Genomic DNA, 576716 nt, shown 5'->3' on the forward strand with positions numbered 1-576716 from the left:
AACCTTGCTTGAGGCCTTTATTAATAGTATCTTCTTGGTCTGGGTACCCTCTGTACCAAATTTCAATTGTACCCAGTTGTTGGAATGTAATGGAATGATTATGTTTAATATTTTGTTGGGAATGCCCCACTTGGCCAGTTTGGTCCTAAGAAGGCCTCTGTCTATGCTACTGAAACTTAAAAAAAAATCTATAAAACAGACATGGAATGATTTACCTATCTCCAGGGTATTATGGGCAGGGTAGGAGAGAGCCATGATGTCGTCCAGCATGCCACTGATCACTTTGAAATCTGTTTGGTACAAGGTAATCATATTGCATTGTGTTGCTTAGTCATAGAGGTCTACTAGAGGTTTGGAACCTCGAAAGCCCTGATTGCCCCATGACCACCCAAACTAGGTCTTACAGTTTCGCTGCTATTTGTTGATTTTGAAGTTCCTCATATTAGAGTGCGTACCTTCTGCCCACCATAATGTAGCAAGAGTTACTAGCCTAAAAGGAATTATGAAAGGTGACAAAGTTACTAGAGGATTACCAGGCAGCTTGTAATGAGGACAAACGTGGCTAGCACAGTGAAGGTCTAAGCCAAGTAGCATTCTCTAGTACAATTTGACTGCTCCGTCTAAATGACGTTATAGGAGAATTAAACAACGCTCCTAAAATCACTGAAGAATATGAAATCTTTAGTTGCCACAACATTAGCAGTTCACTGCTTCCTTCTTCTGTTGCTACAACACAGACTGAATATATATTTCCTTATTGTGGTTATGTTGCCTGGAATTGAATGGCATAATTGCGTAAGCAAGTTTTAAGTGCATTATGCAAAGTCTTAGAAAATCAAAGAGCTAAAAGATCATTTTATGGCAGACATGTGACTGAATGGGCAAGATGCTGAGCATAACCACCCCTGTTCACAGTTTGTGATGTCCTTCCTGTTTGGCTGGGGGCAATGACTAGAGAGCCTGGACTTGTTAAACAACATGAAACAATTTGCTCGTAAACATTTCAGAGGAAAGCCCACAACCATGTCGCTTGTGTATTGGCAAGTCAGTACTCTGTCTTTTTTTTAATGTTGAAAATTAACTGCTCTGTAGGACCCTGTCTCTGAATGGTTAGGTGTAGCGCAAAGACTGTGGACTTGGGTGGTGAATAGAATCCATCGCGATCTCATAAAAGTTAGAGCTGTTGGCGTTGAAAATGGCAATGTTTTTTACTTTTGCTTTTTTATATCAATGGCAATAGCGTAATACAAATATGATTACTCAACTGCAAATAAAAAAACAAAAGTAAAAATGTTTTCATTTTCAAAGCCAACATCTCTAACTTTTGACAAATGCAAGACCTATTGCATTGCAAATGCTTGTTTTTTATATGTGTTTCTGATTTCTAGCCAGGGCCATTGATATTAATGTGGATTTGTCGCATAAATCCAGTTTCCATTATTGCAAGAAAAGGCACATTTATTGGCATAAGGCGGCACATTCTGTGTCAATATAATCTTGCTTTGTTGTCTTTGTAACAACCAGTAGTATTGTCTGAGCAGAAGCTTTAGCTCATTGCTATACATTCGCTCATAATTTTGCCAATCAGCTACTAAAAGGTGACCAGCTAACCTTTGAAGTGAATCGATTGAGCTAGAAACTATGCTTGTCGAAACTGCTAATTGTACAGCAGAATGTGGATTATGTTGCAGGTACAGCAAATCCATAATTATGCAGAAAACACCGCATTTTCATTACCACATGATTACTACCACCCTGATAATTGCCGCTGGTAGCAAATGGAGTCTGTTTTGTTATACAGCAAAGTTGTGCCTTTTTTCCTAAACAGCCAAGATCAATGGGGAATGAATCACATGTCCTGTTTTTTGCCAGGGTCTTATGATCTCATCCTTTGGAGACCCTCATTCACATTATGCTTGGGGAGCAGTATATGTTGATTCCCGCTTGTAGAATAAGTGAATTGCATAATCATTAGTTCTAATCACTCGAGTGTTCTGTTCTCCAAGTGATCTTCAGTCCTCCACCCGGAGGGAGACCATCTGTTTTTTTTGGCAGTTGTGATTAGAAATTGGAGAGATATTTAAAAAGGGAGTGAGATTAAAATTGTCTCCATTACTTAGTCCGGTCTTTTATTTACCATCGAAGGAGCAAAGTTAAAGGAAGTAGTCGGTGCTGTTGTGGAAGAGTTACTGTTCCACCGCACCAGGTGTGTGGTTGTGGTTGGTTGACATGTTTCGGCCCTTGGTAGCCGCTATAGGTCTGCGGGCCTTCTTCAGGACCAAAATGCAAGATTGGCTACTTTTTAGGAAGCTAGCACTGAGTAAGTGAGTCACTTACCATTCTTCAACAGTGAGCCCAATCGCTCTGTTTGGTGTGAGGGTTAAAGGTACATCTTTTGTCTATAACTGGAGAAAGTAAAGTGAGATGTAGTGTGCACAACATGGTTAAAATTACATTACCTTGTATGTATTAATATGATTCACTTATAATTTGATGCCATACGAAAACTGTCTGCACAACATGGTGGACGAACATATTGCATTGTATGCACTAGTACATTTACTATCCAATGTGATGCCATTGTGATGGTATAAGCTACTAGCAATCTCTGTGTGATGCTGGATACCTATTTGTGGATTGAGGGGCTAGAAACGTTGTATGGGTTACTGGGTGTGGTAAACCATATAGTTGACTCCTGGTAGTGAACCAAGAAGTGGTGCATTATTTTTTAATGACTGCTTAATCAGTGCTTGTCATTCTGTAAACTTGCTATCGAAAAGATTAAATGAAGCCATATTTTGTGGAGATTATCTTTTCACGCGATGTGTAAAGCCGTAATAAGGCAATGCAAGAATTGTGATTCAAGATGACTATGTAATCGCTAGGAGCGATCGGGCAGTTTAAGGGTTGTGAAAACCATGGTGTGAAAGTGCACAAATTGGGACTAAAGACAACTGATGTTAATCACTAAGCGCGATCGAGCTGTTTAGGCGTTCGATCGCGTGAAACGTAAATATACAAAGGAGAAAAGTTACCTTGTTGAGGGGGCATAAATAGCTCCTTCGGGGAACGGAACGGTGTAGGACTCGCTCTGTGGGACCAATGTGGAGTGTATGAGACACAAGTGGGAAGGGTAGCTATTCAGGATCGTTATTGGGTACTGCGGAGAAGGATCTTACCTATTCTGCGTCCTGTTTGCTTCTGTGCTGACTTTGTCCTATATGCCCCGGAAGTGGAACCTGTGGGAATGAAGTGCTGTTACTTAGAGGCATGTGATAAACATAAAGGAAATACTTGTTGCTGATCGAGATTGGTGTTGGAAAGGGGATTTTTTTTCTTTTATTGAAGAATTTTCTTTTATTAAAAGTATATATTGAAAAGCAATGGGGAAATGCTGTAAATACCTATTAGGTCTTTCAGATGGTAATTAATAGGTTAGTTTCTCCTATTAAGCAGAAAGCTTGTGTTTGAATTTGCAGCCGAATTAGGGTTTGTGTCACTGATAAGTAGTCATGGCTCCTCTGGTCGTAGATGTTACAGGTTTGATTATTCTAAGGAGTGCTCATTTGGATAATTAGTCTGTGTAACAGACTCTAAAATTCATGTGTATTAGTGCATGATTGAGACCCGGGGTATGATATCATTCAGAGCTCTGTCGTATGTCTTAAGAAGAACACCCATCACTGTTCCTTCTCAAAGAGAATACGCTCCGCATTGTGACCTTTAGTGTGAAGGGTTTCTAAGATGACCCAGTTGATGTCATCTATGGTGTGTTTCAGGTTGAGGAAATGGTTACTCATCCGGGTTGTGGGTTTGCTACATTTGATGTTGCTGCGCTGTTCGCAGATAGTTTGTTTAGCTTTGCGACAGGTCCTGCCTATATATTTCGGGCTACACGTGCAGGTGATCATGTAGATGATATGAGTAGTGTTACAATTCATATGTTGTCTGTGGGTCCATTCAAAGTTTTCAGTCAAGTGGAGGCTCTTTGTGGCTTTCGTGAGTTTGCAAATGGAACTTGATTCGCATGGGTAGGGTCCAATAATGGATGTGAGACCCCACATGTTCGTTACGGTCTCTCTTGGCGCCCTTCTGGTCAGTGGTCTTGTGTGGACTAGTAAGTCCTGAATGCTCTTCGTTCTTTTATTTTTCAAACCTGGGTTTTGGCCATTTGAGATTTCCTGATGTGAGTAGCCGCAAGTGTTTGTTGATTGTCTTTTTTACCAAGTTGGTAGCTGTGCTGTAGGTTGTAATGCAAATTAGGACGTTTGTGTTCTTTTATTTGTTTGTAGTTTCGAATAGGGTATCCCGATTTTGATTCCTTGCTCTTATTTGGCTCTTCCGGATGATTTTGTCTGGATAGTCTCTTTCTTTTAGCTGCTGGCTCAGGTCTTTAGCTTGTTCTTTGTAATCATGCAACTTGCTGCAATTCAGTCTGATGCGTAGAAATTGCCTAAATGGAAGGTTTTCGCTTAGGGGGTGAGGATGGAAGCTATTGAATGACGACAGGCTATTTTTGGCCGTTGGTTTGTAGAATGTTTTAGTGTTCATGTTATGTATGTATATGTATAGGTGTTTATATAGCACCAATCACCACTACGGGTATCTCAGCGCTGTACTCATACCGCTGAAGGAACCCTTCCTGGCTTTCCGTGTGGAGTGTCCACTCCTGGGCACCCCCATGGTGAAGCCAGGCATCCCAGCGCTGTTGGGGGCCGTTGTGGAGATTAAGCAAGCTATTGCCCAGAGTTGCAGCGTGGGACCCATGATTAGAATAGGCACTGAGGCTAGAATATCCGGTCCGAGGAATTTATAGCCTGAGACCCTGCCGCAGCGGGAATCGAACCCTGGTCCCGGACCGGTGCTCTGCATCGAGGTCTGCCGCTCTAACCATTGAGCCACACTTCTCCACGTTATCATTCTCCACGTAGATTGTGATGACCAAGAAGTCTAGTTTAGTCTCATCCGCTGTGTATGTAAGCCTTAGGAATTAAGCTCTTGTGTTTATCCATTCATGGAATTCTGGTAGTGTGTCTGGTGTGTCTTTCCAGATTAATAGTACGTCGTCTATAAAACGTTTCCAGAACAGGATTTTTGTTCTGAAAGGATAAGTGTCATTCGGGATGTGTTTGTCTTCTAAGGCACTGACGTAAAGACCTGCCAAACTAGTGGCTAATGTGCTGCCTATCGAAATTAAATGGGTTTGGAGATAAATCATGTTTTCATGTTCAAAAACTTTTTCAGTTAAGGCTGGATGGCAGCATTCCAGGATGAAATGTCTAGGGATGTTGTATGTCCATTGTTGTTTGAATAGAATGTCTTCAATGGTTTGTAGAGTGGCTTCTTGGTGTAGACTAGTGTAGAGACTCTCTATGTCCAGTCCTCTCATACATGTTGTCCCTCCTTGGTATGTTAGGTCCTTAAATTGATTCAGAAGATCCCAGGTGTCTTTTAGGTATGTGGGGGTGTTCTGTACAAGTGGTCTTAAGTAGTGGTCCACAATTAATTTTCAATATATACATTTAATAAAAGAAAATTCTTCAATAAAAGAAAATTATTTTTCCACTTCCCAACACCAATCTCGATCAGCAACAAGTCTTTCCTTTATGTTTATCACATACCTCTAAGTAACAGCCAGACGGTCTTCCTCCAGGTGGAGGACTGAAGATCACTTGGAGAACCGAACACTCGAGTAATTAGACCCAATGATGATGCAATTCACTTATTCTACAAGCAGAAAACCAAGATATACCGCTCCAAAGCATAATGTGAATGAGGGTCTCCAAAGGATGAGATCATAAGACCCTGGCAAAAAACAGGACATGCGATTCATTCCCCATTGAAATTGACTATACCTAACTGAAGCTGAATGAATCTCTTCTTCCCCCTCCCTCCTTTTGATTCAACAAGTGTTTTCCTAAACAGTCAACTGTCCCTGGTCTCCCTTTAAGTAAATATGCAATTAATGTGTAGTGCCCAATATCGGCATTTTGCAATACCTAAGCGCTAAAAGATTTGTCAGATTAAGGAACGAGGTGCAGAAAATAAAGTGATATCTCCAGTTTGTCTATTTCTTTCTTTTTTTAAGGAAATGCCGCACCCATGCTTTAGCTCAAGATGGTTAAAGCTAAAGCGCGGCTGTCACCATTGCCACAGAAAATAAAAGAAACTGAAAAAAATGCATGCGACCACTTCGGCGATCGCAATTAACAGAACAAACGTGTGACAGCTATTATTGCACCCAAGGTTGCCGTTCTGGGTAAATTAAACAAGCAAGGGAGCGGGAGGCACAGCAGGGGAGGCAGCAGTAACACAACTGTGGCATTAAGAGGCGGTGGGAGGAAGAATGCTATATCTACATGTAAGTAGCTAGGGCGCTGAAGCGCTAACACAGACAAACAGTAACAGATCAGAAAACCAAGAAATAAATTGCCCCCCAAAGAACAGATAAAGAACCATGGTGGAATGACACAGTACTAAGTCCCTGCTATGTGGGAGGAACAGAAGAGAGAAAGGAGGGACAAAGAGGCAAGACTGCAAGCAGGCAAGGATTGTTAAATCATACTGACATAGACAAATGAAAAGCAAGGGCAAGAAGGGGGATGGGCTTGAAGCCCACAGGCTGATTACAGCAGGTGGCGAAGAGACAGCGCATGCGCTGTCTAGCTCGACCTGTTTCTGCCAGATCTCCCCAGTGACCCTGTGCCATAGCACCACAAACTCTGCATATGCCAGCAACAGCATGGCCCGTGCTCTGCGCTGCTGCTCAGTGTTGAGGCCACTGCAACTTCAATCGAGGGCCAGGGAGCCCAGAGCTACCTTGGTTAAATCTGAGATGAAGAGGAGGGGGTGGCAAGGAGCACTATGAATCTCTTTCAGGTAACAGCTCTCAGCACGTTTGGTGAGCATGGCTCCAGGGTGCTAGATCTGCTGACTGAAGTCAGAGGCCATTGAGAAGCAGTTGCTACTAGCGACCAACGACTGAAAATCTTGAGCTATACTTTGGTATAGCATTGGATGTGAATCCGCGAGTCTCCCCACATCCAGGAGTCATCTGTCCCTTATACAACCAGGAACTGAGCAGAAGGGCACCTTCCCCTCAGAGGTTCAAGCATATGAATGCTGACTGCATATAGCATCCTCCAACAGCAAACTGGTGGCATGTAAATGGGAGAACGTACGCCTGTCTCCTACTCCAGAGCCCCCCTCCCCACATCTACAGGGGTGAGTCTTGTTTTGAGCCCTGAAGATGAATACAGGTAAAAAAGCAATAAAAATGTAATTAACTCCCCCACAAGAACTGACAGTTGAGTACCAGAAAGTCCAATAACTAACAGCAATACTAGTCAATGGAGCATAAGAGTTTGTTTTACCTTTGCCAAAAATACAGTTGTACAGCAGCTTGGAGAGTTCTGGAGGAAGATATCTTGGAATTTTCTTTGCTGTATCACTTTTAAGTTTCCTGTCCCTTTTCAAGATGGCAGCTGTGGAAGAGAAACAAGTCTCGGAGCACTTGGAGCTGCTTTCATATGGGTGGGCATTTTAGAGCAGTATTATCTCCCTTTCTGAGTAACTGGATATTTTGCCTTTGTGTTCTCTTGCTATCGCCATGATTCTGCTCCTTGTTCAGCAACAGCTTTAGATTTAGGAGCATACATACCAACCAGTGCTTTAAATGGGAAAAAATAAGTGCAGGTACTCATCAAAATGAGCTAGAGGTGTGGCAAGTGGGCGGGGATAGGGGCGGGGCTAATGGCAAGACATGATTATACATAATGACTGCTATGCAAGTTGCAGCACATATTAAAACACGAGAAATGTGTTTATGTAAACAAAACAGGTTTAATCATTACACAAAATGAAAGCCAAACAGGATGATATTTTAATAATATATGTATATTTATTACAGTTAACAAGAAATACAGCAGATTTTTAACTTTACAAAAATGTGTGTTAAAATGCCATTTCTAAGCTCCGATTTCAGAACTGAACACATATCTGGTATTTTTAGTCCGCAAAAGTGTCAATCCTAACTTCACCTGTCACATCACTTTTTTACATTCCTCCCTCCCCCTTCCTTCTATGTCCATCTCGATTTTCCACCAACCAGACCCATTGTCAGTTATAATGTGAGCTCATTCCTGGAGATGCAGCGTTTCATTGCTCTTTGGGCAGGGCTATCTTCACACCCATGGATCTCTCTCTGTTATGTAAATACGGCCATTAGTGTTGGAGGCGCACACAAAGGGAAGCAGCTCCTGGGTTGAAAAAAACTGACATGAAAAGAAAACCGGCTTTGAGGAAGGTGTAGGATTGTGCTGCACTGCCACTCGCTTTTGTAAGGTCAGTTCAATACCTATTAATGGGACTCGATTACTGACCGCAGCCCCAGCCTAGGCCATTTCACGCACTTTCACCTGAATGCTCGTTGCACGCCTAATTAACAGTGCAGGGTCTGCCTAGAGTCGACCCTGCACTGTTAATCACAGCGTGATGCAAGCCCTCTCAAACCCCTGCAGTGTGGGTACATTAAAAGTGGCGCCTCTAGACTTTAGCAGCGTCCCTGCAAAAGTCTACTTCAGACCCTCAGTGCGATTGCGAGATCCCCTGTGTTGGAGGACATACCGAACCTGCCCATCAATCAGGGTACCGGTACTCTCCCTGACAAAAGAAAAGTGCCGGTACTGACTGCTAGAAAATTTGAAAGTGCCGGTACTCAGTACCGGTGAGTACCGGCCCATTTAAAGCACTGATACTAACCAACCTAGTTCGAGCAGGGGACTCACAATTTTTTAAGCCCAAAACGGCTTTATATTAGCTGTTTCCAGCCTCAAATTGCCTCTACTTCCATTTAAGTCAATGGGGAAAATAAATGTACTCATATTTTTTTAATCCCCCTTTTTGCAGCTTGAAAATGTTGGCATGTATGTGGGATGCAGAACAGAATACAAATTTGATAACAATCACCTCTTGTTGCATTCATGTATTTATTTGTAATGTTCTCCTGTGTTTTTTGCTCTAACTTCTGACTATCCTAATGCAACCTCACACTCTCTCAGAATCTTGCATTGTTCCCACCCTCTCCCCCAGTCTCAGTGGACATCTGAACTCTCTACGTCTTCAGCAAGTCCGATGCTTACTCGGCACCCACCCTTGTGACCACCCTACAGCCGTAGTGCTCCTCTGCTCCCCTGCAGCCTCAGTCTTCATGTGAAAATCCTGCACCCAGTAACCCTGTGCGCCCACTGCACTCTTGGTGTTCCTCTGGGCCCACCTGCACCTCCAGTGCTCCTTTCGGTGGGGTTTTATCAGTTAATCTAGGTTTAAACCCGAAACGGGATAGCCTACATATATCTATACAGGCTAGGGGAGACTGCAGGCTGTGTGTGGAGTAAAATAGCCTACTCTATGTGGGTCCGCCCCTCTATGGTGCTTCATGCACGGAAGAAGCTATAAATGGTGCTACAGGTGCAGTGGCACTGGGGGAAAGGTTGCCCACTGTACCCAGAATATTGCTTTTTTATATGTCACTAGGGATTAAGCGGGACGATATTCTATGACATTGGTGCCCATAGCACCCTAGCCGCACCACTGCAGCTATCGTGGGTGACTGCTGCTGCTGACAGGTTGCCAGCTCACTTTTCAACTCCCAGCAACCGAGAACTAAAATAACAAGCATTGGCATAGCCAATAGGTCTCGCCTTTGGGACCTTATAAGTGTATAGCCATGCAAGAGTTGCATAACTAAATACTTACAAGGTCCCAAAAGCGAGACCTATTGGCTATGCCAAGCGGCCGTGCGGCCGCGAAAGTGAAAGTAATCGCGGTAAAGCGCGGCGCGCGCGCCCGCACACATGCACTGTAGCTCTAGGCTGGCCTGGTAGCACTTTTTGGAGCCATCTCAATAAGTCTCGCCAGACCAACGCATGCGCTGGGTCAGGCGAGACCTAAAAACGGAAATGTATAGCAAACCTGGGTTTTTAGGCCCCTTACCTTCAGAAGATGCTATCTCGTAGAACCGAGAACTTTGTTTGAGCTTGAAGGTGTTAAAAAGGATTAAAGACTCACCTGTTAAACGTTGTATACTTTCATTTGCAGGTTTAAATCATTCACATATTTTATGGAACTGTAAGGGGATATTAGATTAGTGATACCACTGCGCACATTTGAAATGCGATAAAATGTATCCAATCATCTTATATAGCTCCCAGAGGCCCTTTTGTGATTAATAATAAACATTGGGGCATGCACACTGTCTAAACAAGAGTCTCACAAACTTCTCGTAACACCCACAATTCATTGTGCGATGATCCACTATGTGGCAAAATCAAAAATGTAAGCAAGCGTCATGATTTGAATGCAAACTAAATTCCATTTGAACAATTTGCCTTTTGAAACGTGTGTTTCCGTTTCGCGATGTCCTCAACATGCATATTACAGGACAACAAAACTGCACAGATATATATGGTTAGTGTCAGTATGTAGGGTGACTTTATTGAAGGTCAGTGTTGAAACATGTAGCTTTAAAATGGCATACTTTATCATAAAAACCTAATTAGCATATTTAAATGAAGAATGCCCGGCATAGCGGGTGACACTTGGAGAAACGCCTTTCCAGAGATCTTATTATCCTTCACAAAATGAATTAATTCGTGTATTCCGCAGTGAGGTTACCTAGTTTATTTCGTGAAACCTGAGAGCAGCTTGTAAACGGTGCCAGTCTGCTCTGGAAGGATTTCCCGGCCTAATTAGCAGCCAGGGGACTGAGCTCAGGTTGGAAATATGAAACTGCGGTCACTTCTCAGGTTTGGCGGTGACAAGGCAGCGTCACGTGCCGCAGCGGACTGTTTGCTGCAGCGCTGCAGTGAGGAAGGCTGCTGCAGCCCATTCATGTACCAAGGCGTTACGTAATCAGCGCACAAAGGTGCCCTAGACCGACGAGCCGAGAATAAGAAATGAGCGCGGAAACTCCATAATGCTATCTTGATAGCCCGCGAGCCCGGGGGACATTTCAGGTGCTTTCCCTGCAAACTAGCAATATCAAATAACCATCGATTCTCTGCCCTCAGTCCCTGCAGCGAGGTGGGCTCTGAGTAACCCGACTTACATGGGTAACACAAAGCGTGTTTTTTCATTCTTTTTAAATTAAGTTTGCTGTGTTTGGGGAAGATTTACATTCAGGTCATCGGACATAGAAGAACCGTGGCATTTATTGATCCAACCCAGCAGACGCAGAAACACTGCCACCCAGTGGTCATCCTAGCAAAGCCTGTTTATTTGAAATACGCTGTTTCGAGTGACAGTGAGAAGGTGTACATTGAAAATACATTTTAAGCGGTGCCTTTATTACAATTAGGGCTCCCTGTTTTCCGTTTTTACTGATTTTTAAAGATAAATACATACAGAAAACATTGTGTTTACTACCTGTATTTATTTTTAAAAGTGGAAAAATACAGATAATTTGGCTTCTTTTCAGCCACTCTCCATGCCAAGATTAATGAATTTCAGGCCAATGGCTGTACATATTGGCAGCTGCGGGTCCGTGCAGGTAACAGCGGTGAGGCGGTGTTGGGGGGGATTTCGAGGGATGAAGCCGACGGGAAATTAAATAAATAATTAATTTTCCCTCTGCATCGTCCCTCGAAATCCAACCCAACAAGGCCCCACCACTGTTACCTGCATGAACCGAGTGTAGTGGCATGAATGAGGGAGGCGAGACAGGTTACTGGTACAACTGAGTTTTAGTTTATTGGTTACACTCGGTAATACGGCCCACGAGGAGCAGCGGGAACCACAACCGCCGGCTAGCATCCTCGCGCTCTTTCTCCCCTCCTCCCGCCGCCCCCTGACGTCACAGCCATCCTCGACACCGGATTGGCCAGTGACGTCAGGAGGCACACACTATGGAAAGAGGACTGTCCTGCGATCCAAAAGACTAGTACGTTACTTCACGTACGACATCTCCCTTTCTTAACAACTGAAAATTATACATAGCGATCATCTCATAACAAAATCTTCGAACCTTTTAGGCGCCCTGATATGCCTTGTTGGTCTGCGGGGAGTGACATGCAGAGCTGGTGCCTGTACCCCCTTGGCTTGCATTCATCGCATTATGACTGTCACTCCTCACTGACATGGGGCTGCTGTCGCTACGGCCTTCAGTATCCCCTCGGCCGTGCCACGTACTCTCACACCGGTCTGCACTCCCGTGCGCAGTCCGCCCTCGTATGGGAGGCGTATTACCACTCACACCATCACCAGTGGCACCATCATTGTCTTCTTGAATCTGCCACTCGTACAGACTATCATCGCTCTCGGTCTCGCGCACCTGGCTGCCTCTCATAATGATTTCCTCTTGGCCTGCCTTGAGCCTGACAATGTCGTCCTTGCTACGCCATCCCCCTCCTTCCAAACAGACAGCTCCCTTAGTCACTCCTTGCACACATGCAGGGGTTTGAAAAACAGACTCTCCTTTCATCACCTTGGTTGGTTTCTTCACCAATACCCAATCCCCCTGCGCTACCTCTTTGACTTTGGCTCTGTTCACCATATCTGCATACCGTTTGTTGCTTTCCTGTTTAGCCATGATTCTTTCTCTGACCCTCAACCTCTCATCAGGTATATTCTCATGTTCCTCCCTCATGTCATACCACTTATTAAATTTGGGAGTAAGCTCACTCATACACCTTCTCCCTCTCATCAGGTAGAACGGAGTGTGCCCCGTGACTGCATTGGGCATGTTGTGAAAAGTGTGCACCTTGTCCGCTAGAAATACTTTTACATCCAAGTTGGAGGCAACCGCCTGTTGCACACCTTCCTTCAAGAATCTATTCATCCGCTCGACCTGCCCATTGCTCTTAGGGCTGTAGAGCGGAGTCTTCTCCTGCTTGATTCCCAATCTGGCCAGGAAGTCCTTCATCTGTCTGGAGACCAGTTGTGTGCCGTTGTCGGACACCAGAACCTTCGGCTGTCCTTCACTGGCGAATATCTTCTTCAGCTCCTTGATCACTCAGTCAGTGGTAACCTCCCTGACGAACTTGTAGTGGATCCACTTGGAGAAGTAATCCGTGAGGACAATGAGATGTCTGCAGTCGTCAGGCAGCAGGGTGAATGGGCCTGCGAAGTCAATGGCGACCTTGATCCACGGACCGGCAGGAATGTCCACCAGCTGCAGCGTACCTTTCGCCGTCTTCCAGTGCTTGTCAGCCCTTAAACATGGCCCACAACGGTCGATAAAACTGCCAACATCGCCGCACATCCCTGGCCACCAGTAGTATTGCTTGAGCAGATTCCTCGTGGCAGTACCGCCCGGGTGGCCCCTGTGAGCTATCCTGATTAGTTTTTCTCTCAACCTTTCCGGCGGCACAAATAGCTCATGCCTCTTCACGAATCCGCCCTCGATGGAGAGTTCGGGGCTAACCTGCTGGAAACTCCGGAGCGCACCGTTCAAGTTCCGTATCGGGGGCCAACGAGCCTTTATATGGTCCATCACCCTTCGCATGGTCATGTCGTTCTCTTGGGCCGCCAACCACTCTTCCTCAGAAATGGATCCTTCGCACATGGCCGTAGCGTCCACCAGCGCCACCACGCACTCCGTGTCGTCCAGGGAACCGTCCTCCTCTCCATTGACCGGCATGCGCGACAGGCAATCCGCCCTGCAATTGAGGCCACCCTTGATGTGTCTGATGACGAAGTGGTATTCCTGTAGCCTGGACAGCAGACGCAGGAGCCTCGAGCTGGCCTTCCCGTTGCCGCGACCTTCGCCGTCCATCATATAGATTAAGGGCTTGTGGTCAGTGACTAGTTCGAACTCCATGCCCCACAGATAGTTCCTTAGTTTCTCCACGGCCCACACGCATGCGAGCGTCTCCCTCTCGATGGTGCTGTAATGCGTCTCGGCGTCGCTCAGTGACCGGGAAATAAAAGCGACCGTGTTCTCCTTCTTCCCTTGGAACTGGCAAAACACCGCGCCGATACCCTTGGCGCTGGCGTCAACTGTGATCACGTTCCGGAACGCCCTGTTGTACGGCTGTAGCACTGGAGCCGCCACGATGGCCTGCTTGACGGCGTCGAAAGCAACCTGTTGGGCCTGCGCCCACGTAAATTTTTCGTTCTTCCTCAGCAATTTCCGTAAAGGCTCCACAATGGTCGCATATCCCTGCATGAACTTGGAGTAATACTCACTGAGCCCCAGGAACGATCGTAAGGCGTCTTTGTCGCCGGGACACGGAGCATCACGTATGGCCCTCACCAAATCATCTTTAGGCGCAATGCCCTCCGCAGTCAGCACGTGTCCCAAGTAGTCGATCTTGCCCTCCATGAACTTGCACTTGTCCTTGGAGACTGTCATCCCTTTTTCGCGCAGTACCTCCAGCACGGTGCCCAGCAATTCCAGGTGCTCCTCTTCATCCGCCGTATGGACTAAAATGTCGTCCTGGAAGGCTTCAACGCCTTTCATGTCGCCGAAGAGCAGATCCATCAACCTTTGGAAGACACCGGAAGCTGAAGCGAGGCCGAACGGGAGGCGGACGTACCTGTACGCTCCGAACGGGGTAACGAAGGTGGTCAGTGTCTTGGACTCCTCCGTGAGGCATACCTGGTGGTACGCGGATTTCAGGTCTATCAAGGTGAAAAACCTCGATCCAGACGTGGAAGACAGGATCTCTTGAATGTTGGGCAGAGGGTGGCAGTTCACCAGAATGTTCCTGTTCAGAGACCGCAGGTCCACACACAACCGAATGTCCCCTGTTCTCTTCTTCTTGGACACCACGATTGCGGACACCCACTCGGATGCACCTGCTTCCTCTATCACCCCTTCCGACTTCAGCCTATCTAACATAGCCTTTAGCTCCCCCCTGACAGAGAGGGGAACTGACCTGACCTTGTGTTTTATTGGCACAGCACCTTCTTTCAATCTAATGGCGTGCACGAATCCTTTCACACACCCTACTTTGTTCTCAAAAACGGACTCAAATTTGCCGATGACCCCCGCCAAACCCTCAGGCAAGTCATCCGGCTGCACGTAGTTGACCCAATCATCCCTCAGAACTATGGGATCGTCCGCCCCCGGGACTAGCATCACCCCCAGCTTAGCCAGGTCCTTCCACCCCACCAGGCTCCTTCCTTTCTCAGCCACATAGATCTTCGTTCTCACAGTGCGCCCCCTGAAAGTGAGGGAGTCCCAGAAGTACCCCATCATCTCAATGTCCTGCTCCCCGAAGGCCTTCGGATTCACATCCGTCTCATGTAATCTCACACCCTTCCATTTCAAATCATACGTGGTATCAGATATCAGGGTAATAGGGGAGCCAGAATCAGCCGTAAACGGCAGCTCAACTGCACCGATCAGGACAGAGCCAATAGGCCCCTTCACTCTACCATCCTCGGCATCAATGGACAGTACGATGTCCGCATCCGCATCCGCATCACAGTCGCTCACCGAGCTCACTTTCATGCCCCACCAGGCCTCCTGGCTTTGCAAACTGCCGCAAAGTGGCCCACTTTCCTGCACTTAGAAGAACTTTTGGACAGGGCCGGGCAAGTTCTGCTATCCGCTAGGTGGTCCCTTGACCCACATCTAAAACAAGCGAACGGCTTCCTGCCCCCCCTCTCTCGCTCGCCGCCCTATCTGGGGTCTTGGATGCACCTTTAGTTTTGTCCTGCACAAAGAACACATTAGAGGCCTGACTTGTGCTCGCAAGTTCCTTCGTGGACACCATGGAACGTTCAACGGCCTTCGCAATGGCCACCACATCTTTCAATGAAGGGTTCCTGCAAGAAAGCAACCATTCCTGCACCTTTTTGGAATGGCAGTAGAACACCACCTGGTCCCTGAGGTAAGTATCAGTCATTTCCGCGAATTCACAGTCTTGTGCCAGAACACGGAGACAGGCGATATATTCCTCGATAGTCTCACCCTCCTCCTGCTTCCTCAATGCAAATTTATGACGCCCCATCATAATATTACCCTCCTCAGAATATTGCAGTTCGAGCCGTTTAACCGCCTCCTGGTACACATCCATAGGGGTTATGGCCCCCGGAGGGTCCGCACAGACGGGCAAACTGTCGAAAACCTCCTGGCCCGCTTTCCCCAGCAGTCCGAATAGCAGCGACTTCTTGCGTGCAGGGCTATACCCCTCCCCATCGATGGAGACAATGTAGTTCTCAAATGCGCGCAGCCACCCCTTCCACTTCATACACGGCTTACCAGGGGAGTCCAGAAAGAGGGGCGGCACGCAGAAGTTGATAGGTTGCGCCATGGCGGCGAGCAGGCACACGCGGAGCAGGAGGGCAGCACACAGACAGCTCCCACACGGGTCAGAAGGGCACCACCGGGCGCAGGAAGGCAGGAGTCAGGAGCAGCAGCAGGCGAATACAACCTCAGGGGACTGGAAGCACCATGGACCAGCAGGGAAAGCGCTCCCCCCCACAGCAGCTCACCAAGGCAGCTCGCAGGGTCGTCAGGGCCGAACAGCACCTCCTCACAGCAGGCAAAGGCAGGCAGAAGTAACCATCAGCGTTGGAGGCCAGCGCACAGAAGCAAGGGAGGCGAGGACTGCGCCGATGCAGCAACACCGGCACATCAGGCATCAAAGAATTCACTCGTGGGCCGTTAGAATAGCTTTAACCCTCGTCGCCATTTGTAGTGGCATGAATGAGGGAGGCGAGACAGGTTACTGGTACAACTGAGTTTTAGTTTATTGGTTACACTCGGTAATACGGCCCACGAGGAGCAGCGGGAACCACAACCGCCGGCTAGCGTCCTCGCGCTCTTTCTCCCCTCCTCCCGCCGCCCCCTGACGTCACAGCCATCCTCGACACCGGATTGGCCAGTGACGTCAGGAGGCACACACTATGGAAAGAGGACTGTCCTGCGATCCAAAAGACTAGTACGTTACTTCACGTACGACACCGAGGCTGCATATTGGCAGCATGGGGAGTGAGAAAGCGAATGAAATTTGTTTAATTTCTTGCATATCTCAACAGGTATGTGTGCTATTATGCTGATTGTTTTTCATGTGAGTTTATTATTTTATTATATTTTGGCTGTGTACTGTGCTAAAACCAGACTGGCATCAAAGGTTGATTGCACCTTTATCCGTTAAATAAATGTGTAAATATACGAGATATAATCTCTTCTGTTCTCAAAACGCAAAATAAATATGCATAGGTACCAATAAGATGGCAAAAAAATAAATATGGATAAATACAGACGGAAATGTTAAAAAATAAATACCATAAAACCGGAGTCCTTATTACAATCAATGCTGTACGGGATCCATGCAGTCCTCCACGTGTCCGGGTTATCATATTTTTTAATGTCTAATAAATGAGGTGTTCCTATTCGTGTTTGAAAGACCTCTTTTGACCATGGGTGTATTCGCATTAAAACTTTCAAGTCATTGTTTAAAATAAGATAAGAGGAGCATCTTTCCCCCTGCAAATAAGTGACTGTCATGACACCTAGTAATAGGGTCCCTCTCCCATGTTAATTCAATGTTCTTGCTACTTTACTAATCTGTGACATCCCTTCGGCAGAAAGTCGAAGTGAAGTTCTGCTATACGAGTAAACCTCATTGCTGGTCAGTAGAAGTGAGTGCCAAAATATTGGAAATAAATACCCCTCATCTCAGCTCGTATCATAAACACTCTGGCAGAAAAAAAAGCCTAGATAAACGAATTACAAATGCCAGATATTTTTTTACTTGTAATACATCTTAGCTTTGAGCATTTCTAACCTAAACCATCAAGCATGATTAGGAAGTCAGGAGTCTCAGTCATACAACTCATATAAACCTGGTAGGTTCCCCTTGAGGAATTTAGGAAGCCAGGAATCTCAGTCATAAAACTCATTTAACTTCAACAACCATCAAATAAATTCCTCAAGGGCCCTACAAAAATGCAAAAGTGTTAGCAAACGTGACAGAGTACCCTGCCTGCCAAACCCTCAGTTCACCCGCTTCATTTAGAGACGGGCAGACCACAAGTATTCTGTCGAGAGAACCCTCGCTGGCTCCATTGACGGAATACTTCATCTGACAGCCCAGCACAGTAGGGTTGGCTGGACATTACACCTCTCGCCCTGTGTAGGGTGGATGGTGTAATGTCTGTTTTTTCCTGCCTGTCACAGCCAACCCTGAAAGCCTTCCCCAGGTGCAACTGAACCTGCTGCACCATTGATAGCTACACCCCTGCAGGAAACGTCAAAGAGGTTGGATCCAGAAAAGAAAATTTACTCCACATACAGGCTGCATTCCCCTTTAGCCACAACGGCAGTGTCTCCACATTGCATATAATACCTGAATCTTGGCATATGAAGGTGTATCTGGGCATCGTCCATCAGAAAAACTTGGCAGTGAGGAAAGGAAAAAAATAATGACCCTCACATGCTGGGAGAAAACTCCTAGATTTTGAGGGTCATTAGATTTTTATTTTTCAGAAATAAACTCTGGTTCTGGGAGTTTGTTTCTGAAAAACAAAAGATACTAAAAGTTTGGTGGATGTCAATTAAACATACGGCAGCCATCACCAAACTTTTTGTACCACGAAGGGAAGTATTGTGATTGCGATTCCTTTCAGTGTACAAAGATAATTACTCGATTGAAGGTTGATGTAGCACAGATTTTGCTCTTTCATTTGTAGGGGTGCATCATAGTCATGAGTAGTCCGCGCCAGCAAATATTCCTTTGTAATATAACCTGGAACAGTAGAATGTGAATTATAATAAAGTGAATTGTGGTGTGTTAGGAATGTTTCCATGTAAACATGAAGAAATTAACGTTAAATTCATACGTGTTTAGCTGTATGTTGAAAGCCATAGTCCCAGTCCCGCACCACTGCCGCCAAATGTGAGACCTGGGACTCTTCACTCAATGTTAGGCCAAGTAAGGACACCGTTTGAGATAGCCCTGCTCTCCCCGTGGTAGCTTGGCACTAGCAGCCAGACCTATCTCCAAAGCACAAGTGTACAGTATGTGCAACCACACTCACAGCAACCCACTGGTGACACCACAAATGGACTCCACAGAAGTTTGATAAAAACAAGTATAAACTTTATATAAAAGATATATGATCAGACCACCTGATACAAAAGCCAACATTTAATAAAGGGTAATATTAATTCCGGCTGGCTGGTAGGTTCAAATCCCAACTACCGCTTTCAAAATGCTATGCTGGTCGCAATGCTAGAATCTCACACGTTGCAATGGACAAACAATAGTGCGCTGGGCACAGGAGGAATAATACAAAGCGTAATGATACACCCCAGTACCTTGCAATTGGAGAAATAAGGCAATGTGTACCGCTACACTCATGTACTGCGCAATGAAGGAATAATGCAATGCGTAGCTGCAATCATGTACTTTGCAATGAAGAAATAATGCAATGCGGGCTTCTACAATCCTGTACTTTGCAATGGAGAAATAATGCAATGCGTAGCGCTACAATCGTGTACTTCGTTATGCAGAAATAATGTCAGGCATCATAAGACAGTCCGGCAGTTTGTTAGCAGCAATATTGGCAATGTGTATTGTGACAGTCAGCCTCTTCGATAACAGTTGCCCCCCACACATATCAACGATGACATAAAGTGCAGCTTCTCACTATGGCCCCAGTACTCCCACTCCTTTGGTCAGTACGGGCCCCAATCTGGGCCGAAGCAAAGGCTCACATCGCCAGATGGACTGAGAGGCCTAGAGATTGTCCCTCCGAGCCTGCACTCCACCCAGGTAGTGATCCACGTTACCTGGGGGCGCGACCCCACTCTCCTCTTCTCCTTCAGCGAACTGGGCCTTCCATGCAAAACTTTCTCAATGGGCCTCAGCAGCTCAACCTGGCAGCTCAGCTGTTCTGGGGCTGCCGGTCCGGGCCACGATGGTTAGGAAGGTCTCAGGCAGCTGCAGGGCACACATACCCCACGCCTCTGAGATTACGTTACTCCGGGTGCACGTATACCACAGCACACTCCGGGTCTCCTCTGGCACGAATCCACATACACAATGCTGATGGGACATCACGTCGACTCCGAGTGCACGTTCACCAGGCACTCCTTCCTGCGGTCTCAGTTGGCACCAAGACACGTACACCGCGCTGCAGAGACTCACTTTCTTCCGGCGCACACAATGATCAGCCGATCACCTCCACAGTCCCAGGTTGCACCAAAGCATGCACACTGCTTCACTGAGACTTACTCCAACTCCGGTGCCCCGATATCCCGGCACTCTTCACCAACGCTTTCGGCCGCACCCCAACACGCTCACTATGTCCTAGACTCACTTCACCTTCGATGCACACGTTGACCAGGCACTCTTCACCACGCCTCCTGTGCACCACGACATGCACCCAGCCCGTCCGAGTCTCACTTCTTCTCCGTGTGTCCATGATCACAGGGCACACCTTCCGAGGGTCTCAAGCTGCCACAGCACACACCCATTGCGTCGCTTGAAACTTCTCTGGAAATTTTCACCTCAGGCACTTGGGGTAACAAGACACAGCACAAAGCACAGTCTTCTTCAAGCAGGGGGACCCAGCGCACCAAGAACAGTCCCAACAGCTTCTTCCTTGGTTAAAACAGCAAACTGCAGACCAGCCCCAGATCATGAAGCAAGGGTCGGTCCTTTCCAGCAGTCTCTTCAGTTGTTCCTTCCTTAGCAGAGGTTCCTCTTTTCCATTAAAATGGGTCCAAGCCTTTTTGAGTCTCAATCCATTTCTATTCCAACGTTCAGGGGTCTCAGCTCTCATAGTTATACCCCTAAATGTCTATGAAGTTCGTTGTGCTCAGGGGTCCTTGACCCCTGCCTAAATCAGTTCTGGGTGTCTCCCTCCCAGTATCACCTTTCTCCCTTTGATACTGGGGGTCTGGAGCCTTCATCACTCAGCAGGAGATGGGTCAATTGTTTTGTAGCAGCAACCCAGGCCTCTTCTCCTCCGGGGCTTCTCCTCTGCCTACTCTCCAGATGCAGGTCAGCCTGGTGCCATCTCAACCCCTCCCTGGGTCAAGACCTCCTCCAGCTCCTCTCACCGCTCAGATCCAGAAAGTCAATCCACATTCAGCAGAGATACACAGAAATGCTTAAAGCACAAAACTCAGCCACTTTCTAAAAGAGTGGTTTCTGAACACACGGTGACAAAACCCCTTTCATAGAAAGATGTGTTATGACACTGTGAGTTCATACATACTAAACTTCACCTCTCCATTTTAAACTTATGGGAAACTAGGCTAACAAACACAATACCCAGCCTCCCCCATTCTGTCCTATGGGCAGGATGGCCTTTCACCAGTGAAAAATAAAATGGAGTGTGTTTTTTCACTGTCAGGACATAGCACACACCTCAGTATATGTCCTGCCTTTTACTTACACTGCACCCTGCCCAGGGGTTACCCGGGACCTACCACAGGTGTGCCCACTGTGTATGCAAAAGGGAAAGTAAGGCCTGACAAGTGGTTGCACTTTTCAGGACAACATGCAAACTTAGCAAACTGCGCGCAGGCCCTCCACTCCAGGCCTGAGTTCCCTTCTCCGCGCACCTTTGCATTACTAGCCCTGACACACACAGTGCACATCACTAGGGACTTTACTAGTAAGGCAAACATACCAATTATGGCCAACCAATTATCATTACACTTTACACAGGGAACACTTGTACTTTGACACGGATAAGCAGTGGCAAAGTACCCAAAGCATCTAAATTGGCAACTCCATGTCAGGAAAACGGTCTAGGGGGAAAGCAAAAAGTTTAGGGAACTTTTAGCCAAAAAGGCCAAGTCCTACACTGAAAATATTAACGTGCAGAAATTGTGTATGCTGCTCATAATTATTCACATATTTGAAGTGCTTATGTAATGTGTTGATATAGAAGTGCTCAGTTAAAAGTGTTCATTTATATGTAATTTTCGGGAGGCCTGTGTGCTATCTTTTATTTTGGCCTATTTTTGTAGGCCTGAAATGCATTTTCCCTGGAAGCTCTCACATTCGATTTAATAGTTGAAATTCATGTACATGTTGGATTTGTTCTTTCTCATGTTTCTGTTATAGGTGTAAGAAACATCCGTGTTAATTAGAATAATGTCTATGTTTTAGGAGTTAGGCTTATGGAGAAGAGGATACATTGAGCGCTGATATTGATAATGGAGAACTGTTGTACTTTCTCATCGAAGCAAGCATGGGAATCTAGGTCATTACACCAAAGCTTGGGAGCATCGCTGCTTGTTAGAATTGGGAATCTCTAGTTGGCACAGGTATGCACTTGCGACAAGCAGGGACTCTCAATTCTAAGTCAGAGTAAGGGGATCACCCTTTCCAATAACCCCTGCTCACCCTTTAGGTAGTATGGCGCAAGCAGTCAAGACTATTCTCAGGGCGTCATAGGTTAAGCATTTGTGAACACATACAGTAATACAATGACACACCACAAATGGACACCAGTCAAGGTTATATCAAAAATAAGTTTCTTTATATAAGGCTTAGCACAAGACCAGAAAAACGAATAAAATGACCACAGTATTATTTAAAAGTTCAATGTTCTTGTAAAAAGGCTTAAAATGCAAAAATAGGCTTCTTTTACTCAAACACAAGGAAAGTACGAGTCAAACAATCGGTGCGGACTCCGGGGTCCGTGACGCGCACGCTGCGGTGCGAACAGAACAAAGTACCTTAAGTTTGTGGGGTCCGCGACGGACAGTGCGGAACAAGTTGATGGGTCCGGGTCGTAGTTCGGCAGCGTATTCGGTCTGGTCGGGTCGCGGCGTCGGGACGCGGCGTTGGTACGGGACCTTCAGGGATACGTGCGGATGGCCCGGATCAGCTTGCAGAGTCCGTGGCGTTCGGCGTTCGAGCCGTCCTTCGGTGCGGATAGGCGGCGACACTTCTCGGCGCCGTACAGCGTACGGGGAGGATCAGCGTACTGCGGCTTCTCGGCTTTGAGTACGGCACAGTGCAGTACGTTAGCAGCGTACGGACCGTACCTACGGGACGATGGAGCTCGGGTCCGGCGTACAGGGTTCGGCAGCCAGTGTTGTACGTCTCGAATCGGCGGGAAAGGTTAGGTGCGATGCGGCCGGGAGGGATACGGCGCGTACTAACACTTTTGGATCAGCGTAGACGCACGGTGCCGGGCGGCAAAGACACGGCTTCGCGGCGGATGGGGTACGAGGCGTACTGGGGCCAAATCTAGCAGGAAACAAGCACAAATCGTCCAGGCAACTCAATTTTGGAAGGCAGATGAGTCCAATGGTCCTGGGACTCAGTTCAGGGGGCAAGCTCTTCTTCCAAGCCCTTGGAGATAGTTAAAAAACAAAGTGCAAAGTCTCTTTCAGTCTTTTCCTCTCCTTTCTCAGCAAGGCACCCACTGCAGGCCAATCCCCCAGGTCAGGAAAAGTTACTTCTCCTTCAGCTTCTTCCAGGTCCTTCTAGTCAGGCAGAGTTTTTTCGTGGTTCAATCAGGATCTGATTTCTTAGGAGCAGGGCTCCTACATTTATACCAAGTTTCTTTTGTCTTTACAGGCCAGGGGGGCCTTTGCATAATCCCAGTCCAGTTCTTTTCAGTGAGGAGCACTTTGTTGTTGGGACTCTGGCTTCTTCTTTCAGCAGGCAGGGCAGAGACATCAGACGCTCCCCAGGGGGTGGAGCCAGCATTGTGGTGGCAGAGCACTGCCCTATTCAGAGTCAAGGGGCACTCCTCCCACCCATCCTGGTGTAATCTTTCTATTCACCACCTGGTAGCCCCAGCCTGTCTCCTGGAACTTCCCAGCCCTGTCACTCAAGCTACACACAAAGAAGATAGCCCCTCCCAGCAGAGGCGGACTGAAATGGTTAGGCACGCAAAGGCTAACTTTCTAAAAGTAGCATTTGCAAATCCAGGATATTAAAATAACCTTTACTAAAGATATGTATTTTATCATTCTGAGTTCAGGCATACTAAACACAAATTTCTACCATGCTTCCTGAGCCTGCTAGGATTATAGAGTGTTATAATCTAGCAGCCTATTCTGGCCTATGGAGAGCAGGTAGCCTTACAATAGTGAAAAACGAAAATGGCTGTAATTCACTACTAGGACATGCCACACACTTCAGGGCATGTCCTACCTTATCCTTACAATGCACCCTGCCCTAGGGCCTACCATAGGGGTGACTAACATGAAGGTAAGGGAAGGTTTAGGGACTGGCAAGTGGGGACACTTGCCCAGTCAGCATGACAGTACCAGACTGCATGCAGGTTCTGCAATGGCAGCCCTTAGACATATTTTACCCTGCTGCTTCTGTGGGTGGCACAACCAGTGCTGCAAGCCCACTAGCAGCATTTGGATATACAAGCCCTTGGCACCCCTGGTGCACTCTACTAGGGACTGATAGTAAACCAAATAAGCCAAACATGGAAGTCAATTCACATAATACATTTTCCCATAGAGAGCACTTGCACTGTGGCACTGGATGGCAGTGGCACAGTGCCCTGAGCAGCTAACACCAGCACAAAAATACATTGAGGCACAGACAAAAATGGAAGGGGGACCCACGCCAATGGTGCCAGGTCTAACACGTGTCCCCTCCAGCTGAAATGTGGGGAGAACTACCCTACCCCAGGGAGTTCTCATCACTAAGGCGGAAAAATCTGGAAAGACCATCAGCGTTGGCGTGGTCTGTACCGGGGCAATGTTCCACCGTGAAATCCATCCCCTGTAGGGAAATGGACCACCTCAACAATTTAGGATTCTCACCCCTCATCTGCATCAACCATCTGAGGGGCCTGTGGTCTGTTTGAACCCGGAAGTGAGACCCAAACAGGTAGGGTCTTAGCTTCTTCAATGCCCAGACCACAGCAAATGCTTCTCGCTCAATCGCACTCCACTTTTGTTCCTGGGAAGTAACCTCCTACTGATGAAGGGTACGGGTTGGTCAAAGCCCTCCTCAGTGATCTGTGAGAGAACAGCCCCTACACCATGCTCTGATGCATCTGTCTGCACAAGGAATTCTTTGGAGAAGTCAGGAGCCAAGAGCACGGGCGCCGTGCACATGGCAGTTTTCAGGGTGTCAAAGGCCTTCTGACAGGTGTCAGTCCATATCACTTTTCTGGGCTGCTTTTTCGAAGTCAGCTCTGTCAAGGGGGCAACGATGCTGCCATACCCCTTGACAAACCTCCTGTAGTACCCTGTGAGTCCTAAAAAGGCCCTCACCTCCGTCTGGGTCTTTGGGGGCTCCCAAGCCAGGATGGTTTCAATCTTAGGTTGTAGGGGCGCCACCTGGCCGCTCCCTACTTGGTGTCCCAAGTACACCACGGAACCCTGCCCGATCTGACACTTGCTTGCCTTGATCGTGAGGCCTGCCTTGCGCAGTGCCATCAACACTTCCCAGAGATGTCGCAGGTGTTCTTCCCATGTGCCACTGAACACTGCGATGTCATCCAGGTATGCTGCGCTGAACTCGGACAGCCCAGCCAACACCTGGTTGACCAACCTCTGGAAGGTGGCAGGGGCATTCTTCATCCCAAATGGCATAACCCAGAACTGGAAATGGCCATCTGGTGTGGAGAATGCGGACCTCTCTTTGGCCCCATCAGTCAAGGTGATCTGCCAGTACCCAGACGTTAAATCAAACGTGCTGAGGTACCGTGCAGCCCCTAACCGATCGATGAGCTCATCAGCTCTGGGGATGGGGTGCGCGTCAGTCTTCGTGACCGAATTGAGTCCTCTGTAGTCCACACAGAACCGGAGTTCGGGTGTGGCACCCGGCGAGGCAGCCTTTGGGACCAAGACCACTGGGCTGGCCCAAGGACTGCTGGAGGACTCAACCACCCCAAGAGCAAGCATCTTTGAGACCTCCTCTTTGATGCAGGCTCTGACCCTGTCAGTTACCCTGTAAGCCTTGTGCTTCACAGGTAAGCTGTCTCCTGTATCCACATCATGGACGCACCAATCTGTGATACCAGGAACCAGGGAAAACAGGTCAGGAAACTGCCCCAGCAGCTGGCGGCAGTCATCCTGTTGCTCAGGGGTCAGGGTGGGTGAGAGGTTAACTCCATCCACTGACCCGTCCCGCTCTGAGGCTACCAGTAGGTCAGGAAAAGGCTCAGACTCCTCCTCCGTCCCATCATCTGTGGCTAAGAGCATGCCCACTTCGGACCTCTCCAAGTGGGGCTTCAGTCGATTGACATGGAGGACCCTCAAGGGGTTCCTCGGAGACTGCAAGTCCACCAGGTAGGTGACAGAACTCTTGCGCTCCACAATCTCAAAGGGTCCTGTCCACTTGTCCTGGAGTGCACAGGGCTCCACAGGGGCCAGGTCCCACACCTTTTGACCAGGTTGAAGCTCAACCAGAGTGGCATTCTGGTCGTACCACCGCTTCATTTCCTCCTGGCTGGCTTCCAGGTTTGCCTCAGCAAGTTGCCTGAAAGGCCTAGTCTGGTTCCGGAAAGCCAGCATGTAACTGTATACATTCTGGGGAGGTTTCCTGGGAGATTGCTCCCAGCCTTCCTTGACCAGACTGAGAGGTTCTCGTACTGGGTGGCCATACAAAAGCTCAAAGGGACTGAACCCCAGAGACTTTTGTGGCACCTCTCGGTACACAAAGAGAAGGCATGGTAAGAGGACGTTCCACTTACGACTCATGGGTTCCTCGAGACCCATAATCATGCCTTTTAGGGTTCGGTTGAAGCGCTCAACCAACCCGTTTCCTTGGGGATGGTAAGGGGTGGTGAACTTGTATGTCACACCGCACTCTTGCCAAAGGGATTTAAAATATTTCGATATGAAATTGGTCCCCCTGTCAGACACCACCTCTAGAGGGAATCCTACTCGTGAGAAAATTCCCATCAGTGCTCGTCCCACCACGGGAGCCGTCACTGTCCTCAGAGGGATGGCTTCAGGGTACCGGGTGGCATGGTCCACCAAGACCAGGATAAACCTGTTGCCCATGGCTGTCTTGGGGTCCAGTGGCCCCACAATGTCAATCCCCACTCGCTGGAATGGGGTACTGACCACAGGGAAAGGTTGGAGTGGAGCTCTCAGCTTCCTTCCACTCTTACCACTTGCCTGGCAAGTCTGGCATGTCCTGCAGTGAGTGTCAGAACTCCTGCGCATTTGAGGCCAATAAAAGTGGGTGACAAGCCTTTCGAAGGTCTTGTCCTGCCCCAAATGCCCTGCTAACGGAACGTCGTGAGCCAGCCCCAGTAGGAAGGCTCTGAACTTCTGGGGTACCACCAGCGTACGGGCTGACCCAGGTTCAGCAACCTTAGGCCTTAGGCTCTGAGTACAGGAGGTCGTTCTCCCAGTAGATCAAGTGAGTACCGGACTGATCACCATTGGCCTGGGCTGCAGCCTGCTGCCGCATACCCACTAGAGAGGGGCACTCCTTCTGCTCCCTGCAGAATTCCTCGCTGGTGGGGCCCCCTTCTTGCTGCCAATGGGTCAGCTCAGGCAGGTCCCCCAGTTCGGATATCTGTTCCCCGGTAGGCTCCAGGGCATCCCCCTCAAGGTCTGCTTCCTCCTGGGCCGTGGGAACTTCAGGAGCCGGATTCCCGTGCCTCCTGCGCCATCTCCCTAAGGCCGGTTCCTGGGCCTCTCCTTCAGGCTCCAGGGTCCCTTCAACACCCCTACTGGCTGCCATCGACCGGGTGGTCACGCACGCCCAATCAGGTAAACCCACCATCCGCAGGTGAGTTGTCTTCTCCACCTTTTCCCAAGGGGAGCTCTCCAAATCATTACCTAGGAGACAATCAACAGGCATGGCCTCTCTCACAGCCACCTGCAGAGTACCAGAGACCCCCCCCACTCAAAGGGAACCTGAGCCATTGGACACTGACTCTCTGTGTTGTCGGCGTTGACAACACGGCAGAATGCGTGTGGGACAACCTGCTCTTGAGACACCAGGTGTTGCTTGACAGCAGTCACACTGGCTCCTGTATCTCTAAGAGCCCCCACCCTTCGGCCATTTATGGTCACCCACTGCCCATACTTTTGAGTATTGGGGGGCAGTTGGGCCTCAGTGACCATCTCACTGTCTCCTAATGAGACTAGGGTCATCTGTACGGGAACCCCCTCCCTTTGGACATCCACCTCCCTCCCAAAGGCTACACTAGCCACCTGCTTGGGGGGTGGAGCACCAGAGGGTGCTGGTTTACCATACATGGGGCACTTGGGATCCATGGAATAGTGCCCCAGGTTGTTACACTTGTAACATCTGGGGGGCCCTCTTTGAACAGGGTTACCTGTCGGGGCTGGGGGTGGCTGAGAACCTTTCCCTTGGTTCCCTTGGGAATTACTTTGGGGGCCTCTGTAGAACTCCCTCTGTTTACCCTTGTCCCCCCCACTCTTCTGCTGGGGACCCTGACCACCTTTGGCGGGGGCTCCCACGGGACCCTTGTGGACCCTGGTGCTGATCCAGCGGTCCGCCTCCTCAGCAAGCTTCCTAGGGTTAGTCAGCTTGCTATCGATCAGGTGCTGGCGTAGCTCAGGAAAAACAATTATCAGACAAGTGCTCCCTTGCAATTAAATCAAATAGCCCTTGGTAATCATTCACTTTGCTACCCTTCACCCAACCATCTAGCGCTCTGGAAAAAAAGGTCACATATTCTACATAAGTGGTACCAGGTTTCTTGGTGCAATCCCTAAACCTCTGCATGTACAATTCAGGAGTTAACCCATACCTTGTCATCAGAGCTTCCTTCATGTGTGGATAGGATGTGTTGACATCAGAGGGGAGATCCATCAGTGTGTCCTGCCCCTCACTCAGGAACCTTCCCCACAACCCAGCTCCCCAATCTTTCTCAGGGACCCGGTGGGAGGACATGGCTACTTCATAGGCCCTGAACCATTGCCCAATATCATCCTGCTTATAATACTCTTTCACTACATCTTTAGGAATGTGCACCCTTGACTCCGTTAAATTGCTGCCACCAGAGGGAGAGCGGTCTAAACTCTTGGCAATGAGATCCAACTCCCTCATTTTTACATCATGCTCCATGGCCAGCCTTTGTCTTTCCATTTCCATTTGAAGTTTTGCCATCTCCACTTCATGTGCTCTTGCAGCACTCCTGTCGGCCATCTCCTCTGGCGACAGGCCTCTGCTAGGCTCAGAAACACCTTCTGGGGGTATCACCTCCAGCGCATTCTCTGGGAACTTTGATTCGTACCAGGCCCTCAGCGCCTTTGTGTACTGTTCCTTGTTTTTCAATCCAGTTTGGTTAATTCTGTACTTGGAGAGGTATCCTTTCAAGACTTCCTGTGTGCACTTCATCAGTGCCTCCTCCTCCCAATCTATGTCATCAACCCCAGAGAATATGGAGGACGCTCCGCCTCTATTGACTGAGCTAGGCATGGTTTCTTAAAGTGGAGATTCTTCAGCAAAACAAAAATCAATACTGTGTGGCTGCGTTATCGGTCTGAACTCACTACGTGGCGTTCACTCAATCACTGTACATGAATCACAAATGCAAATTCAAATCCTCACCGCTGACCACCAATGTTAGAATTGGGAATCTCTAGTTGGCACAGGTATGCACTTGCGACAAGCAGGGACTCTCAATTCTAAGTCAGAGTAAGGGGATCACCCTTTCCAATAACCCCTGCTCACCCTTTAGGAAGTGTGGCGCAAGCAGTCAAGACTATTCTCAGGGCGTCATAGGTTAAGCATTTGTGAACACATACAGTAATACAATGACACACCACAAATGGACACCAGTCAAGGTTATATCAAAAATAGGTTTCTTTATAGAAGGCTTAGCACAAGACCAGAATAACGAATAAAATGACCACAGTATTATTTTAAAGTTCAATGTTCTTGTAAAAAGGCTTAAAATGCAAAAATAGGCTTCTTTTACTCAATTCTGCTTCTTTTCAGGCTTTGTACGGTTCGTACCTGGGTGTGCGACTCGTCCGCATTAAACACAAGGAAAGTACGAGTCAAACAATCGGTGCGGACTCCGGGGTCCGTGACGCGCACGCTGCGGTGCGAACAGAACAAAGTACCGTAAGTTCGTAGGGTCCGCGACGGACAGTGCGGAACAAGTTGATGGGTCCGGGTCGTAGTTCGGCAGCGTATTCGGTCTGGTCGGGTCGCGGCGTCGGGACGCGGCATTGGTACGAGACCTTCAGGGATATGTGCGGATGGCCCGGATCAGCTTGCAGAGTCCGTGGCGTTCGGCGTTCGAGCCGTACCTTTGGTGCGGATAGGCGGCGACACTTCTCGGCACCGTACAGCGTACGGGGAGGATCAGCGTACTGCGGCTTCTCGGCTTTGAGTACGGCACAGTGCAGTACGTTAGCAGCGTACGGACCGTACCTGCGGGACGATGGAGCTCGGGTCCGGCGTACAGGGTTCGGCAGCCAGTGTTGTACGTCTCGAATCGGCGGGGAAGGTTAGGTGCGATGCGGCCGGGAGGGATACGGCGCGTACTAACACTTTTGGATCAGCGTAGACGCACGGTGCCGGGCGGCAAAGACACGGCTTCGCGGCGGATGGGGTACGAGGCGTACTGGGGCCAAATCCAGCGGGAAACAAGCACAAATCATCCAGGCAACTCAATTTTGGAAGGCAGATGAGTCCAATGGTCCTGGGACTCAGTTCAGGGGGCAAGCTCTTCTTCCAAGCCCTTGGAGATAGTTGAAAAACAAAGTGCAAAGTCTCTTTCAGTCTTTTCCTCTCCTTTCTCAGCAAGGCACACACTGCAGGCCAATCCCCCAGGTCAGGGAAAGTTACTCCTCCTTCAGCTTCTTCCAGGTCCTTCTAGTCAGGCAGAGTTTCTTCGTGGTTCAATCAGGATCTGATTTCTTAGGAGCAGGGCTCCTACATTTATACCAAGTTTCTTTTGTCTTTACAGGCCAGGGGGGCCTTTGCATAATCCCAGTCCAGTTCTTTTCAGTGAGGAGAACTTTGTTGTTGGGACTCTGGCTTCTTCTTTCAGCAGGCAGGGCAGAGACATCAGACGCTCCCCCGGGGGTGGAGCCAGCATTGTGGTGGCAGAGCACTGCCCTATTCAGAGTCAAGGTGCACTCCTCCCACCCATCCTGGTGTAATCTTTCTATTCACCACCTGGTAGCCCCAGCCTGTCTCCTGGAACTTCCCAGCCCTGTCACTCAAGCTACACACAAAGAAGATAGCCCCTCCCAGCAGAGGCGGACTGAAATGGTTAGGCACGCAAAGGCTAACTTTCTAAAAGTAGCATTTGCAAACCCAGGATATTAAAATAACCTTTACTAAAAGATGTATTTTATTATTCTGAGTTCAGGCATGCTAAACACGAATTTCTACCATGCTTCCTGAGCCTGCTAGGATTATAGAGTGTTATAATCTAGCAGCCCATTCTGGCCTATGGAGAGCAGGTAGCCTTACAATAGTGAAAACCGAAAATGGCTGTAATTCACTACTAGGACATGCCACACACTTCAGGGCATGTCCTACCTTATCCTTACAATGCACCCTGCCCTAGGGCCTACCATAGGGGTGACTAACATGAAGGTAAGGGAAAGTTTAGGGACTGGCAAGTGGGGACACTTGCCCAGTCAGCATGACAGTACCAGACTGCATGCAGGTTCTGCAATGGCAGACCTTAGACATATTTTACCCCGCTGCTTCTGTGGGTGGCACAACCAGTGCTGCAAGCCCACTAGCAGCATTTGGATATACAAGCCCTTAGCACCCCTGGTGCACTCTACTAGGGACTGATAGTAAACCAAATAAGCCAAACATGGAAGTCAATTCACATAATACATTTTCCCATAGGGAGCACTTGCACTGTGGCACTGGATGGCAGTGGCACAGTGCCCTGAGCAGCTAACACCAGCACAAAAATACATTGAGGCACAGACAAAAATGGAAGGGGGACCCACGCCAATGGTGCCAGGTCTAACACTGCTTAATGGAAAGTTACCTATGAAGAGGTAGCCTGACTGGGTGGCGTGATTTTGCAAAGGACCTCGGGATACTACCTGTGGTATTCATGTATCGTAACTATTGAACGTTTCCGGGGACTTCTGCCTTGCCTTGAGAGAGAGAGCATCTTAGAATGAGCTCTGTAGCTTCATGCTACTTCACCCAAGTGATGTGAAGAGACTTTTCAGGAAGGCTTCATACGCTGACACCTTAACTGATCTTGCCTTAGGAAATACTATGTACGGATGTCACGTGACTGCTAGTGTAGGGGCAGACTAATGCTTTATTCTCACGAACTTCAGATGAAGGGAAATTTGGATGTCTGCTCAATAATTTTCTGTATCCTGATTCTCGAGCTAATTATCCTGTGCATGTTGCACTGCATTAACTTCATCCGTAGATTTGGCTTTCCATTAGTTCCAATGTATTTCTACACCCACACTTTGAGATGCCTGTATGTCTAGTTGTTATTGGCTTTGTAATAAATTCACTAAAAATTAATTGTGAGTCTGTAATTCTTAAGAGTCATAGTACATTGGGGGGGTGTGGCCAAGATGGCGGTCAGGACTTATGCTTCCTAAGGAGCTCCGCAAAAGGCCCCACATGATCCTGCAGTATCCTGCACCCCACAATGGTAAACCATTATATGCTAACAGACGTGGACTGTAGGAACAGTTCCTGACCCTGGGACATCAAGTCTGCACCAATAATTCATTGAACGAGTACGACAGTACTCACCCAGTGGTAGCAGGGCCACAAATTTTGCGTGTGCCTTGAGCGGATGCCCCCGAGGACCAGGGTCAGCACACAAGGAGATACCTCTGCAGAACATCGATTGCAAGAGGTGAGGAGAGGGCTGCCAGAACAGTCCTCACGTACCCCCCGATTATAAATGGAGCCGCGGGGGAGAGTTGAATCGATCGAGGTCCTCAGTGGAAGAACGGAGGCTGTAGTACTGAGGAGGAAGCCCAGGGAGCCGAGACCGAGCGGGCTGATCTGGCGTATCCGGCGCGGCCGATCCTTCATCCTGTTGACATTGCAGAGGTGTGCAGCGGCACCCTGCAAGAGTGTTGTGGCCAAGTGGATGGCGTGACCCCTATACCAGACTGGGATATCGGATGACCCTCGAGGTGGAAGGGAATTTGGACCAGACGTCTGGCTTCCACCTCGTGGCCCAGATCCTCCGAACCTGTAAACATAGGTGAGATTGCCGCAAGCGTGGGAATGCGAAGTTCACAGGCGGTGCCCAATACATTGCAAGATGTTTGGCTCCTTTCTCCCCCCTCCCCAGGCGGCCCAGGTGCAGTGGGAATGGCACGGACGATTTGCAGCAGCGGGCCTAACCTTGATAAAGAGGAATGCGCTTCCAATACAGAGGCCTACTAGCATCATGAAAGCCACGCACATACCCCTAAGATCCATCAAATAGCGGCAATAGAGCCACAATACATATATTAAAGCCCCGGAGCCACTAAAGACGTGTGAGCATATAACAATCTGGAACATATGAGACTGTGATCTGCATACAGACTTCATCCAGGCGGAAACTTACACTCACATATTGGTAACCTGGCCCAACTAACCCTGATATTACAGTCACCACTGAAAATGTCCTGCAAGATAGCCCAGTGTACTGTTTAAGGTGCAGACAATACTACATACACCGGCAGGATGAAGCCTAAGCAGAATGAGTCCACAGCGTCATACGGGGATACGCAGGAGGTAAACACGCAACCAGCAGATTGTGACAACTCAAACAGGACCCTGGCGGAAACGCTCACTGACCATTTGCGTAAACTTGAGGAACAGTTAGCAGCAGTAGTCATGCACATTAAATCAACCTTGGAGCCGAAACTGGACACAATCAGCATTGACATGAGTATCGTGCATGAGGAACACAAAAAGTTGAAGACAGAGTGACCGAAACTGAGTCAACCATAGCCACAATGAGGCCCGCAGTGAGAGAATCAGATAAGCGGCTGCGGACCCTACAGACTAAAGTGGAGCAATTGAAGCACAGATTGGATGATCAAAAGGAGCGGTCCCTATGCAATAATGTTCTCATAGTGGGTCTACCGGAACAATCGGAAGGCCCCAACATGGAGCTCTTCCTAGAAGACTGGTTCGTGAACACTATCATGCAAGGAAAGCAATCGACTTTCTTCTCGGTGGAAAGAGCCCATAAGGTACCGGAGGGTCCACCCCGTCCAGGCGCCGCACCGCGCACTGTGTAGCATGACTGTTCATTTAAAGGGATAGGGATAATATCGTAAAAGTGGCCAGGGCTAAGGGACCATGGTACATTGAAACCTCCCTGTGCACATCTACCCAGATTACACACTATAAGTGCAAAGACGCAGATCCTCTTTCTTAGAAGTGAAGAAATCCTTGCGAACCCTTGAAATAAAATATGCTTTACAATACCCGGCAACCATCTGGGCCCAGCATGAAGGTGTCACACACTTCTGGACAACCCCAGAGGAGGCCTGGGCCTGCCTTGAGTGTAGAGGAGTGGCTCCTGAGTGAGGAATCAAGCCAACCACACCACGCTCGATACAGTAGCAGCGTAGACTTAAAGTCCAGATCGAAGGGCCCTAACAAGGAACAAGCACAGGCAGACAGAATTAAGGCAGTGAAAGACGTAGAACAACTTGTTTGCCTCCCTTCTCCTTCCGGCTCGGACTCAGAGTCCCAGCGAGATGATCCTTTGATGATGTCAGCCACGCAACTCACAGCGACATTTGTAGAAGGCCCTGTGGTTACACAACAGATGTCAGAGGAACTGTTGTGAATAGGCACACATAGGTTTGGAGTGGGGGCATAAGTGTGAATGTATATGGATATGGCGAAGTCTGACACATTTCTTTCTCTCTTTATAACAAACTGTAGATGGTAAGGGAAACTAAAGGTGGGGGCATAGAGGGGATCACCCATTCAGGTCAGCTTTCATCTGTATAGACGCTGTATAAGTGACCTATCATAAATATTATATTATTCTAGCGTCTTAGTGCAAACAACCGGCTATCCGTTGGTGATCCGGCTAGGGAGTGGGAGTTTGGGGTGATTTTCAATGGTTTGGATTGTTCAATCGGCCGTTAATGGCAGACTCAGGGAAGAAGCGATGTTGGGAAGGTCTACCCCAAGGACATTGGAAAGATGGTGGGAGATGCGAAAAGCTGAGTCACAGAATCTACTCCAACAATTATTAACATGCAACCACACTGCACACGGGAATAGTGTTGCTGACCTGGAATGTGTGGGGGCTGGCTGGATACACCAAACGATATTGAATATACCAATACCTCCATAGACGTAAAATTACTATAGCTCTCATACAGGAGACACATCTCACAACACATTCATTGGCAAGCATGTGCAAATGCTGGAAGGGAACTTTAATAGGTACTACATATTCTAGCTATGCTAGAGGGGCCTTCATATGGGTGGCACCGGGGACCCCATTGGAGATACAATATACACGAGTCGACCCAGTGGGCCGCAATGTGGTACTGGGTGGACGACTAGATGGACACTCAATCTCATTGCTATCATTATATGCCCCAACTCCAACCAAACTACATTTCTACACATCCTAACTCCTACATTAATCCATGATACTTTAGCACCGGTGTATTGGGGAGGAGATTTCAATTGTACATACGACCTTGACAAGGATAGCTCATGCCCCCCACTCCCTGGTGCACAGTCAATAGTGCAGGCACAGGGTTTAAGCCAGTGGGCTCATAACCTACAGATATAGGAGGCTTGCAGGGGACTACATCCCGAGATAAGAGAATACTCATACTATTTGGGACTTCACGACCTACACACCGAATAGATATAATATTTGGCTCCCAAGAGGCCCTCGCAAGGGTAACACGGGCGGAATACCTGGGCCGCACGTTCTAAAGACCATTGCCCGCTGCAGCTGTCATTGACATGGGGGAAAACCACGGCAAGTATCCCAACGTGGCGATTCCCTGTGTATCTGAGAATATTATCCCTTATTTTCAGGATAATGCAGGAACTGCCTCAACTCTAGGTATTGAGTGGGATGCATTTAAATAGTATTGATGGGATATATGATCAAGGCAGTATACAGCTCAAAAATGTCACTCCATAAGGAAGTAGCACAACTAGAATCAGAGATCAGACGCCTAGAACAGGTATCCCCTGTCACCCCTCAATTAGCATCAACCAAACCACATCATTTTTTCCTGTTGTCTCTGTATGCAGTGTGGCCCTGCCATCTGTGGTCTTTGTGCCACTATGTGTGTCCCAAGACCTGTGTCACGGAGGACGGAGAGCATTAAAATGATGTTGCAGCAACAGCTTGATGACCTCATGGCCATTGACATCGACTCAGATTAAAATGAGTCTGTGTGTCTTGCCTGAGTAATGGCAAAAGGAGGGTCTGAGGTAATTCAGTTTTCGTATTTAGCCACCATTTTGTGTCTTTCCGCCATTTTGTGTTGCCCTCACTCAGGCAGCACGGTGTACGAGGTGTTGTTTTCCCTCATCCTATTGCAACATGTCAAATAACCTCCTGCCTCTGTTTATAGCTGGTGTCAGGGTCTGGCCGACTCCACTAATCCTCGTCTGGTTTGACTGATCCCTGTCTCGACTATCTGTTGGTTCGCAGCATTCTTTCCTGACTTTATCTAATCCTTTGGCCTTCGCTATTCTTTACTCGTATTCTCTCATTTCACAACTGTCCTGCGGGGCATACAAATGTGTCCTGCCACCTGCAAGTCGACTTATAAACACTACCACTGATTAACTTGTGGGGAAGGGTGACAAACACAGTTGGAAGGGAGGCCTATTTGAGTTACTTAATATCTTGTTTTCACATTCTTCTCATTGGTTAACCCTGTATGCATTGGGAGTGTTCTTTGTGAATATGTGTGTTATAAAAGATTGTACGCCACGAAGTAAAGTGGCAGTCTCCTAAGAACATACCGAGTGTACTTCTGGGACAACTGTACTTAGCTGCAGCTAATAAACGATACCTTCTACGCCTAACGGAGTGTCCCATGTCTCTGTTCGACAAAGCAGGTGAACTCAGGAGATTAAGGCGTACCCTGCGCCGCCAGGCCCATAAGGCCTAGGTTCTTCAGGTTGTTCCACCTATTTTAACCGAATCGTTAACTTGTGGGGCTATTTTGGACAGCAACCATGGAATCACCTGTTCAAACTTTTCATAACCAAAGGTGAAAGACTGTGAGTTATAGGATCTCTGCCTGGTTCAGCTGAAGGCCAATCAATAGCAATTTTGCATGCTGACCATAAATCACTGGGAACCGCAATGTCAAACTATGTGTTCAGATCAATCTACAGCACCTTCAAGATCTTTACAAAGCGATAGACTTGCTTGTACCATTCAGCAGGCTTCTCCCTCAGCCAAGGAAAATAATGTGTGAATGCAGCTAGATCACCCCTATTCCAAGGAACATGCACATACTCTCTTCTAGGCACCTCTCCCCTCAACTGCTGCTGCTCCCCCCCCCCCCCCGGAGGTGGTGTTTCCCACGTCATTTTCCTAAAGCTCTTTTTCTTTGACCACCTTTCCTACCATTTGTCAAGAATGTTCCAAGCGCATATCCCTATAATCAGCTGTCAAATGTGTGTTTTCAAACCTGTTACTCTTTTCTCTGTCAGTTCCTGATCACTGAAATTCAGCCTATGGTTTCCCAGTAACATTTTTGTTTTCGACAGATCTACTCATATTTTTGAGCCAATTCTGTCAATTTCCCATGTGCTCATCTCGCCTTATGGGTGACATCCTTCGCCACAAACAATAATTTGTCTTGCTCATAAGTATCTATCCTTTCCAAAGGCAAGTTTCCACTGATTATTGCATCCACCTCAACCTTTAACCTCACTACATCCAACAACTTTGCCTTTACCACAGCCTTGATCGTGCCCTGACTCAATGTGCTATTCTGTCCTTCTCTATCAATATTTTGATTTCTCAGCCAATTCTCTGAATTAGTGGTCTCTAGGACATGCTGATTTCCAGAGGTTCCCTGACCTGCACTTGCTTCTGGTGTTCTTCCCATGGATCCTCTGACTGGCACTTCCCACATCGTCAAACCTGAATTTGAGTTTGCTAAGGACACGGATCGTATGGTACTAGACGCAATTTGTATTCTTGAAGGATCTGCATTCGCCAGCCAAGGGGTACTAGATTTTACAGGCACCAGAAATTGACTGTTTCCGTTCATGGTTTCATTTCCTCCTGAGCCGATTCTCTCCTCCAACCCTGACTGTTGCTGACTACAGTTTCCAACTAAGCTCGGGTCATACACAGAGACTGCAGGTCCAATGGTGACCAGTAACGTAAGGGCTTCTGGTAACCGTAAAACAGCATTAACTCCACTTGACTCTGCACCTTCTAAAGCAGGTATCCCTGTTCCTTCTACTCCAATGGAAATCCTTCCAATTATTTCTGCACTACGGCCTGTCTGTAGTGTTAACATTCTTTCCAGATTCCCTGCATTCGCCAATTCTCGCCTTCCGTCTTCTGAATGTGGGTTAAGGTGGAGGACGCTCTGGTAATAGCTTGTCCAATATGCTGTCATCGTATCACTCCTATCATTCCTCATTTTCTCCTCTGTTCCTATCTTGAGTATTTCCCTCTTTCACCAAAATCGGGTACAACCTAACACCCTCAATGGTGTCTACTCTCCATGTTTTAAGTTGTGCATCCAATTGTGTGCCCTGATATGCCATCATTGCCTTTTTCATCTTCCTATGAAATCTCTTCCTGTTCTCTGCATGTACTGCTCGCATCCACGCATCTAATGCCTCTAATGCCTCAAACAGTATTGGTCTAGGCAAAGGCCATAGCGAAGCCCCCACTCCCCTCAACTGATACAACACCTCCAATCGAAAAAATGAGCGATAACGCGGAAATGCCAAATCTCCCTCTTTTTCAGTGATTTTGTGCCAATTTTGATGCCGAACTATAGTATGGAGTCCTACATATGTGCTGGAGTATCCTCGAGCAATGCTTCCTCACCCACTCGAGTGACAACTCCCTGATCTCCCCTGAGCAAATCTCGCAACACCCTAAAACACTGCATGGTTAGATCAAAATTTCCCCCCTGATAAACAATTTCCTCAATTGTGGCTTCCTAATGACTACCACCCACCTGGCTGATGACGGCTGATAGCCAGAAACCGGTCCTAGGATGCTTGAATCCGGTCCAGGGAAGACATGGCTTGGCAGTTCGGGCTGGACTGTTCCCATGAGGCACAGGGTCAAGACTGATTTGCATATGGCCATGTCTAAACTGGGGTGGCGTAGTGGGCAAGAAAACAATGGATTTAAACCAGATCTCTTGACTGGGGGAGAATGTCTGCATTGTCAGCATTCCGTCCATCATTTGTTTGTTGTACCACCCAATCCAAGCACGGAGTTACACCAACCAACCTATCGCAGCACAGCACACCTTGACATCACCTTTTCCTCCTCGCAGCGCTTCCCCCTCCTTCATAATTTCTCTGTCTCCGTTCACTCATGCAATCACAACTCCGTAATTGGCTGCCTTCTAAAAGATTAATAGAATTCAATCACCCAAAAACATTCACACACAGCAACCCTCGACCTGCGCTGGTCACCTGAATCAATATAGTCCACCTCGTACACAAGGTTTAACACATGATTTCCACACGTACCATTCACACAAAGTTCCCTGTCTTAGATGGAACTGCCGAAGATGTCTCACGACAACTCCTGAAATCTGTGGTCAGACAATCACAATAACTCAGTGTCTTCTACACCATTTAATATATCTCAGGATCCTAGGCCACTTCGGGACGTGAAACTCAAATCTCAATCCTTGGACCACGTCCGCCCGAAACCACAGTCACTCGACTTTCACAAAAACTCTGCTAGACATCACTCAATCACATCAGTCCCGCAATCTAACACATGAGGCATCCCTACTGATACTCACTCCTCCATTCGCCGCTGTTCTTGCTGCACCATCAAACTCCGTCGGTCTCCACCAAAGTCTGACTCTCTTTGCTCCGAACATTGGACTCTATTTTGGGGCTCTAGGGATCTAGATGTTTTCTAGATTTTTCTGGATTCTCCTCCCACTTCATGTGATAACCATCATCTGCTACCAACTGAAGGAGCCGGGTTCCATGTTCTAGATCCGTTCTGAAACCTCAGGTCGATGGGACTTTTTATCAGCATGAAAGCGTAGGAGGGAGAGAAACCATTAGCAGACCAAACATTTCAGTTCCAATGTACTATGGCCCTTTTTCTTTTAGATATGTCTTTATTAGTTTTTTTATTCATGTATCCATCAATAGTACATTCTGCCATATATTGATGCATGGTATAGTGGTACCACTCATACCCTGGTACACTGGTATCTCTGCAGGAGTGTTTAGTACTGTTATCATATATTGTATAAATGCACATACGGATATACATTGGTGTTTACAACATAGGATATGTGTTACAAGGATTTCACAAATTTGCAAGATATATCCATTATAACAATAATAACAATATACTACATTTTAACAACTGTATCATTTGAGAGGAAGAGCTATAACTATATGGTCTCAATGCAATTATTACATCCGTTTCACCCTGCCCTTAATAATTCCTAATTGTTTGTTGGGTCAGTTCTAGCTGCCACGGTATGTCGCGTGCTCACTATTGTGCTGTGCGTTTTTCTTAGATATGTTAGATGCGTTGTTGGAGTGTTCAGGAGGCTGAAGGGGTCAGGCACATTGGGTGGGGGAGATAACAATCCTCCTCTTTTTTGTGTGGTGTTGTAAGTGTTAAACGGCTGTGACTATAATTGGTCTATTCGGGAAGATCGAGCGTGGCATTTGGGGAGACATTCAGTTTGGCCTCTATGGTAGTGAGATAGGTCTTCCAATATATATTGTGTTTGCTGGATTCAAGCACCTATACTGGGCTATTTGTATTTCTGCTGAGAGAACTCTGTGCAGGTCTTGTAACCAGCCTGTCATGTTGGGTGAGGGGGCGGGTAGACGCGCCGTCTAACACATCGCCAGTCTACGCTTGTCTGTCACCCTAGCTATGTCTAAAAATGTATTCAGTGGTTGCAGTTTTGCTGTGCACTTAGTGACCCCCAAGATAAAATGATATCCTCTTAACGTTACTAGAGTGTCCGTGGTTTCTAACAGTGTTTCCGACACCTTAGCCCAGAACTCGACTATGTTCGGACTCAACCATACCATATGTACAAATGTGGCCTCTGGGGCATTGCATCGTGGACATGTGTCAGCTGCTCCAGTGTACATTTTGGGTTAATTAAGAATGATGTATATAATTAAATTGGGTGTATTTAAGTCTTGCGTTCATTGAGATAACTTTTGGGGATCCTATGAACCGTTCCCATTGTTTATCTGTTAGTGTAATAGTGTAACACGTACAGCAGTGAAAGTCGAAGGGAAAAAGAACTGGATCCATGGCGTGCACTGCAAAAAGGTGCCCTTGCCCTTGCCTTTTGACCAGTGGGTCCGTAAGGGTGTAGGTGATTTTGAAGGCGAAAGGGTCCCCCGGTTTGTACCTTTCAGTAGTGCACACCTAGATGGAACTCGGTCAGAGAAAGAAGATGACGACGTTTTACAAGAAGCCGTACCGCCACATCTCCGATTGAACACTACAGATCCACAGACACTATTTCAGAACCAAACTGTACTGAACAGAACTCGATATAATTTAAGGCCTAGACTGGTCAAGGACACCTGAGATTCTCATCTCTTTCGTGACAAGTATCATCTGTCCAGGTTGCAGGGTCACGGTAGGAGTCTTGGTTCGTGACCTGTATAGTGGCTAGGCCCCCCAGGACTTGCAGTGTCATAGGACGGCTAATAATCACAGCCAAGTGAGTAAGGAAGATTGCCGTGAGCAACAATTGTAGAGGATGGATGTCAAATTGGGAAAGAATAATAAGAAGGAAGAGATGAGAAAGAAATATTGTAAATTAGTGTACAGTCAATGTGGCATAGCATTGTGTGTTCTTATGTTTTCTAGTATCTTATTGGCTTCTATAGGTTGGATTGTTCATGTTATGCAGCACAAATCTGTCCCTACTTCTATTTCCTTGCGTTTTCATTCTACTATCTCCCCACATCAATTACATACGCTTCCCCAACATGAACTAATCGGGAGAACAGAATATTTTAACAATTCATTTGACCAGTTGTTGCATCAACACCAAATGGTATTCAACACAACCGACTGTTGGGTGTGTGGACTTATGCCTCATACCACAGACAAAGGGATGCCATATTTAGCCCTTCCATTTTCTTATGAAGGTTCCGCTTGGGCCTATTTTGTGATGTTTTCAAATGCATATCAGAACCGATTTAGACGTCCAGTTGGTTCATATGGTAGTGGGCAAGATTTTAGTCATAGTTCTCTGATAAAAGGAATAGTGGCTATGGCTAGAATTGTGAAGAATAGTAGGGTTCCTGTTGATGAGAAACGGGCATACGACGGTTGGAACGTGACTCGTTACGCTACTAGCCTTACAGATAGAGTTAAACAGGGAAAATCTCCACCAATTTGGACTGTGCCTCATCGAGGTAACTTTTGTTTACAAATGAATGGCCAGACTACTGACACTGGACAAGGAAAGAGTGTTTGTTCCCATACATACATTCACACATCTCAGAATTCACCACCGTTAGTGCCATTTCAGGGCACGTATTTTGTCTGCCACGATAGAGCGTACACGTGGCTACCGACGGATTTTTCAGGAACATGCTATATAGCCTTTCTTCTCCCCCCTACATACACTGCTCCTTCGGGACATCACAGAAACAGATATGGCAGAGGGATTATTGATTCTAAGACACGGCAGGACAAGAGGGAGGTGATTTCCTTAAAGGATTTTTTCCTTTTTGGGGCCCAATGGCCAACAGTAGAAACATGAGACAATTGGTTTGTGTTGTTGAGACTACCATAGATGTCACTGCGGGAGCCTTGAGTAATCTCACAGCTGAACTTCAGGCGGATCGTCTCATGACATTGCAGAACCGGATTGCTCTGGATGTTATTCTTGCGGCTCGTGGTGGAGTTTGTAAATTGATCGGATCTAGCTGTTGCATTTATATACCTGACGACGCCCCTACGGTATACCAAGCCATCTCCAAATTACATGTGATCTCTGAGTCGATTCATCAGGACGAAGGAGATTGGTCTTTATTGGAATGGTTTTGGGGATTACTGTCCAAATGGGGATGGAAGGTATTAACATTCCTTAGAGTGGTGTTGGCCATCATTGGTATGTTTGCCTTACTAGTAAAGTCCCTAGTGATGTGCACTGTGTGTGTCAGGGCTAGTAATGCAAAGGTGCGCGGAGAAGGGAACTCAGGCCTGGAGTGGAGGGCCTGCGCGCAGTTTGCTAAGTTAGCATGTTGTCCTGAAAAGTGCAACCACTTGAAAAATTACACTTTACACAGGGAACACTTGTACTTTGACACTGATAAGCAGTGGCAAAGTACCCAAAGCATCTAAATTGGCAACTCCATGTCAGGAAAACAGTCTAGGGGGAAAGCAAAAAGTTTAGGGAACTTTTAGCCAAAAAGGCCAAGTCCTACACTGAAAATATTAACGTGGAGAAATTGTGTATGCTGCTCATAATTATTCACATATTTGAAGTGCTTATGTAATGTGTTGATATAGAAGTGCTCAGTTAAAAGTGTTCATTTATATGTAATTTTCGGAAGGCCTGTGTGCTATGTTTTATTTTGGCCTATTTTTGTAGGCCTGAAATGCATTTTCCCTGGAAGCTCTCACATTCGATTTAATAGTTGAAATTCATGTACATGTTGGATTTGTTCTTTCTCATGTTTCTGTTATAGGTGTAAGAATCCTCCGTGTTAATTAGAATAATGTCTATGTTTTAGGAGTTAGGCTTATGTAGAAGAGGATACATTGAGCGCTGATATTGATAATGGAGAACTGTTGTACTTTCTCATCGAAGCAAGCATGGGAATCTAGGTCATTACACCAAAGCTTGGGAGCATCGCTGCTTGTTAGAATTGGGAATCTCTAGTTGGCACAGGTATGCACTTGCGACAAGCAGGGACTCTCAATTCTAAGTCAGAGTAAGGGGATCATCCTTTCCAATAACCCCTGCTCACCCTTTAGGTAGTGTGGCGCAAGCAGTCAAGACTATTCTCAGGGCGTCATAGGTTAAGCATTTGTGAACACATACAGTGATACAATGACACACCACAAATGGACACCAGTCAAGGTTATATCAAAAATAGGTTTCTTTATATAAGGCTTAGCACAAGACCAGAATAACAAATAAAATGACCACAGTATTATTTTAAAGTTCAATGTTCTTGTAATAAGGCTTAAAATGCAAAAATAGGCTTCTTTTACTCAATTCTGCTTCTTTTCAGGCTTTGTACGGTTCATACCTGGGTGTGCGACTCGTCCGCGTTAAACACAAGGAAAGTACGAGTCAAACAATCGGTGCGGACTCCGGGGTCCGTGACGCGCACGCTGCGGTGCGAACAGAACAAAGTACCTTAAGTTTGTGGGGTCCGCGACGGACAGTGCGGAACAAGTTGATGGGTCCGGGTCGTAGTTCGGCAGCGTTTTCGGTCTGGTCGGGTCGCGGTGTCGGGACGCGGCGTTGGTACGGGACCTTCAGGGATACGTGCGGATGGCCCGGATCAGCTTGCAGAGTCCGTGGCGTTCGGCGTTCGAGCCGTACCTTTGGTGCGGATAGGCGGCGACACTTCTCGGCGCCGTACAGCGTACGGGGAGGATCAGCGTACTGCGGCTTCTCGGCTTTGAGTACGGCACAGTGCAGTACGTTAGCAGCGTACGGACCGTACCTGCGGGACGATGGAGCTCGGGTCCGGCGTACAGGGTTTGGCAGCCAGTGTTGTACGTCTCGAATCAGCGGGGAAGGTTAGGTGCGATGCGGCCGAGAGGGATACGGCGCGTACTACCACTTTTGGATCAGCGTAGACGCACGGTGCCGGGCGGCAAAGACACGGCTTCGCGGCGGATGGGGTACGAGGCGTACTGGGGCTAAATCCAGCGGGAAACAAGCACAAATCGTCCAGGCAACTCAATTTTGGAAGGCAGATGAGTCTAATGGTCCTAGGACTCAGTTCAGGGGGCAAGCTCTTCTTCCAAGCCCTTGGAGATAGTTGAAAAACAAAGTGCAAAGTCTCTTTCAGTCTTTTCCTCTCCTTTCTCAGCAAGGCACCCACTGCAGGCCAATCCCCCAGGTCAGGGAAAGTTACTCCTCCTTCAGCTTCTTCCAGGTCCTTCTAGTCAGGCAGAGTTTCTTCATGGTTCAATCAGGATCTGATTTCTCTACATTTATACCAAGTTTCTTTTTTCTTTACAGGCCAGGGGGGCCTTTGCATAATTCCAGTCCAGTTCTTTTCAGTGAGGAGCACTTTGTTGTTGGGACTCTGGCTTCTTCTTTCAGCAGGCAGGGCAGACACATCAGACGCTCTCCAGGGGGTGGAGCCAGCATTGTGGTGGCAGAGCACTGCCCTATTCAGAGTCAAGGTGCACTCCTCCCACCCATCCTGGTGTAATCTTTCTATTCACCACCTGGTAGCCCCAGCCTGCCTCCTGGAACTTCCCAGCCCTGTCACTCAAGCTACACACAAAGAAGATAACCCCTCCCAGCAGAGGCCATGGTGTAATCAAGACTCAGTTCCAAATGTGTGACCTACCTGACTGTGGTGTCGGCCTGAGGCAGCGGTCAGCACGGCCCATTTACCGAGTGTCACCGGCATAGGTTGGATGGCCCCACTGGCCTGCGTAGTTCAGGTTCAGTGGCACCATGTGTTCGGACACCTCCGTGTATGTGACCCAGGTTTCATCCGGACTGAGCCGCATCTGCCTCTTACTCCTCTCCATGCGACCACTGGTGTGGACTTTGCCATTCGTGATTTGCGCCCAGGTGCTGGATGTGGAACCTACTGGTCCGCAGGGTAGTCCTGGTCCCTCATCCACGTATCGCTGGCTGCCGTTGAACAGGGTTAGTGGCACCATGTGTCGCCGGCTAGCGTTGAACAGGGTTAGTGGCACCACGTGTAGCCCATATGGAACTGTGCCTCACTGATCGGGTGGGGCCTGGTGCTGTTGCCGCTGGCCCGGATTTGGGGTCACTGCCATTCATGACTCAGGACAGTTTCACATATGGGACCTACTGGGCCGAAGAGTAGGCCTGAGGCTGCAGTAGAGTACGTCAACGAAAAAGGAGTAAAGCGAGCCTGTGTCGTGCAGGCCGTAATGGTCTGAGGAGGCTGCCAAGGTCGCAGGACTCGGGCCTGGAGCTTGCGCCGGAATGTGGTGGACCCTCCTTGACACACGCCAGTGCCGGCAGGTGATCAGTGAGGCCTGGCTGCGCTGGGGCGGACCCGACGGGTTCGTGGTCCAGCGTGCCAGAGTCCGACAGGTGCACAGCATCACAGGCAACTCCGCTCAAGAGGACAGCGTCGGCTTCATGGCGGGGTGAGAGGCGCCGCCCTGGAAGAGACGTAGGGCTTTCCGGAAGAGGACCACGCCCAGGGCTACGTGCTTCTTATTCACTCCCCTACGCTGGTGTGGCGTACGCCGGGCCATCCTACTCTGGTCACGCTTAGGGAAGGGCGTAACAGGCAAGATTTCCGCGAGGTCCCCCACTGGCTGTGGTGACATGGTTGCGTCCATAGTCCATTACACTCCAGGTGTATGTTGCCATGGATATGGGTGTGTGCTGCATACTGCGGTCTGTCCAGCACATCTCCGCCACTCTTGGCATTGTGTACTTTTCCAATCATGGTACTACTGCATCCTTCACACATGCCTGTTTGCCACCTCTCCCCACATTCCGCTGTTGTGTGACTGAGGTGCCATGCCGTTGATGGCTCATGTTCATGGCTTGGCCAGTTGTTCTGTCGTGTCTGGTGGGTGGGCATGTTGTTGTGCATGTTGGTTGTGATTTTGTGACGTGTGCATTGCCAGAGTAGTGATATGCAGGGTTGTAGAGTTGAGGTGAGTGGGGTGTTCATTTGGAACTTGCCAAGGGGCTGTGTCTTTCCCTTGTTGTTATCCTGGGTACTCTGGTTGATGATGGATGGTCGGAGGATGAAGGAATCATGCACACTGGCTGTGTATTTGAAGGTGACATTGTTGGATGTTCCACGGTGTTCTGTTGTTGCCTGCACATTGGGGTGGGACGTGTGCTTTCTGTTGCAGTGATTGTGTGCTGTGTCACCAGTGGGCACAGGTAGGACATGTGTGCTGTGGGTTACCCCCAACACGTGCGTGCATCCTGCTATGGTGTATGGTCCTTGCTTGGCCTCCAGCGTGACCTGCGCATTGTGTTGGATGTATGGGGACTGGGGTACCAGGGTGATGGTGATGTTGAGGACAGGTGTGAGGGACTTGGATGTGGCTGGCTGTGAGACTCCTCCGACTCTGGCGGGTGTTGGTTGGGGGGTGCCAGGGGCCAACAGGTGCAGCCAAGCCAGCAGTTTGGTGTGGGGTGGGATGTTGGTTGTCCGCTGTGTTGGTGACGTAGGCCTGTTAGGCGATGATGGTCGGGATGATTGTCCCTTTCAGCCTGTGGTGGACGGTGACATTGTCAGAGGTTGGGTCTGTGTGGCTGGTACGCTTTCTGGGGGTCCGCTGTCTTTGTCTGAGCTGCGTCTGTGGTGGACCGGGAAGGGGGTGTGGGTTGTGGTCCTGGGGTGGTGTCGGTGGGTGTTGTGGCCCTCTTGGGTGTCCGGGCCCCATGATGGGTGGCTCCATGGCATCTGTTGCCCTTCCGATGTGGCCCTGGGCTGTGCTCCCTTTTGTGGTGCAGGCTGCCGTCCGACTTTACACCAGGTCAGAGCAGGTGTAGATTTCCTGGTGCTTACGCGCCTTATCGCCTGTTTTGTGTTTTTATAGCAGATCTGGCTGGTCGTTGAGAATGTTGAGGTGTGAGGTTGTCGCGGCTTTTGGCACGTGAATGCCCAGTCTGCATCTCATTAGAGATAGTTGCGCCTGGTCGTCTGTGGCGATGTTTTTTGCGGCTGCTATCATGGATTTACTGGTGCTGTGGGCTGTTAGCACGAGCTTGTGAATGGGGAGGTAAATGCGATAAACTGCCGTTAATTCGGCGATAGCTCCTTGTGAATATGCCCCTTAGGGCCATATTATCAAGAACGGCGATAGCCCAAGTTTGTGGTTCATCACACCACAACCTGGGCTTCTATTGGAATTCTCTAGGACATATTATCAAGCCCTTTATCGCCGCAGTAGCGGCAGTTTCCTGCCGCTAAAGCGGCGATAATGTTATCGCCGTTCTTGATAATATGGCCCTTAGATTTTTCCTTATTCGTAGGGCAGCATTGACAGATTAAAAACAACGTAGGATGTATTTGGAGAATGTTTGTACTTCTCTATCCAGCAGTTCTACATGTTTCAGTCGATTACTAAGCTGCCCTGTGGGTCATCCGGCTTTCATAGCATTTAACAGTATGGTTAAAGCGTACTCAAATGTCACACTCAAGTATAACTCTAAAATGTGATGTGCAGGCACACAATCTATGCACACAATCAACCATTACCACCACAGAGTTCCGGTAAGTCAGGTTGCCGGAAGCCTGGAGATTTCCAGTCGCCCAATTCTGAGGAAAAAGGAACAAATGGCAATTGCCATTTGCATATTGTACCTTGTATGTATTCATTTCTCACACAGAGCCCTCTCTTACTATTTGTGATTATTTCCTTATACCACACTAGGGGCTAGATGTACGACCCATTTTTGCATGCGCATATGGGTCTGCGACCCGTTTGCACATGCAAAAACTCTACAGGGTCATGTACAAATGCTATTTAGCGAGTTGCAATTTATTTGCGACTCGCTAAATAGCGTTTGCGACTCGCACTTAGGAAGGGGCGTTTCAAGGACGTCCCTTCCTAATTGCGACTCTGAGCCCTATGTATGACTGTTTTGTGACCGCAATGGCGGTCACAAAACAGTTGCAATTTACCACCTACTTCAAGTAATGCAGTCGCTAATGGGAAGGGGTCCCCAGGGGACCCCTTCCCCTTTGCAAATGCATGCGAAAATATTTTTTAAGGGCAGGCAGTGGTCCCAGGGAACACTGCCTGCCCTTTAAAAATGAAAGGAAAACATTTCATCTTTTTTTAAAAATACATTCCGTTTTCCTTTAAGGAAAACGGGCTGCATTTTTTTAAAAAAAGCTGTTTTATTTAAAAGCAGTCCCAGACATGGTGGTCTGCTGAACCCAGCAGACCACCATCCCTGGGAGGGCAAAATGCGAGTGCCTCATGAATATTGATGAGCCTCGCATTTTGCAACCCCATTGAGAATCGCTAACAGTGTCTCTGACACTGTTGTACAGTTGGAATTGCGACTCGCAAATTGCGACTCGCTATTTTTCGCAATTTGCAAGTCGCAATTCCAAATGGTCGTACATCTGGCCCAATGTGTTATGAGATTTGTCTCTCACTTGGATTTGTAAAAGAAAACACTGTGCCTCCGTCTATTCTTTGGCCTTATCGTGTTCCCACTGATGCTCAGGTGGTACACATCTCATGCCATGCTTATAGGACCATTATACTAATTGTGTTCTCACACGTAATCGGAAGGAACGACAATCACACCACGCTACTAGTTCCAAAATTCATATTTCACCATATTGTCTGCCAATTTTGATACACGCGGACCCGATGCTGCATTTGCAATTAAGTCGGCTATATTCCCCTTAATTTCTTTATCCCATGACATACTCCACACCTTTAATGGAGTTAATATAAATCCACATATTTTGCGGCTTGCGTTGTTTTTCATAGGAAAATGCACCTTTCCAATAAGGCTCCAGTGCTTTCTTTTCTGTGTGTCAGACATGCATCCCTGGCACGAGACTCGCGCGGTACCAACCATTTTGCAGACATTCGTTGCTGACAGGTCTGGTGGATTTTCTCGAAGCTCCAGCAGTGCTTAGTGCAGCGGTGGCTCATCCGCTATGGCGGAGGAGCGTCGCCCCCCTGCCAGCAGCCTCAAAACTTGAAAAATAAAACAGGTCTATAATCATTTTATTTTTCAAGTTGAAAGGGACGAGTCTTGGGGGTGGGGCCATGATGGGGGCAGTCATGGAGGGGGAGTGGTGGGCACTGCTGTCAGTGCACATGTGTGTTTGACTGGCTGTCTTAGGACGGCCAAACTGACATGTGCACGGAGATGTCTCCATGCCGGCTTGGAGACAGCAGGCACAGACACCCAGTCTCTCTGAGAGCGCAAATCCAGGGCGCTCAGGCCAATCCTGATGCTGCTGTCATGCTGCCAGCAGCATTAGAGCAGTGTTACGGGATTGGCCACAGCAGAGTGTGGCAGCCTCTGCTGCAGTAGAGCCAGAGAGGAGCAGAAAAGCAGCGATGCGGCTGGCGGCAAGTTCTTTTTGTATGTTTTTTTATTTTTTATTTTCTCGTCTTCCGCCCCCCTCCGCAATCGTCCCCCCGCCAGCCCCGCCACTCTGCCCTGATACCAGCTGCTTCTGCTAGTGTCTCAGTGGAAGCACTGGCAAAGCCAATAGATCTGGCTTTAATGTGCGAAGGTATGAACATACAGGCATGCACAAATGCTGTTTGCATGTGTTAGCGCATTAAAGCCAGACCTATTGGCTTTGCTGTTGTGGATTCTCATAGTGACTCAGAGGATGTCTCCACCCACATTGCGTGTAGGGATAGCCCCACTGCGGAGTGGTTTGAGGTACTAAGTCCGTTCCCACCCTCGCCTCGCCCCCTCCCGAAGTTCGGGGTCTGATTGTGCCCCTCGGTGCAATGTGCTCCTGGGTACAACACTCTCGAGAGTTAAATAGAAATCTGGTCCTATCTTCTAGTAAGCTTGTGATTCACACCTTCAGTTTTTTCTTAACAGACCGTACATAGCAAGCAAACTGTTTTTATGTTAAATTACATGTGCTGTGTTTCAGAAAGTGGTATATTTAAGTCACAAGGCAGCTTTTGAATTTACTGTGTAATACAGGATGGTGCAGTGCCATCTAGCGGTTGCTATGAAAAAGTATGTTTGTTAGTATATTGCTCTCCTAGGCAAACTCCTGTCCACAGCCTGAATGCATGAGTGGTTCCTTTTGCTCCATGTTACAGCATCGATTTTGTCATAATATCTTTTAGGGTAGCAAGGTGGGCTGTGAATCAAATCGGATGATACACAACCGCTTTATAGGCTGACATCTTCAAGTCAGTGTATGCATACTATTAACATGATTAGGAAAAGACTGCAGACGGGCCAGCCCAGTGTGCTTCATGCAGTACCTGCCTCAATGGGCCCCTCTCTCCATCTGCAACATTTCAAATACGTGAAGACGCCTTAATTCTCTTTCTTTATGTCAGCTGAGGCAGTGCACTGACATTCTTAAATCGAACACTTAGTTGCAGACGAGGATTGGGGCTCTTTGCCCTGCCCCTCAAATCCCCAGTCTTCATCTTCAATATGTATGTGCCAACTAGCTGTTCACCACTGAATGGGCATGACTTTTCAATAATTAAATACGCCAGAGATTGAGACTTTGATCTCGTTAATCATCTTCCCTTAACCTACTAACTTTCTGACCTAATGCCCCAGATCACATTCCCGGCTCTTAAAAATTGTTATAAGGTTTAAGAGTACATTTAGATGCTGAAGTCTCGATGAAGGAACACAGTGCCTATAAATCAGGGGCCATATTTATGACCAGGTTTGCATCGCTTTTGCACCACGCAACGTGGTGCAAGAGCAATGCAAACTGTAAGTCATATTTTTTAAGCCACGGAAAGCCTCTTTGCTTGGCTTTAAATGTCTCCAAACATTTGAAGTAACACAACGCAGCACAAACCACTGCACTATGTTACTCTGCCCTGGGTAGGCATTCCATGGGTGTTGCATGGGTGTTCCCATGCAACTCCCGTGGTTTTTGATGCATTCCCAGATTTAAAAGACCTTGCCAACCTGGGAATGCCTTAAACAGATACGCCTCGGGAGGCGTAAGGAGGAGAAATATGTTTTTTCTTCCTCATTGTTTCCTCTTTCTATGTGTGCTGTATTTTGCAGCACACATAGACAGAGGAAAAAGCCTCTCAGGATTGTTTTTGTGCAGGAAGGTGCCCCTTCCTGCACAAAAAGAATCCTGTCTACAACACGGGCACCCTTACTCCACAGTGCAAGGGTGCCTGCATTGGCGCTAGGCTGTCAAAACAGCACCAGCGGAAGGAAAAAAGACAGAAATGCCTTGTATTGAATAAATAAGACCCATTCCTGTCCTTCACTTGTGTTGCAGCGCAGCAAGGTGACTTGCTGTGCTGCCCTGCGCCACTAACTTCATAAATATGGCCCCATGTTTCTTCCACTTAACACATCTTAAAACATTGTCGCCATACCTCGCACAACCGAACATGGCCCAAGGTATCCTGTCTGTAATTGAAGCTATGGTCAACTACTATAACTACGTTTATTTGGGTCTGCCCTGGGCTGGAATGAGACAGAAAATGGACCAGGGCACAAAAATAAAAGTGGCCCCCATTATTGAATTAGAAAGCTAAAAATAGAGGCCATAGTAGCCAAATTAGGAAAGTTTTGAACTTGTAAAGACACACTGTATAAGTACTTTGCAAGGTATGGAAGACAGCATGGAATTGAGCTTGTCAGAGAAATCAACAGTAAACAAGCATTTACAATGCAATGGTCTCGGCATTGTTAAAGTTAGAGCTATTGGCATTGCTCATGACATTATTTTTGTTTATGTTTTTGTTTTTAAAACATTTACAGAAACGCCATTGTTATTTACAATGTCAATAGCTTAATCACTCTCAAATGCGAGACCTATTGCATTTGCACCCACACACAGAGCCACACACACAAAGCCACCCACACAGAGCCACCCACACAGAGCCACTCACATAGAGCAACCCACACACAAATAGAGCCACCCACAGAGCCACCTACACACACACACACAGAGTTACCCACACAGACAGAGCCACCACGCATAGAGCCACCTACAAAAAAAGCCACCCACACAGAGCCACACACACAGAGCCACCCACAAACACATAGAGCCTCCCACACACACACAGAGCCTCCCACACACACACAGAGCCAACCACACACACACAGAGTCACCCACACACACAGAGCCACCCACACTCACACAGAGCCACCCACACTCACACAGAGCCACCCACACACATACAGAGCCACACACACAGAGCCACACACAGAGCCACACATACATACACAGAGCCACATACACACACACACAGCCACACACACACACATAGACTCTGTAAATATTTAATATGTATTTGTGTAACCTTAATCTCTTTAACTTTTCTAAATATGTAATCTGTAATGAATATGTAACTCTTGTCATGAGTACCGTAGTAGCTATACGTATTGTCACCTATTACTCAGAATTTCAAATGTAACGCTCTTTGCTCTATTGTAAAGCGTTGGGACACCTTTGGGTAATGTCAGCGCTGTGTAAAAACGCATAATTAAATGGCAGTCCCAGATCTTTAAAAAAATTAATTCAGACAAGGATTTGTAATTTTAGTTCACTTAATTTCATCCATTTGAACTAAAAGACCTAAAAAACAATCAATCGAAATAGAAAAGTACTAGACTGGAGCATTGCGTCCATGGTGATGAGGAGGCATCAGCTAAGAGTAGGTGATGGTTGGCAGTCATGGATAGACAAGGACTCCTCCTAAGAGTTGGCATCCCGTGGATTTCACATTGTGGGCAGCAGAAGCACGGGGGAGTCTTAACAGCCCCCCCTCACCAATGCATCAGTTTTTGCACTCTCTGGTTCATCGACCAGCTTTGAACTCGCTCATTCATTAATTTTCACAGAACACAGCGAAACGCTTTATTTTTATTTGCAGTTTTAAACAGATGAACTAGGCCCAATGGCATTGGAGCACTTTACATACGCACCAGATGAATTTACACAAGGTCAGATTCACTATTAATGTGTTTAAGGCGAGATTAGGTGACTTGTCCAGACTCTGAAGCTGATTCCAAAGTCGATAGCTCTAGCCGATAGCCCACATCTCCTCCCACATGGGTCAATTAGAGAGCTCTGACAGCGAAAGCAGTTAAATTATCTTTATGCAAGTAGAACACCACATGAATGTTTTCCTAACAAATGCCAAAGGGGTGGGGGCGGCTTTGTGCTATTATGCAAGCACCCCCTAACTCGCCTCTTTTATTCCACGCATGGTGTGGTCTACTCCAGAGCAGCCCGAGTGGGAGATCAGTGCCCCCTTACATGGACAACCCTAGGCCCACACCAACGCACCACGACCCCCACTCATCTGCCACCTCTCCAAACCCCAGGCTGTCCATACATATGGACCGAGGGTCGTAGCTGGGCCCAGCAGGAGGAGATTGCCTCGGCGCCCTCCCTCTCCCCGCACTCCCGCAACCCCACAACAATACAAATAACTTCACAATGTCCCACTCGCCTCCCCCAAGCCTCTCACAGTCCCCGGGAGGTCTGGGACGGGGGTGGTGATTGGGGCCCTCCTCATCACCCATTGGCTGTGACTGCAGTGGGCGGGACCGGCTCAGGAAGTGGGTGTGTCCGGACACTGCTAAACTCGAAAAAAAAGGTGAGGCAGGGGGGCTCACGTATCCTCCTCGTTATTTGACAATGTACAGCGGGGGCATGGGGAGGGAAACGGGGACCAAGGCCGACCTTCCCCTGTCACCCTGCCTTGCCCTCTGTTCAGGGGGTGCAGCACTGCACTTCTCTAGCACGGCACCCTCTGTTTTTTTTCTTTTCAGATTTATATAGCGCATACTCGACACAAAAGTATTGCAGCGCTTCACATGAGCACCAGTTTAGAGCGTACATTTCTATAGTTGCATTTGTTTCCTCATTGCACTACTTAACCCCCACTAATCCCCCGGTACTGCAGAACTTCAGAGGGGACGAGCACCAGCTGGGCCGTGTACGAGGTACCATGGTGGACGGGGATGACGCCATGAACACCACCATCTTTCTCGGAGAAACGCAGCGTCATTTTCGGATTCTGGGGCGTGTTTTTCTTTCTCTCCTCTTCCCATTGGCTGGAATGTTTACATTCCAGAGGAGAGAAGAAACTAAAAAACACGCCCCCGAATCCGAAAAAGACGGGGATTAAATGGACAGACGCCTCTCTCCTCCAATGTCTGGCCTCCGTTTAAGAAGCCAGCCAATGGAGAAGAGGGTCTGGTTCAAGCCCCACACTAAGAAACATAAGATCTCGCCGGCGAGACTGCGCAAGCGCAGCCTACGCAGGCCGAGACCTAAAAACGGCCCAGCAAACTAGAAAATAGGCCCACAAACAGCCAAAGGCTGGCCTACATACTGACCTTCCAGCCCAGCGCATCAGGCACTCTCTGATTGCCCTACAGGCCAGCTCGACCCTGAGTCTGCCTAAATAGGTTCAATACAAGGTGCAGTATGAGTATAACATAGCTGCTATTGCAAGGCACAAGGCCTTTACATGACCAGCCTGGGCAAATTCAGATTGGGTAAAAATGCTCAAACAGCCCGTTGGCTTTGTCTCTATCTCTATCCATCCATCCAAACCCATCCATCCATTCTTTCTCTCTCTCATCTCTCTCTCTTTTCCCATTCTGATTGTTTTTTTCTGATCTCAGCGTGTGACGTTCCCAAGGTGCCAGCAGTTCCCTCACATGTCAATAGGTGGCATTGTGCAACCCTGCACCTGGTCCATCCGCTCTAGACATGACATCGGGGCCGCTATATGTGCACCACCTCCGTGTGCTGATGTCAGCTCCTTTCTTTCTGCGCCTACCAGCGGGGATCCTGAGCTTAATTTCTGTCATATCTGACAGAGAACTTTCCCCTCTAAATAATTTGAGTGTGCCGACAGTGTCACCCCGAGGACCATAGGTTTTAAACCGTAACATGACTGCAACCGACAGGTGTCAGTAACGAACACCCATGATGCCTGCTTATGGTGTTGCGGCTCCAAACACCACTCAGTGTCGTGTCTGTGTTGTGCTAAGACGAACAAGAAAGCTATCTACGACCGCGAGGTCCACCATTCCAAAAAGCATTCACAGTCGAAAGTCCAGAGGTCTCAGTCAAAGTCAAGGGAGCTAACGCGCTCCCGTTCCTTAGGCTGACCCTGTGACCGCGTGTCATCGAGGTGATGGGGCTCAGGTAAGTCTAAAAGTCCCCCAGAAAACCTAAAAAATTGCAGCATGGGTCTCTCTCTAGCCACCACTCGCACCATTCGGAGTCACGCTTTGTAACTAGGCCAGGGACATCTTTAGGATTTTGGGGGCCCCTGTTCAGGATAGCTTTGAACTTATGATTCAATTTTAGCTCTTTCATGTCCTCTTTGGCCAGCTCACTGACAGTGCACAGTCATACTTGTCCAAATTCCAAATGTGTTTACATCTAATAGTCAAGGATAGAGATGTGTGTTTCTAATATCCTGTTTTGATTTAAAATATTTTGTTATGGATGTTGCACAAAACAAACTCACTTTCTCTGCAAAATGTCTATAATAGACTCTCACACATCACCTACCTAAAAAATAAATTAAAGGAAAATGGTATTTAATCTATTTAAGAATTATTAAAAGTCATCAAGGCAAGACATTCTGCAGAACAGAGGTGGCTCTATCAGGGGCTCCCCCTGAAAGGCTGGGGCCCTGGGCCAGAGCCCACTTTGCCCATACCTTAAAACTCCTCTGCTTTAGGCCATAGAGTCATTCATATCAAAAGGAAAGATTCCGATACTAGTCCTGCTTTGGCTTTTCCATGAACAGACAGAGACGCCACATCAGCTCCAGCAGCTACATGTGGTCATCAATAAACATTTTGGTGCCACACCAGATCCCTCTGGAGAGCCTTCTGGGGGGGGCCTCAAGTCATCTCACCATCGGTGGGTCATTCCTTGATGCTGTACTGTGCCCCTCGTCTTCACACAAAAAACGACCCCCTCCTCAGGATCCGTGCCGCTGGCTTCAGCCTAGGTGCCACCGATGATTCTGATCTCTGCGCCACGTTAGATACCTCCATCAGCTTCATGACCAATGTCACTGGGTCCCATATCTAAGCAGATGCCGACGTCATTGATGCCAGAAGCGGAGCTTGTAGTCCTTTCAGACTCAGAGACCTGTGCCCTACCGCCCAGGAGTCAACTTTATGCCCATTCTGAACATGGCCCTCATGCTCCACATCACGTATGAGACTCTGATTACGATGATGAGCACCAATATGGTGAAGATGGTAACTTATTTGATGATCTCCAAGATGCCAGTGGTCTGGACACTTTGGGGCATATTATCAATACTGGCGATAAAATTATCGCTGTTTTAGCGGCAGAAAACTGCCACTAAAATGGCGATAATGGGCTTGATAATATACTCTATGGGATTCCAATAGAAGCCCATGTTAGATGTGAAGGACATCTAACCTGAGCTTCAATTGGAATTCCATAGTGCATATTATCAAGCCCATTATCGCCGTTTTAGCGGCAGTTTTTTGCCGCTAAAGCGGCGATAATTTTAACACCGTGCTTGATAATATGCCTCCCAGTCAGATAATAGTCATCTCCTCACATAACTGATAGGATCAACAAATAAAATGCAAATTATGTAATATTATGTTATGTTATGTTAGAGCATATTTATAGAGCGCGCGGCTACTCCCTAGTGTGTCCCGGCGCTAAAACCAAACATAAGTCACGCAACAAAGAGCAAAACAAACCACTGCTAAAGAGCTCATAACTGGAAGACCCACATTTTAAGACTTTTCCTGAAGGTAAGAAGATCAGGACTCTGTCTGATAGAAAAAGGAAGGCTATTCCACAGCCGTGAGACAACTGCATGAAAAGATCTACCCCCTAGCCGGGAGAGTCGCACCTTGGGAGTAATAATCAGAAGTTGGGATGAAGATCTCAAGGTGCGCTGAGGGAGATAAGGTTGGAATCGATCCCTAAGATAAGGGGCTCCAATCTTGTGGAAGGCTTTAAAAACCAGAACCAGGGCTTTAAACTGAATTCTCTTCCATACCGGAAGCCAATGAAGTGAAGACAGGAGCTGGGTGGTATGGGTTCTAGATCCTGTCAGAAAGATGGCTCTAGCCTCTGCATTCTGGATCACATGTAGTCGGCCCAAAAGATATTCAGGAAGGCCGAGATACAAGGAATAAACATAGTCCAATCTAGACATTATTAAAGCCTGAACCACTGTCTTCCTGTAGGGGATAGAGAGCAAGGGGAGAACATTTCGTAACATTCTCAACAGCCCGAAGCAAACCCCAGCTACCGAATGTACTTGGGCTTTCATACAGAGAGTTGAATCCAACTTGATTCCCCGATTTTTCACAGTGGAAACGGCCGACACAGGGGGGGATATATCCTGGGGCCACCATGCAAGCCAAGTATCCGGTGGCTGAGGGCCAAAGAAGATTATCTCGGACTTCTCAGAGTTACATTTTAGATGGTTATGACTCAACCAGGGAAAGACTTTAGAGAGACATGTATTAATTAAGTTGCCAACGAACTCAACTCCTTTCTCGCAGGTGAACAGCAGCTGAGTGTCATCAGCATATGACACTATTTTGGCACCAAATTTCTCGGCGAGAGGGGCAAGGGGGGCCATGTACAAATTAAATTATGTAGGGCTCAAAATAGAGCCCTGAGGCACCCCAACATTCAAAAGAGGAATCACCGCCGAGAAAGGAGGAGACCAGATGGTTTGGGAGAGGTTGGCGAGAGAGGATGCAAACCAACTCAACACCGTGCCTCCAATACCGCTGTCGCTGAGTCTTTGCAGGAGTCTAGGATGGGGCACGGTATCGAAGGCTGCGGAGAGGTCCAGTAAAACCAAGACAGCATTCCCTCCTCTATCCAATGTAGCTTTAATAGTTTTTGCAACTTCCAGCAGAGGCGTTTCGGTACTAAAATTGGCTCTAAAACCTGACTGGCTAGAATGCAGCAAATCGTTGGTCTCCACATAATTTGTTAAGACTTTATTTACAAATTTTTCCAAAACCTTCAAAAAAAAGGCAGGAGAGAGATGTGTCTATAATTACAGGCTGGCTCAGGGTCTGCCATAGGTTTCTTAAGTAGCGGGAGGATTTTAGCATGTTTCCACATTTGTGGCATTAACCCTTCCCGTTAAGCGGTGTTCAAGATGGAATTCACACAGGGGTTGATCACATCCGCTAATGAGGACAAAACCTTCGCTGGGCAGGGATCAGCGGGCGAGCCAGATTTCAAAGCTTTCATGAACTCCAAAGATTGCTCCAGAGTGATCTCCGGGAGCACCCTAAGAGAGGCACTGGGACTGGAGCATGCAGCTAGGGGGGATCCCTCAGCATCCTCCAAGTCCAATGATTGGGCTACAAAGGAATCCTAGATCAATTTAATTTTTTCATAAAAAAAGAGGGCCATTCGTTCAGTCCAGTCGCTTGTAGGAACAAACAGTTGACTTATAGTCGCATGGGAGGAGAAGCTTTTTACGACATTGAAAAGGCTTTTACCTTTATTAGCCGCAAAATCTATTTTAGTTGACAGAAAGAGTTTCTTTTCCTAGGACCTTCCCACTGGTCCTCTGGCTGCCTTGGCAGCAAAATCACTGTGCGCAAAGCGCTGGGTGTATCTCACCCCTTCCTTGAGGTAAAAATAAACATGCCCCCTTGTTGCAGCTGCCCCCACTCTCGCGGTGCAGCTGTGTGCAAAATTAGCACTTACAGAGTGCCTGCGGGAGCCCCTCCCGCTGGGGGCTCCACTTGTTGGGAAAACAACTGCACCAAATTAGGCACCAACTGTGCCTCTTACGGGTCCCTCTCACCGTGACTCCTCACGGTGCAGCAATCCGGCACACAACCCTTGGGCGCCACCTAAAGCCTTTTGGGGAGCTCCTCCATCCCGGGGCTCCATTCGCTAGTGCTCCCCTGCAGGCCCCACTCACCGGGGCTTCTGGTCTCCTCCGTGGGAGTTGTTGGTTGCAGGGAAGGCGTTACGCTGACCAAAGGGAGCCCGCGTGGCTCCGTTCTCTTCCTGGGCTGCTGGCAGAACACGCGAAACACCGTCCTGCTCTGGGACACTGGTCTCGCTCTCCGGTGGCACTCACAGGGCTCTCTGCTTCCTCTTCCAGGAGGGGGAAGCTCCACCCCTAGTCAGGCAGGCTTCGCGTGACTTCTGGCTCACTCTCGGATACGGGGTAGGCTCCCTCCCTCCTTCAGGTCACGACGCGACCTTGCTTCCAGCCGTACTGCTTCCGGCCGGGCACGCCTCCAGTCAGGCAGCTTGCCTGACTTCCACGCCGCTGCCTCTTCTCCGTGCAAATTCAGGGTGGGCTCCCACTTTTATATAAGCATAAATGCGGGGTGGGCTCCTGCTAAAAGAGCCATAAAACAGCGGGGTAGGCTCCCGCTTCCAGTGGCATTAATGCGGGATGGACTCCCGTAGCACAGGGGAAACCCCAAGCCAGGATTCCCTTCTGACAAGGTTGCAGCCCAGCGCTGCCTGCCAGCCAAATTTTCTCCTGTCCTGGGAAAATCCAGAAGAGCATTGCAGCGCTCACCAGGCGCTAAGCCCCCAAAAAGGTTTCAGGGCAAAGGCTGGGCCCAGGCAGGCCAGCTCACAGGGCCCTCCAGCAGGGAGGCAGTCCCTCGTGGTGGTTCCTCCTGGGGCCCAGCAACAGTAAGTCCCAAAGCACAACACAAACACAGGGTCACAGCCCCAGTACTTATACCACATTTTCCTTTGTTCTGCCCTGGCACCGGGCTGGGGGAAACCAGTCCCAACTGGTTCTGGGGGGTATTGGGGCATCTTGTTTGCAGGGCTCCTCTTCCCCTTTGTCAGGTGGGGGCTCAGTCATCAGACACACCACAGGGGGGCAGAGCCAGCATTCACCTAGGCAGGCACAGACCTATTCAGGGTCAGGGGACTACTCCTCCCACTACTCCAAATGGAGATGTCCTATTCAGTCTAGCGCTGACTCACCCTGCCCACACCTCACCAGCCCCTGTCACTCCAGAGCCAGACATGCAATACACATCAGGCAGGCAGTCACATAGCACACAGAAATGCCAACTTCTAAAAGTGGCATTTCTAAAATAGTGATAATAAATCTGTACACGCCATTTCGCAGCATTTATTATTACTTTTCCAAACATACCAAATTTGATCACGCTGATCCTCTCATACCAGGAATTACCACTGAAACACTTATCAGGGAATCCCCTATGCATTCCTATGAGAAGGCAGCCTCACAGCAGTGAGAAGCCAAAATGGCTGTTTGTCACTACCAGGACATGTCACGCACTTAAGATACATGTCCTACCTTTTACCTACAGTGCACCCTGCCCATAGGGCTATCTAGGGCCTATCTTAGGGGTGACTGATATGTAGTAAAAGGGGGTCACAGATGTGGCACACACTTTAGGTGTCACAGCGGCAGTAACACTACACACACAGGCCCTACAATGGCAGAGGCCTGAGACGGGTTTGAAAGGCTACTTTGGTGGGTGGCGCAATCAGCGCTGCAAGCCCACCAGTAGCATTCAATTTACCAGCCCTGGGTATATGAGATACCACTTTACAAGGGACTGACAGGTAAATTAAATATGCCAAACAGGTGTAGACCAATCTTACTATGTTCACCACAGAGAGCACATGCACTTTACACTGGACAGCCGTGCTAAAGTGCCCAGAGTCCTAAAACCACCAACACCATGTCAGAAAAAAGGCTAGGAGGAAGGCAAAAAGTTCAGGGATGACCCTGCAAAAAGGGCCAAGTCCAACAATTACAAAACACTATTTTTGCAAAGGTTATATTTCTTCTCTTTAGCATAGTTTATTATGTATGCAGTGAAACAAACTAATTTAGAAGGTCAAACTACGATCTAAGCCTACGGGAACTGAAGATTATGCTTCTAGAACTTAACTACATAAGAATGTCTGTAGCTAACATTATGATAAGGACTTTGCAAGCTGCATGTTATTTTGTGAGAAAGAAAGAACTGAACCTGCTCACAAATGATTGATGTCTCCTGATTGGACCAGAGCGAACAGAGCCTGCAACAATGTCTGCAACATGTGTTCATGTCTTTAAGATTAGTGAGTGTTCCTAGTTAGTCTCAATGCCTTTTTCGAATGCCTATTTTGAATGCTTTCCTGAATGCTTCTCTAAATGCTACCCCCAACTCTTTCCTTTGTCCTAGACTGATGGTTTGCTAATGCGGGTTCTGTTTTTCTTTTCATTTTGATGCTTTAGTTTACAGTTTGCTACTGAAACTGTAGCTTGATTCATTTGTGATATTGAGACTTGGATGAGTTTCATTAACTACTCTTTATGGGAAGTTCTGCCGCTTTAATTTGACTTTGAGATTTATCCTCGCCTGATCTCACTCTTATTGTGAACTTGAACTCTTCATGGGTTCTACTAACTCTGAAATTCTGGTATGAACTTTTAGAATAGGGACTTCATTCCTTTATGGAATGCACTTAATTCACTATTTGATTTATTGTCCTAACCAAATCTTTTATGAGATTTCTGTAAACTTAATTGAATATTTAATTTGAATAAAGAAACAAATTTAAACTTACTAATCTCTTAATGAGAATAAAGGTCTTGAAAACTATTCCAAACTCACATCATTGACTAAACTTGGAATTGTATCTGAATATTTGCTTGTGATGCCGAGATAGCTCTTTGAATCATAGTACTCTGACCAAGTTCCTTCCCCTAGAGAAGAGTGTCTGCCACTGGGACAGGGCACAACCTTGTAAGTGATGGTAATTGAATCAGTGAACCATATTTAATCAACATTTTGGGCCCAGTCCTTGCCATCATAACCCTATGGCCACTGAGGAGTCTGCTTCTTTTGCAACAGTCATTCAACGGGCTGCTGAAGTGCTGGGCCTTAACTTACCCACTCAAGAATTTAAAAATCAATGTTTTGACAGAAGTCCTCTACCCGGCTTAATCCAGGCAGTAGCCTCTACTATACTTCAATGAGGACTTAACCAATATTCCGGTGGGCATCTGAGCCAAGCCAAGAACTTACACGCCAATCAACAGACAAGCGACGAGGCGGCACAGGCCTGCTTATGGTGATCCAGACTTCTTATTGCAGCACCCTACTCCCGAGAGCATGGTGTTGCAATCATCTACCAATAGCCTGAACCCCAATTTGTTTTCCTCTACCGCACCTGTCAGGGACTCTAAAAGGATGGAGAAAGTTGCAAAAGAATGTTGTACTTGACAAGCCTCACACTCATGTGAGTTAATATGACATGCCTTCTGGGAAGACATTCGCATGTATTATGGGTCAGAGTGGCAGACATCATGCCAGCTGTCCTAGAGGACCTCCATCGAACCTAACAGAGGCTCACTTTGAATGGACTAGACACTGCAAAATACTCAATCAGATAAGGTTTGGACAATACCAACTGCTTGGGTAGGGCAGTGGGTATCAGCATGGTGTTTTGGGACACTGCCTGAATGGGCTCCAAGGGCTTTTCATCTGACGTATAACAGCCCTAGATGGACATGACCTTTGGCAGCTCTAGGCTTGTTAGAGTGAAAGTGGACTCAGCCCTTGAAATGGTCAGAGAGAGTAAGGCCACTGCCAGATCTCTGTGCTTAGCTGCACCAATTCAGCAGTTTCCCCAATAGTCATGTCCCTTTTAAAGCTTTGGTAGTGGCTACCAACAGCAGCAGATACAATACCCACTTCATCCCCAACAGACCTCCCAGTCCTTTCAAGGTCGGGTTCAGGGAGCAGGCCAACAGCGTCCAGTCCCCCAAGAGCAAAGTGCTGCCCAGCCCCTCCTCCACGACTGCCACAAAATCTCTTAAACATGTCGCGGTGGTGCATGATGGGCCAGTGATGGGTCGTACTACTTTCCATCTGTCTTCCTCGCCGGAGGAGCATCACGTCAGATCAATTGGTGATCTAGATCACTGGTTTCCAAACTGTGGTCCACGGACCCCCAGGGGCCTGTAACACTTTCCCAGGGGGTCCGCAGGCAGCCGTTTTAAAATCACTGCAAAATTCCTTGTATAATGAGCAGTTTTCAGGCAACAATAAAAGTGTCAAGATATCTATAGTCATTAATGTACCTGATGGGGAGAGATGGGAATTTTGTCCAGTGGCAGCTTTGACTCATCAATGGGAGTGCAGATGGTTAATATGCCTGCTGCAAAGAACGTGCATCATACAGATAAAAAAACTGTATTTTATGTACATCGCTCAGTGGGTTACTGCTTTTGTCACATAGATTCTCTTGTTACTGTGCAGTTCATACATTACAATTGTAATCTAGCACAGCGAGCTATGAACTGCCTTCAGAGAGCTGCATGCAAACTGTATGTTTCAGGTTAGTAAGTTAGATGTAAAGTGCTCTGACACCCTACACTGGTATGAGAGGTGCTATAAAACAAATGAAATACATGTGACAGAGGGACTATGGCGAGATTAGAGGCACTGTTGGAGGGTAATAGTGAGGGAATCATTGATAGCCCCAACAAAGATTTTCGTATTCTGGTGCATAGTAAGGTCATCATTTACCATGCTTTATAAGCTAATACAGTTCAATATATAATGACAAATGTTTTTATAGAATGCACCATTTCTTCCCAAATTTTCTTCAGGGGAGAGACCCCTAAATCTCCCTTTGTTGTTAGTGGTCAGGCTTACTCTCTGCACCATGCGGGGCTGGCCTGACAACATTTGCCCGGGCTACTTTGGGTTTCTAGGCAGGTCCTGGCAAGAGCAGGAGTCTTGAGCTGCAAAGTAAAACCAAAGATTGAAAAGTTAGTTGTAGAGATGCAGAACCAACCTTCCCATTAAAATGTTTCAATTTTGCAAATGTTTTCAATGTAAAAACCGAAATCTTCACTAATTCGAATATTTGTGTGGTGTGGATATGTATGAGTTTATTTTTTTTTCGAATTACTGTTTCAAAGTTTGAATTTTAGGGGGGCGCTAGAGGGCGCATGGCAAGATGGCCGCACCCTAGGATCACTCTGCCCAGCTGAGCTACTATCCGTCCACAATCCAAATGAATTCACAACATCCACGCTGTAAAATTGTGCCCTCCTACCTGTGTAAGACTTTTGCACAGCTTTGGGGGAGTTGTGGTTGGCCGGCATGCGCCACAGCGGCCGATTTCTGGCGGCGGCAAGGCCTGAAGCGAGCGCTCAAGATGGCGGCCACCGGAGTGCCCAACTAGCGAGGCTCGGCAGTTGCGCTCCTACTTGGCCTGCGAAGGTGAGGTGCTGGCTGGAGGAGGAAGACTGGGCGCTACTGCAGCTGTCCATGCCCTGAAGAGACAACTCCGGGTGTCGGGACGGTGGTCGCTGCTGCTGTGATTATTGTACTAGCACCCACTGGCATCTGTCATGTCTGTGCGTGGCCTCAATACACCCAAAAAGATTAGGTCAGTGTTTGCCTATTTAGGCAGGATGGATATTCACGTCACACTTCTGCAGGAGACTCACCTTACGAATTCATTAGAAAAGAATGTGGGGGCTAGATGGGCTGGCTCTCGCGTAGTCTCCACTTACTCCAGCTACGCACGGAGAGTGATGATTCTTATTAAGAAAGGGCTCCCGCTTCAGGTCATGCGTACTGAGACAGATGATATGGGCCGAGTGGCGCTGTTGCATGGTCAGCTAGGGGGGTCCAGTGTACTTTTGTGAATGTGTATGGGCCAAATGTTGAGGACCCCGCCTTTTTCACGGATGTTTGGCGTCACGTCTCAGGGTTCCCAGATGCGGAGATAATATGGGGAGGGGATTTTAACGTCTGCCTAGATATTGAAGTGGATCGTGTGGGTAGCGGGCTAGCGCGGCCTAAACAAGCTGCGGAGGTGCTGCGTGGATTGATGGATGTGGGACGTTTGAGGGATGTGTGGCGCCTACAACATCCTGGATTGCGAGAGAGCACGTTTGTCTCCTCTGTACTCGGTTCGTGGTACCGACTAGACTTCTGGCTGGCCACTGAGGCTGCATGCGCATGGGTGATTGAGGTGTGACATTTGGCTCGAACGCTTTCAGATCACTCCCCGGTGCTCTTGGAGGTACGGATCCCAGTGTGTGAGAGACCACCGTTCCAGTGGCACTTACAGCCATCCTCGCTGACAGGTTCGGTCTTCAGGGCCACTGTTGGGGAGGCTATTCGTAACTCCTTTAGGGAAAACACTGGATCTGTCGACAGCGCAGGAATTCTGTGGGAAGCGTTTAAAGTCACTACCCAGGGAGACTGCATGGGGGCGCAGGCTGCAGTACTGCATGATATGAGGCGCAGGCTGTGCAAATTGGCCACTGATATTTCTGCTGTAGAGCGGGCCTATGAGACGGACCCGCTACCTGACACATTGTCCGAAATTCGAAAACTGGTATCTGAATATAACGAGACCGCCGACCAGGAGATGGTACACAGATCCAGGTGGAGTAAAGCTCGATGTTATGGAGAGGGGGGTCGACCCAGTCGCACACTTGCCCAATAATTGGCCGTGCCGCGAAGTCAATAATACATTACAGAGATGCTGGATGAGGCGGGGGAGGCTCATTATAATACAGCTGACATCAGCGAGACCATTCTTAGCTATTACACGGAATATGCCGTGGAAGATGTCAAACTCGCGATTATATCCCTCCCCACGTGTAAAGCTGCAGGCCTTGATGGGCTGCCGAGTGAATTTTACAAGGCATTCGCGGATGAGCTTGCCCCTAGATTGCTTGAGGTGTATGCGGAGGCGTATGATACCGGACGTCTTCCGCCTTCGCTCCAAGAGGCTCTTATAGTGATGCTGCTGAAACCCGATAAGGCGTCCAATTGCTGCGACTCCTACAGACCACTCTCGATGATGAATATCGATGCCAAGATTTTGGCAAAACTGATCGCCCTTCGCCTTCAGCCTGTAGTACCCTTGCTGGTACTCCCTGACCAGTCCAGTTTTGTACCTGCATGATCTACTACGCACAATTTACGTACCCTTTTTGCCACTCTTCATTATTTTGACTCCGATTTTCAGGCCATAGCCACTAAGGTATTCAATTCTCTATCTTGGGAATATATGTTCACTGTCCTTACACAAATGGGTTTTTCCCCGTTCTTTCTGCAATGGATCAGGGTGTTATATACCGAACCTGCTGCTAGGGTCCGTGTAAATGGCTGGGTGTCGACGACATTCCCTATAGGCAGGGGTACACGACAAGGCTGCCCCTGTCACCTATGCTATTTGTGCTGGCTCAGGAGCCACTGGCTTTAAAGTTGCGTCAACTACATGGCCCTGCTGCACTGTGCTTTAGACAGCGACCGCAAGTTGTATCGCTTTATGCGGACGATATGATGTTATATGTCCGTGAGCCTGTGACCTACCTCCCTGACTTACTGCGTGAATATTCTAAATTTGAAGGTTTCTCCGACCTAGGGATCAACTGGGCCAAGTCAACGGTATTCCCCCTGATGGCTGGTACTGGTGAATTTGAAATTGACTTTCCCCTGTCATGGATCCAGGACCCGGTGAAATATCTAAGGATCTGGCTACACAGAGACCCTGCACAGGTAAGCTCCATAAACTACGGACGCACTATCACAAAGCTCACTGAAAAGGCTGAGCGGTGGGATCACCTACCCCTCTCGCTTGCGGACCGGATCGCGGTGATCAAAATGGCAGTTGTGCCAAAATTGTTATATTCATTTGTGAATATCCCTATACGTTTAAATGTTTCTGCCTTTCAGGCATTGAAGACGGCCCTGCTGTCCTTCGTTTGGGGGGCCAAGAAGCCTCGCTGCAGCTGGGATACTTTAGTGCAACCATTTGAACGCGGAGGCTTTGAAGCCCCGGATATGCGCCTATATTACTTATGCGCACAGGTGCAATTTGTGCATTATTGTTTTTTTCCACAACGTTTTCTTCCCCATACGGCAATAGAGGCTGACGCAATACTTTCATTACCGCTGGTGGCAGCCGCCCTATCGGGTGGGAGTGGAGGCCCTCATACGGAAATCAACCCGGTGCAATGCACCGCTTGGGCCTGGCAGACACTGGCTAGGTGGGCGAAGCTACCCTACCTCTATGCTACTAAATTGCCGGTCGCTGCGCATCCTGGCATATCTGTGGCGCAAGAGTGCTTAGCGTTGCGCACGTTGCGAGCAGTAGGAATTACAACATTGGGCGATTTGTATAAACAAGGTCAGTTCCGCTCGTTGTTAGATGTGCAGGCTGGTCGGACATATGGCACTATGCTGTGCTTCACATATGTGCGGGTTCAACAAGCAATTCGGGATATATATCCCGATTACCCAACTGAACCTCAGACATTGCGAGCACTGCAGGCGGTGCTCGCTGGTGAAGGCCGAAAGGGACTGATCACTAAATTATATGCTGCATCCCTCCGTGAGCGAGAGGCGGAATTACATCCCTCATATGTTAAATGGAATGACACGCTGGGCACCGTATTGTCCTTAGAACATTGGCACTTTTATTGTAAGCTGACTGGGCGTCTTACAGCTAACTGTAATCTTCGCATCATACATTTTAAATTTTTACACTAGCTCTATTATACCCCTGTGCAGTTGCGGAGATTTGGATTGCGTGAATCAGCTAGCTGGGTGAGGTGTGGGCAGGCAGATGCCAACTTTTTACATCTCTCTTGGCAATGTGGAGGGATAACTGCGTTCTGGTCTAAAGTTGTGAATGTGCTCACGGATGTGGTGCATGAATGGGTGAGATGCTTGCCTGAGGTATGTCTGCTAGGCAATGTGAAGTCCTTGAAACCATGCAACAGGAGGGTGGTTGCTGTGGTAACACTGATGGCCAAACGAGCAGTGGCGCAATGCTGGGGCGCAAAGGCGGTGCCCACTGTTCGTAAGTGGGTCTGCAATTTGACCTATTGTCAAGAGCAGTTGGAGATTTATGCTGAAGAGCTACCCAAATTCTCACGGCCTAAGGACTTCTGGGCCCCACTGAGATTATATTTGCTGAGAAACCCTGATTTGTAAGGTACTGTGTATTTTTCTTTTCATACTACGGATGCCTAATACGGCTGGACTCTGATTAAGGTGCTATCCTTTTATGTGTGCCCGTATGACATCATACTGTTTTACTGATGTAAGTAATTTTTTGTTATAGTGCCGGGGGAAGGGGGGAGGAGGAAGGGTATGTTTGGTTTTACAGAAGATGGTTGCCACTACCTACCGCATATTCTTGTTGACCATGTTCATGAACTAAAACTTGCTTGTACTGATTTCAATTGCGCAACGCCGTCGGCTCGCAAGTGACACGCTGGTATTGTATTGCAAGTGTTCAATAAACAAATAATGAAAAAAAAAATTGAATTTAAATCGTACAATTTGCTTGGGGGTCCCCAGCTTACAGTAGTGACTCAATGGGGTCCTTAGGAGTCAAAAGTTTGGGAACCACTGCTGTAGATCATGCAGAATGAATACACCATAAAATTCCAGTCCTACCCCCAAACATGATACCCACACAACAACAAATCCCACAAGGCCACATGTCCATACTGTACAGAGAAGTTCAACCTCTCTTGGACAAGGGATCAATAAGAGGGTGCTGACATCATAAATCGGGACTGGTTGTTACTCTCATAACTTTCTATGCCAGAAAGACAGACACCTCTGCCCTATCCTAGACCTTCGCCCTCTGAACTTCTTCCTCCGGAAGGACAAGTTCAAAATGCTCAGGTCTGTCTACCCTGGATCCAGAAGACTGGATGGTAATGCTGGGCTTGCAGGACGTATATTTTCGTATCCCCATTCTGCAGTCCCACAGTCACTACCTGCAGTTTCAGATAGGCCAAGAGCACTTTCAGTTCACCATGCCCCACTTTGGTCTTACTACTGCACCTTAGTTGTTGGTGATGGTTGTGGTCACAGTCCATTTGCAGAGGTTGGGAAACCAATTCTTCCATTATCTCGACAACTGGCTACTGATGGGCTCACATCAAACAGTTGTAAACCACCTCCAGACGACAGGCAACCTGTTGACATAATTGGGGTTTTCCACAAATGTGCCAAAGTCACACCTGACTCCTTTACAGTGGCTCCCCTTCATCTAAGCCATTCTCGATATGGTGCTCTTCTTAACCCTTCCTCTGCCTCAAAAGGTCCAGGGCATTCAGGCTCTGATACCAATATTTCAACCAGCAGCCTTGGTCTCAGTGAGGGCAGCTCTGGTGCTTCTTGGACTCTTGGCCTCCTGTATCCTGTTTGCAGACAGCACCAGGAGACAGATGCAAGCTAGCTCTAGAGTGGGATCTCACTGGGACTACCACCAAGGCAATTGGTCAGATTTTAGCTAGGTGTTGAAGGAGACTATGAAACACCTACAGTGGTGGGTTCTTGACCACAATTGGACTAGCAGCAGATCACTCTACTCTACCTACCCCACCCAGAGCTGAAGGTTATGAAGGATGCATCGCTGCTGGGTTGGGTAGGTCATCTGAGAGAAGTAGACATCAGAGGACTCTAGTCTCTGGCAGAAGCTCGCATCCACATCTACCTGCTGGAGATGTGAGTGATTCACTTGGCACTGAAGGTGTTCCTCCCCACCATCAAGGGGGAACGAGTCCAGGTGCTGGCAGACAACACAACCACCATGTGGTACCGCAACAAACATGGTGGTGTGGGGTCATGGGTCTTGTGCCAGGAGGCTCTACATCTCTGCAAGTGGCTGACCACTTAGAGAGCATATCCCTGATCACACTACAGCTGACAGGATGTTTGAACGACAGGGCAGATAAATTCAGCTGCCATTGCCCAGCAGATCACAAATGGCATTTACACTTGGAAATAGCGTAGGGGGCTTCAACTAATGTGTAGAACCATGGCATGATCGATTTTCCACTGCAGAGAATGCGTAGTGTCAAAGCTTTTGTGCAATGGAGTTCCCAAGGCAGTCCTCTCTTGGAGATGCATTCCACATACGCTCGGGCTCAGGACACCTGTATTACTTTCTGCCCTTCCCTCTCCTGCCCAAAGTATTGTAAGAGATCATGAGAGACCAGGCCCAAGTCATTTTAGTGGCACCAGATTGGTCCAGGATAATGTTGTACCCAGAACTTCTGTCGAAGAGCATTTGTCCTCCAGTCCAGCTGCCCCATCTTGGAGAACCTCTTGTCGCAGCAGCAGGTCCAGGTCCTGCGCCCGAACCAACACAACCTACACCTCCCTGTGTGAAGATTGAGCAGTGACAGTTCATGGCTTTCAATCTTCCTCACAAAGTGGTTAAATCTATCTTGGCAGCCAGACATTCATCGACCAAACTGAATTATGCAGGACACTGGGAGAAGTTTGTTGTCTGGTGATCTGCCCAAGATATACAACTCTTGAAAGCGCTGTTATTGGGTGTTCTCCCGTTCTGTTTACCATTGGCACTGCGATGTTTTGCTGTGGAAAAAGTTAAAGGTTACCTCCTTTTTTAAAGGGCTGGTCCATATGTTCCCTCAAATTACAGTTGTCATGCTGCAGTATGACCTTAATTTGGTAATCCCTTCAAACCCATGCACAGTTGCTCTCTTCATCTTCTTACCATCAAAACAGCATTCCTCATTGCCATAACATCAGCCAGGCGAGTGAGCGAACTGCAGACATTCAGAAATGTTTTAAGGCATGGGCAAAGTGGGCTCTGGTGCAGGGCCCCAGATTTTCAGGGGTAATAAATACAGCTGTGTTCTGTAAAGAGTCTTGCCCTTATGACCTTGAACAGTTCTTAAACAGATTGTTTTAAATACTGTTTTCCTTTAAATTATTTATAATGTGAGTGATATGACCATGCAATATTCATAAACAATTTGTTTTAGACCAAAACAGGACCTCAAATTTGAGAAATAGGAGGGGTCACAAATAATATTTGCAATAATATTAGTAAGCTGCTGCTGCAATATAATATTGAAATAACATGTCACTATCCCTGAATATTAGATGGAAACAGATTTGGAATTTGGACCAGTGTGCCTGTCCACAGGCCAAAGAGGGCATGAAAGAGCTGAAACTGGATCATAAATTCAAAGCTGTTTCGATCAGGGACCCAAAAAATGCCTGTGGCCCAGGGTCACTGCAATCCTTAAGATGTCCCTGCAGACATAGACATCGTTTTTCCCAGACAAATGAAGCCTCAAGACAAAAGCAGCATTCTTGCCCATGGTAGTCACAATCTTCCACATAGGGAAATCCATCATTTTGCCAGCATTCTATGAGCAGCCTCACCCTTCCAAAGAGGAAGAACTACTTAATCGCCTGTACCCAGAAGGGGCACTTAGCTTCTTTGTGGGTCGAACCAGAGATTATAGGCAGGACGACCAACTTTTTATCTGTTTCTCTGGGGTTAAGAAGTGGTGCAAAAGAGGACCAACTCAAAATGGATTATACTATACATCAAGATCTAATATGGGCTAGCCAAGAAGCAGCCCAAAGAAGGCTTGAGTGTTCATTCCACCAGAGTGAAGGCTGCCACCACTGCGCTGCCATGCAGTGTGCCAGACATGGACGTTTGTCAACCTGCTATATGGGTGTCTCTCTACACGTTCATGAACCATTAGTGCCTGGATAGCCAGGTCTGGCAGGATGAGCACTTCACTCAATCTGTCCTGCACGATTTCCTGGTCTGAGCCTTTCCATAGACCAACTACCTGGGAGGTACTGCTTTGGTATCTATTAACAAAGTGAGGAATCTGTGGTTAGAAGTCTCTGTCAAAAGAACAAGTTACTTATCATCAGTAATCCCTTTTCTGGTACAGACACCATCTAACTGTGGATTCCTCACTGGCCCGTTCTTGTTCTGTGGAATTGTCTCATATCGTCCATTAAAAGGATTACAATCTAAAGTCTGCACACTGCCATAAACTAATTTAAATGGCTTTGCTTCCATTGGCACAGCCAGGAAACATAAAGAAACTGATGTCAGTGCGCAGAGCGGATGTATATATAGTGACCCCGATGTGGGGCAGGACGGATTTAACAAGAAGAATGACAATATGCAAGGGAAATGCTACACAAGTTTCCGTATCTAGTCTTGTGTCGGGGGTAATTCACAAGGTTTAGGAATCTGCAGGTAGACAGAGTCCATACCAGAAAAGGCATTACCAAAGATTACTAACTTGTTCCTTTCTACATTTCACCTCCCTACTTCTCTTCTCTCTCTCTCTCTCTCTCTCTCTCTCTCTCTCTCTCTCTCTCTCTCTCTCTCTCTCTCTCTCTCTCTCTCTCTCTCTGTGCCTGCTGCAATGAAGCTTGGGGAGCTGGGGAAAGTGACAGAGGCCCATAAGTGCCCCTGAGCTTTCAAAACCGCCCTCTGAGGGCTCCAGCCCATCGGTGAATTAACCAGTGGAATAAAAGGCCTGTCGGCCCTAGGCCTTTCTCTTAAGATTCAGTGCTAGAAACCCCCTATTGTCTGCCTGTTCATCGGAGAGTGCAGAACAACCAAATGCATTATCTGTTGCATACAAATTAATAGCGGAACACTGTTGATAGGCCGTGATGCAACCCGAATGGAGATTCCATGTGCTAGGCAAGGCTGGCAGATGCTAGATGAAGCTATTACTCTGTGAAAAAGAAATTTCTGAGTTATTTCCTGATGGCTACCAAATTACTTTGTTTCTGAAGTTTGAGAGGAAGATATTTCTAATCTTTTCAGGAAGAGAGGAAACCAGCTGCCCTCCGATGTAAATAAGTAATATCTAGGAACTTGAAAACAGGTCCATACTTGCGCAACCGAGCTCCAAGAATGTCCCTGGTAGGCTGGCAGTGTCGGGGCTAGCTTCACTGCTGGTGGGCCAGTTTTATCACACGGGACCGGCCGGCTGCATTTTCTGCCTGCAGCAGTTTGGTGCTTATTATTTCCCAGATGCTTGGTGATAGCTCTCTTTTCACGTATACGTGTCACAATACCTTGCATTGAATGTTTAAAGCCTGAGGCATTGGCAATTCGCCTACTATCAATACTGACCCACCAGAAACTGGGGGCTGATGTATTAAGGGTTTTTATCCATTCTCTGTGGGTAAATGTGATGACACATATTAGTAAAGATTCTTATGAAACCAGCCATTTTACCTATCAGTGAAAGAATCAAACACAGCCAAAATATCAAATATGATTTTGATATTTCCTGATTCTCTACAGTTAATAAAATAATTAAACAAGACCTAAAACATGCTTCTAAACCCTGCATCTTTAGACCAAAGACCACAAATCTGAAAAAAGCTAAAGGAAGAAGAAACAATATTGTAGTGGCATCCTTAAACAACAAAACCCAAGCAGAATAATGTTAGCCCAGTCTTTCTTACTGCTAGCTTGTATAACAAAGTTACATTGTATTGGCCCCTTCAGGAAGAAATAAAATGACTCTTTTACTCTCTTTTTCCTTTCTTTGAATGAAATTTAGGTTGGTGTTGTGCAGGTGTTTTTTTCTGTCTTTATATGTTTTCACTGGTGCTGGCTATTGCTCTTTCAGTGGTGTTTTATCAGTTATTATAGGTTTAAACCTAAAACCCCACACCCTATTTAAAAATAAACAATGCAAAACAAGTGGCTTTAAAGCGTGCATCAAAACTGTTTTGTTTTGCATTTTAATGGTTCCTGGCCCCTGCTAGGCCCCTGCTAGGCCGCCACCAGCAGCACTGACCTTCAGGGCTTCTTTTGCAGGGTGGACGGTGCTGTTGCTTGGCTCAGCAAGTCCAGTACATATATGATAAAGATCCTCAAAAATCCAAAACTGTGTGTTTTTTTTATAATGATCCCCTATGTTTGACTATGCAACTGTAACTAATGTGACCATGCAAATCTGCTATCTTTGGTATTCCCTACTGCGGAAACCTGAGCAACATGGCTGATGCCTGGTGGAGCTGCTAGACAGCTATAGAAGAGATTGGCCCTGGTTCACCCCCTCGACCATCACCTACCCAGCCAGACATTAGGCATAGTTCTCCTCGTCTCCCCTTTTTGTCTCCCTCCGCCCCCTCCCTCCAACTTTGTTCTTTTTCCTGTGTTCTTACTATGCTCTTGTAACGGATGTAATTTGTAACTTGTAACGCAACGATCCTCATGTAAAGCGCTCTGATACCTCCGGGTCTAGCCAGCGCTATATAAAACTCTCCAAATAAATAAATGTGATCTTTGTAATGCATTTCAGTTTAGTATATTACATTATACCATTTAATTGCATGGCAGTTGTTAGAAGTGACAGATTCTAATCATAAACATTAAACCATTCATGCCACCACCACCACTTCCCTCACAATAATGCTATTAGTAAACCAAGAGGAGAGCTGTCATGTGTCCATTATGCGTGGCCTAGGATGTTACTATAGATGGAGTAACATTAAAGTATTTTACTCTTGTGAAATGCACACCCCAAGCAGATGTATTTCAAGTGACTGTTCTCATGTGATGAGGGAGGAAAATTGCCTAGCATCACACAATGTGGTCAATTGGAAGCCCAGATTTATGCAAGATTTCTGCACAATTCTGTCTCTATATGGTTATTTCATTCTCTCTCCCATTTTAGATCAAAGCTGTGAGAAACTGGATTACTGTTTGACTGGGGTGTGAGCACCGATCAAGCAACAGCTACAATCTTTGTCAGAGTAAGGCACAAGCAAACCCCAAATTAGCCCGTGCTCAGCCCCCTGGCAGCGAGACACAGAGCGGTCTTAGAGGCAATGTGTAAAGTATTTGCGGACCACCTCAAACAGTAACACAGTGAAAGCATACCACAAAAGGATCCCACACCAGTTTAGAAACATAGAGCAAAATGTAATAAATAAAACAAGACCAAAACGACAAACATCCAATCAGTAGAACCGGAGTTAGGAGTTTTTACAGATTGTAATTGAAAATAGCAGAAAAAAACACAGAGAGCCAACTGTGCATATGAATCCAATTGGTCGCACACTGCTCGTCCTGCCAGCGTGTTACCCCAAGGCATTGTGCATATCTGGTTGCGTTGCCCCTGGTCAAAGTCACACCGTCAAGCCGACCGCGATGGAGTGCACGCTGAATACAGTCACCAGATGAGGCCCGCTGAAGTTTACCTTCTCAAATCCGTGCCAAGAGTTCTGTTCGTGGTGGAAGGGTCTGCAAGGAGTAAGGAGAGCATCACGGGAGGCTGCCGGCGTAGCATGAAAATCCTGAAGTCATCCCGGAGGGGTGCTGCTGAAGTTTTGTGTTGGCAGTCCCCGCTGGTAGTTGATGCTTGGAGTGCAAGGAGACAGCAGTTTCAGAAGCTTCACTCTGAATCAGGGTGTGAGTTGCGAGATCTCATTGAGAACAGGCCCGTTCGGGGTTGCAGAGCACCCAAGAACCTGCATACAGCTTCCTTGAGCCACACCATGGTCCGGGCCTGAGAGGCACCACTTGGGGGTCAGAAACTCACTTCAGTTGGATCCAGGGGCTGGTGCAGAAGTTGAGGAGTCTTTTATGTCCCTGAGGCTCAGCCCTCATAGTCACTCTGGTGTCTTGGGTGAATTTGCAGGTCCAGCTCTCTTCTCACCCAGGCAACAGGCAGAAAGCAGCAGGTCAACACAGCAGGGCAGTAGTTCCTTCAGAGCAGCAGTCCAGTAGAGTGGCAGTCCTTTCGGCAGCACAGCATTCCTTCTTCCTGGCAGAGTATCCACAGGTCCAGTAGTGTATGGAAGAGTGGTGTCGGAGGTCGAGTAATTATACCCAGTTCTTACTTTGAGTGGTGAGAAGCTTCTAGAGGCCTTCCTTTAAAGTGCACAGGTGCCCTGCCTTCCTGGCCCTGGCTCCAGACTAACTGCAAGGAATGTACAGCCTTTTGTGTGTAGACAGGATGCAGCCTATTCAAGTGTTAGTGGGGGTGGGTCCAGCTCCTCCCTCCAATCCTGCCAGTGATGGCCCATCCAGTAACACCTAAGCTCTCCATTGTATGTGGCTGTCTAGGAGGAATGTACAAAGACCAACTGTCAACTACACCCCGTCATGTGACCTAGAGACTGGCTTTTTTTAAATTGTAATTTAAATTTTGACTTCACCATAAGTTAGGATTTCAAATTACAATTCCAGAGACACCAAACATGAACTGGTCGCCGGTTCCAATTTGGAAATTACTATTTTGAAATGCAACAAGGTAACTTCAGTGTTATCCTATGGAAGTAGTAGGCCTTTCAGTAATGACAAACTAAATTAAGAATGTTTCTTTCCCAGTACAAGTAAAACTTAAAAGTACATGTCCAACTTTTTAAATACATTGCACCTTGCCCTCTGGACAGTCCAGTACCTACCCTAGGGGTGACGTATACGTGTAAACAAGGAAGGTTTGGGTGCTGGCAATGGGTTTACCTTGCCAGGTTGACATGGCAGTTTAACACTGTACACATACAAGCTGCAATGGTAGGCTTGAGATACGTTTAATGTGCTACGTAAGTGTGTGGCACAATCAGTATTACACGCCCACTAGTAACATTTCATATACAGGCCCTGGGTAGAGGGAGGGCCACTTTACTTGAGACTTACAAATCAATTAAATATGCCAATGGGTATAAGCTAATTTAACATGTTTAAAGAAGAGAGCACAAGCACTTTAGCACTGGTTAGCAGTGGTAAAGTGTGCAGAGTCCTAAAACCAAGAAAAACGAATTCAGCAATAAAATAAAAAGGAGTAAGTAGTCAAAAGTCTGGGGATGACCATGCAGAAAGGGCTAAGTCCAACGAAAACGTAATGCTAAATCTGTGCACTGTGTTAAAAACATCCAGGCTACACCAGTTTCATACTGATTGGTGGTAGTAGTTTTTGGGGACAGTAATGTTTTAATGCAGAAGCTAAAATTAAATAAAATGAAAACCAGACCTCCCACCTTTGATCAGTGCATTGAGACCAATTGCTCCATGTAGCTAAAATACTTTATTAATAATCATCCATTCTTTAAATAATTCATCCACGCTCTCATCACTATCACACTATTTATTCATGGAGCCATAAAACCCTGTCTCTACTCTCCATTCATTTAGTCATTACTGGACATGGTTCAATAATGAAAAATATGTTGTGAAGCCATTGATTGGCTTGGGGAGGGGGCAACACACCCACCACTTTATTTAATGAATATAGGATGTGCCGACTCCTCGGGCTCTGACCTACCCCAAGGGCAAGAGCCTGCCTTTTAAAAAAGAAAATACTGCAGAACTACCACGGTGTTGCGGTACAGCTAAAACAAATTCTGGTTTTAGCTCCAAAGCATCAAGGTATTCTTACCTTGCCCACCGATATGTTTTTTTTTTCAGGACACGGGAATTGAGTCCCCGAGTCCTAAAATTTCTTGCAAATATCTTTCTTGATGTGAGGCAGCCGTTCAGATCCTATTTTTTGATCAGCCGTCCTGCTGTAGTACTCGCTGTAAATACATTTCGAAAGATAATTTTTCAAAACCTACTGAACAGATTTACACTAAATCACAAAAACACGCTTTCTGTGTAAATATCTATGGAAAATTGCACGAGGAAAATGAATTTTGCGACCCCCCCTTCTCACATTCCCCATTGAATGGATAACCCAGAAACATTCAGAAAGGAGCTGAGTTGGCTTAACCTATTTTGTTGAAAGTTTCATGAAGATTCGTCAAATGGCGCCAAAGTTATTAACAAACCAAAAAATCCATTTCCAATAACATGCATTCCTAACTATAACTACACAGTGGCGATTGTCACTGTGTAATATATAAATATTAGAGATAAATAGACAGACAGACAGACAGACAGACAGATAGATAGATAGATAGATAGATAGATAGATAGATAGATAGATAGATAGATAGATAGATAGATAGATAGATAGATAGATAGATAGATAGATAGATAGATAGATAGATAGATAGATAGATAGATAGATAGATAGATAGATAGATAGATAGATAGATAGATAGATAGATAGATAGATAGATAGATAGATATTACTCAGTGGCAGTCGTGATACTTAGGTTTGCGTTTCCATAGGATATACCTTTATTTGGTTTGCTAATAAGTTTGGCGCCTTTTGATACATTTTTACAAAACTTTCAAAAATAAGTGCTCTTTTTTGCTTAGTTTCTGTAGGGAAAGTTTTTGGGTGATCCATTAAGGAGGGGCCGAGAGAAAATGGATCCCAAAATGCTAAATTCCCAAGCAATTTCCATAGGGTGTTTTTGAGAGGGCTAATGCTAATAAATCATACCTTACACTGTGCACATCTACATATCTATATTATTTATTATATATCACACAGTGGCAGTTACCAATTGACTTTTGACATGGTGGATGGATTTGCATACATTTTGGCCATTTCTTTACATAGTCAGATAAGATCTGACACAGCAGTTTTCATGTTGATATGTGCAGGAGACCAGGGGACCAGGGGGTGAAGAAAGATTGTTTTCCCATTTTAGCTCCCATAGGAAATTTTGCTCGCACTTACAGCCCAACCGCTGAACAGATTTACACCTATCTAGGCAAGAAAGTGGAACTTTACTCAGAAAACTTCCTTTTGTTGGTTGGCAGTAAATCGATTGAGAAGTTTATAAGATAGTCCAGCGAGCACAACTTTAAAAAATAGAGTGCTCTGATTTGCCAAGGGGGCTTTTTTCCCTTGAGCCATCTCGCTCCTGTGGGAGTGAGGGTCCAGAAAGAGCTAGCGCTCTGATTGGCTGAACGCTATATGGAAGAAAATGTGGTGGCGGCCATTACAGGGCTCCGATAAATTAGTCGCCAGTCCTTAAAATATATTCAAGAAAAGAAATAAGGAAGCACAGTAAGGATAGCCCTTGTGGGGGCGGTCCCCCTGGCCACCAGGGACCAAAACTACTTTTTGGTCATTCCTGCGGTACATGATTGAGGAAACAAAATGAAGAAAACTAATATGACCCCAAGGGTGTGCCAGGGCCTGAGGCTCAATAAATGTAAATGTTTGGGGAGGGGGCATGTGTGGGGCCCCCCTCCATGAGCCAATTTCAGCCCCGAAGACCTCATCCCCCGGGGTCTGTGAACATTTAAAAAAAGGGCATGCGTGCTGCTCCAAGCCAGTTATGTTCCCAGGAAACCCATCTTAAGAGGCCTAGTATAAAATGAAAAGGAGGGGTGTGTGGTCCCCCTCCCCAAGCTTCATAAGGCCCAGCGACCCCATTCTCCTGTGCCATGGTTCAATTAAAGGGGAAGGGGTAGCAGCTTTCCTTGTGGGTGGTCCCAAATAAAAATAGAACTGTTGGTGCCCAGGGTGTGCATTGGGGCACCCACTTAATAAAAAACATGCCTGCTCCTACCAGCACACACAAGGTATGTTGGCTGGGGAGCTTGCTGAGCCCCATGGCCCCCAACTATAATTAAACACGTGGGTGTCCCAGGGAGGCACCCGGACACCCAAAAATTATTAATAAACACCAAACAATTGAATAATAAATGCGGTTCATTTATTATTCACTGCTCCTTGCAGGCGCTCCATAATGCCCTGTAAGTGCTGTTTACACTTTTTGTTTTCATCTTGGTGATATCCATAGAAGGAGCAGGGGCACCACCAAGCATATTTTTTAGATGTTACAGGGGGTTGCAGGGAGTGCTGCTGCTCCAGGATCATTAAAAACTGTAAGGACCGGATTATGAGTGGACAGCCAGAGTCACAGTGACGCTGTGGTGGCGGTCCGGCCACCGCCGCACCAGAGGTCCGACAACCCTATTACAACTAAGATGGTCGGACTGCCATTGCACCACCGCAACTGCCAGGTATCAGAGATCCCTGGTGGTGGCGCAGCGGTCTGAGGGCCACAATATGCTTGTTGGTGCCCTGAGGCACCCCCAAGCCTATTATGACTTTCCTCACCCCCAGCAGTCTCATGGAGGTTCTTCCTCCATAAAACTACTAGTGGAGAGGAAAGAAAGCTGCCCCTGTGCACTCTCAGTTCCTGTATGGGAATGCACGACATGGGGCATTACTTCCCATTAAGGAATGTGCACTGAAAGTCACACGGTGGTGCATTTTAAGGCTCACTATGAGCCCTTAAACAGCACCACTGCGGAACCTCCATGCCACTCACCCGCCAGACCACAAAAGTTCTTGTAATCTGGCGGGCGGGTGCCGGTGAGTTTTGGCAGTGCAAGAACATGGTGGTGACGATCCACCCTCTCCCGCACCACCAAAACTCGTAATCAGGCCCTAAGTCTCCTGGATCATTAAATCCATGACTTTAGAAGAACTTACCAAATGTTTTTAAAACACTCCTCTCTGGAGTTCTGTGCTATTTAGCTGGAGTGCAAGGCCCCCTTGTGGTTGTTTTTTATGATTGCATTTTGTGGGCTGAAAGATTTTAAAAGAAAGACTCAGAGACATGTTGGTTAGGCCCAGGTGGTAAACTCTGCTTGCAGAGTATGTGGGATTCGGTCACTCTGCTCTCAGTGGCAGAGCGTGAGGTTCTGGGATTCCGCCTTGCAGGCATGAAGCAGAGTTTTTTTTCCGTAGCTACGCTTGAGATTTGTCTTGATATTCTCGGGCTGGTAGCGAGTTTGTGTGAGACTTTGCGCCTGCTCGCACGGCTTCCTGGCCGCATCAGGGTCAATGTAGTGCCGGTCGCGAATGCACCACTCGAGTAGCTTTTGGGCTCGAGAAGCAGCTAAAGACGTTTTCAAATGGATTTTCTTCTCCAATGGACTGTTGGATTTGTTTTTTTCTGTGCGAAGCCTTTTCTTTTTCCTTATTTTTTTCCAACTGGAAGGAAGTGCCCCAGAGACTCCTGTCCAGCAGGCTCCTCCCAGTGCTTTGTCTGGGAGACAACCATTACTACGAAGGCTTAAGTACGAGAAGCCTTTACAATTAATCTGGAAGTACGAGGGAGTCATTATAACGTCAGTTGTAACAACGAACCTTCCATTACAACTAATGGCATTACTACGCATGTCACTACAACAAAATGTATTGTTGTAGTGTACAATGCCTGACTTCACCACGAAAATCACCATGTATTGAGGAAGATGAAGGTGACAAGTATCTTCGTGTGTTGGCAGTAATGTGACCTCTTGTGCAGCCAAGTTAGCTAATGAAGAGGTGTTGAGTGGATTTCCTCTCACGCTAAGGTGAGAGATACAAGTGTGAGACAGTGAAGTAGCTGCAGAGTATGGGCGAATTACCTCTAAAATCGTGCTGGCAGGGTCGGAGACTTCCACGTGTGTGATGCCCGCCATCGGAAACATTGTGAAGTGATTTAAGGAGGAGGGCGTAACTTGATATCGGCATGAGGAGCTTGTGGGCCTCCAGATTAATAACGGATGAGGAGGAGGACAAACAATGACAGCCATTTACAATTGGGAAGTACAGAAAAATGGTAAACAAAAACATAAGACTAGAGCATTAACTGATTGCTTGAGAATGCATTTACAAAAATGAGGCTGCTGTATTTGGCATTTTACTACAATTTAACTTTGGGAAATATCATTTCGGGAATATATTTAAAAATTCGGATTACTAAAACTGCTTATCATGTTTACTTAAAATTGACGTTTTGAAGTATGCGTAGGAAAACTATACTTGATATCTGCGTTCGTGATTATGGAAGTTTATATGATACCCTGTATGGAGGCGTGATAATGGCTTTTTAAAAATAAACTGGCGTTGTAATGGTACTGTCCTCCTTCTGCATACATTTTAGAAGCCTTCGTTGTAAAGGCTTTCATATTTCTGTCATACATCCTTTTGTCCAGCTCCTGGTCACTTTTCATTTGGATTTTGAGCTGGAAGGATCACTCTCCTTGTCTGCTGAATATATGCAATTGGATTTAAGGACTTAGTATTTGAGATTTCACAAGATTTCACAAGCAAGTTCAAAAACTTTTGTATAAGGGTGTTGTTTGTTTGATATAGGGCATGCACCAGTATTTATTTGTACTTTTATTCGAATTTTCAAAGTTATTGTGGAGGGTGGCATTCTTGCATTTCATTTATCTCCTTTTGTAAAGGAACAATGTTGCACGGTTCAGTACATTTTTTCCATGTTTGTTAAATTTGCAATATTTATTTATTTTACTATGTGGCCTAGTCTGCCAAGGGGCCATCAAGTAGTCCTAGGCCAGTGCTAGTCATGGGTGCATGAAACAATTGCTTCTGTGGTATATGTTGTTTTAAAACATCATTTAGGGCTGAGATGGCATTGGATTAAATAAAAAAAAATGGGGTGTTTCTTTTTATTTTTTCGCATTTGTTTGTGTACAAAAAGTGTATATGTGGGGTAATGTTTGATGCCTTGGGAGGATGTGTGTTGTTGTAAAATTTTCATGGCTCAGTTAATTTTCGTTTTTGGCATTGCTGAATTAATCCTGTGTGTGTGTGTGTGTGTGTGTGTGTGTGTTTTCCTAGGCCACCACTGATTTCTCATTGTTCTCCATATGATGTCCATAGGCCCGAATGTGTTCTCTTTGTTCCTCATCCCTCCCTGCTTGCTGTTGTTGTTTGGCCATGTGGCTGGCAGCCATTTTGTGCATTCAGCCAGTATGTCTTTCCATAGGCTTGCATGTGTTGTTTGTTTACCATACCTCCTTGCTCGCTGTTGTTGTTTGATCATGTGGCACTGGCTGGCAGCCATTTTGTGCATCCAGCCAGAGTGCCTTTGCCATAGGCTTGCATGTGTTCTTTGTTACCCGTGCCTTCTTGCTCGCTGTTGTTGCTTATCCGCCCGACCTACTGCCAAACTAGCGTTCACGAAAAAGCTATCGGTATTCTCCCTCGCTGCAGATCAGGACATCTGTTCTCAAAACGAGACGCCTGTTATCTACACAGTATCATTCCAAAGCACCCTTCAGCGTACTGCTTATCCGTGTAATACAGCATAAGAATCTTGCTGCATAAAGAAAATATCCTGAACTTATGAATGAATACCCAGTCAGTCCTAATCAATTGATCTCCATACCTGAAAAGCCATCCAAAAAATAGAACAGGTTCCAAGATCATCGCTAGCATTACCCTGCAACGTTTTTCAGCCACTATGAAATTATATTACCTATAGCACTGCACCATCTATCAGGCTGTTTATGCTATCTCCTGACAACTCCTTCATTTGCTATTCACACGCTAGACTGCCTTTTGAAGAATTGTGGCTTTTCCTGACGAAGGCGTACTTTTCGCCGAAACGCGCGTAGAAGACTAACCATATGGCCACTGATCTGTTTTAATTTTTACTGTTGTTTGATGAATATTATTACATTGATTGTCTATATTATGTATAAATGCACTGTTAAATTGCTTTTTTTTATTGATTTGGTTTTTGATTTTGTGAGAATCATATTAACAATAAACACTAATGTGAATTCTTTTTAAAAAAAATCTGTTTTGGCTATACTATTTGGACACATCTTAAATATCAACCCAGTAATTACGTCAATTGCCTAGGAAGTTACTATTGCATTGTGTTGTTTTACCATGTGTCACTGGCTGGCAGCCATTTTGTGTATTCAGCCAGTGCACCCTTCATTTTAATTTTTAATTGTAATTTTATCTTTTATCTTCATTTTTTATTTTAAATATTGTTTTATTTTTTAATGTACATTTTTTTCAATGTAAAAAGTAATTTACATTTTTATTTTTAAAATAATTTTTTCTAATGTTTTTAATTTTGTAATTTGTTTTTTTGCAATTTGTTTTTTAGGCTTTTTTTTCATTTTGCCATCCACCCATCCATCCACCCTAGGTGCACAGCTGCACAACAGCATTCATGTTTTTCTATGTATAATTCCATTTCCTCCTGGATACTCTGGCTGCGGTGCACTGCAGACAAACCAGCATCATAATTTTTTTTTATGATTCTTCCATTTCACCCTTGACCACATTGCCTGCCATAGGCACACACTAACCTCCATTTTTAAAGATTATTATTCTATTTGTCCATGCAGTTCTCTGAGTTCAACAGAAGTCTCCTTTAGAATGTAGGGACATAAAGGAAAGTGCTCTATCTGCGTATTGTATGTTATCCTGATGGGTAAATTACATTTAGTGGTATGGTGTGAGGTTTGATTTTAAAGTGGTTATTATGTAAGTAACCAACTTCACTAAAATTGCCTTTGTCTGTACTTAAACTGCACCAATGCCACGTTTCACTAAATGTTTTTCTTGCTTGTTTGCTTTTAGGTGCACAAGAGACGAAGAGACATCACCCGCAGTAATGCCAAACAGAACGCCTGTACAGTGACGTCACACATCAGTCCTCCTATCTCGCAACTGAGAGCTTTAAGATTGCCTCAAAGAAAGCTTCAGCAAAGAAAGTGGTCTGTGAGAAGAAGCAGCTTTCCACTAGTGGCGTGTCGGCTGAAATCTTTTTCAGACAACGTCATATGCCTGCTGCGCTGGCCTCCAGGGAGCAAGCTGGGAGCAGCACTTCTACATCAACAGCACCACCTCAACCTAAGCAGAAGACCATGCAATCATGCTGATGCCGACGAGCAGTGACAATGAATTGGATTTGTCCCATTCGCAAAGTAGTACCCAATCGTTTCAGCAAACAGAGCAAAGTGGACAGCAGCCACAGCCAGCAATAGTACATCTTCCTGATGTTAAAGCAGTACTGGAGGTCGAGCATCCTGTTGATCAAGAACCTCCTCTTTTAGAATCATTGGCTCCCAGACCTCCAGCAAGGAAAAGGAAGGGTACTACTCCACTATCTTCTTCAAGCACCACTGCTGATGATAATGATAGGGAAGTGGCATGGACCCCACCAGAAGCCAGGAGAAACGCCATGAAAGGTAAGGGAAAATAAACGTTTCTGAAAGCCTTAGAATTGTGAAAGGGGATGATGAGGTGGATGATGACGATAAGCTAGGCCTTTTAAAAGGTGACACAGAGGAGTCCAAAATTTCTATTCAACCTGCTTTGATGGATGTGCCACAGGTAGCACCGCCAGCTCCCATATTTGCAAAGCCCCAGCTGAGACCTGCACTAGCCACTACCTCAGTAGAAGTATGCACTACAGAGAGGCAATCGACAGCACACAGACCTACCTCTAATTCTTCTTCAGGCTTCGGTAGTGGCCCAGTAAAAATGTACTCTTCCTCAGTTTGGGACTTTTTTACAATTAGCAGAGATGAGGAGAACACTGCAATATGCACCATTTGCCACAATGGTGCATTTGTTGAGCTAAGCCTGTTTCACAATATGGTGCTGAAGGCCAAGCGACCCATATGAAAAAACATTGCATAATCCAGTTGGAGAAGCACCTTAAAAAATTGCTGAACATGGTCATGGTGGTGAAAGTAAGGCGAGCCAGGGAACATCAGCTAAAGTCTAATCATGGTTGGAGGTAACGATGAGGAAGAAGAGGATGACATCCTCATGCAAAGCAGCCCTGTCCCAAGCAGTGCACCAGCAGAATCACCCGCCTTCACAATGGCACAAAACTCAGAATCAGATGGAGACACCACGCCATACAGTGACTGCCCCACCTCGACGCGCACTTAGTCTACCACCACCTACTTCTCAAAAGTCGCTTTTGTCAGTGGCCCCAGAAAAGAAGAAAAAAAATTGCAGGCTACTATTACATACATGTTTAGGCAGGAAAGGCCTTATGCCCAAAACCACCAAAAGCCACGTTTGTTAGCGCTGGACCTCCTCTCTTTTACTTTTTGTGGAAGGAGTGGAATTCTTAGAATTTGTGGCAGCCATCTGCTCAAAATAGAAGGTTCCAATTCGGACCTATTTGGCCAGAGTTCCTATTCCAGCCAGAGCTGCATCATGGGATGGAGTTACTCAGAGTCAGGAGGAGGATGGAAGAACTCAGGGCGGGACTACCTCATCAACAGCTAGAAGAAAGAAGTTATCAACTTTAAAGGGAAACCATGACTCTGAGGCCTAGTACTCAGCTATGTGGAATGGAGAGAAGTGCATTGATTTGGGAAATGCTGCTGAGTTTGGGTGTTGCATTGGTGGCAAAAGTCTGAGTTCTCTTGTTTTTTGCTTTGCCTCTGAGTCTTCTCAGTACACTCATCATGAAGCTTACCTTCCTTCTGTCCTTGACTGTACAATACAGTTTCTGTTTTACAATCCGCAGGCCTTCACAAATGAAAGGCGAAAGCTGAACTCAAAACTCCTGCTTACTTACCGGACATTCCCGAGGAGAATGCAGATGCACCACCTAATTTTGCAATAGAGTATTATTTTTCTTTCAACAATCATATTTTAGAACTGGGTGGTTTCACTCCTCCATAATTTGATGTTTTCAAACCTGGAAGACAGAATATTTAAATACCGGATAACTTGGGTCTCTGTGGCAGAAGAACTGTTTGCAATGCATTTAAATGTACTGTGTCATACCACATCAGATTGATGACGATAATGTTCTGCTCATCCCCCCGATGAAGATTGTCCTTGTGTAGTGTTTGTCTTCATCACACCTTTCCCCAAATCCCCTTTCCCATCCATTCATCAAACCCCTAACCCTCTTCCCCGGACTCTGTGTATAATTGGGGGTTCAACTTAATTTACACCATAAATGGATCACAGACTTGGTGGGGCGGATGTAGTGAAAGTGACCACAAACTCCCTGCAGGATCTTCTATTACCGAAGCATTAGCCCACACTTGCCCACCCATGCATAAAAGGGAGCCATATTTCATATTTTAGATTTAGAAGAACATCAATTGTCAGCATCATCATTCAGGCCTTATGTTGCGCAAATGCATAACCATGTCTACTCCAGATTTTGAGTCAACTTTTCATGACTTGTGGATTTCTAAACTTTAGTTTTAATTAAATACTAGCTCCCCATTGCTCAGAAGTTACAATTTATATATTTTTTAATTTTATCACTATCAGGTATTCTTTATTGTGTCATGTAGTAGTCTGGTCTCAGTTCTTTGTAAAACTATGATATAATTTATCTCCCACCAAATCAGTGTTTTTATTTCCATTTAGATGCCAGCAATGGATAACCCTTCCAATTAATCCTACTGTTGGAGGTCACATGGGTGGAAGTAGGACCTCGCTTGTGAAGATGTGATGCCTTCATTTTATTGCTTCATCTATATTCAGGTAAAAGAACTAAAGAGTTAAGTGAACTAGTTAAGTTAATAAGTAAGCAACTAACTGCTACTGCAGATAAGAAAGTGTTTATCTAGGTTGTTGTAGGCAATATAGGTCATGGCTGCATCCTCCCTAATGGTCAATATAGTTACAGAAGGTAATAAGACAAGGGTATATAACTAACTATAACTAACTGGTATACACTTTTATAAACAGATTAAAAAACAGGCTGCACAAAAAGGCAACAGTGCAATGTAAAAGTAAAACACAAATAAACTACTTCAGGCATAAAGTGTGGTAAAACAATGTTCCCCTTTAATATTTAACAACAAAAAACTCCCACCTCCACCCACAACAGTCCCACCCATCTCCCCAAACAAATTGACCCATTCCCAACTAATGTCCAAGCAAATGTCCAAGAAAAAACTCCCAGTCCAAACTCCCCTCCCAACCTCTCCACCCACAAGTCCCTTCCACCCCAAACAAATTAAAAAGGGGTTAGAAGGGGGCATGGCTTGGTCAGCCAACAAGGCGGACGCGGCTTGAATAAGCTCCGCCCGTCCACATTAATAATCCTTCGGAATCCTGCTCTAATCCAACTCGGTGCAGCTCATCCGACGTCTGAGGTATCGCTAGCCCGCTCAGGGTGCCTTGTGCGGAGCCGTAGGTGGAGTGCTGACTGCAGGCCATGCTTGGTCACCGGAGCTCCCTGGGACGTGGTGCGGGCTGGGTCCGACGCTGCCGGTCTGCCGCCTGATCCCTGGCGAGGCGCGGCCAAGACCTGTGTGGGGGCTGGGTCGGGGCCCTGAGGTGAGGTGTGTGGCAGTGCAGGGGGGGTAATGCGTGGGCGGCTGACGGTGCTCGCTCTCTGAGCCTCCACGTAGGCTTGCAGTGGGGTGATCATCTCGGCCTTCGGGTGCAGTCCTGGTTGCAGGGGGGTCCTTCAGCCCAAGCCAGTCTTACCGCTGGAGTTGTGGGGCCTGTCTAGGTCTGGGCATGGGCTGGTGGGGGGGTTGTCACGTCGGGCCTCCGGGGGACAGGGGCGAGCGGCGCCACACGCTGTTTCCGCGGGGCCTCCTCTTCATTCTTCTCCAGCAGGGCTCCCTCACAGGCGAGACACGCCTGGCCCATGGGTACAGTAGTGCAGCTGTCCCAGCCTGTGGCAGCGCTGGGTCACAGATGACCCGGGTGCCGGGGTGCTACATGAGGTTCCTTACCTGATTGTAAAGGCAGACCCCATGCCACCGTTTGGGCCGCTGGTCTCAGCGCTGGGACACCGGTGGTGACTTTTCCTTTTCACCCCTGGTGGGTCCAGTGTGCTGGCCGGGGGCTGAGCTGGCCCCTTGTACCTCCAACTGCTGAGTTCGGACGACGCTGCTGGGGGCTGGGGAGTCATGGACCACCCTAGTTCCACTCCCTTGAGCTGTGCTTTGTGGCCCACACTGCGCCCTGACAGCCCACAGGCCACAGAGAGCAGCTGATTCCTGCCAATGTGAGTGATCGACCTGGAGGCGAGGGGGTGGCTGGCTGCTGCGGGCTGCAGAGGCGGCTGGGCCTGGTGCGGCTTGTGGCTTGGTAGTGGTTGGTTTCCGTGAGGACCGGCTCATGGCGCTCCCCAGTGGTGGGCCCTTCCAGAGTGTCAGAATTGGTGTCGTCGTGACCCTACGTGTCGCAGCGAACCCTGGCTGTTGACCCCCGAGTTAATTGGAGTGACCAATCGGCGGCGCTGCTATGGGGAAAGACAAGCCTGGCTCTACGGTCTCGAAACAAGGCACCTTAGACCAATATGCTATGGCGACGGGAGGGGGCTCCACGCCTGGCCCCCTACCAGACAATGCGATCCTCTTGGCGGCCATTACGGAGGCCAGTGATACGCTGGATGCTTAGCTTGGCGCAGTGGGTTCGGAAGTCTCATTCCTGTGTCCAGATTGGAGAAAAGCAGTGGACCGCATCACTGAAGCTGAGACACAGGTGTCCTCCGTGGAGAATAATGTGAAAAATCTTCAGCAGCAAGTCAATAAGCTAACTGTGATCTCGCAGGAGCTGGCATCCCGGGTAGAAGATGCTAAAGGCCGTGCCAGGCGTAACAACGTTTGTTTCATGGGCTTTCCGGAGGGTTGCGAAGGTAGTTCCATAAACCACTTCCTCACCCATTGGCTCAAAGATCTCCTACCAGATGATATGATACCCACGTGCTTCGTGGTCGAGAGGGCCCATCGGGCACTGACGAGAAAGCCACCCCCAGGGGAAAACCTGCGGCCGGTCATTGCTAAGTTACTTAACTATACAGACAGAGATGTGGTGTTGCAGTTTGCTAGATCACATAAAGACAAACTCTTCTTTGACTCCAGGCCAATAATGATCTTCCCGGACTACACCCGTCTAGTGCAACAGCAAAGGCAGTCCTTCACAGCAGCAAATCAGATACTGCAAGATCTCAATATTTCATATATGCTGCTCAATCCCGCCAGGTTACGTGCTGTATATAACTCTAAGACTTATTTTTTCGACATGCCGAAGCTGTCTTCGCCTGGACTGACGAGAGGGCTCACCTGAAGCCTCACTCCCCGCCGTCACTGGGATCCGACTCCTCCAGAGACTCCCAACGAAACAGGCCATGCAGGACAAAATCGAAGCAGAGTCATTGCTCCGGAACTGACCGTCGTTCCTCTAGCCCTGAGCGGGCATCCTGAACACTCCGAGGTCTAATCTGTGACAATTTGGTCTCTACCGACTGTCCATCATGTGGAACTGCTCCGCTTATTCTGCACCAAATAGACGTGGACAATGCGCAACGTGGCTGACCAGACCAGACCAGAACACTTATACCCCAATGTTAATGTTCATCGGGAATGTTGGGATCCATTGGAGGGGGGCCCTGAGCTCCCAGTTTGGGGTTCTAGGGCACCTTCAACACGACAGATGCTCCTTATTCTTCAGTATCGGGGGAGAGGGATGAGGGGTGTTTTCGGAGTTCAGAGTTATGTTGAGTTTAGTTCTTTTACATGCGCAGACACACATCCCATCTTTCATTAGACTTGCCACCAATGATATACCTACAAACAACACGTGGCTACTCAGGCGACTGTCTCCCCATTGGGCGACCTGACAGTGGTAACTTGGAATATCCGAGGGCTGCTTAATAAAATCAAACGGGGTGCTATCCTCCAACAGGCTAAGCGGACATTCTTCTCCTACAGGAGACCCATCTATTGGGAAATAAAGCTCCCTGCCTGGCCAGGTTTGAGTATCAGCTAGTATACCACGCTGGTTTCACAAGGGGTTCCCGATGGACTGCTATCCTCATCCACCAATGCATTCCCTTCATCCATACCAAAAATTGAGTAGTCAAGTCAAATAGGCTTTATTTCGACATAAAATATCTTAAAAAGCGTACATACATTAAAGGTCATTTAGAGCATTTACTAAATAGAAAACATAAAAAACCCTAGATATTCTAAAATTCAACATTTTTTCTACATTTGTCTAAAAGGAAAATTATTTAAATTAGCTAAAAGAATTAAAATCATGATTAAACAATTTGCCTAAGTCTTTTTGACCGTATTCGCCATGCCCAACCTAAATACTTCGAGGTGGCGCATGCGAAGAATGGGCGAGTGTCTGTAAGTAAAATTCGTAATGCCACGTTACAATGTCTAGTGCCCAAAGTAAGGCACATCGGTTTTAACCATTTCATTCGGGGAACCTTATAGGCGGGGCACTCGAATAACAGATGGGGGACAGATTCATAACGCTGAGGGCAAAATGGACACCATGGCGCAGTCTGGTGTGGTATTTTCCAGTGGCATGTGAGTTCCATAACCGGGAGAAGACCTATTCTGAATTTGAAATACAGAGATCTATCCCATGGGGCAGTAACAATGTCCAGGTACAGTTCTCTGATAGGGACATCTTTATGCTCCACAAAATTTCTGGTGGATTTGCAGATCGTTGAGGAAGAATTCCTTTTACTTGCCACCCATGTCCAATAAATTTGTTTTAGCGTGGATTTGGGCGGGGCTGACTGTTGGTGCCATGCTTCTTCCAGCCCCAGATTTATAAATAGAGCCTTGACGTCCCTTAGCCATTTTATTTTTGCCCAGCCGGGGCAATTAATTATCTCCCGTAGGCCATCCGCATAACTTGAGAGCTCTGGCACTCTCCAGATGCGGGCCCACAGTAACAGGGGGCGTAGTTTTGCTTGATCTTCAATCGCCCGGCAACCCATGTCCAATTGCAGGGGTAAAATGGGAACAGAAGGACCGAGAGACATTAGGCTTCTCTGGAAGGCATTCTCAGCTCGAGTTAGCACTTTCATATTTGACATCCCCCAGAGCTCCGCCCCGTAAAGTGCTGCACTTACTCCTCTGGCGGAGTAAATATCCATTACTGCCGCTATTGGTCTTGTAGATGCTGCTCTCTGTTCTTTCAACAGGGCCCCAGTCACTCTTTTTAAGCTCAACAACATTTTGGTCAAGTGGCAGTCCCATTTCATTGTATCCACCAAGCGAATGCCCAGATAGTCAAACGTTTTAGTTCTTTCTAGAGCAACGTGCCCCAATGTTGGAGGGGGGCCAAGCTTGTGTGGGGGATTCAAAATGAGATACTTAGTTTTGTCTGTATTAATACAAAGGCCTCGCTGCTTACAGAAGGTGTCAAATCCAGAAAGAAGCTGCTGGAGGCCCATCGGAGATTTTGACAAAAGTAAAGTATCATCAGCAAAGAGTAAGGTAGGAATTAGGCGACCTGCCAGACGGGGTGCATCTGCTGGAGTCTGAGTCAAAAAATCCACCACTCCATTTACGTATAAGGAGAACAGGGTTGGGGCAAGTACGCAACCTTGTCGTACACCTCTGTTCACCTCTATTCTTGAGGTCTTTTGACCATTTGACCCCCAACGTATTTGGGCATAGTTATTTTCGTGGAATCTCATGATCAAATGAAGCAAGTAGGGTGGCATACCCAGGTCGCACAACACTTTCCACAAGTTGTTTCTAGGCACCAAATCGAAGGCCGTGCGGAGGTCGATGAAGGCCAGATATAAGGTACCCTTTCCAATTGTGACGACCTTCCAGTAGATCATAAGTAGCCTTAGCGATTGTTCTATCGTCCCTGTCCCGGATCTGAACCCAGCCTGAAAATCCGAGAGTATCTTATTCTCGTCAGCCCACTGCTGGACCCTAGATAAGAGGACCTTGCCCGCCACTTTTTGGGAACAGTCTATTAAGCTAATCGGTCTATAATTAGCTGGGTCATCTCTTGAACCTTTCTTGTGCAGGGGAACCACCTCAGCTGCCATCCAAGAAGCAGGGAGGGGGGCGCCTGCCATGACTGCGTTCAATAGCGAGGCAATCATCATAGCCCATTCGCTTATGTCCATGCGGATAAGATCGCCAGGTAGGCCATCAGGTCCAGCTGCTTTGCGAGGAACCAGGGATTTTATGGCAATTTCAGCCTCTTTCCTGGAAAATAGACTCTCCTCATAGCTGCCGGCACCTTGAAGAATCTGAGGTAAAGGGAAGACCATCGCTTCTGCAGCAGGTGCAGTATACAGCTTCGAGAAGTATGAGTGCCACTGGTCCTCGGTTATATTGCATGTAATGACGGTGTCCAGGGGTCTATGTTTTTTTCGTAACAGGTCCCAAAAACCTTTTGCATTTTTTTCTATGCTTGCTGCGCGAAGCTCCTGCCAGAAGGTGTCTTCCCAGTCTCTCCTGGCTATATTAATTGTGGATTTGTAGGACTTACGTTTAGCAGCTATTGCTAGGGCATCACCACTCTTTACTGCCATGATTAGAGCTCTTTTTCCAGCGCGGCACGCCTGTGAGTACCAGCCTAATTTGCCCTGTCGCTTAACATGGTTTTTGTTTACCTTGGGATTTGGTTTGACCAGGAACAAGTCCCCTATCGCTGTCGAAACCTCACTGAACATGGCTGCTGTCTTATGCGGGCTAGGAGGTTGATTTTCCAGGGTTTCAGAGGCTGCGGCAATAACGGCTCTGATGCAAGATAGTTTTTCTTCATCAATGGCCACTTTGTCCCATTTTAAACGTCTGAGACAATTGGAAGGGACCACCCCCCCCAATGACCTCTGCTCGAGTGCCGCGGGAGCTCCAATTAGTAAGCCACTGGCCCTCCACCAATGTATTAAGGATAATGAGAGTGCATTGTGATCACTTTCCAAGGAAGGCAAGACTATCATATCCTCCAAGTGGGCCCACAAGGAAAAGTTTAAGAGGATATAATCTATCCTAGATGAGTGACCCACCCTATTATACGTATGTGCACCCTCTGGGTCTGACCGTGTTCTCCCATTTGCTGCTCTCAAGCCAAACTCAAGTGTAAGGGAATTCAGTTGGACGATTCTGGGTGTCCACCTTTTGACAATTGGAAGATCGAGGGGCGGAACGCCTCTCCTCGAATCTTCGTCAAACAGGTCCAAGGATTCGTCGGCCATCAAAGGCTCGAATGTGCAGTTAAGATCCCCCATCACCAAAATTAATGAGTCGCCACGACACTCCCCCAGGGCTGCTTCTAGAGCCAGGAGGGTTGGTGACGAGGCCCTCCCAGAAGCCCCTCGTGTATAAATGTTAAAAATCTCCAGCTGCTCAACTTTATTTGGACATATTACAGTGAGCCACATCAAATCTGGTGATTTTTGGGGATGGTGATACACTCGCCAACCTAATGTTATATCGACCCAGACTAAAAGACCTCCAAATGGGCGCCCTCTTCCTGATACTGGTATACCTGCCGGGACAGAGAAGGAAGCATATCCTACTCTGTGCCTTGGTTCCACGCACCACGTTTCTTGAAAGGCACAGACGGCGTGGGGCTCTGTAAGCGCCACCCAGTCCGGGGCGTCCAACTTGTTATTCAGGCCTGCCACATTCCAACTGATAGCCTTCAGGATAGGACGAATCAGTGGCCCTGCACATCCAGCAACCCTGCTCGGGGACCCCGAGTATTCTACTCCTTCCATGAGCTCAGTAGACTCAGATCGACTGCCTGAAGGAGAGGAGATGGTGGTGAAGGATGTTGGCTGGAACGTGTGGGGGGTAACTAATGACGAGGGGACACTCACTGCTGTGTACAACCCATTTGCCTTGGGTGGAGGGGCGTTTAATGCAACTTGATTATCGAGTCACCAACCCCATCCATGGGGTGGAGCCGCTTGAGTCGGCGTCCTTGCCCTTACTCTGGCATCCAAGGTTGGATAGTGAGGATACCATGCACCTCTGCCCTCATCCGGCAAAGGCTTCTCAAACCCAGATAACGGAGGGGGACGATAGAAATACCCCAAGTCCCTGGTTTGTATGTCGCAAAAATTGTGTGGCGACTGCTGACTGCAGATCATACCTGCTGCTCTGGGATCACTGAAGTTAATTAGCACGCAGTCCCCGGTTAAGTCCTTGCGTCTATTTCCAATCCACCCCACACGGCGGACATGGGCTATCCTACCATCAATATGCCCTGGGAGAGGTCTATTTAATCTGAGCCAGGACAGGGTCTTGTGTTTGAGATCAGAGTACAACTCGCAAGAACCCTCTTCAAGCTCCGGGACCCCCGTGAGGATTACCACATACGGTTGGCACCCAGGGGGGAGGCTAGCATTGGGTGTGCTAATTTTTGTCCTGCCCGGTGGTAATTTAACTGGGGGTTTAGCTAGAGGTTTAGGCACAACCTGACTGCCGGAAATGGAAATAGGTACAATTATATTTCCATTCGGCACGGTTGGCGTATTTTCAGCTACCTTGGAGGTTGACGCTATATCCTCTGGGTTAGGGGCAAAATTAACTTTAACTTTGGAGGTCTTTGCTGCTTGACTATTTGATTTTTTCCTTGGGGGGCCCAAACTAGGTATAAGATTAGAAGTTTGTGGAGCAGGACTGATACCTGTATTTGGTTGCAGTGACTGTGGGGCCTTCCCAGGTATAGGTACTGTATGGCAAGACATTGACTCCGAGGGTACTAGTGTTACTGGTGTTACTGTACCACACCTTGACCCTCCGTTGTCTTCTCCCTGCCTCTTGGAGTGGAATTTAACCAGTGATTTCACAGCATAGAAGTTATCCAACATTGATTGCTCAAGGGTGGCTAATTTCCGTGTGAGACAATCAATCTTGTCTGCAAGGGGCATCACCACAGATCTAAGTAGGCCCTCAACGTCTAGAGGTCGGAGGACAGTATCAGTGTGCGCTACCTGAGGAACTGGGGTGGTGCCAGGAGACGCTGGCGGGACAGGTGTGCCTAGCGGACAAACCAGGCCCCTGGGTAGTGAGACTCTAGTATGAGCATTAGTTGTTTTAGAGATACCCCCTTTGGTCGCGTTGTGCCTGCTTAATTTACTACGTGGTTTTAGAGGACCCCCCCTGTAAGGGCTAACAGGGCGCTTTCTTTTCCTGGGTACTGCAGAACCTGAAACTGGTTTCCCAGATGGAACAGTCGCTAAAGCCGCTACTAAGGAGGTACCAACTTCGGTAGGTGCAGCTGTAAAGGGAAGGTGTAAAGCCTTGTTAGATGTAACAAGAGGGCTTTGGGCGTTGTTAATCTCAGATTCAGGGTCGTCGTATTGGACCCCCAGCAAGGGATTGCATGAGTCGAGTAGGTTAGAATGTGTTGAGTCATGAGCAATGTCTGGTGCAATAGTCGTTACCGTTTCAGAGCTTACCCTACTCCGACTCACCCTCTCGACAGTGACCGGTGAGTCGACTACCACAAGTGGTGTAGGTGGTACGTTTACTGGGCTAGGGGCTAGGGCGAGGGTGCCCAAAGATGAGCGCTTGTGTGTCAGGCCCATAGAGTCCCGGGATAGTCTTCGTTCAGCTAGAACTATCTCCTTTTCTACAATGGAGACTGCCCGGGATATAAATTGGTCCATTGTGCCTATGACTGTGTTTCCCGCAGCTTTCCTAGATTTACTAGCTCTAGTGCCTGTGGCCATACTCCCGTTTTTCTCGTACCCACTTAGCAGAGCCAAGAGATGTGGCCCGGCCCGGCCTCTTCTGGCCACTGATGGCCAAAGATGGTCCCGCCCTTGTCCCGGGCTTCTCCCGGATACTCCCGCGTGCTCCCGCACAGCGGGGAAGGGGCGTCCCTTTATGGGGGCGTAAAGCGAGAGGTGGGAGGGGCAGCAGGTCAGCAGGTGTGCCGGAAAGCAGGGGCTCCTGGTTAGGTGAGTCCCTGCGGCGGCGCTGATAGTACAGGCTCAATCCCTGCTTCCTCGAGACCTTCCTGATGGCTGTGAGCAAACGTGCTCCCAACAGCAACACAAGCCCAGAACTGCGACGCGGCACCCGCGGAGCGGGTGCGGCTAGTTGTGAGCAAAAGTCCAACAGCTACAGAGAAACGCCGGTAAGCCCTCAGCGTGTGTGAATCACACCGGAGTGAGGAGCTCGAACGCTTTTCACCCTCTGAGCGAGGGGTGGGAGGGGCAGCAGGTCAGCAGGTGTGCCGGAAAGCAGGGGCTCCTGGTTAGGTGAGTCCCTGCGGCGGCGCTGATAGTACAGGCTCAATCCCTGCTTCCTCGAGACCTTCCTGATGGCTGTGAGCAAACGTGCTCCCAACAGCAACACAAGCCCAGAACTACGACGCGGCACCCGCGGAGCGGGTGCGGCTAGTTGTGAGCAAAAGTCCAACAGCTACAGAGAAACGCCGGTAAGCCCTCAGCGTGTGTGAATCACAAAATTGAGTAGATTCCGGAGGTAGGTATGTTCTCCTGTCAGGTACACTCTATGGTGAACAAATTAACCTCGGCAGCATTTACGCGCCCCCACCCCTGGGGACCACTTTCATAGACACTTGCATCACCCGTCTGTGGAGTGAACTCCCGGATGGGAGGGGACTGGAACAATATCATGTCGCCGCTCGATAGAAGGCATGGATCCGGTGTGTGCCCTCTCACTGCTCTATCTAAATTATCGCTATTTGCTGGCACACTGGGGTGGTCTGACATATGGCGTGAATATCACCCCGCCGAGATAGGCTACACATACATATCCACAGTTTATGGATTCATGTCTCAACTGGATTATATGTTTACACCACGAAGCCATAGCCACAGGTTTTCCAAGGTCTCCCATCTCCCCAGAGGGTTAACTGATCACTCCCCGGTCACAGTGAAACTTCTCCTGCAATTTCAAGAGCCTCCCTTTAGGTGGCGAATGTCTCCATGGCATCTTCGAGACCCCGATTACCAAAAGTGTCTGGGCACGGCAATCCAAGAGTATCTTGACATTAACGTCGGCTCGCTCTCATCCAAAGAAACCCTTTGGGAAGCCTTAAAACCCACAATCCAGGGGGTGGACATTAGTTACCGGGCAAAGGAAAAACGTAAGCCCTCCACCCAGCGTGCCGAGATGGAGGCCCAACATACATCTTTAGAGACATACACCATACCAGTCCCACCTTTCAGCGAAATCTGTCCTTCACACAGCAACAGTTGCAACAACATCTTATGGATGAAGCGAAAGAAATTTGGTTAGCGTCACAACACCGAATATACTAGTGGAGGGACAAGTCAAGCAAAATGTTGCATAGACTGTGCCAAACCTAGCGGCCCCCAGCCACCGTCCCAATCATTTGTGGTATGGATGGTGTCTTACGTACTTCTCCTGCAGAGGTTGTCGCAGAATTCACATGCTATTTCTCTTCACTATACACTCGGAAGGAACAAATCTCAGAGGCCCTCATCGCAGAGTTCCTCCGGGATATTCCCCCCCCCCCGAGATTAACAGGCCCGATGAGAGACCAACTTGATGCTCCCATGACTTAATGGCGGCATTGGCTGCGATGCGTCCGGGGCAGGCCCCCAGCCCCAATGGGTTCCCCATGGAGTTCCTCCGCCCATATATGTCCACACTAGGCCCGCACCTATTGGAGACAATGCATGATGCCCTTGAATGGCAAATATTACCCCGAGACTGGTGGCAGGCTGAGATCATTCTTTTCTTAAAGCCTGGCCGACCACTGGAGGACCCATCCTCATACCGTCCTATTTCCCTAATCAATTTTGAATCCAAACTATTAGGGAAAGTACTTGCTGATCACTTGCGGACCTGTATCCAGGATCTGATCCACCTAGACCAATCTGGCTTTATGCCACACAGAGCCACTCGCCATAACATTCGCCAGGTCCATAATGCCATGGCATTGGTCCCAGAGCTGGGCCACCCTGTGACCATACTCCTCGCTGATATCGATAAGGCATTTGATTCTCTAATTGGGAGTATCTCTTCCAGCTTTTGGAAGTAGTAAATTTAGGCCTGCGCTTTCTGGCATACATCCGTCTAATATATACGGAACCAATGGCCTCAGTGCATGTTGCTGCTCATCACTCCCCCTTTTTTCCCTTCAGCCACGGCACACGGCAGGGTTGTCCCCTGTCCCCACTCTTATTTGCCCTGGCGGTGGAGCCCCTGGCGGTATGGGTTGCTGGGACCCAGTGCTTCGAGGCTTCAAATGGCCGAGGTCACCACCAGACCACATTGCGCTATATGCGGACAACGTCCTATTCTTCATGACTGATCCATGCATTTCGGTACCACATATCCTACAGATCCTCCGAATCTTCGGCCAGACCACCGGGCTCCAAACCAACTCTTCCAAGTCTGTGCTGTTTCCAGTATGTGGTCATCAGGGTAGAAATACATGGGCAGCTCAGTTAACACACGCGACAGAGGGATTCCAATACCTGGGTATATTTATGTCTGTCCAAAGATTGCATGGGCGCGCAACATGAATCCACTTCTTGTTGGCCTCCGGGACAAGACAACAATATGGTCCTCCCTACTTCTTTCGCTGTATGGGAGATCAGCGATTTTCAAACTAGTCTCTCTACCCAGAGTGCTTTATCGCCTACAAAATTTCCTGTATCATATACCGCACTCATGCGCAAATAAACGCCATACATAATAAATTATTATGGGGTGGCGGAGCTGTTAGAGTGGCACTACAGACCTGTATGCAATCTACCTACTGCGGCAGACGTGTATTCATACCATGTGGGTTCTCACCTATTGGTCATTATGGAATGGTGGTACAATAGACCTACAGACCCGGCATTTGCTATAGAACACAAAGCAATGGAGGGGGTTCCTCTTCTCCGGGTATTATACAGTGCACAGAGCCTCAATTTTCCACCTCATGCTAGCAGAACAACGATTCGGCTCTGGCGGGACACCGTTTGGCGGGTGGGGTGGCATGGGTGTCTGACTCAGGCAACACTCCTGTGGCATGGTACATACTTACGTCAGGTGGCAACATTAAAGGGGTTCCGCCAGTGGGACCTGATCTGCATATCCACACTAGGGAACGTCATGCGGGGCACTACCCTAAAGTCCTTTCAACAGCTGCAAGAGGAATTCCAACTCCATAAACCCAGTTCTACAAATACCTCCAATTGCGTCATGCTCTTACCCCCAAGCTTCTTACCTTGGACAGCCTTCCAGAGTTCCACCCCCTAGAGGGTCGCCTCCTCATGGGCGATTTGGGTGCCCAAAAAATTCGACAGATGTACCAAACACTGACAACAGATTCCACTACGACCCTACACAAGACCAGAAAGGCGTGGCTAGACGATATCCCAGACCTGACCCACAATGACTGGGCTGAGGCTATAGCTAGTCTCTGGGGTGCTGCGGTGTCCTCTACATACCATCTAATTCAATTTAAATATGTTCATCTCATTTATTACATGTGCCTCTGTCTTTGGAAGATGGGGGTTATTGCATCCCCACAGTGCTTACACTGCAAAAAGGAGAAGGGGACGTTTTTCTACACAGTACGGAGTTGCACCGCAATACAGCCCTTCTGGCATAGGGTCTCGACCTGTCTAAAAGAGGTCCTTTACTGGGATCTCCCACAAAACCCTAGACTGTTCCTACTCCATAGCACTGACGACATAGGGGGAAATCCATACAAGCAACACCTGCTCTTCCTTGCCCTCACTATCGCCAAGCGCGATATTGCTCAGCTATGGAAGGGGACTCCCCCCCGCGACAATAGGGAAATGGCGAAATAAATTAGACAAATGCATGGGTGCGGAGATAGTGATTTTCCAGGCACGAGGCTGCCCTCAGAAGCATAGAAAGATTTGGTCTAGATGGGCTACATACCGGGGTGTAGACCTTCCCTCTCTTCCCTCTCAAACCCCTTGATAAGCAGTCTTCATCAGATGCGCCGGGCCATAACACACTGCATACTATATTCTTCATTGTGGCGTACACAGATACTTAAACATGCTCTTAAATGTGGGTGGTGTGGAAAGTACTTGTTTTTGTTGTTGTTATATAAGCAAACTGTAGCTAATGATGTCTCCAAGCTTGGTACTTTGCCATTATCCTGTCTTAAATTGGTTTATGTCGGGCAACAGCCCAAGCGGTACCATAAAAACTCAATAAAATATGTTTTAAAAAAACAAAAGAGCTTAGAAGAGGGTATTGTCCATAGGGTCTAGAGCTGGTCCAGGCTCTGCTCTATGCTCCCTGCCGGCTTTCAATGCGGCCGAGCCGCTGCAGAATGCAAAGCTGAAATTGCCTGTCTGAGGGGAGGGGGAGACAGCAGTGGCAGTCAGGGCCCCTGACAGATGCCAGTGGTCAGAGGGACCAGTACTGGGTCAGAGGGAGCTACTTCTGCCTCTTCATCCACCAGGGCCACAAGCCACTGGTATTTGGAGTGGATGGTCTCCAGCCTCTGCCACCACAGCAGAGCTGATATTTCCTGCCTGGTGGGTGGTGCTGGTGGACCAGCAGGAGTAGTTATATCGAGAAAAACAAAAAGAAAAAAGACACATTGTAAACAATGCTCTGTGCAAACATTTGTTTAAAATGAAGAAGTGGGTGGCAGAGTAGCAGTACATTGCTTGCCCCCTAGGGCCAATGAAATTTGATGTGATTATGATTAGGAGAGTCACAGGGTCAATTTTAATTTTACCCACACATGCTTCACATGAAAAGCACTGACTGTCTGGCAGAAAGGAATTAAGGCAGAATAACACCAGATTATAAAAACAGTGATTTGATTATTTTTTCTTTTAAAGGCTTTTCTAGTTACGAAACAGACACTTTGAGTGGAAAAATAAAAATAAAGTACCTCTCATTAAATAGTAAGGCATTATGCACTATGGAGCACAAGTTGTTGTGCTAAATTAATGGAGGCATGGTAGCCAGCGCGTCGGGTACTTTGCTACTGTCTGCAGCTGGGGCAGCTGTAGATGAGAATTATCTATCTTTAATTCCAATGGCCCTGCTCTTCTCCAAATGCCTTTCAGTTTATACCCTGAATCCAAAGAGCTAGATGAATAATAAATACTAGGCCACACACGTCACTTATAAAATGTGGATATTATTATCTTGTCTGCCGTAAGTAGACAGTGGTGAAAAGGTTGCACTGAACTACTGGGAAAGGAATGGGCTTATAGATTGTATTTGGCAAGTTTATCACAGAGTATACCTTACGCCAAACTTGAAATCAAATCTAGCACTTAGTCCATCTTTACTCACAGGCCTTGCCCACCGCCACAAATTTTTTCCAACAAATTCATTCGAAGGGCAGTAAGGAAAGGAATCTTGACTTACTGTTCTTCAGGTTAAGGTAGAAATATTAAGCAGGTAGGTAGATCTTTTGCTATAGAATAGAGGTGTGTCACTGATCATCGAATCGTCATTTGCCTAAGCGTTGACTTATTCAGTCATATAATAGATGAACGTTGAAAGGGAAAAATCTGAACAGGCATTAAATAAATCTGAGATGGGAGACCATGAAATATATTTGGGCATCACTTCACATGGCCATAAAAATGTGACACATGCCAAAAATGGATTTTTCAGTTTATTGGTAGGCTGGGTGGGAAGAAATTAGGAAAGAATAAAGGCGTGAAATACTAAGAGGTGACTCAGCGGCGAAGGGAAACACACCTTGTGTGTTCGGTTTGCAATACATTAAAACTTTGAAAATGCTGCTGTTAGAAATGGGATTTCTGGTTGGCTAAGGCTTGCGCCAAAGCCAGGCAGAAACCACCACTCTAGTCAGGGCAAGGAAGTTACACGCCAAAGATAACCCCTGCTCACCTCCTTGGTAGCTTGGCACGAGCAGTCAGGCTTATCCCGGAGGCAATGTGTAAAGCGTTTGCACACGCACACAGCAACAACACCCCAGGCACACCACAAAAGGAACTCCACATAAGGTTATATATAAAAAATAGCCTTTGTATTATAATAGACACATTAGATAATAATCACACAATTTACACTGTGCCAACTGGCACTGGGCAGTATCTACAGGGGATTATATACACATGACAGGGCCAATTGGGCCACTGTCAGAACAATCACAAAGGGAAATTAGCAAATGCAGAACATATACTAACTGTAGCACAAAATAATAAATGTAGTCAATCAGTAATAACAACCAGTCTCTACTGGTAGAAGAAATGAACTTGGCACCCTCAGCGTAGCATAACTCCCATTATGCCTAACATTCTAAGCATAAATACACTACACATTAGGAATCAAATATATCCGGCCCAAACCTCAGGGGCATAAATACATTACGCATAAATAACATTAGGCATCATGTTAGGTATAACCTTTAGCATAACCATATTACGCACAAACCTCATAACCATAAACATTATTAGAGGGATAGATCAGGGCATAAAGGCATTGCGCAGTAGATATCACATTTAGGCATAAACACAGTGTGCCCTAAGCGGGGGCACAACACATAAAAACTGTCCCCAGGCCAACTGGCCTCTCACAGGGCTCCAACGCCCTATGTCCAACAGTGTCAGGGCTGGCTGCGTATGCAGCAAAAGTGGGGTGCGCAAAAAGTTCAAGCCTAAACGTGGCAGCTGCCCACTACTTACTGGGCAGCTGTAGAAATGATCATGGGCACCAGGATGCCTCCTGAGCCCCTCTTTGGGACTCAAAACAAAATGCCCCCCAAGTCATACTTAGGGACTGCTAAATATAAAATGGCCCCCCTCGTTGCAGCTGCCTGCGCTCTTGCAGGGCAGCTGGGAAAGATGGCCAGCAAAAACTAGCACTGGCACTAAACGTGCACGTCAAGTCCCACGGGGGCTTTAGAAACAATATGCCCCCTATACTGCTCCAGGCACTGACAACCGTGCCTCGGGGGAGCCCGTCGGGTGCCGTCATCAGGCCCCACAATGCTCTTTGGAGTCCCACTCCGGGGCTTTACAAAACAAATATGCCACCGTAGGAGCGGCCCGCTGTCAGGTGCGGGACCACTCAGACAGTAGAAGAGAAGCCCCTACTCACCGGGCTCCTTCGGTCTCCGTGTGCAGCGCGTCTCTCCCAACCGCGGCGGGGGCAGGCACCGGTCTGCTTCCTGGCTGTGGCTTCTCCTGTGGAGCTCCGAGGCTCCAGACAGTTTAGGCAACACGCGGGGCTCCGACCTCTGACACAGGAGCCCTGCCAGTACTTTCACCCGGCACCACGGGGCTCTCCCTCGTTCTTGGGGGCCCCGGGTGCAGATGCCGCCTTTGTCCTCGCAGTCTTCCCTGGAGCCGGGACTTCCTGCCTCCGCTTTGCGTCCCAATGTCGTGGTGTTTGGAGTCCCGCGGCGAGGAGCTTCTTTCTTTCTCTTTACCGAAGCACGGGGTGGGCTCCCGCCTTCAGTCAAATCGAAATGCAATGGTGGCTCCTCTTTCCTAAGCACACAAAGCGGGGTAGGCACCCGCTAGGAAGGTGCCAGCGCGGGGTGGGCTCCCGCTCGTCTGTCAAGCATTAACCAGCGGGGTGGGCTCCCGCTCAAAAAGGCACAAAAGCGGGGGAATCCCTACCTTGGGATTCCCTCGGAAATTATCGCAGCTCAGCATTGCTGCTCAAAACGAAGGCGCTCCTCAGGACAGTAAACCACTCTTCAGCAAATAAAAATAAAGCACTCCTTGTCAATGGAAGACAAAGCGCTCCTCCAAATAAGGCAAAGTTCAGGGGGCACAAGGCTGGGCTTAGGCAGGCCAGCACACAGGGCCGTCCAGCAGGGAGGCAGTCCCTTGTGGCGGTTCCTCCTAGAGCTCAGCTGCAGCAGACCCCAGCGTCAGGACCAGCATAGCAGACCACCCCCTTCATGGGGTCACAGCCCCTTCTCTTATACACAGATTTCCTTTGTCACAAAGGTGCAGGGCCAGGGGGAAACCAGATGCAACTGGTTTGGGGGAGCTTTGGAGCACTTTGTTGTGCTCAGCTCCTTTCTCCATTGTCAGGTGGGGGCTAGGTGCTCAGACGCACCCCAGGGGGTGGAGCCAGCATTGTGGAGGGAAGGCACAGTCCTATTCTGGTCCTAGGTGCAACTCCTCCATCCCATCTAGATGCAGATCTCTCTATTCACCACTGGGCTGACTCACCCTGGCTCCTGGAATTCCCCACACCATCCAGCACCTGTCAATCACAAGCCAGACATGCACTCCACGTCAGGCAGGCAGACACACAGCACACAGAAATGCCAACTTCTAAAAATGGCACTTCTCCACCAGTCACAATAAATCTGCGCACACCATTGCGCAGCATTTATTCTCACGAGTTCACACATACTAAACTCAACCTTGCACTCCTCTCACACCAGGAATTACCATGGACACACATATCCCCCATGCATTCCTATGGGAGGGCAGGCCAGTCTCACTAAAGGTAATACAGAGTGCACGCACTTTACACTGGGACACAGTGCTAAAGTGCCTAGAGGCCTAAAACGACTAACACTGCATAGGGAAAAAGGCTAGGATAAATGCAAAAAGTTTAGGGGTGAACCTGCCAAAAGGGCCAGGTCCAACCGCTGCATTAACTGAAGCAGATGCACATTGCACAGAAACACTGCAGTCACGAATTGAACCATACTGCACTTCAGTCATGGGTGGTGAAATGCCATGCGCAGGGAGGGGGGTGATGAATGATGGGTGCGATACATATCTGTCTCACTTCACAAATATACTAAGTCAAGGAATTAGAACAAAAATTAAAATACCTCTCACTGTGAACTACAGCTTTGATAACCATAAAACACACCAAGCGAAGTAGGTGAGCAGCCTACCCCTCTCCAGAAGATCTCTCTTGTTTATTCATCCAGGCAATTATTCAATCATCCTTTCATTCTTCTATATTCACCCATAGCCACCGTGAGTTAAACTTTACATTCTCTCATCCAGTCTTTCACCACAATTTTCGAACCATTATCCATTCATTCAGTATCCACCCTTTCTTTCAATCATCCTTTCACCCATGCATCCATTTACCCAATACCTACTGACGCATCCTTTCCTTTCACTCATATACCTTTTCACCCATCCTTTCTTCCATGCTTTCCTGTTTCCCTCAAGCCATCACTTTTAGCGTTCATTATGTGAGCTTTTGCTGAGTTGCAGATAGCAGAGACCATAACTCAATTACCGCTGTAGCTGGTAAAGTGGGGGGTTCACAATCATGAGTCACAACAACGCCCTTGTGGCTAGTGAGTATAATAGTAATTGTCAATAAGCAAGAGCTATGACACACTACCGCCTGTCCCTGTTGTCACTTCTCCCCCTCTAACCGAGCCTCCTTCTCCTCCTGCAGCAGCACTTTAGCCGCCAATTTGAGTGACTAGAAAAACATATTATACATTTTATAGATGCCAAATGCGTCTCCCCTTAATTTGTTTTTAATCAAAAAAATACAACTGCAATACATACAGTTCGGTTAGCAATGCGTATCAAAAATATCACTCTGCATTTTGTTGGTTCACAATGTTAGAAAAAGCAGGTAGTCAAGCCAACCAAAAACTTTTCATAATGGAGGGGCCGAGCTATAGCCTATGATGATGATGATGATGACTCTGAGTCATTGAAGCACAATGAAGGGGTGGAAAAATAATGGTCAATGAAAGATATATGGTGTTGGTTGGCAAATGTAATGGGACATCATACTTTTCAGCCATGCTGCACTCTTATGGGAACAGCTGATATAATGTATAAATGAATTACATAGCACAACATTGGGGTTCGAAGGTGGCCACTCTCTAGTTAACTGTTAGAACATGAGCAAGAAAAAGAAAGCCTTCTCAACAAGCATACATTGTGAATATTATTTATAATCCTAGCTTACTTGGGCCTGCAATAAATAAAAATGAGGGGTAGATTAATTAGGAGGGCAGAGGGCTGAAAAGATTAACAAGGGATTCAAAAACAGGCCTGGCACCATGAACAGAGTAAGAAAACAAGATGGATGCGTCCATACGAACCACATGGTGCAGTTTGCGCATGATTTTCAACACGAGGACGTACTCTGCATTGCCTTTCACGTAAAAACACAATGCGAACGGGAGCGGTGAGAAACTCTGCCAGCCGGTGGAACTCTGCGTAGCACAGCTGAGTTTTTTTTACTACTCCCAGAGTTTCACATAGCACGATTACACCATGATATCTAGAATTGGGGTTGGCGTCTGTGTCCAGAGCGACGTCATCTGTCAACCCAAGTATGTTTGAAATAATCCATTAGCGACTTAGGGCCTGATTATGAGTTTGGCGGTGTGGGAGCAGGCATGCCACTGGCAGGCATGCCACAACACCGTCAATCTCCACCGCTGACTGCCTGCCAGATTACAATTTGGAATCCGGGCAGTCGGTCCTGCGACGGCTGGCCCCAGATGCTGCCTTTCAAATGCTTATAGGTGCAACAGCTGCACCACCAGCATATTGTGGCCTCAGACCACTGCAAGCCCGCCAGGGATTGCAGATCCCTGGTGGTAGCAGAGGTCCTATGGTGGTCTGACCACCAAAGTCACAACGTGGCGGTCAGACCGCCAGTGCGGCAGTTGCTGCACCGCCACCGTGGGTTTGGCGGTCCATCGGACCGCCAAACTCACAATCAGGCCCTTAGTTATTCTCTGTTTTGATGGTAGAAAGGGTTTTCTATTAGTAAATGTTAGTGGTTAGCTACCTCTGTGACAGGGTCATAGGCTAGTGCTGTCATGTTTTTATTTCAAAAGCAATTGGCTGTTTGTAGCATATTCTACACTTAGTGGAGATTGTTGGAGTTGTTGCCATATGCTTTGATTAAAATGGTAGTTACAGCCTTGTATGGCAGTGGGGAGGTAATTTTTTGTAATGGTTTGAATCATGGCTTGTTCCAAGTCTATGATTATTTTTTGTGGATAGTAGTTACTTGTTTTATGTTTGATGTGGTTTAAGAGTTTGCAGTAAGTGTTGCTTTGTTTATTTAGTAGTAGGGCATATATAAAAGGGATATTTGTGTTGCGGTATTCCCCACATAGTGTGTCTATCTGAGTAAGTAGTTTGGGACATATTTTCAAGGTCCCATCCATCATTCAAGTTAGACAATATATTAGTTTTAGTAGGTTATCTGCTGTGGAATATATTAGGATTAATTTATCATTGTTTAGGTTGTCATATAACAGAAATGGTTCTCATTACCTGTCATTGTTAAATGTTCAGGTATTTCTAAGTCTTGGTATCTTTTAAGGGCAGGAAGAGTATTGTTGGTTGCTTTTTTCATTCGTGCAATTATAGGTGGTAGTTAGCCTGTGATGTGTTTGGGGACTTTAGGCAGTATATCTTTTAGGATTTTGGTTGTGGGTTCCTGACCCATTGCTTGCCTCTCTTATATCCTCTAATACCTCCTTTCTTCTATTTCTATTACATTTGGACAGTGGTTGTGTTTCCTTTCATGAATTACATCATCTTTTGTTGTGGCTCTCCCATAGCCTGCATTAGAATAATATTTGGTACATTTCCAATTCACATTTTCAGTCGATGTGCTTTCTTAGTTGCAGGTGTAGCCCATGTGACTTATTAACTTTTTTCCTTTCTTGGATGGTATATTTTTAGCTCTCTCTGTCATTGTATCTGAAAGTAGTGCAATAGCATAATTTAATCCAATTTTTTACAGTTTATATGTTTGTTATTTACATATACGCACACATACAAAGCCCTTCACAACACAGGACCAGAATATCTAAACAGCCGCACACGCTTTCACAAACCCATCAAATACCTATGCTATGTCTCATTATCACTCACACATATTCTCTGCATCTGCAAAAGCAAAACTGGGGGTCGATCATTCTCCTACATCGCACCCAAGATATGGAACAACCTCCCTACAATACATAAGAGACTCCTCCCCACTTCTTGAGTTCCGCCAGAAGCTGAAGACATGACTCTTCGTATAAGCACCTTGGGGACCACGAACTTGCACACCTGCCCAAGCACCTGCATAGGCTCTCGGGCGATTGGTGTGCTATACAGATAAATAATATAACATATAAAATGATGCACTTATTTTTATTATTTATACATACATGTATTTTTTTTAGATGTTTCACATTGTTATGCAGCTTTTCCGTTAAGGGTGTTGTAATGTGGAGCAGGTTCTTTTTTCTCTGTTGGAAGGGAAAAAACAAAAAAGTGTCAGTTTCATTTTAAATGTTTATTTGTTGGTAGTTTGTAGAGTTTGGGGTCATTAGATTTATTTTCTGGGAGTTACAGGGTCTCCTGATAACTTGTGTCTCAATACCAACTCCATCCTTCGTACAGTAAATGATGCAGTTAAATTTACTGGGGAAACCCCTTCCTAGCAATAGGACTCATATCAAACATTGCGAACTGGTATTGCTCTTTGATATCTCCTACTTTTACTGGGACAGGGGCTGTAAGCAGATTGGTGCACTGCTGATTAGTGATGCCTACAACTTTGACATCTTTTCCCAACAGGGTTAGATTAGGGACCTCAACTGTTCTAACGGTTGAGCGAGTGGCTCCTGTGTTTATCAGGAAAGATGCAGGATGTCCGTTAACCTCTCCATCCATGTACGGACCACTCTGATCCACTTCTAAGACTGCGCCAAGTACGCACTCCTCCTCCCCCCCTCATGCACTGTCATTGGTCCTGATCAAAGTCAGTAGAGCTCCAGAACATCACAGGAACCGGACCGTTCAGAGGCACAAATGGGCTTTGGGGAACTCTATGACTTGGCTGGAAGTGGGAATTTCCTACCCGCATCTGCATGGAGCCTGGGGAACTCTGTGGCTTGCCAGGTTTAGAGATCTTTGGGGATGACAAAGGGGTTCTAGGTATCAGGAGAAGCTCTTCCTGCCCTGCAAGATTCACAGCTTGGGCATCGATCATAAGTAGAACTGGGTTATAATGGCACTCATGCTTCCAATGGCCAACCTTTTTGCAAATACGGTAAGGGATAACCTTTTTTAAGGCACTTATGCTAGTTCCTGGTGCATTACCTCGTGGGGCATTTCCTCCATACGCCATTGAGACTCTTTGCATGCTTATATTAATGCTGGGGTTAATTTTGGTCCCAGTGAGAGTGCATTAACTCCCTTCTTTACTCCATTTTGTTCAATCTGGGTCTGTGCAATTATGTACTTCTCCTTTAACCCCTTTCGCTTAGCCTCCAGCATGTCACTACAATACTCCTCATACTGCAGGATCTCGTCAAGTAATTTGCTCTGCCAGCAAAGTACACCTTGGATGATCTGGTTGGTGATTTTGGGCTGCAGTCCATGCACAAAAGAGGCAAGGAATCCTCCCATATTGGTGCCGATTACGATCCGGCAAAAGAATTCCCCGTACGACTCGTATCCTGTCTTTTTACCGTACGAATCGTACAAGTGCCGTACAAACTGCCAATTACGATTCGCATGGGAAAAAGTCCATACGAATCGCATTGGAAATTATTCCCCACATGTCCTCGGGTCGGAAAATGTGTCCGACACGTCCTCGGACGATTTACCGTACAAATGTGAAAAGTGAAGTCCGACCGCGGAATCACGATCCATCCCGTGCGTCCGATGTTGCAACCGTATGGAAAAAACACCGTCCGCACCGAACTCCCATAGCAACCATGGAGACATGTGCCCGCATACGCGCCGACCCCCCCCCCGCCCCCGTATGTACGCACCGACCCCCCCCCCCAGCCCCCGTATGTACGCGCCGACCCCCCCCAGCCCCCGTATGTACGCGCTGACCCCCCCAGCCCCCGTATGTACACGCCGACCCCCGCCCCCGTATGTACGCGCCGTACCCCCCCAGCCCACATACGTTCGAGTCGTACCCCCGTGTATGTACACCCGTGTACGTGTCGAACCCCCCCGTGTATGTACACCCGTGTGCGTAGCGCTGGGGGTACGCACCGTACATACACGGGTGGGGGTACGACTCGAAGGTACATGGGTGTACATACACGGGGGGTTCGACATGTACACGGGTGTACATACACGGGGGGTTTGACACATACACGGGTGTACATACACGGGGGGTTCGACACGTGCAAAGGGTGTACATACACGGGGCTTCGACACGTACAAGGGTGTACATACACGGGGGTTCGACACGTACATGGGTGTACATACACGGGGGGTACGACTCGAACGTACACGGGTGTACATACACGGGGGGTTCGACACGTACATGGGTGTACATACACGGGGGGGTTCGACACGTACAAGGGTGTACATACACGGGGGGTACGACTCGAACGTGCGGGGGCTTTGGGGGGGTACGACTCGAACGTACACGGGTGTACATACACGGGGGGTTCGACACGTACACGGGTGTACATACACGGGGGGTTCGACACGTACACGGGTGTACATACACGGGGGGTTCGACACGTACAAGGGTGTACATACACGGGGGGTTCGACACGTACAAGGGTGTACATACACGGGGGGTTCGACATGTACACGGGTGTACATACACGGGGGGGTACGACTCGAACGTACACGGGTGTACATACACGGGGGGGTTCGACACGTACACGGGTGTACATACACAGGGGGTTCGACACGTACAAGGGTGTACATACACAGGGGGGTACGACTCAAACGTACGGGGGCTTGGGGGGGTACGACTCAAACGTACGCGGGCTGGGGGGGGGTCAGTGCATACATACGGGGGCTGGGGGGGGTCGGCGCGTACGTACGGGGGCTGGGGGGGGTACGGTGCGTACCGGGCCACCTACTCTGGTCGTTTCGTGCCGTACTTCGCTTTTCCGGCACTTTTTTGGTGCCGTGAAAATATTGCCGTCCGGACTGCTGTCGGTTCGAATCGTACTTCCTGGGTCGTGAAACGCTGCCTGAAAGCGTCCCGACGTCACGTCGCAGCATTCCCGGATCACATTCGTATGTATATTTTCGTCGGTCGATGTTTTTTACGATTCGTACGGAAATGGTGTTTCCGTGCGAATCGTAATTCCATGTTTGTAAAGTTTTACTACCGGGTACGAGTCGGACGGAGAAAACGCTCCGACCGACGGTTCGTACCCGGTTTTTACCGGATCGTAATCGGCACCATTGTCTCCAAGTGTCAAATCCAATCTGCTATGCTCCCTGTACACCTGCATTAACCTCTCAAAATCCAAAAGCACAGACTCCTTAGGTTCTTGAGAGGTTTGGAAAATCTTGGGTCAATTAATTTCCTTTTGGGGAACCTTAGACTTTAAATGTTTTATGACTTCATGGTATTTCGCTTTTACTATGGGTTAGAGTGCATTTGTTCCTGACACGTTAGTGTAGCTCATGCTTCTTTTCTTTCTTAGTTGTCTTCATTCAAACAAAAATGGGAGGGTTAATGGAACAGTTGATCAAGTTACTTGCCAAAATAGTTCAAATAGTTTTAAAACATTTCAAATAGGCTGATTAATGACAACAAGATGTCCTTATTCTTACACTAGGGTTGTTTCAGTTGCCATACAACTCCTGATGCACTATTAGTTTGTTGATAGTTTGCAATGGTGCCTACTTGTTATTGAAGATAACGAAATAAAGAACTTTTCTGCTTACATGAAAATACAGTGAGTGGAATATTATTGAACATTGATACGTCCTGTTAAGATTGTATTGCCTCTCATTTCTGTTGAAATTGTATTTAATTTATGACCGTGTGGCAGCTGGTCGTTTGAGGTGGGCAATACACGAGCTGGGACATATGAGTGACTATACTGGCTAGTGCCGTTTTTTGAGCCTTGCTGCCTTTCTCTGACCCTGCTATGGATCATGTCCATCTCCAAGTAGTGTACCAGTCCACATCAATAAACCACCCATCGCCAACTGAACAGGAATTTAATAACTGAGGAGCTCTGCCACATTTGCCTTGCCAACAAGAGAACTTTAATTTAGTCCACCACTGCAGCTTTCAACAAGATACATAGTATGACCGCTTCTTGACTTCTCACAATTAAAATCAGATATGGGATGATAGTAACAAAGTCTATCTCAGAAGATCTCTCCGTCATCTCTTCCCCCAACCTATGCCTGCTCAGGACCATAAACTTCAAACAAAGTTACTCAGAATGGACAATCTAGTGAAGTAACCAGCTCAGTATACTAGAATCATACAAAATACCATAAATGGACCTGCAGGGCTACTCAAAGATGCCAGATTAGTGAAAACTATAAACTGCATGCTTCTCTCTCACACTTCTTCATCCATCACGCTGCCAAGGGATGTGTACTATAACATGATAATCACACCTCTGTGTTCATCACTTATGATATGGAAACACTTCCCACATTGGATACAGACAAAGACAACACACTTCCAAACACACATCCTTGACGGTGTAGCGTGCTAACCATGTAGGGAAGGGCTTCAGTGCCCCACATAGGGGTAGTACGTGCTATATAAATCTTGCAATGCAAAACAATACAATACAATGTAAGACAATATTTTAGTTAACGATGTGATGACATACAACTGATGTCAAACATGTTGAACTTTTTCGTGGCTGCTCAAAATTCACTCTTCTATCTGGAGTGTGTTGAGCAAATGTCTTTTTTATCTGCAACCAGTGCTAAGAGCACAAATATTTTGTCTTTTGCTTTCTATGGGAGGGCAAGAACATCAGCCATGCCATGGACATAGCATGAATTACAGCGTGATCACAGTGCAGTGGATCACCCCTCCCTCTTTTGACAGGCAGCATGGCATCAGTGTGTGCACACAATGACTGTGTCCTCCTTTAAGGCAAGTTATTCAGAACAATTGAGAAATGGCATCTGGCAACCGTAGACTATGTCAACCATAGCACTGACATATATATAAATGCCACATGTGACAAAGACTTTAGTAAAATCTTTCGAACAATAAATTCGTCTTCATTTGAGCAATTATTTTTTTCTGAGAATGCCTTTATCACTGGTCAAGTTTATAACCCCCTTTCTCAATAAACACTTTAACCTCTTCTGTTGTGATAGCGTGAGAGCTGTTTTCACTTTAAATGCAATAGAGTTTGAGCTTACACTAACATAGCCCATATTTACGCCATTCTCCATTTTGAAGTGACATCGTAACACAGCACGTGACGAACGGTGCTACTGTTTTGTTCTAAATAAGGAGGTGTGAGCTTTACACTAATAAATCGTGAACATTGGCAGGGACTTCTCCCCACACTGTACATAACCAAGGACATCCCATCCATCCCAGGCTATCATTTGTACTATGTATCAACTATAATGCTTGAATAAACCATGAGAAGGACAATATCCAATGTGAACGTACTATGGGAGAATCCTAGAATGATTTCTGTAGCACAATATTTCCTCTTGCTTGTTCCTCATCATTGCATGTCCTGAGCATCGTGTACTATGAAAGGACCCGCTTTCCTCCTTACCCTGGAACATCCTCGCCCCACTCTTATAAGATGAATCCATGCTGGATTTTTCATAGATTTTTACTGTGGGCCTGATTAGGAAAAGTAATCTTACACTGTAGTGCAAGTTTATTATTTTTTTGCTGTTCACAAACAAATCTTACGAGTAGCATATTTACAACTGCGGAGTCCACGCACTTGTGGCATAAAAAGATAGGCAGTTGTAATGATACAACTTGTAAAATTGCCTTGTGAATTCCATTAAAAATTGAAAACTTACACTTGACTAAATTATAAATTTACATTTGTGAATCAGGCCCTGAGTTCTTTATATTTAAGATATATATGTTTTGATGCTAAACTAATTGATGATTAATTATCTGTATTTTGCCTATTAATTATGATATAAACCTCTGAAACTTTGACCCGTGTCTGTCATTCTTACTGAGATTGTCACAATTCTGATTTTTTAAAGTGATTTCATATGCACTAATCAAAACAATTTGAACTATGATCAACTTTTCCAATAACCCCCCTATTTTTGTTTGACTGAAGATAACTAAAAAAGAAAAGAAGCAAGAGTGTAACTAACAAGTATCAAAGGCTTCTCATGTGCAGATATTCAGGCTGGAAGCAGCAACTGAGGACTGTGCCAGAAACTATTAAGACGTGTTAGTTTTGTGCTAGTGTCGTCTCCCGAAACACATGGTGATCCAATGTGGTTGACTAGTTTTCCAAGGTGAGGGCAAGAGATGAGCCAACAACAGCTGAGGCACACTAAGTGAAGCAACCCCTCCACCCTTCCCCATTAAAGCTGAACAGTGACACTGTACCACCAGGAATGAGGCTCAGGCATTACAAGGAATAGTCGAGTTTGTGTTGCAGTTGTAAACCCTGAGGGGGTGTGCTTTGAATCTCCCAGATTGCACATATGATTGAACATCCATTCTGTCCTAAGGGTATGATGAGCTACCTACTGCCTTGTTGTCTCCCTTAGGGAAAATGTGGTATAGCCCTCTGTAGCTTACCTCGCAGAAGCCTGCCAAGTGTCACTTACTGAGGGTTACACACATACATTCTGGTAAATCACCTACATTCCTGTGAGTTCCAAGGCTGCTCACGCAAATCACCTGACTCGGCTGGCAATGTCTATTTCCAATTTCATTAGCCCGCTTGTAGATGAGAGCTTTGTTTGCAACCCCAGCCTGCCCGCCCCCTCTTGCAGCGACAAGCAGCCAATGCAGGTTTAGTTATGGCGCTGAGTGTGGACTAGCCCCCCAGTGAGCATCTGAGATCCTCATTGTATCCCGGACAGTCTGGCATCCTCTCCCTGGCACTGTGATTGGCATGCTCAATGGCACAGTCACCCAACAGAGACTCTCGTGCAGGTCTGCGCAGTGCACCTTTTGTTCCCAGAGACCAGCTCTCCATGATAAGAGGCTTCGGTTATGAGGACTGACTGGCACCATGGACCACTGTGCACCGCAGGGCAGTCACCAGGGGAGGAAGGAGGGATGCCAGAGAGACTCCGGGTGAGCTCATGCCCTGAACATGTAATGAGTGTAGTAGGCTAGGCCCTCCAGGTCAAAGACAGAGCTCAGAGCTGCCGATCGGATCCACAGTGTATTATATGAATTTTTTATGAGCTTAAATAGTGAACGGTGACTTTAGAAGTTTTATTAATGTAGTTTTTAAAACGTTTGAGGACCATTGGTCTAAATAAACTTGTATTGAACTTGACTTGGTATGCAGGAGCATAACAATCCTGTGACTGTTGTAGAATTACAGCTGCAAATGGGGCCACCACACATAGTATGTTTCTACTCTCCTGTATTCGGGTTACAGGAACAGTTCCATCCAAATGCCATTCCCCTCATCTGTGAACAACATATCTGCACCCGCTTGTGTCCAAGGACCGACTGACGTCCTGGTAAACCCTCCTACAGAAGGGATGAATAGTGTCCTTGAGTCCTACACTTTCCCCGGGGTCCTACTGCCCCAGTACTAGCCGATTACTACTCCTCGGCATTACAACTGTATGCCTCAATGTGTGATGTCCAGCGGCGCCCGTAAGGGTACGGAGACCTGGGCCAGTAAATGAACGATGCACAGTGAGAATGCATCTGCAGACGACCTGCCGGGGCAGAATAAGACAGCAAACTGAAGGGGTAGGGGCAGTGGTTATGGGGGCGGAAAAGCAGAGCGATGGGTAATGGCAACATTTGGGAGCAGATCGAGACGGTACAACGAGGAAGTTTGGGTATGCTGAGGGATTCAGTGCAAAGAAAGGAAATAGGATCAAAGCGGAAACGATACAGAGTGAATGGATGAAACAGTGGTAAGGTTGGGGCAGAGTTAAATAATCGGGGCAGAGTTAGTGAATAGGAGCTGTTGGATACCCCATGAGCAGAGGCCGTGAGCAGAGCAGGCCTGGGAGGCTGCCCGCGGAGTATGGGGCAGAGAGAGTGTTCAGGCATGGTAAAATGGGGGTCACAGAGTAAGTGAGTCTGAATGGAGCGTGAGGCTTGTGGTGGAGTGAGGAGAGAGAGCAGATGGGAAGGGTAGTAATAGAGGTGTGCCGGAGACCTGGGCATTATACTGATGGAACATGTACCTAGCTAAGATGATATTCTCTTCCTGAGGTGACTTTACAGGGCCCTGCTGGCATGGACGGACATGCGGATGGGGTAGGGCAGGCAGGGGGAGAGAGAGGGCAGCAGGTCACTTGTATGTGGCTCGTGTCATTGGGCCTTTGTAAATGTGCAGTACAGCTTGAGGACAATAATGCATACGTTGTACGCGGCCATACCTGCCCCAGAGAGCTTGGGACCATTCATGCATGTACTCTCTGGGTCCATTAACGTTTTTACAGCTTGCTGTCTGGGATGCTTATGCTATCTGGAGTGGCATGCATGATCTAAGCATGATAAGCTGGTGCATCGAAAGGACGTCTAGCTCTGTTAAAAAGCAAGAAACTCCACAAAGCAATGTATGTGAACTGAAAGGTTTTGTGTGCTGGAAGCACTTTGAATTTAGGACTGTGAAGCCTCAATTGTGGCCATCATGGGTTGTTCAGGGTGGACTTTAAGTGCACTGGGGATTAGTTGGTGCTTCTACTGAGAGACTTGCGAAGGATGTGTCTAAGAACAATTAGTAGCAGGGACGTGTCACTCAAAATGTCAAACTTAGGGCGTGACAGTGTCACACATAAGCACACCTCAAACATAGAAATGTCACACATAAGCTAAATGAAAACCTAGCAGCCATGTCATAGTATAGTTTGGACTGGAAAGTCCCCGGCATGGCTCTGGAGAGCCGTGCTGCCCCAATTCTGTGTATATTTAGTGTATGGCCCCGTCATTTTTCTCAGTGTGAACCCCATAAGTGTTCCGCTTCACCACTTATTAATACGCATCGACAGGTGGGAGGGGCGGGGGGGGGGCAGTCAGTGAGGTATTTGCGTGACAGTGCAGCAGAAATGCTCAGAAGAGATAGTCAAATATTTTTAACGGGCCGCGATCGTTGCTTTGCAAACATAGTCCTCGAACCAAAGTTCACAACTTCCCTCCTGAAAGAGCTCAGAATGGGATCTACCAGAAGCCTCTCTGTTTTCGTACATCCTCTTACGGTGAGTAGCGAACCACAACATGCTAATTCGCCGCAGCACTACGTCAGGTGGGCTTTTTTTGATGCTCGTCACATTCATGAGAACAAGAACTGAAAAGTGCGTGCCTGGCCCGCTTCACAAGAGCCCGCCATGAACGTCTTTACTGCAGTTTTGTGCTTTTTATTATTGCTTATCGCATCTCTCATCGAAAACAAAGAATGGCCCGTGCACACTGTGTGCAAAACAGGCGACTTGGAAGTGTCTTATAAAAGCTGTGGTGAGTGTTTTTTTCTCCCTTTCCTAATGGTTTCTGAAGCGTCTGCTCTTTTATATTAAGAGAGGCCCGGCGCCTCGTGCACTATTTTTTTCAGGTCCATAGCGCACATGAGCTAAACTAGCAAAGAAGTCAACTTTTCTCTTAAAAAAGTCTTCGTAGCGGAACTTGTTCTAAATGCTCGCCATGCGCTATTGTTATGTATCTGTTTTTTTTGTTTTTTTGTGAGATTTACACAGGGATGTGTGATATTTTGAGAGCTCCTGGGAGACTAATTCTGCTCATCTGTTGCTGCAGCACAGATGAAAACAAACTATAAAAAATTCATGACGCTGGCGACATCAGCTGTTTTGCAACCAAATGTTACTTAATGAAAATGAAAAGGGAGAGGCAGCTCGGTTTATTGATTCTGCTGCTGTAACCCTTCATGGTCCGGATGCGTGACAGCCAAGGAGGAAGGATCTTGTCAAAATTAAAATTCGGACATCCATCATCGTTTCATATTATGAACATATTTTTTTTTATAGCAACACACATTTATGTCATGTCAGTATGGCTAAACAAGCCCTTAGAGACATGCGGCATTCAGGGTGGTGGTGATAGGGTGGAAGCTCACCTTCGTGAAACTCAGTAGTAGGCATGTCAGAAAGTTTAATGGAAGTATACCAAAAAGTGATAGAGGGAATGCTTGAATTAATCTCAGCCACTGGTAATCACTCAGGGCCGCATCCCAGTTCATTGTTATGTTGCCTACTATGTCACCTCAGTTTGCACCCAGCCATATGCAAATCAGTCTTGACCCTGCTCCAATAAGAACAGGCCAGGCTCTCCCTGAAACGAAACACAAGCAGCCCAGGACCGGTTTCGCCCTAATCAGGGCTCATCAGCCAGGTATAGCTTATGCTGTCACTATAGCATCATCACATTCCTACTGTTTGTGAAGTTAGTATATGATGTGTTTCCTTCACATACCATCATTATCCAATCCATTAAAAAGTTGGCATAGAAGAGGGCAAATCTGACACCCATCACAGGCCCTTATGTTTGCACATAGATCATTATTATTCTGTATAGCTTCTAATATCAAACTGCTATGCATCAGAAAGTTTAATGATTTTGTGTACAACTATTTAACTGCTATATTGGTAAATCACCTTGTTTTGCTGAAGCATACCAACTGAATAAACTTGTATTTGGGCCATTTAAATCATATGTACTAGAACTGCTGCATCTGCTACTTTGGTAAGACAAAAGGTCAAGGTAGCAAAGCTTTTTCTGTCACTGGCTAGGGAAAACTCATTAGATTTGTCCCCTACATGCAAAATAGTTCAAGTAGCGAAGTAATAATATTTGAGTTTATTTTGGAAATTATGGTGTACATCAATTAGTGCTTTGTCAATGACTATACAGAGAATTTGATACCCAGTGATTTTCTGCCCTCTTAATTATGCTCTTGTAAAACCTAAAACACAAAAAGTTTTCTTTAGCATGCTTCTCCTAGTAGTGCGCACATCGCATAATCCACTTCAATTGTTTTTTTGCAAGAATATTCATCAAAAATCACAATAAAGAGTTCAGTAAATATTCTTTTATGGCAAATTTAATGTTAATCATTCACAAATCTTCAAATGTATTTATTCGCTATGTTAGCTTTCGACATGCTTATACACAGATATTATTCCATCAATGTGAGAGGTACTGTAAATTATCAGCGCGTTTCAGATTAAAACTCTTCATCAAGAGAATATTTTAAACATTTATCTACAGTAATAATATGCAGCAGGTACTGAAGCTTTTTTCAAATTATTTGCATTTTGCCACTTTTGTTTTGGAGAAGAGTTTAAATTAATAAGTATTTCAAATTTTCCAAATTAAAAAAAGGGAGGAAAAAAATGTGGCATACTTACTATACGGTTCTGTAGCAGTAATACTCAATTTACATTGTGGCAGCATCTGCCATTAACCAAACAATCATCCCTTCTCTTCCGAGATTTCAACATAATTGTGCAACATAAAGATTATTGGAAAGCCTATTTAGGGTAATCATGGCCCTAAATATATTATATTTCTACACATTTTCCATGTTGTCATATTCATGAACGACCAATTTAAAACAATCTTACCCAGCATAAATATGATATTCTTGTTAAAGGTTTTGCTTAATTTCCACTCCATTACATAGAGAAATGTCACTCTCTGTGTACCCTACTCTTTCTAATTAGCACATCGACATCAGAGGTATCACGTTAGTATTTGTAATTTAGACAATACATCTATGCATACAAATATACGTTCTCTCCATGAATGATGATAGAATCTCTTGGACTTTCTACAAAATGATAAATATAAAAGCAGTTATAATTGCAATGCATGTAAATAATGCCAGTTCACATGTCTTATCCCATTATTGGTCTGCATGCTGGTATTTGTAGCTCCAAGAAATACCACCCACATTTTCTGTCGAAAACTAGACTAGTCCTGTTGATCATTTAGTTACACAGAACTTAATGTATTTCGTTTTTCTATCGTGTAAAGTTTCTTAATTCTCGCTCATATCATCTACTTGTGGTGATAATTTTACTTGCTTCTCAGTTTAGAAATCAGTTCACTTCGGAGGAGGAAAACTCTAGCAGTGTCACATGATGACTCATTATTTGCGGCTGGTGACATTTGAAAGTGGTAGGGCGTAAACAAAATCGCGTGACTGATGTGTATCAAGCGAGCGTAGCGACCTAGCCCAACTGTCATAAAGTCTGGTTGGAGGCGGAAGTGGGGTTCTTCCCCTGAGAACCTTTTGAAAAAAGATGTGGCAAATGGTGCATTTTCAAGCAAATTTGAGAAAGTAAGACGGTTAATAAGGCACTTGTGAAAGCGTAGTTGTGACATCAATAAAAAAGATTTCACATGAAAATGATATTGGTAGCTGCCTATTCAGTATAACCACAAAATGACATCACTTTTCTCTAGGATATACACTCAAAATACAGCCTGCATCAATGATTGCCATTGCTTTTATATACTAAAGTGTCACATCACACATCAGTCTGTCATCATATGCACAGTTACCCCATAATATGGCAGACATACATTTCATGTAACTAATTAACCACCACAGACCATTCAGTGCCTTAGGATGTGTCTCATATTTCCCGCATATTCCGCCAATGCCATGATGTACTGCAGGGATTTCCCATTTGCCAATCAACCCCATGATGTTCCCCTCATACCCTGTCTGCCATTTAGTGCCATGATGTGTCTCAGAACTCTGACTAACAACACTTAGAGCCATATTGTACTCCAGGGATCACCTTTTAACCATTCTATGGATATAATGTTTAAAGCCGTGATGTGCTCCAGGTAATCTATGGCCATAACAGGCTACAGATATTTTTTCCTAATCCAGTTAATGGCATGAGATACCCCAGGTGCACATTATATGCCAACCGACCTCTTGATGGGGTCCAGTTACTGTGTTTTGCTATTTAGCTCCCTTGGTGCTCCGGTATTCTCCTGCAAACCTGACAGCACAGTGTAACCCACAGAGGCTAGTCAATTAAACATTTTGCACAATCCATGAATTAATGTATTCCGATCCGCTGTCACACATGCTCTAAGCAGCATAAACAAGTATCAACACCTCTCAGCGGCACAGATATAATAAACAGATAAAACAAACAGGCAGGCTAAGTTAACGTTTCAATGTAATTTAGCATGGGCACAGCCATCGAGCTATTCCTACACGCCTCACTCACCCTGTGCATTTCCCTCCCTGACTCACTGCAATCAGTGGAATGCCGTGGTGGTGGCAAACGGCATAATGCGAAGGAAGAGTCTCTTCGACAAAGAGAGCAGCATCCCATCAGCAGAAACAAACCAGGGGGTCAATCATGCTGTATGTTTTTATTTGTATAGCACGAACTCGAGCCGACGGTATCTGCGCGCTTTACATGAGCCACAGCTGCACTGCATTACAGACGTGCACATTCATTCTTAGGCACGGAGAGATTTAACTTAAGTGATTTCAAATCACTTAAATCTGACCTTGCTGACTTGCCCGGAATCACAGGATGGTGAGCCTCCTGCCGAGACTCATTTGAACCCTTGAAAACCCCAGCCAGTTAAGAGAAAAGTTTAATCTAGAGTCAGTCTTGCCCGGGCTGGGGGCCAGTAACAGGCGGCAGGCTGCTTTGATAAAGCCACACGCCCAGATCCTCAGAGGCCGTGCATTGCAAGCCAAGAAGAAACGTCCAGTTAGCTGTAATTTATCGGCCAATTTGGGGTGCAAATATTTTTGACTGCCGGCTGACAGATAAGGCAGTAGTCTCTGGGGGCCTGGAGGCACGCTGGGGCTTAGAGGCCTCACGTTGCTGAAGGCCATGAATAGGCCTTCAACGGCAGTCCGGCACAAGGCGGGAGCCGCGCTTATATTGTTACCCTCAGAAGTGACCGAGATTGGGTTTTCGGCCGCGCACTTTTCCACCACAAGGCCCACTGTTACAGTGCCTTTAAAATGGCCTGTGTCCAGTCGCGGCGGGCGCGGGGGGGGGGGTCGCGCAGGGGTGGGGGCGGGAGGGAAGTTTTAAAATAAATGAATAAAAAATCCTACCTGTCCTGAGCTGGTCCGCCGTCAGCAGCGCCAGGATTGGCTTAGGGCATGGTTACTCCTCGCCCGCCTGCCCATTAGGAGACCGAGGTTTGAGCCTTTGCTCAACCCTCGCTCTCCTAATAGGCACGCGCCAGCCTGTGCAGCCACTAGTGAGCATGACTGGGGACGGTGCGAAAATTCGCGCACCTTCCCCACTCATGCGCACTTGTGCTGCTGCCTGATGCCCCGGGTCCGTCTGACAATCATGTCAGTCAACATGACGCCGGACCGCCCACCCCCTTCAGACTCTGAAGGGGGTGGGCGGTCCGACGTCATGCTGACTGACATGATTGTCAGTTCTCCCTCGGCGTCTTTGAACTTAAGTAAACTGATTCAGTTTACTTAAGTTCAAAGACGGCGAGGGAGCTGCGGGTGGGGGGGCTACGCCCCAACGCCCCAATGGACGCACCACGCCTGTGCTAAACATATACATTCTCTTTCTTCTTACATGTGAAAAAAAAGATATTGATAGAACTATTTAGAACTTACACTTAGACCGCAAAAAGTGATTTGCGGTACCCAAGGCTTTAAGTGGGCCGGATCCGTTCCAGTGGTGGCTGCTACCTGGCTTGTGTGGTGAGGCGGGGAGGGCCTGGGGAGGGCGTTGGGGAAGTGGGGGAAATGAAAAATATATTTTTTAAAACCCACTAACCTGGCTATGGCCAGTGTTGCAGCCGACTCTTCTTCATCTTCTTGTTTTCTTCCTGTCTGTAGTCCGGCAGCAGGAAGCACCCGGGCTCCTAAGCTCCCCTGACCAGTCACAATGCTGCAATGCAACGTTGCGATTGGTCTGAGTGCCGTGGTTCGGCACCCAGACCAGGCTTCGGAGCCTAGGGCATGTTCTCCACCCAGGCTGTAATGCGGCCAGGATGGAGAGCATGCCAAGTGTGCATGACTGTTTGGCCGGCCCAAGAGGGCCGGTCAAAATGTCATGGACACTTAGAATGCCACCACTCTTCCCTCTGCAGTGCTCTGGCGTCACAGGGCCCAGCCCTGCCCCCAGGAAACAACGGAGCCACTGCAGTAGGAAAAGGAAAATGATAATAATGTTACGTTATTATAATTTTTTTTCCTTTTTCTACTGCTTGGGCAGCAGTGGAGTAACTCTCCTTCGCCTTAGCGGAGGAGAACCACTGGTCCCCTTCAGGTCTCAGACCCGGTAATATTTAAAAACGGATCCCTATTGACACCTATATCATGGGGATAAGTGCCTGTATCTTATGAAATTCTAGGAAAATTTGTAAAAACTTGCTTCATCCATAACAGTGTAAACACCATAGCACATTGCCATTTTGTTAGAGAGGAGTACTGAAATATGTGAGGCTCATAATATGAGAATCACCTGTATCCACAGGTGCTTGGAACAACATACCATAATGCTAAACTACCCTCAGCTATCGGTGTTTCATTGTAGATCCATCACACTGCATTACCGAAAGAGTCTTACTAGAGTATGTTGAACAGTATGCTATAATTTCTATCCCATCTTTAGAACCACAACTCCTCTCCATTAGACAGGGCAAGGAGACAGGCAGAGGTTTATGTATTAAGCAGTAACGGCCCGTGGAGGGCCTTCCGTGGGGCGGTGAGGTGGGGTGGGGGGTAGTAAACACCGGAATATGGATGAACGGAGGTATGTGAACAATTAAATAAATCAAATGAATCTTGTTGCGCGTGCTGCATCGCAAAATGCATCTCAATCATATCTATGAGGCGAGGCAAAGTCACCCTGCGTGGCTCTGCATGGCCGCATAGATATGGAGTAAGACAAAACAGTGCAAGTAGCTGCATTGCCTTACTCTATGTCAAGATGGCATTCCACAACGCCCATGGATTTTGACGCTGCCCCAGATTTACATAACCATGTAAACCTGGGACAGTGCCAAAACCTTATGGCTCCCCACAGCAGGCATAACGAGGAGAAAGGTTTTCATTTTTCCTCTTTCTGTGTGTTCTGCATTCTGCAGCACACATGGAAAGAGGAAAACCCCTCTCAGGATTTTTTTGTGCAGGAAGGTGCCGCTTCCTCCACAAAAACCATCTACCTATGTTGGCGCTATGCAGCAATTTGTGTGCCAACATAGGGGGAAAAAGACAAGAATGCACAATATTTAATAAATAATGTGCATTCCTGCCCTTTCACATTGGCGTAGGGCAGCGCAGGAAGAAGACTTGTGGCGCGGCCCTCCGCCAATGCCTCATAAATGAGGCCCTTTGTTTTTAGCCACACCTTTGACCACGCCTCCAACCACTGAACTTTGGTTTGCTAAACACTGTTTAATTCATTTCCCCAGTGTATACATTATTTGCTGTGGGAATTGGGGGCGTTTATGGTTGTCGATAGTCGGCAATGATGAGGAGACCCAAGTTCTAGAGATGTTTGTCAGGAGGGGGTCCCTATGCCTAAAAGTTTTTGCCAGGGGGGTCTCGACATGAAAAAGTTTGAAGACCTCTGGAATAGGATGATGTAAAGGGTTCATGCTAGAAATACCCTCAGAGTGTTTTGTCTGCTTGGGAATCCAGCACTTTTGTATCAGGATTATAGCGTTGAACGAAGGTGAAGTGTCTGTCACTATTACCATCAGCTTTAAAAATGCTCGTGCCATTTGGGCCATAGGGAAAGCAGTGCAACAAAATCCTAATTTAGAGATGTTTCCAGTGGATTTACTTCTGTCGTCAGCATTTCTTTCAGAAGTAAAATAATTTTGCATTGCCACACAGATGTAAATCTGCCGTAGATGCGTCGAGCACACATGGAACTGGTACCTATATAGAGTTTTATTTGGATTGTTTTATTACACTTGGATAAATCTCCCAAAGGCCAACTGGAATTATCACTGGTTGTTTTAAATAAACAAACTCTAAGAGTGCCAAGGTGTTTTCCAACTCTAAGCAGATAGTCAGTCATGTTTTCACTGGACATTGATTTTCATGCTTTCATTTGCACCATCAGGGCAGCAAAGGGTTTTGTGGATGGTGGCAAGACAAGGGGGCATATTAACAAGGGCCTTATCTCCGCTTTTTTGACTTTAAAAGCCAAACAAGTGGAGATAAGATAATCGCCTTATCTACAAGGGGATGCTAACATGCATTAGCGCATGTTAGCACCCGTTTTCCCGACACCTCGCTTCGCATCTCTAGTTAGATGCAAAGTGGCCGTCACTGGGCGTACCCCTGACGGACTACTTTGTAAATTATCTCTAAATACACATCGCGATATTTACAAGGTGGCCCTCAGGATTTTAGCAGACGTTAGTTTTTGGCGAAAACCGTGGTTTTCGCCAAAAACTAACGTCTGCTAAAATCCTGACTTAGATATACTTACCATTGGGGGTGGATTATGCTGATACGACCACAGGGTCGTATCAGCAAGGTTATCGCTGTTTTCAATGGAACATCGCTGAAAAACCAGTGATGTTCCATGGGAAACATCACTATCACTGGGATAATTATCGCCATTGCGCTATGCGTTGTTAATACAGCGCTAGCATGGCGATAATTATCAGCAATAGCCGGGGATAAACATTTTCACGCTGAGGGCGGCCAGCGATAATTATCGCTGCCGCTTGGTAATATGCCCCAAAGTTACTATTTTAACTTCAGTTCTCGAATATTTGGGGAAAGTGCAGCTTTCCCTAGAGTATTTCAAAGAAAGTTAAAAAAAATCCCCATTATTTTTAAAGAAGGTTGAAAAGTTGTGATTTTGCATTGCCAGGGAGTGCTGTTCCCGAGGCACCACTCGAGGCAATAACCTAGGAACTTCATTTGATTTTGTGAGGCTGTATCCTTCTCAGTGAAATGCAAAGACAAGACCAGGACACAGTGATACTGCAAACAAGTGTTTCAGTCTTCAAGAAGCCATTGCAATTGACTTTGCCATAATGGTATTGAAAAGTCATATTCTAAATAATTCCACCAAGGTAAAGTCTGTGGAGTATACTGGAGGTTGCCTGAGTTACATCTGTAGTCTAGGGCTAACGGGATTTGATGCCCGGAGGCACTAGCACATAGCATGCTGTTAGTTGGGCTACTTTGAATTGTTATGCCTATATTTAATGGAATAAAGAGGATTACCCAGAAAGGTCACAGCATAGATTACACACCGAGCTGGAGGAAGAGATTGGCAAACTTTTATTTGTGTTAGTTGGCTGTTCTTTTTTATTTAAAAAATCATGGAATTTTGCTGGAGCTGGAGGAAGAGAACGAAGGGTATTTTTACATATTAGTCGACTGTTTTTGTACATTTAAACAAAAAATATGAAATGTGATAGATAACAGAATTTGCGAAGTGTTGAGTTTACTTTTCTAATATAATGGATTTTGTACTGTATGGCTTACATTTGTAAACTGAAACAATAAATACATTTGGACTTCGGAATTTGGCTAACTTAAACACACACAAATAAATATTAATCTTCATTGATAAGCCTCCTCTAACAGTATCCTAGTGTAGGAAAAAGCATTTTGCAGAAAAACCTCTTAAATCAATGAAAGCAAACAAGAGCAAGACAAGAACAGAGATCACAGGCAGGATCAGGAAACATGGAACTGAAGTGTTATGGATGAAGAATGTGATGAAAACAGATCCCCAAACATTGTAACGCTCGGAAAAAGTCACAACAAATCCATAAATAGCTTCCATTACTGCCACTGCTCGCAGTGACCCTGAAAATGACTATCCACCATGTTAAATTGGGATAACAATGGAATTTAGCGCTTGGTAACAGAAGAGCGTAATGTGGTCCTTCTATCACCAAAGGTCCCCTCTCACATGATTGTCTTTATTAAGCTTTGGTTCTTTGGCTTAGTCCCTGGTAGGTAATTATAATCCTGCAAACAGCCCAACACCAACACGGACCTACCATCCATCAAATATTGAAGCCTGCATGAATGGAGCCTCTGACCCACCACAGCTCGCAGTGGGATTATTTATGCATTGGACAGCAGAAGGATTAGATTTAAGGCCCGGTACTCCTTAAACGTGCACAGCACCTTACATGGCACCTGGGATAGTACAGCATTCAGGAATGACTCTACAAGGGCCTGGTTAGCGAAACATTGAGACTTGATTTGACACCATACAAAAAGCTCTAATTGAAGGGATGCCCTGTTCGTGAAGGAGATTTGATCATTTAGAAAGGTTCTTCATATGAGTTTAGGAAATGGCATAATGTTTAGTGAAAAGTCATAAAAGCTCATGAAAATATTGTGAAATCGCCCAACATTTCACTTAAAGCACAAAATGTGATTTACAGTACCCAAGTGTTAGACCTGTCAGCCCTTTGGGTGGTCCCTCCTCATCATTATTTATTTTGTCCCACTTTTGCCTCAAACCCTGTTTGAATTTTTCCTTTTTGGGAACCACCAGACTTTTTCGTGTTGCTGCAGATTCAGGGAGCCATTTTAGCTACCCCTGAAACTTCTGTCTGAGGGCCTGGAGCACAAGATGGTGGCCACCTGTGACATCACCAGCATCCACTGGAACCTACCAGCACCTTCCAGAACATTCCAGGAGATTCCAGAACTCTGTGACAGTTGGAAACCGTTTAGAATGTTGGGAGGTTAAGAGAGAGAGTTGGCAGTTGGAGCTGGCAGTTGGCACCTGACTGGTGAAGAGAGAGGAGCACAACAGTGAAGGAGGAAGGAGTGAAGCAGCAGGGGTGGAAACTTGTGCCTGGAGTGGGGTCCATAAACCCACCCTTGATACTTGTCCCTACTGATGGATCCCAGCCTATAGCCCTGTGTGGGAAGAAGACAGAAGAAACTTATCCTAAGGACCTGGACAGCAGGAACAGGCCTTAGAACCAAGAAAACAGCAAGATTCTGACCTGAGAACTGGTTTCCCTGGAGTCGGGCGTCGAGTAGCCTGAAGACCTGGAGCCCGAGGTGGAGAAGCGGCGCTGACTGAAGTAGCAGACGTCGTACCCGGAGCCGCCTGAGGTCGTGAGAGGGCGCCGACGGAGGTCGTGAGGAATACCAGAGGTCGAGGAGGAAGTGAACCGAGGTCGAGCGAGCGGCGTCATCGGAGGAGTGAAGTCCGCCCTCCGGAGTCGTCGGAGACCGAGGTAGAGGAGCACCGGAGGTCGGGAGTGAGGATCGCACTCCGGAGTCGCCCGGAGCCTGTGAGGAGGAGCACCGGAGGTCGGGGGTGAGGATCGCACCCCGGAGTCGCCGGAAGTCGACATCGAGGCCAGGCCGGCCGACGTCATCGGAGCCGAGAGCGCCATCGGACCGGAGCCGCCCGAAGTCGACATCGTGAGGAGACTGCCCGACGCCGTCGAATCGGAGGTCGAGATCGAACCGAGGCCACCGACATCGGACCGGAACCGCCTGCCGGCGTCGTCAAAGAACTGACATTGTGCCGAGGCCGCCGAGACCGAACCGGAACCGCCTCACGGCGTCGACACGACTCCAGCGGCGTCGGAACATCGGAAAAAGGGCAGTAAGTGGAGTAGAGGGCGCCTAAGGCCCTGTGGAGACCTGAGAGACTGCTCTAAGGGGCTAGGGAGGTGCTGAAACCAACCTGACTGTGCAAGGGGTGAACTGGGACTAACCTAGAGAGGTTGTGTGGAGAGAGAAAGCCAGGGCACTGGTATTCCCCCCTTTTGATCTACCTCAGTTTAGGCCTCAGCCTTGTCCCAGCCAGGGAGTAGCCCCCCTCAAGCCTTCCACAACCCTACAAGCTGTGCCTGGGCCATATCAGCCCTTAAGAATTGAAGTGTCATCTGATTACATGAGTGTTGCTGTATACTTTTAATTATTTATTGGGGATACTGTATTTATTGAGTTTTTACCTATTTATTGCTGCACTATATTTATAGGTCCACAGGACTTGTTGGTGTACAATATTTATTGGTACAGTATTTATTGCCTCAAAGTATTTAATTGTCTGTATATATTGCACTTGTATTTATGCCCTGTTATTTATGATCACCCCTATTTATTTCATCAAACAGCCAATATTTATTTGACCTGCTCTATTTAAGAATCTGTATATTGTGATTGACCTATTTATTTTTCCAATCAGCAACTAAGAGAAAAAGATAAAGAAAGAATATTTTCATAATTTTTACGGTGTAGAGTCGTTTTTGGAACGGATGCACGCATGGTTATTGTATGGGTATATTGTATGCTTAGCACTGTGCCTGTTTCCTGACCACTCGAGCCAAGCTACCACAGTGTGTTCGGGGAGTCCACCACCACCCTGCGGAGTGGGAGTGGGCGTTTTCAACATAAATTGGTGTTCAGTGGTGGGATAGAGCTGTGCCTACATATACTCAACAATAACTGTGGGTAGTCCATAGGCCTACACCGGGAGTTTTCTCAAAGCGGCCTTCCTAATTGTGGGATTTTGTTTTTTCCAAATTTACTCTGGTGGTGGGAGGAGGTATTATTAAAGGTACCCCCCTGCATTGTTACTGCACAAAACCTGTCCTCTAACCTGAGTGGGCAAGATGGAGTTTGTACTAGAGAATCTAGAAACGTACACTGTGGCCCAACTCAGGGAGTTTTGCCAGCGGGAGGGGGTGTACTGTCCCCCAGGAGCAAAGAAGGGTGCACTCCAAACCAGCTTAAGGGCTTGGGGGGAGGCACGCCGAGAAAGCAAGGCTGAGGAGGAAGACAGGGATGGAGAGCCTGACCCCGAGGGGGCTGAGATGTACCAACCTGAGGTGGGGAACCTGTCAGCAGGGCCCAGGACACTTTCTAGGAAGGGCAGCACTGTCTCTAGTGGGGGCTTATCCGAAGTGGAGTTAGCAGATCGGAGGGAGAAAAGACAGCTCACATGGGACTTAGCAAAGCTGGAGAAGGAGAAGGAGGAACAGAGGATGGCTCATGAGACGGAGAAACAGAAGATGGCTCATGAGATAAGACTGAAAGAGATAGAGCTTCAGATCTTAAGAATTGGGGCACCAACTGTTCCTAATGGTGGCAGCAAAGACCAAGAAATCACCAGGGAATCCAAACCTTACCTGCCAAAGGACATAGTAGCTAGCTATGGGGCGGGTGACGACATCGCCAAGTGGCTAGCAGCCTATGAGGTCTCGTTGAGGGCCCATGGGGTTCCAGTGAAGTATTGGGGAGGAGGATTGTATAGGTACATGCCTCCAGCTGGTAGGGATGCTTTATTGGCCCTCGAAGAGGATGAGCAGACCCACTACCCCACCATGAAACTGGCGCTCATCAGAAAGTTTGGACTAACACCTGAAAAGTACAGACAGAAGTTCAGGGGTAGTCACAAACTGGGCACACAGAATTGGGTGGACTTCCTGGACTATGCAAAGAAGGCACTGGAAGGTTGGATTCAGGGCAGTGAAGTAAGGAACTACGAGGAGCTGTTTGACCTAGTACTGAAGGAACACCTACTCGAGAAATGTTTCCCTGAACTGCGGCAACACCTGGTGGATAGCAAGCTGACCAGCCCCCGGAAGCTTGCTGAGGAGGCGGACATTTGGGCCAGTACCCGGGTGTCCACAAGGGGGACTGGAGGGGATACTCAAAAGGCCGGACAGGGCGCCCCCCAGAAGAAAGAGGGAGGGGAAAATAAAAAGGAGTTCTCCAAAGGCCCCCAAAATAACTTCCAAGGGAAGGGAACAGGATTCACCTCTAAGGCTAACCCACCCAGAAACCCTAATCCTGGCCAGAGTCAGCAGCCAAGGGTTGTCCATTGCTACGAGTGCGGTGGCGTTGGACACTATAAAGGAGACCCGAAGTGTCAGAAACGATCACCCCCTCCCACTGGAGGAAAGCCCCCCGGAGTAGCTAGTGTAGTGCTCGGGGAGGAGATGCCCTTAACTAAGGGAAGGGAGTGGGCGGGTGTCACTTTAGTGTCCCTGGGAGAACGGGAGATGGTTCCCAAGATCCAGGTGCCCGCAAATACCGCAAAGTATGGGCAGTGGATCACCATCAACGGCCAAAGAGGGGAGGCTCTGAGAGACACAGGAGCCAGTATGACTATGGTGCGTAGCCAGCTGGTGTCTCCAGAGCAGGTAATTCCCGATGTACTCCACCCAGCCGCGATGGCTGACGGCAGAACAGGTCACTATCCAGTGGCCGAGGTTCCCTTTGAATGGGGGGGGGTTGCAGGTTCACTTCGAGTTGCCGTAAGCCCTGCCGTGCCAGTCGATTGTCTGCTGGGCAATGACATGGAGCACAACGCTTGGAAGGAGGTGGAATACCGGACTCACACCGAGATGCTGGGTACACCTGACTGGGCCTGTGTTAGCACAAGGTCCGAGACTACCCGAAGAGGGAGTTCATTCCGGCTGGAGCCTGGAACAAAGGCCCAGCCAGCTGCCAGTCAAGGGAAGAACCGAGGACAGGAGGAGCCTGCCTCGGCGTCTCCACCCCGTAAGACGGATAGGCCACCGGAGGTGGTGGACCAGGAGTCTGCGGAGGGGGACGTTACCAACCTGGAGGACCTACCCATCCCGGCCGAGTGGCACGTGGAGGGAGGCCCGTCCAGGGAGGAATTCTGCCAGGGCCAGAGGGAGTGCCCTACCCTTGAGGGGCTGAGGCGACAGGCCGAAGCCCAGGCAGCAGGGAACGTTGAAGGGAACTACAGTGTTTACTGGGAGGATGGCCTCCTCTACAGTGAACCCAAGGCACCCCTACATGGATCGTCACGAGCCTTGGTAGTCCCTCAACGTTATCGAGCCTTCCTTTTAGAGTTGGCTCACGAGATACCATTGGCAGGACACCTGGGGCAAGACAAGACCTTCGCCCGTCTTGTCCCACACTTTTATTGGCCTCAGATGAAAGTGTTGTCCGATACCTACTGCCGGACATGTGTGTCTTGCCAAGCCAGTGGGAAAACAGGGGTGAAGCTGAAAGCTCCCCTGGAACCACTTCCTGTCGTTAGCACCCCCTTTGAAAGGGTGGGCATCGACATTGTGGGTCCGTTAGATCCGCCAACATCAGCTGGTCACAGGTTTATCCTGGTTCTGGTGGATCATGCCACACGGTACCCAGAGGCAATACCTCTGAGGACCATAACAGCACCTGTTGTGGCTAGGGCCCTGATGGGAATCTTTACCCGAGTGGGTTTTCCCAAGGAAGTTGTGTCCGACAGGGGGACCAACTTCATGTCAGCATATATGCGGGCAATGTGGAAGGAGTGTGGAGTGACCTACCGGTTCACAACTCCTTACCACCCCCAGACCAATGGTCTGGTGGAGAGGTTTAATAAAACCTTAAAAGGCATGATCAGAAGTCTGCCTGAAAGCCTGCGGAGGAAATGGGACGTCCTCCTACCCTGTTTACTTTTCTCCTACAGGGAAGTGCCACAGAAGGGAGTGGGCTTCAGCCCCTTCGAGCTTCTGTATGGGCACCCTGTACGTGGACCTCTTAACCTGGTGAGAGACGGATGGGAAAGAACTCCCAGAAAGCTCCCCCAGGATGTGGTGAGCTACATGCTGGCCTTCCGGAGCCAAATGGCTAAGTTGTGGAAGCAAGCTTCTGACAACTTGGAAGCCAGCCAAGCAGTAATGAAGGCGTGGTATGACCACAACGCTCACCCGGTGGAGTTGGAGCCTGGCCAGAAGGTGTGGGTGATCGAACCAGGAGAGCTTAGTGCCCTTCAGGATCGCTGGTCAGGACCCTTTGAGGTGTTGGAGAAGAAGGGTAAGGCTACCTACTTGGTGGACCTGAAGACCCCTCGTCAGCCCCTGCGGGTGCTGCATGCCAACCGCCTCAAACCCCACCACGAGAGGCCCGAAGTCATCTTGATGATGGTGACTGACGGAGGAGAGGACGTGGAAAGCGAGCCTCTCCCTGATCTGTTTGCGTCTCAGGAAAAGGATGGGTCGGTGGAGGGAGTGCTTCTCTCCCCATCTCTAACTCCTGAACAGCAGGAGGACTGTCGCCAGGCCCTGGGGCAGTACTCTGCGTTGTTCTCCCTTGTCCCGGGTAGGACTCACCTGTGCGTCCATGACGTGGACACAGGAGACAGCCCACCTGTGAAGTCCAAGATCTACCGGATGTCAGACAAGGTGAAGGCCAGCATTCATAGTGAAGTCACTAAGATGCTGGAGCTAGGAGTGATTGAACCTTCTAGCAGCCCCTGGTCCAGTCCGGTGGTGTTAGTACCGAAAGCTGCACCACCGGGTGCCCAACCAGAACTGAGGTTCTGTGTGGACTACCGGGGACTGAATTCAGTGACAAAGACTGATGCACATCCGATCCCTAGGGCGGATGAATTAATTGACCGGCTGGGAGCTGCCCAATATCTAAGTACCTTTGACCTTACCTCTGGGTACTGGCAGATCTCTTTGACTGATGGAGCAAGGGAAAGGTCAGCCTTCTCCACGCCCAATGGCCACTACCAGTTCTGTGTGATGCCCTTTGGGCTCAAGAACGCACCTGCCACGTTTCAGCGCCTGGTAAACCAGATCCTCACCGGAATGGAGAGTTTCTCTGCTGCTTATCTGGATGACATAGCCGTCTTCAGTAACAGCTGGGAGGATCACTTGCATCACCTGCAAGCTGTTCTCCAGGCCCTGAGACAAGCTGGATTGACGATCAAGGCCAGCAAGTGCCAGATCGGGCAGGGGTCGGTAGTGTACCTTGGACACTTGGTGGGTAGGGGAGCGGTGCAACCCCTCCAGGCGAAGATCGAGGCCATCATGGCCTGGGAACCCCCCAAGACACAGACTGAGGTCCGAGCATTTTTGGGCCTCACGGGATATTACCGCCGCTTCGTGAAGGGGTACGGTACCATCGTAGCCCCTCTCACGGAGCTCACGTCCAAGAAACAACCTCGACGGGTAGTCTGGACGGAGGCTTGTCAGCAAGCCTTTGAGAGATTGAAGAAAGCCATGTGCGAGGCCCCGGTCTTACGGGCCCCAGACTTTTCCAAGGAGTTCATTGTCCAGACAGATGCATCAGAACATGGCATTGGGGCAGTGTTATCGCAACTCAACGAAGAGGGTCTGGATCAACCCGTGGTCTTCCTATCCAGGAGACTACTTCCCAGGGAACAGAAGTGGAGTGCAATAGAGCGTGAAGCCTTTGCAGTGGTATGGGCTCTGAAGAAGTTGCGGCCATACCTGTTTGGCTCGCACTTCCTTGTTCAGACCGACCACAGACCCCTTCGTTGGCTGATGCAAATGAAGGGGGAGAATCCCAAGTTGTTGAGGTGGTCTATTTCCCTACAGGGGATGGACTTCCAGGTGGAACATCGGCCTGGAGTGGACCACGCCAATGCAGACGGTCTCTCAAGGTATTTCCGCCTTAGTGATGAGAACTCCCAAGGGGTTGGGTAGCTCTCCCCACTTTCAGCTGGGGGGGACGCGTGTTAGACCTGTCAGCCCTTTGGGTGGTCCCTCCTCATCATTATTTATTTTGTCCCACTTTTGCCTCAAACCCTGTTTGAATTTTTCCTTTTTGGGAACCACCAGACTTTTTCGTGTTGCTGCAGATTCAGGGAGCCATTTTAGCTACCCCTGAAACTTCTGTCTGAGGGCCTGGAGCACAAGATGGTGGCCACCTGTGACATCACCAGCATCCACTGGAACCTACCAGCACCTTCCAGAACATTCCAGGAGATTCCAGAACTCTGTGACAGTTGGAAACCGTTTAGAATGTTGGGAGGTTAAGAGAGAGAGTTGGCAGTTGGAGCTGGCAGTTGGCACCTGACTGGTGAAGAGAGAGGAGCACAACAGTGAAGGAGGAAGGAGTGAAGCAGCAGGGGTGGAAACTTGTGCCTGGAGTGGGGTCCATAAACCCACCCTTGATACTTGTCCCTACTGATGGATCCCAGCCTATAGCCCTGTGTGGGAAGAAGACAGAAGAAACTTATCCTAAGGACCTGGACAGCAGGAACAGGCCTTAGAACCAAGAAAACAGCAAGATTCTGACCTGAGAACTGGTTTCCCTGGAGTCGGGCGTCGAGTAGCCTGAAGACCTGGAGCCCGAGGTGGAGAAGCGGCGCTGACTGAAGTAGCAGACGTCGTACCCGGAGCCGCCTGAGGTCGTGAGAGGGCGCCGACGGAGGTCGTGAGGAATACCAGAGGTCGAGGAGGAAGTGAACCGAGGTCGAGCGAGCGGCGTCATCGGAGGAGTGAAGTCCGCCCTCCGGAGTCGTCGGAGACCGAGGTAGAGGAGCACCGGAGGTCGGGAGTGAGGATCGCACTCCGGAGTCGCCCGGAGCCTGTGAGGAGGAGCACCGGAGGTCGGGGGTGAGGATCGCACCCCGGAGTCGCCGGAAGTCGACATCGAGGCCAGGCCGGCCGACGTCATCGGAGCCGAGAGCGCCATCGGACCGGAGCCGCCCGAAGTCGACATCGTGAGGAGACTGCCCGACGCCGTCGAATCGGAGGTCGAGATCGAACCGAGGCCACCGACATCGGACCGGAACCGCCTGCCGGCGTCGTCAAAGAACTGACATTGTGCCGAGGCCGCCGAGACCGAACCGGAACCGCCTCACGGCGTCGACACGACTCCAGCGGCGTCGGAACATCGGAAAAAGGGCAGTAAGTGGAGTAGAGGGCGCCTAAGGCCCTGTGGAGACCTGAGAGACTGCTCTAAGGGGCTAGGGAGGTGCTGAAACCAACCTGACTGTGCAAGGGGTGAACTGGGACTAACCTAGAGAGGTTGTGTGGAGAGAGAAAGCCAGGGCACTGGTATTCCCCCCTTTTGATCTACCTCAGTTTAGGCCTCAGCCTTGTCCCAGCCAGGGAGTAGCCCCCCTCAAGCCTTCCACAACCCTACAAGCTGTGCCTGGGCCATATCAGCCCTTAAGAATTGAAGTGTCATCTGATTACATGAGTGTTGCTGTATACTTTTAATTATTTATTGGGGATACTGTATTTATTGAGTTTTTACCTATTTATTGCTGCACTATATTTATAGGTCCACAGGACTTGTTGGTGTACAATATTTATTGGTACAGTATTTATTGCCTCAAAGTATTTAATTGTCTGTATATATTGCACTTGTATTTATGCCCTGTTATTTATGATCACCCCTATTTATTTCATCAAACAGCCAATATTTATTTGACCTGCTCTATTTAAGAATCTGTATATTGTGATTGACCTATTTATTTTTCCAATCAGCAACTAAGAGAAAAAGATAAAGAAAGAATATTTTCATAATTTTTACGGTGTATAGTCGTTTTTGGAACGGATGCACGCATGGTTATTGTATGGGTATATTGTATGCTTAGCACTGTGCCTGTTTCCTGACCACTCGAGCCAAGCTACCACAGTGTGTTCGGGGAGTCCACCACCACCCTGCGGAGTGGGAGTGGGCGTTTCCAACACCAAGGCTTTAAGTGGGACGGGTCCCTTCAGGTCTGAGACCCGATAATAATTAAAAACAGATCCCTATTGCCTCTTATATCATTGTCCGTAACCTTACTGCTAAAAACACTGATCAATTTCTGAACAATGAACGTAAAAAATGTTAAGGTAATCCATGTTCCCCATCCATAAGAGATGCCAGTTCAAGATCCTCACCCTCCTACAAAGCCCTACACAACCTAGGACCTGCCTACATCAACCATTGACTGAACTCTCTAGACACCTGTGCTCCTCTTCATTTGCCCTTGCACACACCGCCCGCATCTGTCACAGCCTCAGCAGTAGCCACTCCTTCTCCTACATCACTGCCAAGACCTGGAACGACCTTCCCTTCCAGTTGTTTACATCCCCCTTGCTGGCAGACTTCAGAAAGCGACGCAAGACCTGGCTCTTTGATGGAGACACAGTGCCCAGACACCCCTAAGGGTGACAGTGTTGCACTTTACAAATGCTGATTGATTGATGTCAGCGATTTAGAAATTGTTTTTATTTCACATGTTATACCTTTTTAAGTTCAAAAGAATTTTATTGGGTAATGAAAAAATGAGAATGCAATACAAAGTATCCGCTGGGAAGGGGGGAGAGGCAGAAGGGGGAAGGGAGGGAAAGGAATAGGAGTGCAAAATACAATATGTAAGAGAGAATGTACAGCCAAACAGTAATCATGAGCAATTGAAAGAAAGCGAAATAAAAATTACATTAATCATAACCTAGACAGCTAAGTGCAAAAGAAGTGAAAAACAAGCAATATGTTAGAAAATTATGGACAGAGGAAGGGCATCATGGGGGTTTAGGAACTTCTTGTTGGTCAGGTGATGGACGAGAAAAACGAGCAACACAATTATCTAAGTATAACGTAATGGGGAGCCAGAGCTCCGCACGCTTAGCTGCTACTTGAATAGGAAAAACAAAGGCATTGTCAAGTCTATGATTATAACAAACATTGTACCACCACGCTTTGAAGGAAATATTAGACGTATTTTTCCAATTAACAGTAATCTGTTGAAAGGCAATGGCCAGTAATAAATCAATAATGCGAACATACATATCAACATTATCCCAACTAGGAGATAAACTGCCCAAAAAAAGATGAGTGAGAGAAAAAGGGATATAGGTATGGAAGATAACATTAATTTGAGCCCACACCTGTAACCAGAAAGCATGCACATGTTTACAAAGAAAAAGCATGTGGAACAAGTTAGCATTAGGAGAGTCACATGACCAACAATTATCTGAGGTATTGGGAAATCGTTTGTGAAGCGTAGCAGGAGTGTGAAGTAGTCTGTTATAAATAAATAATAAGGATTGTGTCAAGGAAGCCGCTCTAGAAGTTTTACGTAATTTTATCCAAATTTTGTCCCATAGGGATATCGGCCAAGCTATTTCAAGATCGGTTTCCCACTGAGATTCAACCTTGGATTTGGGTCTGAGCAGGTCATGAGCGTGAAGGTATTTATAAAGAAGAGACGCAGTAGGAGTGGTACGCAGGAGAGAGTGAAGACGAGAGATAGGGGTGTGCGAAACAAGGGAGGGAGAAGAGACCGAGAGTCGCTCATGAACCGCCAGAACCGCAGCCTTGAGTAGGAGATATTTGGGGAAACAAGATAGAGGTAAGTCGAAGGAAGAACGGAGATCAGGAAAAGAGAGGAAAGTGGAACCAGAAAAGAGATGCGAGATCCAAATCAATCCTCGAGTCCTCCAAGATTTCCAATAAAAGGGCTTAAGGCCAATTAAGAGATGTTTATTATGCCAGATAGTAGAAGAAAGGAAGTCAGCGACGGTTAGAGGGGGACCAGGGGCAGCAGATAATAAAAGCTTGAGAGTATGTTTGTGGATAGAAGTAGGAAGCAAAGAGGGTTTACGAGAAAAAGCCAGATACTCTGCAAAAGAAAACGGAGAAAGGAGAGCGCGCTCAACCTTAATCCATAGAGGGCAAGGGGAAGTGGAATCTTGAAGCCAAAGGGAGGCTTGACATAATAGAAAGGCCCTCTGGTACGCAGGGAAATCAGGAAAATTAACACCACCCTCAGAGGCAGGACGTATAAGTCTGGCAAGAGACATCCTAGGTTTTTTGGAGGTCCACAAAAATGAAGATAGCGTTGAGTTGATTTTTGTAAAGAATTTCGTGGGAATAGGTACAGGAATATTGGAAAGTGTATAAAGAACAATAGGGGAAATCATCATTTTAATAGTGTCGAGGCGACCCCACCAGGAGAGGTATAAAGGATGCCACCTTATAGTGAGATCAGCAATCTGTTGCGCACATTTGGACATGCATAAAGAGACAGTAGCTGGAATGGAGGAGGTAACATATAAACCCAGATATTTAATATGGGAAGGACACCAAGTAAACTGGGAGTCATGAAAGTCTTGTTTGAAAGTGAACTTGGTCAGGGGAAGGATCTCGCATTTGTCATGGTTAAGTTTATATCCAGAGATAGAAGAGTAATTACGGACTTCATTCAGAAAGGAAGGAACAGATTCTGCAGGATTGGAAAGAAAAAGTAAAATGTCGTCTGCATAAGCAGCAAGTTTGATGTGAGAATCTGCAATCTGGAAGCCGTGAATGGCGGGATTCTGACGCAACCTGGATAAAAAAGGCTCTAGAGCGAGGTTGAAAAGAAAGGGAGACAAAGGGCAACCCTGGCGAACACCACGACCTAAATCGAAGTAAGAGGAGAGTTGACCGTTTGCAAAGACTGCAGCTCTGGGGTGTGAATATAACAGGGAAACTAAAGAGATAAATCTAGGGCCGAAACCGAACCAAGTGAGGGCATGGAAGAGATAGCGCCATTCAACCCGATCAAACGCCTTTTCAGCGTCAAGGGCGATTGCTGCAAGCGAGTATTGACAACGGGAGGATTTCGACAGGATGTTAAATAAAAGTCTAGTATTATCCGAAGATGATCCAGTCGGATCGCCAATGCTTTAGCGAAGAGTTTATAGTCAATATTGACTAAAGATATGGGCCTGTAATTTTTGCAGTGTTTGGCATCTTTCCCAGGTTTAGGTATCAGACAGATATGGGCATCGGAAAACGTCCCCGAAGAGGCACCATGAGCAATAAAAGTGCGAAGAAGGGAGTGCAGTCGAGGAATCAATAATTTAGAAAAATGAATATAAAATTCGACGGTGAAACCGTCAGGACCGGGAGCTTTGTTGGGTTTAAGGTGTTGTAATGCAGTGAGTAATTCCTTTTGTGTGACGTCAGACTCTAAAGAGGAAAGATCAGGGGGGAAATTAGATGGTGTGTGGATGGTGGAAAAGTAATGTGCAAGGGAGCTGGGAGAGGATTGAGTTTCAGATGTGTACAGAGTTTCATAAAAACGTGAAAATTCAGCAAGAATATCAACATCCGTACGCTTCAAGGCACCTTCAGATTCATACACAGATTCAATATTTAACTTATTATGCTTAATTTTTAAATAATTAGCGAAAAGCTTTCCTGCTTTATTCCTACCCCCATAAAACTTAGCAGTAGATTTCAGCAAGTACAGGGAGGCGTCCTCCGTAGACTTCTCATTAAATTTCATTTTTGCAGCAACAAGGGCAGTCAAGCTATCAGCAGAGTGAGAGGTGAAATATGCATGTTCCAATTTCTTAATGTCAGAAAGGAGATTTTTGGTGAACCTTCGTGCAGTCTTGCGTTTGTCAGCAACGTAACTAATAATAAAGTCACGTGCAGCTGCTTTAAAAGCGTCCCAAATAATATGATCAGGGAGAGTGGCATCATCATTAATCTGAAAAAATTCATCAAAAAATGAGGTGAAAGTAATCGTAAACTTGGGATCGGCAAGAAGGGAGTTGTTAAACCACCATCTTCTGGGGCCAGTAGGTTTAGGAAATACATCAACACTTGTGAGAATGGGAGCATGATCAGAAAGTAAAATGGGGCCTATCTCAGAATGTAAAAGTGATTGGGCAAGATTGTGGGAGACAAAGATATAATCGAGTCATGATTGGGAATGATGACAGGGAGAGTAAAAAGTGTACTCCCGTAGTTTTGGATTGCACAGGCGCCAAGAGTCTATTAACTTATGCTGCGAAATGGCATGACTGAACAACTTATGAGGTCTGTTAGGAATGTGTGGAGCCTTGGACAACCTGTCAACAAAGGGATCTAGTGGTTGATTAAAATCCCCCGCCAGAACAAAATTGTGATCCATAAATTTGGTTAAGAGTGGAGAAAAAACAGCCCAAAAAGAAGGTTCACCCGTGGTTGGGCCGTAGACATTGAGCAAAGAAATTGGAACACCTCTTAGCAATAACTTGGCATAAGCCCACCGACCAGAAGCACCTGATTCATGGGTAAGAACCTGAAAGGGGAGAGACTTGCGACACAAAATTGCTACTCCATTTCGTTTGCCATCACCCTGAGAGTAAAAAAGTTCACCCACCCAACCACGTTTAAGCTTAACAGATTCGACATCAGTTAAATGCGTTTCCTGGAGAAATACAATATCAACATTATTTAACTTATTATGCTAAAGTGTGACAAAATCCGTTGACGCTTGATCGGAGAATTGATACCCTTCACATTCCATGACAATACATTCAATGACATAACGATAATTTAGCCAAAAAAAGTATGAACAACAAGATTAAAGAAAGAAAGATTCCTGAAAAGGAGTAAGGATAAAAAAAGAGGAAGATCAATGGAGAAATGCTAAAGTAAAAGAAAAGGAATAGGTAAGTAAAAACAAGAGCAGTAGTAGGGAAATGAGAATGAAGGGCAGTAGTATCCAAAGTGAAATAGAGAGTTAAAAAAGAAGGAGAGGTTGAGAAACAAATGCATCGAGAAAAACAGGAAATGTGACTCTTACAGAGGCAAAAAATTCCGACTAGAGGTGAGAAGATAAAATATAGACAAGTAAACAGAGAAGAGAACAAGAATAAGGGAGAAGGGGAGGAAATGAAGGAAGGAGCAGCGGATGGACAGGGGAGACAAATAAGGAAATAGAGAAGGAACATACCTACAAAGGAAGGGTGCGAGATAGGGTGGAGGAGGGAAGGAGCCAGTTGGGTGAGGCGACACACCCAGGAGCAACGAGGCAAGGACCGGGAGACATCATCAGAACACGAAAACAAAATTACCTGTAGAACAAATGGAGAAGAAAGGAATAAGGCGAATTAGGAAAATGCAATAAGACCATAAGAAACATCGAAAGCAACGGACAAACCATTAAGCATATACAGTGAGGACTAGCATAGTGAACATCCGGAGAGTAGGAAAACTCAGATGTAATCACAGCAAGGAAATCAAAAAAAACAAAAGATCAGTAGTCAACCAGGAGCAGAGGAGGATGGACCGGAGGCATCCATAGCAGATGATCTGTGCGCATTGATGAAGCTTTGCAAGCGCACTGGATCCTCGTAAGTGGTGGTACGATTGTTATAAGTCACTTTGAAGAGACATGGGTGGTAGAGGCCATATCGCGCTCCCATCGCCCGTAGATCATTTCGGAATCCTAGGAAAGCCTTGCGGCGATTGGCAGTAGCCTTGGCATAATCCTGGGCGAAAAACAGGGACGAACCAGACCAGGTGAGATGTGGAAGGGACTTGGCCGCTGTCAAAACCATCAGGAGATCTGTATATTCCAGGAAGTAAAGGATGACCCCTCTAGGTTTTTGTGAGGGGGAAGCAGAAGAGGACGGCCGACCCAGTCGATGGGCACGTTGGATGTTGAGGGGTTTGTCTTGTGGCAAATGCAGGATCTTGGGGAGGAACGACTTGAAGAAAGCGATTGGGTCAGACCCCTCCGTTCCTTCAACTAGGCCGTAAATACGAAGGTTATTGCGCCTGTTTCTGTTTTCCAACTGCTCCACATGTTGCTGTAGGTCCGAAACTTGGGATTTCAAGTTTGAGACAACAGAGGATGTCTCTTGGAATGACTGAACAGAATTTTTGATTGAAGTAACTCTTGTTTCCATTTGTGACCAGTTGTCTGTAAGGACTTGAAGCTTGAGGTTAGTCTCTTCCATAAAAGGACGCAGGGATCTTATTTCTTCTAACAATAATTCCATGGATACTGGCCCCGGATGCTTTGGAGGTGAGAGAGAATTTGACTTGAGCCGTTTCGTATTGGATTTAGAAGTGTCCTGCGTAGATCTGGAAGGATCCATTGGTGTGTCCGAAGCAGATGAGGTAAGAGAGTCCTCCAATTGCGAGAAGGCAGAAAAAACCTTGGAATTCTTCACAATGCGTGATTTGGTCGAGCGGGGCAAATGCGACATTGACTTGAGTCTGCCCATGCAACAATCCGTGAGATTAGTAGCCCAGCCAAGTGCAAAAGATCAAAGTGTGGAGAACACCAGACGTGGCACAGCAGGCGAATAAGGGTGGCTAAGCACAATGTGAGGGAGCACATCCAACTCCAGACAACTTGAGTGGTGTTGTCACCAGGGCGCTATAGAGAGGAATATATTCTGGTCAGTGCTGCCTCGAAATGATAGTATACAAGGACCAAACAACTAGTGGAGTTGACCATTAACGACAAAAGACACTGTATGGTTACTTGTACATAGGGTCCATGCGCAGTACCACATAACCTCCTTCTGAACAGCAATCCCGGTCAAACTTCTGTGAAGCCTCCTGAAGGGTTCTGGAACAACCAAGTAAAACCTTATATGAGGGTTTCTTAGCTGCAGAGTGCGATGGGGCTACTTCCTTGAGTTGTTGAAAAGACACCAGAGTGTAGCTCCCCGCGCGCTCCTAGTGTCTAAAATACAGACTGGAAGGAGAAAATGTGTGGTGAAAACAAGCGCAGGTCATAGTCATTTGCAAAATAGCCACCTATGTAAGATTCACCACAATGTTGTAAATATGACGCGGTCACAGCAGGCGGGATCAAAAAATGTTATAACTGTAATTCAAGTCGAGGGTCCGCAAGGAAACGACTCACTCGAAAAATAGTATATAGCACATGCTGGGTATCAAACGTGCAAGCGCCAGTGTTTAGTGCCACAACATCGGTAAAGTTGAAAAGTGAAAGTCCTGCACCAACATTCAAATAACAGCGCAACATCAGTAATGTAACGCGCGTCATTCAGGGAGTCTAAAATGGCGGCCGTCACCGTGGAAAAAAAAAACCTGTCAGAACTTACAGGCGGCATTTGTAGCGTCGCGGAAGGAAGTGGGGGTCTCCATCGATACCAGCGAAATCAGGACAGATTCCGACGCATCTTCAGCTGTGTTCTTCCGTACTTCGAAAGCGGGAACCGGCTGGTCTCTCGGTGCTGCCTCGGAGCCTCAGTCGAACGCCGCCATCATCCGCGGGCGCCAAGCCACGCCCCCGTTTCACATGTTATACTTAATCGTACAATCTCTAAGAGAGTTAGCTATTTCCCGGATGTTGTGTTTCTGTATGTTTTTGTGTGTAGCTTACTACTCTTAATATTAGGGCACAAAAAAATACCATACCTAGCATACGCCGATGATTTAGTCATTTTATTCTTAACTCCTAATGGATTACAGCATCAACTGAATCAATTAGACACATACAACAAAGTGAATGGTCTGATAGCTAACTTATCTAAAACAAAAATTGTTACGTTTGGACAGTCTACACAATCAAAAACGTGGACTCTAGGAGATAATCCAATAGAGGTAGTGGATCAATATAACTACCTCGGCATAACATTGGACAAAAAGTTATCATGGCTGAACCATACGGTCTGTAAAAGTGTAAAATCGATAACTATTACAAAATCAATTGCGGGATTTATGAAACTGTGCGGAGGGAATGCAATTATCCCATATCTGAAAGCGTTACAGATGAAAATGATTCAGTTTTTATTGTACGCATCTCCCGCCATGAACAAGAAAGTCATTTTTGATTTTGAAAAATATTTTATGAAATGCGTACGCACCATACTCTATTTACGACAGGCCACTCCGCATTGTATGATACGGTTGGAATTTGGCCTAAAGTCTCTGAAAACGCTGCACAAGATCAGTTGTGTTAACTACAGTATCGATTGTGCTAAAGCCGATTCATGTACATTGAAACATCTAATAATGGTGGAACTCCGGAGTAAAAAAGTAAGGGATCTGCAACTTTCTACTATAATGATGGAAATAGACTCTTATGAACTGCCTGATCCTCAGGAGATGGGACGAATGACCAGGGATGTGCGGACAAAAACTAATAGGTAAAACATTAAAGCTAACACAGTGGAATTTAGATTGCCTACAAGCTGGGAAATATAAACACACTGACATATTAATTGACACATATACCTTGCAGGCTCAAGAATACTTGGGATGGAATTTGACCAGCTACACTAAATGGAAATACGTAAGGTTCAGACAATTCGATATTCCGATAAGGGAGTTTGAAGGGAATTGGAATAAAGCCCTTAAAGATACTCAGGGATGTCGGCTTTGTGGAACCGGCAAGGAAACTCTTGAACATTTAATATGCATTTGCCCGAGACTATTGCCCACACGGAGGTTATATTTACGCCCCATGTTTAATAATGCCAAAATAAGAACAACTACAGAGGCTATACGTTATTGTTTTAGGCTCACAGGGAAAAGAGCAATCAGAAGGATGGTACAGTTTTTAGAACAGGCTTATAAAACATTAATTGACTAGATGGTTTTTTATTGGATCTGTATATAGATGTAGAGATAGGTATTACGACCTATGCATTTCTTCTTTTTATGATACTACGCATGGTAAATATGGGATTGTTTTATTTATTATTTATGCCTGCTTACTTTCTATTTATTGTAATCAAATGATTAATGCAATAAAGTATTTTTTTTTATTATTATTACTATTTTATAGTGAATACTTTAAACTAAGGCACCTCCCAGTGTATATAACGGGGGTGATTGAGACACTCCTAAGACCATTAGCCATTCTGCAGGCCTCAGCAATATTAAATTCACATTCTCACAATTTCAGAATTTAAACATTTTCAGTTTTATTTACAACAAAATCATTGTTGCAACTCATTTAACTTAAACAGCTAACAACCACTGACAAAGCCAATAGTCCTGGGTGAGTTTAAGTGTGCTTCAGTTGTTGTGTTATACATCTCCGGTGCAATAACAGAATCAGTCAGGTGGTGCACTCTGGAAATCACACAAATTTAGTTTGTGTGTAAGCCGAACCCCTATTTACACAAGCCTTGCCCCTTTTAGAGACCCCCCACACACATTTTTGCATCCCATGTAAAACCTTGTCGGTACCTCACATGACTCTTCACATAAGGGTGCATATTATATTAAAAAATGTCTTGCAGGATCCTGGCAGAAGGCTGCTGTACGCAGAAAATGTCTCTCAGCAAGACAGTTTCTGGACGAACCACTTTTGTGCAGGCAAACGTTACATTTTGCGAAATGAAATAATGCAAAATTTTGAGAAATGTTGTGAATTTAATATAATGCGAAATTCAGGGGTTTCATGAATTGCCAGAATAAATAAAAGATTGCCCATGCTTAGCTCTCTGGACCAGCTCCTGACACCTGCAAAAGACATACATTATGTTAAGGATCTGATTAACCAGGATCTCCTTTGGTACCCTTTGACTACAATATAACCTCCGGGACGAAGCTTGTTATGACTTCCTCAAACTCGAATTTGCTTGTACAAGCACCTGAGCTTTCAGAATCCACAAGCACCAGACTTATAACAATTACACATACAGATTCACCAAGCCCCTAAAATATACACATTATCCTGTATCCTGAAAATCCCAGAGAAAATATATAAACAAACAAAATATATGGGAAACTGCCTGCTGCAACTAAGGAATGCAAATTCACCATGAATTTACATGGTCGAACACATGGAAATATATCCCTCACTGGTGCAAATTGTGCTCATTTGCACTTGCCGAGTATCAATTAGGAATGTGTGCACGTGTGGGGTTATTGTGATCAGACTGAAAATTGAATTTTCCAGTGTCTTGCTCTTGCTTTTGGGGGGAAAACTAAGTTTGTCTTGTTTGAGAGACCGTAAACAAATTCACAATTTGCCATTCTCAATCTTTCATCTTAAACCTTCTTTCTCGCTTTTCAAAAGGATTACTTTTCTATGAAGTTGCAGGAGCTTTGTTTTGCCTCTGTTTTCCTCCGGTCCTTAGTGGAAATATTGAGCAATCGCTTATTTACAATATTAGTTTTTTCATTTGCATTTTTGGGGAAGTGGAAAACAGCGTCAAACACTCTGGATCATTTGCCTATAGTTCATAGCCATTCACTATCACAAAGCATTGATCTCCTAGTGCATCAGAGAAGGTCGTTATCTGGTTGCCATTTTGAACATCTTTAAGTATACACCATGCACATAGGGAGTTCCTCCCACGGTATCATTGTGCAGGACGATGAAAGAGCAACGTTTTTAAAGACTGCCAATGAATGCCTCAGTCGTGTAGGATCTTCGCATATGACTCGTCTATTGTCATTTAGATACATTTCCGTCCTAAAACCACGTTGACTCTAAATGTTCTTCTGAGATTAAAGGCCCGATTACAATTATAGGTGCTATACCACAGGGTACGTTATTTATCAGGTACAATGAACAACACCTATTACGAGTTCGTTGGAAATAAAATGCAGATTTAGTTGTTTAACACACCAAAATTTGCATGATACGGTAAATACCATAAGCTTTTCCCCTGGTAAGTTTCGGCAGATTTGACCTGCAGAAATGTAAGGAACATTGAGGTATTTAATGCATCTGATATTTATCAGATATGTCAAATACCTTCAAACTCGTAATTCCGACCCATGCAAAAATAGGGGTTTACGAACTGGTCGGAATGCACGGACCCACTTGTAATTAGGCCAAATCAGTTTCTCCTCAGGATGTGTTGTTTTATATGTAAATGAGACATTTACGCATGTCATGGGCACCTCTGCAAGCTAAAATCTGGACACGGGAAATGCAGTTGAATTTGGAACTATCTGGACACTTATCTCACCATATAACACCCCATTCAGAGATGCACGGAATATTCCTGGGAACCCTTGTATGGCTGTATTTCCATAGCTCATTCTGGACGGCAGCAACATCTGGATCTGTAAGCAATTGTCTTTGCTTTTTAGACTAGAATACCTGTAGCAGTAGCATCCACCTGTCCCTCTGCCTGTCAGTTTGTTCCTCTCATTCCATCGCCACCACTGCCAATCTGTCTATGTCGGTCTATGTATGCCATCTTGTCCCCAACTGTACCTATCTGTATGATGTGTGTGTGAGTGTGTGCCTCTGAGTGTCTGTGTGAGTGCATAGCTGCCTGTGTTTGCATAGAGCCTGTATACCTCTTAGCCTATGCCTATATGGCAGTTGTACTAAGCAAGGGTTGTGGTATGTCTGTCTGCATAGGAGCTGAATGCCTATTGGTCAGCATGCCTGGGTGATTGTATGTTTGATGCTTTATGTGCATGATTGCTTTTATGTGTAGTGTGTGTGTGTCTTTTTGAGATGTGCGAGTGAGCACCTCTATATCTGTTGGTCTTTGTGTAACGGTACCTTTATATCTGTTCAACTGTGTTTGACTTACAATCTGTGCCCAGGAGTATAAACAGTTGAGTTGGAATTAATGTTTGTAGTCGTGTTTTCTGTCTTTCGATCTTCTGTTCACCAGTGTGTGACTGTATACGTTTCACTGAATGTGCATGCGTGTTGTGTGTTACAGCATGCATGTTATCTATGCGTGTATGTTGATTTTGTATGTCATTTGTCTACACATGTGGCTATGTACTTTTGCATCTGATGGTCTGTGGACATGGGTGCTTGAATGTTGGTTGGCCTGCACACACAAGAGCCTTTCTGATTATTGGTCTGTGTGCATTTGTGCTTATATGTCTCTTGGTGTGCATATGTGTGTATGTTGTATGTGTGACTATTGGGCTTTGTGGGTGCTTGTTAGACTTGGCATCTTTTGGCGGTTTCCCCTGAGTTTTTGCTTTCTGACCTCCCGGTTTTGACTCTTTTTTTGCTGGTGTAATGATTCTGCGCACTTTTCTCACTGCTGTCCAGTGGTAAAGTTCAAGTGCTCCTGTTATAAAATGTGTTATGGATTGGTGTTTCCATGATTGGCCTATTTGATTTATGTGTCAGTCCCTAGTAAAGTGCACTGCGAGTGCCAGGGCCTATAAATCAAATGCTGTTGGTGGGCTGCAGCACTGGATTGTGCCATCCACGCAAACAGCCCGTAAAGTGTAACTCTGGCCTGCCATTGCAGAGACTGTGTGCAGCCTGTGGCTGCCATGTCAACTTGGCAAGTGCACACATTTGCCAGTCCCTAAACCTTTTCTACATGTCACCCCTAAGGTAGGCCCAAGGTACCCCGGTGGGCAGGGTGCATTGTATGTGAAAGGTAGGCCATGCCCTGGTGTGTGTGGCATGTCCTGATAGTGAATTACAGCCTACTTCGTTTTTCACTATTGCAAGGCTACCTGTTCCCCATAGGCCAGAATGGGCAGTTTGATTATAACATCCTATAATCCTAACTGACCCAGGGAACATGGTAGGAATTCGAGTTTAGTATGCCTGAACTCAGAATGATAAAATACATCTTTTAGTGAAGTTGGCTTTAACATTCTGTGTTTGAAAATACCACTTTTAGAAAGTAGGTATTTTCTTACCTAATCATCCAGCCTGCCTCTGCTAGCATGTGTATTGTCTGTCTGGTTTGTGAGTGACAGGGGCTAGAGGAGACTCCAGGAGACAGGGTGAGTCAGCACAGGGCTGAATAGACCTATCTACATGTAGATGGGTGGGAGGAGTAGCACCTGGGTCTGAATAGGGTTGTGCCTGCCTTCCACAATGCTGGCTCCACCTCCTGTGGTGTGTCTGATGACCCTGGCCTACACTGACAAAGGAAGAAGGTGCACACTGGCAGAATGCACCCAGAACTGGTTTGAACTAGGTACAGGACCCTCTGCCTGCAGAGGACAAATGATTTGCTAGTATAAATATTGGGGCCCAGACCCCAAGACTTTAGAACTCTTTTGGATCAAGATGACTGCCAAGAAGAAGAGCTGGAGAAGCTGTGAGGAGGAACTACCACTTTGCTGTGTGCTTTGCTGTGTTGGCCTGCAGTGGCTGCTTCTGTCTTGGGCAGTGAAAGGACTGGACTGAACTTTCTGCTATCTAATTTTGTGAGTTTCTCAAAGAGCTTGAGGTAGAGCTTGCCCCCTGTTCAAGAAGTCTCGGGAACAGCAAAGACTTCAAGTTCTTCTGCCTTCAGCACTGGGAACTGTGTGTTTTGTGCTGCAACAGAGGAAAAGCAACCCGACGATGTCGACGACGACGCTGCCGACTCCGTGTCCTGACGGCACGACCGCAACTCCGCACCGCGACCCTGGTCTCACCGATGACGCCTGCTGATGCCACCACCAAGCCACTGCTCGCACCATGACCTGTGGGCACCGCACTCCGCACCACCTCTCTTCACGATGACACCTTGGTATCCCCGATGACAACGCTCCACGCCGGAATCTACGCCGCTGCTTGCACTGTCGTTCGAGGGCACCGCTCGTAAAATTACACGAGGCACCACCCTCACCCCGTACCGCAGCCTTGGCCTACCGACGCTGGTGCCATCGACTCCAGTTCGTCAAGTCACAGTTCGCTTCAGCAACGATGACGCCGCTGCTTGCACCATGACCTGCTAGCACCGCGACGAGCACCGCCTTCATCTCACACCATGACCCTGGTCTCACCGACGACGCTATCTGATGCCGCCACCGAGCCGCTGCTCACACCGCGACCTGAAGGCACCGCATACCGCACCGCTGCACTTCGCACCGCAACACTCAACGCCTGCCGATGCCAGCGCTCCTGACCTCATCAGAGAGGAGATCGATCTGCAAAGCATGTGACTTCGAGGGCCCGACGACTCCTGCACCGACCTCCGGAACCGACGCCTACCGTCGCCGTGTGTTCGGAAGCTCAACGAGAGGTCATCGACGTCCTGCATTTCTGAAAGGTACTGATTGAAACACACAGTTCCCAGTGCTGAAGGCAGAAGAACTTGAAGTCTTTGCTGTTCCCGAGACTTCTTGAACAGGGGGCAAGCTCTACCTCAAGCTCTTTGAGAAACTCACAAAATTAGATAGCAGAAAGTTCAGTCCAGTCCTTTCACTGCCCAAGACAGAAGCAGCCACTGCAGGCCAACACAGCAAAGCACACAGCAAAGTGGTAGTTCCTCCTCACAGCTTCTCCAGCTCTTCTTCTTGGCAGTCATCTTGATCCAAAAGAGTTCTAAAGTCTTGGGGTCTGGGCCCCAATATTTATACTAGCAAATCATTTGTCCTCTGCAGGCAGAGGGTCCTGTACCTAGTTCAAACCAGTTCCCAACGCCGTAGCTGGCCCACGACGCCGCGGTCAGCCAGAACTGTTTGAATTTGTTTGCTCACTATGCCATGATAGCCACGGACGAAGCTATCGACATCAAGGAACTGTTTTACAAGGTTATTTTGATAACTGAAGATTTTTGAGTACTGTATTGTGGATTTTTATCGTTTTGGTCTTGTCTTAAGTATTTAAAAATATTGGATATTTTTCTAAACTGGTGTGGTGTCTTTTTGTAGTGCTTACACTGTATTACTGATGGTTATATGCAAATGCTTTACACACTGCCTCTAAGAAAAGCCTGACTGTTCGTGCCAAGCTACCAAGGGGGTGAGCACGGGTTATTTTAGGAGTGTAACTCCCTTACCCTGACCAGGAAGAAGGGTCCCTATTTGGACAAAGGTGCAAGCCCTTGCCAACTAGAGACCCCCATTTCTAACAGTGCTCAACTATATTTATGTTGTCTGCGTGCATAGGTGCATCTAGGTCTAATGGTCTTTCAGCATCGGTGCTTGTGTGTCTCTTGGTCTCTGTACACATTGTCTGTAGTATTTTGTTCTGTTTTTTCTTTGTGTTTTCTGTGTTTTGTACATGGATGTGGTTGACCATGCATGAATGTTGTGTGTCTGCGTTCATATACTGTACATGTACTATACATAAGTTGAACATATATTCATGTTTATTATAATTGTAATAACTGCGACCGCGCATTTCGGTGCTAACCATTCACTTAACCCCTTAATGCAAGTATTAGAGCTCACAATTTTGAATCAATTGGCTAGAACACCTGCAGACAGTGACTCATAAAATATAAGTCCCGGATATGAATATGTAGTCCTTGGTGCTTGTGAATGAATATCTGTTGATTAGACAGGAAGATCTTCAAAGGTAGGGTTTATCAATTACCTTGACGTCTATATCTTGTCCAGGACTTGCTTGTAACAAAACAATCAAAAGAAACCGCTGTCTGCACAATACAAGGAAATGAAAGAAGAAGTGGGAAAGTGTACACAGCCTGGGTGAAGAAAGTGGAAGTTCAATCGAAGGAAAAACGTTTGTGTTTCCCCCAATATTTCATAAACGAAATAATATGCCTTAAAGATCTCCTGTCAATTTGTTTCCCCAGAAACAAGTGTAGAAAACATGTTATCAATATCTCATTTATTCATTTATTCACTAAACAAGGAAAGGATTTTCAGAAGAGTAGTTTGGGCCACATTTAGAGAATCACAGAATATATGCACTGGGCAAACACGGGACTGCAGGATGCGGTATTACCGCTCTGTTCTGAGAGCCACACATTGCAAGGGGTCATAGCGCAGAAATACAATATGTACTGACTGCTCTGAGCTGCAAGATTCCGAATATGGTGGATCCCACACAAATTCCATAAGGTTATGTCTGGTGAAATGCATTGAAAAAGGGTGCTGTTTTCGCGCCTCTTGTTATGTTACTTGTTGTGTAATATGTAAGTGCGTTGATACGCAAAAGGGTGTCTTGGCACAATGGGGAAATAATAAAGCCACTCACAGTTATATGTCATCAGAGATAGAGACAGAACACCTCATCATTGGGGGCTAGGGGAATAGAGTCAGATCTTGAGAGATTTGCAAGTTACAAATGGTCCTCCATCAAAGATAGGATGGCAATTTGTTTCAGAATTTTGTTGATAGGAACGAAAAGGAAAAAAACATCAAGTTAAAATCGATTATACCAACGTAGTAAAAGGAGGTGATCAGAAGAGCATAAAGTTCTAGGCAGGACAAAAGGCCTGAACTTCAAAGACTGAAGTAACCCGGTACCGTTTGACTTATGGCTCAGTGAACTAGGGAAAGACTCTTGAACATGGCCCTTTTACCACTCCCCCTCCTGCACTGTGACAGAAGCCCAGCCCCACCCCGCCCAACCTGGCTCCGTAGGGAAAAATAAAATGATAATAACATCCTCTTATTATCATTTTACTTTTACTTTTTTGCACTGCTCAGAAGCATGTACCCATACACATGAAAAAGAATATAGCATGTTATGCTTAGCGGACAGACCCTTTTTTATCAGCTGTGCTGTGATAGATGCCAATCAAGTAAGAAGAAAAAATGGTCCCTATGCTATATAATTCATAGAATCATATTTTTTAAATTTAATAATCAACTTTTTTTTCATATCTTCAGTTGACAATAGATAAATAACAATGTTCAGTGATGTGAGAAACTGTATATGCTCGGTGCTCGAAAAAGTAACACATTCGTATGATATGCAGAAATAATTGTGTATCACAAATTCATATAAATGGATGGCCCAGAAAAGACAACTAGATACAATTAAATGGGTCCGCCTCTCAAGTCGACGGTATTTCGATCCCTGGAAATGACAGGATCATCACCAGGACTCCATGTATGTATGAGCCTGAGAGTTAGCTACATGCAAAGATAGGGAGGCAGGGGAAAGCAATGCCATATTGACACTTACTTGGGGTCATGAAGGTGGAGAATTTGCACATCTGTGCTGGAGACTCCAAAAAGGAACCTAATATTCACAGAAATTGATGCACAATCAGTAAAGATGTTTGGGCAATGGTCTTGAGTTAAGGAATATAGCAAGTGTATGCCGTAAAATACCTGGGGTTATGGAGGAGTGTGACTTGGTCGTGTAGCTGGTCCCAAGAGACAAGGGGGCATAAAACCCTGGAAATTAGCTTCAAGAGAGTAAGTACCCTGTATTAGAAAGAGGGGTGGAAATCCTGTGCGATAAAGTACTTGAAAAATAATTGTGTCACCGTATCTGCAAGAACGGAAAGCAGGACCTCTGGGCCAAATCAATCAAAATTGCGGCAAGGCGCAGGGTGACAGTTTCTGATGACCTTTATATACTGTGTGCATCAGCGGTAGTCAGGGAAAACAGGAGCCTATCCTGCAATCACGATGAACAATATTTTATCATGGTAGAAGAGAAGTTCTCTATCAGGCTTGTCATGTAGTTCTTATACATCCTATACAGGATCTGCGCGTTCGGATAACATAAACTGTGGGTTTGGTGGCAGACTGGTTCCGAGCACCCCCACCGGATATGTTAGCCTGCTTGCATTAGCTAGCTCACAGTGCCACTAGAATCTCCTCTTATTGGGGAGAGAATAGTTTCTGGCAACCTCAGAACATGACAACCCTGATCCCCCAGGATCGTGGAAACAATATACTACTTTTCGCTCAGTCACTCGTGCTCACTTAGTTCATCTCAGAGCTACACAGATTAAACAGTCTGGGCGTTTCAATAAAGATTTATTGAACAGTTGTTATTCTAGTTTAGAATAGATTTGCTGTAACAACCATTAGACAGTAGCAGAGATATATTATTAGCAGTACTACGAAAGTAAAGGGATGGAACAGTTCTACCATTTTGCAGTATTCATGGATATAGACAAGTACATAAAACACATGATAAGAAAGTGCGTACCCCTACGATGCCTCCCTAACTAGATGTACCTAAATGTACCTAGCATTTGTGTAGGTGTTATGCCAAAAATCCCTCTAAGGTCTAGTCAACCCCATTACTGAGAAAGGAGAGAATATGGGACCCCGTCCTGGTCTCGAGTTGGACACTCCGCGCGGGATGTTGGACTACTGCGAGCTGGAGTGTCTGCATGCAGGAACCTCAGCGTCTCTGGTCAGTGTGTCAGCCGGGAAGTCACGGTCTCCTCTGTCTGTCTAAGCAAGACATGATATATATATACCCACAGGTCTCCCCAGGGGTCCTACCTTGATGTATTACTGTGTCGGCCTAAAGGATGACGTTGGGCTTGAACTTTATACATAGATATTATACAGGAGATGGTAGTCCTGCTGTGCTTCCAAGAAGCCTCATGCATAATGTATGAGTTTCGAACTAGGGAAAAACCCGCGTTCTGAATGCAGTATCGTATCTAGGTAAAAGGTCAGTCCCTATGAACCGTTATGTATGTAATGTAGGGAAGGATGTAGGTGAAAGGTTGCAGTGTTACCTGCGCCTATATGGGGTACCTATATGGAATATAACAGGCTATGTGGTGTCTCGGTCAGTGTGCGGCTTATGGGCAGCTTATGGTGGTGGCAGCCATGATAGAGAGTGAACTGAAAAAAAGTACTTATACAGAAGGAACTTAAAGCGTTTCTGAGGGGAGGGATGGCCATATTGAAATTTAGTGGGAAGTGACAAAACATTTTCCGCTAACCTACAGAGAGAAACACTGCTAGAATATTCAAGTCACCATCTTAGATCCCTAGAAGGCTCACTGCCTTGCAGTCAATTTTTAAGGATCTGATGCAACTGGTCGGTGTTAAATGATGGATTGGGATGGGGTCTGAGCAATTGCCAGTGGCTGAGATTAATTCAAACATTCCATTCATCACTTTGAATTTGCTGCCCTAAGTGTGATGGTTTTACCCAGATGTGGATCCCATGCACAGTATGTCACTGGAACTAATCTGTACCTGGCTGATGATCCCTGAATAGGGTGAAACCGGTGCTGGATCGCTTGTGTTCTGGTTCAGGAAGGCCTGGTCTGGCAGTTCAGGCTGGACTATTCCCATTGGAGCAGTGTCAAGACTGGTTTGCATATGGCTGGGTCCAAACTGAGGTGGCATGGTTTGCAAAATAATGATGGACTCGGATATGGCCCAAGTAATCACGAATGGCTGGGATAAATTCAGGCATTCCAGGCATCACTTTTTTGTATACTTCACTGTGTCACCCTAAGTGGGATGGGTATACTGAGACATGGGTCCCATGTATACTGTGCCACTGGAACCAAGATTTACCTGGCTGATGAGCCCTAAACAGAGAGAAACAGGTCCTGGATTGCTTGTGTTACAGTTTAGGGAGGACTTGGCCTAGCAGTTTTAGCTGGACTGTTCCCACCGGAGCAGGGTCAAGACTGATTTGCATAGGCAGGATCCTAACTGATGTTGCATGGTGTGCAAAATAATGATAGATTGGGATGCGATCCTCAGCAATTACCAGTGACTGAGATTAATTCAAGCATTCCATCCATCATTGTTTTGTACACTTCAGTGTGTCACCCTAGGTGGGACGGGTATACTACCTAGATGTGAGTCTCTTGCGCAGTATCATTGGAACCATTGCTTTTTTATATACTTCAAAATCGATTTCCACCATCCAGATTTTAGTGTTAGATGTGAGAGGATACTAGGATTACCTTAATATACTCCCCACACACACACCTAGCCCTCAGAGTGCATGTTAAGTGTGGCCAAAGACTTTTGCCATCTTAAAAAAGTGCAAAATCAGTAGGGTTGGCTCCGGGAACATTTACCCCATTAGTTAGATAATGTCCAGGAGGCATCATTCCCACCCATGAGCCAGTGCCGGGCATAAATGTGGCACCTCCAGGCACCCACTTCAGAATACTTTCTTGACCTGCAGAAGATCAGAGAAGAGGACTGGTTCTGCTGTCTCGGAGAGGAGCCATGAAGGGCTGGACCTCAGTGGCAGCTCGTCCGCTAAGGCGTCGCCCCACTGTTTTTCAGCAGTGTAAGGAAAAATAAAATGATAATAACTGAAAGTTGTTATAATTTTATATTTTCCTGTTGCAAGTGCGGCAGCTTTGCCAGGTGGGGTGGGGCGGGTGGCGGGGCTGCTCTGCTGACAGAGTAGGGGAGGGGAAGAGTGGTTTTCACTCCTTAAGTGCGCATGAATGTGCCAGGTGGGGCAGGGCGGGGGCGGGGCTGCTCTGCTGACGGAGCAGGGAAGGGAAAGAGTGGTTTTCACTCCCTAAGTGTGCATGAATGTTTGGCCGGCCAAACATTCATGCACACTTAGCATGTTCTCCACCCAGGCTGCATTACAGCCTGGGTGGAGAACATGCCCAGGACACGCATTTCCTGGCTGAGCGCCGGACCACGGAACTCAGGTCAATCATAACGCTGCATTGCAGTGTTGTGATTGGCTCAGGGGAGCCTCAGCCTGGGTGCTCCCTGTTCTGTGTTCCAGAGGAAAGATGCGACGAGGAGGACACGGTGAGGGAGGAAGGGACTAGGAGGTAAGTTTAATTTTATTTTTTATTTACCCCTCGTCCCCATCTCAAATTGCACCTATGTACCGGTCTAGCACGACCATAGTCTATAATTTTACCTTTGTGCTTTTTGGTGCTATTTTCCCCATAATCTTTAAAAACTCACATCTATTGTTCCCCTTGTTGAATTTTTGTCATTATGTTTATACAATTTTACAATTTAATTTATATTTTGGTGTGGGATATTTATTGTTTTGCTTTTCGACTTTATTACTGCATCAATACTTTACATATTGTTGTTTCTGAATCCGGTCTGCTCTGTGCCGTATCTACCAGGACATTGAGTTTAGGTTAATTTAGTAATTTTGAGGAATCGTCCTGACAAGTGTTGTGATTGCTCCTTGAGGTGGGTAGACACGCACCTCAAAAAATTATCCAATTTCAGTGATGATCTTATTTAAAAACAAAATTGCGTGCCATGCTGCTAACACTCCACTTCAGGTTCACACATTGATACCTTTGTGTAATATATGAAACATACAACACCATCATAGGGCTTGCTAACTCAACCATTATATCAAGTTCTGAACCCTTGAAAGACTGTGGAGAAAATAACATTATCAGAACATGGAAAACCAACTCCAGCAACAGTAGGCAGCCTGCAAAGCAACTCTCAAGAAAGTGAAAAAGAACTCTTCAAATGCAACTCTGAATTTCATGAGCCAGACTTCTATCACTAACTGTGCAAGCCACTTTCAAGAGCTCTGCAAGAACTAGCAACCTGCAAGTTCGCTTCCATTCTAAAGCAATGATCAACTTCACCTTGCCATTCGAGTCTGAATTGTAGCAGTAAAAGTACAAAGCATAAACTCTGAATGTTCAATACAGTTTTCGTAAAAGAAACATTTGAATGTATCAAGGCTGGTACGATCACTGGATCAGCGACGACTAGTGCTATCCAAATATATTTAAAAATGTTCCCTTGCCATTGCATGCTTCACAGTGGCCAGAGTGATTAGTAATCTCATGTCTTTAAGGACGGGTGTTCCCCGATAAACTAAAATCCTACATTAAGTCACTACTAAAGAACACAGGTGCATATTATCAAGGGCCGCCGATAAATATCGCAAAGCGCGCTTAGCGCCTGCATATTTATCGCCGGCTATCTCGGGAATGTATCGCCCGGTTAGCGAGTTATCAACAACACGCATCGCCGAGGCGATAAAAATTCCAGAGATAGTTGGGATATCGCCGTTTTCCATGGTGGAAAACTGCGATATCCTCGATGATAGGGTCTGTGGTGTTAGCCACACAATCCACCCCCCATGTTAGGTATGCCTTAGTCAGGAATTTAACAGACGTTAAATTCCTGCGTTAAGGCATACTTAACGCGATTTTATATATCGCTAACCCTTCTTGATAATATCGCGAAGCTGCCTTCGCGATATCATCCCATGTTGTTTTCACAGCCATGCCTCTTTTGCATCTCATTATCGATGCGAGGCTAGGCGTGTGAAAAAGGGGCAATACGTCAAAGAATCACTCGCTAGCGTGCCCTTGATGATAATGCGATAATATTATTGCCGCTTTTCGCCCGAAAACGGGCTCTAAAACGGCAATAATATTATCATCGCCCCTTGATGATATGCCCCCAAGGGCCATATTATCAAGGCCAGCGTTACAATTATCGCCACTTTAGCGGCAGAAAACTGCCGCTAAAAGCGGCGATAATGGGCTTGATAATATGCCGCAAAGAATTCCCATAGAAGCCCATGTTGACACCAGAACATGGGCTTCTATGGGAATTCTCAAGGGCATATTATCAAGCCCATTATCGCCGCTTTAGATGCAGTTTCCTGCCGCTAAAGCGGTGATAATTTCAACGTCGTGCTTGATAATATGCCCCCAGGGACTTGATCAACCGGACCCAAGCAAACTGCAAGATTCAATTAAAAGGGCCACCTTCGGAGGAAGCTCATTGGAAAGGGAGACTTGAGTTACATTTCTGGTTTCATCGCTCGAAAAATACAACCTCCTCTCTGGCAATTAAATCAGGTTTTCATCCCAGAATAGGCGATGACCCAGACTAATTGCAATCTGGGAAAATCCCAAGAACACTAGAGATTCCGATGCCATCGTCGCCGTTCTCCTCTGCCTCCATCAATCCCTGCCCCAAAGATCAAGTGGCATAAGAATTCAAGGCACCAACCTCGATGGGATTATGACCTGCCTGGCTGGCAAACCCGAACTGTTATGGTTCCTTCTTCTTGCCCATCATCATTCAGGCACTGATTGGATGTTTCTCAAAGGCCAATGGTGTCCCCTGCACTTTACTAGACACTCACTGCAATCACCACTGCTGACAGACAGATTATTCTAACACTAGAAACACATTCAGGCAAGGACGTGTCAAGGGTCAGCCAGTGCCTATAAGCCTCAGACATGTGGATGCTACACAGTGCTTAATATGAGCCGGTTGTTTCCGGTACTCGGCACCAGCACATTTTGTCAACACTGGCACTTATGACGGTCTGCCACATGTTGGCGATATATAATTAAGAAATGAGGACAACAACAGTTGTTTATTTATTCAATGTACATTAAAAATCACAAATACCTGCTGCTCACGCCTCTCTTATAGCTTTAGGGGCCTGGAATAGTCTGAATTGCCACACGAGAGGGGTGGTTAGTAGTTATGTTGGTGCTGTCATTGGCAGCACTTTCAGGGGCGGCAAGGGGAGGTGCAAGCTTCAGTTGCCTCATGACAAGTGCCCAGGCACTTATGTTTTTTTTTTACAATTTAAGCACTGATGCTACAGAACCACTCAAAGCTCAAAAAGGGAGATCCTCTCTTTTGGAGTTTTTAAGAGGCTTGTTATCAATGTATTTTTAAAGATAAGTTTGAGAGAGATTTGTTGCCTGTGTGAAGGTACACATGACAAGGGGAATCTTTCACCCACTTTCTTATCTTGTGTCAGCATATATTGAATGTCAACTAATGTCAGCATGGGTTGAGGACTTGTGATAATATTTTCACTGGGGCTACTGCTTTGGGGTAATATTGACCAGAAGTTATTTTCTCCGTTTACAGAAATGTTCATGAACATTCTTGTATTTTATTTTGAATGATCCTAACTCCGTGTTGTCTCTCTGCTTGACAGATCCAGTGCAAGATCTTGGTTTCAGCTTTGAGCCTTGTTTCTTGACCCCATCAGGAATCGAGAACATGAAACTCGCTCTTCTTTTAAGTAAGTGAATAAGACGTTCTTAATGAGAAGCATTGTTTTTTAAAAGTGCATCTATGCGTCAAGTTTGCACTGTGGGACCTTTTCACCTCACATACTTGTGTAGTGAAACTTGTTCATAGTGGTTCCACTATCTCTCACCCTCTTGTACTGAAAGCGCCATAAACTGTGTACCCAATGCTACTCAGTCGCGGCCGGCATGGGTCGCGGGTGGCGGGCCGGGCACAGGAGAGGTGGGGGGGCCAGTTGTTGCGTGGGGGGTCGAAAATTTAAAAAACGTACCTCGAGGCCAGGTCCAGCGTCTTCTCTGCTCCTTCTCTCCTGCCTCCGACAGGAGCAGGAAGCAGGCAGCTAGGCTCCCTCCCCTAAGCCAATCGCAATGCTGCAATGCAGCGTTGTGATTAGTATGAGCACCGTGACATGGCGCTCAGCCAGGGGAAGGAGGGGTGGGCATGTTCTCCATGCAGGCAGTTATGCAGGCTGCATGGAGAACAGGGAAGTGCGCATGAATGTTTTGGGCGGCCAGAGAGGGCCGACCAAACAGTTATTGCGCATTTTAGGAGTGGGCAAACCACTCCTCCCCTCCTCCCCTGCCTCTGCCCGCAAAGCAGCAGGACACTAAACATTAAATGACAATAACTCCAAGTTATTGTCATTTTATGTTTCTTACTGCTTAAAAGCAGTGGGGCGACGCTCCTCCGCCATAACGGAGGAGCCGACCCTGATGCTACATTTATTTTCCATAATTCTAGGGAAATGTACACATCTACCGTTCAGATGCAATGCTATCACATAATTTAAATGCTCACAAATAATGTCATATCTGGAACTCAAAAACTGGGATTTAATTGTGGCTAATAATCTCGGTGTAGTTGTCATGTTCATTGCACACGTGCACTTTTCTTTTATGGCATGTGCTGAAACCACTCACTGCTGTTTGTGGTACACAACTCGCTCTAGTTAAGAAAAGGGCTGCAGCGCAACTTTCGTAACACTAAATGTCAGACCTGCCAACTAAAACAACATTTTCACTGTGTGAGGAGTGGGCAGGGCCTTGGAGGGGCAGGGCCTCAAACAGAGAAGTACACAGGAGGCTATTTTGCCCCAGCCCAGCCCCCAAGCGCCATCCTCCAAAAAATAGAAAAAAAGATTGCCAAACCTGTTGCCAAAGTCCTGGGGTGTTTTCACATCACTTATTGAACGTCAGCAGTTTAAAGCCACCAAAAACGAGCTGGAACTCCACTGTTTACAGGGGTTTTCAGCTCGTTTTCCCTTCCACAATGTGGTTTTGGTTACTCTCTGAGTGACTGTGTGAAGGGAGCCAATATGTGTGTCACATGGTGGCATCCTGTGAGTTGGCAGGTCTGAAATGTTCCAAAATTCCAGTGTTTGGCATTTCATTTAGGCCAGGATGTCATTTTTTACTTGAATGAAACCTACTTTAAATCCCGATTATTGGTTTTCACGTATTTCAGGAAGTTTTATTTCTACTTAGTTTTTTCATGGAGGACTAGTTCAAGCAGAAAATGTCTTGCGTGAGCTGTAAACCTGAATGTATGTCACTGCCACATGTGCTGAATGTGCCAAAGTTATGCTTTAAAAAATTGCAATTTCACTCGCACATCTTCTAAGGGTCACACCAAAATTTGAGCGTTGTCTGGAAGACATATGACATTGGTACAATCCAGTTGAGCAGACAGCAGCGGCCGGTGCAGGTAAGCGTGGTGGGCATTGGGGCAGGGTGGGGCGCTGTGGGGGGATGTTGACAGATGACGGAAAAGGAGTTCTTTATTTATTTTATTTACCCTATTCCGTCATCTGTCCATATACCCCTCGCCCTGCAACCAGCGCTTTCCTGCACCAGCCGCTGCTGTGAGCAGATAATGAATATTTTATTCCACCTTACACAATAGCTATTGATGGAGCGAACCCAAACAAGCATGTGTACAACTGGTGCTTAATTGCTAGTCATACCTTTATCACAGGGATGTTTTTGAAGGGCGAGAATATGGTGAATGGTGGCCTCCTATTAAGGCAGGAACAAGCACAGAATGGAGATGTAATACTCTTCTGTAATTGCAGCACAACTTTGTTGAACCCTAAGAATAAAATAGCACAAAACATGAAAATTAATAAGAATTCGGTGGAAGATTTCAATGTAGCCTGGGAGTCAGGTCAGGAGAGGCGGACATTTTCTTAACAAACTGGTTCCCGAATATTAACCTTAAAACTACAGGAGGAGGCCTTCTGCTGAAAAATCTTTTTTTATACAAGAAAAGTGTAACCTATTCCTGGGCAAATAGTCCACTCTCACCCACACTTCTGTGTGGCATACTTCATCATTGAGTCCTACGTCCAGTACATCTAATTGGGCCCTACAGGGGGCAGCACAGACCACAGGCTAGCTTGTTGGTGTGAAAAAGGCCGCTTTATTGGAAACAGGTGCACCTTACATAAAAACATACCTTGGCCTGTGCCGTACAAAACTAATCCTCACTAAATATAGCCTTCCTATCTGGCCCCCCACCCCCTCCCCTAAAATTGTTTCCCCCCCTGCAACAATCATAACACAACTTACAATTGCTAACTTTCCTACCCTACCTAACTAGGTAACTTCGTATGTTCTACCCCACCGTAGCCATAACTCAGTATATGTCCCCCATGACCTAGGAAAAACGCCCCCAAACCCTAGCGCACCACACCAGCACCTGTTCCAGCGGCAAACCCCAAACAAAACATCCCCCCTGATGCACCTGTCCCCAAGAAACCCACCCCCCGGCTTCCAAACCAGAAACGACACCCCCAAAAGAGGGGTGGGAGCCCACCAACTCCTAGGGAGGGAGGGCAGGACAAAGCTCGCACCAACCAACCCAGCTGGCCGTTGTGTCACGATCCACTGAAATGGTGAGTCGCCACACAAAATGTCCGGCTATAAATCCCACCAGCCCAAAAGGAGCCCAACCAGCCCAAAACGCCCAAGGAGCCCAAGTCTCGGAAACCCACCCCCCCGTGTTCCAGCTGCCCCCCCCCCCCCCCCGACAGCTCTACCTCCCTCTTTGAGGGAGCACTTTGTTGTTACTGAGAAAAGGAGGGATCTGCAAATGGTAAAAATCTGCTACAGGTGAACCCTTCTAATTTTATTTTTGGGGTATGCTTGGCTAATTAAAAACACGGTAGGAGGCCAAGGGAGTGGCTATTGACTCCTGCATCCTTTGGTCAACATGTTTTAGCCGGTTTAATATAGCCTAAATGTCACTTGGCTTGCGGCTTTCATCAGGACCCAGCTGATCCCTACAACATGTGGCACCTGAAAATACTATGGTCTCAGTTATGAAAGTTATTCCACTGTTGGTTGGAGCATACAACTATTTGGTAATTAAATCTAATTATCGGAACATAGAGCGCTGCACACCGGCCTGGTAATTACTGTGCACCTGGGCGCGGACTCGCTGACAGTCCAGTCCAGGTAAACGCTGTGGTGCAGAGAGCGCTGCTGCACCCTTTACATTGTTTTAGCTGGAGCTGTTTTACACTTTTTAGGTCTCGGCTAGCGAAGGCTGCGCTTGCGCAGTCTCGCTCGCGAGATTGAATGACTTGGAGAAGAGGGGCTTGAACCCGCCCCTCTTCTCCCCTCTTCTCCATTGGCTGGCCTCTTGAATGCTGGCCAGCCATTGGAGAAGAGGTTTGTCTCTCCGAACAGGCCCCGTCCGAATGTGTTTTTTGCTACTTTTCGAAAAGAAAAACACGCCCCGAATCCGGAATTGCCGCTGCCTTTCTCCGAGGCATTTCTGCTTCGCCTCGGAGAAAGGCAGTGGTGTGCTTAGGCAGTGGTGTGCTTGTTAATGCTTGTTTAGGGCTTGAGCCCTGGCATGTGCTATATGGGTGACAATCTGAGATAGACCGCCACTCTGACAGATCGATAAAATGAAAACCCACAGGCACGCACATACTAATCATTGCTTTGATTTACTCAGGAGGAAGTGGAACTCGAAGTATTCACACAGCAGAAAATTGTCACTCATTCATACACTGAAACCATGGCTGGTGTGCTTCAATAATCTTTATGTATCGTAACTGCCCCAATATATACTCGAGTAATACAATGTAACACATTTATTTTTTAAAGCGCCATAGCACCTCTGGGTAAGGTCCACGTGGGTGCTATAAAAGCGCATTGATAAGTAAGTGAGGCGCGGGCAGCTTCCTCCTCGTTGCCTTGTCCGTCTTCTGTGTCGCTGAACTTACCTCGGCAGGACCCTTGCTCCTGGCAATGCGTAGCTGCTCCCGCCCCCTCGTGACATCGCCGGCTCCCGGGTGCGCTCCTCTGACGTACTCACCCGCTGCCCTTTGTGACGTACACGATTCGCGCTGACCCTGCGCACGGGCCGCCGTTGATGACGCGCTGATCGCGTGGCGGCGCCAGGAGTGATCTAGTTGTCCGGGCGGGCGGAGGAAGATGGCGGAGTACCTGGCCTCCATCTTCGGCACCGAGAAGGACAAGTGAGTGCGGGGAGGATGGGAGGGGTCCTGGTGCTTCCGGAGACCATTCAATGAATGGACTCCGGCAGAGCCTGCCTCTGTCTCTGTGAGTGACCCGTGCCATGCCTCTATCTCTAGGAGGCTCCATCCCTATGACCGGTCCAACAGAGAACTGACTGCACAGAGGCCCCTTTCCCTACCCTGGCTCCACAAATACCCTACCCTGGCTCCACAGATGCCCCTTTCCCTACCCTGGCTCCACAAATACCCTACCCTGGAGTTGGGAGCGACGCTAGCATGGCTTAAAACGACACGTCAGCAAACAGTGGTCTGGAGCAAGGGGGGGGCTTGTTTTGATGTTACAAAGGGACTTAGTGGGCGTGAGACAGTTTCCCGGGATACTTGGTGACTGTGGTAGAGCACACAGACAGATGAATGGGAGAGGAAGTATGTTGGTCTAGGTAATGCATGGGTGGAGGGTTTAGGATGCAGTGACTGTAGAGGCTTCACACTCTTGAGGCTTGTGGTGATCAGAAACGAGGTGGCTGGTGTGCACGTAATTTTATGTGTGGAGTCCTTACACAGTGCGCTCACCGATGGGGTTGTGTTAGGCGCTAGGTACACGTCATCAAGGGCTTTGGGGCTGATCAGGCTATCACCAACTTCGGACATATTACATCTCTTTATGTTCATTCTTTTCGTGAGAAACCGTGTGGTACAAAAATAATGTAGGTGCACATGGAAGAAGACCGAGTAGTAAACCCAACATCTCTTTACATTTGTTTTGGCTGTGCATTTCGACGACACTCAATAGCTCTCCAAAGTGATGCATTTTACATCCACAAAATGCTAAATCATTTCCCATTTGGCTGGCATTAGGTGACAGTCTGATCGGCGCCACTTGCACTGGTCTCCTTCGGCCCTTCCCGCCTCCTCTATTACCATACACTCCTTGGCCCCTCCCGGCCATCACCTACCTCCCCCTGCCCAATGGCTCCCGGGCGCCCCGCTGAAACTGTGACCCACCCAACCGGCCTCTTAAGGACTAAAGGCTTCAGGATAAATACCACGCAACTCCTGCCTACCCCCAGGTCTTCCCCCTGTTGCTCCTGAGCACCACCGTGACCGACCCCCCGCTAAAGGCCGCATGGGTCCCCTATGCAACGGGCGAAGCCGGGGTGCAGCAGCAATCTGCAGCTCAGCTATCACCAAGTGCAACCACCCCCGCCCTCTCCAGCATTGCTCCCTGTACCGCGACCCTCATCCCTCCCCAGAGAGCGCTTCACCCTCGCCCTCCCGGCTCTTATGCACCACCGTGGCCCTGCAGCTGTCCGCACCTTTATGCCACCCTGCTAAACGGCCCCCCTCCCCGACCCTCCGATCCCCCAGCCCCCCTCCCACCCTCACCTCACACCATGTAGCTCTGTGTGGGGGTGGCTCTGTGTGGGGGTGGCTCTGTGTGTGTGTGTGTGGGTGGTTGTGTGTGTGGGTGGCTGTGTGTGTGGGTGGCTGTGTGTGTGGGTGGCTCTGTGTGTGTGGGGGAGGGTCTGTGTGTGCGTGTGGGGGTGGCTCTGTGTGGGTGGCTCTGTGTGGGTGGCTCTGTGTGGGTGGCTCTGTGTGTGTGGGTGGCTTTTTTGTAGGTGGCTCTATGCGTGGTGGGTCTGTCTGTGTGTGGGTAACTCTGTGTGTGTGTGTAGGTGGCTCTGTGGGTGGCTCTATGGGTGGCTCTATTTGTGTGTGGGTTGCTCTATGTGAGTGGCTCTGTGTGGGTGGCTCTGTGTGTGTGGGTGGCTTTGGGTGTGTGGCTCTGTGTGTGGGTGCAAATGCAATAGGTCTCGCATTTGAGAGTGATTAAGCTATTGACATTGTAAATAACAATGCCGTTTCTTTAAATGTTTTAAAAACATAAACAAAAATAATGTCATGAGCAATGCCAATAGCTCTAACTTAAACAATGCCGAGACCATTGCATTGTAAATGCTTGTTAATATTCTGTTAGTGTTTTAGCTTGAATTGTCTTTAACTTCCACACTGCTGCTGTAAGCAAAGCTGCATTCATACTTCAGGAAGGCCCTCCTGGCCGTATCAGCTTGCTGGGAATGCCACAACCTCAGGAGCACGGAGACAGAGAGACAGACAGAGAATGCCCTTCTTAGTACAGGACATCATGACAGTTGTTTGGCTGATGTATGCAGGCCAGAGGCCATCTTAAAAACTCATACATGCCCTTTTAGTGTTAAGGCAGCTTATGAAGGGACAATAAGGGAGGGGCTGGAGAACAGATGCTAACTCCATCTTTTCCTGCAATGAAATTCTGAAACACCATTACAATATTTTAATTCTTATATTGTATATTAATCATTTTCTTTTCCACTGTATTGTTTGTTTTTATAATTACACCTATCCTCATTATTTGCACCAGATTCGGACATTGATTTAAATAATGTTTTAAATATATAGGGCCCAATTCACAAAAGTAAAGTGAGACGAAAGTCTAACTTTAAGACTTTCGGTATTCACAAAGGGCATTTACTACTTGTAAACGCGCTTTGTGAATACCAAAAGTCGTAAAGTTAGACTTTCGTCTCATTTTACCTTTGTGAATCCGGCCCATAATGTGGATTCTTGTGTGTGTCCATTCATGCTGAAAGAAGTGGAAGAAGCCACTGACAACAAATAATCCTGTGCATTTCACAGAAGTGATTGTTGCCCAGAATGCACAATCCTCATGTAATGCGCATGTGCTTCTTGCTTCTTGGGTTACAGCCCACCACGTTTCCTGTCAAAAGTTGGCATTGTCCCTACACTTTACCAGATAATCTAGCAGGATTACTCTTGGGCAAATTGCAAAACTCATAAGAGATAGAGGACTGTTGCCGTAGCATATTAAATAAATCTCTGCGATGATTCCAGGTCTTGTTCAGTTTGCTTGCGATAAAGAAAATTTGGTTTTGCACAGAGCTTCTGACTTTTCTAAAAAGTATGAGATTATTTCCAGGAGGGTATTTCCTCCCTGTATGTTCCATTTTTTTACAATGAATTTTTGGGAGTTAGTTTGCTGACTGTCCCAGGGAGATTACTACTTGTTTATTTATTTTCTTTTCAACGGGTGCAAGGCCTCTAATTGAAGGTTGCAGGGTTGATAATGTTTAGGTTCCTTCATACCATTTCAGCTGTTATGGGTTTAGTAATAAGGGGAGGAGCGATGAGGTTGTGGTAAAAGTAGTGAAGTAGTGGTTTCACCATTCCACTTGACATGGACAGATAGATTGTACCAGATCATTTTTGGAAATTATAGGTCTATATTACATCCATTTGTATATGCAAAGAGCTTGGAGTTATGGGTAAGAGGTTTTTCTTCAAGAAAGGCTTGTAATGGGGCAGTGGTATTGTTTTTTATATTGTTTCAATATTGAAATCACGAAAACAAATGTTATCAGCTGGATAAAGCAACTGGTCTGTAGTACCTTCTAAAAGATTGTTTGCAAGGATTGTGGTGTTTTCTCAAGGATGGTGGTTGAGGCTTAATTTTCATGGTCTATCTTTACTATTGATGAAGAAGTTGAAATGAGCTACCCCAGCATACTACTCCTCCTGGGACCCACCACTGGGCTGCAGTGATGTCAGTGAGCTGCTACCTGATTATGACCTATGATAAGTGTTTACACAGGCTCTCAGGTTCTTCTGCATCACTGGCAAATAATTGGAAAACAAGTCCCTTCCTTACAACCACCAATTTATTTTTTCTGTCCTCCAAGGTAGCACCCAGCCAAGCTTCGTGATATAAGCAACAGATGCTCTGACAGGGACTGTGTACTGCACTTCCAAGCCCTCCGCAGGGCTGAGAAGCTTGCTTCTTAAGCACCAGTAGGCAGATCCTTAGGACCATTACAGCCCAAATAATGCTGAAGAAATGTGAAGATCAGGTGTACTGTGTAAAACAGAAGCCCAAGACCCTCCCGCACTCCGAAAGCTGCGGAACGCAAAGTCCAAGGAGGAAAATGCAGTAAGGCAGTCTCATTAGGCCAGCCCTGTCCACAAAGGGCTAAGATGTTACCATTACACAAGCACCATATGTAAAACCTCAGCATGTTGTGTATGTGATTTTACGGACACTGTCCAATCAAATGTTTTAACAGCCTCTGCTGTCACTCAAGTCAGCATTTAGACCTTGCAGTAGCAACTCATACTAGACTGGAAAGATTGGCAGACTCCTACTTCATTGGCCAGGGCAGCAAACTCCTTCTACAGACAGGATTTAAACCACCAGGATCAATGTGTGTAGGCCAAAATATCCGCTGTTTGCAGGTAGAGGTTGCGTCAGTTACATGGCAGCACCCAATGATTATTTCTTTTGAAGTGTTACAGTGCTGCATATCTCCTTTCTGTAATTTCAGAGTACTAAACAGAGTAAAGGAAAATGAGGCAGCTGTTAGGGAAGGGAGGTTAGAGTCCAGTTGATCATGTGCATAGCCATGAGTTGAGTACAATTAAAGGCCAGTCTGAACATTTCCTGAACCACATGTGGTTGGATTCAGATCTCAGGTTGGGGCTCGAGAATTCTAAATACTTGCACACCCAGTAATCTGCCTATGTGCTTCACCCACTTGAACATTCGTTGGTTTCTATGACGGACCTTCATTGAGACAGAGATGTGGTGAGATGTGGTGAGATGTGGCTGGTGGGGTAGACATTTGCCTGCTTCAGCAGTTAGGCTGAGCATTGACTTGGAGCTAATGGAGAGTATTAAGAGCAAATTACATGTGGTATTGCTAACATAGGATAAAGCATAATCAGAATCCTTATTTCTTTGTAGACAGTCAATGAGTTTTTTTTAAGACCCGAGTAGATGATATTACAGCTGTTGAGGTGTGCCAAGATGAAGATTCTACTTAACTCAAGTCTATGACAGGAGGACTTTTCCAAGAATATAGGGTTGCATGCTATTGCGTCAACCTGCAGATCACAGAGCAAAGTTGCTGTCAAAAACAATCCCTAGGTTCCCTCCTTTGAGGAAGTTCAAGCATAGCTCACTCTAGCAAATAGTTTCAGATTGCAGCAGTCAGGCCTCTCTTTTAACATAGCTTACACAGGCCACTGCTTAGGCTGAAATATGTTGTCACGAGTCCGATAGTCCGATAATTTTTAAAAATGTACCTGCATTTGAAACCCCTCTAACCACCATCGCGGCTCGAAGGCGTAGACACGCCCACAACGAGGCCACGCCCACTCCGAGCACTACTTAAAAGCTGATTGAAAGCGCTCCTCATTATTATTGTTGACCTCTGAGGCGGAAGCCGGAGGACTGTATTTTGCTCTGTTTTTAAAAAATTTACCTGCATTTATCACTGCTTTTAAAAACGAACTCACCTTCGCTTGAAGCGCTTGCTAAACGCGCCGAGCAGCCCTCCTGACAAACCCTGATACGGTGGATCTTATTGCTGAGACAGGGAAACCCCTCTAACCGCCATCGCGGCTCGAAGGCGTAGACACGCCCACAACGAGGCCACGCCCTCCCCCTCCCCGCCTCAAATGTGTCGGCCATACCAGCGCAGCGGACGAGCGCAGCGGGAGCGCCATTTGCGCGCCGAGGCCGCGCCTAAGGCAAGCCCGTCTGCGCCCGTCCGCACTCGGCCGGGCTCAGGGTCAGAACCCATGCCGGACCCAGCATCCAGTAGGGTAAGCTATTCGCGTCGGGACCTCCTCAGTCTCAGACCCTCCAACGACAGTTCATGCAATTATGTTCACGGGCTAGAAGGACCATTTTTTAACTGTTCACTCTGCCGTCCAGCTCAGCTGCAACTCCCTAGGTCTCCCGGCAGTCCTCCGACGCTGAAACTGGCTACTCTGAATTGTCGCTCACTCCCTAGGCATGCGCTGCTCATCAACCACCTAATGGAAGACCACGAGCTAGACATTCTATTCCTCTCTGAAACATGGCTCACGGACCATTCGGATTCAGATGTTGTGCTAGCCCTCCCTCCGGGATTCCTCATCCAGTCCCAACCTCGTCCATCAGGCAGAGGAGGAGGACTGGCCATCATCCACCGGAACTACTTCTCCTGTAGAACCAATGACGCTCATATCCTGGACTCCGAAAGCCTGTACTTCACAATCCAGCTAGCGCCGACTAGCTCATTGTCAGGCCTCCTAGTCTAACGTTCCCCTGGCCATGCGGGCCCTTTTACCAACGCTCTCCTAGAGTCCATAGCCTCTCAGGCCCACTCCACATCTAACTTCTCGATACTAGGAGACCTCAATATACACTTCGATGACCCCCTAGACACAGGGGCAGTCGAATTGATTTCAGAATTGGCTGCCTATGGTCTCCACCTCACCAACTCTGGAGCCACACACATCAAAGGCCACTTGCTCGACCCGGTGTTTACTAACATCCCCACCCTCAAAGCCAAAGAGTCCCTCCCCCTCCCGTGGACGGACCACTTCATGGTCCCTCTTCAATTACCAGGAGCCTTTAAGAAACCCCACAAACCCAGGACCTATACCAGGGACAGGGCTTGGTCCAGACTCTCCGCGGAGGAATGGTCCACAACCCTGAACTCTACTACCCCCACCCCTTCGGAAGATCCGGTCACCGCAGATAGTAAATTCAGGGAGTGGATTTCCACATCACTGGACTCCATCCTCCCCATAAAATCCCGTGAGGACAAAAACGGGAAACTAGGTTCAGCCCCCTGGTACACCCTGGAACTACGGTCTCTCCGCAAGAACTGCAAAAAAGCAGAGCGACTATGGAGGAAAGACTGGCTGCACGCCAGCAAGGAAGCCTATCAGAGGTCAGTGAGACTTTACAAGTCAACTCTGAAAATCACTAAAACCTCGCACTACGACACCAGAATAAAAAATTCCACTAACTCGGCAAGAGAATCTTTTCTCATCGCCAAAGAGCTCTTGAAAATACCATCCCCCCCCTCCTCCAACACACTCCCAGCGGATAGAAGTGACGAACTGGCAACCTACTTCAATTCCAAAATCGCCCAGATCCTAGCCTCCCTCCCCCCTCCCTGCCTGCTGAACCCCATGGACCATGATGCATCTACCAACCTTACAGGAAACAACAGGCATCCTCAGCTGACCGCTTTCAGGGCAGTAACTTTGGACGAAGTAGGCTCAACAATGGCCAAAATGAAAAGCGGCTCCCCACTGGATCCCGCCCCCATTATATTCCTGAAAACAGTAGCCCCTGCCATCGTGCCCACGATCACGGAACTAATAAACATCTCGCTCTCTCAAGGCTCGGTCCCCCCAGTTGGAAGAGCGCAGTAGTTAAGGCACTTTTAAAAAAACCTCATCTGGACCCCGCCGACATGGCAAACTACCGACCAATCTCACTCCTTCCATGCGTCAGCAAAATGGCAGAGAAACTGGTCAATGGGCAACTGTCTCAGTTTCTACAATCGAACAACCTTCTGCGGCAGTCCCAAACTGGGTTCCGCCCGGGCCACGGCACAGATACCGCCCTTCTCGCTGTCATGGAAGAGGCAAGGTGCATTCTGGATTCAGGAGGGTCAGTGGCAGTGATCCTCCTGGACCTCAGCGCAGCCTTTGACACGGTTAACCACCGTGTCCTTCTCCATCGGCTGGCCGTGGCAGGGCTCGCAGGCTCCGCGATTACTTGGATAGAATCCTTCCTTTCAGGGCGCTCGTTCCAGGTATGGGATGGCAATTCACACTCTGCCTCCCTCCCCCTCCTGAGCGGAGTCACCCAGGGGTCCTCATTAAGCCCCACTTTGTTTAATGCTTACATGGCCCCCCTTGAGGATGTCGTCGCCCCCTTCGGGATCAAGATAGTAAGTTATGCGGACGACACGCAATTGGTCGTCTCTCTCTCACACCTTGACAAACACCCAGACAACCTACTGAATTGCCTCCAGGAAATTCACCACTGGATGTGCGAGTCATCGCTCATGCTAAACGGCTCAAAGACAGAAGTCATGCTTCTGGGCAAGCAATGGACATCCATCCCCTCATCGGTCTGGCCAGATGTTTTCGGGGAAGTTCCCACCCCAAAACAAGAAATCAAGACCTTAGGAGTCTGGCTGGAACCCGAGCTGTCGCTGAAAACTCAAGCAGCCAAAACAGCAGGCATCTGTTTCGGGCTCATGCGCTCCATCCGCAAGATCCTCCCACTACTTCCGCCCCTATCTAGGAAACTCCTGGTCCAAGGTCTGATTATGGCGCGGCTAGACTACAGTAACATGGTCTACCTAGGAGCTCCGGAAGCCACCATGGCGAAACTACAGCGCACGCAAAATGCAGCTGCCCGGCTCCTTTTGAATCTCCCTTCCAGAGTCTCAGCCAGACCAGCGATCAAGGCCCTCCATTGGCTCCCTATTCGACAAAGGGTAGAATTTAAGGCCCTGTGCATCGCACACAAACTTCTCAATGGTCTTGGCCCTGCTATCCTGAGAGACCTGGTCACCCCTTACAAAGCCCCCAGATCCCTACGCTCGGACAATGAGCGGCTGGCCAACGTCCCTAGATGCAGGAAGGCACGCACCGGCGGCCGTCGCTTTTCTGTAAAAGTCTCCTCCGGATGGAATTCACTTCCTCGCCCTCTGAGGACGGAACCCAGCCATCTCCTGTTCCGGAAAAAATTAAAAACGCTGCTGTTCCCAAAATAAGGTCGCCTGTCCCCTCTGAACTCTACAAATGTTTAAAGCGCGGGGATGCCTTCGGGTCACCAGGCGCTCTACAAATCGCTAAATAAATACATAAATAAACTACGGACACTACTGTCCTTTGACACGGAGAGTGCATTTACAAACGTCATATCCCCCTCTGTGCAGGCAGGTCTGGAGCCCTTTAAGAAACATCAAGACCCATGGCCCATGACGTCACCCAACACCAACCTATCGGATGAGCAGACGGGCAACACAAGAGGGTCGGACCTCCGAAGGAACACGGGAGTGGAAAATCCCAGGAAAAAAGAGTTTGTGGCGTGGACTGCCAGAGAAGACGGAAGCGGGATACCGGAGGAGACCGTAGGAGTTCCCGTGGAGAAGGACGCCAAATCCAGAGTCATTGCTGTTCACGAGGAGTTCCCGCCGGGAGGCCAACAAGACCGCGCGTCGCCCAGCCACTCTCTAGGAAGAGGGTGGCTTGCTAAGGTACGGGCGACATTTCAAGGGTTCACGGGGCACGAGAGAGGGAGGGCTACGTAAAGAGGGAGGTCACGACGGGGTTCACCGGGTGACGGACTGGCGGTGAATACTTCCCTCACTCCTGTTCCCTGAATAAGGAAGTACTGACTTCCTAAATCACTAATCCAACGTTTTTTGTTGTTTTCTTTATTCGCATCCGGGCTGCTCCCTAAACCGAGACCGAATCCCAGGAAGAAAGTGAAAACAAGAACGAACTCCCCAAACTCGGAAAGACTCTTGGTGACGACTGAAATAGCCCAATAAGGAAACCTCCTATATTATCACTGTCACGTGTGCATAAACCAATAAAACGTGTGGAACTCTATCATTAGTCATTTTTTTTTGCCTTCCATACGGGTAACGACCCCTTACCCGACAAGTGGTGGAGAATGCGGGCAATGCCTCCATAGCCACACGGTGGAGAATCTTATATACCAGTTAAAGGAAGGCCAATCCAAATTAGAATGGGCCATTGAAAGAAGCACCAATCAGGCTGTATTGGACAGAGCAGCCTTCTCAGCAGCTATACAGGCCCAGGCGGACAATATGACCAAATTGGCAGAAGGGCAGAACTAACTTCTGATGGGCCTGGGACAAGGGAGAGGCTCTGCCCCACCTGGTACTGTAGTTCCGCTTCAAAAATATGTACCTGGAGAGGACCCCATAGCGTTCTTTTTGAACTTTGAAAGAGCAGCTAGGGCCAGTGGGTGGCCCACCGATCGCTGGCCTTTTTATTTAGCACCGTTGCTCACAGCAGAGACTCAGGCAGCTTACCAGACCATTAACAGAGACGGCACAGCTGCTTACGGAGTAGTAAAACAATACATCCTGGACCACCTCGGAATAAATGAGGAGGCACACCGCCTCAGGTTCAGGCAAGAACGAGGAACCGCAAGTGATACACCCAAAACACTTTTCTACAAAAGGAAGGACGCTGCTGATCGCTGGTTGAAGCCACAAGAATCAACCCTCGAGGACGTTATGAACAAAATCTATCTCGAGCAATATATAGAGATCCTTCCTCCTAATACTCAGAGGTGGCTTCGGCAGCACGCAAACATGTCCATTGATCAAGCCGTCGAAATGGCCACTTTGTTTACCCGCGCCCAGTGCCGCGGTACCTCCAAAGAATCAGAGAAACCCCAGAAAGGATCCCTGTCCACAAGGTTTGAGAGGAAACCCACCAAGAGCCATTCAGAATTCCTAAAGTCTCGACCTGAGAGGCCTGTTAACCCCATCTCCTCTAGCCCCCAGTGTTTTGAGTGTGGTGAATGGGGCCACATAGCCAGTTTCTGTAGGAAGAAGAGAGAGAGAACCGAGGACGAGCCTATGGACGTCAGTTACGCACCACGATCGGTCTTATATGCACAAGAGATGGGGCATATGTATTATGTATGTCTTTTAGTGAACAGTAAAGAAATAAAAGCCCTCCTTGATTCAGGGTGCAAACATTCAGTGTCCCGGGAGGATGTGGTCCCCGTTTCCAAGGTCAGGTCAGGGGAGACTGTTAGCATACACTGTGTTCATTGGGATATTAGGGTCTATCCTGTAGTTCAATTACCTGTATGCACTAAGACAGGTACACAGACCACTATCACTGTAGGGGTTCTTCCGTCCCTTCCTGAGCCATTGATTTTAGGGGTGGATAATCCCTGTTTTCCCCTCTTCTTAGCCAGTGCCCTTAAAACAGGAACCCTGTCAGAGAACCCTCATGACACCCTGCTAACTTCAGAACCCTGGGCTATGGATAAGAATTTGAGGGGGGTTCAATTAAACGATGCATCCCTTAGACATGCATGGCAGAGAGCACAGGAAATCAAGAACAACCAAAAGAGAAGCTATCCTTCTTTTGAGGAGTGAAAGGGGCTCCTATACCGGATCGCGAAGGAAGGGGCCGATCCTCAGTTATTAGTACCCACATGGTTCCGGGATCAAGTCCTTTTTTTTGGCCATTCCCATCTATTGGCAGAACATGTGGGGGCTGAAAAAAATAGTAAAGCGATCGTAGATCACTTTTACTGGCCTGGCAGTTATCTACAGATTAAAAAGTAATGCCAGGAATGTGATATATGTCAGAAAAGAAACCCATTCATCCCTCCAAAAGCTCCTTAACAGCCTCTACCCATTATTGGGCGCCCATTTGAACGTATCGGGATGAATTTAATAGGACCCCTTCCTAAGCCAGCTACAGGACACTAATATGTCCTTATGATCGTAGATTACGCTACTCGATACCCTGAAGCCCTTCTCTTACGGGCAGCCACTACCACAACCATATCACAGAAGCAGATAGAGGTATTTTCAAGAATGGGGTTTCCAAGAGAGATACTCACAGACCAGGGCACGCCTTTCGTATCCCGTCTTATGAAGGATGTGTGTAAACATTTAGATATCAAACACATAAAAACATCAGTATACCATCCCCAAACAGACGGTCTTGTAGAACGGTATAACGGGAACTTAAAGCTCACGTTAAAGAAACTCTTGTCCGGGAATGGGAGGGATTGGGATCAGCTTCTTCCTTTGGCATTATTCGTTCTGCGAAGCACGGTCCAGTCCAGCTTGGGTGTCTCTCCATTTGAACTCTTATTCGTGAGGCGGCCGCGTACCCTCCTAGAGATTACGAAAGAAAGTTGGGAAGAACAGGGTGTTTCTGAAGCACAAGCCCTACTAGATTATGCAAATCAGGTGAAGGTGAGACTTCACAAACTGAGAGCTTTAGCCCAAGACAATCTAGAAAGGACACAAAAACAGCACAAACAACAATATGACAAGGGGACAAAGTTAAGGGATTTTCAGGTTGGTGACTGGGTATTGGTCCTTCTTCCTTCTTCTTCACACATACTAAGAAAAGAATGTCAGGGTCCTTTTGAGGTTGTAAGAAAAATCGGAAAGACTACTTACCTACTACGTCTATTCCCTAAAAAAACTCAAATGTATCACGCTGATGTATTAAAGAAATGGTTTGGTCCGATCCCCAAAAAGCCTTGTAGCGTTTCCTTTATTGCTCAAACGCAAACCACACTCCATGAGACTGTATATAGTCCCGAATTGAATACGAAGAAGAAAGCAGAATTACAAGCTGTCTCCTCAAGTTTTCTGACATTTTTTCCAATCAACCTGGCAAAACCTCCTTAACTACTCATTCAATACCTACCCTTGACGGTGTTGTAGTCAAACAAAAACCTTATTGGATCCCCGAGGCCCGTCGCGTGGCATTACGGAAAGAGGAGGAGGATATGCTAGCAATGGGAGTGGTGGTACCCTCCAAGAGCAACTGGTGTTCACCAATCATTCTTGTCCCGAAACCTGATGGGAGCACCCATTTTGGTATTGATTTCAGATCTGTAAATCGCATCTCTAAACAAGACGGGTATCCCCTTCCCAGAATGGATGAGCTAATTGAGCGCCTGGGTGAGGCTCGATATATATCCACCATCGACCTCACCAAAGGCTACTGGCAGATCCCTCTCCATCCGGCAGACCAAGAAAAGACAGCATTCTCAACTCCTGATGGCCTATTTTATTTCACGGAATTGCCCTTCGGCCTTCATGGTGCCCCGGCTAGCTTTCAGAGACTTATGGACACCCTCCTGAAAAGTCACTCTGGGTATTCATCGGCCTATCTGGACGATATTGCTGTGTTCAGGAGAACGTGGGAAGAACATCAGTCCCACCTTTCGGCCATCTTTACTGAACTGAGGGACGCCAACCTTCACATCAACGCTAAGAAATCAAAATTTGCCTTTCAGAAGGTCAAATTCCTAGGGTTGTTGGGAAAAGGACTCATTGAACCACAATCAGAGAATGTGAGGGCCATCCAAGACACCCCCTTTCCCACTACAAAAAAAGAGATGAGGGCTTTCCTTGGCCTTGTCAGTTACTATAGGCGGTTCACTCCCCTGTTTTCCCAGACAGCCGCCCCCCTTACTGACCTACTCAAAAAGTCCACTACAGCTAATCGCATCAAGAACCCCTCTGAACAAGAAATCCAGGCCTTCCGGGCTCTGAAGACTTCTTTGACCACATCGCCTGTATTACTCACTCCGAATTTTCAGAAACCATTCATTCTTCAGACAGATGCCTCAGGGGTGGGAATAAGAGCTGTTCTTTCTCAACAGGATAATGAGGGTTTGGAACGCCCTATCCTGTATATAAGTAGAAAATTCTTCCCTTGAGAAACAGCGTATCCCACCATAGAGAAGAAGTGTCTGGCCCTGAAGTGGAGTGTTGAAAAGCTCAGGTACTACCTAGAAGGAAGATCCTTTATACTGTATACCGACCATGCTCCCCTCACCTGGCTCCAGAGAAATAAGGGTGCTAATGATAGGGTCCTTCGCTGGTTTCTGGCACTTCAGCCCTTCCGCTTTGAGGTATGTCACCGTAAAGGTACCGAACAAGGTAATGCGGATTACCTGTCCCAGTTTCCACTTTCCCCCGATTGGGGAATTCTAGAGGGGGCGTATGTCACGAGTCCGATAACGAACTACGGACACTACTGCCCTTTGACACGGACAGTGCATTTACGGACGTCATATCCCCCTCTGTGCAGGCAGGTCTGGAGCCCTTTAAGAAACATCAAGAAGAAACAGTGGGGGCGTGGCCCGTGACGTCACTCAACACCGACCTATCGGATGAGCAGACGGGTAACACAAGAGGGTCGGTCCTCCGAAGGAACACGGAAGCGGAAAATCCCAGGAAAGAAGAGTTTGTGGCGTGGACTGCCAGAGAAGACGGAAGCGGGATACCGGAGGAGACCGTAGGAGTTCCCGTGGAGAAGGACGCCAAATCCAGAGTCATTGCTGTTCACGAGGAGTTCCCGCCGGGAGGCCAACAAGACCGCGCGTCGCCCAGCCACTCTCTAGGAAGAGGGTGGCTTGCTAAGGTACGGGCGACATTTCAAGGGTTCACGGGGCACGAGAGAGGGAGGGCTACGTAAAGAGGGAGGTCACGACGGGGTTCACCGGGTGACGGACTGGCGGTGAATACTTCCCTCACTCCTGTTCCCTGAATAAGGAAGTATTGACTTCCTAAATCACTAATCCAACGTTTTTTTTGTTTTCTTTATTCGCATCCGGGCTGCTCCCTAAACCGAGACCGAATCCCAGGAAGAAAGTGAAAACAAGAACGAACTCCCCAAACTCGGAAAGACTCTTGGTGACGACTGAAATAGCCCAATAAGGAAACCTCCTATATTATCACTGTCACGTGTGCATAAACCAATAAAACGTGTGGAACTCTATCATTGGTCATTTTTTTTTGCCTTCCATACGGGTAACGACCCCTTACCCGACAAGTGGTGGAGAATGCGGGCAATGCCTCCATAGCCACACGGTGGAGAATCTTATATACCAGTTAAAGGAAGGCCAATCCAAATTAGAATGGGCCATTGAAAGAAGCACCAATCAGGCTGTATTGGACAGAGCAGCCTTCTCAGCAGCTATACAGGCCCAGGCGGACAATATGACCAAATTGGCAGAAGGGCAGAACTAACTTCTGATGGGCCTGGGACAAGGGAGAGGCTCTGCCCCACCTGGTACTGTAGTTCCGCTTCAAAAATATGTACTTGGAGAGGACCCCATAGCGTTCTTTTTGAACTTTGAAAGAGCAGCTAGGGCCAGTGGGTGGCCCACCGATCGCTGGCCTTTTTATTTAGCACCGTTGCTCACAGCAGAGACTCAGGCAGCTTACCAGACCATTAACAGAGACGGCACAGCTGCTTACGGAGTAGTAAAACAATACATCCTGGACCGCCTCGGAATCAATGAGGAGGCACACCGCCTCAGGTTCAGGCAAGAACGAGGAACCGCAAGTGATACACCCAAAACACTTTTCTACAAAAGGAAGGACGCTGCTGATCGCTGGTTGAAGCCACAAGAATCTACCCTCGAGGACGTTATGAACAAAAGCTATCTCGAGCAATATATAGAGATCCTTCCTCCTAATACTCAGAGGTGGCTTCGGCAGCACGCAAACATGTCCATTGATCAAGCCGTCGAAATGGCCACTTTGTTTACCCGCGCCCAGTGCCGCGGTACCTCCAAAGAATCAGAGAAACCCCAGAAAGGATCCCTGTCCACAAGGTTTGAGAGGAAACCCACCAAGAGCCATTCAGAATTCCTAAGGTCTCGACCTGAGAGGCCTGTTAACCCCATATCTCCTCTAGCCCCCAGTGTTTTGAGTGTGGTGAATGGGGCCACATAGCCAGTTTCTGTAGGAAGAAGAGAGAGAGAACCGAGGACGAGCCTATGGACGTCAGTTACGCACCACGATCGGTCTTATATGCACAAGAGATGGGGCATATGTATTATGTATGTCTTTTAGTGAACAGTAAAGAAATAAAAGCCCTCCTTGATTCAGGGTGCAAACATTCAGTGTCCCGGGAGGATGTGGTCCCCGTTTCCAAGGTCAGGTCAGGGGAGACTGTTAGCATACACTGTGTTCATTGGGATATTAGGGTCTATCCTGTAGTTCAATTACCTGTATGCACTAAGACAGGTGCACAGACCACTATCACTGTAGGGGTTCTTCCGTCCCTTCCTGAGCCATTGATTTTAGGGGTGGATAATTCCCTGTTTTCCCCTCTTCTTAGCCAGTGCCCTTAAAACAGGAACCCCGTCAGAGAACCCTCATGACACCCTGCTAACTTCAGAACCCTGGGCTATGGATAAGAATTTGAGGGGGGTTCAATTAAACGATGCATCCCTTAGACATGCATGGCAGAGAGCACAGGAAATAAAGAACAACCAAAAGAGAAGCTATCCTTCTTTTGAGGAGCGAAAAGGGCTCCTATACCGGATCGCCAAGGAGGGGGCCGAACCTCAGTTATTAGTACCCACATGGTTCCGGGATCAAGTCCTTTTTTTTGGCCATTCCCATCTATTGGCAGGACATGTGGGGGCTGAAAAAAATAGTAAAGCGATCGTAGATCACTTTTACTGGCCTGGCAGTTATCTAAAGATTAAAAAGTAATGCCAGGAATGTGATATATGTCAGAAAAGAAACCCATTCATCCCTCCAAAAGCTCCTTAACAGCCTCTACCCATTATTGGGCGCCCATTTGAAGGTATCGGGATGGATTTAATAGGACCCCTTCCTAAGCCAGCTACAGGACACCAATATGTCCTTATGATCGTAGATTACGCTACTCGATACCCTGAAGCCCTTCTCTTACGGGCAGCCACTACCACAACCATATCACAGAAGCAGATAGAGGTATTTTCAAGAATGGGGTTTCCAAGAGAGATACTCACAGACCAGGGCACGCCTTTCGTATCCCGTCTTATGAAGGATGTGTGTAAACATTTAGATATCAAACACATAAAAACATCAGTATACCATCCCCAAACAGACAGCCTTGTAGAACGGTATAACGGGCACTTAAAGCTCACGTTAAAGAAACTCTTGTCCGGGAATGGGAGGGATTGGGATCAGCTTCTTCCTTTGGCATTATTCGTTCTGCGAAGCACGGTCCAGTCCAGCTTGGGTGCCTCTCCATTTGAACTCTTATTCGTGAGGCGGCCGCGTACCCTCCTAGAGATTACGAAAGAAAGTTGGGAAGAACAGGGTGTTTCTGAAGCACAAGCCCTACTAGATTATGCAAATCAGGTGAAGGTGAGACTTCACAAACTGAGAGCTTTAGCCCAAGACAATCTAGAAAGGACACAAAACCAGCACAAACAACAATATGACAAGGTGACAAAGTTAAGGGATTTTCAGGTTGGTGACTGGGTATTGGTCCTTCTTCCTTCTTCTTCACACATACTAAGAAAAGAATGTCAGGGTCCTTTTGAGGTTGTAAGAAAAATCGGAAAGACTACTTACCTACTACGTCTATTCCCTAAAAAAACTCAAATGTATCACGCTGATGTATTAAAGAAATGGTTTGGTCCGATCCCCAAAAAGCCTTGTAGCGTTTCCTTTATTGCTCAAACGCAAACCACACTCCATGAGACTGTATATAGTCCCGAATTGAATACGAAGAAGAAAGCAGAATTACAAGCTGTCTCCTCAAGTTTTCTGACATTTTTTCCAATCAACCTGGCAAAACCTCCTTAACTACTCATTCAATACCTACCCTTGACGGTGTTGTAGTCAAACAAAAACCTTATTGGATCCCCGAGGCCCGTCGCGTGGCATTACGGAAAGAGGAGGAGGATATGCTAGCAATGGGAGTGGTGGTACCCTCCAAGAGCAACTGGTGTTCACCAATCGTTCTTGTCCCGAAACCTGATGGGAGCACCCATTTTGGTATTGATTTCAGATCTGTAAATCGCATCTCTAAACAAGACGGGTATCCCCTTCCCAGAATGGATGAGCTAATTGAGCGCCTTGGTGAGGCTCGATATATATCCACCATCGACCTCACCAAAGGCTACTGGCAGATCCCTCTCCATCCGGCAGACCAAGAAAAGACAGCATTCTCAACTCCTGATGGCCTATTTTATTTCACGGAATTGCCCTTCGGCCTTCATGGTGCCCCCGCTAGCTTTCAGAGACTTATGGACACCCTCCTGAAAAGTCACTCTGGGTATTCATCGGCCTATCTGGACGATATTGCTGTGTTCAGGAGAACGTGGGAAGAACATCAGTCCCACCTTTCGGCCATCTTTACTGAACTGAGGGACGCCAACCTTCACATCAACGCTAAGAAATCAAAATTTGCCTTTCAGAAGGTTAAATTCCTAGGGTTGTTGGGAAAAGGACTCATTGAACCATAATCAGAGAATGTGAGGGCCATCCAAGACACCCCCTTTCCCACTACAAAAAAAGAGATGAGGGCTTTCCTTGGCCTTGTCAGTTACTATAGGCGGTTCACTCCCCTGTTTTCCCAGACAGCCGCCCCCCTTACTGACCTACTCAAAAAGTCCACTACAGCTAATCGCATCAAGAACCCCTCTGAACAAGAAATCCAGGCCTTCCGGGCTCTGAAGACTTCTTTGACCACATCGCCTGTATTACTCACTCCGAATTTTCAGAAACCATTCATTCTTCAGACAGATGCCTCAGGGGTGGGAATAAGAGCTGTTCTTTCTCAACAGGATAATGAGGGTTTGGAACGCCCTATCCTGTATATAAGTAGAAAATTCTTCCCTTGAGAAACAGCGTATCCCACCATAGAGAAGAAGTGTCTGGCCCTGAAGTGGAGTGTTGAAAAGCTCAGGTACTACCTAGAAGGAAGATCCTTTATACTGTATACCGACCATGCTCCCCTCACCTGGCTCCAGAGAAATAAGGGTGCTAATGATAGGGTCCTTCGCTGGTTTCTGGCACTTCAGCCCTTCCGCTTTGAGGTACGTCACCGTAAAGGTACCGAACAAGGTAATGCGGATTACCTGTCCCAGTTTCCACTTTCCCCCGATTGGGGAATTCTAGAGGGGGCGTATGTCACGAGTCCGATAACGAACTACGGACACTACTGCCCTTTGACACGGACAGTGCATTTACGGACGTTATATCCCCCTCTGTGCAGGCAGGTCTGGAGCCCTTTAAGAAACATCAAGAAGAAACTGTGGGGGCGTGGCCCGTGACGTCACTCAACACCGACCTATCGGATGAGCAGACGGGTAACACAAGAGGGTCGGTCCTCCGAAGGAACACGGAAGCGGAAAATCCCAGGAAAGAAGAGTTTGTGGCGTGGACTGCCAGAGAAGACGGAAGCGGGATACCGGAGGAGACCGTAGGAGTTCCCGTGGAGAAGGACGCCAAATCCAGAGTCGTTGCTGTTCACGAGGAGTTCCCGCCGGAAGGGCCAACAAGACCGCACGTCGCTCAGCCACTCTCTAGGAAGAGGGTGGCTTGCTAAGGTACAGGTGACATTTCAAGGGTTCACGTGGCATGGGAGAGGGAGGGCTACGTAAAGAGGGAGGTCACGACGGGGTTCACCGGGTGACGGACTAGCGGTGAATACTACCCTCACTCCTGTTCCCTGAATAAGAAAGCACTGACTTCCTAAATCACTAACCCGATGTTTTCTTTTTGTTTTCTTTATTCGCATCCGGGCTGCTCCCTAAACCGAGACCGAATCCCAGGAAGAAGGTGAAAACAAGAACGAACTCCCCAAACTCGGAAAGACTCTTGGTGACGACTGAAACAGCCCAATAAGGAAACCTCCTATATTATCACTGTCACGTGTGCATAAACCAATAAAACGCGTGGAACTCTATCATTAGTCATTATTTTTTTGCCTTCCATACGGGTAACGACCCCTATACCCGATATATGTATTACTGACAGAAGTTGGTGCTCACTCTCTCAGCAGCAATCAGAACTGTCACAAACTGCTCTTGCCAGAAATCTTAGATTAAAGCACTTGCATCCAGCTCCACTCAAAGCTTTGTTCAGCCGCTACTAAATGCAATGCCAGTTTGCAGATGACATGTAAGTCAAGAGTCAGAGATGTCTTCAGCCGCTCACATAGGCAGTGGGAGAGAGCACCACACACATCTGCCTGCCTGCACTGGTAGTTCCAGTTTGGAATCCAAGGGGCATATGTATCAACATCTCCATTTGCGATTCTCAAATAGCGATTTTTAAAGAATCGCTATTTGAGAATTGCAAAACGGGATGTATTTAAAAAATCGCAAAACTTTTGCGATTTCTTAAAATTCCTTAATTGCGATTAGCAATTTGCGAAATCGCAATTAAGGAATACCTTCCCATTCATTTCTATGGGCCAGGAGACCCATAGGAATGAATGGGAAGTAATTCTCAAATTGCGATTCGCAATTTGCTAATCGCAATTTGAGAATAATTTCTAAGGTGCAAGGGTGTCATGATGACACCCTGATGCACCCCTGAAATGAGCATGTGTGTGCATATGGCGCACATACATGCCCTAAGGGCATGTATGTGCACCACGTGGCACTTTGTAAAATTCCAAAAAGTGCATTTTTAACAGAAATCGCAAATTACCACCAACTAGAAGTTGGTGGTAATTTGCGATTTCTTAAGGATAATTCGCAATGCTTTGGTGCGTGTTACATGTCATTTAAGAAATCGCAATTTGCGATTTCATAAATGCTTACGCAAAATTAAGAAATCGCTAAATTAGAGATTCCTTAAATTTGCGCTGAGAATTTGCCTCATATATCCCGTTTTGCAAATTTTTAATCGCAAACTCTGTTTTTTGCGAATCGCAGCGTTTGCGATTAAAAATTTGGTTGATACATATGCCCCAAGGTGAACTGAGACAAATGTCTAACTTTACTACTCGTAAATGCCCTTTGTGAATACCGAAAGTCGTAAAGTTAGACTTCCGTCTCAGTTTACCTTTGTGAATCGGGCCCTATATGAGGAGCAACAGAGGCCTGAAGTCCTCTTTAATAGTGAATGTGCAGGAAGATAATGATGCTTGAAAATGCATATACAGATAAGTTGCATGAGCTAATGTAGGGTCCGACCACGCAATCTGGCCCATAGCCTCCAAATTTAAGCTTTCCTGCTTACCATCCACTGCATAAACGTAATAAGAGAGTTGCTTGGATCTAAGTACCTTTCCCACTTTTGGTTTAGTTAAATCAAGGAATTTAGAATTTAGGATTTAGAAGGTAAATTTAATTAAGAAATGTTATTCCGTTGGGTACATTCCCACGCTTCATATTCTAGATTTATACTCAACAGAATGTGCCCTAATCTTCTTCTCACTTCCTTTTTTATAAAAAGGTTATGACATTTGGTGTACATTCCGTAGATTTGTATCAATAAACTTAATTTGAAAAGTGTCACATAAGATACAAATGTGAGTAATTTTAAAAAGCATCATTCAGTGTTTCTGTTTTATTAAAGGGATATTTTAGTATGTTCTATAATATCCTGAACCTGTTCCCAACTGAATCATGACAGAAAAGAGGCTATATTCTATTTCACCTTTGTGGAATCTACTACCTTACCCTTTTACAGCCCACTAGCCCCATTAAATGTGGCATTGAGCGCAGACCAATCGCCAACCGCAGTGGCATGGGAGCCTGAAGAAGGGTGCCAAAGCCACACATGGGTCCCTTTCCCGCGCATGGCTTTGGCGCGGTCCAGCACCTATTTGTCCTGCTTGCTAAATAGGATCCAGAGAAACTGACGCGACTGTTAAGCCTGTGCAATAAAGAAACAGTACAGAGCCTACACTAAAACTACCAAAATCAACTTTCAGCTGCTGAATGTAGGAATGTGGGAATGTAGGACCTGGAAATACAATAGAAAAGTTAGGTATTTTTGGAAAACTGACAATCACCTATTCATTGGGGTTTGTGGGATCAGCTTTCACCCTCACTCTGGCAAAGCACTAATTTGATGGGTGTAACTATATGAATAATTGTTAAAATGCCTTGTAAATACACGAAGTAAAGCAAAAACAAAAGCTGGCAGCAGAGACTCGCGGTGCATCCGAAATTAATTGCTCAGTATCACATCTCAGGGATTTATAACATAATACTTCGATGAGATCACATAACGAGTCAAGCTTTTTAGAATAGATTGCAAGAGGCAATCGTGCAACATTTTGCAATAAAGCCTGGTATGCAGCTGTGCCACGGATTACCTGTGTGCACAGCAGTCGAAGCCATGAATCAATCCTCTGTAATGGGCTCCAAAAGATATAATATAATACGGCATTCTCCAGGTCAATGTATTCCCAGAGTTGTAGTGCTACGTGAACACTCCAGAGCTTCATTTGTTAAAAACAAACTACCAAGGCCCTCATCAGGAGACCACTGCAGCTTGCCCCACTCATTGCCCCTGCCAGTGCTGCCAATGACAGGACCAACACAACTACTAACCATCAGACTCCTACAAGTGTGACAATTCAGACTATAAGAGTGTCTTGGGCGGCAGGAATTAGTCATTTACAATGTATATTAAATTAATAAACAACTTTTATCGTACTCTTCTCTGTATAAGACAACAGCGCCCCTTTGTGGCAGAATGTCACTAGTGCCCGTGTTGACAATTAAGTGCCGGTGCTGACCACCAGAAACCACCGGTTCAAATTAAGCACTGGCCTCTCTTTTGCCCTTGGAAATTAGCATAAACCGATAAAGTCCTCCAAACTCCACAGCAGAATGAATTGAATGTATACAGCCAGCCTTCCATTATGTTTCATATAAAGGTCACAGGTGTGCTATGCTTAGATGACCCAGTTTATGCACTCTCCTATCCTAGAGTAAAGTTGTAGGTTAAATGTTAATGAGATTTGGCTCACTTGGAGGTCTATAGCCATCTACAGGTATGAAAGACAGAAGATGGCACACACTGACTTGGCTTTCTAGGAAGGGTGTCGAGCAGTTTATGAAAGAAGGAGTGGCGGTGCCTGAAGCTCTGCTGAAAATCTGGCGGTCTTTGCACCTAAACGTCGGTGCGCTGAATACAAAGGCCGGTAGTCTTTAATCCATTAGCAGACACTCCCTACCCCTTTTTCTCGCTCTTGCAGGTTCCTGCTTTCTCCCTTTGTGACTGTTTTGCCGTCTTTCTCTTCCTTCATCTTTCCGATCAGTGTGTTTTTCCCTCTCTTGCCCTCAACAAATATCTAATGGAAAAAAATAAGTACCAGTCCCCAAAAATAAGTGCCAGTGGCCCCCACCACCAACCACCGGTTCAAATTAAGCACTGGTGTCGAGGCCCTTTGTGGTAGGAAAACAATTCTTTAAAAACAGACAGCCATAGAAACATGTTATTAGACATGCATCTGCTACCACAAACAATGACTGCATTATCACAGGTCAGCCTTAACATGTTTATGCCTAGCAAAACGAGCAATATTGTATCACCTTTCAATGGACAGAAGGCTGGATGAAAGAAAGAAATTGGCAATGGTAGACCCTGTCAGCCATGCAGCTTCCAAGCAATTCTGTTAGCTATCTCTGCCTTCTGCAAGCACTAACTCATTTCTTAATTAACCCCCCCTCCTCCTTATTTTCCTCTCTCAAATGTCCTAGAAAGTTTGTTTATTTGGTATGCATCCGAACTAACTGATTATTTAGGACAAAACTGATTCATTGATTGTTGTTAATTTAATTACTGCTAGTACATATTTGGGAAAGAATAATTTACTTTTCCTCGCACTGCCTAATTGCTCTCATCACATAAAGACTTATGCTAGTACTGCCATGGCAGCTCTACATATCATCAGGAAGTGATGTACCTGTAGGCGGGGAAATGACCTCATTGGAAGAATGTCACAGCAGTAAGATTGTGGAGCATGGTGGGGTCATTTGCATTTCGGCCTCAGCTTGACATGCTGCAGATCCCATTACAGCCCTACTGCGCTCTCAGAAGAAACTGTATATTGGGAAGTCTCGCAATATCCATATTGGCCAATCTACCACTCAAGAGAAACTTGCAGCTTCGGCCCGCTGGAGAAGAAGATGAAGGAGTCCGATGGAACCCAAAGGTGGATTCAGGAAGAGAAGTGCCTACAAGCAGAGGGGACAGAGTCTATGCCACTCAGTAGTGACCAGGAGGCACGGAAGACGAATGCCCACCAATGTCGGAGATGCAGGAGAGGTTGGTGGTGCCCTTGAAGTTGCAGCTGTGCGGACCAGGTGATGCTATTGAAAACCAGGAGCCATTCATGAGCTCTCCCACGTTGGATGTCAAGGGCCAAGGGGTCAGTGTCCGGCAGGAGCACCAACATGCCTTGGCACTGGCAAACGATGTAGTCAATGAAAAAGATGCAGTGTAGGGACCAGCAAGTTCCAAGTGACTCACCACGAGCTGGTAAGTCGGAGCAGGCCCCAAGCAAGCAGAGCAGTCTACTGAAGCCCAAGAAGACCCTCAAGAGGACCCATGGGCCGAAGGCCTAGGGGTCGCAAGAGTACCTCGAGCAGCTCACTAATGAAGAAGGCCCACTGTGCAGAGGAAGCAGTGAGGCCAAAGAGCTTGGCTGCATGAGTTGCTCGAGGTTGGAGCTTCTTGGGGCCTGAAGATCTCTGGAGGAGGGAGTCAACAAGCCTTGGCAACGGCAAGTCAATGCAGAGCACAGGTGTTCTGTGCCAGCAGTTCCGACGAGGGATACTGGCCTCAAACGTGGTATGAAGACAGTGCAGGTCTCGAGGGAGTGCAGAACCACCACCTGTGTTGCTGAGCCTTTTGGAGTCTGTGGGAGCCCAGGATCAGCAGACCGTTCAGCTGCGCTGTGCTGCCTGCAGATGCAGGGGAGTGACTCCTTCACTCCAAGGGAGATTCCTTCTGGTGTCTTGGATGTCCACAGGCCTGGTGAAGAATTTGTATGGAGCACAGGCACAGACGTTGCGAAAGTCCAGCAGGATGACGAGACCAGGAGCAGCAGTAATATTCCCCGTTGCAGTCTTGGTTCCCAAAGTGAAGTCCAGAGTATCCAGACGATCGAAGTTGAAGTGGTATGTGATCTGAATCTTGTCCCACAACATATCTAGGGACCCACCCACAGGTAAGGCCCTAAGCACCCTTAGGAAAGGGTTGGGGCAATTCAGGGATCCTCCCAGAGGAGGGTCCGGACAGTGTCCTTTGTCCAGTTTCGCACTAGAGTGGGAGCCAACGGCTCCCTGAACTGGTTTGAACTGGAGTATACAAAGAGGGAACCAAATGTGACCTTCAAGCCAGTGGCTGCTGGCAAGTGCCCCCACTCTGTCCCAATACACTAAACCCTGTCTGGGCGGTGGTCACATCTCCCTGTGACAAGATACCTACTGTTCTGCCTTCCCCTGCTCGAGCTTGGCACAGCAGCAGGGGGGCAGAAACGTGTCTCTGGTCAGCAGCAGCCCTAGCTTGCTCTCCGGTTCTGGAACAATGGCAGCGGGAACACTGAGGGCCTCCCGGAGTAAGTTTACAGTGCTTGGAATCATACACACATGTTTGATACCAAACATGACAGGGTTCGTTACAGCTAGTTTAGAGACGGTCATCGCGATATGACGCATGGCCACTCTATATGTCGTAATGGCTGATGCACTTACAACACGGGAGAATGGGCTCCGAAGGTTGCAGGGGTGTCCTGCTCATGTAGGGGCACCCTCCCACTTAGAACCGAGCACCCTGCCTTCAGGATTGAAAGGCCTGCCTTAGGGGTGACTTACAGGTTTTAAGTGCAGTGACCTCAAATATAAGGAAACTTACATCTGTCGTAAGTGGTGCTAGCACCAGCTTACACAGGCTGCAATGGCAGGCCTGTAGTCACACTTTGAGTGGTCTCTCATGGGTGGCATAATTCATGCTGTAGCCTATGGGAGACCCCTGGTGTACCTATGCCCTGGGTACGTTAGTATCATATACTAGGGACTTATCAGGGTACACCAGTAGCCAATCTGGAGTGTACCTAAGTACTCACCATGTCCAATTTAGGGAAGGAGCACAGAGACTGCGGTCTTGATTAACAGGATCTCAGTCAGACTAGTCAGGAAAACATAATGACACCAGCAAAAAATGGGGGTGACCATGAAAGCAGATCCTACTTTCCTACTTTCCTACATGAGGTAAGTAAAAAGGCTTTTAAATGTTTGTATGTTGTGTATGTGTTTGCAGTTTTGAGTGTGTTTATGCATGGAAACAGCACTTATCAAAGCGGCCGAAGAGATTGGTGATGGATGGAGGAGGCACAGCTGCTCTTGTGCTCCTCGATCTGTCTGCCGCTTTTGATACGGTTGATCATACCCTCTTGGAAAGTCGGCTGGAGAAGCTGGGAGTGGGTGAAGTGGCTCTGGCGTTACTGGCCTCCTTCTTAAAGGATCGGAAATCTACAGTGTCCATTGACGGCTTCAATTCAGCCTCTTATGTTTTGCCTTGTGGCGTTCCTCAGGGCAGCTCGTTGAGCCCTTCGTTATTTATCATCTACGTCTCTGAACTTGCCCCATTAATTCGGGATTTCAGATTTAGTCTGACCACATATGCTAATGATACCCAGATTGTGGTAGCTGCACACAAACATCCAAACTCCCCCTCTCTGCAGTTTCAAAGCTGCATGAGCACTATTAATAAATGGATGACAGCACATTGCCTTAAACTTAATTCCGAAAAAACGGAAGTCCTGATTTTCGGCAATCTGCAGCCCACCTGGAGTAATATGTGGTGGCCGGCGGAGATGGGTATACCACCCAAGCCAGCAGCGAAAGAAAAAAACCTGGGTGTGCTGATTGACAACAGACTAACACTCTGTCAACAGACGAATGTCGTTGTCTCTGCATCACACTTCCTTATAAATAAAATACGGAAGATATTTCCGTATATCCCAACAAATACCAGGAAAACAGTAGTCACTTCTCTTATTCAATCCAAACTAGACTACTGCAATGGGCTATATCTCAATGCCCAGAAGCAGTGCCTGAAGAAACTCCAGATGATTCAGAATTCCGCGGCACGCTTATTGCTTAATATTCCTAGGCAAAGTCCGGTTTCCAACGAAATCCGCAAATTGCACTGGCTTCCAGTGCCTCAGCGTATAAAATTCAAGGCCTTGTGTATTGTCTATAAAGCCTTGCATCATGTAGGTCCTTTTTTTCTTCAGAATCTCTTTGCATGGTACCAACCGACCGGACATCTTCAGTCGAAGGGGACAAGACTACTGTTGGTACCCAGAATTCGCACAACACATTGGGGTGGCCGTAGTTTTCATTACGGCACATCGAAGCTTTGGAACTCTCTTCCACTTGAACTTAGGAATGCCAGTTCTGTGACTGGCTTTAGAAAGCAATTAAAAACTTGGCTTTTCCAGTGCCAATTCGCAGAGCTTGCTGTTTTGTATTCCCTAGCGCCAAGACACCCTTGGGTATTTGTGCGCTTTTATAAATCTCATTAACATAACATAACATAAGAGAGAGTATGTGTATGTGTGAATGTGTGTGCATGTGTAGGCAGAGTGTGTATGTATGTGCAAATGTGTGTGTATGTGTGAATGCGTGTGTATATATAAGCATGTATGTGGGAATGAAAGTGAAGGTCAATGGGTAAGTAAAGTCACTTCCGCTACCTTTGGCATTCTGGTGAATTGACGTCCATGCTTACAAGGTGCAATGTCTTAAACCACAATAAAATTACCCAAAAAATCTTGTTGGTCACCCTGAAAATCTCTTTGAAAAGTAAAATTGTTTTGTAAACAAACAGTTTCTTTCAGTACGAACTATTGGCTAGACATTTTGTTGCATTCGCCTGAACACATTTGTCTTTTTTCCCATGTCTAGGGCGTGACGTCAATGTGCTCTTCTTCCGTGTAAATGGATATATAAAGAAATTAAATGTGTTTTCCGCAATTTACACTTTCTGCTCACTGGATTACCCAAGCTACACTTTCTGTGGAGCAAAAAAAGGAGGTAAAGTGTACATTTTTTATCCATCTGGAGTAACAAAAGTAACACCTTTTAACATTGTCAACGTCCAGTGAAACATGCATGGGAATATGTTTCATATATATGATTGAAGAATTTTAATCTTTTCTGGAAAAGCAATCAGCATTTATTTAGGGTTATAATTAAAGCAGCATTTAATCTGGGAAACAATTTCCAAATACATTCAGTTATGCTGATTTCATCCAAGGTCTTCTCAGAGACAGTTTCACAGATGAAGCAACATCCCAAAACTGGTAGCTTCGTCACTCGCAATCCATTTGGTTTTTGTCCAAGGGACTGATTTAGGGTTTGACACAGAGGTTACTCCATTGCAAGGGAACAGTGTCTCCTGTCCGCCGAACCCTAGTTCTGCGCATCTCATTTAGAGATGCATGGACCATAAGTGTTCCCATGTTGCAGCCCCCGTTGGCTCTGTTCATGGAAACCTTCCTTTGATGGCCCAATGTCGTAGGGAAATTGGAGGGAGGACATCACACCGCTCACTATATTAAGGGTGAACACTATCATGTCTTTTGTTTCTGTCCATTACTGCCAGCGAAAATCGGGCAGAGAGAGCCAAAAAAAACATAATGACCCCCACATCATGGGAGAAAGCTACCGAAAATTCGAGAGCAGTGGGCCTCCATTTTATATTCGCAAATGGGCACCTTTTTCCTCAGCTCTTGAATCGCAGTGAATTTGCGAGTTTCTTGAAGTGCAAGTTAGCAGGATAGGGACAGTGAGAGTGGTTAAAGAAAGGCACAGGCTAGTCTTAGAGGTTCAAAAACACATACAGTATAGAATACTGAATAAATACACATTTTCAAATTTGAAATAAAGACTTTCAAGATATTAGTGAATTAAAAAAAAGGTTTAAGTTATCAGGCCTGCAGTTGGGTGTACGACCTCTTGTGATGCATGCATGACGGGGTTGAGCTCTTGACTGCAAGACAGAGCCCTTGTGTCCAACCTCCTGAATGCAAAACCTTGGTGGACAAGTAAAAAGTTTGCCCACCCTTAGTTTTGACACAGTTGACTGTAAATGATTCTTGCAATTTAGGGAGTACGTATATAGTACACAACCATTCCTACTATCAGTATTTTCATTTTACCGTTGATTTTAAATTGACTGGTTTTCCCAATGATTTTCAACTGAGACGTTTTCCATAGTTTTAAGCCTCCTTTATTATTTTCTTCAACTTTTACAACATTTTTATAATTGAAATGTTATTCTTTCTTTGATTGTGGTGTAAATATTTACGTTTATTTAGCAGTTTCGCATAGTGCTTAAGTCTCCCAAGTATATTTCTTGAGGTTACTATTGTTTGTTTTGTTGATTCATGAAGACCACATGCAGTTTCCTCAGAGGGCTGCTTTGCTTCCAAGGAAAATCTACTGAAAGCGAGTCAAGATTATTCTCACTAAAACCTTTTTACATCTGTGGATCCTAGGCATAATGTAGGAGCTCAGTTAAAACCCTTATGTGTAGTATCTCTCCTCAAACCTGTCAAGCTGATTACCTCGAATATTGCTCCCTACAGAACGCTCACTAGCCTGCCCTTTTTTTCCATTCTCAACCCCTTATCAAACCCCCCTGCACGTACAGTACTATCAGAGTGACAAAGGTTATCCAATTGGCAAGGTTTATTTCACAACACTTAGCCACACCCAAGGCAATCAGTTTTATACAACGTTACCCTTCTTATGTGCAAATGCAATATACTAGAGCTCTCTCATCTGGCTTTCGGGACTACCATATTATGCACTAATACATGTGCAGATGCATGTGGTATCACATACTCAAAGCAGCCCAGAAACTGTTGCTATGCCCCTGAAACAATCCATAAGCACTAAGACGCAATGAATAAGCATTTACCCTGTCACTTGCAGTGCACAATTTTGGGGGGAAATCCGGGGCGTGCAACTTCTATATTTTTGGTCAGCTTATGATCCATTCAATTTGATCCAGTGAAGCTTACTTATAAATATTTTTTGAGGTCTACTTACGCTACACTCATTTAATCCTCCAACCGTACTGGGTCCTCTATGATTAGATAATCAATTCAATTTCATTTATCACAGAGGCCATGATCCTCTGATGAATCTTTCTTCACCGATAGATGGGGGGGAAATTAAGCCATCCAATGAGGACCATTCATTGACAGTCAACTGACAGGTTAGAAATCAAATTTAGATACACCACTCTTAAAACCATACTGTAGATATAAAGAATAGCAACTGGAAGTCTCAACCTCCCAAAGAAGTTAAGATGAGGAAGAATTATGCAAACTAATAAATCTGCAGTCGCTACACAGAATAAGAGAAGCAACACCTGATGTTCTGTCGGGGCTTGCTGATTCTTTCTGCAATACATTAAAATCATCGATAACAATCAATTGTCAAATCAACAAAACTCAATAATAGACTCAAACAGGTTTAAAATATGGATTATTGTATTAGGGATGCTAAATTCATCATAATTAGGATTGCTTCATCAGCTCAGTTAGAAATATGACAGCTTTAATAACAATGTCAAGCATTTAAGCAGGCTTTTGAATAAAAAATAGCCATAGAATTATAGGATCCAACCACCAAAATAGGTAGAAGGATTAGCTCGTAGATTAACAGATCAATTCTAAGAGGATGAAAGGATTCAATTAGAGTCCATTAAGGGAGAGTCCATTAGCATAAAGATTTAAGGAAGTTTCAACATAAAGTTCGGTCTACATGCCACCAACTGTAGCATAGACTAGGCAGTCCAAAGTTAATAAAAATCAAATAGGATCCAAATCTATCTGAGTCCATAATGCAATATAGCATGTTCCAAAAAACATCTAATAAAGAAAAGTCTGTAAAGCAACAGAAGTTGAGGGTAAAAAAGGTCTGCGTTTGCATAAAAGGCAAAAATGGTATGCGTTGCATAAAAGTGAAAGACGTCTGTGTTCTCCCTCCTTTTGGGTTTCTTCTTTTATAGGTTCTTTGGTAAATTTCTAGTGGTGTAGCATCACAACACCATCGAAAGACCATCACATGACTATGGTCTCATCATCTCATCTAAAATAATTGAAACAACGAGCTGGTTTCCAATGCCGGTCATGAGAAACGAAACCTTGCAAATCCACGTAGCCCTAACGTTGCTAAAAAGAAATACATAGTTGTAGTTTACGGTCAGAGTTAAAATTCTATTCCCACAGGAACATTTCACTGTGAAAATTTGAAGAATAATGAAAATATGTCAAGGGGCAGTAGTGTACAGAACAAATAGGTTATATTACACCTGTAAAGACTGATCCATCGTATCAAATCAGGGTAAAGGTCAATACCAGTGAAAAAGCATCTTGAAAGAAGAAAGAAAGGCCTTTAAGTTAGCATCGCATGGTTACATGAAATAAGCTTTAACTTTATCTAATTGTAATAAATTTAAATTAATTCACACAAAAATGTATAATCTTTTATGAGTATTATCATATGAAATGTCTAATGTTGAAATATCCTAACTTACACAATTTTTTTCACATTATCTCCTAAATGCACGTTTTTCTCAATATAAAATTCTAATCTTGTTTAAATATTGTCATATTCTATAACATCTCTAATATCAGTTTGTAAAATATCAAGTTTATATTTATTTTTTAACACATTTTAGCATTAATTTATTTTCTAAAGGATGCGTATTAGCAATCGGCACCATTTTAATGAGCCACTCCATTTTAACGCAAACTTCCATTAATAAGCATGTTTTATTAGTACAACTACACTTGTATGTATTATTATTATTCGACATATGTTTTCTTCTTATAATTTTTCAATGCACACTTTTATGATGGTTCTACTTGAGTAGTCTCTGTTTCATGCATCCATATCTTTTGAGTGTAATGTAAAATTCCAACCTTTTCTTTTCTCTATGTATAAATGTGTCGTGTATCTATGATTTTCAAAATCTCACTGAATCAATCTTATAAAGTTCTCATACAAATGTCACAGATTAAGAAATACATTTTTGGGTGATCCCTAAGAGTGGAACTCATTTAGCTTTAGACTTACCAGTGGAATCTGAAAAACATGGCTTGGAGGAGACTGAAGCTGTCTTTCTACTTCTCAGTGAATTGATTGAGAGTATGATCCTGGCTCATTCTCATTAACAGTGCATTAGCTCAAACTGAATATACACTTTCTACTAAAGTCTCACTAGTGGATGTCAGCTTCCAGATGCACTTTACAACTGTTCATCTATTTTTTCTTGTGCGTATCATAGCTGTTTCTGGACTGAGCAATTGCGTTTTTGTTGTTCTCTAGAGCTATGTGTATTCATTTTGCTTAGTTAGGATTGAGCCAGACTTATACTAAACAGGGCTGTTACTTGGAAATGTAGAACTGTGTCAAAGTAACTCCCAGCTTCACCCTACCACCATCATTCTTGTCCCAGAATGATGGGGGATGCTGATAGCACTTCTGTGCAGCCGTGCACAACTGGGTCAGTGTAAGCCTTCACTATGCACTTACTTTACTGCCCAGGCATACCAGGCACCATAACAACCTTAGGGAGGTAGGGGAAGAATAAATTACATCAATAGTTCTCATTGGGTGCTACATTTTTTTATGTTTCACTGGAGCAGGTGGGATCACATAAAACATTCTGCCATATAAAGCACATTAACACTTTCAGCTTCTATCAGCAGCTCCATCTCATTGTCACTAGTTCATCTCATCAGATACTAAGTCAATGTGATCCATGTTTCTATTATGCTGCCCTTTTCGGCTCCAATGCTATATAAATCCTGCTCCTTAATACCACCAGTGAAGGAAAACCTGATTATCCAGGACAAGCTCAATCAGATGCACCCAAATGACACTCAAATTAAGCACTTCCTAAATCTCAATTATCTTCACGTGGCTATGTGATGCTGGCATTTAGATGAGGAAATTAATTTCCTTAGGGTCAAATTGTGTTGTATCAGCACACAACTGAAGCGCTGCCTCCCACCTTAGTGTTCTACCCTATTTATCAATCTCAGCTCACTGCCTAAGATTGTGACATACCTGGGCTGATGCATTTAGCTGTTTGCCCGTGTACACCGCCTAGTAATCAGTGCTCCATCACAATATAACTCAACAGAGGCTGATAGTTGTCAGTCACTCTATTTCCATGTATTCAAAATTGCTCCATTTTGCATCCTAAATCTTCCACTTAACCTGACTGCCTTCTTACAATAACATAACTTTGAACTGGAGCAGCATTCACTCACACGCCGAACGCACAGCTTGCTCATGGCTTCATGACGAAGATACAGTTCATCCAGTTTTTATAAATTTTATTCCATGTAATCCATTATTTCATTGCTAATTCCTTTTCATCATGTCACATGAGCTACAACATGTAATCCCTGTTTCCAATGCTGCAGATATGGATTCCAGGCCTTTTTCTGTAACACGATTCTTACATCTGTCATCAACAGTTATAGATCCAATTTACCCAATACATTTCAGGCTTTTTTTCAAGCCCTTCGTCAGGGGTTCACTGTAAATCCAAAACATCACTTTAGATGGTATCTTAAGACCACAGTACTTTCGCTTTATACCAACGGTGCATTCAGACATCTATACTGGCTTATTTAAAAAAAAAAAAAAAAAACATGGTTCGCGTTTTCCCTCTAAAAGCGTAACACTGCGCTGCATCAGTGGCCCAAAACAAACTTTTTTACTCTCATCAGTGGCCCGAAACAAACTTTTTTACTCTATCGTGTTTTACAATAACACCATTGGACACTAAATACCCAGCAATTGAGCCTAACAGGGAATCTTGTGAGCAGAGTTGCTCCCTATTTACTTCCACACTACTAAGTCCCTCTTTCAGGCTGTCAAATTCCTGATTCACTGGTAATGGAATTGTAATTGACATGAAAAACCACCACTCTTGGCTAAATGTGTACACAAAAAAAAGCCCAGCAATGGGAAAATACCTGTGGAAATTGGTACAAAGCACAGATTTCAGATCTTCTTCTTCATTTCTGAGAGCAATGCTAGTAATGCCACAGTATTCGTGTATGCTGGAAGTACCAGTACCATGGTATTGGTATTGTACTTTCAAGATAAAGAAATGCCAGCACTGGAGTACTGCATCTATTACAATTGAGCCATAAGTAAGAACTTTTGCTAATGCAGCTTCTTGTATTTGTGTACCCAAATATCAGGGACGCAGAAATACCTTGTATATTGGGTCCCATACAGCTTACAGTGAAATACTTATTGCCACTAGTCACGTATTTTTGGGAAAACCCACCTAATCTTTCCTAAGCTTAACAAATTGTTTATGATTGTTTAAAATAAACCTTAAATATTCTACTAAGACACCATGTTGTTTAACTATACAATTATTTAAACCAGATAGCAACTACAAAATTAAATACATGCTGTTCATCATACCTTTCAAAATTGATATGACAGCACTTCTGGTACTTGACAGGCCAGACCTTTAAGCCTTTCGCTGAAATATAATCTTGGCTGCTGATTCTAATGTGTTTCCACAAAAATGGCATTCCATTCTATCCTTAGGGATAGACAACCATCTTCCTACAACATCAAATGTAGGTATATCACCGAATCTTATTTGCATGAAGATTCTGCTTGTTCTGCAACTGAGAAATAATCATCATCCTAATGGTAATCTATTAATGCTGCACCTTTTATTCTTCATATTTGGTGGAAATGTATGTTATATAAATATGTAACTGATGTAATTTCACAAGGTTTTTATTTTTATACAGCTTACCTTTACTATATCACTCTCATCAAATGATAACAATTACGTCAATGTTAGAAACATCATAAATGATGTTTCTAACATTGACGTAATTGTTATCATTACACGTGTTCCAATTCAAATATACACCATTTCTGCCACATTATTGCATATTGATTATACACCACTAACATTGTTTTAAAAAAGTTGTCTAAACATATACAAGTATCCTACACATTCAATCATTCCCTAAGGAAATCCGTCATCTGAGGGACAATTTATATCTTTTATTTTTAATCTGACTTCAAATGTGTTCTAACATGTTAATACTTTCTTTCTTTCTTTTTATTTATTTAGATTGTTTTATTAAGCGCGTACATGCCCCAAGGGTATCAGAGCACTGTACATAGGGTTGAATGAACAAAGTGATAGGTATAGTAAGGTACATCAAAAGTACAGGGCCACAGGTTTTGAGTGAGAGGCAAGATGGCGGTCGACAAAGACCGTAGCGGCGCACAGGAGCAGAGAGCCTGGCTTTTTCAAACCATGCTGTGAACGAGGAGAACAGCCAGTAACAGCCAGTAATAACGGACAGCAATGACTTCGGGGACACAAACAGAGACACTACAGCCCACCTCAAATTTACAAGGACGCTATGTACAGCTGGTCGGAGCACTTATTGAGCTAGCGGTACTCAGGTATTTTAAATACCTTAAAAGTGCTGCTGTGACAGTACCTGTCGGCTGTAGCGGCGGTCGAGTGAGCCTGCGATCGACATTAGCTGCATCAGCGGCAGTTACCTCGGGGTTGGAGGAGACCGCAACGATGGGTCCAAAGTCGGCAGCTGTGGTCAGAGCGAAGGCACGCCTTGTATCGAAGAATCCTGCTGGAACCGCGGAGATAGGAGCGGACGCGGACTTGGTGGAAGAGGGTGTTTCTCCGGATCGGACGCCAGGGCGAGGACTCCGTGGAGAGAAAGCGGAGACGATTCAGGAGAAGAAGGGGAGAGGCGGGGCCATAATGAAGACGCAGCCAGCTGGCCCCTCAGTGGTAGATCTACTGAAATGTCCTGGGTGAAAAGTAATCCCAGCGTCTGTGGAAACAAGAGATGAAGGAGGCTTGATGGCAGCAGTTCAGGTACTGGGAAATGTGTCGAGACAGGGTATGCCTGAGTCTAATTCTATACCCCTACCCTCATTGAGACTTGACGGGGGAGGGGCTGAATCTGACATTGGTGTACCAGTGATACCAGGGGTAGAATCCACCCCCACAGAAGTCAATACTGATAACTTTCATCAATGTGATAAACCAAGTCTAATGCTGGCTGAAAATATGAGTGAAAAAGAAAAGGAAAAGGAAGTCGAAAAAGAGCTTGATTTCTTTTCAGTTTCAGATGGAGGGGAATGGTCAGAGGAACTTACATAGTACTACAGACTTGAGTAATAGCGATCTAGAACTGACAGATGGGTGGAAATCAAAGACAATTCTGAGGAAAAGAAAGAAAAAGTCACGAGAAAGAGACCCTACCTGGGATTATACCCCCTCGACCCAGCTTATTAATGCCTCGGTTAATGGACATGCATCAGAAAAAGTATGTGAATCTAACTCGTCAACAATCGAGGCTATTTTTTAGGCAGTATCTATCCACCGCGAGGAGACGCGCCAAGATGGGCGCAAAGCACAGGCGGCTATGAGGAAAGTACAAGGGGTGGTGCGAAAACTGACTAAAACTTGCAGCGCTTTTGGGGAACGAATGACTGATCTGGAGGCAAGGATTGTGACAACATAATTAGATCTTGCAAACACTCAGGAATTAGCTAATTCTCATGAAGCACAAATAGCTGACATTCAGTGGAAACTGGAAGAACATGAGAATCGTCAGCGGTGCAATAACTTACGGGTTTTGAGGGTTCCCGAGGGGGCGGAGGGGGGTGACGTCCGTACATATGTTATAGAGCTGCTCAAAGAGAAACTGCCTGCGCTTACGGACTGGAACTGGTCAATGGAGGCTCAACGTGCCCATAGAGTTCCTTTTATACAAAAGCAACCAGTGAGGGCAGGGGCTTTACCTCGGGCTATTTTGGTATTTTTTGGTAGCTTTTTATTACGTCAAGCTATCTTTGAAAAGGGAAGGCCGGAAGCAAAGAGATCCAGGAATGGAGTCTCTTATTTTGTCCGCCCAGACTTCCGCCACACCACCGTCGAAAGACGGTGGAGGCTGAGACAAGTGATCAAACACTTTCAGGATAAAAATGCTCAGGCCTTCTTAAACAACCCTGCTCGGCTAAAATTTGTCTGGGGTGGTCAAACACGCTTTTTCATGTCCGAGGTGAAAGCCAAGGAATATTTGGATAGTCTTATCGGGTAAAAAAAAAAGAGAGGGAAGAAAGGGTGGTGTGATTAAGGGTACTGCAATATAAACACAGGGAGGAAATTGGTTTTTAAAGAGGGCAAAAAAAAAAGGAAGAATAAAATCATCACTGCATGAATTGGGTTAGAGGATTGTGTAATTAAGGGCTCTCAATTCTATGTGACGCATTCATCATGCACAGACACTTGTCTGAGTGCCTCTCGGGGAGGGTGTTGGGGTGGGAAGGGGTGGGAGGCAGGTGGCTGAGGGGGGAAAAATATAGAAAATACATACTCAGAGGAGAAGAGAAAACATGGAGACAATTAAATGAAAAACGAAAAAAGCAGAATAGGAATTATTTTGTGTTCGAAAAAAATGGGAAGAATAGCAAGAATGTTAGGAATACGATGTACTGTTATAGAAAAAGATAGATGGGGAGGTTAAATATTTGCTCCATGAATGTGGCAGGTCTAAATGTTGCAGTGAAGAGGGCAAAATTGGGTGAATTTGTGAGGACAAATTCATTTGATATTGTCTGTTTGCAGGAGACCCATGTCCCATGGGAAAAAAGAAATTGGTTGAAAATTCAGGGATATAACCTTTCGATATGCAAGTCTTAAACCCCAAATATCCGTAGAGTTGCCATTTTGGCTAAAACATCTTTAGGGCAAACTAAACGAAAAGTAGTCGATACCCTAGGAAGGTGGGCAATTGCTGAGCTAGGGTTGGGGCTTACTATCTGTTCTGTTTATGGATCAAATTACGACGACCCCCAGATCTTTGAGGATCTTGAGCTAGAACTTGCGACTTGGTCTAGCCCATTAATTGTATACGGAGATTTTAATGTTGCCCTGGACCCGCAACAAGGTCAAACGAACCAAGGGAAATATCAGGGGCGAAACCTCGAGTATATAAGGCATTAATGTCACTTAATAGGAGTCATGGTTTGGTCGATCTATGGATAGCCAAAAAAACACAAAATAATGTAGGATATACGTATTACTCGTGTCCACACAAAAAATACGTTAGAAATGACTATTTTTTCGGAACAACAGACTTACTTAGTCAGGGTAGTATTAAAACTCTACCTAAGGTTATTTCTGACCATAACCCGCTAATTTTAGGGGTAGAAATTCCAGGCTTTTGAAAAGTAAGGGGCAAGTGATCATTTGATAAGGAGCTTTTAGTCAATACTAGATATATCAAACATATAAGAAATTGGGCATGTTAATACTTTGATATCAATAGGTATAGTGCCTCTAGAACAATCGTCTGGGATTCTTTTAACGCGGGTCTGAGAGGAGAAACTATGAGTTATACAGCCAGGGTTAGAAACCAGTGCGCGAAGGAAAATCAAGAATTAATGTATTAACTCAAAAAGGCGGAAGAGGAGCATGTCCTATTGATTAGACAGGGACAAGATGTAGCACAAAATCAGGAGCAAATCATGGCTCTTAAGGCAGAAATTAATAGTTGGCTTGCTCAGAGATCGGCAGAGGAGTATTAATCCCAACGGACCATCTTATACGAAAGTGGGGAACTAGTGGGAAAGAGATTAGCTCTCCGTACTAGACAAAGGATAGCGCAGAGTCAAATATCGGATCTCAAGGTGAATGGACAAGCATACACGGATCCAGACGATATAGTTAGGATGTTTCAGGAATATTATCAGGTGTTGTATTCAGAGGAAAGGGCTAAGAATACAGCTTTGACACTGGAGGATGTTAGTCAATTGGTGACCAACGGTGAGCTGGGAGAAGTTTTAGATAGGCCTCATAAAGAAGATTTCGAGATGGATATTACACTGGAGGAGATTCAATTAGCTTTGCAAAATATGGCCTCAGGTAAGGCCACAGGTTCTGATGCAATACCTCTTGAACTATATAAAATCCTGGATGCAACAATATTGCCTCTCCCGCTAGATCGTTTTAGAGGTATTCAATGTAATGGTAATACTCTGGATTCATGGAAAGAAACAAACATCATAATCTTTCCAAAAAAAGGGAAACCACCTGATAACCCAGGGTCATACAGGCCAATTTCTTTGATCAACACAGATACCAAAATCTATTCCAAAATCTTAGCTACTCGGCGAGGGAGGATCATTGGCCAGCTGGTTTTCCCCTGGCAACACGGATTTATACCCGGAAAGGAAACAACAGATCACATTCGTAGAACAATATCATTATTTGATGTGATGTCGGGGGGCCAGATGGCCATGATCCTCCTAGATGCCGAGAAGGCATTAGATCGAGTAACATGGGAATTTCTGTGGAGGATATTGGAATTAAAAGGGTTTGGACAAGGAATTATCAGGGCATTAAAAGCAATGTATCGTGATCCAAGAGCACGGATACAAGTGATGGGGAGAGAGTCTGGAGATATTTTAATATCCAGGGGAACCAGGCAAGGCTGCCCCTGTTCACCTATACTATTTGCTTTGTACATTAATCCTTTAATTGAGAAGCTATTACAGTCATGTAAGATTAAACCTATAGTTACTAGGGGGTGTGAGACCAAAGTCTTGGCGTATGCCGATGATGTGGCAATCCTTACACCAGATCCAAAAGAGGCCCTTAGGGAAATTGATCATATAGCTGAAAGTTTCACTTCCTTTTAGGATATGTTCTAAATAGAGGAAAAACAATTGTTATCTGTACAGATAACATGGATTTTAATGATCCAAGGTAAGCGGAATCAGCAGTTTATCTTGGGGTGCGAATTACAGCAAAGGTTGATGATATAATCAGAATTAACTTTGACCCACTGATTAAATCTATAGCCATTGATTTCAAAAGAGTGAATGGCCTACATCTGCCCAAGATTCTGTATTTGTTTAGGTCTATTCCGCTTGCCTTAGAGGACCATTTATTGAAGACCATTGACTCTATTTTTTCAAATGTTATCTGGCAATATGGGAAGGTGTGGAGGGCCTTGAAGTATATAACACTACCACAGGATAGAGGAGGACTTGCAATTCCAAATATCACATTATACTATTGGGCCGCTTTATTACAACACATGATGTTTTTATTAGTAATAGATGGAAGCAGCGATGAGGAGAAGATAGCAAGAATACCCACAATATTTGAACTTGCTTTAGGGAAAGAGGCCTCTGGACTACTATTAAAACAACTAGAACAAAGTTACTATAAAAAAGTTCGTTTTAAGACTATACAGAGTGCATGGAGGATATGGAAACAAGTATCAAAATTTATGGGAATCCCTAAGGTTACTAAATATACTCCCCTGTGGCATGTATCGCTCTTTCCGACACTAGTCTATGATGTTATGGGGAAAGATTGGGAGAGCAGGGGGGTGAATACAATTGGAGAGTTTTATGGGGGGGGACAACTTGCCCGATTCTCTAAGCTCCAACATGATTATGGAATAGCTCCCAATAACTTTTTTTAAGTTTATGCAGATCAGGAGTATCCTTATGGCATATAGACCAATTATTAGAACTGATGATATAGCCCTCATGGATCTTATCAACAAAAAGTCATGTAGAATCAGAAATATATATACTTTATTATTCATAGCACTGCCAGACGATTTAGAGAAGAATGAGACGTCCTGGACTATGAAATTGGATAACCCTGATGTGGATATCAATAAGAGCTTAGACTTATCTGCCAAAATATTTTTATCATCAAACTTAAAAGCACAACTATATAAATCTATTTTTAACCTGTATTTCACACCTGCTAAATTATTTACTTGGGGGAAAAGGGTCAATGACAAATGCCCCAGATGTGGGATGGGACCAGCCGCATTGACACATATGTTCTATAAGTGTGCGAAATTGACCCCCCTACAATTAGGGCTGCTTAGATTCTGGCAGAAACTATTTGGTCTTAATTTCGAACTGCCCCCACTTTAGTGATCTTGGGATATGAATGCTCTTTGGGTCTCAATAGGGAACAGGAATATTGTCTCTTTTTAGGTACAGCTATCTTTAGAATAATGTTAGCGACTCGGTGGAAAGATACAGAACCCCCGACCTTTCCGATGTGGCTGGCCAGGTTGCTTGATTTTTGGAAACAAGAGGCCTCCCTATATGCATGCAGGGGTAGGCAAGCCAGAACCCGGGGGCTAAAAATATGGGCATATATCGCTGAATGGAGTAGAGAAGCTAGGGGACCGGAATAGGTTGAAACACATAAAATATTTCAAAAAGTGTTTTATTGTAAAATCTGTGATTGTTTTAAATTGTCTTATGGAAGAACTTGGGGCTATATTTAAATAAGTTATCTATATCTATGTACTGTATTTCCAGATCAACTGCTATTTATTCCTATTTTAAGTACAATTAACAGTTTTGGTGATGAATATGTGACATTTATTGGTTTTATGCATTTTTACCAATTATCTCAATGAAATGATTATTATGTTGTTTTTATTATTGTAAAATAGTCTACTCTGGGTATGAATAAAAAAAAAATGTACAGGGCCACAGTAAGCTGTTGCAACAGATATCATATAAAACACTTGTCAGTCCATTAATATTGCCTTAGTCTGCATTGCTCTAGCATCTTCATGGTAGTTATTTTGCTGCTGCTCAGAAATTATTCAGACCCAAGGGATCAAGGTTTTCAAGGGTTCTCCTGCAACAATGTGATTCTGACCAATCTAGAGAATGCTGCCATTTTGACGACCCTTGAGCCCTGGGAAGGGGCTCTCCGAAAGTCAATGCAAGGAATCTAATCATTAGGATTTTTTCACCCCTCTTTTGAAAAAGTGGGATGATGGGTTTGAGCCCAGCTTGGGTGGTAAGGAGTTCCGGATCCTTGTCGCTGCCCCGGAGAAGGATTGTGTGTAGGTCTTTTGTTTGCAGAATCTAGGAGGTTCAAGCCTTAGAGAGTTAGCACTTCTTATGTGGCGGCTGCCACCGGAGATACGAATCTTTTCTGCCACGTAACTTGGTTCTTTAAAATGTAGTGCTTTGTGTTTGAGGCAGGCAATTTTCAGTTGAGTTCTTGCCTCATTGGGCAGCCAGTCTAGGTACCTAAGGAAGGGGGTGATGTGGTCAAAGCGTCTAGTTCCTGTTATCAGTCTTGCTGTAGCATGAAGAGTCGATTTGAGTGGAGCTGTTCTCGCTTTGGGTAGACCTGACAGGGTCGCTGAGCCGTATTCTAGTCTGGAGACCAGAAGTGGTTGTGCTGTATTCTAATCTCCTTTAAACTGTTGGCATTTTAAATAACACTTACACTTTGTGTACAAAGGTTTGGATACCAGATGATTTACTCCTTCTTGAATATATATCTTGGAATCAGTAACAATCTTTGCAGCTCTTCTTGGAATATACAATTTTCTGAAAAGCTTGGTCTCACAATACATTTCTCGTTTCATTTAGAAAATTCAGAGAAAAGTCTCTTGTGGTATTTTTCAATCTAAACTTTTCTTCCATAATTGCTTTCATAAGTTTCATAGTTGTCTTTTATTCACATATGGAGTCAACTCATTTTGTTCACACTTATACCACTAGCACTACCTCTTTTTCATTTCTCACTCTCAAAGCAAAGTGCTTTGTTAGTTTCTCTGAAATTACCATCATGGCTTGCATTTATGACGATTTTTTGATTTTCCAGTTGCCCAACATTTATTCCTAAATTGTTATTGTTTCACTCTTCAAACCCAATCATGCATTCTCAGAATTTACTTTCGTGTCCAGGCCAAGGGTGTTCAATCAAAACAAATAATTATGTATAGTCAAACATGACAGCTGAATTTCCCTGTTAAAAAGAATGTGAAATAAGTCATATCATAGATTTTTCTATTCGTAATTCAGACCTGTCTACAAGGACCATGACATGACCTGTTCCTCAAGAATCAGCTTATATGTAGATCTCGTGATTGTTGGGTCAAAACATGACTCCCCTACTCCAAATAAGTGTAGACTTTCGTTCAGGCTAGAAAATATATTTTTAGAAACAGCAAATGTTATCTGATTTTCTGTGGTTTGAGAATTTGGGAAGAATTAAGTTGTATCATTCTCCCCCAAATGGATACCAGTTGTAATCTTATAAGCTCATAAGGAGTCAGCAGGTAGGCAGCCCAATGTCAAACCTTGAAATCATTCAGTCACCTTGGGAGAGGCTGAGAACCACACAACACCCATAAGTTTGCAACCGGTTTGATTTTTAGCCAATATGCGTTTACCTACAGGCTTAGAGAAATACCCACACATTTAGCATTAAACCTTAAGTGCCATTTAAGAGGACTTGCACAGCAGGTTTCTTAGATAAAAAAGGTGGTATTTTTTGTTGATGACGAAGAATGCCCAAATGTTTAAATTTGATGGCTGACAATAGACCAGCAATCATTTTAATTTGACTAGTCAAATGTTATTACTTGGCTTTTATCGTAGCTGAGTTCCACATGGTTCATTTTAGCAAATTTAGCCACAGCATTAAGTGTTTTCTTTAGGCCCATAGCAGTATGATCTAACAAGAGTGGAACATTGGTTTAGAATCGAAGCTGAATACTTGCAGGACACAGTCATGGTGGATCAGTGGTAATAAAAATCAAATGCTAACAACATTCACTGATAAAAATATTAAACAAAATAGGGGGCTGAACTACAAATTGTGTGATGCCAGAGTAACTATATACCTCATCAGTTTCTTCCTGTCATGGTTCTGGGTCCGGGGGCTCACCTGGGGGCCCGACATGCGGTGTGGAAGAGGTGCATGATTGAGCCCGCCTCCTTATGCGCGCGCTGCGGAGCTCTGTAGCGTTATACGAATGGAGGTCAGCGTTCTAGAGACCTCCAGCCGGAATCACCTTACGAAGCTTCAGCGCGGGTTGAACTTCCGGGTGAGAGCACATTTAAGCCTGGGGTGTTCAACCCGGCGCTGCTTCGAATTGAGGCTCAGCGCACAAGTCCGGAAGAGACCAGTGCCTCTGCAGAGCATTCCGCTCTGAATCTCTGGATTGCAGTGGACCGTGGCAGTTCACTGTGGTTTGCCTGGACTGCCTTTGCCCTCACAAGTAAGTACTGACCAGTGGTACTATGTGGGACTATCATTGAATAGCGCAGGAGTGCTTATACTTTTCTTGAGTACAACACGTGAGGCAGTTCCTAAACCGCCATTTTCTGCACGTGCAGGAGCGCATATTTTTTCTTGGGAAAAACATTACGTGGAGCAGCCCCTAAGACTGCCATTTTCTACATGCGCAGGAGCACTTATCTTTACTTTTGGGAGCAATACCTATGGCAGTTTTCAAACTATTAACCACCATAAGCGCAGGAACACTTATACCTTTCTTGAGTACAACAGGTGGGGCAGTTCCTAAACTGCCATTGTCCACAAGCACAGTAGCGCATATTTTTTCTTGGGAAAAACATTACCTGTGGCAGTTATCTAACTCATTTATTTTTCTATTTGCGCATGAGCACTTATCTTTTCTTTTGGTAGCAATACCTGTGGCAGTTTCCAAACTGTTAACCCCACACGTGCAGGAGTGCTTGCAGTTTTGTATCTTGTTCCTTGCACATGAGCACTTACCCGGACGTCCTCATTTCAGTGAAGTGTTAACTGAGATTCCTGAGGATATCCTGGTTGTTGCCATGAACCATTTTCCCAGGTGATTACACATGTTCAAACTGTGTTTCTTTATTTCTTGTGTGGATGGGTGTATGTATTTGACCTAGGGGAATGGATAATCAGATGTTGTGATTTATCCCAATAGGTTGCTGTTTCTAGATGTGTCCCTAGTTTTTTCCTACACAAACCATTCTTTTGGGTTCCATACTCTACATAATGACAGATTGTTTATAGCCAGGTATATATCCATTACCCGGGGCAGGGAAGGGATACGTTCTCTTGTCACCAGGCAAGGTAGATTCTGACTTCTGTCTTTCTTGTTTGAAGGTCTGCATACAGAAGAACACACACTATACCATCTAGGATTCCGTCTCCTGGCCCCAACCTTCCCTTTGGTTGGTATAGTTGTTATCACTAGAGGGAGGTAAGGGACGGTGGAGGTTGTTCATATAGTCTCTGCAGCACCGCTCGGCGAGCATAAGGTAAGGCTCGTAGAGCTCTGACAGATTTCGAAGCAAAAGACAAGTGTCGTGGCTGGGCGATATGAGCAACCCCGATATAACCCTGCAGGACATAGCAGCTATGTTAACATGTAATCAGGCAGAAAACCAGAGTTTACGTCAAGATATAACAGCTTTACAAAGCCAGCTATCCGCCAGTCCTACTGGGGCTTGAGGTCAGGTTCCTCACGTTAGATCCAAAAAAAGGAGGTATTAAGACCTCCTTTATTCAATCCTGGTGGTTCTGCTCCACAAATACAGGTGATCGCCCCTCATTCTGTGCTGTTAGCTGCCCCAGAATGCTTTTATGGCGACAGCAGCAAATATAGCGTCTTTCTCAATTAATTCCATCTGCACTTTATGGAGCGTGCCTTGGCCTTCCCGGATGATGCTTCCAAAGTCGCTTTCATCTTTTCCTATTTGGGTGGAGACGCTGCCCAGTGGTCCATACCTTTGGTAGAAAACGACGACCCTATGCTATATAACGTTACAATATTCAAAGAAACCTTGTAAAGAATGTTTGCTCGTCACACATTTGTACAAGCTGCTGACAATGAGCTCCTCAATCTCAGACAGGGTAGTTCTGACTTGTTGCATTGCATCACCACCTTTAACAGACTAGTGATTGAAGCTAAATGGCCTGAGTCAAAGAAGGTCTCAGTGTTTTACCGGGGTCTACGTGATGATATCAAGGATCTTATCTCCCAAATGTCACACACCCCGGATGAGATAGGATCATTCATCGATCTAGTAGTCAAACTAAACTATATGATACTGCAACATAAGGCAGAGAGAACCAAGGGTAGTGATTCTAAGTTCCTTGCATTCCGAGAAAAACCTAAAACTGAGATATGTAAGATACCCGACACCTCTGAACCAATGCAAATAAGTGGAATCCATGGTCCCTTCTCAAGGGAAGAGAATGCAAAAACAAAACCAATGCCTATACTGTGGCAAGAACATCATTTCGTTAAGGAATATCCGGTTTAAACCAGCCAAACCAAGACAGAATAAACCATACGCTCTTCCAGTAATTCAAGGGAACTTGGCGGGAAACGAAGTGACTTGGTGGAAGACGGGGTCAGTCTACTGGGTTAATCATTTAAGAAGACCTCAACCATAGCTCCTGTGATATCAACCATCACGTGGGTATAGCGGCGACCTTACAATTGCTGTCAGGCCGATCATGGCGGGTTACTGCTCTTATTAATTCTGGAGCCACAGGGAATTTTACTGATACTCAATACATGGAGGGTATAACCACCATAACCAAGAAGAGACCCAAAACTGTGAAGGCAGTGATTGGTACTGATCTAACCTCGAGTCTAATTTGTTACCAAACCAAAGCCATAAGAATAACCTGTAAAAATGATCATGTTGCAACCATTACCTTCGACCTTTTTTGAAGCGCCTCAATTTAGACTTATCTTGGGTCTTCCTTGGCTGATAACACATAATCCTCACATTGATTGGCTGTCCATAGTCATAACACTAGACTCAGCTTACTGTAAATCTTCCTGCTATCTGCAGAAAGACACGTTACATGATCGGTCGGTACAAGTCCATGCTTTCCCATTGGCAATCACGGGTGCCATCACACGGGGGTAGTACCTGAAATATATGCCGATTTAGCAAAGGTGTTTGATAAACGAGGGGCCAACACATTACCTCCCCATCGCAGTTTTGATTGCCGGATAGATTTGGTCCTCGGTTCTAGGCTACTGTGTAGCGTGTATACTCCATCACTGAAAAAGAGAACAACCATTTACACACATACCTTGATGAATACCTGAGAAATGGGTTTATATGCCATTCCAAGTCACCCGTTTCTTCTTCCCTCTTTTTCGTGGCAAAGAAAGAGGATGACCTGAGAATGTGGATAGATTACAGGGCCATAAACAACATAACAATAAAAAAAAGATACCTGTTACCAATGTTCCCTCTAATTTTTTTCCTCTGTGTGCGGCAGTGGAGGGTCTCTGTGCGCTGCAACCATGGCTATGTGCGCCAGGAACCAGACCGCGCGTGTGTGCAGCGCCAAATGTCACTTCAAACGTTTACTTAAAAAAGTGAAAAGATGGTGCATTACTTGCAGATACATTTAAACAAAACATAGACCAAGGCACAGTAGGGCGGCCTATTCAAGGGAGTTCCTCAAATACTAAAATAGATGCTTTCATCTTATTTTGCCATACAAAATAGTTCAAAAAATGCATGCCTTCGCCCAAGTAGCGCGGTATTGGCAGACCGCAGACCTTTACTATTTCATCTTTTTCATTTAATTCAGATACAAATTCATGCTGCCTATCTTCTCCAGATGGAAGTGAAGTGCCTTTTATATAAATAAGGCCAAAATACTGAAAAACGATAGATGAACCTGAACTAATACCTTAGTCAAAAAGGCAGAGACTGCTATATTGCAAGAACATTCGATTACTCGTACAGAAAGATTGCAGAGGTGAATCTCGAATGGGGAGAAGTCAATTACTCCCTTCAGTGCATCAGATAGTGTGAAGCAAACACTGCCCAATGCTGTTTAGCCAGTAATATTTCTGATTTTTATGTATTTACCGCATCTTCATTGCTTTGATTTTGTTCACAAAAACGTGTCACTCTTAGCCTTTGAATGCTAGTCATCATAAGTACATTGAAATTATGAAAATGTCACACATAAGCAATCTGAAACCTCGGCAGCTATGCTCGCTTTTCTAAGAAAAGAGTACAGCAAGTTTAAAAACAGGGCATGTGTTTTCAGAATAAATTGTGAGTACAAGCTGTGTTTTTAAACTTGCTGTACTCTTGTTAGTATAGTGGGGTGCGGGGCAGATGTGTGCTTTTCTTTAAGTATTCATGTTAATTGCATTGTCGATTAACATGAATACTTAAACAAAAGCCCACAAACCTCCGCAGCCGCGCTTTACAAACTAAAGCGCACAGTAAGTTTAAAAACACAGCGTGTGCTTTCAGAAAGTACACGCTGGGTTTTTAAACTTGCTCTACTCTTTTGTTAGTAATTGACAGGGTTGCCTCGGCTGCCCTTCTTGTTCAAAGGGACAATTATGGGGGTTTTCACAAACAAACGAATTCTGTAGGAGCTTTTTAATTGGAACTCACACTAGTCCACCTGTTAGCTTCTCTTCTCACCTGCCTCGCTACTTTGTGCTAGAGATTGTTGCTGCATTTCCAAGGCCAGCAACAGAGTTTTGGGACTAGACTGCCTGTGGACAAACAGTTTTGTGGGAAAAAGATAAGCCCAGCATAACAGTGTACCAAAAAAACATGCCCTCCCTCTAGCATTGATGTTTTACCGTCTAACAAAGCCGGTGTGCTTTAAAGATGGGTATTAAAATATTCTCGGAAAGGGAAAATAATGTTTTGGGCTACCATAATAATTAAATGCTTGCATGCACTAGACCTCATCCTGAAATCTCACCAACCATATTAGTGCAAAAAGCTCAGAACAAAATATGAAAAGCTAACAGTGGCAAAGACATCAAACTCATTTGAGAATGTGGGATGAACTCATGCAGGCAGATAGAGGTAGAAATCCAAAGAGATTCTGGGAACTCATATCCCATTGCTTGAGAGGATATGGAATCTCCAGGGGTGAAATATAGGTGCATACGAATTAGCCAACACTTTGAAACCACTACACGCAGTGAGCAAAGGGGAACAAAACCCCTCCACCAAAAGCTCTTAAGCAAAATAGGAAGACGGCAGGAGCATCAATTTGATCATCCTACTGCTGGAGGTAGAACTAGCTAATGAGACTCAAAAGCTGAATACAAATTCAGAGTCTGATTTAGCCCCAGCAGACCTGTATCAAGTAGAACCTACAGTATGGCGATAGTCTGATTAAGGTGTTCAGTGCAGCCCTGGCAACCAGCGCCTTACCATGCTTGTGGCAAAAACGTGCCGCTACTAAAGCCATTTTCCTACTCCTGAGGCTAAGGTTTTAAAACACAGCGTGTACTTTCTGAAAGTACACACTGTATTTTTAAACTTTCTGTGCTCTTTAGTTAGTAAAGTGCGGTGCGGGGCAGATTGTGGGTTTTTGTTTAAGTATTCAGTCCTGCCAAGTGCCACGCATCAGGCGTTAGACTAACGCATTTCAGTGTGGTGCTCCGCATCACCGCACTGAAATGCATTGTCACGCATATCTGCATATGGCAACTGCCACTGTGAAGCCTGTGGAAGGAACTAGAGTGTGTGACATTTGGCAGCTCGAATTCTGTAGCTGCGGCGTGGTGCGCTGTTACTGCAGGCTTGGGGTGCTGCTGGCAGGCTCACAGTGCTACAATGTATCAGCAGGTTTGATTTCGCGGCGCGGCTATGAGTCAGACAACCTGACTTCAAGGCCGGGCCCAGCCTGGTTGTGATCCAATTGGCCAGTGTAGCCACGGGGGTGAGGGCGTCATGTCCTGCTGCCAGAGCGCCATGGGAAGTTTGTGAAGAAGGCGCAGGGGCTCACCGGTTTGCGAGCGGCAAATGACTCTCAGCGTTCATCTGTGCTGCTTAGTGCTTGCAGCGGCCTCTACCGGCTGCCCGCTCTGTGGACCTTATGATGGCCGCTGCCCGCGGTAATTAATTCAATATTGCTGAGCCCCAAGAAGAGTCAGGTTCAGTGGATGTCGTCAGAGTTTTATGATCTATCACACTCACTGACTACCAATAAGGTTCATGCAGCAGCTGCCAAGACAGACAGGGCTCACAGCAGAGGCAGTCAGCCTGGTGGACTAAAGCGGGCAGCGGCATTCCAAATCAAAATGATTGCTGAGGGGGTGGCTGGCGGTCACGTGCCTCTCTGGCCTGCCCTTACATATACCTCTGTCTCTCACGCACTGACTGGGGCTTAAGCCTCCCACCTCTTGTGCCCCCTTGAGAAGAGGCCACAGGGCCTCAGAGTCCTGAGCCGAGGACTCACTCATCTCCGGCCCAGTCCCCCCTGTGTGCCTAATGGATCGAAGAGAAGGGAAAAAGTGACAAGGAGAGGTCACAGTAAACCAAATGGGGCAACCCAAAAATAAAAAATGCCACGTTTCATTATAACACGGAATGCTGATCAAGCAATCCAGAGCAACATTAGTACCAAACTAAATGGTAATGGCAGCGCAGCTGCTCGCGTGACTGGGGTATATTATCCTGTGACTGGATCAGACCACACCGGCGCCGATGGAGTGAATCTGTGGATGATATTGGAGACCAATGGAGTGTTCCTCAGCAGCCCATAACACATGCAGCTGAGCCAGAATAATGCGGCTTTGCTGAGGGAGGTGCAGTCACGGACCGCCAATTGCCGCAAGTAAGTGCCTGAGTTACAAGTTGTATCTCCTAGGCTAGTTAAGTTGCTAATACTAATATATAGTTTCTCGATGCTCACAGGAAGCACCCGTTCTTTCCATTCACTCATGTGTATTCACACACATTTTCCCATTGGTGTGCATAAATCAACCAAAATAGCCATCATCCAGACTTACCCATGAATCCATCAACCAATTGTTTACGTGCCTCTTGGTATAGTCTGTGAATACGGCTGCATGCACGTGTATTTCTGGTTGCGTGTCGAGATGTTTCATACAACATAAGATATTTACTAGAAAGAACTTTTGCACGTGAAATATTTAGCCAACTCTTGTGCCTTTTCAAATGCTTGTTTTTGGGATAAGAAGAGATAATGTGTGTGAGGGCTGGGTTACCGTGTTCATGTCCACCCTCTTCTTTACAGTACTTTTACTTTCTGTCTGTAAGTTATACTATTTTATAGTGTACGCCAAGAGATAATGGGTGTAATTTCTTGTATTTATATGTTTCCCTTGTCTTCATTGCTCGATTTTGCTTGCGATAAAGTGTCACTCAGTCATTGAAATGTCACTCATAATTACACTGGGATTATAAAATGTCACACATGCCAATCTGAAACCTTGGCAGCTATGTTTTCATGTTAATCACAGCCCCTTCACGAGCTGTGATTAACATGAATACTTAAACAAAAGCCCACAGTCTTCCCCGCACCGCGCTTTACTATCTAAAGAGCACAGCAAGTTAAAAAACACAGCGTGTACTTTTTGAAAGTACACGCTGTGTTTTTAAACTTGCTCTACTCTTTTGTTAGTAAAGCGCGGTGCGGGGAAGATTGTGGGCTTTTGTTTAAGTATTCATGTTAATCACAGCCCCTTCACGAGCTGTGATTAACATAAATACTTAAACAAAAGCCCACAATCTCTCTCGCAGCCACGCTTTACTAACAAAAGAGTAGAGCAAGTTTAAAAACACAGCGTGTACTTTTTGAAAGTACACGCTGTGTTCATAAACTTGCTCTACTCTTTTGTTAGTAAAGTGCAGTGCGGGGAAGATTGTGGGCTTTTGTTTAAGTATTCATGTTAGTCACAGCTCGTGAAGGGGCTGTGATTAACATGAATACTTAAACAAAAGCCCACAATCTTCCCCGCGCTTTACTAACAAGGGCCAACAGCCACCAGTCCCCAAGCCCCATAGCCAGCCTTACCTGCACTCCCGACTCTCGCTGGATGTTCTGAATGTGTGTGCGCTCCACACACGGCTGTGCGCGCTCAGGTTGAGAGAGGTGTGTGCGCACGTGCGCGCGCACCTTAAAGGGAACAATGCCTGTTACCCTTAATCGCTAACCTACTCAATCTGTTAAGGAAGCAGCCATCTACACCAAATTGGACCTACATGGGGCATATCACCTTCTCAGAGTCTGGGAGGTGTGGTAAATAATTTAATTACCGGGACTTAATTTGATACAGAAAAATAATAAATATAGCTCAGTAAAATAAGAGGCAAAATCCGTGATATTAGAGGTTCGGAATGGGCTTTATTCCAATGGACGATTTCGAAATCGTGGACTCCAGGTTCCATCACCACGGAGGTTCAGGAAGTGAAGTACATACTTTATTGATAAGTAATCACTTTTATACAATAGGCATTACAGTGAAGCAAATGCAGGAGGCGTAACAATTGATAGTAGAGATAAAACATACATGCGTAGCAAAAGTGGGCGTAACTGGGTGTAACTAAAGAACGTCATCAGGTATGATGTCATGATAGGGTGGTTCCATGAAAGAATTTCGCAATGTCAGTAGAAATACTTGGCAGAAATGCGCGCGTAGCAGCATGACGTATGATTGACGTGCGACTAGGGGGTGAAGGGGATTTGACATTTAACTCTACATGTGGCGACAGATGTCTGGAGGGTCAAGTCAACCTAATCCCAAATCATATCTAACATCCTATGTTTTAAGAACTATGTTATCCAAAAGAGATGTCTCTTAGAGTAGAATCTTATTCTATACTGACTATACTGACTGTTAGTGCGTGTACAAGCGTCTAAGTGTCTACACTAGATGCGAGGGCAGAAGTCTTCCATGATAATAGGGCTATGAATTACTTGCATAAAGACAGAGAAGCCGGGCCTTTGCTCGGTAGCTGGAAGAATGTTTACTTAAACTACTAGACAGGAATGCATTGGGCAGGGAGCGGAGCAGATAATTTCGAAGGTGAAATACAGCTTTTGGCAGGCAACAAGCTGATGTCAGGCACCGTGAGCCGCGCAGGGAATGAGACAAAGTTCACGGTCACAGATGCAGGCTCAGACTGGAGCTCTCAGAGGCAGAAGGCAGGAAAAGCTTGATGGCAGAATCAGGGCCTACTTGCCTGGACTGTAAAATGGCATAAGTGAACCATATAAAGCCGGTGGCCTTTCGTATTTAGGAATATCCGGCCCATTCATGGCGGATCTGAAAGAGGACATGTTGGCGGTGGACACACATGTGTTTGCGTCTTCATAACTGGAACTGGAGGGAACATACATGTATTTATGATTCATACATGAAACCGTTGGGGTCCAAGATAGGGGACATAACTGATCGGAAATAGTTTCGTTCACTACTGCTTCAAGGGTTCTAGTTAATCTACGTATCAGCTTACTATTAGTGACTGTACCTATATAGGGAAAGAGACCTTTATTGAAATCTGTGTATTTTTCCCATGCTGTTTCAGTGTAATCGACTATTGGGAGATCTCTCCTTTCTCTATTGTGTACTAAATGAGTATTTCTGTGATAATCAGGAGGAGCTAGAAAAATAGGTGGCAAAAGGAATCCGATGTAGCAGGTACCATCCCAATCTAGAGGCAGACGTATATATGCCGTCTGACCACATATAAAATAGGAATGGCGGGAAGCTCTAAATGTCGACTTGCCTTGATCACTAAATTCTATTACAGTGGTGCATCTACTATGGCCCATATGTATGGAACCATTCTTTCTTACACATAATTCACCTTTTACTAGAAATACTGACATGGCGGGCAAAATTGGAGTAGCTTCGGATTCGACATTCAAGATCAAGAGATTAAGCGTAAAATTACCTAATCCATATACTTCATTTTCTAGATCAGTTCCTGTTCTTTTGGGAAGTCCCTCCTTGTTGGGGTGGCAGACTTTAAGTAAAACTAAGTTCAGATTTCCCCATACCCCGTTGTCTTGATAAACTGCAGAGTTCGAATCTAGGGAATTGATTAAACTAAACCATGCTCCACAGGAGCCGTTGTGTGTGAACGGGTATGGAAAGAGAGGTAGAATTCCTTTATAATTCTGATAGGGAGGGAGTCGGCCACATATCCAACAATTTGTAGCATTGCTAACCTGATGGGAATGATGTAACATACTAATAAAAGTGTTATTGCGCAGCGCAAATCTATATGACAATTCATGCGGAGGTAATTCACTAAAAGAATGTTCAGCAGTAACATTATAAACATGTCTAGAAATAGGATAATATATGTGTAACAATATACTTGTAGTGATTATTAAAAGACTTAGGAAAAACAGAATTAATAACGTCACTGTGCAATGACTACGCAGTGATTTACAGTACGCATGTCGTTTCAGCTTTATCCTTTTGTTTCTTTCTCTGTACAGGTCTAAGGGATACATGTCAGAGACAAATTCGACCGCTTCACCTTGGAGAGGACTTAAACAATCAAATTGCCTGACTGGTTAGACCTGAGTTTTAGTTTATATAGTTCACGACTATTCAACTCAACCAAAGGATGTTTAGAGTCACTCGGGGAAGACACGCAAGGTGTGTCGTTTACATCTGATGGTAGTCCATGAAATTTCTTGATATGACTTGAATGTATCCAGCCTTTTCGACCCTCGATCTTCACGGCTGTCCTCGTCGTTAGTAATACAAGCTGAGGCGACCTCCACCTAGGATCCAGCTGAGACCTCCGATCAAAGTTCCTCACTAAGACCAAATCTCCTGGAATTACGTCATGGGGTTTCACCTCAGTGTTGTCGGGAAAAGCTGCAGCTACCTGTGAACGACAAGATTGTAGTGCAGACATCAAGGAAGCCAAGTAATCTGTCAGCATATTACAGTCAATATCAGTTATTTTGCGTGGTATAGGCGTCCCCCACATATTTGGTGGTCTGCCAAAGATCACCTCATACGGGGATAGCCCTGTTCGAGAGTGTGCTACCATTCTCATGTAAAAGAGTGCAACGGGTAAAGCTACTACCCAGTCGACACCTTTCTCTCTACAAATTTTGGACAACCTAATTTTCAGGGTCTGATTATGTCTTTCCACGAGACCTGCTGCCTCGGGGTGTCGGACACAGTGAAACTTCCACTGATAACCTAACAAAAGTGAAACGTGTTTCATTAGTTCGGATGAGAACGGCTGGCCGTTATCTGAGTAGACAACACGTGGTAAACCGTACCGTGGGAAGAATTCTCGAACTAACTGTTTGGCAGTAGTCGGGGCAGTGTAATCTGAAACCGGGTATGCCTCTGTCCAACGGGAAAGAGCACAGACAACTACGAGAACATATTTGAATCCTCGACATCGTTCCATCTGGATATAATCCATCTGGAGGACTTCAAAAGGGTGATCAGGAGGCTGAAATCCACCCTGTTCTACGGGAATGCTTTTTCCTGGGTTAAACTGACAACAGATCATACAGGTACGGACTTTTTGTTTAGCCGCTGCTCGTAAATGTTTGTTGAACCAAATGTGTTGGATGCTGTCTAGCATAGCTTTTTCTCCTAGATGTGCTGGACTATGTACAGTGTTAATAACGACTTGGACCATTGAATCAGGAAGGAACCACACAGATTTTTCCTTTGTCATCCATCCTTGATCCGTTTGGATCCCTCCTAATTCAGTCCATTTCTTTATTTCGTCTGGAGTAGCATGTGTCTGTATGTCAATTACGTCAAGAGCGGGATCCTTAACCATCATGCAATGTGTTGGTGTCGGGACTATTGTCTTTGTCATGTCGGATGTTTGAGTTTGAGCAGTCTGTTTAGCTGTTCTGTCAGCTAGATCATTGCCTTGAGAAATGATATCAGTAACTTTCGTATGAGCTTTACATTTCATAATTGATATTGCAGTGGGTAGATGTATTGCATCTAATAAGGCATGAATGAGGGGTCCGTGCTGAATGTGGGCACCGTGAGAAGTTAAATAACCTCTCTCTCGCCACAGCACGCCGAAGTCATGTACAACTCCAAATGCATAACGTGAATCAGTGTATATGTTGACTTTTTTATTTGTGGCTTGAATACAGGCTTGTGTCAGAGCGATGAGCTCTGCTGCTTGAGCGGACAAGGTATTTATACAATTTGTTTCAATGATTTCAGCGTCTGTTGTGACTGCATAAGCGGCCACTAACTCTCCTGTACCTGTTCTCATACATGAACCATCTACATACAACGTCAGGTCTGGGTCTGATAATGGAACGTCTGTCAAATCCTGTCTGGGTTTCGTCGTGATAGTGATAACTTCAATACAATCATGTGCAAGTGGGTCTGTTCCGTTTACTGGTAACAGTGTGGCAGGATTCAATGTACTACAACGTCTGATTTCTATATGTGGCTGAAACAATGTTAATTCGTAACAGGTGAGTCGTGCTATAGTCAAGTGTTGTGTTTGTGTGCGGTTCAAAAGAACCTCTACTGCATGTGGTACTTGTACTGTCAATGGATGTCCTAATACTATGGCATCGCTTTGTCTGATTGCTAAAGCTGTTGCTGCCACTGATTTTAGGCATGCAGGCAAAGCCTGAGCTACGGGATCTAATGTACTAGAAAAATAAGCACATGGTTTGTGTGATCCTGCTTGTTCCTGTGTGAGTACTGACAAGGCAGTACCTTCGCGTTCTGTAACAAAGAGTGTAAACTGTTTATTGTAACATGGTGTTGCTAGGACAGGTGCTTGACATAAAGCTTTCTTTAAACTTTCAAAAACGTGTGTATGTTCCTGAGTCCAAGGGAGGACAGTCGATGTGGCTGCCTCCTGTGTTGTCAATTGAATGAGTGGTTTTGCTAGAAATGCATACTGAGGGATCCACTGCCTACAATATGAAGTGAGGCCTATGAAAGCCCGCACCTCCTTTTGTGTCTTGGGTATTGGCATATTTGCAATTAGCTGGATGCGATCTGGTGTAAGCTGCCTTCCCTCCTTGGACAGCGAGTGACCAAGGTAAACAACTCGCTGGACACAGAATTGCAGCTTAGAAGGGGACACCTTGTGCCCCTTTTCGGCCAAAAATTGTAATACCGTCAGTGATGCTTTCTCACATTCAGGTTCGTTTCTAGCGGTGATCAGCAGATCATCGACATATTGAAGCAGGGCAGTGTTGACTGGCATGTGGATACTGTCGAGTTCTCGTTTCAGTGCTTGGATATAGATGCTGGGGCTTTCTGTAAATCCTTGAGGTGCGCGTGTGAATTTAAAGCTACGTCCATTTAAACTAAATCCGAACAAGTATTGGCTTTCCGGATCTATTGGGACGCTGAAAAAGGCATTCTTGAGATCAATTACAGTAAAGAATGTTGCTCCGGAATCAATAGCTGTCAGTAATGACGAGATGTCTGGGACCACAGGGAATTGTGGCACAATGCATTTGTTCAATTCGCGCAGATCAATAACCAATCGATATACTGGCGGGGCCTTTGGATCTGTTCGTTTAAGAATCGGAATTATCGGGGAATTACATACATTGGAGTCTGTTTCCACAACCACTCCTTGGGCAATGAGCTCGTCAATGATTTGTAGTAAAGCCACTACAGCATCTGGTGGTAACTTGTATTGTCGCATTCGTGGTAGTACCACTCCTGCCTTTAGTGTAACTCGATATGGTGTAATATTCATGCAACCCACATCAGTAGGGCCTTGTGCCCATAAATGTGTAGGTAAAGTCTGCAGTCGGGGATCCATGTCTCGAGACACATAGTGACCTTTGAAATCACGTAAAAACAATCTTACTCCTTCCGGAGAACAACATATTATAGCTCCTAGAGCTTTCAGTGTTTTTATACCTAACAAGTTTTCTGGACATGATTCAGTAAGCAATAAATCTGTAGTTCGGGTCAAGGGTCCTATCGTAAGTGGAAGAGGCTGTGATACTTCATTAACAATAGGTTTTCCTGAAAAACCAAGGGAAATATTCTGTGAGCCTGAGAGGGGTGCCCCTGGAACTTCACTACGTTTTATAGTTGTTCGACTTGCCCCTGTATCAAGTAAAAATTTTCTATCTTGGCCTAATAGTTCACTATGTACATAAGGTCCTTCTTGGTCTACCGGGACCTCGATAAGGGGTAAGTCAACTTCCCTCTCTAGGCTGGTTCATGCGTATCGTTGATAATCAGGATAGTCATACTGTGCGGTCTGGTACAGCTGTCGTGTCGTGGTTTGTGTGGCAGCAACAGGCAGCGCTGGTGCAGCTGGCACAAACTGTATAGACTGTTGTGGAGCTGGCATGGACTGGGCATGCTGCGGTGCTCCTTGTTCATTCTGATCCTGTCTAGGTGGCCGTGGTCTTTCTTGTGTTTTACCTGTGGCGATATTACGCTTCAAGACTGGGCAATCGTGTATGTAATGACCTGGTTGTTTACAATAGTTGCATGTCCCTTTTACAGGTCCTGCTGAATCACCGGACTGTGTCGTACCCTTTTTATGACCTTCAGCTGGAACTGTCTGGGAGACTAGCATTTTCATTTTTGTGTCTTTCATGCGTTTCTGTTCATGTTCTTGTTCCTCTCTAATTCTATTGTAATGGTACTGTAACATTTGTAACATTTGTGATGGGGTATTACCTTGCCAAGTACTCTCGAATTTTAATACTCTATTCTTCACCTGGGGCAAGGAATTTTCAACTAATTTTGTCACAAACAGATGTGGGTATGACTCGCTACTTGCTTTTATACCACTATTTATACCAAAACATTTTTCGAATCGGGCATAGAAATCACTAGTGTCTTCATCTTGCTTTTGTTTACAGGCTGAGATTGCACCCCAGTCTTCCTTTTTCGTGGTTAATAAACGTGGCAGTACCTGTACTAGTAAACCTGGTAGTGCTTTAGTTTTATCCCCAAGCCCCGAACCTGGACCTCGGGCCCTTTCTTCATTTTCTAATGCTGTCCAGTCTATCTTTTGGTCTCCCACCTCCCACTCTTTTTCCTTGAGTTTTTCATAAATGCCAGCAGGCATTAATACCTTTAATATTGTCATAATGTCGGGATAGGTATACTCTCCCATGAGTAACATGTCTTTAATTTCTCGGTGAAAACCCGCTGGGTCTTTGTCATGACTGGGTACCACTTTCTTCATTTCTAACAATTCTATTTTCGATATGGGCGTATATACATATACACGTTTAAACTGATTGTCCTCGCCCTTTATTGGGTGTACTTCTCGTAAGGGATTCTGTCTGTCCATGTAATACGTCGTTCTTTCCTTGATGGGCAGTGAGACATGTTCTGGGCATACAAAAAGGATGTACTGCTTTCTTGATTCTAGTATTTCTCTAATTAACTTAGTACCTGAACCTCTCCATCTATTCGTGAGTAATTCAGTCAATATATCAGGTAACGGACCAGGATCGGAATGTTGACTTTTATAAAGTATAAGAAGTTGTTGAATCATATAAATCCCAGCTAAACGCTGTTCATCTGGGGTGAGGTTCAAAAATGTGTGTGCTACTGTATCATCACCATATTTTCCGGGACTGTCAACCCAATGAACGGCTGACCTGGCTAATTCTTGTTCATCCATAGAATCGAGTAAATGGTAACCCCTTCGTTCTTGGAGTAATTTGTCAGCGGCTTGGAACGAATGCTCGGGGGACCTTAGATTTATTATAGGTGTATGGAAATTCCTGTTATTATCTGGACATATCGGACGTATCGGGTCAGTGAAACATCTAGTACTATTACAAGATCTTCCTCTACCTACATAGGCTATGGTTTCTGACTGTCCTGTGGGCAGTCCTGATCCTTCCTCCTCCTCATTTTGTTCAAACTGGTCTACCGCTAATCTCTCTTCGTGTAGGCGTTCTATTTCTTTACGGATCTTTCGGCACATGGCTATTATACATTTTTGCCTATCATGTCTCCCTTCTGATATATTCTGGCTCCATCTGGTAAGGGTTTGCATTATTTCCGGATCTACCCCCGGTCGGTCTTGATTTCTGATTACACAATTTATGAGGAAACGTAACAGTTCCCCCTGTATCTCCACTTTCTGGTATTCCATAGCTCTGTTAATACATTCAGAATCTCGCCCTGTTTGGACAAAATGATATATATTATCTAGATGCATAGTCATTCCTGGTAGCTTTCCTAAATACACCGCAGCTCGTCTGATACGTAATGATGCCAGGATCATTTCGTCCTCTTTTCCGGGCACAGGGTCATATCTACAATCTACAAGAAGTTCCTTAAGTGTACGGGAATTTATGAGTTTGGGGGTACGTGGATGTGCTGATTCTTGAAAAGTAAGTTTATTTATTCTGGGTGGCGTAGAAAAGATGTTGGTAGCACCTCCGGTAGCCCCGTCTGGGGTATCGGGCGTGAAAGGATTCGTTGAACGCGATACAGCAACTATAGGTGTGGACACAGCTGTAGAAGCGGCTGTAGGAACAGATGTGGAAACAGATGTGCTTGCCGGAACTTGTGTCAGGATTTGATGCCGTAGGGATACAGATACAGGATCTTGGCGTTGAACCTCCCCGGCAGACGGTCTATGTGGGGCGGAGTTAGCATACTCGGGAGCTGCTTCATCTAAATATGAGGAAAGAAAAACATCTTCTGCTGTTCTAGGATGCCCCTTAGGATGCATTTTTATTGGGAACAATGGGGGTGGCAAGTCTTTTGGTATCTCCGGGGTAGCCTTAGGTAATCCCTCGGCCAGAAGGGCATATATACCATTCATAAGGGCATTTCTTTGTCTGTCTACTTGTTCTGATTTCACTCGTGTACCTTCTTCAATTAATAGATTTTCTCGGACTTTATTTGAATTTTCCTTACTCTTCTCTTCCTGTCTACGTGCTTTTTCTGTACGTCTATACGATTCTTTACGCCATAATTCAATGGCGTCTTTCTGTGATTGTCTAGCTTTCCTTTTCCATAATTCTTCCTCTACTTTCACGATGCAATCTGCATCCCAGGTCCCAGCTGCGGGCCACCTCTGACTTTCTGGTAATTCCTTAGTGTAGTCTACCCATAGATCAAGAAATAATATGGCGTCTAGGCCATGTTTATGATACATGAAGTACCCTGGAGTGTCCCTAGAAGGAATGGGAACAGCTTCTTCGAGTACCCCTTTTCTAGTTGTGATCTGTCTTAGTTTCGAAAAGAGCGGCATATTGAGAACTGATCTGATACTTGGTCTTGAACAAACTTAATACAATAAACACAATAATGAACAGTCATTCACACCACAATATGCAGAACGTATTAACACATTTAACATTTAACGTTTTAAATGAGCAACAATGATGATGACGATCTAAGAAAACTTAATCACAAAACATAATCCTCGGCATTAACTGAATTATTCTGAATTTATATACTTGATATACTAGATATACTGCTAAACAGTACAGATACACTGCTAAAACAGTGCAGACCGGATTTGTGTACCCAAACCCGTCTGGATCGGCACAACTTATGTGCACGCCAGAACGCCTCCCCAGTAATGGTACTCACCGGGTAGCTCGGAACGGAAGGCCTCGGAACGGAACTGAACTGAACTGGACTCGACTCGAAAACTTCGGACACTTCGGAACATCGGAAACCTCGGAACTTCGGAACTTCGGAACTTGGTGGGCCTCTGTATACCTCGGATCTTGCTCTCTCAGCTAGGCTCTGGTCGGGATACTTCGCACTTCTCACCGCCTCGTCTGGGTGTTGATCGCAGCCTCAGTCGCCCCCGCTTGACCGGAGGGAGATACAGGAAATCCTGCTGGTACGCGTTGTTGTCCGTCCAGCTGTGGCAGGAGACCGGGCCTGCAACGCACCGCCGGCGCGTGAGATGAGAAAGTGTCCCTGTTCGGGCGCCATTCATGTGGTAAATAATTTAATTACCGGGACTTAATTTGATACAGAAAAATAATAAATATAGCTCAGTAAAATAAGAGGCAAAATCCGTGATATTAGAGGTTCGGAATGGGCTTTATTCCAATGGACGATTTCGAAATCGTGGACTCCAGGTTCCATCACCACGGAGGTTCAGGAAGTGAAGTACATACTTTATTGATAAGTAATCACTTTTATACAATAGGCATTACAGTGAAGCAAATGCAGGAGGCGTAACAATTGATAGTAGAGATAAAACATACATGCGTAGCAAAAGTGGGCGTAACTGGGTGTAACTAAAGAACGTCATCAGGTATGATGTCATGATAGGGTGGTTCCATGAAAGAATTTCGCAATGTCAGTAGAAATACTTGGCAGAAATGCGCGCGTAGCAGCATGACGTATGATTGACGTGCGACTAGGGGGTGAAGGGGATTTGACATTTAACTCTACATGTGGCGACAGATGTCTGGAGGGTCAAGTCAACCTAATCCCAAATCATATCTAACATCCTATGTTTAAAGAACTATGTTATCCAAAAGAGAGGTCTCTTAGAGTAGAATCTTATTCTATACTGACTATACTGACTGTTAGTGCGTGTACAAGCGTCTAAGTGTCTACACTAGATGCGAGGGCAGAAGTCTTCCATGATAATAGGGCTATGAATTACTTGCATAAAGACAGAGAAGCCGGGCCTTTGCTCGGTAGCTGGAAGAATGTTTACTTAAACTACTAGACAGGAATGCATTGGGCAGGGAGCGGAGCAGATAATTTCGAAGGTGAAATACAGCTTTTGGCAGGCAACAAGCTGATATCAGGCACCGTGAGCCGCGCAGGGAATGAGACAAAGTTCATGGTCACAGATGCAGGCTCAGACTGGAGCTCTCAGAGGCAGAAGGCAGGAAAAGCTTGATGGCAGAATCAGGGCCTACTTGCCTGGACTGTAAAATGGCATAAGTGAACCATATAAAGCCGGTGGCCTTTCGTATTTAGGAATGGAATATCCGGCCCATTCATGGCGGATCTGAAAGAGGACATGTTGGCGGTGGACACACATGTGTTTGCGTCTTCATAACTGGAACTGGAGGGAACATACATGTATTTATGATTCATACATGAAACCGTTGGGGTCCAAGATAGGGGACATAACTGATCGGAAAAAATCCATATTTCCACAGAGGGAGAAGAGTGGAAAACCGCATTTTGAATGAAGTATGGACTGTTTGAGTACCAAATCATGCCTTTTGGGCTCTGTAATGCTCCTGCTGCCTTTCAGTTTTTCATTGATGAAGTTTTGTGGGAGTACATTGATTTATGTTGCATCGTATACATCTATAATAACCTGATTTTCTCTAGAAACATCCCAGAACACGTTCAGCATGTCCGTGTTATCCTACAGCAGTTACAGCAACATGGTCTGTATGTCAAACTCGAAAAAAGTGTATTCCATACTACAGAGGTAGAGTTCCTGGGTTATATCCTGAGTCCTTCAGGAATAGAAATGGACATGAAAAAAGTTGAATCTATAATACATAGGTTATACCCTACCTCGGTGAAACACGCTCAAAGATTCCCGGGGTTCGCTAACTTCTACTGACACTTTATAGAGGGCTTTTTCAAACACTATCACTTCTATAACCTGCCTGTTATGCAAAGGCATGAAATTCCACTGGGATACAGAAGCTGAGAAAGCCTTTTCAACTACTGAAAACCAAATTCACGACCACCCCTATCCTAATACATCCCAATCCTAAACAGCCTTTTCTTGTAGAGGCTGGCGCCTCACAGAGTGCCCTGGGGGGAGTGTTGTCGCGGACAGACACCAAGACAGGCATGTTGCATCCTGTTGCCTACTAATTCTGGAAGCTGCAGCCTGCAGAAAGCAACCATATAATATCCGACCGAAAGCTCCTAGCTATTAAGGCAGCATTTGAGGAATGGCGTCATTACGTGAAAGATGCTCGACATCCTGTGACTATATATACCGACCATAGGAACTTGCAGTTCCTACGCTCAGCTAACGCCCTCACCTCTAGACAACTAAGATGGACCTTGTTCTTTAATGAGTACGATTTTCTGATTACATATCATCCTGGAAAAGAGAACGCTAAATCTGTTGCTCTTTCTAGGATAGGTGAAGCAGAAGAGTAATTAGCCAAAGCAGAATCCGTATCGATAATACCCAAACATTGTTTTCAGGGTATAGTACTTAAATCACTCTTTTTGTCTACAGTACACCATGATATAGAACAAAGAAGACCTGAGGAATGGATCATGAACCTTATGGGTATTACATTCCAGGATGGGTATCTATTCAAAGATCATAGGTACTATCTCCCCGATAGAACACCAACAACAGTCATTGCACATGTGTCATGATCACCTCTTAACCATCCATCCTGGATACCATAAAACACTGGACCACATACAAAGGGATTTTTGGTGGCCTTCTATGTCCACTGACATGCACGCATACATAGCTCGTTGTTCTGTCTGTGCCCAAAGAATAACCCTGTCCCGACCAGCGGTTTTCATACTTCACCCTATTCCTGTACCCCCATGTCCTTGGCACACAGTGTCAATTGACTTTGTAGTCGAACTACCCAAAACGAATACAGGGTACACAACCATTCTCACTATCGTGGACCACTTAACCAAAATAAGATCATATCTGCAACCCCATATAATATCTATATTTATGCTTCAGGATTTGAGAAGAATGTTCAGCAATATGCATTTGCGCTTTAGTGGCATTTTGATAGAATGAATAGAGTAACTTGTTTAGAAATAGCATTTGCACTTTATATTGGGTAGATTTGATGCTCTGGAGTTGGTGCCTATGATTATACATTTGGCAGGATAGACAGAGTGTCTTTGTTAGACCTGTCAGCCCTTTGGGTGGTCCCTCCTCATCATTATTTATTTCGTCCCACTTTTGCCTCAAACCCTGTTTGAATTTTTCCTTTTTGGGAACCACCAGACTTTTTAGTGTTGCTGCAGATTCAGGGAGCCATTTTATCTACCCCTGGAACTTCTGTCTGAGGGCCTGGAGCACAAAATGGTGGCCACCTGTGACATCACCAGCACCTTCCAGAACATTCCAGAACCCTGTGACAGTTGGAGGCGGTTTAGAATGTTGGGAAGCTAAGACAGAGGGTTGGCAGTTGGAGCTGGCAGTTGGCACCTGACTGGTGAAGAGTGAGCAGCAGAAACCTGAAGGAGGAAGGAGTGAGGCAGCAGGGGTGGAAACTTGTGCCTGGAGTGGGGTCCATAAACCCACCCGTGATACTAGTCCCTACTGACTGAGCCCAGCCTGGAGCCCTGTGTGGGAAGAAGCGAGAAAAACCATCTTAAGGACCTGGACAGCAGGAACAGGCCTTAGAAGTCAAGAAAGCAAGATCCTGACCTGGATACTGGTTTCCCTGGAGCCGGACGTCGAGTAGCCTGGAGACCTGGAGCCTGAGGTGGAGAAGCGGCGCTGACTGGAGAAGCAGACGTCGTGCCCAGAGCCGCCAGAGATCGTGAGAGGGCGCCGACGGAGGACGTGAGGTGTACCAGAGGTCGAGGTGGAAGTTAACCAAGGTCGAGTGAGCGGTGTCAACGGGGGAGTGAAGTCCGCCCTCCGGAGTCGCCGGAGACCGAGGTGAAGTGTACCGGAGGTCGGGAGTGAGGATCGCACTCCGGAGTCGCCGGAACCTGAGAGAATCGTGCCGGAGGTCGGGAGTGGAGGTCGCACTCCGGAGTCGCCGGAAACCTGAGGAGAGGAGCACCGGAGGTCGGGAGTGAGAATCGCACTCCGGAGTCGCCGGAAGTCGACATCGAGCCAAGGCCGGCCGACGTCATCGAAGCTGAGGTCGCCATCGGACCGGAGCCGCCCGAGGTCGACATCGAGTAAAGACTGCCCGACGCCATCGAATCGGAGGTCGAGATCGAGCCGAGGCCGCCGACATCGAACCGGAGCCGCCTACCGGCGTCGTCAGGAACTGACATTGTGCCGAGGCCGCCGACGTCGAACCGGATCCGCCTCACGGCGTCAACACGACTCCAGCGGCGTCGGAACATCAGAAAAAGGGCAGTAAGTGGAATAGAGGGCGCCAAAGGCCCTGTGGAATCCTAAGAGACTACTCTAGGGGTTAGAGAGGTGCTGGAACCAGCTGGACTGTGCCAGGGGTGAGCTGAGACTAATTTAGAGGGGTTGTGTAGAGTGAGAGAGCCAGGTCTCTGGTATTCCCCCCTTGATCTACCTCAGTTTAGGCCTCAGCCTTGTCCAAGCCAGGGAGTAGACACCCTCAAGCCTTCCACATCCCCACAAGCTGTGCCTGGGCCAAATCAGCCCTTAGGAATTCAAATGTGATCTGATTCTATGAGTGTCACTGTCAGCTTTTAATTATTTATTAGGGGCACTGTATTTATTGTATTTAACCTATTTATTGCTTCACTGTATTTATTGGTCCACAGTATTTATTGATGCACAATATTTATTGGTTTACAGTATTTATTGCCTCAGAATATTTAATTGCCTGTATGTATTGCACTTATATTTATGCCTTCATTATTTATGATCACCCCTATTTATTGAATCATTAAGCCAGTATTTATTTGACCTGCACTATTTAAAAAGTTTGTATATTGTGATTGTTATTTATTTATCTAATCAGCAACTAAGAGAAAAGGAAGATAAAGAAAGATATTTTCATAATTTTTACGGTGTAGAGTCGTTTTTGGAACGGATGCACGCATGGTTATTGTATGGGTATGTCGTATGCTTAGCACGGAGCCTGATTCCTGACCACTCGAGCCAAGCTACCACAGTGTATGTCTGGGAGAACACCACCACCCTTCCAGTGTGGGAGTGTTTTTCTAACATAATTGGTGTTCAGTGGTGGGATAGAGCTGTGCCTACGTATACTCAACAATAACTGTGGGTAGTCCATAGGCCTACACCGGGAGTTTTCTCAAAGCGGCCTTCCTAATTGTGGGTTTTTGTTTTTTCCAAATTTACTCTGGTGGTGGGAGGAGGTATTATTAAAGGTACCCCCCTGCATTGTTACTGCAAATAACTGTCCTCTGACCTGAGTGGGCAAGATGGAGTTTGTACTGGAGAATTTAGAAACGTACACTGTGGCCCAACTCAGGGAGTTTTGCCAGCGGGAGGGGGTGTATTGTCCCCCAGGAGCAAAGAAGGGTGCACTCCAAACCAGCTTAAGGGCTTGGGGGGAGGCACGCCGAGAAAGCAAGGCAGAGGAGGAGGACAGGGATAGAGAGCCCGACAGTGAGGGAGCTGGTTTGTACCAACCGGAGGTGGGGAACCTGTCAGCGGGGCCCAGGACACTTTCCAGGAAGGGCAGCAGTGCCTCTAGCGGTGGCTTGTCTGAAGTGGAGTTAACAGACCGGAGGGAGAAAAGGCAGCTCACATGGGACTTAGCAAGGCTGGAGAAAGAGAAGGAGGAACAGAGGATGGCTCATGAGATAAGGCTGAAAGAGATAGATCTTCAGATCCTGAGAATCGGGGCACACCCTGTACCTAACGGTGGCAGCGAAGAACGAGAGTACACCAGGGAACCCAAACCCTACCTGCCAAAGGACATAGTAGCTAGCTATGGGGTGGGTGACGCTATCGCCAAGTGGCTAGCAGCCTATGAGGTCTCGTTAAGGGCCCATGGGGTTCCAGAGAAGTACTGGGGAGGGGGATTGTACAAGTACATGCCTCCAGCTGGTAGGGATGCTTTATTGGCCCTCGAAGAGGATGAGCAGACCCACTACCCCACCATGAAACTGGCGCTCATAAGAAAGTTTGGACTAACACCCGAAAAGTACAGACAGAAGTTCAGGGGTAGTCACAAACTGGGCACACAGAATTGGGTGGACTTCCTGGACTATGCAAAGAAGGCACTAGAGGGTTGGATTCAGGGCAGTGAAGTGAGGAACTACGAGGGGTTGTTTGACCTAGTACTGAAGGAACACCTGCTTGAGAAATGTTTCCCTGAACTGCGTCAACACCTGGTGGATAGCAAGCTGACCAGTCCCCGGAAGCTTGCTGAGGAGGCGGACATTTGGGCTAGTACCCGGGTGTCCACAAGGGGGACTGGAGGGGATACTCAAAAGGCCGGACAGGGCGCCCCCCAGAAGAAAGAGGGAGGGGAAAAGAAAAAGGAGTTCTCCAAAGGCCCCCAAAATAACTTCCAAGGGAAGGGAACAGGATTCACCCCTAGGGCTAACCCACCCAGAAACCCTAATCCTGGCCAGAGTCAGCAGCCAAGGGTTGTCCATTGCTACGAGTGCGGTGGCGTTGGACACTATAAAGGAGATCCGAAGTGCCTGAAACGACCACCCCCTCCCATTGGAGGAAAGACCCCCGGAGTAGCTAGTGTAGTGCTCGGGGAGGAGATGCCCTTAACTAAGGGAAGGGAGTGGGCGGGTGTCACTTTAGTGTCCCTGGGAGAATGGGAGATGGTTCCTAAGATCCAGGTGCCCGCAAATACCGCAAAGTATGGGCAGTGGGTCACCATCAACGGCCAAAGAGGGGAGGCTCTGAAAGACACAGGAGCCAGTATGACTATGGTGCGTAGCCAACTGGTGTCTCCAGAGCAGGTAATTCCCGATGTACTCCACCCAGCCGCGATGGCTGACGGCAGAACAGGCCACTATCCAGTGGCCGAGGTTCCCTTTGAATGGGGGGGGGTTGCAGGTTCACTTCGAGTTGCCGTAAGCCCTGCCGTGCCAGTCGATTGTCTGCTGGGGAATGACATGGAGCACAACGTTTGGAAGGAGGTGGAATACCGGACTCACACTGAGATGCTGGGTACACCTGACTGGGCCTGTGTCAGCACAAGGTCCGCGACTACCCGAAGAGGGAGTTCGTTTCGGCTGGAGCCTGGAACAAAGGCCCAGCCAGCTGCCAGTCAAGGGAAGAACCGAGGACAGGAGGAGCCTGCCTCGGCGTCCCCACCCCGTAGGACGGATAGGCCACCGGAGGTGGTGGACCAGGAGTCTGCGGTGGGGGACGTTACCAAACTGGAGGACCTACCCATCCCGGCCGAGTGGCACGTGGAGGGAGGCCCGTCCAGGGAGGAATTCTGCCAGGGCCAGAGGGAGTGCCCTACCCTTGAGGGGCTGAGGCGACAGGCCGAAGCCCAGGCAGCAGGGAACGTTGAAGGGAACTACAGTGTTTACTGGGAGGATGGCCTCCTCTACAGTGAACCCAAGGCACCCATACACGGATCGTCACGAGCCTTGGTAGTCCCTCAACGTTATCGAGCCTTCCTTCTGGAGTTGGCTCACGAGATACCATTGGCAGGACACCTGGGGCAAGACAAGACCTTCGCCCGTCTTGTCCCACACTTTTATTGGCCTCAGATGAAAGTGTCGTCCGATACCTACTGCCGGACATGTGTGTCTTGCCAAGCCAGTGGGAAAACAGGGGTGAAGCTGAAAGCTCCCCTGGAACCACTTCCTGTCGTTAGCACCCCCTTTGAAAGGGTGGGCATCGACATTGTGGGTCCATTAGATCCACCGACTACAGCTGGTCACAGGTTTATCCTGGTTCTGGTGGATCATGCCACACGGTACCCAGAGGCAATACCTCTGAGGACCATAACAGCACCTGTTGTGGCTAGGGCCCTAATGGGAATCTTTACCCGAGTGGGTTTTCCCAAGGAAGTTGTGTCCGACAGGGGGACCAACTTCATGTCAGCGTACATGCGGGCAATGTGGAAGGAGTGTGGAGTGACATACCGGTTCACCACTCCTTACCACCCCCAGACCAATGGTCTGGTGGAGAGGTTTAATAAAACCTTGAAGGGCATGATCAGAAGTCTGCCTGAAAGCCTGCGGAGGAAATGGGACGTCCTCCTACCCTGTTTACTTTTTTCCTACAGGGAAGTGCCACAGAAGGGAGTGGGCTTCAGCCCCTTCGAGCTTCTGTATGGGCACCCTGTACGTGGACCTCTCAACCTGGTGAGAGACGGATGGGAAAGAACTCCCAGAAAGCTTCCCCAGGATGTGGTGAGCTACATGCTGGCCTTCCGGAGCCAAATGGCTAAGTTGTGGAAGCAAGCTTCTGACAACTTGGAAGCCAGCCAAGCAGTGATGAAGGCGTGGTATGACCACAATGCTCACCCGGTGGAGTTGGAGCCTGGCCAGAAGGTGTGGGTGATCGAACCAGGAGAGCTTAGTGCCCTCCAGGATCGCTGGTCAGGACCCTTTGAGGTGTTGGAGAAGAAGGGTAAGGCTACCTACTTGGTGGACCTGAAGACCCCTCGTCAGCCCCTGCGGGTGCTGCATGCCAACCGCCTCAAACCCCACCACGAGAGGCCCGAAGTCATCTTGATGATGGTGACTGACGGAGGAGAGGACGTGGAAAGCGAGCCTCTCCCAGATTTGTTTGCGTCTCAAGAGAAGGATGGGTCGGTGGAGGGAGTGATTCTCTCCCCATCTCTAACTCCTGAACAGCAGGACGACTGTCGCCAGGTCCTGGGACAGTACTCTTCGTTGTTCTCCCTTGTCCCGGGTAGGACTCACCTGTGCGTCCATGACGTGGACACAGGAGACAGCCCACCTGTGAAGTCCAAGATCTACCGGATGTCAGACAAGGTGAAGGCCAGCATTCACAGTGAAGTCACTAAGATGCTGGAGCTAGGAGTGATCGAACCTTCTAGCAGCCCCTGGTCCAGTCCGGTGGTACTAGTACCAAAAGCTGCACCACCGGGTGCCCAACCGGAACTGAGGTTCTGTGTGGACTACCGGGGACTGAATTCAGTGACCAAAACTGATGCTCATCCGATCCCTAGGGCGGATGAATTGATTGACCGGCTGGGAGCTGCCCAATATCTAAGTACCTTTGACCTTACTTCTGGGTACTGGCAGATCTCTTTGACTGATGGAGCAAGGGAAAGGTCAGCCTTCTCCACGCCCAATGGCCACTACCAGTTCTGTGTGATGCCCTTTGGGCTCAAGAACGCACCTGCCACGTTTCAGCGCCTGGTAAACCAGATCCTCACCGGAATGGAGAGTTTCTCTGCTGCTTATCTGGATGACATAGCCGTCTTCAGTAACAGCTGGGAGGATCACTTGCGTCACCTGCAAGCTGTTCTCCAGGCCCTGAGACAAGCTGGATTGACGATCAAGGCCAGCAAGTGCCAGATCGGGCAGGGGTCGGTAGTGTACCTTGGACACTTGGTGGGTAGGGGAGCGGTGCAACCCCTCCAGGCGAAGATCGAGGCCATCATGGCCTGGGAACCCCCCAAGACACAGACTGAGGTCCGAGCTTTTCTGGGCCTCACGGGATATTACCGCCGCTTCGTGAAGGGGTACGGTACCATCGTAGCCCCCCTCACGGAGCTCACGTCCAGGAAACAACCTCGACGGGTAGTCTGGACGGAGGCTTGTCAGCAGGCCTTTGTGAGACTGAAGAAAGCCATGTGCGAGGCCCCGGTCTTAAGGGCCCCAGACTTTTCCAAGGAGTTCATTGTCCAGACGGATGCATCAGAACATGGCATTGGGGCAGTGTTATCGCAACTCAACGAAGAGGGTCTGGATCAACCCGTGGTCTTCCTATCCCGGAGACTACTCCCCAGGGAACAGAAGTGGAGTGCAATTGAGCGTGAAGCCTTTGCAGTGGTATGGGCTCTGAAGAAGTTGCGGCCATATCTGTTTGGCTCGCACTTCCTAGTTCAGACCGACCACCGACCCCTTCGTTGGCTGATGCAGATGAAGGGGGAGAATCCCAAGTTGTTGAGGTGGTCTATCTCCCTACAGGGAATGGACTTTCAGGTGGAACATCGGCCTGGAGTGGACCACGCCAATGCAGACTGTCTCTCAAGGTATTTCCGCCTTAGTGATGAGAACTCCCAAGGGGTTGGGTAGCTCTCCCCACTTTCAGCTGGGGGGGACGCGTGTTAGACCTGTCAGCCCTTTGGGTGGTCCCTCCTCATCATTATTTATTTTGTCCCACTTTTGCCTCAAACCCTGTTTGAATTTTTCCTTTTTGGGAACCACCAGACTTTTTAGTGTTGCTGCAGATTCAGGGAGCCATTTTATCTACCCCTGGAACTTCTGTCTGAGGGCCTGGAGCACAAAATGGTGGCCACCTTTGACATCACCAGCACCTTCCAGAACATTCCAGAACCCTGTGACAGTTGGAGGCGGTTTAGAATGTTGGGAAGCTAAGACAGAGGGTTGGCAGTTGGAGCTGGCAGTTGGCACCTGACTGGTGAAGAGTGAGCAGCAGAAACCTGAAGGAGGAAGGAGTGAGGCAGCAGGGGTGGAAACTTGTGCCTGGAGTGGGGTCCATAAACCCACCCGTGATACTAGTCCCTACTGACTGAGCCCAGCCTGGAGCCCTGTGTGGGAAGAAGCGAGAAAAACCATCTTAAGGACCTGGACAGCAGGAACAGGCCTTAGAAGTCAAGAAAGCAAGATCCTGACCTGGATACTGGTTTCCCTGGAGCCGGACGTCGAGTAGCCTGGAGACCTGGAGCCTGAGGTGGAGAAGCGGCGCTGACTGGAGAAGCAGACGTCGTGCCCAGAGCCGCCAGAGATCGTGAGAGGGCGCCGACGGAGGACGTGAGGTGTACCAGAGGTCGAGGTGGAAGTTAACCAAGGTCGAGTGAGCGGTGTCAACGGGGGAGTGAAGTCCGCCCTCCGGAGTCGCCGGAGACCGAGGTGAAGTGTACCGGAGGTCGGGAGTGAGGATCGCACTCCGGAGTCGCCGGAACCTGAGAGAATCGTGCCGGAGGTCGGGAGTGGAGGTCGCACTCCGGAGTCGCCGGAAACCTGAGGAGAGGAACACCGGAGGTCGGGAGTGAGAATCGCACTCCGGAGTCGCCGGAAGTCGACATCGAGCCAAGGCCGGCCGACGTCATCGAAGCTGAGGTCGCCATCGGACCGGAGCCGCCCGAGGTCGACATCGAGTAAAGACTGCCCGACGCCATCGAATCGGAGGTCGAGATCGAGCCGAGGCCGCCGACATCGAACCGGAGCCGCCTACCGGCGTCGTCAGGAACTGACATTGTGCCGAGGCCGCCGACGTCGAACCGGATCCGCCTCACGGCGTCGACACGACTCCAGCGGCGTCGGAACATCAGAAAAAGGGCAGTAAGTGGAATAGAGGGCGCCAAAGGCCCTGTGGAATCCTAAGAGACTACTCTAGGGGTTAGAGAGGTGCTGGAACCAGCTGGACTGTGCCAGGGGTGAGCTGAGACTAATTCAGAGGGGTTGTGTAGAGTGAGAGAGCCAGGTCTCTGGTATTCCCCCCTTGATCTACCTCAGTTTAGGCCTCAGCCTTGTCCAAGCCAGGGAGTAGACACCCTCAAGCCTTCCACATCCCCACAAGCTGTGCCTGGGCCAAATCAGCCCTTAGGAATTCAAATGTGATCTGATTCTATGAGTGTCACTGTCAGCTTTTAATTATTTATTAGGGGCACTGTATTTATTGTATTTAACCTATTTATTGCTTCACTGTATTTATTGGTCCACAGTATTTATTGATGCACAATATTTATTGGTTTACAGTATTTATTGCCTCAGAATATTTAATTGCCTGTATGTATTGCACTTATATTTATGCCTTCATTATTTATGATCACCCCTATTTATTGAATCATTAAGCCAGTATTTATTTGACCTGCACTATTTAAAAAGTTTGTATATTGTGATTGTTATTTATTTATCTAATCAGCAACTAAGAGAAAAGGAAGATAAAGAAAGATATTTTCATAATTTTTACGGTGTAGAGTCGTTTTTGGAACGGATGCACGCATGGTTATTGTATGGGTATGTCGTATGCTTAGCACGGAGCCTGATTCCTGACCACTCGAGCCAAGCTACCACAGTGTATGTCTGGGAGAACACCACTACCCTTCCAGTGTGGGAGTGTTTTTCTAACAGTCTTGTTTACAAACGATATTTGCATTTTATGCTCTGAGTTGGTGCTTATGATCATGCACTTGCACTTTAGGTGACAGTAATGAGAGCATGGGAACAGTCTTTAACAAGCACTTGCACTTTAGTTAGAGGGTTGCTGGTCCCTGTGGGAAACTGTCTAGAAGTATGCATTTGCACTTTATGAGGTTTGTGCAATAATATTCGGACGCAACTATAATGGTAGGTGATTAAATATATTAGTTGCACTTGTACTTTATGTGCTTGCATTGGATGTCCACAGTAAAAATATTGAAAATGATATACAGGCATGTGCAATTCAACAAATGTGTTTTAACAACAATATATGTGCTATAACACTGTACTGAAGAAACATGATGCTATAGGAAATGTGCTATGCATAAACAGTTTATAATCTATGCAGATATGGCAAGCATTTAATTGGTTGTGCATTATTATTGAATAATGTATTCCCAGTTGAAGAATTTTAAATCCTGCAACAATACTTGTAAAATTCTATATTAAAAAGAATTCAAAATAATTTAAAAAGTTATATTTGAAAATGTGGTCTGCACATGGGGATCATGTCACTGCATGCAATCAAAAGCATTTTAATGTGGCTGAAGCTGTGAGTCTAGATGCTGTTGAAAGGAAATGAGCAAAGAGGATTTGACAGTCTCTCTCTTTTTTTAAACGCAGTGGTTGTGGGTCATGGGGTTGCCCGGTTGAAGGCTGAGTCGAAACGCGTTGGCGTTCCATGTTGGGTGTTGTTGCATAATGAAAAATGAGAAATAAACATCTAATGAGTATTCGAATATCGTGTGGCACCTTTATTGGAGTTTCGAGGAAAGTGCAGCTGAATCATCATAGAGCAATGATTGTTATGGAGTAATATCAATATATGTGTGTTGGACACTTACCTTAATTATACCATCTGTTATTTACAGAACATGGATTGGATTAAGGACCTGATGTACGTAGCATTTCACCGGTCTCAAACGGCCCATGTACAAAAGGCAAAATTCGACTCTGTAGTTTGTTACCAAATCACGTTTTGCTTTTGCGATTCGGTATTAGGAAGGGGCGTGTTTAGCGCATCCCTTCCTAATACCGAATGGCACTGGTATTAATGAATGTTTTGCGACCGGAATGCAGTCGCAAAACATTCATTATTTACCGACTTCTTAGAGGAGGCGGTAACCCTTTGGCAAACATGAATTCCATTGCGAAGTTTGGTGAAAACATTTTTTAAGAACAGGCAGTGGTCCCACTGTCTGCTCTTAAAAAATGAAAAGAAAACTTTTCATTTTTATTTTCATAATGCAACCCATTTTTCTTTAAGCAAAATAAGCTGCATTACAACAAAAAAATATTGCTTTATTTAAAAAGCAATCACAGACATGGTAGTCTGCTGACACCAGCAGGCCATCATCCATGTGATTGTAGAAAAAGTATTTATATATTTAAGCAAGCTATTCTGAAACAGGTTCTTGACTTCTGGCTTCTTCTGTATCGTTTTCCTCTAAAGACTTCCTTCTAGAGAAGCACAGTTTCACAAAACTGAATGACATGAAATATCTGCTGGCACTCGAATATGCATTTACTAAAGGTAAACTTTCACAAACCCAGCTGGTGGCAGTGGTGGCCTGGCACACCGAGTGTCATTTCTAACATGTACAGGGTGCTTGGTCTGAATATAGCATGGGCAAGAAGCCAGGCACGAGCTAAACATTTATCACTTACGTCTTTACTATCAAGGTTCCACCTGACACGAGCTGGCAGGCACCACAGTAAAGAGTAAACGAATGATTCCATTGTGACAGCAAACCCTGTCATTGTTATACTAGGCAGGGCCAAAATAATATGTAGGAGCCGTCGAGTTCAGATGTCAAGGGGACACTAGCGGTCATTGGATATGCCCCAATCTGCCAAATGTGAAAGGTCAGCGTGCTTTGTCTACGTAACACACAGCCAATCAGGAGCAGGCCAGCGTGCAGAGGGCAAACCTTTTGGTGCTAACAGCTATCCAGGGCCTCAAGTTAGAATGACTGAGGTGAAACAGCCATGAGTAATAAATGTACGATGCAATGAGGCTGTTTTCTGTCAATAGCATGATCAACTGGTGCAAGGAGGCATTTTTTTGTGTTTACTTGGAACGCGCTTTCTTTTCCAGACCCGCTTTGTGTTAGCAGCCAGCATGTAGGACTAGCAGCGCGAGGCGTCGCACGAGAATGTCTACTCTTCAGGAGCATAATTCTGTTACACCATATGAGCAAGCAATTATGGAAATTGTGGCAGCCTTGCACAGTCAGAGAAATTAAACTCGGAGGATATTTTTAATAAATGTTAAATTACAAGAGAGCAGCTGAGGCCGTCCTCACTCCTCTCCTGGCTGCGTGATTAATGGAAAGCCCTTGGCGAGCAAACGAATTCACTTCACGTCCTCCTCCGCGATGGTGATTTCATTAAAGAGGAACACATTTCTTATTAAAAGTGCGGAAGGAAAACAGATACACACGCGCTGTACAATTTCCTTTCAAAACGTAGCGAAAACAGCCATAGGGATAATGCATACTGTTTTTGAGACGGAATAAATAATGCGTCAAGAAACGATGACGTATGTGGAAATGTAAGACTTTTTTTTTTTACACTACCGTGCCTATTGGTCAATACATATCTAATGTAGAAGTCATCATAAATATGAAATGGTGTGTCGGTGTCGATGTTACGAGCCTCAGGTGGCATACAGACCTTAGACAAATCTTTAATTACAGCTTCAACACGATAATTGTGAGCATCCTGGCTTTCAAGGGTTAATGGGTGGGCCCTGTATGTTCTCAATAACCTCCGAGCTTCAACCCACCCGTCCTGTTTCCACTGCCCTGCCTCCCTCACCTCCCCAGTTGGAGAGAGCATTTACAACCATCACCCAGCAATGGGTATTACGACATAGTTCAAAATGGACCTCACATTCGATTTTCAGGTCATACAACCCAGATTGCACCAAGGGTGGACCAGCTGGCTCAAGAGATAAGTATGCTTCTAAAACAGAAAGCAGTGTGGCCTGTTCCAAACCAACCAAGCAACAATGACGTCTTCTCCTGTAACCTCTATGAAAGTGAAGCGTAAAAACTGAAATATCTCTGAACAGATGGATCAAAAAAGAAATGCCTTCACATCTACGTATCTAAGGAGCTTATACAGATGGCTTGACAACACAGGGGAAGTGATGTGACAAGTAACAACTACATCACATCAAATTGTTGGAGTTCATGGCACTCCAAATGACCCTAAAGTCCTTGCTTCAAGTGATCGATTCACAGTTGATTCCTCTCAGATCTACACTTCAACCACAGTGTGTGACTTCAACAACTGCTCGATAGAGAGAGCGAGAGAGAGAGTGGGGGGGGAGGGGGGTGGCTGGCATTGGTTTCTGGCAAGGAATATTCAAGTTAGGCAATTCAACTCCTCTGCCTGCAACACCTGACAGCTGATGAGCTCGGATTCCAAGCTGTGGGAACCCATACCGATTAGGTGCTCATACGGGGCAGGACCCTTGGTGGCTGTGTGACTACAGGGCTACCCTATGTGTAGCGGTCCCACATGACGTTTATCCTCTCCTAAATTGGGATGGAGTGATTTTAACTGCGGAATGACATTTTAATAAGGAGCAGCTATCTGCCCTTACCATACGATAGTATAGGGAATTTCTTTATCTTTTTCCCTTAATTCACAGGGGGCACAAGCCCTGATGAATGTCCGTGCACCATTTACGGGGCATTAAGGACAGAAACATGTTGGCAATAGGGTCCTAGGACCATTATATCCCTAGCAAACCCTTATTCTTATTATATTTTAACATCAGTGCCAAACCCAAGAATAAAGGGAAACTGGGGTTTGACGCCGATTTTTAATCTTTATACCCCCTGGCCAAAAAACATCTCATCAAGTGCTCCCTGAAATATTGGTCGAGCCCACCATGACTTTTAGGCGTCGGGGTGTCCCAATGATGAAGCATGACACCACTAGGGTGTGTGAGGGAAAATAATAACAAAAGGACTTGCTTCCTTCCCCACGCCTAGGTGGTGTTATTTACTTCTAATAGGGCATACCAACACCTGAGCTGACAGCAGAGTTTTCTTTTCTTTTTGCTGACTGGTCCATCTTGGGAGTACCTATAGTGATTTAGAGCTCAGCAGACACCTACAGGAAGAGCAGGCATGGAGGCTGCAGACACTATCTTTAATAATCGGATTAGATAAAAAATAAAGTACCTTTGCAGGATCAGGAGAGGTGTTGTCCTCAAGAATAGAAGAAGAAATGTGCCCTTAAAGGTAGGATTTGGATTTTAAACCAGCATTTCAAATAGCATAAGCAATTAAATCAGCGTTTTTGAGTGAAGTAAAGAGGAAAAGCCATGAAGGTTTACTAAAATATTAAAGCGCAATGCAGAAGGCAAAAATATAGTTTGTCTCAAAATCAGTCAAAATGTATAATGGATCAGTCAGAGGGAATTGGCATAGTCTCAGAAGTCCAGAGAATGCAGTAAATCAATATGCTAAGAAATCAGACAGCAACCTTAGAGGCTTGAGAGAAAGTCTGGCTCACCTCTAGATTTATGCCTTTTTATTACATAACTCACAATGGAAACCTATGGAAATTGCACAGCCAGCATAAGGTGAGCAAATGTACCACCTATTAGACAAATCACAACGCATAATTAATACAGTGTCATCTAATACCACCATTCTAGCACTATCCCCTTAATGAACATTCATTTTATTTCTCTGGCCTGATGCCATCTGATGTGACAGCACAAATCTGACTACTTAAACAAGGTAGTCATATAAATGAATATGTCTACAGTAATGGAGCAGGAAGAGACCTTGAAATGATACAAATTTGCAAGATGATTTGCTCCGAGGCTCTCCACAAACAGCATGACCTTAAAAAGCATCAGTGCACATTGTGCTGCATGAGGTGTCAATGAGAAATTAAAACATGGCCGCTTTTGGTATCCAAGATGGAGTCAAGGGTTGGTTGGAAAATATAGTTCTAAATATTACAGCAATGTCATTTAAACTGCAAAGCATTAAATAAACTGAACAAATACTATTTAAAGGCAAAATATCTCGCACAATGGTAAGTAATAATGAATTCTCCAACATCTTCTCTAATTGTGGCTCTCCATTCATAAACCTATTTGACACTGTGAGCATGTTAAAACATGACAAAATCTCACCTTAACGTTTCAAGGATCCTGTGTCCAAGGAAAATGCCCTTTTAATAAACCAGTCAAAGACATTTCTCCAAGCTTTCTGCTGATCTCTCTACTTGCAAGGTTGATCTCCAAGTACAAGTAGGGCAAAGTAATAATAAATCCAATTACTCTAGTCTGACCAAGACTGAGGTGCTACCCACATCTGCTTCAGCTGTCCATCTGTCCATACTAGAGTCTACCGTGCAGACCAGTCAGGACCAGTTCTGTAGGATGTCAGAGATGACTTTTGACCTAAGCTGTACATTGCTGAGTGTGACAGCCTTGTACCTTCCGTCAGACACTTGAATCTCTAGGATGGCTGTAAGAACATCCTAAAAGGCGAAGTCGAACATCTTTCCATAATATCCTCTAATTTATTTAAATTTAAGAGTTCCAGCCTTTAATGATGCAGATGGTACCAGGATTTTGCCAAGGTGACAATACTTCTTTATCTGGCTAAATCTGATTTGCACTTCTCCCCTTTTAATGCACAACCATTCACATTAACACAACTTTTCTTCTCAGGAAACTTTTTTCACAATTCCAACGTTTCCCTAAAGGTTCTAGACAAGTCCTCGTCACTGGTATGGAGAGCTTTGGCCACCTCATGAGCATGTGCACAAAGTGGATTCCAGAATCTGACATGGCTTGTGTATTCTGAAAGGGGAACAACCTTTACAACGCAACTTTTACAACGCACTACCATTACAACGAAACTGTTACAACGCGAGTGCATTGACAACGCAGGACATTACAACGCAAGTCTTTACATCGACTTGCACTAGATGGCGTGCTAACATAAAAAATAGTGTAGTTTACTATCCCAACACCTTCCCTACTGTTACGTGGACTGGAGTTGGAATAGTAAATTACACTTTTTTAATGTTAGCACGCCATCTAGTGCAAGTCGATGTAAAGACTTGCGTTGTAATGTCCTGCGTTGTCAATGCACTCGCGTTGTAAAACTTTCGTTGTAACAGCATGCGTTGTAACAGCATGCGTTGTAACGTCATACATCCATTCTGAAAATGTGCACATTTGAAATATATGTTCTGCAGTTTCACACATAAAGAGAGACATTCTGTTTGTGTATTTAGAGAGAATGAATACCCATGAATAAGACCTATGGGGCTTATTTACAAGCTCCTTGCGCCGCCAGTACATCACTTTTTCTTATAATAAAAGTGACACATCAACGGTGCAAGGGGCTTGAAATAAGCCCTAGGTTTACAAGTAATTAACTTTTCCATCTTTTACCATGCCTCTTCGACCCAGGAGTCTTTAATGCGTTTGTTGTTGTGGTATTCTACATAAGATTGATTTCTACCATTGTTATCTATACAGCTGCAATAAACACATTGGTGAATTGTGAAATGATCTTTGCGGTCTTTTAAACAGCTACACAAGTATTAAAAATATCTTCTTGTATAATTGTTTAAACTATTGTAAGTAATATTATGGTTGCTGTCATTTCAGAACTGTTTCTTTATGACGGACCTCAAAAACTAGGAATTAAAGAATTGCCACAGGTGAGGTTTCTCTTGGTTATTAAATATTCACAAAACATTTTGTAAATTAACCCAAACACGTAATGTGACTTGTAACAGTTGTTTAGTTAACAGTTGTGTTAGTCGTCGTTTTGCTTAACAGCAATTATGCCTCCACAGGTACTGTCTCTAAAACCATGAGGGACTCAATTGAAGCTTCCTGCAGGAATTACTGCAGGCAAATTGCACTTGCAGGCAAAAACTAGTCTAGCTATTTACAAAATGTCAGGAGTATGAAGAGGGGTGCATTGTTGGACTAAGAGCAAACACCACATTATTCACAATAGTTAATCACTTTTCCTTATCACAGTTCTGAACAAATGCAGGTAAATGCTACTAACAGCTAAGGTAAGGCTACTAACAGCTATGTTTGCGCTTCAAGTAAAAAACATACCTTTGTTTGCTCCTGTCTCCCAGGCTCTTGTTTGCTTGTACCTGACCTGGGAAAGCCAGGTCTGTCAGGCTTTTTGCATTAAATGGAGAAGGGATCATCAAAAGGTCAACCAGATGTACGTTGGGATATAATGAGCTAGACATCCCAAGTGTGGTTGAGCTGCTTATGGGTAACTCTTGGAACAAGGATATAATACATTGTATTATATATTTATTTATTCGATCAATAATATGATCATTTACATCAAAAAGTTCACAGCCAATAAAAAACAGTAAACAATTGCATTACGTTATAAATAAAATGATTTAAAAAGCAGGCTATCACATACCTCTGACAGTATTAAAATTTTACAGATTTCAAATTTTTCAAAAATATTTAAAAGAGACGAATTCCACATTACAGAGAGTCTATGTTATGAGAGTTCCATGATTCAGAACCCCAGTAGTCCATTGGAGGCCCCATAACCAGGTGGCTTACATGTTCATTTTAATTTCACAGAGTCATCATTTATCACGTTTGACCTCTTCCACCAAGAAAAGAGCAAGTATCTTCAAATTGTGAATACTAGCCACCTTGTAGTATCCGACCTAAAAATGCGTAAAGCATCGGCGGAACGTGAAAAAAAAAAGAAAGCAGACGGCAGGCAGGGATTAATCAATTTTTCCGGAGATCTGCGTAAGAAGGACAAAAAAAAACAAGGTGTTCAAGGGTCTCAGGAAAAGAATGACAGTTCGGGCACAGGGATGTTAGAGATGCATTGTCCCAGGTACTTTTCCTAAAATTTAAAGGGAGAATCCTGTACCTGAATTGGATGTACAGAGCGCTTGCCTTCGGAGGTTCAATATCATTCATAAACATTTCAAAACCAAAGCATCCTTTTACATTTATAAAACTAGAAGTTAAAGTGCCATGTGCATTAACATCAAAACATTGTGTATCCACGTACTCCCAGAACCTTTTTTTGAGGAGCGGAACCAATTTTTTCGTGATGGACCCCGGGTCCTCCCACATGGGCACCAACCCCTATTTAAAAAGCCATTCCTTGACCTTGTTGAAACAAGCAAGGCAACCTGTTTGTTTTTGTAAGATCAGTAGCTCTTCCATGGCCTCCTTTACCGGGACCTGTTTGCTACTGGTCCATAGCCTTACTGTTGTGTTTACATTCTTAGTGTGTTTCCTAGTTCTTAATTCTGTATGATGACTGCTAAGTGTTCTTAGTGGAACGTGTTTTGTCATTACGGAATGTATCTTTTGTACTAGGAGACTGTTACAGGAATTGATGAGAACTGTTTGTATGCTGGTCTGCTCTTCGAGTTATTAAAGGATATTGCTACCTTTTATCCTGATTCCTGCATCTTCATTACACTGGCGACGAGTTTCAAAGAGCGGATGAACCCACATCAACCTTGGAAGCATAATTAAGAAGATTGTCAAGCTGTGATCCGAAGTTACGAACTAATGCTGATCGAGAGCATCGGAAGATAAAAGGGAACCGGAGCAACCGGAGCGGAGAAGGGAGCTGAATCTTCGAAGAAAAACGAAGGAAGTAAGACTGGGGAGTCAAGTATTTGACGAGAGAACCTACTTGAGTCAGTTGAGTCTCGAGCACGTCTTCGCCATTGCGGTGTCTCGAGCGCGCCCTTGCTGCCTGCATTTTGTGCGCGATCATCAAGCCGAGCGTGGAAGCGTCATAGCAACGTGCGTGCGTAACCCTGTGTACGCGTTGCTAGGATACCTTCACTCCGTGGCAGAACAAGGAAATAACGCGCTGATCGACGTTTCAACACATTTAACACAGCGCAATACGTGATTCAGAGGAATTGGAAGTCAACGTTACGTTTGCACTGAATTTTTCAGCGAAAGGAGTAGTCAAAAGCGTGGTGGATCCAGTTTAGAGTATTTCTTATATATTTTTTTTTTAGTTGCTTCAAGGATAATCGATTACATTTGTTCCAGCACAAACAGCGTACGTACTTGCCGGTAATTAAACCGGGTTTCAACGAGGAGTATTTTTCACAATTTTAACAGTTTTATCTTGAGACTAAGCAAGTAATAAACTAACACATTATGAGTCAACCCAATTATAATATTACGCCCTCACAAGCATTTTGGATTTAAGGAACAGAACCTCCTTTGAAATGGTTGGAGTGGAAACCTTACTTTTGCAATTACATTGATGCATTGGATGAAGACGGGAAAATGTCTCATGTGCAAAAGAAAAGATTACTGTTACATGCATTGGGTCCAGTTGGGTTAAAAGTGTATGAAGGAATGTCTAAACCTTGTTTTCCAGGTGATCTGAATGTATATGCTTTGACCTTACTACATTTGGATACTTATTTTGCGCCTAAGGTCTGCATTGGCGTTACTAGGTATAAATTATTTTCTAGGAAGCAAACTAAAGACGAAAGTATTGATCATTATTTAGCGGATTTAAAAAAAATGGTTTTAGATTGCAAATTTGGGGTGTTACAAGAGGATCTAATAAGGGACCAAATAGTAATGCATGCCTTTAACCCCACAATACAAGATAGACTTTGGATAAATGGTGACGCACCCTTGGATGATATTCTGGCAATTGTGCGTAAAGCAGAAATTTCGGGCAGATGTGCTACTGTTCTCAAACAAGATAATAGTATTGCTGATGTAGTAAGTAAGGTTAATGTGAGTGAAAAAAAGAAAAGTAATTCGAATTTTAAACCTGCTTTTACTAAATATGCACCTCCTAGTGGATCTAAACCTAAATGTTATAGATGCAACAGTTTGGAACATTTAGCGGATAACAAAATGTGCCCTGCTCTTAAATTCAAATGTACTAATTGTGGACTTAAAGGTCATTTTGCTAACGCCTGTAGAAGACGTAAAAACAGTGTAAGGTTCGTCAACAACTCGGATGAAAGCTATCAAGGTGCAAGTGAGACTGAGGAAAATGGTAATGAGGGGGATTTGGTCATGAATTTACAAGATAAATTAGTACTAAATATCGATGAGGGAACCATGGTCAACAAACCAGTTTGTTTGATGGATATTGGTGGGGTAGATATCAAAATCTACGCAGACTCAGGCTCACCTTTCACAATCATTAATGAAGAATTATGGGAATCTTCTTTTATACAAAAGGTGGGTGCACAGTTATTGGAACCTGACATTCACCCTGAAGGGTATGGTAGTGAAACCATTGATCTTCTGGGTTATCGTTGGTTTGTTTTTAAATTCAAAGGAAGAGAGTGCAGAGGGAAATTATATATTGCAAAAAAGGGACCACCAGTTCTCGGATGGTTTGACCAAAAACAATTACATATAATTTTGGACCCCAACAGTAGTGAACAAGTGTTGGTTGTTGATGACAGTAAGACAGTGAGTAAGGAAACTTTAAAGGAATTTCAGAACGTTTTTAGTAGTGCTCTAGGTAATCTTAGAAGATTTGAGCACAAAATTATTCTAAAACAAGATGCGTCTCCCAAAGTACACAAATGCAGGAATATTCCTATTTTGGTTAGGGAGGAAGTTAGTAAGGAATTGGATAAATTGGTGTCTAATAATATTATCGAACCAATTGAGGCCTCAGATTGGGTTTCTCCGATCGTCGTAGCGAGACGTAGTAACGGAAAAATTCGGCTCTGTGTAGATTTGAGGTACCTGAACAGCAATATTGTTGTGGACAGGTTCCCGTTACCAAAAATTAATGAAATGGTTTCTAATTTAAACAATGCAAAGTGGTTTTCGACCATAGATCTGTCATCAGCGTATCATCAGATCTCCTTGTCCCCAGAATCAATGAAACTTACATCTTTTATCACCCCCTTCGGGTGTTTTCAATATAAACGCATGCCTTTCGGTTTGGCCTCAGCCGCTGCTGTTTTTCAACGGTTGATGTACCATCTTTTCAAGGAGGAACAAGGCGTTATGTTTTTTCAAGATGACATTCTTGTTTCTGGCTGTGATGAGGAAGAGCATATGGCTAGGTTAAAAAAAGTGTTAAGCATTCTGCAAACTAATGGTCTTACGGTTGAGCATTCGAAATGTAAATTTGCACAAAAAAGTATAACCTATTTAGGTCATATTATTGATGAAGAGTGGGTGAAACCTAAACCTTCTTTAGTTTCTGCCATTGCTGAAGCTCCTACACCGTCCAGTAAGGACGATGTTAGATCTTTTTTAGGCATGGCAGAGTTTTGTTCAAAATATGTGTCAAATTTTGCAACAAAAACATACAATATTCGTCAGCTTTTAAAAAAAACCAGTACCTTTGTGTGGTCACAAGATTGTGACACTGATTTTAAGACCATTAAAGAAGCCATAGCAAAAGCTACTGCTCTTCATAGCTTTGATCCTTCGTTAAATAGTGTAGTTACTACAGATGCTAGTAACCAGGGCCTCGGAGCTGTTTTATCTCAAGTTGACAATCGGGGCAAGGAAAATATTATAGCTTACGCATCCAGTTCACTGTCGCCTTGTGAGGAAAAATATCCAATAATAGAAAGAGAAGCGTTAGCGTGTGCATGGGCGTTAGAGCATTTCAAATCTTTTATTTGGGGGAAACCATGTGTTCTTCGATGTGACCACAAGCCTTTGGTTAAGATCTTAACTACAGAAGGTGCTATCACTGCTTCAGCAAGATTAGCTAGGATCTCTATGAGAATGCAAACATTTTTATATAAGGTGGTTTACGTACCTGGTAAAAGTAATGTGGTTGCAGATTTTCTATCAAGAATGCCCTTAATGTTGGAACAATGTGAAAACAGTGAATGGAATGAATTACATATTGCCTTTGTACAAGATCAGGGTTTTTCTGCAATTGATAGAGAAGAGTGGGATAAGCAATATTTGGATGACAACATTCTCCAAGCAGTAATTTCTTTTATCAGTAATGGCTGGCCTAAGGAAAAAAATTATTGAATGCAGACTATAGACCGTATTGGGAGGTTAGGTCTGAGTTATCTATTTCTCATAAGTCTCTTCTGAGGGGGGAGAGGATAATTCCACCAGGGAATTTACGTGAAGGAATTGTGGATTTATGTCACGAAGGTCATCCAGGAATTGTTAGGACGAAGTCACTGGTTAAAAGATTGTTTTGGTGGCCAAACTTTGATTCTCAAATTGAAAGAATAGTAAGAGATTGCACCATCTGTGCTTCTTCGGATAAAATTTTGCAAACTTTTCGTCCTCCAATGGCTACAGGTTTTGTACCTAAAAACCCGTGGGAGTGCATTGCAGTCGACATCATGGGACCTATTAGTAAGAGAGATGGTTCTCATTATTATTTGCTTGTCCTTATTGACTTGTTTTCTAGGTGGCCAGTTGTTAAAATTGTGGAAAGTGCAGATACAGATTCGGTTCTACTATTTTTGGAGTAGACATTTGTGACTGAGGGTATTCCTTCATATATACTTACTGATAATGGGGTACAGTTTTTATCTTTAAAAGCTACCATGTATTTCAAAAAATTAGGCATTACACATAAAACTACTTCTCTCTATAACCCTAGTGGCAATGGAATGGTTGAAAGATTCAACAGGGTTCTTAAAAACACTATTCAATTATCACTGAAGAGTAATCTTGATTGGCCAACTCAAGTGGGGAAAACAGTGTGGAATTATCGAATTACTGTAAATGACTCTACTGGATATTCCCCCTTTATACTTATGAAAGGGAGAAGTCCTAGGTCTAAGGCTATTCCCACGTGGTTATTTTCGAATGAGGTGCAACCTTGGTCTAGGGAAGAAGTAAGTGCTCGTATGGAACTTGTGCATGATAGGAACAAAGCTTATTATGACATGAAACATAGTGCTAAAGAAGTTGTCATTGATGTGGGTACGTATTAAAAAACCATTCAAGGTTCAAAAGGGGGTTTCTCAATTTTCGGAACCCATTAAAGTAATTGAAGTTCTACTTAACTCTGTGAGGGTTAGTGATGGTAGGGTTTGGAATTTAACCAGAGTTGCCAAGTGCAAGAATGACCTTGCTAATTATAATTGGATGGCTGATGATTTAGATGATAGTATTTCTAGAGAAGTTCCTTCCGTCTATACTCAGGACAGTTGTTCAAATGCTACCATGTCAGATTTTAATGTAAATACTGGGGTTTCTTCACAAGACTCTGTAACCTCAGATTTTACTTTTTCTGACTCCTCTTCTTCTATTGATGGATCGGTTTCTCATCGTCGTTCGTCAAGAAAGAGGGTGGTGCCTTCTTGGTTAAAAGATTACATTGTCACCAATAAGTAGGTTTAGTATCGCTTAAGTTATTAAATGTTCATATCCATTTGATATTATGTATGGTGTTAATTATTAGGGAATTTTAGTGTTTTTAAGTTTGTATTCATGATTATTATTTTTATGGTTTTTTTTAGCTTTCATTTTTGTTTTGGGAAAAAGGGGGATGTGTTGTATTTACATTCTTAGTGTGTTTCCTAGTTCTTAATTCTGTATGATGACAGCTAAGTGTTCTTAGTGGAACGTGTTTTGTCATTACGGAATGTATCTTTTGTACTAGGAGACAGTTACAGGAATTGAGGAGAACTGTTTGTATGCTGGTCTGCTCTTCGAGTTATTAAAGGATATTGCTACCTTTTATCCTGATTCCTGCATCTTCATTACACTTACCCAGAACAAAAGTGCCTTAAGAATGGCAAAGTTATTAATAGATTTAAGACCAAGGTCAAGTCTTAGCGGCAGAAGGGGAGTTTGAGAATTGCCCTTATAAATTTGTTCTCATCAGAGACTAAGTCCTTAAGGTTCTCGAGACCCCATAACTCGGCCCCATATAGGGCCGCTCCTAGTCCTTTTGCCCTATGTAGTTCCAAAATTGGAGAGAACGGTCGAAAAGCAAACTACCTAGCCCTCCATGCTATTGCACAGTCGACATGCCGGAGAGTTAAAACCCTCTTTTCGATTTGGGGTGTCCAGACTAGCCTGTCACGGATTCGTACTCCCAGGTAGTCAAATACCTTAACCTGCTCTAGAGTTTGCGAGCCCAACATCAATTTACTCTTATTGGATTTATAGGGGTTAAACGTCATGTATTTTATCTTGGAACAGGTAATTTCAAAACTCCTATCCTTTCAAGCTTTAGCAAATTTATTCAAGATTTTCAAGATCCCCTTTGGCGTCCTAGCAATAAGCAGCGTATCATCTGCTAAGAGCAGGGAGGGCACAGGGCTACCCGCCAATTTTGGGGGATCACCTCCACAATCGTACAATTCTCCTATTAACCCATATATGTACATAGTAAATAGTGTTGGGGCAAGCACGCAGCCCTGTCATACCCCCTTACACATAGAAATATCGTTTGATAAGCTGCCATCTAAGTTCCACCTAACTTTAGCGTAATTATCTTGGTGCAGGCAAATCAAGATGTTAAGTAGGTAGGTTGGGAGTCCTAGGTCTCTAAGGGCTGTCCAGAGTTGGGTACAGTCTATTGAATCGAAAGCCATTTTTAGATCCATGAACACAACATACAAGTGACCCCCCCTAATAGTCACTTCCTTCCATATAAGCAGGAGAAATCTAAAAACTTAGTCTAAAGTGCTTGTAGAGGCCTTAAATGCTGCCTGCAGATTCGATAAAATTTTATTCTCCTCGATCCAATCTTGGATCCGGGTTAAAATAATTTTACAAACATTTTTTGGGGAGACGTCTATGAGGCTGATGGGCCTGTAATTTGCATGAGGCCCCTTGTCCCCCTTTTTAAAAATTGGGATAATTTCCGCGCCTCTCCAGGATTCCTCAAGGAATAATCACAACCCTTGCCAGGGTAACCCCTGAATATCACTAAATTAACCCAAGCCCAACCTCCTGGTAGCTGTGGACCAAGCTTAATTTAGGGCAATGTATAAAGTATTTATGCAGTACCAAAACAGAAATAAATTCAAACAGCAAAACAATAAAAATCCCAAACTAAACTAGAAAAGTAGAGTAAATTGTAGTCAAAATGACACTGACATGTAAAAAAATCTAATAAGGAGAACCAGAGATATGCATTTTTAAAGTTTTCAGTAGAAATAGCTCCAGAAAGGACAAAGTGCAAAAGATTGTCTATGGTCATGGTAGTCTGGAACCTAGGAGCAATTTGAGGCCGACTGTGATGGCGCACAGATAAACCAACCTGGTTCATCCTGTACAAAGTTTTACCTTCTGACTTAGTCCATAAGTCCCAATCTCCCACAGGACTACACTTCTAAAGTCTCCTAGGACCACAGAGGAGATACTTAGAGACTCACATAGGTGTCAGGTAGAGGCTAGCCCAATCCAGTTGCCAGTGGTTATCTGGGCAGTTGCAGGAAAGTTAAATAGCTTGTTGTATCCCTATAGCTTTAACAGGAGGTCAGCTGTATGACCCTTGCAGTCCACTTCTTTGTCCTGAATAGAAGAAGAAGCAGTTCCAGCTCTGTAGGGCTTCTCTCAGGCCATGGACAGCGGGCCCCCTCCTCTTCTGTTCTCCCTCAGGTCCAGTAGTGTTCTATAGTCAGTGCTTGGAGATGCCGCAAGCTTGTGGGTGGGTATGACTCCTGGTCATACCCAAACCAATGAGGTTAAAGCTCTTGGGGGCAACCATATCCACTTTGGGAATTTGCAAAATGGCAAGGGTTTCAGCCACGCTAAACGTGGGCTCTGAGAGCTTGGAGTGTATATGGGGAGTGTACTACGGTAATACTCCCACATCTAACACCAAAATCCAAATAACGTAGGATTTTGTAGCAGATAGTCATTGGATACACAAGAATTGTCTTGGCATCCTGTCCCCACCCTTTCAAGTGGTGTCCCTTGTATAATTTGCAAACCCAACAAGGCTGTCAGACAGAATGTGACACTCCAGCAGGATTTGACACTGCTGTGTCAAAAACGATGCCCATAGCCCCCACCATGCATATTCTGTGAGGTTTAGAGGAGTGATTCAGTCAACCTATTATTTGCTCCGGAGCGTCTTTTCACACTTTTTTCATGCGTATGCAAAGGATAATCATTGGCTGGGATAAATTGGACGGCAATTGTAAATTAGCCTCCTGGAACTTCAGGCTGGGAACAGGTAACTTCAAATTGTTACTTTTTCCCCTCAATTTTTATTTACAATCTAGTTTCACCTTTGAATTGGATTGGATTTTTAATAACTATTAAAAATAGTTGTTTGATTATTTTTCTTGCTAGTCCCATTCCCCAGATACATATTAGGATTTGAATCTGTATACTGGTTTTCCACATAGTACAGCTACACCTTCCACAGGGTGTAGCTGTGGGCGCTAATCAATGTAAGGACTTGTTAACATTGAATGGCTTCATCTTCTACTTTGAAATACCATGCTCCCTTACTTGTGGGCTACAAGGCCTACACAGGGGTGCCTTATTACTATTTAAAAGTGATGTGTTGACCTGTCAAAAGGATGTATTTATTTGATGGATCAAATTGCAGTTTTTACACTGCTACAGCCAGGCTGAACTGGTAGTCCTGAGCCATGTTTTGGATTGTCACTGTAGTGGATGGCACAATAGGTGCTGCGGTCCACTAGTAACATTTAACTTTTAGAACCAGGGTACACTTTGTGCCACATACCAGGGACTTACAGTTAAGGTAAATATGCCAATTAGGAGTATACCAATTTCATCATGTTAAAAGGAGGAGCACATGCCCCTTACTACTGGTTAGTCAGGGTAAAGTACACAGATTTCTACAGCCAACAAAAACATTAAGGCAAAAATCTTGGGGGTGATCCCACAAAACATTGTAATGCCCTAAAAGGGCTGCACATACAGCCAACTCAGTTTCATTTAATGCATTTGTTCTGTCTGTTTCCCTGGTCTGCATGTGGATTGCAGTTCAGAAATCGGTTCTCTGAAGTGCACGCCCCCATGGCATCTGCAAGGATAGGATAGCTGGGGTGGCCTTCAGAGATATACAGGTAATCATCATATTGTGTGACATGCAATATGTTTCATAAAGTACACTATGCATACTGTGTCCCTTACATTACATTTAAGCAATCACATAACATGCACTCAAAGTAAAGTGATTACCCCTAATACTGGGAGCTCAGTGTTTTCCTCAAAAGATTCAGCAGACCTTTACCAAGATGTACAGGTGAACATATATGTGCACTGAGAATCAGTCATTGACTGTCAACTGCCATCTCCACATAGCCTTTCGACTGGGCAAGAGCCATGATCAGTTATAGATGTTACAACACCAAGGGGTCGATTCCGATCCTGGAAAAAGGCTGTACGAATCGTTGTACGTAGCATTTTCTCCGTACGACTCCTACCCGGTAAACTTTTCTTACAACCTAGGAAGTACAATTTGTACAGAAAACCTTTTTCCGTACGAATCGTACAAAAGACCGTACGGGTAAAAAGAAACAACGATTCTGATCCGGAACAGCTTGTACGCGACGTCCGGACGTATTTAAGCAGCGGTTTCCGGCCCAGCAAGTATGATTCGTCCCTACATCCCTCCGTACGGCTCTTTTCTTTAACGGGAGCCAAACACAGCCGGAAAAGCTGAGTCCTACGTGAACCGCTACGCAACGGAGCCCCGGTACGCGACGTACACGCCATGAACCCCATCGTACGGTTCATCCCGGTCCTCTTAGCCTACGACCTGGTGCACTGGACCCGACGCACACGCCGCAGAAGGTGAGAACAATACCCAGGGGCCAGGGTGGGGGTGAGGGGCAGGAAACATACCCCAAATCCAAATCCACACCTATAATATGGAGCCCATACATTACCACCAGGGTCTGGTCACTTGGGGGGGCGTGTCTAGCAACCCCTGCGTACCGCAACAATGGAAGTGGACGTGTACGGTGCGTTGCACACGTACCCCTATGGCACCAGTACAATAGTGATATGGACCTGTTAGAAATGGGGGTCTCTAGTTGGTAATGGCTGGCCACTGTCCAAGTAGGGACCCTTCTTCCTAAGTCAGAGTAAGCAGCCTACACCCTTTGACAACCCCTGCTCAACCCTGTGGTAACGTAGCACGAGCAGCTAGGCTTATCTCAGAGGCAGTGTGTGAAGCATTTATGACCATGCACAGTAATATATTGAGGAACACTACAAATGGACACCACTCAAGTAGTTATGAAAAATAGGTATTTTTATATAGACTTAATCACAAGACCAATAACAGTAAAAATCCACAATACTATAAAAATATAATTACTTTAGAAATGCTGCAAGGAAAAATAGTTCAGGATGCGCAAAATGATGTTTAGTTCAAGGCAGGGGTCTCTGCGACCCTTTTACTCACAAAGTATCTGGTTCCTGGAGCAAAGCAACAAAAATGTCACTAAGGCGTTGTAGCGATAAATTCCCTCACGCTAACCAGCGATGCGTTGAATCCTTACCGCAAGGGAGGATTATGCGCTGGGTTGCGGGCAGGACAAAGCGACAAACTTCCTCACGCTAAGCCGGTGATGCGATGAAATCCTTGCCGCGAAGGGAGGATGATGCACCGAGCCTGTTGCGTGTGCGATCTTGCTGCGTTGACAAAGATGGCGCTCCGCGAGGAAGCGACGATCCGGATTCGATGCGGGGAAAATGGCGAACGCTCGGCGTCCGTGCTGCGATGATCCTGTTGCGATGATTTCCAGATAGCGGGAGTTTTCAGGCCGGCAGACAGGTGCTGCGACGATCTTCGGATAGCGGGCGTTTTCAGGCCCGCAGACAGGTGCTGCGACGATCTTCGGGGTTAGCGAGCACTCGGCGATAGCGGAGCGACGATTTTTCTCACGCTCACCAGCTGCAGCGGCTCGCTAACGGAGGTTAGCAACGATTTTCAGCGCTCTCTTCTCAGCAGTAGAACTAGAGGCCCTGGAACACACAGGAGCCTCACCTGCAGATAGTAATCCTCGCTGGGAGGAAACAGGAGGCTGATGGTGGAGTCTGATGTGCCTGAGACTCCAGCAGGAGGCTAGCTCTCTCCTAGCCCTTGGGTGATTGCTGTAGCACAAAAATAAAAGTCCAATCAAAGTTCTTTTCCTCTTCTTGAAGTCCAGTAGTAACAGCTCCCAGAAACAGCACACAAGCACAAGGACAGTCCTTCTCCTGCAGATTCTTGCAGTCCCACGGACAGAGGTTCTTCTTGTTATCCAGGAGCAATACCAATTGTAGGGGTTTGTGCACAAATATTTATACCCCCAAAGTCTTTGTTCTTAGGGGTCCCAAGTCTCTGAACCCAGCCAGAACCAGTTCTGCCCAGCCCTGGAGCACTTTGTTGATCAGGCTGCATCCTTCCTTTCAGAAAGAGGGGGTCTGCCTCAGACGCACAGTGGGAGGTGGAGCCAGCATTCACCTTGCCAGGCACAGTCCTATTCAAGTGCAGGAGCTACCCCTCCCCTCACACCAAGGCAGGTCGCTCTATTCAACCCAGGTCTGACTCAGCCTGCCCTGTCCCTCCAAAACCAGACAGCCAATACACATCATAGCAGAGCAAACTGGAAGGCTTAGGCAAGAAAGTACCTATACTCTAAAAGTGGTAGTTTCAAACACAGAATATAAAAATAACCTTTACTAAAAGATGTATTTTAATATTCTGAGCTCAGGCATACTAGATTCGTTTTTCTACCATGTTCTGTGGGTCAGTTAGGACTATAGAATGTAATAGCCCAGACCTCCCATTCTGGCCTATGGAGAACAGGTAGCCTTACAGTAGTGAAAAACGAAATGGGGTGTAATTCACTACTAGGACATGCTACATACATCAGGGCATGTCCTACCTTACACATACAATGCGCCCTATCATAAGGGGGACTTACAGGATGCCAAGGGAAGGTTTATGGGCTGGGAAGTGGGTGCACTTCACAGCCAAGATGGCAGTTCTGGACTGCACGCAGACACTGCAGTGGCAGGTCTGAGACATACTTTACAAGCTGCTTCTGTGGGTGGCACAAACCAGTGCTGCAGGCCCACCAGCAGCATTCGGTTTACCAGCCCTGGGCACACACAGGCCACGCTACTAGGGACTAACAGGTAAACCAAATAAGCCAATCATGGATGTACCAATTCATATGTCATCTTTACAAAGGGAGCATTCGCGCTGTGGCACTGAATGGCAGTGGCACAGCGCCCAGAGCATCTATAACCAGCAAAAACAGAGGAGACACAGCGAAAAAATGGAAGGGAGACTCACGCCAATGGTGCCAGGTTTAACACATGTCCCCTCCAGCTGAAATGTGGGGAGAACTACCCATCCCCTCGGAGGTTCTCATCACTAAGGCGGAAAAATCTGGACAGACCATCAGCATTGGCGTGTTCTGTACCAGGGCGGTGTTCCACCGTAAAGTCCATACCCTGTAGGGAAATGGACCACCTTAACAACTTGGGATTCTCACCCCTCATCTGCATTAACCACCTGAGGGGCCTGTGGTCGGTCTGAACCCGGAAGTGAGTCCCAAACAGGTATGGTCTCAGCTTCTTCAGCGCCCAGACCACAGCAAATGCCTCTCGCTCATATCGCACTCCACCTCTGTTCCCGTGGAAGTAACCTCCTACTGATGAAGGCTACAGGTTGGTCTAGTCCCTCCTCATTCATCTGTGATAGAACAGCCCCCACCCCATGCTCTGAAGCGTCTGTCTGGACAATAAATTCCTTAGCAAAGTTGGGCCTGGAGTACGGGTGCTGTACACATGGCAGTCTTGAGAGCATCAAAAGCTTTCTGACAGGTGTCAGTCCAGTTCACAATCTTGGGCTGCTTCTTGGAAGTCAGCTCAGTCAAGGGGGCAACAATGCTGCCATACCCCTTGACAAACCTCCTGTAATAACCCGTGAGTCCTAAGAAGGCCCTCACCTGGGTCTGAGTCCTTGGGAGCTCCCAAGCCAGGATGGTCTCAATCTTGGGCTGTAGAGGGGCCACCTGGCCACTCCCTACCTGGTGTCCTAAGTACAACACCGAACCCTGCCCAATCTGGCACTTACTGGCCTTGATTGTGAGGCCTGCTCTGCGCAGCGCCATCAACCCTTCCCAGAGGTGGCGTAAGTGGTCCTCCCATGAGGAACTAAATACGGCAATGTCGTCCAGGTAGGCGGCACTGAAATCCTCCAGCCCAGCCAACACCTGGTTGACCAACCTCTGAAAGGTGGCAGGGGCATTCTTCATCCCAAAGGGCATCACACGGAACTGGTAGTGCCCATCTGGGGTGGAGAATGCGGACCTCTCCTTTGCCCCATCAGTTAAGGCGATCTGCCAGTACCCAGACGTTAGATCAAACGTGCTGAGGTACCGGGCAGCCCCCAACCGATCTATGAGCTCATCAGCTCTGGGGATGGGGTGCGCGTCGGTCCTCGTGACCGAATTGAGACCTCGGTAGTCCACACAGAACCTAAGTTCTGGAGTGTCACCAGGCGCTGCAGCCTTTGGTACCAAGACCACGGGGCTGGACCAAGGGCTGCTAGAGGACTCAATCACCCCCAGGGCAAACATTTTGGAGACCTCCTCCTTAATGCAGGCCCTTACCCTGTCGGTCACCCTGTAAGCCTTGTGCTTGACAGGAGGACTGTCCCCGGTGTCTACCTCATGGACGCACCAGTCAGTGACACCAGGTACCAGGGAAAATAAATCTGGGAATTGCCCCAACAGCTGGTGGCAATCTCTCTGCTGTTCTGGGGTCAGTGTGGTGGAGAGGACCACACCCTCCACTGACCCATCCTTCTCTCCTGCACACAGGAGGTCAGGAAGAGGCTCACTCTCCTCCTCCATCCCTGCATCTGTGGCAAGAAGCATGCCCACTTCAGACCTCGCAAAGTGGGGCTTTAGGCGATTCACATGCAGGACCCGCAGGGGGTTCCTGGGAGATTTAAAGTCCACCAAATAGGTAACTTGACTTTTTCGCTCCACCACCTCAAATGGACCGGTCCACTTATCTTGGAGTGCACAGGGCTCCACTGGGGCCAGTACCCAAACCTTTTGACCAGGTTGAAACTCGACCAGAGTGGCATTCTGGTCATGCCAATGTTTCATCTCCTCCTGGCTGGCTTCCAGATTTGCCTCAGCAATGTTTCTGAAACGCCGAGTTTGGTTCCTGAAGGCCAGGATGTAGCTAAACACATCCTGGGGAGGTTTCCTGGGAGATTGCTCCCAGCCTTCCTTGACCAAACTCAGAGGCCCTCTTACCGGATGGCCATAGAGCAGTTCAAAGGGGCTGAACCCTAAGGACTTCTGTGGCACTTCACGGTATGCAAACAACAGGCATGGCAAGAGGACGTCCCACTTATGCCTCAGGGGCTCCTCTAGGCCCATGATCATGCCCTTCAAGGTCCGGTTGAATCTCTCAACCAGACCGTTACCCTGGGGGTGGTAAGGAGTGGTGAACTTGTAAGTCACCCCACACTCCTTCCACAGAGACTTCATATACTGGGAGATGAAGTTGGTCCCCCTGTCGCTCACCACCTCTCTGGGGAACCCCACACGGGAGAAGATCCCCATCAGTGCACGTCCCACCACGGGGGCCGTCACTGTCCTGAGCGGGATGGCTTCAGGGTCAGGGTACCGGGTGGCATGGTCCACCAAGACCAGGATGTACCTGTTGCCCATGGCTGTCTTGGGGTCCAGAGGCCCCACAATGTCAATGCCCACTCGCTCGAATGGGGTGCTAACAACTGGGAAGGGTTGGAGTGGGGCTTTGATCTTCCCCCCACTCTTCCCACTTGCCTGGCAAGTCTCACAGGTCCTACAATACGTATCTGAACTCTTGCGCATCTGGGGCTAATAAAAGTGGGTGACCAGCCCTTCAAAGGTCTTGGTCTGCCCCAGATGTCCTGCCAATGGAATGTCATGAGCCAACCCCAGTAGGAAGGTTCTGAAGCGCTCGGGTACCACCAGCACACGGGCTGACCCCGGCTCAGCAACCTTAGGCTCGCTATACAGGAGACTGTTCTCCCAATAAATCAGATGTGAACCGGACATATCACCTGCTGCCTGGGCTGCAGCCTGTTGCCGCATACCCTCAAGAGAGGGGCAAGTTCTCTGCTGTTCACAAAACTCCTCCCTGGTGGGCCCCCCTTCCTGCTGCCACTGGGTCAGCTCAGGCAGGTCCCCCAGGTCGGTACTCTGCTCCCCGGTAGGCTCCAGGGCATCCCCCTCAGGGTCTGCTCCCTCCTGGGCCGTGGGAACCAGGGGGGCCGGTTTCCCGCGCCCCCTGCCCCCTCCCTCTAAGGCAGGGTCCTGGGCCATATTCTCAGGCTTCAGGTCTTTCTCAACACTCTCTCTGGCTGCCATGGACCGAGTGGTAGCACATGCCCACTCAGGCAGTCCCAACATTTGCAAGTGAGCTCTCCTCTCCACTGTAGCCCACGGTGAGTTCTCTAAATCATTGCCCAACAGACAGTCCACAGGCATGGCGGGCCTCACAGCCACCTGAAGAGTTCCTGAGACCCCCCCCCCACTCAAAGGGAACCTGAGCCACCTCACATTGGCTCTCTGTGTTGTCTGCAGACACTACTGGGTAGAATGCATGGGGCACAACCTGCTCTTTGGACACCAACCGGGAGCTGACAGCAGTTACACTGGCTCCTGTGTCCCTCAGAGCCTCCACTCTATGGCCATTGATGGTTACCCACTGCCTGTATTTTTTAGTGTTATCAGGCAGTGCAGGCTTAGGAACCATTTCAAAGTCTCCTAGTGAGACAAGTGTCAACTCTACGGGGTCCCACCCACCTGGGGCACCCATCTCCTCCTCCCCCAGGGCTACACTAGCAAGCTGGCGGGGCGGTGCACGGGGTGGTGCAGGAGTATCCTTTTGGGGACACTGGGGGTCAAAGTATCTGTGGCCCACCTGGCCACACTTAAAACAAGTAGGGGGCCTCCTTGGAACAGGATTACCTGTTGGAGGCACTGGCTTCTTATCTGGGGGAGGCTGGGATACCACTGCCTGGTTCCCTTGGGAATTATCTTGGGGCCCTCGGTGGAACTCCCTTGGTTTACCCCTGTCCCCCCACCTCTCTGCTGGGGACCCTGCCCACCTTTGGCGAAGTCTCCCACTGGACCCTTGCGAACCCGGGTGCTCACCCAGCGGTCCGCCTCCTCAGCAAGCTTCCTAGGGTTAGTCAGCTTGCAATCTATCAGATGCTGGCGTAGCTCAGGAAAACAGTTACTAGAAAAATGCTCCCATGCAATCAAGTCATACAGTTGCTCAAAAGTTTCTACTTTGCTGCCTTTTACCCAGCGTTCCATTGCTCTGCCAAAAAAAGACACATATTCAACCCACGTGGTACCCTCTATCTTCTTGCAGGTTCTAAATCTCTGCCTGTACATTTCAGGGGTCAAACCATAGCGGGTAATCAAAGCTTCCTTCATGTGGGCATAAATCATCCTACTTTCGGGGGGTAGGTCCAACAAGGTATCCCTCCCCTCACTCACAAAGCGTCCCCACAACCCCGCTCCCCAATCCTTCTCAGGGACCCGGTGGGACACCATAGCTAATTCATAAGCGGCAAACCATTGCCCAATATCCTCACTTTTATGAAAATCCTTAATAACCTCTTTAGGTATATACACTCTACTCTCAGAATGCACTACTGGTATGCTGCCACCAGAGGGGGAGATCTCAATACTCTTGGCCTTAATCTCCAACTCCCTCAAAATTCTCTCATGTTCAAATTTCATCTTCATTATCTCAACTTCTAACTTCTTATTCTCTAGGTCTCTCTGACCATCCAATTTGAGCTTAGCCATCTCCACATTATGCCGCCTATCTCTCTCCCTGTCCTCCATCTCTTCTGGAGACAGACCCCTTGAGGACACACTAGTGCCCGGGCTGGAAACTGCTTTATCCCCTACCAAATCTACAATTTCTTCCTGCTGCTCTCCTGCATTCTCTCCCCCCTCCACAGGCCCTTCTTCATTCCTAGGGGCATCCCTGGCTTCTAGCCAGGCCTTCAATGCCTTGTAATACTCTTCCCTTTTAGTGAGACCTGTGATAGGGACTGTGAAGCGTTTGCAAAAATATTTGAGCTGCTTGGCATTGTAGGTGTCTAATTTCTCTTCTTCCCAGGAGAGATCCTCAGAGGCATTGGATCTGGGCTTGCCCATTGTAGCAATAACTGGCAATAACGATCAAAAATAGAATCAGAAAATCTCCAAAAACGTACGTGGTTATGTTATGGTCTGCACTCACTAGTAGTGTACACTATAATTACTGTATGCAATCATAAATGCAAGTCCTGATCCTCACCGCTGACCACCAATGTTAGAAATGGGGGTCTCTAGTTGGCAATGGCTGGCCACTGTCCAAGTAGGGACCCTTCTTCCTAAGTCAGAGTAAGCAGCCTACACCCTTTGACAACCCCTGCTCAACCCTGTGGTAACGTAGCACGAGCAGCTAGGCTTATCTCAGAGGCAGTGTGTGAAGCATTTATGACCATACACAGTAATATAATGAGGAACACTACAAATGGACACCACTCAAGTAGTTATGAAAAATAGGTATTTTTATATAGACTTAATCACAAGACCAATAACAGTAAAAATCCACAATACTATAAAAAATATAATTACTTTAGAAATGCTGCAAGGAAAAATAGTTCAGGATGCGCAAAATGATGTTTAGTTCAAGGCAGGGGTCTCTGCGACCCTTTTACTCACAAAGTATCTGATTCCTGGAGCAAAGCAACAAAAATGTCGCTAAGGCGTTGTAGCGATAAATTGCCTCACGCTAACCAGCGATGCGTTGAATCCTTACCGCAAGGGAGGATGATGCGCTGGGTTGTGGGCAGGACAAAGCGACAAACTTCCTCACGCTAAGCCGGTGATGCGATGAAATCCTTGCCGCGAAGGGAGGATGATGCACCGAGCCTGTTGCGTGTGCGATCTTGCTGCGTTGACAAAGATGGCGCTCCGCGAGGAAGCGACGATCCGGATTCGATGCGGGGAAAATGGCGAACGCTCGGCATCCGTGCTGCGATGATCCTGTTGCGATGATTTCCAGATAGCGGGCGTTTTCAGGCCCGCAGACAGGTGCTGCGACGATCTTCGGATAGCGGGCGTTTTCAGGCCCGCAGACAGGTGCTGCGATGATCTTCGGGGTGAGCGAGCACTCGGCGACAGCGGAGCGACGATTTTTCTCACGCTCACCAGCTGCAGCGGCTCGCTAACGGAGGTTAGCAACGATTTTCAGCGCTCTCTTCTCAGCAGTAGAACTAGAGGCCCTGGAACACACAGGAGCCTCACCTGCAGATAGTAATCCTCGCTGGGAGGAAACAGGAGGCTGATGGTGGAGTCTGATGTGCCTGAGACTCCAGCAGGAGGCTAGCTCTCTCCTAGCCCTTGGGTGATTGCTGTAGCACAAAAATAAAAGTCCAATCAAAGTTCTTTTCCTCTTCTTGAAGTCCAGTAGTAACAGCTGCAGGCCAGTCCCAGAAACAGCACACAAGCGCAAGGACAGTCCTTCTCCTGCAGATTCTTGTAGTCCCACGGACAGAGGTTCTTCTTGTTATCCAGGAGCAATACCAATTGTAGGGGTTTGTGCACAAATATTTATACCCCCAAAGTCTTTGTTCTCAGGGGTCCCGAGTCTCTGAACCCAGCCAGAACCAGTTCTGCCCAGCCCTGGAGCACTTTGTTGATCAGGCTGCATCCTTCCTTTCAGAAAGAGGGGGTCTGCCTCAGATGCACAGTGGGAGGTGGAGCCAGCATTCACCTTGCCAGGCACAGTCCTATTCAAGTGCAGGAGCTACCCCTCCCCTCACACCAAGGCAGGTCGCTCTATTCAACCCAGGTCTGACTCAGCCTGCCCTGTCCCTCCAAAACCAGACAGCCAATACACATCATAGCAGAGCAAACTGGAAGGCTTAGGCAAGAAAGTACCTATACTCTAAAAGTGGTAGTTTCAAACACAGAATATAAAAATAACCTTTACTAAAAGATGTATTTTAATATTCTGAGCTCAGGCATACTAGATTCGTTTTTCTACCATGTTCTGTGGGTCAGTTAGGACTATAGAATGTAATAGCCCAGACCTCCCATTCTGGCCTATGGAGAACAGGTAGCCTTACAGTAGTGAAAAACAAAATGGGGTGTAATTCACTACTAGGACATGCTACATACATCAGGGCATGTCCTACCTTACACATACAATGCGCCCTATCATAAGGGGGACTTACAGGATGCCAAGGGAAGGTTTAGGGGCTGGAAAGTGGGTGCACTTCACAGCCAAGATGGCAGTTCTCGACTGCACGCAGACACTGCAGTGGCAGGTCTGAGACATACTTTACAAGCTGCTTCTGTGGGTGGCACAAACCGTTGCTGCAGGCCCACCAGCAGCATTCGGTTTACCAGCCCTGGGCACACACAGGCCACGCTACTAGGGACTAACAGGTAAACCAAATAAGCCAATCATGGATGTACCAATTCATATGTCATCTTTACAAAGGGAGCATTCGCGCTGTGGCACTGAATGGCAGTGGCACAGCGCCCAGAGCATCTATAACCAGCAAAAACAGAGGAGACACAGCGAAAAAATGGAAGGGAGACTCATGCCAATGGTGCCAGGTCTAACAGGACCGTACACACGCAATGAATGCGTGGGAAAGGTGTGTTTCACACGTACCCCTACGGTACCAGTACAATAGTGATACGGACCGTAAACACGCAATGAATGCTTGGGTACGGTGTATTTCACACGTACCCCTACGGCACCAGTAGAAAAGTGATACGGACCGTACACAAGCAATGAATGCGTGGGTACGGTGCGTTTCACACGTACCCCTACGGCACCAGTAGAAAAGTGATACGGACCATACACACGCAATGAATGCGTGGGTACGGTGCGTTTCACACGTACCCCTACGGCACCAGTAGAAAAGTGATACGGACCGTACACACGCAATGAATGCGTGGGTACGGTGCGTTTCACACGTACCCCTACGGCACCAGTACAATAGTGATACGGACCGTACACACGCAATGAATGCGTGGGTACGGTGCGTTTCACACGTACCCCTACGGCACCAGTAGAAAAACGATATGGACCATACACACGCAATGAATGCGTGGGTACGGTGCGTTTCACACGTACCCCTACGGCACCAGTAGAAAAGTGATACGGACCGTAACACGCAATGAATGCGTGGGTACGGTGTGTTTCACCCATACCCGTACGGCACCAGTACAATACTGATACGAGCCGTACACATGCAATGAATGCCGGGGTACGGTGCGTTTCACACGTACCCGTAGGGCACCAGAACATTTGAGATACGAGGCGTACACACGCCACGAATGTGGGGTTACGGTCTGGCCCTGCATGTTACCTTCATATTGGTGTGTGTGTAGGTCCAGGCCAGCAGTGTACTGCTCCAAGGGGGTGGGTGGGTGGGTGGGTGCAGAGGATTCCCCGCAGTGGCCAGCCATATGGGGGTGGCTGCAGATCAATACCAGCAGTGTCCAGACATGTAGGGGTGGCTGTAGAGGACTCCCAGCAGTGGTCAGCCATATAGGGGGGGCTGTAGATGAATACCAGTAGTGGACAAACATATAGGGTTGGGTGCAGATGAATACCAGCAGTGTCCAGACATATGGGGGTGGGTGCACAGGACTCCCAGCAGTGGCCTGCAATATGAGGGGTGGGTGGAGAGGACTCCCAGCAGTGGACAGAGACATGGGGGTGGGTGCAGAGGACTCCCAGCAGTGGACAGAGATATGGGGGTGGGTGCAGAGGACTACCAGCAGTGGCTTGCAATATGAGGGGTGGGTGCAGAGGACTCCCAGCACTGGACAGAGACATGGGGGTGGGTGCAGAGGACTCCCAGCAGTGGACAGAAATATGTAGGTGGGTGCAGAGGACTACCAGCAGTGGCCTGCAATATGAGGGGTGTGTGCAGATGAATACCAGCAGTGTCCAGACATATGGGGGTGGGTGCAGAGGACTCCCAGCTGTGGACAGATACATGGGGGTGGGTGCATATGACTACCAGCAGTGGCCTGCAATATGAGGGGTGGGTGCAGAGGACTCCCAGAAGTGGACAGAGACATGGGGGTGGGTGCAGAGGACTCCCAGCAGTGGACAGAGATATGGGGGTGTGTACATCATCAGATGACCACACCTACATGGTGGTATGTACGCATCCCTAACTTTGGACTATGATGACAGTGCTATTTTATTTTTATTTTTATTTATTTAAACTTGTAACGCGCAACAGCTACCCACAGTGGGTTTCCCGGCGCAGAGGGATAGACTAGAGAAGAAAACGGACCATTGTTAGCAGCTCCCTGAGACAATTAGATACCCATGCAAATCAGCAGAATAAGAGCGTTTTTAGACGTTTCCTGAATGCAAGAAAATTAGTCTCATTTTTCAAGGAGGAAGGTAGCGTATTCCAGTATTTGGGGGCGCGATGGGCGAAAGCCCGCCCTCCCATTTTAACAAGTTTGAATCGAGGAATGACAAAATCACAATTAGCAGACGATCTTAGTGTTCGAATAGGTGTGTAAGGTTGAACGAGGTTGCGCAGATACATTGGAGCCGAGCCTTGCTTGATTTTAAAAAGATAGCATAAGGCTTTAAAGTTAATGCGGCTGGGGATCCTAAGCCAATGTAAATCGCGTAGAGCCTGCCTAGCTGATTGTCTTCTCGGGATGTTACAGAGAAGACGGGCAGCAGAGTTCTGGACAACCTGGAGTTTATTGACAGTGGCCGCATCGGCACCAAGGTAGAGGACATTTCCGTAGTCCAGACGGGAAGTTACCAGCGCCTGAACGACGGTTCTCCTAGTGGATGGAGGCAGCATCCATAGAATTTTCTGGAGCCATCGTAGAGTAGTAAAACAGATGGCGGCCACCTGGGTGGCCTGCTGTCGCATGGAGAGTTTATCGTCTACAAGGAAGCCAAGATTGCGGGCCACTGAAGAAGGCTGAGGGAGAGGTCCCATCTCAGTAGGCCAATGCTGAGGGCCCCATAGATCTTTCTTTTTCCCGAAAATAAGAATTTCGGTTTTGTCACCGTTTAGCTTAAGGAGATGCCTTTGCATCCACCCAGCTATACGGGACAACCCTAATTTCAGAACCGATATGTCGTTGCTTTCACAGCTGGAGAGGGAAAAAACAATCTGGGTATCATCAGCATATGAAAAGATGGTCAGCCCAGCGTCTTCTGCTATGGAGGCAAGGGGTCTTATATAGATATTAAACAGCAAAGGGCTGAGTATAGACCCCTGAGGAACGCCATATGCTGATGTATAAGTGGAAGAGGATGCTTTCGCAGAAAAGACCTGGATGGTGCGCTCACTTAAAAAGGAGGCAATCCATGCTAAAGCTGGACCGTCCAATCCCAGGGAACAGAGAGAACTAAGAAGAATGGAATGAGACACAGTGTCGAACGCCGCAATTAAATCCAGAAGGATAAGCGCCGATGTTTCACCGCGGTCGACACTGTGTCTTAAGCTCTCCGTTACCCCAAGAAGGGCGGTCTCAGTGGAATAATTAGCACGAAAACCAGACTGAGATGGGTGCAGAAAGTCTGACGATTCCACTAGACTGTATAATTGGGTGTTAACATGCCTCTCCAGCACTTTAGAAAGTACGGGTAGCAACGATATCGGCCTGAAATTGGCGAGATTAGACGCATCTGCTCCAGCCTTTTTCAGAAGTGGGACAACCATTGCGTGTTTCCAATCCCGTAATACCTGGGATTCGCATAGTGAGGCGTTTAAAAGTCTCATAAGAACCCTACGAGGTGTAAGATCTAATGATTTCAGGATTTTTGCAGGAACAGGATCACGAGGTGAACCCGAGCGTATACTATTTAAACAGACGGAGAATGAAGTGTCGTCGAACAATTCCCAGTGTGTCAATTTTACCCTGGGAGAGGACAAATCAATATCTCCAGTCAGTTCAGGACGCAATACTTCTGAATTCAGAGGGGGGCTCATGGAGTCGTAAATCCGTTCAACCTTGGCTATAAAGAATTGAGCGATAGAGTTACACTGAGCCTCGTCTAGTGCTGGAGGTGTTGGAATAGTATCAGCTCCTGTCAGTTTTTTAACGACAGAAAAAAGAGTACGAGGACAGTTCTGGGCTTGAGTAACAGTGTCCGCAATGTAAACCGCTTTGGCGGTTTTACATTTTTGATGGTAATCTCTTAGAGCTTCTTTATAGACAGTCTTCGAAGAGACTGAATAAGATAGTCGCCATTTCCGCACCAGGGCCTTACATTTAGTGCGCAGGGCTTTCAAGTCAGTAGAAAACCATGGCGCCGGAGGGCGGTGTGACCTGACATGAATAGCAGAAGGCGGAAGAAGAGTAGTCACAGCGTTTGTAAGCCAGTTAGAGACGGCTGTGTTCATCTCACCAACTGAAGCCATGCATTCCTTGGGGCAAGTATTGGAAAGATGATAATTAAATCCATTAATATCAAGTTTCCCCCAACGATAAATAGGAACACCCTTATCAGTGATTCTATTTATCTGATGTTTAGGGTACACTAACGAGAAATGAACCGCAAAATGATCGGTCCACTCCAAGGGGCGAGCATTCTGAGAACAGTTAAAAGAGACATTTGAAAAAACAGGATCCAATAGATGTCCAGCAGAATGGGTTGGACCAGTATTCAACAGGGGCAAGTTGAAGGCCACCAGGTCAGACAGAAAACATTTACTATTTATACACTGAGGGTCCTCCAGGTGTAAATTAAGATCACCAAGAATGGTGAAATTAGCTGCCCTGAGAAGAAAAGGCGTTATAGTGTCAATGAAAGAGGAAATCCAGGAGGAAGCATTCCCTGGAGGGCGGTAAATCAACAGGCCCGACAAGGTGAATTGCGGGTTAATCGCTATAACAACACATCACTGACAGCAGTGTCCCACTCCCAGGAGGATGGATGTCTTTCACCCACTGCATGACACACCACATGTGGGTGTGAGGACAAATAACACATGCATACCCACCCATGGCGGATGCAGCACAATACACACCCTGATATCATGCCACAAGACTGTATTGTCATGTAACTGCCTACAAAACTAAGATAGCCAAAGGGAACACACACTGTCGCGCACATCCCAGGACTGATAGGAATGTCCAGGTGCTGGTCCAGCCACCAAGATGTTGAGCCCGATTCACAGAACTAACTTAAGACAAAATCCTAAACTTACTACCATTTTCGTATTCACAGAAGGCACTTACTCATTTTGGTATTCACAGAAGACACTTACTCACTTCGGTATTCACAGAAGTTAGGAGTCCTAACTTTAGGACTCCTAAATGCCTTCTGTGAATACCGAAAGTCTTAAAATTAGGATTTTTCTCAGTTTAGGAATCCTAAAGTTAGGACTCCTAACTTTACTACTACTAAACTGCGAAAAATCCTAATTTTAAGGCTTTCGGTATTCACAGAAGGCATTTAGGAGTCCTAAAGTTAGGACTTCTAACTTCTGTGAATACTGAAATGAGTAAGTGCCTTCTGTGAATACCAAAATGAGTAAGTGCCTTCTGTGAATACCAAAATGGGAGTAAGTTTAGGATTTTGTCTTAAGTTAGTTCTGTGAATCGGGCCCGTTGTCTCTCATGGAAGGAATAGGGTGGAATTCCCTAGATACAATGCCCACAATTGTGAGTCAGGTGCCCAAATACCCTGCATAACAAGTACCATTTGTGTGGTAGGCTGTGATTACACACATGCATAGTGCTGAAAAGGGTGAATTTGTCCCTGAAGGCATTTCGACATACTCAAAACACAATACAGTGACTAACAAAGATGGCACAGACGATTCAGCAGGAGACATCGGTGAGCAGGGATGGCCATTGCTGAAGGGATCCGTCACCAACAAAGGAAATGTTGACACAAGTCAGCACAACAATTGTGCAACTGTTTGCAGGGAAGATGTAAGGTGCCACAGAGGAAGGAACACTCCTTGGGACAATGTCTCAAAACAAAATGAACACACACTACCAATGATTCTTTGCAGAGACATTGTGATGGCACCATGGTCCACCTCATGACCATCATACAAAAACATTTCTCAGAACCCTAACACATTACCAGAACACCAACTCCAGGAGCCTCATCACCAAAATCAAGTACTGAAATGCAATAGTGTTGAAAGTAAAAATAAAGGCTTTATTCAGCACAATTTTTTTTAAAAATAGACTATTTACACAGGCCAATGGCCAGTCCATACGTAAAGTCCAAGGGGGGGATGTAGGGGACTGCGTCTACCCCTAGCTTGCCTGCACAAATGAACCTCCAGGTTCGTCGGACGGGGGTGGGGCATCATCTGTCGCAGTACCAGGCACCGCAGGGACAGGAGGGGGAAGGGTAGGTGTGGTGGGTGCAGGGGTGGACGTCTCCACCACAGGGGGTGGGGCAGCGCCGAAGGTGGAGGCAAGCTCGGCGCTGCCCACCGCTGCTAGTACGTCCATCCGAACCCCTGCACCTGAGGATTCCCCAGGGTCAAGGGAGGGTGTGGTGAGCGAGGGATGGGGTGCACCGCTCCTGGGGGAGGGGGTTGATGTGGTGGGGGACTCAACTCCCATGCCCGGGGACTTCCTCGCCCGCTTGTGGGGTGGTGGCTCAGCGGGGACGAGGTCCAGCCCACCCAGAAAGAGCTGCTTGGGTGAGCGTTTGGCAGGGGAGCCAAGGGGAGTGGTTTTGGAGGGACAGGGTTGTGACGACTGCGGACTGCGACTGTGGCTGCGTGTATGTCATCTGTCCCCAGACCCTGTGGGTGTGCCTACATCCCCCTGAGTGTGCGTGCCAGGAGGTGTGCGCTTTGCCTTACTTGGGGGTGTGCTGCCTGTGTCTGGTGGGGTGCGTGATCGTGACTGTCTGGGTGTGCGTTGGACAGGTATGGGAGAGGGAAGTAAATGTAAACGTAAATGTGATGTATTTGTATAGCGCGCAGCTACCCGGAGGCATCCCGGCGCTTGTACTCATACCGCTGTGGAACCCTTCCTGGTTTTTCCTATGAGATGTCCACTCCTGGGCACCCCAAGGTGAAAGCCAGGCATCCTATGCGCTGTGGGGGCCATTGTGGAGATTAAGCAAGCTATTGCCCAGAGTTGCAGAGTGGGACCCATGATTAGAATAGGCACCGAGGCGAGAATTAACAGGTCCGGGGAATTTAAGTCCAAGAGCCGCCGAGGCGGGAATTGAACCCTGGTCCAGGCCAGACTTCTGCATCAGGGTCTGCCGCTCTAACCATTGAGCCACACTTCTCCAGTGTGGATGGGTCCGGGGTAGGGGGTGGGACGGAGCACTGCAGGAGAGTAACTGCTGCCGTCAGGGAAGAGTCCATGGACCGCAAAATCTTGCGTTGGTCACACATCGTTGCTGACATGCCCTCCATGAACGACACCATCTGTGTGAGCAGTTTAGTGTGGCCATGGAGGACATTCAGCACCGATGCCTGCCCAACCTGCAACTGCCGCAGTATGTCCAAAGACTCTTCACTGAGGGCAGCAGGGGTGACAGGGGCAGGGGGTGCGGTGCCTGGGCCGAAGGAGACATGGTGGGCCTCTGCACGGACAGAAGGGACAGGAGCAACTGGGAGGGCGGAGATGGTAACGGAGGAGGCGGGGACAGATGTGGGGATGCTGCCAGGTGGTGTAGCAGCCTCCGGCTCCTCGAGGAAGTCAGCGTCGGACCCGTCAGCGTCGTAGGTGGTATCGCCTCCAGACAGGTCCTCGGACTGACTCCCCTCGCCCTCCGTGCCACTGGCTCCCTCGGACTCGCCAGCAATGGTGGCACTGTCGCTGGGTCCCTCCTCCAGGTCCGTGGAGGTGTCTCCTTCTGTTTCGGATGATGATGCTGTGGGCAAGGAAAAGAAACAGAAATGCATCAGTCACCTGTATACATCTGACACATGAGCACAAAAACAATAGGTCACAGTGTATATCAGGCAATGCATCATGAGTAACAGCTAGATTACTCCGCACATATGTAAGCCCTGGACTGCCCAGTTGGTAGATCCACTATGCCACTTGGACACAAGGAAAAAAAGAACACACCAGGCCACAACTTGAATGAGAAATACACTGAGAAGCTAGTGTCTGTGAACAGGTGAGCACAGCAATACAATGAAGTCATGCCACCTCTTGTTTACCCTGAAAGAAACAGTAGTGGTGCACCCAAGGTAAAATAACACACCTCACTACTCAAGGTGTCACCACACTCAGAGACCTGTAAGTACTTTGTAACACAAAACGAAAAAATGTTGTTACCTTGGGACTCACAATACTTTACACAATTGACATGTATTGAATGTGGCAATTCGCCATTTCGTGAAAAGAACACTCATGTGCCTGCATGAAAAATGTCTCCCAAGGAAGTGCACACAAAACTACATTTACACTGTCACTGAAGAAGTTGGCACCTTTTTCAAAGAAGCCACTGTTAGAAATAAATGGTGTTGCAGAAAGTACATATACATGGGCCCACGGAGGTCTTGATGTCTTGACATATGTTAGTTTGTATCACCAACAACAAAGGAGTTTCACAAAATCAAGATCACTGTGGGAACATGTATACAGAGAATCTGCAACACCATTTAATTCTAACAGTGGCTTCTTTGAAAAGGTGCCAGCTTGTTCCATGAAAGTGGAAATGTTGTTTGGTGTGCACTTCCTTGGGAGACATCTTTCATGCAGGCACATTAGTGTTCTTAACACAAATCATCAAATTACCACATTTAAAACATGAAGAACTGTCAACAAGTGCTGTGAGTGCCAAGGTACAAACATTTTTGACTAACAACTTGAATTATATCAGTTGTCACATGGCCATCCGTTACCTGATGACACAGTTGGCTACACATATGACCCACTGCCTGTCATGTAGAGTAAAACCGCTTTGTTCGCCATAAGTTGGCAGGGTATGCTCAGACGTGAGCCCCTTGCTCACTTTGCCACTGGATTCAAGCAAGCCTGGCTGAAGACGGCTGAAATTCCAGAAACCGGTCCTAGGAAGCTTGTTTCCAGTCCAGGGAAGGCATGGATTGGCAGTTCGGGCTGGACTGTTCCCATGAGGCACAGGGTCAGACTGATTTGCATATGGCCATGTCTGAACTGGGGTGGCAGAGTGGGCTAAAGAACGGTGATGGATCAAACCCAGATCTGTTGACTGGGTGTGAGTGTTTGATTGGTTCTGATGCTCCGCCCATCACCACCCCCTTTTGTACCGCTTTGTCATGTAGAGTGGCACACATGTTCAAACCCAGGACAATACATAAGCTAATGGGCCTGCAATTGTGTTGTAAAGAAACATAGCTGTACTGTGGAGACACCCTCATGGCAAGCCAGACTGTCCACACAGATGTCAGCACACAAAGACCAAACTGCGTTGCATCTGAACCACACACGTGCCAAAAATGTACGAGCAGTAATCATGTTTTTAAAAAAATGACAGAGGCTGCAAAGCAGGAACATTAAGCACTGGCCACTATCACAGGGGCACTGCACGGTGATTCTTTGTACAGCCAATTCTCGCACACAGGTCGGACCTGGCAAGGAGAAATCAGGGGTGCCCATGTAGGCCTCTCCCGCACAACCACCCCATACCTGACTCAATGTGATTGATACAGATCAAGAAGTGACACCTCTTAATCAGGGTTTCAAAAACTGTGCAGCAACAATTGCTAAATTGACACAACATCACCTCGTGGGGCTGGCAACACATATTTGTGACAAACAACCATCAACAGATTGTTGTGAATAGCCACACAGGCACTGCCCAGTGTGAGTATGCACAAGCCAAATGGTGTATCCCTGTCCAGTGGACACATGTAGCACACATTGAAAAAATACAAACTAGGCCAGGGAACAATGCCACAGGGGCAGACCTATGCTGAACCCACAGAGAATGTGCACAGTGTTGGATGACACACATGATTAGGAGGCCAGGGTGTCTCAGGGGATTGTAGTGGGCACACTGCTCCGTGTTCCTGGAATGAGCTGACTGTACCATGAGCGACCGTCATGGCACTATGCATATCTCCCACTCATGCACATAATGTCTGGTGCAAGGGTGTTCAGTTGAAACCTCACACTCCTATGTTGAGACTCATCATCAGTGCCAACAAATATGGACCCCCAACATAGTGAACAGGTCATGGCACAGGCAAGGTATCAATGCATGTCACAGACCACCCTCCCACATGATGCGGAAAGCAATGTGCACTTTGTTTTTCTGGCACCCTAGATGACCATATGCAAATGTGATTACACACAGACCAGGGGACACATGTCAAGGAGTGGAAGGGATGAAAAAGAGCACCAGGTGACATTGGGGAACATAAAATGCACTGCACATATAAACTCTGGGAGTGTATCCAGGCTACATAGCACTTCCAAAAGCTGGTGACACATAACACAACAAACAGCCATCTACCTACCCCCTCCTTGCTGCAGTCTCTCCTGTAACTGCCTATCGAGGTCAGGGAAGACCACCGCCAGGACACGGGTCATGTGGGCGGTCAGGCGTCGGCGCCTGCCGTGGGGGCGAGGAGGGTCCATCCCCAGCTGGACCCAGTCGATCCTCCGGGTCCAGCACTGGATATCCTGCCACCGTTTTCTGACCTGTGGTAGGCGCCGACTCCGATCCCCCGCTGATCTCACGGCCCTGACGATGTCCTGCCAGATCCCCATCTTCTCGTAGGCAGTTACCTGTCAGGATGACAAAGTGAGACAACATCACTACACCTGCTCCATGTCCCAGAGACACACATTTGAACATCTTTGATATGTTGAACAGGGCATAGGATGCTGACAGGAATTGCATCATTCTCAATGAGAAATTGGCCTGTATGCAAGCCCCAATGCACTACATGGCATTGAAAGTCAACAGGTGGCATAAGGGGTGCGACACACTCACTGATCATGGCACACACTGTGCAGCACATGCAACAGCAGGCTGATGGACAGCACGTGCCAAGCAGTCACATGTCCCACTCCACTGACGCACCCTCAGTAGACTAGACGGACACACCCAGGCACAGATCACTCGCCTGTCAATCACAACAGTGGATACAACCCTCACTCTACACATTTGCCACTTGCCTGTGGGGTGTCACAGGTGTCGTGCTAGCTCTGCAAGTCAGACACACAGCACGGCTTACTTGTCACATCAGATGGGTTGAGCTGTTGCCTCCTCCATGCAGCTGTGGTGCAACACTTCACATAGACACTCACCCACATGACAAGGAACATTCACACACATCAATGTCCATGAGGTCGTACACATCATTTGGACTCTCTCACCACAGGTCCACTCAACTCATACACATCTGTGGGTACAGTCACCTGTCACACCGGGGGGACCACTGAATCACCTCAGGACAATATGAAAAAAAGCCACCAATGGATTTGCCAGGCTGAATGTGTCATGCACTATGCAGTGAATGTCACAGTAAGCACAATGCAAGTGAGGAGTGCATACAGGAACTACCTCATGCTCTGCATGAGAGACATAAGCATGTCCCCCCCTGGGACCCACTCTAAACAACATTGCATGTCTGTCACACCTGGACACAATGCCAAAAGTGACAGTCACACAACTGGTGCACAGCCAAAGGTAGTGTTTTGCACCGCTTATGGCAACATTACAACAGTGATATGATTCTAAGCTACACCATGGGTACGATGCGTACACACGCAATGAATGCAGGTGTATGCTTCGTTTCACATAGCATGTCTGTCCCACCCGGACACAATATTGACAGTCACACAATAGGTGCATAGGGAAAGGTAGTGGAGTCAGCACTCACCTGCTCCCCTGGTCTCCCATACAGCTTGGGGTACTGTGGGAGGAGGCAGTCCAGAAAAACCTCATTCTCCTCTACGGTGAATGGCTGGGCCCTCTCCACAGTATGCGACATGGTCCAGAGGAAGCAGTGACAGCAGCAGAGTGGTCGACTGGAAAGTTGTGCAGGCAAGTGCCCTCTCATGGGCTCTGGCTGCCTTATTTCTGTGTTGCTGAGGGGCATTCATTTAGAGGAGTACATAGTGATTGGTCAGACTCATTCGCATCATACCTTTACTCCAATCCCTTTAAACATACACCAATGACACACATTCGCATCGTTCAAATTTTGAGCATCATGTCAAGTCAACAACCACTTTGCAACATTGTATTATTTGGCCAACTGACTGTTCCAGGACACCTGATGGACACATTGCAAATGAAAACTCTGTATCCATGACAACCAGCATGCATTTTGGGCCTAATATTTGTCCCCTATGTGTCCCCTATGTAATTTTGAAATCCACACACATGTACGGTGCGTTTCACACGTACCCCAACGGCACCAGTAGAACAGTGATATGGACCGTACACACGCAATGAATGCGGGGGTACGGTGCGTTTCACACGTACCCGTATGGCACCAGTAGAACAGTGATACGGACCGTACACATGCAATGAATGTGGGGGTACGGTGCGTTTCACACGCACCCCTACGGCACCAGTAGAATAGTGATACGGACCGTACACACGCAATGAATGCGTGGGTACGGTGCGTTTCACACGTACCCCTACGGCACCAGTATTATAGTGATACGGACCGTACACACGCAATGAATGTGGGGGTACGGTGCATTTCACACATACCCCTACGGCACCAGTAGAACAGTGATACGGACCGTACACACGCAATGAATGCGGGGGTACGGTGCGTTTCACACGTACCCCTACGGCACCAGTACAATAGTGATACGATGCGTACACATGCAATGAATGCGTGGGTATGGTGCGTTTCACACATACCCGTACGGCACCAGTAGAATAGTGATACGGACCGTACACACGCAATGAATGCGTGGGTACGGTGCATTTCACACGTACCCCTACGGCACCAGTACAATAGTGATACGGACCGTACACACGCAATGAATGCGGGGGTACGTTGCATTTCACACGTACTCCTACGGCACCAGTACAATAGTGATACGGACCGTACACACGCAATGAATGCGGGGGTACGGTGCGTTTCACACGTACCCCTACGGCACCAGTATAATAGTGATACGGACCATACACACGCAATGAATGCGGGGGTACGGTGCGTTTCACACGTACCCCTATGGCACCAGTACAATAATGATACGAGGCGTACACACGCCAGGAATGGAGGGCTACGAGTCGCACAAGGATGTCCATCAAGTACTTGTCATTGCATACTTTCATGTGCAGGCCCTAGGTGTGTCAGCCAGTGATATTGCACAGGTCATCTCATCTAGTTGCACAATTGATGTGTGATGATCTGTGTACACATGTCATGTGTGATGGGGCACTATGTGGCACACATCACCTTGACACTTGCCACATGTGTGTCTGTAGTCCAACTGTGTCATGCACAGCAGCAGTGGGATTGCACAGTCATCACCACCCGCACCTGTCTCCTGAGGCCAGGGACAGAGACACTCTATCAACTGACATGTCACGATCAGCGTGCCCCTATGTGACTATGTCAGGTGTGTGTCATGTGTTCCCATGAGCTTGCTGTTAGTGTTCCGTCAACTGCATCTGCTGTTGGTGCATCCAACATGGGTCTGTGTGGAGATGGGCATGGCACACATCTACGCACACCATGCCACATGTGGATTCCCACGGCTGTAGGGTCTGTGTGCATCGGACATCATATTTTCCCAGGCATACATGTCTGCGTCATCTCAATGGCTGTGTTTTTTTGTTGTCACGTGTACCCCTTCATCGCAATGTGTTTCATATGTACATTTGACATTCCATGTGACCTGTGCGTGTGCCTTGCAGTGAACTGTCTGGATGAGATGACATCCTTCCAATGCAGCTATGTGGATGTGTGTCACTCCGGTGATATCTCTGGCTGTTCACTCAGACTTGCCCCCAGCTCATTTCAGGGCATGTCATGTAGACTTGACAATCAACAGGTGTATCTGGCTTTTCGTAGGAGTGCCAGCAAGTTGGCATATGTGCCCTGGATGTATTGCACACACCAGACTCCATAGTTACCTGATGTTTAGTAGCAGTTTAGCATGGGCTATGTTCATTGACATTGATGTTGGCAGACTCTCAATCCTCATTATTCCTAACAATGTCCTGCAGGGCACCGCCTGTCCCAAGACCAATGCCAGACTTGGCTGCCATGAGGGAACGTGCCTGCATCCGACGTTACAGATTCACTCGACAGTTGATTGAGGACTTGATCGACAAGCTGGCACCACACCTCCAACCGCGACACAGGTATCCTACTGCGCTGACCCCCAAGATGAAGGTGATGGAAGCCCTACATTTTTTTGCCACAGGTACGTTTCAATTGACCATAGCTGATGTTGGTGGGATATCACCGACAATGTTCAGCCGTGTCCTGCGTGATGTTTTATCAGCCATGTTGGAGCACCTTGATGAATTCATAAAATTTCCTACTCCTGAGGAGTTGACAGATGTCAAGGGTGATTTCTATACCCTGGGAGGGATGCACCATGTCATTGGGTCCATTGATGGGACACATGTGGCTTTGGTACCACCACAGGCACAGGAGCAAGCCTATCGCAACCGTAAACATTACCACTCAATAAATGCCCTTGTGGTGTGTCTTGCTAACATGCTGATTTCCCATGTCTGTGCACGGTTTCCAGGATCAGCACACGATGCCAACATCATGAGGCGTAGCAGGGTGCCACAAATGATGCTGTGGCTGCACAACGAACGAGCATGTCTTGTTGGTGGGTATACTCTGTTTGTCCTGTGTGTTGCGGTATCTTTGGCTCTTACGGCATCTCCTGACCCACTTATTTACATGATGTTTCCATGTAGGGGACTCTGGATATCCCAACATGCCATGGCTAATGACACCTCTCCGCAACCCAAGAACAGCTGCAGATCACCGGTACAACAATGCACACGGGCAGACCAGGCGAGTGATTGAGAGGACGTTTGGCCTCCTGAAGAGCCGATTCCGGTGCCTTGACAAGACAGGCGGGTCTCTCCCATATGCACCGGAGAAGGTGTGCAAAATCTTCATTGTGTGCTGCATGCTGCACAACATGGCCATTGAGAAGGCAGTGCCACTCATCCTTGATCCTGATGAGCAGCAACATCCACCCGTGGAGGATCCAGGGCTTGGTCATGAGGCAAGTGATGAGGAGGAGGAGGATGATATCCGGAGTCAGCTCATACGCAACTTCTTCTCATAATGGTGAGTCACTGGGTATGAGTGTGCAAGCTTGTAGCATTGAGTGGCATGTAATGCAATGTGTGTGTCCAGCTGACTGAATGCAAAGTGACTTTGATGTGTGTACTGATGTGTCACTCGAGTGATGATGTCATGCCACACAGTTTTGCGGAGAGACTTTCTTTGAAATTTGCATGTGTCCAACATTGTTCATGTTTCATAACTGACCATGTGTGTGGCGAGATTTGTTTTAGGTGACTTCTTGTGTGTCTGTCATTCCCAGGTTTTTGCGCCTGTTGTCTGCTCGTGTCATCTTTGTCCTCCTGCTATTCCTCATGAGGATTGCAACATGTGCTGAATCAGCGTTCCATGCACGGACATGTGGAAATGTCAGTTTGGGTAAGGATTGCAGCAAGGCTTTTTGGTGGTGGTACAGGTTGGGAATGTGTGGGGACTGCTTCTGTGCATGTTGTGGTACCATGCATACATGTCTTCTCACCATGGAGCATATAACATGTAGCATCACTCCCATGACATGATAGTCACCCTTCTTGACAGTCATCTGTAGTGGAGTGTGGAGTCTGATGAAGGCATCAATGTGCGTAAACCTTGCCTCTGAAACATTGCGGATGCTACGGGTGGACATAGTGTGGGACATCACAACAACAGGCCCTATGGTGAATTGCAGCCTCTCCGTGTGCAGCAGGATGTGTTTGGCTCATCCCCTTAACTTGTGTGCCAGTTCATTGGGATTTACAACATCCATGTTGTGAAGGGGGGGTCCAGCGTATGTCCCACATGTTCTGTCAACTGACCTGTGAGTCTGTTCGTAGAGATGCATTTCCCTTTGTGTGAGTTTGTGTAATAAAGGTGTTCAGCACAACCCAAAGTGCCTCATCTCTGTCACTGTAGATCTCTTGCCAGTTTGCATGCGTCATCTATGGCATAATTGTCAAAGATTGAGCATATGAGTGTATGTGTACTTCGGCAACATGCATGCAGTTCTTCATAGCTAATAATCTCTTTTGTGCATGAAGTACCTGGTTGTGTATGTATTTGTGCAGGTTGCTCCCCACAACGGGACGTCAACGCCTGCTGACGGTGTGTCTCCTGTGCGCAGCTCCGCATTTTGTTGCCTGATCCTGTGGCCGTCATGTTTGGTGATTGTTCATACATTTTCTCGGCGTGACCCATGAGTAACCTGACACTCCTTCCTTTACAACACCTGTTGCACTGTGCCTTTCTGACCTCCTTGTCTTTGTGTGCTACTTTTTGCCTAGTTTCTCACCCCTTCCGCCTGCTGCTGCCTCACCTGCGGCACCGCCCCACCGAGTGCCCTGATTCTTCAACCCACACGCTTCCAAAATGCTCCTCCCTTCCCCCTCCACCCATTCTTAATGCAGCCAGCAGCTTGTCTGTGCCACTGTTGCGCCAACGCCGTGCCAAAGGCAGGACCGTCTGTGCCTGCAACGTGCACAGTGCATGACCCTCTGGTCCTTGCATGACCCACGTCACACAACAGGCTCATGCTGCAGCCACCCTCCAAGAAATGTCCACCAGACAAGCAACTGCCTGCTATCAGGCAACCCCTAAGCGCACACACGACACCTTTGCATGCTGAGTGTGCAACTCCAACTGCCTACACAGCGCTGCCCCGCCTACCAGACCCTGTCAGACCAACCAGGTCATGTGCCTCCTACTCCACACCCGCTCCGTCCACCAGCACGCCATTGGACTCTGTGCATCCTCAGCACACAACTTCTTCATTGCCATCTCTGACAGATACAAGATCACCCACAGGGACGGCACCAACAATCCCGGAGGATGAATTGCAATTTATACACAAGTACGCCCTCGGAGTCACAAATCCGGTTTTGCACCAACCCCCTGGCAACCCTCAGAGTAACACTCATCTACAGATCTCCAGGCCTACATCCACAATTCCGCAAAGCCATCAACACGTACATCTGCACGCACGCCCTCACCTCCACAGGCTACATGTGGCTGGGGGCCAATAACCTCTTGCTGGAGGAGAACCACACCACCATCCATCATTGGTCCATCAACATCTGCATCCATGTCTCTGACAAGCAACACACTGCCCCACACCCCGCTACCGATCACCCAAAGATGCTTGATGTAAGTCACCACAGACAAGCTGTGTGGGACACCCGAACCAACACCCCCGCCACACCCTGCAACCTCACACACTGGATCAGCAACTGATCCAACAATCTTGCCACATTGACAGACTTTCCTGTGAAGCACAACAACAGTTAAGCCACCTGGGACAAGGCAGACCTACTGGACTCATACAGATCTAGCCGGACTCTTGTGCAAACCTTGCAACACAAAGAACCATCAGTTACCTTACAGCCCTGGAAAACGCCACACACAGCCATCACCATATCATCAGCAAGGACAAGTGGAGATCCTTCAGATAGGGCCGAGGCACCAAAACACACGACATAAAGGAGCTCATCAGCATTGTGAGTGAACTGACAGCAGCTCTCCATCCAAAAGACACCCCACCCTTGCAAGGCAGATCAAATCCCTTGCAACTTTCTACCACTGCAAGCTCATGGACATACACGACAGCCTTGGCACACAGAGGCAGACAGCACCATTATCCGCGGGACAAACCACCCTCAGGTTCTGGACTCCCGTCAGCAGCAAATACACCACCTGGCTCATGTGCACCATCCACTCTGGCTCTCCATCAGGCCCCTTCCCACACAATATCTCAACCACATCATTCCCCATCCTTGAAGCCCACGTCTAGCACGTCATGAATGTCTCCTTTGAGTTTGCCACATTCCATGGGAGCTGGAGGCATGCAGAGACCCAGGCCATTCTTAAACAATGGACGGTAGTACCGCAGGATCTCCTGGAACATCACCCTGCTTCCCTACCCAGCAAATGTCATCAGGAAGACACTCAACAAGCAACTGACAAACTTCCTCCACGCAAACAGCTCCAGGCAACGGGCACCAGACCATCTTCCACAGTAATCACACCACTGCAACCGTCATAATTGCCACCACCAACAACAACTTTGCCCTGCTCATCAATGGTGAGACCACCCCCCTTGACCTCTCAACAGCATTCTACACCATGTGCTACCACACTGTCAGCTCACACATCTCCAACACTGGTATCCAGAGGATGGCCCAGGATTAAATCACCAAGTAGCTCATCAGTAAGGCCCAGGGAGTCGGCCTCCATCCTTCAGCATGTGGTACACTGGGGTCATCTGGCCCATGCCCCAGGCTCATCTCTCAGCGTGACGATCTTCAATGTGTCCATGACCCCCTCTCCGCCATCACATGCGCACACGTCCTCATCATCATCTCGTATGCCATTGACACCCAGCTTCTCCTCACCCTCACCAAAGACCCAGCCATTGCCAGATCCAACCTTCAAGAAGGCATGAGATCCGTTGACGAATGGCTGAACATCAGCCACATGAGGCTGGACTTGGACAGGACTGAGGTCATCATCTGAGGATTGTCCCCTTACGGCTGGGTCAACTCCTTGTGTCCTACCGGCCTGGGCACCGCACCAGCACCCAGCGGCCACGCACGCAAGCTGGTGTTCATCATGGACTCATCGCTCACAATCACCATGCAACTCAACACCATCTGTACCTCATGCTGCAACACCCTCCGCATGCTGTAAATGATCCAAAGATAGATCCACTCCAAGGCAAGACAGACCGTCCCCCAGGTCCACGACACCAGCCGGGTCAACTACAGCACCACCCTCTACGGAGGAACAACAGCAAAACTGCAGGAGAACTTGTCCACATCCAGGGTGCATCCGCACACCTCATCTTCAACATCCCCCGCCCCAGCCACATCACCGTCCACCTGAGACAGCTACAAAGGTTCACTGTCTGCTGCAGGATCACCTTCAGACTCCTCACCCACACTCAGGAGGCAGTCCACAACCCCAGACCCAAAACCGACCTTGGACGTCTGTCATCCAACACCCCGTTGGCCCAACTCCGTGCAGACAACCTTGCCCTGGCCACCATTCATCACATCCACAGAACAACTGCATGCAAGAGATAGTTCTCCCACCTCGCCAAACAGACCTGGGCTCCCTCCCCGGGCACCTCCACATGACCTATGACCTCTACGCCTTCATGATACTCTTCCAAATTGGTCTGTCCGAGCAGTATTGCAAGCCCCCCCTCAGCAGCTTGAGGCCATCACGGATGAGTATTGGACTCCATGTCTGTATTTGATGATACATTGTGACCCATGTGTGTTCTCGACCGGACTCAGATCCCAGTGTATGGATGGCTGGAGTTAGTTCCACACTCAGGCATACTTTGGCATCTCCCCACACGTATGTTGTGGACTCATGCGAAACGACTGCTACATCAAATTTAATTTTTTTTTTTTTATTATAGGTCTGGGGCGTAATTTGTGCAAGAAAAAGGTGCAATACAGGGACCATAGAATCCAAAGTTCCCAGGGGGAGATTGGATCCTTGGCATTTGAAAGCAGCAGAGTCCAGACCACAGTGTTTGGCATCATTGGTCAGACTGTTACCAGCAAATCCATGTGGCAGAGAATGTCAGTCAATGAGGTGATGCTGTTGCACATGAAGGCCAGGTGCCAGGCCTGGTGACCTGGGAGATGTGGATGGGCCGCTGCATCTCACGGTCTTTTCCGTGGACGACCCACCTTCCTCAGGGGACCCTCAGATGCAGGCCTTGACGATGCTTGGGATGCTCCGTCGGACAAATCCTCCTCCTCCTCCCTCCCTGTGGCTGGTGGTGGTCTTCGCCTGGTGGCACAGGGAGGGTTGCCCATGTTGTCTGCGATCCGATAGAGTGAATGGCTTATGTCCCTTTGCACCGCCAGGAGCTCAGCCAGTCTTGCCTCCATCTGTCCTTGGTGTTCTTGTTGACTGGCGTGGTGCTCAGCCTGCTGGTTCTTCATCTCTGTGATGGTCCCCTTTATCTCTGTGAGTGTCCCAACTACCTGGCTGATCTCCCTGGTGTCACACCGGTATGCCTCCATGATGTTGTGTATGGGTGACATACCGGGCTCTTCAGCTGGCTGGTCAGGTTCTCGCCTCCGCCTGCCTCCACTCCCACAACCCCTGCCCACACGAGCCTGACCTGCCGTTGTGGGCACATCGGGTCTACGGGACCCCTGAGGGATGGCAGGGGTGGTGTTGTCTGCCTCCTCCTGGTTGCCCGGCGAACCTTGTCCCTCCTGGTCAGACTGGCTCAGTTGTTCACTGCGGGCAGGGCTCCTTGATGTCTCCTGGGATGTGGCAGTGATGGGGGTGGTGGTTGGCACAGATGTTCCTGAACCAGGTGCTGCAGGGGCTTGGACAGTTGGGGTGTGGATGCCATTACCCCCATGTTACATAAGTTGTTTGTGTACTCACCAGGCTCTGGGACTCCTTGAAGTCCATGTACTCCCACAGGCGGAAGCAGGGTCATCACCTTCTCCTCCACGGGATGGAAATGTACTGGTCTGCGGGGCCCACCATCTCCAGTAATGTTGCTCTGGGCGTAGTCGTCATTCATTTTTCGCTTGACTGACCTCAGCACATCGTACCACCTGGCTTGGCATTCAGTCCTGGTCCTTCTGATGGTTGCAACAGCATTCACCCTATCGAGGATCATCTGCCACAGCCGTGATTTTTCAGCTATGCTGGTCTGTCTGACCAATGTTCCAAACAGCTGTGGCTCTACTCTGATGACTTCATTGACAAGGATCTCCAGCTCCTCCCTTGTGATCTTTGGATTCTTGTCTGTGGGCATGGTGTGGGGTGAGGGTGTGGATGGTTGTGGGTGTGTGGGTCTGAATGTGAAGTTGTGGGTCTGAATGTGAAGAGGGGGTATGTGTGAAGGAGGTTGTGTGAAGGTGTATATGTTAAGGTGGATGGTTGCAGTTGGTGTGTGCTCTCTAGCTGCAGTGAGTCTGTTGCAAAGGCTCATGGTTTGTGTCTGTGGGCCCTTTTTATTGGTCCATTTGTGGGTGGGTCTCATTTTGAATTTTTGGTGGGTGTGTTATGAGGGGTGGTTGTGAGTTTGCCCCGCTGTTTGCCTGTTTGGATGTGGCCAGGTCAGTCATTACAATGTTTTGTGCACTGTAGACGTGATTTGTGGTGTTGTGCGAGTCGAATAGACCCTCCTTGTGCTGTTTTACATTGCCTATGTACGGTGCGTACATACGCGATATTGTTGTGAGGTGCGTACATATGCGATGTTGGGGTACGCACCGTACATACGCGATGTTGTTGTAAGGTGCGTACATACGCGATGTTGGCGTACGCACCGTACATGCGCGATGTTGGGGTATGCACCGTACATACGCGATGTTGTTGTAAGGTGCGTACATACGCGATGTTGGCGTACACACCGTACATACGCGATGTTGGCGTACGCACCGTACATGCGCGATGTTGTTGTAAGGTGCGTACATACGCGATGTTGGCGTAGCACCGTACATGTGCGATGTTTTTGTAAGGTGCGTACATACGCGATGTTGTTGTAAGGTGCGTACATACGCGATGTTGGGGTACGCACCGTACATACGCGATGTTGTTGTAAGGTGCGTACATATGCATGGGGGGGCCTGTACGACTCGTACCCCTGTACGGCTCGCACCCCGGGAACAACTTTTCCCAGGATACGAGTCGTACAAAATTTGCTTCGTAGCGGGTAAAGTCATTCCCCGTGTACGGGACGTTTTCCGTACGAACCCTAAATTGGAAAGCCGGTCCGGATCGTACTTGTACGGTCGGACTGTGTTTTTAGGATTCGTACGGAAAAGTGTCCGGGTCCGTCTGGTACAACTTTTCCCGATCCTTATGTATTTTTCCCGTACGAATTGTACTTCACGTATGGGACGGGACTTGTACGATTCGTACGGAAAAAATTATGGATACGAGTCGTACGGAAAAAAAAAATACAGGATCGGAATCGACCCCCAAGTTTCTGAAAAGTTGATTGGGGTATCCAGCACAACCGCACCCATCATATGGTGGTGTTGCAGGGATTCTGCCCATATACAGAACTATATGCAGGAAACCAGGAACTCGGTGTATAGTGGTGTACCAACTACCCACCTTAGTGCCCAGAACCCCAATTCGACTAGTTATAGTGTCTCATTCGTTCTCCGTACTACAGCAAAGCTACCAATGATTAGACATCCTAGAACATGTCACTCTGACTCTCTCAGGAATCGCGGGAGCAAGAACACTCTTTCGCTCACTCACTCATACTTGTCCACAACATGAGTAATCAGAGACACGGTAAAGTTTAAAATGTTTATTTTAACTAACGTGCTCTAAAATGTAGTACACGTGCCAGTACTATCAGCATAATGCATAAACACAATATAGTCAGCATTGTTACAACTCCATAGAAAATAAACAGGGATATCATTTTATAAAGACAGTGGAAAAAGACCTATTGTACCTTACCACCCTCCTGTGCTAAGAACTTGTTTATTATAAAAAAATAAGTCCTCTAGGCTTTGTCAGGGGGAACCCCATACCTCAAAGTCTAGATGCAAAGGTTTACATCTCCGTACAAGCACAGCTCTTCTCTCTGGAAAGGTTTTCTCCGAGCGTGTCTAGCATGCATGCATGCAAATATTAAAAGCACTCGATTTTCAGCAGTGCAGCTGTGTTATCGTATTATGTCTAAGTGCGGAGGACTGACCAAAGCAGAGTAACAAGGGACATTGTTTTTCGACCTTGAACATCAAGTGCAGACGAAAACCACAGAGCACAGCCAGGAAAGTGAGACGCAGACAGTTCTTATGTGAACAAGCACAAGCAGAGGTTTTGCGAAAACAAAGTCATTTGGTAACGTGTGCGACAGCAGCAAAATGACAGACAAGTCTGTGCTCACCTATGCTTACTTAGCAATGTCCGCAGTGAATCCAGCAGCCTCACTACAGTGGGTATGTCCAGAAGCACAATTTGAGATGCAAAGATCAGGTGGAACCAATCACCACAACCTCCTTATCAGAACAGTCAAAGGAGAGCTCTATAACACATTTTCAAAATAGTCGATTAGCACCCTCTAAAAAGTACTATCCTCCCATCAGAAATAATATCCATTGCTCAAGAATATTCATAAGACCATGTCTTCAATCAAAGTTCTCTTTATTTTTTTCTCCCAGGAACCAATAATAGTAGAAAACGTGTTTTGTTCATTAGGAACTTCTTCAGGGCACTCATTTAAGTGACAATGCTTAATGAAAAGATATCCAGGTTTTAAACAGTAAAATCCTATACTTCGCTCACTTCTTTGGAATATGCGTTCATGAGGTCCTTCACGTTTGTCATATCTGTACAATACCTCTATTTATTATCTTCAAGCGCCCCTTAATTCTAGTGTTCCTTCGTACTTCACTATGCCTTCCCAGTCTGGTTCTGGAACAATATAATGTACGTCATGGTGGACGCAATCCGTCCGGTCTCTTAGTAAGCCATCACTGCAATATGTGCACAGTTATGGATGTCAATACAGATTGGGTGACACATTAATTGAGTATAGCTTTGTGTTCTGCTCGGAAAAAGCTACAAACAAGCAGTGCACTGCCAGATCACTCAAAGATGCTGAGTGTTCTAGTAGTAAGATATAGTTTCAGCTATAAATAGGGAAACAGGATGAGGACAATATAGCTGTCCACACAGGTAAAATACTTTTGTAGCTTCAGAACACCTGTGTTCGGAGCTCATTGGGTGTTGTTTGGAGCTGGGTGTATGCTACAAGTACCAGCTGCAGCAGATGACATGAGTGTGAGCTCAATCGTTCTGGAGAAAATGTCAGAGAGTACTTTCTTATTAATGTGCATACTCCCTCAGGTCCAGATGGGATTCAGTACTTCAGCACTAAGGGCATAGTTAGGCCTTATTTTAGCTGCCTGGTAATGAGAAAATGGTTCAGGCTGCTGATATTACTGAAGTGTATTTCCTGTTGGACATTGTGTTTTATGCCGTGCAGTATGCAGCACTAGGGTATGAAATAGCGTAGAGATTTGCAGAAATGGGTGCCTTCAAGTGTTTTAAAGCAACGCAGAAAAGGATGTTAGTGGCTTGTTGCTCGAATTAAAAAAGACATTCAGATATCGAGATAAGCATTATCATTTCATGGTAAGATAAGTAGGCGTCCTAGGTGTAAACCAAACCATTCTTCCCCACCAGGCCATTATACAAAATACTATTTTCAAATGGAAATAGCAATCTGTTGCTAGAACGGACTATAGGATGTCTGACTGTCCTACCCCAAGGCATGACTGTTAACTGACTGACAGTATGATTCTGAAAAAAACTGTTACACCACCCCCAGCGTTGTAGCGTGGGTTGTCCGCACCAGGGGCAACATTTTAAAAGAAAGGATTGTGCTTTTAATCTGTGGACCATTAGCTCAAGAAGTGCGTGGACCGTTAGCTCAGGAAGTGCTAATGGTCCACAGGTTTGGGGGCGCAATACTTCCTTTTAAAATGTTACACCCATGCAAATTTTGGGCCGGGGCAACCACCCCTATGGACTTCTCCTCATGCTACGCCACTGCCCACCCCCAACCCCCATTTGTGAAGTATCACTAAGGGCAATGGGGAAACTAATTTTACTTGGCAACAATCCACCCCATCTCCTGGTCTGATCCCCTTGCACGGAAGTTCTGGGCAGGGATAAACCTGACCCTGCTCACCAATCCACCCATACACTTCATGGCCTCCACCCACTGAACTGTTACGGCTCTATCCCTCTGCAGCACCCATATATGTTTGTGGGAAGGTGAAGCCAGTCTGTTCGACTATTTCCATCACCAGGATTTTCCTCTCAGTGATATCACAGTGCAGGAAACGGTGGATGAAGATGCAGATCAAAAGTCAGGACATTATTTAACTATGCTTTAAATAGTCATAGGAAAATCGGAAAACGCCATTTCCTTCCCTGAAGATGGAATTTCTAAATTTCGCCTGATTAAATTAACTAAGATGCTGCAGTATCTCCCCTCTATGACTGGACAAAATTTCCTGTCAGCTATCAATCTGCAGAAAACATAAATAAATGTGGCAATAGATTCTTGAAACTTGCACTTGCTTCATTTGTAATGGGAAGTCGGCACTAACTTTTTTGGATTCTCCAATTTGGCATTGGCACCTCTACAAGGGTATTCAATAAAGTAGTGGCTCCACAGGCTGGGCCGGCATTATAGCAAGTATGCTCATGTTGCCTATACATATATGACTGATTGATTGAGGTGAACTCATTTCATCAGACAGAGGATAGCGTTGCCTTATGTGTTTGATGCTGCAGGAACCAGGATGTTGGACCATTTGGAATCAGTAAATCTGCTGGCATCTCTTTAAGCGCTATTCTCTTTTTTGCACATGAGCTGCCCTTTTTCCTTGTGTTTGTCACAACCAATCGGATGAGTTCAGTTTTCTGCCAAGTTCCAGGTCCTTCTCTATCCCCACCGCCCTCCGCAAAAGTTAATGTGTTGTGATACTTTTGGTACTCTGCGGAACTTTGGTACTTTGTTAAACTCACCTGCCCAAATGGACATTTGTTTCTGGATTTTCTGGCTGGCTAGGCTTTCGGTTCCAAACGAATGCTGGAGAGTGACAGTGGGGGCTTGGAACTTGAACATGGTGTAGAGCAAACTCCATTTTGAATTCTTTCTTGTGGGCTTACAGCCCAAATTTAGACTCTGGCATGTGTCAGTACTCCGGCCATAATGTCAAAATTCAATGTTCTTGAGGGAGAGGTAATTGTAAGAGAAGCACATTTGACATTGCACTGGTACTTACAAAGCAAAGTCTTACTACATTTGTCAAAGATTTTTCCCCATGGGTCGAATGGACCTTTGTTGCTTGACATGAACCATTGAAAGGAAAAGACATCAACAATACTTTTCCATCTTGTGTAGCAATGTGACTCCACAATAAGGACCAGGAATCACTAAATATGGTTAAGAGGTTTCATTTTGGATTACCAATCAATCCAGTATATAGGCAAACCAAAAATAAGTTCAATAGGTACAGAAATACAGCAGATAAGCTGATATGTCTCAGTAGGTTGAGTCACAATAGTACGAGATATAGAATTGTGATAGCAACAACAATGAAGAAACGAATTCAAGCAAACAGGTGTTTCATTAAGAAACTAACCTTCTCTCTTCTAAACATATGTCAAATATAGAATTAAATACCAAAGGTCTCTGTTTAGGAAGCATAGAAGTTGTCAGCAAGATACAACTTAAGTAGAAGTCTTTGGAAAAGGGAAATAAGTGTTCAGCATAAAGCTTACACTTGCAAGAATAAGGCAAGCAGAGAGGTATGTCCCTCTCTAAGTCTAGAGGGAGTCTGCTGCTTTCTAGATATGCAAACACCAATTTAAAAGTAACAGAAGATTCAGAAACTTTCTTAGCTCCTTTCACACCACCAGGAACCAACCAAATTGTTACTTGAATGTATCTGCAACATCACTTCAGTTTCCCATCGCTTCGATACTTGAACTGTACTTCTTAAACCTTGAACATCTGTCAGTCCTGGTACATGATGAACAAAAGGCCTCTTCGACCATTAATTCTCCATGTTCACTGCCAAGTTATTTCCTCCGTGCCTCACTATCAGCAGTCTAATGCAAACAATTAGACTTTCTGTAATTAATGAGAATCATGGTAATACATCTGCAAAAAATAACGAATATGCTGGGAAAGGGAAATGCTGTTCAATTAAGGGCTGTAGTTAGGCTAAGTTAGGTTAGAAGTTAATATGAATCCAAATACATGGTTGTACATGCACTTGTGAAACTTGAATAGTAAATGTAAATTTGAATAAAATGTACATGTTTACATGTTTCAAATGAACATGAGTGTGTATACGTGTATAAATCTCTAATCCGTAAAATGTTTACATTTCATTAATGCATTTAAATGTTCCACACACTTTCATGAATTTAAAGCACACATTGAATATAATGTCAGATACCAGTATATAATTGCATATCTGTGACTTATAAGGGTGGAGCCTAAATTGCTCTGATCCACATTCAATCAATAAAGACAACACACAGGAACCCCACTCAAAGAGTCCATTAAGATCCTTACATAATAACACTGTGTAATAACTGAACACAATGACGAACAACCACTTTTTATTCTCCTTTACTTCCAGGCACTACACAGTTCTTCAGGTCACCTGGTATTGGGTTGGGGACAAAAGAGGATATATTACATAATTTCAAGTTGTATTAATATTCAGGTTTATATCTATATATCACATGTACTGGAGGTTGCATTTATTGGGGTTTACATGTATTCAGTCATGGTGTACTTGATACTGTCTGTGCTGTACTCTCAGGGGCCTAACTCATACATTAAAGGCTTTTCCCAAGTGACCAGAGAATAGGGTTATAACTAGCCAATCATTCTGACCGCTTAATTTGTATAGTAGTGAAGGAGATGGTGGCTGTCCTGTTAATTTAATCAAAGTTAAAGCAAATTTCTCAATTTTTAAAAACTTCTTATGTGAGCTGACCAGTGCTTCTCTAACTCAGGTTTAGTTTTACAACTCCCCAAAGAATGGCCAGATCTCACCCTTACTTTAGAAAACAACAACCTGGAACCAAATGTTGAACTTTTCACCCCGTATGGAATTTACCCTAGCTTGGGAACATTGTATTGTATTGTAATTCCATTTATATAGCGCTTACTACCCCTGACGAGGCGTCAAAGCATGTTAGTAAGATGTGTTTGCAACCATTTCCGTGAAGTCGTTGCCTGTGAGCATTTGTCGCCTGTCTGCTAGTTCACTTTCCCTTCTGGTTTCATTACTTAAACCGCTACCCTAATCGTTCGACCAAAGAGACCTGTTCACTCGTTCTTCTTGACTCTTGGGGTGCCTTTGACGTGGTTGACTATGGCAGGTTGATACGAACCTTGAAGTACTGTACGGAATTAGCAGCTACTTCTAAACCGAGGTTTCTATAAATGGCTGTTTAAACTTTTGGAATGCGTAAAGCGTGCAAATGCCTCATGGTCTTGGTGTGCCATATAAATGTGTTAAATAAAATAAACAAGTGTAGAGAGTCATGTAATGAATGCAAGTGATATGCCAACCTAGTTAGATGAATGACTTTATTTCATGAAAGCACATTGCAGAAAACCTGTAGAGCACCGGCGCTCCTCCTTGTGGGTCTAAAGTGACTGTGCAGGCAGTGTTTGTCATTTTTGTAAGAGAGAGTCGAGATAAATGCAGGTTGCAGTTGTGACAGAACTATAAGCGGGCTGATTGCAGAGGGTGTGTGTGTGTGTGTGTGTGTGTGTGTTTTGTGTGTGTGCACATGCATGGTTGTCCCCCAAAATATTACAGTTACAATTGGTCACAATGCATCTCTATCCCTGAATCATCTGATTAGTACATGGGTTGTGAAGGACACTTCTGAAAGAGAAACATGGCTGTGAGAGTCGGTCTGCTTTGAGGAAAAAGTCCTAAACGACTTCAATTTACTCGTATTGGGATCACAGCTTATTTCCCTCATTCTTAAAAGCCTGGATTGATACACCTGTTCTTTCATCTTGTTTTCAGATTGCCCAAAGTGAGACAGATCTATTTTCTTGTCAGCCTCAGTTTGGACAGTACTCTTGCTCAAGGGCTAGATGCCAAAAAAGAACGCAGCTGCGCTGATGCAGCTGGCCACTAGGGGGGCAAACCCGCAGGAGGGCCTAGGCCACAGACTACTGTAGAACACAGAGTGCCAGACATCATGGTCTCGGAGGGAAGGAGGCGAGAAGCAAAGCCCACAAGTGCGGTTTACCTTGAAGAAGGTCAGACGGCATTAGCAAGCCTCTTTTGAATTGGCCAATAGTAGCCAGAGGGGCTAGTAGCTAACCTAGAGATAGGGATGCAAAAGTTCAAGGAGGGCTACAATTCCTATACATCTAGCTGGCGAAATTTGTCACACCCACCCACGCCCAAGAGGAGAACGTCGGAGGTTGTCTCCGTCTCTGTGCTACCAAGGAGGAGATGTGGCTTAACGGCTAGAGTGGTAGACCTTGAAGCTGGGGGAGCAGGTTCGAGTCTCGCAGGAGACTCCTGTGATTCTGGGAAAATCACTAAATCTCCTTTTGCCTAAAAACTGAACAACTGATGCTCATGTAAAGGCTCTGACACCTTCGGGTGGAGTTTCCCTATGTAAAACTGCCCAAAAAAAAAATAAAGTAAGCAGGAAGGGTTTGGAAGGGTCCTGCGAAGGAAGTATCAATAATTGCCATCAGGGCACAAGTCGTAAAAAAAGAAGTGGGGGGACTAACCCGGTTAGTTAATTTATGTTATGTTAATTTATTTTGATTCGTAACGCACACAGATCCTCAGGAGTGTCCCGGCGTGAGGCAATGAGGGGCAAAAGTCTGGTATTAAACAGAGATGTGTTTTCAGGTTCTTCTTGAAAATCGATGGGTCCTGAATGTTCCGAAAGGCGAAAGGAAGAGCGTTCCATGCAACAGAAGCTTTCCGGGCAAGAGAGCTGCCTCCAAGCCTCTGACATTTAAAGTGGGGGACCTGGGCGAGGCACTGGGACATGGAACGCAGGTGTCGCGCTGGAGTATAAAAAGAAAAGCGTTTTTGCAGGTAGATAGGGCCATGACCATGAAGAGTGCGATGGGCCATAACTAAAGGTTTAATTCTGACCCGATCGGCTACGGGAAGCCAGTGCAGAGAGCTTAAGTGAGATCTCCTCACGCTAATCCTAGAGGGAATCTCAAGAAGAAGTCTGGCTGCTGCATTTTGGACCACCTGGAGCTTTTTCAGCAGATTGTCCGGAATGCCAACGTAAAGGGCGTTGGCGTAGTCCAGCCGAGACAGAATAAGGGCGCAGATAACAGTTTATTTTGCCGCCCTAGGCAGGAGCGGGAGAAACTTCCTTAAGGTTTCACAAGGCCAAAGAAGGTTCCAGCAAGTTTCCTGATCTGATTAGAAAAGGAAAGGTTCTCCTCAAACCACACCCCCAGGTTCTTGGCGGGCGTCCCTGTTGAAGTGGGAAGAGGTAAATCAGGCGGCCAAGGAGTTTCCTTAAAATTGGAAGGAAACTTTCCAAAAAGGAGAATCTCTGACTTTTCTTCATTACACTTGAGTTGCGCAGCGGCTAGCCAATTAAAAATAGAAGACAAGCAGTGTTGAGCAGAGGAAACAGAGTCCACATTCTTATCCCAAGTAAAGAGAAGCTTGGTGTCATCAGCGTGTCATCAGCGTTAGGCAGTATGCAAGTGAAATCCTGACGCATGACATCACAGCGCATGATGTCACGATGCGTGACATTGCACCTGACAATATAGGAAGTGTCCTCACTGGAAGTGACATCACAAGAAGTGGCATCTGATATTAGGACTTCACACATATGATTATCAGGCATATCATGAGTACATTTAAGAGCATTATGAGATTTAACAAATGAGATTTGGCTTTGGGTTGTGCCAAAAAAGTGGCGCAATCGTGTCGCAAAATCTGGGCCTCAACTAATAAATTAGTTGTTTTAAGCCCTGCCACAAAGAAATTGGCAACAAGGAGAAGCATGGCAGTAGATCTGTTATTTTTCTTTCCCTCATATCAACAAGGAGCGTCTGCAAAGCAAAAAAAACTGCATCGTCATCTATCCACCCAACGGTCACTGCACTTGCCCTGGTCCAATTCCACCTGGACCCTCACCTTTGCCAGTGAGCTGGTGTAATCATAGGGACGGATAGCCAACACCCAGAAAGCGACACCAAATTAGGAAGTCAGGCCATATAGACGAATCAGAGCTTCTTGCTGATCCCTGGTCAAGGCAGCAGGTCCTAACTGCGGGCCTGACCCAGTCTTCCACTATCGGAGGCAGGGGGTCCTTCCATTTCAAACAAATTTCCCTCCTGGCTATAAGAATCAGATAAAAGAGCAGCTTTCTATGAGGTCGCCTCAGCGGCAAAGTTAATGCTCCATCGTCCCTAAACAGAATAAGTGTTGCATTTAATTTAATCTCCCGTTGGAAAATACCTTTAATACCTTTAAATGCTAGTTCTATACCATCCCAAAAAATTCTCAGATGCGGACAGTCAACAAAGATGTTCCTATGCAGCCACACTTCACACACTTAGGGGGAGCTTGAGGGGCGAACTTGAATATTTTTTGTGGGGTCCAGTAAAGTCGATTAATGGTGAAAAAATGGTTCTGCTTCAAATTAGCTGGTTTTATAATTGAGTACAAAGTCTTTAATGAGTTCTCCCAAACTGACTCAGTGACCTCCTCTGAAGAGTTCCTCTCCACACACCATAAGGGAGTGGTAACTTTCCCTCCTCTGCCACTAATCTCAGCCACACTACCGAACTCCACTGGACCGACCATCGCTGCATCCACTTCACCTTCCGGAAGCCCACCCTACACCACCGCCCCCAACAGATCCCCCACCGTTGCTGGAGCAAAGTCACCGAAGACCAGCTAACCACCACCCTCACCCGGAGCCAACCCACCGACCCCACCCACCCCGACACCGCTGCCCGCAACCTCAAACAGTGGATCGACGACTGCGCCAACACCCTCGCCCAGCTCATGAAAGCCTCCAACAGCCACACCAGAAAGAAAGCCAGCTGGTTCACTGAAGACCTCCAGGCCTCCAAGCAAACCTGCCGATAGCTAGAGAAGAACTGGCACCGTGAACGAACACCGGACAGCTGCGCAGCCCACAAGAACGCCACCCGCAGACACGATCACTTCATCAGATCCGCCAAAAAGGCCTCCTTCAAAGACCACCTAGACAACAACGCACACAACAGCAAAGAGCTCTTCAACATCATGAAGGAACTCTCCAACCCCAGCTCCAACACCAACATCTCACCTTCGCAAGACCTGTGCAACTCGCTGGCCACCTTCTTCCACCGCAAGATCACAGACATCCACGACAGCTTCAACGTCACGACCGCCCCGACAACCACTAAGACCTCCGCCCCCACGACCACCATCCGCACCAACCACCTGCTCTCCTGGAGCAACATAAACGACGACGACACCATCAAGATCATGAACACCATCCACTCCGGATCCCTGTCAGACCCATACCCACACCACATCTTCAACAAAGCCAGTACCGCCATCGCACCCCATCTCCGGAAAGCCATCAACATTTCCTTCCGGAAAGCTGGAAGCACGCCGAGATCAACGCCTTACTCAAGAAACCCAAGGCAGACCCCAAGGACCTCAAGAACTTCCGGCCATCTCCCTGCTCCCGTTCCCAGCGAAGGTCATCGAGAAGACCGTCAACAAACAACTGACCCGCTACCTCGAGGAGAACAGCATCCTGGACCCGTCCCAGTCCGGGTTCCGCAGCAACCACAGCACCGAAACTGCCGCTACCGATGACATCAGGACCCTGCTAGACAACGGAGAGACTGCGGCCCTCATCCTCCTGGACCTGTCAGCCGCATTCAACGCGGTCTGCCACCACACACTACGCACACGCCTCCACGACGCTGGAATCCAAGAGAAGGCCCTGGGCTGGACCATCTCCTTCCACTCTGGCAGAACACAGAGCGTCCGCCTCCCCCCCTTCCGCTCCGAAGCCACCGAGATCATCTGCAGCGTACCCCAGGACTCATCCCTCAGCCCAACGCTGTTCAACATCTACATGGCACCGCTCACCCACGTCACCCGACTGCACAACCTCAACATCATCTCTTACGCCGATGACACCCAGCTGATCCTCTCCCTCACCAAGGACCCCCACACTGCCAAAACCAACCTCCACGAAGGAATTAAGGCCGTGGCCGAATGGATGAGGAACAGCTGACTGAAGCTGAACTCGGACAAGACGGAGGTCCTCATCCTCGGATCCACCCCCTCGGCCTGGGACGACTCCTGCTGGCCGACCGCACTGGGAACAGCTCCAACAACCACCGACCACGCACACAACCTAGGGGTCATCTTCGACTCTACCCTCTCCATGACTAAGCAGGTCAACGCCGTCTCTTCCTCCGGCTTCAACACCCTCCGCATGCTCCGCAAGATCTACAAGTGGATCCCCACCGAAACAAGAAGAACAGTCACCCAGGCCCTCATCAGCAGCAGGTTGGAGTACGGAAACGCCCTCTACGCTGGAGCCTTGGCCAAACTCCTGAAATGGCTTCAATGCATCCAGAACGCCTCTGCACACCTGATCCTCGACATCCCTCGCCGCAGCCACATCACACCCTACCTGAGAGACCTGCACTGGCTCCCCGTCAACAAGAGGATAACCTTCAAGCTCCTCACCCATGCACACAAGGCACTCCACAACACCAGACCGGCGTACCTCAACAGACGACTCAGCTTCTACACCCCCACCCACCAGCTCTGCTCCGCCGCCCTGGCCACAGTCCCCCGCATCCGAAGTGCAACCTCCGGCGGCAGATCTTTCTCCCAACTCGCCGCCAAGACCCGGAACACCCTCCCCATCCACCTACGGCAGACCCAAGATCTGCTGACCTTCAGAAGACTCCTCAAGACCTGGCTCTTCGAGCAGTAGCAGCACTCCCCCCTCCTCCCCCAGCGCCTTGAGACCCTCACGGGTAAGTAGTGCGCTTTACAAATGCTATGATTGATTGATTGATTGATTGATTGACTAAGAATCTCTCATACGACCTTGCCACCTCTTTATTCTTAGGCCTGATATCCTGGAGAGAGATCTCCAATTCATAATCGCCCCCAATCTCCGTTTGTGATGCCACAAACCAGGAAGATAATTGGATAAACTTAAACCTAGACAATTCATTACTCATCCAACATGATCGGAAAGGCTTCATTCCTAAGAGATATATACAGGAACAGAGCCAGCAGCTAATTGGTACGATAGACCTTGCCATAGATCGATCTGCTCCTTTAGCTGTAGTACCGTTAAATGCCGCTAAAGCATTTGACTGAGTATGCTGGGTCACTTAAGACGATCTACACGGGAGCTTCCGCCAGGATCTTGCTTAATGGTATACTATCCCCTAGTTTTAATATACTAAGAGGGATACGGCAGGGTTGCCCTTTATCTCCTCTCCTTTTTTATATTTACATAGAGCCTCTTTCCCAACAGTTGAGACTAGATGCCTTAGTGGTTCCATTTAGTACTTCGTCCTATAGCTGTAAAGTCTCACTTTACGCTGATGACAACCTTTTAATCTATACGGCTAATCCCTTGACCTCTATTCTGAGAGTAGAACATATATTGGTGGAGTTTGGCTCTGTTTCCGTTTTAGTTAATACTGATAAAACTGAGGTTATGTGTTGGAACACTACGGATTGGGAGTGGGAAAGAAGCTCTAAGTTTAGATACTTGGGTATCACAGTAGTAAGCAATATATAGAGAAAATTCCAGTGCTTAATCTGTCAAGGGTCTCTGAAGAGATTGAATGCCTTTTAAGTAGGTGGAAAAATCTTCCATTGACAATTTATGGACGGGTTAACTTGATAAAAATGGTTGTCCTCTTATCTTTTTAAACTATCCCTCTTGGGTTCCCCAAACAGGGTATTGATAAAATTCAGTGGAAAGTGGTGAGTTTTATTTGGGCCCATAAAGGAGCTAGGCTATCTTGGAAAAAACTCAGATATAAGCTGTATAAAGGAGGGTTTGCTTTACATGATTTTAACTGGTACTGTGTTGCCTTTCAATTAAAAAATATCTGAATGCTCCAGGCAAAAAACAGATGGTTCCACTTAGGGAAACCTTTTGGGTAGATGGTAAGGCTTTGGAGCGTGGAGGGTTTTCTATACAAGTTTGGTGCGCCCAGGTTTTTCAAGAAGGTTCGGTTAAAGGTACTGAGTTCTGCTTTGGATATTTGATATAACGTCAGGTGGAGGTGGGGTTTAGGATATCATTCGGATCTTGCCCCAGTTTGGGACTCCCCGGGAACCCCAGACTGTTTAAAATATGCTCTAAGTCTCCCACTCAGAAGGGCGGGAGTTACAACTGGGTCTGATTTGGTATCATCGGAAGGAGTTCACCCCTGGGAAGTATTAAATGCAAAAACAAGTAATGAATTGGCAGTAGATCGGTTATGTTTAATTGGTTGCAAAGTCTACATTTTAAAGTTTTTGATTGGGTTAAGGCATCTGCTTTAAAGGTGCCCAGTAAATCTCAGGGAATAGGTATATTGGTGAGATAACTCTGGAGTTTAACGCATTTGTTGGGGAGATCTGTGTTTTGTGAAGTCCCAGATTTTAATCTAAGTATTATAAGGTTAATGTGTCTCCTGCAAAGCACATCACATAACATGCGGATGACAGATTTTTATTTTATGTAGATAGTAAAGTGGGTTACTGTTTTTAACACAGAGATCCTTTTGTTTCCTGCAGTTCATAAATTGTAATCCTTATAATATAGCACGGTGATCTATGAAGGACATGTGACTCCTGCACCTTGTTACCCTGTCTCATGTAACTCGTCGTGTACATTGATTTACACATGTACATGATTTATTGTCAATGTCAATGTACAATGTGTATGTTACCTAAACAGCTCAGACCCCCTGCATTGGGTTGCGTAGCGCTAAAAAGAAATAAAATAGTGCTATTGAAATTGTTATTAGTGTAAATACTGGGACAGACCAACACATCTGACATTCTTACAGTGCATGCATCTCTTATATACAGGGAATGAACAAAGGCAAACCCATGCTGCTCTTAAGTACCTGTGAAGAGATAACAAGCTGTGTGCCTTTGTTTCACCTCCCTGGCATTTACATTTAAGTGTGAGGTTCCAGGCTGCCTCCAGTCAGTATATTCAAACAAAAGGAGGCCTGATGGCCCCTTAACTTCGGCCCAGGTGGAGGCGAAAAAATAAAGTTCCCTCGCTGTCTGCACGTTGCTGCTGGGAATTGAAATCAGACAACATACAGGGGCTGCTGAATGTGTCCCGGTGTCTTACACCGGGACAAATTCAGCATATTTCTGTGGGGCCCAACGTCTTGGCAGGGAGGCAGCATCCACCCAGTGAAAATAGTGGGTGGACGCCGTGTACCTGTGTGTACCCTCGAATTGTGTCCTGATTGCCATCAAGATTCCCCTACGGATCTGCTAAGAGACTAAGGGGAAGGATTACGGACCGGTGGGCCTTGGAATGCCTGATGGCAGAAACACAGTGAAAGAAAGAAAGAAAGAGAAAGGGGCGGTTGTAGACGCAAAGCAGCCATGGTACTTGCAGCCCAATATGGCCTGCTTAGCAAGCCAAGCACAGTCATTGGTAGCAGAATAAGCCTAGGCTGTGTATTGCACCTCCACAGGAACAGTCATGCATTTGTGTACAACAGTATCTGTGAACTATTTTATGAATATGTCGCATGCAGGCAGTGATGGTAATTAGTAGGAAATTAACAACTATAATAAGAAACTGCGGCCCCTTATCCCCAGCACTTGACTTGCGTAGTTTGTGAAGGTAGGAAATATGGCTGGGTATGGGTAGGCCTAATGGCACAACTGGCCAGGTTTGCAAGCCTCCCTAAGGAGCCACTGCTAGCCCTGGCTACCTGCTGACAAGGCATGCCAAGATTTGACTTATTGCAACCTCACTGTGGACAGCAAATTCTTTCCACTAATCCTTGGTGAGCTATGGATTTCCGCTCTAAGGTTTTCTGCACCTGCCTGGGGCTACTACCAGGTTAGGAGTTCTATGGCTGGGGTAATAACATGTAAATACCCTTCATGGAAAAGAAGTCTGTATTGTTTTTGTTACCCCTTCCATTGAGTGGGGACTGTACACTATAACAAACTGATGGTTTATTGAACTATGAATAATGGCTTCCTTGCTGGGGGGCGTAAACGTAGCTTCTTTATTCTAGCAACAGACAACAAGATAAGATGGTGCTTGGGCACTAAAGCAGGCATTCCCTCATTTAAGCCTCTGTTTCCAACTGTCATTAACAGATAGGGCGCACACAACTCTCATGATGACATCATTCTACAGAACCACGTGTCCACACCCTCACTCAGACAGACACACTAGTGATCCAGCGGTGCACCAACAACAAATACTCCAATACCATATATTCACCTGGGCCCATCAATAACACATACACTCAAATTCACCTGGTTAGCCACTGGGGGGGGTGTTTGTTTGTTTATTTCATGAATTGATCAGTACTGCAATAATTCGTATTTCTTCCTAATTATTATCACTGATCAATAAGTTCTTTCCATTTGGTCGATGAAGCAAATTAGTTGGAACTAGTTGATGGTGACGATGCACAGAACCTCTCTTGCAAATAATTTATCTATAATAATAAACACAGACTCAGAAAGTTTTCAAAACCTTTATCTAAAGTTTAAATGTGAGTGAACCATTCAAACACACACCACGGACACCTCCAAAACATTACGAAGGATGATTCAATCAATTCAAATACTCTCACAAATTCATTAGATTGATGTTGCTCAGAAAGGAGAGGATAGAGACAGCAGTACATAAGGAAATATACGAAAAATGTGTAATTACCACAGATGGTGTGAAGACCAACCCCCTCTGGCCAAAGGGCTGGTAAGGGTCCCCGGGGAAAGATCAGGGACAAAGACTTCAGGACAGGAGTCAGGACAGTGAACCTCTCTAGACCGCAGAACACATCGTACCCCTCTCTGACACGCTCTTCCTCCTCGAGATTCTTCCACAATCTTCTTCTAATCAATTGCTTTAGAATAGGTCATTCTCTAATTGAATCTTCTTCAGCATCTCACTCCGACAGCATCTTCCCTCTCAGCATTCTCTCAGGATCACGCACGCACACCCAACTAACTAAACTACCTTAGTTATACCTTTTGGGATTCATGTACCACCCCCTAAAGTTGTAATCTCGTAAAAATACGAATTCTGATTGGACATTCAAGGGTCATTCGGTCATCACACCATGATGGCATAGCACTTTTCTTTGTTCCCAAGCCCATCCCCTTTATTAATATGCATTTTACTTTATTCTCACCCAAGTTTAGTCACAGTGGACACATTTTTATAAATAATGTTAATATGACTTCAGCCACTGCACTTCTGACATCTGGGTGATCGGTGGCCTTGGATGAGGTCCAATCATGGGATCATTCTTCCAGGGGAAGTAGCGGTCACACATGCGCAAAAGGCTTTCACTCAATCATTCGGGTTATGACAAGACGGCCCAAAATACGAACTAATAAAAGGTCAAAAGAGAAAATATTAATTCAAGAAATAAATGATTTCACTGTATACCACCCATCTCTACTCTATTTCCCTTTATTCATTAGTACTTTCCCTGCATTAGCTCTTATTAAATAAAGCGTTTTCTAAATAGCAAAGCAGGTGCCATGCATGTGGGTCTTGAAGACGCCATGTTAGTGCATTCTGCTCATGCGCGAGAGATTCCCTCCAAAGCTGTTAAACGTCACATAACGTAGATGCAATTGACGCATGTGCAGTAAAGTTTTCCCTGTTAGAGCCGCGCTTTTAGTCCGCTGTCCGTATTAATGGTTAGAAAACACAAAGGCAAGCTTCTCTGTCTTATTTATGTAAATGTAATATGCAAGGATTAATCACAAGCACAATTAATAATTCATGTTAATAAATTAAAACAAGTGAATTGAATCCAAGCAAGTCTCCATTAAACGAGTCCTTGCTCCATCAATCCCCTCTCCATGGCACCTTATGCCATTATAAACTGCCCACCCAAAAACAGATACCAACTTTCAGTATTCTCTAAGCTCCAATTCCGTTTCCACTTTCCCTTCTGTCCCATTATTCTCAAAATATTTCATGTCTTTATAAAGCTTGCCTTTCATTTCCTCCATCTCTATTTCATAATTTTCCCTCTTTCTTTTCCTTCCTTTTTCATTTACTTTATATTTTCTTCTTCTTCTACAACACTGACACCAAATCATTATTGTTAATGCTATTATTGTCACGCTTACTAGGGGCAAAATTATTTGACCTAAAAGACTTTTCCCTATATTGGTAAACCAAGTCCCTATTGATGTTACACTTTTTGTTAGTCTCTCCCACACGCTGTCAACCTCCAGTGGTTTCAAAATGTCATGAAATTTCGTAATATTCTTTATGTACCCTTTAATTTCTTTACTTTTGTCAGGAATGTTAGTGCAACAATGTTGAACTTTCAACATTCCACAGACTCCGCCCTCTTTTGCTAATAGGATGTCAGTGCAAGACAATTTTGTAAAACCATTGATTTAATTGCAATCATTTCTGTATTGATCATCAAGAAACCTCCAGCAGCATCAGTCGAAAGACGATCAACTACTGTTGATAACTGACAAATTCTACGACAATTTAGTATGACTCCCACTGAAGGTATTATTGCACTAAATATATCACCTACAATCTCCGAAAAACTAGCTCTCTTTGTTCGTGTTAGTCCATTAGAGTTTTCATTGCTTCCAGTGATTCTTTTTATATGATAGATTTTCGGAAATACAATTCCCAGGTAGCAGCTTCCATACCACTGTGCAGATAGCTTAAAATAAGCACTATTACCACACACATAATACATCCCAGGAAATACTGCATCAGTTCCCCCTTTTAGTCCCCAACCTCCCAAGATTAGGAATGTAGTGTAGTTCCTATTTCCATAATAGGCTCTGCGCATTGGAATAATATATCCTATAGATTTGGCATAGGACTGAGGTCAGTATGCCCCTATCGAGTATATTAAACTTAATCATGTTGTGCCAGCTAACTCAGAGGCCACTAGAAACTCCTTGTAAACAAGAAGGGAGTAGTTTCTGGCAACCGCATAAACATGACAACTTTGTTACCCTTTAGAATCGGAACACTCTCAGAATCGTGGAAGCAACAGATAACAGTTTCACTCAGCTAATCGTGTATGCTTAGTTTCTTCAGAGTTACACAGAAAGAATAGACGGGTGTTTCAATAAAAGGATTTATTGAACAGTCTTGTTTCTCGTGTAAGAGATATGAGCTGTTACAATCGTAAGACAGCATGCGAGATATATTATGTACAGCATAAGCAGTAGAAAGAAATAATACTGCTCTAGCATTATCTTTTAGCTATGACACATATATTCATATACATAAATACCATAAGCTAAAAATGCGAGTACTCATAAGATGCTTCTCTAACTAGTTCTACCCTAGTGTACCCAACCTAAGTGTAGTACAAGGTAAGAATTAGCTGATGTATTCTATAGTATGGTATGCCAAGTCTGGTATGCCAAGAGTCCCTCTAGGTTCTAGTCAGCTCCATACCTTGAGAATGAGAGAGGTGGGAATCTTTTTCCGGGTCTCGAACTCTAACACCCCGCGAAGGGAGTCAGAACACTGGAAGCTGGATTCTCTGCAAAAAGGGATGACAGCGTCTCTTGTCAGTGTGTCAGGCCAGGACACAGGCTCCTCTAAAGTCAAGGTCTCCTCCTACTTGCTTGGGCAAGGGAAGGTATATTTATACCCGGTAGGTGCCTTGGAATGTTAGCATTGACGTAAAGTTAGGCAGAGGAAGACGTCAGGAATGAACCCTTAAGGAATAGCGGTTCATGCATAATAAATGAGTTCTTGGATAAATCAATAATCCTGTGCTAGGGGAACTCCTAAGAGCTTAAGGGTCTGGTTTCTAAGAACTCGTTGTGACGTTGGGGTGGACGGATGTAGGTGACCATGCCTGTATTTGGATAGCATGGCTAATGCCTAAATAAGAACTGGGATGTTATGCCTATATAAGGGCAATGAAAAAACCTGACAGTGGAACCTTCTACTTACAGCACCTAACCTGTTTTAACACTCCTCACGTAATGTCCCATCTATACTCAATGGGCTTTGTGTGCACACTGGATAGTACCCACCATCACAGTACTTGTTCCTACAGAAACTTAGACACTTAAAACCAAAGCACAGGTGCACCACTTAAGAACAGCTTATGTCAAAAAGTAAAGGACAAATGTTATACGTCCAAGTCCATCAAAGAAAGTTCTTAAATTTGTTCTTTTTTGTCTTTTTCTCTTTTATTGTTTCACTTTCATTTCGCGTTGATGACGCACAGCGTTTAACACACAGAACAGCCGACGCGTTTCATCCCCTTGCAAGACTTCTTCAGGGCTGTTAAACATAAACAAATACAATATCCAGATATAAAAACATGACTTACAACAAATATAAAATAGTATTTTTACACAAAAGCGAATATGCTAATATAGTGCCTATATGCTCAACAAAAAGACAAACCAACAGACTGACAGAGAAATATAAAAACTCCTGTTTACATCAAGCAGGCCGTACATAACACCAAGTGAATATCAAAAAAAGAACCTAGTCAAAAAGGTACCAGCCGGCACCAAAATTGACCAGAATTATTTCCATTCTTTTTAATTTCTTCCGATATCAACATATTTGTATGCCCAATTAAAGCTAGGGAACTGGAGGTAACAAGAAAAGAAGAACCAAGCTACTAGAAAAATATAAAGGTAGGAAAGAGAAAGATTTTATGAATACGTATTGTTTTAATTAGAGGAATCCCCTAGGACAAATGCTTCCCCATCCAATGAAATCTATAATATAAAATATAGAAATCAAAAATAGTTTCGCAAATGTGACATCAACTAAAGTTGAACCAAATTAGAATGGTGGATCCTATTCTGCTGCACACTTACATGATGACAATTAATGGCGCCGTCGAAGTCACGACAGGAGCTTATGCAAAAGTTTTTTTGCTATGCTTTTAGGGCAAGGTTAGGTTTGCTCCCTCTTATTTTGGTACATTCTCTTTTTTGAATTTCAGAATACTTTGGATAGGTCTTATACTACACCTGCAAAGTACATATAGTGATAGAGCGTGATATTACCAAAGTGGGACTCGCTGTCTCTATCTATTGAGTGATTGTTATCGTGACTTCGACAGCGCCATTAATTGTCATCATGTAAGTGTGCAGCAGAATAGGATCCACCATTCTAATTTGGTTCAACTTTCTTGATGTCACATTTGCGAAACTATTTTTGATTTCTATATTTTATATTGTAAATTTCATTGGATGGGATAGCATTTTCCCTAGGGGATTCCTCTAATTATAACAATACGTCTTGGAGAGAGTTTGACTCCACCTATTCTAATTGGTGGGTATATTACTGACTTTTTTTCTGTATCAGCTCTCCCTTAGACGTCTAACATTTGCTTGTTGCTCTCTTTGACGCCCTATTAATATGGGGTTATGATTGATTGAGATGTGGAATTCACATACCTTCCATATACTCCCCTTTCTGCCTTTAACTTCTGCGCCTTGTCATTTTACCTTGATATGTATCTTGTAAAGTTGATGTCAATATGACATTTTCTTCTATTCATAAAATCTTTCTCTTTCCTACCTTTATATTTTTCTAGTAGCTTGGTTCTTCTTTTCTTGTTACCTCCAGTTCCCTAGCTTTAATTGGGCATACAAATATGTTGATATCAGAAGAAATTAAAAAGAATGGAAATAATTCTGGTCAATTTTGGTGCCGGCTGGTACCTTTTTGACTAGGTTCTTTTTTTGATATTCACTTGGTGTTATGTACGGCCTGCTTGATGTAAATAGGAGTTTTTATATTTCTCTGTCAGTCTGTTGGTTTGTCTTTTTGTTGAGCATATAGGCACTAGATTAGCATATTCGCTTTTGTGTAAAAATACTATTTTAGACTTGTTGTAAGTCATGTTTTTATATCTGTATATTGTATTTGTTTATGTTTAACAGCCCTGAAGAAGTCCTGCAAGGGGACGAAACGCGTCAGCTGTTCTGTGTGTTAAACGCTGTGCGTCATCAACGCGAAATGAAAGTGAAACAATAAAAGAGAAAAAGAACAAATTTAAGGACTTTCTTTGATGGACTTGGACGTATAAAATTTGTCCTTTACTTTTTGACATAAGCTGTTCTTAAGTGGTGCACCTGTGCTTTGGTTTTAGGCAATGCGAATTGTGCCTATATTGGGACATGTTTCAGGATAACCTATATACGGACACCTAAAGCGGAATACAACACCCACTCCACATTCGAATGAACGATAATACTAAATGCTAAACATCAAATGCTAAACATTAAACTGAGTACCACATGTTGCAAAAACATTTGTAAATGCATACTAAAAGAAGGTTTTAGAAAAAAAAAACGTTTGCTAAACATGTAATGCTAAACATGTAATGCAAAGGTACTGTACATTTTAAAGCAGTTTTTCATTCTAAGCATATATCGGAAATAAATGCAATATGAATAAATAGAAATATATACATATGACGAAATGGTTGACAATTATTCAAAAACCAAAGTCATTTCATAACATGGTACTAAATGAAATAGTGGTAAAAAAAGGTGACAATGTGTCCCTTGAAGTATTCAAAGAAGTCCGTTCTATATGAATAGTTCTACTGTAAGCAGATTGAATTGCCATGTATTTTCAAATTTAGAGAAAAAAAAAGTCAATCTTAGGAAGAGTTCCAAGTTTTGTTCTGTTTTGAAAATATGGAGGCCAAATTCATAGCTTCCCCGAAACACTGTGAGCCGAATCAAAGTCAGTGTATGGGTCTGGTGTAAACATGAAATCATCTGCTCCTGTAGACAAAAGATCGTCTACCGATGTCGGTGACAGTTGGAACACCTCGTTTAGAAGGTTAACTGCACAGATGTGAAGCATCGCCTTCGGCATGGGATGCCGCAGCAATGTTCGCGTCTGTTGTTACCTGTGTGCCTGTTGATTCATCTCGTACCTCAGCAGCAGCAGGAAGCATCTCTGAGATCTCAATGAATGCCGTCATCAGGATTGGTAGCCTCTGGGGACAACACAGAGCATGGGCCATTATCGGGTCCAGCAGAGTATCGATATCCGTTGGCATGACTGATGGGAGTGTTAGACAGCTGTCTAGCACGCATTCGTCACTGCAAAGCAGGCAGTGTAGAACAGGTAAGATGCAATCTTGCCAGATTGGTCTAAATGACAGAAACCATGTTGTATTAAGTTCCCGTAGATGAGGTATGCCCAAAAGTTGCACTATGCGCTCACGGCACCTCCGTTCTAGGAGAGCTTTCTCCAAGTTGCTGGGAGTGATGCCAGTGGATAGGCTTGCCATAGCGCAGTAGTAGGAATAGAAACAGGATTCCTGCATTGAGTGCTAGAATTAATGGCAGACAACCAAACACCGAATGCACGAAGTTTGGAATGATTCAGAGGACTGCCTGAAAAGGTGTTAACAGTCCTGAACATATGGTCCTAAATACATGTACCATCCCACTTGTATCAGACATGTTTAAGATATGTCCCATCATTTCTACGAAATCTATAGGGCAGTTTGTATTTATTAGAGCCTGTATCTCAGCTGAAGTCCTTGCAATTTGTAGAACATAGGTTTCTTTGGCCGAGGTCAAAGGCACGGTCTGTTGCAAAAGCATGGCTTTCATTCTGCTTAAAGTATCAAACCGTATAAAAGAAACATTCAATGAAGGCCATAGAGGCGACTCCCTGACTGTGCCTATTTGGGGGAACAATACTTGCATACAACAAGTAACCCTGAAGCTAACCGTTACCAGAAATGGGATTCCTGGCAACATGCCACAGCAACTTTGATCATTCAACATGAGGTTACTCCCGTTTGAAAGTTGGCCAAACATTGGATTAATCACAAAGCAGCTGGTGTATCCTGCAGGTGGCAGGACAAGTTTGCCACAGAACCATTACAAGCCCTGTGTAAAGAAATGTCCTGACATATGAGTGATCCGCTCAGTGCATTTTCACAGTGTGTACCGCGTAGAAACACTTCACGACCCCCACTCCAACAACTGTATTCATAAGGTAAATCCCAGGATGTCTTAATGTATTCTTTACCCAACCTTCCATATTTGCCTGCTTGCATTTGTTTGAGGAGATACTGAAAAGGAAAAGTAGTGACAGGCAGAGTTATTTTGCCATGGATAAGCCATTCTTTAGCTGGATTTTCTGCTACCGTAAATGGTAATTTTTTCAGTTTTTCTATGCTCAGCACTGTATACTTTGCTCCCCTTTGTGCCAGTTCGATCTGTTTATCCATGAGATTTTATTCTGAAAACAGAGACGCCGTGTTGATAAAACACTGAGACACATAGCCTGCACGCAAGGATTGCAGCGTCCAGCCTAATAACATAATAGAACGTAACTGAGATTGGCCTTGTTGGAACATGGCTAAATCTTGTTCCAGTATGTCAATACCAGATAATACAATGTTGTCCAGTGAATATATTCTGGATGACAAAGTTGTTAGCCCATTGTCGACCACAGTGAGAGATTTCTCTAAGTTAATACGATCAAGCTCACGTATTCTTTCTGCGGCCTCTGCCTGTGAAACCTTCCATATTTCATTATAAGCAGCATAAATGCCGTCATATATGAAACGTTTTTGACACGGTTGTCTTGGTCCTAGCATGAAAACCCTAAGGGCTGCATCTTCTTTAAGTAAAGATAAGTGTTGTTTCACATCCTCGAGTATGGATTTTTGTAACCAGTCGAGGCTCAATTTTCCTACACTGTATGTTGTTACTACCCCCGGGTGCTGTCGTTGAACATAACGTGGGTCTGCCCTATGGATAGTAAAGCCCTGTATTCTATTCAGGAATCTTTCTTGACAGATGTTTGTGTCTGTGGGCCAGAGCAACCATTTTTTCCAATCGGGATCTGATCTGTTGTTTTGTAGTATTGTGTCTACTGTGACCGCTCTCTGTGTAGTGCTATTACTTGCAGGTGTTGGTACAGAAGGTGTGTTCATGTCTTTGATCTTGGCTAATCCAAGGCAAGACGTTTGTTGCACAGCGTCATTCAAAAACATTATTTGCTGTGGGATGATTCAGGCTCTAAACAATGCTTCTATACCTTGCCCTTGCCGATCTTTGGAACCCCAGACAGATTTTGTCGATTGTGTCTTTCCACAAGTCAAACCCTTGTCCCGACAGTTGGGCAATAAAAGCTGCAGAATAAATCTGTTTTGTATTAGTTAATATATTATTCTGTCCTGTTTTGTTTACATTTTTATAGGAAAATGTTTCTGGATCAGATGTATTGTACCCTGAAAAAAATATGGAAACGTATTTGCAAACATTTTTGAACTACCCTTTGGTGGTGTAGGACAATGTTCCCATTGGTTAAGCATAAACACATTTTTAGGCGTTGCAGATTTATGCAAGAAATGATGACCATAGTGGTTGTAACAATAAAGCTGTTCGTAGTCTGATGAACCCTCTAAGTTTTCATTGTTAGAGAACGCAGCTGACCTTTCTAGATCAGACATCATGTTATTAACAGTCTCAAAGTCCCAATTATCAGAATAGGTACGGGAGGTAATAAAGTCACTTAATGAAATTTTAAATAAATGTGGAATCTTCAAAAGTTCCGTCGGGCCGAATATGTCGAAATCGGTTTTGTCCCAAATTATACCATCCTGTATAGGAACGGCTGTGATGTACACTGCTGACAAGTCTCTTGCTTCACGATGGGAAAAGTTCACATTTTTACTTTCAGTGTCCAAACGAATGCATCTACCATTCATAAGCACGCTAAGATTCATTACCAAAGTTAGCCAAAGCAGAAAGAAAAATATTCCAGATATAATCCATAGTTCAATCCATGGTGAAACCAGATAAGTGTCTTTCAGAAGGTGAAAAAAGTGTTGTACTTGTTGTTTGAAAGTTTTTAGAGCTGGCGTCGTTTCAGGCTCACTTGGATCCTCAGAAAACGTATCAAAGTTAATAAAGTACCAGAAGCAGTTTGGTCAATAGTTGGAATTGCATCAGGATTGGTCGAAATCGCTGGAACCAGTTGATCACGTGTTACGTTGGTGTAGACAGGTGTATCTGGACGAACTGTTACTTGAGTTTCAAGAGGGATGAGTTCCATAGCATTCTTGCTTAGTCCTTCATCTCTTACTGCTGAATTCTCGATGGTTATGAGTCTTTCAGTCTGAACCTCTTGGATAGTAGCGAGAGGAGGGCGTCTGCTACTAGGTCGGAGTCCACGAGGCCTACTATTTAGTATCGGCCACATAGTGTGGCTTGATTAGGTCGATTGACACAAATCTTTTCTCCTTTTTTCCAGCAAGGGGCAGCAGAAGTACTGTTCTTGTTCCGTGGATGGCTAGGACAGGTACTGGTTGTCTGTAAGAAGGTCCAAATTCCTTCTTGTCCGCAATCTTCTCTCTGAGTAGATCCCCAACTTTTGGGATCCAGACAGGCCTTGCTGGGACTGCCGGTTTTTCCCCAGTGGTGGTTGGCTTCAGGAACATGTTGCTTTGTTTCGATCTTAGTTCATTTAGATCCTGTAAAACAACCAAACGATCTTTGATATCAAAGGGTTTATTTTCCATCACTGTGCCTTTACGTTTGAGATCAGGAACCCACATTCGTGTCCCAAATAGGACCTCATATGGAGTGACCCCCCCAGAGAACATCTTTGCAAATTATTTAATGAGCGTTGGACCCCATAAAGATGTTCGACCCACCCATCACCCAAACCTAATACTCTAGCTGTTATAGACTGCTTTATGTCCCAGTTTTTCCTTTCCACAACAGAATTTCCCTCAGGATGAAATGGAGAGGAGTACCGCAATGCTACGCCCAAACTGGCAATGGCTTCTTTGTAAGCCCGAGAGCTAAACGCAGGGCCCTGGTCAGAATGTAGTGTGCCAATTGCCTATGTGCCGATAAATAATCGCAAATCTTTCTAACAGTTCGAGCGTCAGCCGAGCGCTGAGGCCACATCCATAGGAACCTTGACTTAGTGTTTGTGGGAATGCATTTGTCATAAAGGACGCCTGCTCATAGATAGTCTAATGCTGTCTAACAATGGTGTCTATACTGGGCAGGCTACTTCGTAGTCTGGTGTCTGATGGTGTTCCGCACTACGCTGTCTATTGCAGTCTCTGCAGTCATTGATGAAGATGTGAATCAGTGTATTCATTCCAGGCCACCAGTACATCTCTTTTAATGTTAATATTGTTTTAGAGATCCCCTGATGTGACAGACCCTCCCCAAGATGTGCTTCATAAATCAAAGCTGCTCTACGTTCCATGTTTGGAATTACCCTATCCCCCACTCCAGGGATTCGAGCAAAAGGAACGTTGTTCACATCAATTACATAGGAGTACTTGAGTGAAAATTTCTTTGGTAACGCTGCACCACTGACTTTGCTTGAAGCATTGACAGCCAACAATATCTCACTGTCTATTCTTGTTTTTGAACGAGTGATCACAGCTACGGAAGCCGTCTGAACAGCCCCCATTGCGGCTTCATCAGCCAATGAATTCCCTGCAACGTGAACGCCATCACGGTGTTGACTCAACATGTGTATCATGTGAGATTTTGGTAGCTCGTTTCTCAACTGAACTACTTGTTCCCAAAGCGTTTTATGCTTTATTGTGCTACCTTTTCATCTTTGAATCAGTTTTGAAGCCAATTCTATAAATATTCATTATATGACTGAACACAGTAAAAGGAATCGCACACTATAAGTGTGGGGAATTCACGATCTGTACTTTCAAGTGCCAGTTTGAATGCTTGTAGTTCAGCTCGCTGAGCTGTACAATCTCCTAGAGATTGAGTTTTAGTGACCATTGGTCGGAAGTTACCATCGCGCATGCGACCTTTAACGATTGCGCACGCTGCACTGTAAGCTTGCTTACTCCCTTTTGCGGGTTGTGCTGATCCGTCAGTATAAATTATACATTCGTACTGACCGAGAGGCAGAATTTCAGTGGGCAGAGGACATTCATGTTCATATTGCAGGAACGCTTGTGTTTTTAAATCCGGATCAAAAACATATTCAACATCTGTTGCAGCAAGAGAATTAACCTATTGTATCCATCTAGGATATAAAGCTTTTGCTTTTAGAATGCTCGCTTTTGTAACCGCCTCTAAGGCTGGTACTGGAGTCACGACAATAATGCGTTTCCCCTGAGCTAGTGCTCTTTCTTTTGCTACAGCGGTTTGAACTGCTGTCAGTATTTTTTCTGTTGAAGTGAAACGCATTTCTGCTTGTGTATACAAATGTGATTTGTATGCTATTGGTACTTTTTCACCCTCATTAAATGTTAAATAGGTGAATCCGCATTGACCCGAAATTATTCGGATCACTAAATTGCGTTTATTTACGCGTGTTTGTAAGTGATTTGTTGTTAACATGTTAGCTTGGAGTGAACGCAGGATGCCTGTGTGTTCCTGTGTCCAATGTTTTGTTGAAAAATCAGGTTTGATTAATTCGTAGAGAGGTTTAACCCTTTCTGCATAATTTAGAATGTAAGTTCTTCCAAAATTTAGGAAACCCAAGATGGATTGTAAATTTTTCAGCATTTTTGGAGGTTGGAGCAGCCACACTTTTCTAAAAAGTTAGCTGCCAGGCTTTTGCCTTCACTTGAAAGCTCATATCCTAGGAAAAGGACATTGAGATGAGCAATTCAGGATTTTTTAAAGTTGAATTTATAGCCCTCAGAGGCGAAGCCCAGTATAATGGTACTCTCCCTGTTCAAGTGCCTTTCTAGGTCATCGTCTGTCAGATAGATGTCATCAACATATGACAATGCCTCGTCATCATAAATTTGTAGTAACTCTGTTACCCTTACTGAGAATACCCCGGGCTGTTTTTGAACCTTTGTGGGAGTCAACAAAATTGATGCTGCGTCCCCATTATTGAGAAAGCTGTTAAGTACCTGCTTTCAGGTGCTATGTTTTGACAAAAGAAACCATTTGAAACGTCCAATGTGGTTTTATATTTTTTACGCACAGTGTTATTCATTAAAGCTGCACTATGTGCATTTTGCACAGCAAATGTTTTGGAACAAGTGTTCAAATGTTTGTAAACCAAAACTAGATGATATGTATTGTCTGCTTTGGATACAGGAAACAAAGGATTGTTCATTGAAGAGGTGCATGTTTCAATCACCCCTTGGTATTCAAGTTGATCTAAGATCTCCCTGACCTGTTTTTTAGCTTCTTGCTTTATTGGCTACTGCCTTTGTGATTGGTTGATTTTTTAGCTGTATTTTGTGGTGAGGTGAGTCTTCATCCCATCCTACATGATGTTTGTATAATGCTGGGGCCTGGGCAACTCCCCATTTCCTGGCATAAGTATATTTTAGGTGAATTGGAATATGGTTGGAGAAAGCTGGCATAATGATGTCCTCGCCATGTGGGCACACCCTGACAAATTTTCGTGGCCAGTCCTATTCTGCTAGAAGTATATCATAACCCCTTGAAAGTTTTTCCCAAAAGAGTGCTTTCACTTTTCTTGGTATGTCTCCCTCCGTCCGGAGTGTTTTTTCATATAACCTTTGTGGAGTACTAACCCTGGTGTCTAAAGTCTCTACTGTGATGTACTCATTCAAGTCCACTCTCTCCAGAATTTCCTTCAGGTTCTGGCGATCTATTGTCACTTCTGCTGCACTGTCCAGCATTGTCTGAGCCCATTCTCCGTTCTTGAGCTGTGCTCTCAGTATTCTCGGCATGTCTGATCTTCAGACCTGCTACCTTCTTTGTGGTGAATTGAGGTTTTGATTTATTTTTCTGTGCGTGTTGATCGTCTTTAGACTTCACGCGTTCTTCTTTGTGATCTGACCGTCCTCTTCTTTCTGATGTCTTTGACAATATCTGAAAGGTATGAGAGGAACGTGTATCAGTATCCTGATATCTGTCAGGTTTTCTTAAATTATCCCTATTCCTGAGGTTGAGGAGACCTACCTCGGGATTGAGAACGTATCTCTTTTGAATTTTGTTTATTAGCTTCCCACTTCTTTTTAGAAGATGTAGGATTTTGTTTAATAGAGTCCTTCTCAGGACCTTCAGGCAGTTTTGGCTTTAAAGGTTTTCCACCCAAACTGTCTTTGCCTAATTCTGCATAAGATTTTTCTATTTTTCTGGGTAGTTCTTGTTGATGTTCGGTTACATCAAATTCCCTTAAGCGTTGGTGGATCGCCACTGATGCTGCCTCCCCTTTAATATTAGATAATATTATTGTTGAGACCTGGTCGAAGTTTTTCAGTAATTTCATACCTAAATTCAGAGCAGGCTCTGCCGCGTATTCATCATGTGTTTTAGTATAGATGGTAACAAAGACTGTGCCTCAAGTGGTGCAGTCTTCCAGTTGTGGTGTGATCCCCATTGGTAAACAGATTGTTAGAATTCTGTGTTTCTCATAAGGGCTAGTATTTGGAAATACTGCTTCGATTTGAGTAATTTTTTAAGCTATCCAGAATGGAATTTGTTCACGTTTTGTGGGCATTTTACCCATAACTGCGTGTAAAGTCTGTGGAGTAATTTTTAGTGTATATCCCTGTTGAGGGGTTTGATTTGGAATGGTCATTGGTGGTTGGACTGTGAAAGTCTGCATTACATATTGGACTAATTGGCTGTAAATTTTTATTAACTCTTGTAGTTGAGTGAGTAATTCCTTGTCTGACATCTCTTCGATGTCAGGATGAGGTGTGTGGCCGGCTAGAATCGGCCATGATGCTCCTGGTCTACCTAGTGGACTGAGCCTGGTAATGTTTTTGTGATGTTTTAGGGCGCCTTTAAACCAGAGATTATGCTCCTGGTATGTGAGTGGAATTTCAATATCCTCTAAAGGAATATATTCCTCAGGTGGTTCATCTTCTTTAAAGAAGTGAAATACTTTTGTTACTGGATTTGATTCTGGGAATACAATCCATGAATAGAATACCTCTGTCTGAAAGGATTTGTGTGCCTCTATCACGAAAACTGCCCTACCACCTCTTGGTGTTAGGCCATCTTTTATACATTTTAGAGTGATGGCTCTCCTTAAGTTTGGAGGGATGTTTATAACACCCTCATCGGTTTCATTTAAACCTGTAAAATTAAAAGCTGTTACGACTGAGTCAGCCGCAGCTACACCGTTCTCGGTGTTAGTATCCCCATTAAGGGACATTGTTTTTTTAAAATGTAGAACAAGTTTCAAGGAAACAAAGATAAGGTGCACAATATTTTGGAACACTGTATCCTTCAACGTTGAAAAAACCAAACAGCTAATATATAGGATTTTTGTCCTATTCAGCTTTGGCGGATACTTAACCCTACCCACTCCAGACGTCTTATGGACTATGTGAGTAGGGGTCTCTGAGAAAAGCAAGACTGAGTTACTCAGTATCTAGCATTAAATTAGTGCCTTACCAAACGTTGGGCGCCATGTAGTGTAGTTCCTATTTCCCTAATAGGCTCTGCGCATTGGAATAATATACCCTATAGATTTGGCATAGGACTGAGGTCAGTATGCCCCTATCGAGTATATTAAACTTAATTACTTTGTGCCAAGTAACTCAGAGGCCACTAGAAACTCCTTGTAAACAAGAAGGGAGTAGTTTCTGGCAACCGCATAAACATGACAACTTTGTTTCCCTTTAGAATCGGAACACTCTCAGAATCGTGGAAAAAACAGATAACAGTTTCACTCAGCTAATCGTGCATGCTTAGTTTCTTCAGAGTTACACAGAAAGAATAGACGGGCGTTTCAATAAAAGGATTTATTGAACAGTCTTGTTTCTCGTGTAAGAGATATGAGCTGTTACAATCGTAAGACAGTATGCGATATATATTCGATACAGCGTAAGCAGTAGAAAGAAATAATACTGCGCTAGCATTATCTTTTAGCTATGACATATATTCATATACATAAATAACATAAGTTAAAAATGCGAGTACTCATAAGATGCTTCTCTAACCAGTTCTACCCCAGTGTACCTAACCTAAGTGTAGTACAAGGTAAGAAATAGGTGATGTATTCTATAGTATGGTAGGCTATAGTATGGTATGCTATAGTCTGGTATGCCAAGTCTGGTATGCCAAGAGTCCCTCTAGGTTCTAGTCAGCTCCATACCTTGAGAATGAGAGAAATGGGAATCTATTTCCGGGTCTCGAACTCTAAGACCCCGCAAAGGGAGTCAGAACACTGGAAGCTGGATTCTCTGCGAGCAGGGATGACAGCGTCTCTTGTCAGTGCGTCAGGCCGGGACACGGTCTCCTCTAAAGTCGAGGTCTCCTCCTACTTGCTTGGGCAAGGGAAGGTATATTTATACCTGGTAGGTGCCTTGGAATGTTAGCATTGACGTAAAGTCGGGCAGAGAAAGATGTCAGGAATGAACCCTTAAGGAATAGCGGTTCATGCATAATAAATGAGTTCTTGGAGAAATCAATAATCCTGTGCTAGGGGAACTCCCAAGAGCTTAAAGTCTGGTTTCTAAGAACTCGTTGTGACGTTGGGGTGGACGGATGTAGGTGACCATGCCTGTATTTGGATAGCATGGCTAATGCCTAAATAAGGACTGGGATCTTATGCCTAAATAAGGGCAAAGCAAATTGTGCCTATATAAGGACATGTTTCAGGAAAACCTATATACGGTCACCTAAAGCGGAATACAACAGGAAGTTATGTTCACATTCACTGGAACCAATAAATAAGTTATTGTAATCGGTCTTTAATCTATGAATGCAGATCTTCCTTTTCTTTACAAAGTCCACGGACATCGCAGCATGAGCCTTGCCAGTGGTATAAATTCCCTCTCTTTCAGCCCATGTTGGAACTTGAGTGTTCTGTTCAACAGCTTTCTTTTGGAAGTCCTGCCTTCTTTCCTCAACTAAATTCAGGAATACATTTTCCTCTTCACATAATGTACATGTTAAATTGTTTTATGTGCTTTAACTAAATCTATAGACTTCATTGTCAGGAAAAATTCCCCCATGAACTGTGCACTCTGAGCACTAAGTACAGGAGTCATGTTCTTTCGAATAGGAAGTTCTGAAAATACTACATCTAAGTTTGAATAATAATACTGTAATTTCCCAGTTGCATAAAACAGACTTACTAATACACTACATGTTATACCATATGTCAAAGGTATGTGATGGTATGTGACTCCCTGTGATACTGACGCTGGTAATTTCATACAGACATAACAATCACTAACTTCCATTGTGTCAACATACTCTATTAATAGTACCTGTGTCATTTTTCTTGTTAGTTGTCATAAGTAATGGAACTGCTACTGTTAAAAATAACCATATTAGTATCACTATTATAATACTACATATGAATGCTTTACTACATCTTTGTACACAATTTTGCTTCGGTTGCTCAGTAACTCTGTTTCTTGCCATTTCAATCCGAGAGGATAATTTCTCCTCTTACTTTAGCACTCAGAATGTCCAGAATTTAATTTTAATGAAATCTCACTCTTTTTCTTTCACTGGAGTAGGATTCTGATTTTCAGATTCCTCTCTTATGTCCAGATTCTCAAACTCTTCCAATATAATGTAGGTCCTTTCAAGGCCTTGATATTTATTGTTCAGAGTTTTCAATCTCGGGCTTCTTCGTAAGTTTCTCTCTATCTTTTGTCTTGTCCGAGTTTGGCTCGAGATCTCATTCACTTGTTCTGGCTTTTCAATTACCCTTTCCAGAACATATCTCAGTCTTTTCATTCCTCCTGGCCAGTTGTCACCTTTTCTGGCTCTTTTTATTTGTGCTGCATTTTCACCCTCTTTGTCTTTATTCAGTGTTCTTTTATTACTATAGGGGTTTGGCACAATTTGTTCTGTCTCAGTTGACTCATTCTTTATCTGTTCCTGTTCAGGTCTTTTGTTTATTATCTCATCCGCCTGAACGTGTTCTTCTTCTTCTAGCTGGTCCTGTTTGGGACTGTCTTTAGCTTGTCTGTCTTCTTCTACCCAAACTTGTTCTTCTTTTCCTAACTGGTCCTGATCCGGTCTTATTGCAATTTGCTTGGCTGCTGCCCAACCGTGTTCTTCTTCTCCTAACTGTGCCTCCTCAGGATTGAAAATAGTTTCATTTTCATCTACGTTCATCTATGTTCTTCTTTCCCTGTCTGTTCCTGCTCAGATTCTGGATATGCTTCGTTCTCTTCTTCCTGAGCGTGTTCTTCTACACTTATCTGGTCGTCACTATCGTCCTGTCTGTCTAATCTTGTTCTGCTTCTTGTTTGGACAATTACTTCGGGTATATCAATATCTGGTATCCATCCTTCCAGGCTTGTGCTCGGTTGTTCCAAGTCTACTATTTCAAAATCCAACTCTCTAGATTCTTCGACTTCACAACCTTCAGCTACTTCAACTGTCTCAGTCAGTTGTTCAGTCTCAGAAGGGCCTGGTACCCGTTTGGTATGAATAGCATCAATGCAATTGGGTAATACTGCACACTTTACAGCAGTGGTAGTAACCAGTATGACTTGGCGAGGATCATCCCACCTCGGTGCTAAGCATATTTTCCTGGTGTGTTTCTTCACTACCACCCAGTCTCCAGGATTTAAATCATGCGCTTGCGTTGGCTGCCTGGCAAATGCGTCTTCTCCAACCTGGTGAGAGACAGAACGTACTAGGTCAGCCAATCCTTTGCAATAGTCCAATACCAAATCATCATTTATACTCATCAATTTATTTCCAGGAATAAATACTTGTCTCATTGCCCTTCCCATGATGATTTCATGGGGACTCAGTCCGGTTTTCCTATCAGGAATACTTCAGAGTCCCATCAACACAAGAGGCAATGCATCTGGCCATGACAATGATGTGGATGCACACACTTTAGCCAGTCTCGATTTGATTGTGCCATTCATTTGTTCAACCACTCCAGATGCCTCTGGGCGGTATGCACAGTGCGGTTTCTGATCAATTTTGAATGCTTCATAGATTAATCGAATTACCTCATTGTTAAAATGATGTCCTCTATCTGATTCCAAAGTGACTGAGAAACCGAAACGTGGTATCAGTTCCCTCAACAATAATTTAGCGACTATGAGACCATCATTTATCCCAGTGGAATATGCCTCCATCAATCGTGAAAACAAACACACTATAACAAGGACATACCTCAGTCTCTTACATGGAGGTAACTCAATGAAGTCTAATTGTAGTCTCACAAATGGACCTTCGGCCTTTCCAAATTTTCCCCAATTGACTACTGTTTTTCTGCCTGGGTTTTGCTGTTGACAAATTAAGCATCTCTGACAAAAGCTCTCAGCGACCACCCTGAACTTTGGATTATACCAATTTTGTCTGAAAAGTCTAATCATGGCATCCCTGCCTACATGAGTGTCACCATGATACAATTGGGCCAATGGGGAAAGTAAGCAGTCTGGCATAACTGGTCTACCGTCAGGGTATACCCATACCTCGTCTTCTGCTCTTCTGGTGCAACCTGCCCTTAACCAGATTTCCTTTTTGCTCACCTCAACCTCATCCTGTAACTGCCTCACCTCTTATCATGTTTCTGGAGCTGAGAAAAACATAAGTTGGCATCTGTTTTCACTTGTTTCATTTTTTTTATTCAGTGCCATATTAGTTTTTGCACAATATTTAGCAATTTGGTCTGCATATTGGCTACCAGCTGTCACATAGTCATTTCCTGACTGGTGAGCAGCACACTTGACCACTGCTACTTCTTTTGGCAACTGAATTGTTTCCAATAGCTCTTACACAATTTTCCCATTTTTATTGGAGATCCTGAAGAAGTCAGAAATACCCTCTGCAGCCAAATCTGGCGATAGTCGTGCACAATCCCGAAAACATATTGACTGCCAGTAAATATGGTTATCCTCCAATTTTCCCCAAATTTACATGGTTTAATTAAAGCAATCAATTCAGCTACTTGTGCAGACTTTACTCCTGGTAAATGGGATACTTCAATTACACCTGAAATTTTGCAAACTGCAAAATTTATAAATGTCTAAAATCTCTGGGATTGAACTACGTCCTTGTGACCATCTTTCTAAATCTTCTGGGGTAACCGCTGTTGTTCTTTTAGTGATTGGAGGTGCCACTGTCTCTTCTTTCCCTCTCATGATCAGGTAAACTTCTTTTTGGAGTTCCAAATACTGTCTCTCCTATAGGGAGATCCATTAATGAAATGACTGAACTGCACTCACTGGTTTGATCTTCCGTTATTATTATTTCTGTTCTGGAGTTGCTCGTTGGGGCAGGTACAGTTTGAGAATTTTGAACAGTTGTTTTATTCCCGAATAATGGTATAACAGGACAAATACTTACAGGTAGTGTCAGGACATCTGCAGGCAAATTCAATTGATTTATTTTCTGTATCAATTCTTCTTCTTTTTTGGAGTACTCTATTTATTGAATTATCATGCAAACTTTGTGGAACTAAAGGAGTTCCTAATATCGGGGCACTTGGGGTGACTACTCTATTGAGTCCTTCCAGATATGGGGGAGGATTTTTAGTTAAAATATCCTCTAAAAATTCATCCTCTGATTCACCATACCTTGTCACACTCATGTGCTTTGTTTTCTTTCTACACTTGCTTCCTGTCTGTTCTTCAGCTGTCAACACTGGATATAAACCTTCTGACACCATAGCTCTTCTCCATTGTGTCATCTGATCTTCTTGTGATCCATTCATATATCTTGGAAAAAATCCCTTCATTCTCCCTGTTCTGCTCTTCTCTCTCTCTCATATGACTCTGTCTCCCATTCTTCTAATGAGTTAATCTAGGTCTTGGTTGTAAATCATTCATTCTCATTTTCAAATTCTGAAGAGCTCTCCCATTGAATGTACCATATTCTGGGAAAGCTAACACTCCATCACCTTTGGTGTAATTTACCAAATTCTCCAACCATACACAGGTGTGATAACCTCTCTCCATCATCGTAAATGATGCAGGTGTTTTTGGTGGAGGGATAAGAATCCTCTCTTTAGTCAATACGGGCTTGTCTTTCTTAAAGAAATTCTTAATTCTTTTCATTAATAACATTTTTCTCTCTTCTCTATACATTTTAGGTAAGTATCGATGTATAAAATTGTATTCTGCGAATCCTAAAAATCTTCTATCCGGGCGATTACCTACAATAGATTTTTCCCAATCTCACATATAGTTTTCCTTTGTCCAATCCTAAAGTAGCTTCTATTTACTCAACCAATCAAACTCGGGCTCACGCTCGTGGTTTGACCAATCCCAGCGCGGCCTTTTGGTGATGTCAGTATCACTCCTCACTACTGACCTCTCCTTTACAATCTGCGTTTGTCACACACACCCGCTGCTTCTACCAATCTCAGCACGGCACACTGTGACGTCAGTCTAACTCCGGCGACAGACCCTCCCTTAACAGAGTAATGCGATAACTTTTCTCAATACTTTTTAATTAAATTCTTCGTTAGTAACAACATAAAAACAGTCGCTACTCTGCCTATTCCACTAAATAAAGGATAGATTTCTTTTGGTCACTACAAGTAACACATTCCGCTTACTCTTCATTGAATAAGAACTTCCGGTTACTCTTCACCCAAGCTCAGAAGAACCTGCTACTCCTTCGGTGTTACCCTTTCTAGGTTATGTAAGACCAAAATTTCACCAGCGAACTCTTTTGCTGTCACTCAAGCTCGGAAGAACCTGCTACTCCTTCAGTGTTACCCTTTCTAGTTGATATAACATCAAAGTTTCACCAGCGAACTCTCTGCTTTCAATCACTCTCACTTTTATATGTAATAGTCCCTATTTTAACACTGCCAGCCCTGCATAGCTTCTCAGTACTATTCCAACAGACGAGTAACCACAGCGTAGTGTGGCTTCCATTTACCACCGCTATTCCTTCCTGGGAGTTCCAGGTTTCACTGTACCTGTGTTTCCAGACAACATAAAATGTGAGGCGAACGGATTTGTTCAAACATAAATCAATAATCAATAATCAATACTCATCACTAAACTAGTCAATAATAACCATAACTCTGGTACCAGAAAACTGATCCAGCGGCGCACCAACAACAGATACTCCAATACCATATATTCACCTGGGCCCATCAATAACAGATACACTCAAATTCTCCTGGTTAGCCGCGGGGGCAGGGGGGGTTGTTTGTTTATTCATGAATTGATCAGTACTGCAATAATTCGTATTTCTTCCTAATTATTATCACTGAACAATAAGTTCTTTCCATTTGGTCGATGAACCAAATTAGCTGGAACTAGTTGATGGTGACGATGCACATAACCTCTCTTGCAAATAATTCATCTATAATAATAAACACAGACTCGGAGTTTTCAAAACCTTTATCTATAGTTTAAATGTGAGTGAACCATTCAAATACACACCACGGACACCTTCAAACATTAGGAAGGAAGATTCAATCAATTGAAATACTCTCAAAAATTCATTAGATTGACATTGCTCAGAAAGGAGACAGCAGTACATATGGAAATATACGAAAAATGTATAATTAACACAGATGGTCTGAAGACCAACCCCCTGGCCAAAGGGCTGGTAAGGGTCCCTGGGGAAAGATCAGGGACAAAGACTTCAGGACAGGAGTCAGGACAGGACAGTGAACCTCTCTAGACCGCCGAACACGTCGCACCCCTCTCTGACATTCTCTTTCTCCTCGAGATTCTTCAGTGATCTTCTTCTAATCAATTGCTTTATAATAGGTAATTCTCTAATTGAATCTTCTTCAGCTTCTCACTCCGACCGCATCTTCCCTCTCAGCATTCTCTCAGGATCACCCACACCCAACTAACTAAACTACCTTAGTTATACCTTTTGGGATTCATGTACCACCCCCTAAAGTTGCAATCTCGTAAAAATAAAAATTCTGATTGGACAGGCAAGGGGCATTTGGTCATCACACCATGATGGCATAGCACTTTTCTTTGTTCCCAAGCCCATTCCCTTTATTAATATGCATTTTACTTTATTCACACCCGAGTTTATTCACAGTGGAAACATTTTTATCAATAATGTTCATATGACTTCAGCCACTGTACTTCTGACATCTGGGTTGCTAGGGTTTAGTGATTGGTAGCCTTGGATGTGGTCCAATCATGGGATCATTCTTCCAGGGGAAGTAGTGGTCACACATGCGCAGAAGGCTTTCACTCAATCACTCGGGTTATGGCAAGAAGGCCCAAAATACGAACTAATAAAAGGTCAAAAGAGAAATTATTAATTCAAGAAATAAATGATTTCACTGTATACCAATCTCCACTCTATTTCCCTTTATTCATTATTACTTTCCCAGCATTAGCTCCTAGTAAATAAAGTGTTTTCTAAATAGCAAAGCAGGTGCCATGCATGTGGGTCTTGAAGATGCCATGTTAGTGCATTCTGCTCATGCGCTAGAGATTCCCTCCAAAGATGTTAAACGTCACATTACGTAGATGCAATTGACGCATGCACAGTAAAATTTTCCTTGTTAGAGCCGCGCTTTTAGTTCGCTGTCCGTATTAATGGTTAGAAAACACATGGGCAAGCTTCTCTGTATTATTTATGTAACTGTAATATACAAAGATTAATCACAAACACAATTAATAATTCATGTTAATAAATTAAAACGAATTGAATCCAAGCAAGTCTCCACTAAACGAGTCCTTGCTCCATCAATAGAATACACTACACTATAACACACCGGAAGCACAACTACAGATTAGGGGTAGAGCAGGAGCTGCGCATGTTGGATGCTTGAATGTAGGGAACTATGTTTATGGTTACCTCCTCATAATTCACATCTGTCACTCACGGTATGCTTTGTGCACACTTTTTTAGGATTTTACCCCTTGTTTTGGAGAAGCTCATCCTACACCTCCCCAAATCGCTTAGTGGATCCTTCCACCATGCTGTAGGGATTCACATACTCTATCCAGCCGCATGTAGTGCCACAGCACCACAAAAGTGACACATGGGTGGGAAATCTATAGTTGTTTTCTAAAAATCATTTCTATCTATACAAATTGAAATGCATACTTATTTGCTGGCATGTTGCAACCAAGGTAAAGGAACCTTTCACAGAGACAACCACACATTCGAGCATAACCTAACAGAGAACAGTGGTAACTATATAATAAAACACAAAGCAGAAGAGAGATAACGGTGAACCTCGATGGTGTGAGATCATAATCAGGGTGGGGAGTGCATTTCAGGGACAACAACGCAGTGAGGATCGACGACGAAACACAATAGTGGCACAGACAGCAGTGGCCAATAACAGAGCAGGATGGCAGTAGGTATATTGAGGGTTCTCGTCGAGAAGGGGGGGTGGCAGAACAGTCAGAGCTGCCGACCGTGGAACTGGGGAACCAGGGTAGAGTCTCGGCATTGGCTCAACATCCTGAGCTTCTGTGCAAATTACTTAATCGTCCTGTGCCTACCAAAAAGGAATGTGTCCTTGTGTAACGTAAGTGGGGCTCGTGTAAAGCGCAATACATTCGGGCCAAATTTGCGCTACATAAACAGCCAAAAAAAAATAAAGGGAAGCAGAGTCTTTACATCAAAAAAACTGCGACGGAGAGCCAAATAGGGGAGCAGTTCCTCTGACGGTTACGTTTTAAGGTTTTACTTGAAGTACGGAAGACTGGGTTCAGTGTAGTCGCACAGGGGATCAGATGCCACTGTCTGGGTACGAGTCAAGGTTTGCTTCGCAGTTTTACTTTCAGAATTTCAGGTAGGCACCTAATTGTGCAGAGACTGATGATAGGACGTCATCAACCTCGTCCCCAACTCCTCCTCTGGAATTATAAAAAGACCGAAGGGAACGGAGTGGCATGCGCTGATGCACACCTCTCCGGTTCAGTGAGCAGGATGACTGGTATAGCAAAGGCCGCCCCCGAAGGGCCCAACAAGGAACGGAACTGGTTCTCGCCAGCGAGAAGCGCCGCAGGGCGAAACGCCCTGAGGCCCCCGCCCCCCTTCCAAGAACAATAGGAAAAGAGGAAGGGGGGATATAGGACAATCGCTTTTTCCCGCGGCTGCCCTCTCCACCGTCGGGACCCAGAAAACAGCCAAGAAGGACCCCCAGCCAGCAGAAAGAACAAGGAATCCAGCTACCATGAGACAGGTGCAGGGAGTCGGGGGACTGCGTGGCCCACGCTGGGGCATGGCAGGACGGAATGGACCGAGGTCGAGAGACGCAGTAGCGACCCCCAGCTCCCCAGGCAGCAGGCGAAGACGATGAGGTCCTTGGCGCCGAGAGCAGTCGAAGGGTAAAGGCTCCAGCATCGGGGGAGCGGATGCGGTCCATCGGTTAGACTGCCGACTTTGGTGCTGGAAAGCAGAGTTCGACCCTCGGGGTCGCGTCCACATCCTGTGATTCTGGGCAAATCACTTAATCTCCCCGTGCCTGAATGTGTAACATAACCGGCGCGCATGTAAAGCACTATCGGTGTGGGTTGCGCTCTCTGTACGCATGGTTGAAGTCCGTTGCCTGGAAGGTGCCTCTCCGACCACCTCACCGTATCTGACCCGCTTCCATGATTGTGGTGAGTGAAAACATATTCTGGCTCGGCCCGCTTTTGCTTAGGTCCGTGACAAGGCCACCTCCCGGGGTTTTCAAACGCGTCCATGGGGATAGGGCAGGTCTGAGCAACTCTATGGCCACATATACACCATAGCTCGGGAATAACTATTAGTTGTTTTATTTGAAATACTGGCAGAGTCACTTAGGTGTGATTGCACCTATTTGAAATTATTTTAAACAAGTATTTAAAAGACAAAAAAATAGTTGACTATTTTGGCCTACCCAAAAGCCACTCTTTTTAAAATATCTTAACCTGAAAGTTAACATATATTTGCTTATTGACTTTGAGTTTTGTCCTCTACATTCGGATGTATAGGTTTTGCCTCTTAAGTTGATGTAAGACACCCAAGTTGTATATTTCCAGATTGGATGGGTATAGTTCGCTCTTTCACGGTCGCTGCTGCTTTCAGGTGAGGCGCATCCCGGTGGGAGTAGGGTTAGGAGACGCCTAGTTCTCATACTGTCGACCGAAGCGCACAGTAGTTAACGCCCCCCCTTCCGCCCGTCGCCAAGATATATACCGAGTGTATCAGCTTCCCATGCCCCGAGTGCTGCAGGTTAGATACAGGAAGCAATTCCCTCTGGAAGCCTTCCGAGGCAAAAAAAAAAAAATTACAATTCTGCAAGACTCGAGGCAACCGCAGCGCCTGTGGCATACATCAGAGCAACAGCGAGGGGCGCAGACAGAAGGGGGAAATCCAGTCGACATACTAACGGCTCAGCGAGTTAACCGCAACTCCACAGCAGAGCATGATTAGTAATCGTTCTATGGGCCAGCTCATGTAAAAGGCACCAACAACGGCGGCCATTTCGTACAGTTTGCAGCATTTGTTTTTACTGGTGCTTGGCAAATTTTCACACAATGAACTGACACCTCGACCAGAGTTAGCACAAAATATCTTTTTTGCACTAACAACATCTTCACGCTTTTCATTAGTGCAAATATAAAAGCACTAAGACTTGCTGTGCTTCAAAATTACTCAGAAGGAGTGCAACATTTCACAGCAGTGGGGCAATTTCCTTCATCTGGTGCCAAGATGTTTTTTTCTAGAGTTTTATATAGCGCTAACTGGACCCGAAGGTATCAAAGCGCTTCACATAAATAACAGTTGCATTGCAGATGGACACATTAATGTTTAGTAGGCATGGGGAGAATAAGTGATTTTGCCCAGAATTACAGGTTGTTGAGCGTCCCTGCCGAGACTCGAACCTGGTTCCCCAGCTTAGAGGTCGACCGCTCTAGCTGTTAGGCCACATCCCGGGCAATCGTTGGCTGACATTTTTTCATAAATTATTCTCAGTGGTAGCTGCATAGCTGCAATGTAAGGAAATGAAGACCACCTCTCCCAGAATGCACTGGTCTTTTGAATGAAAATCTCAGAACCGGACTATGGTACCCTGCCAGCCTGGAGGACTCTTGCTTGCTCTGTTCAGTCATGCTTGAAGCTACCTAATGGGAGCCTGAAGTATTTTGATATAGGTATATGCATCAATACACGTGACATGGGGGTAGGTTTGTTGGCAGTATGAAACAAGCATTTGCAATGTAATAGGTCTCGCATTTATGCGAGTTTGCGCTATTGGCATTGTAAATGACAACGCCTTATATTTATGTTTTAAAAACCAAAACATAAATAAAAGGCATTGTCATTTACAATGCCAATAGCTCAAACTCGCATAAATGCAAGACCTATTGCATTGCAAATGCTTGTTGTAAGATAGCATGTGTTCAGAGAAAGCGCTTTAATACCTTCGGGTCGGGCCTGCGCTATATAAAAGCGCCCAAAAAATAAAAATAAATAAACGAAGTAAAACGTTTCGCAGACAGGGGTAGCATCGCCCACTATTTAAATCCTGTGCGGCCAAGTGGTGCACCACCTGGCAGGAAGTAGTAGCTGAATTAAGCATGCGTGTGTTTGCCTATAATCGCTGTGCTTCACAGCCTTCTGGGGTCCGTGACAGAGTGATGCTCCAGGAGTAGAACTAAGCAGGTGTGTGTTGCCTATCATCGCCGTGCTTACCAGCCCTCTGGCGCCTGTAAAAGTGTGCCTTTCCAGTAGGTATGGATCAGGCACTCAGAAAGGGAGGACTGTGCTGAAGTTACACAGTGCTTTCATGGGAGCGCCAAGCCTGTATCACCAGGTATCACTGGGGCGATTCCAGAGCAGCCAAGGTGGGGAACTAACCCCTTTGAGCCTACTCTTCTTAGTCGGATCTGGGTCAGGCCACATAAATGATTATCTGTGTGCGTTATGAGAACTACATTGGTTGGCTTCATAGAAGAGGAGCGGGCGCAGTGGAAACAGAAGTACAGGCCCTGTCTTATGAACGAAAACGTGACTTGGCTAATGTGGCTGACGGGCATTTGCCAAGGCAAATGTGATGTTGTTCAACGGAGAATCACTGATCTTTTGGAACACAGTAGTGTAGCCCTTCAGACAGAGATTTAAGCACGGTCACTACATTAACCTTATTGGTCAGTTAGTAAACGCTTCAGGGATCTCCAGGGCGGCGCGCAGGTTGTTCGCTGCTACGAGGCCCCGGGCTCAAGCCCCTCCCCCCTACACCACCCCCCAATAAATAGGGGGGTGCGCAAAAAAAAAATATATATCATGGCTCAGTATCCGGTGAGGCTAATAAAAAAATAATAATAATAATAAAGCTATGCCCCTATGCATAGCAGGTATGAGCAGTTCTTGGGCAATGCGGCTGGTGCTCATGTATCACACTCAGTTACCTTCCAGCAGAGTACGCGCTAGATGAAATCAGCAGAATACAAACCATGGGGGTTTAAGTGCGACTGGATAGTTCCACAGCTATATATGTAGGCACCAACCGGGAGCAGAGGACTCTAGACATTAGAAGCCCCAACGACACGTGATCGGAAGTGTTCACCAGGTGCTAACGTGAGGCACACTGCGAAATTACATCCACTAAAAGGGGCCAGCGTCCCTAGAGGAGAATGAGCTTACACACCCATCAAGTGAAGTGCAAAGGGGGACACTAAGTTATTTATATGCCGATATGCGGGGCAGGTATTTGAGAAAGGTGTGCGAGAGATGGAAGGTTGTAGAAAAATCAGGTCACAGGATGATAGATTAGAAGAACATACCTAGGTCGAGGACTTTCCTTGCCTCAGGACCACTGGTTCAAACCCCTGTTCATCCTGCCGAAAGAAAAAAAAAAAAATACACCAGGGCAAGGGCACACGAGGGTTGCCCATTCAAGTGCAGGAACAAATTAATAACCTTTACATATACGCGGGCATGTGCCCCCGGCAGCGCTAACTCTGGTTTTTACCCCCCCCCCCCCGAGCAGGAAATAAGTACAGTACAGCCTGGGGGATACTAATCAGGATTACTGGTTTTACAGTGACACTTACCAGGGGAGCCTGCCTGGGGCATTGGAGAAGTAGAAGATGTTATTTAATGAATGTATGCTGTATCACGCCTTCACAAGCGGTATCTGACTGTCTCCCAATTTTTTTATTCATGTATGACCCATGGCGAGAGGAGACAGTACTGTAAGACACCGAAGAAGGACGCAGGTGTGCCAGGGCATAAGGGCAAAGATGGAGCAGAGCACATCATTGCGTTTGTGGGAAGAGTGCCGGCGGAGTTGACCAGATGTGGGGGGGAGCCACAGGAAGACGTAAGCCTCCCTGGCGGGGTGGCGGAAACAACAAGTGTATATCTTTGGTATGGCAGCACACCGACAGGGCGGTGTGTAGAAGGAGGGCCACTCACTCTGGGATGCCGCACGGCAGGGTGAGTACGCCTGACAAAATCGGGGTAGCAAACGGAGACGGCGCTCGCAGCCCAGCCCCCGCCAGAAGGTGGGGCACAAAAGAGACTAACAAGGTAGCGAGTTGGGGCCTAACTCTGGGGAAAGGCTACCCCCCACACGCAAAGGGGTGTGGTAAACAACAAAGAACAATCTACGAGCTGTCAGGGTGATTTACGACCCTACGAGTTGCAAATGAGCAAAAGACAAACCAGTGATTTATGGCCAGCCGATGATTTATGGCAGATGATTTATGATGCTCATGCAGAATGATTTATGACAGCGAAATGACTTCAGATTGTGACAGAATGATTTATGACATACCGATGATTTATGACCCATGATTTATGGCTGATGATTTATGATGCTCATGCAGAAGGATTTATGGCAACAAAATAAGGACCAATTGTGGCAGAATGATTTATGACACACAATGATTTATGACCCATGATTTATGATGTCTAGCTGACTATGTGTGACATCCAATTTGTAATAATGTGTGACAATGGTTTATGACCCCGGCCCCCAAGGGGGTGTCCAGGGGAGTTGTACAAGTGTGACGTATGTAATAAGTAATAAAAACTGCGGCCAACAACGACCACCAAATACGACGTCTGTTGGCTGTGTTTAGTAATGCAGATGCACAAGTATGGTACGGTTCCTGGAATGGGCGCAGTGCGGGCGTTATAGCAAAGGCCACCCCCGAAGGGGGCTCGAGGGCCGGCGCCATAATGGCCACCAGAGCCCAACAAGGAACAGAACTGGTTCTCGCCAGCGAGAAGCGCCGCAGGACGAAATGCCCTGAGGCCCCCGCCCCCCTTCCAAGAACAATAGGAAAAGAGGAAGGGGGAATATAGGACGACGCTTCCCCTGGGGCAGCCCACTTGCACATCATGGGAGCTGGGGGAGCGTCGCCAACGATTTTCAAATCCCACCCACCCACACCTAGGGAGCAGCAGCGTCGCATTGCTGACGAAAACAAAAGGAACTACGGGTACAAGGGTTGGATATGGAGACACACCGACGGACGGTGTGCGGGAGTAGGGCCACTCACTTTGGGATGCCGCACAGCAGGGTGAGTTGGCCGACAAAAGGGGTAGGTAATGGAGACGGCGCTCGCAGCCCAGCCCCCGCCAGTTTGCAGGGCACAACAGTCTTAACAAGGTAGCGAGTTGGGGCCTAACTCTGGGTGGAAGCTGCCCCCACGCAACGAGAGCGCACAGAGAGTGCAAATCCAACAGCGGAAACAACAAGTGTATTGCTTTGGTATGGGAGCACACCGACAGGGTGGTGTGTAGAAGGAGGGCCACTCACTCTGGGATGCCGCACAGCAGGGTGAATACGCCTGACAAACTTGGGGTAGCAAACGGAGACGGCGCTCGCAGCCCAGCCCCTGCCAGAAGGTGGGGCACAAAAGAGACTAACAAGGTAGCGAGTTGGGGCCTAACTCCGGGGAAAGGCTACCCCCCACATGCAAAGGGGCGTGGTAAACAACAAAGAACAATCTACGAGCTGTCAGGGTGATTTACGACCCTAGGAGTTGCAAATGAGCAAAAGACAAACCAGTGATTTATGGCCAGCCGATGATTTATGGCAGATGATTTATGATGCTCATGCAGAGTGATTTATGACAGCGAAATGACGACAGATTGTGACAGAATGATTTATGACATACCGATGATTTATGACTCATGATTTATGGCTGATGATTTCTGATGCTCATGCAGAAGGATTTATGACAACGAAATTATGATAGTTTGTGACAGAATGATTTATGACATACCGATGATTTATGACCCATGATTTATGGCTGCTGATTTATGATGATCAGGCAGAGTGATTTATGGCAACAAAAGAAGGACCAATTGTGGCAGAATGATTTATGACACACAATGATTTATGACCCATGATTTATGATGTCTAGCTGACAATGTGTGACATCCAATTTGTAATAATGTGTGACAATGGTTTATGACCCCGGCCCCCAAGGGGGTGTCCAGGGGAGTTGTACAAGTGTGACGTATGTAATAAGTAATAAAAACTGCAGCCAACAACGACCACCAAATACGACGTCTGTTGGCTGTGTTTAGTACTGCAGATGCACAAGTATGGTATGGTTCCTGGAATGAGCGCAGTGCAGCCGATATGTGAGCGTTGGTGCCGCTTTCAATCAGAAGACAGGCAGTTTAGTTTAGTAAGGAAGCAAGCATCCCTAGTCCCTTGGAGATTAAATAATTTTTAGAGTATAATCTGGTGCCACAGAAGCAATATCTTCCCCACCCGAGTTCTCAAATACCTGTGATGGAGTAGGTCGGGCTTTGAACATACAGCCAATCCGTTGTCTTCAGTTTAACAAACAGCCAACGAAGAGCTCAGAACAAACCGGGAACAAAGTTGGTAGAAAGAGCAAAATTCGGGAGAATTCCATGAAAACAGACACCTGGAGCTGCCGGGCCTCAGGAGCACAGCAACCGATGAAAAAATGCATTATGGAAAGGTTTTTGAGTCTTTGTATAAAGCCTTAAATAGGTGCACGTAAAGATAATTGAATTAAATGCACCTGGTGACTGCCAACGAGGAGTGGGAAATATGACTTGTTACTAATAATACGATGTTAAACAGGAAACATTACATCAGAGAACGGGGATGACCGTAATGATGTTCAGGATTTGGTGCATGGTAGAGCATATAGGAACACTTAAGCCACCCTAAGGTAAAGCAATAGGGCTGCAGGTCAAATAGGCAAATGAATATGAACGAAGGATTTTTAGGCGTCAAAAAGGGCTGCACGAGAAAGCAAAAGACACACAGATGATGGACCGAATGCAGAGGAAATCAAATATTCACCCCCAGTCAAGAGATCTATGTTAAATCCATCGCTCTTTTGCTCACCATGCCACCCCAGTTTCGACCCAGCCGTATGCAAATCAGTCTTGACCGAGCTACTCATGGGAACAGTCCAGCCTGAACTGCTAAGCCAGGTCCTCTGTAGTGTCCTAGCAGGGACACGTTCTAGTGTTCCTATGTGTGTATCCCACTTTACACCCACCCACCACAGACGTCACTGGGTCAGGTGACGCTGCTAATAAAAGGGCCGAGCGCACGTGCTCGAGGCCAGTTAACCCACTACCCCAGCCATGCGTCCTGTGTCACTCCTTTACCGAGCATGAGGGCCTAGGGCCCCAACATAACAATGGCGACGAGAGTGGTACTACACCCCGTGTGTACAGCCTTCGTTCTGCGAGAAGGTGGGGGAGAGAGGTCGAGCTGCCTGCAGTGAGGGCACCCTCCCCCCCCTCCTGGGGGAAGGCGCGACGCGCTGAGAAGCCTGCGGGGCGAAGCAGAGCCCGCAGCGTGTCCGGTGGCAACCGGGAGCCCACCCCGCGCCTCAGGCGCTTGCCGCTGTGACCCTGGTGGAGGGGGAAGCGCCCCGAAGACAAGCGGAACGTGCGGAGCCCACCCGCATCGACCGCGACCTGCCCGGTGTAGGAGGAGAAATACGCCGAGCGGAGCCCACCCGCATCGGCGGCGACCCCCGCAAGAAGTGTGGCTCACGCGGTGCCAACCCGCGTTACAAGAGAGCCCAGCCGGGCAGAAGGTGAGCACGGAGAATAAGCGGCAGTGAAGTGAGCCGGCTGCGAGGCGGACGGGGAGTGAAGTAGCTACCCACTCCTCCGCCCCCCCTAGCGAGAGAAAGTGACTGGTGGCGGCCGTCCACAGCGCTAGCCTATGCCCCAGTGTGGCGGAAGAAACTGCATGGCAAAGCGGAGCACACCCGCAGTTACGCGAGAACTGTGAGCAACCCTTCCCCGCCGCGCAGCGTATGATTCGAATGGCTGTTGCGGCGGGGGGGTGTTAAAGAAACGGGAGCGCCCGGCCCGCGGCCGGAGAAAGAGTGGCACACATGTAAGAGAGGAGCCCACCCTCAGAACGCCGCATAGCATAGAGACTTCCCCGCCCGCTCCCCGCGCGGCATGCAGGCCGAGTGAGGCTGCGGGAGCGGGAGAGAGAAAGGAAAAGTCAGCGCGCGGCCCGAGGCCGTTTGAACGTTTAATATAGGCGGGGGAGAAGCAGAAAACTGAAAGCTTGCCGCCCAGTGATCGGAGCCGACACCCCAACGGACACTCCCGGCCAGCGGGAGCGGCTGGCGCACAATGAACATGGTCGAGACAATGCTGGGGCATGTAAGGTGAAGCGCCCCCCCTCCGTGGTGCCTCCAGGTGTGTGCGCGAGATGCCCCTGCAGCAGCCAAGTATGCATGAGGAGCTGCCAGGCACATGAGCAAGTGTTTCCCCCCCACAAAACGTGTCAGAAGCAAAGAGGAATTAACTATGCCCCAGGTCACGAGTGATGCCTCATCTAGAGCAGCCAACTGACAGAGCCTGTGCCCCCCCTGCCTCTCAACAAACTAAAGTAAAAGAGACTTACCTGCTGTCCTGAACTCCACTGCTCTGCTGCAGCTCTGGCCCCATCTGGACTCCACTGGTCTGCCTGGCTCCAGCTCTCCTACCCAGCCGGTGAAGCCTGAAAAGGAAGAGAACATGGAGGAAAGCTCTGGCAGCCAAGAAGGGTGCTGCTGCATGGAGGAAAGCAACGCTGCCATCTAGTGGCCACTGGTGGTACTGCAGCAACAGAGAAACAAACAAACCTGCAGCAAGCCAAGGAAGTCCAGCAGCCACAGGAGACCGACGGATCGCAGCGCAAGGAAGAAGAGGCAGCAAGGCACGTACCGCAAGGTCTGACGGATGCGCGATGGTGAGCGCACGGGAATGCGACGGAGGCACACAGGAATGTGCCAGAAGCGCAGGAACGTGACAGAAGCGCAAGGAAGAAGAGACAGTGTGCCACAGGGATGCAGCGCCATCCCGCAGCGACAAGAAGGAAGAAAGAAGAACGGTGTCAAGCCACATCCACCCCAGCAAGGACTGCGCTGTCGCCGCATCAAGTGGAGTGAACCCTCGAGCGAACTAAAGGACTCAGCGCAGATGTACCCTGGACGCGGAAGGTACACTGCAGCGCCTACAGGAGAGGAACCCACGGAAGAGGATGGGCGCAGCAAGTATCCAACACTGGCGGGCAAGGATGTCGAGCCACACCCAGTGGCGCCACGAAGCCACCACATCAAGAGATCATGGTACAAGGAGCAACGCTACACTGAAGATGTACCACGACGGTACGAAGAGCAGCACGCACCAGCGCCTGACAAGGCAGCGGACACAGGTAGTCACACGACGTGACGCACCTCATGAACACAGGTAGTCACACGACGTGACACACCTCGTGAAGCCGACCAGCCAAATGGTCGCACCACAAAGGTCAAGCCGACCAGCCAAATGGTCGCACCACAAAGGTCAAGCCGACCAGCCAAATGGTCGCACAACAAAGGCCAAGCCGACCTGCCAAATGGTCGCACCACAGAAGCCGACTCGCCAGGAGTTGCACAAGGTGGTGACCGACGCACGGGTCAGTGAAGCTACAAAGCAAGAGGTCTGACGACAAGACCGAAGATATCCTGCCAGTGATCGGCAGCGCGGACCGTCAAGTGGTCCAAGAAGCTCAAGAAGAACCAAAGTAACTGGCGAAAAGGAGAAGAACGAAGCGGACCAAGAGTATGGCCCCACGAACTTCAACCAAAGTAACGGGTGAAAAGGAGAAGATGAAGAGAAGGTCACGACCCTAACTCGGAATGCTGAGGAAGATGGAGAGAGTGTTCTCGGACGAGGACAAGACCAGGGGGAACACGTGCAGAGTACGCGCGCTGCATGGAGAAGCCTGGCCAGACCAAGAGGAGAACAGAAATGGTCCAGAGTAGGTCGTGAAGCGAAGAGAAGAAGATATTGGAGTGGCACGTTTGCCACTACAAGAAAAGAAGGAAGTTGACATCAGAGTGGCACGTCTGCCACTAAAAGAAAAGGGGACAGAAAGAGATCTGAGTGGCACGGTTGCCACTGCAACCAAAGGAGAAGTCAGAGAGACATGACACCCTCACGGAGAAAGAAATAGAGGAAAGAGAGAAGAGTGTGGCAAGACTACTCACACCTCAGAGACAAGGAAGGTGACAAGCGTCAGAACACGGAGCGCAAGTCCTGAAGAACACCCGTGGCACGGAGAGAAGATCATCTGCTTGACGATGCTTTCAGCACACCTGGGATCTGCAGAGGTGAGCAGGCCGGACCGTTCGGAACATCCACCTTTGGGGTCACGCGGACACTGGTCAATGCCAGCCGTGGTGACTCAGGGGCAAAGGCCTCAGGGATGCCAGTGAGAGAGAGTATCCCCGCGACGAGAGATGGTCATCAGCCGCCCTTCAGCAAAGGTCCCAGGAGGATGAAGACGTCACGCGCAAAAGACAGGAGCCAACAGCTACCCTCCAGGTCTGACTGTGGATTCTGAGGTGAAACTTGTCGTCTCCTCCGCACCCGCTTATCGGCATGGGAGTAACACGATACAGGACACTCAACCCAGGATAGATCTGATGAAGAGGGCCTCAGGGATATCCCGTGGCAGGGGAACACCTGTGAGAGGGGCACCCTGGTGAGAGGGGTGTCTTGCGAACGACCCGTCTTTTGCCAAAACAGAATACACGCCACCGATGAAGAATAGGACTGGACTAAAAGATGAACGGCAACATCTAGCGGTGAACCACAAGAATTCCAACTGCGTTTGTCGCCGTGAAAGTAAAGCGACGAAAAGACTGTGAGAACAACTTCAAGGCAGAGCCGTCAAACAGACTGGATCCATCGAGCACCCAGGCTTGTGCCACAGTGAACTGGTGATCGTCCGCGACAGGAAGAACATCGTCCGCGACAGGAAGAACATCGTCTGTGACTCCAGGCTGCTGAAGCGTGAGCGAATCTGCGGAAGTTTGGTCAATGTATTACATCTATGTATATATTTCTTTCTCCCCTAGGTTGAACATTGACTCTGGGTTTTTGTTATTAAAAATTGGGAGGAATGTAGTGTCATAGCAGGGACACATTCTAGTGTTCCTATGTGTGTATCCCACTATACACCCACCTACCACAGACGTCACTGGGTCAGGTGACGCTGCTAATAAAAGGGCCGAGCGTACGTGCTCGAGGCCAGTTAACCCACTACCCCAGCCATGCGTCCTGTGTCACTCCTTTACCGAGCATAAGGGCCTAGGGCCCCAACATAACAGTCCTCCCTGGACCAGAAACAAGCAACCTGGGACTGGTTTCAGGGCATCACCCCATATCAGCCAGGCTCGCTTGAATCCAGTGGCACAGTGAGCCCGGAACCCACGTTTGGACATACCCGGCACACTTAGGGTGAGAAACCAAAAGACACACAGATGATGGACAGAATGCAGAGCAAATCAAACATTCACCCCAGTCCGCACTTTCCTTTAAACTGACAGTGTGAGAACCTGAGAGAAGCTGGCGGTATACGTGATCTCAGCCTCCGGCTCAGAGGTCTTAGATGCGCCTGCTGCATTTTGTTGAATTTTTCCTTTGGTGGGGTGAAATTGTGAGGGAAACATGACAGAATCTCAAATAGGAGGATGTTGTTTATCCTTTTCACTCTTTCGTCTATGGCAGTGTGAAATTTGTTATGAAGGTGGCAGGGTCTGATTGGGATCACCATTAAGCCCGGGCACTCCCATAAAAAGTGGCCCACATTCCCAAATGGTAAGTATTTTTTTGCAGCTTTATATAGCGTGAACTCGGCCCAAAGGCATTGGAGCAATTACCATGAGCGCCAGCTACATAACACAAATTCATTTTTATTTCTGGTAGATTAAGTGATTTGCCCAGAATTCCTAGATGTTGAGCTGGCGGTGGAACTCGAAAGTACTTCCCCAGTTCAAACGTCAGCAGCTCTGAGACCCTAACGCTACAGCCTATGTTTTTTTTCCCTCTGGGAAAGGTGACCTCACAGCGGGGCCCCACTCCTCCATCAACGCCTAAAAATCACTGGGACCGAGGTGACAACAACTGGCCCCTAACCAGGCCACTTCTCTTACTAACTACCTCTCCGTCCCATAATAGCCATAGGGTATAACCAGGGTCACTGGAATTATGCGGCAGGAGAGTGCCAAATTATGCAGCAGGGTTGAGTAAATTATGTGGTAAGAAAAGGCAAATTAAGCAGCATAATGCGGCACATTAATAGTATTACTTCTTTATTTCAGCATTTTTAAACTTCTGAACACTGCCTGGGCATTGGTTTCACCTTATAAACACCTGTTTAACACTGAAATATACCAATGAGCAACAGAAAGGTGACCAGTCCAGCTTTTCAAACGGCATTCCACTGGAGGCAACATGTCGCTGCAGTTTTAGTAACTTTTAAACAGTTTGAGCTAGAAACACATTTTTGTTGTTAAAATCCACATATCATGCTGCAGATTATATTTTATGTTACAAATGCGGCAATTCAATAAATATGCAAAAATCGGTGCGGCCGCACAATCGCTTAATTCCAGTGGCCCTGGATATAACCAGGCCAGGGGGGTCAAGAAAAGCACACGGCTGATCCTGCTACTCCAGGGGGGCTTAGATGAGACTTGCCCCCTCTGATAGGTCCCACCACACCCACCATAGCCTGATAGTAATTGCCCAGCGGGGAAATGACACAGCTTCTGTGTCAAGCCGGACACATGAGGCAGGGGACCCAGGTGAGAATGTCGTAAGGGCTAGAACAACATCAGGCCTCCAGCCTCAGTTTGACAGCGTGGCAAGGGAGTGGCCATGACACTGGCGACGGATGACCCTGAGGGACCGGCCCATCGCCCAATGCCCGACTGCCCGCCTTCCCAATCCGACCCTGGTAGGTGGAAGCAACCACAGCCTGGAGGGCCTTGTGAGGTAGGAAGGCAATCTTAAAGTTGACGCATGCCTATAGGGAAGTCCAGTGTAGTTGTTTTAAGATCAGGGTAAAATGGTCTGATTTTTTTAGCATTTGAGACTAGGCAGGCTGCTGCATGTAGGGTGGTTGGAAAGGAGCAGTTGTTGTTTTCGGTATAATATAACAAAATAAGGGTTACCCTAAGAAATTAACCTGGGTCACTTCATACAACAAAATCAATGGTTCATCCGAAACTTGTTTTACAAATCTTGCTTAGAAGAAGGGACACTTCATAAACTATCCGTATCCATTATTATATAATTTACATTGTAAAAACATTATGCCTGCCTTTTCAAAAGTCCAACACAAACTAATAGTGATTTTTCAATAATGATAGAATCTGAAAGAGACAGATCGCTGGAATAAACATTTATATTATTCATCCCACTTCCAATGCATTATATTAACAACAAAGTGATATTGCACAGTGCTCAAAAACTGCTTAGGCAATGAAATAAGGGAGTGAAGTGGCACACAGCCTGATTTACAAGTAACAAGAAGTAGAAAGGAGGGTGGAGAACGTACAACCCAGGAAAAATACAACATACTATCCACTCCGGGGCTCACCACAGTTTTTCCCGCATAGACTATATCCTAGTCCCCGCCACACAAACTGCGCACATCCACGAAAGCAGGCACTTAGCCAGAGGCATCTCTGATCATTCCCCGGTGTGGGTGCACTTAGTCCTTAACCAAGCGAGGGTGGGGAGAATTGTCCCCATAAGCCCGTGGTACCTCCGGGATCCGGTGGTCCGTAAGGACCTTGTCAAAGCCGTAGATAACTACTTTCAGGAGAAGGAGGGGACGGTGGACTCTTCCCAGACTCTACGGGAAGCCTTTAAGTCAGTAATCCGGGGCCAAACCCTGTCTCTAATCGCTGGAATGAAGAAAGACAGACAGAAAGAGATCTCGGAAGTTGAGGCAGAGATCTACCGGTTAGAAAGGGAACTGGAAACTGAGATCACACCAGAGATACTCCACTAGCTAAGCCTCAAACAAGATGACTATAAGGCACCAGTAACTGACAGGGCTAAAAGTCTGGGGAGGGAAAAACTGGGCAGAATATACGACCTGGGAGACAAGGTGGGAAAACTAATAGCTTGGCTCAATAAAAGGGAGTGGGCGAGCAGACTGGTTCCAGAACTCGCGGGTACAGGTAATATTTCCATAACGGACCCGCAGGATATAGCAAACTGATTTGACAGCCACTTTAGTGCTGTGTACACAGCCGTGGCGCCTTATACTGAGGAGGACTCTCATGAGTTGTTGCGAGACATAAAACTCCCACTCTCTCTGAAGCAGACCGTAACTTTTTAGAAAGTGACTTCTCGACGGACGAAATAGCGCAGGCAATTCGATCGTTAAACTCAGGGAAGGCCCTCGGTCCCAATGGCATTCCCATTGAACTCTACAAACTTAGGCCTGACAAATTAGCCCCATATTTAAAAGCCATGTTTGATGAAAGCAAGGAGCGGGGGATATTGCCAGTGGACCAAAGGGTAGCCACACTAGTCACCATTCATAAAGTGGGTAAACCCAAAATTGACTGTGCCTCATACAGACCTATCTCACTCCTAAACGCAGAGCCCAAGAATATGGCCAAGCTCCGGGCCAATCGCCTAGTAAAAACGATTGTGGGCGTAGTACACCCGGATCAGTCAGGCTTCATGCCACATCGAAACACAGCGCTGAACCTGTGCAGAGTCCACGGGGGGCTGGGAAGAGTGGCCACATGCAAGAACCAGCTGTAATTGTATACTTGGATGTGACCATGGCATTCTATACTATTGAATGGCCATACCTCTGGGCAGACCTCGCGAAAATGGGGTTTGGTCCGGGCTTCACTCAATGGGTTAGTCTCTTGTATCTTGAACCCATGGCACAAGTCATGGTCAACGACAAAAAATCAGACACATTTACATTGAGTCGAGGGACCCATCAGGGGTGTCCGCTTTCCCCTCTCCTGTTTGCTCTTGCCTTGGAACCACTGGCTGCATGGATTAGGAGGGACCCGGTGGTACGAGGGTTGCGTTGGTCCCCAGGTTGGGAGGACCGTGTTTCACTCTACGCAGATGACATACTATTGTACCTGGCCTCACCTAGGAAGTCCCTGATAGCGGTCCTGGATATCCTAGCAATTTTTGGCAGATATTCTGGGTTCTCCGTCAACTGCAATAAGTCCCTCCTATACGTCCTCAAGGGAGACCCTCCATCTCCACTGCGAGACTGCCCTATACAAATTAGCACAGTGGGCTTCAAATATTTAGGAATATTTATCTCCTTGGACCAAACACTCTGCTACAATCGCAATCTTTTCCCTCCGCTACAGAGGCTCAAACGAGATATAGCTAGTTGGAAAGCACTTCCTCTCTCGGTATTGGGCCAAGCGGCCCTTTTTAAGATGATGTAATTACCCCATTTTTTGTATTGCCTTGCAAAATTCACTAGATCCTGTCCCGATTACATATTTTAAAGAAATCAAGGGCCTACAGAGGGATTTGTTGTGGGACGGGAAGCCACGCATCGCACTGAACAAGCTCACATTGAACTGGTATGATGGGGGTATTGGCCTCCCAGATATAAAAAAATACTACTGGGCAGCTCATCTTGCGGCCATCAATCATGGTACCTATGGTCGCCCTGATGACCCCGATTATAACGTGGACAGATGGCTCCTCTCGGGGTGGAAATTATATAACAGGGCGCTCTACTCAAAACCTGACCAATACCCACTGACAGGCCCTACTAAACACTCAGTTAACATCTGGCATCTCACCACTAAAACCCTCGGATGGGAGCATAAACTGACTTTAGCAACTCTCTTATGGGACTCCGAAAAGATGGGTAATCTATGGAGGCGAAGGGATTTGATAAGTGGGAACTCATTGGGATCTCGCAAATTAAAGACATGTGGGAGAAGGGCAAAGTGAAGACGTTCGCCTCTCTACAACTCCAACACGAGTTAGCCAACACAGAGAGATTTCGCTACACACAAGTCCGCCATGCACTGCAATCACTCCTCACGAGTGGCTCCTCCCCTCCTGAGTTCTCGCAGTTTGAAGATAGAGTGTTGGATGGTCACCTACCCGAGAAAACTATATCACTAATATATAAGAAATTTATCAATAATATGGCAGATCCCCTGCAGCCACTGCTGGAGAAATGGGTAATGGATGGCATCGAATTGAACGATGAAGAATGGTAGGAGGCAGTATCCTCCCCAAGAGTGGTAGCAATCTCAGCACGACTTAGGCTTGTACAGCTCAAAATCCTCCACAGAGTGTATGTTACAGGGCCCCTACTGGTACAGATGGAGAGGGCTGAGGGAGGAGAGTGTAGGAGACGGTGAGGCCAATCAGGTACATTCATGCACAGAATATGGGAATGCAGACACATACAATCCTATTGGCGGAAAATTTACAACATATTAAGTGACAGACTCACCTTAGTCCTTCGCCCAGAGCCACGTAGGTGCCTCCTGAACATATGGGAACCGACTGATCTGAATAGTCACCAAACACAGTTGGCTACACTGGGATTGATGTTGGCAAAGAGGAACATTGCACAACTATGGGGAGCGGCGCAACCACCCGCAGTAGATGCCTGAGAAAAAGACCTTGACTGGTGCATGCATAGAGAAAAGACGGTCTACATGGCCCGGAGCTGCCCTAAAAAATGATCCCGAACATGGGGCCCATGGAACTGATACCGAGGGGATATATGCAGTCCGCCACGTAGCATTGACCATGATGATGCCCTTACCCCGTAACTCGCCATAAAATATAATGTCACAAAGAACTGTTGCTTATTGTCTTCACCAAGTAAAATTATACTGCCTCTTCTGTACTGTATATCTGATGTCAATGAATGTTAATAAAAAAGAATAAAAAATAAAAAAAAGAAGTAGAAAGAAGCACAAATAAATTGGAGTTGATGTGACCAATTAATAATCTTAATAGACTGACCAAGTGTCCCGGATATACTGGGACAGTCCCAGTTTTCCCCCCATCTGTCCCGGCAAATTTCACTAAATTTAGCAGCGGCGGCCGGCACGGATCGGAAGTAGTGGGCGGGGAAGGAGGCGGGAGGTAGGGGAGTGGAAGCGGGAGTGGGGAGAACACGGAGGGGAAGCGGCTATTAAAAAACAAAACAAAACAAAAAAGTATCTTTTCGCCACTTCCTCGCCACGTCTCTCCTCGTAGTCCTTCCCTTGCTCGGCCACAGGAAGAACACCCAGGCTCAAAGTCAGACAATCACAACGCTGCCTCAGCAGCATTGTTATTGGTCTGAGCGCCGTGTTTCGATGTTTAGACGCTGACTGGAGGCCTGGCATGTTCTCCACGTAGGCTGTAATGCAGCCTGCATGGAGAACATGCAAAGTGCTCAAGACTGTTTTGGGCGACCCGAGAGGGCTGTCCAAGCAATTATTGCATACTTTAGGAGGGTGCTACTACTCATCCCCTGCCCCTGTCCCCGCTCCCTCACGCAAAGCTGTGGGCGGAAGTAGGATATAACCAAAATGATAATAACACGAGTTCTTATCATTTCATTTTCTCTGTGTTTCACTGCAAAAAAGCAATGGGTGCGACGCTCCTCCTCCTTAGCAGAGGAGCCGCCACTGCAATTTAGGACATCCCGTCTTCAGAGAGGGTCACTGAGCAATGTGAGAGGCAAGTTTTCATGTATACCTTTTAGATGTACGTAGCCCCTTACAGAACGCAATTTAATCGACACAGGCAATGCTGTGAGTAGAAGTTGCATTTAACTCTCCTTAGATCCTCCCGCTCAATGTTTTATATGTTTATGGGTGCTCTCAAAAAAGTCATTGTGTGCCCCTCGGTAAATTGAAAATTATGGTCCTTTTTCTCTATTTGTGAAATGTCCTGTTTAATTTCCAACATCTTGCCACCGTATATCTTAGACACAACTGTCCACTTGTCTATGCGTTTAATGGCATTTCAACCTTGGAAGATTGATCCACGGGTCATCATCAGCACAAGGCATTGTGCACACCTTAGGATAAATGGAGTGTAAGGAGGGAATGAACATATAATAGTGTATAATTAATATTTTGGAAGGGTACTATGTCTGTTGAATTATGCTAAACATCATCGGATCTGGGGGAAGCAACTCACTCATGCAGGCTGCTAAAGAGTAGGAGTACATTTTGAAATTGGATTGAATATAAACTCTACCAACAGTAAAGTAGAATTCTAGGTTCATGTCCGTATGCTCAGACGTAAAAAATTACGAGAACATTGACTTTGGTAAGATATGAAACAGCCACGATAAACTATTCAAAGTAAGAAAATACACCCAAATCTAAACCCATGTGCAAAAATAAGGAACGAACTAACCCCGGAGTAAATCACATTTGCACTAATTCCGCTTCGAGTTTTTGTACCTGATAGATAAGTCTGCGCAAAAAAAGGGAAAAAAGAATGCAAACCTTTTCCACTTGCACTTATCACGAGTTAGGCTGGGGAATAGCGCACGCAAACAGATTCAGTACACATTTAAAGTGGAATATTTCTTCCTTTCCATGTTCATCATCAGCCAAAGTTGTGGTATGTGCAAGGACAAAATGAGAAAAATGCAGAATTGGTTCGTGCAAAATGGAAGTTCATATCTGTTTTGCGCAGATCCACAAATGGGGAAAAATTGGTGGTAAGTGTGAGCACAAAGCATTAGCAAATGCAATTTGCACTTGCCTCTAAATCCGCAAAGTGGTACAAATAGACGCATAAATCATTTGCGCCCATTTTTGCGCTTACATGAAGGTCCATGAGAGGGTCACATATGAGTGCCAAAAGCAAGTATAAGATTAAAACATAATAATTGTAATAGAAGCAGCAAAAACATGTCAGTACATTCATGGCTACATTTTACCATTTTGATGTTCAATTTATACTTTCTCTTCCCACAGGGAGCTTATGTGATAAACCTGGAACTGTACAATGAAAACCAATATCTTATCGCCTGTGCTAACGTCACCATCTTTAGCCGCTGATTCTGTTTGTTGTTTTTCACGGAAATTGTAAAAATAATTGTATAGAATACAATACAACCACTGTGCAGAGAACTATATAAAATTTCAGAAATGGGTGAGGATGAGGAGAGCAGAATCAAAGACCAGCCTATTTCCCCTTGTTTGTATGTTTAATAATGCAAGAATATCATGAAATGGCTGGCCGAACTGCTGTGTAGTAAGACAGAAGCGAAACCATTTCAATCACACTTGGGTCTGAAGATGTCGCAGGTTTGTGGATTGCGGGCCATGTCCTGAATCGTGCCAAAGTAATAATTAGTTTTTATATAGTGCTTCATACCTTACTTCTGACATTGCTATGTGCTCTAATTTACAGATGTTACTAGTGCCCAATTTAATAAACATCAGTTTACTAACATCAGCAGGTTGAAAGTTTGAGTCATTATTGTCACGATTTGTACTGATAACCAGCTGATCACTTTGTATGCCGGAGATAACAGTAAACTTGCTAAGCCATCTTGACTACATTCCGTTTTCCACTTTTTTTTAACTTTTTCACTCTACATCCACCCCTGTGTAATATATTCTAGATAGGTGTCACCACCAAACCAAATCTGTTCATTTGTCCTAGAATGCAGATCAGATGCAACTAGAATGCACCCATAGAGGCTGGTGATTACAACGTGGAGCCTCATTTCGGGTTGAGTAGTAACAAATCCAGTTTATCACACAAATGGAAGGGGGGAAAGGCATATTCTCACTACTCCGGCCTCCCCAAGTACAACTGTATCCCACGTGGAGGAATAGCGAGTGATTTTTAGAAGGCGGTACGTGCTCAGTGAAAAAATACTGCCCTCACTCACAATATTGTGACATGCTTCATCATTGCGCTTGCTTCAATACACCCCGGTGCAGACCAATGCCTGGAGGCACGAACCACCTTATAAAAAAAACACTTGCTACTCCTCCATGTGTGATATAGGGCCAGATGTATCAATGGTTTTCCCATTCACAAACGGGTCGATTCTCAGAATCGGCCCATTTGCGAACGGGAGAAAGCCTTTTGGGATGTATCATCCCAAAAGGCCCTCGCAATATAGGGAATCGTATTTTGCGATTCCCTATTTTGCAAATGCATTTATGAAATCGCACATTGCGATTCCTTAAATGCAATGTAGGAATCACCCAAGTTGTGCGAATTTACTCTAAGAAATTGCAAATTACCACCAACTTCAAGTTGGTGGTAATTTGCGATTTCTTTGAAAAATGCAGTTAGGGCGCCACATGTGCACAGATACATATTTCAGGGGTGCAACAGGGTGTCCTTTTGACACCCTTGCACCCTTAAAATTGCATTCGAGGTTTGGGAGTACCTAACGGGTACTCCCAAATTGCGAATGCCTTCCCATTCATTCCTATGGGCCTCTAGGCCCATAGAAATGAATGGGACGGTATTCCTTCATTGCGAATCACTATTTGCGATTCGCAATTAAGGAATCGCAATTATTATTGCGATTCCTACATACATTCCATTTTGCAAGTCCTTAATAGCGATTCACTAAAAATCGCTATTAAGGACTCGCAAAACTGATTTTTCATACATCTTGCCCATAGTGACAAATCCACCCATGGAATTTTCTTCGCCATAAGCGTAGTGCTGTAGCGGAAATTCCAGAGGTGGATTTTGTTCCGGATATAATACCTCCACCAGACATTCGAGGATTCATCGTTACCACTTAACTATAAATCATCATGTATATAATTGCAGAAAACACCCATTTTAAAATAAGTAAGTGAGCACTTAAAAGTCTAGTTTACAACTTTACAATGACTATTAGTTCCTGTTGATCGACAGGGACATCACGGACACAAGCAATTGCATAGGAAAGTAGAATGTACCAAAAAATGTGCTTTAAAGCACTTATTTTAATTTGTGTCATTTTTCACATACTGGTAAAATTATTATAACCTCTGCCTACCTTAGCAGGCCTTTTTCCTTGGGCTTGCCAGAAAATCAAATGAATGGCCGAGGATTGTGTTAGCAATAGAGTTATCGGACCCATAGAAAAACAGAAGTGCACCGAAGGTGTACTTAGGTTCTCAAAAAGCATCCAGAGGTAAAATGTTTATCTTTAATTAATCTTTGTTTCCTTACGACAGAGAACATTCTGCGATTGTTAGGGATTGAGGTGGGCATGGACATCAATTCACCAAAATACCAGAGGTAGTGGAAGTGACTTCACATGCCCCTTGACCTTCACTTTCACTCACACATACATATGCTTATACATACACAAGCATTCCCACATACAAACACACTCATACATAAACACACTCTCCCTACGTATGCACACACACATACACACACTCTCTCTTACATAAACACACTTAAAACTGCAAGCACGCACAGAACATACATACATTAAAAAAAATGTTTTACTTACCTCAGCTGCCAGTGAAAGTCATATTCCAGCTATTTGTATTCCATTTTTGATTGAACTGAAGGCAAATAATGTAAAATTATTCATTATTAGTATATTAAAAAATTGACAAAAAAAGAGGTGAGTGAAGCCCCCACCAACGTCCATAAGGACGAGCTGCTTTTGTTCCTCCCACTGATTTTACCACTGCTGATACTAGGAGTCGCAAAGGCAGTGCCAGGGGTTTCAAGGGGCATGCCAGGGGTTGTAGCAGTAACTCCAGGTGACTCTTAAATGATGTCCACGGAGGTGGGGGCATTCTAGGATTGACCACTGTACAGAAATGAGTGAAAGCACACAGACCAATCAGGTTATTAGTCCTCACCTGAGACTTACAGGTTGTTTTTCAACTGGAAGAGCACACAAATGTCCTCTTGTTGAACCTAGGACAAGTTAAATGTGGCTGTGGGTTACAGAGTTTTCCAGGGCGAAAGATATTTCGGCTGTGAAGAAAAATATATGTACAATGGTTCATGTTTTACTCCTACCTAATTTGTGTAAGATCACTCTCTCAACCACAAAGAATCAACTGAACCTGTGCAGTCCTAACAATTTTGTGCACAATGACGCAGACACTATCTGTAAATTAGATTATTTCGGCAAGAGACTCTTTGTCAGAAGTCAAACCTAGAATAAAGGAATATTTAAAAATTGTTCCTTGTTATACCAAACCTCTGTATAGAAAAAGTGAAAAATGAAGGAAAGAGTCAAATTCAGAGCTAGACTACAAACATACAAAATGAGCAGGAGGAAAGGTACTCCTGGAAAACCTTATCCGCTAATTATACTCTTATAGAGGTTTTTAAGGCTTAAGAAACTTAGGAGATTCTGCTACTGGCAAAGCAGCAATCTTCGCCTTGATGTAGCCGATCCCCTCCACCTGCACACCTCTCCTCGCTGGAAGATTTCAGGAGCAGACTCAAGATATGGATTTTTGACCAGGGCTCACAGAACCCCACCACCTGGAGACACCCCGGGGTGACAAGCCGCGCTGTACAAACCTTACTGATTAATTGATTAATACAGCATTTTACCTGGACCCAAAATATTTAACGTTGTATTTTAGGAAAGCCCGTCTGCGCCTGTCTGCGTCCATCTGTGCCCGTCTGCGCCCGTCAGCGTCCCGGAGGCGGCCGGCGCCGGGAACTCTGCCAGACCCGCTAGAGGACATAGAGGTATGAGCTTTTACAGCGTTACATATAGCAGGGACAGTCTTTTAACGATTGGTAGGCAGACAATGTGCCATTCCACTATTAAGCTCCTGGTTGATTCTGAACCACTACATTGTAACGCTTGTAACTGGAAGGCTGTCCAAAGATTAGGAGCGGGATGTGCTCTTAGGGAACATGACCATACACTTCGCTCACAAACCCTCGTAAATGATGTGACCAGGGAAACTCTTGCAGCTATCTTGATTAACGCCAGATCCATCAAGAAACATGAATTACAACTTTATGATCTCCTTTCGGATGCCAAGCCGGACGTTCTGTTTATTACAGAAACTTGGCTTCATGAGGGATCTAATCCGACTCTGGCAAATGCTATACATCCTGATTATACGATAATCAGGAAAGATAGACAGGAAAGTAGAGGCGGGGGGGGTAGCGATTATTCATTAGAGGTCTCTCCCCTGCGCGTCTATATCTATCACCGACTTGGAGGGAGCTGAAACTTTAGGTTTTCACTTAGAGATATCTGCCAACCAGTCAGTTGCCGGAGTGATCCTTTATCGACCGCCAGGGCCGACTGGACGCTCTCTGGAGTCCATCGGCCATGCTATTGCACATATTGTAACTAGATTCAGTCAATGCCTGGTCCTCGGGGACTTTAATATACATCTAGATCAAAAGGATGACCCTGAGACCAAGAAGCTGTGCGAATCCCTGGATATTCTCAGCTTGACTCCGTATGTGATGTCTCCCACTCATGAAAAGGGTCACATTTTGGACCAGATTTTCTCTACCTGTAATATTGTATTAGATAACCCCCTTCTAATTGTTTGGTCTGACCATTTTATGCTTACTTTTAGGCTTAAAATGATTCCGAGTAGAATACAGCCTCATTATACTCAACAAGCTAAAGAATATAGATCTTTTAAGCAGATAACGCCTGACTCCCTGGCGTAAATACTGAACTGCAATCCTGTTCTTGTGAGGGGGTCCTCAGAAGAGGGGACGCACGCTCTGGAAAACTGGCTCCATAACTGGGCATTTCATCTCGTCTCACCTAAGATGCGTATTTCCGTACAGGGTAAAACTTCAGCGCCCTGGTTCACGGAGGCTTTAAGAACAAGTAAAAGGGCTTGCAAATGCCTTGAACGTTTATGGAGAAAGGATTTCGATCCTATAAGAAGAAATATATACAAACAAGCTCTCAAAGCTCACTATGCTAAAGTCCGGGAGGAGAAAAAAGCTTTCTAAACACTAAAATTGACCAAGCCAGAAACAGATGTCGAGAACTGTTCAAAATTGTGAAAGATTTTTCCTCTCCCAATGTCACTCAGAGCCCTTTTACTCCTACCCTTGAATGGACGAATCAGGTTGCAAAATGTTTCTTCGATAAAATTAAGTCCATTCAAGACTCATTTGCTAAATTTATCTGTATGAGTCAGGATGCTGTGTTAGATCCTAAAGGATTTTCTAGGGAAAATATGCTTTTGGATTTCCCCCCTATGTCCCTGGAGACCTCGCTTGCCATCATGAAGGCACTTAAGTCCGGGTCACCATCAGATCCTTGTCCTGCGAAAATAATGGCATCTGTAGCTGAGGTCTTGAACCCAGCTGTGAATCAAGTCCTGAATTTGTCCCTGTTAGACGGTAAGGTCCCAGTGAGGTGGAAACAGGGTAAGATTATTCCCCTCCTGAAGAAACCTTCAGCGGACCCTGCAGTGGTAAGCAATTATAGGCCCATAACACTACTTCCATTTTTTGCCAAGGCATTGGAGAAGTACGTGAATGTGGTCATCACTGACTTTTGTGAGACCACCAAGGCTTTTCATCCCAGCCAATACGGTTTCAGAGCTAACTACAGCCCTGAAACGGCTTTATTGGAAGTCACTGAAACTATCAAAGCTAGCCTTGATAGAGGAGGTAAGGCAGTATTGATACTGCTGAACCTCTCGGCGGCTTTTGATACCGTGCCTCATGGAGGACTCCTACAGAGACTCAGTGAATGTGGCATTGGGGGCACGGTTTCCAGGTGGTTTTCCTCTTTTTTGGAAGGCCGTCAGCAATCTGTGTGGTCTCCCCCTTTTTCTGCGAATATCCCTACAATGAATGTAGAAGTGCCCCAGGGCTCAGTTCTGAGCCCAACGTTATTCAATATCTATATGGCACCGTTGGCACCCCTCGCAGAACAATATGGGGCACATGTTATAACCTATGCTGACGACTCCCAATTGCTGTTTACGTGTGAGAAGGACGAGTCGTTCAATGAAAACTTAATCCATTTATGCCTGACAAAAGTGTTTGACTGGTTTCGACAAAATCAATTGTCTTGCAATTCCACCAAAACCGAAATAATCTTCTTCGGTCACACCCCTGGGGATGAATGGCGGAATTGGTGGCCTCAGAATCAACTGCCACCTGCCAGCCCAGTTACCACAGTTAAAAATCTGGGAGTCATGCTTGACTCTGATCTTTCTATGAAGTCACAGGTGCAATCCGTGGCCGGCATGTGCTTTGGACTGTTAAGAATGTTGAGAAACTTTCTACCACTGCTTCCCCTGTCCCACAGAAAAACGGTGGTCCAAGCCTTGATTATGTCTAGGCTGGACTATGCAAATGCCTTATACCTGGGAATCCCAAATTATTTGTTGGGTCGCCTACAGGTTGTTCAACATGCGGCCGCCAGAGCCATTTCTCTGGTAGGGCCTAGGACCCATATGACGACTCATTTAGAAGCTTTACACTGGCTTCCAGTGAAGAACAGGATAATCTTCAAGTCTCTTGTGCTGGCCTTTAAGACTCTTCATAACAGTGGGGCTCAGTACATCAGGAAAAAAATCACTCCTTACACCCCGGCCAGACTCTGAGGTCATCAACACAACACCTGTTACTGGTGCCCAAATTTTTGCGGACTAGGAAGGGAGGTCGCTCCTTTCAGGTGGTTGTGGGAAGATTATGGAATACTCTTCCTCTCGCCCTCAGACAGGAACAGGAGCTTTTTAGTTTTAGACGCCAGCTTAAGACCTGGCTGTTCCAGCAGTAACGGTGGACATTGTGGTTTAGAACGCCTACTATCTCTCTTTCAAGGGGATCTTTCAGCGCCGTGCGCTCTATAAATCCCCCATAACATTAACATTAACATTAACAATCTTCTCTATTTGATCCTCCGATGTATCTTACTCATCGCATTGAGGGGTGGGGAAACTAGGGTATTGAATGTTGGCTACCCAACGAGGACTAGGAATTGGTAACCAATTCACAAATTAGTGATCAAGTTTAATTACACCACCTTTAATACAATGCTGTAGAGGTATAAGATGGCAACAGGAAGTCCAAACCTCCTGAAGAAGTTTAATCGGTCCAAAAACATTGATCAATAGTCCTGCACTGGCAATGCAGAACAACTGCATTTCATAAAATAAATGTTTGTTAGTTTTCATTTCAACATGGTTTAAAATCTTATACAAAAAATCAACTGTAAGGCAAGTTAGACACACAGTATATGATAGTCTTCTATTTTTACAAATCTAAGGGCTTTTTTACAGTGCTCATACTATATGTTTTCCCAAAATCATTGTCATTTTCTAAAACGTGTGTAAGGTGCATTCATTTCATACGTGTTTTTTGTTCACATGTTCAGTTTATATGTCGTGTAAAGGATAGCCAGCTTTTAAGCTAAATCACAGCTAACATTAGGAAGGCTCTTGCAAAGGACAGATTTGTCACCTCTCTTCATTCTGCCCACACACCATTTCAGCTGCTAACGTCCTTTACCCTGCTGAAGAGGAAGAAGTCTCCAAGGCAATTTAGACCATTAAATCTGGGTATCTTCAGAAATGTTCTCCAATCCACATATTACACTATCTCTGCTCTCTCACCACTGAGTCTTTACGTATGATCCTCAATGTTTCCCAGCAGCAGGTAGGATGCCCAAAGATGTTAAAGAGACAATCATTCTCTCTCTTTAACAAAAAACAGGGGCTTACCAAATAATCACTCAACTAATGTTCTATATTCCTGCTGCAAGCGCCAAGTGAGCACCGGGACAACCATCTGACAAAATGTATCTCTGCCTTTTTGGAGGAAAACAAAGTCCTGGACTGGTATTTCATCCCAATTTCAGCAGTGAAGTGGCCGTAGTTATTGTGCTGATCAACTCCGAATGGTGGTATGAAGCAACATGGTCAATGCCGTGATCCTTTTGGATTGGATCGTGTAGAGGTGTTTGAAATGGCCGATCATGGCCTCCTAATAACTAGGCTGTTTGGCATTGGTAAAAGAAAAGAGTCCTTGATTTGGTTTACGTCTTCTGCCTAACTCTAGCCATTCCTCATTTACTTCACAGGATATGACAATCTCTTCTGGTTTCCCTCAGGGGTCTGCCCTTTCACCCTACCTCTTCAGTGTCTATGTGGTTCTGCTAGCTACACTTATCCATACACATGGCCTCCAGGTATTCGCATACACAGATAATTCTAAGATCCCCTTAACCTGTGAGGCAGAGGGTTACAGCATTGGCCTTCCAGAGTGGTATAGCAGACGGATCACGGACAAAATATCGACGGACCGAATAGCGAGGTACCAAAATATCGACGCAAAAATATCGAACTCAAAAATATCGACATCGTATCTACATCATGGTAAGTACAAAAATATCGAGAAAAAAAATATCAATGTCAAAAATATCGTTGTAAAAAATATTGGTTTTTTTAAATGTTAAAAAAATAATGTAAAATAAAGTAAATAATACATATAATTAAAAGAAACATAGTTAAAAACATTAAAACATGTTTAAAAATAACAACTAATACATATAATGTTAAAATAAATTAAACATATACATATAAAAAATAATATATATACTTACTCCACAGAGTGCAACAGTAGGGAAAGTGTTGGATAGCGTAGTGGTAAAAATGACTATTCCCATTCCAGTCAGTGCAACAGTAGGGAAAGTGTTGGATAGAGTAGGGGTAAAATTACTATTCCCATTCTAGTGAGTGCAACAGTAGGAAAAGTGTTGGATAGCGTAGAGGTTAAAATTGCTATTGCCACTCCAGAGAGTGCAACAGTAGGGAAAGTGTTGGATAGCGTAGGGGTAAAAATATCTATTCCCACTCCAGTAAGTGCAACAGTAGGGAAAGTGTTGGATAGCGTAGGGGTAAAAATTACTATTCTCACTCCAGTGAATGTAACAGTAGGGAAAGTGTTGGATAACATAGAGGTAAAAATTACTATTCCCACTCCAGAGAGTGCAACAGTAAGAAAAGTGTTGGATAGCGTAGGGGTTATAATTGCTATTCCAATTCCAGAAAGTGCAACTGAAGAAATAAAAACCTTCTAAGGGGTTCACTGATACACCTGGCCCTTAAAACCAACAAAGAAGAGATTGGCACGGAAGCTGTAATATCAAGAAAACATATTTATAAACCTCACATGAGGGAGATTGCGTCACACAGTACCCTCAGGCCACTGTAGGAGGCATTCTAAGGAGTACAGAGAACAGGGGCCTTAGATAGGGATAGGTTACATAGTTAGCATAAAACCAAGGGGAGGTCGTGGCACATACAAGCATGCTTATTGACTAATATGGGTATACAAAATTTGCTTGCTCAACAAAGTGGGAGGGGAAACTAGACTCCTCACATCAGTAAGAATAGCCTGACAGTTCTATACTAGGAGCAGGTGCATTCTACCAGCTAGGCCTTTCTGAGCATGTGCAAGGCTCTGGAAGAGGGAGAAAGCACATGGCTAACTAAAATGGCTGCCAGGAACAAAATGGCTTTTAGCTCATGCTAACAGCAATACCTGCAATCTTTAACAGACGGTCCTTTTAGCATGAGCTAAATACATTCCTATGATCTAGAAGGAACATAGAAAATATTTTGCACATTTATTCTCATAAATTCATCAATATCCTAATCCATTGCTAGGTGGGCATTTCTCATTCTAAATATTGTTAAGCGGGCATATATAAGGTATAAGCAGGGGTACAAAGGGAACAGAGCATTGGGTCATAATTAACATACAGGTATCAGGAGAACACATATAAAAAAAAACATTTTCAATAGACTTTTCCAATATTTTTTTTATGAGGGCTAGAGTATCAATTAATATACTTTAGGAGGAGGGCAAAGTAACATTTGTCAACTGCTCAGAAGAACGTTTCTCTTGCAGAATAAACATTATTCCTAATGCAAATATTAAAGCAGTCAGACAAATTATTACAAAAACAATCCTGGCTGCAGAGGACCAGGAGGACCACACAGGGCCATCCATAGGAATTAGGACGAGGAGCCACAAAAGGCTGCTCCTCCTCAAAAATGGGACGACTTAAGGGGTACATTACTAACAAAATGAAGTCCTTGGGAAATTGAAGCCGCTGTACAACCAGCCAGAGGGGAGTCTTCTCCCTGTGTCCGTTTGAGCCTCACAGGCAGGCTCCTGTATTGCTCCTCTGGCACACTGCTCTTTCGTTGGGGCCACAGATTATATCCAGTGTGCCCAGGTATCTCTTGATCAACAAACAAAGGTGCAGACTTTACAGCCAGCATTCAGGGGCGTGATGCTGAAGTACCTGAAGCAAACCTTGTTTCAAAGGAGGTCACCTCAAGCAAAAGCCTCCTTGCCATTCTGGTCGGTCTGTGACTCTCTCAGCTGGGCACCAAAAACTTGATCCACAACTTCTCCTTTCTGATTTGTGACCCCGTCTTTCGCCCAAGACAGTGGCAGGGGTACACACTTCACATCCCAGTGCTTCCGGCCTTCTACCTTCACTGAGGTTCTAGTTGTCAGCAACGCCTGTGCTGCTTGCTTTCACCTTGGCTTCAAGCTGGACTGGTGCTGACTCCTCAGACTGGATCTGATGTCCGGGCCCCTCTGGCAATGGTTGTAAGGGAGCAAATATCTATTGGTGGACAGAACAAAAGGTCTTTAGACAAGGCACAGAAATAATCCATCAACAGAGAGGATAGTCTCAAAATAATTCCTAGTTTTGGGGCGCCCCATGTATTAGCAAGGCTCCCAAGAACCGCTTCATCTATCTGAGAGTAAAAACCCTGGACCTATTACACTATTTGAAGCAGCTAAGGAAGTCTGTGTTCATTTACTAAATTCTGAGGAAAAGAGAAAAACAATACAGACATACTCCAAAAACTTACATTTGTGTATTCCTATATTATTCATCTCCTACGCCGATGACACCCAGCTGATCCTCTCCCTCACCAACGACCCTGCCACCGCCAGAACCAACCTACACGAAGGGATGAAAGACATAGCCGAGTGGATGACGAACAGCCGCCTGAAACTGAACTCAGATAAGACGGAAGTCCTCATCCTGGAATCATCACCCTCCGCCTGGGACGACTCCTGGTGGCCCCGTGCCCTTGGCAGCGCACCCAAACCAGCAGACCACGCACGCAACCTGGGCTTCGTCCTGGACTCCTCCCTCTCCATGACCAGACAAGTCAACGCCGTCTCCGCATCATGCTTCAACATCCTACGTATGCTACGTAAGATCTTCCGGTGGATCCCCACCGAAACCAGGAAGACGGTCACCCAGGCCCTCGTCACCAGCCGACTGGACTACGGCAACTCCCTCTATGCCGGAACCACAGCCATACTCCAGAAATGACTCCAGCGCATCCAGAACGCCTCAGCACGCCTCATCCTGGACATTCCCCGACACAGCCACATCTCCGTACACCTGAGAAACCTGCACTGGCTCCCCGTCAACAAGAGAATCACGTTCCGACTCCTCACCCACGCACACAAAGCTCTCCACAACCAAGGCCCAAGATACCTCAACGACCGCTTGACCTTCTACACTCTCACTTCGATCAACCAGCCACGCCCTCGCCGCCGTCCCCCGCATCCGAAGAGCCACAACAGGAGGAAGATCCTTCTCCTACCTGGCTGCCAAGACGTGGAACTCCCTCCCCATCCACCTCCGCCTGACCCAAGACCACCTCTCCTTCAGGAAGCAACTCAAGACCTGGCTGTTCGAGCAGTAGCGGACCCCCCTCCCCCAAGCGCCTTGAGACCCTCCGGGTGAGTAGCGCGCTATACAAATGCTTGATTGATTGATTCATCTGAAGAACCTCAAGAAGAAAGGAAACGTTCTACACTTTTACTCATGAACTTTACATTACTTGTACAGGACTGCAGACACTTCTAAAATGATGTTTCTTTCATAAAGACACCTATATTGTACGCTTAGGACCATGTTCTCATATTATAGGCGCAGCGGGAAAATCTAAAACTGCTAATTTAACAGGGATTCTTTTTACATAAAGAACTAAAAAACTCAACGTAGTGGGTACATAAATTTCTCCAGCAGAACATGTTGTAACAAACAAACTCCTATAAAACAATATTTTCCTTCAAAAATGTTTGCTGAGGATCACATGGGAGTCTTCCCTGACATTATAAACCTTATGCATTCTACTTTTCACGATGTGGACTATGCAACATCATTTTCAAAGGACAAAATCCTATTCACCAGCTCTAATAAGGGCTGTCAACTCAATTACACAGACTAACTAATATAAGACTAGCAATGCCTTTGCTAAACTGTATGTAGCATGAGAATAACATCTAGTTTCCCCTTAAAGATCAAATAAGGGGACAGCAATCTAGACTACTCATCCTTTCATAATTTCATCAGCCAGGATGGGCAGTAACATGGCGTAATTTTTTTATTAATTTTATTAATTCTAACAATTTTTAAACAGTATTACTGAATAGCCAATTTAATGTCTCATGGCTGTTTCCTAGGCGGCTTAGACAGGCTCAAAAGAGAGTGAGAAAAAGAGAGAGAAAACATAAATTTGCCTACCCTTAATTTGTAGAGGAGCTAACCTCCTTCCCCCATTTCGACAGTAGAAAACCTGAAACAGGTTTCACTTCTGTCGACACTATCAACCCCTATTTGTGGCAGCTGGGCACAAACAAACTTGTAGGAGGTAAATAGCACATTGAGCTAGCTAGAACACATTAATAACCAACTACCAATTCCTTTAGCAATTGTACTAGTGTAACATGAGGGCGCATGAATGCAAACTAAATCCCATTGCCTCCTTATCTCAACCCTTGCACAGTAATTTGGAAGCTAAAAGCATTAGTGCCATATACATGGCAGAGCTATGTCCTAATCAGGGCCCACATATACCACTATATTTCCTTATGTTCATATGACTGCACAAAAACTTGCTTTTGCCAAAAATAGTACGCAAAACTTCTCTTTCTCTCCCTGCGCTGCCATCTCGTCTTTGAGAATTTTCAGAGGTCAAAATGTCAAAGCAAACCTTTCCTTTAGCCCTGCTAGGCTGCTAAATGCAGAACTCGACCTTTAACCCTTACCAGCTGTCCAATTTTGTGCAAGGCTTTCCATGCGGCTTTTCCAATTCCAAGCAACGTATGGAGACTCACAGCTGAAAAGCAGTCCTATTCCCTTCCTGTTTGCCAGTAATTTAGAGGTAGGATAATAACTTCTGCTGGTTTTTTATACTTATTTTCATTTGTGTGCAGTGTGTGGTGTGCTTTTCTAGCAGTACAGTCATCTGCTTGTTCTATACTTGCATGTGTGCATTACTGAAGCCTGAGATCAGTTTGAAAACTGCTCTGAGTGGCAGAACTGCTTTTAAACAGTACATTTTGCCCAATTTCGACTTTGGTGTTGGGGGCACTTACAAATGAATAACCTACAATGTTTTGGCATATTAGTCATCCTCAGAGTGTCCCCTAGATATCCCAGGAATGGGGGATCAGAAATGTATAAGGTACACCCTTATAAAAATGAGTTTTGTATGCTTGGGTAAAGTGACATTTTCCATTTTAGTTCCCCCCATTGCAGTAAATCGCTGCTTAAATTCAACTTTGATGCTAGGAGTTCACAGTATGATTATTAGGCATTATAGAGATTAAAAAACAAATTTAGTGGACTTATTTTTAATAAACTTTTTTTTTTCATATAATCAAAATGTCCTTTTTTTATTTTTTAATAATGATCCCCAACCCTTTTTATGGTTCAACATATGAAAAGCAAGCCTCATTCCTTTCCTATCATATTTAAACACATTCATTTATAACCCTAAGCACAGAAGCCTTACTTGATATATGAAAAGTCTGCGCCACTTTTTAAAGGACAGTTATTATTTAACATCAGAACCACAGATATGCTTATGTAAAAAGCTTTAAGAAAGGAAGTCCCTACTTTTAATCTTTTCTCTGTTATACAAAATAATGAAACTGTCTTTTGTAACTTTTAAAATCAACAGTTTGTAATGCAGGCCTTTATACCGTGTTTTGCACTAACTTAAAATCTAGTTGACTCAGCAGTTTCCTTGTGGCTTGGGACCAAGAATAGCCATGTATTATTGACGCAGCTATGCTCTTGACCAGCAGGCGTCACTTTACACGCCTTTCAAGCCGGCACAAATCTATCGTTCTGTAATGTCGTGTTCATTTCAGCAACAACCAATTCACTCAGATGGCGTGAATGCCTTTCAATATCTAATATAATGTATATAAGGAAAATGCTGTAAACATTTTATATTGAGTCATAGGTGTTTAAAGCACACAATTTTGGTTTTTCTTCCTTTCTATGAGGCCTATTTTATTCCTATTGATTGTGAATTCTAATTTATCTTTAGCATTGTGACAATTTGCACACATGTATAGTTTCTTACTCTTTCCATTTTAATGATAGCGTGCAGCTATTTAGCATATATTACATAATTCATTGCTGGATTTTTTGTTAAAAAATGTAATTCATTCAATGACATTTTGCATAACAGAATGATTACAAAAAACCACATTGAGCTCATTCCAGACATTTTCAGAAGGGGGTCATACACCCAGAACACACAATACAGTGCGCTTAAGGATAGCCATTCTTACACAAAGAGTGCAATCGCTACTTACTCACACAAGTACCACCGATGTCAAACCACAAACCACATAGACATTCAAACACACAATTAACCCACAAATCAACCCTTAGGACAGAAACAAAAGACAGCCCACAGACTGTACTTAAACCAAACCTTGTAAATATTAATTGTAAGTCATATTTACAAGAAAAGCTCTCAAAAGTAGTCCCAAAAAAAAACTGCACCAAAAAACAGCCCAAAGACTGTTCCATGTTCAAGAAGTCAAAATACACCAAATTTGCCAGTTTTGGCTAGCAGAACACTCAAAAAGCGCTTTGCATATCACCACTTATGAATGTTACTAAGTGCATAGACCAGGATCCTTTTTTATGTACATATTTAGTTCCTTGGGGTACTTAGTCACCAAGGAAGAAATACGTTTTTATACCTAAACCTATTTAGGTATCCCCTCTAGGGGAGCCGGCTGATTCCATTCAAGATTCACATTGGTACCTCCAAGAAAGCAGCACATTCTTCGATGTGCGCTTGAAACAGGCATGCCAAAAATATTGTAGCATATACAATATTATACAGCAGTGGCACTCAACACAATATGTGCCGTTATAGATTATTCAAAAGTCAGAGAAAAGTCTCCTCATTACCTGCCTACATAAATTGCAATTTACATATATTTCCAAATTCCAAAGTCTTTGGCCAAACAAAACAAATCACATGTCGACGACCTTACCAAGCACAAATCTCCAACATCTCACTGCCAAGTTCTGAATGAGCTAACGGTCGTTTTTAGAATACTCATGCCAAAGAATGTCTCAGTCGGGAGCGGCTAACATTTGGAGGATCAGATCAAAACGACCAGAAATATACTGGGCTGGAAAGACAAACAATCTCTGTGCGCAGGGTACCTCCTCATTAGATTCCTGTCCTGTCCCCCTCAGTAGATTCCTGTCTCCTGTCAAGACCACTCCCTTGGATAGCCGCTTCTCCGATGAGGTCCACGTTTCGGGCGCCAGTTGAAGAAATAAAAACCTTCTAAGGGGTTCACTGATAGACCTCGTCCTTAAAACCAACAAAGAAGAGATTGGCACGGAAGCTGTAATATCAAGAAAACATATTTATTAACCTCACATGAGGTAGATTGCGTCACACACTACCTTCAGGCCACTGTAGGAGGCATTCTAAGGAGTACAAAGAACAGGGGCCTTATATATGCATAGGTTACATAGTCAGCATAAAACAAAGGGGAGGTCCAGGCACATGCAAGCATGCTTATTGACTAATATGGGTATACAAAATTTGCTTGCTCAACAAAGTGGGAGGGGAGACTAAACTGCTTACATCAGTAAGAATAGCCTGACAGTTCTATACTAGGAGCAGGTGCATTCTACCAGCTAGGCCTTTCTGAGCATGTGCAAGGCTCTGGAAGAGGGAGAAAGCACATGGCTAACTAAAATGGCTGCCAGGAACAAAATGGCTTTTAGCTCATGCTAACAGCAATACCTGCAATCTTTAACACAACAGTAGGGAAAGTGTTGGCTAGAGTAGGGGTAAAAATTACTATTCCAACTCCAGAGAGTGCAACAGTAGGGAAAGTCTTGGATAGCGTAGAGGTAAAAATTACTATTCCCACTCCAAAGAGTGCAACAGTAGGGAAAGTGTTGGATAGTGTAGGGGTGAAGATTACTATTCCCACTCCAGTGAGTGCAACAGTGGGGAAAGTGTTGGATAGCGTAGGGGTAAAAATTACTATTCCCACTCCAGTGAGTGCAACAGTAGGGAAAGTGTTGGATAGCGTAGGGGTAAAAATTACTATTCCCACCCCAGTGAGTGCAACAGTAAGGAAAGTGTTGGATAGCCTAGGGGTAAAAATGACTATTCCCACTCCAGTGAGTGCAACAGTAGGGAAAGTGTTGGATAGCGTAGGGGTAAAAATTACTATTCCCCCTCCAAAGAGTGCAACAGTAGGGAAAGCGTTGGATAGCATAGGGGTTAAAAATAACATACTTAGAAATTAAATAATTTTAGTAGTTAAATAATGATTTATTAATAAATTAACAATTAAGTAATTAAAAATACCAATAAATTAAAATAATAATTACTTTATTAACATTCTGAGGTCGATTCCGATCCTGGATTTTTTTTACCCGTACGACTCGTATCCGTATTTTATTACATACGAATCGTACAAGTCCCGTACACACGGCGAAGTACGATTCGTACGTGAAAAATACATACGAATCGCCTCGGGAAAAGTCTACGAGACCTCCCCGGACAGTTTTACATACAAATCGTAAAACTGAAGTCCGAGCACGCAAGTACGATCCGTACCGCCCGTCTGAAAACACAAGCGCATGGAAAAGGCACCGTACGGATTGAACTTTGAACGACCCCTACCCAGAGTACACTTGTGCCCGGGGTACGAGTCGTACGGCCCCCCCAGCCTCCCACCCCTCCCGCGTACGTCCGCACCGTACCCCCCACCCCCCGTATGTACAGACCGTACCCCCTGACCCCTGTATGTTCGCACCGTACCCCAGGCGTACCCCCACCCGCGTATGCCACACCATGCTTTGGTAATATAGTTGCGCCAGTGTGTTCTGAAATACACTACGAGCTACATACTACACCCGTACTACTTTCCCACTGAATAGAAATGGCTTAATTGCCATGCTGAAGGGTTTCTGTAGTTTATCTGTGTCTTTATTCTGGTATGTCATTTTAGCTGTAGTGCCGAGCTACAACTGTGCTTATAAAGGCACCTTATACAATAGAAAGAGAATCTCTTCCCTTTTCTTTTGTCTCATTTCGTTTCAGACCAAAATGTACTTCACAGTTTTCCAGATGTTTAGCAGCTCTGAACACCTGCCAATAGCAATACACTGTAATAGCTCAGAGATGGCAGTCAGCATCTTCTTCCTCCAGACATTAGGCACTTCTCTGGAAAACAGAGGCGACTGATGTTGCTGTTTAGTCCCAGGACACACTTACTCAAACCGAATTAAGAAGTGACGTCACACCAGGTGGTGTGCAGCAGAGTGGGAGAGCACGGCGACTCCTCCGCTAAGGCGGAGGAGCCTCACACCACTGCTCTAAGAGCAGTGGAAAAGGGAGAAATAAAATGATTATAAAAACGTTATTATCATTTTATTTTTCGTAGCTATAGGGACTAGGTTAGGGCAGGGCGGGCTGGGGTCACAGGGAGGAGGAGGGATTTTTGCACAATAAGTGCGCATGACGGGTTGACTGGCCATCTTGGGCTGGCCAAACAGTCACGCGCACTTTGCATGTTCTCCACCGGGTTGGGTTGTAATGCACAGGCTGGGTGAGGAACATGCACAAGCTCCCACTCCCTGTCTGAGCGCTGAAACACGGTGCTCAGACCAATCACGACATGGTGACAGCAGCGTTGTGATTGGCTCAGGCGAGCCTGTATGCTTCCTGCTTCCGGAATCGGAGTCAGGAAGAGAAGCAGAGAGACAACGGAGGAGAGACGGCAGTAGAGGTAAGTGGTTTTTAAAAAATATTTTGTTGTTTTCAACCCTTCCCTCGCCCGCCACACCTATCCCTACTAGCCACCACTGTGGGAGAGCTAGTAGGAAAGTCAAGGTCTAGAATGTGTCCTGTATATGGATGTGCTGTTTAATCTATAGAAGGAGGCTGAAGACTGTCAAGTTCTGCAAAGCTTTTGAAATCCCTCGCTACAATAATATTGGATGACAGAATGACCCACTCTCACACTAAATCCAAAAGGTTTCTCCAACCAGACATGGCTAGTGTCACTGGGTAGTATTTAAGAATCAGTGAGGAGGCCTAAAAGGAAGGGCATTTGCAAACCAGTGTCTCTGGAAGGGATCGTGTAGAACATTGCACATTATAGGAAGACTTACAGTTTCTCATTGTGGAACAAGTTGAACAGTCACCAGTAAAATGATGTCAGGTTCTTGAAATGTACATGCTGAATAGGTGTGGTTTTAGCTCCTTCTGAAGAGGAGAAGTGATGTAGCCAATTGGAGCTTTATCATCAGATGCTGTTACTGATCACTGGTGTATAGAAGGGGAAAGGCTTATTTCCTTACACTTCTTTGGGGCCTATTACGATCTTGTTGGGAAAGCCCTTCATCCGAGTCGGATCCGGAGTGCTTTCCGACCGACTCGCACTCAGAGGCTCCGAACGCCCCAGTACAATACAAACACGCGCTTACGAACACAGGTCGCTCAGAGCCCCATTGAAGTCAATGGGAGCCAGTTGTACGAGGTGTGCATAGGCTCCCATTGACGAAAAAGGTAATTTGCGCAAAAGGGCGCCCCCTGTAGTGGGGACGCGTCTGTGCCACCCGCACCGTACATGCATGTGTTGGGGGGACCTTTGGGTCCCCCCCTGTGACCGACTAGTAAGGCTAGAGGTGAAGGGAGGTCCGGCGCAGACCCCCGAAGTCCGCATCCCGGAGCTTTTACGAGTCGGAAACTCCGTCTCGATCCGGCTGTCCGAATCGTGCATCGTGCTGGCTTGGTCGGAAATCTCCTCTATTGCACGGCACGGTTCGCTTACGGCCGACACGTACGGAGTGATTCGGACCCGGAAACGTCTCGGTCGGCGATTTCACATTTCCCGCATCGTACTTGCTCGCTAGTACATTTGTACGAATCAGTCGGAAAACACCGATCTCGCTTCGGAGCTATTCCGAGCGAGATCGGAATCGGTCCCTTAGTCTTTAGTGTGGCAATTTCAAGGCTGAGGGGCAGATTTATTATTTTCGCACAACTTTGGTTGCTGCGCTACTTTGACAGCAGGAAGAGAGCAGTACAATGCCATACTCATTAAAATGCCTTAGTACTCTCATCCTCTGCTCTGTCGTTCTTAATCTTATTGGATTGGGCTTTGTGTCAAAACTATGGGTGCTTGCACTGATGTGCCCAGGTTACATCCACGTAATGCTCCCTTGATGGAAAATGTAGCAAAGCAGTGCGAAGTGCTACTACATTGAGAAAAGGGCACCTTTGCTGCGCAAAATACCTTTTGTGCTGGAAAGTTAATACAGTTGTAAGACTTTGTGTCACTTTGTACAGGCGCAAACCCTTAGTAAACCTGGCCCTAAGTGTTTTGTGCTGCCTTCTGAGCTCCTCATTTTGTCTACCAAGTAAAATGGAATATTGTATGTAAGATAATACAACAGATACCCTTGCTCTGACTCCCCCACCCATCCACCCCACATTGAGAAACCTTGCAAGGGGCCAAACGTGAAAGTACACCACTTTTTATGCGTGCACAGATTTCTGTTGTGAATATGCTGATGGGAAAATAATGTGCTATTTTTCCTTTTTCATGTGCGCAGATTGGGAAAAAAGCCTTGTGAAACTGCAGATAGTGGCATTTTAAAGAAATATTTTCAGAACCCATCACAGCTATAGGAAGATAGTTTTAGGAGAGGGACTCTGGTAAGCTTGCATTTTTAGGTTTTCCCTATCTTTGAATGAGAAAAGTCATTGGCAGAGCCTGTGTGCTTGACGTTGGAGGAACACCCCATGGCGAGTTTTGATCCTGAAGAGCCAAGGAGAGCTTACTGCAATAAGGCTGTGTCATTCCTAATTACCAGAAGAACACAAAAATGGAGAGCGCTTCAGACTACCATGATTAACGTGGAAGGTGCACCAGGGGCACATCTATCAATGTTGCAGCAGGTGAGTGGCACCAGGGACCGGAGGAATTAGGAATGAACCCTGAATATTGCTGTATTTTTGTTTCCCTACCAGGCGCCGCAAGCTGCGTTCTTGTGAAAGACCTATTGAGCGCTTATTCAATGGCTTTCCATGTCCCATCCTCTTCATGTTGTATTTGCCCCTTCCCTGGAGCTTTGCCTCTTTACCATCCTTTTGAATGGCTGATCTTCCACTGCACTTTTAGGGAACTACTTTTTTTTAATGCAGTTTTATATAGCACAAACTCGACAAGAAGGTATAAGTGCGCTTTACATGATCAACAGTTGCATGACAGACGGACACATTCATTTTTAGGCATGGGGAGATTAAGTGATTTGCCCAGAATGACAGGATGTTTGAGCCTCTCGCCAGACTCAAACCTGGTTCCCCAGCTTCAAAGTCGGCTGCCATAGCATTATGCCACACCCTCTCCTCTTTTGGGTGAAGCACTCAATAAAAGTGCTTGTTTTTTCCTGCTCTCTCCTTTGTGTGCTTCTTGGCCTCCAAATAAACACCTCTGTGTCCATGGTGCCCTGTCCCTTATAGCCTGCTCTCTCTCTTGTATGCTTCTCCCCTCTCTCCCATGTTCTGTTTTGAGCTCTCTCTTGTGTGCTTCTTCCTGTTGCCCCTGTTTTGTTCTGTCCCTCATGTTCTGCTTTTCCACTACAACTCCCACCATCCTTTTTTTTAATTCCCCATTCCCACTTCCCGGTGCTTCCCCACAAGTTGCCCCTCTGTACCCCTGCAGGTCCCTTTTTTTGGTCGCAGCCTACCAGACAGTGCAGCTGTCTGGTTTGCTAAAGACATCTTGAGGGCATCCAGAAAGTTGATCTAGGAATGCATTTGTCCTTTGTTTACCATTGGCTTTGTGGTTTGTAACTCACATTTTCTGGATTTCTATGTGCTGACTTTATTTGCTTTAGGCTGTCCAGCTCGAGTTCGTATTTCCCGTTGTCCAAGCCTTGTGTACTGTATTCTTCCACAAACTCACTTTCTGTAAACAGGCCCTTAAATTTGTTCTTATCTTGTCACATTTGCTGTGCATTCAAAGACAGAGGTCAAATGTCAGGCTGTGTTTTCCAGGGAACTTGGTGTTTATTGTTCTTCCTCAGACTTCAAAGTGAGAGAATGTATGTGACAATCTTGCTTGAGGAAGGCTGTATAGATGTATTTTGTTTTTTCAAGCACAACAAAAATTAAATTAATGTAAATGAACTGTGCTGACGATCAAATCAATAGATAGGGTGATGACATTTCCACACATTATCGTTTGTGCGCTGTATACTTTCATCAGTAAACCTGTATGTGTGAGTGCAAATGTAATGGTCAATTCATTTGAAGATATGTTGTCTGTAATGATAGTACACTGCCATACCATGCATACTCCATGTTACCCAACTCCACTCTACTCTGCACCGCTCCACAGCACTGCACTCTACTCTGGACCACTCTACACTACTCCACTCCACTCCACACTGCATCACTGCACTCTTCCCTGCACCATTCCCGTCCTGTCTACTCTACATCACTCCACTACTCTATGCCAAGGCCCTGTACCCCACACTACTCTATCATACACCACTACACTCTTTGCTACTGCATTCTACACCATTGTGTGCCACTGCACTCTATGCCACCCTACTCAGCAACACTGCACTCTCTGCCACTCTATGCCACTGCACAATCTACTCTAAGACACTCTAATCTACTCTGCACCACTGCACTCTACGACACTCTACTTTATATCACTGCACTGTACGCCACTTCACTCTATTCTGACTCAATCTACTCTTCCACTGCAGTCCACGCCACTCTATTCCACGCCACTCTATTCCATGCTGTGCCACTCCACACCACTGCACTCCACACCACTATACTCTTCGCCTAGGCACTCTATGCCAATGCATTCGACACCACTTCACTCTTGACCAATACACGCTATGCCACTGTACTCTATGCCAGTCTACTCTGCACCACTGCACTGCACGCTGGTATACTCTGCTTTATCCCACAGCACTCTACGCCATTCTACTCTATACCATTGCACTCTACGTCACTTTACTCGGTCCCGCTATATACCACTGCACTCTACACCAATGCACTCTATGCCACTCTATGCTACACCACTGCACTCTATGACACTCTACTCTGAAGCACTGCACGCTCTACCACTGAACTACGCTCTGCCACTGAATTCTATGCCACTCCACTCTGTGCCACTCTACCCTGCACCACTCTACTCTGTGCCACTTTACTCTGCACGATTATCCGACCCTGCACTCTACTCTGTACCACTCTATACCACTCTTTTGCACTCTACGCCAATGCACTCTAATCCACTGTGTACCAGTGCACTCTGACGCTGCATTCTACACCACTTCACTCTACGCCACTCTACTCTACACCACTCTACTCTATACCAGTGCACTCTACCCCATTCTACTATGCAGCACTGCACTCTCTGCCACTGAACTCTCAGCCACTCTACTCTATGACACTCTACGCTGTACCACTTTACTTTATGCCACTGCACGCTTCTCTGCACCACTCTACGCCACTCTACTACACTCTACACCCGTGCACTCCATGCCTCTCTAATCTGTTGTGCACCAGTGCACTCTGACACTGCACTCTACACCACTGCAGTCTAGGCCACTCCACTCTGCGCCACTCCACAGCCACAGCCACAGCCACTCTACTCTGCAACACTGCACTCTACGCCAATGCACTCTATGCCACTACTCTATACCACTCCACTCTACCCTGCACCACTCCATTCTACACCACTTCACTCTACTCTGAATCATTCGACCCTATGCCACTGCTCTCTATGCCACTCTAATCCACTCTGTGCCACTCCACTCTACGTCACTGCAATCAATGCTGTGCCACTCTATTTTACACCAATCTACTCTATGCCATTGCACTCTACCCTGCACCACTATACTCTATTCTGAAACAATCTAGTCTACACCACTGCACTCTATGACACTTCACTCTACACCACTCTACTCCACTCTACGCCACTGCAGCCTACACTATACCACTGTACTCTAAACCACTGCACTTTAATCCAATGCACTCTACACCACTTTACTCAAAGTCAATGCATCCTACACTACTGCACCTACGCCAGCTACTTTGCAGCACTGCACTTTATGCCACTTTACTGTACTTTATCCCACAGCACTCTAGGCCATTCTACTCTACACCAATGCACATTATGCATTATGTCACTTTACTCAGCACCACTGTATGCCACTGCACTCTACACCAATGTACTCTATGCCGCTCTACGCTACACCACTGCACTCTATGACACTCTACTCTGCAGCACTGCACTCTCTACCACTGAACTACTCTCTGCCACTGCACTCTATGCCACTCTACTTTGTGCCACTCTATCCTGCACCACTCTACTCTGTGCCACTTTACTCTAGATTACTCTATGAGCCTGCACTCTACTCTGTACCACTCTATATCACTCTTCTGCCCTCTACCCCATTCTAATCTACTGTGCACCACTGCACTCTGACACTGCACTTTATGCCACTTCACTCTACAACACTCTACTCCATGCAACGCCACTGCAGTCCACACTATACCACTGTACTCTAAACCACTACACTCTTATCCAATGCACTCTACACCACTTTACTCAAAGCCAATGTATCCTACAATACTGCACCTAAGCCACTGCACTTTACGCCACTTCACTCTACAACATTCTACTTTATGCCACTGCGTGCTCAGTCACTCTACACCACTGCACTCTATGTCATTCTATTCTACTCTGCACTATTGTACTCTATGTCACTGCTCTCTGCACAATTCTACTCTGCAACACTCTACTCTGCAACACTCTACTCTGCAACACTCTACTCTGCAACACCCTACAGCCCTGCACTCTGAGACTCTACTCTGCATGACTGCACTTGAAGGAAGTGGCCCATTTAGGGTCACCTGGGTCATTCAGGACCACCTCTCAGCCTTTCATATCAAACGAAGAGTCGGTCAGACAGTAGTGAATACAAACCAAGTATATGTTTATTCAAATACACTCGAGTGGAGCCCCGTCTGCCCAGTCGCTTAGGGGTGTTACAGAGAGGACTGACTTCAGCAAACATAGCAATACATTATGTACATTTCGGAACCAAGGAAGACCCACCCTTTATGGAATTTTCCAAGCAGGTGCAACTAACACAAAGAAGTACAGTAGGATGGGTTTCGATTCTGAGCCCCGGCACACAGTACCTTCTACCCAAGGTCATTCTGTCCGTGCCTGCCGTTAGACGTGTGGGAGAAGACCTCTATCTAGTGGGAGAGGTATGCGATAATAAGAACAGTGTATTCTATAGTGTAGCAAAACTCAGATCCGAAGAAATATAACCTAGAGAAGGCTGTTTCTCGGAAATGGAAAAAGATTAGTTTCAGTCATGATGCAAAATGGGGCCGATACACAAAATGGCGCAGCGAATGCTAACGTACCAAGAACAATACAAAAGCATGATTTTCATTCTAACAGACCCTCCTTTTAGCATGAGCTAAGCAAACATATTAGGATAACAATAAACATATCAGTCAATAAAGCATGGTAATATGATTTTAGCAACATTCAAGGTCTTCAGGTTCAGGAAGAGAATCAGTAAGGAGGGAAGAAGTCTCAAAAATACCCTTGTCTATCTGCATAAGATCGTTCACTTCCTTTTGAATCATAATTGAAGCATTGGTATCATGGATTGAGACTCTCTTAGGGGTGAGAAGGGGGGTGCAGTAGGTGCAACATAAGGAAGACACTGAACCAGAACACAGTAAGCAATCAGGATCACAACAAAATAGATCACCCTTTCAAGGATCCAATCCCATCCACCAAAGAGGGACCAACTCCAATTTCCGCTTTCCATTCCTTTAACATTTTCCAAAATATCTAAAATATGTTGGGTAATATTCTTTTCCATATTATTGATTCCGACTACGCACTCGTCTCCTACTACTGCGCACACACCACCACTCTTAGCTAGAATGAAATCAACAGCATATCTAGTTTGCTCAGAATATATTTGCTTACTTTCTAATTGGGTGGTGATGTCACGCCAAGCTGCTATTGTGGAGTTAGATAGTATCTGCAGTTTACATCAGAATTATTCCAAGCCCTTTCACCCCTGGCCAAAGCAGTACCACCAAAAGTTATAATCGAGGAAAGAATGTACCCAAAGGTAATTCCATTACTATAATTATTGACCTCCAGGTCTGTCACCTCCTCGCAAAATTCCTTATTCAAAGTTCTTTTAATTCATCTGACCTCAGGCTTCGCATGTTTACAAGGCACACCTAGAGGCAACACCATCTCAAGGGCCACATCATTTGTACCATTGTGCACATTGGAGTAAGTTCCATTAGATAGAAATAAAAACCCTGGGTGTGCAGAAATAGACCTATCATAATCCACAGCAGCATACCTAGAGTTCCACCCAATGGTACTAGGGTATTTTGGGTTTACCCTAGAGTATGTGCTCTTAAGCAAAATTATCCCTGAACAGTTGACATACAAAATGAGGTCTGTAAAATTAACAATTGGGCAACATGCAGGGTAATAACCAGCCTCTCTGGGAACTGTCAATTGTTTGTACTGCCAACCTACCAACGTTACATTCTGTTTTTCCATATAAAAATTGTAGCAATAAGTGTTATTGTTACATCCAAGATGACCTATACCTTGTGGCTTTCGATAATACAGACATGGGCCTGGATAACCAAACTCAAACGCTCCTTTCACTTCTACAAAACCAGGGGGCCCGAGTATAAGTATAATTAACAAGTGATAATGGATATGCAGCCCATAAGCTAGTGACAAACTCAGTAGGGTAACAAGCAGTACCTTCTCCATCGAACCTTTTATGTGTATCTAGAAATACATTACTCAGCTGTCCTTTTTGTTCGAACTTGAGAAACAATCCTGTGTGTAGTACATGATGGAGCTTTTTAACCACACTCCAAAATCCAAGACACCCCTCCTAAAATCAACAACAGCAGTAACACAAGAACAGCACAGAGCAGTTTGTGCTTAATAGACCAAACTTTTCGTACGTGAATGAGAGGAATTGCTAGCTGCTCTTTGTCAGCAACCATTCTGCCAAAGGGGTGCCTAACGAATAATAAAGCAAAAGGGGCAAATCTCCAGCAAGAGAGCGATACAAGTTCCCAGTGTCCGTCAGAGACGCACTGGTACAGGCTCCTATTGTTTATCAAACATTGGCGCTCTTGAGCACCGGCAGTGGCGCTTGCTCAGTCCTAAGATCTGGATGCATCCCATGACGATCAGGATAATGTACCCCCCTCCAGGAGAGCACATGCAACTTATCCTGTCCAATGTCATGAACGGTGCAGAAATCTCACTTCACCCTAAACTAACTCCGATGGTACTGCAGCAAAATATACCCTAACTTACACAGTCCATCCCTGTTTAATATGACTTCTCCTTTTGTGCACTATTCTCAGGTCGGGCCACAAATTATACCTGGCAGCCCCAGGCACCGTTTGATCAAGAAACAGCGGCTCCTTTATAGTTCTTATCTCCGGGGGGACCGCTGCATTCAACACGTCATCATTTTCCTTTTCCGTTTGGGTCCAAGGCAGTTTTGCATCATTGAAGGGGATGAACTGAGGCACCTTTTCACACTCAGTTTTCCTGACACCATCCCTCACCCATTGGTCATAGGCCAAGGGCAGCGGGATCCTGCAGCAATTAGTGGCGTGGATCCAGTTGTTTCGGCCAGCGACTTTCACGGCTGTACGAGTGGCCATGAGGACCTGTTCAGGTCCCTTCCAATGAGGCTCCAGACTTTTCTTCCGCTTGAAATTCTTGACCAGCAGAAAATCCCCAGGCCGAATGTCATGTCCGGGTCTCTCTGGTGTGGGTGGAAGGGACTTTCAGATTTGTTGGTGAATAGAACGCACATTTTCAGTTAACTTGCAAAGGTAATCTGTTAGCAAGGGGTATTCAATGTCAGAAAATCTACGAGGACGCAGGATGCCCCAGACATTTGATGGGCGCCCAAACATGACCTCGTATGGTGACAATTCTATCTTAGAATGTGCTGTTGTTCTTGTTGACAAAAGAGTTAATGGTAAAGCATCTGGCCACTGCAACCCTGTTGTCTCCTGGATCTTAGCCAATTTCAGTTTGAGAGTACCATTGTACTTCTCAACCAAACCTGCTGACTGTGGGTGATTTGCAGCATGAAACTTCTGTTTTATGCGCAAACCATCACCAATCAGCTGAATGACCGTGGCATTAAAATGACTTCCGTTATCACTCCAAATCAATCAAACGGGGCAAGCCGAATCGAGGAAAGAACTGCTTCCGGAGTACCATTGCAGGCATAACGGCTGTATTGTTTTTAGTGGGCTAAGCCTCAACCCATTTACTGAATGCACAGACACCCACCAACACGTACTTCAAGTTATTAACCCTATTTAACTCTATGTAATCCCTCTGGAGGACCCTTAAACGGGAAAATGGGTGGTGCAAAATTACCGGGTGGGGTAGGAGTGCCTTTTCCAGTATTGTGCCTCATGCACACCATGCAATATTTTACTAAATGTGCAGCTGTCTTGGGGATGTTGCCATGTTGCAATACAGGGTCTAACAACTTGCAAATACCTTTAGCACTGATATGGGCTGGGCCATAGGCCATTGTGACCACAAGAAGAACATATGCATCTGGTAACATCCACCTCTGCTTCCCTGACTTATCAATCCAACATTCCTCGTCATTCAATTGTGCTGTGCTGTGCCATATTGCTAATTCTTCTATTGCAGCCTCACTTTGGATCACTTTCATGTTCTCAAGCGTATCCTCAAACATAGCACCTTCAGGCACCCACCTGGTGGGACCTGCTACGAACATTCTTTTCATTTTAGTCCGTGCCGTTTCCTTAGCTGTCTGATCAGCAAAGGCATTCCCCCTACCTACATCATCAGTGATCTTCCAATGGGCACTGCACTTCACTATGGCCAACTTCTTAGGGAGCGTCAAAGCAGATAAAAGCCACAATACAAGGTGACCGTGTTGGATTTTTGTGCCATGGGAAGTAAGGAACCCTAGAAAAACGAAAGAGGAGTGGGGGGTCCAGGGGAAATGTAATGACCGGCGGATAAATTCCCCAGATAGTAATTCAAAACACAAGAAATCTGTGATGCTGGAAGAGCACCGAAAAGAGAACTGCAGAAGAGATGTCTTGTTGCTGGTGGAGTCCTTTAATTGGGACGAAATCCCATCACCCACCGAGGTTGCATGCTTCATCATCTGGGATTCTCCTCTTGGCGGAGACTCCTAGCTCCGCCAAGGGCTACAACCCCCTCACTTTGAGGGAGGAGCTCAGGGATGTTTTCAGATTCTTGATCTATAAATAACCCTGGGAGTAGTGGGCGTAGGGGGGCAATGCGGAGGTCCACGGAGTTGCGAACAAACTCTGTGGAACTCCGCTACGCCACCCGCCTCCACGCCCTATATTAACAAGTAATTCTACATTACTTAAAAGAAAAGAAAAAAACACTTACCTGTACTGCGGTGTGCCCGGGCTGCCCTCCTCCTCTTCCTTGCTGTCTAGGTAATCCTTGAGAAAACTGCGCATGCGCTCGCACCCGCGCATTTCTTGCGAGAAATGTGCATGCGCGGGTGCATGCGCAGTTTTCTCAAGGATTATCGTAGTTACTACTTTCAACCGGCAGTTCCGAAGCCGGTGATAATCACCCGGGAATGAACTCACTCCTCATAAATTTGCATTGTACCTATAACCGAATATGGGGATAGACATAGTTCTGTAATCACGGGGAAATTAACAGAGTCATGTTATTAAAAGAGTAGCAACAAGATAACTGGATCTATCAAGATGGTCGCAATCAGAATGTAACATTGATGAATGTTCAATATATACTGTACGCATCTGAACATCTACAGTTGTCTGTAAATGCATGTTGATATCTCATATCTGCAATACGCCAATTTGTATTACGGGATTCTAAAACCCAATAAACATATAAAAAAAAGAAAAAAAGAAAGAACCTATGGTCAATGCAAGAGGTTTTGAAATGGGGCTTACAACGGGTACATCGGAAAAACCTACTGAAACATTATTATGGCCAGACGGAGCCGCCCCAGGGACCAAAGAGTGAGAAATAGAACTGTTTGTTGCACCTGTATCCACCCAAAATTCCTTAGCTGAGCCATTCAGGTTTGCAGTAACATAAGGACTGCGCTGATCTACAGGAATCTTAACTGGTCCCTCACTCTGTCCCTGGCTGTCCTAGCTGTAAAACATCCTGTCACCTCATCTGTGTCATAATCATCGTGAAAATACTGTCTGCCCGAGGGTCTTAGAAATAATTATTATCAGAACGACCCTGTGAGGCCGCAGCATTCTGAACCCTGTCCGCTCCACCAGCTCCACGACCCCGTCCACGAGAACCTCGTCCTCTAGGGACCGCCACCTTCTGCAACAACACAGGACACTTGCTACGCCCATGTCCCTCCTCTTTACAATACGCACACTGATTCTGCCCTACAGGCATAGTTTTCCTGCTAGTGGTGGAAGCTGCCGAGCCAAACCACCACATTCTCTACCAATCCCTCTAGAAGCCTGCTGCAACAACACCCTTGTCTTCAAATCCTTGTGCTCTTTCTCTGTCCTCTCCTTATCCTCATTTCCTCTATGCTCATAATACTGCGCCATATTCAAAATGACAGAAGGGGAAGAAGTTGACCAGGTGCTTTCGGAAGCCTGCAATCGAGCCTTAATCTCGGGTAGCAAATTTGAAACAAATCTATTAACAAACAATCGGACACCTCCCTCAATAGACAAATCCTGCCCACTATAATCCAGAAACACATTTTCAAACCGAGTAAAAAAATCAGACACACTCTCATCTTTCTTCTGACGACAAGCTGATAACTTGTCCCAATCAACCTTCCTTGGCGGAATAAGAGAATGCATATACGTTATAATGCGACCTGGCAAAGTAAGTATCTCTGCCCTAGGCTTATCACCTAGCTTCCTGTCCTGATCCCATGCTTTGATTTGATCCCATGTACCTCCCAGTTCTGCCACATGATCTTGCATATGCACTTGCCTCCAAATATCAACCGGAACCAACAAACCAAAGGGCATTTCAATATCTGTAAGTGTCATTACTGTGGAAGAAGCAGCTTCAGTCAATTCTTTATAACATGCCATAGGATTTTTCCTAGAATCGGGTAAGTGAGTCTTAAGGGACAATACTTCACTTCCTTACCATGGAGTATAAACCCACTGTTCTTGGAAACGGCTGCTTCGCTTGGTCTGATAACAGCATTGTGCTGGTCCCTTAACTCTGGTATCTCGGGGTGATTTATAGGGTGAACCTCCCACATCAGAAACTGAGACACCGAGGTGGGACTCCTCTCAAGTAGCCTACCCCGATAAGCAATCAATGTATTACCACTACTAAAAACTTGATCAGGCCCCCTTTTAGTGGCATATGCATGACCTTTAATATCATATAAAATCCGTGGTGCCGCATCTTTGAAACACTGCTCCCAAAGACCAATCAGGGTAGCAGACATATGCTTAAGGGCATGCTGTTGTACATAAGGTTCATAATCTTTCATTAAGTTGCACCCATCTCCCACACTATAAATGGAATTTCGAGCCCACTGGGCGGCCTGATTACCTACTACTCTTCTCTCTTCATCTCCCACATAAGATTGCACTAATGTTCGCCCCATGCCTCCCTTACATTTTGTCCAATCTGGCTTCTCAAGGCAACATACTGGTGTCCCACTACTCAGTAACATTGGGGGATAAAAGAACAGAGCAGGAGTAGCAACAGAATCAATCAATCAATCAATCAATCAAAGACATTTCTAGAGCGCACTACATACCCGTAGGGTCTCAAGGCGCTGGGGGTAGGGGGGGTGCCGCTACTGCTCGAACAGCCAGGTCTTCAGCTTCTTCCTGAAGGAGAGGTGGTCTTGGGTCAGGCGCAGGTCGGTCGGGAGGGAGTTCCAGGTCTTGGCGACCAGGTAGGAGAAGGACCTTCCTCCTGTAGTCGCTCTTCGGATGCGGGGGACCGCGGCGAGGGCGTGGTTGGCTGAACGGAGGTGGCGTTTGGGAGCGTAGAAGTTGATTCGGCTGTTGAGGTAGCTCGGGCCTTGGTCGTGTAGGGCTTTGTGTGCGTGGGTGAGGAGGCGGAAGGTGATTCTTTTGTTGACGGGGAGCCAGTGTAGGTCTCTCAGATGTCCGGAGATGTGGCTGGTTCGTGGGATGTCGAGGATGAGTCTGGCTGAGGCGTTCTGGATCCGCTGGAGTCTCTTCTGGAGCTTGGCGGTGGTACCGGCGTAGAGGGCGTTGCCGTAGTCCAGTCGGCTAGTGACGAGGGCCTGGGTGACGGTCTTCCTGGTCTCGGTGGGGATCCACCAGAAGATCTTCCGTAGCATGCGTAGGATGTTGAAGCACGCCGAGGAGACGTTGTTGACTTGTCTGGTCATGGAGAGGGAGGAGTCCAGGATGAAGCCCAGGTTGCGTGCATGGTCTGTCGGTTTGGGTGCGGTGCCCAGGGCGGGAGGCCACCAGGAGTCGTCCCAGGCGGAGGGTGAAGAGCCCAGGATGAGGACCTCCGTCTTGTCTGAGTTCAGTTTCAGGCGGCTGGTCGTCATCCACTCGGCTACCTCTTTCATCCCTTCGTGCAGGTTGGCTCTTGCGGCGGCGGGGTCGTTGGTCAGGGAGAGGATCAGCTGGGTGTCGTCGGCATAGGAGATTATGCTGAGGTTGTGTTGGCGTGCGATGGCCGCGAGGGGGCTCATGTAGACGTTGAAGAGGGTGGGGCTCAGCGAGGATCCTTGGGGGACGCCGCAGATGACTTCGGTGGCCTCTGACTTGTACGGTGGTAGGCGGACTCTCTGTGTGCTTCCGTCGAGGAAGGAGATGATCCATTCCAGAGCCTTGTCCTGGATTCCGACGTTGCTGAGGCGCTGTACTAGGGTGCGGTGGCAGACAGTGTCGAATGCCGCGGAGAGGTCTAGGAGGATGAGGGCCGCTGTTTCTCCGTTGTCCATCAGGGCTCGGATGTCATCGGTGGCGGCGATGAGGGCGGTCTCGGTGCTGTGGTTGGCTCGGAAGCCAGACTGTGAGGGGTCGAGGGATCCATTCGTCTCGAGGAAGGCGGCCAGCTGCTTGTTGATGGTCTTCTCGATGACTTTGGCTGGAAATGGGAGGAGCGAGATGGGGCGGTAGTTCTTGAGTTCGGTGGGGTCCGCTGTGGGTTTCTTGAGTAGAGCGCTGAGTTCGGCGTGCTTCCAGCTCTCGGGGAAGGTGGCGGTGTCGAAGGATGTGTTGATGATGTCTCGCAGGTGGGGTGCGATGACAGCGTCGGCCTTGTTGAAGACGTGGTGAGGGCAGGGGTCGGTCGGTGATCCGGAGTGGATGGAGTTCATTGTGCGGATGGTGTCTTCGGTGCTGATCGGGGTCCAGGCGTGGAGGGTGGTGGTGGGGGTGGTTGTTCGGTCGTGGTGTGCGTTGGTTGGTTGTTGAAGCTGTTGTGTATGTCCGCGACCTTGTTGTGGAAGTATGAGGCGAGGGAGTTGCAGAGGTCTTGCGATGGGGTGATGTCGTTGTTTCCTGCGCTGGGGTTGGATAGCTCTTTCACGATGTTGAAGAGTTCCTTGCAGAAGTAACAGGCACTAACATTGCTGCTGGTTGCGTCGTAGGTGTAAGAGCTGGAGAAAGGGACGCTGAAACAATAGGCGAGGCAGGGGTACTGATAGTCATCGTTGCCGCAGACAACGAGGACAAAGAAAAGACAGGAGGAGCTGTGGCCAAACCAGTCTGATCAACAGTAGCAAGAGCGGAAGTAGCGGAGGCAGAAGGAGCGGGTGGCTGAGACTGTGAAGGAATAGCGGGATATATCCTCTGTGGGGCATATGGAGGTGTGGGTTGAGTATCTACCAATTCTTCCACAAAGGTATAATTTTCATCTCGGACTACATTCTATTTATCAATATTCAATAGAAACATCCTATCTTCACATTCAATCCCTATTTCCTGTTTCTCTCTATCATGTGCTACCGATTTCTGAGTCAATATTTGCATTCTCCCCTTCCGGGCCTCTTTCTCTGCTTTCATCCGTCTCTGTTTAGCTTCCTTTTGCCACGTTCTAAGAGAATCAAACATAGACTGCCTACTTCGCTTCGCAAACAATTTTTCCTGTAAGAAACCAATCTTTTTTTCATCAAAAGTACCCGTCAGTAGCCACTGCAGCTCGGCATTGTCCCTTGTATATTTGTGCCATAACGTACTAAACATGTTAGGGCCAAGGCCATGCTTCACATACATATCAGAATTCAGAGTGCCTTCTGGAGGCGCTAGCTGACTTTCTTCCAATTGAGCATCAGTAGAACAACGACAGCCCAAACAAAACAGTTTGCAGAGACCAGGCATTTTCAAAAGAAAACAAATTCACTACTTATGCCCGGCAAAGTATTTTCAAACGCTTTTCACCCAAAATCGGTCCTCAGACCGTACCAAATACAAACCAAAATGGCACCATATCCACAAAGAACCAAAACAAACTCACCTGATCTATGCAGGTCAAACGAATGTATTCTCCACTGCCAACTCTTTGGACCAAACAGTCAGATCCAAGGTTTTTGCCGTTCAGGACTCCAGTCGGGATGACCACTGGGTGAGGCACCGTCCGGTGGGACAGAAGAGGCAGCTGCGAGTTCAGGAACTCTCTCGTGCAGGGATCCCTGATCCCTCCGTCCTACCCGACGATAGCCCCGACCTACCCACCAGTCTGTGGGAGGGGATGGGTCACTCACTCGAACGAGTCCCTATTCGGGCACCAACTGAAGGAAGTGGCCCGTTTAGGGTCACCCGGGTCATTCAAGACCACCTCTCAGCCTTCCATACCAAATGAAGAGTCGGTCAGACAGTAGAGACTAGAAACCAAGTATATGTTTATTCAGACACACTCGAGTGGAGCTCCGTCTGCCGAGTCGGTTAGGGGTGTTGCAGAGAGGACTGACTTCAGCAAACATAGCGATACAATATGTACATTTCAGAACCAAGGAAGACCTGCCCATAATGGAAATTTCCAAGCAGGTGCAACTAACACAAAGAAGTACAGTAGGATGGGTTTCAATTCGGAGGCCGGGCACACAGTATTTTCTACCCAAGGTCACTATGTCCGTGCCTGGTGCTAGACGGGTGGGAGAAGACCTCCATCTAGTGGCAAAGGTATGCGGTAATAAGAACAGTGTATTCATTAGTGTAGCAAAACTCAGTTCCAAAGAAACATAACCTAGAGAAGGCCATTTCTCGGAAATGGCAAAAGATTTGTTTCAGTCATGATGCAAAATGGCGCCGATACACAAAATGGCGCAGCCAATGCTAACTTACTAAGACCAATACAAAAGCATGACTTTTATTCTAACACACTCTATGCCGCTGCACTCTACTCTGCACCACTCAACTCTACACCACTCTACACCACTCTACTACACTCTACAGCACTACACTCTACACAACTGCACTCTACAACACTGCACTCTACTCTACACCTCTGCACTCTACCCTGCACTACTACACTATTTGCCACTACACTCTACGCCACTCTGCTCCACTATGTCCCACTCTACTCCACTCTGCACCACTCCACTCTATGCCATTACACTCTATGCCACTGCAATCTTCTCTGCACCACTCTACTCTATGCCACTGCACTTAATGCTACTCTACCTCACTGCACTCTACACCAATGCACTCTACGCCACTGTACTTGACGGCAATCTACTCTACACCACTGTATGTCATGCCACTTCACTCTAGGCCACTTTCCTCTATTCTATAACACTCCACTCTACGACACTCCCTCACGACACTCCACTCTCTGATGCTCTGTTCCACTGACACTCTACTCCACTCTATGCCAGTCCACTTTCAGCGCTACTACTTACAATATAATTATCTTTGAGTCAGAAAAGTCACTGGCAGGGCTCGTGTGCTCGAAGCTGGAGGAACACCCCATGGCGAGTCTGTGTCATTCCTAAGTACCAGGAGAACACTAAAACAAAACGACCCACAGAGTACCATGATTAAAGTGGAAGGTACACCAGGGGCTCAGCTATCCATGCCACAGCAGATGAGTGCCACGAGGGACCTGAGGCCTTAGGACTGAACCCTTATTATTGGGGTATTTTACGACGTAACCAGCAGTATGCCAACCGTTGTACAACACTGACAGCCGCGGCCCGTGGAGGGAGTTCTGTGGGGCGGAAAGGCGGGGAGGGGCAGGGTGGGGGGTACTAAAAACCGGAATATGGATAATTGGAGGTAAGTAAACAATGAAATAAATAAAACAAATTTTGTTGCGCGCCCTGCATCGCAAAATGCCAAAGTACCCCCCACCCTGCCTCTCCCCCGCCCCGCCTTTCTCCCCCACGGAACTCCCTCCACGGGCCGCGGCAGAACACTGACACTAAATACAGTAGGCCATATTTCACCATTACACGTGTTTTGTGATTCTTGATAGAACATATGGCTCACCAATTTCTGAAGCACACTACAGGGTATTTACTGATAGGGAAATGCAAGAAGATGATAGTCAGGTTGCTCACTCCCTGTGCATCAGGACTACTAATACTGGTAAACAATCCTTTCAGTGTGGTATTAGGAGAAGCAAAAAATAAGCAATTGCAAAGCCATGGGCGGGCTTTGGCACGTCTGCAATGTTTTATTTGTTTTTTTGTGGAAACATATGCAATAGACATTAAATGTTTAAAGATGTTGAAAACTAAAAACGTGGCCATTTAAAGGTGCAGCCTATTTTTTTTTATAAATCAATAAAAAAGACCAAATGATTTTTTTAAAAAAATGAAGCCAGAAATAAAAGCAGAGAATAGATCAACGGCCCTCACACTGAAGTCAAGTACTTTAGTGTTTTTAGTTGGATGTTCATGTGTGCGCAGGTAAAATGTTAGCAGTCACAGCACTCAGCACTCACAGTAAAATAGCGCAAAAAGGCTGAAGAGGACTGACCCATAGCCTAAATGCTATAAACTGCACTTGGCAGAAGAAAAATGTGAATTAAACAGGAACAGATGTTAGACCTATCATCCTTAGGGTGGTCTTTCACCTAACCTTTTGCTTCTTGATTCTCATTTTTGCTGATTCGTTTTGATGGCCTTAGGACCCTGAGAACTTTACCACTGCTAACCAGTGCTAAAGTGCACGTGCTTCTCCCCTAAACATGATGACATTGGTGTATACCTGATTGGTATATTTGTTGTACTGGTAAGTCCCTTGTAAAGTGGTATCACATAACCCAGGACCTGTAAGTCAAATGCTGTCACTGGGCCTGCAGCACTGATTGTGCCACCCACAGAAGTAGCCTTTCAAAACTGTCTTAGGCCCACCACTGCATTGTCTGTGTTTGCAGTTTACTACCTCTTCGACTTGGCATTTAAAACTACTTGTCAGGCCTTAAAACTCCCCTGTTATTACATATCACCCCTAAGATAGGTCCCAAGTAACCCTAAGGGTAGGGTGCCATGTAAGTAAAAGGTAGGACATTTACTTTTATGTTTTGCATGTCCTGATAGCAGTAGCGGCCTGGATCTGGTAAAGTCGCAGGGTGGGGGAAGGGGGTACCGGGGAGGGACAACAAAAAAAAACCAAAAAAATAAATAACTTACCCGCATCCGTGCTCCAATCTAGCTCCAACGCTCCTATCTGGCTCTGTGCACTGCAAGCACAGGCTTAATCCTGATGCTGCATGAAAGGAGCGTCCGGATTGGCCTTCGCGCCATGGATTTGCACTCCCAGGTAGACTGGGAGCCTGTGCCGGCTCCCTCCAACTCAGCAACGCAGCTGCGGTTAGAAAGAGTTTCAGTGCGCATGACGGTTTGGCCGTCTTGAGACGGCCGGCCAAACCGTCATGCGCACTGATTACTTCGCAAAACACTCCTCCACCAGCCTGTCATCTTTGGCCCCACCCCCAAGCCTCGGCTTTGACAGCCAAAATAAAATGATAATAAATAAGGGTTTATTATCTTTTTATTTTTCATTTTTTTGGCTGCTGGCAGTGGGGGGGTTAAATGTAAATGTAAATGTATGTGTCTTGTAAAGCGCACTGCTGCCCTGAGGCGTCGTGGCGCTGTAGACCGCTGGGGAACCCGTCCTGGCTATCCCTGTGAGATGGTCCCTCCTGGGTATCTCCAAGGTGAAACCAGGCATCCCCGGCGAATGTGGGGGGCCGTTGTGGAGATGAGGCAAGCTAATGCCCAGAGTTGCCGAGTGTGTTCCTGGTTAGAGTAGGTACCGAGGCGAGAATTATCAAGTCCGTTTTGACCCTGGTCCACGACCCTGCCGCGTCGGGAATTGAACCCTGGTCCCTGGCCGATTCTCTGCTTGCGGATCTGCCGCCTCTAACCAGTGAGCCACACCTCTCCACACTCCCTCCGCCATAGCAGAGGATCCGCCGCTGCCTAGTAGTAATAAACAGCCTCTTTTGTTTTTCACTACTGTGAGGCATACCCCTCTCATAGGACAGCATTGGGAATTCAATAATACACTTTTTCAGCTGTAATTCCTGATCAGAGAGGAGTAGCTTTTTCTTATTTGATATATTTGGAATGGTAATGGTAAATCCTCCTTACTGGTCAGGTTAGATTTAACATTTCGGTTTTAGAAATGCTACTTTTAGAAAATTGACATTTCCCTGTACTTACTGCTCTTTGTGCCTGACAGCGTGTCTTCAGTACAGGTCTGGGATAGGTGACAGCTACACTTTGTGCATTCCCTCTACACAGCCACAAACACAGGAAGGTGAGGCTCATCTGCATTCTGAGTGCTCATCTGCATTCATCTGCATTCTGATGGGTTTTCCTGGGCAGGGAGGAATAGGAGGGGCTGACACTTATACTTCAATAGAAAGTGAGTGTCCTACCCACACACAAAATACTGATTTACCCCCACAGCTAGCCTAGCCTAGCAGGACTGGCTTGAAAGAGATCTGTGTGCACTTCAGAGAGATCTTTTGAAGTCACCCACCTACATCAGGGGCGGCTCCTCCACTAAGGTGGAGGAGCGTCACCCCACTGCTCTTTGAGCAGGATAAATAAAATGATAATAGCATAGGGTTGGACTTGGCCCTTTTTGGCTAAAGTCCCTTAAACCTTTTGCCTTCCTCCTAGACCTTTCTCTGACATTGCGTTGCCGACTTAGATGCTTTGGACACTTTGCCACTGCTGATCAGTGTCAAAGTGCAAGTATTCCCTGTATAAAGTGTTATGATAATTGGTTGTCTATATTTGGTATGTTTGTCTTACTAGTAAAGTCCCTAGTAAAGTGCGCTATGTGTGCCAGGGCTGGTAATGCAAATGCTACTAGTGGGCCTGCAGCACTAATTGTGCCACCCACATAAGTAGCCCTAAAAAGAGATCTAAGGCCTGCCACTGCAGTGCCTTCACGCAGTTTGTTAACTGCCTTGTTGTCCTGACATGTGCACCCACTTGCCAGGCCTTACCCTTCCCTTTTTATGCACATCAGACACCCCTATAGTAGGCCCAAGGTACCCCCCTGGGCAGGGTGCAGTGTATGTGAAAGGTAGGACATGTACTGAGGTGTTTACCATGTCCTGACAGTGAAATGCTGCCAAATTCGTTTTTCACTGTTACAGGGCCATCTTGCCCATAGGACAGAATGGGGAATGCTGTGTCCCATGTTTTCAGCATATCTTCCCATAGTCATAAGATGGAGAGATGAAGTTGATTGTCTATGAAGATGGTTTTTAAATTGTGTGTTTAGAAACCACACTTTTAGAAGTGGTTGGTTTCTTGTCTTAACCCATCCTGTGTGCCTCTGCCTGGTTGTGTATTGACTGTCTGGGTTTGGATGTGACAGAGTCAGAGGAGTAGGTGAGACAGCACAGGTTGGCCTGCATTTGGTGTAGTGGGAGGAGTAGCCCCTTTGATGCGAAGAGGCCTGTGCTGCTGCCACAAAAGAATGGACCCACCTCCTGTGGAGTGTCCGGGGCCCAGACCCTCACTATCAAAGGAAGAAGGTGTGCACTGGCAGGAAGACACTAAGAACTGGTTTGGACTGGGCTCAGAGCCCCCTGAACACAAAGACTTCAAAGGCATTTAGGGGTATACATGCAAGAGCTGAAACCCCTGAACTCAAGACTGAAATTCCAACTGAAAAAGGATTGAAACTTCTTTGTGATTAAGAGGAACCTCTGCCAAAGGAGAACAGCTGAAGAAACGAGACTGAAGAGAAGGATTGCCCTTGCTGTGAGTTCTGGGGCTGGCCTGCAGTTTGCTGATTTGACTAAGGAGAGGACAAGTGACTTTGCTGTGTGCTGTTTCCCCTTGCTTCAGAGGACTTTGCTGTGTGCTGTGTCCTGAAGTAACTTGTCTGCAAGGGCCCGATGAGAGCTGGTCCCCTGTTGTGGAAACTCAGGAACATCAAAGTTTCCAACCGTGTCTCAGTGACGCTTGGTGCATGTGCTTTTGCACGCCTGAGACTGCCGTGTGGTCTGTGGTGCTGTTTACAAGATGCCCCGTGACCGCATTGCCCCCGCAGCTTGAAACATCGTCCACGCTGCTGCATTGCTGTTTGTGGCTCGAGCCGTCATTGTAACTGAGGCTGTGAGTGAGGAGCGCCACCACCGCTAAAGGATTTCTTGAAGCTAAGGAAGCTGCAAGGTGAAAGGGATCGCGATCGTTGTTCGCCAAGAGGGATCTGCCCAAGATGGTCAACGAAGGAGAAGGCAGCGTGGTAAACCATCCGGCTACAGCGTCGCCTAGCAACAGAGCTACAACGTCGTCGGGGCTGCCTAGCAGGACGTCTGACGAGCAGAGAGAGAAAGCGAGGCAGCGCACCCCCCCAGGTAAGGCTTGGACTCCAGTCGGGAGCCGCAAGCATGTGTGGTCTGGGGAGACGTGCAGGAGGAGTACAGGAGTGCTCTGATCTCTCTCCCGCTGCACGGCGTTAGACGCGCTGAGTCCCCGAGCGGCCCGTACCTGCCCAGCAGTACCGGGACTGCCTCTTTAAGCTTACGACCATTGTCTCTGCTATTGAGGCCTAGTGGTGCCCGAGTTGACCGCCAGATTGGCTTATAGCATTATTCCTTGCATTACAAACTGCCTGATTCTTGCATTACGAACTGCCTTATTCTTGCATTACGAACTGCCTGGTTCTTGCATTACAAACCGCATATTTCTTGCATTTCGAACTGCCTGATTCTTGCATTACGAAGTACATTATTCCTTGCATTACGAACTGCCTGATTCTTACATTACGAACCACATATTTCTTGCATTACGAACTGCCTGATTCTTGCATTACGAACCGCATTATTCTTGCATTAAGGACTGTCTTATTGCTACATTACGAACTGCATAGCATTGCATCAGAACTGCATTAGATCATCGTGAATGGCTCATTAATACCGCAAGAACCTAAAAGTAATTTTTGGCCGAATAACCGGCAAAGTGAAATAATACGAATACGCATATGTTGGATTTCTATCATTTGGTCTCATCGTATTCCTTTTGCTAAAGATACAGCTATTTTTATAAAAACCACTGTGGTGTCCATTTGTGGTATTATCACTGTGTTACTGGGAGTGTGGCTGCAAATACTTTACACATTGCCTTGGAGATAAGCCTGGCTGCTCGTGCCAAGTTACTGGAGGGTGAGCAGGGGTTATCTAAGAGTGTGTCCCTCCTTTCCCTGACTAGAAGCAAGGGTCCCTATTTGGACTAAGGAACCTACCTCAGCCAACTAGAGACCCCCAGTTCTAACACATAGTTATTATCAATTTATTTTTTGCAGGTTCAAAGCTGGGTTAGGGCAGGGTGGGGCTGGAAGCACAGGGGGAGGAGTAGTTAGGAGAATCAAAGTGGGCATGACTGCTTGGCTGGCTCTCCTAGCCCAGCCAAACAATCATGATCACTTTGCATGTTCCCCACCAGGCTGCATTACACAGCCTGGTGGGGAACATGCCCAGGCCCCTAGTCCCCATCTGAGTGCTGATCCACGGCACTCAGACCAATCGGAACGCTGCATTGCAGCGAGTTGTGATTGGCTATGAGGAGCCTGGGTGCTTCCTGGTTCTGGAGAAGCAGAGGAGAGATGTGGCCGGCGCTCAATGTTAGTGGTATTTTTGTTTTTTTATTATTTTGTCCCTTCGACACCCACCCGCCCCTCCACCCTCCCACCCCTCCACCCTCATTACCTGCCAGTCACTACTGCCCTACAGCAAAGGCACTTTTGGGTATAAGTACTGGGACTCTGAACCCCTAAAGTCAGACACATCTGGATCTTGAACTGAACCTCTGTCGGAAGGACTGCTGTGCTGCTTCAAGGACTCAACTGGACTGCTTATATGGAAGTACTGCTTTTCGGCTTGTGGCCCTGCTGCCTGCTGCTCCCTGACTCTGCTGGAAGGAGAGTTGGACTCTACCTTCCCTCCAAGTGTTCTCCAAGGGCTTGCTGGCCTGCTTCCTGAAGTCTCAGGGATACAGAAGACTTCCTGCAATCCTTCGGGTGCTGCTTGACTGTAAATCCTACCCTTGCCTGAGGTGCCTCCTTCAAGTTCTTGGACTCAGAAGTGGGTTCTGCAGCTGATTTCTGCAAAAACGATGCATTGCATCAACTGCGTGACAAATTCCGTCACATCGCCCGCCGATACAGAGGCTGTGCAACGACAGCAGTTCCACAGGCTGTGCGGCTCGATGACAATGCATTGCATTCACTTCAACGGGCCCTCCTTGCGTGACTTTACGATGACGCAGTAGGCTCTCGACGTCGACACTTGCACCAGCCAAGGTATTTCATTAGTGGGGCCTGTCTGGGTCCTGTAGCTGGCCTGCCCTCCATGGCGGTCAGCCTGAACTTTGGATTTGTACTGGTCCCTCGCGACCTCAAGTAACCCTTTGACCGCTAGTGACTTCTAAGCAACTATTATTGGTTTATCCATATCCCGACTTCTACTGATTGAATGTTTGCCATTTTTGTCTCATTGCCTTTGTAGATAAGCCTGACTGCTCTGTGCCAAGCTACCAGAGGGTGAGCATAGGTTATCTTACTGTGTATCTAGCTTACCCTTGCCAAGAGTGCTGTTTCCTGCCTGGCCTGACTGCATGCCTCAGCCAACCAGGAATCCCATTTCTAACAACAGACCAATGGTTGGAAGAATACTGACTGAAATACCTTCTATGCATATCTATGTATGCATTTTTATTGCAATTTAAAAAGCACATGAGGCAGGTTAAATGGGTAAGGGCTGAGCAGGTCTCCACAAAAAGTCATTTTGACATAATCAGTTTCATAAAAACGATCCCCGCAATAAGGTAGCATTTGTGGTGGAGTTGGTGGATGGTCCTTTGCCCAGAGGGTGGAGCCTTGCTTCCACCAGCCTGGGACTCATGGCGGGCCTCAGGCGATACTTTAAATGAAGCCTTTATTTTCAAAGCATTCACTCAACTTCTGCACATGTATCAGGGGCTGTAAAAATAATGCTGCTGTAAAACTAGCTTGCCACTGTCAAGCAACAGGGAAACATTAATTTTGCCTCTTCAATCTGCCAAACATGTGCACAGCTTTTTATTAGTATTGGAATTCTTCTCGCATTTTTATTGCAATTGCATCTAAATTTTTTGGCAGGATGTAGACCACATGTTGGTTAAAAGCAAATTGAAGAACTTGGAAATCGAACCCTTTCTTTCACAGTAGCCAGCCAGGAGAAGCAGACGAAATTCGTGTTAATCTTCAGCTTACTGAAAAGTTGTTCTGAATGTACAGGAAAAACAAGCATTGGAAATGCAATAGGTCTCGCATTTGTTGGAGCTGGAGCTATTGGTATTGTAAATGGCAATGTTTTGTACTTTGAAAAAGGTCTTGTGTTTGTTGGAGCTATTCACATTGTAAATGGCAATGTTTTTTATTTATCCTTAGGGTTCTATATAGCACGAACTTAACAGCCTCAGTTGTGAATTTCAATTTATCAAAGTTTTGTGAGCCCTGAAATTTGCACAAGTAAAGTGCTACCAGTATAAATATGGGCACTGTTTAATAAACGAAGCCACTGCAATACAAGAGCAAAGGTGACCGAGTGACTGCTTCTGGGTTTACGGAGTTGCTAACACTCACTGCCCGTTAAAGCTAGCTAGCCCACTACTATGAGTTTATCAAACTTAATGCTATGTTTTCTTATGTTATGTTAGGCTATGCAATGCTATGTTTTGTTATGCTATGCTATGTTTTGTGTATGCTATGCTATGTTTTGTTATGCTATGCTTTGTTTTGTTATGCTATGCTATGTTTTGTTATGCTATGCTATGTTTAGTTTTGTTATGCTATGCTATGTTTTGTTGTGTTTTGCTATGCTATGTGTTTTGTTAGGCTATGCTATGTTTTGTTATGCTATGTTTTGTTGTGTTTTGTTATGCTATGCTTTGTTATGCTATGTTTTGTTTTGCTATGCTATGCTTTGCTATGTTTTGTTATGTTCTGTTATGCTATGCTATGTTTTGTTGTGTTTTGTTATGCTATGTTTTGTTATGCTATGTTTTGTTTAGCTATGCTTTGTTATGCTATGCTATGTTTTGTTATGCTATGCAATGCTTTGTTATGCTATGTTTTGTTTTGATATGCTATGCTATTCTATGTTTTTTATGCTATGCTGTGTTTTGTTTAGTTATGCTATGCTATATTTTGTTGTGTTTTGTTGTATTTTGTTATGCTATGCTATGTTTCGTTATGCTACGTTATGTTTTGTTATGCTATGCTTTGTTATGCTATGTATTGTTTTGTTATGCCATTTTTTGTTATGCTCTGCTGTTTTGTTGTGTTTTGTTATGCTATGCTATTTTGTGTTTAGTTATGCTACGTTTGGTTATGTTTTGTTATGTTATGCTATGTTTTGTTATGCTATATTTTGTTATGCTATGCTATGTTGTGTTTTGTTATGCTATGCTATGTTTTGTTATGCTATGCTGTTTTGTTGTGTTTTGTTATGCTATGCTTTGTTATGCTATGTTTTGTTTTGCTATGCTATGCTTTGCTATGTTTTGTTGTGTTTTGCTATGCTATGTGTTTTGTTAGGCTATGCTATGTTTTGTTATGCTATGTTTTGTTGTGTTTTGTTATGCTATGCTTTGTTATGCTATGTTTTGTTTTGCTATGCTATGCTTTGCTATGTTTTGTTATGTTCTGTTATGCTATGCTATGTTTTGTTGTGTTTTGTTATGCTATGTTTTGTTATGCTATGTTTTGTTTAGCTATGCTTTGTTATGCTATGCTATGTTTTGTTATGCTATGCTATGCTTTGTTATGCTATGTTTTGTTATGCTATGCTATGTTTTGTGATGCTATGCTATGTTTTGTTTTGTTATGCTATGTTTTGTTTTGCTATGCTATGCTATGTTTTGTTATGCTATGCGTTGTTATGCTATGTTTTGTTTTGTTATGCTATGTTTTATGCTATGCTATGTTTTGTTTTGTTATGCTATGCTATGTTTTGTTTAGTTATGCTATGCTATGCTATGTTTTGTTGTGTTTTGTTATGCTTTGTTATGCTATGTTTTGTTTTGTTATGTTATTTTTTGTAATGCTATGTTGTGTTTTGTTATGCTATGTTTTGTGATGCTATGCTATGTTTTGTTGTGTTTTGTTATGCTATGCTTTGTTTTGTTATGCTATGTTTTGTTTTGCTATGCTATGTTTTGTTGTGTTGTGTTATGCTATGCTTTGTTATGCTATGCTGTGATTTATTGTGTTGTGTTAAGCTATGCTATGTTTTGTTGTGTTTTGCTATGCTATGTTTTGTTGTGTTTTGTTATGCTATGCTATGTTTTGCTATGTTTTGCTATGCTATGCTATGTTTTGTTGTGTTTTGCTATGCTATGCTTTGTTTTGTTATGCTATGCTATGTTTTGCGATGCTATGCTATGTTTTGTTGTTTTTTGTTATGCTATGCTTTGTTTTGTTATGCTATGTTTTGTTTTGATATGCTATGTTTTGTTATGCTATGCTATGCTTTGTTATGCTATGCTGTGATTTGTTGTTTTGTCTTATGCTATGCTATGTTTTGTTGTGTTTTGCTATGCTATGTTTTGTTATGCTATGCTATGTTTTGTTTTGATATGCTATGCTATTCTATGTTTTTTTATGCTATGCTATGTTTTGTTTAGTTATGCTATGCTATGTTTTGTTGTGTTTTGTTATGCTATGCTATGTTTTGCTATGCTATGGTTTGTTATGCTATGTTTTGTTATGCTATGTTTTGTTGTGTTTTGCTATGCTATGCTTTGTTTTGTTTTGTTATGCTATGCTGTTTGGCGATGCTATGCTATGTTTTGTTGTGTTTTGTTATGCTATGCTTTGTTTTGTTATGCTATGTTTTGTTTTGCTATGCTATGTTTTGTTATGCTATGCTATGCTTTGTTATGCTATGCTGTGATTTGTTGTGTTGTGTTATGCTATGCTTTGTTGTGTTTTGCTATGCTATGCTATGTTGTGTTTTGCTATGCTATGCTATGTTTTGTTATGCTATGCTATGTTTTGTTATGCTATGCTTTGTTATGCTATGTTTTGTTTTGATATGCTATGCTATTCTATGTTTTTTTATGCTATGCTATGTTTTGTTTAGTTATGCTATGCTATGTTTTGTTGTGTTTTGTTGTATTTTGTTATGCTATATTAGGTTTTGTTATGCTATGCATTGTTATGCTATGCTATGTTTTGTTATGCCATTTTTTGTTATGCTATGCTGTTTTGTTCTGTTTTGTTATGCTATTTTGTGTTTAGTTATGCTACGTTTTGTTGTGTTTTGTTATGTTATGCTATGTTTTGTTATGCTATATTTTGTTATGCTATGCTATGTTGTGTTTTGTTATGCTATGCTATGTTTTATGCTATGCTGTTTTGTTGTGTTTTGTTATGCTATGCTTTGTTTTGTTATGCTTTGTTTTGTTATGCTATGTTTTGTTATGCTATGTTTTGTGATGCTATGCTATGTTTTGTTGTGTTTTGTTATGCTGTTTTGTTTTGCTATGCTATGCTATGTTTTGTTATGCTATGCTATGTTTTGTTATGCTATGCTATGTTTTGTTGTGTTTTGTTATGCAATGCTTTGCTTTGTTTTGCTATGTTTTGTTATGCTATGTGTTGTTCAGTTTGCTATTTTTTCTTATGCTATGTTTTGTTATGCTATGCTATGTTTTGTTATGCTATGCTATGCTTTGTTTTATTATGCTATGCTTTGTTATGCTATGCTATGTTTTGTTTTGATATTTTTTGTTATGCTATGCTATTTTTTGTTGTGTTTTTTATGCTATACTATGTTTTGTTATGCTATGCTATGTTTTGTTGTGTTTTGCTATGCTAGGCTTTGTTTTGTTATGCTATGCTATGTTTTGTGATGCTATGCTATGTTTTGTTATGCTATGCTTTGTTTTGTTATGCTATACTATATTATGTTATGCTATACTATGTTATGTTTTGTTATGCTATGTTATGATTTGTTATGTTATGTTATGTTAGGCGAGGCTATGTTTTGTTATGTTATGGTATGCTATGCAATGGTATGCAAAGCTAGGCTATGGTTTATTATGTTATGTAATGGTATGTTTTGTTATGTTAGGCTATGTTCTGTTATGTTATGCTGTTATTTTATGTTAGGCTAGGCTATGTTTTGTTATGTTATGCTATGTTATGGTGTATTAAACTACTGTGGATTTTATAACATCCAAAAGCTGATGAATGGAGCGGGCGTGCACGTCTTTGGGCTTGTGCGCGCTCCCCTCCCTCCCCCACCACAGTACTTTGCATCTTCGCCTGTGTTTGTAAGTGTGTTTCCATGTGGAATTAAGGTGCCTTGTGACGGGGCACTATCCAGCGCAGCAGTGGGATTAGTGTTTTAATACTGAAAAGTAGCTGTGAATTGTGGAAACCTCAGATTTTTGTGCGTGAAGTAAATAGCTTGCAGGAAGCAAAAGGGCTTGTGTATGTTGCCTGTTGTGGGGACAGGGAAAAAGCAAGTAAAGCTGATGTGTAGGAAGCAATGAATGAGGCAGACAGAAGGCAGCAACAGCTCGAGGGCTGGGACAGTTTTGTAGGATGCTTGGCGGGGGCGGGGAGCGGACCTTGTTGTTGTTAGTGGGGGCTGGGGTGGTTGAAAGAGTGGCGCTCACATTTGGTTGCTGGGATTAACAAACCCGGCGGAGCATGGCGCGCACGCTTGGCGGGGGAGCGGACCCTTTGAAGTGCTCCCAAAAAGCGTTTTGCATGGCGGCACGATGCGCGTGATTGTGCGCGTGCTAGCCATGCAATCCGCTTTTTGGGAGCACTTTTCAAACCCCACAATAGTCTCGCTTTGCGATCGCTTACGCGATAGCAAGGCGAGACCTAAAAATGAATGTCTCCTTGTGTAATATAACTGATGCTCATGTAACGCGCTCCAATACCCTCGGTTCGAATTCGCGCTAAACAAAAACTGGGAAAAACTGTTAAGCGCTATAGAATTCTGCTGCGCGTCACCTCCGGAGACTAGTGCATGGTTAATTTTAGACGAACCGCGCATTGCGTAGGATTACAAAAATGAATCTGTACTCAGACCACACAAGTGCAGGCATTTTTCCGCATGACTCAGAGCTGGGAGGGAGAAGTGCATGCGAAGTAGAATACATTTGCGCATCTGATACCACAGTGCATCGTGCATCGTGAATTTCACAGGAGACTGGTCAAAATTAGCACAAACTGTTCGCGAGCATATCGATAGGCAGCTATCACATTATCTGGCCAGGAAACTCTAATAACAATTATATTCAGGTTGGCATTCATTAATGCAGGCGCTATTAACGGTATGCCGCTCGTCGGCCTGATACTCATCGTGTATTGGGGGGAGGGGGGTGAAGGTCTTGGTGGTGATCTTGTAGGTCCGGGCACTTGTGCAGTCTGAGACGAGTGCTGCTTCTCTCTTGTTTGTAATGCCTCTGGTAATTATTTGGCTCCCAGTATCTGAGCAGCACAGTGGGTTATCCTGCTGCGGCGGAATCACAATCTCCAAATTCAAGGTATTAGTTTATTTATTACAGAGAATCATCTGCTAGAGATGTTCGTGCGTGTAGAAAATACGTGAGCATTCAGACTTTGGGAAGGTGTTTAACTACACTGAATCTGTGTGTCATTCAAGGTGTTTTTTTATTCTTTTGAAATAACAAAATAATCCAAATTTGTAACACTTTAAAACAAGGCTGTGAAATGTTCTGAAATCGGAGATAAAAAATGAATGCATCTTCCGCACATCACGAGTCCTGTGATCATCCCCCATGATGTGTTCTTGTTTTAGAGCTGTTAAATAGAGGTGCTGGAGGGAGACCAGCAATGAGGAAAGGGAATAGGGAAACTACAGGAGAAGGGAGTAAGAGACACGAACAGGACAAACAATGACCTAGAAGCACGGAAGAAAAGGGAAGTGCGGCAGAGGAAGAGTGGAAGGCTGATAAATAAGGCAGGGGCGCGAGCCAGAGGAGAGCAGCAGAGAGAAACAGGAAGGAGGAGCACGAGGGAAAAGGGCCTCGGTGCCGACGGATTGCAAGGGAGGGAGAGGGGTGCAAGGCAGAGAGTGGGGACGGAAGGGAAATAAGAACAGCCAAGTCGGAAAGTGAAAGGCGAGGACGTCTAAAAACGCTGCGTTCGGGGGGGGGGAAGCGGGGCTACAGGGCGGGGAGAATGAGGAAAGAACAGCTGTGAGAGAGCAGGATGGGGTGAAGCAGGAGAGGGCAGAGAGATAAAGAAAAGGAGGCGAGATAAAGAGGGAGCCAGCGCAAGGAGAGAATCAGAGGAAAGCAGAGTCAGAGGAACTGGAAGGGTGAATGCGACACAAACTGGCAGTGGGCGAGAGCGAGGAGATAGAATTGAAAGCAATGAGCTTGAACGGGAGGCAGTGAGAAAGGCTGTCTGCAGGATGAGTGAGAGAAGAAGAGGGAATAGCGAGATCAGTGGAAGCAAAGCGTGAAGGCCATACACTGAGGACAAATGAGTGTGTGGCAAAGGAGCAGAGAGTGATGTAAAGTTAACTAAGGACAACATAGGAGGAAGGGAGAGATGGAGAAACATGATGCAAGCGTCGATGTATAGTCATGAGCGAGGAAGCATGAAAATCTGCTGCGCGCTGACAAACACACGTGCTGAAGACAAAGTTGAATGGAAGCACAAGCGATTATCCTTACCGTTTGTCTGATCGTGCCTTTACATTTATTTACATGCGTTAGAGGACACGCACTGTAGATGATATGAAATGAAAGTACAAGCGATAATCCTTCACGCTTGGCTGCATGCTGTTAGTTGAAGATGGGTAAGACTTCCCTTGAAATCGGAACAAGCGCGTATGAATCAAGGCTCAGCAAAATAAAAGAAAATCAAAGGCGGTAAAAGGCTTGAAAAGTTTGTAGCGGCGAAAGTGAAAGTAATCGAGCAGAGCATCAAAGGGCTGGGTGAGAAGGGAGGGGGGAATGCAAGGGTCAAAGCGGCTAAAGTGAAAGAAAGCTATAGAGAAGGGAGGGGGGAGTGGGAGCAGCTGTGCACGTGCATGTGATCGTGCACTCAAGGTTTAGGCCAGTCAAAACTGTGGGTAGCACTTTGAAAATCCCACATATAAAATGTCTCTTCGAGCCTTTGGCTCAGCGAGACCTAACAACAGCAGGTGTAGTGGTGGAGCATACATGGTGATTGCACCAGGCCTCATGTGAAGCCGAGCGACCGGGACAGAAAACAAAAAGAACTCGGGCAATATTGTGCAATATGACCAGGACACCCCTAGAGAGAAAAGTGCGGGTTTATTAGGACAGGCTTGCAGCTCATTGTAAACATTACAATACAGTCTACAATCCCTGCCTGCTAATACATTTAACAACCACTCCACTCCAACCCTCATGCCGCCCAACATTTACAACTCCCCCAACCAGACCACCACAACCTCCACTAGCATCTTGCTTTCTATCCATCCACTGTGATTTCAGGCCTGATCAATCATAAATCTAAATCTGGTATTTGTAAAGCGCAAACTACTCACCCCTAAGGGTCTCAAGGCGCTGAGGGCCATCGGGGAAATTAAGTGAGCTATTGCCCAGAGTCACATGGTGCTGAGCTGAGCTGCACCCGGCGCGGAGGATCGAACCCTGAGCACTGCCCTCTAGATTCAGCCATCCTGGCCGCTGCACCACACCTATCTCATTACCTTCCATGCGCCACATCTGCAAGCGTCCACCCTGTGACTCCCCGATCATTCCATGTTAGTGCCTCAGTCTTAATGCTCCTTGCCACACCCTGTACTAAACACATTAGAATAGCCACAAACCTGAAATCCGCAGAGCGACCATGAAATATTCGTAATGTACCCCATCCTAAACCTACCACTAATCGGGGAGGGGAAGCAGCCACTTTTCCTCCCTAAGGACCATAGCAACCGTGAAACTGGCACAAAGCCCTGCACCTTATTAACCTCCACCTAAGCCTGCCCCTTGCCCTAACCACCTATCATGGCACCAAGACCTCCTGGACTGCGCCACTTGCCCGAAGCACCCCACACGTAGATGTCTCAGAGGCTCACTCACCCCTTATTTGTGCAATGACCAGGACACCGCTTGAGAGAAAAAGCCACTTTATAAGGACAGGTTTGCAGCTCGCTTTCAACATTATAATACAATGAACAATCCTCGATTTAATAATGCATTCAACAACCTATTCCCCACCCTTAAACCCACCCCAAATTATGGCTCCCACACCAAACCACTACTGCATCCACTAGCATCCTGCTTTCACTGCAAACACCATGCTTTCAAACTTGACCAAAGTTGCCTTCTATGTGTCCCGTCTGCAAGCCTCTGTCCTGTTATGCCACAACCCCCCTCTCTAAGTATTTTAGTCCTGATTTGCCCTGCCACACAGGAAAGCCATGCATAGGAGTTTTTCTGCTACCCCCCCCCCCCCCCTTCAAACTTATTTAAAGATGTTCAATATAAACGGGAAGGCTGTCACTCAAACAGTGGTGGCCAATTTGCAATAATCAAAAAAGTCCTCTCATTAATATGTAAGGAGTTTCTCCCCAACAGCCACCTCCCGCTCTGTCTCAACACCCATAAGCGCATCGCCAATTCCTTCACCAGAAACTCATGTATGTCGAACAATTAGTGTTTGTTTCCCATGAATGCAAAATGGACTCAGTCTTTGTCTAAATAACCTAAAATCATCGAGGGCAATATTCCCATGTTCAACTACACCAGTGCCCTTACTACTATTGGACGTCTGCATTTCTTAATTCACCTTCTGTCTAGCTTTCTCCATCATGCTGTGTCTCATTGACCCACACCAGTCTTTTCTTGGGACAAACTCTGCCCATGTCACAAAAGTCCCTGACCAAAACTAAGGGCCTCTTTTATGAGGATTTATCGTAGGACGGCATCACAGGTCTTCCTGCTGGGCTTCCCTACGGTAAAAGAAAAGGGCAGGAATGCACCCTATCAGATACAGCACATTCCTGTCCTTTTCCCCTGTGCCGGCGCACAATGGGCTTCCGTGTGCCAACGCAGGCACCTTTGCACCATGGTGCAAGGGTGCCTGCGTTGCAGGATGAGTATTTCTGTGCAGGAAACGAAAACTTCCTGCACAGAAACAATCAGAAGAGGCGTTTTCAACTTTCGATGTGTGCTGCACAATGCCACACATAGAAAAAAGAAAAACGAGGAGAAATAAAGATATTTCTCCTCGTTGTGCCCCCCTTAAACTTTCCCTGGGGAGGTGTACGTTTTTGGCACTGCCTCAGATTTAACATTTCTCGTAACTCTGGGGCAGTGTCAAAAAACCATGGATGTTGCTGGGAACGCCCTCATCAACACCTATTGCACGCCCCTTTAACACAGAAAACTGTGTTAATGGGAGCCATACTTACGAGGGAGCATTAACTAAAAAAAAGTGGCTCAGTGCTGCCACATTGTTATGGAGCAGGCTCCTGCGCCACGGAACGTCACAAAAAGTGATGCCCGGCAGCGCAAGGGGCCTCATAAATGAGGCCCTAAATATCCTACCGAAATTGTTCTTCATCACTTTCAACAATTTTAGACCCGAAAGTGGAAATGAGTACATTTCTCCAAGATGAATTAGTAAAAATCCAGACATGCCCCACCCGAACCCAAACACGGTAGTAATTGCCCCCACCACATGCCACTCTTTTCCCTACAGTCAACGAAAAAAGCCATTTCTTCTCAATCCAAATGGTCTCATCTCCATCTGTTTGCTGCCCTACACATGGAAGAGTGACTGACCAATGATCGAAATAGTGAACCTGCAAAAAACATAACACAAGCAAATGTAACACTCATGTAGCTAATCATCCTCCTAATACCTAAAGCATGTCATGCACCAATCTGATGATCCCCTGCCTTCTCTTAATGTGATCCACTGATAAACTCATATTATTCACTTCTATGGAGGGGTCTATCCTGAAGGAATGGCCACCAAACTTACTTGCTTGTTTCCCTAATGTCTGTTTCAGAGTCAGGCGGCCACCAGGAGGCAAATATGCACCATTGCTCCATTCTGGTTGTGTCCTCCTGCTGTGTGGGACTGGTGGAACATTTTTGATGGGGATATTTTTGCTTTCTAGCACACTACTGAGCGATGGAGGAGAAAGAAGCAGAGTAGCGTAAAGAGCCATGAAGAAAAAAAACGAGTGGAATGGGCACATGGGAATCAGGGGCATGGGGGCATATTTATGAGAACGATACAGAGTGGTGGGAAACGAGAGAGAGGGAAGAGGGCATGAGTGTGTGTGTCTGTTAGAAATAGAGGGGAAATAGAAATGAAAACAGAAAAAAATAGAAGAAAAGCCAGAAAAAGAGCAGAGGGAGAAATAAAGTGTGTGAGAGACAACGCACAGAATAGAGAGACAAATGAGAAAAGAGGGATTGTGTTTGAGTGTGACTATGTGAAAGTTTGTGTTAGAGATTGGGTTACTGGTTGACCTGTGTATGAGCCCTGGTCAGGCAGCAATAACAATGCTGGTCAGGGCAAGGCACACGCAAACCCCAAATTCAGCTGTGCTCAACCCCCTGGGAGCTTGGCCCAGAGCAGTCAGACTTAAATTAGAGGCATTGTGTAAAGAAATGTGCAATATTTCAAACAGTAAACTAGTGAAAACACTACACAAAAAGGATCCCTCACCAAGTTTGAAAAATAGAGCAAAATATAATAAATAAAACAAGACCAAAATGACAAATATCCAATCTGTAGAACCAGAGTTATGAATTAAAAAAAAATAAACTGCATTATATCACCTGAAAGCATAACATGCCAACCGAGGCTATATGATCATGCTGGACCGGTCAAAGTCAAACGTTCAGACCGACCGCGATGGAGAAGGGTCGGATACAGACCTAGATTAGCCCAGCTAAAGTTTGACCTCCTCAAGTTTTGAACCGAGAGTCCTGTTCAAGGTGGTGGAGAGAGTTGAGAGGAGCAAGGAGAACATCGCAGGTAACATTTGGCGTGGGGCAAAAAGCAGGCCGGACGTCGAAGACGGGCAGGCTGGAGCTCCACGTTAGCTGATGATGATGCTGTGTGAAGAGATGGGCTTTCGGTGGCTCACGCTGAATTTCAGGGTGCGAGCGGCACGGTTTTGATGCAAATGGGCCTGTTTGCAGTCGCAAAGAGCCCAAAAGCTTGAATTTAAGAGTTCAAGAGCCACATCAAGGGTCCAGGACCTGAGGGGCCCCTCTTGGGGGTCAGGAACTTGCTGAAGATGGGTCAATGAGCTGTGGGGGAGCCTATTATGTCCATGAGGCTCGGATCAGGAGGCCAGCAGACTAGCTCTTTGAATCTCTCTGGGATTCTGAGCTCAGGATGGAGTCGCAGGTCCTGTTCTACTTCCCCAAGCAAGAGGGAAGCAAGCAACAGGTCAGCAGTTGTTTGTAGAGCAACAGTCCAGCAGAGTTGCAATCCTTGAGACAGTACAGCAGTCCTTCTTCCTGGCAGGGTACTCACAGGTCCGGAAGTATACTGAAGTGGTGGTGTCTGTGGTCCTTCTTTTATACACTGGTGCCATGGTTCTGGAAGGTGGGAGAAGCTTCTAGACAGTGGCTTTGAGGTGCATGAAATGCCCTTACTCACCTACTCTGACCACAAGCTGGCTGAAGTGATAATGCAGAGTCATTAGACCCTTTGTGTGGAGACAGGACACAGCTTGTTCAGGTGTAAGTGAGGCTGGGCCCTGCTCCCCCCTCCCATTCTGCCAGTGATAGCCCCTCCAGTCACACCAAAGCTCCCATTGTGTGTGGTTGTCTAGGATAAATACACAAAGCCCAACTGCCAATTACACACAGTCATGTGGCCACAGAGAGGCTGCAGGCACCAAATGGCTAAGGCAAGAAATGTTTACCTTTCTTAAAGTGGCATTTTCAGAATTATAATTAAAAATCCGACTTCACCATAAGTTAGGATTTTAAATTAGGATTCCAGAGACACCAAACATGAACTCCTTTGTTATAGTATGGGAGAGATAGGCCTTGCTGCAGTGAAAAACGAATTTAAGAGTTTTTCACTACCAGGACATGTAAAACTTAAAAGTACATGTCGAACTTTTTAAATACATTGAACCCTTCCCACTGGGCTGTCCAGGGTCTAGCCTAGGGGTGTCATATATATATTAAAATTGAAGGTTTGGGCCTGGCAAAAGATTATTTTTCTTCAGGCATGTCTTGTTATATAAACATGTACTTGATTATTTTTCGGAACACCATGTTCATAGAGCTGCTTGGTGAATGACTTTATTTTAGAGTTGCATTTGGCACCTAGATATAGACAAAATAAAAAAAAAATGTTTTTGCTGATTGATAACATGTTTATTGCTGACAATGTTATGATAATTTTCCATGTCTCTTGTTACAGTTACATGTGATGAAGGCTTCGCCCCGAAATGCATTGGGTTGATGATACACTGGTTTTTATGATTCTTGAAAATAACATATGCCGAAGAAACATTTGTCAGGGTTTACGCGAATGTGAAAAAAATTGAATCATCCTGTTTCTAATAAAATATTGACGTTTAAAACTTGGATAAGTATTGATTAAGTTAATTAAATTTCACTAATTGTGCCTATGGAGATATCTGTAGTGCACCTTGGGTCCTATGTAATGTTTGGGCATCAGCTTATATCTATTGTTCAGCATATTTTGGACAAAACATGCCCTAGGGTCGTACACAAAAACTCTGCCTTTGATCATTTGCAATAAAGCATTGATGATTTACTTAAATTGTGGTGGGCATTCTATCATTTATATATCAAAAGATGTATTTTACCAGGTCGAAATGGCAATTTAAAACAGCACACACAGGCTTTGCAATGGCAAGGCTTAGACATGTTTAAAGGGCTGCTTAAGTGGGTGCAGTGCTTAATTTGAGCCAGTGGTTTCTGGTGCTCGGCACCAGCACTTAATTTTCAGCACCAGTACCTATGACAAACTTCCACATGGTGGAGCTGTTTTTTGAATTCTGAGATGAGCACAACAACTGTTGTTTATTAATTCAATATACATTAAGAATGACTAATACCTGCTGCCAAAGCCCTTCTTTTAACTTTGGGGTCCTGAAATTCTCAGAATTGTCATACTTGTAGAAGTGTGACTTATTAGTTATGCTGTTACTGCAATTGACAGAGGCAATGGGCATTGCAAGTGGAAGTGGCCTGCTGACTAGCGCCCTGGCACTTTTGTTTGGTACAAATTAAGCACTGAGTCGTTTGCACAATCGGTGCTGCAGGCCCACTAGTAGCATTTAATTTACGGGCCCTGGGCACATGTAGTGCCATTTTACTAGCAACTTACGAGTAAATTAAATATGCCAGATGGGTATGAGCCAATATGACCATATTTTAAGGAGTGAGCACATGCACATTAGCACAGGTTGGCAGTCGTAAAGTGTACAGAGTCCTGATGTCAGCAAAAACGAAATCAGAAAGAAATGTAGGAGGAAGGCACAAAGTTGGAGAGGAACCGCCCTAAAGCTGACTGGTCGAACAGCTTGAGAGAGATATTCAAGCAGAGGGAGAGAGAGCTGCGGCGGCTCCTCCATTATGGTGGAGGAGCGCCGCCCCACCTGCTGCAAGTGCAGCAGGCACACACATTACAAAAATGGTAATAAATACAATTTTGTTAATGTGTCCAAGGCTCGCGCTGTTACAGCGCGATGGCAGGGGGTGGGGCTAATCAGTGCGATTGCACTGGTAATGCAACCCCCTGTCAGTGCGCAGGTCAGATTGGGAGGCTGCCTACAGCCGACCAATCCGATCTGCGTACTTCAGAGCCTGCAATCCCAAGGCTGAGAAACAGCCGAGGGATTGCAGCTGCAGGCCCGCAGCATCAAAATGAGCACTGGGTTAGCCTGCTCCAGCCAATCCTGGAACGCCAGGATTGGCTGGTTTTGCTTTGTCTTAGAGCGGAAGTCCTTTCCTTTCCGCCAAGTCACCCCAGGAAAGCGCTGGGAGGAAGGAGTGGGAGACCGCATCCAGAGCCTGCTAGGACACGAAAATGAGCATCAGGCAGGTAAGTTCTTTGTATTTTTTATGTGTATAGTCCGTTTTCATCTCCACCACTCCCCTCCCCCTCCTGCCTCGCCATTCTGCCCCCACACCAGCCGCTACTGAGAGAGAGAGGCGGAGGTAGGTCGAGCAATAAGGAGCTAAAGGAGAGGTGGGCAGAGAAATCTAGAGATAGAGACAAAACAGGGATTGTGAGAGAGCGCACAAGATATATATATATATAGAGAGAGAACCAGAATAAACTACTGGTGCAAAAGGGAAACATAGTGAAGGCAGAGAGAGGGAGGGAGAGAGGAGGACGTGGAGCTTTTGAGCTGTTCCAAAGTAAGATCAGCCCTCCTTGGCTTTTCTGTCTCTGTTCCTTGTGTCATAACACATGTGTCCTGCTGTGGGCAGCTGATGTCTGCTCACTGCTGCCAGCGCGGTCATGCTCCCACAGCTGAAACTACTCCAGATACTTAAGCAGTGGTATGAATCAACTCATTTGTGTAAAAAAGCAGCATCTCATTGGCTAATCCGGGGGATGCAGGCTTGGCTAAAGACCCTCAGAAGAAGTCACGTGGGGCTTGACCATGAGAGAGAGGGCAACATGTCAACGAATCTGATTGTGGCCTTCATTCAGAGACGGGCCTCCCTTCTGCAAAATCAAGGTCCCTATTTATGAGACAAAGTCAGTGACTGACTGCCGAGGCATTTCAGGGAAACTGGCCTGCTGACTGTTTTCCTATTGGCCAGCCCATCAGTGCCCCCACTGCTTTCGCTGAATTACAAATAAATAACATCAAAATAAATATGTTTGCGTGAGAGGATAAACTGCATGTTACACTGCAATTCCAACCTCAGCACTACTCACAGGTTCAAACACACCCGACACAAATGGTACATTACTGGGGCAGTTTATGTGCCTGAATATTACTTTTTCAAAGCATAATGTGTAATAACAGGCAAAAAAATGCTTTTGCAAACATTTATTATCCAAATTATAACCACTACCATGCAGCAATGCACAGTTTCATCCAGGTAGTACAGAGTGAAAATTATCCGCACAAAACTCTCAATATAGAAGGGTTTGCACGCAGATCATAATGGTCTCAAGGTGGCAAATGTTCTTAAGCCCATTAGATTGACTCTTCTGCATAGCTGCTGTGGGAGGTTGCTGGTCTCAGCACTGGGACATGTGCTTGGTACAGTACTACTGAAATGGAATTGGCTGCTCTGAAGGATCAAGAATGAAGGATGAAGGATGAAGTCCATTTCTTGGAAATCCTGCCTCGAAGCATTACATGGTCCACTTTGTACATAAGCAGCAGACAGATACAGTTGGACTGCTGAGATTTGATCGTCTAGAGCTGCCAGAAGTTCTTCTCTGATGTCAAGATGACCTCCTTGATTTTGGCTGGGAGGAAACCTGATTATTGGCTATGAAGAAGTGCTTGCACTTATACAATATACTGAATTTACTGCATTACCATGCCTTTTAGGGCCTCGCTGGAGTATGGAAGTGTTTTTCCAGGTCGCCATTGGTTTCTTATGAGCAGGGTTATAGTTTTGTACATAATATAAATAAGGACTAAACCGTGTGAAAGAAGTTAAATAATAATTCTATGAAGGATCTTGCATGAGTGGCATGGAATTGACCAGAGCGATTCCCACTGGTGCAGACTGATTCAGACATCCGTCGTTTTTTGCTGGTTATGCAAGACACCCAAAGGGGCCTGGGTATGTTCCCAAGATTGCTGTGACATTGGGATTCAGGCTGAACTTCATCAAAAAGCCTTAATAGAGATATTTGTGTTCCAGTTTAAAAGGGATATGGCCTTGCAGTTTTGGTTATATTCTTTCTTTTGGTCTGGGACAGAGACTGATATGAATATGGTTGGTCCCTGTCGGTAATGGTGCAAGCAAGCACATTTAGTGGCATAGGAAATCATGTACCTGCAATGATTACAGTTTTTCAGATTGATTCAGGTATTTCCATGCATCACATTTGTGCTACACGAGTCACCTTATGTGGTGTGGGTATGCCCAGGCGTGGATCTTGAGAATGCTGTGATATAGAGACTTATACCACACCTCACACAGAAGGCCAACTGGGACACATATCATCTGGTGTTGCTTATGTTCCTATTCAAAGGAGGGACTCTGGCAGTTCGAGTTGGACTGCTCATTTTCCTTAGACCAGTTGCTTGGACCAGTTCCAGTATTCTTTGCCAGTCACATCACTCCATTTTGGAGGGTGAAGAGTGAAATCTTCTGTTTGGGTGATGGGCCTTTGGAACTGGGATTTGAGAACACTTCAGGAGGGTCTCAAGTTGAACCTTTTGACTGTGAGACACTTGCAAGCATTGTGACGGGCAGAAAGTTCATAAAGCTGAATTTTTAGCAAACCTCTTATAGCCTTTAATGCATTGAATGGAGTTTCATTTTGATTTATACATCACAGGCGTAACACAGACCCCCACACCCCTGCAGTGCGGGGGGGGCCCCCAACGTCCAAGGGGTCCCCTCAGCACAGCACTTCGGCCAGAGAGCTCCAGATTGAGTCCGGAGGGGGCGCCTCCACGTACCCTGCAGGAGGCCCCCTCAAGTTTTGTTACGCCACTGTTATGCATCACCAAGATGCTGTGATTCTCAGTCACAGGATACTTTTAGCCATAAACTATAATGAAAAATGATTAAAGTTCCTTTTGTATTAAATATATTAAAATAGCCCCTGATGGTGCTAGAACCTTTTGGTTTTATTTTCCATGCATCATTCAAGCTGGTCTACATTTCCTAAAAGTCTCTATTACAAATAGGCCTAGAAAAGACTTCAATTATACAGCATAGTTTGCATAAATTCGTCTATTTCGCATTTCTCTTATTACATGAAATTCCTGAAATTGTGCCATTACTCCTCATAATTACGCCACATTCACGGCAAGATTATAGTGCAGGAGCACTATACGAAAGAAGACGAACGGCTGTCATTTGTGGTAATGTGTTTTAGGCACTATTTTTTTACACAATGGGGCATATTTACAAGAAAATGAAGCAGTGCAGCGCTGAAAGCCATCTTGCTGCGCCGAGCTGCGTCATTAGGAGAGTGCAGGGATGCATTGTATTTACAACAGTACGGCACATCCCTATGCTTTCCTCTGCGCTGGGCACAATTGGCTGCAGAATGCAGCACACATAGAAAGAGCTAAAAATGAGGAGAAATTTCTCCTCGTTGCGCCACTTTAACGCCTCCCCTAGCGACACATTCCCAGGTTTAAGAAACCTTGTACATCTGGGAATGCGTCAGAATCCATGGGTGTTGCGCGGGAACACCTACAGTAACAGCCATAGAAAGCCCCTTTCCCACAGAGTAACATGCGAACGGGGGCCATATTTGCAAGGCCATAAAGAGTCACGCAGGGTGACTTTGCGTGGTCTTGTAAATATGGGCCAGCTTTGTGCTGAATTGAAATGCCAAATGCCATGTTTGCATTTCATGTAATTATATGTAATTTCACATACTTTTCCTGAAATTTTGCATAATTAGGTGAAAGCAAATTATACAAATTTTGCACACTCCTAATTATAAATAAAGTTCTATTCTTTTTACAAGGTATAGACCTGTTTGGGCATTGACTTTTGTGGCGTGTGGTTATTCTGCTGTAGTGTATTAGAATTCCAAATGTATACTTCCTCCTTGTGAATCCTTTATTGCTCTGTTTTACTAATCTTGTAGAGTCAAAACAACAGATGGAATCTAGACAGTTAAAGAGAACTGCAGCACGTGTGTGGAAATGTACTTGTATTCTATAGAGCAAAAATCTAGCTGGGAGCTAAAAGAGTCGTATACACCGATGGAGGAAGAAGAAGGGAGACAATTTATTGAGTGCTGCTGAGAGATGATACACGATTGCGTACATCAATTGGGGGAATCACATATTTGAGCTGTACAGTGACATTACATTTCACATGTTCACAATTGCATTTTATTTCCCACGTATTTACAATTTTAGCTGCCTATAATTTGGGGCCCAATTCACAAAGGTAAATTTACACTTTTGTGTACGTTTATGATTGTTTGTCATTCACATAGGGAATTACGAGTAGTAGTTTTACAAGTGCACATAAAAAGATAGGTAATTTTATGTGCGGAGAGTCCGCACTTGTAAACATACTACTCACAAATTCCTTTGTGAATAGCAAATAATCGTAATATTGCACAAATGTGTAAGTTTACCTTTGTGAATCAGGGAAATAGTTATTTGCCCTATTAGAACCCTGATCCCCAGGGTTCAAAGTCAGCAGCTAAACCACACACCACATCACCTTCTAAATGGTAAATGACAATGCTCTTCAAGGGTATTGCCCCGTACCCACTGGCTGGTTCAGGACCGACCTGGAAAAAAGGCCTGGTAGACACTTCTTTACTGAGAGAAGAGGAAGAAAGTGGAAAATGCTTGCCCTGTCATGCAGTGCAATCATGAATGTGGTGGAGGGATCCTGGTAGGCTTTTCTTTCTTTTGTCATGTCCTAATGATATGATACAGAAATTGATATTTATAATCTATTTTCCCTTCCCTAGTCCATCAAAACAGAGGGGAGACTATATGTTATGTTATGTTATGTTAAAATGATATTTATAGAGCGCACGGCTACTCAAAAAGAGTGTCCCGGCGCTTTTATTTAAGGCAGACTACAGTATAGTGACACAACACATTAAAAGAGAAAAGCGACACAGACAGAAAGAAAAACAACGACCAAAACAGGACCTACTGAATAAACAACCAGGATTTAAGATCCTTTCTAAAAGCTAGTAAGCTGGTGGCTCCCCGCAATGTAAGAGGCAGAGAGTTCCACAGCTGAGGCGCCAGTAGTCCAAAGGAACGACCTCCCAAGCGCGCTCTCATTACTCGCGGGACGGACGCCAAAAACAGGTGTTCTGATCTTAGAGAACGCGCCGGTCGATAGAAGGCAAGTCTCCTTTGAAGGTACTTAGCTCCCGTCGCATGGAGAGCCTTAAATGTCAAGGTCAAAGCCTTAAAGGCAATCCGCTTGCGGATTGGAAGCCAGTGCAGGGTCTGGAGCAAGCCCACAGCACTAACACGTCTGTTCAGGCCGAAAATCGCTCTCGCCGCAGCATTCTGCACAATTTGGAGCCGCTGTAGCAGGTAATCTGGCAGGCCCAAGTACAGAACGTTAGAATAATCTAGCCTGGAGCCTATCAGAGCCTGCACAGTCAGCCTCCTGTGCTCCTCCGATAAGAGGGGAAGAAACCTCCGCAACATCCTAAGGAGGCCGAAGCAAATGCCCGACACCCCCAGGATCTGAGACTTCATAGTCAACCCATTGTCCATCTTAACCCCCAGGTTCTTAGCCATTTGGGAGGAGCAAGTAGGGGGGAACATATTGGCAGGCCACCAAGCCTGCCAGTCTGGCTCCGTGTCGCACCCAAAGAAAAGTACCTCGGACTTATCGGAATTGCACTTGAGGCTGTTCAGTTGGAGCCATTGAAACACAGCCCCAAGGCAATCCCGGATAGAATGAATAGGGAAGTACAGGTTACATGTATTGGTTAACCCTTTTTTCCAAGCAGCCTTCTTTTAAATCTGAGGATTGGTGAAGAAGTAACTAATGTAAACAAGGTTATAAAATCTGTTTCCTTTGTGTACCTGACACTAACCCTGAAATGTATGAATCCGAGATTAAAAGGATAGTGCCAGAGGCACCAAGAATGAAGCCAGGTATAGCAGTTTTTACCTCTGGTGACACCTAACTGGTGTTCCAGCATACATGTGACTAGTCAAGCAGGAAAATAAGGAGCAATCCGCAGCTATCATTGCAAAATAATGTGGTAAACACGTGAGTAGGTAAAAACATTCCAACCACAGCACAGCATACAGAGCTAGTGGCGTTCTATGCATGCACCTTCCTCTGAAACCCAATTGATACAGTCAAAGAGGACTATCCACCCAAACACTCTAAAACCAAAAGTGTGTCATACAATGGATCGGGAGGTGCTTACATATTGTTAGAAAAGCTGCACCACATTTAAATGCAGCTACAACAAGCACACATGTTGGTCTACCGCATAAGAATTAGAAAAGCACACCACATGAGTGAATTCAAGATTGAACACACAGTGCGGACACACTCTGTGTCTTCCCCGGAGTCCGCTCTTGCTCCGGTTCCAATTCCCCAGCACCCGTTACCCTTACATTCTAACCGATCACCTTGATTCACTTGATTTATGGTATATTCTATCTACTTTCATCTAGATTGAGCCTTGGTTAGATTCCCTATTCAGTCATCACGTGGCAACACTTTGCCCACCTCGACATGCAGGCAATTTTCTTACCTGTTGTCCTGATGATGATCTCATTATCATGTTAAGGATTGAAACGTCGTTGACCTCAGTACCTTGATACTGACTTGTTTATTTATTTACTGTAAACACATGCAATGGTGCTACTTATATGTTTGTGGCTTAATTATTGATTGTATTTTGGCCACACACTGTTATGCCTGAGCTCTGAAACCCTTTCTCTCGTTGAAAACTGTCCCACTTTTCATGTTTTCCTTAATTTTGATGTAAATAAATTTATAATTTCCATTGGGATTTCTATAACATAGATATCATTGTATCTCTGTGTTCATTAGTGACTTTGACTTGTATTGTGAGGGACCATTTTTCCTGTATAAATACTTGCACCCCAGGTGCCTTCCAGATTACTTGAGATCCCTTATTTCTTGTTAATATATAATCTGCAAACTATGCAACAGATGATAGAGCATGTGGAAAATGCAAATTTATAATGATGCAAAAAATGCATTGGCCTTAGAATTACATAATTCCAGGAACCCTGTTTCTTAGTGGGGACAGGGTCTTAATTGATGGCCCCGGAAGCAGATCATCTGAGTAAAATCTCCCTGGCTGCCTGTTCTATCCCAGAGGGAAGGCCAGCCAAGGCTTAAGCAATGATGCTGCTTGTGAGTCTTTCAGGCAGTATTGGCCTCAGTGATGGCTTGACAATACCGTCATGTCACATAGTCACTCCAACAGTCCCAACACAGGCAGCAGAGTGGTGTAGCGGTGTAGCTGAGTTCCTCTGCCTCATGCTTTTTCTTTGGCTCAGTTTGGCCAGGGCAGGACATGCGCACCACAGCAGGGGCATACGTGAGGTGTAATATTCCCCTATGCCTTATCAAAGGCTGCTGGGTGCTAACCTCTTACTGTCCACCTCACAGAAGACTATTGTGTGTCTGTTGCCCTGTGTGTTTGGTGGAAGGACATGTAATAGACTGTAGAGGTGGATCAGCATGGCACTGTGCATGGACAGCAACCAGCACTGCGCTCATCCCTGCTTTCTTCAGCATGGTACGCCCAAGACAGTTTGGCACTCGTGGGGTCTCCCTCTTAGTCCTCTTTGCCATCTCTGTGAGTGGTAGTTGGTGCTTTGAAAACCTCGAGTTGAAGGGAGAACAAGGGTGCAGGGCTCTGGATCTGAGACAAGCACATTGCAAAGGTTTGGTTAAAATTCGCACTGGCTGTGCAGTCGCCACTAGACACAGGATTCGCTCTGTACCATCTTGCAGACATCTGATGCTTACTGGTCTGGTGGGCACACTTGAAGCTCCCTCTTGGCTTGTTGTATTTGGGGAAAGCACTGGCAAAGGCAAAAGAACTGGTGTTATAGAAAACACAAGCATGTGTGCTTTCCCATTGTCTTTAGGATGTCCCCTACCACCACCAGGGCTCTTTTCTTCCACCCTCCCTCTGTGCTGTCTCATCACCCAACTCATTCATCAGTTTTTTTGGGGGGGGAGGGGTTTGCACTAAAAAAGCCGCGTCATAGCCAGCCTTTAAAAAAAATTATATTTTAGCCATGCTGCAGAGCAGACAACGCTGCTGTCAACCATGGCTAAAAATCAATGCCAAAGTCAAAAGCTCTCATAGATGAGAACTATTGGCTTTCCCAATGCTTGTTATTTAAGATGCTGTTTGAACTAACATGCTGCATATTCTTATTATTAACAACGGATTATACATTATTGGCAAGCTAATATGTGCCGGCAAAAGCAATTATATTCGTTGGACAAATCTAACCCACAACTGTTCCTCTAAACGAAAAGAGATCTCGACTGCCTAATTTACTCACACAGAGTAAAACAAGATCAAACAAGCCTTGCACATGCCCCTTAGAAAGACACGCTTTGAAAGTCTGCCTGGGTGAGGAAGACACAGCCAGCAGCCTTCTGAAGCCACTCCCAATCACCTGTCCTCATCACGTGGTCTTCCAGGAAGTCAATCAAGGCAGGAAAGAGTTGGAACTTGCATCGACTGGGAGATGGGGTACAGTTGTTCGACTTCATAACAAAGGGCACCACCTTCCACAATGGCTGAGAGGGGGACACAACAGTAGACCCTCAGAGCAACGGGGGAGAAAAAAACACTGCCAGTCGCCTTCTGTGCAGATACACAATTGCAATCATGTGACACTGTTGTCTGTTCTTGATTGTGATCTAGTCATGATACCTGTGAGCAAAGGTCATGCTGGATCCATCAGGAGTCTGGCCAACCTGCTACGATCTGAGCATAACATTGGGGTGACATCGGAGTGTCTGTACGACAAGTCTCTCAGCGTAGACTTCCCCACACATTCCAGATTAAATCAATCCCTCATCTCCCACTCCAGAAACGAAGTAGTCTACCTTCATTTTATTTGGACTCACTACTATGGCATCATCTTTACAAGATGTGACACCTCACAACTGTGTCATGGGGGGGGAGCTAATATCAGACTGGGCAGGCGAGGGCATGGCCTAATTTCATGAGTTATGGCTAGTGTTGGATTCAGCTTTGGGAGATGTGCAGTCAAGGAAGAGGTTAGTCAGGAAACTTAACAACTAACAGGAGATGCTCAGTCCGTTCAAGGAGAACAGACAGCCGCTGAACGCTGTGAAAAATACCAAGAGACCTCTTCAGATAGTTTGCTCATCACCTGGCCAGAGTTCAGAGTCCATCAGCCCACCCTTACTGGCGGAGCTTCGTCATCTGGGACTCTAGGAGATCTAGATCTAGGGCCACAGTCTTGAGCCACCAGGCCCTGCTGGATACCTGACCTGATGCTCCTGAGAAAGACTCTTGCCAAGGTGTATGTTCAAACTATACGAACTCTAGTGACATGCAGTGCTCTAGTGTAAGTGAAAGTTAAAAATGGCTACCTGGGCAAAAAATGTGTTTATTAAAAATTGTCCAAGTGTCATACTAACAGAACCTAATAGTCTTGAAAAAATTGACTATTTCCTGGCTACGTCTAATGCGGTCGACATGTTTCAGCCGAAATGGTCAAACGACCCGGCTTTCTTCAGGACCTAGATGTAATAAAATAAAGGCTACTGCAGGATAAACACAATTCGTGCATAAAATCGTGTGAAACAATACTCATATAGGAAGTATAATAGTCAGGTAAGTCCGTGGCAATTGCCACCCTACCGGTACAAGCGAAACTCGTGCTTGAAGGTAAGAGCTACCTCTTCTTTCCTAGAGAGAATTCAAAGAGTCAAACCATCAAAAAAGCGTATCTATATAGATCACAGCATCAGCGACTACTATTCAACAGTGCGCATTATGCCCTGCTTAAATCGCGGAAAAACCCCAAACAGTGGTTCCATACAGAAAAAGTTTGAAAAAAACTGTACTTGACTTACCCAGCTTTATGTGGGAGAAAAACCTCACCTCACCCGGCTGACTGCTCGGAGATGGAGGCACCGCTCTGTTTGTATGTGAAGTAAAACAGAAAAGTTGCATACTCATACTGGTCTGTCTGCACACTTCACATGTAAATCAAACACTATGATTAACCTAAAAAATCGAAGACCAAAAAACACTCAGCCCCTCATAGATACAATGATGCAGGTGGATGAAAAAAAATGTCCTTCTTGAAACCTCAGTCTTCAAAAGACTCAATTATCATGCAATTTAAAATAATAATAAAAAAATAAAAAAATAATAAAAAACCTCAGTCTGTATAGTCCCTCCTGGCTCATTCAAAAGCTAAATGCGACAGAGTCCAGGGAGAACAACATAGTATACGAGGTTCAGGCAGGAAAGTATTGCCATCTCACTGCTAAATTAAGTCAAGAAATAGACCTAAGTATCACGGACAACAGCGGGCTCTCCTCTCCTTACCTGTCCGTCGGTACTTCAGACCAGACTGCAAGCTGTCTGGGAGGTGACGGCAGGGGGAGGGAGAGCTCCTTATATACCCGCCTTGATTACTCGAAATTGCCCTATTTACACCAGCTGCCGGTATTCCATTACCCAATCCGCATGCGCCTAAGAAGCGAATGCGTGAACCTCACTCCTGCGCATGCGCACAGCGTTATAACAACTAGCTGCATGGCGCGACATCATTTATTATCATGCTCAAAGTAAAGACACTCCGCTTTGCACATGCGCGGTGTCAGGGACCAGTAGTGTGCCCTGGCTCCGCACCCGCGCATGTGCATTTGAATCAAGACGGGCTCGATTGAATAGTCTTTGGAGATGGCAGAGTCAGCACACATTGTATACTCAGCCTGGTGGCTCAAGACTGTGGCCCTAGATCTAGATCTCCTAGAGTCCCAGATGACGAAGCTCTGCCAGTAAGGGTGGGCTGATGGACTCTGAACTCTGGCCAGGTGATGAGCAAACTATCTGAAGAGGTCTCTTGGTATTTTTCACAGCGTTCAGTGGTTGTCTGTTCTCCTTGAACGGACTGAGCATCTCCTGTTAGTTGTTAGGTACTGATTGGGGATTGGAGTTGTTTCAGTCCTTAATTAATTCCCCTGTGACCCTTATTCACATTGTGTTTTTGGTTAGTCAGGAAACAACAGTTTCATGGGCCAGGCATACCATCAATGGATGAGCATAGAACAGAAGGGAAAATGCGCAACTGACACATTTTAGCTTCATGAAATGTATCTGCCTTCCCGAATGATACTTGTGGGATTTCGAAACATAAAAAGTAAAGAAAAGGAGAATGCTTGAAAGAAACAGCTTTGATATTGATTAAAACAATATGGAATTCTACCTCAGCCTAAGGTAATGAGAGTGTCCCTGCGCGTTGAGGCCCCAGACGATGCAACTAAATGGTCAATAAATAAGAAAACTTGAGCGGAAGGGGTTAATTCTCTGTAGCAAGAATGGTGTTGTTATGTATACAATGAGTATATTTGTATTGTTCAAAAGCAAAACTAATAAAGAGTTACTGTGGAAAAAACCTGTGTGTGGTGAGAAAACCCCTCAGTGCACAATGTGTTTGTATATGTTAAGAAGACCCCTGGATGAACTGTGGGGTTAGGAATGGCATAGATACCTTAGAATAAAAAAAAATAGCGAGCAGCAAGAGCTTTACATATTTCTATTTCTCTTCTAAAAGTGTATTCCACAAATATTACGTTGTGTTGTGTTGTGGGTAATCCCACTACATCGGGTATACAAGAAAGGGAGCACCAATATCTCCGGCACAACATCGGAAGTCAATAAATTGCAGGAAAGTTTTCAATAGAATTACATCAGGAGTCACTACATCGAATGAGCCATTACTTCAAAGGTAAGAAAATGTATGTGTAAATATATTTGTATCTTCTTAAAATTTTCCCTATAGACAGCTAGATAGGTAGATGGACAGATAGATAGATAGATAGATAGATAGATAGATAGATAGATAGATAGATAGATAGATAGATAGATAGATAGATAGATAGATAGATAGATAGATAGATAGATAGATAGATAGATAGATAGATAGATAGAAAAAATAAAAAGAGGGTGTTAAGCAACACGCTGAAAAAAAGAAAATGAAATAGGGTAATATATATTTATTAGTCGGGCCGTGGGGTGTGAGGTCCCTGGGATGGAAATCAGTCTAGGGAGGGAGGCTGCTGACCCCCTCCCCCTTTGTAATATAGCGGGGCACCGGGAGTGGGAGACCCGGTATTCTTTTTTTGCATGTATATATATATATATTCACTGAAAAAACATAGGTTTCAGGGGCGTTATAGTTAGCTGGACTTTTCATTCGTACAAAACCATTGAAATTCCCCCGTTATAGTTAGTTCAGCTAACTATAACTCGCGCGCCCGCAGTGCACTGCTGATGACATCACATATTACATCACTCATGACATGGTCAGTGACATCACTCATGACATCACTGATGACATCTCAAATGACATGACTGATGACATCATCCAGTGAATGTGTGTTTTTCTGAAAATTACATATGTTTTATATATGTATATCTCAAGGTCGATGGAAGAATAAATGGGTATATAAGTGTCTAAATGGATGATTTGTTTTTGAAAAATTGATTGTATAACTGACTGATTAAGTGTATCTTTGTGAATACATGGCTTAGTGAGTAATGTTTAAATGTGTAAATATCTGTATCAGTCTCTCACTTTGTGTATAAGTGGCTGCATGGGTTAGTGAGAAGCTACATGAGTGTCTATATAGGTTATTAGTTGGTTTTTTGAGCATCAGTATGAGTGTCTGAGTGTCTGTATGGTTCGGTGGGGGTATTGCGTAGAGCATAGGTGCATGAATGAGTGACTCACTGTTTGTATGTGTTGAAAACAGCATGTGTGCCGGACTGTATGGGTGGATGAGTGTGTGCATGGGTGTGTTAGTGAGTTGATAGACTGTCTCAATAGTGTCTTTATGAGTAACTACATATGTTTTAAACTAGTATATGTGACTATTGGTGTATATAAGTGAGTATATGTGAGAGTGAGAGATTGAAAGAGTTCCTGTATGAATAAGTATGTGTTTCTATAAGTGATTGTTTAAAAGACTAAGTATGTGTAAGTTTCTGTAGAAGTAAGTGTGGTGGTGTGTGTATAACTGTATATGCAAGTAAATGGATGTTTGATTCTTTATTAGCATGAGTGACTATGTGTGTGAGTAACTCTATGGATGAGTGGCGTTGTGAAACAGGATGTATAGGTGTGTGAGTACATATGATGAGTGAGTACATGTATGAGTGACTGTATAGGACTGTTGATGAATGAGTGGATGTGTATGTGGATCTTAGAATTACTGAATAGGTTGTTGTAACTGGTATTGGTATGTCCATTGTTTTGAACATTGTAGTTTCTATTTTTGAATGTGTGTATCAAAGGTTATATTAGGGGAAGAGGAGGTCTGCCACTTTATCACAAGGATGATGTCATCAGTGATGTCATTAGTGATGTCATTTGAGATGTCATCAGTGATGTCATGAGTGATGTCACTGACCATGTCATGAGTGATGTAATATGTGACGTCATCAGCAGTGCATTGCGGGCGCGCGAGTTATAGTTAGCTGAACTAACTATAACGGGGGAATTTCAATGGTTTTGTACGAGTGAAAAGTCCAGCTAACTATAACGCCCCTGAAACCTATGGTTTTTTCAGTGAATTTCTAAGGTTTTTTAAATGCTAATTCCTAACTATAACGTGCCTGAAACCTATGGTTTTTTTAAGTGAATTTCAAAGGTTTTTTAAATGCTAATTTCTAACTATGCCTACAGAGATAGGACATGTGAAGAAAGAAGAAAAAACGCATCGAAAGAAAAAAAAGAAATGCAGAAAGAAGCAACAGAAGTCCTCAAAGACGAAGAAAAGTGCAGGAAGAAGGATAACGTGCAGAAAGAACAAACAGAAGAGCAGAAAGAAGCCTTGTTGCAAAATCATCCTGTACTCTCAACTTTTTCAGACGGATACTGGTGGTAACTGAGTCTGACTAACCAGTCCTAGAGCCAGTGCTATGTTAAAAGACACTCAGAATACAGTGAAAACACCTACATACACTAGGGAACACTATGCGTTGGGGTCCCCCTGTGATCAGCATGACCTCCTCTGTAAGCCCCTAGTATATAATAGGGCAGGGGATTAAAACTACCTCTTAAAACGCGCCACAGGGCGTGTTTGCACACGTCACCTCAGGCCCCGTCCCCTCACTTCCCTACTGTGTAAACACGCCCTGTGGCCGTTTTAAGTTGGGAGATTAAGTCCCCTTGAATCCTGAGGGTCCCTAGGGTCCAACTAGACCACTAGGTACCTCCAGTAAGTGCCACAGAGCTCCATTGCAAAGAGATGTAAAAAGGGGCATGGCCTAGACCACCTCTCTGCAATGCAGCGGAGTGGTGCTTACTGGAAGCACCTGGTGGGCTAATTGGCCCCCAGGGACCCTCAGGATTGAAGGGAAATTATTTCCCCAACTTAAAACGGGCCACAGGGCTTGTTTGCACACGTTAACTCAGGCCCCGTCCCCTCCCTTCACCACTGTGTAAACACGCCCTGTGGCAGTTTTTAGTTGGGAGATTAAGTTAATTTGAATCCTGAGGGTCCCTAGGGTCCAACTAGCCCACTAGGTACGTCCAGTAAGCGCCATTGCAGAGAGGTGTAAAAAGGGGCACGGCCTGCACCACCTCTCTGCAACGCAGAGCAGTGGCACTTACTGGAAGCACCTGGTGGGCTAGTTGGCCTCCAGGGTCCCTCAGGATTGAAAGGGAATTATTTCCCCAGCTTAAAATGCGCCATAGGGCGTGTTTGCACACGTTACCTCAGGCCCCGTCCCCTCCCTTCACCACTGTGTAAACGCGCCCTGTGGCCGTTCTAAGTTGAGAGATTAAGTCCCCTTGAATCCTAAGGGTCCCTAGGGTCAAACTAGCCCACTAGGTACCTCCAGTAAGCGCCACAGAGCTGCGCTGCATAGAGGTGTAAAAAGGGGCGTGGCCTCAGAACACCTGTCTGCAACGCAGCTCCCTGGCGCACACTGGAGATACCTGTTGGGCTAGTTGGCCCTCAGGGACCCTCAGTATTGAAGGGGAATTAATTCCCCAACTTACAACTGGCCAGGGGGCGCGTTTGCAGAGTGCTGCAGGGAGGGGGCGTGGCCTCCAGCGCGATGCCGGTCTTTTATTTATTTTATTTTTTCAAGAAGGAGGGCTGTGTGGCCCCCCTTCTTTTTCTAATTTACTGGCCCTGGGGACCCCATCCCCCAGAGCCTGCACCCTAATTTTTTTTGTTGAAAAAAATTAATTTGGCCCTCCCAAGGCCTTAATCGGCCCCGGGGACCCCAAACCCCGGGTCATGGCCTTTTTTTAATTTAAATTCTTTAGGAGGGGGCTGCGTTGCCCCCCTCCTCAGGCCACTTATGGCTCCGGGGACCCCATCCCCCGGGGCCGGCCTTTGTTTTTTATTATTTTAAAAATATATATATTTATAGAAACACCTAGGACATGCTGGACAAACCGTATGTACCTATCACCATGACGATTTGCGTGATATTCATTAAAAGGCGACTATGCATAGAATGAATCCACATGGAATGTATTTACACCACTAGTGAAGCTCTGACGTATCTGACGCCCTACCGTGCCTAATCCCGGCGCCCCCGCCGGTGGGTACCCTCCAAGTAGACACCCTTGTCGTTTATTTATACAAACATGGGTAGCTATTTACGGGCACATTTAATATACATGCACACCAAGCCATTCAAAGGGGATTCAACAAAAATTCGACCAAACTATGCAAGAAACCCCCCTCACGGTTAATAAAAAACACATCCATCGCCGGATGTGTAATACTTTTTATTTTACTCTCTGGAAAAAAGACGAACCTCACTTGAGAGTCACAGCGTGCTCCTGGCTGAGCCCAATGCTGTGTTACACCCACCAGTGCCCGCCGATTGCCTCACACCTCTGTGTTGTATTCCACCAGCTAGTGCGTATGCTATGACACTCTCTAGCCCATGTGCACTGTAACACCACCCCGTGAATATGTCATGCCACACTTGCCTTCGCACGGGTTATATTGCCCCATCTAACGTGCCTTCCTCGATGTGTATGTTATAACGCACAGCGCTATGCCGCCATACATATTACAATCTGGGATCCATATCTTTGTCACAGTGCATATGCAACGTTACACTCCCCAGCACATATTTTATATTACAACTTTAGAGACTAGTTATGTTACACAACACTGCCCTGTGCATATTACACTCCAAGGCGCATATCGCATAGCACGCGCTAGTGCCTGTGCTATCTCGCGCTCTCCAATGAATCTGTCATTGCGCACAATGTATTGCATATTATATTTCACGCCCCGGTTCATCTTTGTTGGACAGGCCTCACAGACGGCTTGCTCCCTCCCCGCTCGACAGGGCCCGAACTCCGGCCCACCTGGCATATCCCCGCAACAAGCACCTGTACTCCGTCTCCCGACGGACCCTCTGCCCTCGGACCCCTACTCATCACGGGGTCCAGCCACACCGGCTTTCCCGGCCGGGTCAAGCCGCCATCTTGGGCCCTGCACCACGCGGCCGCATGGCCTCCCCTCGACCCTAACCCCGGGCCTGGCCGGCCCCGACATCCCGGCACCACCATCCACCCGGGAGGTGAGCGGACCACTCGGCAGGTCAATGGGAGAACGAAGTGTCAAGGGCTCTCCCCCGCCAGGTGCCGATCGCCCCCAGCTCCCCCAGGCACTGGCTCCACCCCCTGCTGGGTGTCTGGACACCTTCATCCCGGACCCTCCGACCTCCAAGTGCGAGGGTCCGGACATCAAAGGGCACCAGCCCTATAACTGAGGCAGCTCCGGAGCAGGAAGGCAGTTGTATCCTGGAGTCGAGAGACACCGAGTGAACTCAACCCTGACGGTCTACTGGCGCTGCCGTAGCCCGCTCTTGTGAACCATCGTCCTGCCTGCTGGCGCTGCCGCGGCCTTCTGCAACCTTCATCTTCCTGGGACCTGCTGGCGCTGCCGCGGCCCGTTGTAACGACCATCCTCACCGGGACCTGCTGGCGCTGCCGCGGCCTTCTGTAACAGTCATCTTCCTGGGACCTGCTGGCGCTGCCGCGGCCCGTTGTAACGACCATCCTCACCGGGACCTGCTGGCGCTGCCGCGGACCGTATATCTTCCGGGGACCTGCTGGCGCTGCCGCGGCCCGTTGTATCGACCATCCACACCGGGACCTGCTGGCGCTGCCGCGGCCCATACCACCTAACCACCAAGCTCGAGGATTGTGAGCTCAACATCATCTCATCCGAACTACCTGATTGGTAAATAGACTGTCCCGCTACCCCCTTCCCTACCTTGCGAGACTCTAATCGAGGGGACCCCTGAGTCCAGACCTCCTTGTACCATTTAACCGTACCTTAAACAAGTGCTTATAAAGACCACTGAACCTTATCTGTGTGTGATATCTGTCTGTGGGGGGGAAGTTACTTGTCTGTACGATCGCTGGAGACGGCTCTCCCCGGAGACCTCTCCTCCTGACCCCGGCCGACCCTCCCGGTCCATCTACCTTTTCTAACATTGGTGGCCAGCGGCGCGATCCGAATCAACGCGTAATCGTACAGAGAGTAGCTCACCCCACGACAAAGCACGATGTCGACCAAAGATAGCAGCTCCACCGAGAAGTTCCAAATGGAGAAATTGGAAGAATACAACCACCGCGAACTGAGACAATTTTGCATAGAACTTGGCATTGCTACCACCGGCCTGAGTACCAAGGATGATCTAAAGCGCGCTCTTGAGTCATGGACAGAAACTGGGGTCGCAGGACCCTCCGACCAAAGCAGCGTCACACCAGACCAAAACAGCATCACACCAGAGGGGAACGCCACGGCTCCCGAGGAGCGGGGAACGGGCCTCTCACAGGAGGAGATACGAGAAAGAGACAGAGTCAGATTACACGAATTAGAGATGGCACGACTCAAGATGGATGGGGAACTTAAGTTAGCTGAACAGAAAATCAACCTCGAGCATATGCGGCTTCGAGAGGAACGAGAAGAAAAGCAGAGACAGAGAGAGCTGGAAGAGAAAAAAATAACGCTCGAGCACGAGCGCCGACTGGCGGAAATAGAACTGCGCAAACAGAACAAGGAACTGGGGGTGCCTGAGCGACCACCCACCCCGGGGCCTATTGAGAAAAAAGTTCACATCCCCAAGGATGTGGTCCGCGAGTATGTCCGAGAAGACGACATACAACAGTGGTTTAAAGCCTATGAGATCGCAATGACCTCCCACCGGATCGACCGGAGTGATTGGGGAGCCGGACTTTGGGGGAGATTCATCAACGAGGGTCGCGATGCCCTGCTGCAGCTCCCCGATCACCAAATGTCGTCCTACGACCACATGAAGGCTGCCCTCCTCACCCGCTACGGCCTCACGCCCGAGATGTACCGCCAGAGGTTCAGAGATTGCACCCGGATCCCAGGTACAACTTGGGTGGAATACGTGAACTATTTCAGCCGGGCCTTCGAGGGTTGGATCAAGGGAAATCAGGTCACCACCTACGAACAACTCTTCAACCTTATGGTATGGGAGCACCTGTCAAACAACTGTTTCGTCGAGCTCAGGCAGCACCTACTCGACAGTAAGCTGACTGACCCCCGGCAACTCGCCGCCGAAGCTGACCGGTGGGAAAGCACCCGAGTGGGCCGGAAAGGGCCACACGACCAGAACAGAAGCAACCAAGGCCAGCACCGTCCTCGGGGAGGAGGAGGGGGCCAGGGGCGAGGGAGAGACGCCTTACCAGCAACACCCGTGGCCAGCACCCCACCTCCGGCCGGCCGGGGCAACCCCCCGTTGCGGCCTGGGTACCGAGCCAACGTCACGTGCCACCGGTGCCAGCGACTAGGCCACTACGCCAACGATCCGAACTGCCCGCTAAACCAACCACCCAAGCCCCGCCAGGTAGCTGCCGCTGCCCTGGGGGAAGAGCAATCATCGGAGGGACCCGAGGAGTATGAGCCGGACCAGCAAGGGTGGGAACCGGCCGCCATGGTCCTGGCATGCTTAGGGGGAAGGGACATGGTTCCGCGGGCTCCCCTACCCGCCAACACCAGAAAATACGGTCAGTGGGTGACCATTAATGGACAGAGAGCCGAGGCCTTGCGTGACACCGGCGCCAGCGTGACGGCCGTCCGCTGTCACCTGGTGAAGCCCGAGCAGATCCTGCCGAACATTCTCTGCCCCGTCCGCTCGGCAGATAACTCTGAGAGCATGTGTAAGATGGCCTGCGTCCCGTTTGAATGGGGAGGGGTCTCCGGCCTACTGAAGGTGACGGTCCGGGACGATGCCCCCGTGGACTGCCTCCTGGGGAATGACCTCGAGAGTTCCCCGTGGGCCACCGTCGAGAGAAGAGAGCACTTGGGGATGCTGGGCCTCCCGGACTGGGCCTGCATAACCACCCGATCCATGGCCGCCCGTGCCGCCCCCCGATCAGAAGAAACCGAATGGCCAGCACCTCCGCCCCCGGTTGCCCCCGTAGAGGACAACGGCGAGTCCGACCTCCCGGACCCGACTACCGAAGAAGACGCGCAACACCAGGACCTTCCGGATCTGGCTCAGTGGCGGCAAGAAGGGGGACCCACCCAAGAACAGTTCCGCCAGGAACAAAAGACCTGTCCCTCCCTCGAGGGACTCCGCCAACAAGCCAGCACCCAAACCGCCGGGGACACCACCGGAACCCACTGGGTCTACTGGGACAACGACCTGCTCTACAGCGAGCAAAGAATCGCCGAGCTGGGGGCCGGTCGAGTTCTGGTGGTACCGCTCCGCTTCCGAGACTTTCTGCTCAACCTAGCCCACGATGTCCCCCTGGCTGGACACCTGGGCCAGGACAAAACGTACAGTCGCCTGGTGACCCACTTTTTTTGGCCGAAAATGAGGAATGACGTCCTGAACCACTGCCGATCGTGCCCCACATGCCAAGCCAGCGGGAAGAGTGGCCGGAAGCTGAAGGCCCCTCTACAACCCTTCCCGGTGGTCACCACCCCGTTCGAGAGGGTGGGGATAGACATTGTGGGACCTCTGGACCCCCGCACGGCACAAGGACACAGGTTCATCTTGGTACTAGTGGACCATGCCACCCGCTACCCCGAGGCGGTGCCTCTACGGACAGTGACCGCTCCAGTGGTTGGCCGGGCCCTGATGGGGATCTTCTCCCGGGTAGGCTTCCCCCGAGAAGTCGTCAGCGACCGAGGCACGAATTTCATATCAAAATACATGAAGTCCCTCTGGCAACAATGCGGGGTCACCTACAGATTCACGACCCCCTATCACCCCCAAGGGAACGGACTAGTGGAGCGTTTTAACCGCACTCTCAAAGGGATGATTGGGGGATTGGAAGAACCTCTCCGTCGCCAGTGGGATGTACTGCTCCTGTGCCTCCTCTTCGCCTACCGGGAAGTTCCCCAGAAGTCCCTGGGTTTTAGCCCCTTTGAACTCCTATACGGACACCCTGTGCGAGGGCCCCTCAGCCTAGTCAAGGAAGGTTGGGAGATGGCCCCCCTAACGACCCCTCCAGACGTCTTCAAATACATCCTGGCCTTACGAAACCAGACCCGGCGCTTCAGGGAGATGGCCAAGACGAACCTCGAGGCCAGCCAGGAGGACATGAAGAGGTGGTATGATCACAATGCCTCCTCCGTGGAATTCGAGCCTGGGCAGCAAGTATGGGTGATGTCCCCCACCAAACCATGTGCCCTGCAAGATAAGTGGACGGGGCCCTTCAAAGTGGTCGAGCGCAAAAGCCCCGTCACTTACCTCATCGACATGGGGTCCTCCCGGAACCCCCTTCGGGTCCTCCACACCAACCGGCTCAAACCGCACTTTGTGCGCTCCGAACTAAGCCTCTTGATGGCTACAGACAGTGGCACAGAAGAAGACTCCGAGCCCCTCCCGGATCTCCTGAAGACTCAGGAGAAGGACGGCTCCGTGGACGGGGTCCGGCTCTCTGACGCCCTCACTTCGGAGCAACGCCAGGACTGGCGGAACCTCCTGCTGCAGTTCGCTGCCCTGTTCTCCCTCACCCCCGGGGTCACCCCCTGGTGTTTGCACGACGTAGACACCGGGGACAGTCCCCCTGTCCGGCACCGGGCCTACCGCGTACCAGATCGGGTACGGGCCTGCATACAGGAGGAAGTGGCCAAGATGCTCACGATCGGGGTCATCGAGCCCTCGGACAGTCCCTGGGCCAGTCCGGTCGTATTAGTTCCCAAGGCCGCTGCCCCCGGCACCGCACCTGAACTGAGATTCTGCGTCGACTACCGGGGCTTGAACGCTGTCACCCGGACCGACGCTCATCCCATCCCCCGAGCAGACGAGCTGATCGACCGGCTGGGGGCCGCCCGCTACCTTAGCATCTTCGACCTAACGGCGGGCTACTGGCAGATCGGCCTCACACCCAGGGCTCAGGAACGGTCAGCCTTCTCTACCCCCGATGGCCACTATCAATTTAAGGTCATGCCCTTTGGCATGAAGAATGCCCCCGCCACGTTCCAACGCCTTGTGAACCAGGTCTTGGCAGGGCTTGAAGAATTCAGCGCTGCCTACCTGGACGATATCGCTGTATACAGCCGCCACTGGTCCGACCACCTCCGTCACCTCCAAGAGGTCCTACAAGCCCTCCAGCGGGCCGGCCTCACCATTAAGGCCGGCAAGTGCCAGATTGGCCAAGGGTCTGTGACCTACCTTGGGCACCAAGTGGGGAGCGGGCTGGTGGCCCCACTACAACTTAAGATTGCTGCCATCCAGTCCTGGCAGCCCCCCGTCACCCAGACCGAGGTCCGAGCCTTCTTGGGGCTCACCGGCTACTACCGGCGGTTCGTGAAGGACTACGGCAGCATCGTGGGGCCCCTCACGGGTCTCACATCCAAGAACCAGCCGAAGCGGGTCAACTGGACTCCTGATTGTCAAGCGGCCTTCGAGGAGCTGAAGGCCGCCCTGTGCACCGCCCCGGTGCTCCAGGCCCCCGATTACAGTCGGGAATTTGTGGTGCAGACCGACGCCTCCGACCACGGCATCGGAGCCGTCCTCTCTCAGTTGAACCCCGAAGGTCATGACCAGCCGGTGGCCTTCATCAGCCGACGTCTCCTGGCCCGAGAACAGCGTTGGAGCACCATCGAGAGGGAGGCATTTGCAGTAGTGTGGGCCCTCAAAAAGCTCCGACCCTATCTCTTCGGTACCCACTTCCGGGTACAAACCGACCATCGACCCCTGCAATGGCTGATGCAGATGCGGGGGGAGAACCCAAAACTCTTGCGCTGGTCCATTTCCCTGCAGGGAATGGACTTCACCGTGGAGCACCGACCAGGCCAAGACCACGCCAACGCAGATGGCCTGTCCCGCTTTTTCCGCCTCGACGAAGAGAGTCCCCAAGGAGATGGGTGACTCTCCCCGCCTTCAGCTGGGGGGGACGCATGTTGGACAGGCCTCACAGACGGCTTGCTCCCTCCCCGCTCGACAGGGCCCGAACTCCGGCCCACCTGGCATATCCCCGCAACAAGCACCTGTACTCCGTCTCCCGACGGACCCTCTGCCCTCGGACCCCTACTCATCACGGGGTCCAGCCACACCGGCTTTCCCGGCCGGGTCAAGCCGCCATCTTGGGCCCTGCACCACGCGGCCGCATGGCCTCCCCTCGACCCTAACCCCGGGCCTGGCCGGCCCCGACATCCCGGCACCACCATCCACCCGGGAGGTGAGCGGACCACTTGGCAGGTCAATGGGAGAACGAAGTGTCAAGGGCTCTCCCCCGCCAGGTGCCGATCGCCCCCAGCTCCCCCAGGCACTGGCTCCACCCCCTGCTGGGTGTCTGGACACCTTCATCCCGGACCCTCCGACCTCCAAGTGCGAGGGTCCGGACATCAAAGGGCACCAGCCCTATAACTGAGGCAGCTCCGGAGCAGGAAGGCAGTTGTATCCTGGAGTCGAGAGACACCGAGTGAACTCAACCCTGACGGTCTACTGGCGCTGCCGTAGCCCGCTCTTGTGAACCATCGTCCTGCCTGCTGGCGCTGCCGCGGCCTTCTGCAACCTTCATCTTCCTGGGACCTGCTGGCGCTGCCGCGGCCCGTTGTAACGACCATCCTCACCGGGACCTGCTGGCGCTGCCGCGGCCTTCTGTAACAGTCATCTTCCTGGGACCTGCTGGCGCTGCCGCGGCCCGTTGTAACGACCATCCTCACCGGGACCTGCTGGCGCTGCCGCGGACCGTATATCTTCCGGGGACCTGCTGGCGCTGCCGCGGCCCTTTGTATCGACCATCCACACCGGGACCTGCTGGCGCTGCCGCGGCCCATACCACCTAACCACCAAGCTCGAGGATTGTGAGCTCAACATCATCTCATCCGAACTACCTGATTGGTAAATAGACTGTCCCGCTACCCCCTTCCCTACCTTGCGAGACTCTAATCGAGGGGACCCCTGAGTCCAGACCTCCTTGTACCATTTAACCGTACCTTAAACAAGTGCTTATAAAGACCACTGAACCTTATCTGTGTGTGATATCTGTCTGTGGGGGGGAAGTTACTTGTCTGTACGATCGCTGGAGACGGCTCTCCCCGGAGACCTCTCCTCCTGACCCCGGCCGACCCTCCCGGTCCATCTACCTTTTCTAACAATCTTATATCACACTTTTTGGTGCATAGTTTATACCATATACTACATCTAGTTTTCATTTTCAATCGTGCTCTCAGGACTATGTTCTATATAACACTGCGTCCACCTACCCTTTTCACGGGCATTACATTTTGCGATGGGGGTGGAGGGTCAGGGGTGTTTCTGCCAAGTGAGCCCGGAGTCACAGTCACAAACGTCCTCTTCTTCCTGAATAAAAGTGAGATTATGCTGCATACTTGTTCATATTTTAAGTAGTTCGCACAGACACACATATTAAAAACAATAAAGTTCCTAATACCCACCTTCTCTGAACAGTTAGCTTGCTGCCCCATCCACCTCCTCCCTATCCTCTGTTGTCTGAATCCATTGACTAGCCTCCTCCCTCCTGCCATGCATGGTCTGATGTGCTGCCACTGCCTTCCATTTAGCATGATGTACCAGTCCACTCCTCCTGCCCTCCATTGCCCAATTCTATGGCCCATCATTGACCTCCTGCTTAGCCTCTGTGCTTAGCTTGCTGCCCCTATTCTCCTTCCCCCTGCCCTCCGATGTCTTTGTGCATGCCCCTGCTCCATCCTTTTTGCCCACTATTTTCCATGGACCTGCCACTCCTATCTACTCTGAGTGTTCTGTTGAGCTGCCACTCCCCTCCCACCTGCCTAGCATTGTCAGATGACTGTAACCTGTCCCTGCCACCTCCACCCTGCCTATCCACATGCCATGCCTCTATCCCCTTCCTCCTGTCCTCCATGGTCCATTTTACTGCCACACCCTTCTGCCCTCCCTGATCTGTTGTGCTGCAACTGCTCCTCCTGCCTGCCCCGCGCGGTCTGTTGTGAGGCCCTTCCCCTGAACTATTTTGTCTGTGCCCAGGTCCTGACCCTCCCTTCTATCCTCCATGGTGCTTTGTGCATGCCCCTGCACCCTCCTTCTTGCCCATCATAGCCATTGTGCTGCCACTAACCCTCCCGCTTGCCATGCATGGTCTTCTGTGCTGCCATGGCCCCTCCTACCTTCCCTGTGTGGTCAGCTAGCTGCCCCTGACCCCCTCCCACCTTCCCTCCATGGTCTGTGTGTATGCCACCAGTCTCATTGTTGCTCTCCATGGTGTGTCTTGTTTCTAGTGCCCATCCTGCCTGACCTCCATGGTCATCTTGCTGCTCCTGCCCTGCCACCTTGCCCCCAGCCCTCTGTTTCCATGTGCAGACCCCCTATTCCCTTCCTCCTGGCTTGTCTGTTCCATTGTAATGCCCCTGATCCGTCCCTCCTGCCCTTTATGGTCTGTTATGGTGCAGCTTTCTCTCCTGTCTGACCATTATGGTCAGCTAGCTACCATTGCCTCTTTCCTATCTGTTCTCTGTTGTCCATGTGCATGGTCCTGTCCCCTCCCTATTGCTTTCTATGGATTGTTGTGCTGCACTCCCGTCCGGCATGCGCTGTGTGGTGTATTGTGCTGCTGCAAACCCTGATGCCTGCCCTGTAGGGTCAGTTTGGTGCACCTCTCCATGTCCCTCCTGTCCTCTGTTATCCGAGTCCATGTCCCTACCCCAATTCCTCCTGCCTACCATGATTTAATGTACCATACTTGCGAACATTTTGAACTTGGTAAGAGGGAGATTTTGAAAAAAAACTGGGCTATTGATTTTCCCCTTTGAGTTACATTGAAAAAGAGGAGATTGTAGACAGGAGACAGATCAAATAAAGCCCATTTGAGCTTAAAAACATTGGACGTTTCCTGGCTGAAACGGGTCTGTTGGCATGTATGGTTGTACTACCACTGCCTCTTCCTTCTGCCCACAATGGTCTATTATATTGCCACAGCCTCTCTTGCCAGTCCTGTATTGTTGGTTTGTTGCCCCTGCCCCCCTTTCCACTGCCCTCCATAGTCTGTTGTGCTGCCACTGCCCTTCCTGCCTGCCCAGTGTGGTCAAATTGTTGCCTCTTCACTCTCCTACCTGCCTTCAATTTTCAGAGTCCGTGCCCCTGGCCTTTGCCTCTCAACAGTATCCCAATGAACAACTAGATTGCTAACATTCTATATTTATTACAAAAGTGTGGAACGCCTGACGTCATCTTGATGTAATCAAGACTGTAATACCTAGAGTATTTCCTTTAAAAATTACATATATGATAGGGTCTTATTTGCATCAAAATTATGGTTAGTGCTCTAAAAAACTAAAATAAGGACATATTTTCTGAGTTTTCAAATAGCGACAAAGAACTTTTAAATTATTTGTAATCTTTATGTTTTTTTATCCAGTTGACCACTTGATTAAATCTTGCACCTTGGCGAGAGGATGTGGTGTTACTTCCAGAGCTGCAGACTTTGCAACTGGGGAACCAGGTTGGAGTTTCTGCTTCAGCTCAACATTCTGTGATTGTGGTCAAATCACTTAATCTCCCCATGTCTACAACCAAAATGAATTTGATCTTGTGTGATGTAACCAATGCTCATGTAAAGCATTCCAATACCTGACAAGTCTGCACTATATAAAACTGCAAATACACAAAAAATAAGTGTTTTGCACACTTCTGTCATTGGGCTACATGTGGGCTACATCTGGGTGACATTTGTGCTGCATTTAGGCTCTTTTGTGTCTGGTGGCCATCTTGGGAGATTTATTTGTTTGGAAGTTTCCTAATTTCCTCATTTACTGCAGTCTCCTCAGTAGGAAATGCTTTCAGTTTTTTACTTTGATTCCATCAAGAAGGTATTCAGATATGTCACACATTTGCCATAAATTCTGAATGTTAGCACTCTAGTTGCTCATTAGATCACTGTAGTAAAGCTCCTGCTCACCACGGAAGTCTGCTGCTAGTATTAAAAGTGCATGTTTCAGTCTGCATATCAGAATTTTTTAATGAAATAGAAGAGGATTTGAGAAGTCACTCAAAATGTGTCCTAATTTTTCTGTCTTCAGCACTAATCATAATTTCTATGGCAAAATGAACCCCCTCATGGTGTTCCTTTTGAAATTAAATGTTTTAAGTGTTACCAGTTTATTCCAATCAAGATGGCTTCAGGTGTGCCATACTTTTGTCATAAGTAAGACAGTAAGCGCTCTAGTTGTTCTTAAGAACACTCTGGGACATTCTGTCATTAGGCTATACTTGGGCTACATCTGGGTGATATTTGGGCTACATTTGGGCTCTTTTGTCTCTAGTGGCCATCTTGGGAGATTTCTTTGTTATGAAGTTTCCTAATTTCCTCATTTACTGCAGTCTCCTCAGTGGGAGTACTTTCAGTTTTTTATTTTGGTTCCATCAAGAAGGCATTCAGATGTGTCACACATTTGCCATAAATTCTGAATGTTAGCACTCTAGTTGCTCATTAGATCACTGTAGTAAAACTACTGCTCACCAGGGAAGTCTGCTGCTGGTATTCAAAGTGCATGTTTCAGTCTGCATGTCAGAATTTGTTTATGAAATAGAAGAGGATTTGAGAAGTCAAAATGTGCCCTAATTTTTCTTTCTGCAGAACTAATCATAATTTCTATGGCAAAATGAACCCCCTCATTTTGTTCCTTTGCAAATTAAATGTTTTAAGTGTTACCACTTTATTCCAATCAAGATGGCTTCAGGTGTGCCATACTTTTGTCATAAGTAAGACTGTTAGCGCTCTAGTTGTTCGTTAGAACACTCTGGGACATTCTGTCATTGGGCTATACTTGGGCTACATCTGGGTGATATTTGGTCTACATTTGGGCTCTTTTGTCTCTGGTGGCCATTTTGGGAGACTTATTTGTTATGATGTTTCCTAATTTCCTCATTTACTACAGTCTCCTCAATAGGAAATACTTTCAGTTTTTTACTTTGATTCCATCAAGAAGGCATTCAGATGTGTCACAAATTTTGCCATAAATTCAGAGTGTTAGCACTCTAGTTGCTTATTAGATCACTTTAGTAAAGCTACTGCTCATCAGGGAAGTCTGCTGCTGGTATTGAAAGTGCATGTTTCAGTCTGCATGTCAGAATGTTTTAATGAAATAGAAGAGGATTTGAGAAGTCACTCAAAATGTGCCCTAATTTTTCTTTCTGCAGCACTAATCATACTTTCTATGGCAAAATGAACCCCCTCATTTTGTTCCTTTTTAAATTAAATGTTTTAAGAATTACCACTTTATTCCAACCAAGATGGCTTCAGGTGTGCCATACGTTTGTCATAAGTAGGACTGTTAGCGCTCTAGTTGTTCTTTAGAACACTCTGGGAAGCTGCAGTAGAACACAAAGGAATCAACTGACAGTCTCTGCCCTTGTTGGATGTACATGTTTTACTGAGAATGTCAGACTTCATTCTCACATGACTGAGAAAGATAATGTGAATTTACAGAAAATATGCTCTCGGTTAGCTTATAGATCACCTTCCAAACCTCTGTGGGAAAAGCATGAGAAAATAGTTTTCTCTCAAACATGATTCATGATATCACAGCAGAAGGCTTTTTCACATGGTAAAATCACCTTAGAACACACCACAATTCCTAAAATGAGTATGGTACCATCAACAAATGATTTATAATCTAACTAAAGTCTTAAACCCTTCTATTAACTGTAATGCTTTTTAATGAGTTGCTATCATGTATATTGGTCCCAAGATGGCTGCCAACACTTCTTGGATGAAGTGCTGACAGCCAATCAGATCTCACGATGAGATGTGTGGTTAGGCTCCGCCCAGATATATATGTGATTTTACTTTTGATTTTCTCAGGAACTACTGAACGCATTTACACCATTTAAGCAAAAGGCACATGCCTGACCTGAGGACGACCTCTTTGTCAAATTTCAAGTAATTCTGTTCAGCCGTTCGGGCTGTACCTTCGACTAAAGGTCCTATGGGAAAATGCATGGGGAAAACACGTTTTGGGACCCCCTTTGACGAATCACCCCGAGACTTTCAGGGTAGGAGCTGAGCGGAGCGCCCCATTAGTTTTGAAAATTTCACGAAGATAAGTCAACCGGCGCCAAAGTTATTCAAAATAGAATTTTCAGATTTCCTATGGGAACTCGGTCCTAACTATAACTATCTACTGGCGACCGCCAGTAGATGATATATATATATATATATATATATATATACATATACACACACACAGTCCTTACTCCAACAAGAAAAAGGTACGTACACGAGGGTTGTATGTTTACAGCTTCTTTTAATTAAATTGGCCCCTCACGACCCAGCATGTGAAGGAGAGATGCGTTTCGGCTTTGACAGCCTTTATCAATCAATCCTATTATCAATCTTTAGCAACAGTGATGTCATTTGACATTTGTCATCAGTGATGTCATCAGTGATGTCACTAACCATGTCATGAATGATGTAATATGTGATGTCATCAGCAGTGCATTGCGGTGGCGCGAGTTATAGTTAGCTGAACTAACTATAACGGGGGAATTTCTCTGGTTTTGTACGAGTGAAATGTCACACTAACTATAACGTGCCTGAAACCTATGTTTTTTTCAGTGACTTTCAAAGGTTTTCTAAATGCTAATTTCGAATTATAATGTTCATTAAAGCTATGGTTTTTTCAGTAATTTTGAAAAAAAATGTAGTGATATTTTGTAACTTTAATATCCCAAAAATAGTTTTTGTAATTTTTTTGTTTGTTATTAAAATAATATGTCTTCTGTTTTCTTAAATATTAATATATATATATATATATATCTATATATATTATTATTATTTTTTTTTTAAAGTGGAGTTGCACACCCATTGTGTACCTATCTCGCTGGGTGTGCGGATTCAAACTGCCATATTGGTAAAGTCATGAAGGATGCGTGTTTCAGCCAGCCCACTCCACTTACGCCTACAGGGAGGGGACTACAACGCTACATGTCCCAGGTCTTCCATGTAGTGATCTGCTGATCACAGGTCTAGTTGTCAGCATGCCACAGCCACTCCCTAACGACTGCTGTACACCCACACCACACCCATGCAGCACAGGTGTCACAGGACATGTGATCCTGCCAATAAAAAGGGACGGACGCACATGCTTGATGCCATTTCCACTCTAGATCTGGGGATATCCGTGTGCTTATTATGTTGGTGGCAGCTGAGGCACTTTGACCAACACAGGCCTCCCGCAACGTCGCGATGAGTTGAGGTGCACAGAGATGGTGGCAGCCGAAGCACTTTGCCAGACACTGGCCTCCTGCCACGTGACGATGACTTGAGGTGCACAAAGTTGTTGGCAGCCGAGGCATTTTGGCCGACACGGGCCTCCCATCACGTGGCGATGACTTGAGCTGCACTGAGTTAGTGCCACCAGAGCTGAGCGGGTGTGCAGCCTGCGATGAAGCGCGGCCTCGATACGCTATCCTGGCAATCAAGACCCAATTTGAATTGTGAGCTCGGCTGGACGATGTGTACGCCAAAGGCAGCTGGCTGTACAGACATGACTCCTCGGCATGGTGCAGCAGGATGTGCTGGGGGCCTGTGCTGCGGAATCCAGAGACGACTGAGGAGGCTGCTCCGGCACGTGGTGGGCCCTCTTGGAGACACGCCGGTGGAGGCAGGTGAGCATTGAGGTGTGGGTGCGTAGGATCGGGCAGTCATCGCTGGGCGGCAGACTGGTCTGGGGATCAGGGCAGGGATGCTTGCGAAAGATGTAAGAATCATGCACAATGCCTGAGAAGTTTGCGACGACATTAGTGTACAGGCCCCTGTGGTTCAGTTTTGCCTGCACATTGTTGGAATGCGTGTGGTTTCTGTTGTGATGATTGGGTGCAGTGTCGGCAGGGGGCACAAATAGTACATGTGTGCAGTCAGTTGCCCCCAATACGTGCAGGAAGTCTGCTACGGCATGGTTCCCTTGCTCGGTCTCCAGTTGTTTCTACGCAGTTTAGGTGAAGTTAACATGGATGTGTATCAAGCTGAAACGAACCCTGATGCTTACAGGTGTGATAAATCCTGCATAATGAGACCGTAACAGAGGTTCGTGTGGTTGTAACTTTCCTTTTCTTTCCTACGAAGGTTACGACCACACAAACTTCTGTTACGGTCTTTCTGTGCAGGATTGATCATACCTGTAAGCATTCCATTTGTGACCATACTAACGCTTGACCATTATCTTCATTTATCCAACAGGTTTCTGAATACGGACTTTTGTGATTTCCAGGACGATCTACAGTTATTTCGATCCACAAGTTGATGTTCCCCGTTGGCAATGTCACTCGTTGTTTGATGTTTTTGTGTTGTTAATTTATGTTTTTCTAATAAAGTACTGTTTCTCCACTACTGTTGACTACTAGACTTCATGACCTGGCACACCCCTGTTTCAGTGACGACAATCTTGGATCTGGAGCACTGAGGCGTCAAGCAACGGCTGGGGTTGAGGCTGGTTGTGCAGGAAGACTACGAATTGGGACAAGCGGGTGGTGCAGATGCAGGGGCCCTAAGTTGCTTTTGTAGACATGCATCCAAGACGTGTGAGGAAGTTTAATAGGTCTGGCTGTGAGACTCCTCCGACTCTTACAGTTGCTAGTTGGAAGATACCAGAGGCCAACAGGTGCAGCACAACCAGCAGCTTTGTCTGCGTAACGATGTTGATTGTCCGCTGTGTTGGTACCGTCAGCCTGTGGGCAATGTGGCAGTGTGCACCAACTTGAGAATGGGGCGATAATTCTTTCGCCACTTTTGCTGCGGTAAACTGCCGATAACTCGGCGATAAGTCCCAACTGTTGGGTTAAAGGGTGACTCTAAAACAAACCCTGGTGTTTATTAGAACTTTGTTGTAGCTACATGCAAAACACAAGAAAAAAGATGAAAAACCAAGAAAAGTGGGCAGGGTACAAACACCCTGACCCCCTACGCCTGCTCAGGGAATCCCACAAAAAGCCCCAGGGCCAAAAAATTATTACTATTTTTTTTTTTAAAGCAGCTGGGCGCAGTAATCCGGACAAACAAATAAAACAAAACGATGGGGTGTATTCTCAAGAACTTATCGCTTAGTTATCGGCACTTTACAGCAGCAAAAGAATTATCATCCCATTCTCAACCTGGTGAAAACTGCCGCTATCGCCAGTTTTTCAGCGATAGCTTCCTCAAAAAAACATTGCCACCAATGAGAGTGACAACTAACGCTAAAGATATGCAGGATAGGCGTTCCCGTGCAAAAAAAACCATGAAAACACCACGTCCCGATATTTTCAAAAACCAGCGAAATCTGCGATGCGATTCAAAAACAGGCGATAAGCCGCGTTAGGAGTAGGAATTTAACATCTGCCTTTTACAGGTGTAAAGCAGGATGACTACCTACAGTATGAAAGGGAGCCCAGCCCAGAACCACATCTGAAGACCAACACATGTCATAGAGCTACTGACCATGCAGCTCCAAAACCCAAGAAGGCCACAACACCCACCGCCACCACCCCCAGGACACTTCTGGGAAGGTCAACGCGTTTGCCAGAGCGGCAGCCCTCACCGTGCCATGAGGCCACCACCATGACCGCCGGCCTCCTCAACACAGGCCCCCTACGAACCCAGCGGCACAGCACCGCAGAGTAATGTCTGTACAGACTACTGCCTTGGATGTACACTGCGGACAGCAGGGCTCACAATTCAGATTGAGTCGCGATTCCAGATGACGCAGTCCAGTAGCCTTATTAAGGCAGAATTCATTAGGCAAAAGACATTGCTACCAGTGTGGCCCGCCCGGACCACGCATCATCGCTGGCTGCGCACACGCTGAGTGCTTCAGGTACAACTAACTCTGTGCAGCTCAAGTCAACGCCACGTGGCTGTGGGCCCTTGCTGACCGCTGCCTCCAGCCTACACTGCGGTCATCAGGGCTCACAGTTAAAATTGAGTCTTGATTCATTAATTTCAGAGTCCAGTAGACAACTAACTATAACGTCCCTGAAACCTACATATTTCGACAATATATTCCATACATATTTCATATTTTGTTCCATACGCCTACACTGCGGTCAGCAGGGCTCACAGTTTGAATTGAGTCTTGATTTATTAATTGCAGAGAGAATTGTACTCTATGTCCTCGGATTTTGTCAAGAAGAAGTAACAAAAAGCATTCCTCGCTGTCTATGCTGACTACTGCCTTCCATCTAGACTGCGGACAGCAGGGCTCACAATTTAGATCGAGTCGCGATTGCAGATGATTCAGTCCAGTAGGCAACAGACATTGCTCCCAGTGCGGCCCGTCCGCACCACGCATCATCGCTGGCTGCGCACACGCTGAGTGCTTCAGGTGCCACTAACTCAGTGCACTGCAAGTCACCACCACATGGTCTTATTGACACAGAATTCATTAGGCAAAAGACATTGCTTCCAGTGCAGCCCGCCCGGACCACGCATCATCACTGGCTGCGCACACGCTGGGTGCTTCAGGTACCACAAACTCTGTATAGCTCAAGTCAACGCCACATGGCTGTGGGCCCTTGCTGACCGCTGCCTCCAGCCTACACTGCGGTCAGCAGGGCTCACAATTCAAATTCAGTCTTGATTCATTAATTTCAGAGTCCAATAGGGAACTAACTATAACGTCCCTGAAACCTACATATTTCGACAATGTATTCCATACATATTTCATCTTTTGTTCCATACACCTACACTGCGGTCAGCAGAGCTCAAAATTCGAATTCAATCTTGATTTATTAATTGCAGAGCCCAGTAGGCAACAGACATTGCATCCACTGCGGCCTGCCCCCACGACGCATCATCGCTGGCTGCGCACACGCTGAGTGTTTCAGGTGCCACTAATTCTGTGCAGCTCAAGTCAACGCCACGTGGCTGTGGGTCCTTGCTGACCGCTGCCTCCGGTCTACCCTGCGGTTAGTAGGGCTCACAATTCAGATTGAGTCACGATTGCAGATGAGGCAGTCCAGTAGGCAACAGACATTGCTTCCAGTGTGGCCCGCACGCACCACGCATCATCGCTGGCTTTGCACACGCTGAATGCTTCTGATGCCACTAACTCAGTGCACCACAAGTCACTGCTACATGGCCTTATTGACGCAGAATTCATTAGGCAAAAGACAATGCTCCCAGTGCGGCCCGCCCGAACTACGTATCATCACAAGCTGCGCCCACGCTGAGCGTCACTGTTGCCACTAACTCAGTGCACCACAAGTCAACACCACGTAGTTGTAGGCCCTTGCTGACCGCTGCCTCCGGCATACACTGCGGTCAGCAGGTCTCACACATATCCAATCCAATCCTGTCCTGCAAGGACATGCTATCATCGCTGGCTGCGTACACGCTGAGCTCTTCAGGTGCCACTATCTCTGTGCATCACAACTCCTGGATCCTTTATGATTGACTTTCGTGCTGTAGACACCGGATGCAACAATGTCACCTCATGCAGCAGGAATATCCCAAAGGGACATTAACAATTTCTTCACATCAGCACGCTAATCTCTGGTGCCCCTACCTCAGTGCACCACAAGTCATGGACCCTTTACGATACAATCTTTTTGTGTGTGATTTAAGATCTGGTACCCCTACCTTAGTGCACCACAAGTCATGGACCCTTTATGATAGAATCTCTGTGTGTGATCCGATTATCACTGTTGTAGTTGTTCTCAGCACCAACCATTCCCTGAGGGCTGGCTTACACTCACCCCACACGCATCCAGCACAGACATCACTGGACATGTGACCCTGGTAATAAAAAGGGGCCGAGCGCACGTGCCAGTAGCCAGTTCCACTATCTATCTAACTGTGTCCGTTTGTTCATTATGTATGCATGATGGCTCTGGTCCCTACCACATTACATTGTGCTGTTGACTGCACACGCATCCATGTTACCTCTGGCAGTGGGGAAGACCTCGGTTATGTAACTTTGTCTGGGTCATTCTATGAGTACATGGGTAGAGACTGGATGATTAGAGTACTGCAATGAGATTGTATAGTGAATTTATAAGTGCTTGGGGACTGGCGGAGTGATTGGATAAGTAGATATGTTGGTGGAGCCTAACCCCCGAGCACAAGCTTGGCTCTAATTGGCTGCAAACCAGTGGCAACCCTGACGGAGCGTAAGGATTGCAAACCAAGCCCCGGGAAAGGCCCAGAATCCTGTCTGCAAGATATTCCCAGCCCCACAGCTGGATCATTGACATACGGTGGATAGAATATCCGGAATTCTGCAAGCGTAAGCGGAGTGGGCAGAGCCGGCGTACGCCAGTCAGGGGCGCAACTAGAGCCAAATTTCGGGGGGAGGCTAATAAAAATTTCAGGGAGGGGCTAATTCTTCCAGTCATAGGCAGAGTGCAGATGCAGGGGCTCTAAGAAGAGGTGAAATCACCACAAAGCCTCATTTACAGGTAAATGGTCTTTTAAAGACCTGTGAATTACTCGGGTGCCGTGCTGAGAGCTGCGCATCCAGCGCGCTCACTCTAGGGGGCCACACTGAGAGCCACGCACCCAACGCGTTCACACTAGGGGGCCTTGCTGGGCACCGCATTAGGATCGCCACTCCAAACTTTTCTAAAAAATAGCAGTCCACTTCCATTAATTTATATTCGCCCCGAGGACCTCACCCCCCGGGGCATGCCCAATTCTTGAATGTATTTATTAATCATTAGGCCATGTGGTCCCCCTTCCCTTGTCCACTTCTGGCCCCCGGGGACCCCATCTCCCAGGGCCTGGCCTCTTCGTTGGGGACCGTGGGGGAAGCCCCAATGCCCCCACGGTCCCAGCCGGCTCCCCGCCTCCTGCGGGAGCCGGCATTGCTTTTGGCAAGAGGAGCTGCTAACATACAGCTCCCCTTGCCCAAAAGCAATCCCGCAATATAGGATTGCCCACGGAACCTGGCCCACTCGGGGGCTCATTTAAATGAAGTGAGGGGGCCCCGCCTCATTTAAAAAAAAAAATAATTTCGGCTGGATTCGTGCACCCAGCACGCATTCGGATGTTTAAAAAAAAAAAAACGTGCCTGGGGTTCCTTGTGGGACACCCTGAGCAGGCCTAGGGGATCAGGGTATTTCTACCCTGACCCCTTGTCTTCTTTTTTAATCTTTTTTCGACTATTCTCTTGCAACTCGGTTCTACCAAGTCACAAGATGGCTGCCAACACTTCCTGGTTTAGAGTGTTGGCAGCCAATCACAGTGAAGCTTGTGGTCGTGGCAGCCAATCACAGTGAAGCACGTTGTCGGGAGGGTGCGCGAACCCACCGCTGCCCCAGATATCAAACTTTTATATATTTATTTCTCAGCAACTACTGAAGGCATTTACACCATTTAAAAAGAAGTCGCTTTCTGAATCAAGCACTACCTTTTTGCCAAATTTGGTGTAACTCCGTTCAGCAGTTGGGGCTGTAGCCTTGGCTAAAGTTTCCTATGGGAAATTGTTTTTTTTTACTTTTATTTTTTGAATTTCTCAGCAACTACTAAACGGATTTACACCATTTAAAAAAAAGGTCGCTTTCTGAGCCAAGCTCTACCTTTTTGCCAAATTTGTTGTAATTCCGTTAAGCAGTTCGGGCTGTAGCCTGTAATAACATTTCCTGTGGAAATTAACATGAAGAAAACACTTTTTGGGACCCCCCCTTTTTTCTCAGCCCCCACTAGACAAATCACCCCCAAACTTTAAGAATAGGAGCTGACCTGGATAGACCTTTATTTTGGAGAATTTCGTGAACATTCGTCAAACGACGCCAAAGTTATTAGCAAATCAAAAAATGCTTTTCCAATGGAAACTAGGTTATAACTATAACTACCTACTGGAAACTGCCAGTAGGTAATATATATATATATATATATATATATATATATATATATATATATATATATATATATATTCCCTGAAAAACCATAGGTTTTAGGGGTGTTATAGTTAGCTGGACATTTCACTCGAACAAAACCATTGAAATTCCTCCGATATAGTTAGTTGTACTAACTACATCTCGCACGCCCGCAATCCACTGCTGATGATGTCACATACTACATCATTCATGACATGGTCAGTGACATCACTGATGAAATCTCAAACAGCAGTGTCCTGGGGCTGGGGGGGCCTGAGAGCCCCCCACACCCAATTTTTTGTAGCCCCGGGGGTATGGCGGTCCCCGGGGCTGGGGGGGCCTGAGAGCCCCCCCACCCAATATTAATAGGCCCCGGGGGTGGCGGTCCCTGGGGCTGGGGGGGCCTGAGAGCCCCCCACCCAATATTAATAAGCCCCGGGGGTGGCGGTCCCCCCACACTATTTTTTTTAAAATGCTGCCGTGATTTGGCCCCCCAGGGCCCAATTACTAAAGAAGTGCGGGAGCCCGCGCTTCATTTTGTTTTTTTATTTTTTGCCGAAATTCGTGCTGGGTGCGCGAATCTCGACGATTTGCTTTTTTTGGCCCTGGGGGTCCTTGTGGGACCCCCTGAACAGGCCTAAGGGGTCAGGGTGTTTCTACCCTGCCCCCTTTTTGCGCGTTTGTTTCTTAGGTTTCTTAGCTTTGGCTGCCAACACTTCCTGATTTGGAGTGTTGGCAGCTAATTAGAATACAGCTCGTGCACTGCAGGGTGCGCGCTGGGTGCGCATAGGTTGCGCGGATCCTCCGAGGCCATAGATATATATGTACTTTTAAATGTCATTTTCTCAGGAACTACTGAACGGATTTACACCATTTAAGCAAAAGGCACGAGTCTGAACTAAGGACTACCTCTTTGCCAAATTTGGTGTAATTCCGTTCAGCAGTTCGGCCTGTAGCTGCGGCTAAAGGTCCTAAGGGAAACTGCATGGGGAAAACGCGTTTTGGGAACCCCCTTTTTTCTCGGCCCTCGCTTGACGAATCACCGTGAAACTTTTAGGATAGGAGCGGACCGGAGCTGGCCAAAAGTTTTTACAATTTCGTGAAGATTCGTCAACTGGCGCCAAAGTTATTCAAAATAGAATGTTGCAGATTTCCTATGGAAAATAGGTCCTAACTACATCTACCTACTGGCGACCGCCAGTAGGTAATATATATATATATATATTCCCCCGTTATAGTTAGTTCAGCTAACTATAACTCGCGCCCCCGCAATGCACTGCTGATGACGTCACATATTACATCACTCATGACATGGTCAGTGACATCACTGATGACATCTCAAATGACATCACTGATGACATCACTGATGACGTCATCCAGTGAGTCTGTGTTTCTGTAAAGTTTTAATATGTTTAATATATATAGGGAAAGGCCTGTTGAAGAATGAGTGGGTGTACGAGTGTGTGAATGGATGATTTTCTAGGTGCGTAACTGACTCTATAAGTGAGTCATTAAATGTATCTTACTGCAGACTAGTGACTAAACTGTGTGAATGTCTGTATGTGTCTGTGTGTTGGTGTATAAGAGGCTGCATGGTTTTGTGATTAGCTATATGAGTGTCTATATGGGTTATTGATTGGTTGTCTGAGTATCTGTATGGGTGCCTGAGTGTTTGTGTGGGTAGGGTGTGTGTGACTCTGTGCATAGATGTGTGAGTGGGTGATTTTATGGGTGCAAGGTTATAAGAGTGCAACTGTGATGGACTGTATGGTTGGGTGAGTGTATGTATGTGTGTGTTAGTGATTGAATGTATATCTCAGTTGTACATGTGTCAGTAACTACATATGTGAAACGCAGTGTATATGTGTGTAAGAGTATATAACTATCTATATGTGAGAGTGTGTGATTGCAGGAGTGGCTGTATGGATGAGTGTGTGCTTGTATCAGTAATTGTATAAGAGCGTCAGAATTTGTTAGTATTTTTATGAGTAAGTGAACTTGAGTGTGTTTAACTGTATAGGTGAGTAAATTGGACTGTGATTAATTATTTGCATGACTGACTAGGTGTATCAGTACCTCAATGGATCATTGGCGGTGTGTGAGTGTCTATATAGGGGTATAAATGCATATGATAGTCCTGTACGGAGTGACTGTAAGTATGAGTGACTGTACAGGTGAGTGAGTGGAGATGTATGTACAGCTGAGTCAATGAGTGGGTATGTAGTTATTGGTATTGAAGTATCTATGGTTTTCAAAACGGCCGTCTGAAATTTTGAGTCGGTGTATCAAAGGTTATATTAGGGTGTGAGAAGATGCACTAATTTGTCACATGGATGACATCATCAGTGATGTCATCGGTGATGTCATTTGAGATGTCATCAGTGATGTCATCAGTGATGTCACTGACCATGTCATGAGTGATGTAATATGTGACGTCATCAGCAGTGCATTGCGGGGGCGCGAGTTATAGTTAGCTGAACTAACTATAACGGAGGAATTTCTAGGGTTTTGTATGAGGGAAATGTCCAGCTAACTATAACGCCCCTGAAACCTATGTTTTTTCAGTGAATTTCTAATGTTTTTTAAATGCCAATTCCTAACTATAACGCCCCTGAAACCTTTGTTTTTTTCAGTGAATTTCAAAGGTTTTTTAAATGCCAATTCCTAACTATAACGCCCCTGAAACCTTTTGTTTTTTCAGTGAATTTCAAAGATTTTTTAAATGCCAATTCCTAACTATAACGTGCATGAAACCTATGTTTTTTTCAGTGAATTTCAAAGGTTTTTTAAATGCTAATTCCTATCTTTAACTTATCTCTGAAGATATCATGTTTAATGATTTCGATTGGATTTCTATATTTTTTAAATTCAGTCTGTCAATTTCATAAATTTTTTTTTTTAAATACTTTTTTATCACCATTTTTTAAACTTATTTTTCAATTAATTCTTTTAAAAATTAAAAAACAATATTTGAATTTAATGGGTTTTTAGAACATATTTTTTTATATTTTTCAAAATATTTTTTTAACTTTATGTTCAAAACTTTATTTTATTTTTTTTTTTCCATGTTTTTGGATCCGCGCACCCTAAGCGCACCGTTCCCGATCCCTACGCGATAGCATCCGCGCATGGTACGAGTTGGGTACGTGTTTAGTGCACGATCGCAATGCGACCAGTACGCGACTCCGAGCCTATACGCGACACGTTCGATGTACATAACGCGACGTTTACGTGCTTCCGCGATGCGTCATCTGCGTCTATGACGCGGTAGGTGCGCGGATCCCGCGAAATATTTAACATTTTAAAAAACATATATATATGTATTTCATGTGAATATTAATTGAAGACAAACTCTAGAGTAGTCTTAAAACTATTATATTTTTACATCTAATCATATAATTTTTTTAATTCAATTTCGCGGATGCGCGCTGGATGCGTGCTGCGTAAGCACAGGGTGCGTAGATCCCATGTGATCTGCAAAAAAAGAGATTTGATTGGTTCATTACACTTCCTATTCTAACTATTGAAAGACCCCACCCATTTCAATCATTCTTTGAGCTTCTTTGGAGGAACATCTCACACCTTAGAACTAGAAGAAACTTTTTGGGGAAGATTTCCACAGCTGCAATTTTTCTGAAGACAATGGCTTCTGCACAGCAGCCACCATCAGAATCAGACCCTTCGTCCGATGAGGAATTTGTTGTGGAACCTCCAAGCCCAGAAAGATACACCTCTGTGGTGTGGAATTTTTTTTTCCTTCCCAGAAGGACAAAATAAAACTAATTCAACTAAAGTGACATGTAAAATATGTCAAAGAGTGCTTTCCAGAGGAGATCCATCAAAAAATACTCTTGTGAGACTGCGAGTATGTTAAAACACCTGAATAGTCTGCATCCCGTGAACCTGGCCAAGCAGGAATGCAGAAGACTCCGACAGCAGCCTCAGCCAGCAGTGGCAAGCACTTCTGCAGCATCACCATCAAGCACTCACCCGGACATACGTCCAGAATTTGGAAAACTAAAAATTAGTTGCATTAAATGCAACAAACTACTATGTTACGGCGAGCAGTCAATTGAACTATTCTGCCGAGCGCAGCAAAACCACAAGTGCTAAACTTGTGTTTATTTATTATTTTTGCAGAAGTTGACTGTTTTGTTCCTCCTGTTGTCTTTTTTTCCTTTTGAAAAAAACAAAAAAATAACAAAATTGTTCCAAAAAGTACAAAAAAATTAAAAAACAAAAAAGAATAAAAAAAAAAGTTCTTCTAAGAACTAACTTTCCTGGTTTAAAAAAAGAGCTAAATTTCTTTGTCAGTGTGTGAAAGTTTAGATGAATGTATGTGTAGTACGTAATTGACTGAATTAATGCATTAGTAGCGTATGGTGAATGTATAAGTGCAGAACTATGAGGAAGTGCTGCAGCATCACACAGTAACCTCTTTAACCGCAGTGTGCTGTAGTACTTCCGAAGCACAGGGATGCAACATATGTACATAAATATGTTACAAATCTATGCTTCTCTCTGCACGGCTGCTTAAACTGCAGCCATGTGGTGACACAGGCACCCTTGCACCATAGTGCAAGGATATCTGTGTCATGTGCTGTTTGTTTTTCTACAGGAAGACACACCTTCCTGCACAAAAACAATGAGAAAATGCATTTTTCTCCTTCAATGTATGCTAAACATTTCAGCATGCATTGAAAATGTGGACAAATTAAAACAATTCTCCTTGTTGTGCTTTCCTACACCAATTTTAGAATGGTGCAGCATTCACACACATATCGAGATTTATGATTTCTGATGAATCTAGACATGTGTCTTGTTCTATGAGTATTAAGTGCAATCATGCACAATAACACTTATAGAACACCCTTTCAACACAAAGTGGTGTGCATGATGAGATTGTATTTACATGGAGTATAAAAAGTGCACAGAGTGCCTTTTCCTCTCTTTGTAAATATGAAAGAGTATCTTGCACAATAACTATGTTACAAAAAGTTACATATTTCCGTTTTTAAAATTCCTTGCGAATGATAGAAGGTAAGCACAGAGTTTTGTCTGCAAAGATGTTCAAAGAAGAATGATTTAAATAATTGCGGTCCTTCAATAGCTAAAATGGGAAATATTATGAACCCCTCAAATCTCTTTTTTTGAATGTCACATGATATCTGATTATGGTCAGATTTCAAAACTACATAGGTATAAACAGAGTGTTTTTAGAAACGTGTTTCAACTTTGTAGCTTCTTGCAGACCTCCTCATTCTGCATATTGAGACTTAGTTAAACTTACCTTCACAGTAATAGGAATAAAAAATGGTATACATTTTTTTCAGATCTTCATTCCAATCTAAATTCATATAAATTGCTAATTTTAAAATTTGGATCTGTGAAAGAAAAGGAAAAAAAAAGTGATAACATGTAATAATACATTTTTTACAACACAGCATAATTTCCACAAAGTAATTTGTTTGCCTTTTTTGCTGTTCTCAGAATATATTAAATTTCACTAAAAATAGTGATTTCAATCGTACTCATCACTTAACAGCGGGCAAAAAAAAAACAATCACAAAGATTGTTAAAAAAAAACAACATGCTATTCTCAACAAAATACCACAAGATACAAATCACAGATATATAAAATGCTTACAGCTAATAACATTTTATAAGTTTAACTTACAAAAACTGTAAATGTTGTCGCTTTAAAATATTCACCGAATCTAAGGATCAATTTTTGGCAGACGCACCACGCCCACAACGTTTTCCTTCAGTGGTGTGGACATTTTTTACTTTTCCCGAGGGGCAAACAAAGACCAATGCCACCTTGGTCACGTGCAAGATTTGCAAAAGAGTTCTGTTGCAAGGGTAGCCTAACAAGAAATACTCGTACGGCACGGCAAGTATGATGAAACACCGAAGGACCCTTCATCCAAACAATCTTTCACGAGAAGAGTGCAAACAGATGAGAAACACTCCTGTTCTGTATCTGTAAAAAAGAATCACAAATAAATGTATATTAATAACTTTCAAATGTATACTATTCCATTACTGTACAAACACATTTTATATAAAAACTGACTAAGAAACTATAGCCCTGAACCACAAGTTTGACGATCGTTAAAACACTACATGCAGAGTGCATACTACTTTGAAGCAGTTCATACCCTAAAGCCTACCTCACTAAAAGACTACATGCTAACTGACTAAATGATTACAGTACTATAAGGAGACACACTGGGTGAGTGACAGGGTGTTTGCTAGAAGTGTATGAATACTGACTGGGGAATTGAAGGTGTGAAAGACAAGTGTGTAGGTGGTTAGAGGACTGCATGCATACTGGATAGGTATTTAAAGCAGTCCATGTGCTAAGGCCTGGCTCACTGCATGAGTACTTGGGTACTGACTGAATGATTAGAGTACAGCAAGGAGAGTGCCTGGGTGAATTTATAAGTGGTAGGCTTTTGGCGCAGGGAATGGATTAGTACTTTGTACTGAATGGGTCACTAGAGGAGTGCAAAGGGAGTGACAGGATGTTTGCTGGACTGTATGGATACTGACTAGGGAATTGAAAGTGTGAAAGCCAAGTGTCTAGGTGGTTAGAAGACTGCATGCATAGTGGATAAGGGTTTGAAGCAGTCCATGTAGTAAGGCCTGGCTCAGTGCATGAATACTTAGGCACTGACTGAATGATTAGAGTACTGCAAAGAGAGTGTCTTGGTGAATTTTTAAGTGTTTGGGTTTTGGCACAGTGAATGGATTAGTACATGGTGCTGAATGGGTCACTAGAGGACTGCAAAGGGAGTTACAGGGTGTTTCCTGGAAGTGTATATATACTAACTAGGGAATTGAAAATGTGAAAGACAAGTGTATAGTATGTTAGAAGACTGCATGCATACTGCATAGACATTTGAAGCAATCTATGTGGTAATGTATGGTTCACAACATGAGTACTTGGAAGCTGACTAAATCATCAGACTACTGCTAGGTTAGTGCCGGGGTAAAACTTTTAAATTTTCAGTTCTGGCACAATGAAGAGAATAGTACATGGTACTGCACTTTAGTGTCAAACCCTGATTCATTTTATCAATGCATAAGCAAAGAATAGGTTCTAAGGCTACTAAAACTTGACAACATGACCGATTTTAAAACAGTTATCTGTCAGCAAATACACTATGTTACCAAATGTTTCTCTCACAATGGTTCCCAAATGCACACAGACTCACAGTGTGATTCTAGACAAGGAACACTATCCCTAGCAGCTTACCAAAACTCATTCACTACTGTGGAAGGGGTAAGGGGACTGCACACAATCTAAATATTTCAGTACTGCACTTTAGTGTCAAAGCATGAATCATTTTATCAATGCATAACCAAAGACTGGCTTCTAATGCTACTAAAACTTGACAACATGACAGGTTTTAAAAGAGTTATCTGTCACCAAATACACAATGTTACCAAAAGCTTCTCTCACAGTGGTTCCCAAATGCACACAGACTCACAGTGTTATTCTAGACAACAACCACTATACCTAGGAGTTTACCAAAAATCATTCACTACTGTGGAACTGGTAAGGGAACTGCACACAATCTACATATTTCAGGACTGCACTTTTGTGTCAAAGCCTAACTCATGTAATCAACGCATAAGCAAAGACTGGCTTCTAATGCTACTAAAACTTGACAACATGACAGGTTTTAAAAAAGTTATCTTTCAGAAAATACACGATGTTCCCAAATGCTTCTCTCACAGTGGTTCCCAAATACACACTAACTCACAGTGTGATTCTAGACAAGCACCACTATCCCTAGGAGTTTACCAAAACTCATTCACTACAATGGAAGTGGTAGGGGAACTGCAGACAATCTACATATTTCAGGACTGCACTTTTGTGTCAAAGCCTGACTCCTTTAATCAAAGCATAAGCAAAAACTGCCTTCTAATGCTACTAAAACTTGACAACAAGACAGGTTTTAAAACAGTTATCTGTCAGCAAATACACAATATTACCACATACTTCTCTCACAGTGGTTCCCAAATGCACACAGACTCACAGTGTGATTCTAGACAAGCAACACTATCCCTAGCAGCTTACCAAAACTCATTCACTACTGTGCAAGGGGTAAGGAGACTACACACAATCTACATATTAAAGTACAGCACATTAGTGTCAAAGCATGACTTATTTTATCAATGCATAAGCAAAGACATTCTTCTAATGCTACTAAAACTTGACAACATGACATGTTTTAAAACAGTTATCTGTCAGCAAATACACGATGTTACCAAATGCTTCTCTCACAGTGGTTCCCAAATGTACACATACTCACTGTGTGATTCTAGACAAACAACACTATCCCTTGCACTATACCAAAACACATTTCTTCATCTAGAAGGAGTACTACATTTTAATATAGAAACATAACTCATTTCACAAATTCATAAACAATTACTGGTTTCTAATTCTACCAAAATATAAAAACAGCACAGTTATATGCTTATCACAGAATGGTATGCACACACACTGTCAATAAGATTGTAGAGAAAAAAAGTACTCCCTACACTTTAGCAGGAGAACTACATTAGTCAGATTAAAATCAAAATAATCTACATACATCCCCTCACAATTAAATAACTCACCTTTCAAGTTGTTTTGTAGATTAAGAAGTATATCAGTCACACACCAGATTTTCTTTTACAGAACCTTGGCACTGTGCACCTCTCAGCAAAAACAAAGAATGGAAAAGTTTCCCTTTCATTTTCCACACATATACATGTAAACATCAAATCACAATCCTTCACACATAAACTCAAAAGCAAACACACATTTCTATTGGTTAAACATTTCAACCCTTTCCAACTGAAATACATTTCAACCCTTCCCCCAATCTGCCTTCTGCCTGTTACCATAGAAACAGGTCATGGAACACTGCACTGAGCACACAGGTCACAAATTCAGCACACAATGTTACTAAACAAGACAGCAAGTGTGCTTGACTTTTCAACATATCAGCTTATCATATATAATGTTCCTTACAATCTGTTTTTGTTAACCAATAAGAATCATACCTTTAAAAAACAGAAATATACACCCTACCTTTCAGTGTAGAAAGTAGTCATACAACCAATGATTTCTTGTCTTTTTAAAAAAAAATTCAGTGGATCCACGCACCCAACGCGAGAGAATCCGAGCACCCAACGCGATAGGATGCACGCACCATGCGCGCATTTCGCCGTTTAAAAAAAAAAAAAAATAGGGGGCCCCAGGGGGTCCTTCTGGGACCCCCTAAGCACCTCTAGAGGGTCAGAGTATTTCCACTCTTCCCCCTTTATATGTTTTACACACTTATTCCCCTTGCTTCTTCAGCCTCGCTTCTACCGAGGCAGAAAATGGCCGCCAACAGTTCCTGGTTTCGAATGTAGACAGACATTCGACAGCCAATTAGCATTCAGCGCGCGATCGGGAGGGTGCGCGATTGGTTTGGGGAGGGTGCGCACACGGTGCGGGTAGGGTCCGCGGATCCTCCCCGGCCATAGATATATATGTACTTTTAACTCTAATTTTCTCAGGAACTACTGAACGGATTTACACCATTTAAACAAAAGGCACGAGTCTGAACTGAGGACTACCTCTTTGCCAAATTTGGTGTCATTCCGTTCAGCCGTTCGGGCTGTAGCTGCAACAACAGATCCTATGGGAAATTGCATGGGGAAAACGCGTTTTGGGACCCCCCTTTTTTCTCGGCCCCCGCTTGACAAATCACCACGAAACTTTCAGGGTAGGAGCGGAGCGGAGCTGGCCAAAAGTTTGGAAAATTTCGCAAGGATTCATCAACCGGCGCCAGACTTATTGGGAAAAGAATGTTGCGGATTTCCTATGGAAAATAGGTCCTAACTATAACTACCTACTGGCGACCGCCAGTAGGTAATATACACACACATATATATTCTATAGATATATACGTCACGTGACAGCCTGGTTAAGAATAAATCAGCACGTAGTCACCTCACAGGCAAGCACCCACACATGTGACCAAGGCTTATTTGGAGTCGAAACACGTAAGGGAAAAAACTTGAAAGCATGCTGCTTTTGTATTTGGAAATAAATGCACTGTTGTTCCCCAATTGGGCTTCTGTATTTCTGTTGTGTTATTAATTAAAGAAAGGTTGCTCCGTCAACTGCAGGGTTGGAGGCTCCCATTTTCGGAGGTGGTTGTGAAGATATGTATGCATTAGTGTAAGTTCACGATTTTTTGCAATTCACAATGGAATTTTATGAGTAGTATCTTCATGACTGCCTTTCTTTTCATGTGCGGATTCTCCACCATGAGTGCGGAGATTCCGCTCTCGTAAAGATAAAACTCTTAAAATTCCTTTGTGAATTGCAAAAAATCATAAACATATACTAAAGTGTGAGATTAAATTTGTGAATCAGGCCCATAGTACACCCATTTGGAAAGCTGTATAAGTCCAGGATGACCTTCGCCCATGGCATGTCGAAGCGTTCCTCAGTGATTACTGATGCAAGAGCTTCTCGTCCGCTCACCATCTGGCAGGCTTGGCATCACCCTGCCAGGCTGTCAGCAGTCTCTTCAAGTCTGGGGAACCATACTTTTTCCCTCAAGCATTTTTTCTCTTGGCTGCTCCCTGGTTTCCACCGTGAGCCAGTTCTGTGACTCTCTAGGTTAGTAAGGCTGGACTCACTATACAATGCTCCCTTAGTACTACTCCTTCGATCATGATGCTTGGCTCATTTCTGAGTCTCCAGAATTGTGTCAGCCTTTCCTTGTCTGGGCTGATCCACTGATTGGTGTTGCCAAGGAATGTTCTTCAGGTTCTTTTATGCAGGGTGGTGATGATCTTTCAGAGTACTCCATCATCTGCTGTTGCTTGGTGGATCTCTTGGAGGCTAAGCGTCCTTGGGCATGCTCCTTGGCTCATTAGTCTCATGTACTGCTTTATGTGAACGTTGTCCTCTCCTGATGGGCTTTTGCTTGACATAGGGTGCTGCAAGAGGAAGTCTGTGTTTTTGTTTGACCCTTTGTGGTATGTGACATCAAATGAATACTGTTGTAGCTGTACCACCCAATGCTCAATCTGGGGCGTGTGTGCGGTGCAGTGCCTTTGAATAGAAAAATACTAATAGTTGGTGGTCTGTGATCACTTGGAATGGCCACACGCATCAGTATAAGTGGAAGTGTCCCCAGCCTCACTTTATGGCAAGGGCCTCACTCTCGTTTTGGGCATATCTTATTTCTATGGGTGTGAGGGCTTTGCTGGCAAAAGCGAGGGGCGCCCAACTTCCAGTATCCACTACTTGGATCAGTACTGCCCCAGCCCTATGGGGCTTGCGTCTACGAGTTCTGTCCTTTTGGCTGGGTCAAAGTATGCCATTGTAGCTTTGCCCAATAGAGTGTTGTATATTTGTTCGAATGGTTCGGCTATCTGGAACCCTAATTCCACCTGGCATCAGGCCTCAGAGGGTCTGCCAGAGTTGCAAGGTTGGGGATTAACCGGCCACAATACATGGCCATCCTGAATAAGCTGCATACTTCTCTGTTGTTTTTTGGTGTTGGAACTTGTTGAATTGCTTGTGACTTGCGGGGAGTCCATTTGAATGCTGTTCTTTGTAAAGAAATGTCTAAAGATTATATCTAGGTTCGGAAGAACAAGCACTTCTCTTGATGGAGGTTGAGGCCACGCTTGCTGAGCCGTTTAGGGTCATTTGTAGTCGGCGATGGTCATCGAGTAAATTAGGATGTCTTCAATTATGTTCATGACACCTTGAAGGCCAGATAGTGTCAGTATTGTGTTTTGGAATACTTTTGGGGCTGATGAGATTCCATAATTAAGCCATTTGTACCTCCTCAGGCCGAGGTGAGTTGAGAAAACAGTTATTTATCGTCTGCTTTCATCCAGTTGCAGCTGAGTTTAGATGGCATTCAGGGTTGATTTTGGAAAACTACTTGGCTCTATTGAGGTTATCGATTACATTATTCACGGTGGGTGTGATGTTCCTCTCCCTCTTGATTGCCTTGTTATGGAGGCACATATCAAAACACAGCCAGATTTTTGCCGGTCACCTGGTTTTTTCAGCAAATACCATTGGCAATACCAATGGAGTGGATATGGAGACCTTTTCGATAACATCTAATTCTTCTAACTTCTCCAACTCTTCTTCAACTAGTGGTAGTAGCAGGAAGGGCACCCTGCAGTGTTGCAAGGCCACTAGTTTCACCGTCTTATCGATGTGTAGCTTTAATGGGGATCCTTTGAGGCACCCCAAGCCTTGGAACAAGTGTGGGAATTAACGTAAAATGTCCTCCACATGTATGGCTTGAAAGTTCCTGGCAAAGAATACAAGGCCATGGTCTAGGGCTCTGTGGCACCCAACTAGGATTTCTGCTTCTCCTTTCACAATTTGTAATCTAGCCGGTGTTTCCTTGTCTTGGTTCTACACTGAGACATCAATTGTCCCCACCATTGGGAGTGGTTCTCGGCCTCCATATGTGTATATTTTGGTCCGGGCGGCGACAGAGTTGGTCTTGGTCTGAGGCTAAAGTACTGGTGTTGGCTTATCACGTTCACTGATGCCCCAGTGTCAATGAACGATTTAACTGTCGTTCCTGCTACATTTATCTCACACAGTGGTTGTGGTCTTCAGTTTTTTTTCGGGTGTTCCATGAGGATATGAGGAAGACTTCTTCCTCCTCGGATTGGTTTATATTTTGGAGTCCTCTTTCCCATCTTTGTTGTGATGCTTGGTTCTGCAGCTCAGTGTCATTGAGCTAGAGTTGGCAGATCACTTTCATGGTGTAGCTCTCCCTTTGGACAAACAGCTTCTCAGATCACTTCTGCATATCCTTGCAAAATGTTTTAATTTTCTGAGTTGGAGCATGTTTTCTCTTGGAATCTCTGCTAGGTGTTCTTCTCTCCTGCAATTCCTGAAGTGGGTGCCAGACACGTGTTCTGGTGGCTTTGCCTTCCCGCGCTATGGCCGTGTTCTGATCGCATCGTCATTCTCTGTCTTGAACATGGGTTGTTTACTGGCATGGGGCCAGCTTGAATGGGGCAGAGTGCTTAGTCTATTTCAGCGACTGGTGCTGTGGAGAGGTCGTGGGACTGAGCAAAAATCAGGGTGTCGTCTAGACTGATGCCTGATTGCCACAGAATCCCTCCTCTGAGAGCCACAGACCTGCATCCTTCTTTGGGCTGGTTGTCGGAAGTGCAGGTGCTAACTTGCTCCCTCAGGCAGGTGTAGAAGTTGTCAATGGACTCTCCTTCATGTTGGCGTGCTTGTTGAAGTTTAAATCGCTGAAAGTCAGGGTTGAGCTGGGGTCGAAATGAACTTTGTAGTCGTCGTCTGCACCTGTTCAAATAGCTTGTAAATTTCTTCCCCCGAGTACTGTAGTAGCAAAGACCTCTTGACCGCCCCATAGGTTTTTCTAGTCATCCTGAAGTAGTTAAGGCAACCATCCACGTTTTCCATTTAGGTGGCGCCATTGAGGGGTCCACAAGTTCACTGAATGATTGTAGAGCTGCAACTTGGTTGAGAGGGTGGACTGTTGGTGCTGGTGTTGTTACCAGGACCTGCACATTCCCTTGCGCAGCGTTGGCATCATCCGCCAAATATACACAGAGTACCTCACCGTGCGAAACTGGGAAAATGCCAGTAGGTAGTCCTACTGCCCTGTAGTGACAGGCAGTCTCCGTGGAAGGCACTACGCTACTGTGTCAATGAACTGCGCGTAGAAGCAGTGTTTGGGCTCTCACAGATGTGCAACCCTTGTACTGGTGTTATGTGCAAGTCTTTTAAGGTTGTAAGCACTGCTGCCAGGACGCTCCACTGTGTATGTATTATGTTTCTGTCCCTTGGTATCGACGTCTCACCTTTACCAGAGATGAATGCGGCGTGGGCAGGCCTCGACGGGCGAGTTACATCCCCATGATTGGTCAATCTTAGCGATAAAGAAGATGGTAGTTGGGTAGGAAGCAACAAGGAAGGTGGATGAGTGTTAAAAAGACACCATGAGGTCAAATTCGGTATAAACATGGTTGCACATGCATCAGTGGTGGGTGATAAGGTGAAAAAACGATGTGGCCTCTTCACTGTTTGATTCGCGTAAGTTGCAGGCAATAGTCCACATTCAACAGCATTTGATTGGATGCGCCTAGGAGGTAATTGAAAAAGTGGTGCCATAAGTTGGCCCCTTCGCTCTCAGCCCAGAAGGACGCTGTCTGCTCAGTTCATATCAACTGGTCCTGCTTCATGACCTTTGACAATTGCATTAAAAAAGTGCTTCAGGTATGTTTCGCTGACTCTGGTAGGACAATCAAGCTTTTTCAATGGTGACATTGCTGGTGGTCCCCACTAACCAGAATACTGAGTACTATGCGGTTGAATTAGGGTACAGTACAACACAGTTATCAGAGTTACAATAAATATGTGAATATCCAGACAGGGTTGAAATTGTTTGTAAAGAAATGCCCGACAAATATGAATTGTCGATTCCAACATTTCTGCTAAGTGCAAAATAGTACAAGTGGCCTTTTTTTTAGCTGGATGCGAAAGAGGGAAATCTACTGCTGAGGGAGGCACTCCAAAGGACGAATCTGCAACTCACATATGGACTTGGACTGCGGACAAAGTAAGTTTTGTGCAAATCCCAGACAACTGAGGTATGTGGGAATTGGGAACGTTTCCTCGGAGCAGCAGCCAATAACCTAGGACTTTGTTAGGTTATTTTAATAACGTTAGGAATGTTCTGCATGTATTATTATTCACCTTTTTTAATGCTCTAACAGTCATTCCAATACCTGCTTGCCATATTATTATCCACACAATATTGTTGTATTCTCTTAACGTCTTAAACCAGGTGGAGGGCCCCAATAAAAAAACCCTGTTGTGAGCTCTGGCAGCACTGATGCCTTCTGCAGACCGGCTCCCCTCCACCTGAACTAAACCAGGGGTGTCCCAGTGGCACCTCTCTGTTTTCCAGCTTGGCGGGCCCATATGCTGCCGCTGAAGGGTCCACAGACAGTGGAAAATCTGATGGAAGGTCCAAAATGTTGGCAGAGAAAACAATACCAACTAAACACAGAATAAAAAGGTAACGCAGTTATAAAACCAAGGGCCTTGGATATAGTGTAAGCTTTAGGTCCCGCGAGCGATCGCGATACGATTACGAACCCAGGACCACTTCTGAGAGTAAAGCACGACCTACCACAATGCAACTATGGTAAAGACTGGTAGACAGAGCATGCATTTGGAAACCTGGTCGCTTTTTATCATGAGTTTTCAAAGCTTCATTCAAAAAAGGTGCTTTGCAATGCTTAGCTAAAACCAGTTGCTTTTGACCAAGTTGTCAAGCCTGCACCATTTGTAATCCTAGTGATCCCAAAAAGCAAGAGCTAGCGGAAATAAACGAGTAGCAAACTATGAAAGTAGTGATACAGTAACCTTACAAAGAGTTTGGAACACAAGGTTCTTCCCCAGTTTAGGGTTAGTGGTGCTCTGACCCTATGGTGGAGAATATCTTGGGACATGAGGATTCCAGGGTCTCAGGGACTGTGATGTCACACTGAGGTGAGACCGACCTCAGTGATGAGGTGGGTGAAGACAACAGCCAGGCCAACAAGAAAAATTGTAAATTGTAAATTGATACTTGTATAGCGCACTACTCACCCGCAAGGGTCTCAAGGCGCTTGTACAAATACCACTGTGGAACCCATCCTGGCTTTCCCTGTGAGGCGTCCACTCCTGAGCACCCCCAAGGTGGAGGCCAGGCATCCTTAGCGTTGTGGGGGCCGTTGTGGAGATTAAGCAAGCTATTGCCCAGAGTTGCAGAGTGGGACTCCATGATTGGAATGGCACCGAGGCGAGAATTATCAGGTCCGTGGAATTTTTGAGCCCAAGACCCGCTGAGGCGGGGAATTGAACCCTGGTCCCGGGCTAGACCTCTGCATCAGGGTCTGCCGCTCTAATCATTGAGCCACACTTCTCATTGGTGTTTGATCCTGCAAAGCAAAAGGCCAACACAGTGACCAATCTGGCTGCTCTCAATCTCTGGCTAGTGTACAGGTCAGCGGATACTTGACACACATGGTCAATCTGTCGATAGGAAATAATAACAAGCATTTGCAATGCATTAGGTCTCGCATTTATGAGAGTTTGAGCTATTGGCATTGCAAGTGACAATACCTTAAATTCTCGCAAATGCAAGACCTATTTCATTGCAAATATTTTGTTGTTCTTTACAAGATGCCCCAGGCCAGTCTTTCACATTAATAGAGGACACGCCCCATCCCTTAGACGAGCCACGTCGAAAGAAAGGTTTGAGGCCGCTATTAAAGTGAAAGCGCGGTATGGGGCGCTTTTACAAAAAAAAGCATTTGTTTGTGAACTTGACAAACAAATGCTTTTTTTTTGTAAAATCGCCCCATGCCGTGGTTTTACTTTAATAGCGGCCGCAGACTACTCTTTAGACGCGCCTCATCTAAAGAAGGGGGCGCAGCCTCTATTAACATGAAAGCGAGGCATGGGGTGTTTGTAAAAATCAACAAAAAAGGTAAATAAATAGTAAAAAAACATGCAGCCGCGTTCGGCGCCACAAATAAAGCAAAGGCGTGGCAGCCACTGTGACATGCTGTCCTATTTAAAAAAAAATAAAGGTTACGTGAGAGCTGTCTTGCCTGCAACTGCAGGCAGGTGAAAATAATTTAACGAAATAGTGCTTGGAGGCTGTAATTAAAGCCTACCGAGTACCAACACACGTAAAAGGGCCGATCCTTATGGGAGGTTACAAAATGAGACAAGGCGGTACTAAGGAGGGACTACTAAACTTATTGACCAAAGAAAAGCCACAGTTTACAAAGGACAATGACACAAGCCAATGAAAAATATGAGTGGGCGGACCTTCAGCATGCCTCACAGAGCCGCTCATGGCTGCCCATGCTTGACCTAAAAAGACGTGTGGTCTCCCACTCACCTTTTTTTAAACCCCCCGGGTAGGCCAAATCCCACGGGCACGAAGGAGGGTGGCTCATAGGACCCCCCTCTTGGGCTTATGCCAAGCCCTGAGGATCACCACCTCCCTGAGCCTGTAAAAATGAAAATGTGGGGGACCTGCTCGGCCTTCAACAGCCCCGTGGACCGCCACCTCCCCGAGGCACTTAACTGGAATGCGGGGAGGCCCACCCGGCCCCGTAGCCTCATGGACCGCCACCTCCCTGGGGCACTTAATTGGAATGTTGGGGGGGCCCAGCCCCCAAGCAGCATCCCGGGGGCCTCCCTTGGGCACAAATACAACAATGAAGGGGGTCCAATGCGGCCCCCTGGTCCCGGGGACCACCATTTCCCCAGGGCTTACTTATTTCCAGAGGTCCTTGTGACAGATTGTGCATACAGCACCTAACTGTCCAAAAGAGCTGGCGGTCAAATCGGATAGTGAGTATATTATAGCCACTGGGAAGGACGCAGTTTAGTTATACTGGGAATTCCCCGGCTCCTGAGAAAACTAGTCGGCCTCTGCATTTAACATTTTATAAATGAAACACTGCAGAAATAAATGAGCGTCTTCATACATTTCTATAGCGTCTACATATGAAACGCCTCCAGGCACTGGAGTCTGATACGTGATTGTGAACGACACTGGGCTTTCAGTCAATTTCTATGCGAAAACCCCTCTAACACAGGAAAGACCAGATCACTTCTGTGCACAAGCAAATCACACGAGGTTGTAGAAGGAATTCGCAAGGAAAGAGTTGTGTAGAAGGGTGCTGGGGAGACAGAAAGAATGAAAAGAGGGTGGGCAGAAGATGTCTGAAAGATGAAAGGAGAGAAGATATGATAATGCCTACCGGAATGAAATGAGACTGGGAGTTAGGTTTAGGGAAGTGTGGCTGGGAAGAGAATAAAAAATTTAAAGGAAATGATGAGAAACGAGGGCCGACTAGAGAAAAGGTCATGGAAATAAAACCGTGAGAGGAATGGGAACAGAGAAAAGGGGAATCAAATGGAACGCGGATACAGGAAAGATAAAGGAATTCAAGAGAAGAGGCAATACATGAAGGAGACTAAGAGGAAGAATGCATGATGAAGTAGGGTGAGAAGAGAAAACGGGAGAGAAAGAAAAAGGGAACTGAAGTGGGGTGGGGTTGAGAAGCGAGGTGAGAGGAAGCGGAGAGAGGAAATAAACAAGAAGAGAGAATAAAATGTGAGACCGGAGTAAAAAAATGAGAAAGGGTTGTAGAGAAATGAAAAGAAGGAGGGTGAAAGAGAGGGGAGCTATGACAGAAGAGAGAATAAAGGATCTAAGAGGCGTGAAGACGAAAAAGGAGATGAAAGTGAAAGAGGGAGGAAAGGGTGGGGCTGTGGATGGTGGGAGAGATAAAAGCCATAAGGAGAAACGAGTAAAGGTTGGGGGGCTTGAACTGGAATTAGAGAAAGAACTAGGTGAGAATGGAGACAGCGAAAGGACGCCACAAGAGAGGAAATAGAGGCGTGGGGGTATAATCGAGTAGAGATCGGTGAAATAAAGTCTGACAGAAGGGAGCGTGTGTGCTTGGGTTTTACAGCGAAAGTAAGAAAACCCATATCAGAAAAGTGAAAAGACGAACGAGATGGGAAGATACAAGTTATCTACACAATACACAACCCAGTGTTTGGGCAGCACACACTGCACAATCAAAAGGGCTACACCGTCGAGTTATTGAATCCTTCTAGCGTAACTGGTACCCAGGCCCTTTTCCATACAGAAGTGAGAACCGAATTCGGTCAAATTAATCTTTTCTGGACATTAATGCCAAATGAATGACTTCCAAGCACTACTCTGAGCACTAGTGGAAACTGAGGTATCCTGCTAAGTCACAGGGTTGAACTGGTGTTACCTGATTCACTTCCCTGTTTAGGTGTCGAGTCTTTCGCCTCTAGGCTGCGGTGTAAAATTGATCACTTTTGGGTCATGCTGTTAAACGAGTCACATCTAGGCCCTCGGCCTCTGTTTCGCGAGCTCAGTGCACCAAACTAAGCCAGGAAGCATCGGGAACAGCGCAGATTGTCAGAAGTACGGTCTTTAGCCTCTTTGCTGAGACGGCCTACTTCACTGCCAAAGTGTCCCAACAGCCATTCTGTGCCCCCACCACCTCTTACCACCATGGCTTATCTTCTTTAGCAGGAACAACAACATGCAAATCGCCTCACTGCCTTCGATATAAAGGTTTCATTCACTCATTCGTTCGTGTGCTAATTAATTACATATTGTATTCATTCGAATGAAAAGCCATGTGCCTGGATAATTGTGCTTACCTATTTATGGATGTACCTATTGATTTGTGACGTCTTTAGTACCAAATGCTGAATAGTGCTGCGTTTAGGTGCCAGCAGAGCTACCCCCAGAAAACTGACTGTGCTGTTGGAGAATGTTGTGACTTATAAGTTGATGCTGAATAAAAAGTGCTAGCATGTCTAGAATAGAGTCTGTCTCCTGCCAGGGTGTCACCATAACCTCAGAAAGTTTGTTGGGTTGGGAAAGAGTCAGCCGTCAAGCTGCGCTCCTGCCGGCCATTAGCCCCCAGCGAGACCGATTCTCATCTGGCCACGAGGGGAAGGTCTGGCAAAGTCTTGCGGGCAGATTAACTGTATTAATGATAGAAGTGAATAAACCCCATCAGGAGACAGGGGAGAAGGAATCCGGATTCACCAGGAAGAAAAGGCATTTATTTAGCAAACGCCACAGGCAGCAGGGCGATCTGCCGACACAGCAGACAATCGCAATCTTAAGTGTCACCTTAAAATAGATAGATTTTTTTTTCGGTGAGGAGAGGGTGCAGTGAGGGACAACAATGGAGTGGAGAGAATCAAACTCCACAGGTAGGATGGAGAAAGGTTCTGTTGGCGGGCTCCTCCCAGAGGAGGCAGGGAGTGGGACTCGAGAAGGGAGGCCAGGCTCGGCGAGGATTAAGAAGACACATGGCGCTTGGTGTGCGTTGAAGGGTAAAACATTCACGATGAGTCGCCTTCTCCCAAGGAGCAACCAGCGGGCACGGGAGGGGACGCCTGCAGCTGCAGGCAGCACACAGACCCGGGAGACTGTAGAACCGCAGCGGGGAGATCAGAAGGGGGAGCGGCTTCCACACTGCAGAGACGCGGGTCCCGCTCCTCGCCGCACTGCTGACGAGTGTTGGCGCTCGGTTAATTAATAAGCATTTGTAATGCAATAGGGAGGGAGCATGGACAATGTGAGGGCGAGGGAGGCGCAAAAAAATAGCGCTGAGAGTGTAAATAACAGGTACCATGTAACACTCCAAACAAGCGCTCGCCATCTGTTTTCACTCAGCCGCTTGTTTATATTTGCATCGCGCTTTCACTTTCACTTTAAGTGAAAGCGCGATGCAAAAATAAACACAGGGCTAAGTGAAAACAGATGGCCCCCATAAAGATAAGAAATTGCTTTGCGACAGCAGAAAAGCAGACAACCCTGTCTGGATCGGCCAGACGAAAAGGAGAAAGGGCAGTGGCTACAAAATGCCATTTCCAATGGCAGGCCACCCTTTAGCATAAACGGTGACGCCAGCCAATGAAAATGAGGTGCAGGGCTTCAAGTCCCCTTCTCAAATCTACTCATCTACAATATCACTCGCCCAGCGAGCACCGCTTTGTGCTGCAACGCCAGGCAAGACCTAAAAAGTGGTACATGGAGGGTGTGTGCTCATTAGAGACTGCCAAGTTTTAGCTCAGGTTTTTGGGGCAGTCTTTTCCTAGTTACTGGTGAAAAAAGTGGGTTTCTAGGCGCAGTGTTTGTGTGTCTGGTCTCTTTGAGCTAGCTTTTGTTTTCATGCAAGTAAGTTGGTCAGTAGCTGCAGGGCAGTCACCCAAGCTTCAACCAAGAGGAAAGCTACAGAACTCATCTAATTTCCTGAAAGTATAACACCTGGCTCCATGCAGGTCTGTTCAATGCCGGTGTTCTTCCTGCCACAAGAAATAGAGCTCCACCTTAAATGTCCAGTTCTTGTCAGTTGTGCAGCAGCCTACTACCAATCAGTGTGATAGCATTTCTACTCAACAACAATCTACTTTCATGCGAAATTTCATTTCTCAAATGGGCTTCTGGAAGGGTACCTGTTGCCTCTTCTCAGAACACAGTGTTGGCCAATGCTTCTATTCAAATGGCCTTGTACAATCTCTCCAGGCCTTTGCCTAGAAGAAAGCCCTTGTGTTTTCCACTTTAGAGAATTTCTGAAGCGAAGAAATCGGGTGAGGATGAAGCAATGCGGGATGAGACTGTCCTTGCTGTTTCTCTGCAACCATCACCCAAACACCATCTTACACTCATTGTTTCAGGAAAATTGATGAAGATAACCATAATTGAAGGTGCACAGAAGGCAGTCACAAACTATCTTCCAAGCACCCATGTCTCAATGATAGCAAAACATTTTTGTTGGAATCACACACCCCCATGGAGCGGGGGAAAGTATAATGGTGGGTGCTCCACTCGGTTTGAGTGGGGTTCCTGCGCTGGTGGCAGGAATATAGGAAATTGTAAGACAGGTCATTTTCTGGCTTCTCTGCAAGAAGTGCTGTAGCTGGGCATGTGTAGCACTGCATAGTGGTGTGTTCATGGGAGTGTGCACTTAGTAAATGTTTGCAGTGGCCTTTGAGGAGCTATTTAGGGGGTCGATTGTCTGGGCCTTCCACTGATGGAGATGTACCTCTAGCATTACGATGGCCATCTTCCCTGGGCACAGTCGTTTTACCAGATAGATTGGATCAGATGATGCTGGTAAGTGCACTGCCCATTCCCATTCATCCATGCTCATAGGAGCAAAATTCATGTGTGTATATGCAAGGAACAGTGCGATCATAGAAGTCAGTTTGCGCACTCCATGCTGCCACAGATATTGAATAGTGTGTGAGACTAATAGCTCTGAGCTGCAAACAGGAGGTAGGTGCATACAACAATCCGTTGAAGTGTGAATGTTGGCGGGGGTTGCGTGATCACAAATATAACTCTCACCTGGGCAAAATTGTGGGGTCTTAATATCTGCTTTACATCAATGGAACAAGGCAGATGCAGCTTGTTTCATTCTTTCTTCCCATACAGCCACACCTCTACTCCACTCAACGCTCCTTATTGAGAGTGGCTGGGTAGAGACTTTACTTTTCTTCCTCATGATGTATAATAGCCCTGCTGGCAGAGCGCTCACCCCTCAAGTCAGGGTTGGGGCAACAAATGCAAAAAGAACAGAATATTGACGGAATGCTGAGCAAAACAAACATTAACCCCAGTCACAGATCTGGGTTAAAGCCATCATTTTTTTGTACTCCATGCCATTCCAGTTTAGACCCTGCCATATGAAATTCAGTCTTCACCCTGCTCCCCATGGGAACAGTCCAGCCCGAAGTGCCAGGCCCAGTCTTCCCTGGACCAGAAACAATCATCCTGGGACTGGTTTCGGGGTATCACCCCTCATCAGCCAGGCTAGCTTGAATCTGGTGGCATAGCGGGCACGGGACACACGTCTGGGTGTACCCTTACCACTTAGGGCAACAAATGAAAAAAGAAAAGATGATGGATAGGTTGGGGCGGCATGGTGGTATAATATGGTTGGGAAAGAGACTGTGTGGGGAGAGGCATAGACAAAAGGTGTTGTGGGTAGAGATGGTTGGTGAAGGTAGAATGCAGTGGAGTGAAGAGATATTTGGACTTTCATTGGGGACAGGGTCGGACTGGGAACCGAAACCGGCCATGGCAAACTGCTCGGCCAGTCCCCCTGGGGGGGAGGAGGGGGGCCGCCCAGCTGTTTGCCATGGCCGGTTTCGGTTCCCAGTTCCCTTAGAAAAAATCCTTATTTGCGAGTCTTTTTATGAATACGGGAATGGAGGGCCAAGGTACTAGTGCAACATGGAGGGAATGTTAGGTCCACTGAAACATTTTCCTTTGCATTTAGAATTTTGGGAGTAGTAAAGCAGAAGTGGGTCACAGGCAGTGAGTTTCAAGCGCCATTTACTTTTCTCAGCGGGGAAGCTCTTGAAGTGATAGAAAAGATCTGGTTAGGAAAAAGCATATTAACCCCTTCAGTGCCACGCCCTTTCCCCGCCCTGTGCCGGGCGTTACATTAGCGGGCGGGGTTCATGACGAGATAGTCTCGTCATGGGCACAGCGCAACCGTGCTCCATGACGAGACTATCTCGTCATGGGCACTGAAGAGGTTAAGCGCAGTATGCAAGGTCCTTGGATAAATACATGGGTCGTCTGATGTCTCCAGATGTTGGTCGTGATTTTAGGTATGAAACCATATATGTGCATTTGTACATTTAAAGGGCCCCCTTGCAGCAGACACTTAAGCCACTTCTTACATAAGTCTTTAGCGCGAACCTTGTTTCCTGCATGTCTTGCTCAGTATTGACAAAAATCAAAGGCATAAAAAACCTCAATAAACAGCATCCTTCAAAGTACCAAGGAAAAATCGGACGCAAACATTTACAGTAGAGTAAACAAAGAATTATCCTAAGGTGCAGGGAGAAAACTCCCTGGTCTCAGGGTCATTGGCATTTTGTTGCTCAGAAACAAGCACTACTTTGCCGCGCCTAATGCACTTTTGGCAAAGAGCTCCCCACTGGGTAGGTGAGGATCCCGCAATATGGAGGCCAGAGCTCTGCTAGGGAAGGAAGTGAGAGACAGGCGTGGCAGGCTCACCAAAGAACAAAGGACTCCAAATTGCTGATTTTTTTGGCCAAGAGAGGTTTTACCAGACTACATGAAGATCGAGACCTTTCTTTCGTTTAAGTTCTCTTTTATTAGTTGTGTAGAAACAACCAATTTGAATAGAAATGGGTGGCATGCTCATGGTCTTTTCAAGTATAATGCAGTGTATTAATGTACTATACACCCAGCAAGCCTAAATCGCTTTAATAATAAACCTTGCTTTAAAAGAAAAGCATAATTATCTCGTGCAGGGAAGGCTACAGCAATCTAAGAAACTCAGGGGCATATTTACAAAGAAATGTAAATGTAAGTCCTGCCCCACACAAGTGTAGGGGTATATCATAATACCTCCTGTATGTTAAAAAGTAGTGCCTCAAACAACTTCATCCAGAACAATATAACAAGAACTACAATGATTCATAGTAAAACATTGACCCTCAGGTAATTAACCATTAGCTGCACTAAATAGACCCAAAAGCAGAGATGCATTAATGAAGATCCAATTTATATTCCTATTTTTTCAAAAAGTATCATGGGAAGCCCACGTAGCCGCACTAAACCTATCTGCTAGATAGACACTTTACTAGGGGTGGGCGGAATTTGCGAAAGTGACTTTCGCAAATTATCGCGAAAATGTTAAAAATCTCCGCAAACACGCGGAAATATCGCGAAGATGCGGAAGTTTTTTTCCCGCCCGTTCGCGGTATTTTCTGCGTGGTCGCGGCTCGCCAACTTACCCATGCGGTTGCACGCGGGGGCGGCCCTCTTGTTTTCACTCCTCTCGCGGTGCATGATCGCGAGAAGAAAGACGTGATCGCGCGACCAATGACATTACTGCGGGCGCGAACTGACGCGAGACAGCGCAAATGGCTACCAACAATCCAACATCTCGTGGAGAACGCGACCGGATCGGGAAAACTTGTCGCCGAACGCGGGGATTCAGGTAAGGCGATCGCGCGCGCGCACGAATGTATTATTTTATAGCGCGAGCAAGAAACAAATTATCGCTAAGCTGCGGAATGCGGAAATTTTGACATTTTTGCGCACTCCGCGGAACGCGAAAATGTCAAATTATCGCAATTTCCGCGAGCGGAACGGAAATTTAGCCCAAGCCTACACTTTACATAACGCCAGTGAGGCTGCCATTTACCTGGTGCATTTGTGGCGCTGCGTCAAATTTCGCAGCGACGTGCTATGCCATTTCCAAAATGCAGATGTGCCATATTTAGAACGATAGAGTGCACCCCTGTATTTTCCCTGGCACTGGCGCTAAAAATAACTGCCTACTGCCAACATACACATCCTTGCGCCATAGTGCAAGGGTGCCAGCGTTGCAAGGAATGATTGTTTATGTGCAGGAAGGTGTCCCTTTCTGCACATAAACAATCAATAATGGTGATTTGTTACTTCTATGTGTGCTTCATTCTGCAGCACACATAGAAGCAGCAAATTGCCATTATTTAATGATTGTGTTTGTGCAGGAAGGCACACATCCCTGCACATAAACAATCTTTAATGGTGAAAGCAAAGAGAAGGAGAAATAAAAGCATGCCTCCTCGTTGCGCCGTTCTGACGCCTGCTCTTGCATGGTGTTAGTTTTTGTCGCTGCCTCAGATTTACAGAACCTTGTAAATCTGGGGCAGCATCAAAAAGCAATGGGTGTTGCGGTGGAATGCCGACAGCAGCACCCAATGCACACCCCTTTCACGTGGATACTTTCGTGAAATGGTACCGTATTTACAAAGCGGCGTTAAGCCACAAAAAGTGACCTAATGCCACGTTGTAAATATGATACAGGGCATTGCGCCACGACGTAGGTAAAAGTGACGTTCGGTCGCGCAATTCCTTTGTAAATATTCCCCTCAGGGAGGCAAATGAGGTCAACCTGCCGGTGTTTGTGAAGGGATTGGAGCTGAAAGGTTTGTTAAACAAGGAAGTAGCAAGTGAACAGTGATCCTGCCTCTGTGCCCTTACAGTCTTGTAGCAACAAAATGACTGGACCAGTTCATCTCACATTTTAGCAGCTAAGAAAACGAGCAAGGCAATTATCTTTGCCACGTGCAGTGACGCAGGTTAAAGATACGTGAAAATGTTATTCTGTGTCTTTGTTTTAGGCATTCTCTTTGCAAACCTAAACTGGGCTGCAGGTCGAGTTCAGCGATCCAGCATTCTCAGATGAATGAAAAAAAACATGAATAATTAATTGTTTTGCTTGCCGAAAACACGTTTCCTGTTTCTTGAGCACTTCATATATAATTTAGTTATTAAAAAGCTCTTCATCTATGGTTAGAGCAAATAAAAGCAGCTTATCTCAATCTTGCAAATCAGAGTTTGATGAACTGTTCTTGGGTTTTTCAACTTGGTTCTCGTTTTCATCACTCAGAAGCAAATCTCTGGAATGTATTCAGTTCCTCTAAGTGGAAGTCAATGAATTGTGCGTTAAAATCAGGGCAGGCATCAAACACGGCTGGGGATTGAAGATCCTTTGGCATTGGGGGGAGGGAGGGAATCACTCGTTTCAGAATGGGGGAAGCAGACGGGAGATGCAAAACAATAATTCCTATTTAAAGGGGGGATTTAAGCGTTTACAGTTGGTCTTGTAATGATTTATGATTTGCCTTCAGTCCATCCCAGCCCTTGCATCTTGAGGGAGATCAGTCCTGCCCAACGCACGTGCGGGGGTATACAATAATACCTCCAGTAAGTTAAAAAGTAGTGCCTCCAGCAACTTCAATAAGAACAATATAACAAGAACTACAATGATTCTAACCAAACTTTCACCTTAAGGTAATAAACCATGAGTGCAGTAGACCCAATAGCAGAGATGGATTAATGAAGATCCAATATATATTCATATTTTTTCAAAAACTTAATGAAGCCCAAGTGGCTGCATTAAACGTATCTGCTAGACAGACACTTTACATTACACCGATGAGGCTGGCATTTACCTGGTGCATCACCCAATAATTGTCATTTGTAGTGACACCACATTTTTCTTATTAGGTGTAGAAACGGCCAACATAACCCCTTACTCATAATTGGTAAGGAAGGCTTACCTCTCTTTCTAGAGGAACTCACCTTACCAAACAGCGCATGAAGTATGCGCAACAGTTTGATATTATCCATATAAATCAGAACCATACTTCCCATATCAATTAAAGAGACATGCCATGGTGCCAACCTCTGGATTCATGAAAGAAAATACAAGGTTCTAGTTGAAACAGAAAATAGACATTACATTAGGGAGAACAGAGAAAGATCGAAAATTATACCCTCAGGGTAGAGAAGGTCCATCTGAAGTAGCTTTGCTAGATCTCAACACTCTGGCCTATTTTTGATTAATTCACTTTTTAAAAAATTTTGGTGGCCAGACGGAGGGTCTTGTTACTCTGGTGACATTGTCTGAACTACTTAATATTTTGAAAGTGATTCATAACCCTAGAATGGCTGGCCTGGAAGTAATCTCAGGTGGGCTTTATAAATGTCAACCAAGAGTGTTTGCTGCTATGTTAGTAGATGTCATAAATCATATCCTTAAGGGAGTCGGAGTTACGGAAGCTCCCCACTTCAACATTATCGTAAACTTAGTCTTACTCTAGTAACACACTTTTTCATAGGAGGGGCACCGTGATTCACACAAACTTTTCCATGTCACTCATCGACCATGCAGAAGAGACTCACTAGTCGGTTGTCTTACTAATCTTAAATGCTGAAAAAGCTTTTGCCTGGGATACGTGGAGTTTCCTATGGACTGTGGTAGGTTGTTTTTGAATACCACCTGCATCTATCAAATGGATTAAGGCTCTATCAAACCTTCCCATCAATGGTCTCTGTCAATGGCTATATATTAGCTTTCTTTATTAACCGGAGCAGTATGCACCAGCAATGTCCACTCGGTACTCTGTGCTTGCACTAGGAGGCTTTCATATCACAGAGCGTTCAGGCAGCTACTATTACTCCAACTTAGGGCCCGATTCCGATCTCGTAAGGAAGGGCTACGAACGGGATCCGCAGCATGCAAATCCGATCCGTAGCCCTTATTTCCGACCGAATCGTACACAGGTCTGGACGATAAAGTACGATGCAAAGATCGCGTACGCGTCGACTGAATCTTTCCCAATCTGATCCTGTCCGTAAGACTTGCTCATAGACGAATCGTGTCCCGTAATGGAGCCGGATTCCGACCGAGCAAGTACGATGCACAATTTGGACACCCGCATCAACTTTGTCACAGCGAGACGAAATAGCTGTCGGAATTGTACTTCGGGGGACCGTAGCAGACCCCCCTTCACCCAGAGCCCTCTGAATCTGTCACGGGGGTTGCCCACAGGTCCCCCGATCAAGCATGCACAGTGTGGCGGGCACAATGGGGTGCCCTCCACAAGGTGTCCGCTTTTACCCACCCACTCCTTTTTGCTATGGCAGCCTGTGTACACGTCCAGTACACAGGCTCCCATAGAGTTCAATGGGAGTCCGAGCGAACCAAGTCCGTAAGCATGCGGATGCATCGTAATTGCTCGTTCGGACTCCAGGTGCACGATTCGCTCATAAAGACCTCCGGATCCGAGTTGTACAGAGGGCTTTACTAGTGAGATCAGACTCGGACCCTTATTGCCTTAACACATCTTTGCAAAAGATGCCTTCAAGATCCTCGGTGTTTCCTTGGGTGAAACAGAGTGACTTCTAAATTGAGTGCATATTCTAGAAACAACTCAGATCGATTTGTTGGTGATGTTTATTTTCCGGACCCATTGGTTAATGATCAAATTAGATATCTTGGTCTTATATTTACTAACCAATATTTTTAAGATCTAGTCTCTAACTAACACTCTCTACTTCACAAGTCGATTAATGTCAGGACAATTTGGGGACATCCACACTGTCATAGCTGAGATGGGTGAATCTGATAAAAACTGTTATTTTGGCTGTAGTCTTTTATTTTTTTAAAGACTACTTCTAAAGGCATATCCTCTTAAAATATCTCTTCACTATCAATTTTGGTTGTAATGGCAGATGGTCTCTCTGACTGGCCACTAAAATCGATTTTCTGCCTTGATACTCCTAATGTATGAATTTCACCACTGCTGTTCTTTATTTGACTTCTACATCACACCACAGTCCGGGCAAGCTAGAACCCAATACCAAGGGGCTGTCTGTGATTCTCTTTTTGCTAGCAGATCATGTGTTTATGTTTGCAGTGTGTCCAAGCTTAAGGCCATTTTGGGGTGGCATCATTGCTACTGTTATTGGACATCGTATGTCTTTTGACATGCTTTCCTTCAACAACGGGATTGACAAAGGCTGTTTTTAATGTTTTCGGGAAGCTTGCTGTCTGGCAGTGAATGGACCTTGGCTCTCATTTTGTTCAGGAATGGCAGTATGAAATTCTCAGTATTCACTATTCGCAGTAGTCAATGTTGCAGGCATATCCAGCGTCACACAGATTTAGGAATACGCATCGCCTTCAAAATGGAGCAGTTATTGGATATATGTAATGATCTTTTTCTGCTGTGGGTGGTGGAGAAAGTGATTTTCTTCTGTCCTACTTTACCTGCATCTTATGATTAGATGAGGGTCACCTGTTGACGTAAACATCATAAGGCCCAACTCAATTTTAGGCAGGCCAAGACTCAATTTTCTGTATTTTTGCAGAATCATCAGCATGTCTGCCTTTGACGCAGATGCTGTCTGTCTTTAGCCTTCCAAGAACCTGTGAAAGTGTCAAGTCACTCAGACATAGATATCAATAACACACCTGTTGCAACATCAGTCCGGAAGTGCCTTGTTATCTCTATTTCAAGATCAAACACAAACAATGGACAAAACAGACTAATCTGAATTGTCATATGTGTACCTTATTTGTTTATAAGAATGCATCTGAGTCTAGCATCTTGATGGCCATTGGTTATGCCAGACATTCCTGGGGTGATGTTGGAAATTCTGTTTTATATAAGATCTAGTATAAAAAGGCTGCCACTTGATCGCTTGTCAGGATAGGTCCTTCGCCCCAGATCATCGAGCAAGATACTGTCAGAGAATATCTTGAATGCTAGAGATGCTTCCATATTGCACTTTCTACTGAAACCTGATATCAAGCTGAGTCCAGGAGGAGAGGAGCTGATTCGACTTGTGTTTGCCTTTCGCAGGGAACACGGTCTCCCCAACTACTGGTAATTACATTGCTTTGCTCCACAAAGATATTTGGTGTGCAGAAACTCTAGATGTAAGTTATACTACTCCATGCTCTCCTAGCATAGTGCTTAGAATTAGGGTTTAGGGTGTTAGGTTTTTAGATGACATTTTAACCATTGTGGAGATGTTCACTTTATTCTCATTGTTTGCAACATGCATTTTGTGCATTTTTTATTATATTCTAAGGTGTTGTTTTAGATGCAAAGCGAATCTGTTTAAATAATTGCTTTTCAGTTAAAGTGTCTTTTTCTTAGTGCAGTTTGAGTGTGTGCTATTGAAAAGAATGAAACATGTTTCTTTCCAATCACCACAGTGTCCCTGGATCCTAGATTAAGGACTGGTAGTAACTCAAAAGCTTTGACGCCACTTCAACTATGAATTGTGTGCAGCACTGCGGGGCTAAAAAAACACATTAAACTGTTGGTGCATTGAACTAGGTTTACTCATGTCACCAGTGGTGTGAAAACAAACCTTGTATAGCTGAGTCGGAGACTCACTCTATGCAACACTGTCATCATCACTTTTGAAGGAAGATCAGGACATCTCTTTGCAATCATGAATGCATTTGCTCCATAGCTTGCCAAGAAGGCAGAGAAGAGTGCTCAGAAATATCTGGTAACACCAACATAGAACTAGAAGCTGCATTGCTCAACACTTATACTGTTGGTCTTTATCTTATACCAACTGCCACCGTCCATTGTTGAGCTGGTATCCCCGCTGCAGAACAATCCCTTTGCTTGACCATATGATGCAACATGGACACTGCTAAGTATCTGCCTTCTAGTTTATCCCCTCCTGTTCAATATGCTGCTCTATCATGGATTTTCGTGTACAGCAAATGCAGATGACTAGTCTGAGCAGAGAAGAGCGGCAGCGAGGATGAGGGTGCCTGCACGCAGGAACATGAAGCTGATAGCAGGATGATATGTCCAGCAGCTGAACCTGCTCACTGAGTGAATTTTGCCTTGTCTTGCTCTACGAGATGGCCTCACCAGAAAAGGGCCAATGTGTCCTTAGTGAATGAGCATCTTGAAGGATCTAAACGTATCTTCTCCCATTCAGGTGTACACTAACATCTGAGTATGCCTGCCACAGTACGAGACAGGAAGAAACAAGATTCCAGCATCAATGGTCAGGAAGAGATACAACATGGTAATGCCTCGAATTAGTCCATTACACAATGCACCCTACATTTTAGAAGAGAAACACAAAAGGAATCCTTTTCTGGTGGTTAAGACATTGGTTTGACAATAAGAAATTGTATGCTAAATACAAATCACTGGCCCTGACTCACACTCACAGAGGCTAGTACTAGTTTTATGGTAGGGAGGGATGCATCTCCCCCAGTATCACAGTACCCAGAATACTCAAAGGCTGTGACTGCTCATTTACATTTTAAGGTTTCAAATCTTGAATTCAGGGCCTTTGTTCTAAATACGTCACCCAGTACTAGTCAAACCTTCTTTTGATAGGTAAACAATTTCCTCTCCTTTTACAAACAATATTCTTACTTACATAGTAAGAAACTTTGGCTGCACAAACAAAAAATGTACTATATTGACTTACTCATCACCATCCAGTGATGTGCAGGGTAACAAATGCAACCGGATCCTGTGATATTTGCACTGTAAGAGATAGGGCCATAAGAAGGTGAGCCTTGAATCTGACCTTGTAGTATAAATACCTCTAGTGCACTGCATACCTGGCAGTTTGAGATATCATAACCAGCAGCTCAAAGCATATGGAATTGTGCTTAAATTGTATTTCAATTGGAAAACCTATGAATGGGTAATGAATTGTACACTAGCAATACAAGACAAGGCAAGCAAAGTGACCAAGTCATGGCCTTGAGGTGGGGAGTGGGAGACTGAGGAGCAGAATGTTGTCAAAGACAATTAAGTAATCGAAGAACAAAGGTGAAAATTCAGAATGGGGAGCGGCATGGGTCAGTGGGGGCCTATAGAATGCAAAGGCCTTATTGAGGAAAAGAAGCAACAACATCAAGGGTTTTGCTAAAGGGATCAGGAAATTGAGTAAGACCTAACTTCGCACTGATGGCCATCCAGACTTTTGCAGGTAAATGAGTTTGGGGGTCCCCCAAAAGTATCAGGAAAAAGCTGGTAGGAATATATTCGGGCGGAAAAGGTCTCATGTATGGCTCAGAAGGGAGGGCACCAACACCTGAGTCCCCCAAAGCGAGTCTCTGGTATTTTTATTTTTGGCCTTAGTACACACAACAATCATTAATCATGCACATACACTGAGGGAAGGCTATGACACAGAATACGCAATAGAGCTGGGCTCTGTGGATGAAGGGATATCCCATTTTTGCCCTCCTTTACTGAGTGTGACTACCATCACCTTAGCAGACTGTGGAGGAGTGACAGTGGTAGCAGCAAATAGATTAGAGTGGCAGGATATACCTTTTTTACCTCTATCCTACACAAGAGTGTTCTACTGGTATCTCTTGTTGAAATTAGTCTGCTAGTTCCTTACAAGTAGGTTCTTTGCTTCTTTCTGTGGGTCATTGATGGCACATCTGTATTTTCCCTAATGTCCTTCCTCCAACAGCCCCTACTCCGTTGGGCCATCGGAGGAAGTATTCCTTGAGGGAACTAAAGGAGGCTTTCTCAATTTAATATCTAAGGTCTGCCAGCCTCTAAATGATGTGGACAAGCCTGTGGCATTTGTGAGCACTCTGTCCACCAAACTCTAAATTGGGCCCTCTAGGGGCTGGAGGATAGAATGTGGCTTGTCTACTTTGAGAGAAATAAACAAGTTGGGAACTGTCAGCAATCAGTCCCAGAGTGAATCTGTGAAATAAATAAACTCTGTCAGCCAATTTGGTGTACGTATGGGGCAGAAACCAATAGTTAGTCTGCCAGGACTTCTCATTAACCAGTGCCAGGGGTCCAAGAGTAATTGAATAATGAGCTGGAGGTTACCATACATAAAAATGAATTGGTGACTCAATACCATACATTTTTACACACAACAAGTCAAGCAAAGTAACCACATTATGGTTGTTATGGTAGGGGTTGAAAGGTCCTTGCAAAACTGGATGAGAATTAAAGTATATGTTTCAGATGCTAAGTGGGTTGTCAGAAGCAGCAACGCTCTGCTTAGCACTAAATGAAAATAGACACAAATTACAATGGCGATTGATTTGTGGGTTGCAAGCAGATGAATTGTGTGTAATGATATCAATGCCACTGCCACTCTTTTTCTATAGAAGGTCAGATGACTGGTGGCCCCTGGAACTGGGCGCGACACCCCTCCCTACAAAGGTAGTGAAAGATGTGGGCATCCTGATATATGAGAATCTTTCCCTGAGACAGCAGGTTAGCTCCACTAATGGTGCCTGCTTTGGGATCATGCACCTGCTCAGGAAGGCTTTTCAATGGCTGCCCCTCCAAACCAGGAAAACCCTCACTCAGGCACTGATTGTTAGCCTTCTAGACTATGGCAACTTCCTTATGGTTGCAGCAAAGGAGGCTCTTTCGGCTAAACTTCCGGTAGTTCGGAACACGGCTGCCCACCTGGGTTGTAAACTCCCTCCTCTGACCCCTTCCGAGCCCAATCTGAAATCCCTGCACTGGCAGCCGGTGGGAAAACGTTCCCTGTTCAAACTTCTTTGCCCAGTTCACAACTCTCTGTCTGACAACGACCCCCTCTACTTACAAAAGAAACTGCAGCTCTGTATGCCCACTCACAACCTCAGGTCTAGTGGACAATCGCTGTTACGCCCTCACTGCATTCTTACAGCCAGATATGGTGGGGGATCTTTCTCTTATCTCACTACCCAACACTGGAACAGATTATCTTTACACATTAGGTTCTGTCCTGATTTTGCTAAGTTTACAAAACTGCTTAACACTTGGCTCTTCTGACTCTTTCTCCATCATCTGTTTATACGCTATATTGCCGAAAGACCCTTTCTGGGGTGATTCTTCCTGCGCTTTATAAATCCCTTTAACGTAACATATCATGAAAGTTTGAAGACCAATCCTTATTATACTACTTCATGAAAGGAATAAACATAGATCTACTTTCCTCGCAGGACATTAGAGGCCTGATTAAGAGCCTGGCAGTCTGAGGACAGTCAGACTCGCAGGGCGCGGTAGTGGCAGTCCAGCAACTGCTGCACCTGCGGTCCGACCGCCCCATTATGAGTTGGGCAGTCGGACCAACCTGGTACCGCCGATGCCACCAGGGAACTGCTGTTCCCTGGCTGTTTTGCGGCGATCAGAGGCCGCAATATGCTTGGCGGGACTTCAGTAGACCGTGAATAAATAGCATACCGGCGAGACCAGCCAGTGTGAGGCGAGCAGCTGCAAGGCAGAGGTGTTCCCACTGTCTGGGGACCACTACATCTCCGGAGATGACTGGGGGCGGATTTGTTGAGGCCTGTCTCTCGAACTTGGGGCCTAAGACCGGATAGCGGTGGTGGCGCAGCGGAAGTGAGCTGTTGGTCCTGAGGCGGTCGGAGGACCATGCTATGAGCATCAAGGAGCTGCCACTCCACAGCGGCTATAAACAGTCTGGGCAATCAAGAACCGAACCGGCCTTTGCCTGGAAGAGGAATCCTGCTCGAGAATCAGCAGCACGGCCACCGCAGGGAACGAAGCAGTGTGACCAGGGGCACTGGAGGTGAAACAATCTCAATAAGTGAGGTAAGCCTGGCGACCAAGTCGGGGGCCCAGCAACAACTAACTTAGCTGTCGAGGTTTAAGCCACACTGGACACATAGCGAGAGCTGGCTAGAGGGTGTAGGCTTTGTCCAACGGACGCCTAGAGAAGTGGTGGATCTCACATGACCACGTAGATGGGCACACTGCAGGAATTGCAATCAGGCAGGCTGGAGATGGTGGTGAAATTAAAGGGGGACGATTGGACGATTGGATCGCATAGAACACGCATTAGTACAAGACAATGCTGGCAGACAGATGCCACTGACCCGGCGGTAGGGGCACCCTGGGGAGACGACCGCCCTCTGAACTGGCCTGGAATAGTAACAGTTCCACACACCGATATGGGAGGATTTAATGGGATGCACATCTACCGCTGCTCCGAGCTGTGAAAAGAGGAGACACTAGAGCAAGACAACGCGGGAGGCTAGGACAGGACAGAACAGTTAGCTTCAATACTCCTGTGTTTCGTAGCTGTGAGACTGGGATCCCGCGTCACCCATGATGGAAGGTGCCAAACCTGCACTGAATAAAGACAGTACCTAGAGGACTCAAAGTGGTTCAGCCGGAGAATAGAGTACGCACGCAGACCTTCCCGGTAAATCCTGATAGTGCAATAGAATTGCAGTCACAGAGAAGGCAGAGAGGTAAGGTGACAGGAGGCCGCTGCTGACATGTATACCAGTATCCGACCAACCAGAAAGGTAGAATGGGGAAAGCGAAGCCTAAGCAAGGGAGCGGCTCGCCGGATGGGGGTGAATCCTCCCAGGCGGCTCAGCCTATGGAAGCAGCAGAGACAGGGTGCCAAGATCAATCAATCCACATGCACCTAGATAAAATATTGGCAGCTATTGCTGACACAAAAGCGGGCCTACTACAGGAAGTAGGGACGGTGCCCATTGGGCTAGGCCTCCTGCAAGCCGAGCACCACAAGCTTGTGGATAGAATGAAAGCGGTAGAGATGGCAGTGGAGGATTTAGTGCCGGAACAGAAGACCACGCTACACAAACGAGCTGATCTTCCAACCAGAGGGGTGACATTTGAGAAGAGAGCTGAGGATGCAGAAGGGTGGAATCAACAAAATAATATCAGAGTGGTAGGGATACCGGAAGGTGTGGAAGGCACAGATATGATCACCTACCTAGAAACATGGCTCTGGCAAACAGTAGTCCAGGTGTCACTAGGCCGATAGGGACATTGTCGTCATCACAAAGTTAGCCTGAGCCCTGCAGCCATGATGCAGCTTTTGCACACGTTACTACATGGCTTTGTTTTTGCAAGACTCTGTTTATGCCTTTCATACGAGAACTGTCTGCTGTGTTCGTTCTCTGCCTGTTCCTGGAGTTTAGTCTAAACATTGTGAGCAAGGTCGATAAACAATGCCCCTTGGTATTCTGTTCTGGTCAGGCCCTAGCACCTAGACAAAATATTCTAATGCAACTGCTCCTGGAGACTCATACTTGGATATTATGGTGATACATGTTAAGGAGACACACACTTGGAGAGGGACCTTTCCAGTGAGAAGAGCAACACACACCTACGATGTAGAAATACCATCCATAGTCTGAGGTATGGGATCTACTGACAAAGCCCAGAGATCTTCCATTATATAATAATACTTCTTCTTACCGAGGGGAGGGAGGTTAGGCACTATAGTGCTTTCCCCATTGTCTTTACATGATGACATCTCCCTTTATGATATATGGTCTAGCTGCAATGCTAACTATATAAGTGTTATGTATTTTTCTGCTTGTTGTGACCCGTATACTGCATGTTAGAGCACGATAGTTAAAATAAACATTTTAAACTATATCCGTGTCTCGGTCAGTTCCTATTGTGGACAAGTATGATAGTGTGAGCGGAAAGGTGTGTCTGGTTACCACGATTCCTGAGAGATCCGTGAGTGTTGTGTTCTGGGGTGTCTAATCATTTGCTTCTTCGTGAGTGGGTAGGAGAGCGAATGAGACAGGTCCGGGGCACGTGGGCACTCAGGTGGTGGGAAGGCTTAGCCCCTATACACCGAGGTCCCATAACCCTGTGCATAGTTCTGTGTATGTGCAGAATCCCTGCAACACAGGAAACACTTTCAAAATACTTTGCACTTGAAAGAGCACAAAGGGTCCCGTCACGGGCACTGGGTTCTAGAAGGTCCCCGCGCCAAGAGGCGGCAAGACTGTTATACTATAGAGATCGGGATGCCATAATCTAGCATTCCCGTAATCACGGCCTATATGTGATTGACAATAATAAAGTATCAATTTTCCTGGACTTTACGTCAAAAGTCCAAACACAACAAGCCTCCTTCCTGGAAATAAAAAAAAACTTGCGTGAGGAAGGTATACAATATTCCCTACAGTACCCGGCCAAACTCAGATAGCAAATTGATGGCAAAACACAATTCTACGAATCTGCAGACGAAGTGTGGACATGGTTGGAGATGTATAGAGCAGGTGAATGACCTACGGACCGCAGACAGGCGGGATGGCAGGCCCCAAGCCACAACGCAGAAGACTCAGGAGATTAACGCGCAGGCCCTCGGTGCAGAAACCTAACTCATCACAAACAGCACGAGAACGTCAAGCAGCATTGCAGGCAGTGGCGGAGGTTCTGTTGTCCCCCTGAAGGAAAGTAGGGCAGCTGTATCCACAGATCATGATACAAGAGGCTCGGTCTCAGGGGAGCCAATGAGGAGTGAAATGCAAATGCCAGTGGTGACACCGGGCTCTGTGGATGAAATTATTTGAAAGAGACCTGAGAGAAAAGTACAGATAAGTGAAGCCTTGGGGAAAGTAGGGAGGGAAAAGTCAGGAAATGGAGGCAGAGATGAGGGCAAATGTTGTACGTGGACCGATGCCATTGTACTTGAGGGCCCCAAAAAGTCACAGGGGAGGGCTATGACTTCGATATCTCAGAGTGAATGAACGCTTTGCAGGGGGGTTAAATACAATTGGAATGACGGCGGTAGTATATAACTTAGACTGGGCGGGGCTGAGTAGCTCCAGTGGATAAATTGACCACACCCCCCCCCACTAGATTGACTCCACCAGGCACATGCCGATAGTTGTCTATGTTTCTAACTTTCTCATTTTTTTATGGGTTTGGGCTGCAAGCCGTGCGACACTGCTTGAGCGAAGGGAGTTATTTGTTTATGAAGTTGAGTGATTGTCTTGTGGTGCTACTATCGGTATATTACAGAAAGAGGAGGGGAACAGGGGGAACAACTAACCACAGCAAGATGGCTACGACTCCAGTGGTACGAGTGCAGAAGGTATTTAAGATGGTGTCATGGAATTTTTGTGGGCTGGGATCCCCTGTTAAACATCATAAATAGGCTTTCCTGTTTTCAGTTTCTATTTTTGGTAAATTCTGGTGGGGTTTTTTCAGTTTTTTTAATACCTTAAAAAACAGTGGTTATCAGTGGTTACACATTTTTGCGCCATTAAAAACAACATAAACAGTGTTTTTCCGGTGTTTATGGAATTTTAATTTAATTTTAATTATTGCTTGCTTTCTGTACTGATAGTGCATGTGTATAGGTAGTGTGTGCACAGGGTATATGAGGACCAAATACATTTTTACTGCACCAGAATGAACTACCAAGTCAATAGCATTCTTCATTAACTCTAAAAATTGTAAAGATGCTTTCAGCATACAATCTAGCAAGAGACAAGGATCTCTTACAGGGAAGCACTTCAGCTCAGGTATCGATTTTGACAGGCCATTATACAACTTGTTCATATACGTAGCTGAATTACTGCAGATACAAACAATATCACTCCAATCTTAATTGAACTTGGTAGGAACTTTTTTCAGCAGCACTGTGTTCCATGTTTACCAAACACCTGGTGTCATGTTTTCACCACTATCTCAGATGCTTGGAGACAACATTCTTTTCACACATACCTGTCACTACATCTTGCATTGAATGTTTGAAAACTGGGGTGTTTGGCAATTCCCTTACAATCAATACTGACTCACTAGAAAGGGGGGCAGATGTATCATAGGATTTCACCCATTCTCTGTCTGTGGGTAAATGTGATGCTACATAGTAGGAAAGATTCTAATGAAACCAGCCATATTACCTATCAGTGAATTCAAATGTAGCCAAAATTTCAAATATGATTTTGATATTTCCCGATTCTCTACAGTTTATAAAATAACTAAATAAGACCTAAAAATGCATCTAAACACTGCATCTTTAGACCAAAGATCACAAACCTAAAAAAAGCAGAAGGAAGAAGAGACAATGTTTCAGTGACATCCCTAAACAACAAAACTCAAGCAGAATATTGTTAGCCCAGTCTTTCTTGATACTACCTTGTATAACAAAGTTACATTGTATTGGCCCCTTAAGGATGAAATAAAAATGTCTCTTTCACTCATATTTTCCTTTCTTTGAATGGCACTAAGTGTGTGGTTGCAAAGGTGTTTTTTCAGTGTTTATATAATTAAACCAGTGATGGCTATTTTCCTTTCGGTGGGGTTTTATCAGTTATTATAGGTTTAAACCTAAAACCAAATAGCCTAATCATAAAGTACATAGCTACATTAATAGAAGGTGGGTAAATATTGTCATGATGCTAGAAACTTACCTGACGATAGCAGAAGGGGTCAAACTGTGATGGAAATGGCAGGGATAACTCTATGCGACCTCTTACTCAGCCTTTTCTAGAGGGATATCGATCTGGGTTTGAGCCGGCACTCCATTTACGATGCAAAGTACAGTGGTGTACACAGAAGGCAGATTTGTGCTGGCACGGGGTAGGCTGCTTGGGTGGGATATCGTCTTGGGTAGTGTTTATGCCCCGAACCAAGACCAACTTGTATTTTTGGAGAGACTGTCCACATCTTTATCTTCCTTACATGGGATTGATGTGTCAATCCCCCCACTACGAGGTGTAACAGTCAACAAACTAGCACGGGTTTAACAATTGACTGACACAGTGACAATTCGACGATGTCTGGAGACTACAGCACGGACAGATGTGGGACTATTCTTATTATTCACACCTATATAATCTATATACATGACTGGACTTGTTTATCTGTTCAGATACATTGACGACTCGTGCCACACATATGGAATACCTAGGACGCAACTTTTCTGATCACAATCCCCTCCTTCTCTGTTATCGGCCACTACTGGAAACCACAGCAACACCCACGGGGCGACTCAGTCCTCCCTTGTTAACGGATGACCGTTTCAGGCAATCCCTGGAAGACAAAGTTGCGGAATATTTCCGATACAATCAGGCCTCAACTGACTCTAGAGCCACAGAATGGAAGACGTTCAATGTGGTGATACGGGGATACTGTTTAAGCGCAACAGTGGGATTGAGGAAAGATCTGCAGAGGGAGGTAGCCCATCTACAGACCCTTCTGTGTGCACAGGGACACAAGCTGTCGGCAGACTCGGGCACACATAAACAGCTAGGAAACACTAGGCGGGAACATAATGAGGCACTCAAGAGGTTACAAACACTTGAGATTTGCGAATACCACAGTAAGGTACATGAAGAGGGAGGTAATGCAGGTAGATTGTTGGCATGGCTAGTACAGCCAGAAAGTAGGGGAGTGCCAATAACACAAATTGCGACTGATGATGTGGAAGTGTTATACCTCCCCAATAAATTCAACAATGAGTTTTGTGCATACTATACCAAACTATATGAGGCCCCACCTATGCAACCGACAGAAGACTTGACAGTCCATGAAATACGAGAGGCTATCCGGGAGATGGCCACTGGGAAAACCCCGGGACCAGATGGACTACCGGCAGAATTTTACACCATACTGGCACAGACTTTAGCCCCAAAGTTAGAAGCGCTGTATGCTGAAGAGTGGCATAAGGAAGTGCTACCGACATCCACCAAAGATGCGTTGGTGGTCCCCCCCCACCTGAAAACTAAAGAAACAGGAGCAAGAGTGTCCGAGTTTAGAACCCTCACCATGTTAAATACGGATTTTAAAATCCTGAGTAAAGTCCTGGCTAGAAGAATATTACCACACATGACGACGCTCATACAAAATGATCAGAGTGGGTTCATACCAGCAAGGGCCACATCGGCTAATATCCGAAGGCTTCTCAATGCCCTACACATCCAGATAGAGACTGTAACCCTGAAGCACTGATAATGTCAGTGGATCTGGAAAAAGCCTTTGACTCTGTTAGATGGGATTTCCTTTGAGCTACAATGAGCAGAATGGAATTAGGAGGCGGATGGGTAAAATGGGTCAATATTCTGTATTCTCGCCCCACGGCGCGGGTTAAAACCGGGGGATGATATCGGGACCCTATAACATCTTTGGAGGCACTACACAGGGGTGCCCACTGTCTCCTCTACTATTTGCACTAGCTATTGATCCACTAGCGGAGTTGTTTAGACAGATCAAAGGACCATATGGAATGCTACTAGGGGAAGGAGCACATATCATCTCACCATATGCAGATGATATACTGCTATATCTGGGAGAGGGAAGGAGAGGTGTTGTACAAGCACTGGAACTACTAGAAAAATAAGCTTACATTAGCAGCCCTAAAGCTGATCAAAATGAAAACATATGTTTTTCCGGTAATAGAGGGCACCGACTGCCCAGTTGACCTACCCATGGAACTGAACTGGGCCCCTGATCTTTTAAATATTTAGGATCCAAATATTTCATGAGTTAGCAGACCTAAAAGAGGGTAATTTAAAACCAGTATTGCAGTCCTTTGGGATGACAATCCCTTTCTGGTGCTCATTGAAACTGCCCAAGATGGCCAGATTTGTGCTGACCAAAATGATTTTGCTCCCAAGACTGCTCTATTACTTTGAGAACTTACCGGTGCCAATCCCAGCATTATGGTTTGTGGAGTTAAACAAAATGGTCCGTGATCTGATATGAGACGGCGGAAGAAATAGAGTCTCTCTGGCTGTCTTGGAGCGGGTCCCGGAAGAGGGTGGACTGGGGGTCTCTGACTTTGAACTATACTACCTGGCAGCACAACTGCAAAGGTTGGCTAAATGGGTGGATAGCTAAGCTCATACTCCCAACTGTAGAGATTCTCCACTCAGGAGTGCTCCTACAAGGAACCCTCTATTGTTGGAGAAGGTGCCAAGAAATCACTTTATGCCCCGGGCTTGCCCTTAGTTGGGATACCACGCGGGACACCACCCATTCCTTTCCCAGAGACACAACTGACAAGCTGGACTGAGGCTGGAGTCAGGTCAGTGGGAGACCTGTACCTAAATAGTAACTGATCCCACTGGAGAATTTCTAGATCAGAATGACCTGCCAGGTGGTCTATTTCTCACCTACTACTCACTGGTGAAAGTATTTAAGGAGTTGTGGGGAACCGCCCAAAGGGAACAGCCAACACATGACACCTTACATGTCTTAATTACACTGGGGTCGGCAGGACACCTAGTAAAATGGCACTACAGAGTATTGATAGGGATGGTGAGAACACCATTAGAGAGGATTACGACTAAGTGGAATGAAGCACTGGAGAGAGCTCTAGAAGATAAAGAATGGAACAAGATACTACAGAGTGCAAAGAAAATCTCTAGCAACACTGCATTTAAGCTTATTCAATGTAATTATATATATATGGTCTACCTCACTCCCCACCAGCTGAATGTAATGTACAGAGGTGGAACGTGGGAATGTCCAAGATGTGGAATTTATAAATATGACCTGGGGATGTAAGATACTACGAGAATATTGGGACGCAGTACTCTCATGCATAAATACGAAAGGAATCTGCCAAGCACAGTGGGGGTATGTCTCCTGGGACTATTACCACAACCAATGGCTAAAAAGGTGGGCTCGAGGTTTATAGACTTGGCACTGGTTTTAGCACACAGGCGTGTGGCCATGGTCTGGAAGGACTAGAGGGGCCCAATGGTGACATGGTGGGAACAAGATGTAGATTGGGCAAAGATAGAAAAAAGAGCCATTCAACGAGAAGAGAAAAGAGGTATCCTTAGACGCCTCATTGCAGATTTATGGACCAAGATAATGAAGGTTTGGTACACTGGAACACTGAACGGACTAGAAGAAGAGATAGACTGAGAGGGGTATGCAGAACAAGATACGGATTCAAATATGGACACAAGAAAATGTAGATAGAAGTGGATTGCACAAAGAAATTATTTAGTAGCCTACAGAGTACGCACCCCCCTGAAGCACCAAATAGACACCCCTCAACTGACATTGATAACAAAAATGAGCCACAGCACTACAGAACAACACATAGTTTGTTTGTTTACCAGTTACAGGGATAAGTTATTATTTCTTTATTATGGCAGAGAGAGGATCCTGAATGGAAATATGAAAAGAGGTTAGGTCCCCCGAGTACATACTAGGCACACACAGATCAGGGGGAATACCTTCCACTGTACAGTGAAACCCAAGAGGGGAGCAGACACTGGGGTTGAATGTTGCGGGACAGTGCTGAGTCCAAAATATTTACTATGCATGATGTAGTTAATAAACTAAAACACAGCATGAAGATATAACTTGGAAAAAGAATAATTGGTACACAATGTTATTTACCTGATCGTATGTACAACTGTTAAAGTATAAATGCTAATAAAAAATATATTTAAAAAAAGCTGGTTTCCCATGTGAGCCATGAGAAACAAAAGTCCACATAGGCCTAACATTATTAGAAAAGTAATACAAAGTTGCGACTTATAGCCATAGCTGAAATTCTATTCCCACAGGAATATTTCACTGTGAACATTGAAAAAGCAAACAAGAATGTCAGGGTGTAGTCATGTCCAGGATAAGACAAGCAACATTTCACTTGCAAAGAACAATCCATTGTATTAAATCAGGGGAAAGGTCAGCACTAGAGAAAAAGCATTTCACAAAGGCCTTTATGTTAGCATTGCACGTTTGAATAAAATGAGTTTTGATTTTACTTCAAATATAAAGAAATTAAATCACTTCATATGAAGAATGTTTACATTTATAAAGCACTTTCCCAGATATTACATAGAAATGGCTAATGTTAGAAATACCGTACTGCCACAAAATTTTACGATCTTCCTATATATGCAAGTTTTTCAAATTTAATTTTACTAAAATCATTTCTAGTATTTCACATACTAAAAAATGTCTAGTATCAATTTGCAAAATCTCAATCCCGTACTTTGCTACACAATTTTGCACCAACTTTTCTAACGGGTGCATTCTCAGCAAAATGGATACAATTTCACTAGGCCACTTCACATAGCCTCAAACCTTTCATTATTATACTTCAATTAGTGACATATGCATTAGAAATTCATTAGTGCAATTTGTTTATATGTATTTATGTTATCTTATAAATGTGTTTTCTTCATCTCAGGTTTTATAGCATGCTTGTACAATTCTTCTACTACACAGTAATACCATACTGTTTCATGTATCACTGTGTCTAATGTGTGCAAAGTATACTTTCAACCTATTGTGTTTTCTGTGTATAAATATGTAGTGCATTATGATTTTTAAAAATGATGCTGGATCAGTTCTGACGCGTTGCTGTAGCTGCGTCAGTCTTATGACCAACTCCAGCAATGCGTCACTTTAGCGTCAAAAGATGCATCAGAATTTCTGACGCATCCATGAATCCTTATGCCATCGAGCACTGTATTGTAAATACAGCGCAACCATGGCGTTGTTAGGGTATTTGCGGCAGATGCATGAAATCTGATGCTTCGATGCCGTTGCATCAGTTCTTGTAAATATACCCGAGTGTAGGGATTTCCACTGCTAAAGGGGTGATTGGCAGTTCTAGAAAAAGATAGCATCAAAACAGCTACCTTAACTAACAACTGAAAATTACTTATTATTACATGAGACTTTAAGAATAGACAACATGATCTCAGACCTAGACAGAATAATTAGTGAATCATTGTCTAAATCCTGCAGCTTCTAGTAATTCCTGTAGTTGTTAGTAATCCCTGCAACTGTTACAATTTGTTTGTGTAGAATAAAGTACTTTTTCTCAATCAAGTTAGAGCAGTGGCAGTACAATCTAATTATTAAGAGTTGCTCTGAACATTGAGATTCTCGCACGTGGCATCTCCGTTCACACTCCCATCCTTCTTCATCTCACATCCCCCAGGGAAGGCCCACGATCCATGTAGCACCTTAACTCATGGTGCCTACAAGACAAAAATACCTTCAGGCATTGAGAAAGGAACTGCAGACATACTTTCATAATAATGAGGGCTGGGTCACCACTGTTGGCACCCTAAGGGCTGCCGGTAAAGCAACTATGCGAGGGGTTGCCAGGGAGTGTATCTGAGCACAGGAATGGGCACGTTCTCTTCATATCACACAATTAGAGGCACATGCTCTCCATTTGGAGAAGGCCTCTGAGACAAGCTCTAGCAGAGACACTCCCCGACATCTGGCTCTTCCTCACATAGAGATTTGTCTTCATTCTCTAGAAGCTGCCAAGCACCTTTGGCGGACCACTACGGGCAGCATTTATGGATGGGGAGATAAAAACTGAAAGCTTCTGTACTGGCTGGCATCCCACCAGCAGGTGACCAGAATCGTACGGGAGATCGTGGACGATCACAGGGTATCCCTCCACTCTCTGCTGGAAATTACGCAAGCATTCGTTTGGCACTATCATCATTTATACACAGCTCCGCCTGGGAGGGACGGGGTGTATCCAATGCGGTTCCTTATTGATTTTCCCTTCCTCGCATTCCCTCAATCGAAGTTCGAACACTGGATGAGCCCTTTTCTACTGAAGAAATTGAAACTGTTCTATCAGCAGTGGCACCCAGAAGACCCCCGGCCCGGATGGTTTTTCTGCTGAGTACTATGTGGCTTTTAGAGAGCTCCTGCCCCCCCCCATTCTCTTGGCCTTCTATGAGGAGGTGGGAAAGGTGGTGCCTTTCCTGCGGAAATACCGTCACGATTGTGGTAGTTCCCAAAACACAGCTAGGTCCATGTGCTGTGCTGATTATCGTCCAATCTCCCTAATTAATGGAGTGATGAAGATTCTTGCGGACCTACTGGCCACCCAACTCAAGCAAGTCTTTCCCACATTGATACATTCCGATCAATGCAGCTTTATTCCGATTTGTGGTACACGCCATTCCCTCCACTGGCTTCATGTGGCCCTAGCCCACCATCATCTTTTAACTTCATACTTGGCCTTGCTTTTTAGCAATTAAAAAAAGCATTCAATACGGTGGATTGGGACTACCTCCAGCAGGTACTGATATGGGCTGGTTTTGGGCCTCGCTTTCGTGGAATGGTGCAAACCCTGTATTACAATCCAACTCTGAGAGTTCAGATCAAGGGTATCCTCTCTCAGGTCTTCCCTATCGACAGAAGGACTAGGCAGGGTTGTCCCCTATCGCCTCTTTTATTTGTGCTGGCGGTTGTCATTGGCACATTTCATTCGAATTGATGCACAGACGAGGGGGTGGAGATGGAGCAACGGCAACGAAGACGGCATAGCATTGTATGCGGATGATGTCCTTCTTTATTTGGTAAACCCTGTGATGAGCGGACTCTGCTGCCTTCACCTACTGTGCTGCTTTGGGGAGGCCTCAGGTCTCCGGTTCAATCTCACCAAATCAATCCTTGTGCCCTTAGCTCCCTCCCGGGATTGTTTTGACTGGCAAGATGCTATACCCATTAGCCGGCTTAGCTTCAAGTATCTGGACATCTGGATTGCTCTACATCCTGAGCTTACTTGGTCCCTTAATGTGGAACCACTGATGTGGAAAGCCAAGGCTGACCTTCTTAAGGGGCAATCTCTTTCACTGAATGTTATAGGCTGTATCACTCTCTACAAAATGATGATCCTTCCCCGATTTCTTTACATCTTTCATAATTTGCCAATCCAGATACCTTGGAAGTGGTTCCGAACCATGGATGAGGAGGTGATCCACTTCCTCTGGCATGGCGCCATCACCCGTCTTGCATTCACTCATTGCCAGCGGGGCCCTTATGGCGGTGGGCTGGGGATGACTTAACATCTTTACTATTTGACAACAAATCTCCTGGTGAGTCATAATTGGTTCAATGGACGTTGGTCAAATACTCCTTACTTTTTGGAACTAGCCTTGCTGGATTCCCCCAAATGCTGTCCATCCTATATAGCTCGCCCATTCCTGATTTCACACCCACAGTGGCCAAGGTAGCCCTGCAAGCCTGGAGAGCCATCATGCGACATATTCGATGGAATGCCACACTTACACGGCACACACCTCTCTGGCATGGTACCTTGCTGCGAGAAGTGGCATCTCTACAGTGCTTTGGAAGATGGGATCTTATCGGGATCTCCCTATTGTGAGATGTCTGGGCAGGGTCACACATGCGCTCTCACCAGGAACTTTAAAGTACATATACGCTATCCCATACATAGTTTGACAAGTATCTTCAATTATGACACGCTCTAAATTCACATCGCTCACAGATTGACTCACTTCCCAACTTTAGACCACTGGAGGAAAAGCTCTTGATTGGCCACTTCGGCAAAGGTTGAATCTCCAAGATCTATTGTTCTTTGATTGTAAATACCCCTGGTACCATGGGCCCTCTCAGAGCCTGTTGGGAAAATTGGGTGGGATCTCTTGAAGACGATGACTGGCATGATGAGTTAACGACACGAGTATAATCGCGATTTCCTAACCCACACCACCACTGTCCTCTTAGCATCTGTGGCCGGCACAGGTAAGCGTAGTGGGGCGGGGCAGGGCACGACCGGGGGGAGTTGACAGACAACAGAAGAGATAATATTTATATATTTAACTGTACCTACTCTGTTGTCTGTCGACTTCCCATCCCACCCCGCCGGCCCCCGCCCTGCCCCATCACGTTTACCTGTGCCGGCCACTGCTGAATCTTAGACTGCTTGCATCGCTCTCCCTAGGAGCCACGTGCTGAAGGTATGTATTTGGGGGTCTCTTTCAGAGTTCATAGAAGGCCAGCCACGAAACACGAGAGGTGAAAGGTCTGCACCTGCACACTCTGGGCCTAGTAATCCCTGCTTGTCTGTGGGCCCTGAGTCAGTTCTTGCAGGTAGTGCGAAAATGGGCCTGGGGTGAAATCAAGAGTAGGCAGCATCAGTGTTTGGCTACCCACACATTAAACAGCCCCATTAGCAGACACCTAAGGAAAACATTACCAGTGCTGCTTTCAGGAGATTACAGGTACATAAAGGTGATGGCAGTGCACGTGTTTTGCAGTAAAATACACTCTAGTGTCTTGGTTTCAACCACAGTGTGCTTTTGCTGTGGTGAGTGCAATGCTTAATTTCAGCTGGTGGTTTCCTGTACTGGGAACCAGTACCTAATTGTCAACACCGGCACTTATGACAGCCTGCCACATGGTGGTGCTGTTTGTCTAATTTAGAGATGAGCACAACAACAGTTGTTTATTAATTCAATATACATAAAAAATGACAAGTGCTTGACACCCAAGCCATTCTTACCGCGTTGGGGGCCTGGAATAGTCTGAATTGTCACACTTGCAGGAGTGCGATGGACAGTAGCTGTGTTGGTGCTGTCAGTGGCAGCACTGGCAATAGCTCATGCTAGCTGCAGTGGCCTTTATACAGGGCCCTGACACTTAATGTTTACAATCTAAGCACTATTTGGTTGCCAGAAGCCTGTCTGTCGACAACGCCTCTTCCTCCTCCTTTTCCCCACTAATAACATCAGAAGCAGGAGGCACAGGTTAAAATGCAGCCTGGTCTGAACCCGACTCGTTCCAGTGCTTGATTGGAATGCAAATAGACTGACAGCGTGCAGGACCTGGCCTGGCAGTCCCCGGGCACATTCTTCCAGACAACACGCGCTTCAACAGTGGGATTTCGTCAGTGAGATTAAACAGGCACATCGTTTACAATCCCTGACATCGAGGAAACGCATTTTCACCTTTTTATGTTTCCTGCATTCGATTTTCCCCGTTAAAGGCTTTGCATTTTATGGGAAATATCTTCGACATACACAACACGCCTGCTTCGTGTTAAGTCCTTCAGTTAGTTACACATCCCATGTTTCCTGCACCTCTGCAACCTTTCTCTTATTTTCAATCTTCTGCCAGTCTGACTCCACACGATGGAATGCCACGGGATCATGCTACGGCGCATCCCTGGGCCCTTCGGTAACAGCGCGTGCATGCAGCCAGAACGAGGGCTGTCGCGTCCACGTGCTAAGAATGTTATACATGCACGAGAAAGAAGTCCGCTCTGAAGGAGGGGTTAAGGAAACGATATCCTTCTTGGAATGCATAGTAAAAGCTTCGGGGTTCAGCGCCTGGAAGGAAAACTCGGAGGAAGGGATTCGTGTACAAACAGCTTGCTGTCCCCGACCCCTAACAATCCCTGTGCTATTTAAAAAAAAACTAAAAAAATCTAAAACAATTGTACAGCGAGGAAGTCGTGACATTCATTACCCCTATCGGGATGCATGGCTGCAAATAGATTCATTCAATGCATGGTTTTGACTAGAAGTGGGAGAGCCAGATCGAGCCAAATTCTTGGCTCTGGCTCGGCTCGAGGCCCTCTACCTCCAGCCCAAACGGAGTCGAACTTTCACGTGACGCGATCTCGCCTGGTGGCTACAGCTGCCGCCCATATAACATGGAGAACAGGGCTTTAAGTGGGATGCAAAGAGTAGAGGGTCTCTAAAGGGGCGTGGCCTGTGTAATTAAGGGAATGGCAATAACACATGAGCTACTGTTTCGTGATATATACTGTGCCACCCTACGGTATTTTGGTGCAAGTATAAGTCAAACATGTTAAATATAAACATGAACTAAATCACTCACATGGAAACCCTTCAGGTATTTTACATTCATTGTTCGGAAAACAATCAGTGTTATTTGCCAGTAAAGTTATGAACAGGAATATAGGGCCCTATAGGGATCCTTTTTAATGTCTGTTTTAAATTACTGAGACCCTGAGGTTCCTGGCCCACTTAAAGCCGTGATGGAGAGGGAGGTCCAGGCCTCGGCTCAGCATCGAGGCAAATTTCCCTGTGCAGAAAATATTGTCTAGGTCTGTTACGAAGTGCTCTTAGGTCCTGGTGCAAAATTCGTGTTATGTGATAATGGCAAGAATAAAATGTGAATTCTGCCTTTCTCGCAGCTCTAAGCTCCTCCTCAAAGAATTAATGACTAATTATTAACCTGTAATTTCAGACGGAGACCCCCGTTTAGTCGCTGATTTGCATAGTGTGACACTTAAAAATCTGAGATCAAAATTTGCTTGACAGCTCTGTGGTCCTTGGTGTTAGAAATTGGGTAATTGCTTTCGGTGGGTGAATGGCCACCTCAAGGAATAATCACAACTCTCGCCAGGGTGAACCCTTAAATTCACTAAATTAGGCTGAGTTCAACTCTCTGGTAGCTATGGCACAGAGCAGACAGGCCCTAATTTAATACAATGTATAACATTTTGATGTAGTACCAAAACAATAAGAAAGTCAAAACACCAAGCAATAAAAATGCTTAAACCAAAATAGAACAAGCATTTGCAATGCAATAGGTCTCGCATTTGCGCAAATTTAAGCTATTGGCATTGTAAATAACAATGCGTTTTATTTGTTTAAAAAAACAAAATAGAAATAAAAACCATTGTCATTTACAATGCCAATAGCTGAAACTCGTGTAAATGCAAGACCTGTTGCATTGCAAATGCTTGTTTTTAATATGCCGTCACGTCTGGATCCTGGTTTGAACATGGTGCTGTGGTGAGATCACTGCTGGATGTGGCAAAGGGTATTGGCTCTCTTGAGTAGAGATGTCCGAGCAGGCCCAAAGCTGCTTGTTCCAAGAAGGCAGTAGAGGTGACCGTGCCCCAGCTGCACAGTCCATAGGACACCAGCCCTCTTGTAGGATGGCTACAGCGGGTGGACACTGCTGGTGGAAGCTGCAGGTTGTCGTGTGGCAGAATGGTGGTCAGTGGTGACGGATGCCACATTTCAGCTGCAACAAGCAGTGACATTTGAAGAATGAAACCTTGAGAGGTCGTACATAACAACAGCTGGGGCAGCTGCGCAAACTAGAGCAAAGCAGCTGCTAATGTGCTGAAACGTCATTACAATATTGTGCGGCACCAACATGCACTTACTTGTAGGTGCCACATGAAATAATTCTCTTCTGCTCTTTTTACCCACTCGGGGATCGTTCCCTTCCGTTCCATTGCTTCCACAGCGCGGCGGTTCTTTCTAGGGGTTTCTGACCGCATACATACATACTACAAAGTGAAGACGTAAGCCCCTTCACTCGACCTTCTGCTGAACTGATTGAACATAGCGTCCACCTCTGTAACCGGCTGTAATTGTAATTGCATTTATATTGCGCTTACTACCCCTGACAAGGCGTCGAAGCGCTTTTTTGGCGAGTTACACGCGACTCCGGGACCCATAAAGGATTAGTGTTCAATTAGTATAGTGAAATATGAAACTAATTAAAGTGGTGGATAGGTTAGTCAGTTGTGGCTCTGGTGACCTTGGTGCCTGAAGGTCAGTATCACAGCCCACACAGCATCACATTCATAGTGAACACAATGAGGCAAGCATTGACATTTAGGTGATCATGCGCCGCTGTCCATGTGAAATGAAAAATCATGACTTGTGAAAAAAGTTTGAGCTATTTGCATAGCGAACTTTTTTTTTTTCGAGGCCGATGTCCCATTAATATATGTATGTGAACCGATAACAAAGATTGCTCACGCTGTGCCAGTCAGGGGCGCGTGCAGGCCCTCTGGGAGAACCAGCAGATTGTCGGGCAGGCTGATTGATGCCTGTCAAAGGCCTGCGGGGCTGCGGAAAGCCAGTTGTATGCTACAGTCTGTCACAGGGCTTTCTCTGCGCCAGTGCTCCGACCCTGCTGGCTGAATCTGGAGTGAAGGTATCACCGCCGCCGGCCCGATTCGGCGTGAAAGCCGGAAGTCAGGCAGCGTCATGCCTGTCGTGGGGCGGGCCTTCCGCCTTCCGCCTTCCGCGGGAAGCCCGCGCCCACGGAGTGGCTGGCCGAGAGGAGAAGTGGTGACGCGGGGCTCCCATGCCTGAGGGAGAGCCCCGCGGTGGCGGCAGAAGTAATGAGAAGCCCTGGGTCAGAAGTGGCGGCAGAGGCCACCGATGCAAGTGCGGGGCTCCCATGAGTGAGGGAAGCCCCGCGTGTTCCAGGTCATGTGAGGCGGAGGAGATTAGACCAGGGGAGTCCTGAGACGGAGCCTGTAGCAGCCACAAAAGAGCCCGGTGAGTGGGGCTCAGTTGTACGGTGGGGGCTGGTGCGTGTGTTTGTTGTTCAGTGATCGAGTACGCGTGCACTGGCTGGGGGCGGCTGGTTGTGTTTGTTGGAGCAGTTACTGCATGCAGCTGGCTTGCGTGGATGGAAGGGGGACAGGAGACGTGCACACCGCGTGGCTGTACGTGCGCGTGCACCAACTCAAATCCGCCAAAGCCTGCGCGTGCCCATCTCCTGTCCCACTTCCGAGGCAAGTCAGCAACAATAGATCTCGCTGGCGACAGCAGCGCTTCACGCTGCGTTCGCCAGGCGAGACCTAAAAACAGAGAAAAATATAATGAGCAAAGTGACATTAATACAACAAAAGACAAATAAAATGAAGCAGACATGATTATTTAAATATTTAAGTGAAAATTGTGTAAAAAAGTGCTATGCACCAATTCTAGTCAAAGGTTGCTGAAGATCAGGACCTAGGAGTGATTTGACGGTGAAACTCTGGGTTTACAAAAAGTTTGAAAAAGCTTCAAAGTCCAAGAGAATTTGTAGTTTTTTAAGAGAACATCTTTTCAGAGCAGAACAAGGCTGAAATTGTATCTGCCGCATTGGAACTGAATTTGGATACTTGAAGCTGGTTGATCCAGCTGATTCTCTGGAGCTTTTGAGATTTCAGGTCATGAACGTTTCAAAGTCCCAATGAAGAAAGGGACTTTGTCGTTTTTGTCAAAGGTGCTAGATCCTTTCTGGGGGATAAATCTAAAATGCAATCTGATGCAGTGGAACTGCCAGTCAAGCACTTTTCACAGCAGGTCCCCTTGGCTCTGGAGAAGAGGTTTTCAAATGTTTCCAAACCTTTTCTTGATGCTGCAACAAACACAGGACAACACTACTAAGGCACCAGGACTTTAGAGTAGGGCACTTACAGGCTCTCATGGTATCAGGCAGAGGCCAACAGCAAAGTCCAGTCCAAGCTTTTTGTGTCCCTGAAGCCACCTAGGAGGTCAGCCAACTGACCCTTCAAGCTCAATATTTTGTCCTGGGTACAAGAGGGAGCAGGTCCAGTCCTTCAGGGTCCCTCTCAAGTCACAGACAGCAGGTCCAAACCATGTCTGTTCTTCCACAGGTCCAGGAAGTGTTCTGATAGGGTGACTTGGTGTGCTACATTTTTTCCTGGCATATCTAGTGGGTGGAGGTGACCCATAGTCACTCCCTAACCAATGGAGTAAAAGTTCTCAAGGGAATCCTACCTTCTTTTTCAGTAGCTTCTGTTTGCCTCACTGCAAACTGGCACAAAATGTTTAGCAACACTACACCTGGGCTCTGAGGGTTGTGGCTGTGTAGGGGAGTGCACTCTGGTAATCACTACTATCTTCCCACATCTAACACTAAAATACAGTTTGAAGCAGACCCTGTACCCACAGCAAACTAGGAGACAGAAGTGGTGGGACAAAGGCAGGGTCCTAGAGCCCACAGACAGGGGATGCACAAGCATTGTCCTGGCATCCTGTTTGCTACCTTCTAAGTGCATCAATTTGTCACGTGTCTCACACAGACCTGTCAGGCAGGGTTTGACACTCTGGGGTCATAAAGGATGCCCAGAAGAGCTTAAAGAAGTCATAACAGCCATTCAGGGCAACCCATTGTGTAGCTTCTGGGGTACATTTCCACACTACGTTTGCAACTCCTTCAAGGTGGGGGGCAGTCTGGGAGTTGGAAGAGGCTAATCCTAATTAGCCTTCTGAAAGCTCAGACAGATAAAGGGTAAGCTTTTTAAAGTTACCTTTCGTTAATATTTATTAAAAGTCCAACTTAACTATTTAACTGGATTTTTAATAGCTATTAAAAATTGTTGTTTCATTTTTTTCTGGATGGTCCAGTTTCCGAGTTTCCAGTATTAGTATTTTAATCTGCTCTCTGATTTTCTGCCTAGGACAGCTAGGCCTGGTACAGTGAAAATATCTTTTTGGGCTTTGTCACTGTAGGGACATGGTAATATTAATGTTCTACCTGTTCCACCTTCAAATACCATACACCCTGTCCTATGGGCTACAAGGCATACGTAGGTGTGACTTACTATAGCCTTAGAGCCCGACATAGCAGAGGGCTCTAAGGCTATTAGAATATTCCAGCCCTAGAGGGCAGAATGTTCTAATTTGTAAAAGCAAAGGCCTCTTGGAGCCCAAGGGGGTTTAAATCCCTGGGGCTCTAAGAGGCCTTTGTTCACAGCAACAGCTGTAAAATGAGAAAAACATTGGAATGTTGCTCCCTGGGCTTCTACCAGCCATTTGAAGCCTGGAGAACTCCATTGTCTTCAATGGAGCCTCAGCATTCCAATGTTCAAATAATATTTAAAAGGGAAGGTCTAACCTGTCAAAATTAATTAATAGATCTCACTGCTGGCTACATAGGATGGGCCTTCATCCATGTTTGCACTGCCACTGTTGTGGAAGTCAAAATAGATGCTGCAGTCCATAAGTGCCATTTACCTTTCGGGCCCTGGGTTCACTTTCTACATAGTACATATAAGGAACTGACAGGTAAAGTAAAGGTCAACAAACCGGTGGAAAATCAGGGTCTAAGGGAAACTATATTTAATGACCAGCCCGAGTCCTAATCCCCTACTACAAACTCATTCAACAAACCAAAACGAACTGGGGGTCAATCGAAAAAAGAGTACTTTAGGAAATGTACACACTGATTGAAGGATAGCAATTCTATCACCCTAGGCATTCAGAGCAGAGCAAGGATTACCATCAAATCGCTTTAGGTGGTAGAGCTAAGGTATCAAGCTCAGATGATCAATGTTATCATCTGGTCATCCGCCAAACCCAGAAGAACAATCCTTTGATCATAAGGATTGCTTCTATGGCAAGCTCTAATGCTCTCAAAAAATGCCTTACCAACCCGAGACAGACATTCAATACAAAAAAGTGTATTTAGTGATGAAAAAATCTAATGTGATGCACTGCAAAGAAAAAGATTTTAAAAGATTATGTGGAGAGACTAGAAACTCTAGGCAGTATACCTCTCCTCACACCTGGTAAAAATAAAGAACAAATAATGCAGTAATCTCAAGTAACTGCTATTAAATCATAGCAGTAAACACAGTGACTGCTAACAATGGGTCGACATGTTTCAGCCTAACTGTTAGTTGACCACGGCTTTCTTCAGGACCTATAATATTGTAGCTACTGCATATACAAACAACCTCTTATTGCATGAGAGCAAAAAATTAATTAAAACCATACAACCTCGCTTGATGCGAAACCTTCAATCACGGGATGCAATCATCACCTATGGAAATATAAATCAATTATCATGCTCTGTAAATTAGTGAAACACACAAACAGAGAGGTATGCCCACTCAAACAGCAATTCTTTGCTTACCCTGCATGATCAAGGCTCAAACATCACCTCCCTGGAACCTTTCTCAGGTAAAAATGAGGCCCCGCTCTACGGGAAAAAGGAAAGAAGGCAAAGCATGAATCACGCGGAAAAAACGCTAACGACAATGCCCCAAGTGCTTATTCGTGTAGCATAAACAGACGTATCCAGTATGCCTACTAAGAGTGCATACTGACATATATCTCAACTCTTCAAAAAGAAAACGCTAGTTCTTGGTCAGGAAAGTCTAAAAGGCTAGCAGTATTTGAGCCTAGGATATATAGTGTGAGTCGATGTAGAAAAGATAATAATCAATCCACATCGTTGTATAAAGGCAATGGCACAGACTCAAATCCTTATGTGCATGTTATCCCAATCGGAGTGTCACTCAAGGAGAAGCAGAAAAGCGTTATCTAGAAAAACACTAGCTGATGCGTTATCTAGAGAACCACTGACTAATGCGCTACCAAGGTACAACTCCTAGGGGAGTTTGCTGCTTAACCCCTTGAGTGCCCATGACGAGATAGTCTCGTCATGGGCCGCGGTTGCGCTGTGCCCATGACGAGACTATCTCGTCATGAACCCCGCCCGCTAATTCAACGCCCGGCACAGGGCGGGGAAAGGGCGGGGCACACAAGGGGTTAAGCTTGTAGATGGCAAAGTGGTAAATGTCAACAAATAACAGGAGGAGATAAACCTGCCACAAAAACCTCATCATCCATTAACAAGGCACAGTGGTTGCGAATGCCAGCGTGAGGGAATGTCATCAGATATCAAGCGGCGTAGCTACACGAAGAGTGTGCTGCATTAGCTTGTAACTAATTGCATAGAAAGTGCCGCCAAATCTCAAGGGAGGATATACCTATACCAAAAACATACATTTACATGGCATAGCTCCAGGTGGAGTTAGTAACCTTCGTTTTTTGGTTTACAATGCCAGCGCAAAAGAATGCCGCCAAATAACAAGGGAGATCGTCTCATACCAACTGACCTGTCCGTCGGTACCTCTGCGTGTTGCCGAGTCAGGGAAGGAGGCACAGAGAGATCATCCACGTTGGTTTAAATACATAGGGACGCCTATTATTAGTCCTTGTACTTCCGGCGCGGGGTTCTGGCGTCAGGCGTAGAACGCAAAACACTGCCAGGGCCACTGTAATCATGTCGAACTACAGCGTGACGTCACGCGCTCATGTTTTGTAGTTCAAAGATAAAAATACTGCACTACGAAGTGCCGCTGCAACAATCAATGAATATAATACGCAAGTTTGCAAGCTCTTCAAAAGTCAGAGTACTGAAACCCCTCTCAAGGGTCATATAGCAATCTGAGGTATCACAAAATGCATCTCTTCACAAAGTCAGCGTGTAATAAAAAAGACGGCACCAGACACTAGAAACACTATGACTATGTTCAGACCAGTAAGTGCATGGTCCTACAGCATGACATGGCTCACTCACTAATTGTAATTAGAAAGTCGCACTGCAAGTATTCTCAATAGCATCAATAAATATCATGGCTGCTGATTCGATAGGTCTATAACTTGCTTCAGACATTCCAACAGCCTGATCAGAGTCAATCATATGAGATGCCCCTAGCAATTGGGCTACCAGATGTAGTTTGCAGTCTTAACTATTAATATAATATGCTCAGAATGAACAAAAGGGTACATATGGTAATACCCACCCAAATAGGTGGCATAACACTTAATAAAAGAACCGACAACTGTTTAAGCCATCAGAACCTCTATGTGAAATTGGATTGAGATCGCTCAAGGCACACAGGGCGTGGTTTTCACCGCCAAGGTCAAAAGCAGTGATTGTCTGGTAGGGAAGTTATACAGATATGAGTGCAGAGCAGTTAGGGGATGGAAAACCACCAACTATAGACTCACCCAAGGTATGTCGTCATTAAGACCAAGAGTGTCACTATGGAGCTTATATACCCATCTTTGCTCTTTTATAAACAGAAATCTGGAGATATCACTAACATGTAGGGGTATGTTGGGTTTTTCCAGAACTGTCCATTTGAAATCCTCTGATCCATGATGTTCAGAGAAATGTGTCATGAGTCTCGTAGTTAACTTTTTGCACCTAAAAGTGCTTTTGTGTTCTAGCATCCGTGCCTTGATTTTACGAGTTGTCATCCCCACATAATTTATCTGGCACGGGCAAGTAATTAGATAAATCAAGTTACTACTGTTGCAGTTGGTGAACTGGTATTGTACCCATGGTTTGTTGGTTCCTATCTCAATAGACGTGGTGTGTGAAGTCTGTGGACAAATGGAACACTGACCACAGGGATGATGACCTGTCGCTGCTGGTAGCCCCCAGAGTGTGCCTAACTGTCTCGGCAATGGTGTCTTAGGGCGTGTATGAACCAATCCAATCTATCCTTAATATTGCTGCCTCTTTTGAATGCAAATAATGGCAAAGCAATCTTTTCTTTGCAGCAATTCAACAGACGCCAGTGGTGTCGAATGCTCTTCTGTATCTGGTTGGATAATGTACTAAATGTATGTACAAAAGTCAACCTGTCCAAGGGTGGTTTCTGCACTGGTGGCTCGAGTAGAGCCTCTCGGTGGTTGTTAGTGGCTCTCTTTAGAGCACGCCTCACTAGTCTGCGGGGATAGTGTCTCTCCAAGAGGTGTGTGGTCAACATCTTGGTATGTGTATCAAAGCACTCTGAGGTAGAACAATTTCTCCGGACACGGAGGAATTGTCCGTAGGGTAAATTATCTCTGAGTGCTTTTGGATGTTGGCTGTCATATCTAAGTAGTGAGTGAATGCCTAGGGTGATAGAATTGATATCCTTCAATCAGTGTGTACATTTCCTAAAGTACTCTTTTTTCGATTGACCCCCAGTTCGTTTTGGTTTGTTGAATGAGGTAAAGTAAAGGTGCCTATCAGGAAAAATCTGATGTACCCATGTTTAAAGAGGGAGCGCTGGCATTATTTTTATTCCTGGTTAGCATGTGAACAGTACACAGTTACGAAGCTAGCAAAAATGAAATCCCAAAAAAGATGAAAAATCTGGGGTGACCACACAGAAAAAGGCAGGTTTCCTACACTTGGCAAGTACTTTATTAACCAGGCAGGCCTCCTGTTTGTTCATTAACATATTTGGGAGCACCTTCAAATAAGTGGGTTCAGAATGCATGCTGTACAGAATCAGAAACCCCTCTTCTGTTTGATTTTCTACATCTGTTATAATGGTGCTCCTTCTATAATGAGAATCTAGACCACATATAGGCTACACATGACCCCTGACTTGCCTTTAGTTCACTAATAGCATTTTCCAGGTTGGGGGCAGGAAAATTCCTCAGTTCAATAAAAATAACTCTCAAATTCAACAAATACTTCTCAAATAATTTAATGTACTAAGGTGAAATGCTTCATTGTGTGGTGAAGAAATACACTAAATTGAATTTTGACGACACCATACCGTATTCGAACATGATCTTTGTTGCATGTTTGAGATGTCAAATATTTTCATGGCTCAGCTTGGCTCGTGCCTAGGCTCTTAGAGTCAGAGCCAACACTCGGATCAGCTTTTGATCCCCCCTGTTAATTTGTTAGCTCGCCCACCTCTAGTTATTAAAACATACTACTAAAAAAACAGGCATGAAGAGGTCAAGAGTCATGAAGTAACTTCCTCGGTCTTGAGCAATTGAAAATGATGGAAGGAGGACAAAGTTAACATGAAGGCAGCCCTTTTCAGTGTGAAAAAGCAGCTTCTCTCCATGAGGTGTCAGCAAAGGCAAGGCTGTTTTCCGTCTCTCAGCTGATACTTTAAAAGCTGCTTGCTGTGTTGAGTGTTTCTAATATCAAAAGAGGGATTTCAAACAGGATATGTCATATGTGTCTGAGGGGGCAAAGGTGTGACATCAACTCAGTCGACCTCCACACTCCCTCTGCAATAAAGATAGATGAGATATCAACCAAAATGCTGCTCTGTACTGCATAGGAAAAGTGCTCATATTTCAAAGTTTTTCTTACATAAAATGGGGTTGTCAAGTGATGCTCCATAATTACAGATGTGTCACTGTAGATGCATGTTCGTATGTACTTTATGTTATGTTTAGTGGGTGTGTCTCCGCTAGGGCACTCACCCAGTAATGAGGTGGCAGGTGCCGGAAAGGGGAGTGGCCGTTGGTGATATAAATAAAAATGGCCGGAACCCCAACCTCTGGATTCTGGTAACCGTATATGTAGCAAGTGTATGTTCAGTCAATTATTTGGGATTGTGTGGCTCCCCACTGATTTCCCCCATAGCCATATCCCGTGGCTGTCCCCACGCAACAAATTGACGACAAAGGTGGGATACGGTTCGGTGCCTGCAGCAACTGTTATCTGCATTTGTCGGGGGTGTTCTTGGTCCGCGTGTGGTGTGCAGCAGTGGCAGGTGAGGCTGTGTTTGTCCTGTTTCTGGTTGCTGTCCGCCTTTGCCTGCGTGGAGTGTTCCTGCTGCCCCATAGCACGTTGCTGGCCCATTGCGACCCAATCATGCAATCAGCATCATCTAACCCCTACCGTAGACGACATTGAGTCACGAGCCATAACCACGTTCTTGACACGTCGGTCTTCGGAGGTATAAACGCCTTATCTTCGGAGTATCCAGTGTCGCCGAGGTCTTCCAAGACACCATCCGAGGGGTGCTGGCGGGTCTAAAAGGGGTACTTAATGTCAGCGATGACATTCTTGTGCATGCCCGCACTGGGAAGAACAAATGGACTGTTTGAGAGGTACTTTTCAGCGTCTGTAGGAGTGTGGCCTTACTCTCCATCGAGATAAATGTGAGTTCTTCAAGAAAGAGATTGCGTTTTTTGGATACCGTTTTACCCAGCACGGAGTATCACCAGATCTGTCCAAGGTCCTTGATATCCAGATGGCGTCGGCTCCTACAACAGTGACCGGCATCAGGAGATTTTTGGGCATGGTCACATATTGTGGCCGGTTCATTCGAAATCTGACAGGACTCACTGCCCCTCTGAGAGAGCTGACGCAATCCAACACCATGTGGGATTAGGGGCCGGCCCAAGAACAAGTCTTTCAGGATACCAAGCAAGTGCTTTCTGCTGACACCACTTTGATGTATTTTGACTCAGCCCTGGATTCTGAAATGTCTGTGGATGCGAGTCCCACTGGTCTTGGTGCTGTGCTTTTCCCAGAAACAGATGGATAGAGAATGGGCTCCTGTAGCATACGCGAGTCGTGCTCTGACGGATACAGAGCAACGATACTCGCACATCGAAAAGGAGGTGATAGCCGTTCACTGGGGCTGTCGCCATTTCCATCTATACCTTTATGGTCAGCCGTTCATAGACCACACGGACCAGAAGCCATTGGTTCAACTTTTCATGGGACGTTCCCCGAAGCCTCCACCGCGGATTGAGAAGTGGATTTTGCAGTTACAGGAGTATCAGTCCCAGGTGATTTATCGCCCAGGGGCACAGAACCCAGCCAATTTTCTGTCCAGGCATACTAGGCCAGCCACTGAGGAGGAAAAGTGTGCGGCAGACGAGGTGGAGGACTACGTCCGGCTAGAGGTAGAATGATCACGCCCGCCGCCCATCTCTTTGGAGGAGATTGTGAGCACTACATCGGGAGACGAGTTCTTGCATCTGGCCATCGCTGCTGTGAATTCGGGGAGATGGCACCTGCTGCTGGAGAAACTACCTTGTAGGACCGAAGAGGCAAGTGCAGCCCTGAGTGCATTACATAAAGTTCGTGTTCAACTAGATGTGTTTCCAGAAGATTGCCTCATGAGAGCATCTTGTCTAGTGATTCCCTGGACACTACAGCAGCGGTGGTCGATTTGGCACACAACGTCCATCAGGGATTTGTAAGAACTAAGGCCGTCTGTGCTGTAAAGTATGGTTTCCCAACCTCAATACTATTGTAGAGCAGACTGTTTGCCAGTGCTCCATGTGTCAAGTGACTGGTTCAGCGGAAACTCCTGCTGCAATAATTACAGAAGAAATACCACCTCACCCCTGGTACAGAGCCAGTGCTGACTTCGGATGCCTCCCGGATGGCAGGCACATGTTAGTTGTCATTACTCACTTCTCGAAGTATCCAGAAGTCGAAATCCTGGATTCAACAATGGCGAGCAAAACCATACCATAGCTGGAGAAGATAATGGCCACACACGGCCTCCTTAAAGAACTACGTATGAATAATGGCCCTCTTTTTTCCAACCATGAATTCTCAGACTATTTAGTGTCTCGGGGTGTTCAGCATCAGAAGATCACCCCACGTTGGACTCAAGTTAATGGGGAGGCGGATCAGTTTATGCGCACGCTCAACAAAGTGCTCCGGATTGCACTAGCCCGTGGACAGAATTTTGAATGTGCATTGTACACGTTCCTGAGAGAGTATAGACTCACACCCCACTCAACAACCCAAGCAAGCCCGCTCACTTTCTGTATTAACCGAATGGTGAGTGATCTCATACCTCAAGTGGGACAGTCGTCAAGCCTGCAGGAATGTGTTGCGCTGAAACTGAGGCAACGACATGTTCAGAATGACCATATGTCTAGGGTCCGGGGAGAAAAGACAAAGTCTTTTGTTGTTGCTGATACAGTGATGGTGAAGAACTGCTATCCATGGGGAAAATTCACGCTCCCTTTTGAGATAGACCCCTGGACAATCCAAGCTGTGAAAGGAACAATGATTACGGCCCGAAGGTCAGGAGAGACTATCACAAGGAATGTATCTTGTTTTAAAGAGTACAGAGATATGAGTCCAGGGACAGAGACTCCTTCAAAGATGATGGATGGGAGGGTGGATTCCGATTGTGTCTATGCTTCTCTGGAGATCCCTGATGATGTCTTTCTGCAAGGGCCATTAGGCATGGATCTTTCTGTGACTGTCACCTGTCGGGCCCCAGGTCCTTTTCACCAGTAGGTCCCTGATGACTGTCAGTGACCGCATGGGACCAGAGGAGATGTGAACTAGGAGGGTGATGGTCGGCGCGGGGCTGGGAGGTACCACCTTCGACCATGTCCTGCAGTATCCTCCAGCCTGAAGGACTTTGTGTTGATCTAAAGTTTTGACCATTGCTCTATCTGGTTGGTTTTCATTTTCTCTTTTATTCTTCTCTCTCTCTTATTTTTCTCTTTTTTTTTGTTTTCTTTCTTCCCTTTGAGATATAGGAGGAATGTTATGTTTAGTGGGGGTGTCTCCACTAGGGCACTCACCCAGTAATGAGGGGTAGGTGCCAGAAAGGGGAGTGGCCATTTTTGGTGATGTAAATAAAAATGGTCGGAACCCAGACCTCGGGATTCTGGTTACTGCATGAGTAGCAAGTACGTGTTCAGTCAATTATTTGGGATTGCTTGGCCCCCCACTGATTCCGCCCCCCCTATAGCCATATCCCGTGGCTGTACCCACGCAACACTATAGTACAAACTGCGCAGGGACGCAACTAGACCAAAACTTTGGGGCAGGGTGGGAGCTAATACTTTGGAAAGTGGGAGCAGAGTCATCTTAGAACTAGTATGAATAAACATGTGGGAGCTTCCTTCATTGTTATGGTACACTCCAGAATATGTGGTGGGGGGGATTGTCTGGACAATATGTGGAAAAAAGTGCATTTTAAAGCACAGTGAATCACTAATATTGGTGCAGGCTGAACTTTCTTTACGGGGGCGCTTCAAGAAGTTTTAGCAGACTAGGTGACAAATGCTGCATTTTAAGAGACATTGGGTCAGTAGACCTCGTAAGACGTGAAATTCTGCATTCTATTTTCAGAGATAATCATTGGAAAATAAATGGTCCTATCCAAAACATACTGGGCTGGCTGCATTGACCTCAACGTTTTATGAGTTGTATATGTTTTCAGTCTATAAGGACTTCAAAAAAACTTTTACAAGATATTCAGGCACCCTTCCCTAAAGGAATTTTGGATAATCAGTAGCAAATAGTATTGAATAAGTACATTTCTCTAGTTTTTGTTCTGTTCGTTCTGTATTTCTTAACACACAATTGCTTGCAGTATACGATTTTAAAACAGGAGACAACTCTCTCGGTGTCAGCAGTAAGCGTGCATTATGTCCTCATTTTATAATGCATAAAATGTTGAAGGTGTACAAATTGATACTACAGGGTAGTACGTAGTTCCACCTTGCATCAAATATTCATGGTTTTTGTATTCTTGGGCACTCTCATAGGCTGAAATTCAAACCAAATTTGTAAAAATGCCGGCATTAATGGCCATCAGTTTCATAATCAGAGCACAATATGGTTATCAATGATACCTTCATAGCACACATGGACATCAATTAGAGGTAACCAGTTGTAGAAGCTTGCTAGACAACTTATTTACCATTTGATACCCCTAAAATACAGACTTAACTGATTCCTTCCAACATATTTACAGGAATTTACATGAAAATACCATGTAAAACACAGGTCAGGTGGATATCTACTTGTATATTGTGTGCATTCAGTAAAATGTTGCTCTCTCTCATCCCTGTGCTTCTATCCCTCTGCACTTCTCTTTCTCCTCCATCTGCTTCTCTTCCCTCACCCACACTCTGTGTTGCTCTCTCTCAACCATGTGCTTCTGTGGTGTTCTCTTCCTCTTGCACTTCTGCCCCACTCCACTAGATCCCCGCAACCCGCTTTCCCATTACTCCCCCATCTGCAGGCACGCATGGTCCCATTTTTATAATTAGCACTTTTGTACTTAAAATCCTTAATTTTTTTATTTACTGATCCAAGTAGTGGCTGCCATTTTGAAATTGTAAAAAAAAAATTAAAACAACTGGCCCCGTGTTATTCCGCTAGGGCACATGTGTTCTGGCGCATGCATGCATCAGTTGAATAATGCAATTACATTGCACATTTCTTTTTGATAGTGCTGAACAGCGTACCAACTCAATAAAGCACATTCTGAAGGCGAGGCCTATTGTCTTTACCAATGCTAGTTTTGACAAGATGTCCAAATGCATTGTGTGTAAATAGTGCTGTACATTATTGTTAGAACTGGGGGTCTCTAGTTGGCTGAGGTAGGGACCCTTGCTTCTAGTCATGGTAAGGAGGGACACACCACTAGATAACCCCTGCTCACCCCCTGGTAGCTTGGCACGAGCAGCCAGGCTTATCTCCAAGGCAATGTGTAAACTATTTGCGACCACACTCCCAGTAACACAGTGATAACACCACAAATGGACACCACACTGGTTTAATAAAAATAGCGATATCTTTATAAAAAGGAATACGATGAGACCAAACTATAGAAAACCAACATATGCGTATTCGTAATAATTAACTTGGCTGGTTATTAGGCCAGCAATCACTTGTAGGTTCTTGCGGTATTGATGAGCAATTCAGGATCTCTAATGCAGTCCTAATGCAATGCTATGCAGTTCGTAATGCAGTTCGTAATGTAGTGATAAGACAGTTCTTAATGTAAGATTCAGGTAGTTCGTAATTCAAGAATAATGTGATTCGTAATGCAAGAATCAGGCAGTCCGTAATGCAATAATAATGCGGTTCGTAATGCAAGAATCAGGCAGTTCGTAATGCAACAATAATGCAGTTTGGTCGCGTGTCATCTTTGCTCAGCCTAGATTTTAAAATACCCCGTTCTGTGGAGTTTTGTTTCTTTTATTTTTGCCTTCTTCCCTGCTTTTATAACGCGCTCCTGGCCCCTACCTTGCACCATAATCTGGCATCACCACCGCTGTTTGGCGGGTCCGGGTTACCGGGAGGTTTGTGGGTTTCACTGAGTTCAGCGCCATCTTGCATTGGGGAGAAAGCGCGAGCGCCATCTTTGAGCGTCCAGGTCACCTGGGACGCCGAGACGACGCTATTTAGGGCGAGCTGAGCGGCAGGTGAGTCTGCTTAGTGCCCTGGAGGGCTAGAATACTATCGGTGCCCCACTGCTGTTCGCGCTGGTCGCGTGTCATCTTTGCTCAGCCTAGATTTTAAAATACCCCGTTCTGTGGAGTTTTGTTTCTTTTATTTTTGCCTTCTTCCCTGCTTTTATAACGCGCTCCTGGCCCCTACCTTGCACCATAATCTGGCATCACCACCGCTGTTTGGCGGGTCCGGGTTACCGGGAGGTTTGTGGGTTTCACTGAGTTCAGCGCCATCTTGCATTGGGGAGAAAGCGCGAGCGCCATCTTTGAGCGTCCAGGTCACCTGGGACGCCGAGACGACGCTATTTAGGGCGAGCTGAGCGGCAGGTGAGTCTGCTTAGTGCCCTGGAGGGCTAGAATACTATCGGTGCCCCACTGCTGTTCGCGCTGGTCGCGTGTCATCTTTGCTCAGCCTAGATTTTAAAATACCCCGTTCTGTGGAGTTTTGTTTCTTTTATTTTTGCCTTCTTCCCTGCTTTTATAACGCGCTCCTGGCCCCTACCTTGCACCATAATCTGGCATCACCACCGCTGTTTGGCGGGTCCGGGTTACCGGGAGGTTTGTGGGTTTCACTGAGTTCAGCGCCATCTTGCATTGGGGAGAAAGCGCGAGTGCCATCTTTGAGCGTCCAGGTCACCTGGGACGCCGAGACGACGCTATTTAGGGCGAGCTGAGCGGCAGGTGAGTCTGCTTAGTGCCCTGGAGGGCTAGAATACTATCGGTGCCCCACTGCTGTTCGCGCTGGTCGCGTGTCATCTTTGCTCAGCCTAGATTTTAAAATACCCCGTTCTGTGGAGTTTTGTTTCTTTTATTTTTGCCTTCTTCCCTGCTTTTATAACGCGCTCCTGGCCCCTACCTTGCACCATAATCTGGCATCACCACCGCTGTTTGGCGGGTCCGGGTTACCGGGAGGTTTGTGGGTTTCACTGAGTTCAGCGCCATCTTGCATTGGGGAGAAAGCGCGAGCGCCATCTTTGAGCGTCCAGGTCACCTGGGACGCCGAGACGACGCTATTTAATGCTCGCTGGTCTCGCGCAGCGGTAACGCGCAGCGGAGCGCCTTCCCTGCGCCTGAGTCGTGCCAGAGTCCTGCCCGTCTGCGCTCGTCCGCGTCTCGGAGGCGGCCGAGGTCGGACTCTGGCTTACGGCTCTGGTGTTTGCTGGATTAGAGGTGCCTACCTGTAGCTTCAGGATGATTACGTACAGCGCTGCGGTTTTGTATGCTTTGCGCCCTACACGCTCTGCTTGTCAGTCTCTCTTCCCTGGCGGTCGCCGTTTGGGTAGGGGATGCCCCGTGTGTAATTGGCTCCCCACATTATCAGCAACCCACAGTCCATCTACCCCTCCGCAATACTGTCATTGCGCGTTGCTCAACACTAGGTCCCTGCCTCGCCACACTTCGGATATATGGGATCTTCTCGCGCACTCCAAGATCTCTTGTTTATTTTTAACTGAGACTTGGCTGGGAGTGGGTTCTGAACCCGACATCGCCTGTGCTGTCCCTCCTAACTATTCCATCTTACGGAGGGATAGAACTGAGGGAAGAGGCGGCGGGGTGGCTCTGGTAGTGGACAAGGTCTTTGACTGTTCCTCCTTTGTGGTGGACAATATTGCCGGATGTGAAGCACTAGGCTTTACACTCCATCTATCGGCGTCCCAGACCTGTACTGGTATTCTCCTTTATAGACCCCCTGGTCCCATTGGATCCTTTTTTGAGGACCTACAGTCGGCCTTGTCTATACCTTGTATGCGTTCGGCGCACTGCTTGCTACTAGGCGACTTAAACTTGCATATGGACTGCCTCACGGATCCGGAGGCTATTAAACTCCGCGAGATTACAGAGATGTTAGGGCTAGCCCCTTTTATCCACAGCCCCACTCACGAGAAAGGCCACACATTAGATGTGATCTTTGCCTCCAAACCTATTGAGGTGTCCCCTCCACTCCCGGTCCTTTGGTCAGATCATTATCTGATAAACTTTGGCTTGGTGCTTGAATCTAGGCTTAGTCAAAGGGCTCGAGAGGAAGGTCCCCGGCATTTTAGAGCCTACCATCTTGTGACAGCAGATATGCTATCCGAGGCTCTCTGCCAATATCCGTGTCCGGTGACAGGGGTTCTGGAAACTGATCTCATCCTGGTCCAGAACTGGATGCAGGCAAGATTCGAGGAGTTGGCCTCTTTGAGGCTTACTAGAACAGCACCTCATCTCAATTCTGCTCCTTGGTTCTCGTCCGCTTTACGTACAATGCGACAAGACTGCAAAAAGTTGGAAAGGCAGTGGCGGCGCAAGTACGATCCCGTGGAGCGAATGAATTACCGAGGTGCGATAAAATCCTATTATAAACAGATTGCCGCAGCCAAAAAGAACTATCTGGAGCAGAGAATTGATAAAGCGGATAATACGAGCCGGGAACTCTTTAGGATTGTGAAGGAGTTTGTCAACCCGGTAGTAGGGACCCCGGTCCATTCTCATTCGGAAGAATGGATCAAACAGCTCGCCGACTTTTTTGTGACTAAAATCACAAAGATTCAGGCCACTTTTCCAACGGTGGATTTTCAATCGGTTGACGTTGTGTTAGGGGATAAGCTGACCTATTTAGCACCCTTGCAGGCTGAAACTGGGCCCTTATTATATGCGTTTCCCCAGTTGTCCTGTGAGACATCGCTTGAGCTGCTATCCAGGCTGCAATCTGGTTCGCCTTTGGATGTTTGTCCGGCGAAATGCTTGGGCAAGGTGGCTTCGGCGGTGAACAGTCTGCTGAACCCCCTGCTTAATCTCTCATTGAGCTCAGGGGTGGTTCCATGCCAATGGAAACACGCACTCATTCTGCCGCTGATTAAGAAGCCTCTGCTCGATCCCCTGCAATGCGCTAACTATAGACCAATCTCCCTCCTCCCTGCTCTGGCGAAGGTGTTGGAGAAACATGTTCAGCATACTCTGACCACCTTTATTGAGAACAACAAACTGCTGCATGACTCCCAGTCCGGCTTTCGTGCGAATTACAGCACGGAGACGGCTCTGGTTGAGGTCACCGACGCCATCAGGGAGACGCTCGATCATGGGGGAAAGGCTATGTTAGTTAAGTTGGACCTATCGGCGGCATTCGACACCGTCCCACACGCAGGCCTTCTCTCAAGACTTAGGGAGATTGGTCTGCGAGGGACGGTGTTGGATTGGTTTCAATCCTTTCTTGCCGACCGCCGACAGGTGATCTGGGCCCCGCCGTTCTCGGCCGAAATGCTTCCGCTGGAGGTGGGGGTGCCTCAGGGTTCTATCCTGAGCCCCACCATCTTTAACATATACATGGCCCCTCTTGCGGAGGTAGCGGAGGCGTTCGGGGCCCGGGTCATCTCTTACGCTGATGACACCCAGCTTTTGTTCACTTGCAGGAAGGGAGAGGCCTTTAGCGGCGGCAGAATCAAGGGCTGCCTGAGTGCAGTCTTTGCGTGGTTTCAGCGGCACAGCCTGAAATGCAACTCAGACAAATCTGAGCTGCTCTTTTTCGGCTGTGCCCCTGATCCGGGCTGGAAGACATGGTGGCCCCAGGACATGTCCCCCCCAGAGAAGCCATCATCCCAGGTAAAAAATCTCGGAGTGGTGTTTGACGATGATCTATCCTTTCGTCCACACATCCTGGGATTAGCAGGGAAATGTTTCAGCATTCTTAAGATGCTTAGGAAATTTCTTCCCCTACTCTCACTGCAGTATCGTAGGAAGGTAGTCCAGGCGCTTGTGGGCTCCCGCCTGGACTATGCAAATGCTCTTTTTGCAGGCCTACCTAAGTATCTGTTATCTAGACTGCAGATTGTCCAGAATTCGGCGGCCAGAGCTATCTATGGGTTGCCCAGGAGAGCTAGTGCCTCTGCGCTTTTGGCTAGGCTGCACTGGCTCCCAATTTCGGGGAGAATTAGATTTAAGCTCCTCACTTTGGCATTTAAAGCCCTTCATGCGATTGGCCCTTACTATCTGAGGAAGCGTATTGTCTTCTATGTGCCGCGGAGGCTGCTGAGGTCGGCGGACCGGGCTAAAACGGTGGTGCCTGTGGTCAAACGTGTTCGGATGGGAGGACGCTCCTTCCAGTACGTGACAGCCTGCTTGTGGAATGAGCTCCCACTCTCCCTTCGGAAAGCGAATAATCTTCTGGCTTTCAGGAAGGAGCTGAAAACTCTGCTTTTTACTAAGTAACCTAGTGTGACGGTAGTAGGTTTTTGTGCCTTTGGTTTCGTGTTTCTTTGGGTCACTTTGCCAAAGCGCCGGGACACCCTTCTGGGGTAGCCGTGCGCTCAAAAAGTGCGGATTAACATTAACATTAACATTAACATTAACATTAACATTGTAATGCAGGAATCAGGCAGTTCGTAATGCAATAATAATGTGGTTCGTAATGCAAGAATCGGGAAATTCGTAATGCAATAATAATGCGGTTCGTAATGTAATCTGCGCGGTCAACTCGGGCACCACTAGGCCCCAACAGCAGAGACAATGGTCATAGGCTTAAAGGGTCGGCCCGGTCCGCTCGGGAACTCAGCGCGTCTAACGCGGTGCAATGGGAGTGAGCTCGGAGCACTCCTGTACTCCTCCTGTACGCCTCCCCAGGCCACACACACTTGCGGCTCCCGACTGGAGTCCAAGCCTTACCTGGGGGGGTGCGCTGCCTTGCTCTCTCTCTCTCCACGCTCGTCGAACTTCCTGCTGGGCGATCCCGATCACGTTGCAGCTCTGTTGCTAGGCGATGCTGTAGCTGGACAGGTTACAGTGCTGCCTTCTCCTTCGTTGATGATCTTGGGCAGATTCCTCTCGATGAACAACGATCACAATTCCTTTCACCTTGTAGCTTCCTTAGCTTCAAGAAATCCTTTAGCACGTTGCGGCTCGGGCCGGCGGCGGTGATCCTCACTCACAGCCTCAGTTACGATGACGGCTCGGGCCACAAACAGCAATGCAGCAACGTGGACGATGTTTCACGCTGTGGGGGCAATGCGATCACGGGGCACCTCGTAAACAGTACCACGGACCACACGGCAGTCTGAGGCATACAAAAAGCACACACAGTATCGCTGAGACACAGTCCTCAGTTTCAAGTAAGCTGTTAGCACATTGCGGCTCGTGCCGTCGGCGGTGATCTTTACTCACAGCCTCAGTTACGATGACGGCTCGGACCACAAACAGCAAGGCAGCAGCGTGGACGATGTTTCACGCTATTTGGGCAATGCGATCACGGGGCACCTCGTAAACAGTACCACGGACCACACAGCAGTCTGAGGTGTGCAAAAAGCACACACACACACAGTATTGCTGAGACACAGTCCTCAGTTTCAAGTAAGCCGTTAGCACATTGCAGTTCATGCCGTCAGCAGCGATCTTTACTCACAGCCTCAGTTACGATGACGGATCGGGGCAAAAACAGCAAGGCAGCAGCAGGGGCGAAGTTTCACGCTGCGGGGGCAGTGCGATCACAGGGCACCTCGTAAACAGTACAGAGACGCAATCAAAAAAGTAGATAAGACAATCTGGGACGCTTAAAGTGGGAAAATCAATAGATATTATAATACTGCCCTCACACACCCGAAAGTGTCAGGCTTCATCATTGGGCCGCATCATACACCTCCAGTGGCGTCACTAGGGTTGGTGTCACCCGGTGTGGGTAACTCATGGTGTCACCCCCTCACTACTTACCGCATAGACCTCCTCCTGCTCCGAGTCCGCCAATGGACACAGTTGGCGCCCTATCTCACAGACCGAAAAAAAAAATGTTCAAATGACGCTGCAAATGGCGTCCCATCAGCGTGAGGTAAGGTTCAAAGTCAGGGTCTTGTCCTCGGGCCAGGGGACCACCGTGACGTCACTGCCCATGCGAGCAGGGGTTTTGGACTGGTGCGGCTTTCATTCTCAGGCCCCTCTTGAAAGTTCGCTCTTCATTGTAAATTTTTATTTTTTCTGTACATTCCTCACCACTGCGCGCTGTGTTGGAATTTGTGTTTGTGTGCCCTTCATTTTTAGTCTCCTGTTTCTCTTTGTAATGTTCTATTTTGTTCTACTTTTCTCTTGTAACGTAACTAGCTCAATTGTACAGTGCTCTGACACCTTTGGGTAATGTCCGCGCTTTATAAAAATGCACTAAATATAATAAATAAATAAATAAATAAATAAAACGGCTTCAAGCATCCGTCAGGGACCTACCAGAAGACCCCATACCAGGACATTTCCTAATCTGAAGGCCCCATACCCTAAACCAGGACATCCCTTACTCAGAAGACCCCATACCCTACACCAGGATATCCCGTACTGCCATCAATATGGGGGCATATTATCAAGAAAGGCAATAACATTATTGCAGCTCTAGCGGCAGGAAACTGCCGCTGAAGCGGCGATAATGGGCTTGATAATATGCATTTGAGAATTCCCATAGAAGCCCAGGTTCTGGTGTTAACATAAGCTTCTATGGGAATTCTCAAGGGCATATTTCTTGATAATATGCCCCCAGGTTTTTCACGTGTCTTGCTTCTTTCCTGTCTCTTTCTCTGTCTCTCTCTCCTCTCTGTCTCTCTCGGTCTCTCTCTCTCACTCCTCCCTCTCCTTCTCTGTCTGTCTGTCTCCCTCTCCCCCCCTCTCTCTCTCGCCCCCCTCTCTCTCTCCTCACTCTCTCTCTCCTCACTCTCTCTCTCCTCTCTGTCTCTCTCTCTCCCTTTGCCCCTGTCTGCCAAACATCCTCCGACCTCCATGTTCAGCTTCCAGTCCGCCTGGCCTGTACCACAGACCCCCCACCCTCTTGACATCCACAGACCAACAGAGAAGGCACACTTTCGACAACTGACAGACTCCCTCCCTACCACCCTCCACCAGTGCCCCTCATCACTCCAAGACCCCTCCCCCATGACCTCCTCCTCAGACTCCCTCACAAACAGCCTCCACCAGTGCCCCTCATCTCTCCGTTGCTCCACCCCCCCATGACCTCCTCCTCAGATTCCCTCATTGCCACCCTCCACCAGTGACCCTCAGCGCTCCATAGCCTTTCCCCCCTCAATGTTCTCCTCATTGCCACCCTCCAACAGTGCCCATCATCTCTCCATAGCCCCTCTCTCGTATGCATTTTATCTGTTGTATAGCGCTATTCGTAGTTTAGAGTGTCACAGTACTTTACATCACGCACACATTATGCAGATACAATGAGTCATACAAGTATGTAAATCAGCCTATAGGGAATGTCACATAGGCTAATGATGATTACCAGGTGTAGGAATCACATGTCATCCATACTGCTGGGCAATATGTTTAGAGGGTTAGGTCTGGAGAAGCACAAACACAGGATTTAAAGCATACCCCAGTGGTTGTGGGTTGGCTTTACTGGTTAGAATTTATATGTGCCCAAACAAACTCTTTATTGCAACATTAGAATTATGAAAGACAGGGAAAATTCGAACTAACTAGCATTACAAAAAAAATAATCTGATTATACCATTCTGGTTTGAATGCATGTCTTTGATGACAGTCCATAGGTCAGTCAGTGTCCTATGTTAGGATTGTAACTTCTGAACTGCAAGTAATCAAAGTATCTCTGTGACAAAGGCAGTAACCCACGGAGCTATCCACGTTAACCACAGTTTATCTGCATTTAAAAACTAAAAACAGACAAAAGATTGCTCTGCAGCGGAGTCATTAATCGCCAGAGTTATCTGGACATTTTAATAGTTGTCATGATAATGATACAAAAGATTTAAACAAACGATTTAAATAAAATATACACAGCACACAAAGTATGTGTCTTGCTCACAGATTGGAGAAAAAAAACGCAACAATAGCCACAATTCTCTTATCTGCTCCTTACAAACTCTGTCACAACCCGATCCGATAAGCCTGCTTCCCTCTCACGAGGAATACATCTTTGCCACCTGGAACTACAAGTGGCAATGGCCGGGCCCGGGGCAGCCCTAGCACCCGCGATGCTGGGTTGAGGCCTGGGGGCCCCTGGCCTGAGAGGCAAGCTCCTGACTCAGATCACAGTACATCTTGATCTTACCTTTTATTTCGACTGACTCCACTGTGGTGGTGGCTGGGCAGGGCCCCTACCGTAAGGGTTCGTTCTGTATATCGCCCAGCAGCACTCCAACGCCGAGACTGTCTGTCTCCTCTCAGTCTAAGCGCGTGGTGGTGGCGCGCGTCAGAGGAGCACAACGCGGGGGCGGTCTCAGGGCCGTCATTGGTAGCGCTATAAGATTGACGGCCCTGGGACCCATAAACTGGGCACGCCGCGCATCGCACCATCACCACTATGCTAGTAGGTGCTGCGTGCGTGCGTGGCGTGCAACGCCTGCGCCATGTTGTAAACATTTTTCTAACCAGATCTGAGATTGGTGTCACCCCCATGGGATGGTGTCACCCGGTGCGGTCCGCACCCCCCGCACCCCCCTAGTGACGCCGCTGTACACCTCGGTGCAGACCAACACCTTAGGTGGAGCGCAATTTTTTAGAATAGATGATGAAGAAAAGTGGTGAGGGTAAAGTATAAAGAAAAAATAAACATGTGTAGTTATGGACCGTTTTTAAACTTGAGGAGTTGTATATACACATATAGGAGGATCTGACACTCAAAACATTTGGTGAAGTGTTTTCTGTTGGTTGCGGTGTCCACAGACTTGGGGTTCTGGTTTTGTTAGAAGGTGAGGCTGCATTGTAGAATATATATCACGTTAAAGGATGCGTGGGAAATACAATGAGTATTGTGAATAATCAGGAGAAGAAGGAGATTGGAAATGATGATCCGTTTCTTTTTCTTCTTGTGTTATAGATATGTTGATCCTCTTGGAAATTCCACAAAGAGTAACGCGGGGATATTACCCCGATTGAATAAGGTAAAAAATACCCGAAGAGGGGTATAGACCAAACAAAAGGGACCAACACCCTGATGAATGCCAGAGTGACCCGGCTGGGCACATAGAAAACTGGCAGAAACATGTTGGTTTTAGCAGTGGGGATTGTAGGGTCGTTACCTGCCCTGGATACCCCATTTTGTTTATTTTAATCCTGCCAGAGGTTGACAAGAATAAAGCTTGAGGGTCAACCCCGAGACAGTTTTAGACTTTTTTCTGCACTTCCGTGGTCCCTTTCTCCTGGAGACTATTTGTTTCTTTTCTCTCAGAATTACACACTTGTGTATGTTCTGTTTATTTTTTCTTTATACTTTACCCTCATCACTTTTCTTCATCATCTATTCTAAAAAATTGCGCTCCACCTAAGGTGTTGGTCTGCACCGAGGTGTATGATGCGGCCCAATGATGTAGCCTGACACTTTCGGGTGTGTGAGGGCAGTATTATAATATCTATTGATTTTCCCACTTTAAGCGTCCCAGATTGTCTTATCTACTTTTTTGATTGCGTCTCTGTTGTGTGAGATTAAGTCTACTTGAGGAAGTCAGAGACAGTCTTATCCCTCGTCTCTCCTTTATTGTGTTTTATACACCTCGTAAACAGTACCATGGACCACACAGCAGTCTCAGGCGTGCAAAAGCACCACGCACACAGCGTCGCTGTGACACAGTCCTTAGTTTCAAGCAATCCTTTGGCACTATGCGCCTCGGGCCAGCAGCGGGGATCTTTACTCACAGCCTTAGTTACGATGACGGCTCGGGCCACAAACAGCAAGGCAGCAGCGTGGAAGATGTTTCATGCTGCGGGGGCAATGCGATCACGGGGCACCTTGTAAACAGCACCACAGACCACACTGCAGTCTCAGCAGTGCAAAAGCACCACGCACACAGCATCGCTGAGACACGGTTGGAAACTTTTATGTTCCTGAGTTTCCACAACAGGGGACCAGCTCTCCTCGGGCCCTTGGAGACATGCTACTTCAGGACACAGCACACAGCAAAGTCCTCACAAGCAGGGGGACCCAGCATACAGCAAAGTCCCTTGTTCTCTCCTTAGTCAAATCAGCAAACTGCAGGTCAGCCCCAGAACACACAGCAAGGGCAGTCCTTCTCTTCAGTCTCTTCAGCTGTTCTTCTTTGGCAGAGGTTCCTCTTGATCACCAAGTAGGTTCAATCCTTTTTCAATCTGGATTTCAGTCTTGTGTTCAGGGGTTTCAGCTCTTACATTTATACCCCTAAATGCCTTTGAAGTCTTTGTGTTCAGGGGGCTCTGATCTTGGTCCAAACCAGACCTGGATGTCTTCCTGCCAGTGCATACCCTCCTCCTTTGATAGTCAGGGTCTGGGGCCCAGACGCTCAGCAGGAGGTGGAGCCATTCTTTTGTGGCAGCAACACAGCCCTCTTCACATCCAGGGGGCTACTCCTCCCCCCCACATCAAATGCAGGCCAGCCTGTTGCTGTCTCACCTTCTCCTTCCTGGGGTCAGGACACTTCCCAGACCCTGTCACATCTAAACCCGGCAGGCAATATACAACCAGGCAGAGGCACACAGGAAGGTTTAAGACAAGACACCAGCCACTTCTAAAAGCGTGGTTTCTAAACACACAGTTCAAAACCATCTTCACCAAAATATGTGTTATTAAATTCTGAGTTCAGGCACACTAAACTCCATCTCTCCATCGTATGCCTATGGGAAGATATGCTGGAAACATGGGACATAGCATTCCCCATTCTGTCTTATGGGCAAGATGGCCTTGCAACAGTGAAAACCGAATTTGGCAGGACATGGTACACACTTCAGTACATGTCCTACCTTTCACATACACTGCATCCTGCCCAGGGGGGTACCTTGGGCCTCCTATAGGGGTGTCTGATAAAAAGGGAAGGTAAGGCCTGGCAAGTGGGTGCACTTGTCAGGACATAAAGGCAGTTAACCAACTACGCGCAGGCACTGCAGTGGCAGGCCTGAGATCTCGTCTTAGGGCTACTTGTGTGGGTGGCACAATTAGTGCTGCAGGCCCACTAGGAGCATTTGCATTACTAGCCCTGGCACACATAGTGCAGTTTACTAGGGACTTCGCTACTAAGGCAAACATACCAATTATGGACAACCAATTACCATAACACTTTATATAGGGAGCACATTCACTTCGACACTGATCAGCAGTGGCAAAGTGCCCAAAGCATCTAAGTCGGCAACATTATGTCAGAAAAAGGTCGAGGAGAAAGGCTAAAAGTTTAAGGAACTGTAGCCAAAAAGGGTCAAGTCCAACAATGATAAACAGCCTCATAGCACTAAGAAAACTGTACAAACCAATATTAAGATGAATGCTCTAATTTTATATACAAAATGTTTATACCTTATCTTTGGAATGTAAAATTATGCTGGTATACCACTGTTTGTTTTGAGTGCCTTGTGATAGGAGTTTACTTTCACTTTTCTTGTAGAAATTTAGCAGGGCACCCTTACTGTGTTTTTTTGTGAGTGTGGTGGAATATGATAGCATTCACCCCTCCATGGGAAAAGTGTTTTTTGACTTGCCTATATCTATCTTTCGTGCCGTTTGACGAATCTTCCCGAAATTTTCCCCAACAAATTGCCCCAGTGATTTTAGTTGTGCATGGTAAGTTTTGGTGTAATCCACCAAGCGGTGGCTGAGAAAAGGGGGGCAAAAAGCTGCTTTTCCCATGTTAATTTCCATAGAGATTTTAGACACAACTACAGCCCGAACCGATAGATGGAATTACACCAAATTTGGCAGAAAGGTAGCTCTTGGTCCAGAAAGAACCCTTTTTGTATTTTTGTATATCTAGGGACGTGGATCCTCAGAGGATCTGAATGTCCCCATGCAGAGATCTGATTGGCTGCCAACACATCAAGCAGGAAGTGTTGGCAGCCATCTTGGGACTCTGCTTCAGCCGAGTCCCACAAAAATGTTTTTAAAAAAGAAAAGGGGGCAGGGTAAGCATACCCTGACCCCTTAGCTCTGGTCGTGGGTTCCCAGAGGGACCACACCAGGGCAAAAAAGCATTTTTTAAAAACGTTCTGCCACAGAAATGCGATGGAGCTGAGAAGACTGGCAAAATGTTAAAAAAAATAGGTGCTTGCGCCCACGTTTGTTTTGAATAAACCCCCGGGTGGACCATGTCAGGGGAGCATTTTTTTAGAAAAGGATGGGGCGGACATGGTCCCCATCCTAAGGCTCATTGAGCCCTGGGGATCACCACCTCCATGGGGCTCCGTTTTAAAAATTGAAGTTGGGCCGTGCGGACCCCCCTCCTGGGCTTCTAAGAAGCCCCAGGCACCACCACCTCCCCAGGGAAATAAACTGAACTGGTGGGGGCTGAACAGACCCCCCAGGGGCCATCACCTTCACAGGGCCTAAATAATAAATAATGCTGGGAGGAGGCCACGCACCCCCCCCTCCAGGACCATATATGGCCCGAGGGCCACCATCTCTTCTGGGCTGGCCTGTACTCAGAGTAGGAGGGGGCCTGAGCTGCCCCCCTCCTGGAGCCAATTATGGCCCTGTAGACCGCAATGCCAGATCCTTCAGGGGGCAGGAAGGTGGCTGGGTCCGCGGGACCTTCAGGATCACCTCACAGTCCCATCATGTACACTAGGTGCCCTGGCTGGGGCCAGGGCTTTCAGAGACACAGACGGGCCCCGGGGGATGCGGTCCAGGGGGGCGAAATCGGCCTAGGGATGGGGGCTACACAGCCCCTCTCTCCTATTCAATTAAGGCCAGGCTCCGGGTCTGGGGTCCCCAGGGCTGAAATCGGCCTCAGGAGGGAAGCCGCCCACACCACACCGGCTCCCCCCTGCACCCACCGCAGGTGCATTAAGAGCTGACATTACTTTCACCCCGCAGAAGCAGGTTTCTTTTGCTCACGGGGAGGGAGCATTTCAAGTTTTGTTCTCCCACTGGGCGGGGCAGCCTTGTGCTCCCGCCCGGTGGAGCACAAGGCTCAGGGAGGAAAAAGAAGGACTGTTCTTGAGTGGGCCCCAGGGGATGGGGTCCACAGGGCCATGTATGGCTCTGGGAGGGGTTCTTTTAAAGGATCGGGCAGGAGGGGCCACGTGGCCATCTCCCCATTGTTAAAATGATGGCCTTGGGGGATGGGGTCCTTAGGGCCTGTTTATTCACGTGAATTGGATCCCCGCAGCGTCTTGAAGGCTTGGGTAGGGATACCATGCACCCCCTCCCTCTTATTTATCAATGCGACACCCCGGCCCATTGGCCACATCAGAGGGTAACAAACTCTTTTTTCCCTCTACAAAGTTTAATAATAATTTCAAAAACATTTTTGGCCCTGGGCGGGGTCGCTCAGGGACCCCAACCCAGCCTGGGGGGGCTGGGTATCCCTACCCTGACCCTCATGTCTTTTTAAACCCTATTCTTAGGACTCAGGACTGAGTTCCGAGTCCTAAGATGGCTGCCGCCACATTGTTGTTGATGTGGTGGCACCCAATCAGATCTCTCCAAGAGATCTGTTGGCCTGCGGATCCTCCACAGTGTGATATAGACAAAGCTTATGAGCTTTAATTACACAAAAACTACTAAACGGATTTACACTAAATCACAAAAATGTTCTCTTTCTGGACCAAGATCTCTCTTTCTGCCAAACTTGATGTAAATCCGTTCAACTGTTTGAGCTTTAGCTGTGTCTAAATTTCCTATGGAAAAATGAATGGGAAAAACACGTTTTGGGACCTCCTGTTTTTCTAAAACCCCGCTTGACATACCATCCAAAACCTGCCATGCGCTAACTAGATAAAATGTAGCCCTTTTTTGGAAAGTATTGTGGAGATTCGTCAAATGGTGCCACAGTTATTAGCAACAAACACAAAAAAATGCATTTTCTATGGAAACAGGTTCTTAAGTATAGCTACCCAGTGGCAATGTATGTATGTCCTCTTACGAAGACATAGTGAGGGCATAGGTCTGAAGGCATGCCGGATTTGATTGATCACATGGTGTTGGCTGTTTCCATGGTGGGGATTTCTTCCCAGCAATAGCTGGGGACCTGGCGTGGTGATGGTGTTTGAGTCAAGGAGTTTGAGGAATGCGAGGTCTGGCTAGGAGTCAAAGTAGTTACAGATGGTCCTGATTTCCTACACAAAGTGGATGGCCTGTTTGCTGCACAGGTCTTGGGAGGGGGTGATAACCGTGGAGCTGGCGGTCAGGCATAAGACTTTCTTGACAATGGCAAAGATCTCTTTAGCAGAGTTCTTGCTATTCTGCATGTGGGAGGAGAGGGCGGAGCACATGGTGGCTTTCAGGTGTTTATGACATCGTAAGGGCTAACTTGAAGAAGGCGCTGTCGGTGCCTACCTGGGTGAGATGCCATTGTGGTTCCAGGTGCTTGCAGTGGTGTTTCATGAGTCAGAGGTCTTCAATGTACCAGCGGACATGGCCTGTGGTGGTGTTTGGAGTTGGTTTGAATCAGGGCCAATGAGTCCACTCTGTTAGTTATTCATTCATTGAAGTGGGAGATGGCATGCTTGAGGATGGTGGGTTGAGCAGTACTGCAAGCAAGGAGTTCGGAGTTCCAATTGTTGTAAGTGACTTTCTGCCAATGCCATTGGGAGGTCCAAATGTTGGCGGGTTTAACCTGGCTGGATAGTTGGATGTTGAATTTGATGAGGTAGTGATCCATCCAGATCAAAAGGGTTTGGCTGTCCACCGATACAATGGTGTCCAATGTTGGAGGAAGATACATACGATATGACTTAAACTACCAAGAACCATTCTGAGTAACGCATCAAACAAGTCAAGAAAATGTTATTATACCAAAGAGTGAGGAAACTCCATTGACCGCCTGAGAGCAATATTGTGACTAATATTATAGAATAGCATGCCACTTTCTGTGTTCCATCCACTAGTTCTACTACTAATTCAAAGCTGTTGATGTTGATCATTATTCTTTGGTTTATACATAACATTTTGTCTAAGGGTGAATTATATTTAGTTGGTTGACTAAGGGACCATTCTATGACTAGTATCTTTTGCCATCTGGCACACCTGAACCTCTGAGTTACTGATCTACAGACTTCCCAAACGGAGTTACTATGATCAGACTGAGTCTTCTTTCATCATACAAAGGCATCCCTCACCTCCCTCCACTATACTCTATTAATAACAATCCCCCCACCATGGACTGGAGCCTCATGTACAAAGCCTGATGTGTCATGTTCTGCAGCATCTGGACGATGAAAAATATTTCCTAGATATGACTAATTGGGTCTAATTCACAAACTGCACTGTACATTTTGTAACACTACAAAATATACTACAAAGTGTAAGGTTTGCCTGAACCTATATGTGCAGAGTTCTATGCTTTGACTGTGGCGTCTCCGCACATTGAAGCATAGATTCTAGTTGTAAATGTGGGAGGGAATGAATGGAGTGGGTGGGAAAAGGGGCAGGATTACTAGTAAAGGGCATTAAATTAGGGAGAAGTAAGATGGGTTTGGGGAGAGTCAGTGAGGGGTTTATGGAGGGATGTCACACACCCAAACAAGAGTAAGCCAATTGCATTACTCTAGGGATGTCGACATGTAACTTACACTTTTGCAATACATTTACACTCAGAGTTTGTGAATACCAAAAGAAGTAAACTTATAACAAAGTGTAAACTTATTCAAAAGTGTAGCTTACCTTTGAAAATCAGGCCCACCCTGTTTATTCCTTTTTCCAGTAAAAGAGAACTCTAAGCTAACCTTATGTCTCAAAACGTGTATCCTTTTTTTGATTGCAGGAAAACATACTCAACGCTATCCAACAGGAATATTTTCCATTCAGGAGATACAGCAAACTGAGGGCCATATTTCTAATGTTTTCATGCAATGCAGCAAGAGACCGTGCTGCGCTGCATGAATGGGAGAGGGAAGAAACATCATATCTATCAAGATATGGCACATTCCTGCTTTCTTCTTGCGCACTTTTGGCTGTGTAGCGCCAACGCAGGCACCATTGCACCATGGTTCAAAGGTGCCTTTTTCCATTTTCCTTTTTGCTATGTGTGCTGCAGAATGCAGCATATTAAAAAGAGGAAAATACGAGGATAAATAAAGAAATTTCTCATTGTTACACCTCCCCTGGGAAGGCGCAGCATTTTGATGCATTTCCAGGTCTACCACTCACTGTAAATCTGGGAATGTATCAAAATCCAAGGGTGGGTGCATGGAAAGACCCAGGCTCCACCCATGGAACACCTCCCTGGGGCAGACTAACGCAAGGCAGCAACTTGTGCTGCCTTGTCTTACTCCAGATTTACCAAAACCCACAGGTCCATGCAAGGTGTCCTTACGTGCCTTGGTATATGTCATTCTAGGTTTTGCTTTGCACTGCGTCCCTTTGCTCGGCCCAAGGGCGATGCAAAACCTTTGTTAAATCTGGCCCTGAGTTTCTACAATGTTTCTGAAATTACTTTAGCCAGAAGAAGAGAGTTGAGGTATATAGTGTCTTGTAAATAAAGAAATGCTGGAACCCTTTTGGTTCCCACTGTATACCGTAGGCCTGTGATGTAAGCGTTGGAGGGATGAGTCAAAGAAAGGCTTAGAATGTTGAGTTCTGTCTTACATGCATCAGAATAAAGACTTGTACACCTACTTCCGGTGTGTAGATTGGTTACTGGTGAGAACTGGGCCTGGTAGGACGCTACAACTGGTGATGAGATAGGGCACACAAAGCCCGTACACTGAAAGCACTCTTCCAGAGAGTTTGCAGTGGTCCAGCAAACTGATCGTGCGTGCCACGTGTGCTACAGTCGAAGTGCAGAATCGACGCTGGCACTGGTGGAGCGTCAGCACAACACCAGCCTGTGTAAACATTTGAAGATAAAGAAAGCGATATTGAAAGTCTACATGTGGGTGGCCTGGAAATGAATGAAATGGCCACAAATAAAAGGTACTGCGCGATTATGCAAATTAATGCCATATGCTAAACAGATAAAGAATGCTGAAGGCGGATGAAACCAGGTTACAAAAGCAGAGCACAACATTAGCTCAGTACAGATAAAACTGAAATGCATATGCTATGAAGCAGAGATTAACCAGGTGTTTGTGAAGAAGCATTTAAGCATAAATCCGAGCAAATATCATAAGATTACCTGCTTTTATGGCCAAGTAGCATACAAAATGTATCTACTTACCAAAACCATTCACAAATCATCATTCCATAACATGCTGCAGAGCGGTGCCATAAGGAGGATCCCAGGGGCTGGACGGCCCACCATCAAACCTGCAGGATAAGGGCCCAGAACATCTCCCTATACTACACTCAAGCAAAGAGCTCTGATGGAGAGCCAGGACGAGATTGAAGCTCCAAAAGTCATTGAAGCTGACTCATGAAGCTAGCACGTCACAAGGAGCTAGAGAAGCTCTGCCTGATCAAGTTCCTCAAGAAGCGCACAAGAGACCACTAATATCGAACAACATGTATGCCGCTGCTGCTTTCTTAAAAACGCTATCTGCATTTGATACTGCCAAGAAACACAATATGGGCAATAGATGGACAGCACAGATAGAGACTTTTGAAGCTTTCATAGATGCAATAGATGAAAAAGCTGATAAAAAGATCATAAAGTGTCTGAAGAACATGGCTGGTAAAGAAGTGAAATAAGCCATGAAAAAGATACCACAAGAAGTTGAAGTTGCATATGATCTATTTAAAACAGCCTTGAATGTCAAATGTAATCCAGTGCCAAATGTGGATTATAAAAGATACATATTCAGTCAAGAATGCCAGAGACCAGGTGAAACCATTGATTAATTTGTTGAGAGACTGGATGTTCTCATGAAGCACTAGAGATTCAATGAATTTAACAAAAAGGAAGCTACTGCCCTCAGAGTAATTGATGGATGTCTGTCAGATTCCTTTCGTAGATGAATGCTAAAGGAAACTCTGAGCTTAGAACAAGTCCTCAAGGCTGCTTGCACTAAAGAACGTGCTAATCATCAAACGACTGACATGGAGGCCAGAGGTGCTCAAAGTGCATCAGTCATGAACATGAAGAGTAAGCCACAGTATAAGACTGAGGAGGGACACAAGGCAATGTCTCCACAGAAGAAGAAAATGTGTAACAGATGTGGACTGTCATTTCCACACAAAGGCAAATGTTCTCCAATAGGGCAAACATGCATCAGCTGTGGTAAAGAAATGCATTTTGTGACGACTTGCAAGGTGTAGAGAAAAGTAAGTGTACCACAGCGTAAAGACAAAATGGCTGACCGAACGCCACCTCAGTGATGTTCGACATGCTCCCACAAGGTGAGCGGTCACACCAACTGAGGCAAATCAACACCAAACAAAGTCAATAGTTGTCTAAATCATCGACAATGAGTTCCTCAGTTTCTAGTAAAAGTGACAATTACAATTGTGCAAAGTCGATGTTTACTTCAGAAAGGCATGCACATGTGGGACTAGTCGGCTGTGAGGAAAAATTTAAAGTGAATAAAAATCGACACGAAAAGGCACCACAACCTTTCAAACATTTTCCGAAGATCACTGTAAAGATAAATGGTTGTTTGGTACCATTCATAATTGACAGTTGTGCATCGATAAATATCATGCCTGAGGAGAGGTATCAAGAGTTATCTCCGTTACCTCAACTTACAAAATCAAAGACTAAAGTGTATACATGAGCTGCCTCAACACCCTTAAATAGTCAAGGTTTGTTTGTAGCTAAGATGAAATATAAGAAAACTGTGGTACAAGCACAAATTCATGCACTGCAAGAAACAGCCTTCAGTGCCTGTGTGCTGAGTTTTAACACTGCTGCTGATATGGGACTGATGTTAGTGAACTACAATATAAACGCTCATCATGAAATTGGAAGTCAATTTCCTTCATTTTTTCACGGGTTACGAAAAATCAAAACAATAAGAGTAGTTACCTATAAATGAGGATGCTTTTCCTGTTGCATAAGGACACAGGGGGATTGCGTTTCACTTGCTCAAGGCTATTGAAAATGAACTTAATTCATTGCTTAAACATGACATCATTGAAAGCTCCACTGGTCCAACACCATGGGTTTCTCCTTGTAGTAGTGTCTAAAAGCGACAGTGAAGGAGCTGTACTCATATGAATTGACATGTGTCAGGCCAACAAGGCGATTGAGCGAGAGAGACATCCAGTGCCGCACATTGCTGATATGATAACTCAAGTGAATGGTGCGAAGTTCTTCTCTCGACTCAACTTAAATAAAGGATATCACCAATTGGAGTGTGAAGAAAAATCCAGGTACATTACAACTTTTTCTATGCATACTGATCTGTTTTGTTTCTAGCTGTTGAGTTTGGTGTATCCTCTGCTGCAGAACTTTTCTAAGATGTAATTTGACATATCATACAGCTTGTCGTAAATGAATTTATCTATAGCAATGACATATTCGTTTTTGGAGCCACACAGAAAGAGCTTGACAGGGCTCTTATCCAAGTACGTTGTTTATTGAACAATGCTGGTTTAACTCCAAATGCTGACAAATGTGAATTCCAAAAGAAGAGCTTGAACTTCGTTAGCTATGTATTTTCCAGTGGGGGTATGAAACCTGATCTAACTAAAGTGCAAAAAGAACAATTGATGGACAGAATATTGAACAATGTCAAACATTCACCCCAGTACAGAGATCTGGGTCTAAATCCATCATTTATTTGCTCCCCATGCCATTCCAGTTTAGACCCAGCCATATGCAAATGAGTCTTGACTGTCCAGCCTGGACTGCCTGGCCAGGTCCTCCCTGGACCGGAAACAAGCATCCTAGGACCGGTTTTGGGGTTTCACCCCTCATCAGCCAGGCTAGCTTGACTCAAGTCAACTAAAGTGCAAGCATTGTCTACTGCAGTCCCCCACAGGACATTTCTATGTTACGATAATTTCTTGGAATGGCCAGTTACTGTTCTAGATACATTCGAGACTTTGCTACGGTCAAAGCACAGTTACGAAATCTGACAAAAAACAATGTGTCTTTTCATTAGTCATGTGAATGTGAGATCAGCTCCAAAAAAATCAAACAAGCTATTGAGAATGCCACAGAAATGGCTTTCTTTGATCCCAAACTTCATACAGAGGTTGTAGTTAGCGCTAGCACTGTCAGGTTAGGCGCAAACCTGGCACAGCACTGCGGACAGCCGCATGCTCAGAGACATATTGTGGCATACGCCAGCAAAAGCCTTTCACCAACAGTACATGCCTTTTGTAGCTCCTCTTTCCTGGTGAGGCCCCTGATTTGGACTTTGAGGTTCTTGCAAATCGCCTTCAACTCGATCACGTTGTAGGTTTCTAACCTGTCCTCCTCAAAGGCCACTTCTCACTTCCTAGGGGATTGTGGGCTGGAGGGGGACCTCTCTTCTTCTATTCACGTTCTGGCGAAAAAACACGTTTTTTCGCAGGCAATAGGCAGTTTTAATACGCCGGCCTTTTTATGCCCTCTATGAGGGTGGCCTCTGACCTTCCAGAGCAAGGCATTGAGTATATGATTTGCCAAGACTGCTGTGTAGATGAAAGTTAAGTATTTCTTCTTCCTAATTGACCTAGTTCATGAAATTCCAAGCCTTGTCTTCGACTGAGTGCACTGTTATAAAACAAATATGAACACAAATTCAAACTGGTCCCACTGCTCTTTGTACTTGTTCCTACTACAGCGTGCTTCAGAAGCCCAAAAGTAACAGGCCATATCTTGTCAGCTTGCTTTGTAGTGTGGTTGGTAGACAGGACCATATTCTGCATTTATATTTTCATCAAAATAGTTTACTTCTTTCAATAAAAGGCAGTAATGCACCTCGCGGCAATTTAAATTGTGCAAAGTTTTAAAACAAAGACAAAGGGCCAGATGTACGACCATTGACTTTTGCGACTCGCAAATTGCGACAAATTGGGAGTCGCAAAAGTCAATGTACAGCAGTGTCTGAGACACTGATTGCCAATGGGGTCGCAAATTGCATGCCTCATGAATATTAGTGAGGTTGTCGCAATTTGCGACCCCATTGGGAATGGCTGGCACTCCCAGGGATGATGGCCTGCTGGGGTCAGCAGACCTCCATGTCTGGGACTGCTTTTAAATAAAGCCACTTTTTTTTAATGCAGCCCGTTTTCCTTAAAAGAAAAAAAACATTAAAATATTTTTCTTAAATCGGAGCGAATTGCGACCAGACAGGCATTTCAAAACTTTAGCCAAAACACCGAAAAGTTAAAAGTCATAAAATACATACAAAGTACCACCCAAGAAAAATCGTGAGAAAAAATATTAAAAGAATTTTTCCGAACAGTCGTAACCATCATACTTTATTCTAAGAAAAAGTATTGTTTATTAATTAAATAGTAAATACGTCCCGCCAGTGCCAAACGCGCATTTGGCAATATAATATCATTAAACTCCAAAAGGGACGCATTGCCCCAGCGATTCACACCTTCTCCTAAGTAGGCCTTCTGTTGTAATCGAGCAGCCGGCTGTACCACGCGCAGGCCTGTGGAGGCCGCAGTCCGGAAATGATGGCATGACGGCTACCGTCGCTAGGTGATGCTGCAGGGTCGCAGACAGCCCGTATCCCCGAGCGTGACGCTGTTTGCTGTACGGTGAGCTATCACGTTCCACAGCCTGAGTCACATTACAGGAACTTCACGAGGATGAAAACTGCTGCTCCTCTAGTTTAACCACAAGGGAGCCGGGCAAGCCTCCTTTTCAGAGAGCTTCTGCATTACTCAACAGGCATCACATAATGTGCAAGCTGCTGTGGTTGCAAACTCCAAACAGGCTCTAGGGGATTTGAAATAAGACGAAAAACAAGCTTTGCAGACGATTTCTCAACACGGAACAGCAGTTAACGAGGGACCCGTGTATTTTAAAATGTATTTTTCTATATCTTAGCATTGCATTTAATGTTGTTGTGGTGTCGCTATAGATATTAACGAAAGCAAACATGCTGAATGTAACCCTTGCGGCCATGACAACACAGTGAGGGTGGGGAGGAGCCCTGCATCCTGTTTGGGGAAGCTGGAAACGAACCGTGCCTGACATCTGCATCCTTTACTGCGAGCCAGACCGACCTAGTTAAAGGAATACGTTCTAATTGAAACGTTTCTTAAACCCGTGCTTTTGCTCCTCCTGCCAAGGATTTCAGAAGATTTTTTAACGCCAGAGTCAAGAACTTCTTCTCTGGTTCACAACAAGCATTGCTCCGGCACACAGGTAGCTGTAAAGAAGCTCATTATTCAAACCATAGAGTGGGTATTTTTCTGGATGTTGCAGTACTAGAGACGTACCATGATCTCATTTCTGCGCTGACGCAGAAGGGGGTCTGCAAATCGTTCCTATCTATAGTGTATATATACATTAACTCTCAAAATGTTAGTGCATGCATGCGCTGCACTGAGCAGAGCTCCAAACACACAGGGAAGTAAAGGGTAATACAATTACCAATAAGTATTGAAGCCCTGTCTGCTTCCACTTCCTTGTCCCAGTTTTTAATTTGGTAAGAATATGCCCAGGAATACTTATGTGTTGTCAAAAAAGATCATCAGCCCACAGAGATCAGAACACACCAAGTTTTTTTAATGCAAAAATATCAGAAAAGACATCACTGGCTTAGTGAGCCCCTCTGGGCAGTACACACAGCTAAATTACTGTTCCCAGAAACCACCTCTACCCGGTATAAAGAAATGAGCTTGGATGGGGAAGACCAGGTTGTAGCAGCACTGTTGGGAATGTTCCCTGCAGGATGTTTGGTCATGTTCACTGCCCTGCGTGGCCCACAAATACATGTACCTGTGATCCTGGGTTTTGATTTTTTGGTCATGCCACACACTAATCCGGCGAACGTGTGTTGCCCTAGTCCCGATCTTTGACATTGATAGGTGCAGGATGCAGTGCCTCATTTGTGCCGGTGGTTTCCAGTGCTCAGCACCTGCACTTAATTCACAGGGCCGGGACTATACATTTTTTCTCCTCACTCCGGCAAGCTATGCATCACCCTAATGCCAGAGGCTGCCTGTGCCCCAGTATTGGAACTCCAGCGGGTTCATCATGCTCCCCGGTGCCAGCTGCTGCGAGTGTCCCAGTACTGTCTCCCTGTCGGCCGGCGATTACCAGGAGCAGGTGGGAGATTCCCACCCTAGCTGGACTGGTACCTGCGCCTGGCTGCCTGATGGCACCGAAAGGCCTGTCCGTATATAAGCTCCAACGCCTCGCCCGTTATGCGTCCCAGGTGTGCCAAATCCCTTCCAGCCCCTCCAGCCTAGCACCCGACCCTACGCTGGCCAGCTGCCCGTCCTGTGCATGACACTACTTCCTGCCCTGTGCAGTCTGCACAAGACCAGTTCTACCTGCCCGAGGAGATGTGAAACACCTCTTATCCCCCCTCCTCCGCCCTCCACTGCGCTGTGTAAAGTCATGATTCCTTCCACGTGCCTGCTAAGAGAAGATTCCCGATACTCAAGCTGTGTCAAACTACACGCTACTACTGTCTTGTCGCTGCAGTCAGTGGTCATGTTCGGCATTCCGTCATAGTAAACTTATTGTGCAACGTACATCCACCCCAGTTTTCACAAGTGTGCATTCCTATCAGGCTTCTCTCGCAGAAGTTAACAAATGTGCATTACGGTCGCCTGCGTCTGGTGATAGAATACAAATACACACAACACAGCAGTGCTTTAAGTGGGAAAAAAAAACTGGGGGTGCTCTAAAAGGGGCGTGGTTAATGTCTTGAAGGGGCGTGGCCTATCCGAGTAGGGGCGTGGTCTAAATCAAAATAACTAGCACTGTTTGCTTAAGAAAATCATGAAGTCGCATCCAGCAAAGGATAATAAAATAGGCAAAAAGGTATATTTATTAAGTATAACCCATAAAAATACCAAACACTTTAAAAAACATGTAAAGAATATTTATATTACTTAGAAATCTATTGCAGGATTCCCCAAAACCCTCGAAGATATTCAGTGTGTTTGTTTTGCTGGGGTTTCTCACAACAATTTTCTTCAGCAGACCTTCTACCTTTTGCAAGCCAACTCTTTACATACAGCTTTGGGTCAAATGTTTCAAATGGAGGACCATTGAGTTTTATCCATAGGCATGAAGATTTTTCCATTTTCTTTCACACACGGCCAGATGACATAAATTGAGGATTTCTTAACTGTGACCTTTATCTGTCACATGGCTGTAGTCCATAATTATATACTTTAACTCCTGTCAATATTTTAGTAGGAGGACACACACAATTTTCTTTTGTTAAATTCAATTCATGCTAGATGTGACATTAATTTTTGTAAAATTACAGTTTATGAATCTTATCCTTTTTCAGCTCAGTCCAAATGGACTTCAGTACCACCGCCATCGAATCGGGGAATGGGACCGCTGGCCTTCAAGGAGGAGGCCCCATGATAGGCATTACAATGCGACTGCAACTACGGTGTTCGCAGTGCCTATCTTTTACATTGCAGCAGGTGCTGCTGGCTGCATCATCCGCCGCAAAGTAAAAAAAAAAGGAACATGTTAAATATATTGGTGCCTGCCACATGGTTCAGTGATATGTTGTGGGGCATCATAGATGCCCCCCAGGACCCATGTCTGAGGGCCAGGGGTAGAGGGGCCTGCTACGGGCCCCCAATGTCCCTTTTGCCAGCATTTCCATGGCAGGTGAACCGCCATTGATAAGCTGGCGGCTAAGGGACATCGTAATCCCTGCTGCAGTGCATGGTAGGCACCACCAGCATTGTAGGAACCACGAGCCCCTCCACCACACCGGCGGGCTCAAGAAGCCCGTCAGGTGCGTGGTGGTTGGTCTGTCCGACCGCCAGGTAACCACCCGCCATTGTAATATGGCGGGCTGTGACGCAGTCACCAATGGCGGTGGGACCGCCACCGACGGGGTGACGTGGTGGTCCCACAGCCATTATAATCACCCCCTAAGTTTGGTGTGCATGCAAATCCTACATTGCCAACCCCTGGCAAGTTGCACTGCTAGTGCTGGAAAAAGGCCAATGGAGGTACCAATGGGTGAGGTGGACTGGCCTCAAGGGTCTTGTGACCTCAGTGACCGATTCACTGTCGATCTAGGATGTGCTTCTTCATATGCCTGCCTGTAAGACTGGAATTGAACTGCAGTATGGATTGTGGTGGACAGGTCCACCTGCGGGTGCTAAGACACCTGGGCTTCTAAGGTCTATCGGGCCTTCTAAGGTGTAGCATCGGAATAAGCTCTGTCAGGAGTGTGGTATGGTGAACTGGTCATGAAGGTCTGAACATGGTTCTCCAGTTCCAAATTCAGCAGCTCTGGCCAGAGTGCCACATTCTCTCCCACACTGAACACCATACTGCCCCACTGAGAGAAACTCGCACTGCCTTCAGCACAACTCAATTGTGCTGCGACTAAATTCAAATTATGCACTAAGCAACAGTAAAATGCTGCCTGAAAAAAAAGGAAAAACACCCTGGAAAAAGCAAACACTCATAGGGAATGCATGAATAAGCAAAGCATGCGAACTGTAATCAGAAAAAAACATGGTTACATTAACGGTTTTAAACTCATTATTCAGAAATCAGTAAGTGATCACGAGTAGTGGACAAGGTCCTTGCCATGAAGGAAAAGAGACAGCGTTTATTTTTTCTCCGTTCTCTGCCCTTCCCAGAACGGCTGAGCCTTCCTGCAGCATAACAAAAGGCAGAGGGCGGGTGGCCTCTGACTCCAGGCAGGTCAAGTGCAGGGCCATTAGGTAGCGCTTTCACGTGCTAATGGCCCTGTGATAACAGAAGGGAGAGGGGAAATTCCTTTGTCCCCTCGTCCCCCCCACCCTTGTCCCCCGTGTCCCCCCCACTCCAAAATCTGGGGGGGGATAAATCCCCCGCGTCCCCCACACTTCCTACGCCCATGAGTGCAGCAACAGTGGGCAGAGTCTGAGCACCGGCAGTTTTTTTTTGGGGCCTCAAAACGGGTCCCAAAAAAAAAAAAAAAAAAGAACGGACTACCTTTAGTAGCCACGAAAATAGAGCCCGATAGAGACCCGTTTCGAGGGCCCCGAAAAAAAAACTGCCGGTGCTCAGACCCGGACAGACCCGGCCCACTTAAAGCCCTGCAACACAGTATTAGTAGCGCTTGTGAGCTGAGATCAAATTGTGTGTGCTGAGATATTGCTCGTTTTAGCTCTTAGGTGATGGGAAAAGCACTCAGTACACATAAAATGCAATATTCCATGGCACCTCAAATGCCGTGTTTGAGCACTGGGACTTAATCTTTTATAAATTAAGCACTGACAGGATGAGGACTAGTATTTTTTGTTATGCAACGGAGTTCTTTGAAGGGGCGCACATTCGTGTGTCTCTTCCTGATCTCTGAGTCGTAGAGAGCTGTGTGCATCCTGCTCATGCCTCCTTGTACTTGTATGGTGGGCAATCCACATGGAAACTGTCCTGCTGGGCAGAGAATCACTGCAGAGAAAGACTAGATCTGTAGGTGACTGGGCCAGGACACAATGAAGAACATCTGACCCAAAGTGGTTCCAAAGAAGCGGATATGGAATACACATCCTCTGTCTGTGAGATCGGTATAAAGATAGGAGCCCAAGACCTATCAGTTCATTGTTGTGGTCTGTCCTACAGAGGAAGGAGTACTCTGCAGAATACTCAGGGAACACTAAGCAGCCAGAGGTTGGTATTGCACTGACAGCTAACTACCCAGAGATAAAGGACTGTATTGCATGTTGCCATTGTGAACAATCGAGGGTAGCATGAGGTACACCAATAGGCAGTACCTAAAACTCTATACCTGTGACAGGACACACAGAAAGGGGGGACCCACGAGGGGAGCTGAACTAGCCAGAAAAGGCCACTAGAAGCATAAAGACACACACATTTAAACTGGGTATCCTTGCATTGCTGTATGTGTAGTAGAAGTTTATCTTTTCTGTGCAATAAAGTACTTTTCTTTTTATACAAATAAAAGCACTGGTCTGGACACTGATCTTATTGCGCTGCTAGAGGGAGGATGGTGTTGATTACTGAATCGGAGTACCCATGCATTAACCTCCCAGAGAAGCCCGTGACAGCTCAACCTTGCATCCTCTGAGAGTCAAGTACAGAAAGGGTTGTACTTGGCTCAGTTTTCTGATCTATAGTAGGGCAGGCCCCCTGACAGCAGTGGTAAAAGGCCTCAACCCTCAAGCTTGAGACCAAGTAGCCCCTGCCTGCCCTGTGGCCTTGTGAATGGGGTCTGACAAGCACAGATAGCTTGCAAGGACGCATCTGTAGCTTCTGTATAACAGGCAGCCACCCCTCTATTAGACTTCCTACCCATATGTGTTTGGGTAGAAAGACAAGCTTGAATGCAAGCCCTTGATATGTAGATCTTATCCATCTGCCAAGAATGGCCATTGAAGGGTTAAGTCCATGCCTAGCAAAGCCAAAAATCACAAACAGTGAATCACATAACCTGAACCTAGCCTTGCAATCCAGAGGGATGGAAACTACCTGATGAACATCAAGAGTAGGAAGCAAACCCTCTTCAGGAGAAGGCAGTTAGGGAAGACATTTGGTAAAATGATTTCCAGAGAATTAAAAGCAGAGTTGATCTGTAGAACAAAACTTGAATTATGGTGAAGAACCATTCAGCCAGGAATAATCACGATATCTCAGAGGTATGGTAAGCTCATATGCTCAGAGGCTTAGATAACCCAGTTAGTTATCTCAAATGAGTTTAATAGTTTGATAAATGTGTAGAGTCAGACAAGGGATCTAGGAGGTGTAGTGAGCTCAGTTACTCAGAGACTGTAGTACCCAAGGTTCGTTCATCTATTGAGCTCACTCCATGGTATATCCTCATTCAACCCCTGCCTGTCTGTTGAAAGGCGGTGTGGACCCATCTCTGCTCTCTCAAAAACAGCGCCCCTTTGCTCATTTTAGGATGAGCCTCAAGTACAACGTACCGCAGGGTGTCTGGTGAGTGTTGTAGTTGATTGAAAAGTGTGCATATTTTGGTATTCAATCTATGGCATCTAATGTTGCTCCGGTGTTCTGTGACACGTGTTTTTATCATTCTTGTTGTCATGCCAATGTATCTTAGATTGCATGGGCAACTGATCATATAGATACAGTTGGATGTGTTGCAATTAGTGTGTGTCCTTAATTTCTATTTGAATGTATTCGAGAGTTCGATTTCCTTAGTAACCTCAGTGAGAATACACACTGCACAAGAACCACATGGGAAGTTTCCTTTGACAGGGGGGAGATCCCATAAATGTCTTTGTGGGTTTGTAGTGATCAGTTTTGGCCTGGTCTGGATCAGCATATCTTTCAGGTTTTTGTGCGCTTAAATGCAAACCTTGGGGTTTGTAGGTCCAGCGTGCCTGTTTGTAAGATACCCTAGTGTTTTTTTAAATAATATTAGGGATTCTATTGGAATCAGGGGTGTAGGTGGTCACGAAGGTCATACTCTCTGTTGTTTCCTTCTGTTTTGTTTCCAATAGAGCCTCACAATTATTGTTCTTAGCTCTTGTTTGAAAGAGCAATACTGCGGTGAGGGTATTTGCGCTTGCTCTGATTTTTAACAAAACCACCAGCTCACTACCTCCTGGTCCCCGGCAGTGAGTGGGTAGGTCTGCCAACTGTGTTGCGATTCAGCAAACATGAGTGAGTACACACTAAGATCCTCACGGCGATTGCCGTGCTTCGTGTTTCCTTTCTCTTGAGTCTGTGGCCTCATACCTTAGAGGCCCTTGTTATGTCTTTTACCTCATCTCCCATAAGTGTCTTTACAAAGTGGGTCTTGATATATTCCTCCTTTGTGACTCCACCCAGGTCACTAGGGAGTTCCGAGTGTCTGTCCTGCCGGGAGTCAATGCTGTTAATTACCGACCCTAATCGGGTGAGTTTGTTCCGTTCTGCTACCATGATGGGTGTTCCACCACACCCATTTAAGTGCCATTATATCACTATATATATACCATTATATCAGTGTGTGACACTCACCTGGGTCTCACTTTGTATTACAATTGTTTTAATTCACACCACTGTGTGCCTTGAGCATGTAGGTTTTAAAGGGAACGCATGTGCTTTGTATTGGACCGCATTAATGTATCTTGTTGTCTAATACTTGTTTTTATCTCATTAGGTTGGTAATCCAATTACAGGTACCACACTATAGGTTTGTTAGGTGGCTTATCAAGGACACTTCACCAGACATCTACCTGTTGGGTAGATAGATTTACTTATTCTGGTCCTGACGAATCACCGCTTGATCAAAGGACAATTAGGCGAGAAACATGTTGACCGCTTGATAGAGCGCCTTATCCTGAAACATTATTTCAGTAATGCGCCACCTTATTTTTGATCAGGCTGGAAGCCCTACTGATACTCCCTTTAACGGGAGAGTACCGACACTTCTCAGCAGCAAACAGGTACTCTGGGACAAGGAGCACCTGTCCGTCTATATTTCCATTTGAAACACTGGAAAGTTATACTTTATCCAAACAAAAAGGCCTCTTCTGATGTTATTGTGTGGAAACTAAACACGGCATGTGATGTAATGTAAGGGGGGCCCGATTCACAGAACTAACTTAAGACAAAATCCTAAACTTACTACCATTTTGGTATTCACAGAAGGCACTTACTCATCAATGAGTAAGTGCCTTCTGTGAATACTAAAATGAGTGAGTGCCTTCTGTGAATACCAAAATGAGTAAGTGTCTTCTGTGAATACCAAAATTAATAAGTTAATTTTGTGAATCGGGCCCATAGATCCTATATACTATTGGAAAGTGGACGTAATCTCAAATAAAGACTATGCACCAATGGGGCTCTTCCTGAAACACTGCGGTGCTGATCGTCTCACCACCAGTGCTCTGACAGCAACATGCAGCAGGAGTTGTCTGGACAAATGTCATAACTGCCAGTCCTTCACAAAAAGCATATGCCAAGGTGCTGACAAAAAATACAGCAGCCAGAGTTCCACACCTAAAGTAGGGGTAGACTGAAGCAGCAGAGATCCTCCGCTGCCAACACTCAGCTTGACTTTTGGTGCACTGCAAAAATATCACCGTACGACTCCAAATCCTCATTGCCATTGCCTGTCAACATTAGATGGGCAATGGGAAAAAGCCAAACTATCAGGGAACGTAAGCTAAAGGCTAAACTTTTCATGCAGAAATAAAGTTGTGCAGCAAGGATCCACCAAAGGCCTTACCTTTTCGCAAATGATAAAGGCCTAGACACCTGATCCATGCTTTAATTCTTAGCCTAGTAATCCATAGTTCATACCGAGACCAGCCCTAAAAAAAAAAAAAAAAATAGAAATATGGGTCTCCTAATGGAGGCCCAACTGAGACTCTGTGAAGGGCAGACACACGAGTCCTGATTTAGATCTAGGCGGACGAGTTACTCCATCACAAACGTCACGTATATCCCTTCCGCCGAAATATAAATCCAGGTAGAGTATAATGGGATTTATATTTTGGCAGACGAGATATCCATCACCGTTGTGACAGAGTAACCCGTCCGCCAAGATCTAAATCAGGCACAAAATCAGAAGTTGGGTGATGACTGGGAGTGGAATTATAGGAGGCACAAATGTCAAAGTCTTCTTTTTTAGGGACCCTATTTTAACTTGGTAGATTGGCTTTCTGGGAGGTGCACACACACCACATTAGTAAGGGCTATGTCAAGAAAATAGGCGAGGAGGCAAAATGCAATTCAATTTTACTGGGGGTCCCACGTAGAAGAAATTCATTCTCGCTATGCTATCAATCTTTTTTGTACACAATGTCCTATTGTTTCCTTGCCATGTTGTACAGCTCCAGTGCTCTTCAACTATAAATCTGATATTTTCCTGCATAATCATATTCCTTATCATTTAAAAAGAAATATTCAAACTAATACCTAGTTTGCATCTCACCAAATCTGACAAGCTCCATGAAGGGTGAATTTACAAGGTTGTGTTTTTCTTGCAGATGAGCAGTGGACCTCTCAGATATGGCTACAAACTCTCAACAGGTTGTTGCCTTGTTTCTGAATCGTGCACAACTGTGGCTCTAACCTCAAACTACCAACAGTTTTATCCTGTGAACATTATTATAAATGAATGGCTGTCATTTTGATGGCTCGGATGCAACCATTCATTTTCTATTGTACCCCAAGTTGCAGTGCATGCATGAAGCACACACATACATGCACAATTAGACATTGTGGTCAGTTTATAAATTCATCAAACTTTATTGTAATACAACAAATTAAAATTTGAATATGTACCAAAATCAGTGGGACACAGATGGGATTAGTGATGGCCAAAATAAAGAGGATGAGGTGGAGTTGTTCAAACACAACCACCACTCATATATTGATAATTCATTGGCTGCTTCAGTCCGAAAGCCAGTGGCAAACAGCAGCAAACATGTTGTAAACTGTGTGGTACAAACCTTGGCCTATTTAGTCAAAATCCCTTTCTGCTGGTAGCAGTAGGCTTTGATTTTCTATACAGGTGGCGCTGTCCAACCACACCCCCATCACACTAACCTTCTGCATCCCAGCCACTCCACACCCCTTTTTCAATGGTGACAACGACAAACTACTCTTGTACAGTTCAGTTAAGAGGGAGATCGCAGTAGCTATCCAACACTTCCTAGACATTAACGATACACCGACTGCCCCGATCGGCCTCATTTGGAAGACGTTGAAAGCGGTCTTATGGGGGACGTTCATGGCTATCTCAGCCCTCCTCCACAGGGAGCGGCGAGATAAAAGCGCCACCCTTGAGGCCAACATGAGGAATCTGGAGGAGACTGTTATACTGCTGCTCAGCCTGGGTGTCTGTGTGAGAGAATGTTGGTGAATGGAATGTTCATGTGTGTGAGAGTGAGTTGGTGATGGGCTGAGCAGCAGTGAGGCAACTCCTGGTGGGGCTCTCTTTAAGATGTGACATCCATCTTCTATAAACCTACTTGAAACTACTTGGACTGGATCTACTTCATTACAACATATTTTGGCGACGATCCTGAAGAACCTGCGTTTGCCACCTTATCTCTACTGGAATTTGATGCCTCAAGAAACTCCAAGGTAAAGAACCTTCTCTGGTAACTTAAAGCTGTTCACCTAAAGCAAACTGGCACCCCTGAGCCCCACCAGTGACCACTACATCGGTCGCCCTAACCTTAGTGTGCCAGTTCCTGCTCTTTGTCCCTTCCTCTCTCCTGCTCCTTTGGGGCAGTAGTCCCTGCCCTGTTACTTTGGGAGAGTGTTTACCCAAAGTGCAGTTTCCCAGAAGAGTGAACAGTTCATGCCTCCTTCTGCTTTTCCAGTGACCTACTTTACCCTGCTGCTGTTGTAACGGAGAAGACCCGCTGTTCCCAATTCTGGTTACACCCACTCCTTACAGATCTAACCCAGCTGCTTGCCCTCAGCTTTTAATTGCCTTCTTGCCAGCCTGATCTGCCACTACAGTAGTGCAACATACCAGCCCTACTGGCTCTGCTCTGCTTTGCCGTATCAACTCATTGCTACCCCAGAGTAAACAAATAGATCGGCACATCTGGTGATCTGGTACTTTTATTTGACATGGGAAGGTCTGATGCCGGTATTTTGGATGTTTGCTGTGAGTACTTTCTTAATGTGTACTTTTGCGCTTTGTCTCTGTGTGGTGTCTCCTCCGCGGCAGTTGAACCGCTGCCACATGTTTGAAAGATGCCTCGAGCACACACAGAGCTCGCGCACCCTTACCTTTCTTCTGCTGCCTTGCAATTCCTCCTTTCGCTCCACTGTGACGTCTGCGAGGCTTACTTCATCCCATTTGGCATGTTTGGTGCACGGTGATGCCAGGAGACATCCGGCGCGGCATCACCAGTGCGTGCCGCCATCTTGTGTTTGGCACGTTCCAGCAAGTCTTGTGCAGCTCCCAGCATACTACGCGCTCTGCCAACCACGTTCTTTTTTTTTCTACTCATGTGCCTTTCAATAAAGTTTATTGTAACGTCGTCATGCAGTAGCAATTACAAGTACTCTTGTCAGTTTTCCCTCATCAAGCCCTGCATGTCCCACCTTGGCCTGCGTCTTCTTGTGCTCCTACGAGGTGCTTTTCAGTTGATTTGCCTTTTTCTTCGCTTCGTGGGGAGCCAACTCTTCAAGGAATCCTTTTCTCACCAGCTTGTTGAGGAACTTTGGGGTATATTAACAACAGCCAGCGATAATTATGGCTGGCTGTGCTTAGTGATAATTATATTATCGCAGGCTATCTCTGGTACTTATCGCCCTGGTAGCGCGTTATTAACAACGCGTTACTCCAGGCCGATTAAAATTTCAGAGATAGCGAGGTTATCGCCCTTTTGCAGGGAACATCGCTGGTTTTCCAGCGATGTTCCCTGCAAAAGGGCGATAACCTTGCTGATACGACCCACAGGGTCTTATCAGCATAATCCACCCCCTATGTTAGGGATGGCTATGTCAGGATTTTAGCAGACGTTAGGTTTTGGCGAAAACGGCAGTTTTCGCAAAAATCTAATGTGTGCTAAAATCATGTGGGCTGCCTTGTAAATATTGCGATGTAAACATCAGCGATATTTGCAAGGTAGTCCATCTTGGGTACGCCCAGTAACGCCCACTTTGCATCTCATTGGAGATGCAAAGTGAGGCGTTGGGAAAAAGGGTGCTAACATGCGATTATGCATGTTAGCAACTTCTTGTAAATAGGGCACTGGTTTTATCTCCGCTTTTTTGGCTTTGTAAGCAAAAAAAAGCGGAGATAAAGCCCTTGTAAATATGTCCCTTTGTTCTGCCATCGGAGGTGTGGAGTGCTTGCCTGAGTTTGGGTGAGTCGTCGCTCATCAGGCTGTTCCCAAGTTTTACTTTAACTTTGCCTGCTGTGCTACATGGAGTCAACTCAGCATCAACCTACAATCAGCATATACATTTACGGGGAGTTTGACAACGTTGTTTTCAGGAGTTAATTGATTGATTTGTCTTGCTTTCTCATTCTCCCTCTTTGTTTTTTTTTGTGGATGATTACTTTACCTCTGTATGGGCTGATGTTCTGGGAAGTTTATACTTACAAAACTACATGCTGTTGTTCTTACTTCCTGTTGTTTTTCCTCATCCCTTTTGTGTCCTGTGAGCCTTTCTTTTCGTCATTTGTTCCTCTACAGATTTTGCATCTTCTGCTTATTGTATTTTATTGCTGCGATGGTTGTTTTGCTGTTTCCCACTTTTACGTGGTTATAGGTTGGTGCTGTATAACCACCCATCGTTGTACGGATTTCGTTGAGCGTGAGGTTTTTCCTTTTCTTTGATGTTGTTGCTGGATATTCAGTTGTGCACCTACTTACCTTATGTGCATTTACCTTTGTTCCGTGTGGAGTCCCTTCCACACATCACACCCCAACTTGTTGTTGGGGGAAGTGCTGTAGTTTTGAGGTGTAGCGTTATGCTCCTGCTTAGATTCCGTGTAGAGTGTTTTCTACACATCACACCCCATTTTGTGTTGGGGGAGTTCTGTACTGGTTCAGTGAAGTCTTGTGCTCCTGCTTAGATTCCGTGTAGAGTGTTTCCTACACATCACACCCCAGTTTGCGCTGGGGGGGAGTTCTGCATTTTTGGTATGTTGCATTGTGTCATGTGGTGTGTACCCACACATTCCACCCCAGCTTGTGTTGGGGATAGTGCTTTTATGTAGTTTGCTTCTTCTCTCCTACTGCTTTCCTTTTTGTGTGAGCTCACCACCTATGCGTTTTTTCTGTTTTTGGTGTGGACTTTGAGTGAAAGGTAGTTGTTCTGTTCCTTGTTCTCTGTACGGCTGCTTTCACTCTTTCTTTGTTTTTTTTATTTCTTTGCTTCTTTAGTCAGTCTTCTCCTACACCTTGTTGTTGGCACCCTTGTACTTTCTTCGTGTTTGCCTGGCCAGCTTGCATGATTTTGGTACTTCGGTTTGCTGGTAGTCTTTGGTGTGGGAGTGTGGGTTGTGTTGTGATAAGAAGGGAGATGGTGTATAACTGTGTCTCTTTCTATCTATTTTATTCTTTTTTCATGAATTCTCCACCTTTAATTTTTCATGCTACTTTTTAGAACTGTGTTATGTTATTTATTTCTTGCATTTGTTCTGAGACTTTTTGTATTCCCTTAAAGGAAGGATATGTGTTATACTGCTGCTCAGCCTGGGTGTCTGTGTGAGAGAATGTTGGTGAATGGAATGTTCATGTATGTGAGTCAGTTGGTGATGGGCTGAGCAGCAGTGAGGCTGCTCCTGGTGGGGCTCTCTTATGTAACATCCTACCTGATTAAAGATTCCTGAAGATACTACATGGACCAGTCTACATTTATTTACAACAGAGACCCATCAACATACAGGCACCCATAGGGTTCAAAGACAACTGACATTAGCCAGGAAACAACTTAAAGCATTGGACTGGGACAAGGCAGGGTATGACTTACTCCTCACCAAAAAGCAATATTACTCAGTGGCCAATAAAGCCCACCACCTCCTTGCCCATAAACTGCGCTCCCAAATTCAACAGGGTAGAATCTTGGCGATCCAAGAGACCAAAGGCCTCAGTTAGCAGAGTGACAGCTCAATAGCTCAGGCATTTGCACATTTTATAAGGCCCTGTAAGCAATGGAGAAATCAGACCCAGAATCTACTTACCTCTACACTTACCACCACATTGTCGGAGAAGGACGCTCTTTCCCTGGAGACTAACATGCAAGAGGCAAAGGTTTTGGCAGCCATTTCCAGGCTGCAGCTGGGCAAAGCTCCTAGGGCGGACGGTTTCACTCCAGATTTCTATAAAATGTTTGGGCCCCAACTCGCCCCAGTCTCACGCATTTGTACACATCCTTCGGTGAGACTGACACTCTCCCCACCACAATGAGAGAGGCAGTGAATACCATCATCCCCAAACCTGGGAAGAACCCCACCCTCTGTCCCTCTTATTGCCTTAAATGCCATCTCAACATGAACGCTAAATTCTTCAGAAGCATCCTAGCAGACCGCTTAAACCCATTTATGCAGGGACGGTTCGATCCAGATCAGGCTATCTTCATCCTTGAAAGGGGATGCAGCAACAACACCAAACGCATTCTTCATCTTATAGACAAAGCCAAGCACTCGCACATCCCATCACTACTAATGTTCATTGATGCCGAGAAGGCTTTAGACCATGTACACAGACCATTCCTCAGAAAGATCATGGAGCGAGTGGGGCTGCGTTTCCAGCATTGGATGTGGAGTGGCTACGCAAACCCACTGCTAGTGTTAGGGTTAATGGTATCACCTCTGAGCCTTTCCCCATAAAGAGAGACACTGGCAAGGGTTGCCCACTATCTCCACTACTCTTTACGCTGTACATGGAACCACTTGCAGAGAGGCATTCCCTTTGGCCGCCAAGAACACAAAATAGTCCTGTACACTGACAATTTCATAATTTATTTGTCACAGCTCCAGTCCTCCATCCCAGCCATAATGAATGAACTCGACACCTTCAGAAAGGTGTCAGGCTTCAAAATGAACATACAAAAAACTCAAGCTCTTAACTTGACCAAATCACAGCCCAAAATACCCTATTAGAGGGCCTCTTTCCGTGGATGAGCAATGGGGTCTTTTCTAGGGCTAACAATATTCCCCATACTGTGTGAGACTGCAGAACATAATTACGCAGACCTCCTCGACCCAGCGACCTGCAGTCCTGGAGGGCCGGAGACCTTTCTTGGGTGGGCAGGATGGCAGCAGTGAAGATGACACTACTGCCTAAGATCCTCTATAAAATGCAGACTCTTCCCCTGAGCTGGACAAACATTGGGCAAACTCCAATGCATGCTGTATGTTTTCATCTGGAATGGGAAATGGCCCTGTATGGCCAGAAAATGAGAGAACCTCCCTGTGGCAGAGGGCGCCTGTGTATCCCCACTTAACCCACTTTTACCTGGCAGCCCAGCTTTGATACCTGGTAGAATGGAATAGGCCAAAGACTAAAAAGCACTGGTGTTTTATAGACCAATCCATAGCAGGCGTCCATATATGAAAGGTCCCCTGGCTTCCCAAAATACACCACCCAGTCGTGCTTTACATCTCTCCCGTTACACAGGTGACTATGGCATTCTGGGATAGTGTGGCAGTGGCGGAGGGCCTCTCCACCCCATCTCCTCCCTGATTCCCATTATTGGCAACCCCGAGTTCTCACCAGGATACAGATTTTAGCGTGGCAAACCACAAATTGCAAGCACGTCTGCGCCCTCGTTGATCATGTGTGGCTAATGACTTCCCCCAACTTCAGTCCAGATATGACCTCATTGCCAATGCACAATGGCAATATACAGTGATCAGGCACTGGGTCACTCACCCCACAATTCGCACTCATGCCTCCAGGCCACTTGCAAAGTATGAAAAATGGCTGTTCACCAAAATGGATGATAAACGATGATCTCCAAGATATATAACTTCCTGAACATCCCAATGGGAGTCAAAAAGTACCCGGCCCAGAATCACTGGTTGAGGGAGCTGCTGCGCACCTTCACACCCAAAGAGTGGGCTGGCATTCTCCATAGAGCCCACACCTTCTCCATTAACACAGAAGAGAAACAATCTATGATGAATATCACGAAATATTAGTATTATACCCCCGCCCACCTTGCCAAGTGGAAAACTGACACCACGCTGCGGCCAGACTGGCACACTTACACATCTGTTCTGGAGATGCCTCAAAGTCACAAGATACTGGGAGGAGGTGCTCAGGGACAACCCATGCAAATTTGCCGCATGAACTGTGGGACAGTGTAGCCATGGAGAAACTCACAGCTTCCTTAGACCAGACATTGCCATGCTTTGACAAAATGTGTTGTTCATGCATTCACTTCCTCGCCAAAGAAATCAGAGAACTCACATGCCCCCACTATCTCCTAGTGCTATGACTCACAAGTTGTGTACCCACACCACCTCATTGAATGGACCCACCCCAGGCCTTTTGAATGACCCTTTCGGTTTATCCTGGAATGGTGTACCTTGTCGCACCTTCCGAACAGACAGAAGGTGCACCTTCTACATTATCTACCCCGCACTCGCCACACTCCCAGTTACAACCTCTCCTTTCGTACCCTCCTCTGAACCCTTGCCTCCATCTTTCTTTCTTTCATCTAACCGGCAATTGGATGTAGGTGAGAGTATGTGTTTGTGAAATATCAATAAAGAGATTTGGACTATAAGTCACTACAGTATAAGGGGTGTGTCTGGGACACACAAGGAAAAACATAAATACTATATGTGATTAAATATGTGATGGAGACAGTACCACATTTTTGATTTAGGACAGTGAGAGAGTCTTGAATAGCATCCTCACTTAACAAAATGAAAGTGCCACAAAATTAACCCTTTAGCCAGGAGGCAGATAACCAAGGCCCTTGTGTAACTTGATACAGACATACACTCAAATATAATATAATATATTATAGTATTAATGTCTCCTAATAAATATACAGACACTGATGGGTTTCAAAAGACCATAATCTTGAATACACAAGGAAAAAATATACGACTATTGCCACCCAATTAACTGATCAAAAACCTTTAATAGTTTTTGGTAACTATGGCAGACAAAAATCCCAAAAACTTGCATAGATCTTGGTCCGTGTGTCAAGACAAGGGACCTTATTTATTTTGGTGGACAAGGTACTCTGTCACAAACATGAGAGATCCCCTTCCCACCAAACCCTCAGTCTAAGTTGGGTTGACTACCAGTTTTGTGACGGCAATGCCCCCACCTGACTCCACCATCAGAAATGTTACCCCAAAGAATGGCCTGTCGGAGTAAGGGCATCAGTCTGTCCACCCTATTTAGACCAGACAGTCTGATATACTTTTTTTCTGTCTGTAACTACCAGATGAAACTGGAGGTCACAAACAGAAAACGTTACTGCCCCCCCCCCCCCCCCCCACTTCCCAGGGTGTGAAGATTGCTTGTTTTGCTTTTCAGAAAGAAACATCTGCTTTGGAGATTTGTTTCTAAATCACCATCTAAAAGACGGCGACTGCAAATCACTGCGATCACTGTAGGACCAACGGTGAACTCAAAATATAGCAGTCTTCTGTCCATCAGGGTGGCAGACATAATGTCCCCCACCACACTGGCTGACAGAGTAAAGATCACCAAGAGCTAAGCCAGCCCCTATGTTTCTAAAACTTGCAAGCCACATTGAATTTGGGACTAAAAATGACATATCACATTTCAGGAATCCAGAGTAATACCCTTGTCTTACAACACAGTGTATTACAATCTTATACAAGAAGTAGTCCATATCATGAATCTACAGCCTTATTTCCTCACAAGAATAAATATCCCTACATTTCGCAGGATCACACACAAATCAATCAAGTTCTGAGGTAGACAAAGCTGGAAGCTTTGAATCTGCTATTTTATATTTTGCTCTGCTATTTGCTCCAGTCAGGTTTTCAGGCTACTTGTGTGCATGTTGTGTCTTGTTTGGAGTCATATTCTCAGATGAAGAGTCTACCTGCCTTGGTGTCTCTCAAGCAGGGTAATCTTTGTTGCCGGCTAATGTCAGCATCTCTGACTTACGAGCATGGACGTAATTTAGGGGTCACTTGCAGTCACAGCTGTGACCCCTGGCTTGCCCCTTTTGACCCCAGCACTGCCTCTGCAACTCCTAGCCTCAGAGGTGGCAACATCAGAGCAAAGTACACAAGGGCTGCTCCACATTCCTTATTTTCTGCCAGTTGTTCATTTTATTAATAGTGAATAGTATTTTATTGGTATAATAAAAAATGAAGGACACTTAGCTGGAATGGGACCTATGGTGGCAGCTATGATAAGTAAAAATGGCTTTAAATGTATGTTGTGTGCATGCTTGCCTTTGAGAGTGTGTTTATGTGAGAGAAAGCATATGTATGTTTGAGTATGTGTCTGTATATGTAAACGTATGTTGGTGTAAGTGAGTGAGAGTCACTGACAGGTAGCAAGTGACATTGTCTGTGAATGAGGCTCAGATTTACTAAGTTTTTATCTATGTACCAAAGTTGCACTGTCTTGCGACAAAGTGAGAGGGAAGAATATACAATATCTTCTAAGATAAGGTGCTTTTGTTCTCTATCCATGCGCTGGCACTTTTGCAGACATGAGCCAACCCACACATGCTTGCGCCATACTACAAGGGTGTAGGCATTCTCTGAAGCATAGGTTTTGTACTGGAAGAGGTCCTTTATAGTACAAAAAACATGCTTTAAGATCTTTCCCCGCTTTATATGTTGTCACGTAAACTGAGTCTCTGTTTCACCGCTACAAGGTTTGTTTTCAAACCCACGGGTGACACAAGTGAACTTAGTCCAGTGCACCAGTGCTGAATGTGAAAGACTGGTTATTGTAGCCGTGCAGAACCCCACCCAATATATAAATGAGGTGGTGTCAATGCTTCTGGGCTACTAACAGGGAGCAGTGGTAATCCAAACAATCATTCATTTACACACTCACAATCACTAGAAACTGAATGTATATATTTCAACATATTTATTTTAAAATGCTAGATCTAGTGCACATGTTATTGGTAACGTCACAGAAGATAATAAAAAGCTGCTTACCTTTCAATAACAGTAAAAACAGGAAGAAATCGTAACATTATAAATTATAGCCCTTACACCCTGACTGTGCTATTAAGCTTTATGCTAATTCTAGCAGATGAATAAATAATAAGCCTGCGTTTCAGAGGTAGTGTGCATACCTGGACAACAGAGTTTGTTGTTTGTTTGGAATAGCTTGTCAGCTATTTCGAGCACACGGCCAAGATCTAGGAGATTGTGTCTATGAGTGAACACAATTCTGGCACCAGTTTGTGAAGGAAGAACTGTATGCTTCTAAGACCTTTGGGAAGTCTTGCTTGAGGCTTCTTCGGTCGAGCTAGAATCTGGTGCCATGCTCATCTGAAACTGCGTTCTTCATTTGCAATCTAGGTGAAGTTTCTCTCCTCATTAAGTGGTCAAGTGACAGTCCTTATATACCGAATATTATCAGAGATTGGAATTTCTGACATAAGTTGAGGAATGTCTGACATAGCTTATGTGTGTAAAAGAGTGTGTCTCAGGTATTTCCTGATGGACATTTAAAGTGAAAGGACGTCATTTCAGACTACACTATTGTGGCTATAGATGTTATATGGCCTTGAAAAAGGCACCTGCCCAAGACTGATGTCTCACTGTGGGTTTCGTTGATGTCGATTTTTGTATGACTTGACACTACTAACGATATACCTTATCCCTGCTTAATCAGCTTGATTTAATTTAAGAACTCCCATTCTATCCTTGGTGGAGTTCCCCCTGGAGGTATCATCCTACCAGGGTGTGGATAGGTGCTGATGATGAAGCATGTCACGATAAGTGAGTGAGGCGTCTAATCCAATATCTCTGGATATCCAAGAGGTTGAGGAAGAACATCTTCTCCTATGATAGGATCCAATTTCTTTCTTCGTCCTATCTTGTTGTTAATTCCAGTTGCTTTTGTGTGTAACTACTGATGCTGGGAGAGTGCAACTGGTCTCACTGTCTCTCGCTCTCTACATTGTGATAACAGATGACATCTGTGTCACTAGGAGACATGTTGATGATTCGGTGTAATTTGAGGAAAAATGGCAGCCTCCATTACCTAGGATGGATTCAGGGACAAAGATAAACAAGCCGGACAGTCTAACCCAAATGGAAACTGTAGCTGAAATTGAACCTGTCCTGTATGCGTTTCAGCACCTAAAACTAAAAGAATAGAAGCCTAAAAGCAAGTGATTCAAATAACAGAATTATGGAGGCAAACAGTGATAAGAATTATGACATTGCCAGAATAAATTTTTCTATGCTAAATAGCCAGCAAATTATCACTGAATGTATTTTTTGATTGATCTTGATTATCAGAGATATTAATTATACATTTACAGAATAAAAAGCACATGCCAGAAATGTGCCTTTGATGAGATAGCAAAATCATCACTTGTTACATGTTCACTAACACGTCTTCAAACTGAAATGAGAAAGGGGTCTCTGCAATGGAAGACATGATCCTTACAACACAACGTGTGCAGTACAGTGTAGCACACACACATGCAAAGTTGCATAAACACGGAGAAATGAAAACATTTCTCCTTGTTAAGCCTACGTTCGGGCAGCGTAAGAGTTTGGTGCAAATTCCTGTCTACCAATGTTTGTAGATGAGGATTTGCAGCAAAAACCATATGTGGTCGCATGGAAAAGCCCATACATCACCCATGGAATGCCCCTTGATGCAAGTAATGCTAAGTAGGGCATAGTGAAAATTTTCATAACTTTGAGGCACTCTCCAATACAAAACCTGATTTGCATTGGATAGTAAATCCCAGCCTAACGCTTTGCATGGGTTTGCATCACAAAAGTGATGCAAACCTAATGCAAAGAATTAATAAACCTGGGACTGAGTATCAGTAAGTATGCATGAGTGAAAATGAGTGAGATTAAGAGTGAATGGAAGCGAGTGTGTAATAATGAATAATAAAGAGTGTTAGGGGTGCAAGAGTAGTTTGAGTGGGAATGCATGAGTGTGACTGAGTGAAAGTGGTCTGTGAGCCAGCTTGTTACTTTGTAGTTTCCCTTGCATTCTTGAGGTAAATATAGTCTTACAGATCTACTCATGGTAAAATATTGGTGCTGGCATACATGCAGCAGTTCTTAGCATGACAGACACCTGTGACAAAATATTGGTACACAGGAGGTTACTCTTAGCATAAAATACACCAATGGTAAAATGATGGTGGTGCTGGCATACTATACATACTTTATGGCATATAGGACGTCCATGGGACCATACTGGCATACTTGAGGAAATTATTAACATGTGGACACCAGTAGCAGAATGCTGGGACAACCTGGCATATGGGTGGATGGCAACCCTGGCAAAATGCTGGCCATGTAATAATGAGGTAATTTTTGACATAATGGTCATTTACGGTATGTGGATGGCATAACGTGCAAAATCCTGGCAATGGCAAATCTTAGGTCGTTTTTTATATAAGGGGGTACCCATGGAAGATGGGGGCACCTATGACAAAATACTGTCTCTGGCACAATGGAGGTCATTATTAATATATGGGGGCACTCATACCACATTTTGAAAAATAAAATGGGGACAGCTCCAGGGGAACGTCAGCTTTCATTGACTTGGCACACCATGAAAGGATTTGAATACTTAATGAGTGTCCTTTCTGCGCCTATTGCATTTTAGTAAAATGTATGTAAAAACTGTGCTTTAGAATGGACTATTTGACACCATTCTTTTTCATTTTTCCCAGGAGGAGAACACCCCTAGAAGAGGTCTGGCTTGCCTGTTTACTCCCTGACTACAATTCAGGGCACGTATTATGCTCCAAAATTTTCAAAGATCAAGTCAGCCGTATAATGTTGATGGTATATAAAATGGACTTTAAAATGAGCAAGTGCCTTCTGTGAATACCAAAATGGTAGTAAGTTTAGGATTTTGTCTTAAATTAGTTCTGTGAATCGGGCCCGCAGTTATTATGGACCTTCAGCGATGTCAATTGTTGTGATGTTAGGGTCATGTGTCATGCATTCCTTGAAAAAAAATCAGGGTAAAGGGTCATATGATGTCACTTCCTTTGATGTCATTAAGGTCCAAGGGTATGTGATGTTACTTAGTCTACCCCAGCCAATTTGGTGCATCAACACCCAAGCTTACAAGTGAAGTATTTGAACTCGTTCTTGATTGAAACTGTTTATGTGGTCCTATACTTGCCTTTCACTTTGCTGAGCTGACGGCTGTTGCACAAGGAAGCGTGAAACCTTCACTTGCCTTTTAGAGATTGTTCTGATTTAGATAGATAGAATCCAGATCTTTTCTTAATATATTTACTGTAATCCATGCCAGGAATTAAATTAAAGAAAGCACTATTTTACTTTAGGTAGATCTATTAGTCATTCCAAACCATAATGGGAGAAAATTACTTTGTGTCTCTAGTTTCTTGTTTGTTTGTAAAAGCTTTATTCAACAGATGTCATAAAAGCTATTAAAATACATTTTTTATAAATAAAAGTGCAATCGCACAATGCCATGAACTTCGTGTAAACAGACAATACAACATGATGGCCTATTTGGTCCTAGGCACGATAAAACATTTGTTGTGATCAAATATTTAAAAATAAATTTATGAGATAAAAACATGCAATTAATACGTCAGATAAAAATATACGGTAGCAACAGGTTAAAAGCAAGTAACATTTCATCTTGATACCAAACCTTCAGACTGTTATAGGCGTCTAATATTTTGCTAGAACATTTTTAATTTGCCATAGCGTGGCATCAAAGATAACTAGTAAAGTGCTTGTGCATAAAAGAAGGTTATTTAATTGGCCAAGCGGACCAAGGGTCATCGCACGTGTTTGTCACAGCCTCAGTCAAGTTAGGGCGGTGCCACTCTTAAAAGGACCTCCTACCTAGTGAGCCATGCCTGGCCAAGAAACTTTGCTACACAACAAGCAAAGAGAGGTCTGGGATCAAAACTAAGGATGTGCAGAGCTGCATGGTAATCCTGCGTGCATAATTGCTGACAGATCAATCTTAGCCACTTTGCCCGCGAGTTTTTATATGCCGGGCAGGCAAACATTAGGTGGGCAATGCTTTCTATCGGGGCGCTGCAGCATGGACAGGCTTTTGAGGTCTCATTGCATGAGTGCCACTTAACAGTCACCTCACGAACAGGGAGAGTTCCATACCTGAAGTATATGTACAGCATCCTGTCCCTCGGGACCTGGATTATATCAAGAAAAGGCTCAAGGTATCTGTTTTGTTTGTGCGTGACAAACTCTATTGTTAATTTGCCCATAATAGTATTGCTATTCTTCCAATGGTCTACCCATTCCCAGTAGAGCCGTTTGAGGTCGTCTCTCCTTTGGGGGTTCTGGCTCTCCCAATAAGCTTGGAGGCCGATAGATGTTAGCAATTTTGGTAACATTGGAAATCCAGCCTATTTTGCCGTCAGCATCCAGACGGATGATCTCAGTGAGGGTTTCAGCATAAGGGAGGAGCTCTGGGGTCTGTCTAATGCGGGCCCAGAAAATTAATGGGCGTAATCTGGCTATGTCTCCAATCGACCGCCTACCCATGTCCAGCATTAGGAGGGTGCGGGGGACATTTTTAGGTAGCATCACCAGGTCTCTAAAACATTTATGCTCGGATCTGCAGAGGTCGTCGAGCTTATCGAATCCCCATACCTCTGCACCAAAATGAGCGGAGCTAACTGCTTCAGCATCATAAACTTGGAGGGCAGGGGCTACCGGCCTAGTGTGTGAGACGCGGTGTTCTTTCCCAATTACTCCACCCACCCGTTTATGTCCCAGCAGCATCTTTGCTAGATGAGGCTTCCAGGACATTTTATCAGAGAGTCTGACACCTAAGTAATCGAAGGTGTCAACCTTTTCCAAGGATGCCCCACCCAGCAGGGGGCTGCTCCTATATGACTTGTGACAATTAAAGGCCATAAATTTAGTTTATGTACTATTTATGACCAACCCCCCATTATCACAAAAAAGTTGGAATCTGTTGAGTAGACGTTGTAACACTGCTGGAGTCTTAGATATCAGCAGGGTGTCGTCTGCAAACAACAAGGTTGATACCTTAATTCCCCCCAGGGTAGGCGAGTCGGTAGGAACCTCCTGGAGAAAGCTAACCACCCCATTCACATATAAGGAAAATAGAGTCAGGGCTAGAACACAACCCTGTCGGACTCCTCTGTTGACAGGGATGCGTTCTGTAAGTTGTCCGTGTGGCCCCCATCTAACCTGGGCATAGTTGCCCTCATGTAGCCAGATCAGCAATTTAAGGACAAGGTGGGGAATGCCCATCTCTCTGAGTGTCATGCACAACTTAGATCTAGGGACCAGGTCGAAGGCAGTTTTCAGGTCGATAAACGCAAGACAAAGACTGCCCTTGCCTATCACCACTATCTTCCAGTAAATAAGGAGGAGTCTAAACACCTGATCCATTGTCCCAGTCTTAGATCTGAATCCAGCCTGGTACGGGGAGAGGATGGCTTCGTCCTCAGTCCATGACTGTATCCTATGCAGAAGGACTCGGCCAAAGACCTTCTGTATAGCATCAATCAGGCTGATTGGTCTATAATTGGAAGGGTCGTCCCTAGCACCGTTTTTAAAGATTGGAACCACCTCGGCAGCCCTCCATGACTCTGGGACCAGAGCTCCATTAGCTATTGCGTTTGCTATGAGTAAGATATAACGTGCCCAGTTGGCTGGTTCAGCCAAAAAGAGATCACCTAGCAGGCCGTTTGAACCCGCTGCTTCGGAGGGTACTATTTTGCTGATTGTGGCCATTATCTCCGCTAGATTAAAACACTCGTCTTCTGCAAGGGGCTTGTTCAGATCGTCTGGTTCCACAGGAAGGGTAGCCGCTGGCGTTGAGTAGAGCTGTCTAAAGTGGTCATGCCATGCCTGACCGGTGATATGATTTGCAGGTGGACTTGCACCTGATCTACTTCCCCAGGTGACCAATTTCCAAAACAGGTTAGTGTTTTTGGATGAACATGCGTCTTTGAGCTGTTGCCAGCGCAATTCGTCCCATTCTGTCTTTGCCTCACGCTGGGCTGCCTTGTAGGATTTTCTAGCAGTTTTTATGAGCGACTAGTTCTTCTCTTTGATTGCTGCAACTAAAGTGGACCTTTTTTGCCTACGGTTTTTAGTGAACCAAGAATATGGCTGTTGTTGCTAGATTTTTTGCTCGGGTTGGGGACTTGGAAATTTGCATCGATTCAGCTAACAGTGTACGAGTGGGCCCTAGAAACATCCACCAATCGAGATGCACTATGTGTGGCGGCCTGGAGCTTGAGTGTTCCTGCAGCTAGATTGCATTTGATACCAGCAATCTTTGTATCATGCAGGATTACCTTCTGCCACTTCAGGAATTCTTTACAGTTTGGAGGGACTACCTCCCTGGTAGTTATCAGAAGTAAGTTGCTTGGCTGGCAGTAGGATGCCTCCCACAAGGGTTTTAGAGTTAAACATAGGGGGTTGTGGTCGATCTCTATGGTGGTACCCACGATCATGTCGACCAGTTCCCCTCACAGTTTCAGATCAAGGAGAATATAATCAATCCGAGATGGACAAGTAACTCTATTATAGGTGTTGACGCCCTGTCTGTCTGATGCTGACCTGCCATTAGCTGCCCTCAGACCATACTCTATGGTGATGGCTTTGAGTTGGAGCGCCTGTTGTGACAATCTTGTGACTGGGGGAAGGTCTAGTTGAGGAACTGCCCATCTGTTGTCATGTTCTTCTGTTCCCATTATATTTTCTTTGGCCAGGGGCTCATAGGTGCAGTTAAAATCTCCTGCAACCACCACACTGGCGTGGGGTGGGCAAATAGATAGGCAATCCCTCAGTGTTGAGATAGTGGAAGAGGGCCTGCCTTCTTGTGTCCCTCTCGCATAAACATTAAAGAGTTCAAATGTGGATCCATCCCTTGGGCCCCTAATGCTTAGCCACAAGATGTCTGGACTCGAACTTATTCGAGAGGTGATTTGACAATTAAGAGTGATGTTTACCCAAATAATTAAGCCCCCGGGCGGTCGACCCCTCCCGTTGGTTGCAGGTATGTAAAAGCAAGTGTAGCCAGCCTTATACAGTGGGACTAGATTCCACATCTCTTGGAAAATACAGACATCGAATCCTTCCACTAGTTGGTTCCAATGATGAAGTGAGATCTTATAATTGAGTCCTGCCACATTCCATGATAAAATCTTTAGTTGTTGGTGGGGTGTAGGGCAAAAGCGGCATTTTCAGTAGAAATAGGGTTGATGTTTGGTGAGTGGGTTGGTGTTTGCAAGGGTGGGTATGTGAAAGTGCCACTGCTCGTCTCATCTTGAGGAGAAGTAGAAATGCTACTTGTGCTTGCCCTGCATTGGAGGCTATCCTCTTTATGGTATGAAGTGTTGCATAGAATCAGGATGTCAGAGGGGCTGACTATGTCATTGGAGCTAGAGGATATAGTAGAAGGGTCAAGGCAATGAGGAGCTGGATTCTATAGTCAGTCATTGTCCTCAAGCATGGAGGCACCTACTGAATGAACTGATTGTTGGAAAGTTAGTATTTTATCATGCCCCTGTGTATTGGAATGTGCCTAAATTGAATAGAGAACCCATCTGGGGGCAGGTACGAAACTCCAGAGCAAAAAGATTTTCCGCCAGCTCGGTTCTCTTAAATGTAATTTCGATGCAATCTAATGAATTAGTAGGCAAGGTACACATCCATGCCCTAAAGATATCATCTTTGATTACAGATCGACAACCCCTGACATGACGGATCCAGTGGATCACTTTATTAATCAGAGAGTCTTCGCTCTCATACGCATTTTTTACGTTGATTTTTGGAACATTAGTCAGATACATTTTCTTAACTTGCTTTGGGTGTGTGATACCTAAGGTGGCTAAAGGGGGCAGCTGCTGTTGGCCGCCATGAAAGGGAGATTCAGCATATCTTAGGGGTACAGCCCTGTAGTCATTTGAAGGGTCTTGTGTGACAGCTAAGTTCCTGTGACTATTTTGGGCGATGTTAGTGAAATACCTTGTTCTCCTTTCTGCATGGTCGAGTAAAGATTGGCTTTGAACAGGGATAGCAGGGGTAGCAGAATGGTGCATAATTGGACTGTTAGGAATATTATTGTTTCTGCGATGAGCTAGTTCTTGTGCCGCACACGTATTTTGGGAAAGCTGCGACAGGCAGCATTGTACAGAGACGCCATGCTGAATACGATGTGGGTTGGTCTGCAATAGTGTTTTGACTACGGTGGTAAGGCTATCTAACATTGATCTCATAATGCCTATATCGGCTCTAAGTGCATTTATAATGGAGTAAGTGTCCTGAGGCTCTATTTTTTGTCCTAAGATGGCAGGATCTGCACATGGAGGTGACAATAAGGACACATCTCCAATGCAATCATCAGTTGAATCCTGAAGTGGCAGAAGCCTATTTGCAGAGAGTACTGCCGGCTCAGACTGCTGGATTCTTATGTCATGGCCAGTATGGAAATAGTGGAGGGTTGGGATGGCTCCAAAGCATCTGATAATGGCTTCTGTGACGTTATAGGTGCCCTTGAAAGGGGTGTTTTTTTAAACATCGTTGGAATAATGGGGGTGCGGTTTGGGCTTGGGCGTGGGTTTAAGGCTCTAGGTGGGGGTCTGCCAGGCAGGTTGCCACAGCTGGGCTGCATAGTTTGGTTTTCCACAAGAATGTCCACGCACTCAGTAATCAAGGTATCAATTCGATCGAGAACACAGTTGCTGGCTGGGTGTTTACAGATTTTCCTAGCCTTTTTCCCCCTTTGAAATGTAGCTTCCGCTGCCTTCTCCACTGCCCTCTGTTAATTTTCTTTTCCCCATATTGTGAACACAGAGACACCACCCGTACAATGGGATCAACAGGTAAATAATGGAAAAGTCAACTTGTTCTAGCGGAGGCACAAACAGTCAGGGCACGTTGTCCCCAGTTTCCAGCAGTAGGTCCACTTTAATGCTTATGGGTTACCAACCAATGGAGAAGACAAATCAGGGAACACAGTGCCTCACAATGCGGTCGTCGTTGGACAGCACGATCCAGAAGATGGATGTAAAGAGGGTGGTCCTACCCTGCCTCTTCCTGGCAAGGACGGGGAAAGACGGGCCCGCCCTTGGCCCAGGCGCGACCCGTGCGCGTCCCGCATTGCGGGAGATGAGAGCCCCTTTTGTGCACCTCCTGGCACGCAGCAGCAGCGGCTCAGGGAGGGAGGTCAGAGGTCATTAGTGCGGCTCCTGCCGCAAAGGCTGATGGACGTTGGAGTCCCTTCTTAGCGCGTCCCGCGTTGCGGGAGGTGAGAGCCCCTTTTGTGCACCTCCTGGCGCGAAGCAGCAGCGGCTCAGGGCGGGAAGTCAGAGGTCAGAGGTCACTAGCGCGGCTCCTCCCACAAAGGCTGATGGACGTTGGAGTCCCTTTTTGGCGTGTCCCATGTTGCGGGAGGCGAGAGCCCCTTTTGTGCACCTCCTGGCGCGAAGCAGCAGCAGCTCAGGGCGACAGGTCAGAGGTTACTAGCGCAGCTCCTGCCGCGAAGGCTGATGGACGTTGGAGTCCCTTCTCGGCGCGTCCTGCGTTGCGGGAGGTGAGAGCCCCTTTTGTGCACCTCCTGGCGCGAAGCAGCCGCAGATAGGGGTGGGAGGTCAGAGATCACTAGCGCGGCTCCTGCCTCGAAGGCTGATGGTTGTTGGAGTCCCTTCCCTGCGTTGCGGGAGGTGAGAGCCCCTTTTGTGTGCCTCCTGGCGCAAAGCAGCAGCGGCTCAGGGTGGGAGGTCAGAGGTCACTAGTGCGGCTCCTGCCGTGAAGGCTGATGGACATTGGAGTCCCTTCTCGGCGCGTCTCTAGTTTCCTATTCCAGGTCAAATTCTTATTCAGTATATCAAAAAAGGCTGGACAGCTTGATGGACGTGTCTCAATGTTTCTCTTCTGTTGTTGCTACCTTCATAAGGCTTCCAAAATATACCCCTACCCCACCCATCACTACATGCTGGACCGCCACCCCCCTGTTCTCACTTGTCAGTAACTACCTTCCTTCACACCTCTGAGACCCCCCACATCCCTCCACACCTCTGCCCCACCAGTCTATGACCTCACTAAATTGCCACCTCAGCCAATGCCCCCCATCAAGGGTACACCCTAGGTGCACTCACATCGCTAGCAAAATGCAAGTGAAAGACTCAGCCCCAGACCTGCCAATCCAAAAACACTGTGCAACTGCATATGCTGTTGTATGATGGAATTGCGAGGCGTTTAGCAAGCATGCCTTTTCAACCTCTGCATTAGAACGAACACGTCTTTACTACGCTTCCTTTTGCACGCAAGTCGTTTTACCTACTTGCCTTAGGGGGGCGCTGGACTTTGGATTAGTATAATTTACTATTCCAACTTCAGTCGGCTCAACAGTAGGGAAGGTGTTGGACTTTAAATCCAACACCACTCCACCAATGCACCCCCTAAAGCATGTCATTTTAACGACTTGCATGCTAAAAGAAATGCATTTGTTCTATTGCCAGCGCTGTAAAGGTGCAGGGCGATTCTGGCATCGTATTAAAGGATGTTTCCCAGCATACGCTACACTCTTCTACCCGACAGTGCAGCCTTGGTCGCAGAGACAGCCAATACATATCTCATTTGCCCTCAAATCACACTCCCATAGTTGACCATCCTTCAAACTCTCTCCTTCAGTCCCTCTGAACCCAAAGCCCTCAGATCTGAAGACATCCAAGATAAATTCCCCTACCCACCGCAGTGCAGCCTACTGTGTGTGTATTAAACTTACATAACAGGATATTTGACTGACTTCTTTCATGAGGTTCTCTTTTAACCTGCAGCAGCCTGGCCTCAGAGACGCTGCACCTACTGCACTCTAGTCTATCACCTGATTGTACGGATGTCCCGCCCATGACCATGGGCAGGCCGCACACATGCTGATCAACCAAGAACACAAACAATAGATTACACAGCATTTAATTTATTTTTAAACCATCTTTATTGGTATTTTAATTTTACTTTGTGAAATTTAAAAACACAGCTATAATACCACACTGTAGGTGTCTAACATTGATAGGATTCAAGTTCAACTGCATTATGTAGTCCTCAGTATTTACCAGAGAAGGAAAACATAAAACAAATAAGAAGGGAAAAGAACCAGTTCAGTCGTCAAACATTGTCATGATCAAGCAAATAAAAGTGTGCATATTTATTTATCAATATAGCCTTCCCCGATGCTGCCTGCTGAGCAGGTGTTACATTACAAAGGGCAGCCTCATTTATCCAATACGGCAAAAGTTAATTGCTTTTCCCACTGGAAACTAGGTAAAAAAAACTTTAAAAAATCAACCAGCGACTAACAACTTTGTGAGTTTGCCTAAAAACGCTGTCACTAGGTCCTAACTTGCCCATGGGTACTGGGTAGCCCCTGGGTGTGAGCTCCACAGAGTCATCAGTTGTCAGGTACAGGAGAGGGAAGGAAATGTTATCCCTTAGCCATAGGTAGTCACTCGCAGATACCAATCAGGCATTGATACGAGTCTCATACCTTTATGATCCTGCGAGACAGTCGGAGCCTTTCTGTTTTCCTTCAGTAGCTACTCTATCTGCTCCTGGGCCTGGATTCAAAATGTAGAGTGATCTATAAGATGTTTATCTATCAGGTCTGCTCAAGGGAGTGCTCCTGAAGGGATAGGAGTAGATGGTATGAGTGCAGTTAATTACAATATTTACAATTAATTGATAAGGAACCTGTCTAACAATGATACAGTACTAAGTATTGAGCTCCATAATTGCAAGACGTCGGAAATGAATATTTTATCATCTGCATATGGGCGATTTCTAGAAGTACAGGTAGAGATTTTACGGAAAGTCGATGTTTCGTCCTCAGGAGTAGCAGAAGGGCCAGTGGTTTCTTAAGAAGGGGTCTTCATCAGGGCAGAAGACTGAGCAACCTCAAACGTCCACTGCAATGAAGGCTTTGGAAGACATTGGGTAGAAGGGCCAAAGGGTTCCCAGTCAGGAAAATTACACAAGAAAAGAATCCAAAATAGTCCATTGAGGATCTAGAACAAGGTTGATATGATAAAATGGCTATATGGATTCATGGGCCATACTATTCCATTTTTTTTTAGTACAATGCGAGTTGAGAAATAATACTACTAAGTCAGAATAAATCTGTTTGTGTATCTTTTGTTCTGTAGTTGACTCCGGAAGGGTCGAGACGCTTCCGGAGTCAACTACAGAACCAAAGATATGCAAACAGATTTATTCTTATTTATGATACTCATTAGTTAGTACTGTATACATTGTTAGACAGCTTTCTTATCAATTCTTTGTAAATTTTGTAATTAACTGCACTCATACCATCTTCTCTCATCCCTTCACGAGCACTCCCTTGAGCACGTGTTTCACTTCACCTGCATTGGAGCAACCTTTTGAATCATTGATTATGATCTTATTCATACCATTTTTAAAACGTTTTTGTGATTTGATAAATTAATTTTGTCAATCTATGTTTGTTTTTGGGTGTTAAAAATGTCCAATTCGCTTCAGTTGAACCACCTTGTTTGTACTATAATTAGCCCACATCTAGCTGAGTACTGGGTTTCCCCATTGTTGTGTACCTATCTATCAGGTCTGGCCAGGTGTAGGTAGTGAAACCAGCAAGGTTCTCTGGTTGCGCCTGGAAGACGCCTCATTGTCAAGGTAACAGTGTATAGAGTCACAAGTCATGGCGCGAGCACATAAAGTAGAAGTCTGCACGTAGGTCATCTGATCCTTGGTTTTTCTCTAGTACCATAATTATAACATCTTCTCCAACTTCCATCTCCTTCACCAGCTGACAACTCCTCAACTCATTCAGTTGGCACAACCGATAAGGTTGCTGTATTCAGATATGGTTCAGCCTCCTCAATTGACGTTGTCTCAGTCCGCTGATAGAGTTAATTAAAGCAGTTTATGCACACCTCGTCAATGTCAAACTAAGTACATACTACACTTCACAGCTCATTTCGGAGCTGCATAATAGGAGCACCTTTAATTCAGGTTTTGACAGTCAGGTCAGCAGTCGTCCCTTTTTAATTCCCTCCCTTGGTGTCAAACGTAAACACTGGAGTCCCCCAAGTGTTGCAGTGTATATTTGCCTCTTAGTTAGGAGCTGCAGCTGCTGCAAGGGCCATCAGCCAACTACTCCAGTTTCCAAATCATTCTGTCAAATTTATTCAGGTCTAATTCTAAAGTCTACTGTGGCCACTAACTGCAACTTTAGAAGTCCCCTCCAGCAAGGCATCTGATGCAGTATTCTCGTTTTCCCTGAAAAAGAGGCATATGGCTTCATCCATCTAAAAGCCCTATCCTCAAACATTAGAACACAGCAGTTTCCATGTAGGAATCGCTCTGTTTTGCCTGCCCAATCTAGGTCAATCAGTAGCGATTATAATCTGACAGTGTCCTCCCCAAATATTCTGTGACTGAGATCATGCCTCCTTTGCCTGCGGAGCACAACGTGTGGTCTGATCCGACATGTAAGTCATACACAAGTGAGAAAAATGAGTATCCCCGAATCCCTGTGTGGCAGTCAACTTGGGTCTATGGTATTTTGGTCGACCTTGTCCCTACCATTCCAGTTAGCAGGCACACCAATCAGTAGTCATCAGTCAGTTCCAATCAGCAGAAGGTGGCTTCCATTACACAATTAATTTCTTGCCAACAGTAAAGGGGTGGGGGGGGTGGCTGCCTGGAAACCTATTTGATACCAGGGAATAGAAAGCTGCCTGCTCTGCCGTCGGGAGATAAATACATTCTTCCTAGTGTGTAGTCCATACCATCTAGCCTTCCCTTGGTTAAAATATATCTGCCCTCCCCATCATTATGCATGTCTGAGAGGGGCAAAGTAGATCTCATGCAGAATCCAATGTAGAGCTCCTAAAACATATGAGGAATATCCAACCAAATAGCTGCCCTCTCCTTCGCATAGTTGTCTCACTACTTCCTTTCCGTTCAAATGTGTCTATTCAGGAAATGAAATGCGTGGTCCTTTACAGCGAATGTAAGCGCTTAATGGTTAAGCCTATTTCCTGAGCATTCCACATGAGTATTCTGTACTTATTCAGGCAAAACAGGCATTGTTGTTCACCTGTTGCTGAGAACCACCCAATGCCACCCTATAGAGAGGTATCACCACCCCACCTCCCGATCTTCAGGACTCTATTAGCCTCCATCATATTGCCTCTGACAGTATAGAAATTCCACGAATGGAATTTCCTAACTCACTGAAATCAAACCCCAACTCCATCTCCCAAAGGCAGAGTAGCAACAGCTCTCTGTCTGCCAAATTTTATTCAAACCAAGAAAACCTCATCATCTCCATCTGTTTTGATGGTGGGTTCATTGCAGCAGGGAGCTGTCTAATGTATTCTGATCACCCCATATCCAGCCGCCTCCGCAAAATGATTAATTTACACAGTGAGAGCAAATCTCAGTAACCTAAGGACAATGTTAGTATCAGACAATAATGAAAGACATCCATAAATCAAATCTAGGTCTTCTACAATTCTCAAAGTAAACACCAATAAGTCTGTGTATTCCACTAGTGACTGTTCAGTTACTGAGTCCCGGCTGGTTGTGGCGCAGGGTGTTTCATGAAGAGTGCTTCTCAGTCTCTTTGTTTGATGCACCCCCAGTGCAACCACCCTTTCAGCTTATGACTGGCTCTTAGTCCTTCGTCTGAGGATCTTCTACATAGAGAATTTCGTAGGAGCAGCATCTTCTCTGCTGTGAACATGTGTCTTTAGCAAGTCTGATGCTTTTCCTTGCTCATTAAAGAACAAGTTTTTGTCTCCATCAATCACCTTCAGTGCTGTCAGAATTAGCAATATATACTTCATTCCTTCATCTCAGAAGTTTTGTTTGATTTTCAACCTGTTAACGTCCTGTTCTATGGGACTTTTTAGGATCGTATCACCTCCCAAAAGTGTGGAGGCTCTGCCTCCAGGGGTAGCCGCCTCACAGAGAGTTTGTGTACATTATTCAGTGCATACAATTTCAAAAGGCTATGAAGGGCCACCTTATCTGCCAACCAATGTTTCAGGAACCTCACCACGCGAGTTCCTTCAATTCATTCCAGAAGGCCATCTACCCATAATTCATTTCAATGGCAAAGTCCCTCAGAATCTTCAGCCCTCAGCTCCAAATACCTTAGTCTTTCTGTAAGTACCAGGACTGCTGCGTTCAGCTCAAATAAGATATCATGTCTTCTATGTTTGTTTCAGAATCAGAATTTCTTGTAATCATCCCGTCAGAGCAAAATGTCTCTCATGGCCGTATCTATCTTTTCACCTAGGTGTTGCCAAATAGCCACTATAGTCTCCAGGATCTTGTCAAGTCTGTCCACATGGGAGACGTTATGTTATGTTATGTTATGTTATTTATTCTTTTGTATAGCGCAACGGTTACTCAAAAAGAGTGTCCCGGCGCTTTTAGGTAAGGGGAACAGATTTCAGAATAACACAACACAGCTAAAAGAAGTTAAAAGATAAACAAAAAGGGAGCGGTAGTGCATTCCACATCTGTGGGGCCAACAGACTGAAAGAGCGGCCCCCAAGGCGAGCCCTCTTCACACGCGGAACAGCCGCCAAAAGTAGAGATTCTGACCTCAACGAGCGAGTCGGATGGTAAAAGGTCAGTCTCTTTTGGAGATGTTTAGCTCCCACAGCATGGAGCGCTTTGTAGGCCAAGGTCAGAGCCTTAAAGGCAATCCGTTTGCGGATGGGTAGCCAGTGTAACGTCACCAACAACCCAGAGGCGCTGGCCCGTCTACTTAGGCCAAAGATGGCCCTGGCTGCCGCGTTCTGTGCAACTTGAAGCCTTTGTAGCAGATACTCTGGCAGGCCCAGGTAAAGAATGTTGGCATAATCCAACCTGGAGCCTATCAGAGCCTGCACCGTCAGCCTCCTGTGCTCCTCGGACAAGAGAGGCAAGAACCTCCGCAGCATTTTTAACAGGCTGAAGCAAGTGCCGGTTACCCCCAAGATCTGGGCTTTCATCGTCAGCCCCTTGTCCATCTTAACCCCCAAGTTTTTAGCCATGGGAGAAGAGCCGGACGGAGGGAACATGTCGATGGGCCACCAGGCCTGCCAGCTAGGCTCCGTATCGCACCCGAAGAAGAGTACCTCCGATTTGTCGGAATTGCACTTGAGGCTGTTCAGTTGGAACCATGCGAACACAGCCCCAAGGCAATTCTGGATACTCTCCCCGTCAAAGTCAGCCCCTCTCTCGCAAGAGAAGAGGAGCTGGGTGTCGTCGGCATACGACACGATCCGGGCACCAAATGACTCCGCCACCGCCGCCAAAGGGGTCATAAAGATGTTAAAAAGGGTCGGGCTCAATATAGAGCCCTGAGGGACCCCGACTCCCAGAGGCGGCATTACGGCGGTGTCAGATGATGTCCAGATCGTTTGCCGGCGGCCGGCCAAAAAGGAAGAAAACCATTTGAGCACCGTCCCCCGCAGACCAATCTCAAAGAGTCTTGCGAGCAGGCCCTCATGGGGGACGGTGTCGAAAGCCGCCGACAAGTCCAACAACACCAGCATGACTTTGCCCCCGGTATCCAACACCCCTTTAATGGTTTCAGAAACCTCAAGGAGCGCGGTCTCGGTGCTGCGATGTGAACGGAAGCCCGACTGGGAGTCATGTAAGATCTCATGGGACTCCAGAAAATTGGAGAGCACCGACTGAACGTGCTTCTCCAGAATTTTCACAAGAGCCGGCAGCAACGAAATTGGCCTGTAATTGGCTGGGGCTTTCGGGTCAAGTCCCGGCTTTTTAAGCAACGGGATGACCATTGCCTGCTTCCATACTGGCGGCACCTCTCCCAGACTCAACGAGAGGTTGAGAAGAGGGTGCGCCAGCGGATTAACCACCTCCGCCAGTTTACCCAGGAGCTTAGCAGGGCAGGGGTCAAGCGGAGACCCAGATTTTAAATTGCCTATAAGCGCTAGAGAAGCTGAGGCTGGCAGAGATGGAAACTCAGCCAATAAGGCGCCCTGCGCAACTGGGGGAGGCGAGCCCGCCTCGGGCATCGGCAATGTAACCGGTTCACTCGATAGAAAGGAGTCCTGGATGAGTTTGATCTTGCCTGTAAAAAAACACGCAAGATCCGCCGCCCAAGATTCTACGGGCCCCTCTTCCGAAGCAGTAGTCCGAGGGGAGATGAATTCTCGAACGATGGTAAAGATCTCCTTACTGGAGTTCGAAGCTGCTTCGATTCTCCCCGCAAGATAGGCTTTCTTTTCGAGGCGGATGTCTCGGTGGTAAGCTTTAACCACAGCCTTGTAGGCAGACCTGTCCTTGCTGTCATAATGTGCCCGCCAGGCCCTTTCGGCTACCTTGCACTGCTGCCGCGTAGCCCACAGAGCAGGGGTAAACCAAGGGGCCGAGACCCGCTTAGATGTCGGGCGGGGGGGCGGGACTGGGGCCAGGTCATTCAGCCTCTCCGTCAGCCATTCTTGCAGGGACTCCAGGTCTCTCTCTAGCTCGACGTGGAATTGAGTACTCTTCTAAGCTGCTTCCTGTCCAGTTGATCTGAGTTCGGAGGACTGATGCAGCATCCCCGAGATGCTATATCTTTTACCATTTTCGGTTTCCCCAACTCCTTTGCTGGCATAAGCTGCCGAGCAGTTAGTTTCCCCTTTATCAGGTCCCGAAACTGTCACAGGCTCCAGACATCTTACATTCAATGCCAACCAGATCATTCGGGGAGCGAGCAAGAGGCTCCCAACACTATTCACTTCTCACAATTGAATTGTGTCGCTCACCTACATCTGAGTGTTGATTATAGCCTTAGAGCCCACCATAGCGGGCTTTACCGGCCTTTAAAGGCCTGGTCCAGCGTTAAAGTCCTGAGCCGAAGGCGAGGGTCTTTAACAAGGGAGCAGGCCTTTAATGGATGGTCTAAGGCTATTAGAACATTCTACCACTAGAGGGCAGAATGTTCCAATTACTAAAAACAAATGCCTCCCAGGGCCCAAGGGTGTTTAAATCCCCTTGGGCTCCCGGAGGATTTGTTCACAGAAGCAGCTGTGAACAAAAACATTAGAATGTTGTTCGGCGGGCTTCTACCGGCCCGTAAAAGCCTGGAGCACTCCAGTGTGTTCAATGAAGTTCTCCACATTCCAATGTTCTAATATGCAGTAAATCTAGGGCACTTCTCTCATGCTGGTCAGAGGGTACCACAAGTGACGCAAAACACGTTTTCCAAAATCAAACTCTTATGTATTATGTCCTGCGTGCTTGTGAGTGTTTAGCCGTCAGACTGCAAGGCCCGCCAAAGGGGATAGAAATAGGAAGTTATGCGACTGATGACTTTAGGCACAGTTCTGGTCTCAGAAGAAGGGTTAGTGGGATTCATCCTATGCAAATCAATCCATAGTCACCCAAAAGTTCTCAGTGGGATGTTCAATTACTGGTGTTCTCTTAATAACTGCAACAGCACCCTACGCAAGTGGCGCTGTCAATGATTCACCAGTGGGAGAGGGCGTTAATATCCGTTCTTACCGAAAGCGCATATGCCTGAATCAGGCATGTGTGACCATTTTAGATCAATGGGGTTCCTTACTGTAGAAAGGATTTTCTTTCATATTAAATGTTTTAAATTTTATTAGCAGTAAAATGTAAACACCCAAATGCTATTACTTGTGTATTATTCACATTTAGATGAACCATAGCTAATGTAGGCTTGTGTATAAAATGGCTAACATTTGGGTGCCATATTGTTTCATGATCTGTATTTTATTTCTAGGAGAAGCTGAAGTCCCAATTAACAAATGGGATGTGTCTCTGCTTTTTTCCCCCAAGTGAAATGTGTTCTTTTACGTGATAACTGTAGAATGTCCTAATTGATTGCAACAGTGCACCTGTAGAATACAGACTGGTCCAGTGTCTCATGCTTTGTTGCAGATAACTGCACGTTTGAAGGACGATTGGAGAAGCTGTATTGTGGACGATCCTGAGAAACTAATGAGCTCAAGGTTCTATCTTTACACTTTAAACTGATTTGATCATTTTCTGGGTGCTATCTGTAGGAGTAGTAAATGTTAGAATTGTGTGATTTAAGCTAGTGCCGAGTAGGGTACAATTCAGAACGCTGAAAGAAAATTTACCGCGAAGAGCAGGGTAGAAGATTTCGGGTATACTGGTTATGGGAGAACTGATTTTACTTAACATTTCCTTTTTGGACACTCTATGCTGAGTTGTCCTCTTGCTCATATGACTTTGATTGGTTTGAACTTTATATTTACTAATGCAATTATGTATTGATCACTAATAATTACAAATTTGATGATTTTGTCTTCGAACCTCATTACCTTTTAATAATCATTTATGGCGTGAAAACGTAACCACTCTCTGACTTTCTTGTGAAGCCTAATGTGTTTCACGTTATTTAAATGTATTAATTTGTTGACTAGCCTCAGTTGCAAACTTTGATACATCATATAGCGCTTTATGGGCCCCAAACTTGCATGAGGAATAGTGCAAGCACTCCCATCTGCTGCGCTGCTCATCAAGCGCTCATGACAAGCCTGCTCACGAGGTGCTAGTTGGCTATGTTTTCCTTCCTTTTGGCTGCTCACTCCAAACGATGACTTGGTCGCTGGTCCAGTAGATGCTTGTGCCTGTTCCCAGGCTCTCGTGTTGGTGCTACTTCCAGAGTTGCTTTGGTACTTTGAACTTAGTGTGAGGTCTCGTCCCAGTCAGGCCCTGCCACCCGCCCGCAACTCCTCGATGGTGATTGTACCTTCTGGCAGGATAAGAGTCCAATGATAACTAGGGGGCATATTTACAATGCAATGGCACAGCGTGGCTGCAAGCAATTTAGCTGCGCCGCACTGCGTCATTTAAAAAAATGCAGGGATGTGCCCTATTTACAAGAATACGGCGCACCCATGTGTTGTCCCTTTCACCACCATGGTGCAAGGGTGCCTGCGTTGCAGGGATGATTGTGTTTGTGCAGGAAGGAACACTTTCCTCAACAAAAGCAAGCATTAATGGGATTTTGCTCCATCTACGAGTGTTGCAGAATGCAGCACACATAGAAAGAGCGAAAAACGAGGAGAAATAAAAGTATTTCTCCTCATTGCACCAGTGTAATGCCTCCTTTTCAAAGGCGTTAGTTTTTGGCGCTGCCTCAGATTTACAGATCCTTGTAAATCTGGGGCAGTGTCAAAAAGCAATGGGTGCCGCGTGGGAATGGCCACAGCAGCACCCATTGCACACCCCTTTCCTGTAGACTGTGGCGAGGAGGGCCATATTTGCAAGGCGTTGTAAAGCCACACAAAGTGGTTAGCGCCGCCTTGTAAATATGGCAAAAGTCACACAAGTGATGGACGGAATGCAGAACAAATCAAAACATGCACCCCCAGTCAAGCGATCTGGGCTAAATCCATCATTCTTTTGCTCACCATGCCACCCCAGTTTGGACCTGGCCATATGCAAATCAGTCTTGACCCTTGTAAATATGGAGCAGGGCATTGCGCCACTGGAGCGTCTGAAAAAGTGGTGCAATGCCCTTGTAAATATGACCCTAGGTCTCCTCCATCAGTCACCTCAACTTCCCTCAGTGCAAGCTTGCAGCCTTGTAATCTCAGTGGGACTTCACTGGTTTCTCCAGACAGGTCCTGCTGTTGTCATCGTGTGCCCTTCGCTCAGCCCCTCACATGAGCTCCCTCCTCACTATCAGTACCACCAGGAACCATTACCCCTCAGAAGCTTCGGCAGGTCGTCACTCCTGATATCAACAGGATACAAACTCATGGCAAAATGTCAACTGTGATAGGTCAACGACACCGCGTGAGTTCCTGAGAATGTGTGTCACTCCACAGGAAGTCCACTGCGCCCCCTGCACAGAACTTAGATGAAAACCGAAGCCATCATAGGAGGAGGGCAGGGACATCTTTTCGTTTTTGCCCAGGTTATGTGGTGCATCCGAGGAGCTGGACACACTTTATAGAAGTAAGTAATGGATCGAGGAATTGTGATTGTCGTAATAAAGATTACTAGTAATGTACACTCTAGCTCCTGTTTTCCTGCCTTTAAAAGAGGAATGCAAAACTATAATCACTCAGATGCAAAGAGACGTGAGCCAAACAGCCAGGTCTGGCGGAACATCTCACACTGGACTTGGGACATCACTACTACTGCTCCTTAAACATGTTTTGTGAGCATTTCTGTTTCATTGACCACCGACAGACTCATTCATTTGGAGTTGTCAATAAATGTGCAGTGATCTAATTAGCACACATTTAATCTGTTTGACCGATTTAGAGCCATGTTTACCGTCGGCTTAGGTCGGTCACTCTGATGGAGGCCAGAAGCGAGTGACTCCATCATCTATGGTTTCAGAGACACGGCGCAGTACTTCACGTGGGTCTCTGCTCCTCACTGCTTCCCCAGCACCTCCCAGCATGTTCTATCAGTAAGGGAGAGTTTCGGCTGGTCCTGTTGGGAATCACGTGGAGTGTGAGGCGGCCAGGGACGTGAATGGACTCTGACCAAGTCCACCCACCCTCCTAAGAAGCACACGCCCTCTCTTTACTGGCATTGCGGCTCGCGCAGCACCGTGGCTTCTTGCCGGAAGGGCACAGAAAAAAAAAGATGAAGTTGTCGCCCTGCACGAGATACCGGTCTCATGGTTTACTGGGTGTGCGCAAAGATGCTTCTCTGGTGATTCACTCTGAAAGGGACAAGCTGCAGGGTTGAAGGTAACAAGAAGTTGGCCTAACGGCTAGGGCGCTCGACCTGGGGAACTGGGTTCGAGTCTCGGTAATGACGCTGAACATCCTGTGATTCTGGGCAAATCACTTAAGCCATATTATCAAGGAATAGAGCCACTTTACCGTCAGGAAACTGCCACTAAAGCGGGGATAATGGGCTTGATAATATGCCCTTGTGATTTCCCATAGAAGCCCAGGTTCTGGTGTGAACATGGGCTTCTATGGGAATTCACAAGGGCATATTATCAAGCCCATTATCGCTGCTTTTGAAACTGCCGCTAAAGCAGCGATAATGTTATCGCCGTTCCTTGATAATATGGCCCTTTATCTCCCCGTGCCTAACAAAAAATGAATGTGTGTCCTCATGTAACGTAACTGGTGCTATGTAAAGCGCTCTGATACCTGATTGGATTCGGGTCAAGTGTGCGCTATATAAAACTCTGCAAAGAAAGCATGGGCTGGAGGGTCGAACAGAACTATTTGACAAGTCTGCTCCCTTGCCAGTGGATTATCAAGATGGCACACATCCCGTTACACCAGCTATTTACAGAACGGTGTTATGAAGTGCTATACAAAATATATTATTATTGTTATTAAATGGTAACATTCCTTGAAGTACCATTCGTCAGAAAAAGGGCAGAGTTGGGCAGAGGGCAAGGGACCTGGGCCTGAAGTGAGGGGTTCCCAGCTCTTGCTTGTTTAATCAAGCATGAATTATGGCTACTGTAGCCAAAGAGATATCCCTGTTATCTAAAAAAAAAACCAGACTGTTAGATCAGTGTGTCTGAGAGATAGCTCTGCTGTTTCAAGCCTACAAGTTTAGATTTGGCATCACCTAAGGAATAGTTTGCACACGGCAAGAACCGCCATGCTTGGTTTACCATGTAAGGTCTGTGTCACGAGCGGGATAGCTATGCTGTTTTAAATTAAAGTCTGTTCCTTGTTAGTCAAGGGATAATCTAGTTCTCCTCTGTGAGGCCTGACCATGTAAGGGCTGAGAAACCGGAAATATAGTTCTGTTGTCTAAAAACTAACGTAAACTGTGATTTAGTTCTGCTGTCAATTGTCAGTCTGCAGGTCTGTGTCCCTTGAGCCACACTGAATCTTTGAAATATCACTCTGTTGTCTAAGATCATGTGCCTTGTGCTTAATATGTAAAAGAATAAGTCCTGGGTCCAAAGTTTTGCTCAAAAGCCCACAGTTGGCACTATCAAAGGTAGGGGTGCCGAATACCAAGGCAACGTAGTCCTGATTCCACCTCAAGCCTCTTTAATCCATCACCAGACACTTCCTGTCCCTTTATCTCACTCTTACTGGTTCTCCTTCATCCATGCTTTCTCCCTTTTTCACTATTTTTCTGTCTTTCTCTTCTTTTCCGCCCCTTTTGTGTTAAACAGCTGCAAAAATGAGCTTTTGAAAATCTTTTCCAGTACCAATACTACACCTGCCAACCTGGAATCCTGTTTCACTGTGTGTGTGTTGGGTGAGGTGGGGTTTAGAGAAGGGATTGAGGGGGGTTTGGTTGGGATAGGGAGGGAAGGCATTAAGGGGTACTTGGAGGGGACAAGGCCTGAAAATAGGAATGAGATTTTCAGGCTGTCACAATCAGCAGCTGGTGTTGCTCAAATATGATTTTACCTTAAATAAATGAAAGGACAAGAGGCGTTTAGAAAACAGGAACAAGTTGGTTTAATTAAACGCAGTGGCCAGGACAGTATCAACAGAGGCGCTTCTGAAGACAGTTTCAGACTACATACATTTTGGATGCACATATATACATTTTAAGTGTACAATTAAATACTTTGATATTCTTTGAAAAGCATCATAGTCATAAATAACAAGAAAAACCATCAGATAAGGGGGACACAGATAGCTCTCGACCTTGGGGAGAGCTAGTATGAATCAGTGTGTGCGTGTCCACATGTCTGGTGTGGTGGGAATGTTATCACCTCGTGCGGTGTGCATGTCATGTCCTGATTGACTCAGTGTTCCTAACTATATATGACATCTATCTTTGTGGTATTATGGGAATGTGCGCCTTGGGCCAAACGTGTTTTATTAGGGCCAATCTCCTTGGTCCTTTTTGTGGGATCGATTAGGGTTTTCCCTACGTGCGCGTTTGTCTCTGGGTAGCCCCACCTGTAGCCTGTCAATCGGTAGGCTTGGGTTTGGGTCTCAGGTCCTGCCTGACCATGGATCTCTGACTTAGGGTTGATGGGGTGGTCATCTCGGATTAATCCAACAGCAATGATACGAGTTTGTGAGTATGTGTACCTGTAACATGGCGGTCATTTATATCATATTTACTGATATTCTCATTATTATACGTACAGTTGTTACATCATGCAACAATGTTGAATTCACTGATATTGGCATCATTATACAGGCATAAGTTACATTGTACATTGACATTGGATTTACTGGTATTGACATCAGACATCACTGTGCATGCATCGGTTACAGCGTACATCAGTATTGCATTTACTGATATTGACATCATTGTGCATGCATAGATTACAGCATACTTCAATATTGCATTTATTGGTACTGCTGATGCGATGCGTGCATACATCACAAAGTACATCGCTATCGTATTTATCAATCTCATCACTCGTATGGCAAGACATGAGGGGGGTGGGGCTTTGAAACGAGAAGGCAACTCCTTCTCATTGCCACAAACACTAAAGGTTACTGCAGCTGCCTTCCCGGTGCAATTCACAGACGTTGTGAAATTCATAATAGATTTTAAAAGTGCAGAGTCTCCATGCATGGCTAGAAACTCTGATAGGGGTTTCCGGCTCAATTGGTTCTTTCTCACTGTTTGATATCGGCTCTTCATTCAGTGATCGTGTGAAGAGAGCCGATATTGTGTGTCACACATTGGCACTGTGTCAATTGGCTGGTGTGCAATACTAGTAAGTAAGGCCAAGGGGGTATGGTCTAATGCTAAGATTTTCCAGGTATGCAGGTCTAAATTATGTATAAAGGCAGTATCCACAACCCATTACATAAGGCTGGTAACATCAATCAGAGTCCTCTGCTGGTAACAGCCTGAAAGTCCTGCTTCCATATCCAGGCTTTGCCCCTCCAAGGCTCCCTCAAGACCCCACGCCCCACAGTAAACTTGTGAGAGATCTAGAATTTGCTCCCGATTATATCCATATTCGTTTATCAATAATTATGTTCTTCGTAAGCCATAGAGTCACTCACTAAAACCTTTCTATATGATAATATAGAGGTAGTGACCTTATAAAGAAGTCATCTATTATATCCCACTTTCCCATAGTGTGGGAAGTACAGTTCCAAAAGCCTTACTTACGTCTGTCAGAGGCATTTTGTCACACATCGGAAGGCTGGATCAAGGACAAGAGAATGAACACTAATGGAAAATGTGTTGAGCTGACAAACGAAGAAAAAGCAAATATAATACTCGTCATGCATATTGTGCAAGGAAAAATAATAGCCATCTGGAATACTGAACAAAATTCCTGCAGTAAAGGGGTGAAAGGAAATAATGCCCCTCAGAATACTTTACCAAGGGGCAATGAGCCTCAGAATATCTGGCTGAGATCATGCTCAAAGAATATTGTGTTACAGAATATTACATGGAGCATTTCTGTCAGTAGAATGTGTTAATTTTCGTTAATTTTCGTTGTTATCAACTGAAATGCTAGCTGTATCTGAATACTTGCTCTATAAATCACACCAGGGCATCCTATTTAGCTGTAAACTTGTAAAGAAATATTAGAGGCAGGCAGTCCGTGTGCACTAGAGAGCAATTTAAACAGTGGCAGCTCCTCCGCTATGGCGGGGGAGAGTTGTCCTACTGATTTTGAGCAGTGCAAAGCAGGAAACATAAAATGATAATAACTTTGCATTATTATCATTTTATTCTCCGTGCTGCTTTGTGGGCGGGTGGGCGGGGCTGCTGTGCTCTTGAAGCAGGGGTGGGGAGGTGTGGTTTGCCCACTCCTAAGTGCTCAATGACTGTTTGGTCGGCCGTCTTGGGCCGCCCAAAAGAGTCATACGCACTTACCCCTTTCTCCATGCAAGCTGCATTACAGCCTGCATGGTGAACATGCCCTCCCCTCCAGCCCCTGGTTGAGCGCCGTGTTATGGCACTCAGACCAATCACAGCGCTGCATTGCAGCATTGTGATAGGTCAGGGGAGCCTGGGTGCTTACCAATCACAACGCTGCATTGCAGCATTGTGATTGGTCAGTGGGGCCTGGCTGTGGTTCCTGTTCAGAGGAGCGCAGGAGCAGAGCCGCCGGACTGGCGCAAGGTATTTTTTTTTAATAGTGTGCACTCAAGACCCCTCCCCTGTGCAACTCCCCCCTCCCTGCACGCCACTCACCCCGCAACACCCACCCTCCGCCCGATACCCGCGAGTCATACCGGCGCCACTGAATTTAAATAAAATTCAAGTAAAATGTCCGGATCCAGCAAGGATCCCCACCATCAGCAGATGATATGTTTTAGGTCTTTTTTTACTTAAAACAATGGCTGCAGTCTTTATAATAATAATAATGCAAAGAGTCATTTAGAGCTTGGCTCATAATAACACTATGCCACAATTCCTTCGAATCGTCATTGTTGCCATCCTTATTCAAACAAGCAGTGCCAAAGTCAAAATGTCTTGCCTAGTTGATGTATTATCTTTGCCTGTGCCTTTTTGCCAATGCTGTCAATCATTGTGAAAAAGCAAAAGGGTTTTGTTGATGCTGTGCAGCATTGTGGATTGTGTTTCTAAAAAAAGTAAAAGCCGCAATAATGCACCCATGTCGTGACTCTGGTGTGCACATTCGTGATGACATATGTGCACCTCATGATGCGGGTGTATTTTCTTTAATTTTATTTTATTTACTTTTACAAGATGGTGGACCCCACATAGTATTTTATTAAAGCACTGGGGAGCATCCCTGCAGCAAATAGCAGCTACCAGGCCTTCCCCAAAAATATATTTTTTAAAAGGTCCATGAGGAGTTCAGAGCGTTATAGTGATGGGGAGAAGGAAAGTGGTGAGTAGCGGGGGAGGTTCTATAAAACTACAGGTGGGTGGGGGGGAGTGGAAAAGAAGCGCAAAAGAAAGTAGCAACGGTGAGGATTCAAGCACACAGGAGAGAGAAAAACACGGGGTGAGAGGGAGAAGCACAAGAGGGAAAGTGCAACATGGAGCACCTAGGCGGCAGGAAGAAGAACACGGGTGAGTGAGAACATCATAGGGTGAGAGAAAAAGCGACGCACATGAGGGAGACCGCTGGAAAACACATGCACATGCTTAAACAAAAAGAAAAACGTAGTTCCCTAAAAGTGAGGAGTGGAAGGTTGGAAGCCAGCCAGTCAGAGAGATGCTAAGCAGGTCATGTTGTTCCAGGGGGAGGATAAACGCAAGACAGGCAAGCTGGGACAAGGACAGCGATCAAATAAGAAGCAAGCTAATGAGAATTAAAATAAAGTCAACCAAATGTGAGCAATGGGTGGGATATGCGTTCTTGTAAGTTATTGATATAGTACAATAGGTCTTTTGCAACTGGATAGCTTGTGCTTTCTGATAGGCTCGACCTAAAAACAAAGAATTTTCCCAAAGTGGCACATATGGTATGTACGGCTGGAGTTCGCACTAGACATTAGTGTCACATTTAATCCAAAGATTTTGAATGGTTGGTGCTGGTGGTTTCACTAGCCAATAGCAGTCCAAGGTGGGCCTTACAATGGGCAACCAGATTTTCAGAATGAAAACTTGGGATGGCCACAAACACAATCATAGGACTAAACATTGGCCCCAACCATAGTTGCTCAAGGACTACATTGAAAACATTTACGGCCGCTTTTCCCACTAAATGTACATAGGGTCAGGGGCTTGATCTGGGTGATGGGCTAAACAGATATTGGCCTACCCAACAATAAATCCTGCTGTCCTGCTTGAGCGAGGCAACGCAGCACAGCAGGCAACTATTTAAACAAGTGATCTATTGTGATCAGAGGGTCGATGGAACAATGAGCCAGCCCAACACAGGGAACCATGTGTGCAATCACCAACACTCTAATAAAATAAATGAGGTGTGTATTTATTTTAATAAAAAGAACTGGGAAGCTGTGACAGTCCTCTAAAAACCACACCTTCAATAGTTTAGTTTGTGCCAATGGTCGCTCGTTCACTCCAGGATCGCTTACAAACAGTGCTTAAAAAACAGAAGCCTACAACGTCCAGATGAATGATACATTTAGTGTTGTTAGCATACATACTGAAGCAAAAAGGAAAGAATGGGTTGGCCATAGGGCCAACATCCATCTTAAAAAGTTGAGGGGGTGGCGGCAGCAGTGGCGAAGCGGGACATAGCAACACTCTGGTCCCAGGCTAAACCGTCTACTGTGAAGAGGTGGAGGCGAGGAGTAGACTGGTGTGAAGCCCAGGAGGAGCCACTTTTCGAAGCCCGGGGATGCCCCGATCTCTTTGGTAAAATATGGGGCAAGTGGTTCAACTTATTGCCCACTTGAGGGCTCTGGGTGTGTCAGATACATGTATGTTGTTAAGCAAGTGTTGAGCCCATTTCACCGGTGCATTATGAGTCTCTGTCGTCTCAACTCGAATGTCCTTTATCCCAATAATTTGTTTGATTTGCTGCCGATGAACTTTTGTTTTTGTTATAAAACTGCAATAAAGTTGATTATCAAAAAAAAAAAAGTTGACGGGAAGGGTTAATGGCTGAGATATGTACCCCTCAATGAAGCAGACGAGGTTCAGAGGAAAAGGAGGCAAGGATGACGAACTGGGATTGGTTTACAAAAAAAGAGTGACACCAAGCCCAAATGCAGCCAATCACAGCAGTCAGTCCATGCCAACCGAGTAGGATTGACAGTGTCAAATGCTGCCAACAAATATAAATGAATTAGTGCAACAACAGTGTCGGAATCAACTTCGGCTGTAATGTCGCCCAGGGCAGACTTGCCAGATCTTTCTGATTTTGCCAAAAATGCCCTGATTTGACTCCACCACCACATTTAAGAGTATGAGGCTTCATTGCTTTCAGACGGTTGGTGAGATAACATAGGAAGAAGATGCCTTCCTGCCATACGAAGTGAACAAGAGTGTGAAAATTAAATAGCATATTCAGAGCACAGCATGTGTGTTTCTAGCAGGGGTGTAAGGGTGTGAGGGTCAAAGGGCAAACAGGAAAGACAGCTGCACTGAAAACCCTCCCCTCACCACACACACAGACCACGGATGAGAGACAGGAAACCAACCTTCGTTACTAAAACAGGCCCAGCATGTGCCGTGATCGACAAATGGAAATCGCATTTTTCATACACCATAGTAAGATGAAAATATGTTAATTAAAAGGGGGTTTTATCTGCCTTGAAAGCCTGCTGTTAGTAATAAGCCAGTGAAGGAGAAAAAACACAAGACACTACAAGCAGGAAGGCTTTCATCCCAGATGGCTTTGAAAGGTCCAATTACCACTCCAAGATCAGCAGAACACATGCAATAAATGGCACGAAGCAAGAAGATGATGAGATGAACACATTTGGCTTAATTTTATATGGTTTCCCTTTTGCTTCCAACAGTGCAGTGATTAGTGCAAACCCCTGCACTATGTTTTATGGCTGAAACTATTCACGTGAATGTATGTACGGTCGTTTTAATGCTGTTTTATACTGAATTAAATCATCACATTTATGGGTTCCTGTAGAATTGTGTTTTTTTAGTTTCGTAGATTATCTTCTGGAATGATAGCCCTGCATTCAAAATCACCGGCTTAAAACAGCGATGCAGAATCAATTTCAAAATTAATTTGTATGTGTAAGTTTAGCTTATACGCACAAAAAGTTTTTAGTAGGATGAAATCACTTTTGCAATTTGCAAACGGTAATTTTACACTCAGAAAAAGGTTTACTCACTCAAAAATATTCGCGCGAGTAAGTCTACTCCCAGGTGCAGTGAGTGGGTGTTCAGGACGGGAATGCCCTTGAAAGTCTGTATACTCCTACAAACGAGTATGTTGGTAGGTATTTACATTTTCCTAAACAATCCCACCTTGGATATGATCACAGATTCATGTCAAGAGCAGACCTGATACCATTTGTGTGTGTGAACTGGAACTGAACAACCTGACTGCCAGGGGGTGTATGGCAAGGAGTCTCTACATTTGGGAAAACATTTTTTATCCAAGGAGTAGAAAAAAAGAAATTGAAGACAAATGAAATTGCACATAAAGGGCCAGATGTGCTAACATTAGGAACTGTGATTTCCTTATCTCTGAATCACAATTAGGAAATTGGTATTCTTAATGTATGAAACTGTTTGTTTTAAAATAGCTATTCCTTGTGGGTCGCAAGTCGACCTACCTCATGAATAATGATTAGGTGGGTTGTAATTTGCAACCCAGTAGTAATCGCAGCCATCACAGGGATAGTAGTCTGCTGGGGTCAGCAGACCAGCACGTCTGTGTTTGCTTTTTGATAAAGCAATTTTTTTTTTTAATGCAGTCCGATTCCCTTAAAGGAAAACGGGATGCAATTCAAAAAAGAAAGTGTAATGTTTCAGTTTCATTTTTTAAAAGTAGGCAGTGGTCCGTGGGACCACTGCCTGCTTTAAAAAACTATTTTTCTCAACATTCTCAAAGCCGAAGGGGTCCCAAGAGGACCTCTTGCCATTTGCGAATAGGTTACCCCTACAAGTTTGTAGTCGGTAAAAGATTAATGTTTTGCAACCGGAATTCCTTCACAAAACATTTATATATATCATTCCGATTCAGTATTTGGGGACGCCCCCTCTAAATACTGAATCGTGTTTGATAGGAAACGCAAACTGTGACTCGGTAAAAAGTTACCAAATCACAATTTGCCTTTTGTACATTGGAAAAAGCTTTTTTCTGGTTATAAACTGCCCAATTCGACCTCAAAAAATCTTTGAACATCTGGCCCATAGTTAGGCATTTCCCTTTGACAAGTGTGTACTGAATACCATTATGAATGCTGAAATGCCATTGCATGGTCACAACTAACAGGAGTTTTCTAGGAGTGTGTCTGGAAGCCTCTGATTGATGGAGATTTCAGGACGTTCCATGGAAACCTTTGTCAATTCCAAAAATCTGGAGATATGCAAATATGCTAGGTTGTAGATCGCAGAGGTGAAGATTTTCTCTCTGTTTTATGAATCCGGCACATTTTATTAACATAAGCAGCCATGACATGAGTAGATCTGTGTAGTTCTTTTGAAGGACGATGTAAGGTGCTTCATAGTTCAAAATGGATGGCTACTTCAGACTTGTGTGTAAGATCAATGCATACAAAGTATGTACTGACTGGTGAGAGCACTCAGGTGCGTAATTTATAATCTCTCATCTGATGGATCTTTTTAAGTTGACCGAGACACAAAGGGAGTTGGCAATAATAAAACAATTCAACTTTTGTGAAGCTCATTTTGTCCCACAATAAGGACCAGGAATTATAAATTGAAGTATAATAGTTTTATTGCCAATTAATAATCAGACCAGTATATATGGATATCAAGAGAATATTAAAAAGATACAGGATTACAGCTAGCAAACTGAAATAACACAATAGGTCCAGTCTCATTAAATTAAGATATGAAATAATCACAGCCACAGAAATAGAAAAACTGAGAATAGAAATAGGTGTTCCCTAAAAAAACTCTGATTCTCTCTCCTAAACATGATTACGTTCTAAAGTCATCTAATCAGTGCTATACGTTTAGATTAATGATGGTTCGTAGAATGAGGTCTCATGAAAATTCTGAAGTACAAGCAGGTGTCAGCATAGTAAAGACTCCATTAAAAATCTTCCAGAATTAGAATAAGTGTTTACCATGAAGCTTCACACTTGAAAGAATAAAGGAAGTAGAGAGGTCTGTATCCCTCCAAGTCTAACAGAGTCTGCTTTCTTCTAATAGCGTGAACATAAATTAAAACCAATAAACTCCAACAGCAATCACATTTATTCCCACCAACCAGGAACCAATCATTTCACTTCTGGTGGTACATTTGCAACATTACCAGACTTTCTCATTCCACAAAGCTTGGACAGTTACTGAAACTTTGAGCATTCTCCATTCCAGATACACAATGAATAAGAGGCTTCAACTACTCATTAGGTCTTCACGTCTCTTGTTAAGATTTCACTTCTCAGACCTTACTATCAAGAAACTAGTA

At 45.9% G+C, this 576716-nt stretch overlaps 1 protein-coding gene across 1 annotated transcript; it reads left to right on the top strand.

Moving 5' to 3' along the window:
- The first annotated feature begins 118258 nt into the window (after positions 1 to 118258).
- Positions 118259 to 346390, top strand: LY86 (lymphocyte antigen 86). The gene is made up of 5 exons (XM_085606613.1): positions 118259 to 118385; positions 160802 to 160888; positions 192669 to 192797; positions 244953 to 245005; positions 346307 to 346390. The coding sequence occupies exons 1-5, from the start codon at positions 118259 to 118261 to the stop codon at positions 346388 to 346390; spliced, it is 480 nt and encodes a 159-aa protein (XP_085462739.1).
- The last annotated feature ends 230326 nt before the right edge of the window (positions 346391 to 576716 follow it).

Source organism: Triturus cristatus, chromosome 5_2 (genome assembly GCF_964204655.1).
Source record: "Triturus cristatus chromosome 5_2, aTriCri1.1, whole genome shotgun sequence".
NCBI lineage: Eukaryota > Metazoa > Chordata > Amphibia > Caudata > Salamandridae > Triturus > Triturus cristatus.

Excerpts from the sequence above, each read along its gene's own strand:
- LY86 (XM_085606613.1), top strand. The coding sequence starts at position 118,259 with ATGAACGTCTTTACTGCAGTTTTGTGCTTTTTATTATTGCTTATCGCA. Across the intron at positions 192,798-244,952 it reads CTGTGGAGCAAAAAAAGGAG|AACTGTTTCTTTATGACGGA; the intron begins GTAAAGTGTACA and ends CTGTCATTTCAG. Across the intron at positions 245,006-346,306 it reads GAATTAAAGAATTGCCACAG|GGAGCTTATGTGATAAACCT; the intron begins GTGAGGTTTCTC and ends CTCTTCCCACAG.